General features: G+C 35.0%; 18 protein-coding genes and 2 long non-coding RNA genes across 28 annotated transcripts; 8 read left to right on the top strand and 12 right to left on the bottom strand.

The window, feature by feature from the left end:
• Positions 1-25,988: 25,988 nt before the first annotated feature.
• LOC126832328 (uncharacterized) lies at positions 25,989-34,551 on the bottom strand. Its single transcript, XM_050563080.2, has 7 exons — positions 34,457-34,551; positions 29,630-33,588; positions 29,271-29,371; positions 28,407-28,619; positions 27,809-27,920; positions 27,184-27,296; positions 25,989-26,467 (listed from the first exon to the last, which is right to left on the bottom strand). The coding sequence occupies exons 1-7, from the start codon at positions 34,492-34,494 to the stop codon at positions 26,366-26,368; spliced, it is 4,638 nt and encodes a 1,545-aa protein (XP_050419037.1). The 5' UTR covers positions 34,495-34,551; the 3' UTR covers positions 25,989-26,365.
• A 182-nt stretch (positions 34,552-34,733) lies between these two features.
• LOC126831496 (uncharacterized) lies at positions 34,734-42,651 on the bottom strand. Of its 2 annotated transcripts, XM_050562018.2 has the most exons (6): positions 42,575-42,651; positions 42,223-42,293; positions 40,158-40,652; positions 38,668-38,926; positions 36,541-36,881; positions 34,734-35,284 (listed from the first exon to the last, which is right to left on the bottom strand). In XM_050562018.2, the coding sequence occupies exons 1-6, from the start codon at positions 42,615-42,617 to the stop codon at positions 35,252-35,254; spliced, it is 1,242 nt and encodes a 413-aa protein (XP_050417975.1). In that variant the 5' UTR covers positions 42,618-42,651; the 3' UTR covers positions 34,734-35,251. The 2 variants fall into 2 exon arrangements, with proteins under 2 accessions (XP_050417975.1, XP_050417976.1); XM_050562019.2 differs by lacking the exon at positions 42,575-42,651 and having other exon boundaries at positions 42,223-42,543.
• LOC126831493 (uncharacterized) lies at positions 42,634-63,745 on the top strand. The gene is made up of 16 exons (XM_050562015.2): positions 42,634-43,534; positions 43,756-43,946; positions 44,944-45,022; positions 45,385-45,971; positions 46,661-46,729; positions 48,002-48,026; positions 53,200-53,298; positions 54,152-54,291; positions 55,341-55,584; positions 56,288-56,320; positions 56,716-56,749; positions 58,448-58,527; positions 59,124-59,836; positions 60,208-60,255; positions 61,025-61,132; positions 62,398-63,745. Exons 1-16 carry the CDS (start codon positions 42,733-42,735, stop codon positions 63,001-63,003), a joined length of 3,858 nt encoding a protein of 1,285 aa, XP_050417972.1. The 5' UTR covers positions 42,634-42,732; the 3' UTR covers positions 63,004-63,745.
• A 1,603-nt stretch (positions 63,746-65,348) lies between these two features.
• LOC126831494 (sentrin-specific protease 1) lies at positions 65,349-86,036 on the bottom strand. 2 transcript variants are annotated; one of them, XM_050562016.2, is made up of 18 exons: positions 85,878-86,036; positions 82,108-82,166; positions 80,726-80,934; positions 80,324-80,396; positions 80,019-80,167; positions 78,072-78,205; positions 76,505-76,743; positions 75,330-75,390; positions 73,704-73,781; positions 72,798-72,882; positions 71,875-71,907; positions 71,626-71,725; positions 70,091-70,233; positions 69,230-69,433; positions 68,326-68,405; positions 67,556-67,634; positions 66,439-66,534; positions 65,349-65,857 (listed from the first exon to the last, which is right to left on the bottom strand). In XM_050562016.2, the coding sequence occupies exons 1-18, from the start codon at positions 85,982-85,984 to the stop codon at positions 65,789-65,791; spliced, it is 1,998 nt and encodes a 665-aa protein (XP_050417973.1). In that variant the 5' UTR covers positions 85,985-86,036; the 3' UTR covers positions 65,349-65,788. The 2 variants fall into 2 exon arrangements, with proteins under 2 accessions (XP_050417973.1, XP_050417974.1); XM_050562017.2 differs by having other exon boundaries at positions 80,741-80,934.
• A 5,415-nt stretch (positions 86,037-91,451) lies between these two features.
• Positions 91,452-104,123, bottom strand: LOC126831451 (ATP synthase subunit beta, mitochondrial). Its single transcript, XM_050561934.2, has 10 exons — positions 103,965-104,123; positions 102,851-103,033; positions 102,480-102,654; positions 101,666-101,787; positions 97,397-97,581; positions 97,052-97,210; positions 96,778-96,900; positions 96,268-96,480; positions 92,320-92,521; positions 91,452-91,757 (listed from the first exon to the last, which is right to left on the bottom strand). The coding sequence occupies exons 1-10, from the start codon at positions 104,077-104,079 to the stop codon at positions 91,660-91,662; spliced, it is 1,575 nt and encodes a 524-aa protein (XP_050417891.1). The 5' UTR covers positions 104,080-104,123; the 3' UTR covers positions 91,452-91,659.
• A 305-nt stretch (positions 104,124-104,428) lies between these two features.
• Positions 104,429-107,597, top strand: LOC126831450 (nuclease EXOG, mitochondrial). Its single transcript, XM_050561932.2, has 5 exons — positions 104,429-104,622; positions 105,045-105,206; positions 105,507-105,646; positions 106,057-106,251; positions 107,111-107,597. Exons 1-5 carry the CDS (start codon positions 104,460-104,462, stop codon positions 107,561-107,563), a joined length of 1,113 nt encoding a protein of 370 aa, XP_050417889.1. The 5' UTR covers positions 104,429-104,459; the 3' UTR covers positions 107,564-107,597.
• A 370-nt stretch (positions 107,598-107,967) lies between these two features.
• Positions 107,968-124,551, bottom strand: LOC126831449 (probable ubiquitin carboxyl-terminal hydrolase MINDY-4). Its single transcript, XM_050561931.2, has 17 exons — positions 124,405-124,551; positions 122,321-122,440; positions 121,353-121,593; positions 120,896-121,089; positions 119,719-120,116; positions 119,015-119,180; positions 118,383-118,499; positions 118,007-118,095; positions 117,438-117,536; positions 116,874-116,937; positions 115,827-115,892; positions 115,172-115,242; positions 114,616-114,679; positions 113,985-114,143; positions 112,861-113,041; positions 112,388-112,463; positions 107,968-111,744 (listed from the first exon to the last, which is right to left on the bottom strand). Exons 1-17 carry the CDS (start codon positions 124,465-124,467, stop codon positions 111,696-111,698), a joined length of 2,217 nt encoding a protein of 738 aa, XP_050417888.1. The 5' UTR covers positions 124,468-124,551; the 3' UTR covers positions 107,968-111,695.
• A 1,960-nt stretch (positions 124,552-126,511) lies between these two features.
• Positions 126,512-168,606, bottom strand: LOC126831717 (transmembrane protein 198). Of its 4 annotated transcripts, XM_050562363.1 has the most exons (7): positions 168,479-168,606; positions 160,049-160,142; positions 146,213-146,266; positions 135,038-135,379; positions 132,475-133,038; positions 131,839-131,969; positions 126,512-130,107 (listed from the first exon to the last, which is right to left on the bottom strand). In XM_050562363.1, the coding sequence occupies exons 4-7, from the start codon at positions 135,243-135,245 to the stop codon at positions 129,988-129,990; spliced, it is 1,023 nt and encodes a 340-aa protein (XP_050418320.1). In that variant the 5' UTR covers positions 135,246-135,379; positions 146,213-146,266; positions 160,049-160,142; positions 168,479-168,606; the 3' UTR covers positions 126,512-129,987. The 4 variants fall into 4 exon arrangements, with proteins under 4 accessions (XP_050418320.1, XP_050418321.1, XP_050418322.1 ...); XM_050562364.1 differs by lacking the exon at positions 160,049-160,142 and having other exon boundaries at positions 168,479-168,603; XM_050562365.2 differs by lacking the exons at positions 146,213-146,266; positions 160,049-160,142; positions 168,479-168,606 and adding an exon at positions 139,311-139,329.
• Positions 168,607-169,981: 1,375 nt separating this feature from the next.
• LOC126831632 (uncharacterized) lies at positions 169,982-194,541 on the bottom strand. The gene is made up of 4 exons (XM_050562221.2): positions 194,368-194,541; positions 175,092-185,868; positions 174,827-174,939; positions 169,982-172,058 (listed from the first exon to the last, which is right to left on the bottom strand). The coding sequence occupies exons 2-4, from the start codon at positions 185,828-185,830 to the stop codon at positions 171,745-171,747; spliced, it is 11,166 nt and encodes a 3,721-aa protein (XP_050418178.1). The 5' UTR covers positions 185,831-185,868; positions 194,368-194,541; the 3' UTR covers positions 169,982-171,744.
• A 19,356-nt stretch (positions 194,542-213,897) lies between these two features.
• Positions 213,898-236,606, top strand: LOC126831542 (ADP-ribosylation factor-like protein 5B). The gene is made up of 6 exons (XM_050562083.2): positions 213,898-214,119; positions 223,615-223,675; positions 226,174-226,321; positions 227,664-227,747; positions 229,353-229,504; positions 230,871-236,606. Exons 1-6 carry the CDS (start codon positions 214,074-214,076, stop codon positions 230,917-230,919), a joined length of 540 nt encoding a protein of 179 aa, XP_050418040.1. The 5' UTR covers positions 213,898-214,073; the 3' UTR covers positions 230,920-236,606.
• A 4,606-nt stretch (positions 236,607-241,212) lies between these two features.
• On the top strand, positions 241,213-250,062 carry LOC126831488 (uncharacterized). The gene is made up of 2 exons (XM_050562009.2): positions 241,213-242,089; positions 247,372-250,062. Exon 2 carries the CDS (start codon positions 247,981-247,983, stop codon positions 249,211-249,213), a length of 1,233 nt encoding a protein of 410 aa, XP_050417966.1. The 5' UTR covers positions 241,213-242,089; positions 247,372-247,980; the 3' UTR covers positions 249,214-250,062.
• Positions 250,063-252,806: 2,744 nt separating this feature from the next.
• Positions 252,807-257,805, bottom strand: LOC126831490 (zinc finger protein 677). Its single transcript, XM_050562012.2, has 3 exons — positions 257,552-257,805; positions 257,118-257,219; positions 252,807-256,256 (listed from the first exon to the last, which is right to left on the bottom strand). The coding sequence occupies exon 3, from the start codon at positions 256,202-256,204 to the stop codon at positions 255,182-255,184; it is 1,023 nt and encodes a 340-aa protein (XP_050417969.1). The 5' UTR covers positions 256,205-256,256; positions 257,118-257,219; positions 257,552-257,805; the 3' UTR covers positions 252,807-255,181.
• A 1-nt stretch (position 257,806) lies between these two features.
• LOC126831491 (uncharacterized) lies at positions 257,807-264,411 on the top strand. Its single transcript, XM_050562013.2, has 6 exons — positions 257,807-258,179; positions 260,500-260,632; positions 261,566-261,625; positions 262,581-262,742; positions 263,510-263,594; positions 264,152-264,411. The coding sequence occupies exons 1-6, from the start codon at positions 258,019-258,021 to the stop codon at positions 264,409-264,411; spliced, it is 861 nt and encodes a 286-aa protein (XP_050417970.1). The 5' UTR covers positions 257,807-258,018.
• A 342-nt stretch (positions 264,412-264,753) lies between these two features.
• LOC126831492 (histidine protein methyltransferase 1 homolog) lies at positions 264,754-274,725 on the bottom strand. The gene is made up of 9 exons (XM_050562014.2): positions 274,455-274,725; positions 273,625-273,716; positions 273,015-273,189; positions 272,021-272,109; positions 271,308-271,382; positions 270,602-270,729; positions 266,951-267,049; positions 265,152-265,267; positions 264,754-264,912 (listed from the first exon to the last, which is right to left on the bottom strand). The coding sequence occupies exons 1-9, from the start codon at positions 274,504-274,506 to the stop codon at positions 264,860-264,862; spliced, it is 879 nt and encodes a 292-aa protein (XP_050417971.1). The 5' UTR covers positions 274,507-274,725; the 3' UTR covers positions 264,754-264,859.
• LOC126831487 (general transcription factor 3C polypeptide 4) lies at positions 274,692-288,914 on the top strand. Its single transcript, XM_050562007.1, has 20 exons — positions 274,692-274,823; positions 275,724-275,856; positions 276,253-276,370; positions 277,067-277,142; positions 277,553-277,664; positions 278,203-278,335; positions 278,783-278,874; positions 279,652-279,803; positions 280,328-280,454; positions 281,339-281,422; positions 283,002-283,116; positions 283,549-283,594; positions 284,030-284,096; positions 284,343-284,493; positions 284,817-284,889; positions 285,373-285,487; positions 286,164-286,287; positions 287,212-287,261; positions 287,515-287,610; positions 288,175-288,914. The coding sequence occupies exons 1-20, from the start codon at positions 274,704-274,706 to the stop codon at positions 288,231-288,233; spliced, it is 2,043 nt and encodes a 680-aa protein (XP_050417964.1). The 5' UTR covers positions 274,692-274,703; the 3' UTR covers positions 288,234-288,914.
• Positions 288,915-289,736: 822 nt separating this feature from the next.
• On the bottom strand, positions 289,737-298,934 carry LOC126831489 (uncharacterized). Its single transcript, XM_050562011.1, has 4 exons — positions 298,826-298,934; positions 297,175-297,788; positions 294,857-294,914; positions 289,737-294,496 (listed from the first exon to the last, which is right to left on the bottom strand). Exons 1-4 carry the CDS (start codon positions 298,932-298,934, stop codon positions 294,240-294,242), a joined length of 1,038 nt encoding a protein of 345 aa, XP_050417968.1. The 3' UTR covers positions 289,737-294,239.
• A 7,031-nt stretch (positions 298,935-305,965) lies between these two features.
• On the top strand, positions 305,966-311,001 carry LOC126832237 (tubulin alpha-1A chain). The gene is made up of 3 exons (XM_050562949.1): positions 305,966-306,092; positions 309,122-309,338; positions 309,800-311,001. The coding sequence occupies exons 1-3, from the start codon at positions 306,090-306,092 to the stop codon at positions 310,927-310,929; spliced, it is 1,350 nt and encodes a 449-aa protein (XP_050418906.1). The 5' UTR covers positions 305,966-306,089; the 3' UTR covers positions 310,930-311,001.
• Positions 311,002-325,665: 14,664 nt separating this feature from the next.
• Positions 325,666-393,433, top strand: LOC126832472 (parathyroid hormone/parathyroid hormone-related peptide receptor). Of its 4 annotated transcripts, XM_050563263.1 has the most exons (13): positions 325,666-325,797; positions 327,382-327,846; positions 367,087-367,183; positions 372,899-373,030; positions 385,287-385,414; positions 385,906-386,000; positions 386,705-386,873; positions 387,310-387,466; positions 388,976-389,036; positions 389,682-389,751; positions 390,239-390,324; positions 390,779-390,923; positions 391,981-393,433. In XM_050563263.1, exons 2-13 carry the CDS (start codon positions 327,835-327,837, stop codon positions 392,293-392,295), a joined length of 1,467 nt encoding a protein of 488 aa, XP_050419220.1. In that variant the 5' UTR covers positions 325,666-325,797; positions 327,382-327,834; the 3' UTR covers positions 392,296-393,433. The 4 variants fall into 4 exon arrangements, with proteins under 4 accessions (XP_050419220.1, XP_050419219.1, XP_050419218.1 ...); XM_050563262.2 differs by lacking the exons at positions 325,666-325,797; positions 327,382-327,846 and adding an exon at positions 348,785-349,538 and having other exon boundaries at positions 386,708-386,873; XM_050563261.2 differs by lacking the exons at positions 325,666-325,797; positions 327,382-327,846 and adding an exon at positions 348,785-349,538.
• Positions 393,434-407,824: 14,391 nt separating this feature from the next.
• Positions 407,825-439,813, bottom strand: LOC126832486 (uncharacterized). Its single transcript, XR_007684733.2, has 4 exons — positions 439,672-439,813; positions 435,025-435,085; positions 410,152-410,221; positions 407,825-407,913 (listed from the first exon to the last, which is right to left on the bottom strand). It is a non-coding gene; the product is annotated as an uncharacterized LOC126832486 (long non-coding RNA).
• Positions 439,814-443,987: 4,174 nt separating this feature from the next.
• LOC126832487 (uncharacterized) lies at positions 443,988-521,415 on the bottom strand. Its single transcript, XR_007684734.2, has 6 exons — positions 521,079-521,415; positions 471,622-471,724; positions 468,062-468,187; positions 466,681-466,793; positions 452,038-452,132; positions 443,988-444,135 (listed from the first exon to the last, which is right to left on the bottom strand). It is a non-coding gene; the product is annotated as an uncharacterized LOC126832487 (long non-coding RNA).
• Positions 521,416-576,716: the final 55,301 nt, after the last annotated feature.

The raw sequence follows: 576,716 nt of genomic DNA, 5'->3' as shown, positions 1-576,716 counted from the left end.
AACGAATGTTATTCCACATTGTCGAAAAATGAATTAAACATTTGAAAAAAATCTCTGGAACAAAATGTCTCATCTTTTTGGAGAGTTTTTCGTGTTAATCCAAAATAATTTCTCCTTATTTAGAAAGGTCATCGGCACATTATGCAATATTTAAGATGAGAAAAGGGATGAACTGATAGCATTTTCCTTTAAGATTCGATCAGCATGGATCAATTAATACAGGTTTATAGTCGTGCTATTAGAGATTGCTGGGGGCTTAATCCATACCGTACATGGTTACTCAATTGAACTGTTATGGACTATACATTTTTACACTCGATTCAATCTTAGCACTATAATTAGCGGATGTCCTTTCTTAATTCCTTTGATTTTTTATTTGATTCTTTTTTGCTACCATGAAAATATCATTGAAGAGATCCACGGATAAATTCAATACTTTACAGCGACGTTGCCATTTCATTTTCTTCTCTTTTTTTTACTCGCGGCTCGTGCTGTGCAATATCAATACATCAAAGAGTAGGCAGGGGAGACTACAGAGGGTGACATGTAACATTAAAACACATGGATAGAAGCAATGCTTGTCTCGGTTGTTAGAAAATAGGAGAGTCGACTCTTGTTAAAACATCGCCCGAGAGAAGACAAACATACAGATGAAGCTCGCATATCGATACAATTTCTGTCAAACAATGTCATATCGACGCGTCCGGTTCCTTTGAATTCAAGAGAAAGTAGATTTAAGTTTCTATAGGTTGATGTCTTCTTCCATCCAATCAAACAGGGCAAGAGAAAACGTCTTGCTGATTGACATCAATATACATGTAATCCAATCGAAGCTCGGTTCTATATATAGTTTTTATCAAGATCAAACATAGTTCGATGGTGGCTGCGTTGCTGGCTATAATATGAATATTTTAGTTAAACGTCTAGTCTTAAATACATTTATAATTTTTTAATCGTTTGGTCTTTTTATAGGGTGTTATGGGTCTGTACAGGGCATGTGTTTCGGTTCACATTAGATGACGTATTTTAGAACATGCCCAGAATTAGAGATAATGTTTTAAAAGTTTCATGAAATGTTACATACGTCAAAAAAGCTCGTCAGTTGTCAACATCTAAGACGTCATTAAAAAATTCCCATTCGAGAACTGATATCGTAAGAATCGATGATAATGAGTGAGAGAGAGAGGGGGCGGAGGGCCAAGAGTAAACCCTTTAGGTTATTCCACTCGGGCCTTCCTCCCCATGATGATTTTACTGTTACGTAAATTAAGAACTAATGTTGTTTTTTAGAGGTTGTTTAACGAAACTCACTATCTTTGAAACAAAGATAAGTAAACAGTCAAGATACACGTCAGCAAACCAAAGGCACATGAGTGACATGAGAAAACCAAAGGTATATGAGCAACCCGAAGAAAAATGAGTGAAGTGGCATGAGAAAACCAATGATTGACATCAGCAAACCAAAGACATGGGAGGAAACAAAAGTAACGTTGGTAATAGTAAACCAAAAACATGCGAGCAAGCAAGGACAAGTTAGCAAACTAAAGACGGGAGCAAACCACATAGGCCTACAAGCGAGGAAACATGGGAACAAACAAAAGTCACGCAAGCAAACCAAGGACATGTAGGTAAATCAAATCAAAGACACTCGAAGAAACCAAAGTTATGCTCATAAACCAAAGACATGCGAGCAACCCCAAAACCTGTGAGGTAATAACCAGAGTAATGTTAACAAACGGAAGACAAGCAAACCACACAATGACGTGGGCAAACCAGAAGCCAAACTAGTGGTTCGTTACAAACGAGGCGAACAACCTTTAGCTATGTAGGAAATATTATACAACAAATACAGAGGAAACCACTTGACAAGAAATTGACAGCAACAAACTCAAATTCAAAGATGAAACCACAAGATGCGACAGAACTCGACAAGATGGATATCAACAATATATAGTAACAGGACACACGATAAACTGGCCGATATAAATCTGCAAATAAAACTCAGCAGGAAAAAAACTTCCAAGGTATAACCCAACAAAATATATTTGAACAAGACAAAACTCTGCCAATCAAACTCAGTAGGATAGTACTCTGCAAGATAAAACTGTACAAGTAAAACTGAATAAACTTAACAAGACCGTATTCTACAACAAAATCCACAAACTCGGCTCAAAATCTACAGTTCAACCCCAGCAACAAATTAATTTTCTATAATGCAGGCTTTCATTATGTCAGTTTTCAGGCGTTTCTCTTAAATGTTCTATTCCATTATAGAATGATACAGGTATAGTCTTCTCCAATACTTCACTATGTATTTTACTATATTTAATACGAAAATTAAGAAATAGTCGATGCTGACGGCTCGACTATATTTTAGTATTTTATATTTCTGTGGGCGATGTCAGCTTTGTCATTGTTTACCATTCTCTTCTCTTCTCTTCATTTTGATATTAAAAAGAACGCTGCCAATACTAGAATCCATCAAAGTACAAAAGATTACTCTTTAGCATAATAAACGCCATCTTTCTTTTAATCAACAGTGTGTTTATTATGGTCAAACTGAAACTATTTATGGTATTAAAGACCCTTCACGTGAAGAGGGAAGCCTGAGGCGGAGTATTGGTGGAATATTGGGTTTATTTGTGAGGGCGGATGATGCTCTCAATAATGACAATGAGCAGTCTTAGAGTATTCATAACTAGACTTATACTATTGTCAAAAATAATGTGGACATTCGTAAAGATTTTCAGTAAGTTTAATCCAATAAAAATCAATTCTTATCGTCACATAATAAGGATTGGATTGTATTATAGATGATATTTTCTATATCTATATGTTACAATATTAGATTGGAGGTATGGATATGGAACTGGGGTCTAAATGAATGATATTGAGAATAAGAGTAGCATGGTTCATCAGGACGAATAATTTTAAAAGAGCATTTCATTTTAGACAAACATAATGTTTTCTACAATTTTTATTTAATTTGAAGAGTTCTGTCCTGACCTTGACCATTCCACTCCTACAATCCTGCCATATTAGGGATTGCTTCTAATAAAACCCAATTGTCAAAATGTTCTGAATTCCTAGTAGGTTAGCACTGACAACATCGACTGATTTTCCCAAACGGAAATAAATTGCATTCCTATTTTTATTTCCAAATGTTTCCGTCACACCTGGGGTTACCATCCTCAGACACCAGGTCGCATGGAAATAGACTTGATTGCCCAGATCAAGTTTTACTAAAATTTAGTGGCTTGTTAAAATATAGACAGGTGAAATATGTATGCTAGCTGAAAGTGGTATCAGTACATCAACCTGGTGCTAGATCAGCTGTAAGGGGGTGGGGTGGGCGAATGGTTTAAACGCCTCCGCGTTAGATCGTTAGGTCTGCCAGCATTGAGTCAAGTGGCATGGTTTCGATTCCCCACTTATACGTTATAAGGAGTAAGGTCACCTGTTCAACCTTGTGGGTTTTCTCCGAGACCACAGTTTCTCCCATTGCTAAAGACCCCTACGTTCTAGCGATTTATTACAATAAAAATGAACCTTATTTAAGTCCCGAGATGATTTACTTTGTGTCTTGTAGACGTTAAACCCCATTTATCTCTTCTCTCGCACATCTGTTGTATTTAAATCTTAAGGTACGTAACTAAATTGAGAAAATAAACCAAAACATTATGACCTCCAGCCCCGAGTAGTAGTTGATATCACGAGAGAAAAAGAACTGATAATGTCACGATTCTTTTTGCTTCCAATTGTTCAATATCAGTTAAATTTTTGACGGTTTCCGCTTTGAATCAATAAGCCATAGTCAATGAAAACGCACCTAAATATGAATTTAGATTATCCTACATTTACGAGAGATTTATTTTTAAAAAAAAAGTATTGTGTCATTATATTTTTATTGTTTGACAACTGGATCAATGATCATTAAATTATAACGTGTGTGGGATGGTTGGTTTAATTCCAGATTAACACTTAACGTGACATTAACGGTTAGGGTCACGCTTTGTGTACAGAACAATGTTTTTCTGAAGGACAGGAGACTTGTTTTCAAATATATCAAACACTCTTTATCTAAAAAATTTCATGTAAGACACAACACAGAATTGCCTATTTCTTAAATGTCAGTGTCGTGTAGGCTCGGGTCTTCTCTTTTTAGAAACATTAAACAAAATTTAGCATTGCAATTCATACATAATCCAAGATATAACAAACAGATAGCTCACATGTTTAGAAAGTCAAAAATATTTACTATCTTAATGTAAAGACTATTGGTATTACGGAATAATTCACATCCTGGTGTTAAACAAAAATAGAATATAAAGGGCGGGGAATACTCTCACTTTTTAATAAATAAATTAGTATAACAGTTACAAAACTATTCCTTCTTGAATATATTATATTTCTAGGATCCAGAAACTGATATTATCAACCTAACCCATGGCATAATAAGCGCACAATAAATTTAATAACATTACATACAAACTGTTAACCAGTCCTTCCACCACTGATGTTAATAGTCTCACATTGCTACTGCTTATCCATATACAAAGCACCATACATGCCCTCACCACATCAACATTACTGCCCTGCAAAAGAGAAAGGCAGTATCTGCTAAAATAAATATAGTCATTTTGAGAAAATCTACTTTATAGTTTGTCACTTTCCTGTTCTCATAGTTTTCAATAAAATAATGCGATTTCTTGAACGCAAGGAACTATTTTGTTTCTCTTGTCGATTTTCATATATTTCTCTGTGAGACTGAGATAATGCAGATACTGCCCATTTCATGACTCTGGACCATTTCCGGTGCCCATTGTAAAACCAAGGTGAAAAGCACTATGCTCTCTAATTGTTTCTGTGATAAACAGACAGTTTACAAACTGCATATAATATTGTTCTAGATATTTCCACATTCAGTTGAGTTCAAATCCTTGACATAATTACTGTTTTTCTCCTTAGTTATACCAGGGCAATTCACATTTACTGCCAACACCTCGTCTTAAGTTGTCATATATGTACAAAGGAGAACGGCAGTATCTACACTTACTGCTTTTCTCCTTAGTTATACCAGGGCAATTTACATTTACTGCTAGAATCTCGCTCTGCGTTGTATCAAGGAGAACAGCAGAATCTACACTTAATGTTTCCTCCTTAGTTATACCAGGGCAATTTACATGTACTGCCATAATCGACACTATATCTCCTCACCTAATTGAGATACAGGAATGTAATTTTTTACATGACCAAAAGTGTAGATACTGCCTTCTTCCTTGGCACGACACCATATATTTCCCATTGACTAAACTGTTGATCTCCGCCTTTAACTGTTTTCCAAAATGTTCGTTGGGTTGGAGATACAAAAACTAAAAATAGAAAAAAAAGTAATTATCCGTCCTACATTTCAGCATAACCAACCTCTTAACTCTGCGCCAAAAACTACCAGAAATCGTAAATTCAAAGCTTTTCCTCCGTCTCACAGGTCAAAAAGTCAATATTAATAGAAATGCAAAAACGGGGTCAAAGGAACAATAGAACTAGAATATTAAATAAAAGGAACCACATTCGTAAATAACCAAATAATGGGAATTAATGGTGGTCTGCATCCACGAAATGATGGACGTTAATTTCGTAGATTGTAAAAGAGACTGTATAATAAGTATCACCTTAGATATAACTAGGTATTTTTCGGGAGGTGGGGGCATATATTTAATAGGTTTTTAATACATATTTTTAATCGAAGCTTAGAACAGTTAGATATTAAGTCTCAACTGTCCAAGAATCGAAGAAATATTTCTTTCAACCCACCATGATGTATAATTTATATAAAATTGACAAATTCTCAACTATAATTTGTTCAGTAGTACTTGAGGTATTGATAATAATACGCAATGAGTTTGAACGCTTTCAAGATATTCCGCTGGCTCCCTTCTTCTTTCACAGTAAAATCTATAACTGATTTTTGAAATACGTTATTATACTCCCCGGGGCTGTGTACAAAACGCTTCGCCCTATGTTGAGGTAAACCGGATTTTTATTGAAATTTCGGAAGCAGATCGAAACCTTTCTATTTCTCTTTTGATAAAACGTGAAAAGGCCCAACCTTGGTCTTGTACGCATCCTAATCAATGTTATTCTCATTGAATTATAGAAACTGAAGTAAGGATGTTTGAATAATAATAATGTCTGTTACATGATTCGTTAGCTACTTTAATGAATGAATCTGTTTATCGGTGAAGTCGTAACCCAGTAATTAATATAAAGTGTAAAGATCCGGGGTTTAATTTAAGATTACCTTGGGTTATATTTGGTTTTTGTCTCTTAAATTTCTAATCATTTGTTTCCAAACATTAAAGATGCGTTACGCAAGAGCTACATCTGTCTATTGCAGATCTTTTTTATATGAATTATTATTTTGACATTTATTCATAATCTACTCTCTAGAACATCGTGTGGCTCACACATTGAATGGGCTAAAACGGTCGAGCTATAAATTAATCCAACGTTAAAGTGGATAGTCGAGACTTCTGTGGTCATTATAATTGCCAAAATAATCTCAATCTGATTAAACACAGATCCAATTTCGTTTCGTTTTTATAGTTCAAAATTTCGATTTTACTTGTCTTTACTACACTTGGATCTGGAAACGTTGTTATTTAACTCGTGTTCTGCTTGAAATGAGGGGTCAGCAAATCAAATGGTCTGTCGAATCGAGCGTTTGACCTTTTTTGCGCGGAACTGTGGGTAGACATTAGCGGCAATAGAAATCAAAACAAAGCAAAAGTAGATAAAAGAAATACATGGCGATCGCTAATTGGTTTATCGAATGACTGACGTAATCGGATCAAATGTCGCTTGCTTGGTACCTGACGTCATAGAACGTGAACTCCCACTATAACCACCACTTTAGTGATAACCACAGAGTGCTCTGTGCTATAACTTGTTAGATCTACATGTAGTGTAGGCCATCGATAGTATAAAAAACGAAACGAAATATAGATCTGTATTTTAATTAGATTGAAATAATCTGGACTAATTATGGCATCTGGTATTAGATGTTTTAACAGCCATACTTCAAATTTTAATGTCTGTCATGGATTCCGTGGTCTCCGGGTACTACGATTCACTAATAGGAACTATTTTTTTCTGGCGAATTATTGGCATAAAGACATACCGTATACCAATCCTGCAATGCCATGGCACGAAATATTGGACAAGGTTCTTTGGCGTTAGAAATGAAGATTAGATTTCAAATTATTACAACAAGTGGATCATTATCCGTGGACAAATTGCATTGTGTGGTTTTCAGGCGCTGAGGGCGACGCAATGACGCGCTTTGCGTCATGATTTTGAGTTTTTGTGCCCCCTTGAGTTTTGCGCCCCCTGGCAAATGGCAAAAATCATACGGTTTCAATGCGGTTTTCAACATTATAATCATAATCATAATGCTTAACCAGTGTCAAACATACACCGTGGTTCAGATATGCTACAAATCGACTCTAGCATGTTCCACACAGCCCAATATTACTCGGCGGCACTGGGAGGGACCCTCTTCCCCGCATACACATATAAATATTGTTTTTTGGGGGGATCGGACGGGATCTTATTTCTCATGCAAAATCATGAGTCACCACGACACGTGTTGTTTTTTTATTTCTTTTTTTTATATCTTGACAGGTCACTGGTTGACATTTTCCAGTTTTAAGTGTAATAAACAGTTTATATTAAACAGGTGTGTGAATGGTAAAACCATCGGTGGGCGTGGTCATTAAATTTATAGTTCCTGCTTCTATCAAAATAATACAGTTCAAGGCAGTCTATTATATATAGTGGTAGTACAGTAGCCTTTCGGCAAGCCACGCCCAGAAAGTTTTAAAACCATATTTTGTCATACATAGTCTTAACAATATCATATCGTATTTTGCTCTTTTCTCTCAACACCCAGTAATTCAACTGCAAAAACCTCTGGGAGCTGAAGTCCACTGGCTTGTAGTCAATGATAGTCCAGACCATTCTGCGATTATATCTCTGTCCCTACCAACTAATGTTTTATCGTGTTCTACCACTATTCACACATCATACAAATGTATCGGGGATCATTGTATCGCTCTTTGATTAATGTTAAGCATGCGATATCAAGAAGCACTTAGTTGATTAGTGATTTTTTTTTATGGAACAGTCCCGACGGCATATCAGTCGATTAATTCTTATCTATCCTCTCTAATAAAAAGGTGTTTAGCTCTCACGTACATTAAGCTATTAAAAAAACTGCTGCCCTGTCCACTCTATATTTAAACTTGATGGGTGTACGATATTGTATTGGAGATGACGCAAAGAGTATAAATATACACTTCGCATGTCCTCTCACCCCCATGCACAAAATGTATTAGGATTAAGGCGACGGTGGCGTTACCAGAGGAACGTAAACGACTCAAAAACATCATTCCATGTAATCTTCACTCGCCATTATGGAACAGTTTTCAAAGGACCATAACTACGAAGACTGTGACTCAAATGTGACGAATATTCAAAATGACAACCAACCAAATCGCATTGTTTTGATTTTTTTGGTACAGAACATGCTCCAAATCATATACGCCTGGAATTTTTAAAATGATATGGTGGAGCACCCAAATAAGACTTTTAATAAAAATATGTATATCTCGATTGCCAAGCATTTTATCGTGAGGTCATGGCTAGTGGGAAATTTTCGGCTTAGTCGGTCATATATGGCGGGCATTGTTTAATCCAATGGATATCCAACCCATCCCATGCTCTAGATGCTTGGCATGTGATCTAGATAGGCACATTTAGCTCTCGCACCTTAACATGAGGGAGGATGATGCTGTAATGGCCACTAATTTTGTAACGGGTGGGGATAATTCAGATTCCGGTTAATTCTTGTCATTATTTACTCTTTTATTATCACTTCGCTGTCAAGAGCTTTATCACAACATTGATTCGCATACTATTACCTTATTTTTACTAATAAATTAGGTCACGTGAACGTTTTTTCCTATACCTCTTATCACGGACCAGATCGGTGATGTGATAAAGATGATGTCCTGTGGCTGATTCTCGTAATGCAGGAAAGTAAAATGTTAAACACCATTTCGTTTCATTTCCGTTTCGCTTTCATATAGAAATTCGGATTGATTTTGACAACTGGTGCACTGTGTCATTGTACAGGTTTGCCATTAACTTTGACATGTTCGATTGCTCGAGTTTGTGTTTTTGTTGGACAAAATTAATGTCCATAACTAAAAACCATTATATTTAGCGTTTAACGTTTTAATGGGTTTAAATAACATATTATCTCTCTTTCATTTTTATATATTTTTGGTTATAAATTGTCCATAACTAATTACAATTTAGCGTTTTAATGGGTTTCAATAACATATTATCTCCCTTTCATTTGTATATATATTCTTGTTATAAATTGAACACTATTTGGAATAATTTAGTAAACCTGCGAAGTCTTTTAGTTTAAATAATAAATATATATCTCTTTAATATGAAACACAAAACCTGTCTAAAGAGAAATTATCATAAATCGTAATTATAATAAAGGGGAGACAACCTGAGTATAAGTTCAAACTAGATAATTCATGGTCAGAAACAACAATAAAAGCTCTTTTGTTAAACTTTGCTGTTTTAGTTGTAGGATTTTCTAATTTAATTAACTATCCGTATGTTCTGTCATCAAAAAACCGAAAGCGTGAATTCTTATACTCTTGTTTGTTTTGTTTTTTTTAAATTGATTCCGCATTTGTGGAGTAAAATAAATTTTCACACAAGGATTCGGTTATACCTCGGCAACTGGTTATACAAAATAAGGACACACACCTTACATCATACAGACTTTAAAATTCTGCTTAATTTGTACTAATTATTCCGTTCTTATTTAAGGACTTTCATTATAGGTAATAGGAAAACTGTATAATGCGTGGGGGGGGGGCACAAATTAAGATGGTTATCACCTCAAAGGCCAAATATCCCCATAAGTTTTAAAACTATGAGTACGTAACTTGGAATTGATGTCATTCACATCCAAAAATCTCTTAAAATGAAATAAATAGCAAGCTCGAAGGGTTACACTTACGGCCCTTTAATTTGTGTAATAAACGAATGATTTTCTCGTTTAGCTTGAGTTTTCTTTGGCATCAATATGGACATTATCTATAAGTTATAGGGAAAATCCATATTAATTGATAATTTAACGGTACGGCACTTTAGGAGATTAGTTACCGCGACACACATCTAGACAGACAAGGGTTCGACCAGAAATAATATATGTGAATTCCAAACCATATTTCCACTGTCTTCGCATTTGTAGTTGAAGTAAGAAAACAATTTATAGCTGATGCAGACCCCGTTACCCCTAGCACGACACACCTAGCCAGAGAAAACAAAACTGTTGATAAGTTAGTCTCGAAATGACAGAATTATTTCTGTGACGGGACATTAGGCCCCATTTCACACATCCCCCATTGTCCTACTCTTATTATTAATCAAGCTCAAATGTTAGCTGTAATGCCAGAAGCTCAGAACAAACTGAAACATTACCATTAACTTTTTGCGTCTCGCTTGTGTTTTAGTTCAGCTGAAGGTCGTACGAAGATTTATGTGGGTTATTTCTGGCCAGCATACCTATTTAATTATTATTTGATAGTTCTTATCTCCCAGAACGTCACCAGTCGTCCAGTATCTGTTATACAAAACCTCAACAGGAGGTAATCGAGGTATTGATCAAATAAGAAAATGGGGATTATTTCAATTTGTGGCGTGAACAAACTTGGTGAGTAGCGTAAAAGGATGAAATAACGCCTGGTGCCCGCGGCCAAGATGCAGCCCTGTCAATAACCATATCCACATCATCAGCGCTAGCTCCAAACAAGGCAAAATAAAATTAGATTTTCTTTGATTCACTGTGTAAAATGCTGCCTAAAAGTGTTTACATGGTGTCGGGGTAAACAGTGCCCGTCCGGATTAGACTGTCCATTCTCCCTGAATGCTGTCAATAAGTTTTGTGAAGGGCAATCAACCAGATGCTATCCTCCTGTCGAACTATCGTTAATTACACGGGCTTGCTGGTCGCCAGTATTCCATGTAAATCAACCGAATGCTATTGATACATAATCTTTTAAACAAGAGAAAGTACGTCTGATGTGTTATGTATATAACATTATCCCCCTTGATAAGGCTTCACCAATATTGATCGAAAAATCAAAGAACAAACAAAAAGCAATATTATCATATGAAAATAGCCGACATTACCGATCACATCAACTTAAATTGCTTTTTGTGACGTAAGAGTTTGCGACGGACGTCATCTTAGAGTAGTGATTTTTAATCCAGGGGTTTCGAAGTTTTAATTATTTTACTCTTAATGGCCCTGCAATTGGGATGTCATATACATGTATACATGTTATTCAGATTTAGGTAAATTCTTATAGATAAGCTGATGCGTGTCCAGAGGGAGGATGGTGGGGGGGGGGGGGGTGTCTTGATCAATGGAAATCCATAATGATTGACCAATCTTTATTATTTTTGTTACGAATTATCAACACATAACGGTGGAAATTGATAGATAAGAATCACAATCCAAAGTTTATATTCTTTCCCACCAAATTCAAATTCAGATCCACCGATACCATATCACATATGTATATTGTCATTAGCCCTGGGCAACAAAATAAATAATAATAACACCAACACGCATTAAAATCACCCAGCCATAATCTCAACCACAATCATTTCAATAATTCGTTTGCCAGGTCGTAAGCACTGGAAGGGAACCAGGGGAAAGCCCACATGGTGAGCAGGGCTAGGCAGGCCACACTACAGCGTATCCCGTACAAGTTATGGGTCGAAACGAACACTGCAGAACTACAGTCCAGGGCGCATAGCTGTATTCATTGTATTATACTTTTCACAAATCATTATGAATATGTCGCAGTACGTTATATACCGAGACAAAATGAAACTACACAACTTTAATACATAGATGATTGTAAATTATTATTTTTTTTTAGAGATGCACTTTAATCTGATTGTAACATCTAGTGCACTAGGGCTCCTCCTACAACCACTCACAGGAATAAAAAAATGTAAATGATCTATAAAATTTAACATAAGTTTATTGTATTGCTACTTCCAACAACATCAGTGTTTATATAGCATAGCATAGCATCGCATGACATCGCAGTGTAGTGTGGTGTAGTGTTTACATAGGTTAGCATTGGGTCCCTATGCTCGTGGAGCCGTCCGGACAACTGCCAATTGTGCCCATGGGGTAAGACGGCCCAGGTAACAACATCAGATCACGAAGATAACATGCAAGAATGTTGTTTTCGTGATCGTGATCTCTCAACACAAAACAGAATGTGAATGTTACAAGCCACGGCGCAAAAATGGGGACTAAAGTGTGGATTTTAAAAAGCTGAGGCCAGTACAACTCCTGTATAAGGCGCATATGTATGCAAAGGTTGGCCCATGAACACCGAATGCGCGCCATTCAGTTAATCTAAGAGTAAGAGGGCACGAGTATTAGAACCTCTGGAAGCAACCTCCTCCACATCGACAACGTTGCATGTCTGACCAGCACTTCCAGTTAAATCAGTGGTGAGTTTTCATTGCGACAAAGTATACTTTTCACCCTTGATTATAATAATGTCAAAGTATAAATATGTTTATCAAAGACGATTATGATTATGTCGTGGTATAATATGATTTCAGGGATGATTTTAATTATGTCGTAGCATAATATGTTTATCAAGGATGATTATAATTATGTCGTAGCATAATATGTTTATCAAGGATGATTATAATTACGTCGTAGTATAGTATGTTTTTCAAGGATGATCATAATTATGTCGTGACACTTTTCACACTTTATTATTATCGCGTAGCACTTTCTACGTCTTCCTTTGATTATGTGGCAGTACTTAGAATGGTATACGCACGATACTCGTCACTATATACAATAATGAACGATAGTTCGGACTTACAAACACATTGTAATTGATTTGTGTGAGCTTTATAAAAAGAAGCACATAGTTGATGTAGATTTTATGGTTATCTACCTCCGTTACCTGCAGCTTAATCACAATAAAAAAAGTCGTCTTATTGTGGTTTCACTCTTTTATTAGTCTGTGAAGGAAATGGAGCTTAATCCTGCATGTTTTAGTTGATCCAGAGAGCACCATATAAATAGGTCGATAAATTTAGTCCATTGATTATCAAATTTATCCAATACAACTTGAACGGCATATGGGGCGGGTGGCAGGTCAGCTTCTACACGGACCAAGCCATTTTGAGATTAACATACTTGGTTTTACGCTCGTGTTGTGTCTTGTAACATGTTCTGCTAAAGATATGGGAATCGTCGACCTCATTCTCTTCAAAGATACAGTATTTAACTATAAACCCATACATAGTTTGCCTTTATCACACCCTGCTAACACTTGATTCCTTTAAAAATTAAATACATCATTTTACTTCGACAATAAAGATTAGAATGTGTTTAACTATATGTTGATGTGACAATATTGATACTACTACAAAGCCTGGAAATATTATATGATTACTGTAATACCAAGGACTGTGAAAATGATAATTATAGAAAAAACAACGAGTTAAAACTATCGATGTCTGATGTTGATAAAAATCACACAGTACGTTCCGAATACATATTAAACGGTTTATTACAGTTGTTAAGGAGTTAATAATGCGTATAGTCTGTGTTTATTTGACTTCAGGACAGCCGGGATTGTCTAGACGCCAGTATGGTTCATAGACCACAAAAACATGAAAACTTAATTTAAATTAAACGAAATGGATTGCAATTTCCATCACTCCCACAATTATGTAAGCTATCATCATCCAAAATAAGAACGCCTTTTATTTTTAGTGCTATAAATAACTAAATACAAAATAGATTTCTATAAATTCAGATTTTCTGATTATGAATAAATATTTTGGGAATATTGAATCGATAGGAAATGACTAAGATCAATGAAATTGAGAATGATGGAACGAAATAGACAATTATCTTTATGCCAAATGTAATATATTATTTTGTTTTATTAGTCACCTACTAGTCTGCCTTTTTTCCGGGATTGTTACTTTTTTATATTAAACTTTGAGACACTTGTCTGATATTTAGTACACCCGTGGCAAAGTTACATATCAAGTTCACGTTTCATGGGATTTGGTCTATTTTGGGCTGAATTATGGCCCTTTGTTCACTTATGATTGAAGTCGATAATGATTCTGTTTTGTGAAATTGATTTGTTTAAGGTTAAACGTTAAAGTATTCGATCTGAATATAGTACACTGTTTTACATATAGAGTTACCGACCAATACAATGAAAATTCAGTTTTACAGAAAGTATTCCATACATATTTGGATTATAGGCCCTATCCATATAAATGTATTCGCAGTCTTTTACAAATGCTTTGTAATTTCATTTTATATAGTTACAATCTACCTAATTATCTAGTAACAGTAATTATACGCAAGAAAAAAAGTGTATATATATGTGTACGTAAATAGGGGATCGGTTTGTTATTCTACAAGCCAGGCGTTTATTTTGTATCGATGTGCAATATATTAATATTTAAGATGACTTCGGCTAATATTTCAAAGATTTTAAAGACGTAAACAATTTTACAGAACAAACTTAAAAGTAAAATTCCAAGTCGATTACTTATAATGATTTAATGATTGCCGCTGTACACAAGCTAGGTCTATTTGTATAATTAAAATTAGATATCTAACCCCCCCCCCCTCTACTCCGCCACACCTCCAACCTTGAAAAAAAATCCTGCTGACGTAAACCTGCCACGGGTTATCACTGCCTCCAATAAAAAAGAAAATGGAATGAAAGAACGATCTAATTGGATTTCGCCAGATATAGGCTAACCTGCTGATTCAGAATGTTGCAAAGATAAAAACATACAATTTACACTAATAATCTATGAATATTTTTAATACAAAATAAAATAAAAATGCACAGGGGTATATATTTTTGTCCCAATAGAAATTTAACGATTTATTATTCCTTTGTAGGAAAACAGCGTCAATTATTTTTTTAAGTGGCTCAGCTTAAGGCGATGTATATAATTTTTTTTATGGCGAATCGAACTGAACCATTGGGAAACTAAAGAATGGCACCACCAACATTACTGCTAGTCAATTATTATATAAACTTCATTGTATCAATATATCAGCTCAAATTTACTCAGAGGTTCACTTAAAACTTGAAAAGCCTTTTCATAGATAGAATTGGCTGTTTTTTTCTACATCATAGCGCCGATAAGAGTATTTTACAAACTTTACCAAGTTTTTTCCACAAAGAAAGCAGATAACTTTGAATAAAAGTAGCGACACTAGAGATGAAAAGAATCTTTATTTTGGGATGATTAGAGCGATGGTATCGGGAAATTCTTCATCTACAAAAAAATCTTGATTTAAAAAAAACCTGGGTCGAAATCTCTACGTTTTCTTTCCTTCTTTTTTTTTGTCAAATAGACGGGATGAAAACGCAATTATTTACTGTTTGGTGGTCGAGAATTATAGCCCACCATTTTATAGACATACTCCACAGTCAATCGTCGTTTATTCTGCAATAGATTCTCTCTTGTCGGCTTGTATACGTCTTATCGTACTTTTCATTGATTTTCTGATTTGGCTTGAACAAAAGGCAGATATAAATCAAACTAAAGACATGGAAAGCAAATACTGTAGAAATGTAACGTAAAATTAAAACCGTTTAACCTTAAAGAACAACATGCCCAATGGCAGTAATGTATCTGTCTCGAAGGCGATCAACTACGAAATGTCATCTTCCACCCCTTTTACTTCTTTTCTGTTCTACTCTAAAGTACTTTCACGGCAATTGCGAAATTATCCATAAATTGGGGAATTTGTCAGAATATAATGTTGGAAAGCTTCCGTGTTCAACAGATTATAACAAAAGATTTACAAGATAGGAATTGGCACTTTTATGGGGTAATAAACATTCGCTTTTTATAGTGTAGGAAGTAGTTATATTATGGTCGCAAATATTTATTTTTTATTTTTTTGTCATAAAAAATGTGATTCAATTTGTTTGTAATGGTCTTCGTTTTGATTATTTTCACGATTGTCACAAAATATGGATTGCACACTGTTAAATGTATAGTGTTAAATGCAATAAGAAGAGGTAGTCATTCGTTCTCGAAACATCTAGGTGTGCTGCAAAGAATTAGTATTTCTGGAGTGGTGTATATTTGGTAAGTTCTAACTGTATCTTAAAAACGTGATTAGCCTTAAACCCCAAATGTCCAGATTCGATTGAGTATAGATTTCAAAAAGTGCAAAGGCGCCGTAATGATACAAAAAACTAATTTAATCGACAATTAACGTTTTTGCAATAATCAAAAGTACCATCTATATGTACTGTTAAAGCGGGTCCTACTAATCACCGACAAGAACCGAATAAAATGTAAACATAAACAAAAGGTAACCGACAACGAAAGATATGTTATAGATATATACACTTTACATAGATCCATGACAAATTGAAAAACTTATGGATAATTGCCATTTGATAAAAAATGTTTTACTAATTACCGTCAATGACCGACAAGAGCGTTTTTGGTCAATAGCATCAATAGTTTTTTAAGAAATGATTTAAATTTTGTGTATGATGTTTAGAATGTGCAGTTCTATAACACATCTTTCCTTGTCGGTCACTTTTTGCAATACTGTGTTCGCTACTGACAAAAGAACCCTCTTTTCGGTGATTAGCAAGACAGTTTTTGTCAATATTTCAATCATCCATAATTTTTTTAAAATTTTTTTATGAAATCATTTAAATTTTACACATAATGTGTAAACTATTCACATATATAACACACCTTTCTTTGTCGTTCATTGCTCGCAATGCTAACAAAATAACGCTCACCGTATAGTCATTCATATCAAGTATATAGACAGAATAAGACTCGAGAACGTAATTAGTTCAAAACACAAAACAAGATTTCAACACAGCTCTATAAAATTGTAATGTAGTCTGAGTTAAACAAGCTGTCAGTTCACTGCATGTGACTGCTCTACATTCCTAACAAGAAATTGTTTCCGAAACAAGTGGACGATGACCTCATGACGAGATGTCCTGTATCCTACAAACAGAAATATAAACTAGTGCATATTAGTTTCCAACAATGCTAGGAGCAGATCGGTGGCACGGTACTGGAAAAAAAATTATCACGACAACGTCATCCATGTCAATTTCTTTGACGCCTGCAGCCACAAGCAATTTTGGCGGGAAGTTAACAAGGCGTTATCGTCAGTGATTTAGCAATCGAACGGATAAAGAGATGTAAAATCACGTCTTTTTTCAGTCTTAATGAAGACATCTTTCCTGATGATAGCCTTGTGTCTAATAAGCCAGCACTAACATACTTCGCTAAGAACTATTCCCCCTAAAGAATACGGTCATCCGGTTGTTGAAACTAATTCAAGGTTCTTTTTTATTTTCGCTTTTACAGGAATCATTTCAAGCCCAAGGGTTTGCTTTTTTGAGTATGGAAGAATAAAATGTAAATATAAACAAATCTAGTAGGCTTCAAACAGACACTGGAGAATTTGGAATTCATGACTAGGGAATGAAAACATGTCGTACTACATAGTATAATGAACTAGGATCCTGTGTGTAACTGTTACAATGAAACTCCCAAATAAACAGGATTTTTTTTTGTTTCAGGCCACTCTGATCGTCGTTTCAGGCAGGCAACCCTGATTTTCTAAAGAAGAATGTGATTACGTGATTTAATATTTGAAGAGCTACTTTCCAAAACTCAAATATCCATTTCAGATTGCCCGTAAAATTAGGAGTTTTCTTGTAAAATAACGAAAGCAAGCGGTTGAAGAAGTTGTATCAGTGATTTTAAAGCAATATACCAGATAGAAGCAAGTAATAACATGGTTTTGAACAGCACACGTGCCTTTTGGAAAAGATGCTTCATTTAGACATTAAGTAAGCGAGGCTTGAGTGGGTGTGGTTTAAGAACTACCGTACTTCCATTGAATTTGAAAACGCAAACTCATTACCGTCACTGGGATAATGTTCTCGTTAAATGGTTTGAAAGCTGCCAAAGATCGTTTGTCTGTGACTCATTAAGTGGAATCGAATGGATAAGTTTCTTTTCTATATACAATAAGGCTGGGTGTGAAGAAGGACATTTTATAGTGAGAAAATCTCATAGAGTCGAATAGGGAAAATCCATTAACGACTACAGTTGACCACCGAAATAACTTAACAAACAATCACATCTAGTTCCGTCAGATAATTTCACACCAGTTGAATAAGATGTCTGGACTAGGATCAAATCTAGATCGATGTCAACCATGTCCTTTCTATATTAATACTACAAGTAAATACAATCTTTTATCTATTAAAGTGACGGCGGGGAAGAATAAAACGTGTTTTTTTCAATTGAGAATCAACTTCCTGGAACAAAGCAGGTACATCAAATTGTTACCGAAGCGTCTTGCACTGCGTATGCAAGTGATGGTACATTATTTAAAGTATGACCGCACAATATTTGATGGTATTGTGGTAGAACATTGATTATAAAATGACTGATTGCAGTGCGGATCCTGGTGTAGACCTTATGTTCCCGGGATCCCGAAATAACAATATCAAAAATCTAACTTATTATTCTGTTACTATGAAACGTGTAAATTTGAGCTTTTTGTTGGTTGTAGTATTGTAATGTATTCGGGCTCAGACACTCCGATATTTCAAAATTTTCTCGGAAGGCCAACTGCCAGCGTTGCGGTATAACATGGATCTTGCAAGGAATCGTGCATGGTCTAACTGTTGGTGTTACGGAATTGCACTGATGGTGTAATACTACTGGCGTTGTAGTAGATGGTGTCACAGTACACCCTTGACGATAAAATTTGTTTTACCATAAATACTGACGGCAAGGGCGAATCCAGAAATCATGGATAAGGGGGGGGGGGCACGGGAGGCGCGAAGCCCACAACGGGGAATCAAAAATCCAGATGGGGTGGGGTGGGGAGCGTGCGCCGGGTACAGGATGACATGTTGGTGTTGTGGTATGCCATTGATGATGTACATTCTGCTGACTGTTTAGATAAAAATAGTTAAAAATAGATTATGAAAGCAGAATATTTTGAAAATTTCAGTCAAATTGCTTCACTCTGAACCGAGATATTAGCGATTCAATTTTAGGCTAGCCTCGAACGCCATTACTATTTTTGGTGCGATAATCAACAAAGTTTCGATTATCCAGTTTTACGTTAAATTATTCATCACAAAATGTATTCAAATCCACTAAATATTGCAGGCTAACGATCGAGAGTTGATATGGTCTGGATAAGTTAATTAATGTCTAATTAATAATTTAGATACCATTTCAGACCAAAAGAAAGAGTTGCAATAGGCAGATTTAGCGCTTACATAATGCATATTTAATGCTGTAATGTATAAGACTGATATTGTAAAGACAGGCGGTCTAGTAGATGATTGCAATATTTTATAGAATAATCTTTAAACCATATTTGCTTGTTTGTGTGGTGGGAATGTCTGTATTATTTTAAAGATTAAGAAAAATTTCAAAGTAAACATACTTAAGATTTAATGCAATGTGTTATATTACTGAGTGAAAAGTACGCGAGAGAAATTAGTTAACCCTTGTGCATAGGTGTTTTATTTACCTTGAAGGAAAACCAAGTGTTATCGCAATACTTAACAATACATCACTGAACCCGACTGACAGTCAAGTGTTATCTGACTGCAGCAGGCTTTTTAGAAAATTGCAGATTTCATCTATATCTCAAGTACCGGAATTTGGTTTTTAAATTATTTTCTTTTTATCATATTCACTTTTGTGGTGCTTACATGATAATCAAGTGTTTTGATGATCATGGCATCAAGTCACCTGAAAACACAGAAGTGACTCATTGGCACCAACGATCTTACAGAAAAATAGAAACTACTTAGTTTACTGTCTCGTTTTGGAAAAGAAGAAATATTTGTGCGAAATGTAAAGGAGATGTGGTGAGCAAGACAGATGGTTCTATTGATTATATCCTGGGTTTAACCTGCTTCTTCCACGTTTAATAAGAGACAGGGGTAAATAATGTTTGAAATATTGGCTTGCAGTCTGTATGGAGCTTTAGATTGAAGTTCGGCAATTCGTACACGGGCAAATATCACTTGTCACAACAAAGCAAACAAACATCCAATCTCACATGCGAAATAGTGATGGGACTTAGTTTATTAACTTATCATATTTGTGTGTATACTCGTATAATATTTTAGTCATCATACCTGTTTTATGCACATTAAACCTACTATATATACAGACAGAATATTAAAAGAAATGGAAATAAAGACACGTTGTGATAAGGACAACCCTTGTTGCGAAAAAGATATTTAATAAATTAAACAATAATGTGGTTAAAATCAACAAAATGTGTAATAACTTCGGCTTCTGAAACAATCCCTCTCTGGCCATTGCTGGATTGCATCCATAAGACTTTAATTTGCTTGGTTTCAAACTATTAGGTCTATATTTCGTGGATGAATCCCTTCCAATGGACTGCTCTTATGCTTGTGTTTGAAAAAAATTCACGTTTTCTTGAATGGGAGGTAAAACATACCGCCCAACGGGATAGTGTCGTGCATTATTTAGACGATTATTTTTTCGTTGGATCGAAAGAGAGTGATGAGCCACTTTTGCATCCAATTTTGTTCGGATTTGCAATGAATTGGGTGTTTCGTTGACTAATGAAAAAAAACGTTGGACCAACCTCAGTGCTTACTTATTTAGGTCTCGAAATTAGTACTGAAAGCATGACCGTTAGAGAGAGAGAGAGAGAGAGAGAGATGGGGTTTAACGTCCACTCGACACAAACTAGGTCATTTCGGGACTAACATATGGTTTAATTTTATTTCATTAACTTGCTTGCGCGTAGGGGATTTTAGAAGTGGGAGGAAACCGGAAGACACGGAGAAAACCCCCGAGGCTGGACAGGCGACCCTACTCCTTGTCACGTACAACCGGGGATTCGAAACCACGCCAGTTAACTCAATGACAGGCTTTATGATACAGCACGCACGTGCTAATCATTCGGCCATCCAACCCCCTATGACGGTTAGAATCCAGGCGGCAAAATTATTAGAACTTCGTTCAAACCTAGTGTTGATCTTAAATAAGACAAAGGAAACCCTCAAGAAATTAGTCTCTCACGGGTATTTTAAATTTTTGTTCTCGAGCTATACCGGCTGCCAGGGTTTTTAATCGACGATTTTACGACGCGATGGCCGTCTTAACGAACCCCAGACATCATGTGAGGGTAACATCAGCGTTAAAAGAAGACCTTCGGCTCTGGTTGATATTTTTAGAAGCCTATAATGGAACAAGTTTCTTTTTCCTGAGCTAGCTGGGAGTCTGACATTACTTTGCATTTGTATACAGACATTGCTGGAAGCCCCGACTTAGGTTGTGCTGCTTATTTTCACCCGAAATTAATTTTACATTAATTTTAGTCTATTTTAAACACCAAGTCCTCCAAGTCTAAGCGAATCATGCATATTTTACCGATTCCGAACACTGGCTCCTCTTACCAAAACAGTCAGCTAGGCCTGTGTCGTATTCGTGCTTTCGTATGGTGGCAGGGAAAGAGAGGAATGGTCCATAAAAACACCTTCAATTTTTACTTAGCTGGAAGGTGGTGCACCTGAATATCTTGTGATACTGTGCTGGAAATGACATAGCTGAAGATAATTCGCTCCAACATTGTTTCAAACCATTAGGCAAATTAACCTGCTTCTTCCGGATACATTTATTGCGTGGTCGCAAATTTTACCGCGACCAATAAAAGGCCCGTTTAAGGGTGAATAGGGAGTTGGCTAGGTTTGTTTCAAACTCGTGGGAGGGGTTATATAAGTTACCCTGAAATATGTCATTCTAATCCCTACCTTTCCCGCAGCGATGGTAACCATTTAGCACCTTTGGGCTATTATATAATTTTATCTGCTATTCAAGTATATCTGGACAGCTATTTATCCAGTTATTATTAGTAATTTGTTCTATAGGGTCACGGCTGCTAATTAATTTAATAGGAAAGCAGTGTTGACGGTGTCAAGATTTCCTTTCTTGATCTTTCCATGTGGCGGATTATAGGCAACACCACTACTATACGTAGTTAATAGGCGTAAATTAGTTAGTGATGATGATGATTTTCATTTCATTTGCCTTCATTAAATTTCATTAGTGCATGAACGAACAGCTGTTCCCGGGGTTTGAAGTTCGGACAAATTTTCATAAGAATTATTTTATCTGAATGGAATTTGTAATTGTGACAATTTTTGGCAAGTTTTAATTTGAATTAATTTTTTTCGGAATGAAATGTGATGTTGTGACAAATTTTGAAAGTTTAACTATATGACTGGCTGTTTGATTTGATTTAAAGGGCTAATCCCGGTAATCTTTTGGAGAATAAAACTGCTTAATTTTGTGTTAAAAACCCCTTAAAATCCCCAACCTAAGGGCCGAGCAACTAACTCAGTATTTGTGACACGTTTTCAAACAACTTAAACCCGTCGGTCTTCATCTGGAAATGGAGATCTGTGTCCCCAGCTGTATTATGCGGTGTCTGGATAAAACCAGAAATTGTTTAAATAAAAATAATATGTAGGTGAAATTTACCTTTTGTTATAAAGTACAGCACATGGGTCATTCACTGTATAGACCCCTCAAGGAACGGGAATCGATTATTAGGTCACCCAACGTAAAAATTGACACGAAATCTTAAAAGAGTTACGTGCCCGGATAAGCAGTTTTGACATTCACGTCCAAACGACTCAATATTTTGAGCTGAAACTTTGAGACAAGGTAAATACACCATGCCTCTATATTTTGGCGCTTAAATTTCAAACATACTCGGACTTTTATTTTTTAGACTCCGTTCAAATCGGGATAGTCCCTTCAAGGTTTGTCCAAAGACCAGGATCGGGTGGTAAACTTTCAGTTGATTTATTTAAGGTTTGCCCAAAGCCTAATTTCGGGTGGTAAACTTTCAGTTGATTTTTAAGGTTTGCCCAAAGTCCAATTTCGGGTGATAAACTTTCAGTTGATTTATTTGGTTTGCCCAATGCCCATGTTCGGGAGGTAAACATTGTTAAATTATTTAACACAGTTGAATTTGAATTGATTGGGTTATTTGGTTACAACCGTGGTCACATTATGCCAAAAATAAAGGTTTTCTTAAATATCGTTTAATGTGTTGAGCTATCTGTGATAATGTACTGTGTGTAGGCAAGTTTGAATTAATGGTAAGCCAACATCAAAGGATGGCGTCAGATCTGTATTTTAAGGTAGAAAAATCGACGAAATTATTCTGCACTCAAAGGGGAACCTACGGAATTTAACAATAGGAACAACTCTGTTCTAGCCTCGTAAAGGGAGAAAGAAACTGTTGTCTAAATAGTTCATGAATACAAGCTAATTTAATAAATACAACAGAATAGTCAGAAAGACGTCCTTCTTGGGTTGTTTTCGTCACAAGTGAAAATAAAGTCCTAATTCTGGAACCAATTTCATTGCTTGGTAGATTCTTTACAACATGTGTAAATAATGTCAATACCAAGTTTAGTTTACTTTCTACATTTTGTTCTATTTAATACGAAGCAAGTCACTTGATTCAACAATCATTGATTTCATTACCAGCTGATCAGATATCGTTTGATTGACATAATCGATTATTCGTATCGATCAGGTACGACCAATTTGATGGGCGGTGTTCATTAGAGGCGGGGAACAGAGGGTTAAGTGACGTTTCATTTAGATAACGTCGTTAAATCTGAACACCTTGTCTACTACAAGACGCAAGTTTCAGCCAACTCTTTATTCGATAATCTGTTTAAAGAATTGACACATCGGATAAACCCGAACATCGGCAGACAGTTGTGTAATTTTCCCAAAGACAGATACTGATGCTCGACAGCGTCAACCTAAATAATCTAATTTTGGCTTTTTGTTATACCAGTGTATGAGAAGGAGAGTGATGGACGCAAAAAAATAATATGACGTATTTAAATATTCGGTCTATTTTTAAAATGTCAGTATTGGCCGATAGCTATAGACATTTGTTGATAGTGAGTTGGAACTTTTTGGAACTGACCCATTTAAAGCTTCTCCGGTTTATTTTCAATCGACAGTACCACGCAAAAGAGTTGTTTCAAAGATCTGAAATCATTCTTAGGGTTATAAGTATCAACAACTGCATTCCAGGGGCTATCTAACATGGAGATTTTTGGATTTGAGATCCCGATGTTGGCCGAGAAAGTTCCTCTGAATTTTCCGGCATGATTTCCATTGTCAGTGATGCAAGATCAGGGAAGTCTCTGGCTGGCAAGGAACGACATCTAGTTGTTCGGGTGGTGTACAGTAAAGGATATTTGATATTGTTTACTGGCGTAGGCAGGTATCCGCAACTAGCCAATTTATTTTGTATAAAAAGGTCATGACATGCTCTAAAGTTACTTAGAGACATGCAATAGAACTATTAATGGTTTGTAGGAACGATCTGTCGTGACTCTAAATGCTTGTGATTGATCTATTAATTACGCATTGAATCCTCATAATTAATGGTTTAAGCCGGAATGTAGGAGACTTCAAGTTCTCTCAAACAAAAGCCATGTGGTGTTTTGTGAACCACACTTATCATTTAACATGCAGATGCTGAAAAACATCCCAAGTATTATTAGAAATTGTTGCACCACTGATAACTTCGGTCATTGACACCACGTTGACGTTACACTATTGCAGCTAGAAACTTATCAGCAAAGTTTATTCTGCGTGGTTATACTATCTATGGCTGTCAAAATTGTTGCTCTATTAATAACTTCGGCCATTGACACCACCACGTGGACGTTACAATATTGCTGCTAGAAATTTACCAGCAAAGTTTATTTAGGGTGTATATACTATGGCTGTCAAAATAACTCATTTAACGAAAATATTGCTGTTTTGGGTTTTTTAAATAAAACTTTGGTATAATTAAAACTTTGTGGTTGAGCTTTTTGGAAATCCTACATATGCTACTAGTTCCATGTTCATATACCAAGTATATATATAAGTCAATTGCTAAGTGCTGCTCAAGGATTACACAATTTATCAGTATAAATGATTTAAAAATACAGAGGCTGATTATCATTGAGCTGTTTTCTTTTATTACAATGATATGATTCATTTTCAGAGAGAAAATTCCTTAATAGAAGGAAAGTATATTTATATATAAACAATGACAAAAAACAGATTAATTTATGGAGAAATATAATATACAAAAAAGTTTTAGAAAAAATAAATACAAAAGTTATACATAATATATGCATTTTATGACAATAATTTTTACGTCATACCTTATAGATTTCATATACATATATTGTATTTATCAAAAATAATCCACAGGAGTAACATTCAAGGCAAGACATTGAGCCAAATACAAACTGAGCTGGTTAAAATACAAAGATGTAAATGATTTATCAAAATATCAATTCCAAACTACAGGTATGAATTCAAAAATATATATAAGACACTATTTTAATTCCACAAAAAAGAGTGTCTGTTTTATACAACATTGCTTTATTTTCTACAACATAAAAAAGTTCCAAAATTCAAAATTACATTTAAAGAAACTGATTTGTAGTCTTTTTTCAAGGTAGAGAAGAAGGTTACAATGTACAAACATTTAAATTTTATATCAATTAGAAAACACAGAAATATAAACTTCAAGATATAGTTTACCAAAATAACTGTAATCAAAAATAGAAAAACATCTTTTTTCTTCATATATGCATGTAATTTCATATATATATATATCAAAAAAAAACCAAACAGAAGTTCTCTTGGTTTTTAGTACAGCCAAGAGAATTCTTATAAATAAAACAGGTGGTTGAAAAAGACATTTCTAGTAGAATAAACATTAAAGAATGAAATAACATAAATGACACTTAAAGTGAAGAACTTTTTATAAATAGTGACAAAATTATGATAATAAATAGAATGTAATATAACAATGAAATATTCACACAGTAACAATAAAACTGATGGATAGATAAGAAGAAAAAAAATGAAATGAAATGTGGGAACTCCCCACTCATATTCTTGATAATACTCTTTGGTGAACTTCAATTTATTTACATATCTACAGGTTTGTGAATTTTAATATGTATGAAGTTTATATACAATATGATTTGATGAATGTTTGGATATAAACAATGGTGGCAACCAGTATAAACAATGATAGTTTTCAATATAAACAATGACAAAGTTATTTACGTGAGCTTCGTCTACCTGAGGAGGTCATTTGTCTTGTTTTAGTTATAATAATAGGGGATGGCACATCTCCATCAAACTTGTATTCTTTTGATTTCTGGAAATATAAGAGGATTGAGATATTATTTTTTTAGTGCAATTCTAAAGACTGCGAATTTCTCAGAATATATATATTTTTTTTTTTACAATAACAAGAATGAGAATTATGACACCTGTATCCTATACAGTGTATATCTATCCTGCTGACATGATTCTTTATGTAAATAAAAACATGTAATATAAGAATATGAAAACATTTACACCCTTATCTTTGTACCAGTAATAATATTATTGTTATGCTCCTCAGAAATATATTCTGATCACAATATATAAAGAGACATTAGCAGTTTGGAGATCTTTATCAATGGGTACAAATGACCAAATATTGTCCATCGGTAGTGTAACAATTAGATTGTATACAGATCTGTCAATGCGCTGTTGGATATAGATAGGATATATTACGAGTTGTAGATATTATAGACTACAAGTTATTATTGATTATAATATTATATAACATCAATGATGCATATTTTATTAAAGCCATTAAAGGAGAAGTCAAGCATCTTTATGTTTTTAAATGATAAGATTGCGAGTTTGAAATAGGGAGAGTGGGTTGAATGTTGATTGAAGACAAAACGTGGGAAGTAAGAGCAGAAAACCCCATCTTGAGAACTTATGCACAATTGCATTGTTAACGAAAAAGACATATTGTAGTGCAGCACCTACAAATTGAATTAAATTGAAGGAACTGTGTAAAATATTAAAGAAACTCACCTTAGATAATATGGATTTAGGATGAATTACAGCATAATCATTACTATCATCTGATTCTTCAGTCAATTGTACTAAATTAGAATTCCATTTTATTCTGGTACTTTCTTTTGGTGCTGTAAAACAAGATTATTTTACAATAAAGCATTGGGTAAGAATAGATAAAGAGCTTACAGTTCTCGTTATAATAGTTAAATAGATAATGAACAGGGAATATGTTGAAAATTTCAGGCAAATTACTTCACTCTGAGATGAGGTATCGGTGATACAATTATAGCCTAGCCTTGATCATCATTTCTACCATTGTTACGATAATAAACAAAGTCTCGATTATCCATTTTTTTTTATGGTAACTGAATCAACCGCAAAACATATTTAAATCTACTTAATATCAGAGCCATCCGATGGCATTGGGAAATTATTATCGTCTTAGTACATATAAGTTAATTAATGTCCAATTAATAATTTATATAGATGAAGGCCTAATGAAAGACCACTAATAGGCAGATTTAGCTCTTGCATAATCATTAAATCCTTGAGATCATTATACTTTTATTTTAAAAATACTAAAGATAAACATGCCAATATGAAGAAAGCAGGGTTTTATCAAGAATCAGTATACACTTACGAGGATAATGTTTAATTATCATAGGTGATTCTGAATAGTTTAAATATCTGACTACTCTACGGCCATTACATAATGTATGTAGTTTAGTCTTCCAATCTGTATCATGATCAAACTAAAAAAACAACAACCAGATATTTCATATACATATATACATACAACCATTCAATCTGTCTTTCCAGTAGTTTTACAATGTAATACACAGAAATATATTACTGACAGAGATACAGATATCTAAAACTCAAACTAATAGATTTTTCAAATATTGAAGTTGATGTACAGACAGCAGTTTGGATTGGAACAGAAATCAAATGGGGTTTAACTGCCTACTTTTCTGCACAAACTGGGATATAAAATCAAATGAGATTTAACTACCTACTTTTCTGCACAAACTGGGCTAATGAATTTGGTCTGATTGGAACAGACACACTTCCAGTTTTCAGATACCTGTACACAACCTTTTTTTTATAGAATTTTTTTTACTAAGTCTTTATTTTCCAATTTTAGATGCAGATTGTGGTATATTTTAGAAAATATTTACAACAAAAGAGAAATCAGAATTGGTATCGGGTGTTTTAAAAAGAGTAAGCAGGATACTTACAACAGGTACAGGTTCATACATGTATGTCTCTTTCTTTCTCTTACTCTTAGAACCCTCCTTTTTGTCTTTCTTCTTTAATCCAAATAATTTAGATTTGGTAGGCGATGAATCTCCTTTATGAGGCCAAGTAAAAAATCTTGAACTTTTCTTTGGCGGAGATGCCTCTGGCTTTTTCTCTTTAGAACTGTAACTTGAGTTGCCTGGTAATGGGGACTGAAAAAAAATAAAATGAGTTTTTGTTTAATTGTGAACTCAGAGATCAATACATGTATTGGTATTATTCATTTATTGTGCCGATTTGATTTTACCATATTAAAGCATGTATTATAAGCACTGTGGCACTTGTTTTTCTTCTCTCCTCTGATTACTGTTAAAATAATATTGTCCGGTTTAATCTTAATGAACTATTCAAAGTTTAGAAGCAGATTTTAAAAAGTTCCTTCTAAAATTAAAAGAGAGAGAGAGAAATGGGGTTTGACATCCACTCAACACAAACTAGGTCATTTCGAGACAAACACATGGTTGCGCATAGGGGTCTTTAGCAATGGGAGGAAACCAGAGGACCCGGAGAAAACCCATGAGGTTGGACAGGCGACCCTACTCCTTGTCACGTACAATCGGGGAATCAAAACCATGCCTGCTGACTCAATGACAGACCTTATGATACAGCGCACACGTGTTAACAATTCCGCCATCCAACCACCTTCTAAAATTAAAATAATATATGGCATCAGATATATGAGGAATTCAGTTAATGTAGCGTGATTCAATTAATCCAGACCTTGTAAAATACAACTACATGTACTCCTAAGTTTCTGCAATACTTTTATGTTTACTGCCAATAACACGTTTTAGTTCTCATACCTTTGGATAATTTCGCCTATCTGGACTGTTTTCTTTATTTTCTCTTTCAAATTTTCTAGCTATTTTTGGTGAGCGCTGCTCCCAATGTTCATATGGTTTTACTGAAAAGAAATTATATGATCATCAAATTACTATGTGTACAAATCACGATTACCTTGAAAAATGGGGAATGACTATAAAAATTCTAATTGATAGTAAATGTCATTTAGCAGACACAAGACGATACTGTGATAGTCTTCAATGGCTTCCATTCCATGCTACCTTGACATGATGGCGGAAACTTTATGTCCACAATCTACAGCATTTTTCTCAAATACACCAATAATAAAATGCACTTGTATGATAATTTATTAACCTACTTTTTTCTCTGGGTCTACGATGTTTGAAGTTAAATTCTTGTCCACCATAAGCTCCTACATCATCTATATCTTGATAAACACCAGTTTCAGCCGTCTGTTCCAACTGCTGTAAATCAACAGCACTTGTAAACATTACGGACGTCGACGAATCTTCGGGTTGGTTAAAATCAAATGAGAAGTTATCACAGTCTAAAGATGAATTTGAGCTATCAAGTTCATAATGTCCTTCCGGGGCATGTTGGAAGAGACTTGAGACAGATACAGTGTCATAATTTTGGGGATTATTCGAGTTTGGTCCTTTGGTATGTGAGTGAATACTGGAACTGGACATTGTCATGTAATTAGAAGCTGTTGCTGAATTGGATGAAGCAAACGTGGTTTGGGGAATGGGGACGGGTGGAAGGGGAGGTAATTGTGGAGCAGACGTTGGCTGTCTTGTTGTAGGAACCTGGTAAAAGATTTCCGGTGCTGGTAATAAAATATCTTCTTCCTGATCTTGTTGGTCTACAGGAATAATATCTGGTAACATTCCTCGTTGTGGGCTTAAATCAGCCCCCATGCGTCCATTAGCTGTTGTCAAACGAACAACTCGACTAATACTATACTGGTTACGAGAATTTGTTGATCTAGATAGGGTGGCTGGATCAACTTGCATACGACCCATTGCTGACTGGGGTCTTGTTGCTTGGATAGAAGCAGTTTTAGATCTCATTTTTACCATCTGAGATTTGACAGGCACATTTTGTGAATTTAAACTTCCTAAACTGTTACTGTACGAATTCACATTACTACTTTGGAAATAGTTACTTTCAGGTTTACGTTGTGTACAAGGTACTGTTTGTTTTGGTCCACTTAAAGACGGAACTCTTTTAATTGTTGATTTGACAACAACATTAGTAGGAGTATTACTTGTGCCTACATCAATCCGTCTGAAAGCGTTGGCATAAACCATTTGTACTTCTTCCTCTTCTTCAACAAATCCACCTGCCGAATTTATCAAATCATCTGTCGAAATTGCAGAGTTTCCACTATGAAGAATTAAACTATCCACAAGAATTTGTTTATCTTTTACACATTTCACATTGTCTGAATTCACATTAGCACTATTATCAAGAGTTCTTTTAGCTTTACTTTCACCGGTGTTAGTTTTATAGTTCAAGAAAGCTCCTTTGCTATTTGGTTCTTTCAGATTAAGCATAGATGGTTTAACACAGGGACTTGTAACAACTCGGCCCCCACCAGGAGCCCTCGATTGAACTCTAGAATAAGTGGATATTGGGCTGACTAGTAAATGACTAGGGAACGAAACTGCTGCAGAAGCAGAAGCTCTGGGAGTACTTGCACCATTTCCATATAATGAAAGCAAAGAAGCATTGTTTGTCTCACTGTTAATTGAGTGTTTTGAGCCATCTAATTGTTTATGTTGTAAATCAGTTAAATTTGATGAATTTGTTTCACTTTGGATGCTTTTAACCTCGGTATCATTGTTTGCAATATGGCCATTGGATGTGTTCGAACACAAAGCATAGTTTGAGGATGTGTTGGAAGTTTGACTAGCACTTTCATTTACAGAACTAGTTGAATTGGCACTCTCTGACGGACACTCAGAACAAGCACCAACTACTTCACTAATTTTTTCAATCACATGTAAAACGCTTTTTTCACAGTTGGAAATTGAAGAGGTTTCACTAGAAACTGAGCTTTGACTAAAACTTTGAGCAAAACTTGCACTTCCGCTATCATGTACCGAACTTGAGGTATTTAGAGAACTACAAGTGTTACTATCAGTAAAAACTTCTGGAATTTCTTGCAATGTAGGAATGTTTGGAACTACAGTGGTTTGTTTTGTTTGCATAAACACCTGATCATCAGTAGCTAAAGGACTAGACGTTGAGCTACAATCCACCCCACTGTCTGAAAATGTTCCTTTCCTTGGACATAGTTTTGGGGGTAGAACTGTTTTGTTTATTGCAGTTTTGACTTTCACATATTCGTGTGGTGGACTAGTAAGTTTTAAATTTTCATTTGTACACACAATGTTAGGTTTAACAGTATTTGATTCAGAGTTCATAAACATATTTGCAGAATTTTTAGGAGATTCTAACGAAGAGATTTCTGAATCAAAATCAAATTCTGAGAGAGAAGCACAGCTAGCCAATGCCTCCCTTCTTTCACACAAAGATTCACCAATAGTCAAATCATTTTCCATCACACTAGCATTACCACGAAAACTAACTAAACTTGTTGTACTTTTATTGTAAGAAAAGGAAATGTTAGTATTAGGATGTGAATCAATCTGTTTGTCCGATTTGGGAAGTGACAAATTTATAACTGGCGAGGGTGAGATTGTTCTGCTTTCATGATTTGTTACATGGGATGGAATTTTTTCTTTTTCCTTTTCTCGCATTGCTGCCAGATAAGCTTGACACTTAGATAATTCCACATAATCGCCCGACAGATCTTCAGAGGTAAAAAAATGTTCTGGGATAGCTAACATTGCTGAGTTACTAGTGTTTTTAACAGTTTTCCTATTGCCTTTCCTGCTATCTCTATCAGATGGCGCGCTGGTTGAAATCGTTTTTGGATCAATGTAGGTATATGTATTGTTTGTAGTTTGAGGGACATGGTCACTAGTTTCATCCAGCCTATTCATATCAACATAGTCTGATTGTCCATTATCAACAACAGTTGAATTCAAAAGTAAACTTGTTTCCTCAGAACTTGGCTCGGATTTAAAACTAGAGTAACAACTTGCTAATGCTTCACCGCATCGTCTGTTCATATCGATATAATCTGCAGAGCTCAATTGAGATGTGGACGGTAAAAAATGATCGTTCTCTTTATAGTTACTCTCAGAAGGTGACTTATACAGGGATGATAAACTATTATAACTAGCTAACCCTTCACGTGGTTCGCCTAAAGGTTCTGTGAAATTTGAAATAAGGCTAACTGGTGACAAATCAGAATTTGTGACACCTTTTATCCCAGTTGATTTTAACATAACAGAACTCATTGAGCTATAGTTCGACATACTAGCCATTCCCTCTCGTTCATTTACAGTTTCATTAAAATTTGACATAATGCTTGATGATGATGGTAGATGACTTAAAGATTTCTTCTGAAACCTAGCAACTGATTCGTCAAGATACGAGGTATAGGGCAAAGATGTATAACTTGCTAAACCTTCCTTTCCCTCAAAACCGAAAGCGTTTAGTGATGCTAAACTAGGAAATGAAGAAATTGAAGATTTTCCATTAGGTGCAACTGTTTCAGGTGCCTTAGTTTTCTGTCTCACATCAAATAGTCTTTTGCCTTTCATCATGTTTTGATAACCAGGGCTACAGTCATCATCATATGGTGAAGGGGTGTCAAGATTTGAAAAATCGGGAGATTCGCCAATTTCCCCTTTTATACTACTAAAACTAGAAGTAGACTGCTGCCCTGTACTATTTCTGTTTAACTGATTCGGTGCAGAGTTAGTTATCTCATCAGTTTTTTGTTTTGATTCTTTTTGACAAGATATTATAACTCTTTGTGTTGGCCATTTTAGACTTCCACAATTACTGTAAGTATTTTGTTTTGAATCATCTATAACTTGAGTTCTGTTCGGACAGCTTTTTATAACTGTTTGGGATTTTTTCCAACTTTTTGGAGTTGTAAGGTCAAGAGGGGAACTTGAATCATCAAAAGATGAGTCACTGCCAGAGAAATCACGATTGAGTTCATAAGTTGGACTTTCACTACTGCTGGTACTAGAAAATGAATCATGTGCATCTCTTGTTTTTTGTTCAGATCCAATTTTCTGTGTTGTCTGATCAGGTTGCAGATGTGATTTGTTCTTTGTTTTACCACCATTTGTTTTATACTGAACTGATGAACCACATTGTCTTGGTTGTTTTTGTCGATAATCACCAAAGTACACATCATCATCAGACGATGAAGAACTGTCACTGTCGTACCTAAAGATAACAATAAAGGGATTATATTCATTTGTAAACAATTAACATGTACATAGGCTGTATATAAGACGGGCACATTAGAATAAATGCCTTTTATAAGCATTTTAAATAAATACTTCACAGGTGTACTGCAATAAATTGGTTAAGTGGAAAATCATACAAGCTATAATTAATCCGAAATTCAATATTAAACTTTAAAGCATCCAAGATTTCAAGTTCAGTTCATATTTTATTTATTTAGACGTCTATGTCATAAATCATTTATTAGTAATGAAAAAGGCTTGATTTTTATACAATGGAAAATGTTCTCTGTTGATTGTTGCTGCAAGTGATTTAATGATCTGGCATATAAAGATTCCAATAAAGAAAAAATGCAAACCTATTATAGACATAAACTCCAGACATAATCTAAATAAAATAATTGAATAAAAGTATCTAAGTCCTTGTCTAAAGTTTAATGTAAATACTAATAGGATGGTGGCAGTAATGTGCAAAATGGAACTTAAGACTCACAGGCGACCATTATTATAAAAATATGAATTTTGTTTTTTGATCAGGACAGGATATGATGATGATGTAAATCAAAATGTCGCTATGTTACTAAATATCACGTCAGAATAAGGAATTTTCGTGGAATTATTTTCATAAATGATCATATATGCTTTGCCTTATCAAGGTTTATGAAAACTGTACCAGCGTGATCATGAAGAATACAACACACGACACGTCCGTCGTCCACTACTGGAAATTGAATTATTTCATTCGTCGGTTTTCATGACCAATCCATCGTTAAATTCTTCACATATATATCAAAAATCATGATAAATGTACATGTAATATATAGAATAGTTTATAAAATACATTTTACCTTCCCCAGTCCTCCATAATTTTGCTTGTTTTCATCATTTATTTGATCATTTTTCATACATCAACACATTGTCCGCCATTTCAAATTTCGCGTCCTTCCCATCATGCATCAAATGAAAACAAATCGAGCAGGTGCTCTAAGGGAGGCAACTCCATAATTTCCAACAAACAGACTGACACCAGCAAATAATAAAGTTCTTTTTGAACTATCCGGCAACTCAAATATAATAAGGTTTTATGAACTATGATTTTTTTTTCAAAAAACAAAACAAGATTGATGAATATATAGTATTCTTCTTTAATTTTATATCTATAATCCGTCTCTCTAAGTAAATTACAATCTCCTATTGATTGGGGTAAGCTAAATATAAGCTGGTCTCCTGATGAATTCAAAATTGAGTCTTTGAGTTGACCAGCGCTAATAGCTAATTAATCTGTTGTTCATAATTACCAACGGCTTTGTGAAGTAGTCACATCGGCAATGCCCTTCATAACTGATAAATGAATAATACATCCAATTTATTGAATTCTGTTTAGGAGTCTACCAGTAAAAGTAGGCCTTTTTTTGCAACTTTAGCTAAAGATTTATTTAAAAACAAAATATAATATAAATTAAAGAAAATAGTAATAAATATTTTTTTAAAAAATACAAATTGAATAAAATCCTCTTTATAGTATCCTTCCTGTTCATTTTTTAATCACATAATGTACTGATATATTACAACAATCTAATTGTTTTTTAAAAAAATATCACTGTCATTTGATTGTAGTCTTATTTTTCTCCCTTGTTTCATCCTCAGACATCATCTGCTTCTACTAGAAAAAGAATCTGTAAAATAAAGACAAATAAGATTTACTCCCCACTTCCAGGCCTTAATTTATAACACAACTATTTTTAAAAAAACACAATTTCTCTGGAAAACAATCACTGGTTTATTTGTACACATTATATATAGCACAATGTTGCGACAGATGTTCTCTTATTGTTATCAAGTATAAATGACTATTTTTATTGTTTCAATTTATAGACCAATTTTAAATTATTTCTTTTTAAACACAGGTACTACAAATTTAACCATATTATCATTTGGTGATATTGTATTGTAAGGATTATCATTTACCTTCCCAATTAATTATTAGTATGTACTCATATATATTTGTCAAAATTCTTTTATATCAAAAATCCATTATTTTCTTTAATAAATCAAAATAAAGATATCATTTAAAGGTTATCTTTATAAGCACTTTAATATTTAACTAACAAAATCACATCCTATAAATCATATTAAAGTATACTTCTGATGGGCGTCTGATATATCTCTTTATACTTCAACAGACTTCTTTGTATATTAAAATCTACATACTTAGTATATAAATAGCCTTTAAGTAGGGGGTTAAAGAGGTGTTAAGTTTAATCAAATGGAGTCTAATTAAAAGGGACCCTTCAATGGAAGATAAAAAGAATTACAGATTAAACGGTTATATAAACATCATGGAGACATTTCTTTTATCTTCTAGAAATTTGTCTACTTCAGGTCTAATGGCTTTAGGCAGGTTCAATGAAATATTGCCTTTTGTTTTGATCTGCTATCAAGAGCAATCATTTGTGTCTGTTGGATATAGACAATATTTGTCTGCACAACTAATCATTTACACTTAAATGATGAATATAAAAGAGGCAATGTTCTACAATTTATCAGTAAATTACATGTTTCTTGATACATATTAATACAAAATTTTAAAAATCTTACTATCGCTAATTAAAATTCTTGATCAGACAAAAATAATAATTCAGACTTTTTGATATTAATAATTCAGATTCTTGATACCAATAATTCAGATTCTTAATGTCAATAATTATTTTCTGAGTATCAAAAAACATGAATTAATTTCTGGTTCAATTTTTGATATGTAAAGACTAATAAAAACAGCATTAATAAATAATCCAGAAATTGTGATCAGAATTACTGTCTATTCTCCTACCAGTCAAGTATTTTAATTTTATATACATAAATGACCATTTTTCTTAAATAAAAACTGAGGCTAGCCAGAAAAATTAGAATTACATAACAAAACTAGATGTACCTTTTCTACCTCCTGATTGAGGGATGTTAATGTGTTATTCAGCAGAGATAGTTTTTCTGTTAGAACATCTTTTTCTTCAATCAAAATATCACATTTTTCATTATATTCATCTTCATGTATTGTCAACAATTTTAATTTCTCCCTTAGGTCTGATATTTTAGATTCAATGTTCTCTTTTTGTTTTTGGATATTTCTTTTCTGGCGTTCTTCGGTGGTTAATTTTGTCTGTATAACATTAATGTCTTCCTGTAAAGAATGCTGTTCACTGCTCATTATGTCTATTCTAGTTTGTAAATTATTTAATTGTTCATGGTACTTTCTTTTATTCAAAGTTGAGTTATCTGAAATATACACCAGCACCGCAGATTAAAACATAAACAGATAAAACTCTTCAAAATAACCGAATGTGTATTCTAAATTCTATTTAGTCACTGATTCCTCCTCAAGCATGACCAGTCTTAGTCTCATAGCAAAATGAAATCGGGTTTTCTGCTCTATCCGAGCTAATAAAGATGGGCACACGCACTCTATGAGGGAAATTTTGCCTTGAACACGAAGATCGACTATTTAAAGATGTTTTACCACAACAGTTCCATCAGAGTTCCCACGATTATATACAGGTGATGTTGTAAAGAAAGTAAGAAAATAGTGTACTTGCGATGAATGAATGGATGAATGTCTCTTGTTATATTTTATGAATGTATAAATAAATAAATAAATGATGATAAATGATTACACATGTTCCTGTATTTATCATGGGGGTGGGTTGGTATAAATGTTAATTTGACAACATTGAATTTCATGTGACTGTTTTTGAGCCAATTAAACCCGATTGACATTTCAATAGCATGTTGTTTTGTGGCTTTTTATTATGTGCTAAAAACAGCACCACTTTCACCATGTGAAAAATAACCGGCTGGCAAAAATTTTGACGTGGAAGCCCTGCCCTAGACTACAGCATATGTGGAGTCATACATGTCATCAGGACCTTGATCCTTCATTCCTCCACCACTTACATAGGTAAACCATGCAGGAAACTCCTAAGGATCTTTCTTGACCGGGATCAAACCTGAGAATTCCAGCTTTGCGAGCCACCATGGTTTCATAGCAATAATAACCATTAAAAATCGAACAGAATTGTTGAGATGCAAGCCTTTATATTGCTTTTTTGTTTCAGCATGATATATCTATAAACTATAGCTATCCCAAGATAGGGAGCTTTGCACAAGGCCATTTATCTCATAAATGTTTGATTTATCCTTTCTCACTCATTGACAATCTTTTTCAACAAAAAATTATATGCTACTAAACCATTTCGAAGAGAAAATAGCCATTATAACATCAATAAATATGGCTTTTTTTCTGGTACTGTAGTTGCTAAAGACACACTACTTAGTATTAAGCAATGTCATCTTCTGAGTGAATTCAACATAAAAGTTGACATGAACTTGGTGTTTTGGAATCTGATAAAATTGTAATAATAATGTTCAACATTAGAAAATTACAGCCATCTTAGAAAAAGATGGTGTGACATCACCTGCATTTGATCAGGGCAACTTTCAGCAGTACAGAATGATTTGTCAATCGTGTGCTCTAGATGCTTGTGAAGAAAAACATACATTCACAATGTGTTAAATTTTTTATCTTTGGAACTTCAAAGGCATGGAAACAAAAAATCTTGGAAACAATGAAAGACCAAAATGTGCTAGGTGATCACGTTGCAATTTGTTGTAGACATTTTTTTGACGGAGAAAAAAGAAAGTTGCCAACAACAATTCCACGAATAGTAATTGGAGACGTTATTTGGCCAAACAATAAACCAAGTCGGCCAATTATCAGTAACAATAAATTAGATTTCGGACCATTTAAAGTACCAGAAACACTTTCACCGAAGTGATTAGAAATAATAAGTAGGTCACCGCCATTTTCCGAGATAGTCTTTTCTTCACAAGCAGCTATGGCACACGATTGACGAAAAATTTTAATCAACTGTTTTTGTTTAGAAATAAAAATATCAGCCAATGTGGCGTAGGCCTGTACCAGAAACTGTACCGCTGAAAGTTGCCTGGATTAAGTGTGCATGATGTCATCGCCATTTTTTGCTAAGATTGTTATATAGCCTATTACCTGGTGATGTTATGTTATATGGTGGAGAATCATCATATTTGTGAGATGAATAATGAGACTGGACCTTTGCTGATTGATGTCGTGCAACAGCTGGTTGACGTTGGCTGTATTCATGTATAATTTGTTGTAACATTATGTTACTGGTAACACTAGTTATACGACAATCACAAACAACACAGAGTTTTCTCCCTTCACAACACACTCGGCAAACTGAATGGCCGCACGGTATCATTAACATAGGAGTATTTTCTACTGTTACCTAGAATATAAAATTACAGGTATAGTTAAAAAGGCAATTGAAAAAAATATGTAACTGGCAATCATAAATGATGCTGGATAATCATACATTCTTATAAACAGCATGATGAGATAAATGTAGTGCCTTGAAAATATGTGATGTTTGTGATAAGTTATTTAGTCCCTTCTGCAGGTCTTGTAATGAAACAATTCCACTGTACTTAAGACTTTTGATTGGAACAAAACCATTTTCAGAAGTTCCATTAACTTTCCACTGTACAGATTTCACCTGCCTGCATGTAAAGTGTAATCTTAAAAGGTGTAATTATCATTTCCGCCATAAATGCAGACATGCACAAATAATTCTTTAAAACTTGATTTTACAGTATACATTGTAAATTGGACATGATCTTATGATTTTGGAAATGAAATGAAAGAAAATGGGATTTAACGTCCTACTTTTCTGCACCGACTGGTCTAATGAAGACGGTATACACACTATACAGTTTACTAAAGCGTCCAAATCATTCGGCAAAATCATGGCTGCCGAATTGCAGCTGAATTCTTTAGGCTGAATGAGTGGACACACTTGGTGAATTCTTTGCCTGATTCACCAGTCAACTGCATAACCTTTCACAGGATAAGTCACATGATTAACCATGTCAGTGACCAAGAAAAAGAAAAAAAATAGCTGCAGCTGATTGAATCTTTTTAATTTTAAGCTGTATTTGTCTCCTCCCAAAATATAATATGCTCTGATTCTTTCTCGAAATTTCACGTTTCAGTGATAGTCGCCATTTTGTCTTCAGAAAATCAAGTTACTTTCTTGAATTCAGTGGTGATTAGCTAATGAATTCTACAATTGGGTGCACGCTTCAGCAAAGTGGACACACTAGGTGAATATAAACACATCCACCGCTTAAGAGGGAAATGAATTAGCCAGGCCCTCTGTCTTACATCACTAACAACAGTGAAACTACTCCGGAAAATCCTAAGGAACTTCCTCTGCCAATACTGGGAACAAACCAGCATCTTACTCACTGAGCCACCATGGGTCCCCCTCATAATTTTGGATTTGGAAGTGGGGAACAAATGGCGCCGGAAAATCCTAAAGGAAACTTCCTCTGCCAAACCCGGGAGCAAGCCAGTGTCTTACTTATTGAGCCACTGTGAGTCCCCCTATGACTTTGGATTTGAGGGTCAGGAGAAAAACAGCATTATTTTCTACTTTATAATTTAAATATTCTTCTTACCATTGACAGGGAACAGGATGGACAATGATGATTTGAGAAATTATTTGACTTCTGTCCTCTACTTTCAAAACATGATCTACTTCGGTTGGGAATGCGATCAATGTCTTTGGAATACAGATTTAAATCTTTTCTCACTTTCTCAACAATACTGTCTGCTTTGGCATCAAAATCTTTTGTTGACAAAAGTTTTTCTTTTAGTTTATCAATGTCAACATCCTCCTCCTCTTCATCATCTTCATAATCATAAGTAGATTCGTCTCCATAGCCATCCAGCTCTGAAGCTGAACCTTTGAAATGTTCACTCTGTGTTAATTGAGAAAGTGTATCAAAATCTTGTTCATTAGATTGTTTCTTTAACCAATGTTTAAACTTATCTTTAATACCTGTAGACTGCTTCACATCTAAATTATTTTCTTTTATGACAAAATCGTCTTGTGTAATATGATCGGCTCTCTGTTTCATCCAATTTTCCTGACGCTTTTTAATTTCTTTGACCTTAAAGTATAGATAAAAAAAAATATCAACATAAAACAAAAACGTTTTTTTGCAAAATCTAGACTGTCTATAACTATTTAAGCCTAATAAATATATTCTAATTGCTTTATATAAAGATTGGTTCATTCACGAATCAAAGATTGTACAAACTACTGCATGTAGCAGTTTAAACTATGTTTGACGGAACCCATCTCTGATCAATGACAAATGAAGCTAATGAAGGAATATATGAGATTAACAAAGGTATGTCCAAATTAATGAGGAGTAAATATTTGCTGCTACTATTACTGAAAGGGATGACATCAGGACGAGTTAATTAGCTCTCAACATTAACTTTTTTCTCCTGCAAATTAAATTCTAAAACAATTTTCTTCATTAAGAAAAAAATAATGGTGTTGGGAGTAAGTCTTGGTAGAAAATATTTCCTGGACCAGTTTGTGTTACTACATAATCTTATGTAAACAATGCACATGCTGTGCTGTGATGTGATGTCACCCATCGATGGTTGACAAAACATGACTTCTTACATTTGTAAAGTGTATATATAAATGATTATACTATATATTATAATATCAAAACTTGTATCATTTTTAGGCATCATTTTCTGATTTGAAATGACACACAGGGTTATAAGTTGAGACTGCAATGTTATCGTTATATCACGTAACAATTCTCACCAATTTATTTGTCAATACTGTAACTCTCAATATCCCCATTTCAAGGGTTCTCATATTCATAATACTAAACTTACCCAAACAAATCTTGAACTTTCATTTGGAAGGCAATAATATTAATAATTTAATTTTTAGTTTAAGAATTTTTTTTTTTTACCTCGTCTTAATTGTCTTTTGTTAGGACATAATAACCATGCAATTTCTGTACTATAGTATTAGTAGGCCTACTACGGCACTGAACAGCCAATATAATAAGCTATACAGTAAAATCATAAAATATTATATAAAACAGACTGTACTATAGTATTAGTAGGCCTACTACGGCACTGAACAGTCAATATAATAAGCTCTACCGTATAAACATGAAATATTATATAAAACAGACTACTATAGTATTAGTAGGCCTACTACGGCACTGAACAGCCAATATAATAAGCTCTACCGTATAAACATAAAATATTGTATAAAACATAATAGTAGAGGCCTATTGTGCAATGATCATATGTGCTTTGTTATACAAGATCGTAAATGGCCCTGTAAATTGATCAAGCCTTGGTGAGAAATCGTACTCACAATATTGCCTTGAATCATGTTATGGAAATAAGTATATACCATGCGTATCACAAACTGTTTTATATACAGTTCAGTAAGCTATATAATATTATAGTTAAGTTAGTATGCACAACTTTGATTTGATCCCCACCGCCGCTTAACAGTAAAGTTTGAAGAATGTTCAAAGCTAAAAAGTGCAATGCGAAAACAGTTTTTTTTTTATTGAAGGCACTTGGAAATCCAAGGGCCACAGTATCATAGATTTAGTTCGGTACTTTGTCACATGTAATTGCCAAAAATATCAAAATACTAATCTAATACAGGCTATAATAATAAATAATCACTTTTTCAGAGACGGGTGTATTTCCTCTGCTATTCTTCGGTTGATTTACCAAATTCCTGACATCTCTTTTCGCTGACATGTTATTAGTGAACAAAAAAAAATTAATATTTTACAATATAAAGCTAAAAATATAAACAAACTAAAAGGAAATAGAATTTTTGGCAGCCATTTGTAAACATGATGATGTTGTGATGGAAGGGGGATAACTCTTGCCTTAGCGCTATTTTATTCTCTTTCATTTCACAGCAAAGTTAGTTGTCAAAACGGTTTTGTACAGACGAAGAAATCAATATATCAATGCTACAAGAGTACAAGCCGCCAAAAAATAATAATAATAATAAAAATATGCAAACAAGAGGTAAACTGCAGGGTTGTAAAATCTGATCCGTAGTCCATAGCCACTCTGTGAAATTTACAAATTCACGCTAGGCGGCAGGTTGACAATTATATGGCCGCAAAGCTCACACAACACAAATATTAAATTGTATGAAACATTAAACAGTTAATTGCAATGGCGTGGCCCAGAGGTGCATACCCACGATATCAGCCGTCCTTCAATGATTATGGTGGGAACAGAAGGAGACACGACGATTACGACCAGTATGAGGAACCTATTCAAGGTCCAAGATCCAGACAGACTTATCCTTCAGGAATAAACAATTACAGAGGCAGATCCTCTGTGCCAAGAGGTCCTAGACCCAGGTTTCCAGATTCACATCATGGAGGGCGTGGTAGAGGTGGAAGCTTCTCAGATGGCCCAAGATCAAGATTTCCCGGGGCAAGACCAAATAATCCCAAACCCGGATTATTAGATCCCAAACCCGGATTATTAGATCCCAAACCAGGATTATTAGGAACACCTCCACCACGGCATCCACTTCCCGTGTCTAGATCAAAAGATCAGCCACCATCTCAAAATAAGTCAGAAGACAAAGAACAAACAAAAACAAAGACAGATAAAGCACCTGGTGATGACGCATTAAAAGCAACAGAGACCAAGACCAAAACAGGAGACTCATCATCTGATAGCTCGAAAGAGAAAACACAAGATGCATCAGAGAAAACACCAGTAAAGCCACCAGGCCTTTTGCCAGATCCTGTGATGCCACAAAAGTCTGCGCTGAAAAAATCCAGCTTGAAGAGTCAAGATGAAGGCAAACCTGTTGGGACTGGAAAGCCAGGCTTGCTTCCAACTCCTACCTGTGCAGATAGTACTACTACTAGTACTAAACCAACCACAGAAATAATAAAAGCAAAAGCAGTAGAGAAATCTAAAGAAAGTCCACCACCACTGCTTCCTTCACCAAATAAAGGTAAACTCACTCTCAAATTTGTCAAATTAGTGGAAAAATCGAGTACATTTTGACTTTTATTTCAATTAATTTTTCAAAAAACCTGTTCATTACAGTGTAATTTTATCACATTTATAGGAATTATCGTGAACTGTAACTTTCTTTATAAAACTATTGATCATATAAATGATGATGTGTAATTCCATATTTATTGTGGTTATATTTTGTCATTTATTGTTCAGATGTTACAAAGAACACTCAGAGTTCACCAAAACCACGAACAGGAATATTGAAGAATAATAAACCGGCAGTAATATTGAAGACTAATAAACCAGCAGTAATACAACCAGAAGCCCAAAAGAATGAAAGTGAAGATGACAGTGACGATACAGGTTATTGTAAATACTGTAAAATCAGTTTTACTTCATCTGAGGTAATTTGGTTAAACTTAAATCTGAACAAAAAAGACATTTTACCTTTTGAATCTTCGATTCAACAGATAACATCTTTCTTTTTTAAAATAATCTTAGTGGTGAATATATATGATAATCCAGGCACTGTGGCTGGAAGTTGGAAGATAAATGTAGAACTACTGACTTTGTAAAATTCTTAACAGCTTGATACATGTACATGTAACAACATATATACTCTTTAAAAAAAGTAGGGGATATTGAAATGCAAATACCTATGCAGGTTGTAATATGATAAATAGTCATGGACACTTGACATGCTTTGAGGGTATGTTCACAGATGAAGAACTTATCGCCCCAACAGAACCACTGAGGTGCACATGCGACACGCAATAGCGCCTTACACGTGGGAGGAATTCATTGTCAAATGTGACACTTCAAGGAAGGGTTGATGAAAACTGCCGCGTGCTGGTTTATCTATCCATGTTGTTAGCATTCCTATCGGTTCTTGCATAAGATTTACTGTTTAGCATATGTTTGCTTTAGTGTGTTACGTTTAATTTGATTGGGAGACGTGTTCATCAATGTCAATCGACAACACTGCAAGAATTGGCTGTGGCACTGCAAGAGGATTGGGTCAGGTTGCCCCAAATCGTGATTGGACGGTTGATTAGGAGCATGCTACGAAGAATTGCTGAATGTCTGAGGATTGGTGGAGCAATTACTCATTATTAAGACAATAATGAAAAACATCCATTTTCACTTTTAATGGTGTATATCTTTGCGAGTGAAATGGGGCCGTCAGATAAGCTGCCCATATGAACCCTTTATGTTCATGTGTAGGCAATTGGCCTGTTATTAACATACACTGGTTACCTCTAATAAAAACAGCAGTGCATTTCCGCAGTTTTGTATTGTTTCTGAATATCCCCTACTTTTTTGGAAGAGTATATATTGGTCTCAAAATGGTCACATTTCATCAAATTACATTCTTGAACTTTAATAACTCTTTTATTTCAGGCATTTGTTAAGCACACAAGAGGTCTGATGCACACACAAAAAACTATGCAAGTAGAAAATCAGTCTAATCCAGAAAATGGTAAGAAAAGAGTATGTGATAAATAGGTTACTAGATATATCAGTGTTTTGAGATTTTGTTTTAATTTGAATGAACTTCTTTGCCATAGCCACCATAATGCAGTGGTTATGTCAATATTTCAGAAAAAGGAACAAAATTAAAGAATTTTTCATTGCACCCATTTTTCATTTCTGTTTATAAATTTGCATTTGTGAATATAGACTTCTGAGTATCGGTCAAAATGTTGATCAAAATGGCCAATTATCGGCAAATACCAACGTGCATTGATTACACAATCATTTCTGTTTTTTTTGTTTAATTCATATTGAAGAAGAGAGAAGACATATGAATGATATCTATATGTATTGTCTTTTTTTTTCCAGAGTCTGATGATGCTAATCAATCATCAAATGTGGACAGTGTGGTTAGAGATATGTCAAATAAACCAGAAAAAGACTACTCAAATCCCTTACACACTAAAGGGTTCGAAGATTCTGGAAAACCAAAACTGGATAGATATGATAACAGGGATCGGTACTATGGACAGAAAGAGGAGTATTATGGACACGAGGAGTATCATGGACATGAGGAGTATCATGGGCATGAGGAGTATCATGGACACGATAATGAGAATTATGGACATTATAATGAAAATTATGGACATGGTAATGACAATTATAGACGAGATTGGGAACATGAACAGGACTATTATGATGAGGATAATAGATATAATGAAGGTAGTTATGATCGGGGTTTTGAAAAGAGAGGAGATTATTCTGAAGCAATACCTAAAGAAAAACCTCCAGGACAAGAAAAAGAATTTAATGCTGAGGAATTAGCTAAGTATGGTATCACAAAAGAGATGTTAGCAGAAGCTAGCTTACTTCCAAAAAATACTCCAGTTAGAGAAAGAGATTTAGGACCTGAAGATGTTGGTAAAAAACAATTTCCAAATGACTTCCAGTGTAAGGTATGAATTATGTTATTGTTACAATTTTACACTGAAAATAATTATCAATAAAGTACAATGAAAACGTGCTTTGAACTTCTCAAAAGTACAATGAAAATGTGCTTTGAACTTCTCAAAGACACATTGCAAATGTGCTTTGAACTCTTAAAGACACATTGCAAATGTGCTTTGAACTTCTCAAACGTTATTAGGTATTCTAGAAATTAAGCATGCCCCCCCTTGGTCATCACACCCATCCCTACTGTTAGCCATAAGGAGGGATAAGTGTAAGTCAAAACATTTATTGGACCCTTACTTTTAAAGTAAATGGTGAGGTGGGTTATGAATGTGTAGCTTGGGTGAAGTTAGGTTAGTCTTGAATATAGTTGCCACATGCACCTGTTTCTTCTTCTAAAATTATGGTAAAATGATGATATATCTGAACGAAAATTTTTCTTCTAATAGCCTATTACCATCCATATTGAATGATAGTGGTTTTTTTTTTTAATGAGATGACTTTAAGATAAATATGTATATTTTACCACTATTGACATTATGACGTAAGGTTTTATGACGTTCGCCGAATCCATCTTACTGTTAAAGGAGAATACATGTGCACATTTTTAATAGCCATCTAGTTGAATGGCTATTTTGACTGTGGTTGCCATATCAGGAAAAGTTAACTTTAGAATGTAATTATTTTTCTTCAGTTATGTGATATAAAGTGTACTGGTCCACAGAGTTTCCAAGCTCATCTATCTGGAGCTAAGCATTCATTTGTAAGTATTTAAATTTTATTTTTTTACAATTAAACTCCTACTGACATTATGGTTGGTAAGGCCATCTTACTTCATCTTTAAAGTCTAATTAAAAACAGTTTAAAGAATATCAATTTCAGCAATAACACACACATGTATTCATTACCATCATCATTACATAAATCTGTACAAAACACAATAAAACACTCTACATGTATATTAGAAGCACATTTTCAAAAAGGGTTTCCAGATATAGGATTGTTCTAATTTTCACTTCAGTACTGCAATGATATGCAAGACACTGATGACATATAAATGGATATATGTTCATCAATATAAGGTTATCTATGCTGAAATTATAGTAGTTAATCGAGGGAAATGATATGAAAATCAACATTTGAAAATCTTTAATAGATTTTTAAAACATGTTGAAGTGTCAATTAATGTCATAACCCTGGAATAACACTTCACAAAATATACTGAAATGTCTTTGAAGACATTTAATGCGTGTTGTTTAACAACATATTTATTATGTTATTTTATAGAACGAGGGTGGTAAGGTTTATTTATATATTCATACAAAGAGCGTGCATTTCATTTGTGTGTTATACTTATATTCGACGCGATTAGTACATGTAATATTTTGTTGAATTTTAAAAAAGGAAATCCCATCTATACTTAGATGTCTTTTCATAAAACGTATTTATGAAATGTGCTATACAAAATAAACCTGTGTGTTAAGACATGCAATCTATGCATCACATCTATATTTAGTTTTATTCAAAAAGTGATATCTTTTCACAATTTCTTAAAAAATATTTATGAAATATGCTACACAAATTAAGACATGCAGAATTATCAGAAAAGGAGAAATTTACTGGAAAATACACAAAAATTTGTTTTAAAATATATTGTGGAGATTAGTTTTAAGCATTTGAACTTTGAAAAGAGGTTTTATAATGCAACATAAATATTGAAAATCTACAAAACAATTTAATTGACTTCTGCCGGGAAAACAAAATGTCAATAAGACTAAGAGGATAAATGCTCATGGTGACAAGGGATTGATTGCTGTGCTGGAAAAACATGTTTAGTGATTAAAAGTGGTGAGTGATCTATCAGGTATCATTTGTAATATTAATCTTCACTGAATTGATACATTTAATTAAACCTGATGGGTGTCGAATAGTATTAATGGACATGTTATACAATATAATTAACAGGTAAGTACTCTAGCTTTAAATGTTTGTGATTTCTGTTATTTATTGTGTGAAACTTATTTATGCTTTTCAGAGTGTTGAGAATTACTGTAGCCGTGGTAAGTAGCCTGTCTATATCTATTTCGTAAGTATACAACGCACACCGTATCAAGCACCAGAAAGATGCTTCTTGTTGATTTTGAAGCTATGAAGATGAAATACCAGTCAAGAATAGAAGAGACAAAAATCACAAGAAGTATATCTAGATACAAAGATGACTTCTAGAAATATCACAGTGCTTAAGTAAAAAGATATTCATTTATGTTCAATGGTTTACAATATTCATCGGACAGAAAGGGGAGGTGAGGGGCCTGCATGGGTTTACAAAATATATAAAAAAGGAGTATGCTTTACAAGGTTTTATATATTTTGAAAACAAGAATGGGACCCTGACAGGCAGTAACATTATTGTGAAATATTACTGGAGACTGTAGGGTTTACAATAACGCTATCCTACATGTAATAGGGGCAACATCCTCGGTATCCCCAGTGGTATCATTCCATTCTTCTCCACTAAACCCTGGGTCCATTCACTTGGGAGACATAAAGACAAATTATCTGCCCTTGATAATTGTACTATTTTTATCAAGCAATCAATAAATTCAAAGTAATTTGAATTTTATTGCAACTAAATCGAGCATACAAACTACTTTATTGTGGTTAACGTAAACAATGACGCTAAGACTGGTGGTATTTAAATTGTTGGTTTGATTGGTTCGTAGAATCAACCTATGATCAAGGGCACATAATTTGAATTCATGAAAACACTGTGAATGGACCCAGGGCTTAGTGGAGTAGAACGGAACAATGAAACTGGGGATACCGAGGATGTAGGGGCAAGTGCTTATAGAATTGTAAAGAACATGCATATACAGATCTTTACATATTAGGAAAATTGTTACTGTTACAGTACACTTGCTATCTCATATATTTTTTTTTGATTTTGATTAATGGTTAAGATCAATTGTTCTTGACTTTTATTGAAATATAAAGGAAATCTAACATAGGCACTGACAAAACCCATTGAGGAACAGGGATTTACATTCGTAAATAATTGAATGGGGGTTTTCAGTACTGAAGTAATTTCATAGTAACAGGATTCATGTTAAGAGATAAAATACATTCAGGGATTTATATTGAATTTGCTGATAACATTCAGATTTGAAAATGAACAAATATGGAAGGTGGAACAAAAATTTATGGTTTTGAGTAAATAATGGAATACAAATTATCTGCAAATATATTGCATGTGAAATTTCATTATTTAATTATACTTTAGATATGTTACATTTTATAAATAGAATTATGCAGAATTTGTAAAGGGGAAGGTGGTTGGGCGCACAAAAGGACTGCATCATTAAGACAGTTAAGGTTTATATTTTATAAATTTAGAATCCTACATTTTGGGAGAATTCTTAATGAACTCCTATGAAATCAAAGTTCAAATTCCCAGAAATTAAACATTATATGGGCATACACTTGGACCACATAAATTTTTTGAAGTTTTAAAAAAAACCTCAACCCAAAAATTTGTTCTCAGGGTTGTTAACAAAAGCAACAGAAAGCCAAATGAAATGAAATGGAGTTTAACGTCCTACTGTTCTGCTCCTAACCTGGGCTAATGAAGACGGGCATACGCCATACAGTGTGCTATGAGGGAAATTTTGCCCGGACAGCGGCACTACGGCCTACTCTTATATCGAATTCCAACTGCCAAGGGATCTTTTACGTGCACGCCAATGTGTACACAGGACCTCGGTTTTTCGTCCCATCCGAACGACTAGACAGCTTTCCTTGTCAGCCCCTCCGTCCTGCATCACTGACAAGGGAGAACCACGGCGGAAAATCTGGATGAACTTTCTCGGCCAATGCAAGGATCGAACACCCGACCTCCAGGCTAGCGAGCTAGCGTCTTACCCACTTAGCCACGTGATCCCCAAAAGCCTAATGACTATGTCTCCTTTTCAGCAACTATCATGGCCAGAAAAAAACAAAGTATGATGGACAGCTTCTCACCACTCCCACCTTCTTTTAAATTACCACTGAATAAATGTCCATTTGAGAATATCCTCCAGATTCCAATCTGTGTCTATATGTATAGACACACATAGATTGTTTGCACTTGCATTACACATTGAACAGAATGGTACATTTAATTTATCCATATTTCATTCATTTTAATCCATCAAGCCTGAACAAACCTTCAGCAATCAATTAAAAACATCTCTTGAAAAGGAACACACAATTTTCTTATCACTGAAAAGATGAAGACCTGTAAACATTACTCGTCACCTATCAAATTATCTCCCCTCTTATTAAGCTACAGAAAGAGTGAGGCTATGTGACTGACCAGCTTCATATTTATAACTTTTAACACATGGCAGCAAATTGTAGAATTTAAGGTATACAAAGTTGTGTTGTTGGTTTGTTAAAAATGTCAACTATTTATCGAATTTATGTACCTATAATACCATGATTAAAATAATTTTTCATCAAATAGACACAAGATGTAAATATGTGAAAAGAATTGCAAGAATATTTCAATTGTTTTTCACATACTCAATCAGTACACAAGAAATGATTATATTTTATTTACCAGACCAATGGTGATACAGTGATAGCACATAATTTATATTCAATGATTTTACACTTACAAACTGTTCCCTAAAGAAATGATTAAACTTCATGATTCTAAATTTTATTTTATAATTATGAAGATTAACAGTGAGGAATGGAACAACAATTTGATAAAAACATTATCATTTATACACAAAAAAAAAAATCTTTAAAAGATTCATCATATTTTAATAAATTTTGTTTAGCCTACCCTCCCTGCACTACATGAACATGAACATCTAAATACTTCCTAAATAATTTTGTTTAGCTTACTCTCTCTTCACTACATGCACATCTAAATACTTCCTTAGAAATTTTGTTTAGCCTACTCTCCCTACACTACATATAAACATCTAAATACTTCCTTAGAAATTTTGTTTAGCCTACTCTCCCTACACTACATATAATAAACATCTAAATACTTCCTAAGTAATTCTGTTTAGCCTACTTTCTCTACACTACATGAACATCTAAATACTTACTTGGTAATTTTGTTTAGCCTACTCTCCCTACACTACATGAACATCTAAATACTTCCCAAGTTATTCTGTTTAGCCTACCCTCTCTACACTACATGAACATCTAAATACTTCCTTGGTATTTTTTTGTTTAGCCCACTCTCCCTAAATTACATGAACATCTAAATACTTCCTTGGTAATTTTGTTTAGCCTACTCTCCCTACACTACATGAACATCTAAATACTTCCTTAGTAATTTTGTTTAGCCTACTCTACCTACACTAAATGAACATCTAAATACTTCCCTAGTAATTTTGTTTAGCCTACTCTACCTACACTAAATGAACATCTAAATACTTCCTTAGTAATTTTGTTTAGCCTACTCTACCAACACTACATGTACATCTAAATACTTCCGTTAGTAATTTTGTTTAGCCTACTATACCTACACTAAATGAACATCTAAATACTTCCCTAGTAATTTTGTTTAGCCTACTCTACCAACACTACATGTACATCTAAATACTTCCTTAGTAATTTTGTTTAGCCTATTATACCTACACTAAATGAACATCCAAATACTTCCCTAGTAATTTCGTTTAGCCTACTCTACCTACACTAAATGAACATCTAAATACTTCCTTAGTAATTTTGTTTAGCCTACTCTACCAACACTACATGTACATCTAAATACTTCCTTAGTAATTTTGTTTAGCCTACTCTACCTACACAAAATGAACATCTAAATACTTCCTTAGTAATTTTGTTTAGCCTACTCTACCTACACTAAATGAACATCTAAATACTTCCTTAGTAATTTTGTTTAGCCTACCCCCTCTACACTACATGAACATCTAAATACTTCCTTAGTAATTTTGTTTAGCCTACTCTACCTACACTACATGAACATCTAAATACTTCCTTAGTAATTTTGTTTAGCCTACTCTACCTACACTACATGAACATCTAAATACTTCCTTAGTAATTTTGTTTAGCCTACTCTACCTACACTAAATGAACATCTAAATACTTCCTTAGTAATTTTGTTTAGCCTACCCCCTCTACACTACATGAACATCTAAATACTTCCTTAGTAATTTTGTTTAGCCTACTCTACCTACACTACATGAACATCTAAATACTTCCTTAGTAATTTTGTTTAGCCTACTCTACCTACACTAAATGAACATCTAAATACTTCCTTAGTAATTTTGTTTAGCCTACTCTACCTACACTAAATGAACATCTAAATACTTCCTTAGTAATTTTGTTTAGCCTACCCCCTCTACACTACATGAACATCTAAATACTTCCTTAGTAATTTTGTTTGGTCTACACTCTCTTCACTAAAGAGCACCATTAGTAATTCTTTATTATTTGGATTCAAGCTGCAGCTACTGTGATTGGTTAAGCCATTTTTGTTGAAACCTAAACAACTGTTTATTGGGTAAATGAGATATCTAGTCAGGTGAACTGAACACACATTTCTAAAAGATGTTGTATGACTTGAGTGTAAATATACAAATAATCAGTATAAAAATACAAAATTAAAAACATGTATAAAACATTATGTGATAATAGAATGTTGATTGTATAAACATGTACTAAATGGTCAGATTCTTTGTGATATATCTTTATATTAAAGGTGATCATAGACAAAGAAATTTATTAAAAATTGTTTTGTTGCTTCGTCTATTAGTATTTTTTAGAAAAATCATTTGGTGAAATGATGTAGAGATCTTTCTATCAATGTTGCAAAATTTAACTTAAAACAAAAACAAAATAAAGTAGTTAATGGGTAGACTATACAAGGCTTGAAATATTTGTTTTTGAAATAAAAATGAATTAAAAAATCGAAAGAAATTTTGGCCTACCTTTTTACTTTGATGTAAAAGGACATGATATATCTAACTAGACCGGTTCTATATTGGTTGTTTATTAAGCATGATCAACTACATGAATAACCCTGGTCATCTCTTAAATAAGACTTTATTGTCGAATCTTGAGTTTTCACAGACTATTCTAATACATGTAGCCTCAGGCTACTAGGAATCCTATCAAATTACAAAGACATTTGTTTTACACACATCTCAAAGAATCTGTGCCTTTAGTAATTGAAAAATGATTTTTTAAGAAAAACATTTACGTATTTTTCAGGTAAATCTACTGTAAAGAAAACACAAATTAAATTAGTTGCCAGTCAACGTAAATCATTGACACTAGAACTGATAAAACTTGTTACAGAACCTATCATTGGTTAGTTTGTATATTCTAACTTTTAACTTTTCAACTCAAGCTCCCAAATCGTTAATGGTCTTAAAAATAGAATGCTTATTCAGAATTTAAGAACCGAAATCCTACAGGATTTTACCTGCAGTAACTTGATAACACTGTTTTAAACTCTTTAAATTAGAGAGATAAAAACAAGGTCTTATTCAAAAAGTGCACTAAAACTTCACTATAGCACTTTTGGTAGGGATCCACTAATTGTATCCATCTAGTCACCTCATTATACTGAAAGGTTTCACTATAGCACTGTTGATAAGGATCCACTAATTGTATCCATGTATCTTGTCACCTCATTATACTGAAAGGTTTCACTATAACGCTGTTGATAGGGATCCACTAATTGTATCCATGTATCTAGTCACCTCATATACTGAAACATTTCACTATAACGCTGTTGATAGGGATCCACTAATTGTATCCATGTATCTAGTCACCTCATTATACTGAAACGTCTCACTATAACACTATTGGTAGGGGTCCATAAATTGTATCCATGTATCCTAGTCCCCTATATATTATACTGAAAGGTTTCACTATAACCCAGTCGTTGGGGTTCATTAATTGCACCAATGTATCTTGTCCCCTATGTATTGGGAGCAATATTAAAACCTGCCTTGTAGCAAACCATCTTGTGGGGTTCCATTGTATGTTTATATGTCATTGTGTAGCACTAAGGCACTCTCATATTATCAGAGCTTTTTTCTGTTTGAATGATATTCTTCTCAGTTTCTACATAATATTTCCAAATACATCTTTCTTCTAGCCATATAATAATGCAAGAATATGTATTTAAACTATAGTTTGTATATGATATTTTCAGGTTTAGATTATATAACAGAATTTCACAAACAAGATCCTAAAGCTATCATGACATGTGTTTGTAATCTATGTGAATCAAAATGTGATGAACATACAGTTGTATCACATTTACTGGGTACCAGACATCGTCTTAATTATATGGTAAGATATATCTACTCATCAGAGAGTAATGTGCTAGCTTGTTAACCAGGAGGTCTTGGGTTTGATCCAATGTTGACAGTTCCTTAGGATTTTCTGATGTGGTTATTCTTATCAGTGGTACAGGACAAAGGGTCTGGAAAGGAAGAGTATTTAGTTGTTCAAATGGCACTTAAAAAACCAAGGTCTTATGTACATCTTGTGTTTTAAAAGAATAAGTGGAAATCAACGCTTGAACACACAGTCCATTATATCTCAGCATCGGATTTATCTGTGGCTGTTATTAAACAAAACAACACATAAATCCAGTGAAATCAACAATTTTATTTTTCACTCCTATCATAGAGGCAAATCCATTTTAGATTAAATTTTGGTGTATGTGTCAAGTCATTTTGAAATTAGCTTGCACTAAAACAAGATTCCTTTCCCTATTGTGGTGGCTGTGCACAATCGTAACTAGAAAATTTGTCTAGTTGTTCTGGTCAGAAACAAGACCAATAATCATTGCATAAAATAGTTGTGCACATAGAATAAACACTGCTGATCGGCTTAATTTACATACCATGCCATAGAAATTTACTTCCATTTCCACAATGGTAACTTGAGCACACATAAATCCTAGTTTATAGTATCAAGATCACTTTACATTGGGAACAGCAGTGGCTCAGTGAGGAAGACGTTGGCTCGCTAACCTGGAGATCCTGTGTTTGTTCCCAGTGTTTTAGCCGTAAAAAGTTCATCAGGATTTTCTGGTGTGGTTCCCCCTTGTTAGTGGTGCAGGATAGAGGGTTTGGCAATGGACGAAAAAAAAGGTACCGTGTACACATTGGGGTGCACATAAAAGATCCCCTCCTCACAGTTGAAATGTGATATAAGTAGGCTGTAGCGCAGCTGCCTGGGAAAAATTTACCTCACAGCATATAAGCACACAACATGTATATTGCATATGCCTGTCGTCATTAGCCCAGTCGCAGCAGGACAGTAGGATGTTAAACCCAATTTCTTTTCACATTAAACCCCATTTCATTTCAATTTCACTTTACATTGTACAGAAAGAACATCACACTGATTATTTTAACCATTCTAAGAAGTTTGGTGGAAAGAAGAATCAACAGACATTTGTAGAAACTTTAACACAAGATATAGAGAAGGCAGATGGTAAAGGGGTACCAGTGGTTAAAATCATTGTAGAAGAAGAAGTAGAGGAAGAATTAGAATTTCAAGCATTATTAAAGGGTCGTGCCATTCTACCCACACCATTAAAACGATCAATTAATCCTACAGAGACTGATCCAGGTTTGAATAAGTTTATTAAAGATATAAATAAATTGTATTGATTCATAAAATAATTTATGGTTAGCATTTAGCATACCAAAATCTTTAAGTGGCATTTAGAGCTTAAGAAACAGATTAACAGAACACAATATATATGGGAAACTATGACTGCTTTTATTATATAAGCACAATGTTTAGACAAGTATCCTCTTATCTTTATCAAGTACAATCTTAACGGTAAGAGAATACTTGTCAAAACGTTGTGGTTATACTTATAAAACCAGTGATTGTTTTTACTATGTATAGCAGTCGTACTGTAGCATACTGAGGTGTTACTTACCACAGTAAGTAAGTAATTTGATTTTATTCAGGGTTATAATTAATCGATATATGGAATCATTTTGAATATACTGATGTACTTGAATGTACAAATAACAAGAAAATAAGAAAATCCACAGTTTTTTAGGGTAATAAGTATCTGATTCTGGAAAGGTCATTTAATTGGTCTTGGGGCATAAAGTTTTGATATTGTAGGCTAGGTCTTAGTTCTGGGTTTGGTTGACGTCTAACCTTGTGAACTTTCTTTGGGTTATCTTGATTCTACCCACTTAAAAAGAATCCTGCTCTCAAACATACTAGTGATATAAACATTGTTCATGTTATAGTTAATCTGAGAATCATTGTTTAATGTGTTTTATATAATTCAATGTGTGTTTTGTTTCAGGAAGTAAAAAAGGCAGATACAGTAATTATAAAGGTAGTTACATATACTCATATTATCAATATTCAATGATGAAAACTGTAAACAATAAAACTTGCCCAATATGTTTATATATCAATATATATACTGGGTAATTTATCGTTGACCACTTCTTGTCATGGGTGTATGTATAAAACAAAGCCTTTCCATATTTGTGTCTTTAAAACTTCATTTGATACCTACCCTGTCTTAATACACCTTTGTCTTTTTCGTATTACCTTTAGTTTATTATAGGTCTATATGAAGAGCATAATTAACTTTGAGCTCGTTTTGTGGAATCTAGCTCATTACAAATAGACATTTATTATTATTAAGTGTTAGATTGTTGTTACATTTAAATTCTAATACAACATATGTGGAAATATTTTATGTGCTTTAATTTGTAATTACAGATGAAACTCAAGATATGTATGATGAAGATGATAGGTAATCAGATTATTGTTAGATATGAGTTTAAATTGTTTTACACCATGTTACAGATTGTAATGACTACATAACATGCACTGTTTACTTTTCCGAGTTTTAGTGAGTAGTTAATCAGTTTGTTAATTACTCAACATCGCTCAAGAAAGTAAACAGTTGTAAACCCAACACTCTTTATCCAATCTAGACGGACCATTTTAAACAGTAGGAACCCAATATTTTTCGATGATTTTCAGTGAACAATGGTTTGAAACTAAACATTAAATACACAGACTCCTGCTAAAACAACTACATGACACCTGAGTTCTAGTTATGTATGTTACTATATAGTCAGTTAGTTAATCCTCTTGCTTGAAATTCCTATCTCATATTTATATTTGAAAAGAAAATTATAATGCTATTTAAGACAGTAATTTAGACAATTAAAAACGAAAGTAAAATAGTTTAGATACCAACTTTGCTGCGATGATTTTGCATAGAAATGAATTATCGTTCAGAGGTCGACAGGTAATTCAGGCCTCGAAATGTTTAAAAAAAGCTTTTCTTCATACCTGTTGCTTCAGTAAATAACCCGTCACTCTCAATTATCAAACTCAAAGACTAATCACATCACACATATCCATACATGTAGGTACACACGCACGTGGTTAGGTCTTTGAGGTACATTGCTCTATATAAATATCGTAATATGAAACCTTTTTATTTCTTCGACATCGGATTGCCTAAAAGTTCTTCAAAGTCGGCGAATCTGCTTTGGCTCAACGACTCGAAGATTCGTACAATTCTATCATCCGTATCCAAGTGAATTCCGCAAAGTATCATGGTACCACACTTCCGTACTAAATCGAATACTTCACCGTTGTTGTAGAATTCAGATTTTAAAATATCCGTAATAAATTGAATATCAAAACACAAATCACACCTGTGCATGGCACCGTATTTACATCTACCGCGTGCGAAGGACAGATAATGCCACCTGGAATTCCCTTCTCACATATCCAGACTATATTTACGCTACAAATTATATTTATATATGAAATATTTTTCCGACCTGATTTTTTGATTTTGTCAAATTGTCTTATAAATTATTCATAGCTTTATTTATGGAAATTGTTTAAAACATTTTAAATGATTAAATACACCAAGCAACAGGCCTTGTGCATTTCCATTCCAACCACTACTATATTTACTGTGGAGTCGTTACGGTAGAATTATTTCAGGTGACTTGGGGGTGCGTTTTAATTTATTTAGATATAATACTCCATAATGCTATAAACTAGTGTCAAGCAGATGGTGTGAAATTCATTGATATAAAATTGTCTACTTCCAAACTGTGTGAGTAACTGTAGCCTACCACAGAGCGAAATGTAAACAGTGCAAATGGCAGCTTTTCGCGGTATTTCCGTGCTTAATTCTTGCATTTAGAAACAAATAATTAAATGTACGTGACGTGGACGTGAGTATTGTGGTCAATTTACTGAACATCAAGTAAAATTTTGTCCACCTGTCTCAAGTGACAGGTAGTTTTATTTGCTACCTGTCAGACGAAAAAATCGCCTGTCGGCGACAAGTAGACATGCGAACATTTCGAGCCATGGGTAATTGTATAGTGACATACAAAGAATCAGCCTTGTTTAATAAAATTTTATTGATAATAGATCAATAAGAGAAGTGTTATTTACAAGGAGGAATATTTTGTAGATATGATGGGAATAGAGAAACTATAGAACAGGATCAACAACAATATACAGGTTATCAAGATCATTATGATGAATATTCAGGTAAAACAGAACGATTGATTTTTCTCATTTAGGGTTGTCTGTACTGTATTCATGTGTTAAATTGTTTCAATGGCATTTAGTAATTGAACTATAATATATAGGTCACAATTCTATAGAATACAGTTACTGAGCTTCTCTATTCTTTATCCAGTACCAGTAATAAACAGTATTACATAGAATTGTGACCTGTGGATGTATTGTTGGAACCACGGTAAGTCTGTTTTGACTGTTCTATGATACATAATATAACTGTGTATCTCAGTGATTTTATAAGTGAATATTGAATAACATTATAACACTGACACCGTGTGATCAAACCGTCTCAGACTTTATATATACACACTCTACTGTGTACGTACACCTCAGTTCTTTTGATCCAAGCCTACAAACTACTAGATCCAGGTCAGGATTTGTACCTAGTACATTCTAGTTCGAGAGTCAATTGCCCTTACTGGTCAACTACCACAGGCCCCTAACACATACTAAAATTTGTTCAATGAATTTGCTTTGAACTACTAAACCTTATATGAAGGATACATCATTTCAATATGTTATAACCAAATGAATATTTAAATAATTGTGATTTACTTTTGTAGATAATCCTTATTTATATGGTGATGATGAGCAGGATATCGACATTGGGCAACAGAACATGAACACATATCCACCAACTGGCAAAGATGACACATATCCACCAGCTGGCAAAGATTTGTTTCCACAATCTGGTAGATCTTATCCTCAGCATGAAAAATTATCACACTCAGATAGTCGTCCACCTTCCATCCTTGGAAATCAACCCTTCATTCATGATGATCAACGATCCAGCCGTGGTAATAAACCATCGCTCCTTGGTAATCAGCCATCCCTCCTTGGTAATCAACCACCGCTACTTGGTAATCAGCCATCCCTCCTTGGTAATCAACCATCCCTTCTTGGTAATAAACCAGCCCTCTTTGGTAATCAATCATCCATCACCAGTCATCAGTCATCCCCTGGCAGTCATCAAGCAGCACTCAGTAGTCATCAACCTCTACTTACAAGTCAACAACGTTCACTCAGTGGTCATCAGTCCCCGCTCATCAGTCAACAATCACCTCTCTTAAGTCAACAGCAGCCTCCCTATGGAAGTCATCAGTCACCCCTATCCCTCATGAGTCAGCCTAGTATTTCTATAGAAGAACAAGAAGCTATAAAAGCTCAGGAAGAAAAATTAGTAGAAGAAAAAATAGAGAAAGAAGTACAAGCTCGATTACAGAAGATTTTAAGTATGAAAAAACCTGAAGATTCTGGAGAGTACAGAAAGACAAAGGTAAAATCTTTATTTTACATTAAAAGAGCAATGCCATATTTTAATGAAACAAATAGGTTAATTCGGTGAGCAGTATTCTTGAATCTTGGGAAAGTTAGTGACAGGCTGTGTGTGGATGCAAACTTTACATGTTGGTGTTTGATTAGTAATGATATAATGAATTTATAGAGCGCCTGCATTCCAGTAAAGATTACTGCTCCACGGCACTATTGCATCTTGTAAAAATGGTAGAAGCACAATAAAATCAATATGAATTATAAATATAATAACGGAAAATTTTTAGAATTAAAAAGTTCATTTATTAAAAGTCGTCACAATCAATACATAAAACAAGTTCAGTTTTTAAAAGCCATTACATTTTGTCTTTTCAGAAACAAGCAGCAGGAATGAGTAGTATGAGTGTGTTAATGCAATCCTTAGTAAGTTTCGAATTCATTTTATTGCTTGGAGATCATAACAGCTGGCTCACTAGCAGGAGTGCCCAAGTTTTATCTTGGGTGTTAATCAAAACAGTTCCTCAGATAATTATTTCATGGGTTGTTACTCTTGATCAATTTATAGTGTCTTGTAAATGCTCCCCTTTACCTACAAAATGAATATGCAACAACATTGATGGTCTGCTTGGATGTATATTTATTTTCCTGCCAACCTATTAAACTAATGCTTAATGTCGATCATACCGCTGAATTGTACCCAACACTAAATACTCTAAAAAATTTTAACAATAGAAAACCGTCATGCCTACAATTTATGTAACTTTATCTCCAAAATTTTATATAAGCAATGTCCTGATTATCTGTTCGATCGTTTGTCTTTCTTTGAAACTCCGTACACCAACATTAATAATAAACTAAATACTCTGCGACCAAAACTTAATGTTTTTAAAAACAGATCCATTTTAAAGGCTCAAACATATGGAATGCTCTACCAGCTTCTATAAGACTGACCATTAACTTCAATTGTTTCAAGAAACAACTTTTTAAATTCTCTTACTGTCAAAGAATAATACTGGTACCCTCTATGTCCATATAAATATATAGGTAATTTTCCATTGCTTTGCATTAATCGTACATTTTGTAAGTTGTGGGTCTCTTTTTTGGTGCTGTCATCTTTTGTATTATAATTTTATCCTGCTTCTGCAGCCTAATCTTTTAAATTTATTATTATAAATAAATGTTTTATTTACAGTCTGATTCACTGATATCTAATGAAGATGAGGCAGAAATGGCTCTACAAGTATCTAATGCATTAACTCAAGCCTTATTACATTATAGAATGAAAACTCTCTCTCCAGAGGTAAATTCCTTTAGCTTTTTTTTTAATTCTAAACAAGTTCTGTAAAGTCACTTTTATTCCACACCCAAAATTTCATCTGCATGTATATTGTTGGCACCCCAACTCATTGTTCTGTCTGCTCACATTTCTTCTGAACACTCAAAGAGGGCAGAGTTTTTGATATAATTATTTCAAGTTTTTGCTACGTATGTATGGCTATTTATAAGGCATACATACCACTGGCTGAACACTACTTCATGGACCGAAGATAAGTTATTTACTGTCAGTGCACTTATATAAAAAATCATTTTGACAAAAACATAAAAAGCCATGAAATGTGATAAAAACATTGTAAAAATATCATAAAATTTGATAAAAACATCATAAATTAATCATAAAATTTGATTGAAAAATATAAAATTCCCACTAGAAGCTTTCTTAAAAATATAAATTTTTGACAAAAATCTGTGAGAGGACTAACCCTATCAATAGTCAGCGCTCCTTGAAATTCTGTTCTGAAATTGGGGGGTTGGATGGCCGAATGGTTAGCACGTGCGCGCTGTATCATAAGGTCTGTCATTGAATCAACTGGCGTGGTTTCGATTCCCCTTTTGTACATGACAAGGAATAGGGTCGCCTCTCTCTCTCTCAGTTCCGAAGTTTACTGCCCTTTTAGGAAAACCTTGTGATAGAGGCTACAGTTTTAAACAGGTTTATTCCTAAATTGATATAAAGCATTTCAGCAATGAGATAATGACCAATATTTCCCATTTCTCTGTCCATCTGTTGCAAACTGGCATGACAACCACTTGTATAAAAGTTGGATTGTTTGGCTAATCATAAAGAGGAACCCAATCAAAATTCAGACTTTGACAATCCATTTTGTCAGAATTGTTTGACCCATCACAGTATCAGAATTCCTGTGACTTGTATGCATAGTAATAGACCAAGATCCCCCAAACCTGAAGTCAACCATCAATATGTTAATGATGGGTATAAATTGGGTTGTCTGGTGTATATTATTATAAGATATATATCCTGGTTGTAAACACACAGATAACTTTGGCCATGTGATTTCATTTCCCCATAACTCAGCAGTAGGACACACATCATATTTCATTTCATTCATACCTCCCCCGATTCCCTAAAGAGACAATGTCCATTTCTGCTAAATCTTTCATGTTACAAGAGTCTGCCCAATTTTATCGTGGATGGAATTTACAAACAGCCAGTGGTAATATTCAGCTGACAAAAAATGTACAATTATTTCTTTGATTGCTTTACAGATGTTAAAACAGGTTATTCCAAATGCTACAGAACTCCAGTTGTCTGGAATTGATAACCAAGGTAACTTTCCTCCTAGACCAGTTCCACTACCATCATCCAGATCTCATATATCTGGTGGAAGTGGTGACAGATCTTCACATTGGAACCAAGATACATCAATATATGACCAGTCTCCATTACAGAATCAACCTGTTTCATGGAACCAACAACAGCATCTTCAACAATGGAATCAAGTAACAGAATCCAGTCCTTCTAACAAAAACGGAAGTCATTCTAAATCTGATGTTGTTAGTCAGGATAGTCCTAATGATTGGTCCTATAATAACATAAGCATGGATGCCAGGATTGAAAGTTTTCAGAATAATTTGTTAAAATGGAATGGTGGTACTCAATCCGAGGCCGTGCCAGCTCCACCTCCACCTACTTCAAATACCCCACTTTATACTTCAAATAATTATCTGACATCATATCCAGCTAATACTATTTTCTATCAAGGTATTCCTGAGGAGTATGCTAACTTCCTAGGTAATAGCAATACTTCATGGCCTACCAACCCCCCTCTTCCAACACATGATGCACCGAAACCACCTCTACCACCTAATTAAAAATGAAATGATTGATACCAACTTTAAGTTAAGGCTCATCAGTGATTTATTTTGCATTGATAAGACAGGAGGGTCATAAATATGTAGATAGTGGGTATTTTCATTTAACAGTATCGTGAAAATGATTTCATTGGCATTATGCTGTTGTAATGTTTAGTTGTGTTCGTGAAAGGTTCAGCTCGTGGAATATTTGACATTCTTGTTTTCTTGCTGCTGGTTGTTTTTTACCCATGAAAATATATTGAAATTAACGATGAATTGATATGGAGATAAGGATATATGCTTGTTTTTATGATGTTTTATATTTACCATAAAGAATGTGTAAATACTGACCACGCCTTTTCCTTAGAGGAAAGTGAGAGATATATTTCATACCAGAAATCTGTAGAATTACTGGACTTCTTTGTTGTGTTTTCTTTGTGATCGTAATTACGCCCATCTGTTGTTCAGTCTTCATTGTTTGTATCATCTTTAAAGTGGTATCAAAATTATTTTAGTGCTAACAACATAAAGTGCATAAAGTAAAGTGCTAAATGTATCTGAAGAGTTTGTTGTAGAATTGTATTGTTCATTGTAAAATGTTTTAATGGGATTAATATTTTGTGTACAATCTATAATTGAATTCATCACTTATCATTTTGTACTGTCAATTTAAGACAAACTGTATGTCAGATATTTGACATGTAACTTACATTTGTGTATTATAAATTTATCAAGAAATAAATTATAATGAAAGTTTTAAGACGTAACTGTAAATACCTCCCCCATCCATATAGAGAAGGGAATAAATGAAGCAGTGATATACCCTGATAGAAATAGACCAGCTGATGAGCTAGTTTTAATAAATTAAATCGAGAATGTTGTTCTATACTGCATTCACAATAGGTGGTTAGTTATAATCGCACCAAATTTTAAAATATTCTATCAAGAATTCTATCCTCCTATGGCCGTCACATAAATTCCAAATGTACAATCAGAATTTCAATTGGGTTACTCATTGGGTAAAATGCCATCAACATTCAATGAGGTTCTTTCTTATGAACATGCTTATAATTATATAATGAACACAATATTGCTGTTATTTCTTCCAAAGGTAAATGTGGGATAACTTAATTCTAAATGCCAAGGGGTTCTTTTATGTGTATTTATATGACCTTGGTTTTTTTGTCCATCTAAATGACTAGACACCTTTCCTTGACAAGGGGGAAAATCTTGATGAATTTTCTCCTGGTTTGTGAGTCATCACCTTACTGAGACGCCTGTTACAGATTGTCTAAAATTGCACACTGATGTTTTAAAATGAGAAGGGGGTGGTTGGATGGCCGAATGATGTGTGTGTGTGCTGCATCATAAGGTCTGTCATTGAGTCAACTGGCGTATTTTCGATTCCCCAGTTGTACGTGACAAAGAGTAGGGTGGAATGTCCACTCTAGTGGGTTTTCTCCAGGACCTCCCACAACTAAAGACCCCTACGCACAAGCGAATAATTGAAATAAAATTGAACCATATGTTAGTCCCAAAATGACCTACTTTGTGTTGAGTGGATGTTAAACACCATTTCTCTCTCTCAAAATGTATTCTGTTATTCCCAGTTACAATGTAACAAGCCAACTAAGGCTGATGTCCCCTGCCAAATTCCCAAAATAAATAGATGACACATTGACTAATTGCACATTTATCTTTTTGAAAAAGGATTGAGCTGATTAACTACACAGTCTAAACAGAAAATGTTGACGATCGAAATCAGTCAAGGTTTTGAAGTACCTGGCAGTGGAACTATACACTAAGTTTCATCACTCTCCATAAGTTAGAATCAAAATTATCCTGTCCCAAAGCATCGACCAATGATATTGCTTACCTTGGCTTTAGCAAAAAATGTTAATCATTTAACTCAGTCAAGTCATTCACCTAATGAAGATCTACAGCAAGTTTAAACATTCTACCTCAATTAAAAGCAGAGTTTTTATGTCCCAAAGTATTAATTAAATTGTTTATCTCTGCTTAGTCTTAGGGAAAATGTGCATCACCTAATAGACACCTACACTAAGTTTGAACATTCTACCTCATTTAGAAGGGGAGTTAATGTTCCAAAATCTTTACCAATCAGATTGAAGTCTTTACTTAGCCTAAGCAGAAAATGTCCATCATCGAACTTGTCAAGGTATTAATGGAATGAAACTATACACAAAGTTATCGTGTCCCAGGCAGCATCAACCAATCAAATTTCTTATCTCTGCTTAGCCCAAGCAGAAAATGCTCATCTTCGAACATACAGACAGACCCATTTTAATAGTCCCCTACCTTTCTTCGATAGGTGGGGGACAATTATACCAAACAAAGTCAAATTATGAATACCGGGTATATTTATTTACAATATTGATTTACAATGTCATTTGATGTATAATAATAGCACTAGAAAATAGTTCAAGCAATAATGTGAATCTTTAAATTGGTTCAGGAAGAATATTCATTTATACTTCTCACAACACCATCGAATTTGTATGATTTCCTCATTGATTCACAGATTTAGTTGTCTTTTATAGGAGTTCATTTATTTTCTATTGATAACTTGTACAAGTTTTAACTACTAGTAAATACCACAGTCTCTTCTTCCATACAAAAATAAAATCTTTTTTCATTAAATGAATTTTTTTTTTAAACAATGTTTTTTTCATATTTGAATGGGATTGGAGGATAGATGAATGTTTTGATTTGTATACATGATAATGAGATGATTAATGATGTAATAAATAATGAGTAGGTTATTTTAATTCTATGTTACTGTTCATCGTTGTAATAATTTCTTTGTAACAATTTCATAAACCATTTTTCTTCTAAAATAAGGCATATCGTCCTGTAAAAAGAAAATTGATGCGAAAAATTTAATTTAATTTTTTTTATAGTTTAATATTCAAGCTTAGCGCAGTGATTAAGGTGCTGGCTCACTAACCAGTAGGTTTGGAAAATGATCGTCAACCTCAAGATTTTCCATCGTGGTTTTCTCTTGTCAGTGGTGCAGACAGAGAGCCTGGCAAGGAACAGTGTTGAGTCGTTTGGATGAGATACAAAAACCAAGGTCCTGTGTACGTACACGTGGATGTAAAAATCTATTGGAATTTAAAATGAAATATAGACTGTAGCACTGCTGCCCGTGCAAAATTTCACTCCTAGAGCATGGCATTTCCATTAGCCCAAATGGTGGAAAACAGTAGAACATTAAGCCTTATTTTATTTCTAATATCCAATTTTGCTCATGAATTGATATATATATATATTTTTGGCACACAAAAGTTGAATTGATTTCATGCATATGAAACTAGAGAACAAAGTCTCATACAGAGAGTGCTGTTTCCCTGCCAACCCAGTCAACATAAAATCCTAACAGTATTTAGACCACATCCTATAACTCTGGAATGATATGTTCTTTCTTTTTACCTGAGTAAATGTTATTTTTGCACCACGAGTTACGTATTCAGCAAATACACAGGAGAACATACCACAATCACTACCATTCATTTGTTGAGGTATATCCTGAAATAATGAGAATATAATTTTACACAAGTCACTTAGTATAAATACTGCCTTCCAATACTAGACACAGAAATTCAGTTTAATATACATACAACACTGACACAGAAATTCAGTTTAATATACATACAACCCTAACCAGTTAACTTTGGGAGAAAAATATGGTACAATTTTATTTCAATAATTCTCTTGTGTACAGGGGTCTTTAGAAGAGGCAAGAAACCAGAGAAATCATACAAGGTTAGTTAAGTGATCCTACTCATTGTCACCTACATGCATGGGATCCAACGACGTGCATAGATTAACAGGACATATGATCTATTGCAGGCATGATACTCAATGATAGCTGCTTAATTATTAAATCCATCCTAAGGGAGGTTTCACAAGACTACTTCTACTTCTACAATACACTATCAATTGAATTAACGCATCTCCGAAGTCAATGAGTAGGATGTATAAACATGGCATCAACCAATTAGATTTCATCATTTTCTTCTGAACTTTACTATTGTCAAATTTGAAGTCAATGGTTTTTTTTTAATTAAAATATAATTTTTCTTTAGAATAAAAAATGTTGGAACATTCTGTCAGATGAATATCAACTTTCTGCAAAAACTACGATTTTCTATGACCTGGGAGAAGGTTTCACAAGCTCCATAAAACGGAGAAAGATGCAAAGCCACTTTGGTGTTCGTTATTTACATGCAACTCAGATGAAGTCAAAGATACACAGAAAGAAATGTGGTTCAACGTCCACACAACGCAAACTAGCTCAATTCAAGATTAACATATTGTTCAATTTCATTTCAATAATGTGGATTGGGGAATTTAGTATTGTGAGGAAACCAGAGATAACCAACCAGGTTGTTCAGAGGACCCTATTCACGTACAAGCTGGGAATTGAAACCAGGCCACTTGACTCAATGACAGACCTTGTGATCTAAATGTGATATTATGTGTCTCTAAATGTATATATTGTACATGAAAGTTATATTAACTATAATTACAAGTTATTTCTACATACTTTGACAGCTACTGTACTCCAACCCGTTAAATCAAATTTTTGTTTTTTCTTATCTAAACACTCATCTATCAAATATTGTCTGAAAATAAAACACAGATAGAAAGTTATATAATATAGTATTGATGGATAATGTACGCATATCTAGGTTTAATTAATCTTTCCAAGAACATCTCATATCACTTCTCATTCATTAAAGAATTTTTGTTGTGATTTATTGTTACATCCTCCTATTTATAATGCATGTCTTTATTACACCTTCATATTCACAAAGAAATGAAAGTAAAACAAGAGAACATAGTGAAATGACTAGAAACTGCAAACAGTCCTAATATTAGCCTGTAAATAAATACAAGGGATGGCTGAAAAGTTCTAAGTCTGAAAAACATAGATCAATTAGGTTGAAACAAAGTTTTGCCATCAACAAGTACTATCACTGAATGAATCATACATATATGAACTACAACTGTCATTTTTCTATCTGTAATAATTTTATAAGGTGAAAACTCCATATATAAAACGGGTTATGAGACTCCAAGGGTACATTTGGTGGCCATTTTGAATTTATGTAAATAATGCCCTTTCCCCGCCCCGAAAAACAGAAAACTTTGGACATGTTTTAGAAGATGATCACACTAACACAACGATACCAAGAAACTTTCTGTTACAATTTGTTCTAGGTTTCCTTAAATTTAACACAGATTCACAGGACTTAGTGGTTCAAACACGCAAAAGTAAAATAATAATTATTAAAATATAATTAGAACACTCACTTTAATGCATTTAAACATGTATCGTTATTGCCACCCATAGAATCATAATATCTGATAGATTTTTTTATAAAATCTATTATCTACAATATAAAATATTATAATATAACTATTGAATACCATATTGATATATATATATATATATATATATATTTATGACTGTTTAGGGTTGGCAGCTACACTAGAGCTACTAAGAAATTTGGGGTGTAAGGGCAGCTTGAGCTGGGGAGTAACATAGGCCAATTGTTGACTATAACTATTATCTCTTGACTTTGTGGTCTTTCACTGAACATTCAATACTTAGTGGTTATAAACAAATTTTACGGTCTAGCTGGAGCTGTGATTTCTTTTCCAATCTGTCACATAATTATACATACTAGCATTTGATGACACAACAATAATTTATAAACTAGACTTTAATTCAGATAATTTGAAACTAGGAAACAGAAAGGGCATTTGCAAAACCCTTGCAATTAGAATCTGATTTACAGGGTATTCATCTCTACAAATGTCTTTAATCATATGAATGACATCTCATCAAATGGCAAGTTAGTTTAAACAATATTTTTATTTCGAGTACAACATGAGTATTTACAATATTGTTATAATGGATTTGAAAACAAGCCAAAGCTTATATAAATTCATCTCCATGAGATGGCATGTTAACTTGGTTTGAAACTTTCAACTCAAAATAAATCTTTTACACAGAATTAATATGTTTAATTCACCGATAATATATCTTTCATTTGCTGTGGAAGGAAACAAGAGTACCCAGAGAAAAACCCGAAAGGTTGGAAAGACGACCCTACTCATTGTCGCATACAAGCTTTGGATTAAAACAATGACAGACCTTATGATCTAAAGCCCCCTCCCCAGTCAACGGATTGTCAAAGTTGTAAATACTTACTGCTAGACACCAATGTACACCTAAATGTACAGGTACTAATATATAATCAACATTTAATACATCTACTCTTTTAGTCCAACGTCTAACTACTGAATGACCAGAACCAGCCAATTTAGGATAAAAGAATGTATTAAACGCATGAACTCTAGCCATATTGTCTTCATCACCTCTTTCCATTAACATATTCATATAAAAGTTGATCACCTGGTAAAACAAGAAAAACTAATTTAATTGTATACATGTTTGATAATGTAACATTTATAATTATAATCATGACATAACATGACATGATACAACTATTATCATTAGTAAGATTTTAACTTAGTTTTAAGTTTACCTGGGTTATGTTGTACTCATAAGCAAGGAGGAGAATTATGCCAACTGTCAAGGGATCTTTTACATACACTACAAATTTCTACACATGGCCTCTTTTTTGGGGGTTACATCTCAGAAGGTTACACTTGGCTACCACTGTCAATGAAACTAGTGTCCAAGCCAGATATTTGGGAGAGACAGTGGCTCAGTGAGTACAACGTTGGCTCACTAACCTGGAGGTTTTGTGTTTAATCCCAGTATTGGTCAAGTAAGTTCATCAAAATTTTGCAATGTGGTTCAGCCTTGTCAGTGGTGCAGGACCAAGGGCCTAGCAAGGGACAACATATAGCTGTTTGGATGGGACAAAAAACAAGGTCCTGTGTACAGATTGACGTGCAAGTAAAAGAACCATTGATAGCTGGAATTCGAAAGAAGAGTAGGCTGTAGCGCCACTGTCAGGGCAAAATGTCCCTCATAGCACACTGCATGGCATACGCTCGTCTTTCTTACCCCAGTCATTTGATAACAAAAAATATAAGTTTATACCTCGTCATTTAACCAATTTAAACCTTTTAACGTCTGAATATCTTCTTTTGTAATCTGTATTTTAAACCCTTCAGATACTACAGTTCTTAGAGAACCAGGACCTATTGCATCATCTATTACTTTATTCATCTCTGGTGTTAACTCTGAAAAACATCAATTATATTATAATAGTAAGATCAGGGATGCTATTTCCAAATTTTACCCATCAAACATTTTTAGTTGGGGTTAAAAGAGTATACATAATATTTACGTCAATATAAAGTGGTGTGTAGATTTGATTTTGATTCCTGTTGGAGTAAGATATATAATTTCATTTGAATATGGAACCAAATAAAAATACAGAGTTTGTAGTTCAGTTAAAAAATCAAACTGAATGATGCTTGTAAGATAGCAAGACATAAAAGAAGATGAAGTCAGTTGAAAATGAAAGTTTTGGTATGACACAAAGTCAGGAGAAAAGCCATTTAATCCAGGTGAGCGAGTTCTGGCACTTTGATTCTTACATCGAAGCCATCACATCTAAAGAAACATATTTTAAACTATTACCGGTAGAAACCTGAGGATCTTCTATACTGGAGATAGTCATGTTTACAAATGAAGTGAATCAAAAACAGATACTTGCTATAACCTTAATAGTTTTGAGATTAAAAGGCGGAATCAATGCCATTTGTTTCATAAATAGCTTAAAAAGGATTAACTGATAATTTTTTTTATTAATCCATTAATCTATTAGTAATTACACAAAAGGTTTCTAATCCTATATATACATGTATATTGATAGTTCATTTATTTAATAGACACTTAATCTTTTATTGCTTAATATATAGACACTTAATCTTTTATTGCTTAAGACCATTGTGTGTTTGTGTGTGTGAGAGAGAGAGAAAAAACAAAATTCACAAATTTAGGACTAACATATGGTGTATCTTATTTGTGCAGGAGGCTCATACCAGTTGGAGGAAACTGTAGACAAACAGGTAGAAGATACTACTCCTTGTCATGCTAATATTGGATCAAATCCACATCATTTAAATTGATGACCGGCACTTTAATCTAAAGTGCTTGTGTTAGACCAGCCTGTCACTAAAACCCTATACCATTGGGTGAAACGAAATAAAATTGGGTTTAACCTATGGTTCTGCTCTGGCTGAGCTAATGAAGACGGGCATATGCTATACAGTATGCATTGAGGGAAATTTTGCCAGGACAGTGGCGCTATTGCCTACTCTTATATCAAATTTCAACTCCCAATGTGTACACGAGACCTCAGTTTTTTCGTACCACCCAAATGACTATTAGTTGTCCTTTGCCAGGTCTTCCAACCTGCACCACTGACCAGGTGGAACCACGCCAGTAAATCCCAATGACCTTTTTGGGCCAACGGGACCTCCTGGTTAGTGTGCCAACGTCTTACTCATTGAATCGAGGTGGCTCCCCATTGGGTGAAAACGCTAAATACTTCATGAGTAGTAATAAATAAACTGGAAATGGATTAAAATGTTATTATTTTGGTAAGTATATATATTTATATTTACCAACTAGTTTAGTTTCTTTTTCTGTTTCTATTTTTCTAACTTCTTTTCCTTCTCTTATATCTTGTGTAAAAGGTTCCAGAGCCCGCATCTGCTCTCGCAGCTATAAATAATATAAATAGAAAACATTATGGAGATAATTTTAAATAATCTAATCATAAAATTGTGCCAATGTATTCATTTAAAAACTGTTATGTTTTATATATCAACTAAATTAAGTGTTCTTGCTGAAAGAAAATGTAGTGGACTTACATTTTTCTCCATCTCATCATACCTTCTTCTTCTCTGTAATAAAATAGAACATATATTATTGTAAGCTCTAATATCAATATTAACATACGAATAACTAAACTAATGTTTTTAATTATCTAGAGTGTAGTGGACCCTTGGATCCAGTCACTTAATTTGCTAGTTCTTCACTATATTTGACAACATTATTCTGGTATGTGTTATTGGAGAGAGAGAGAGAGAGAAATGGGGTTCAACGTTCACTCACACAAACTAAGTCATTTTGGGACTAACATACGGTTCAATTTAATTTCATTATTTGTTTGCGCATAGGGGTAATTTAGCAGTGATAGGAAAGCACAGGACCAGAAGGCAACCAACGAAGTTGGACAGGTGACCCTACTCCTTGTCACGAACAAGCGAAGAATCTAAATCACACCACTTGACTCAATGACAGACCTTCTGATCCAACGCGCACACGTTAATCATTCGGCCACCCAATCCCCCACATGATATTGGGGTTTAGACCTGAAAAAATCTTTTCATTTACTCCTAATAACGAACTTAATCAAAAGAATCAGCTCCATAATAAATATTAATTTAAATCATTTTAAATCTATTGGACCCTCAGTCCCACCCATCCTGCCAATGCCACTGAATTCTGGGTTACTGGAGAAAACACAAATGAAATGAAATGAAGTGGGGTTTAACGTCCTACTGTTTTGCTCCGAACTGGGCTAATGAAGACGGCCATACGCCATACAGTGTGCTATGAGGGAAATTTTGCCCGGACAGCAGCACTCCGGCCTACTCTTATATCGAATTCTGTCAAGGGATCTATTACGTGCACACCAATGTGTACACAGGACCTCGGTTTTTAGTCTCATCCGAACACAAATTATGACTGTATTTTGGGTGACAATTGATGAAATTGTTTGTATACATACCAACTCAGTAAGTGTTTGGAGTGTTAGTTCTGCTTCATTTATCTTTCTATCTCTTTCTTGTTTATCTAAGTCATGGCTTCTTTTTCTGCAGAAAAATCAAAATATGGTAGTCATATTTTTACTTGTGTGAAACATATAGGAGAGGTCCTGGATACATTTCAGTGAATAAAACAGGTTAATTCTGTGTGAAAGATCTTTCCAAAAAGTTATGTAATTTTAGTCCTGTGATGCTCTGTGATACTTTATAATAACTGAGTTGTAAAAGCTGCCCACTGTCCAGTTATACATGATATACACAAGTCAGGACATAAGGCACATGTCACATCATAGACACAAATTATCGCACAACATATACATTATAATACGTACATTGTGTGATTAATTTGTGACAGGTGCCTTCTGATCATATAAATCTGTGTTCTTTGTTGAGAGGATGTTTACAATATTCATTCGACTTAAAAGGAGAGGGTTTAACGTCCACTCGACACAAACTATGTCATTTCGGGACTAATATATGGTTCGATTTTATTTTAATAATTCGCTTGCGCATAGGGGTCTTTAGCAGTGGGTGGAAACTGGAGGACCTGAAGAAAACCCATGAGGTTGGGACAGGGGACCCTACTCCATGTCACGCACAAGTGGGGATTCAAAAGCATGCCTCTTGACTCAATGACAGACCGTCGGATCCAACGCGCATGCACTAACTATTCAGCCACTCACCCCCCCCCACTTAAAAGGAATCCAGGAATGTTAAAGAAAGTGATTCAGTATAAAATAGGTAACAATTCAACTAAAACATTTACAGATGATTATAGGTAGGGAGAAATCTAATCAACACATACTTCATCAAATGATAATATAATTCTTTTAATCATACATAATATTTAACATCAATATTAGACTTACAAATCATTAAACCAAGCATTTTTCATATATATAGACTCTTCTAACTTCTCAAATGTAGGTGATGATAAACTTGTAAAACTGTAAAGAAAAAAAAAAATAGATTGTATAATAAACACCATTATATGCAGGGTTGAAATAATGGCTGGATGTTGTAACCTTGTAACAGGTTACCACTAAATACAGGATGGTAACCTAACAGGTTGCCACACGGGTTACTAGAAAATGATTCATGGTCACCCATCTGTTTTTCTGCTATGTAGTGTATTATTAATAAGAAGGTTTATAGTAACATGTAGGAATTGTGGAGTAAAAGGTCATAATTTAATAAAATTGTGAAATGAAGATGTAAGACATATAGATCTAATATTGAACATGAACACAGCTGTGTAACACAAAGTAGTGGTTTATCGTTGATTACCCAGTCCGTTGAAAATTACATTGAAAAATCGTCTGGATAATATTTCATTTATTCTTTGGAGAAAATGGCACCCTAGCTTGAAGCGGCCAATTTCATTGTAAAATCAGATTTTCCAATGACAGTTCGACGAACTGCGAAAACACACTGCTGCTGACAAGAAAAAGTACACTTATTCTGTGGGAATATTTTGGTTTAAAAAGAACATCGGACAAAGTCTGAGTTAATGAATAATGAATATTTATTCAGTATTCCATTCCAGCTGACGGTACCTACATGAATATTCTTACCCCAGCATATATACATGTATATACTTCTCAATTCATCAATACAACTCGCATACATTGCTAAATACCAAATCAATACACTAGATACATTAATCCATTTATACACCACAAATTATATCAATATTATTATCACAATAATGAATTTTTGAAGCACGATAATTCTAATTATCATGATAATTTACTCCAGGCGATAATCAATGATATTGTGATAATTAATTTTACCATTATCGTGAGATATCGCGATATCTTTTTTCTGTGTCGTTGCGATCTTTATATGAATATGAATAAATTATTTTCAAAATTTCTCATTACTAGCTGTGGGTCCAGCAAACTGTTCTTATTCATTATGCAGACCATTAGAGGTTTCATGTTCACTCCTTCAATATACGCAAGCTACGACTGAACAAGTCAATACTTTGACCCACCACATTGCATAAAGTTGCCTTGTGTCATACTTCAGTGTAGTGTGTACTACATATTTTACAGGTCAGTTCATTGCCATCGTCCACTTTAAACATAACGTCCCATAATAGAAACATCTTCAACGCTGTTTCGCGTTTTGGTTTGTTGTGGGGCTGCCGAAGGAGTAAAATTGCGTCATCAAGTATTACATGAAAATCTCTTCCGCAGTCTGCCTTGTTATATATGAAAAGCAATCCAAATTACACAAGGAACAAAGGGTCCTCTGCCCATGTTCTATGAATGGCAACCTCCCGGTGACTCAAATGATGATTCATCACTTTTTATCAACCCTGTATATGTCATTTAAAGACTAACAAAAGTTTACTTTCTTAAAAAAAACAAAGATGTTGGGGATCAAAGTGAATTTAATAAAAGTATGAAACAATCAATGATTAACATTAAATAATCTGTGGCCCAAAATTCAGAATAACATGTCACATAATATATGTACAATAAATTTACCTTTTTTCTGACTTTAATGCAGGTGACGATATTCTTTCTGTATTACTACATGTAGTATCTTCTAAAATACACAAGTATTCTCATATTATATAAAACTTCTTCCAATAATATAATTTGAACATTATTTGTATATGTAAGAGAGAGGTTTAACATCCACTAGACATAAACTAGGTAATTTCAGGACTAACATATGGTTCAATTTTATTTCAATAATTCACTTGCGCATAGGGTTCTTAAGCAGTGGGAGGAAACCAGAGGACTCAGAGAAAACCCAAGAGATTGGACAGTATTTGTATATGAAGTATACAATAATATAGTAATTTGTGAATTAGAGTTCAGCAATTTTCACATACAGGACTGGAAAGCCCACAGTTTAGGCATAGAAGCCAAGACTTGTAATCGGATGTACAACTTGAACAAAACCTAATCTACCCCCCCCCCCCTCTCAAACTTGGATGATTACAAATAACTGTGGTGGCTCAGTGATTCAGAAGTTGGCTCGCTAACCTGGAGAAAGTTCATTAGGATTTTCTGGCATGGTTCCTGTAGTTCCGCCATAGTGAGAGAGAGAGAGAGAGAGAGAGAGAGAGAGAGAGAAATGGGGTTTAAGCTCCACTCGACACAAACTAGGGTCATTTCGGGGCTAACACATGGTTCAATTTTATTTCAAAATTTCGCTTTCGTGTAGGGGTCTTTAGCAGTGGGAGGAAACCGGAGGACCCAGAGAAAACCCACAAGGTTGGACAGGTGACCCTACTCCTTGTCACGTACAACCGGGGAATCGAAACCCAGCCAGTTGACTCAATGACAAGACCATATGATACAGTGCGCGCATGCTAACCATTCGGCCATCCAACCCCCCGTGCAGGATAGAGTCTGGCAAGCAACAACATGTAGTTGATTGGATGGGATGAAAAAGCAAGGTCCTGTGTACAAATTGAAGTTGGAATTTAATAGAAAAGTAAGCTGTAGTGCCGCTGTCTGGGCAAAATTTCCATCCCAGCACATTGTGTGGCATACCTGCCCCATTTTCATTGGCCAAATCGGAGCAGAACAGCAGGAGGACTGTTCAGTTCATTTTGGATAATTACAAAGCTGATCTAAATAAAACATACTTTTTCAACACAGATTTTAAAATCCATAAAGACAGTAGAATTTATAATATGTAGACTAACCTTGTTTTGATGGTGATTCTACAGTTCTGTGTCTACTGATATTGATGACATGTAAACTTGGTGCAGACGACAATAAATCAACTGCTACTTTGTGATGTTTAGTTAAATAAGATGACGATACATTTAATGGATCTACAGCCTGTGCTATAACCCTTTGAGATTTTGGTCGTTTTTTAAAACTATTGTTTAACGTAGGCTCTTCTCGTGAAGATTTGTTGAAAAAACTTGAGTTTTGGGATCTGAAAAGTGAGGAACATTACATTTTAATGTATTAAAAGGTTTACAAAGTTATCAGGTTTTCTACATTTATGAGAACCATTCTAACGAAAATTATGCCAACATCAAGCCAATTTGAATCTATCTGAATCATTTACATCAAACATTAATATACTACATTAGGCTTACTTTAAAAATATCTTTGTTTCGCCTAACGCGACCGACTAACTAAAACCACCCCCGACTTAAATTATTTTATTGCACTTTTCCACGATGTTTTATTTTATTTTGTTTGTCAACCTGAAATATATCACGAGAGTTATTTCCCTTTACTATGGCTATGGTTTGATTCATTATTGAAACTGGTTGATCAAGACGAAAACGTCATAGGTGTCGCTTCTCATCAAAATGGTTGCAGACGAAAGCACGTCCATTCCCACGAAATGATTCTGCCTCTATGTCTGTGGTGCGTCGTTTTAAACATGACGATATTTTCAATATCCGTTTTCGAGAAAAATGAAGGCACAACCCGCACGATCGTTAAAAACGTGTTAAAGGAGTTTCACACTTCAAGTTCGTGGCAAATTGTGTGCGAGTCGTGCATCAAGAAAAATCCTGATGTCATTGATTTGTTTGCCAATAAAGACGACGAATGTTTCCACCCGGAAAATTATCAAGCTGTCAAATTAGCTCTTAAGTTTAATAAAAACTTTAAGTTCGTTACTTTTTACGTCAGACCCAAAATTCATTAAACAAAATTAATGAATCTGTAGTATACAGCTAATAATTTTTCTGTATTGATTTCTCTGAAAAAAAAAACCGACCTACCGACCCTTCTCCTCAATTGTGGGACGGGTTTGGTTAAACAAAGATATTTTTAAGGTCAGCCTTAATGACATCAGCCATTTTAGTCAAGAAACATATTTAAATTTAGATATCTAAATAAACTCAGTTATGTTGTGTAGTAAAATGTGTATGGAAGTCTATGAAATGGGACCCAGCAGTCCTACATTAAGAGGTAGTCTGTTATACTATGTTGAATGGTGTTACAATTTCATGTTTTCCAGTCTCTAATATTTATCAAGATCCTGGGGATCTGTTTTATAAATTCTTACCCAACATCTGCACCCTCTTTTTTCCATAATCATATAGTCAATTGATACAAGAAATCAAATCTTGCAAATGGAAGTAGCAGATAAGGATTCTATCTTTTGATACAAACAACTAGTCATATGATAAACGCTACATAATAAAAATAAGATAATCACAACAGGCTCTGAACATAAAATTTTCAACCTCTACAATTTAAAACAATTTCGAGCTTTATTAAAAAATAATTGATAATGAGTACCTGTTTGTTGATGCATTTTTAAAGAGGCTAAGTTTAGGTGGAGTTCTTTTTCGTTGTTGACTTGAATCAAGAGGAACTGTTGTAAATTGCTGTAACAATTGACGATACTTTTCTTTCTCATCCAGTCTTACACACTGTTAATAAAATAAACTATTACCATTATTACAGTAATATAATATAATGTTAGGTTAACTTTATTCAGTTGTTATAATGAGCACTGACTGACTTATGTGAATTATATTCAAAATTTATTCGATTATTATTTTAAATATAAACAGGCATTTGAGAATGTTTGTGAATCAATAGATGTACCCTACTGGATTCTATATACATGCATTTTAAAATGCATGTATCAATAATAGGTTGATACACTGTACAGTGAATAGGCTTATTTAATTTTCACTGAATTGGTCTGGGACTATGTAAAACAGTGTTCTAAATTATAATCAAATACCTCAATGTTTAACCTAAAATAATTCCAGAAAACATAATTTCTTAAATTTTCAATATTGGGACATAATACGAACAAAATACTATGTAAGGCAAACTTGGATCTTTTTTCATGAAAAGAACACAGTTTTTATGGGAACAATCCCTAGTTTTATTCTAAAAGCATGACGTTTCAACAAGTATCCTCTTATCGTCTTGTTATTTATTATCTAAACTAGTATCTAAATTGTTTAATAAATGCACTGCCCGAGAGTTATGACTAAAGAAACCTATATCTCTTGCTGTACGCCATAATCTATAAACCAGGGAACAAAATAACCCGGTTCGCATCATTGCGAGTCAATGGAAAAATTGATTGGCAAAATTTTACTTGGGAATCTATAAAGTTGCGAATCATATTTATCAGATATAGTACCTTATATTTCAACATTTACTGTTTCAAAATTCACTTGGCAATAAGAAATCCTTTAACGGTTACTCTAAAACGTGAACCTATCCCTTCTATTCTACAAGACAACGTTCATTTCAGGAGCCTGTATTCGGTTGCGCTTATCCAGACATAATAAATGCATGGAAATATTGGTCATGCATCTGGAAAACGTGATTTCTGCTTAGTCTGATAGTAATAATGATCTTTGATGTTAAATAACTTTTACAACGATCAAAACAATGTTCGATGTTTGAAATATTTTACGTACATGTAATTAATCGGAAGCTTCCGATTTGCAAAACTGAAAGTTTGACATCGTGCGCTTCCGTTGGTCTCGTATTCACAGCAATTTCTGCACAATTAAACATTACTAAATACTATTGTGTATGTTCAGAACAAGTTAAATGAAATGGGCTATATTTACATACATTTTCAATTAATTACATGTGATTTTAGAGTTGTGGATTTATATAACCAAGGTGGACAAAATTACACCAAAGGAATTCAGATCATGTGGCATCAACATGAAATATGTCGTCTGCAGTTGGAATTTGTTTAGCACTCGTAAAAGATCGTAAACGATTGGTGTTGAAAATACCATCCACAATACAATTCATGTCGTGTGAGATCAGTAACTTGCAAGTTATGCACAAAATATGAATACAAAAAAAAAAAAATATTTTCCAAAATGTCAATAACTGCCAAATTTCAATAGCCATAGCTACCATACTGTAAATGGGCTATTATGGCAAATAAAAAGTAAACTGTTAAATTTATTAAAAACTGTTTCGCACTGCTAACTAATTGTTGACAGTTATTTTGTTTCTTGTTATAAACTTGTGGGGGTGTGAATACATATTAAGAAACTTGTTGATTCGACCAGTGCATGCATCTCATTGTCTATAGACTGATATCTCTCAGTCTTAATATTTTTGCCAATTGAAGTTGTAAAGATTCATATTTTAGGTTGTCCATTTTTAAGACAATTCTAATATTTGATAATAAATAAAATATAAACACTTTAATACAGTGTGGTAAATCAATTTCCTATGTAAACATTATCTTACCAACTGTGCTGTACACTGATTACCCATAACAGTGCTGCCATTAAAACCTTTAGTAAATATTGATTGGTCTTTAGAAATAGATGGCTTTTTAGACGCCTGGACATTTTCATCTGTATGTCCATTTGAATGTATGGGAGGTGCTACCACATCTATGAATAGAAAGAGAAATTTGTTTGCATCTGTCAGACAATAAAAATACAGGACATGCATAAGTTAAATTCATATTTTGCAGCAAATGATCCAAGTACTGTCTAAAATGAAATTAGTTGTCTTTAATTACAGAACGCTCAATTAAATCTATTTACCCCTGAAGCTTCGTTTTGCCTTTTGTGGTGGAAAAGTACTTGGTCTTGAACTGGGTACTGTTTTCTGTATGCCCTGAAAATAGTCAAATAGACAGCTATATGTATATCAATGTGGAATGTGAGGTTCGCATGTGTTCTCTTCTGTTCTTGTAGACAATTTGTTTGTCACCAGTTATGACCAATATCAACCATTCATGACAGCAATTAGACAAAGCTCACTGTTAACTACAGGGATGTTCTAGTCGTAGTCAAACTTGTTTAGTCTATATTGTGTAGTTACTCGATTTTTGACAAAAACAGTTGCATGTTCAATCCAAGTTTTGATTGTTTTCACTTTATCCCTGTATTAATATACACCTAACCTTTATTAATTTCTAAAATATATTAAAATACAAATATTACCGTAAATGGCCTTACATGAGGATCTGTATTCCAGTTTCTTCCATTTGCATTTGGAAGATTAGGATAAGATCTGTGATAGGAAGTATCTGGAGGTACACCCAATGTTGGTTGGTCTTCCAATGGTTTAAAGAAATAATCTCTGGAGAAAGAAGTCTTTTGTCTCATCCAGTTGGCCATTGTATTTATAGGTGCGGTCACAATATCCAATACTGCAAAGTAAAATTCAAAGTGCCAGATGTTATAGACACATCAGTATTTCACTATGTTCAACTAAAATAATCATTTCCAGACATACCAATTTCTAATCAATTAAATTCCCATTTATAAAATTAAACAAATTGATTGAATTAAATGTATGGTAATGTTAGCTTTGGAATACAATTACTGCTTATTATTGAGCGATGTCTCGACTAGGCTTCTCTAGTCAATAATATAACATACATGTAAGAAATAACACTTGGTTAATGCTGGCCAGACATGTAATACATGGTATGTATATACTGTCTAGTTATATTTTATCATTGCTTGATAATGACTAGAGAAAGGAGAAGACTAGTCGAAACGTTCATCAGTAATAAGATGTAGATATGACGTACATGTATTGTAACACTAGTGTAACTAATTTCCTAACTTTTGACCTTAAATAAAGTGTGACCAGTATATGCCGGTTCAATTAATAAATACCATTGAAACAAATTAACATACAGTACATAGTATATATAATGGGATTAAAATAATATCATGTCAATATTGTTCTTTAATAGAACTTGGGTAGTTTTAATTTTCACCATTTTCAGTGCATTAAAAATAATGGAATGGAATTGACATTTAATGTCTTGTCTGTATACCATCTAGTAGGTCATCTGTTAAGGCAATCAGATTAAAATAAAGATCCCATTTGGTTTCGTTTTTTATAGTTCAAAATTTCGTTTTACTTGTCTTCACCACACTAGGATCTGGAAGAGTTGATGTGAGGAATTAGCCAATGAAACATGCTCTGCTCGGAACTGTGGGTAAACCCATAGAAATTTCAACGCTGATTGATTAATCATGTCTGACGTCATAGGGTCAAAAGCTGCTTGTACGACTCCTGACACGACCTTCCAGTACAAATGGTCAGATCTTCATGTAGTGTTGGCCATCGAAAGTATAAAACAACAAAATGAAATATATATATCTGTATTTTAATCAGATTGTCTGTAAGACTAACCTACCCGATACATGTGTCACTCAGTATGTTAATTGTGTTTTACTTTCTAAGCATAATTTTGCACAGAAGGAGGCTTTTTCACCTTCATTCTGTGCATTTGAAAGTCAAGCCATTGCTTGAAGACAGAATCTTCATAACTGACTAGTACTAGTAGTTATTATCAATATCTCACCGTTTCTTGGACGTTTTACAGACACGATTTCAACGTCAGGATCTTCTGTTCTAGATTCCCTATATAATAATCAAAAAATGCTATTAATAGCAATCCAAACATGTACTACTACAAGAAATGTTTGATAAACACTGAATAATTCAGATGTCTAAAGAAATTAGTTTCCACTTTCATTGTAACAAGAGGTAAATGCTGGAATATCATTAATTTGAGTGGTAAGGAGCTGAAATATTTGTAGTTATCTAAAATTAGTAAAATCCATAAAATAATAAAAAATTTTTTTATTTGCTTTGCTCTACTTAAGGGCAAGGTAAAGTGACACCATCTTGTTGCATAGTAGTCTCAACACCAACAAGGCTGAAGATATTATTTCCCAACACAGAATAGTGGCCCTTGGATACAAACGTCCAAAATAAACTCTATTACTCACAATACACTATTTCACTGTCCATACCCCAGAGTATATTATAAGCGGTATCGCATCGCAGTTTGCTGATCAATTTTCAGATTGATTAGCACTTTATTTTAAAACATCCAATAACTGCTAATCAATTTATTTTTCTTATCATATACCCTGCAATACCCCTTTAATTCGTACATTCGTGTGTTATCACGTATATGAAAATTTCAGTTTCATCACTTTCTTGCCCAATCGCGGTTACACCTACAGACAAAACAATAAAACTTGGGGACAGCTATTATCTCTCTATCTATACTCTGATCTATGTAGTACAGTAGTCGAGTCTTAGATTTTCGAGTTGCTTTCCTATTTCCTTGTACTACGTACTACGTAGTGTGGAGATTTCCATGTCTTGCTACCACGGGTTTGGGATCTGCCATTTTCTTTTTCAATCTTGAAAATGACCCTTCATACATGTATCTTTAGACGAGTGATGCGAATAATCGTTAAACTGACAACGCTTAGCGGAACATTGTATAGATATGCAAAGGTTTCATTTACATCACCATACATACAATTATGTAGTATTCCCTTTAGAAATAACAGATTACACTGTTGTATAAATGTAAACAATGTTTCGTAGATAGCTTTCGTGTCCGAATATCTGGTATGTCCTTGACCTTATGCTAATATCAATGAGCAAAGTGTTAATTTTAAATACAAATTTTTAATTCTTTAAACATACATTATGCCAGAGCTAAATCAGTCTATTGCAGGTCTTTCTTTAGGCCTGAAATGTTATCTAAATTATTAATTAGACATTAATTAACTTATCCAGACCATAATCAACTCTAGATGGCATCGCTAGCCTGTGATCTTAAGTGGATTGTGATCCGATTTACTGCATAACTTTCCTTCTCGATTAAACGATTAAATGGATAATCGAGACTAGGCTGTTTAACGTACTGACTTTAGTAATGATGACCGAGGCTAGGCAGCAATTTTATTCGCATAGTTCTCGGTTCATAGTGGATCAATTTGAATGAAATTTTCAGCAAATTGCCTTTCCGTTATCTAGTTTTTAATTATTATAGTGAGAACTGCCAACTCGTTATCGAATCTCCCATAATGTATCTTTAATTCAAACAACACAGGAGCGTAACTAAAACTGTCACCCACAGACTGTTGGCTTAAAAAAAATTCAGACCGGAATCAGATACACTGGGAAAAACTGGCAATGTGCATGTCAACTTACCAAATCTCACCCAAATCAATTATGTCACATATTTTTGACGTCAACAAAAATTCTTACAATTTTTTAAACAAAATTAATCATACAATTCAGATCTAAAATAAATTTGGAAAAACGAAATTATTTATAATTACGAAGTGGATATTGAACCGTATACGGCAAAGTATCTACTTCCGCTATTTTACCGTACATCGTTTCGGCGCAGAAGCACGATTTTACGGGAAAAACATAAACCACTGACAGTCTTGGTACTTAAATTAAAACCAAAATCCGCAGAAATGCGCCCTCGACCAAAATAGAATAATATTCTAAATGCTTTTCAACAATTTACATTTATTATCTTATATTCTTTTAAAACCAATTCTCCAGTTTCTACCATAGAAATTCAAGTATGGCTATTTCGTTCCTTTATAAGAAACGGAAAAAGAAGCAATGTTAGACAAAGAACGAATAGAACTGTTGGGTTAGGTTTTGGTTGGGTTAGGTTTTGGGTTAGGGTTAGGGTTTGGGTTGTGGGTTAATGTCAGATGCCAAAGCGAAAACTGCTAAGTCCAGGTATCAGAGAACTGCGCATGTTAAACGGAAGCGTACGGCAAAATAGTAAATAAAGTAAAGTGCCGTATATATACGGTTAAATATCCACTGCCTTATAATTATTGTATTATGAAGGTTTTATATTTGACAATAATCACATCAGCTTCGCTCTCCTCAGGCAATGCCTGTTACATATTAACCAAGGTTAAAGGAGCTAAATCGCTAATATTTGGGACCTAGAAATTGACACAAGTGGGTCGCAACTCATATAATACCGTAATATTCCATTCAGATCGGTGATTGCTCTATATCTCCCAAGAAGCAGGCTAAAAATCTTGGCTATGTTACTGATGAATTTATGTCCCCAGTTCCCCAAATCAATAGTATCATACGAAAAATGCATCATCAAATGAGAGCTATTTCGAGAATACGCTCTAATCTTAATACTGATGCGTGCCAGAGTGTTGTTAGAGCATTAGTAACATCGCACATGGATTATGCAAATTCTCTTCTATTAGGAGCACCAGAAACAGCTTTAAACAGACTACAAATAGCGCAAAACAATGCTGCACGTCTTATAACTAAAACACGAAAATTTGATCATATATCAGCTAAGTTACAGAAACTCCATTGGCTTCCAGTTCGAGCGAGGGTTCAATTTAAAGCTCTTGTGAATGTGTTTAAATCAATTTATTCTGACACCGCACCCAGTTATTTAAAAGAACTCTTTGATTTCTATACTCCCCAGCGATCCAACCTTCGTTCTTCAAGTGATCGTAGCATATTGAGGATCCCCAAATATAATAAGCGTTCTGGTGAATATGCTTTCTCCGTCAAAGCAGCAAAAATGTGGAATGATCTTCCAAAAACTCTTAGAGAGTCCTCTTCCATCCAAAGCTTTAAGACTAACTTAAAAACCTACTTATTTCAAAAATGTTTTTGAACCGTTTTGTTGTGAATGCGCTTAGAAACACTCATGTGTAATGAAGCGCTATATAAATCGAACAATAATAATAATAATAATAATATATAAACTGATTACATTCAATCGTTTCCGTTTTTACTCTAATTTCAAATCAGTTATGTTCCGTGAAATAAGCCAGCAGTCTCAATCGAGTGCAAATTCCTAGCGTCTGGTTATTCCAGTCTACATAAGCCGATTGGTTTGGTGCAATATGTCTAGCCTCGTTCCTCTAGTCTCTTGCTAGAACTGGGGCTGAAACGCATTATGGTACATGATTCGTGTACCAATGGTAAAATATTTATGTTGTCTTAAATATTGGATATCAGAAGCCCACCCTTTTCCGGTAAGATCACAGCATCAATGTTGTTTTAAATTGACAAATAATTCGTGTTTTAAATGTTGAAGATTTTGGATATTGAGTTAGAGACTTAGCTCCTTTAAGTAGTTTGTTCATAATCGAAGAAATCCGTTTGAAATTTACGATTTTTCAGACAGTAGTTAGTGTACTAGCCGAGTAGTACAAATTGGTGCCAGTCACCCAGTGCCGGCATTGAAATAATTCGAGTTGCACACGTAATTAAATGCATTTAGCCTTAGGGTATAACTTTAATTCTACATACGTTTCATCAACTGTTCGTTTTCTTTTCCTTGATGGGGTTTCGAAATTACCTTCCTTCGAAGACGGAAAAATATAGGAACGAAATTTTTCCGTCAATGAAGTCAACATTTGGATAGATTTGTAAATGAAGAGTGTCTCGTTTTCAGTCTCCTCGCGCCAGCTTTCCGGAAGCAACTTTCCTGGTTTCAATTCACAAAAGACCTTTGCTTATCTCCCTTCATCTGGGTCGGTGAAAACTGTACAAACTTCGCTTTTATGGTTTGAAATGAAATGAAATGAGGTTTAATAATGCATTACTGACAAGGGGGAACCACGCATAAAAATCTGGATGAACTTTCTCGGCCAATGCAGCTAGGGATCGAACATGTGCACCCTTTTTATTGTCATTTTCTTTTAAATACACCATCACAACGAGAATAAACGTTTTTCGGGATTAAAAATGTTTATGATATTATCCTCATCAGTTTATTTGTCAGTTCCATATATATGGCATATTCCTTTTTATTGATCCTTGTTTCTCGTAATACTACGCTTCTCAGGCCTACCGCAACCCTAATCGATTGTCGGAACAGCAGTGTCCCCCCCATCCCTCATTTCGTGCACGGATGTTTGATAGACCAGGGAGTCAACCTAGCTGAAAAGTGTACCAATTCTCTCCTAATATATATATTTCTACGTTCGATATTATAAAACTGAGGTATAATAAATGACTGGCGATAAAGGTGCTTTTGAAATTTTGTAGTAAAGATTGACCTGATTTCATTGCAGATATAGGCACCTAGATTTGAAAACCTTCACGGAGCTCAACAACCCAGACCCCATACTGATCAGCGGTGAATATTCGCTTGGCCGCTACAATCACTGATAAGGATGACATCAATGCAACTTAATGAGTCTCAAATATTAAAATTTTTTCACCGACAAATTAAATTCTAAAACATTTTTTTGATGTATTAGAAAAATAAATAAAGACGTTTGACGTATTTGTAGGTAAAAATTATTTCCTATTTAGTGTTGAAGGCAGTCATCTTTTACAGATATATTAGAATACTTTTGTAATCCTCTGTGAAACAGATTGCCCAGACCCGCTTACAACCCCCCCCCCCCCACACACACACACACACACTTTTTAAACCCTGGCCCCGCCACTGCCTTCCACTTACTAGGAAATAATTCTATAAGATGATCTGGCCAGTTGAAACGGGAGGTCGTGTCAGAGATCATACGAGCGGCTTTTGACCCTATGCCGTTAGACATTTGATTAACCAATCAGCGTTGATATTTCTAGTGGGTTACCCACAGGCTCATGCAACTCACGCCAAAAACTAGCCGCAACAGACCGTTTCATCAATAGGAAAGTTGGCTTTATATAACAACTCTTCCAGATCCTAATGTAGTAAAGACGAGTAAAGGGAAATTTTGAACTATAAAAACGAAACGAAATAGGATCTGTGTTTTAATCAGATTTGAATTGTCTTTAACCAGGAACTATATAAGTTGTCCAAGGGTAACAAGACACTTTTTACAGATCAAGATAATCATCACTGATATCAACATTATCACGTCCCTGCAAAATCTGTCTTTGATCACATTTCCCGCCAAGATTAGGCATTGACCCCAACCCTCACAAAGCAACCCAGTTGTCCAAAGGCATATTGTATACTAAGTTAGAGATCCATATTTCTAGAAATTAATGTTTTACTAATTTACAAGGACCTGGTGACCATCAAGAGCAATTTCGAACCACACGGTGTTTGTCCCCAAACAATTTTTAAAAAAAAAAAATTAAACATTATTTTATTGATCATAAATCATCAAAGGGATGAGAGATAAGTGAATTTGCTTACAAAGATCTTCTCCCTACAAATACGTGATACTAATAATTATTATTAAAACACTATACATGTAGTAAATACCAGTTTATATTATTCTATTATATTCATAACTATATTTTATATTCTAACTATACTTCTATAATTATAGCTACAAATTTGATAATTATAGCTGTAACTATATAGTTATAACTTCAATTTTATTATTTATAACTACAACTTCAATAACCATAATTACAATATTAATAATTATACCTACAATTTAAATAATTATAACTACAATTTGAATAATTATAATTGCAATTTTAATTATAATTAAATTTATAAAATTACAAAAAAATTAAAATATATAATTTACGTTTTATCTTTCTGATTATAATGCCTGTTTATTTTCTACATTTAAACTATACCAATTACAATATAATCGTTACAATGTGCTATTTACAATCCAAACTATATACAAATGCTGCTACCTCTTTCTATTTAATATATAGCAATATTAGTATTAGGTAAATCTGTTGCTTAATTTTATAAATGTTTGCACTGATTTAAATATGGATCCCCATTTAAAATTGTTTTCAAATATACTTTTCCTCCGTAATTTATAACATCCCTAAACAGATAGGATTGAATATCTTTACATTGTTCACATTCAAGGAAATAATGAAAATTGTTTTCACATGGGTTACCACATTGACATTTAAAACCGTTCGATAAATGAACTATTGCTGTATTCCTTTCTTGAATGTCTAAATTCTTGAGCTATCCCTCAGTTGTTCACCAAGACCATTCCATATGCTTAAAGGACGAGGGCTAATGGCATTTTGGAATGATGCTGTTCTTGCAAATGGTACACTTAAATTACGACCATTACGCACATTATAACTGGAGAATGTAGCGATATTTGGAGGTATAATTTCCTTCAGGCAAGATGGACATAGGTTGTACATAGTAACTGTTGTCCAGAATCGAAAACTAGCAAAAAACTGTTGTAGAACAGCTTGGTGTCATAAATTCTCCTCTCTGGTGGCGATTCCAGATTTTGAGGGAGGTGGAGAAATGAATTGACCGAAGCCCGATATTGAAGCCTGTGGGTACAACAACTTAAAAGTGGCCCAATATAGCCTTATTCATGTGGTTTTGAAACCGACAAACCAACCGACGTCCAATCAATCAATTACTGTTGCAGCTGCATTTACTGGACATCAAAAATTTCAATTCCCGAAAAATAGATGAACAAGCCAACAGTGAGGCTGATGTCCCCAGCCGAAATCCCAAAATAAATAGATGACACATATCCATTAATCGCACATTTATTTTTTTCAAAAGTATCAAGCAATCAAACAAATTACCACCTATCCACTAAGTTTCATCACTCTCTATCAGATAGAATCAAAGTTATCTTGTCCCAAAGCATCGACCAATGAAATTGCTAAGCTCTGCTTAGCTTTAGCTCGAAATGTTAATATTTGAACTAAGTCAAGACATTCACCTAATGAACATCTACATTAAGTTTAAACATTCTACCTCAATTAAAAGCAGAGTTGTTAAGTTCAAAAGTCTTTAACAATCAAATTGCTTATCGATCCTTAGCCTAAGCAGAAAATTCTCTTAGTCAAGGTAATGATATAATGAATCTATACTCAGAGTTTCATCACTCTCACTTAATTAAAACCAAAGTTATCGTGACCCAAAGCATCAACCAATCAGATTGCTTATCTCTGCTGACCGTAAGCAGACAATGTTTATCATCGAACTCCACCAAGGCATTCACCTAATAAACACCTACGCCAAGTGGGAACATTATAGCTCAATTAGAATGAGAGTTATTGTGATCCAAAGTCTCAACCAATCAAAATGCTTATCGCTCTGCTTACCCTGAGCAGAAAATGCTCATTATCGAACTTAGTCAATGTATTGTTGTAATAAAACTATACACCAAATTTCATCACTTTCACTTAATTAGAACCAAAGTTATCGTGTCCCAAAGCATAAACCAATCAAATTGCTTATCTTTGCTTACCCTAAGCCGAATATGCTCACCTTCGAACTCTATCAAGGCATTGACCTAATAAACATCTACACCAAGTTTGGACATTCTAGCTCAATTAGAAGATGGGTTAATGTGTTCCAAAGTCTCAGCCAATCAAATTGCTTATCGCTCTGCTTACCCTGAGCAGAAAATGCTCATTATCGAACTTAGTCAAGGTATTGACGTAATGAAACTATTCACCAAGTTTCATCACTCTTACTTAATTAGAACTCAAGTTATCGTGTCCCAAAGCACCAACCAATCAAATTGCTTATCTCTGCTTACCCTAAGCAGAAAATGCTCATCTTCGAACTCCATCAAGGCATTGACCTAATAAACACCTACACCAAGTTTGAACATTCTAGCTCAATTAGAAAGAGTTATTGTGTCCCAAAAAGTGTGACGGACAGACAGATGGACGAACCCATTTTAATAGTTCCTGCTTTCTTCGAAAGGTGGGGGACAACAAAATGATATCCCCTGAAAGTGGCAGTAGACACGGTTTATTACACCAATTTTAAATGTTTTACCCATTAGTCAAAGATATCTCGATTCCCGAAAAATTGATGGAACAAAATATGATGGATGCCAAGAAACTGTCCCACAATTGCCGAGTGCCTCCAGGCCAGAAAGTCATTTGATTTCGGACACTTTATTTTGCCACCTAGAAGGCAAAAGGTATTACATGTATATTGTTTTTATCGCTTCTGGTGTGCATTGGACTAACTATCCTTCAAGTAGAAACCAGATTCATAATCAGCATGCCACAATCTTATTCTGGAGTTATCCCCCACTTAACATTTTTGTTCAAATATGGTATAAGCATTGCATGGGGTTAACCATTTTTGACCGTTTCAGGGTTATGCCCCATGACCGAAAATGTTAATGCAATAAAGACAATTATTTTAAATGCAGTGTGAAGCATTGTGGTCATGGGAATCATATTCAGAGGCAGACCACCATTAATTTCCCCATTGACTTTAATGTTAATTCTGGCCTCTTCGCCCACCTCCAACTTTTCGTTGGGCTGAATTGCTTCTCATTAGAGGCAGAGGAACAAAATGGTCATGTCGTTGAACCAAAATTTTGAAATACACAAATTTGAAGAAACATGTAACTAGTTGCCGTACATATCACCGTAGCCAACCTGATAACCATGTTATCCTTCCGCCTCAAAATCATGAAAATTTACCAAAACTTGGCAGAAAATGTTAATTCAAAACCTCTTTATCCATTCTAGACCAAACAATCAACAAAAATGGGCACACAAAAGGGGAGAACAATTTGTTGGTACCGAGATGGTGAAATTTAATGGTGGTCTGCCTCCTATTCAGCCTTCTGGAGTTATCCAGCCTTTCAAGTAAATATGGTGCTGTGATAGAGGCTACAGTACACAGATTTTTTTTCATATTCAATGTAAAGCACTTCGACAATAAGAGGATGAGTGCTCTTAACTTCCCCTCGGTTCTCAGTCCAGCTCTTGGAAAAAGTGGGTGTATCCTTCATGGCACCTACTGTTTTTTTTGTAAACAGTATCATGTTTGAAAAGTCACTTTAACAGTCATTTTTTTTTAAAGAAATCTTGGGCTGCCCACAAACTAAAAGAACAAACCCATAAAAGAGGTGGAAAGTAAAATACAGACTAAGGTATGAAACTTCATTAACTTCATTCTGTATCCATGCAGGTACGTATGCATATAAAATAAGCTCAGAGGTTTTAACATTTTTTATTCCTTTGTCGACAGTCACACACAAAAAGTGTGTTTGATAATAACGTTATTCAATTTTAGAATAGCGTTCTTCAATTTTAGAATATATCTACAATATTTTTTATAACACAAATGTCTTTCAGGTGTTCTTTTTGAGAATAATTTATATCAAAAAGTTGCACATATCACACAGCCTAACTAGCACTATTTTCAATTTTGGTCTTCTGCAAGTTTTTCTGCTTTAGTCATAACTTCTTCAATTGGTCCTACCATGTAAAAAGCTATTTCTGGTAAATGATCTAATTCTCCTGAAAACGAAATAATTTAAATAATTAAGATCGGTAGTAAGTGCATGGGGACTGCACCACACATAATTTACACAGAAACAAATACATGGACAAGACATCATACTCAGAAACCACAAATAAACAAACAATTAAACAAAAAGTGAACAGATCCAGGGGCTAGCCGTAAGCACCCACTGCACTGTACAGTCCCGGGCCTGAAGTGACACAGACTTCACTCAAATTTGAAAACAATCGGGAATACAGCCCAAAGAAACCATTGTGTAATGCCAGTATGAGTCATGATCTGCTATATGCTACACGAAATACGAATATCCTATTATTGCTATATGCTACAAAACACAATCATTGATATTAATCAATTACTTCTAATCCCCACTACACTATGAAACTCCCAACATGACTGTTTATTTTAGAAGACTAGGCAATCCAAGCTTTAGAAACAGAAAGGAAAGTAGAATCCAGATTAAACACATTAAATTAGGGCTGGATAGTGCCATATTCAAGTATCATTTACAACTATATCCTTATACAATACAATTAGGTAAACAACTGGAAAATATACCTTTTAAAATTCTCTGGAATCCCTTGATACACTCCTTCAGAGGTACATATTTACCAGGGGAACCTGTGAAAACCTCAGCAACCTGGAAAGGTTGGGAGAGGAAACGTTGGATCTTACGAGCTCGTGATACGGTCAGTTTGTCTTCTTCAGACAATTCATCCATACCCAAAATAGCAATGATATCTTGTAATGATTTATAATCCTGAAATAACACAAGTCATGATCACTAGATTTTATTAGATGGTTAATATTTTAAAATTACAAGTTTCAAGTTCTTTAAAATACATATGCAACTAAATGTATCTGGAAATATGTTTTCACTACCAATATCTGATTACATACAAAGGACTTAAAATCCACACATTTGCAGGTCACATGGTATATCATTTTTTCAATAACGGTACTCCAATTTCCATAATCAACAAGAGCCTCTAATAGACAGTGCAAGGTGTTACTGCCCGATGTTTCGCATAGATATAAGAAATAAGTGCCAGGACCATCTGGCTACCAAAACAAATTTCACATGCATTAGATATAAAAAATAAGTGTCAGGACCATCTGGCTACCAAAATCATACGACAAATTTCACATGTATTAAGGGGGTGGACAGTAGAAAATTCCATTTTTTTTAAAAATTGGGGTAATGTTACTATATTTACACATCTAAGAATACATCATGTGAAGTATACAAAAATGGTCGAAAAATTTTCCTGGGGGTACCTGTTGCTATGGAAACGACGGCCATCTTTGATTTCTGGTTATTAATTTAGTCATCCTATTTCTCAGGAACTATTCAACAGAATATATTCAAATTTTGCAGAGAGGCTACTGACATGCTTCTTTGTGCAATAGGAAAGTTTCATTACAAAATAATAATTAGAGAGAAAGTAATGAACATTTTAGTGTCAATGTATAATTTTTTCCAAGTGTCATGGTTGCTATGGCAACTATATATCCGCAACCATTTAGCAGATTTCAATCAAATTCTCTTATTGCACAAAGTAATCATATATGAACCTATGTTCCAAATTTGAATAAAATCTTACCATAACTTTCCGAGATACTGCATGACTAAAATTGTTAATGGTAGAAAAAACTCGTTTTGAGAAATCGACAACCAAAGTTTAAAGTATTTTATTAGAACAACCAACACCAATTTAATCAATTCATATATTTTATTTTAATAAGTTATCTTTTATTACCTATATTTTCTATGAGTATTTTTTATAAATATACAATATTTGAATTAATTTGACCCATTTCCATTGTCTATAATTGGTTTGTACATGTAGGTTACTATTTAGCTCATGCCAGCTCCATAGGTTTTGCCTTCTTTCTTTTTATTTTCAATTGATTTTCGCAAGGATTCTTTTTCTTTTTGTTTTCTGATGTTTTTGAATCTTTCAGAAGATTCATGAGCAGATTTTTTAAGTCGCTGGTTGTCCTTTTTTTTGGCAAAAAAACGTTTTGCATTAGGGCCAGGACTGAGCGAAGCCCTATCCATAATATCAATTATAGTGGTTGACTCCTTATTGAATTCTAAAATTCCTCTAGCCACAGCATTTTGAATAGATATTAGTGAAGTGTTCTTGTGTTTGGGGGCCCTTGTCCAAATCACAGAGTTTAAACATTCATTGTTATTCTGTGTGCCACCCCGTAAACACCTCTTTAGAAGCTGAGGTGAACATAACCGCTCAAAGACTGGCTTGATGGCTTCCAGTACATATCAAGGAAGTGTTGTTGTATGCTCACCTCTTACAGGAACTGCAATACCATCTGCGATCTGACGGTTATACCAACACCACGAATCACTGCCCTTTGGACAGTGATTGTGATGTGGCTTACCATCATCGAGATAATGAAAAAATATCGACCATGTGCCATTTATCATACCGGACAAATCGTGTACATGATCTTTTATGGCTCTACCATAATAATTTTGCATGGCAACTACTCTTTCCTTAGTAAGTCTTCCCTTACCATCAATTGGGCAACCTTTGGCTTTATTTTTTTGGACAATATTTTCCAAATTGTTCCTCATTCGTTTACTAACATGGTTAATACAGTCCTCGTTTTCGACTAGATATTCAGCACCATACGGTCCATTATTTTCATTCAGTTTGCACAACTGATTGAAAACTGAGCTACCGCCATCATTTAAAAGTGTTGTGTATCTAAACCCAAATTTCTCAATAGATCTTTGAAACATTTTCAAGGTGGCAGCAGTTTCCATACTCTTTGCGGAGCCATGATGATTTATTTGACAGACTGGTCTGTGAGCGGTATACCAAGTTACATATTCCTCGGAAGATCTGTCCATTTTGTTTTGTGAACATAATGTGCAGAAATTTGACATAACCTCAGAATCGATAACTAAATTTGTTAATAAATCAACAATAGCCACTACTCCGTAATGAGAACTGAAACCTCTTTTGTGCCACGTGCCGTCACTTGAAACAGCAATATTTTTAATTTTATCATGAGCTATACAAGGATCAGATTGACCATATGCAAGATGTATTTTTTGTTTCACATCTTCAAGATGATGGTCAAGGGTGGAGAGGCTAGCTTCCCCTATGGCTTTAGTATGCTTACTAAAAGCTTCTTTCTCCAAAGATGGAAAATCCATGACTTTGGCAAATGTGTCAAGAGAGCTCTTCCCAAGCCCCATCTCCTTCATGGCGAGAACAACTCTCCTGTTGACAAGAGGAGCACCCTTCTTTTCAGTTTTAGGGGAAGTGGGTGCTTGACCCAGCGATTGCTCGCAAATACTGCAATATAAATTAAATATGCTTGAAAGGCCAATAAAATTATCCTCATGTAAAACAACATTACTGCTGTGACATGTAGGACAGCATAAGTTTTAAATTAAGGACTGCAAGAAGTCAGTGCTTACAATCCTGAATCCAAATGAACCAGGCATAGACCTAGTTATAGTACTACCAGTAGTACTAGTAGAAACATCATCTACAGATGAACTGGTATCAAAATCAAAGTGACTAAATTTTTTGGCAGTAGGCGATATAACAATATTGTTATTATCAACCTGATTATTATTTATATTTAAATTCGTCGCAGTGTGTAAATTTACACGTGAACTATTAATAGTATTACTACCTGTGCTGGTACTAGGTGTAGATCTAGCAGTAGCACTAGCATTCAGTATATTATTATTTATAAATGAAACTGTGTCATTTGGCCTTCCTTGTGACACTGTAGATGTTCTCCGACGCCGTCTACCAAACTTATTTAGTGATCTAAATTTTTTCAAAGGCATTTTATATGAAATTCTGTAGAAATATCGATAAACAATCACGTAAAGTGATCAATAATATAGTGATAGCCACGAGGACGGATATCTAGGGCATTGGCTTAATGCGCATGCGTGATGGCCTGACCTGGAGGGTTGCTGGTTTCTGATTGGACAAACCAACACCCGACCTTCCTGACTGACCAATCAAATAACGTGGTCTAAAAATAACCTTATTAGGTATTCAAAACCAGTTCTGACAGGTAAAGGCTGGTATGCTATTTTTACCTCTTTCCTTTCAATACGGGAAGTCCCCAGCTTTATAACGGTATCAAACATTGCGGATGTTTACAATTCGGAAGCCGAGTATTTTGCGTGTGAAGTGCATATTGTTTTTAAACTTATATCAATAATTTTTATGGAAATCGGGTGAAATAGAAAGGAGAGAGATCATTAAGAACCAAATTTTGTGGAAATATACAAGAATTTTTTGAAAAAAAATGACTGAGATGTGTTCTTAGATAGTGTATGTGACAGAAAATCATGAAACCTCAAAAACGATTTTTATTATGAAATTCAATTTATGAAGTGCGAACGACGGCCTTAAGATACTCAAAATCTGAATGTGTGGACGATGACGTTTGATTACAAATTTGTTTTATTTATACATTTTACATTTAGTAATAGAGCAAACTTACTTGTAAAATTTTTTGTACACCACGAGCAATGGCATAATGTTCATCACCAACAACATTAGGGTCCAAGATACGGGATGTGGAATCGAGAGGATCTACAGCTGGGTAGATACCCAATTCAGCAATACCACGAGACAATACAGTTGTGGCATCCAAATGAGCGAAAGTTGTGGCTGGGGCAGGATCAGTCAAATCATCAGCTGGCACATAAATAGCCTAGAAAAAAACAATAATCATTCATAACCAGATACATGCGAATACTGTGAATAACGTTAATGAGAATTTCTTAATGAGAGTAAGAAATCAATGTGTCAACCTATTACAACTGAAAGAAGCCCACTCCACCTAATGTCCACCACTTCAATTGCAAAATCATTAATTACTTGCAAACTTATCTTTTTACATCTAAAACAGGTATTAATTTCAATACCTATTTCTTTCAATCCCTTTAAAATCTCAATGATTTCATAACACAAAATTCTCGTTTACAGTATAGACATTAAAGATACTAACCTGTACTGATGTAATAGAACCTTTCTTGGTTGTGGTAATTCTCTCCTGCATAGTACCCATGTCAGTAGCTAATGTTGGTTGATAACCTACAGCAGATGGAATACGACCTAACAAGGCAGATACCTGAAATAACATCAACTCAGTTTCATAATTCATTGAAATATTTATGACATGACAACCATTAGGGATCCAAGATAGACTTGTATACATGATTTCATGAATAACAATTTTAAGACTAAACAAGTTACTATATAAAGTTATGTTAAAACCTCACCTCTGAACCAGCCTGTGTAAATCTAAAGATGTTATCAATGAAAAGTAACACATCCTGTCCCTCTTCATCACGGAAATATTCAGCAACAGTCAAACCAGTCAAAGCTACTCGAGCTCTGGCTCCTGGGGGTTCATTCATCTGACCGTATACTAGAGATACCTAAAATGGAATATGTGCCAAATATAAAAACTCTAATATTTTCTTCCTATTATTTCTGATACAAAATGTTCTATATATCACTTTGGAAAATCAGATTTATCAGAACCATTTGCATGGCTAACAAGTCTTCATGATGCAGGATACATTGGAGGGATTATTTAATTTATTACAATACTCGATACATACCTTGGATGTTTCATCAGTCAAACTAATGACTTTAGATGTGATCATCTCATGGTATAGATCATTTCCTTCACGTGTTCGTTCACCAACACCAGCAAATACAGAATAACCACCATGAGCTTTAGCTACATTATTAATCAGTTCCATAATAAGTACAGTTTTTCCTACACCTGCACCGCCAAATAAACCTGCAGAACATTCAACATTGTGATTAGTGCATTAAGAGAATTACAGTACGCTTCAGGCGGAAGTATGAAAATAGTCCTTGTGGGCGTTTTTTCCGCTCAAAAATCGCGGTGTTTTACCCATATACACTCCGCGGAATTAGAGACGTTCTGGGCGAAAAAAAGTCCGCGAAAATATAAAATTCGCGGTGGATTATCGCCCGCAAAAATATTAAATTCGCGGCGGATTATAGTCGGTGGAAATATCAAATTCGCGGCAGATTATAGTCCAAATTGATTTGAAATAGAGTAATTTAGTCCATATTGCCACAACGTTATTAGAAAGAAACAAATATTTAATGGAACGATATCACGAGTATATTAGTCGTTTTAGTTCACCGGTAATTCATATATTCATAATACTCTTTTCAAATTCCGTTTTGATTATTAACTAAAGTGTACCAATGTATTATTGTATTCATATCCTAAAATGTCCGTTATGTTCTATTCATTTATAATGTACATCTACATCGGTATTTAATTCGTGAATCACACCATAAAGCACAGACACATAGCAATTTTCTATGTCATTAGTTGATCCGACAAGCAGACAATGAAACCATGTTTCGTGAATTCTGATAACAATGTCTGAAAATGGACGACAATAAACATATATAGAAGGCAGCGATTTGCACGTGGGTGTTTTAAAATATGCTGTTTTTTTATATACTGATTTATTATCCGTTTTAATTATGAACAACAATTTAACGATATTCGTAGAAATAAACGAATTAGCATAAATTGCTAGGAAGGAATATTTTCTCCTTTAACGGTAATACAATTAAAATGACGATTCGGCTCCCAACGTTCAATATATACATGTACTTTATGTCCCCAAAATTAAAAGTCATATTGGATAGAAGCTGGAAGATTGTTTACTTATTTCAGTTTCGTATTTGACTTTACAGATTCCCCATATTGCAAAACAGTTCAACACGTCAAATCGTTTCAGTTACAGGTATAAGGCTTAAAAATATCATGTCTTAAATAGCCCCTTCAAATATTTCTTTTTATACTTTAACTTATAAATGCAACACACAAACTGCTTACCGTATTTATACAGTTGACGATAAATATCCTAAATAATAATCCGGTTCGGTTTCTTTCCAATAATTATCAATGAACATATCGAAGAACCTTTAATAAAACACCTAACAACCAGATCTTATGAATGGGATCTTGTCCGGACAGAACTTAGATTAATAGTAACTGATCAAAGAGTGAACATCAAACAGAACAAAGGAAATTGCCTCACAAAAAAGCATGCGTTAGTTATAAGGGATGATTTAACTGCCAAATTAAAAATATTATCACCGACAGGGGTTCACTAGTCCGCCGCTATAAGAAATACTATAATGTGGGTATCAATAAACCTAACCCTAACTCAACCCTAATGATAGATATCGGTGGACTAATGAACCCTAACCCTAAATAAAGATATCGGAACCCTAACCCTAATTCATCGTAGCCTGTTAGTAATTTAGTCACCGCACCTATTTAGTGTGAAAATCCAGTTTGTTCGCGTCCCAATTGTAATTATTCTTTATTAATGAGGTCAACTATTTTGGGTAATGATTACTTACTGACAATTCAGAATGAAAGTATTGTCTACAAGACTACGACATGGTAACAATTTGTTGTTAAAGGGGCTTCTATTATAGTCAATTATCAATTCCCTTTGATGACACGTGCGAATTCACACAATTTGGAAACTTGATTGACAGTATGCATTGACTCAGACTCTTTGGTGCCGAAATGAATAGGTCATCATCGTATTATGTACATGTTTGCGTCAAGGTTGACGTTGACTTCTGGCGAGGTGTGCATTTAATTCATTTGTGATTTAAATCCGAAGATATAATACTTCAGGTGTGATTTACCGATTTACAATGCATTGTGAAACTTATTTGTCAGAATGGGAATGGATATTTTAATGGACAAAACCTTTTGCCCACGGTAAGACCAACATTTATGTGTATAAATTTTGAAATTTTCGTAATTTGAACGAGTTTGAATGTCTTAAAAATGTCGAACATATTGATGAAGTAATGAATCGTACAGCCATAACTCTGTTTATTATATTATATAAAAGCCTGCCAATTTTTGATATTTGTTATATTTTCAATGTGAGACAGCAAAATCTGCGTGTCTAACCGTGTTAAATTAACAATCTTTTTTTTGCATGCCGTATTAGCTGATATTCGACTACGATATGATGACTGCGGTGCAATTGCACTATAAATAAACCTAGCTATTTTAAAACATTTGCATGTACGGATGTGCTGACTGTACATGCATGGAAAGTCCGACTTAAAGGGGCACGGTGCGATATAAGGGATGGTTTTTGTGCCAAATTAAAAAAAAATATCACCACCGGTTCAACGAATGATTTTAACAGAATATGTCACCTGCGAATATGATGATTAAGTATTCTTTTCACACGGCGCATACGCTAACCTTTAAGTCTGTACCGATTCAAAAATTGAATTATCTTTTATATCCAAATTTTTAAATCCCGAGTTTTATCGTAAATAAAATTAATAGAAAGTATTGTTTACAAGAATACAACATGGTAACAATTTGTTGTTAAAGGGGCTTCTATTTTAGTCAATTATCAATTCCTTTTGATGACACGTGTGAATTCACGTAATTAATTAGGAATCTTGACTGACAGTATGCATTGACCCAGACTCTTTGGTGCCGAAATCAAGGTATTATCCGACTGATACATGTGTTCAGCAAGGTTGACGGTGACTTCTGGCTATGTGTGCTTGAAAACAGAAGATGAAGGCATATATTACTTGTTCGGGTGTGATTTATCAATTTAAAATGCATTGTGTGACATATTTGTCCGAATGGAAATGGCTATTTCGATGGACAAAACTTTCGCTAACGGTAAGACCAGCATCTATGTGTGTAAATTTTGAAATTTTCGTAATTTGAATGAGTTTGAAATAGAAGATCGATGCAAGTCTTAAAAATGTCGAACATATTGATGAAGTAATGTACGGTACAGCCATAATTCTGTTAATTTTATTATTTAAAAGCCTGTTTGATTTTTGTTATTTTTCAATATAAGCCAGTAAAATCTGCGTGTCTAACCGTGTTAAATTAACAATCTTTCTTTTGGCATGCCGATATTCGACTACGATATCACTGCCGTGGAATCGCACGATAAATAAACCCATTTCAAACCAGCTATGGATGTGCCGACTGTACATGCGTGGAAAGTCCGACTTTTTAAAATTTCGCGGTGGGCGGCGGTTTAAAATAATCGCGGAGGTCGGCGGTTTATTTAAATTCGCGTATGAATTTTAGAGCGGAATTTTGAGCGTGGCCAGAGCGGATTGATTAACTGACGTCCGCGATTTTTCATTTCCGCCCAGGTCGGACCTCGGGGAAATTTAGTACTTCCGCTTGAAGTGTACTGTATGCAATAAAAAATACTTTTATCATACATTATTGTGGCAAAGCAATCTGGTCAATTTCTGTGAATTTCAAGCTACATTGGATCTAAAGTGAATTTACTGACATTCTGGAATTATCACCTGTCCACTTCATTTTCCGCACTTTAGACTCAGAATCTGTTATACATTTAAGGCTCTCACTCTCTGCATGTCCTCCCACTATCATGCTTATCAACATATTAGCTTACACTAAGTGCTTCTTAATGAAAAGATGTCAGAAAATCTATTGTCTGCAACCTTTGACGTCACACGAGCAGACAGCCCCAAGTCGTCAGGCTGACAATAGAGCTGGGCGATATCCCTGGAAACATATCGCGAGAAACGGGGTTTCCTGTCTACTGGACATGCTAGGTCGTTTCGGGACTAACATGGTTCTATATTATTTCAATAATCTGATTGTGCTAGGGGTCTTTGGCAGTGTGAGGAAACCCTACTCCTGATCATGTATAGGCTTGTGGTAAAAATTAGACCTTGTGATCTAAAATGCACATATTTATGCATTTATTTCTCATTGAAATAATCTAAATGACCTCCAGATACATAATCTAAATATTGGAGCAGACTCCAAGATCAACACTTACCAATTTTACCACCCTTTGCATAAGGAGCCAAAAGATCTACAACTTTAATTCCAGTTTCTAAAATTTCTTGTTGTACATTCATCTCAACGAATTCAGGGGCTTCTTGATGAATGGCAGAGAATCTGTGAATACAAATAAGATATTAATATTTCTTAGACTTTTCTTTAAATAGAATGTATCCCAATAAATTGATTCCTGAAAGCCTTTTTCTTTCTGTTGGCTGTTAATATTGAAACTTGTATTATTACAGATAATCTGCCTTTGCAATATCAGCATTTTCTTGGTCGCTCATGGTTTATTTTTACGATATTGAAAGATAACAAGAACGGTGACTCCGGATTGGTTCTTTTAAAGATAGTACTAGAAAGATTTTTAACAAATTTTTTGTAATTTAGATAACATTAGTCAAAATGTTCAGAAAGCATGACAGCTTACGCTCTCATCTTTCTCTTTTTGGTCACCAATATGGATAGCACAGATAGCTGAATGCTAAAATCATGTTAAGACTATTGAAAAGGTGTGACAAACTAAGTGAAGATCTACACGAGGCATTCTACTAATTAACTTAATAGTCTATTTGACCAATGTATCGTAACAGTATGCTAGTGTTCAAAAATATTTTTGATGTTTCTTAGTAAACCATTACAAATCTCTGAATAATTTCTAGCCCCGCATTACTGCCATTAATTGTATTTGGCGATTTCAATTTTGGTGCCGGTAGTTTTATTCAGTACATAATACTGAGGTTTTGTAAGACATCTTCCTCAGTTTTCTAGAAATATGTCAACTGACTCATTCGTTTGTTTATACTTACTTATCTGTCTGTACTGGACCCCTTTCATCAATGGGTTCACCAATGACATTGATAATACGACCTAAAGTTTTGGGACCTACTGGAATCCTAATTGGGGTACCAACGTCAACACATTCTTGGCCACGAATCAAACCTTCCGTACCATCCATAGCAATTGTTCGTACTGTGCTCTCTCCTGCAAAAAATAAAGAAAAAAGTTCAATTCAGTTTATAAATATATGCTTTTTTTTTTAGCTACCGGTATTTAATAATCTAGCAAACAGCTAACACTAACCCAACCCCTGTTCACTGTACATGTATTACAGATTCTACTATTCCACAATTTTTATTAAATGAATAGAATGAAACATATTTTGCAATTTGCATCTTACCTAAATGTTGAGCTACCTCCAACACCAAACGAGGTGAACGACCTTTTACTTCCAGAGCATTTAAAATTGGCGGTAAACCTTCATCAAATTGTACATCTACTACGGCACCAATAACTGCCACAATCCTGCCTCTAGGTGTGCCAATGGCAGGCGCTTGTGCTTTGGCTTCAGCAGCATAATGCCCTGTAAAGAGATGACAAACTACAAATTCAGCATTATTTATTTTTTTTTTTTTAGCAGCATACCATATTTTAATCCAACAAGTTGGATGTTTTACTTTTATTTTCTAATTTGTAACATCCAGTTTACGTCGTCAGAAAACAGAAAAATACAAAATCTTCAGTTATTCATGTATATTAACATCATAAACATCTATAATGCATATAGAATTATCTAACTCCAACCGACACCTTTTATTTCGAGAGCATTTCTTTAGCTTACTTAAAGTTGCTTATTGAACCTAGAGGTAAGCTTATAGTTGCAATTTGAAACGATGGGCCTACACCTGAAAAATGTAGCACACAATCTATGGCATGGAATATAGATTATTTTACTGTAAATAAATGGATTTGTAATTTGAAATGGCAACCAGAGTCTGATTCAGATTTAACAAGTATTTATAGTAGACCTAATGTTAATAATTATAATCATTTTCGATAACCCCAAATATTGAACAGACATATACACCTTTTGGAAAAATTAACCATAACCTTAATTATGTTATGGAAAATGTGATGTCATAAATAAAATAACTACTCTTTGCTTGAAATGTCCAATGACTGAAGTGAAATTGATTGAAGCCATGAAATGAAGGATTTTGCAAGGACGTCTGCCGGCCAATGATCTCTGCAGTAAATTTTAGAATACAAGGACAGCCCACATACATCTGCAAGAAATCAATGCAAATTATTTAATTATTAAATTATATTTAGTAATCAATTTGATATAACATTGTCATGGTGTGAAATTGTTTTTCGGTTTGCTTTATGAAACGAACACGCAAGGTCGTGTTCTTGACGAGTCGAGAGCTGAAATCAACCGGTATCATTAGCTGCAATGCCCTTGAAGTTTTAGGAACACATATTTCATTTCACACAAAGACATCAATACATACGTGAGCTAAAGTACGTTGGTAATGTTTTGGCTGCTGTCTGGGGGACGGTGGGTGAGGTAAGGACACATTTTGAAGCCCTGGCAAATCCAACACACGCTTGTTTGACCGCCTGCATGATGGCGACTGCTACCGAGAACGACTATCACGTGACCACTTCTGACAGCGACCGATGCGCAGTGAAAGACAAGGTGCTTTTGCCTTTTTTATCCAGACGCTTTGTTTCTTAAACACCACCAAACTGTTCCATGGTTCCATACTAGTGATGCGAATACCTTTCCGGGCTAAAAATTCACTGTGGATCAATATAACATTATCGCATGCACTATATATAATAACATAACATTCTTATATTTCAGTGTGGTCGAATATCCGATTTTGTGGTGGCATAGAACTAGGTAATTCAATTATTTTATGGTATTAATTTCTCATATGACTGGTTGTTAGGAAATTAACATCCCGGAAGTTTGCTACTTTCAGTTTTACTCTATTTTAAACATGACTTTTGTGAAAGGTTTTGCGACTGGTGCATTTACTTCATTGGCGTGCTTTTATGTGTATAATTCAAGAATTTCTACTGCCAGAAAAAAACATGCCGAAGATGCAGAAAGTATCATAAAACAGAATAGAGTAGTAATTTCCTCTGACGATCCAATGTTAGGTTAGCTATGCCACATGTGTCTGACTGAGGCACTGACTGAGGCACCGATTTAACTGCGTACGAATAGCCTAAACTATAGGCATATTTGATTTTCAAAAATGTCACATTATGTGTGCAATCACCACCAGTACAATAAAATCTGTAATACTGATACGAAATTTCCCTAGAATGAGAATGAATAATTCACCCTACCTGCAATGAAATTTTGTCTTAAAATTACTATAACTATGTGTTGGTGTACCATCTTCAATTTTCAAAGCTAAATTAAATAACATCTCAGTCCCAGCCTTTTACTTAGATTTTCGATAAATATAAATGTCATAGTCATATCAATTTAAAGGTCTTTAATATATAATTTAAATTGGTACATAGCTGTTACCTATTTTGACTTTTGTGTCTCAAATAATGATTATTGATTTCAGAGGATGTGAAAAAATTAGAAAACCAAAGAAAGATTTTGAAATATGGAATACCTGATAAAGGACCTGAATATTATGTTTATGAGAATCATGTTTTAAATTATGACCAGTCCAGGAAAATACCATCATGGGTTGCAGAGCATATCACACAGGACAAACTGAAAGGTTAGATATTTGTAATGATTCTGATATTTCCATTTCAGCAAACACAATGGAAAACACTATATTCTAAACCCACCACAATCTAGGCCTACATACATGTATGAAATCTGGTTGAAATTGATTTAGCTTTCCTGGAGAAGTCATGGACAGAAATACTGTCCTTTACCATACACACGTATCCTCCACCATTCATCCCTCCTTCCAGGGTTTCATAATTTTGTTATTAATAATATTATGGGGCCTAAATCTTAACATTTCATCAGTACTGATATGTAAATTTGTGCTTTTTCTTCTATATTACAGGGGAAGCCAACCGGAAACATTCCTATTTTAAGCCTGATCCAAATCTAAATAGTAAATTTAATGCTGGTAATGATGATTATTTAAAAAGTGGCTGGTCAAGAGGACATATGACACCTGCTGGAAACCATAAATATAACCAAGTTAGTGCCTCAATAAAAATAACTTGTCTAGTAATGAAACATATAAGGCATATGCCCACCAGATGTCCTACCATACTGTATGTACATGTAATGTTATATAAACAAGTATTTTTGATGTGTTATGTCCCTTTGATATCTTTAAAGGGTAGTATGGATGCTGTTTGGATAAATTACAATTACATGTATAGGGGCTTGTCTGGAAACCTATGTTTCAATAGATTTACAAGCATTATCTGATATTACTTTAACTTCAAGGCCAAATCGAGCACATCCTTAGACAGAGAAATGGGGTTTAATGTCCATTCAGAACAGACCCACATCCAGTTTCAGTTGTACCTTATCTACACTAGAGCAGAGAGTAGGACCAAAAAAAGGGGTTCTGTTTTTTATTATCTGTATTTTTGTTTCAGAAAGCAATGAATGATTCATTTTATCTCTCCAATGTGGTTCCACAAAATTATGAGAATAATGCTGGTTTTTGGAACCGTTTTGAACTCTATTGTCGTGATCTGACCAAAAAGTTTAAAGATGTAAGGGTGATTACTGGTCCAGTATTTTTACCTGATTTAGAAGAATCCGAAGACAAGATCTTTATAAAATATCAAGTAAGTTATCACTTGCATTTTTCGGAAAATGTTCACAGCTTAAATGTACGCAGATTCATTATTTAACATTTTTGAATTAAACTTATTAAAATTAAGAAATCAAAATATAAACGACATATAATCTCCCGGCTTGGATTTAATCATATTAAAAAGAGGCTCATCAAAAGATTTCAGAGAAAACATAGGGGCGCTGGCTTGTTGACTTTATCCTTATAATATCTACAAACGGACAGATGGACTGACATTCCTTTTAGAGATTCAACTTTCACAATATCGTAATTTGCAAAGAACTAACAATCTGTCAAATGAGGATGAGAGACTTTGAAGGGCAAATACTGTTTTAAATTTTAAATATCAATCTTAATCTGCGCCAGATTTACATACAGGCCTGTAAAGTATGAGCCATGCAATTGCATGTTCCTGAAGCAACGACTGCGAGTTTTACAACATCCAGAAATTTCTGAACTTATAGGTACGTTATCTCCCTTTGTCTAATCAGAGGCTGTGACACAAACACACTCAAATCAAACATGGTGATCTCCACGGAAACCTTTTCATTAAACAAACCTTGAGCTTTCCAACTTGATTATCACAGGTAGACATTTTAGCTGGAACGCGCAAGACGTGATATTACGTGAAGGGTTTGATAAGATGTGCTGAGCTAAAGCGAGATCAAGCATTCTATTGAAGATGGAGCCATTGCTCCTAACACCTGTTTCTTTTTGGGGATGTTTGCCAGTAGTCAGAGTATTTCTGGGTCATTTATGTTGAAGGTGAGCTGCTACTTTCAAAAAGAATTATGCCAAGACTTTGAATATTTTGTATACATGTAATTATATATTTTTAATAATCATTTCAGTTAATAGGTAAAAGGCAAGTGGCAGTTCCTACCCATTTATACAAAGTTGTGATTGCAGAGTCTGATAATAATAAACCTATTGCCCTTGGTGCTTTTATTGTACCCAATAAACCGATAGGTTATGATAAACAACTCACAGACTTCATGGTTCCATTAGAAATACTCGAGGAAAAGACAGGTTTGACATTGTTACCCAAGTTAGACCAATCCATGACTAAAAATTTATGCAGTGTTGATTCCTGTCAACTCATATCACGTGATAAATTTGAATTATACTTTATCGGCAGACGGCTTCAAACGGCAAAGAACTTGGATCAATTAAATAAAATTTATAATGAAATAGCTGAGAAAAAGTTAAAACCTGATGACTATTTAATTAAACTGTTTAAAGAGAAAGAGTGGCAATTAAAAGAACAGGAATTAATGGGTAAAAAACAACGAAAAGAATTATGAGATTAGAGTTTACTAAATAAAAAATAGAGTGATATCTTTTTGTTGTTGTCATTTATTATTTAATTCTGAAAGTTCCACCACTGACCTTTTTAAAGACCGTTTTCTTAAGTTTTAAAGCATAGTGACTTAAACATGCATTATGCAACAGCTAAATCTGCCTATTGCAGGTCTTTCTTAGGCCTGAAATATTATATAAATTATTAATTAGACATTACTTAACTTACCAAGTCCATATTCAACTCTTGATGCCGTCGGATGGCTCCGATATAACCATAAAATTGGATAATTGAGACCTTTTTTTATTATCGCTACAATGGTAGTAATTACAATCGAGGCTAAACAAAAATTGTGTCGCCGTTAGCTCGACTCAGAGTGAAGTAATTTGACTGAAATTTTCAGCATATTCTCATTTCATTATCTATTTTTTTAACTATTATAGCGAGAACTGTCCGCTCTTTCTCTAATGTTACCTAATGCCGCTTTAACTAAAGTTTTATGTCAAGTGGGATTGGTTTCTATGTGGTCGAATGAAGGTGTTATATCACAGATCAAAAGTATGAATTTAATCCCCTGATAATACATAGCAAGGAGTATGGTTCACCAGCTTAACCGTTTGAGTTTCTTTAGATTCTTGCTTCAGAGAGAGAGAAATGGGGTTTAACGTCCACTCGACACAAACCAGGTCATTTCGGGTTTAACATGGTTTTATTTCATTTCAATAATTCGCTTGCACGTAGGGGTCTTTAGCAGTGGAAGGAAACCGGAGGACCTGGGGAAAACCCACAAGGATGGACAGGCGACTCTACTCCTTGTCACGTACAACTGGGGAATCAAAACCATGCCAGTTGACCTTATGATAGAGTGCGCACATGCTAACCATTCGGCCCCCCAACACTTGGGTTAGATGTAGTTTTCATAAGCTCAATATGATTAGAGAATGAGCTAGCATATATCCCAGAGAGAGAATGAATTATCTACATAGTAAATGTTTACAATAGTATTGATGTGTATATCGTCTTTTTATTTAAAGATAAAATAAGTCAATAAATTTAAAATAATTTCATTGTCTCTAGTCTATTTATACAACAAGTTATACGACTCAATAATAAAATTTGATTTATAATTTATAAATAATATTAACTAATAAAACATATACATATCTATCTCAATAAAATACACATCATCTGATACTACTGTTTGTATCAAATTATTTATAAATTACTTAATGATCAGCATATACAGATTTTTATAATTTAACAAGTGATAAAAATCAACAATCGCCATCCATTGATTATCTCTGAAAGCAATTCATGAAATGTAGGTTCTTATCAAGTTGTGCATTAATATGGCACTTTCAATCAGGTGAATGATAAAAGTGAGATTATAGGTTCTGTGCTAATATTTCAAATAAGGTAAATGTCATAAAATTCAGAAATTATTTCCTAGCTGATATTATTGACATATCACTTTGTATAATTCAAAAACAAACCCCAGAAACATTTGTCTATAGAGGAAATATTCATTACAAATCATAACTCTTTCGAAGCTTGACACATTACAAAATCTAAGAAGAATATAACAGCGTTCAGCAGTTACAGGTTAATAAATAAATAACATTATAAACATTGGTATGAAAATATCTATAAAGTAATGCAAATGCACCAAATGCTCTATTGTTCAACAACAAATGCGTAGTTCAGTTTAAACAGGTTATAATCATCTCATCAGAATCTCCTGAGAACCAAAAATAATGTCAAAGTAATACAAAAATACTATTGATTAAGGAAACTTGAATTCATATTACGCTAGAAATCCTTAAGGTTTTTCCCAACTCACACCAAGATTTAAAACCAGGACATTCTAGTCAAGAGTACAGTGCTCTGATTGTTCAACTATGGAAAAACCTAAGATTGTATTCATACAACCTCAACAGCCTTAGTAGTGCCCTGATTGTTCAACTATGGAAGAACCTAAGATTGTATTCATTAAACCTCAACCACCTTAGTTTTGTCCCAAGTTCAACAGGTCTTTTGCAGTCAAGAGTTAGTATGCTACAATACTGTTCATACTTGACACTCACAGTGAAGATGAGTGTTCTGTGAACAGCTGCCTAATAAATAGCTAGAAATTAAATTGACCTTTCTTAGTGTTTAATTCTTGTGTAATTTTTTATCAGAAAATTATTGTAGAAAATAGGAGTAAAATGGATGTTGATTGAAATACAAAAAAATATATAAAATAATTTACTATATCAGCAGATGAAAATAAATCTAAATTTAAGAAATAACCCATAATCTACAGAAAATAAATATACAAACATACTGGTATATGATAACCTATCGAATGTTGAAGTATAAAAAAATAAATACATATATATCGATAACCTAACGTCTCCATCACACAGATTACAAAACATAATTTTGTTTGTCCCGCAAATCAAAATCTATTTCTTTCCCACAAAGGAGTATGACAAAATAAAGGCTCTCTAGCCATTGTATTCTATATTTGACTGGGGAGGTGAAAAATGCTCTCCTTAATTTGCAAAAGTCAAATCTGGAACATGAAGGATTTGGTAAATAAAGAGTTATCTCACAACGAGATGATTTCTTTCATTCATAAGGTCAAGATAATTCTAAGTAGCATACATGGTGACCACTTGTAAATAATATTTAAAATAAAATACAGAAATTCTGGGGTGCTCATCAAAAAAACTCTTCTCGATCAAGATGCAGGCATTTTATGGCACTCAAGCTCAACCGTGTGCGCTACACTCTCTCAAACAAAGCAGGTGGACAGAAAAATGTACAGAAATAATCAGACAGATCCAGTAACCCAATTTAAAAGAATTATTATGTTGATCTGATGAGAATTCAAAATGACTAGACCACTTGTGACACAAATATAAAATTGTTTAGTTCATTGTTGATTTGTATTGTTGGATGACCATCTGTCTTAGAAGAAAATTTTATGCTCATAGATAAGACCAGTGTAAAAATATAACCATTCTGACTTTCTGTTGACACAGTTAACTAAAATTATAACACTCTTTCAAAATAACAAATTAATCATATAGAGCTTGCCCCCCCCCCCCCCACTAATCAAAATAACAAATAACATCAATCCAATTCATTAGCTCCTTTAAACAAAGAATACGATAAAGATTGTTTTAATTGTTAAGGAAACTTGCAATTTGTAACAATGTGATGGAGATGGTTCTTATCATATCACAATATGAATGGATATTAGTTGGATAGTTCTAGCAAACCATATCACAGTATGAAGGGATATTAATTGGATAGTTCTAGTAAACCATATCACAATATGAAGGGATATTAGGTGGATAGTTCTAACAGGCCATATCACAATATGAAGGGAATATTAGTTGGATAGTTCTAGTAAACCATATCACAATATGAAGGGATATTAGGTGGATAGTTCTAACAGGCCATATCACAATATAAAGGGATATTAATTGGATAGTTCTAGTAAACCATATCACAATATGAAGGGATATTAGGTGGATAGTTCTAACAGGCCATATAACAATATGAATGGATATTAGTTGGATAGTTCTAGTAAACCATATCACAATATGAAGGGATATTAGGTGGATAGTTCTAACAGGCCATATCACAATATGAAGGGGATATTAGTTGGATAGTTCTAGTAAACCATATTACAATATGAAGGGATATTAGGTGGATAGTTCTAACAGGCCATATCACAATATGAAGGGGATATTAGTTGGATAGTTCTAGTAAACCATATCACAATATGAAGGGATATTAGGTGGATAGTTCTAACAGGCCATATCACAATGTAAAGGGATATTAATTGGATAGTTCTAGCAAACCATATCACAATATGAATAAATGAATATTATTTAGACAGTTCTAACAAACCATATCATGATCTGAAGGGATATTTTGTTCCTAGTTATAACAAACCATATGAAAGGATGGTTATTTGATATTTCTAGTAAATCATATCCCCATATGAAAAGATGGTTGTTTGATATTTTGTAGTAAATAATATCACAATATGAAAGGATGGTTGTGTGATATTTCTTACACATCATATCAATAAATAGTTGTTGAACATTATCATCACAGTATAGCTTATACATATTATTCTATAAAATTGGTTCATAACCATTCCAATCTACTTCTGCATCTGCCCACCTGAAAAATATATTATTGTACCCTAAAAATTTTGCTTTGAAATTAAATTGAAGGAAAACTGTATTTACAAATAAACTGATAAATTTAATTGCGACCATGGAGATTCTATGACCCTCACTATCGTGTTCTATATTTCGTTTCGTTTTTTATACTTTCGATGGCCTACACTACATGAAGATCTGCCAAGTTATAGCGATAGGTCACGTCAGGGGTCAAAAGACTGACTTATGACCCTATGATGTCAGACATTTGATTAACCAATCAGCATTGATGTTACTAGTGGATTACCCACAGTTCCGTGAAAAACACGCCTAAAGCTCGCCGTAACAGACCGTTTCATTGGCTTATCCCTGACACCATTCAGAACATGAGTTAAATAACAACTCTTCCAGATCCAAGTGTAGTAAAGACAAGTAAAACGAAATTTTGAACTTTAAAAACAAAACGAAATAGGATCTGTGTTTTAACCAGATTGGTAGATATCACCAAATTTGGAGAAACTTTCAAGACAACTCTGCCCTTTAAACTTCATAAGACATTACAGACCGACATTAATACATACTTTAGATAGCAGGCTGTGAAATTGGACTCCACTATGTGTAAATAATGCCCATTTTAAATATGATGAAAATAGTATACTCACTTGGTTCTAATACAGTGTTCTATTGGAGGGACTAGATCGTCATCAGATGGAGCTCTAAATGATCTATTTGTTGTATCTGTAAATAAAAGATTAAAGATTTTACCCACAAAATGATACCTTTATTTGATTGCAAAAATGATCTATTCTTTGAACCAGCAAAAAAACAGTCCTACTGTCTATATCATTTATTATAATATCCTCAGTAATAATTATATTGGTATGAAATGTAAATTATGTATATATTATTCTACTCAATGGGGGTGGTAGTGGGGTGGGCTTATGTGGTCGGTTCCCCTTCCCCTTGTAATGTTTAACCAGGGGATCAAAACAGGTGACAGAATTATAATTTGAAGTCCAAGACTACTGGACATCCCCTAATCTCCAAACCAGTAGTTTAAGGTACTAGTAACTAGAACCCCTAATCTACCAATCAGTACTCTAAGGCCTTAGTCAATATTACCATTGAATATTACCTATTGTAAGTTTAATTTCTTCTTGTTGACGAGCTAATCCATCATAATAATATAAATCAAATCGTCTTTCAGCTTTCCAATCATTAACTAATTCTCTTCTTGTAGAAAATAAAACACTAAAATGGCTCTCACTACACACCACCCATACAGGATATTTAGGTGTTTTATAAAAAGTTCCAACCTATGAAAATGAAAACATGAATGACAAATTTGTTTCCATCTCTCTTCCGGCTGCTAAGGATCCCATCTTATGCGCTCAGTTCTCAAACCAAACAACTACTTGAGTTCTACATTAATTTAGAATTTACTGATTAAACATGCATTATGCAAGAGCTAAATCTGATCATTGCAAGTCTTAATTTAGGCTTCAGATGTTATATAAATTATAAATTAGATCTTTATTTAAACAACAAGACCAAAATCAACTCTGTAGACCCACAGATGGCTCGGCTACAGCTCGGATTTAAATAGGATTTCACTAATTGATTAAATCAAATAAGGGGTAACCTGATGAAAATATGTCAGTTAGATCGAGGCTAAATGATAGAGTGTAAAGCGTTTCCGTATGCCATTGAAAAATTTACTTGATAATCGAGATATGTAGGTGGAGTTAACGCCTGTCAATCAAACGATCGGCGAAGGTGAAGACGCATTTCGCTACCATTTTTAGTCAAATATTACAACGATGATAACTATGTTCAGAATAAAGTAATTTGACTGAATTTTTCAATATATTCTTCTTTCATCATCTACTTTTGAACTGTTATAGCAAGAATGACCAACTCTCTATAAAAATCTCCCATAATGTATCTTTAAGAGAAGAAAACATATAATCAATCAAAAGTAGTAAGCTTGCAATTGCATATGGATCCTGACTGAAAATTGGGTTTATTTCGAAACATGCCCCCTGGTTGCTTTACCATAGCTGCGAAAATTTTATGTCCCCCTTGTTAAACTCTACTGTAACATATGACATTTACTTATGGTACAAAATTTAAAAAAAAATTAATTTGGGGGCCCCTCGGCTGCAGCCTTGTCAGAAATTTTTTGAATTAATTTGGGGCCCCCTCGGCTGCAGGCTCGTCACCCCTCACCTTAATCTGGCCCTAAGTAAATTGTCTCACCTGACAAGATTTATAATGCTCAAATAGAGAAAGAAAACCAATATCTGATCTACTTGATATCCCCTTTAATGTTGTTGTAACACCTCCTGATTCTAGTTCCACTACATCATTAAATACATTAGATACAGCTCTGCCAGTTAATAACAGATTAACCATTTCCTACAATATTACATTTTATTCCTAGTATTACATAAAGTTCATACAGGCTTATAATTTCTTAACTTTTCCAAAAATATGACATGAATCTTGATCTAAAAATCATAGGTTGCCAGGCAACGAAACATATGCCTACCATCAGTTCGATCGTACTACCAGCTGTGAGCCAAACAGCTCATAAACTAGATCATAACTAAAGCCTCTAAGGCAATGGGTTCATTTTGATAAATTGCCAAAAAGTGTCTTTTTGATGGAGATTAAAGGCTTCATTAAAAATCAGAAATGTATTCAGAATGAATAAGGATCCGATCAACGTAAAAGTCGATAGGAGTCCTACAAAATAAAATTGAAAAGAATCCAGCAAAATCTTTAATAAAAACTGCTGGAAATAAGAAATCCAGAAAAAAACATTTCACACAATAAAAACATTATTGAGGAAATTCACCAATGCTGAAACTGAGAAATATCAACTTACTTGTGTACAGTAACCATGAGCTGCCATTAACTTTAAGCCTGGTTCATCAAAATCTCCCATAACTCTGCAAGTAATAATATTACAAAATATTAAGTGAAGCAGGAGAACAACACACCACTGAGGTTAAAGACCACAGATATTAATTAGTGCTAATGCTTACACTGGTTATGGTTAGTTATGGGTTTAAGTTCACTCAACACAAACTGGTTCAACTTTTATTTCAATAATTTGCTTGCATGTAGGGATCTTTACCAGTGGGAGGACCTGTAGAAACCCATGAGATTGGACAGACGACCATACTCTGTACAAACAGACAGGGAATCTAAACCACATCACTTGAGTCAATGACAAACCGTATCTAAACTGCACATGTTAAACCCTTTGGCCACCCAACCACCTGTTACGGTCAACCTTAACAGACATAGCCTAATGCATTTGAAAAATTGCTCATGTCCTGTTAATAATCGTTTTTGTATATTCCCTTGATCAATCACTTAATACAGTACCAGTATGTCAATTTTTTTTTATATTTTTTTTTAAAATAAACCCAACTTACTTGATAATGCCTTTAGTTAATATAGCTGAATACAGAACTAAAACAGCTCCACTACATCCATCTGTTTCAAACTACAACAAAATAAATATATAGTTAGGTACATGTATAATTTAAAAAAACAAAAAAACAATATGATATGTTACACTTATGGTGAAGCATTTTGGCATGAGGTCATTACAAAATTAATACAACCAGATTAAATCAAATAATAAAGGAAATGTGTTTCCTTATGACTCTTAAAGAATAAAATACAGTAAAAACTAACAATTAAAGGCTTAATGCTGCATTAGCTAAATATGTATTCAGATTGATTATTCAACATTTAATTAAGACAACAAATTCAAAACGGTAGATCATATCCTGGTTTTGATTCGATAAAAGATGGCGTCTTGTTACACACAAGCAGCATGGTTGAATGAAATTTCAATTTATCATAACTTTGTAAATACTGAATAGAATTGAACCATTTTTAGACTGATATTGATTCCTATAGCGCTAAACAATGCATCAAGCCCTTAAGTTAAACAAATTATAGAATTAAGCCTCGAAAAATAATACTGCAAAAATAAAATAACTTCTCATCAAAGTGACATATTTTTGAATTACTTAAAATAGGTTATGATAATTATTCATATAATTCAAACCTTTTACTTACCTGAGACATATTTTGTTTTAAGAAAGTTAATAAATCTTCTGAATTAATAAATGTATATAACATCAGCTAAAAATAACAAATACATATTTTATTTTAATTGATTTTATAACTGTGGATAAATAAAATAGCAAAGCAGTGATAGAAGTATGAAAATTGTCTGAATATTAATTGATATAAAATATCAGTTACGTGAAATAAGGTCATCATTCCTTCATGAATATCTCAATAATTACTGGCTTGGATAAGGGGATAGACAAGTCCACATCAAGCCCTATTCTCTCAGTGCTATTTACCTTATATTACATTATATTAGGGCATTGGATCTTAAAGGAGCTAAATCAATAATATTTGGGACCTGGAAATTGACATAAATGGATCACAACGCATATAATAATGTAATACGAATTTATATAAACTGATTTACATTCAATTGTTTCCATTCAATCAATGGAAATCTCTATGTCTGGTTATTCCAGTCTACATAGTATTTATTGCTCATACTCTCCAGATAAGAATATGACGTCACCATTCGACATTACTTGTGGAATATGTCTAGCCTCCTTATTGGAGTTTCTTGTTACAAATTGGACTGAAAGGCATTATGGTACACGATTCGTGTACCAATGGTAAAATGTTTATTTTGTCTTAAATATAGGGTATCAGAAGCCCATCTTTTCCCGGTAAGATCACAACATCAATGTTGATTTAAATTCACAACTAATTTGCGTTTTCAATGTCGAAGACTTTGGATAATTGAGTTAGAGACATAGCTACTTTAAGATCAAAATTTATTGATTATCAATATTAATTTAATACAAGTTTAATGGAATTTACTAGTATTCCATGACTATATAGGGTACTATATATACTGTGCAAACAATTCCCACTAAGTTTTTTTTGTGAAAAATGTAATTTAAGTATGTCCCAATTATGTCTCAGAAGTAAACATTTTACTAGGAACTAGGTCTGGCTGTGCTTGCTATATACAGAGACAACCCTGCTACACAGTATTCTAAGATCAGATTCTACTAAAATTGAAAAACTTACTGTTTCTGTTAATTTATCAGGTTTATATTTACTGCTGGTTATTACGTGAGTTTTTCCTGATGGCCTGAAATTAATGAATATAAACATTTATTTACACTTCCAGATGATATCTCTTATCATATATTAAGAGACTGATCAGAAGAACCATTGTCTGTTAATGGAACCATTGCCCATTCCCCACTGTTTCACTTCTTTGCTGTTATCAAAGTTAAGAGAGATAGAGGTGGTGGTGGTGGTGGTGGGGGGGGGTAACATACATTGGACACAAACTAGGCCATTTCAGGATTGACACATGGTACTCTGCTTTAGTGTATGAGCCTTTAGCAGCGGCAGGAAACCAGAGGACCCGGAGAAAACCCACAATGCTGGACAGGCGACCCTACCAACTCGGTTGTGAAACGACACAACTTGACTCAATGACAGACCTCTTGATCTAAAGCACATGTGTTAGACCATGTGACCACCTCCCTCCCCCCACATCAAGGATGAAGAAAGATGTGATTTGAGCTGCATTGTCTATTAATCATCACTATTACTATTTACAAAGTTATGAGAAATACGTACAAAGCAACAACTGCCTTAGAATTTCCACCAGCTCTCCACAATATTTTACATAAAGCTGCTGCTAAAAACTTAGATCTTTCTTCTCTACTTGGACTAAAACTATATGGAAATGAAAATCAACAAGTTATTTTATGGAAATGAAAATCAAAAAGTTATTGTATGGAAATGAAAATCAAAAAGTTACTTTATGGAAATGTAAATCAAAAAGTTACTTTATGGAAATGAAAATCAAAAAGTTACTTCCTAACAATGCACAGAAACATTGCAACTTAAAATCATATTTTATGGTGTTTTTTTATTTATGGAAAGGTATCATGAATTCATGTGTCTATATTATTTTACACAAAAAAAATTATATATTGGACTACGATATAAAATATTAGTAGGGCCTATAATAATTATTTATTAATGAAATATTCCCTCTTGGCTATTTAAATTGGTTTTATTATCGACACTGTCCAGGCATAAATTTCACCATTGAAAATCAATTATAGATTGTTCAATATAAGTGACATTCTCATCATAATTGCTACATGTTTTTTAAGCAGAATTTGTAAGAATACACTCACCATTTATTTGATGATAGTTTGTTATCACCAAATAACATTTCTTGTATCATACATGCCTGTATAGCTGCTAAAACACCACATGCACCACCCTAAAGTAAAACAAGTGTCTAATTTTACACAACTAGAAAAAGGAAATCATTTTTTTTTGTTACACAAAATGAATGTGTTCATTTAATAGCACAGAAAAACTGTTCAACAAAATATAGATAATTTTAAAAAGTTCAGTGATACATTCTTTTATTTCTAATGATGTATATTGTACAATGAAGAAGAATATGGTGGGGGAGTAGGGTAGGTGGAGCATCAGGGCTAAATAGATCCATCATCATTATTGAAAAACAATCACCTTCACATCATATAATGGTAGAAATATTACCTTTTTTTGAACAATGCCATACTGTAATTTTGGTATATCACAAAAACTTAGACTTTGATATTTCCATTCATCATTAAAACTTGTCAATGCCGAGCCAAATAACAGAGTTCGTAAAGCCTGCAAAACAACAGCATAGGATTAGGTATCACTGTATCAATGTGTCCATTGAGAGAAGCATACATAATATTATTAAAACAAAATGGAAATAGTACAAAAGAATAAAAAACAGAAATACACAAAACAATACACCATTTCAAATACAACTAGCTTTATCTACATATTGTGTCTGAATATTATAAGAACAATATGGTATAGCATAGTAAAATAAGTCACCATATAAACAAGTTTTAAAAATTAAATTTGTACATCAGAATGCACTAATAAAAGATATAACCAAAACTTTTCCACATATTTTTGATTGGTCACTCTGATTTCCATACAAGTTTTTTTTTTTTTTGATTTATGCATTCAACTTATAAAGGCAGGGAGCTGAGCAGCTATGTTTGGAGATACAAATTTTGACAGTGAAATAGGGTCCTGCATGCCTATGCATTCTTTAAATCACAATAAGGGTGATAAATACAATCAGACAACATGTTTTTCCGAATAGACCGGTGTCTACATAAACTTACTATGGCTTTCTTGGTATCTATTGGTTGACTATCAATATTATTTAAATTTCTAACAACTGGAGATTGTAGTTGAACTGAATGGAGTTTAAGATCATTCAGATCACTTTCTAGATCATCAACATCACCAAATTCTACATCACCCACCACAGTTTTACCTGATGGTTCACTTAAAAAAACAAATAAATAAATAGAATTAAAATCTCTGACGGACATATTGGTGGTTCACCATCCCGCTTGTCCATCCATTTAACCTTTTTAAACTGCTACCCTATCTTCTTTTTCTATGTGTAACCCCCTCTTATCCAACAACCTGTATCACAACTTCATGCATTATTTATAAATAACAGCCAATAAATACATTTTAAAACAGGTGTAAAATCATTAATTTCAGAAGTGTGAGGGTTTCTAGAATAAAGAAGTTATATTTAGCAATAATATTCTCTTTACACAGTAAACTGACTGGATAGGTCTAATTTTAAAGGCAAAGATTAAACAAAAATTTGCATTTAATTGAATCTATTGACTGCTGTATTGTTTTTGTTGATACATGAAATTCTCCCTGAATAAATTTAATTCCTATAAAAGATCGGTTAAGTTGAGCTACATTCTATTATATCTAAACTTGATGTAACACATGAGATTAACCCAAATCGATACTCTGATTTTCATATATCACTATCTATCCTTTAATGTTACAGCATTACCTCACAATTTTCTTGTTATGACTTCTACTGACAGGTCTGTCGGCAGCCATACTTGACAACTCCACACTGTACCGTCTACTATTTTCAACAGATTCTATTTTTTGGCTCAAACCATTAGATTTAGCCTCAGCATTGTCTAATATGTCTGTTATGCTCACAGCATGTTTTTGAGGAGTTATTTTTGAGATGTGAAGTGATTCTTCAAGACTGAATTGAGATTTTTGAGAGTTTGTTCTCGACTGTTGTCTAGAACTTAGGTCAATGTCTGAATCCATATGTTGGTAATGTCTACCAGGCGTAGTGCTACCGGTATGTGAGACTTCTGTAGAATGTGTATTCAGAGATGATTTGATAGAAGATAATGGACGGGATTTAGGAACTCTTCTTCTAGGTGCATCCTGAAATAAAACAAAAGAAATTTTGTCATAATGGTCTCAAATTGGTGCACCAAGGGCTTCTAGATCAGCTATGAACGTAGGTCTCCACTCTTACACTTGAACTGTGCACTGAGTGTAAGGATACCTGCGTTCAGAGCTGAACTACAGGAGCTACATATCCTTTATCCTCTTAATTACATTATCTAACAGATTTACTTAACCCAAGAAAAGATTCAGTGTTTTTGTAGATTACAAAAATATATGCTAAGTGTAAAAAGTGCCTCAACATGTTCACCCCAGATAGTAATGGTACTAGAGAGAATACCTTAAGATAGTATGCACATGCGTTCATCTGATTGCATACAATCAATAGCCCAGGTCTATTGCAAGACAAATAGATCTCTCATTGAATACATCATTATATTATTCACATTTAATAACTTTGGAGTCACAGATATTTTGATTTGAATTTACAAATATTTTTACTGAAGGATAGGGGTTGATATTTTAATACCTTGGTCACTGATAGACTAACATTTTTTTTATAACTATTTTCTGTAGCTACATATACAAGAGGGAGAATTTTGCCAAGAGAAAGGGATTTCTTTCAACTGCCAAGGAATTTTATACATACATGTACACTATCAAATAAGCCCAGCCAAGCAGAATTTTAAACCTGGCATCTTTTAGTTAAAAGAGTTCAGTCAACCTTACTACAAAACAACTGCAGCCTACACCCAGTCATCACCAAGATGTCTTAGATATGAAATTAAATTCATGATATACTATAATAAATTTACCTCTGTATTACTGATAACAGCAGCAGAGAATCCTCTAGGTTTAGAATTGATTAAACGTGCTTGTCTCGTTTTAGAAATAACATCACTGGTATCATTTATATCAGAGTTAAATACACCTGATTTACCGTCACCCAATAAAGTTTCACTTTCTAAATTATCTTCTATAACAAGATCAGAGTTGGCATGGATTTTACCTGAGGGGAAAAAATTCCTATTTTAGTATTCAAGCTGAGTGAAAAGAGCAAATTATTAAAAATCATTGAATGTCAAATATGTTAATTCTCATTAAGTAATATTTACAAATAAATAATATCAAGAATAGTTTGAAATCACTAAAGTATGAGCTAAAGGAAGAGCTCATGATCCAAATATATGACATTTTGCATCATAATTTGTCTGTTACTGTCATACAAATTTATATCTGAAAAAAAGAATAACATGTTATTGAGTTCCCTACTTGATTTTGATGAAGCAAGCTGACCAGCAGTTTTAGGTCTGTATTTTGGTGATGATGGATACTCTGTTGCTTTTGAGGAATCATATAATTTTGGTGCAGCATGCTTTGGTTTGTCAATAATTGGACTAGGAACATCCGTTTGTGGATAATAAGATGGCGATAGAGAATCCTCGTTTTCTAATTGTAAAATATGATATTCAGCAATAACTTCTATCATAGCTCGTAATGGATGGTCCTTTTCCTGAAAAAATAAGCCTACAGTGAGGCTGATGTCCCCCACCACAATCCCAAAATAAATAGAACTCAGTCAACGTTTTTAAGTACAGTACCTGGTAGTGAAAGTCTACATTAAGTTTCATCACTCAAGTTATAATCAAAGTTGTCTTGTTCCAAAGGATCAACCAATGAAATTGCTTAGCTCTGCTTAGCTTTAGCATAAAATGCCCATTGTCGGACTTAGTCAAGGTATTAATGTAATGAAACTATACACCAAGTTTCATCACTTCAAAGTTATTGTGTCCTAAAGCATCAATCAATCAAATTGCTTATCTCTGCTTAGCCTCAGCAGAAAATGGTCATATTCAAACTCCATTAATGCATTCACCTAATAAACACCTACACCAAGTTTGAACATTCGAGCTCAATTAGAAGGAGAGTTATTGTGTCCCAAAAGGTGTGACAGACAGACGGGCTGACCCATTTTAATAGTTCCCTGCTTTTTTTAAAAGGCGGGTGACACAATTAAGTTTGTTTAAAAATATTGTACGATTGGCATTACAAGTCTGTATAAAATTTTACATCATTGCTACATATTTTCAGGTTTTAGGCACTCGGTTCCTAAACTACACAAAAATCAATAAAAAGTAGGTATCTTTTATCATATAATTATTCTTCACATGCAAAATAAAATACTTTTATAAATCATTGGGGTTGACTTGAATTTTTGATCTACATATATATGTACTTACTTTATTTCTCTTCATGGCTCTTTCAATATGAAGTTCTTGCATCAAGGCATGTCGATTACTTATACTATCAGATGATCTGGGCATTTCTTCATCCATGATTTTTAAAGTTGATCGCAATCCCTTTTAAAATGAAATAGATATAACAATTACTAATATTTGCTACATGTAGTTTTGGGTGAATATTATTACTATTCGTGCTAGAGGACAAGTCAAAGTTGGCATCGATCAATATTCACTTTCCAGTCAGGCAAATGAAAAAAATCTCTGCAGCATGGAAATCAATGGACAGATTTTAGCTTGATTTATTATAAGATTGATTCATTCCATACGAATAATGTATGTACGAGTCAACTATTAGGTGTGGACGACATAACCAATACCATGTGGACGACTCAACCAATGTTTGTGGGCAGCTTAACTGTTGACGAGTTTGACTGTGGACGAGTTAACTAACTTCCACAAATTCTATGTTTCGAGATAAGAGATGGTACTATATAGTTTCACCTGTCAAAGTACGATGCTAATCAGACGGTACTGTCAGTTTTTTTTTATTCAAAACAACAATTAATTATTGTTATTTATTACATTTCTGCCACCCCAACTACCTGATACAGATACAAACCATCTCTTTTAAAACGAAGCAATAATATCTGGCTTTGTCTGGGATCTGAAAACGGGAGAGGTCTCACATTTAAACCTCATGAAGGCGGGGCTAAATATACAACAGCCAATATCGAGATACAGACAGGGGCAGATTGGGCCATCGGGCGATCGCCCGAAGGGCCGGTCGGACAAAAAATGAAAAAAATAATTTTGTCCAATTCGTCTAAAAAACCTTTTTCTGCTGAACATTATATGGGGGAGGGAGGGGGGGATTGGACCGGCCATGGAGCGATGATGATCATGTATGTGGCCGGTGGCTTTAACGGGCCGCCACGCCATCACTGAAGTCTGGAATGGGCTGGTGGTATAATAGACTTTCTGGGCCGGGTGTGCTGGGTGTGGGCCGGAATTCGGAATCCTGCATAATATGACGATATTATAATTTCACAGGTTGATGGTTGTAAATTACTTGCAGGTCGGGATTTTGGCCTAAATTAATTGATTTATGAGATATATTATTTGACAGAGAAGATATGCCACCAAATCACATATTTGGGGTTCATTTTTCAAAATTTTCCCGGCGGAAATCCCCTGGACCCCCCGTCCGGGTTCCGTGGTCAGTAAAAGAGGCCGCTCGGACATGGGAGCCCGGGCGGGTTTCTGGCCCCAATCCGCCCCTGGATACAGACACAGTAATTATGAATGTCAACATCAATTTTGATAAAAACACTGCTTGGTTCACTTTACTGACAATACAATGTATTTACAGATGAACGAAAGTTGATCAGTACATTGAGCTGGGTATGTTTAATTAGTCCTAATATGGAGCATAATGATGCTCTAAGGCATTGTGCAAAGTGTGGTACTTGAGCAAAGCTCTTTTCCGGTAACAATGTCATAGTGTTGGTTTAAAAAAAATCCAGACTGGCACTGGGAAAAGCAGGCAATGTGCATGTCAACGTAGCCAGAGTTATCTCCCCTCTATTAAATCTCATCCAAGCAAGATTACGCATCTAACCAAATTAATAATGGCGTCGCATAATATATCATATATGACGTCAATGAAAGTAATTCTCACACTTTTTCATAAACTTAATTATGAAGGTTTTATATTTGACAAAAATCATCTTCACTCTACTACTCAGGTAATGCCTGTTACATATACAATTATTATTATATATTAACTTACTTTTTTTAGTTTTAAGATGTTAATAGTTATGCATTAATAAAAGTTAAAAGAAATTAAGTTTATCAGGTGAAACTAATAAATGCACCCAATCATAGCTAAAAACAAACACATCACAGTATACCTCAACGTGTTTAGCTACGTTCTCGTCTATATAGTCATTACACTTACAGTGACAGGACGTTTGTGGGCCTAGTACTAGTAGTGTGTAGTAGTGTCATGGGTAGGCTTGCCTTGTCGAGTACCGGTAGGCATAATAGTCATGTATATTTTTTAAATTTTAACTAACTCATACCTTTCTGCTTAAATATTCTCGCACAAGCGATGCAGCAATCCCTTCCACAAAAGCTGCTTCCATTTTGGTGTAGATTTGTGTAAAAATACGCCTAAATATTAAACATTCATTCAGATTTCTTGTTATACACAGAAAAAATCAGCCATTTTGAAACAAATATGTTGCATCTAAAATGATCAATTTCCGGTTTTACTTCAACGGAACGAAGTAATAAATCCTTAGATTTTAAGATTCTTAAGATAATTAAATTTACACCAAAGTTCAAAATGCAGCTACAGTTAATGTACAGTATTTTACCACAGGTGACCCAAACAAGAAATTTTTGAATAAAAATAATTGTGTTTCCTTTCCGTAAAATTGTCGGAACGAGTAAGCCGTTCGATTTCGATCCAGGAGAAATTTTGTTCTCGTTCACAGGGACTTGTAATATTCAGGGATTTTACCATCAATGGATTTTACCATCGAAAAGCAATATTCCCCCTCAGCCCTTATTCCTCTCTGTTTCTGTAATAAAGAATATAATGTTTGATGCGAAAATTGGATGTGCCAGACGTTAATTCAAAAATTATCAGTGTGTAGCCGGGCCTAATTAAATTAGGTTTAATTAATTTAATTAATTTTTAATGGGCTCCATGGTCAGTGCGGATAAATGAAATGAAATGGAGTTTTATGGCATGTCAGTCAGTACGGGAGGAACTGGATATAAACTTGATTTCATAATAAATGCCACTCAAAACTAGGTCTAGTTCTGGGCTAACATAATTTAAATTTGTTAAATTTTATTTCAATAATTCGCTTGCTCGTATGGGTGATTATCAGTGTCAAGAAAAGGTTAAATTAGGCCTACGCTGAGAAAACCCAGGAGTTAATTATATAGCATAGACAGGAGGCCATATTCCATGTTACGTACAAGTGCCGGAACTAAACCACGCCAACAGACTCAATGACAGACCTGATGATGTAAAGCACACGCATTATAACTAATAGGTTAGACCCAACACCCTGATTTTAACTATTGTGTATTAGAGTCCAATAAAGTTGTCCTCATAATGACAATAATGGGGAATCAAATACCAAACTAAATAGTATATAGGCCTGTTGCACTATCATTTAATTTAGTTGGTATGCCTGCCTGTACTAGAAAAACTGATAAGTGGGTACTTACTTTCCTTTTCCCTCGGGGAAATAGGCTAATCGTGGGGAAATAGGCTAATCGTGACTGTTTACTTCGATCAGTTGTGAACTAATAATTCATATTCTGCCATTGCAAAACTGGAGATTTTATTTTATCCCCCATTTTTCAGAGAAATCAGGGACCATTCAAAGAGTTTCAATCGTCTTTCAGTCAGTCATACCTTTTGGAGCACAGTAACTCCATTCTAATTCAGGTAAAATGTTTAAATCTTGGTGCAGATGTTCATTAGGTAGTATTTTCTGCTTTGTTTATGCTCTGGAACGCAATAACTCGGTTTCTATTTGAGGCAGATGTTCATTAGGTGAATGTCGTGACTAAGTTCGATGACAAGCATTTTAATTCTAATTGGGTCAATGAGAGTGATGATTAGCAGTGTGAAAGTAATTTGTTGATTGGTTTCTGCTTTATAAAAAAATATATTTTACGGTATATGTAAAGTGACATGATTATCCCAAATCTAGTAAAATCCATTGATATTTCAACTTGAATTTGTGTTCAATACTACCCTCTATTAACCATTTAACGCTTGGTAAATGTGAATATTGACTACCTCAGGTTTCTTGAGAAGAAAATCGGTGAAAAGTGATAAGAGTTCATACGGGTATATCATCGGACAGCCCAAAACCAAGTTATGTGAATAGCTTTGTGTATTACAGAACTGTGTGTACTAGTTCTTAGGGCGTTACAGTTAATCTTGTGGGTGGTTTGGGGAGCACAGTTGGTTAAAGTGTTAATATACATGTTGATAATTTAGACTGGTCTCTATGGCTACAACCATAACCTATCAACTCAGGGCACCATCACATGAGTTCTCTCCTGCTATGGCATCTGAACAGTGCTAGAAGTCCAAATTCAAATGTGTGGCAATGATGAGGAGCAGTTTATTGAGTTTAAAATATCAAATATCAGACATAAAATTTGAGAAATACTTTATTGAAAAGCTTCATCAAGTTATTTACAAAGAAAGAAATACATGTACAATGTAATATACAAATAAACAAGATATACATTTAATATCATTAAATGTATATTAATAACAAACAACACTGAATAGGTAATAAACAGCAGCAACAGATATATGGCAACAAACTTGTAACTATTTATCATAAATCTAGATTTTTATTATTTACTATAAAATATCTTATACTACATTTGTACAGTTATAATTAAAATATTTGAATAAACAGTGGCTATAGGGGTCTCACTTCAATATGTTACCAAGTAGACACTGTCAACTTTAATTTATTTTTAATTGATATCATGTAATTTGACAGACAATAAAATACATAGGCTGTCGATTTCAATGCCAGTCATTCAGGACTGGCAAATATGTTTGAAATGAGAGCCTTACTACAAACTATGAAGATTAAATTTAAATAGTTCAAAGGTTATACTTATTCTAGTATATTATCAGCTATTCTGTTCATGCAATTTTATAATTTGGCTTAAAGCAAAGGATGAGCAATTCTTGCTCACATAAGTTCACTGACCTCTTTCCCAGATCCAGCCTTGTATATTTTAGCACTGGCCTTAAACAACCCTTTGGAACTATGCCCCATCTGCTCTATTATGTGGAGGAAAACAAAAAAAGATTATACCCTTAAGGGTTTAAAATCATACAAACAACCTCAGGAGCTTAAAAAAAATTAGCCAGGTTATTAATTAACATGTAAGATGCATTTAGTAACAGAAACAATTATTACCAAATACCTATTACATTTCTATTTTATAACACTATAATGTAAATAATTTATCATATATCTATGACAAGAATGGATTGGATTTGTAAAATGGAGATCCCAGTCAATATTTCATTTTTAAAAAAAGAGGCAGTTATGAGGATGTTTATCAAAATTATTCAAAATGTGATTATAAATGTTTATGGTTATCATATTAACACAATTCTGAATCAATTACATATTATCCATTATATGATATGTGACTAGTTGTGATATGTGTGTGAAGTCTTTAAGGAGCTACTTGACTTTTCATTGAGAACTTACATAATATAATTAACAATGTCTACACAAACGTACATAAATACCAAAATACAAAGCTGACATTTTCATTTTGAGGTTTAAAAATTATAATGGCTGATGTCAATACATCAAGACTTAAAACTGTCTTCATTGAAAACACAAAACATTTCAACTAATAATTCAATCGATTGTAAGATCCAATACAAATACCCATAACTGTTTTACTGAGAAGTCTATCATGAATGTTCATAGATCGATATTAACAAATGACTTTCCAATAATCTTCCATTTATGTTAAATTTCACCACTGTCTGTAACTAATGAAGAAAAGTTTAGTAGACATTTAGACAAAATTCAAAGAAATAAAAGAAAATCATAAATAAAATACAATTTGATGACTAGTAAAGTAGGTGACAAAATTTAAGAAAATAGGATATTATGAAAAGTGGATTAAAAAAAAGGGGGGAAAATTGTTCAAGATGCATTATGCAAGAGCTAAATCTGCCTATTGCAGTTTTTTTTCTGTCTTCAAATGTTATATAAATTATTAATTAAACATCTTTTCACATGACAAGACCATTATCAACTCTAAACTATTGAATGGCTTAGACTACATACCATATAATCGGTTAACGTTAAAATGCATGTCGCTCAATAAAAAAGACGGACAGTCAAGACTGTGTATTCTCATTGCAATTGTAATTGACAAATCTTCAACACCCATAACTATGCTCAAAATAAAGTAATTTGAAAGTTTCAATATATTTATTTTTGAACTATTATAGCAAGAGTGGTCAGCTCTTTATCTAAATCTTACATAATGCATCTTTAAACTTGAAAATCATTGAATGTTGTAATGTCATAGGTACGTGTAATTAATAATGTGACATGATCTATATTCCTTTATATAATGGCACATGGATTCCGAGATCACTGTATCTGGATGGAAATATCATTACACAATCTGGGAATTTCACAGGTTTATAAAAATCACAACATAAAGGACAGGAATAAAATAAGCTCATTTAAATTTATATCAACAATACCATAATCAAATACAAAAGATAAAATTTTAACTAATTACTGAACTAAATATTTTTATATATAACATGCATTGGTCTCAACAATTGTCTTAGAATTTTGCAATTGTAGTTGAAAGTTAAGGGAGGTAACTGTATTAAAGACTATATTATCTCATAGACCACAGAAAATAACACTTTTCAACTTTTCCAAGAGTAAGATAAAACAATTTACAGACTAGGCACTGAAATTACACACTAGGCAATTCCAAATGTATTCTGGTTCTCGACATTCCTTCAAAAGGAGGGTTTATATTTGTGTTTTTATTCTGTCAAAGGATCATGTGGTTGAATGACTTGTCTAAAACATAACATTTCTTGGCTCTGAATTTATCTCACGATTTGTTTATTCATGCTGTATAAATTTTAAAGGAATTCACTTACATAATTATTAATTCGCATTTTACATATTCAACCTTTACTGTTACTGTATGCTGCATAACTACTAATTCTACATAACTACTAATTCTAAGCACAGACTTTGTAGTTCTAATGTGAATGCTGCTCCTTCCATCTCCATGGAGTATAATTTCAGCAGCTTCTTTCTTATTACTAGGTGTGGTTATCATCCATAAAAGAATGGACTTCATAGATATTTAAGAATTATATAATTAAGCAAATGAAATATTGTTGCCATTTCCTAATAACAATGAGTTAATTTACAATTGTCAAGTGCTGTTTATGACTGCCAATAACTGACATTTCAAATTCAACATGAAATGTTTAAAAGAGTTACCCCCCTTTAACACAGGATATTATGAACATAAAACCAGCTCTTTGTAAATTACTCAGCAGAGAACCAGAATTTTTTTTCATATGGACCTATTCAATTTCAAAATATACATTCTTCTATAATATGACATCAGTTTTAATTTTCAATATCCTAATTAATGGTTTTTAAGTAAACCATTATGCACAAAATGTTTTTAAACATGATTTAAAAACAACACAATCATGTATACAAAAATAACATAAAGATATTCAATAAACACTAACCATTAAAAAAAATAAATAAATTGTACACATTACAAAATATGGAATTTTAAAGCAATTTTTTGTCCGTCCTTTTCCTAACATTCAATTTCTCACAGCCGAAAATATACATTAAAACCTTTTGAGTATTAAATTGAGTGTGATTTTTGTTTAACATAAAAGCAGGGGAACTCCATTTTGTCACTAGAAATTTCTAATAATTCTCCACCAAAGTTAAAAGCACCAAACTTTTGCATATCACCAAATAGCTGAACTACCCTTCAGAGCTTTAATAATACATTTTGTATATTTCCGAACGACTAAAATCCTTGAGTATTTGAGGTGTTCTTTGTGTACACTATGGCACTTGCGTTAAAGTTGTGTTAGCACTTTCGAGTTCACTAGGATTTTCCCCGTGTAGTTGTGTTAAACTTCGCATGGCTGGTGATAACTTGCTCTGGACACTCTGAATGTAACTCTGAAAAGGGAAAGGAAAAGAATATTTTATTAAATGTAAAGAAACAATGTGTTTTATGTTTAATTTTTCTCAAATTCATTGCTAGTATTTAGGCAATATCATCATCAGAGGAAACCATACAAGATTTTTTTACTGCCTCTAGTCTTACAACAGGTTTACTAAAGTGTCAAAGTATATATATGTATCAGATAGACACACCATTCATTATGTATATTTAGTATCTCTAGTGACTACATCACCCAAGAGAACCCTTCTATCATAAATGGTAATTTGAAAAGGGGAAAATTTTTGTATGGCATCATTTTTTGTCTATAACTGCTTTTATTAAACTATATACATGTATCAGACATACATTATCTCATTATGTACATTAGTACATCGTCCCAAATAGTCACTTCTATTGTTAATGGTGATTTGAAAAGGGGCAGATTTTTGTATGGCATCATTGTTTGTAACTGTTTTTATTAAACCAACTTTATACAATATACATGTATCAGACAAACATTATTTCATTATTTCCATGTAGTACATCGCCCAAAATAGTCGCTTCTATTGTGAATGGTTTGAAAATGTGGTAGCGTTTTGTACGGATTTAGATTTTGATACAGTATTTATTATTACATTATGAAATGGATAACAATCAAGACTGGAAAAATACTGATTTGTAAATTTGCTAGTAAAGAATGCAAGAACAAAATCACTTGAAAGTTTTATTTATGAACGTTTCAATTGTTTTAGTGAAAAAAAAAATTAGAATGGAAGACACATTATTATTAGGCCAAACCAATTTCCATTTCTGTTTAGTTGCTCGAATCTTCTCAAAAGCTTTTAGCTCAAAATATTAAAGTTTAGAAATTTTAATAAAACACCGCCCATAAGAATTGAGTGGGTTATTTATTGATCACGACCATGAAGAACTAAAAATTATATTGGTTTTGCCTTAGTGCAATATTTTTATAACCAAATAATAATGCTCTGTTAAGTCTTTTTTTTTAGAACTGCCTGTCTGCTGAGGTGACTAGATACCTCCATTAGTTTTAAGTCAGACAAGATGTCAATATTGATTCTAGAGATATTTTTCAACAAGATACATGTATTTGTGTAAATTTCTTGGCTTGTTTTTATCTATAGCCAAAATGTACAGCTAAAAAATTCACATTTTTTAAAACTAAACACACAGTAAACAGTATTAAGCAGCCCTGCAAATCATCAAATTTGTTTTGTATGCACAACTTCAAAGGATAGCAAGTCTTCAAATAGTCTGGCTAAACAAAGTGTCATAAAATTTCAAAGAGGGATTTTAAGAAAAGGAATTTATTTTTAAATGGTGCAGAGGTGAGAATTATATTTGTCAGTAGTAAAGAAAAATAAATATTATTCTTGCAGTGAAGAAATTAATTAGCTGCAACGGAGACACAAACACATGACTAAGATACAATATAGTCATTTCTAAAATTTAACAATGTTAATTGTCTTTAGCTAAATGTTGAATTGTTTTGTTTTATTTAATTTTACAAAGATATATTTTTAGTAAATAAATTATAAACTTTATTTTTTTTGTGTGGAAAATTTGATTAAAAAAGTCAAGACAGTGATTGTTTAGAAATACATGTATCTGGGGTGAAAATGAATAAAAAACTTGTCAGCTTGATAATGCTAAGGTATCAATAGATGCTCGGATTGATTTCAAGAATACTAAAGGTAGGGATGGACGATTTTGAAATTACTAACCTGTGAAATAACATCCCCATTTACCCTTCGTACTTGATAAAGATGACGATAACGTGATTGTTGAGCATCTCTTCTCTGCTTTGCCCGGGCTCTTTGAAGGTTTATTTTCTTTGCCCTTTTCATATGAAGAGCTACAATGAAAATAGAAAAATGTTTTTAAAAATTAAAGTTATTTAGACAATGTGTGTTTTAATCATACAATGTATATCATTAGTGGGGAAGGTCAAATCCGGCATATTTTACAAAATTACTTTTTCCTTTGTTCAGATCCAGACTTTGCTTGCACATTGCTAATATTAATATTAAGAGTGAAAAACATATTTTATTTCTCTGAAAAAAATAAACTTTGTGAATTACCAAAGTCATACAAGTAAACCGAAAGTAGCCAGTACTATTTTATGGTAAGTCACATAAGAGTGGCTAAAGGTGAATTCCGAGATACATTTTTACTGTATAAAACTATACACCGCTTTCACAAAGTTCATTTTGAGGCTAATAAGACTTGTTAATGAAAGGTGATATTTTGACCAATCACAGCTTTGTTTTGATATATGGATTAATTTATATCAGCCATTTCCAAAGTAAATTTCAGTTTAAAATCTGTAATCCCAATACTGATAATTGTGTGTAAATTACCTTGTCTGTGGTCCACTCCTTGTCCAGTTATTTTCCACTGAGTTAAAGTTCCAACCAAAAAACAAAATGGCCAACAACTTAGTATTAGCCAACTATACCAACACACAGGACCAGACACATTGCCTTTAATACGGTCCCATACATACATCACGATAAGGAATTTCTCGATAAAATAGTCCAGGCAAGCAATCATTAGAGCTCCTCCGAAAATACTGGTTCCAAGAATTGTCATACTTTTCTGGAATTTTAAAATTAACACAGCCAACAATAATCCAAGTCCAACGAGTATTCCAATTGGAATCCATTTTGTTTCAGGGTGATAAAATTGTTCTATAACAATTAAGACCCCAACTGCTACTGCTATTCCAAGGTGAAATCCTGTTAAAAATAGTCCTACATATTGCACAAGCATTGTAATTAGTCCACACAGTATTCCTGCGCCAATGGCTACTCCAGCATTTCCTTCTGGGGGTAAAATGTCTTCCTCTAAGCAAATCATATACACTAACACAGATCCAAATATAAATCCTGTCAGGAACATAACAGCTTTAAATAATCTGTACCCTACAAAAATAAATTGATAATATTAGAATAGTGTCATCAAAAGGATTTCAAAATCAAACAGAAAATCTACACAACTTATTTCCTGAAAAAAGCTAATTGAATTTCAAAAGAATTTCCTCAATACATATTACATGTAGTCGGAAATTTATCCAAATGAGGTAATATAAACACATTTTCAAAATATCTTTTGATATTGGTGATACATACATGTATGCAGGCCTACACACTTTTAAAATGCCATATCTATAAAGCAAACTACACAAGTCCATTTACAGTACCAGCAAAAATTGTGTTCCCTGTGGTGAGGAATATTATTCACTACCTAATGGTTTATTGTTGGTAATAATTATGACAACTCCACAACTTGGACTCCTAGCGAAACAAACTTGATAGATTGATAGATATGTCGAGAGGGAGCTTGTTTTTAGTATAGGGTCCCGCTGTTCATAAATTTTCATGGACCAGAAAAATTAAACTAAGCTCTCAAGTACAAATTTGCAAATGATTAAACCTTATTAAGCAACTTCACTAGCCTGTCAACTTGCGATTTTTCATATTCTGAAATGAAATGAGGTTTAATGTTCTACTTTTCTACAACAGACAGGCTAATGAAGATGGGGGAAAGTCAGTATTGCCTGGACAGCGGAGCGATGGCCTACTCTTATTGTGAATTCAAACTGTGTCAGGGTTATTTTATGTGCACACCCACATTTACATGCAACATCATTTTTTCATCCTATTCATATGACTAGACACCATCCACCATGCACCACTGACAAGGGGAAACTACACTGAAAAATCATTAGGAATTTACTCAGCTACAAACAATTCTACATATATTGCTAAATACAGCTGATTGACAATTATGAGATATAATCTACAACTAATTTGGCACTTCCGATTCATTCACAGTTTTTCTGAATCAAAACAGCATGTTAAACATTCCTCCATTCTAAATAATAAATAGCCATCTATATATTAACGTAATAAAAACATCATGAACATATAGATTGTACAATCTGTGGCATCAAATCATATTCTTAGCCCTTAAATGACAAATTGGGCAATTTTGAGTTCATTTTTTCATAAAACATTGGATTAAGAATTCACAACATTTTCATCAAATATTTCAGAACTACAGCAAAACTACAGTCTTTAAAGTAACTATCTTTCAATGAAAATATGCTCTATTTTTAACAACTGCCTGTTGGTGGCCTGAAACACTTTCCAATCATAAAATTGCTTTAAGATCTAGTGATATGTTAATTGTTAGATGGATATATAATAAAGCAAAGATAACACCATAACATCAAGACATGATAACATGGTATTTTAACAAGCAAACATGCACAATAGACAAGACAAATATTTGTAAGAAATACTCACATGACAGTAAATGAGAAAGGCAAAATAAAAACTTACCATGCACTCAACACAAATTATATACCATATACCAATAAACAATACTTGATATTATAGAACACAAACAACACACATAATATTTCAATGAAATAAAACAAAGACTTGTGATGCATGCATGAATCAAAGACATGAAATGACAGAATGAATCAAAGACATGACAAGACAGAATAAATCAACAAATTAATGAATGAATGAATGAATGAATACAAGAAAACAGTAGAAAAATTAACAGGACAGTTACAAATATTTTATGTCAACCCAAGTAATTTCAAAATACATAAATTGTCCTAGGATTATTAAAGCAATACTTGTACATGTATTAGAAATTTTGAGAAATATTTCAAGAAAAATTTCTTACATAATATAATAATTATTCAATTTTTCTCTCTAATCAAATAATGACAAAAATTATGTTTTAGCATTAAGAATTAAGTTTGATGATCGGGTTAAATAATACATACTAGAGCATGAGAAGTTAGAAGCATAAAAATAAAATCATATGTTAATTAGAGGGTAATTAGGCATGCAATTAAAATGTTAAATAATTTTTTAATTTTAAATCATCCAATTTTCTTACCAAAAAATGTATACAAGATCCCAAAAATAAAACACATTACAACTATTATGGCTGGAGCAATGCTGTAATTTGTATCAATATGGTGGCAAATATCAGGTTCCGGAGGGATCCAGGGAGTGGAGTTGTATGTAAAAATGTTGGGTCCCGTTGTATCCTCCATACTGGATGAGGGTGTGCTGGTCCCTGGAGTTGGCTGTGCGCTTGTCATATCACATCAATCTATCAACAAACATCAAATGAGTTGTCTTCCAACTTTAGTAAACAATCATTTGCTTACTGAACGTTCATTATTTGTTTACTCTTGAGGCAACCATAGTCAGTAAATTGTTGTCTACCAGCTTCCTGAAAGGACACAATGCATTCGATTAGTTCTTCATTCTGAGTAAAATTTACCTTTGGCTTTTGATACAAATACACAATTTGCGCAAGATTATGTTACCTCGCTTGACAAAGTTATCACAAGGCTTAGTGTGGTAGTCAAGACAATGGGCTTATTGATGATTACAACCCCTACCACCCCATTAGATCAACTAAAGTTCAAAATATAAACTTGAAACTTGAAACAAGATGTTGGGATATGGACTACGTACAAATAATTAACACTGAAAAATTTCTTCTTATGTTTGGAAGAAGGCGACTGATATTGTTGCTCAGATAATGTATTCAGATTCTGTAAACAGTTTCAAATAAAGGTGCTTATTTATTTTCTGTTTAAAGTGGCAATTACAGCTAAATACCTCTTGACTTGTTTAATAGTGACTAAGAGTAAGAGAACCATCTGTACTACTTTAGGTAAAAAGAAGACTATAGTACCAGGTTAAAGTAGATTTCTGACCTATGAGAAATTAACAGCTGTTACTTAGCAAAACTCCCTAGCCCATAATGCCCTTCTTTATATCAGTTGTGCTTTTAAAGACCTTGACAAAATGTATTGGTGTGTGTACAAACCATGTAATGAATGTAAGTCTTTGTATGAACACAAAAACCTTTGTGAATCTGTTTTAGGACAGCTTGAACTCAAGTCTGTGGGGTTGTTTTACTGAAAAAAGGTCAAGATTTTCTGAGGATTTGATGCCAGTTGCCCATAAAACAACAACAGACTTTTCCTTTCCTATAAATCATTATTCGGTGGCAATACCACCAATCATTTTAAAGCATACATGTAGTTATCAATAGAAATTAGCATGGAAAATATCTCCAACCTAACAAGGAAGCCATCTATCAGTAGAAACTGAATTAAAACCAACAGGGATGAGATGGATTATTGGTCAAATGGTCAGATAAGATATATTTAGCTTATCAAATCCATAGGTATACAACGGATTGTGGACAGTAGATAGAAGGCAAAAATAAAGCTAAAAGTTTATAAAACACCTATATTGGAGTACATGAGAATACCGGTACAGAACACACGTCCATTTTTTCGTAATTCAAACATTGTTTTCCTGGAAAGATGTTTGTAAATTTATCCAGGCACAAAAAAGACTTTTCAACAAACTTTTTCCTTAAAATTTGGAAATGCTCACTCTAAACAATAAAGAACATTCTTGGTAAATATTGCATCTGGAAAATCCTCTACTATAAGTAGCAATAAGTATATGCAAGCTAGAATAATTTGTCTTCACTAATCGGCTTTTTAATAATACTAACTGTTGAATATCCACAATTAGAAATTGTGACAGACTCTTGCTCTGTAGTGCTGTGAATTCAACATTTTTTTAATGATTCCTATTGTTTATCCTGCCAGTGTAGCCTATTGTAAATAAACATCATTTTAGTTATTGAAGAATTATAGTTATCAAACATTATATTTGAGAAATAGGTGACTTGTAAATCAAAAGTTTGATGATAACCATAATATATTATGTCTAGACTAGATGTCGGTGGTTTATATAAATTAAAAACAGTATTGCTACTTTAAACAGACTTTATTTTATTTTCTAAATTTCCTTATGTTGACTAGCAATTTTACAATAAAGGATCAAAATCTGATGTTTAATGTAACAGGACCCAAATAAAGCCAGTCAGTCGTTTTCTATTAAACCAAGGTAATTAGAGATGAAATAGATGAAAGTACCAATATTACAAATTAACCATTCAACTCAATTTGAGTAATTTACTGTGTATTTACCGAATGGTGATGGTCTATCCAAATAAATTAAACGTACCCACTGACTCAATACCAATACAGACACTATCAAAACTTCATTCAAATACTAGTTTCCCAGTTCAATAAACCCCAACGAGGAAATCAATGGATCTCAATTGATATAAATTATAAGAAAAGAAAGTTATTTGTATAATATGTTTATACTGGTTAACTATTTCTATGATTATGTATTAGTCTAGAACGTTTATGCTATACGGTCAATGTTTATTGATTAAATAATATTTCTAATCATATCGTCCAACTGCTGGCAGACGGATGCTGGCCGAACACTGTGAACATACTAGGTTCCCATGATCAAGAATTCATGATCATCTTTGAACCAGTATTTGGTATTGGAAAACGTACACAATTGATAACCAGAAAATATATCACCACACAAAATGAGTTTCCAGTATTTTTTTTTAAAAAGAAAAGCTAAATGTTGAAAGTTCAATGTGACGAAATAAAAAAATCTAGAGAGAAGAAATAATCAATTCCAGATTTAAGAGGAATCCACTTTCAGTAAGATTATCTTCAGAAAAACTGAATTGAATTGGAGTGTTTTCCTCTTTGAACTTCACCAAGAATGAAGAAATGACAATATCAAGACCATTATCTCCATTTATAGGTCATTTTAGGTTTTTAGGTCATGCCTTTAGAACAAAGGCCTGTAGAATATTTTGAAGTTAGTTGTTTGCAAACACTTCATTTGATTATGAAATAAAATGTGAACAAGGTTTCAAAACGTATTTATATTTATCTTGATAATAAACTGTTCATGTGCCAAATAAAAATTTACATTACCATAAGATACCTGAACCACTATTCCAATGACAACAATGTTTTAATCCAAATTAATAAGCTTATTAAATCCTGAACACAAACATGAAACTCGCCTTAACACACGACCAAGATTGTTTGATTTGAATTCTAACTGATTATGTCAGCTTATATAAGTATTGGCTGTACCTATATGTCATTTATTTACTGTTACATATTAAAGTATGAGTCATAGGTTACATAGTCAGGTATGTCTGTAGATGTGTATTTTACCTACATATAACTCTTTATGAGACATTTCTATAAATCAATACATTTAATCATTCATATTTATATACTTGATAGAAATTAATTGTTCATGAAATAAGGAAAGTGCACTTATTTCCTATAATTTTATGAATACCACCATCAACCTAATTTATACACAGCAGAAACACAGGTGAAGTAGACCTAATTTAAGAAAAAGTAACTCCCACGTAGCCCAACTGTAGGTTTCCAGAAAAAAGATAAAATTTAAATGATGAACTAAACTGATATCAGATATACTATACTCAATATATCAAAATATACAATCAAAAAAATTATATTTAAATGGATTTTTTAATTTTATTTCACTCAAATTATACTCTAAGACTGGAATATTAACTGAATATTATAACTTTTATAGAAACTGACAATGTCTTGTCAGGGAGAATTATTTTATTATAGTTATTTATGGAGATTATAAAACAATAAAGTCTTTCAATACCAGTACTCATTAAAATAGAATTATGCCTTATGACGTACGATATGACATATTCAAGTTGGATATCTGAAAAACAATCAAAATTGGTAAACTTTTCCAATTTGCAAGGCATTGTATCATTTTATAACAACTAACATGAAACATGTTTTCTTCATGTCCTAGTTCCTAGTCGAATTCTCTTCCATACCCTTTAATCATAAGTCATACATATTTACATAGTAAACAGTATGCTTATGACAAGTAAAAGCCATTCCTTTGCAATGGGCGCATATCAACACAAAGGTGCAGTTGACTTTATTGTGTAATAAGAAATTTATTTAAAGGAGCAGTCCAAGATTTCACATGACATATATATGCAAATCAAACATCAAAATGCAAAGAAAAGTCTATTTACCATGTCTGAAAGTTTTAACTCAATATATTGACAGCCTGAGCAGTTTTAGAATATAGCATCAAATAATAAAGACATGTATAAAAATGTTACTTTACTGATCAATACGGTATGTTCAAGCCACAGAATCCAACTACATTCCTTCATAAAAATGGTAATAATAATCACATAACTAAATTATAATAATACATGTACATCACTGGTTTACCTCTGATGTGCTTCGTTTTACACTTTATCATAAACTAAAATCAGAGCCCGTCTTTTGACATTTACACAGACACAGATTACAATTATAAATGGCAAAAGGCAACGTTCTCGAAAAATCGTATGATATGAAATTATAAATTGAAATGAAAATTGTTTGACTTGTGTCAGACTACAATATTAATATCATATTAATCTAATTATTTCTAAAAAGTTAAAGTTCATCATGATTCAGGCTGACATCACTTGACCCTATATATATCTATAGACATGTAATCAAGTATTAAGAGCCAATTCTTAAAACAAAATATACCAGAGTGGGATAGAAAGTATTGGGAGTCCAGAAAAAGATTAAGTTCAAACAGCAGTTATATTCAATTTATACCCAAGAAGAGAGAGAGAAATGGGGTTTAATGTCCACTCAACACAAAACAAGGTTATTTTGGGACAAACATATGATTCAATAATTTGATCGGCATAGGTCATTAACAGTGGGTTGGACAGGCAACCCTACTCCTTACCAAGTACCAACAGAGAATCAAAACTACACCACTTGACTCAATGACAGACCTTACATGTATGATCTTTAAAGTACGCACATTAGATCAACCAACCAAATTTATACCCCCAAAAAGTAACAAGCTATACAAATTCATTCAGTGCTGGTGCATGTCCAGGGGGGGAGGGGGCCAGAGGGTCACGCCCCCTCAGCTGATGTGGAGCCTATAGAAGGAAGACCTAGGAGAGAGAGCCTATACATTTAAAAGAATACCCGGTACATTTCGTTCAAATATGGCCTCAGATGCAAGGAATTCAACTTCAAATTTTCAAGGGGGGTGGGGGGGGGTCAGTCATGTTGGAACAGGACCCACACCCACCCCCACCCTGCTCATTTTTTTCTGTAAACCCCTACAAACGACAGCCTATACATTTAAAAGAATACCCGGTACATTTCGTTCAAATATGGCCTCAGATGCAAGGAATTCAACTTCAATTTTTCAAGGGGGGTGGGGGTCAGTCATGTTGGAACAGGACCCACACCCACCCTGCTCATTTTTTTCTGTAAACCCCTACAAACGACAGTGTATGATGAGTTAACTGTTGAGGGTGGAAAATATTTCCTGATTATCCTCCAAGGAATATATCTTTATACCTATCTATGCCATAGCTTTTTTTTTCTGAGATATTTCCAGGAGTAAGTGTATAAACTATTGATTCTTTGAAATAATCTTTTAATAGAAGTCATTAGATTTAGATAAATTAAGAGTATCTCTATAATCACACAGTTTATCAAGATGACAGAGACACAGAATGTCTGCTACCAAATCTCCAGATTGATCTTTCTGAAACCAGACTCTTGATTGTCATTTATCTTTGATCTTTAAAGAGGAAAGAAATATCAAACCTGATTAAATCCAAACTTTAACTTCTGTTAGACTGAATACCGGTAGTAAAATGCTGCTTCCAGACAAGTTTGATTTTTAATCCTGTATTATTCTTGTATGTAGTCAACAATGATAAATAATTTAACTTCTGTTAGATTGAATAATAAAATGCTGCTTCCAGACAATTTTGAGTTTTAATCCTGTATTATACATGTATGTAGTCAACAAGGAGAAATAATACATTCACATTATGTATGAGGACTTAAGGCTTAAACATTTCAATATTTTCCTTAAATCAAAATTAACTTTATCGACAAATTTCAAAATATTGGTTCATCAATGCAAACATCTGATATCTAAATTTTAATCTTGGACTGTTATTGGACTTACTTTGATCTTATACATCCTACAAATGGCACAACACCAGGTAATTTTAACATAACATCAAGTAATATTAACGTTTGCACAGTTCACATGTTTGAAATTTACTTGGTCCTTTGATTTGGAGAATGGTTAAACCATACTTTATTCTCATCAAAGTCGAGAAAATTTAATTGGATGTTTGACACATGTTTACTGAGTAAGTATGATGATGTCTGCACCTGCTACAGAATTAAGACTCTTACTACTAAACCAGTGACATTTCTCCATATTTTCCCATCTGTAATTTAGAATACTACAGATGGCGAAATTAGTTTTAGTAACCCAATTACATCTAGCATCATACCAAACTCAGATATAGTTCAAAAATTGCTTCTGCGATTGATGAAATAAGATTACTTTTTACACGGAAATAATCTATTTTGGGTACAAATTCAATTTCTACTGAATCCACAATTTGTAAAGCTAAGCTCTTCACATACAGTAGGTCTGTCAAATAATTGATTTATTACAAATTTATATGTGAAATATCTTTCATCATGCATGTACACAGTATTGAATGAGAACAAGCAGAGAGGCATGTCTACAAGTTTTAATTTAGATAATTGACAATATAATTGTCATACCTGGAATACATCATATTAAGATGTGAAGAGAGACAGAAATGGGTTTTAATAATTTATTCAACATAAACTAGGTCTATACAGGTCACAATTTTATAGAATACAATTTTATTCCAATTCAATTACTAAATGCTATCAACACAATTTATAAACTAGGTCATTGCAGGATTATTTTAATAATTCACTTGCCAGTAGGAGTCTTCAGTAGCTAGAGGTATTGTAGAAAACCCATGAGTGTTAGGCAAGTCACCTGACTGACTTGTATTCAGTCGTTTTATTTTGAAATAAGATCAGTGCGTTGTAATTTCTATTTAAACAGTGGTCTACAGCAGTCACAATGGGTATTCTATAAATATCATTTTATTTTTGAAATAAAGAGTTGCTTGTCAATCAATACTAGAGGTAAAAGCTGCAAAGGTTGTCGCATATTGTTTTTTAGCTCACAGGGCATTACCAGACGTTAAAAACTTATCAAGAGTAATAAATAACACTTGGAAGTAATTATCAGAAGTAATTATCAGAATTAATTAAAATTTGATTGGCTTCTAGTTCTTCCATGATAACATTTATTATACAAGACATGTATCGGATTGGTTATCAGATGATAACTGAAGTGAAGTGATTCAAGTTATCAGAACTCATTTAACAAGCGGTTGCCATGCAAGATACGCCCACATTTTGCAAGAGATGGACAGAGAACAAGCTCAAAAAGAAGTGATTTTTCGTACAATCAAGGGCCATAATTCAGGAAGTTACAATCCGATATGCATGAATATTGACAGGAACCAAGATCTTTGGGTTATAAAAATGCATTTCAAGTTTCATCAAAATCGGATCAAAATTGTGTCTTCTCTCTAGAGGGTCCAAAACCTTGATATACCACATGTACAATATTTGCGTACGATGGGCAGCCATTTTGTCCGGTAGTTTTGGTCCGATTTATACGAAATTCAGACTCAACCATCATAAGGGTGTAACAGTGATATATTCAAACGTTTTTTTAAATCGGATAAAAATTGTGACATCTAGAGGGATCACATCCTAAAAACGCAACTTTTCGTACAATCAAGGGCCATAATTCAAGAAGTTATGATCCAATATGTGCGAATATCGAAAGGAACCAAGATCTTTGGGTTATAAATATGTATTTCAAGTTTCATCAAAATCGGATCAAAATTGTGACCTCTATAGGGTCCACAACCTTGCCATATTTTTACGCAATTTGAGAACGAACGATGGCCATTTTGTCTGTCAATTTTGGGCCGATTTTCACGAAATTCGAACTCAGTCGTCCTTAGGCTGTAACGGTGATAAAATAATACGTTTTTTTAAATCGGATAAAAATTATGACCTCTATAGGGTCCACAAGCTAAAAACGCGATTTTTTGTACAATCAGGGGCCATAATTCAGGAAGTTACGGTCCGATATGCGCGAATATCGAAAGGAACCGAGATCTTTGGGTTATAAACTTGAAATGGAACGTGACCCTCTTCTCACTTGCCAACTTTCATTTACTGATCTCACTAATTCCAGCTTGATTTCCGGTTTAATAAACCATTCCATCTAACCTTTCACGTTTTCCTTTTTCTTTCTTCTCTTACCTTACTATAGCCTCCAGGCCTCAGACCCGCCCTGGGCCTGCCTTCTTTTCCCATCCAATCTACCCGGTCTGAAGAGTTCAATACGAACGAAACTAGTTCACCGCTTTTTGCCCGAAATCCCGGCAGAAGTATAGACACGTCTACCTCGCACCTTACCTAAATCTTACTTTAGGTTAATCCTGAATTGAGCCTCAATACCGAACTACGGTATTCGAATACTCATGAACCTCGCCACAAGACCACATTCTGGCAATATAATCTAGTAACCTCGGCGACCCCGCCTAATACTCACCCCGGTAAATCATATTTACGGGGACTATTAACACCGAACCCCGGTGCCTGGCATATCCATGAACCCCGCCAAAATATCAAACCCCGGTATACCAACCCCGCCAAATTATACCAAACAACTGTATAATCAACCCCGCCAAAATTTACCAAACCCCGGTAAAATGACCCCGCCAACCCCGCCAATTCTCGGAATAGTATAAATAGACCCCCGCCTTTGGAGTCTAACCAGTCTGAAGAGTTCAATACGAACGAAACTAGTAACTTAAAAAATCAGGGATAACTAGAAGATCGCCCTTTTCTTTCTACTTTTACCATATTTTTAAGCTATTTGAGAATGAACGACGGCCATTTTGTCTGTCAATTTTGGGCCGATTTTCACAAAATTCGAACTCAGTCGTCCTTAGGGTGCAACGGTGATATAATAATTCGTTTTTTTAAATCGGATAAAAATTATGACTTCTATAGGGTCCACAAGCTAAAAACGCAATTTTTCGTACAAACAGGGGCCATAATTCAGGAAGTTACGGTCCGATATGCGCAAATATCGAAAGGAACCGAGATCTTTGGGTTATAAACTTACATTTCAAGTTTCAACAAAATCGGATAAAAATTGTGACCTCTACAGTGTTCACAAGCCAAAAACAGGATTTTTCGTACAATCAGGGGCCATAATCCATGAAGTTACGGTCCGATAGATGCCAATATCGAAAGGAACCGAGATCTTAGGGTGATAAACCTATATTTCAAGATTCATTGAAATCGGATAAAAATTGTGACCTGTAGACTGTTCACAAACAATTGTGGACGGACGGACGGACGGACAGGGGCGACGACAATATACGTCCACATGAAAATGTGGGCGTATAAAAACAATGGGCTTCATTGTCTCCATGAACATAAACATTGTGTATAAATTTTACATAACTGATATCTCTCACTACCTAATTATCATCATAAAATCATGTATATGTATGGTATCATCTTATCGATAAAATCAACTTCAATACGTTTAAATTTCCTAACAAGTATATTCTTTAAAATCACTCAAGCCTTCAATAGGAAAGATTCAATTAAACATATGCCCACAGATACTATGGTGTCCAAGTAGTCCATGAAGGCTGTCACAATTTGTACTATTCCGTAGGTGTTGGAAACATTTACAAAAGATAAGAAACTGATCCATAAGTTTTTTCAATTCAATTAAAGGCCATAACTTCTGACAGTAATGATCAGAAATCATTGAAAATCAATAGCCTATTTTATCTCAAGAACATAAATATTGCCTATAAATTTCATGTTTACTACTGACTGACAGGGATGATGACAGTATTTAAACACATTTCAATGTGGTGGCATAAAAACAAATTGCAGCCAAATCAACTTTGGCTCTTTAAATAAATTTGTGATATTACCTTGATGAGAACTTGTGACTAATTAAACCTATGATATTAGTTGAATGTTATAGCATCTTACATACAGGTACTCTCTATAGTACATGTCCTAATAACCTCATAATGTATTAGGTAAATTAGAAAGTAATTAATCTACAGTAATAAGCTTACTATAACGGTGTCATAGTGTGTCATATACTTTAATAAATAATACTTAATATATAACAAACCATCAGGAGGAACATGTACTATCTTATTTGACAAGGGATGAGGTTTTATTTAATGCCAAGTAGGTTTTTTAAGTACCATACAAGTAATAATCTGTTACGTCACAATTTATAATCACTTTCTATTTTATAATATATCGTTCTGTTTGAATTTTCTTTTTTTTTATGGAAAAATTGTACTATCTGTGTTTATCTGTGCAGTGTTCTTGCATTCTTCCACTTACAGTATTCATTATAAATTTTCAAACTTCAAGAAAAGGCAAAAAAAAAAAGAACCATCCTGGCAAAATTCTTAGAATGACCTAGTAATATGTTGATGTGAAGTTAATCTTTTATTATTTCCTTTCCATGCACTCAACATTAAAATCTATAGTTTAATATATCTAGGACCTCATTATATTCTCCATCCCTGTAAGTTCGGTTTCTAAACATGTACATTGTGTGCCTACTACATGGTAGCTCTGGATACTAACTTGCGACATCGTGGCTCAGATGAGTAGTTTAATATACAGGTTCTAAAAGTCATTTCAATGAGAGGTCCTCATCAAAGAATTCAACAATAGCCCATTTTTCATTTTAAAAGATGCAATGTTTGTCCCGGTCTTGTATGGTCAGTAATTGGATACTTTGTCAATGTAACAAGTGTCAAGTATTAATCAACATTGTTCAGTTGAAGTGGTCAGTCATGTAGGGTTAAAGAAATGATTCTTATATAGTCCTGTACTTTATTGATCTTAAATTTGGTAATGGGCCACTACAGGATTTAATGTAACGTTTCTAGAATTTTTGAGTTGCAGCTGTATGAGGATAAGCTGAAAACCAATAAGAGCATTGTAGTCAATGCATTCAACAGCCGATTCCTAGAAAACTCATAAGATTAAGTCAACTGAAATCAATATTTGTCCAGTACATTTGGCAAAGATTACGTTTAATTTGTTGTGACATGATTTTGAAATCAGAGGAAAGAAAACCCAGCTTTAATAAAGTCAAAAAAGAAAAATCTTACCTAAAATGCTAATACTGTGCATGGAGATGGTATCAAAAAACAAGGGCAGACAACCTGAAATAGAAAAGAAAATTATGGTAGACAAAACATTAATTTGGAATTATTAAAATGAATCTAAACCACTCCTTGAATTTGAAAAGTCATAATTTTCCTTCACGGTATTTAACAAAAAAAACCAGTTTATCCTTTAAGAATGAAAACAGTCATTTTCATTGGACAGTATGATTTTATAAACTCTTCTTAGGAAAAGACATAGCCTTCTGCAGAAGTTAACATTTCCAGAACAAACTAAAATGAATCCATAAGCGACTAATATATATATATATATATATGACATATGTGTCAAAAATGCAATCAGTAACTCTATGAAGCACACACCAATAAAAGTTCTAAACCATAAAAAAAGCTCCTGAAGGATGGCAGAAAATCAATTATCCGAATATATGTACAGTTTTGACCAGTTCAATGTTGAATAGACTTATGATCTAAAAGCCATATAAATAGTCACAATCTTCTGGTCGACTGCTAGAAATATCAATATCAGGCTAGATCTCAATACATTATATAAATTACTTACAATCATACAAGACATACTTTATCATCATTGATTATCAACATAGACTTACATTAATATTAATTAATTTACTCAAGTTTAATGTAGCATTGACAAATGAGCATCTTTGTAATAACTTCTTGAACTCTGTAAACTTGATTCATCATGATGCTTTTCTCCACGGTTCAATAACTAATAGGTATACTTATCCCTTATGTGATCAATTGTCTACTCCTGATGGAGACTTCCTTTAACAATAAATCTCCAAGAAACTTCAGTTATAGTTGCAACTACTAAGTTTGTACACATCATGACTTCTATATTGACCCACACAACTGGTCTAGTAAGTGAACTATGGATAAAGTCAAGGTACTGATGAACACAGGGAATTTCACTTCTGCTCTATCCCATTTGAAATCTAGGATGGGTTCACACAGATATTATTTGAAGGTACACAAAACAAATCAGTTCAGATCAATGTTGCCTTCACACTGTCATTACTATTAGTCTCTCTCATTGTGCTGCAAAATCTAACTTGATCAGTTGATCTCATCTGAGACTAATGACAGTTTTGATATAATGTGTCAGTCTTATCTCTTGTGAGAAGCAATGCAATTACTAACTTGAATTAAGAAATCGTGGTGTTCATGACTTCGTACTGAACTGCTACCCGAATCTGCCACACTTTACCCAAAAGCAAATTATTCAAAGTATATGTTGTGTTTATATTTCACATACAGACAAAATGGATATACTTTGGATACTAATTCCAAGTTTCCAAGGTGCAGCTTTTCCTTGATGCTATGACAACATATAAAGAATGCAGTGTCACAAAAAATAATTTTCAAAATTTACTAATTCTTATAGATAAGATTGCTCTTCCATGGAATTTTTTCTCCCGAATACATGTATTTTAAATTGATTAAAAATATCTGTCAAAATGAACAGGCTAACTTCCACTTGGTGAAGCCCAACAACAACTTGTGAGAACCAACTAAAAACTACAATCCCAAATTGTCGAGTTCAAACATTTACCCTTAATAAACCAACATTATTGTTGAATTAGACAAACCCATCATACAATTAATCTAAATCAAACAGATTAAGATTTAAAAAAAAACAAATAAAAAACAACTGTTTCTCGTCTATCCGTACATTTGCACCAGTCCGTAATAAAATCCAAATGTAATATAAACCTACTGTTTCAAATTACAAAATTAATTGTTCATCATTCCTAAAAATAGCCTGAAAATGTTTTCCTGAACTCTGTCCGCAAAACAAATTTCTCCAAAATCCTTTCCTGTACACTAATCAGCTTACCTTAACATACCCCAGCTGGACATCTAGGAATATAAGGAACAAAAACTTCAGCATAACATAAGTTATTAATAAATCTATGTGAGATATATCCCGTTGTTGATATGTATATCATGTCAAGTATTCAGTATGTGTTGTCCAGATGTTATTATAAAAATATACTTTCATAAACACAGTCCACTTTATGCTCTTATAAAATGTACCTATAAAAAGTGGTGTCAATGTCTGATAATTTTTACAATCTGTGGAACTTGTAAAAGCTGAAATAAATACATTGTACTTGGTAACTTCTGAAGTTCTAAATCTTAATTCAAGATGAAATTCAAAGAATCCTACAGTCATTTGATAGAACCATGAGTTCAATTTGCAAACTCTCATCTCTGGATTCTCAACCACACAGCAATGACATCACAATAAATAGGGAACCATTCATTTATGAACCCAAAGGTTTCAAACTCAATTCAAAATATCTTGCATTATGAAAATGAAATGGGGTTTGACGTCCTACTTTTCTGCACCTTCCAGGCTAATAAAGACAATAAATGTGCTACTTGTATGACGGAAATTTTTCCCAGACATTGGCCTTTCCACCTAACCTTCCAACTACCAAAGTCAGGTTGTTTTTTTTTGGCAAATCTGAATGTCTAGATACTGCTTCTGGCCAGGCCCTCTGTCCTGCACCACTGAGGACGTTTTCTGCCAAACTTGGATTTAACCCGGACATCCTGCTTAGGGAGCCAATGCCTCCACTCACATTATGGCTCCGAAAATTTCTATCCAGATAATATTGTATCTAAACTGGGTTGAACTTAATGACCTGTATAACAAGTACCTTATGGTCTTGTACCCATACACTAATAATACAATATCCTACTATAAACAAACACCACTGTAGATATTGGTAAATACATGCCACATAATACAAACCATAATTCTCACACATCTTTTCTACAAAATCCAGGTCACACATATATCTTTAACCTGGTCAATCTTTGACCATCATTCAGGATCAGATTACCTCAAATCTGTGTTACTATGTAAAATGGCTAATATTATCCCTGTTTGATAACTATTATCTTTGGCCAAGTTCTTTTAGTTTAAAGTGGTTTTCTTGATAATAGCAAGACTGATTAAAATTGATAGATCCAAAAGTTGTTTTTTTATACAGAAAGATCTATTTTTATCTTTATGGCACAAGTCTTGTTTACTGTTAATTATCTAATACAATTCAAAGTTGTCTTCGTCAGAGTTTTAAACCTATCCTTCTTACAAATGTTATTGGGTCAAATCCAAGACCTCATATTTGCAAACTAAAAATAATTAGTTTAAGAACAGGCACTTGTTCTCCTTCAATAAAATTAAAATAAACTGGTTTCAAACAAGAAAAGATAATCAAATTAGTCCAAGGAATAATAACTCACAGACAGGGGTAAAAGCTAAAAGATACAACACCATCAATACCATGTCCGTAGATAAACTAGGTTCGGCTTATTCCCTTGAATTACAGGTATATAATATGGTGAGAAACTATTTGTATGATTTTAGTCAAAATATAAATTACATTTGTCAGCTATTTGCAATATTCACTTTCTACTACTATGCATGCTATACAATATTCATACAAATTTATACCTTTTTAAGGCATATGTGATTAGTTATGCACATAATAAATGAATTAAATAGATAAAGCTGTGACTATCATTCAAATAGCCTTGGATTTCCTTCAATAGAAACGTGATATATCTCCGGCAGAGAAACCAGACGGTTAGACATTTCATGGTGCTCTTTTTCTCACATTTTATCTAACAAATGACAAATCTTGTATTATGATTTACGCACACATATTATACCACTCAGCCATCCCCACCCCCTTTATCTAATAGAAATTGTATCATATCTATACAATACTGAAAATGTATTTACTTTTAAGTAAAATAATGAGTTCATTTCTTCGCGCAAAGTAGAAAAATATGCCATTCAAATTGATTTTACAACAAAAATTTATGCACGGTAGGAAATGAGAATTGAGAAAAAGAGATTAAGGAAAAGAGACTAAGTTAAGGTAAGGAGATAATGAGTAGCTCTATAGTTGTGGTAATGTCATTAGTGGTGGTAGCATAAGGTGAAAATAGGTATAGATCATTACTAATATTATGATGAAATTGATCTTTTCAGTGTATAGAGCTTTCAACAAGACACCATTCTTCTACCTATTTATAATACTTAATAAACAACCAGTGTCCAGACATCCCATCTATGTTGTAGATATTGTTCAAAACACAAAAATATATAATAATTTTAAGGTGAACTTGACAACTCGTTTATGATCACTGGAACATAATTGCCACAGATGTTTTGTTAAACGGTGGGACATTATAAATAAAATTGTTTCTATGCTACTACTTTGTATCACTACCTACTATAAGTAACACTATCAAAATTATAGAGACAGGGTTATGCTGGCACTTTCACATTATTAGCATTACTTAATGCCACAACACCTGTTTATGATACTCAACTCTTTGCAAACAAGTACTGTTTTTTGACATTGATCTCATTTATATACATCTACTAATGTTTTGTACCATGAAAAGATCATGCAAGGTCAAATATTTTGTAGAATAGTGTTCTGTATACAACAGTACTCCAAAGCATTTTAAAGTCCACCTCCATTTTTTACAGTAAAAACAAGGACCTCAATCTTTGTCATTGACATTACCTTTCAATAGTACAACTAGCATCATTCTCTCTTTTTTGAGGTAAGCTGAATCAGAGAGAAAGAAATGGGATTTAACATCCACTCAACACAAAATATGTCACTTTGGGACTAACATGTGACACATTTTTTACTTCGATAATTCTAGTGTGCGTATAAATCTTTAGCTGTGGGAGGAAACATGAGAACAAAGAAAAAACCCACTGGGTTGGACAAGCGAAAATCCTCACTCAAAGTCACGTCAAAGCTTAGGATGGAAACCACGTCACTTGACTCGATGACATCACATGTTTTAGACCATACATGTATATCACTAGACAAATCAAAAACAAATATTGGTTGGTAAAAAGATCTGACATATCCATGTTTTAATTTAAAAGCATAACGAAATTTTTGTTTGTATCTAACACTTTTACTTTTAGTATTTATACATTCTGAAAGTTTTCTATATTTAGGCAAAGGTTAATTTAAAAAAAATTACGCATCCATCATTTGTTTTGAGAATAATCCTATTTGTTATATGGCACCATAGGGAATTAAAGAAAACGATTAGAACACAGCCAACTTCCCATTCTAAATTCTAAGCAGATAATTGATCATTGTACTGTACTGTTAAATTACTGGCCAAACTATCTCAAAAATATCACTTATTTGTGGTATGAACCAGCAAGTTATTTGTTACAAACAAAATGGTCATTATATGCAAGTATTAGAGGTATTATAACCACCACCATAAAGAGGGAAAGGTTTAAGATATTTCTACGTTAAATATTGGTGTATTGGAAATATTTTTGCTACAACATCAATTTCTGGACGTAGAACTGTAGCATTATTTCCATCCTGATCCCAGTTCTGGAATGCTTTCAATTTTAAACCTTGGCTCCCAAAAACAATATTTGATGTGAAAATGACCACCAGGACAAACATTTGGTTTTTATTTTGATAGGACCAGCAGCAGGAAGCCAGCTTTTATTGCACAGATAGGAATGTTAAGTCCACAACAAAAAAATGTTGAAGGTCATCTAAACTGGCAGTCCACTTTACACTAGGAATTCTAAAAACAGGGTACACACATGATATTCTTTTTAATTCCTTACTTCAATCAATAATGCAGATAAATGATAAATAATTCTTATATGATTATTAACATTTGATTAACATTGCAGGATATTATATGAATTTAAAACTTCGGATCAAACTAGGTAATTTCCGGACTAACACATGGTTCAATTTCATTTCAATATAGCGCGCGCTTGCACGTAGGGGTCTTTACCAGTGGGAGGAAACCGGAGGGCCCAGAGAAAACCCACACGGTTGGACAAGCGACCCTACTTAGGATCAAATGCAGGAATAAAATTTAACAACTAACTGGACTCAAGTTATAAGTTGACTTGTATAATCTCATCATACACAGTAGTCAAACTGATTGAATGTTTTGCCTCTGGAAAATGATTATTATTTTATTCATATTTATCAATTTGTAATAATTTCAAGGTGCTATAACTTCCCGTTCCCCATATACTAGTCAGTATAGTATTTTGTCCAAAATATCATTTATTTAATAATGTAAAATGTTAAAATACAAGTTTTTCACGTCATGCATTTACTTCATCAATTATTTAACATGGGTTTTCTTCTTTTTTTAAACATTTTTCAATTACATTTGGAATAAAAAATCTTTCAAAGCAACCCATTTTTTAACATATAGAATCAATTTGATCATTTCACCAACTTGATTAGCCAGGCAGGCAATTTCATTATTATGTTTTATACACTTCTGTTGCAGTATGAATACTGATTAAATTTGAGTTGTTTTATGTAAAAACATTAACACTAATCTGAACTCATTTATGAGACAAAATTCAATTTTGAAATGGAAAAATTTCATTTGGTCAATGCACAATTTGTGAATTAAATCTTTAAGTTATGTTAGCATTTTTTATTTTCGATATCAACAATTATTTGATACTTCCTTTCCAGGAACATTTTTTAATTGTGAAATTCAAATTTTTCAACCAATTGCATTTTATTTGGCTTAATCCAATACAAATACTATACAGGTAATAAATTATACAATATAATCAAAGATGACAAAAAACAGACATTAACAAGTGGACATCCTAAATGCTCTACTCACACATCTGATGTATGTATACTTAGTCTTACAATTTTATAATACAGCACACACTGAATTGATTTATTACCTACTAAAATAATAATTTACACTAGCTTACATTCTTTAAATCCTGTTCACAAAAATCAATACTTTTACATAAGACCAGAATGTAAAGTATGTCACAAACCACATAGACATTAGTCTACACATTTTGTGAGTTGCAATAATGGAACTATATCATGCTTGTTAGACACATACAAGTTAAAGACTGAGCTTGATTTTAGCGCCTCAGAATGCCTTGCAAACGACAATTCCATTCAATATTTACAAAGATATTACGAATTGAAAATTTCATCAATCTATGCGACTCCCTATGAAACAAGTTGGAGGCAACTTAATGGGCTCATTTTAAATCTGATTGAATCCTCCAAGTCATTGGTATTTTGATTTGGTTTGTTTAATTAAATGTTAAATAATCAATTTGAGTACACATCAGCATGGATCAATCTGTGAAAAATTTGGAAATATCCGAAAATTGAAAATCACTCATTGTACTAAAAGTTAAATGACCGCTGCATTATACATACTTTTTTTTAAAGTCACAACTAGGTTCAAATTGTATAAGAATAGCATATATTATATTGGAAATTTTGTTGATAATAACTAGATAATTGTAGTAATTGCACATTTACACAATGTCATAAGTATATTGAAATGCTGAAAGTTATAATTACAGCCGATATATTCATGTAACAGGTGGCTGAACTAGATTTTGGGGCCACATAATATAGTAATAAGCGTGGGTAACATGAGATTACAATTTATAATGTCTTATAATTTTTACCCTGTGGTAATGAAGGGTATCTGACTACTCACATTCACTCTTTTTGTGGACAGTTCATTTAAAGTCTTATTTCTCGGCCATGAGCAAACGGGAGCTGAATTACTCGATAGGGACATTCTTTGCAACGTTCCCAAAGCATTAAAGGAACCTGGTCCCAGAAAACAGCCCATCTCAGCCAAGCACTATTTATTGGCTATTTATGACTGGAATCGGCAATTTATGTCCCCAATTTCCCCATAGGGTTCTAGATAGAGTCAAAATTAATTTTTCAAATATCTGCAAACAGTACAGATAAGATTTCATCTACTTTTATTTATATATTACTGTCATAAAAAACCTGTAGCTAATAATGACTGCCCTTGTTACTACTAAATTCATTTTCAAAAATAAAACGACTGAAAAAGTGAAATACATTGCTACAGCAGCTATTCCCATCTGATTATGTATTTAACTCAGCTCTGTAAGAAATTATTACATTGGAAGCTAAAGATGTGCTTAACTTATATCTCTGGGGTTTTACTAATAAAATAAATGGTTTGTGGTTCCATTTTGTTTAGTATCATTAAGTGATATAGGTGGGCTGAAAACTAATAATTATTCTAAATTAGTTCAAACCACAGGAGGCCAGCTCTGTTTCAATTTGGTGTTCTAAATCTGAAAGCCAAATTTGTTTAAAAGAGCATTCCTTCTTTTATTTGGGGTAAAGGTGTTTTGTCTTTTGAAAGAGCAGTCCCAGATTTCAAGGTATCCATTGATAAAAAAAAGTAGGTTTTACCACGCAAATCAAAGGCCAAAATGTGGAGAAATAACTGACAGACATGGTTATTCATGCACTTGGTAAAAGGAATTGTGAACCAAATTGCCAACCAAATATGGAAACTAAAAATTTGTATTTCTTGTACATGACTACAATAAATGTTTCTAAGTGTCTTTCACACTGTAAAATGATGCATGTCCGCCTCTCCCTTTGGGATATCAAAAGTAATGTTGTTTTGGGGTTATTTAATACATTTACTGGTACATGTATCTGTTTGCAGGAGAAGCAGACAACCCCCTTTAATTTCAATTTAAACAATTGGAAAATTTTCTGCAAACCTAAACACGATTAATTCCCCTTTTAAATTACTATTATAATAGTATAATATTTTCACACAATTGACCCCTTAAAAGATACTTTTCCGCGTACAAACTATGTGATTTGATGATATATTTGGACAAAAAACATATACAAACTAATTAATCCATCAAAACTTTGCTTCAAATCGTTGTCAAAAATTTGTTTTCATTGGGAAATACTACAAGCTATAAATAAACTGTTGTTAGATGCCATGTCTGTCAGCTCAATTCAATGTGGGAGGGACCATTTTTCAGAATGTATTTTTAATTACTTACTATTGAGGCCTAAGTAAATTCTTAATCATTTTCTGTCAACTTCTATTTCCGTCAATCAATTGCATAGTCTTTTGTACGTTGACAGTTGACACCCTTCAATGTTCCCAAAACAACCTAACCATTTGATCAAGAAATAACAACCACCACCCTCAGTCAAGCTAGCACACAATAAGCTAGCAGCCAACAGTCGGGTTGCCAGTTAGTGATACCCTGACATTTTTGCCCAGTGCTTGCCCCATGGGTATTTTTTTTTAGGGTAATCCAGTATTTTTCTAGTAAGATTGGGTGTCTATACTTTCCATATACCAGTATACCAAATTTGCCATACTCTTACTGGATATAACCACCTGATAAATACCTTCGAGACAAGGTATCTTTAAGAAAGAGTTGTTCACAAAGTGTTTGACAGCAATCCTATAAGCTGACATATAACAAGTGTAACATGTACTTTTACTTATTATTAAATTATACACTGACTAATACATGTATATGAATGTACCGGACACATAAGTTAATTAACCTTTCTGACATCTACATGTTTTACATACATCATCTTTATTGTTTCTTTTCTTCCCTACATTTTGTACCAGCCAGATTTGTACAAGTTTTCCTTATTAATCTATACTCTATTTCTGTATATAAAAGGTCAAATCAAATGAAATAGTTACATACATGTACATGTATAGGACAGAAAATGAATATGCCCATCATCAGTCTTATAAAGGGAGGCAGCGAGGTCCTTGTTAAAGACATTAACGGAAGTTGCCCAAAGAATCAATAACTTCATGTTAAAAATTAATAAAAAACCTGGAGATTTTGAATGTGTACCAGTATTTTGGAAACATGAGCAAAGATTCTTGTCAGATTGACAAAATAAGCTAATCTAGAGTTCTTACAGTGGTTCTGATAATAGGGGCAATATTTCTGTTTACAATCAATGAGTGAGTGACAACAATGTAGGTGTATAGAAAAAACATTGATTTTGAGAAACTCCTTAAAAATCCTAATGCAAGAGGGTATTTATTTCCTTTGTTTATTATATATATTTTGTCAAAGACTCATGATTCTACATTATATATCATTATCTTTTTATTTATACTGTTTACAGAAATTAACATACTATTTCTAATGATATACCTAAAATTTACTTATATTACTGTATATAATATTATACTGAATATACACAATATTGCCATCTTGGTTTATGGACATCAATTTTGTGCTCAATGGAGTACAATTTCAGCGTAATCCTTTCTCATTACTACATGTAGTTGCCGTAGGACAATCCCCGAAAAATTTGACGGTTGTAATTTCCTTATCAAATAAGTCCATTTACGATAGTTTGATGCCATTTATGATTGTCAGTAACAGTTATTAGGGGTGTGAATTTGATACTTGAGCATACATGTACTGTACACATTCAAATTCAATAGGACAGGATTAACAGAATTACTCTCTTTTCTGCTGGAAATATGAATATGTATTGATCAACAACGATTTCTTTCCTTCTGAAATTAAAACGGGTCATGCAACCTTTTATTTTTATCTGGTCGTAATTCTAATAATAAATGCTTGAATTAGGTCAGACTAATTCAAAATATTTTCTAAGTGAAAGTGATCATGCCACTTTAAGATTTGGTAAATAATATCTTTTGTTGTATTGTGTTTTGAAACGAAGCTCAGCTAAAATAGTCACAATAACAAATGTCTTTAAATGCTGCTTAGTCAGAAGAAAAGCAACCGGTAATGCTATAAGCCTTTAGGACTCTAATTGACCAAACATGTTTTAAAAACATACACCTAAAATATTTAAATTTGCCAAAGCATTGTGTATAACAATCAACAATATTACCTGCAAGATAACAACTATATGTCCAGTCTGGCTGTGGTAAGCCTATCAACTGACCTACTATATAATGATCGGCTTATATATGGGTTCAATTATTGATTAACTGGGAATAACTAGAGCAGAAAAAAACGAGCACATAGCCTGGCCGGATATAATATATTATCTATTCTAGATATAATATAGATAGCCCTTACTGTAGCATATAATAAAGCCCTTGTCCTTGTGATAATTACCAGTATTAACGGATAGTATTCATTTACATTTTTTCACCCCAAACTTTTGTCTATGCTCGAAATATGATGTGACTAAGATTTTGGTAGATACAGTTTAATATTTGTTGGAATTCAAAAGCTTTTAATTTCCATTTTACATTGGTTTTACACATTGGCTGATGATCATAAATTGTTTAGTAAATTAATGCTATCATCAGTGACATAAAATAATATAATACATGTACTATTTATAAAGTATGTTAATAATGAAATACACATTTTTCTAAGTAAGGTTGTCATCTTTCACTGATTATTTACACATCGAGCTTTTGAAACAGGAACGATTTGAGTTGAGATTTAAAACAGCCGACTTTCGTTAGTTTTTTTTATTGGTTGTGGTAGTTTACTCCAGAGAAAGGGTTCTCAAAGGAAAAAGCATGTTTTCAAATTGGTAGGTTGACAGCTGGGTTTTTTTCTGAGCAGAGATTTCTGCGGATAGAATAGGGGTCAAAAAGATTCTCACGCAAGATGGAGCCTGGACATTTCTCAACTCAGTTCTTGGATGTATTGGGAACAGTGTAGGATTTCTGAAAAGGGGTGGCCAAAAATATTGAAATAAATTAATATTAAAGTACCCAATGCACTCCTCATAACAATCAATGGGATTATTCACATAGATTTTCCTTTAATCTTTTTAATTCATTATTATCGGAAATCAAAATTTAAGAGTGCCAAATCATGATATAAACTCAGCATCACGAATGGGATGGTTCCTTTGAAATCACAAGTTTTGATGTAGACAACTAGATGCAAGTACAAACATGTAGAGAAAGAAAGGGGCAACTCACCAATAATACTAATAGTTAACATGTGGTGTATGAACATTAACTGATGAACAAGTCAGATAATTGTCTGTTTATTATCACTGATCTAGTCACAGGTAAAAACATACTATATCAAGTCTGTTATTGTTATTATAGGTAATAAACATATCAGTTGATACATTCCATTACAATATGATGCTAATTATTTTACACTTGTACCTGAGAATAATAACACAATATAATATATTCTTAGCGTCATTTCAGTGCTATAGGAATCGTTCAATTCCCCGTTCAATGTTTACAAAGATATGTGGAATTGAAATTTAATTGATCTACATGTATGCTGTATGCTATGTAATAAGTCTACCACCATTTTGTTGTCCATAAAATTTATTGATACTCACTGACAGGCATGTTTTAGTTCTGATTGAGTCCAAGTCAGGGAAATTATCTAACACTGGTATTTTAATTGTTTTCTTAATTAAATGTTAAATAATCAATCAGGTGTATATGTTAGGCTGGATTAAGCCATGAGAAATTTGATATCATAGAGAAAAGTGCAAAGTCTGGAATTTACTTTGCCCAATTATTCATCTGATCCAAAACTGGAAAACCGCTATTACTCAGTAAGTTCTGCTGTTTTGTATGTTGATAAAATGCCTAAATTAGAATGAATTACCTAACATTTTATCCAGAATAATGTAATAATATGGATTGAAAAGTAGCTCTAACACTATCTGCTTAAAATGACATGAATTCTTTAATGGTTAAAAAAACTAAATATCAACCTTGATGCACAAATCGCCGAGAAAGTTCATCCAGATTTTCCGACGTGGTTTCCCCCTTGTTATTGGTGCAGGAAAGAGGGCCTAACAAGGACAGCTGTCTATTCGTTCGGATGTGACAAAAAACTGAGATCCTGTGTATACATTGGCATGCATGTAAAAAATCCCTAATGTACATGTAGCAAAGAGATATCAGTCTTCGATTTATAAGAAAAGATTGTTCTCAGCGAATAAAACCACAAGGCCGGTTTTGCCACGATCATCTGGACCACCTGTCTTCATTGATGGTTTCCAATGTTTATCAAAAAAATCTTCAATTCCCAGCATGAACTACAACTAAAGTTGCCTAAATAAATATTTAATGTACTGTATTAAAAAATGCCAAACTCCCGTCTTCATTAGCCCAGTTTAGGAGCACAACAGTAGGACGTTAAACCCCATTTCATTTCATTTCCTTGGGATTGGAAATAGTTATACTGCATTTCCACACTGTTCTACAAGTTAAATTTCAAATGATTAGGTTTTATTGAATTTTAGAAAATGCCAACTGCATAACATGTCAAGACTATTGTATTGCCAGCATTCTTCTCAATATTTCCTCTTTAAGACACTTACAGACTCCATTGTTTAAGGAGCTAAATCGCTAATATTTGAGACCTAGAAATTGACACAAATGGTTCGCAAAGCATATAATAATGTAATATGAATGTATACAACTGATTTACATTCAATAGTTTCTGATTTTACTCTAATTTCTTATCAGTTATGTTCCGCGAAATACGCCAGAAGTCTCAATCGAACGAATGGCAATCTCTGGGGGATCTGGCGCCTGGTTATTCCAGTCTACACCGATGGTATTAATTGTGCATGCTCTCCAGATAAGAATATGACGTCACCTTTTGACATAACTTGTTGAATATGTCTAGCCTCGTTTTTCTAGCCCCTTGTTACAAATGGTGTTGAAACGTATTATGGTACACGATTCGTGTACCGTGTACCAATGGTAAAGTGTTTATTTTGTCTTAAATATTGGATATCAGAAGCCCATCTTTTCCCGGTAAGATCACATCAATGCTGATTTAAATTGGCAAATAATTCGCGTTTTGAATGTCGAAGATTTTGGATGATATTGAGTTAGAGACTTAGCTACTTTAAGCAATAGATTTGTTATTGGCTTTATTTAATGTGTCATATAAATTATAGACATTAATATTTCATAATAACTTACAGATTTTAAGCTGTAATGACTGACATCACTCCTGTCTCTGTGTTCATAGATCCCAGTAAATGACAAAGAAATCTTTATAAAGTCTGTCTGCTCACTACAAACAAAATGGCCAATTAAAAACTACACAAAAAGATTATGCCAGCTGCTAAAATAGTCACATAAAAGGAAAATCACAGTGAAGGAGACACAAACTTCTTGTGCTATCTCACTTCTGCTATTGACTGACTGACTTCAAATTTGACTGGCAGGGAAAATCGGGTCAATTTTCATTCTATTTATTCATATTACAGGGCCTATTGGTTTGTTAGTAAACATACATGTAGACTGGCAAATCCTTGACATCATCCCTTCTACTAATCAAATAATGCTGGGAAAAATGACCTGTGTCAGGTTACTGATAATACATTAACTGACAGCTAATTAGATAAATGATATCCCTGATTAATATATATTAACCTACTTTCATACCTACCATTGTTGTACATACATACATGAATTTTCAATTTACAGCAAAACCACTCAAAGTGATGAGCCAAAAATGCTCATTATCGAAGTTAGTCAAGGTATTATTATAATGAAACTATACACAAAGTTTCATCACTCTCACTTAATTAGAACTAAAGTTATCCCAAAGCATCAACCAATCAAATTTCATATCTCTGCTCAGCCTAAGCTGAAAATGCTCATCTTCGAACTCCATGAAGGCATCCACCTAATAATTGCACCTACACCAAGTTTGAACATTCTAGCTCAATTAAGTGAGTTAATTTGTCCCAAAAAGTGTGACGGACAGACAGACCCATTTTAATACATGTAGTTCCCTGCTTTCTCCGAAAGGCAAGAGACAATTAAGATTATTACAGATGACTTAGTAAATTTACTCAATAATTAAAGTGTTCTGTTTTATGTATTGCTCATATTTAGCCAGTTTTTCTGACTAACAAATTTCATTTTTGTTCTATTGTGTGTACTATATTTCTCCTGCACCTGGCGAAATGACGTTTCTAGCACCAGATGTATTAATAGCAGATTTGGTGCCTATAGATGTCAATCCAATTCATTCATTCATCAATATATTCAACCTAACATAACTAAATTAAATTCACCTTTCAGCGACCTGTTACAAGGTTTTAAAGCCAACAGTACTAGAAATTAATTAAACATGGATTTGCTGTGTCTTAGATAGTGATGCTAGAAGACAGCTGTTGTTAAGATCACAAACAACAATCTTTATTCTACAGGTCTGAAACGTGCTGTTAACACCTGACCACACATTAAACAAACATTATATACTAGAGACACAACAAGATCCTGATTTAACACCTTAAGTGAAATCCTGTCATATCCCACACAAAAAAAGCCTGTCCCTTTTTACTTAAATTTTTCGAGAACTCGTACTGACAATTTATGACAGACACAAGAATGGTCATTATATATATAAAAAAAATGTTTTTAAACAGGAATATTATTAAGGCACCACCTACAAGAGTTATAGGTTTTTTTCCCACAGAATTTAATATTTCCCAGGTATATCATGAAGAACAGTAGGTTGCGAGAAAGGTACATGTAGCTGAGGTGTCTTTGAGGCAAAGCATTGAAGTGGGTTTTAAAGCAAGAGATGCTTAAAATTGGGTCCATTGCAAATTAATAGGGTGGGAAGAGTGGGGGGGGGTAGTCATGTTAGACACAATTTTGGCTTGAGCAATCAAGACTATTAGCAGCCAAACTGAGAATAATTTGTAAGATGGCAGTTAAATATCGATCTGGTGATAGTTTACTAACAAGGGCAGAACATGGACATCCTACTTTTCTGTTCCATCTCGGCTAATGAAGTTGGGTATGTTAAAAAAAACCACAGATATTCTGAAACTGATGGTATTATATATTGTCAGATAGTGAAACTATGGTGGCTCAGTGAGTGAAGTAGTGACTCAGTCACAGTGAGTAAAGTGGTGACTCAGTGAGTGAAGTGTTGGCTTAGTAGGTAAAATGCTGGCTCCCTAACCAGGGGGCCCTGGGATTGATCCCAGTGTTGACCGAAAGAGTCCCTTGGGTTTTTCCAGTTTGGTTTCCCCTTATAAATGGTGCAGATATGTCTTGCAAGGAACATTGCATAGTAATTATGATTGTAAAATAACCCAGTAGTTGGAATTGGGTGGGAATGTCATTGTCTTGGAAAATTTCATATGCCGGTCTTCATTAGCTCAGTTTGTGTGTTTGCTGACACTGTAGAACAAGCAGAATAATATTTTGTCAGTGGAATGGAAGTCCACTGAAGTATTTCTTTTATGAGATTTAAAATCAGATTCAACTGTTTCAAAAGTCCCACATGGCAATATGCCTTTACTTGTGATGAGCACTGTGATTCATTCAATCATTAAGGTTCTTGTGTCCCTTATAAATAAATGCTGTCAATGTAGATCATCATTAAACCCATTATAACTGATCCACGAATGAATTAACAATCTATTCTCTTTAATGGTCAACTTCAGTCAATCTGAAAGTGTAGCCTATTTTAAACTCATCTAAAACATAAATCTGTTTATAACGAATGAAATGCTAAGAGTTGATAAATGCTACATTGATGAGTCAATCATATCTATTTACAGTGGCTTAAAAGTTTTATAAAAAAACTATGAACAATTCCTTAAGAATTCCTGATAAGGGAGGGTTGGTTGAGTCAGTCCAATACTTAATTCAACAAAGATTTTGATCAGAGCCATACTGGGTGTATCAGTTGGTAGCACTCCATTAAATGTACACACTTAATCTTATCCTTCAACTTTGGTATTAAAAATAGAGCTTGGAGTGAGAGAATGGATAAATATTTTTGATATAATATCTTACATTATAGTATATCACCCCACCCTTAAACTAATATATTTTACCTACATCAATTATTTCCTACATTTGGTAGACACAGTCTATACTTACATTATATTATACACTACATGTATGTATTGCCTCGACGTAAAGCAGATTAAAGAATAGGCATCCAAATTTTTTCTAAATTCTAATAGATTTTCTACACCAATGGACCGATTTCACATCTGTGTATACATTTTGGATATGCTACAACAGGTACCAATTTGGCATTACCCATTTTTCATCACTGACTTTTTATCAATGAATTATCTTGGTTCTGCATGTTGGTCATTAGCATGAATAAACATTTATCCATCACCTGGATGTTTAAAACACCAAAACCAAATGAGTTCATTCACATCAGCAAAAATTAGAATGATACCTAGTAATCAGATATCAGATCAAATCAAAAAAGCAAATCTTCAATGTTGAGATAAGTTGTAAATAGGTCAATTTATCAACTACCGTATCTGTACTTTTCATTTTGAGCTACAATAACTTAGTTCAACACAAACCTTTTTTTTATTCATTTAAACTAAGCACAAATTGACCCCATGGCAGAAAAAAAAGTACTGTTCCAAACATTATTCAAATTAACCTATTCTAAGTAATGGCTACCTGAAGTTTACATTAATTGGTATTAATGATACATTGTATATGAAATGGAATGAGGTTTAACGTCCTACTGTTCTGTTTCATTGGCTAATCCCTCACTTCAACCAAAACGCCGGTAACAACTCTTCCAGATCCTAGTGTAGTAAAGACAAGTAAAAAGAAATTTCGAACTATAAAAAAGAAATAGGATCTGTGTTTTAATCAGATTGGCTTATACAAACTGACAAAATGAAATCAATATGACAAAAGTGGAGCCTCAACTTTCTGCCGGATATCAACCATTACAATAGCCAACTAACTGGCAAAAGTTTGGAATATCTGTTAAGCAAAGCAAAATTTTAGAAACTTGGAGGAAGCAGACTTTAATAATCACACACACAAATCGTAGGCCTACAGTAGTATACAGCCATAACAAGACATTTCAGTCCAGTTTTGTCTATGTGGTTAAATGATTTATCAGTTATAACTGCCTATACTTTCCTATATATAACATAAAGCACTGTTTCATGTATAGTTTATTTTTTTTTTTGTCTCCAGTAAATATCCAGATTTCTTTTTAACAGAGATGTCACAATCGGTTTTAAAGAGACATAATGATCGAGACTTGGTTTGAAGTTTGTCATATTCGTTTGACCAATAGTATTGATGTAAAAGCTGCTTTTTATCTAGCTCTAAAAGTAGCGATTGAAGCTCTATACATACAACCACATTATTTAAAGTAGCTAAGTCTCTAACTCAATATCATCCAAAGTCCAAAGTCTTTGACATTGAAAACACAAATTATTTGTCAATTTAAAACAACATTATAAATGTTGTGATCTTACCAGGAAAAGATGGGCTTCTGATATTCAATATTTAAGACAACCAGCGGCTGCCAGGCAGGATACGCCCACATTTTCGAGAGATGGATAGAGAACAAGCTAACAAGAAAGTGATTTTTTCTACAATCAAGGGCCATAATTCAGGAAATTACAATTCGATATGCGCGAATATCGAAAGGAACTGAGATCTTTGTGTTATAAACTTACATTTCAAGTTTCAACAAAATCAGATAAAAATTGAGACCTCTATAGGGTCCACAACCTTGATATACCATATTTTTACGCTATTTGAGAACGAAGGGCGGCCATTTTGTCTGTCAACTTAGGGCCAATTTTCACGAAATTCGAACTCAGTCGTCCTTAGGGTGTAACGGTGATATAATAATACGTTTTTTTAAATCGGATAAAAATTATGACCTCTATAGGGTCCACAAGATAAAAACGCGATTTTTCATACAATCAGGGGCCATAATTCAGGAAGTTACGGTTCGATATGCGCGAATATCGAAAGAAACCGAGATCTTTGGGTTATAAACTTACATTTCAAGTTTCAACACAATCGAATAAAACGTGTGACCTCTATAGGGTCCACAACCTTGATATACATGTACCATATTTTTACGCTAGTTGAGAACGAATGGTGGCCATTTTGTCTGTCAATTTTAGGCTGATTTTCACGAAATTCAAATTCAGTCGTCCTTAGGGTGTAACGGTGATATAATAATACGTTTTTTTAAATCGGATAAAAATTATGACCTCTATTGGGTCCACAAGCTAAAAACGCGATTTTTCGTACAATCAGGGGCCATAATTCAGGAAGTTATGGTCCGATTTGCGCGAATATCAAAAGGAACCGAAATCTTTGGGTTATAAACTTACATTTCAAGTTTCAACAAAATCGGATAAAAATTGTGACCTCTATAGAGTCCACAATTTAAAAACGTGATTTTTCGTACAAACAGGGGCCATAATCCATCGCAAGCAGCCGAGATCTTTTGGAGATAAACCTATATTTCAAGTTTCGTCAAAATCGGATAAGAATTGTGACCTCTAGAGTGTCCACAAACAAATTGTGGACGGACGTCCGGACAGGGGCAACGGCATAATACGTCCACATGAAAATGTGGGCGTATAAAAACATTTTACCACTGGTACACGAATTAGTACCATAATGCATTTCAGAGTCATTTGTAACAAGGGACTCGAAGAACGATGGGCTAGACATATTCCGCAAGTCATGTCAAACAGTGACGACATATTCTTATCTGGACAGCATGCATAGACTGGAATAACCAGACGCTAGAGATTACCATTTGATTGAGACTTTTGGCGTATATCGCTGAACATAACCAACTTGAAATTAGAGTAAAAAACGGAAACGACTGAAAGTAAATTAGTTTATATACATTCATATTATTATATGTGTTGCAACCCATTTATGTCAATTTCTAGGTCCCAAATGTTGCTGTATACAAAGAGGCACATTTCTTACAAATTCACTGTTAAAGGAAGTTTGTGAAAGTAGTAAAGTTTTTTTTATCAATTATTGACATTGTTTTTCTGTACTCTTCCCAACTTTTCATCAAGTTGATGTGTAATGTATTTGTTGAACATGATCTATATACCAGTAATAATATCATGATACATTCTTTGCCATTAATCCTTTCTCTTGCTAAATTTTTGTCTCATTATTCAAGTTTCAACTCTTTAATTTGAAACCAAAACTCGTTTTCTTCCGTTATTATTGTTATGCTGAGGAGATATATAGATCTCTAATTAGTACGTAACTTCTCTCTTAACATGCGATTTTCGACTGTGTTCTGATCCTCAAACATGGGTTTTAAACTTAAAGGTCAAGTCATTATCCTTTTGGGTGAAAAAAGTGAAGTATTCCTGTCAAAAATCTTGACACTTGGAAGCTTCAAAAATAGAGAACAAATATTGACCACCATAAGCTGTCAAACAAACACGAATCGTCAAGGACAATTTAAATTTAAAGAGAAAGTTATATTCTTATTGAAGTACAATATAAAGCTAACAGTTTACTGAAGAGAGCAAAGCTTATCAGTGCAACATCAATTTGATTTTCTGTTCTTCAGGTTCTTGATAAATAAATACTCAACTGAATAACATGAAAGATGTTTTGTTTAAAATTTCAAACTTAAAACTGAAAGCTTTTGAAAAGCACAACTAAGTACCTTCAGTTTTTAAATAAATCTTTCTCACGAAAAAAATAAGATGGAAAACTTTTACATATGTTTCCAAGGAACAGAAAATCAAACTGGTGTGGCCTTACAGGCTGAATGCTCCATATACAACCTTCACCTACTTTAATCATTAGAAATGTAAAAAATAATTCCAGATTCATGTTTAGGATAAAAACAATAATCCCCCCTTCCCCTCCCTCCCTCCCTCCCAAAATAATATGCCCAAAGATAGATTGCCAGGCAACAAAACATACACTCACAGCAGCTAAATCGATCGGGCAGTCAACAAGAGTTGTCACATATTTTTTCTTTTGTCGGTAATGAAACATTTATAATACACTAAAATTTAACAACTCATTAAGTAATTATCAGAAAATAATTAGAATTTGTTTGGCTTCTAGTTCTGCCCCATGCATGGGTTTAGCTGTTCCAAGTTATCAAAAATCATTAAAAATCAATGTATCAATCTAAAAGTCAATCTAATGATTGCTTGGCCTGTACAGCATCAGCAAGATTTTTCGAAGTAATCAAGGGCCATAACTCTGGCAGTAATTATTGGAAATCCTTGATAATACATAGGTGTTTTCATCTCATGTATAAATTTAAAATCAATCGGATGATAACTTTGGTCTCTAAACCATCCACAAGATTTTTCAAAGTGATCAAGGGCCATAACTCTGGCAGTAATTATTGGAAATCAATAGAATTCTTGCTCTCACAACCTTAAAATTGAACTCTGATTGCAAAACTTCAGAAATAATTAAATGAAAAAAGTTAACAGCCTAAACAACTGCCATAACTGTTTTCAATTTGTAGAATAACCATGGCGATTGCTTAAGGGTAACAGTAGCAACACTTCCTTATAAGGAAAGCTATGGGCAAGTTAAAGTGATGTTATTTGGCGAGATTTCACCTGTGATGTCATCTATCAGTGTATGTCGACATCATCAGAATTATTAATCGAAAATGTAGAAGTTACAACGTATTACCACAAAGAAAAACTTATCGGTGACCATTTTAGTGGTCCAATCTTTTGACACTATTTGTGATAGAATTACTTATTTCAATACAAACTGTGATGTGTGTTGAGAATTGTACGTTTGAAGCTCTTTTTACTTGCGCAAAACCTCTTAGACTGTATTGTATATCAATTGTTATTGTTATTGTATCACCACTACAAATATTGCAGCTAGGTCATGGATCACAAGGTACGAAAGTATAGTAGGCCTACATGTAGTGCGATCATACTGTCCACTTTGTAGGCTAATGCTGGCCTACTCGCCTTCAAATAAAATCTTTGGATAGTGATCCTTTCACTTTACTCTCTTCATTAGGCTCATATTAAAGATAAAGGAGCTAAATCGCTAACATTTGGGACCTAGAAATTGACACAAGTGGGTAGCAACTCATATAATACTGTAATATGAATGTATATAAACTGATATACATTCAATGGTTTCAGTTGTGTTACGCGAAATAAGCCCGCAGTCTCAATCGAATGCAAATTTCTAGCGCCTGGTTATTCCAGTCTAGATACGCAGTTTGGTTTGGTGCAATATGTCTAGCCCCGTTCCTCGAGTCTCTTGCTAGAACTGGGGCTGAAACGCATTATTATGGTACACGATTCATGTACCAATGGCAAAATGTTTATTTTGTCTTAAATAATGGATATCAGAAGCCCATCTTTTTCCGGTAAGATCACAGCATCAATGTTGATTTAAATTGACAAATAATTTGTGTTTTCAATGTTGAAGATTTTGGATGATATTGAGTTAGAGACTTAGATCTAGCTACTTTAAGTTTAATGGCAAAGTGAAAGTCTGAAAAAAAATTGCAAGTCCTAGGCCTGATATTTTTGTGTTTGTCTTACTTTTTGGGCGATGCATTGACAAATACACACATATAATGACAACATAAATTACCTGTTTTCTCTGTGTTGCAAAACACGTAAAGCAGAAGCAACAACGTCACTTTATTGGCAAAACATTACCATCATTCCGACAGAAAACCTCTTTGCCTCAAAACCTGGGTTAGAGGAAGAGAAAACTCGCTGAACCAGACACAAAAGTCTGGTTTAATAGCTAATCTTGACAAACAAGTCTATCATATATCAATACACAGGGGTCTGATACAGAAATGACGGTAAGGGTTGTGTTAAAAGGGAGGTAACAAGTCCTAACCACTTGGATAAAGACCAGTAATTATCTTTCTCTCATTGGCTTCAACATTTATACATGTACATGAATTCTATACATCCGCATAATAAAAACTTTGCTATGAATCCCCTACGTTCGAGTCCAAATCAATTAGAAATAGAGAGAGAGGCCGGTTTTAACCATGTTTTGTTGGGCTGTGTTTTTGAACGACCGTGTGATTAAAATAAGAATGTTTACACATAAACCATATATAGCAATAGGCTAAGGTTAAATGATTACTGCTATATGATATAACTTTGATGTGTGGGAATTGTTTGATAACTTATCAACAACTTATTGCGAAAAACACCCCAAATCGATAGTGGTGAACACCAAGCTATTTCTGAAATGTTAACTTTTCAGTGAACGAGTACGAGTTTGATCTGAAATGCTTGACTTTTTTCTTCATGAAATCGGACGTGTTAAAAGGATGAGAAATGTCGAATGGGGTATAATTAAATAAAACTTTTCGACCAGCACATTTGTTCATATTTTTCACTTCAATATGGGCGTATTATGTCGTCACCCATGTCCATGGGTACGCTCACAATTGGCTTGTTAACGCGAGAGGATACCGTTTTAACGGGTCATTTCCTAAGATCATTGAGTCAAGTTGCGTGGTTCCGATTACCCGCTTGTAAGTGACAAGGAGCAGGATCGCCTGCCCAGTCTCGTGTACTTTCACCGGGTCCCCCACTGCTAAAGTCCCCTACGCACAATCGAATTATTGAAATAAAATTGAACTATGTAAGTATGTTAGTCCATAAATGACATAGTGGATGTTAAACCTCCCACCCCGCTCTCTCTCTCTCTCTAAGTTGGTAGGAAGCATTGGGACCAAGTAAGGAAGAACCCTAAAATTCAGCGCTTCGCACCAACTTTAACGCAATAGAGGCTACGGTTTTTAACAGATTGTTTTCAATCTTGGTGTGGAGCATTGGGGTAATAAGCGAACGAACCCTATCTATATTTAGCATTCGGCGACCTTCTTTCCAGCGTTACTCACCCTTTTCCGATGAAATGGGATTTAACGTCATACTTTTCTGCTAAACCGGTACGATGAAGACATACATACGGCACGGATATTGTGCCCAGACATTGACATTTCTGCCTGTCCTTCACCACCAACACAGGGAATCCGGACTTCAAAATCAAATGGAATTTTCAGGGCCTAATTCCCAGATAGAAAAATAAATGAAACAAGAACTTGTTTAATTTTAGGTTTTGTGCATATCATCATAATCTTCAATAAAACAAATTGACCAATAGGCCTACACAAAACAAGGTAAACAATATTATGCAAACAAATACATAATAAATAATAATTGCAGTAATTGAATTATTAAAACAATCTGATCGTCAATTGGGGGATTTGTAATCCGCTGTAAACTACAATTTTGTGAAAGTCTAAACATTATTAGACTCAAAGTGGTACAATTCCGTTCAGTATTTACAAAGATAATGGGGATTGAAAATTATCAATATCCGACATCCTCTGCAGACAATATAAAGCGGCTCAGCGAATATTCACTGCTGATCAGTGTGATAAACGGGATGTAGTCAACGCAAGCCAGAGCCACCTATAATCTTATCTAAAATATTTTCACGAGCGTCTTTTTAATACGATTAAGTTAACGCCGGTTGATTACCTACCATTGATATTTTATTTTGTTTTCTTGATCACAGTTTAAATAATCAATCTGAGTACAATTTAGTGTGAAAAATTTGTCCAAAAAAGGCAAATGACGATCAGCGGATTTGAACTAAATATATACAATTGAAGAAACTATAATTATATAGGTGCTTTTAAAATTTTAAATACATTAACGGAAGAATTTCAGAAAGCACCAACATAGAATATAATATACATGTACTAAATACAACTGTTTGGCATCATAAGTTTAATACAATTATTAAATGCCTTTTATTTATAGTAGAAGTTTGTAGACAACTATATATGAAGAGGCAACAAATACATTTAGTTTATGAAAGTACAATAAATACCAGAAAACTGTCATAATTTTTTATATACACATGTCGCTTTTGGTTGATTTGTTGTGTATTTTCAATCTGTTTGACAGCGGTGTAATGCGATAGCCTTCTTTAAATTCCGTAGAAGATGACATTCCTTTTAAGATCACGTGCAGAATAGGTCTACATGTGACCAGTGGCGGCGCAAATGGGAGGGACAAAGGCAATAGCTTTAAATAAGGCCAGGGGGGCTGGCACCGATTGTCGACATAAATAGAGCTGACAACATACCGTCCGTCGGCTGATCACTAGTTTACCCGACCAGAGAAGAAAGTGTCAAACGAATGGACTTGCAATGGGGACCTTCCCGAGAATATTTTGAAACATCTGGCAGACCAGATACACCCCACCTTTAATAGCACCGCCACTGCATGTGACGTCACATCATACCGCTTTGATAGTACATGCGCTGTTTACAACTGATGCCGTAACACAGACAGATTGACACTGAATTAGTCCCTATTTAGTTTGAATGGGTAAATAAAATAGTACGCGAAGGCATAAAATAAGTAAAAGGCACCAATTCTGTCCGGACCAATTTATGTTACTACGTCCGATGTAAACAATGCACATGTTATCAAAGATGTACGATATGGCGTCACACGAAGACCAATACTGTACGTGATCTTCCACAGAGTTAGATATAGATTAGAATAGTAAAATACACAACTAATCAACCATATCGACACGTCCTGTATAACAAATCATGGACCTTATAACACAATGTATTATAAGGTCCATGAACAAATTAACATTCATATTAAACTATTCCAGATATACAAATAGATAATTATCAGTTAAAAATACTTTGTCATGGTTACCATAGCTTGTCAATTTAATCAATAGTGGTTGAATACAATGTAATCTAAAACACGCATGGATATGCATATTACATTGTATTCTGTTTTCTTTTTCTTTTAATAAATATTGTTTATATGAAAAAAGAATACAATGTTTTTAGATTACCCTAAATGATGTACATCATTTGATAGCATCAAAGACGGTTTTAGATCTACCATACGTATTACGTTTAAACGGACAATGGACTTTGAGTCGTTGATTTGCAAACTACACTTGCTCGAGTGTTCCTCAGCCTTTTTCTTTTTTGCCATGGTTAATGAGCAGCTGCTGCATTTCCACATCCAAACTTTGGAGATTTTTTTAAATCTTTTGTGTTTAGCCAAATGTCTACTAAAGACGTCGAGTTTGCCGATTTTATAGTTACACACTGGACATTTGTATTTTATGCCGACTGTCTGCTGATCACAAGAAGGTCCTGAAATAGACATGACAAAACAAATCTTGATTTCTTATCAATACTTTGGTATGAACATCCCCCGACCAGGATTTCTTCATCGCAAAACTATATATATATATATTTAGGGAAATGATCGAGGTCTTGATAAATGAATATTACATTGCTACTTACTCAAAACATTGACAAATTAAATAAATAAAATTACACTTTAATATTGCAAAAATTAACAAATAATAAATTTTGCTGAAAGAGAAGAAACAGATAATTCGAACATGAGAAATTACACAAAACCCACGAAGACCATTATTACAATGCCCTTGCCTAGATACAGAACCACCACCTGGACTAAACATATCTATACAACTCCCTGAAAAGAAGTCCATTCCCATTTTGAGCCTTGGTTCAACTACCAAATACCAAAAGACACCATCGTCATTACATTGATGCAGAGATCTGCTGTGTAAACGACGCTCATACCTAGATTCGATTAAGTCTAATTTTATGCAGAAAAAAAACAGAAGAAAGGAAAGGTTCAAAAGACTTAAATAACAAATGGGGCTTCAATAGTTCAATATGCTAAATATGAGTACAAAGTTCCATGCAAAAGACTGCTCTGGAAGTGGAAACAATAGATGGACGAATGGACAAAAGGCACCAAATAGCTATTTCTTTTCGTGGATAAGTTCTGCTAATGTGTGAGATAAAGTCGAATTATTTCATTTATTTAAAACATAATCATAAAGAGGTCGTAACTGAACATATATTTTATAAAATGCTATTGTCAGTGAAGCTGCATATTTATTTAAAGAATTAAATTGAGACGAGACACAAGAAACAAATTATTTCATTCCCAAAGTTTTCAGTTTGTGGGCGATAAAATGACTAGATCTTTTAAATCAGGGTCAAATAAAATTGTCACAATCTTTGTTCAATCTTTAAGTTTTAAGTCCATAGATAAAGCCTGTGTTGATATATGGTGGATTGTGCATTTAGCTGTTACCAAGTAAGACAAAACTAAAATTAACAAATAAGTTTCCGCTTATCTCCTTCCAACCAAAAATATAATTGTATAGATCTTGTACGATTACTTTTGTCCTAAATCAAACGAAGAGACTATCCGATTGTAATGCCTTGAACTCAGATTGCAAAAGTGAGTAAATATATGCAAAAATAAATGTTGATAAAATGTAAGAAATGCATTATGTAAGATTTAGATCAAATGATGGCTGTTCTTTCTACATTTGTTTCATTACAGATAATTCAAAATCAATATATTGAAAATTTCATTCCAAATATTTTATTTTGAGCCACATTACTTACTGTTTGAAGCTTTCAAATATATTGTTTATTATATTCTTCAAAAAAAGTAGGGGATGTTGAAATCCAAATACCTATGCAGGTTGTGATATGATAAATAGTCATGGACACTTGACATGCTTTGAGAGTATGTTCACAGATGAAGAACTTATCGCCCCAACAGAACCACTGAGCTGCACATACGACACACAATAGCGCAATACACGTGGGAGAGGTTCATTGTCAAATTTGACACTTCAAGGAAGGGTTGATGAAAACTGCTTCGTGCTGGTTTATGTATCCATATTTGCTTTCCTATCGGTTCTTGCATAAGATTTACTGTTTAGCGTATCTTTGCTTTAGTGTGTTACATTTAATTTGATTGAGAGACATGTTCGTCAACGTCAATGGACAACACTGCAAGAATTGGCCGTGGTACTGCAATAGGAGTGGGTCAGATCGCCCCAAATCGTGATTGGACGGTTGATTAGGAGCATGCCACGACAAATTGCTGAATGTCCGAGGATTGGTGGAGCAATTACTCATTATTAAGACAAAAATCAAAAACGTCCATTTTCACTTTTGACAGTGTATCTCTTTGCGAGTGAAATAGGGCCGTCAGATAAGCCGCCCATATGAACTGTTCATGTTCATGTGTAGGCAATTGGCCTGTTATTAACATACACTGGTTACCTCTAATAAAAACAGCAGTGCATTTCTGCAGTTTTGTATTGTTTCTGAATACCCCCTACTTTTTTTGAAGAGTATATTATTGTAGCAACGTTGCTTGTTAATCGAGACTCAACCTTGCTTCTTCATTTTTAAATTAAATCATTAAATGGCGACAGTATTTTAATCTGTTCACATCTGTGCCACCCGATTGTCTGGAGAGTTGATTATAGGCTTGTCATGTGAATAAATGTCTAAATAATAATTTATATAGCATTTGAAGCCAAAATAAAAGTCTGTCATAATAATAGGAAAATTTAGCTCTTACATAACACATTAGAAGATAATATACTAAATAAGCGATGATCATCTACTCATTCGAATGGAAATTAATAAAGCATATTCTGATGCAAAATATATGATGGCCAACATACTTCCAATGAAGTAATTATATCTTGAATGCACCTGTACGTATCATTAGTGATTAAAAATCTGATTAGGCATTATTACTTTTCATTCCGTTCATGCAGACTTGGCACTTTTATAAAACTTACAATTGATCGATCTTCATGTGCCTGTAAACATTAACAACACCGTCAAAAGTTATTCAATAAATATTCAGTTGACTACTCTATGAACAACAGGTGTTGTGATCAAATGACCATGTTTTATGCGAAAAAAATAGAATAGCTGGCATGACAGCTTCAAAATGTGAACGGATAAGCAAAACATTAAATGGGGCTTAACCCCTACACTGTCTTGATTGAACAATTTTTGCCCCATTCTTGTGTAATTTCTTTATACTTTGAGATTTTTATTACCGGCTTTAGACTCCAAAGGTTGAGTACTTGGTTCTTCTTTCTCTCCAGATAATTTGATCCAATTCTTAAAGTTTCCACAGTGGACATCTTTCAAATGATATTTAACACTGCCTCTGTAAAGAAGAAGTATAATGCAAAGTTATTCTGAACTTTTATTACAAAGACTAGCAACGTATCTACACTGAAAATTCTATAAATTCATGTTCTGTAGCGAAATCAAAATAGGTTCAGTAAGCGTACTATATAAAAAAGACCTCAAACTCACCTGGTATTACCTCTAAATTCACAGTGGCCACAAAGAAATTTGTTTTGGTGATTACAGTTCTCAGATGACTTCATATGGGTACCAGTTTCATTAAAAACACATCCAGAAAGAGTATCTGTCCACAACACTTTCTTCCCCACATGTCGAATGCTCACATGCTTGGCGATATTAAAAATACTTGTAAATAATTTATGACAGTAACGGCAACCTATCTGCATATTACTTTGGCCTAGGGAGGCAGTCGTTTTGGTTTTAACTGCCTTTTTGACCACAAAGAGAGATGGACGTAAATCTCCTTTATGCGATTTCTTCTTTCCTGATAGTTCTGTTGTCGCAAAATCGGGTGTTCCTGTTGTGTCTTCATCACATTTAGTCCTGGCTTCTTTTGCCACATCACTGCCAGTTTCATCAGCCATCATTTCCTCATTAATTGTGCCGGATGTACACAACTCATATGCCGCATTGCCATCACGTGTACACAACCGTTTTGCTGCCTTGTCTTCACTCTCCTCATGAGATTTTCGTTTCAGAGTCATTGTATTTGGTAGTTCATCAACTACAGGTTCATCTTTTGGTTTTGAAATTGATACTTTACTGCCATCAGCTTGAGGTTTATTTTTTGACATCTCATTACTTATGCTGGTTTCACAGTAAAGTAACGGTGTTGTTCCTTCACTATCTCCTAGAGATTTTCGTTTCATTGCATTTGAACTTTCAACCGAAACTTCTGTGTCATTTTCAGATCTACCTACTATTTTCAGTGCAGTTTTAAAACTGGATTGAGGTCTTTGAACTTTGATGTCACAGGATTGCTTATCTGCCTTTCCTTCATCATCCACCTTCGGAATTTGTTTGGTTTCCTTTTTACTGTTATAGTTTACACCAGTTTGTGGTTTATTCGTCAAGGTTCTTTTAACTTTTTTGAAAACTCCCTTAAGTGGTATATCTAGAACTGGCACAGCTTTGAAGTCCACATCTCCATGATGAAGAACATTACTGTGGATTTCAATTTGCTGAAATGAGTGAAATTTCACAGAGCATTTATTGCATTCATAAACACTTTCCACTTTGTGTTGCTTCAAGTGTTTTTTCATGACCTCTTCATTAAAACTTGTCATGAAATCACACTTTGGACATTTATAATTTGATGGCAGCAAAGATTTCTTTTTCAGCTTAAAATTCATTTTAAGTTTGAGAGGGGAACTACATCGCTTCTTCTTTAAAGTTGATTTGGAACTTTTTGGTGAAGCAACTAGAGTACAATGTGGAGAACTCGACAGCTGAGGATTACTATTATCTTTCATATGAGATACCAGTTTTGCAACTGGAACCATCTTTTGATTCTTTTGATTCTCCTCGTTGTCTTTTAGCTCTGTATCAAATTTAATAAGCTCTGAACTCTCTGAATCAGTCTCATTCTTCTTTCCCGATTTATTCCTGGATTTTTTTTGAGTAATTTTATCTATATTGGTCATAAACAGAGGAGAATCATCAACAGAAGACTTGGGGGGAATCTTTGTTTTCACATTATTAGAATTGTGACGCTTTCTGGCTTTATTTTTAGATAGTTTCTGATCTGCACTGTTGTAATCTACATCCAGCTGATATCTTAAGCCTGAAGATGTTGAAGCCTCGGTGTTACTAGTATCTACTAAATCCATCCGACGACCGTCTGCACGTTCTGGATTCACAGATGTATTGGGACGTTCTGGATTCACAGATGTATTAGTAATTTTATCTATATTGGTCATAAACAGAGAAGAATCATCAACAGAAGACTTGGGGGGAATCTTTGTTTTCACATTATTAGAATTGTGACGCTTTCTGGCTTTATTTTTAGATAGTTCCTCATCTGCACTGTTGTAATCTACATCCAGCTGATATCTTAAGCCTGAAGATGTTGAAGCCTCGGTGTTACTAGTATCTACTAAATCCATCCGACGACCTTCTGCACGTTCTGGATTCACAGATGTATTGGGACGTTCTGGATTCACAGATGTATTAGTAATTTTATCTATATTGGTCATAAACAGAGAAGAATCATCAACAGAAGACTTGGGGGGAATCTTTGTTTTCACATTATTAGAATTGTGACGCTTTCTGGCTTTATTTTTAGATAGTTCCTCATCTGCACTGTTGTAATCTACATCTAGCTGATGCTGATATCTTGAGCCTGAAGATCTTGAAGCCTCGGTGTTACTAGTATCTACTAAATCCATCCCACGACCTTCTGCACGTTCAGGATTCACAGATGTATTAGGACTTGCATTATCTTTGGAATTGAGTTGCTCTGAATATTCTTTTTCGCTCTTCTTGTTTACAGTTATTGAAATTATACCACTTGAACCACGAACAAAGAATTTACGACGTGGTTTTAGTACAGGTTTAGGATCAACATGGTTTATACTATTATCCACAGTCTTTGTAATTGTAAGCAAAGATTTTACTCTGTCTTTCATCTTGTCCGAAAATAGAATGCTTACATCTTCCACACTGTGTTCATCCTTCACATGAGAAATAACTATAGCTAATTGTTTAGCTGAAAATGCACACTTCACACATTTAAATGGAATGTCTATATGGTAGCATATGTGAACATGCAATGCTTTCTTAAATTTAAATGATTTCTCACAAACTTTGCAAAGATATAAACAGTTTTCATGTTTGTACAATTCTGAAACAATGCTATCCAACATATCAGAATCTTTGCCATTTTGAGAATTTACCTTAGATGCAGGATAAACAATATGTACCTTTTTGTCACTATCAACCATATCTGTACCAGAAGGCAGACGGGATTTTGATTTTTTGGTTCTAGAACGGTTGTGTTTTTTGAGATGTTCAGTTAGAACAGTTTTATTAACACATTTATAAGCACAATCTGGACACTGAATTACTTTTGATTCTAATACTACAGTTCCTTCAGAATACATATCTTTGTTATCACAAGACACATGATGATGTTCTTTCAAATGACTCATAATGTTGCTGTACACATTGGATTTATATTCATCCACATTACATCCATAAAGGGTAAATGAGATTTTATCATCATGATGCTGTAAGTGGTTCTCCAAATCAGCCAGTTCATTGAAAGTTGCTGGACAGATTGTACAGCAGAAGTCTTTTGGGTAAGTGGATATTTGACATTGGTTATGTTTGGCAATATGGTTATCAAGAGATGTACTTCTGTTAGCCACAAACGAACAAAAATTACATTTAAAACCAAAATCATAGGATAATGAATTGACTTCATTTCCACACACGGCTGCTTCTCCATGTTCAACATCTTCTGTCATTTCTGAACATAGGGTAAAGGGTTCTATTTGTTGGGTATTTTCAGCAATGTTTTTGTTACAGCATTTGTTTGTTTTCAGATCTTTTGAGCTGTAATTTGCGTTCTTACCATTTTGTGAACTGCATGAGATATGTTTGTCACTTTCTGCACAGGGTATATCATTTTCATCACTTTCTAAGGTCTGTTTGCTAATTTTGTCACTTTCTAAAGCCGGTTTACTATATTTGTCACTTTGTAAATCAGCACTAATTTCCTCATTCTGATGTCCCAAATCTTTGTGAGTTTCACAAGAGACACTTGTTTCACAGTCTATTGCTTCCAAAATTTGGATATCATCATTGTCTGAATCGGGGTTATCCCATTCATTTTGTATATGCACCATCTTCCCAAAGTTATTTTCCATTCTTGCTTTACATATAAGCTGTTTCAGCACTGAAACCATTCGACCTTTGTTAGGATGATGCCTAGAAATATGATCTAAAATTGACTGTTTATCTGTGGATCTGGCACGGCAGGTTGGACAGGAGACAATTGTGAAGAAACTCGACTTGTAATGTTGATGTAATTCTTCTAATGTAGCAAACTGTTTATCACAATGATGACATTTGTGATCGTAATCTTCATGTGTTTTCAGATGCTTTATAAAGTCATTTAAAGTATTACACTGATACAAGCATCTCTTAGAGAGACATTTAAAAGCCGGAATTCTAGGATTAATGGGTTGTGTATGGCGTTGCAAATGTTTAATAAAAATTTCTACAGCCTTAGATTTAAAACCACAATGGACACACATAATTGACCGTTGGCGATGTTCTGATAACAAATGCTTTTTGAACTTCATATGTAGAAGTGTAGAAAACCGACAACACGAACATGCATACAATTGGGGCTGTTTTGTAACTGGTTTACATTTAAACATAATAGGTTTTTTCTCAGGAACAAACGAGTCTGGTTCTACTACAAATTCAGAAGATATGGTCACATCCACTAGTTTTGGAGTTGCATCACCACCCACATCGCTACAAGAATGTTGTGAAACTTTACTACTTTCTGCTGCATTTACCATTATTTTTGACAGCAGATCCAAACTCATCAGATGTCTCGTAGCTTTATTTTGGGGGGGATCAGGAATAGGTAGCTTATTGTTCTCTTCCCTTATTTTTTGCAATAAAGCTTTAATCTTGCTAGCAATTTCCAGTTTCTTTTTGGCAAATGCTTCAGAAGTCATATTTTTAGGAGTGTTCATAACACCATTATTTGCAATAAACTTTTTCACTATGTTTACTGGTGTGTCTCTTGTGCCTGTTTCTAGCCTTTGTTCAGACTGGGGCTGTTGTATAGAAAGACGATTTTCAATGCTGTTTGACAATGGTTGAATGCTCATTGAACATGTTTCCTGATTTATTGTTACCGGAGATACTGAATGATTATTTCCATTGCCTGTAACAGGTTGATTTGTGGATAAAAGATTGATTAAATGAATTGAAGACCCTGATTGCTGGTGCAAAACCCCATGAGGACTAGTATTGTTCTCAACTTGACTAGAAGCATTAGCTATTTTTGGAGATTCAGGTTGGATCAAACCATTTAATAACATAGATTGTTGCTGTGTTTGTTGAGTAAATTGAGAATGGTTATTTCCATTTCCATTTGAGGATAACAGATCGATTAAAATGGTTGATGATCTAGATTGCTGGGGCAAAACTCCTTGAGGACTAGTATTGCTTTTGACTTGACTGGCTAGACTAGAAGCATTAGCTATTTTGGGAGATCCAGTTTGAATCAAACCTTTTAAAAACATGGATTGTTGCTTTGTTTGTTGAGTCAATTGAGAAGGGTTATTTCTATTCCCATTTGAGGATAACAGATTGATTAAATGTTTTGAAGACCCAGATTGCTGGGGCACAATTCCCTGAAGGCTGGTACTGTTCATGACTTCCTTTTCACTCAAGTTCATTTCTATCTGCATTTCTGACGAATCCATGGATCGATTGGTTGGTGATGTCTGATGATTTTGAGTACTTGTTGATTTATTTTCATTAGAGAACATTTCTTTATGTGATAGTGTTGAAGACATGCGCAATAATCTTTGATGACCTGTATGGTTCATGTCTTGATAAAATGTTGTAGGAGGTGTGGATTGTTCAGGTGATGTTCTTGATGGCGCTGTATTTTCCAAAATAGGAATCTCATTTGAACATATTTTAGTGTCCAATCTATTTGTATACCCAGAATGTTGAACTGACAGTTTTTGATGATTTTTATTTGCCAAGGTTTGAATTTCATTTGAATATGTTTCTTGGTTTACCGTGTTTCCTTGGTTGAATACTGTTGTAGACATGGACTGTGAAGTAGATAGGCTTTGGTGATTTTCATTGGTCATAGTCTGATGACTTTGGTCTCTTATAAAATCAACAACAGGTAAGATGTGCTCATCTTGTTTTACTTTAGTGCTAGAGGTGGTATTTGGAGATGCATCACAAAAATTGGGGTTACCTTGATTCTGTTCCTGTATTTTAGTTGTCTGTAGTGGAATCTGACCTGGATTATTTTTATCTACACTTACACTATCAATAATAGTCATGACTTGTTTAACTTTTGAGCATGTAAGACTCTCCCTATCACCACTGCATTTACCACAAAGCTTTTTTCCTTGATGCAAGTGAAACCAAATATGCCACCAAAATTTTGTCTTCTCTGGCCATTTGGTGTGACAACTAAAACAAATATAATGTCCATCTAAAAATTTGAAAATACCAGTTACCTTTTCTACAATTTCACAAAATGTTTTTACATTTGGAGATAAGCTTACAGGTTTTCCAAGTGATCTATTGTGTGTTAATAACTGATTGTAACCACCCATATCCTCTGATATAGAATTAACACTAGCACCATAGTTATTGACTGATACTGTAGGAGCATGAAGGTTTTCCAAAGCATCATGTTCAGCAGCTGTTCTGGAAGTTGCAACGTCTGAATTAGAAATATTACAACTCGAGTTTATGGATGCAGCAGCATTTGTGTTTATTGATTCTGCAACCGCAACACCACCAGTAGTAGTAGTACAAATATGAGAGTTGGATTCAGATGCTTTTGAAGCTACAGCAGCACTGGGATGATCCCTAGTTTGTGTGATTGCTTCAGAGGCTTTTGAACCTATTGAATTGACAACTGAAGTGGAAGTCACTAATGTAGAATTGAATGGCAGCAGATACAGTGCATTTGAAACTGGAACATATAGGAGGCTACCAACACTGTCATGAGGTCCACAGTGCACATCCAATGTTTGGCTATATTGAGGAGGATAACTTTTACTTTTAGGGCTCTCACAGTTCTGGTAAGTCTTTATATTGCTACTTGTACTTCCACTATTAAGCGAGAGTCTATTTCTTTTGTTGGAAGAGGCTGGGTTTATACAAGCATTTCCAAAAGATCTGTCTTTATGATGTTCGATGTAATCAGTCACAGCTTTGCTAACATTATCATTTGATTGTCTCTCATTGGTTAAAACTACATCCCTGTCACTGGAAGACATAGTGTCTATATCATCACTTGATTTTAAGTGTAGCAATTTTGATGCAATAATTTGGTCACTAGTCTTGCTGGGTTTATGTACATAGCTTTTACTTTGAGAAGTAACTGAGCATATGTGCTTAGCTTTTTTGATACCAATTAGGGTCCATCTTTCTGGGTTACTTTGGTGTGCTTCTTTGTGATGTTTCTTCATATCTTTCTTTCTCTCTAAACAAATTTTACAATAGGAACATCTGTATGGCTTATTTACCAGGTGATGTATAATAAGATGTTTTATGAAACTATTTTCCGTTTCTGTAAATCCACAGGAGCATTTATACTGATCATCACCTGTTTGTTCCACTGAAAAGTCAATACAAAATGGTCTCTCTAAATCTTCATCCATATTTTCACTGTCACCAATGGAGGGGTTATCAGAAGAATGGTCTTCCTGTAAATCATCCAATTCAGTATTAGAATTAATAGAAATGTCATCCTCTGGAACATCAGTTACTTTATTTTTTGGGGTAGCCTCAGAACTGATAACTGAATACTCTTGAAGTGTGTTATGTTCAGGATTTTTTGATGCTTTATAATTATCAACTAATGTATTATGATCTGCCAATTTAGCATAAGAATGATCATTATCAGAAAATTCAGTTATTTTACCAGTTTTCATACTCTCATAATTGTGAACTGAATCCTCTTGAATAGTTTCGAGATTTTCTGATACTTTAGAATTATGAGCCACTGTATTTGGATCCATCATTTCAGCTTCAGAATGGTCACCCTCTGGAACTTCATTAGTTACATCACTAGTTTTGGTAATCTCATAATTTTGAACTGAATCCTCTTGAATATTTTCAAGATTTTCTGATACTTTAGAATTATGAGCCACTGTATTTGGATCCACCATTTCAACTTCAGAATGGTCACCCTCTGGAACTTCATTAGTTAAATCACTAGTTTTGGTAACCTCATTATTGATAACTAGATGTGTTTTATTTTTACAACTTTCTAATGCTTTAGAACTATAAGATGATGTATTTGAAGATTCAAAACAATATTCTACAGGGTCATTAACAATATTTCCAAACAAAGGGTTTTCTGAACTAGAATCTTGTGGGCCTTTCATTGTTTTAACTTTTTCAATTATGTGACATTTTGAGGTATAACTGAGCATAGTGATATCATCAACGTCGTTACTCTCTAACACAGCTTTTGGCAATTGATATTCTCCTAAATGTTTATCGTGATCTTTTTTCTTGGTACATGATAGTAAGGTGGTTTCACAATCAAAGGTGACAAATTGTTTACTACCACCAATTGTTTCCCCTTGTTTTCTATCCACACTAGGTTCATCGTTTATTTCTAATAGTTTTTCACCACAGATTGTTTTCAAATGTTTTTTACTTTCATTATGACTTGTTTTTGGATGTTTGTTACTGTCACTGTCAGTATCAGTATCATTGTTTATTCCTAACAATTTTTCACTAGAGTTTGTTTCCAAATGTTTGTTCTCATCAGTATGACTCATTTCTGATCGCTTGTTTTTGTAACATATTTCTGAAATTTTATCTTCGCAAACTGTTTCATCAGATAACTTACAGTGACTACCACTATCAGTATCACTGTCATTTGTTTCTAACGGTTTGTCAATATTATTTGCTTCAATGTGATCATCACTATAATCTGTTTCAAATCGATCATCACTATAATTTGTTTCAAATTGATCAGCACTATAATTTGTTTCAAATGGATTGTTACTATTATTAGTTTCTAATGGATTCTTACCATCATTAGTTTCTAATGGTTCATCACTAATATTTGTTTTTATTTGTTTATCGCGATGATCTGTTTTTAAGGATTTGTTGCTATCATTTGTTTCTAACTGATTGTCATAACAAATTGATGCTATTTGTTCAACCATGAGTATTGCTTTAATTTGTTTGTCACCATCACTTGTAACTATATTTTTGTTAATACCACAGGTTGCCATTTGTTCTTCAGTTACACATGTTTTTAATTGTTCTTCAATTTCATTTGTTTCTAATTGTTCATGGCCATAGTTTGTGCCTAAATTTTGGATTAAATCATTATGAATAGTTTCTACTTCTTTTTTTGTCATTATTTCACCATCACAATCATTAGTTTCTAATGGTTTCACAGTTTCACTTGTAGCTAAATCTTTGCACACATTGCTAGCAGTTTGTTGGTTACTAACATTAGTTTCTAGCTTGTCACCAACATAAATTTTTAATGGACTGACAGTGTCATTTGCATCCAATCTGTTATTTTCACTACACACGATTAACTGTTTGTTTTCACAACTGACAGTTAACTGTTTGTTACTATCACTAGTTTCTAATGGTTTATCGATATCCTTAGTTTTTAATAGTTTGTCAATATCCTTAGTTTCTAATGGTTTATCGACATCCTTAGTTTTTAATAGTTTGTCAATATCCTTAGTTTCTAATTGTTTGTCAGTAACCTTAGTTTCTAATAGTTCGTCACTAATATTTGTAGTTAATTGTTTGTCACTATCTATAGTTTCTGAATGCTTGTCACTATCACTTGCATGTGTAGCTAATGGCTGGTCAACATCATTGGTTTGTAATAATTTGTTATGATCATTAGTTTGTAATGGTGTGTTACTATCATCAGTTTGTACATGTAATGGTTTGTTACTAAGACTTGTATCCAATTGTTTGTCTTTACCAAATGTAATTAATTCTTTATCACTACCGTTAGGTTCTAATGACTTGTCATTATCACTAGTTTCTAATGGTTTGCCACTATCAATAGTTTCTAATTGTTTTTCAACATTACTTGTTTCTAATTTGTCTTTATCAATTTTCTCCAATTGTCTTTCAATTGCTTCTAATACACGGTCAGTATCAATTCTTTCTAACCGTTTTATACGATCATCATTTGATTCAAATTGTTTGTCAATATATCTAATTTCCATTTGTTTATCCTTCTTACTTAATTGTTTGTTAATATCACAATAATTTGCCACTGATTGGTTGTTGGTGTCAAAAGGACTTGAAGCTGACTGGATGTTACTTTTGTTCTTTTCTATCTGCTTATCATCAGCTGTACTCTCTGAACTGTTATTGTGAACTGTTTCTAACTGAATGTCATTATCATTTTTTTTTGTTGCACTACTTGAACATAGTTGTTCGTTTTTGGAAATGGTTTCTGACTGACTGTTACTATCATTTGTTTCTAATGATTTGCGACCCTTACATTTAACAGTTTCTGTTTTATCCGATTCTTCCTCACTATTTTCTTCACATTTATATTCGTCAATTATAAGGAAACTCCCACTCAAGTCAAAATCATCGTCACATTTCGAATGTTCTATTATTGGAATATTTTTTGTATTCGATTCATCTTCGTAATCAGAAACATCTGTCGTAGACAGTTCTAGATTGTAGTTTTCTTGAAAAGATGGATCTTCTTGTTGAATATTCTGGTTATTTCCTCCCATTTTGATGTCCACAATAACTGAAGCATTTTTTTCTGCATGTCTTTTGGAAGATGCAACATCTTTGTCATCAAAACCAACTAAATTGTCTGATAATTTCATAATGTCATTCCCCTCAATCCTTTCACTTTCTTGTTCAACTCCAACAAAGCTAATTGAAGATATGATTGGTATTTCATTATTTGGTTTAGGTGATGAGCCAATTTCATCAAGGGAAGATGAGTGAATGATATTTAATGCAACATTTTTTGTATTTTTCATTATAGAATCGGTTACACATTTTAATTTTTCAGTTTGATGTTTGATATCCTTATGTCCTGATGAAATGGAGGCATCAGCAAATAATTCTGTAGAAGTTGATTCTTTTTCTGAACTCTCCTCAGTAACTACACTGCAAAAATCATCAAACAGATTTCGAGGTTTTGAATCTTCTGCCATTATTGTTACTTGTAGTGAATACCAAAATCTTGATAGGCCTGCAAAATATATTAAACACATTAATTAATTTAATTCTTACAAAATTTGTTAATAATACAATACTCTTTTTCAAGAGCCATGCAGGACATTCCAGTATTTCATCATATTTCTGAAGCAATGGTATAAATATATAAAGCATTGTCAGGTCATTTAAGGCTGGCTAACTTACATGTTACACTATATATGGTAAAATGGTCTCTCTTCAGCTGAAACATTTATAATAAATAGAGAGAAAGAGAGAGAAATGGGTTTGAGATCCACTCGACACAAACTAGGTCATTTCGGGACTAACACATGGTTCAATTTTATTTCAATAATTTGCTTGCACGTATGGTGTTTTTAGCAGAAGGAGAAAACCCGAGGACCGGAGAAAACCCATGAGGTTGGACAGACGACCCTACTCCTTGTCACATATAACCGGGGAATCGAAACCACACTAGTTGACTCAATGACAGACCTTATGATACAGCGTGCACATATTAACCATTCAGTAGAATAAAGGTGGAGCTGGAACATCTATTATTCACCATACTCCTCGCAGTGTTTCGTTTGATTAGACCTAATCCCACTCAAGCACTGCCTTAATGAAAGCAAATTTCTGTTCCAAATTATGACTGGTCAATAGTTCGTTTAACAACCAATGCCCAATGGATTAACAATGTCATCCGGGTTTAAACAGAGTACCAAATTATGACTGGTCAATAGTCTGATTAACAACCAATGCCCAACTGTGTAATGTAATGTCATTCAGAGCTTCACATTGTTTACATAATACCCGGCAGCCCAGCGAGATTTAATCAAAATATTGAGTCCAAAAGGTTTGAGGTCTACAGTACAACACATATTTTACCCCTAGATCATTTTGGAAAGCCAAGTCTTAAGTTTTGTAACCTGTGCATATACCTGGGAGCGCTCCCCCTAACCCTCCCATATTTAATGGGAGTTAAAATTCAATGTCCATCTACAATTTTTTTGCAAGCGTTTCACACTTAACACTAAGAAACAGAATGCATGACTTAAGAGCATACAATGTTGTGCTAATGCTTATTAAGAGCTTAATTAATTAGCACTAATTAGTGACCGTAATTAAAATTCAGAGTCCATAACTGAAACAAAGCCTAAAAGCTAGTTAACCAAGTCATGAAACCAAAAATATCACTTAAGAGCGACAAAAGTTGAACAAACCTTGCTGAAGACTCGTTCAAAGGTGACAAAGGTCAAAGGTCACTAATGAATGACCATAATTAAAATTTAGAGTCCATAACTGAAACAAAGCCTAAAAGCTAGCTAACCAAGTCAGGAAACCAAAAATATCACTTAAGAGCGACAAAAGTTGAACAAACTTTGCTTAAGAGTGGTTCAACGGTGACAAGGGTCAAAGGTCAAATTTTAGGTCACATAATGACGTTTGAGTGGATTTGATTAAATTGTCTTGTCCGGGATTATTTTTCTTTCTAACGCCATTTCTATGAGTTTCACTGCACAAAATGACTGCTTAAGAGCATGAAATGCTGTACTAATGCTACTTAAGAGCTACTTAATTAGCACTAATTTGTGACCATAATTAAAATTTAGAGTCCATAGCTGAAACAAATCCTAAAAGCTAGCTAACCAAGTCAGGAAGCCAACAATATCACTTAAGAGCAACAAAAGTTGAACAAACTTGGCGTAAGACTGGTGACAAAGGTCATATTTTGGGCCACATTATGACCAATTAACCAATCAACCCATGAAATTGCTTATCTCTGCTTGCCCTAAAGAGACGCGGAAAAACTATGCGACGAATCACTCATTCCTAGGAAATGAAATGCTAAAACTGTTTTTCCATTTATTCTAAATATTGAGAATGGAAGTATAGAACTGGATAACTCGCTGGTTTTAAAAAACACAGACAATTAAATTATGAATTAGACCATATACGATTCGAAACATTTATGTGCTCTCCTCTACGGGTCATTCCATATCAACTGCTGCAAGGTTTTAACCCGACCCCTCCAGATTTTTCCAATTTTTTTATATTTTGTTATGGATCCTTTGAGATGACCATATGCCAAATTACAGGCCTATCGGGAAAAAGGCCGAAATCGGAAGGTTATTTTCCATATAATGCTATCAAGACCGGCTTATACTTACAAGATGTTTGTGCTATATAAGATGTTAATTGCATCAAAACGTCCATTTAGGACAACACGTATATACATTTAATAATACATATAACATAGAAAACACATACATGTACACACAAGTAATACATTCATACATACAGACATGTGATCTCTTGTTGGCTAATAGTCTTGTTTCATCATTTTCATTCTGAAATGAAATGGGGTTTAACGTCCTACTGTTCTGCTCCTACATTGGGCTAATGAAGACTGGCATACGCCATACAGTGTGCTATGAGGGAAATTTTGCCCAGGCAGCGGCACCATCACCTACTCTTATATCGAATTCCAACTGCCAAGGGATCTTTCACGTGCATTCCAATGTATACACGGGACCTCGGTTTTTCGTGTAATCCGAAGGACTAGACAGTTGTCCTTGTCAGGCTCTCCGTCCTGCATCACTGACAAGGGGAAACCACGTCGGAAAATCGGGATGAACTTTCTCGGTCAATGCAGGGATCGAACACCCGACCTCCAGGCTAGCGAGCCAGCGTCACTTGATCCCCATTTTCATTCTATTATGAATAATCACTCCTAAATATTTCCAATTGTAAATTAGATTTATAGATTTACTGTGGAGTGAGGCACGGATTTCGGAATGTGATGCTATTTTGGGCGATTTCGACAGATGCTTCTTAAAGGAGGCATACAATCCCTGCGACAGACCCATGGCAATTTCTAGATATCAAAAGTAGTTTAGAGCTGTGATTAATTACTATATTCGATTTGTGTATTCCACCAATGCTACTTCTATTTATATATATGCGAAGTGGATAATTATTTTGATACAATATTTGTATTGTCATCATTGTGTTCCATACATTTCTGTCTCCTCATTAACTGTATGCTTTTTATCTGTTCGTAACAATATTATATTGTTAACGATTGTAAATATGGATCTGGTACTGTCAAGCTTGATGCCGACTATAGTACCTGTGATTGTTTCCCATAAAAACTGTGTTCTGTCAAAAAAAAAGGGTGTTGATAAGAAAATTTGTTCGCAAACTATTTGATAAGTCCACAATAAATAAATACTTTAATTTTAACAAGCACACACCTGAGATATTATCCACAATCCGAAAGTAATTCAAAATGGCTGTTTCACACACCCCACCACCGTCAAAAACGGAACAGAACAAAACAAGCCGTTCAATTTGAATTGTTCGCGTATTTCACCAAACATAATAAACATGTATTATACATTAGCTAAATCTGTCAGTTGCAGGTATTTCATTAGTTATATGTTATATGATCTATTAATTAGACATGTATTAACATGACAAGACCATAATCAACCCTCGATGACATCTGATGAGTCTGATTTTACACAAATTTAAATCTGATCTGCTGTTCAACAATGCTTGGTGATTAACCGTAAAAATGGATAAGCGAGACTTGCCTATTAATTATCGTTACAATATTAACAATGACAACTGAGTCTACAGTGTTATTGAAATGAGTTTTTTCTTGACTCAGAGTTCAGCAACTTGACTGAAATTATCAGCATATTCTCTTGACATTATCTATTTTTAACCATTATAGCGCGAAGTGTCAGTTCTTTATCCAATCTTTCACAATGAGGCTGAACAATTGATTAGAATATACAATAAAACAAATTCAAAATTGGGCATATTACTTTATACTCATATTACATTAATAATAGGTGCTTTCCGACCCAATTTCGTTTATTCAAAAGAATAGAGCTAATCACCCTTTAAACAGTTCACTCATTGAACTATGTCTGGAATTACTTCTTTAAATTGTATAATGCCTAAAAGGAAGTTTAGTCTCCTTCAATTTTAAAATTCCTTGCTGTACTGATAACTTTGATATACTTACAAGTGCATAATTATTGCTGACATCAACATTATTGTCACCCGCCTTTCGAAGAAAGCAGGGAACTATTAAAATGGGCCTGTTCGTCTGTCTGTTCATCAAGCCATTTGGGACACAATAATTCTTCTTCTAATTGAGGCAGAATTTTCAAACTTGGTGTAGGTGTTGATTATGTGAATGGCTTGATGGAGTTCGAAGATGCACATTTTTATGTTTAGGATAAGAGGAGATAAGCAATTTGATTGGTTGATTGGTCATAATGTGGCCCAAAATATGACCTTTGTCACCAGTCTTACGCCAAGTTTGTTCAATTTTTGTCACTCTTAAGTGATATTGTTGGCTTACTGGCTTGGTTAGCTAGCTTTTAGGCTTTGTTTCAGCTATGGACTCTAAATTTTAATTATGGTCACCTAAAATTTGACCTTTAACCCTTGTCACCTTTGAACCACTCTTAAGCAAAGTTTGTTCAACTTTTGTCGCTCTTAAGTGATATTTTTGGTTTCCTGACTTGGTTAGCTAGCTTTTAGGCTTTGTTTCAGTTATGGACTCTGAATTTTAATTACGGTCACTAATTAGTGCTAATTAATTAAGCTCTTAATAAGCATTAGCACAACATTGTATGCTCTTAAGTCATGCATTCTGTTTCTTAGTGTTAAGTGTAAAACGCTTGCATAAAAATTGTAGATGGACATTGAATTTTAACTCCCATTAAATATGGGAGGGTTAGGGGGAGCGCTCCCAGGTATATGCACAGGTTACAAAACTTAAGACTTGGCTTTCCAAAATGATCTAGGGGTAAAATATGTGTTGTAGACCTCAAACCTTTTGGACTCAATATTTTGATTAAATCTCACTGGGCTCCCGGACTATAACGTTACGTCATGACTCACGAAATATTTACGCACGATTAACCAGTGCATAGTAGTAGAATATTGCAGAAAAACTAATTGCGTGACAAACGAGGCTATCAACGGTTAGTAAAGGTTACAATGTAAACAATACTGTTTGGTGACGAATAATGTACTTTCACTGTTTTTAATACCTTAAATCACTGTCCAAAGTTTTAGGGAAGACCACAGATTAAACGAAGGGCTGTCATGTTTTTGTACTTGGGATAGATTTGATTGAACGGAAAGAATAGACACACTCCCTCAAAAGCACAAGTATCATTCATAAGTTAATCCAGCAATGGCCAGAGAGGGATTTCTCGGGCCATTGCTTCAGGAATATTCACAGGAAAACAGGATACACATCAGGTGTAATAGATTTATTATCAGGAACATGGTTTATACATGAGCTATTTTCACAAAAACGTACCAAATAACGGGAAAAAATGGTGTATCCCCAATATGGGATATAAAATTTTTGCAAACATCAAAAAAAAATTATGTATATATTGTACATCAGCATGGAAGTAACATCTTTGGGACAATATTTTGATAAAGTTATTATTCAAAATAAACTCAGTATATCAAATCATGCGGTCAAAATGTCCATTTCGTTACATGGTAAAACTGCTCATTCCCAACTTTGATCTTGAAAATCTTCTTTTAAAATTGAAAGGTCAGTAAAAATTACTGTGCTTTTCAATTAGCCATCCAATAGAGCTGAATAAATCATCCTATTAGCATTTAAAGAAAATAGAAACCTACTTTATCAAATATTGTTTCTGCTGGCATTTTGAGAACAATTTGTAGTTTTAAATTAATGCTTTGTTAGCGAGGGGTCGTCACTCAAATTGTCTGTCTCTTATATGTTGCTCTGTTCCAATTCAGAAAACATTGACTGATCGAGAAGTTTTCACACAGAAAACCAGGGAATAAGTTTGTTAATTAAAGCACTCTGTGAATATCATGTATGTCTATGCAATGTGGTTGTGAATGAGGGCAGACAGTCAAAGTACATGTATGTATTTTCCTTTATAAATAATGATAACAGAAAAGACTTCTTGTATAGGGATAGATAAACAAAATATTAAAATTGAATTGCCTAATGGCTTTTTGTAGGCTTTCTAATGGTATTGATACATTTAAAGTCAAAATAAGGACTTTGAATTTTTGTCTTTTCCGTTCTGTCTTTACTGATAACATGGTCTTTTACATGGTAGCTGAAAAGACATTCCTAAAAATTTTGGTTTTGTTACATTTTTGTTATTTTGTACTTCCTCTTGAGTTATATAATTCTATAGAATACAGCGAAAATTTCCATAAAAATTCATAATTAAATTTCAATTGGTACATTTTTATAAAAATAGCCCATACACTGCCATACACTAGGTGCCTAGTTATCAAGCCAGACTCATTAGCAGACGTCTGTTGTATCTCCTGTTCTGCTATAATTTTAAATACACATGTAATGAAAGAATCCATATGCCCTTTTTAGTCTAAGTTACTATAGATAAATGTTTGGTATGGCATATAAAAATATGTTTTGTGTCAATAGAGTTTATCATCTCTTAATTCAATACAGATATCCAGCTCCAGTCTAAATTATATTTAGGGATTGCAATTCAATATATAAAATAATATATATGTTGCTTTGCTTTGTAACACGGGGGCACTGAGAGAATTCTTAAGTGCCAGAACAAGACAAATTTTGCCCAACCCCCACCACATCTATGCAGGGACATTAAAGGGGAAGACCAACGATTTTCAATAAGGTTTCCATAAATAATAAATATATATTTAGAAATAATCCCTCCTATACCATATGCAAAAAATAATTTGTAAGCGAGAAATTAATTTTTATTGATACCGGAAGTGACGTAGTTGGTTCGACACGCTCACTGGTCACTATAGTAAACATACAAATTTGGAGTAAGTTTAGCGCTGTATTTTGTGATCGTTTCGCCGTTTGGCAGAAAATCTGATGAAAGGTAATCTTTATTAGGATATTAAGAACAAGAACTTACAGTGTTTTGAAGGTATAATATACAACGCGTTTGTGTAAATTAAGTTTCTAAACCGGACACTGTGACACAATTTAAGCCACATGGCTAATTGTTTACATCACGTGATAGCTGGCACGTGACAGATATTAACCGAACACAAATTGGCGACCTATTCGGCTAGCGACCTATTCGACCGATCCAGCTGGCAACCTAATATCCTAATAAAGATTACCTTTCATCAGATTTTCTGCCAAACGGCGAAACGATCACAAAATACAGCGCTAAACTTGCTCCAAACTTGTATGTTTACTATAGTGACCAGTGAGCGTGTCGAACCAACTACGTCACTTCCGGTATTAATAAAAATTAATTTCTCGCTTGCAAATTATTTTTTGCATATGTTATAGGAGGGATTTTTTCTAAATATATATTTATTATTTATGGAAACCTTATTGAAAATCGTTGGTCTTCCCCTTTAAAGCATAAATTACACTAATATACATTTATGTACCGGTAGGTGAGAATCTGATAAAAAATACTGCCGAACCATGCAATAAATACGGTTTCTAACTATATCCCTTTTAAAAATCAATTACTATACATTTATTTCCTTTTTAAAAAATTAATTAATAAGCTTACTCAAAATATTTGGCACTTGCCACAACTACTGTACCTCCTGTGTTTTAAATTACAAAACAAACAAGAAATGAAATGGGGCTTAATGTTCTACTTTTAAGGGGGGGGGGGCTTATGTCGACCTTGCAACTCAAAGCAACTGGCGTTTCGGCAACTGGAAGCAACTGAAAAAGGTCGACATGAGTGTCTCTTACAACGCTTTGCAATAAGTTGCAGTCAGTTGCACATGTTCAACTTTCTGAAACTCGCTGCAACTAGCGCCAACTAGTTTCAGTCGACATAAGCGGTCTTGCAACTGGTGTCAAATCGTTTCCATGGAAATAACATCACTTGACAAGAGAAATGTGTCGTGTGACTTTATAAATAAGCAACACCCACTTTTCAAATGTTGATGATGTCGACAGTAATATATTAATTGAATTGTGGCAGGTCCGGCAAGTTCTGAGTCTACATAAGCGCTCCAATTTCAGTTGATTTCAGTCGCTCTCAGTTGTCCTCAGTTGCTGATATAATCGACATAAGCACACCTGCAACTGACTGCAACTAGTTGCTTTGAGTTGTAAAGTCAACATAAGCCCCGCTTTACTTGGCTAATGAAGGTGGAACAATGCAAACAATTACACTCCTTTTCAACAAAAATACTGACCAAAAAACCTTACGATGATGGAACCAGGTCATGGTATGGGCTAAATAAATGATACTTCTCCAAAAACAAAACCCCAGGTACCAGGTAGGTCATATTCATAAGTCTGTTTGGCTAAAGTAATTACCACATTTCAACATTAAAGACTTAAAAAATTTTACTTGTGACTGACAGTTTTGTTGTAATTGTATACTTTCTTCCACTTTTTAAGTATTTTTTATACTTAATACTATAAACATTCTTCATATGTGATATAGTTATAGATAAACATTCATCATAGTTCAAGTTATAGGCATGAGTTATAATTTAATGTCAAAAGTGTAAAACTTACTTGTTAATTAGGCCTATATCATCACTACTCACTGTAGTATTAAAAATAACCACTTGCTTATTTGAGGTTGCTTTGTTTCCCGCCATTTGTTTTATTAATACCCTTTTTATTAACCATTTTAAACAAAGTTATCGTCAATATCGATCGACGTCAGATGTACTGGTTTCATTTTCTTTTCAATCAGCCTCATGTTGGTTTTATTATGACACGTGACAAAATGGATGCATTTGGTGTGGTTTAACCTACCCGACAACCAAACTACGTTACATCAACGCTGATATCATGTACTCATAAGTTTTACAACTTTGCACGTGCAAAAATCAAGAACTCGGTAGCATTCACCCATTTAAATTTTAAAAATTGTTCAGAGCTTTACATTTTATAGAAGAATTTAGTCATAGGCTAAACTAAAATGTAAAATTTCATCAAAAAATGATTAAATACTGCGTTTAGCCTACTGGCAGAACTATGACCATGGTCCATGGATGGCTTTCAAACTATACATACACGTGATGCAAATCAGCTACATATTTACTCAAAATCAAACAAAAACAAAAAAATCTTACCACGTTTCCATCAATATAAAAAGTAATCCTTAAAAATATGTGATCACGGAGATTGTTGGGTAAATCTAGCTTGAATATATATTATTTTCTTTGACCAATTATAAAATATTTAAAAATAAAACTTGAGAAATAAAAAGAAATACGTCAAAACAAAGATACCCCACTAGAATAATTGTAACCACAAATTGCAAAAAAAAAACAAAAAAAAAAAACAAATAATAATAACAAGGTAGGCCCAAGTTTTAACTGTAATTATAGTTAACAAGCGTTCTTACTATGTCCATATCTTCTTCCGTATTTAAACATGTTTCCTATGTACAATTTAACATTTCTGGTCAAATATTATTATATAATTATTTTAATCCTAAGCTTGTATATATGTTCCATATTCTACCGTAACTTTAGTCTGGTGACTTACTCGCTCTAGCGATACCTATCTCGTTATTGTGACCGTTAACCAGCTTTTGGACACTCATTATTAAAAGTAGAAGTTTAACTATTTATTCTGAGTTATCATGATCGTCGTTAGTGTTGGAATAAGCTAAAATCCCCAGAAAACAGCACTTTAGCATTAGTATAAATGTAGCATTAGTAATTGGGCAATTGGTGGAGAAAGCGGGTAGGGTATTTAGTTACTCATATTTTCCGGTGGATCCTTTTAGCGATTTAATAATGAAATAAAACCAAGTACGCACAATCCAAACCATAAGACAGAATTCGAAGTCCTAAAAAACGTTATAGGCAAAATAGTGTATTCAAGCAAAATAGTGTAATCAGCAAATGGACTGCTCCTCATGTACAAATTACACGACAAACAGTGGTAACAGGTGTCATAACGACATGGATATGGAACGCTACTTTCCGACAGCAGCTTTGGCCGTCATCAGGTATATGGACACATTACCAGAAACTTGGAGTCTGAGACAGGATTACAGTACCACAGAAATATGTTTTAAGTGGAGCAATTCTACTCATCGTAATCCGGAGAAGAAGCATCGTGATCAACGACGTCATCAAGAATTTCTTACTAGGAAAAGTGACTTTCAGCAGGTATCGTTAATTTCTTCTAAATGAAGTGATACAAATGGGCCCTAAAACTGTTGAAATGTTTGTTGAAACCGACTCAATGCCTTTGTTTTCGGTGGAAACAATGTGTTCTGTGGAAAGTGTGAATCATCGGGGGACCAGCGAATATAGACAGCGTTTGTCTAAATGTAAATCGATGAACTAAGAGCAAAAATGTGAATGCCGAAGTAAACTACCTTCGCAAACGGGGCACAACAGCCGAATCAACCCAGGAAGTTGTCAGAAGACGAATTAAAAAGGACAAACAAGAATATTTAATTCGTTGGGGTGGTCTCTCAACAAACGACGAATTCGTGGGTGTCTGAGGATGCTTTGGATGATTTTACTAAAGTATACTTAAAGGATCACGCGAAAAAAATTCCCGGACCCAAGTTACGTGATCCGTCTTTCGCTCAATATGACGAGCAGTTGCATATCTGAAACACCATGCACGAATGTGACAGATTATGTGACACAATGATCGGACTTATCCGTAATTTGATAGACAATTTGTGTAAATATTACCTTTTATGATTTGTTAATTAATTGGTTTTCTTGCATTTCAATGTAAATTTAACAACATGGTCATACTGATACTTTGCTTCCTTGTTCTAACGATTTTTTTTAATCCATATAAATTTATTTACATATATTATTTGCTTTTAGGTTCAAAAGCTTGTATCTTTGTATATACTTTATTATATAATTTTAGTTAAAGTAGTAATTAACCAATGTCCGAATTGATACCTCACTAATCTTTTAAGTCTTTTAACTGTTTGGGTTAAAACTTATTGTAACGATATATATTACGTAATTATAGTTAACACGCGTTCATTGCTCTGTCCATATGATCTTCTTCTGTATTTAAACACCCGTTTCCTATGTACAATTTAACATTTCTGGTCAAATATTATTATATAATTATTTTAATCCAAAGCTTGTATATATGTTCCATATTCTACTGCAACTTTAGTCTGTCTGATACCTGCTATCTCGTTATTGTGACCGTTAACCAGCTTTTGGACACTCGTATTAAAAGTAGAAGTTTAACTATTTATTCTGAGTTATCATCGTCGTTAGTGTTGGAATAAGCTACAATCCCCAGAAAACAGCACTTCGGCATTAGTATAAATGTAGCATTTACTTGACAATTATGAATTAGCCTATGACGATTTTCATCAGGCCCTAAATCGAGTTTGTGCAAACATTTTTCTTGGAACTCCCGGATTTACGTGGGGCCCTGTTTCACAAAAATTTAAACTAAAATCACTAAAATAGATTTTAACTAAAATCAAACTGAAATTTTAAATTTTAAATGCGTTTCACGAAGATCGATTGTAACTTAAAATGCAATTTTAATAGATTTTAGTTAAAATTGCTTGCGCTCGCGCAGTGCACACTTCCGGTGTGGGCACTAAGGGAGTAAGCATACACGCTTCGGAACTGAAAACTGTTGCCAGGTTGAACTAACCGTTACAATACCAATGAGGAGGGTTTCATACGTTGTAACAATGTCTGCACATGATCAGACAGTCGTTGAGAGATGAAATAAATAAGTTTATTGCGTGTTATTCGTTTTGAAATGTATCAGTTGGTTGACCTTGAACTTGCATGTCGCTTTCGTGACCTTGGCATTTGATTTACTCGCAGGCATCAATGGAAATAATGCGTATCAATAAACTAAATCGCTTAAATTTCGTAGTTTTATGGTATTTTGGATAACAGAAACTATTGAGAAATTGTCACAAACATGTGATATTTCTGACTCAAACGATTAGTCTAGATTCTAGACTAAAGTATTGTCGATTTTTAAAAGTATTTTTAATAACATTTAAACTAATACACGAAATAACCAATGTTCCGATGCCTAGATTTGAAATGTCAGTCCCATGGACCCTTTCAATAATAATTTGAAAATGCCAAAGTGCCACACTCCTTATTGGATAATGCCTATAATACTAAATTAAAAATGATTTTTTTCCCAATATAAAATACTCTTGGCTCCTATATAAATCATCATAACCCCAAAACCATAAATACTTTGCATATGGCGTATCTAGTATTGTAGGGCTGGCGGGGTTTCGATTCCCAGGTTGTACGTGACAGGGAGTAGGGTTGCCCGTCCAACCTCGTAGGTTTTCTCCGGGTCCTCCGGTTTCCTCCCACTACTAAAGACCCCTACCATGGGCGCAGATCCCGGTGGGGACACCGTCCCCATCAGTATATCATGTCCCCACCACTTATTTCCGATGTTTTGCTTACTGTTTATTTTTTGAATTGAAATCATTCCAGAGCTTTTATTGACATTTCAGAAAGTGTAGAGTTGGTACCAGGCACTTGAGGTCAGGGTCCTTGAAGTTGTACAGCTGCACCCGGTGACCGATTTTTATTTAAACATACATTATGCAAGAGCTAAATCTGTTTATTGCAAGTCTTTATTTAGGCTTCAGGTGTCATAGAAATTATAAATTAGATCTTTATTTACACAACAAGCACAAAATCAACTCTGTAGACCCACGGATGGCTTGGATTCAGCTTGGATTTAAACGGGATTTCGTTGACTGATTTAATTTTAAATGGCATCGTGAGCGGATATATTAACCGTTACGTTGACGTCATACTCCCGGATCGAGGCTAAATGATAGAGTGTACGAAGCGAGGCCGCTGTTGAGCGATGCCTTAACAAATGACACCTAAACTATTTAAAGTGCAATAAACTAAACACAGATAATGAAAATTATACAATTCCTGGAGACCGTGTGATGACTAATACAGGCGGACAGGTCTTCTGTCTTAATAATATCAATAAAAATATTTTTATTTCCCCAATAGGCACGACGCCACTGGTGTATACCTATGGATTTATCATAATTGTATTATAATATTATGTCCTATATTCAATTGATTTAATGCATGGCCAAAATACAAGTAAGAATGAAAATTTACCCTCTCACTCATTTTGTCCAATTGTTATAAAAATCCAAAAAGGTAAAACACAAATTCGGATATGATGACAGCAGACAAAGGATTATGTAGGTGGAGTTAACGCCTGTCAATTAAACGATCGGCCATACTAAGAATCGGTGAAGATGGAATTCAATCCCATTTCTAGTCAAAAATTACACTGGTGATAACTATGTTCAGAAAAAAGTAATTTGACTGAAATTTTCAATATATTATTCTTCTTTCATCATCTATTTTTGAACTGTTATAGCAAGAATGGCTAGCTCCTTATAAAAATCTCCCATAATGTATCTTTAACAGGGAATAAGTTATAATTCATATTATAACAGTAAATAATTAAAATATTCCATAGGGATTATAATAATATGTATATCATGCAGGTGTGCATATCTGATACGCTTTGGTATTAAAGGGTTAAGGAATAACTGAGATTTTGTTTTTATCTGGTATACTGGATGATAAATCACGCAAATTATAAGATTCCAAACACCTAATTTCCAACATAACATCACCACTGTCACATTCAATATAGATAATATAATACAACTGGTACTATGCGAATCATTAAAATAGCTATGGGAACAATATAAACAGCTAGATTTAACTTTTAAAAAAGCGAAAAGTTACTATTTCAATGTGGTCGCCATTTTTGAATTTTAACGTGGGAAAATTCGCCTTTGCCATCGGAGTTTTAATCACCAATGAATAATACAGTAAAATGTTACATTTATTTCAATTGGGATTGAATATTGATTATGTTTAGCTGTGTGTGTGGCTTGTTTTAGTTTATATAAATTAAAAGATTTGTGGGCCTGTACATTTGTGTATCCAATTGAATACACATTTTGCTCAAAGACTTTATGTAGTCTTCGAACACTACTGGGAATGAAGGCGGAGCTGGAATCTCAATAGTGTAAATATTTCTAGTTCTTGTAGTGTACATGAGAGAATAAATCGTGAACGGTGGCTTGAAGAATTGTCTTTAGATTAGATTTCGTATCATTCGCTGCCTCAGGGATTAGAATTGTTTACCAGAAAATGATGCTGAAAATACCCACAGAATGCGTTTTAGAGCGTCTTTACCAATAGTCGCCCGCGCACGGACTGTCCCCACCACTAATTTTTGGCGATCTGCGCCCCTGACCTTTACGCGCAAGCGAATTATTCAAATAAAATTGAACCATGTGTTAGTGCCGAAATGACATAGTTTGTATCTAGTGGACGTTAAACCCCATCTCCTTCTCTCTCTCTCTTGGAGTTTTAATTTGGGGCGTCATCTAATTGCTTATATTACCTTACAATAAAATAAACGGGTGGGCCGCAGCTATATTTCCCATGCAATGAAAAGAAATTAAATGAAAATTATTTTTGTGAATGATAGTATGTTTAAATTCTATAACCCGTGTTACAGGGTGAGAGAGTTCAAGTTAAACAATAATTGTCCGATTGCTGACCGCTGGGGTTCCAGTTAAACAATAATTGTCCGATTGCTGACCGCTGGGCCACCAACATCAATAAAATTATAGGGAAATAATCTACCAATGACAGCTGATTCATTGTGTAGTTCTTTATTTAATACAGTTAATATCAATAATATATGTACATGCATGATTTAATTAACTTCTTAAGATATCTAAGTTTGGTATAAATTAGCTGAGGTGTTTGAGATAAATCAGTAGGAGAGTAGAGCTTAGTAGCTCACCAGAGAAGGGTCTCTCTATTTTCTAGTAGTGTAATACTGTTGCTAGAATAAATTAATGTTCAATCCAGATCCTGTTTTACTTGAAATTATGTTATACCCGGGCCATTGACAATATTATCATTATTCCAAATATATCTACATGTATATGTTGCAATAGATCTCACAACGTAGCCCTAATCAATGTTTGTTAATGTCGTGATTTTAAGTTAGGAGAGGGTGACGGCTGTCTTAAGTTAAAATTGATTTTAGTTAAAAATTGTCCCTAAAATAGTTTTATGAAAGATAAGATATAATTTTAACTTACAATATTATTTTAGTGGATTTTATCTAAAATGCTTAAAATCGTTTTGTGAAACACATCTATCTTAAGTTAGGATGGAATTTTAGTTTAAGGCGATTTTAAGGAGATTTAAGTTTTTGTGAAACAGGTGGTGTAAGCTTCCCAAAAATGTATAGTTTGTTTAGCTAGCAGATGAAAGATGCAAAATTGTGTTTCTAAGCAAATGTAATACTATGGTCCTCGCGACCATATTGTATCTTTAACTAATTATTTGGTTCACACTTTCTATAGAGTCAAATCACACGTAGTTAATGAATTGAGTGATATATTTATATATAAAAATCAGTGATATTTTGGTAAAATCCTTACCATTGTCAAAATATCCATCAAATACTATCTTGTTTATGAAAAGTGTTTGGTAGACCAAATAAGGTAATGTTTTCCCCCGGTCTTTGGAGAATGGGGATGTTTATTCCATATTTGGGAAGGAAATTAACACCAAGGCCAGTCTATGACGTACAGAAATTAGGGGATTATAAAAAAGAGTGTTGAGAGAAATTCATCAGAGTTCACCCAAATATTCCGAGCAGCTATCATCCGTATTTTATTGAGAGCGAGCAGTGGTGGCGCTAGCCGCCGGTGGTAGGAGGGGCAAAGCTGGCGCATAGTCCAAGGTTAAGAAGGCATACGCGCGAGCTTCAACTATAGGTGTATGGGGGGGGGGGGCTTTCCCAGAAATTTTTGAAAAATTGACTGATGGAAATGCAGTCTGGTTGTGTTTCAGGCACTGATTGTCGAGATAAATAGATCTGACCAGATACAGCCTGTCGTCTGACCACTAGTTTATCCGACAAACAAACGGACTTGCGAACCTCGACGAACCCCCCTCATGAACGCCAAAGTAGCGAGCCCTTACGGAGGGTATGGGGGACCTCTCCTAGAATGTTTTAAAAATTAAATGCAGTCTGAGAGTATTCAGGCACCGATTGTCGAGATAAATAGAGTTGACCACCTGTCGCCTGCTCTCTAGTATATCTGACCAGAGAGGAAAGTCTCAAACGAACTGAGTTGTGGACCTCAACGAAGCCTTTGAAATGCAGTCTTGCAGTATTTCAGGCACTGAAGGTCGATATAGAGCTTACCAGATACCGCCTGACTACAAATCACTAGTTTATCCGACCTGAGAGGAAAGTGGCAAATGAACGGAGTGAGTGAATCAAGGTGAATGAATATTTTCGCGACGATATTTTGAGAAATAGATTGCCGGAAATGCAGCTTGGTAGTATTTCAGAAACTGGTCGTCGAGATAAATAGAACTGACCAGTTACTGTCTGCCGCCAAATCACTAGAAGTTTTGGGGCAATGTATTTCCGTTTTTCGGGGGCACAAACACCAGAGAATGAGACCTTTTATCTTTTTAGTTAATGTAGAGCTAGTATTCCAGCTTTCCATGCAAGTGTCATCGGTGCCAGGGAGTCGCGATGACTCAGTAAGGGACTGGCTCACTTACCAGGAGGTCCCGGGTTTGATCCCGGTTCGGCTATGTTTTCCCTTGTCAGTGGTGCAGGAGATAGAGCTCAACGAGTCCGGGGTTTGATCTCCACGTTGACCTAGAAAATTCCCCAAAATTTTCCTGCGTTTTAGTTATTCGGATGGGATATAAAACTGATGCCCCGTGTACACGTTGGCGTGTACGTAAAAAAAACTCTTGACAGTTCGAATTCGAAATAACAAGTATGTTCACGGTAACGTCGCTGTTTGGACCAAATTCCCCCTATAGCATAATGCACGGCGAATGCATATCTGTATTACCCTGAAAGTAAGACATTAAACTTCAATTGATTTTTTTTTCTATTGCCACTCCCTCGTGGTGTTATTTAGTTATTGCCATTATCTATTTTAGTGATAAATTACATATTTATAGATGATTTGTTTTAAAGGAGCTAAATCGCTAACATTTGGGACCTAGAAATTCACAAAAGTGGGTTGCAAAGCATATAATACTGTAATATGAATGTATATAAACTGATTTACATTTAATGGTTTCCGTTTTTACTCCAATTTCAAATCAGTTATGTTCGGCGAAATAAGTCAGCAATCTCAATCGAGTGCAAATTTCTAGCGTCTAGTTATTCTAGTCGACATAACTCCATTTGATTTGGTGCAATGTGTCTAGCCTCGTCCCTCTCAATACAACTGGGGCTGAAGCGCATTATGGTACACGATTCGTGTACCAATGTTAAAAAAATTATTTTATCTTATATATCGGATATCAGAAGCTCATCTTTTCCCGGTAAGTTTACATCATCAATGTTGATTTAAATTGACCAATAATTCGTGTTTTCGATGTCGATGATTTTGGAGGATTTTGAGTTACGGACTTTAATTCACATATTTAGCCTCAAATCTTACCTGAACTGAAGGTTTACAGATATACTAGTAGAAATGCTGTTTGAAAGAACTTACATAGCCCATGTGGCATGTCTGTTGTTCAATCCGATTCAGTTTGTTGAATTAAATAATTGTTTAATCCTATGTCCCATCCGAACGACAAGGCATTGTCCATTCCAGTCCGCCCCCGTCCTATACCACTGGCAAGAGGAATCCGCGTCGGAGTTGTCTTGTACTTATCTGTGTAAGTGTGTAGTCAATGTGAAAATGAAACAAAAAGACTGTTAAAGAGACCGCATTTGATGTTTATATATGTAGTGACAGCAATGATGATGGTGACTAACTTTGGTGACATTTAAAGTGAAGAGTAACTGCGTAATTTTTATTTTCAATAATAATTCGTTTTTGCCTTATATCTATATTTGTAAGCAAATTACACAATCATTGATACAGGTTGAGTTTAAATACGTTTGTAATTTGGTCTTACATCATATCTGAACTAGAGGTTTACAGCTGCATGTAGTAAAAATACTGTAGGGTCTGATTTAACCCTTGTCGGTTCAGGTGGGGTTTCCGTGGACCCCATGTACATGTTTTATGGTGTTTTGTAATAACTACTGGGTACTGCTTTCTGATATTGAGTGATTTTGTCTCCTATACACCGCTTGCCAGGAACATAGGGTTCAATCGGACCCCTAACTGATACTCACAGTAGGGATTTTGCTAATGTGTCCGTAGTCTGATACCACATTGTATATACGCCAGAGTGTTCTCTCTTTAGCATCTGTATGTTACAAATACCAAAAATTACATAATGAATTCCAAATATTTAATGTTTTTTGTGTCAAGTGTGAATTGACATTTAACCTCTTTATCACATAATAGTATCAATTTTGTGAGAATTATCAAATCTTTTCCATATGTCACGGAAATGTTTTTAGATACAAATTTAGTTGTTTTTCAGATGTCAAATATGAATGCAAATAAAAACCACACCGCTGCCTTTTAATTCAAATGAATCTGTACGTAAAAAAAAAATATAACTGGAATGATATTTGCTGTTTGATTGTCACAACGTGCACTCACAAGGGTTAAAGGGTATGTGGGTATTTTTTTTTTTTTACTTCATAACCATATCGCTCAACCAATGTCAAACATATCCCCTGGCTCATTAGACTATAGCCACTCAGCCCATAATTTCTGGGTAAACACCCCCCGGCCTCACCCCCACCAACACCCACAGGCCCCTGGGACCCCATGAACGATATAAATATTGGGCTTGAGCTCGTAGTTCCTCACATGGTAGAAGATTTTACATGAAGGGTGACACAAATGGATTTCCATGCATGCCAAAACCAAGTAACATTGCCCCACCCATTTTTATTGTAAATATTTTATCTTAAATACTATACATAAATTGTAGTTCCAGTTTCTTCCTGTAGACTAACTTTCGTTTAGTCTAATCTGGTGACAACTGTTAGACTACTACCACTGTAAAACATATGAATGAAAATTTAGCAGAAATAAGAACAGTTGTCATATGGAGTAAAGATGGAATGTGGAGGTGTATACAGATGTTTGGTGTCACATTCAGTGTAAAAACAGAGTGAGTAATTTGATAAAATATTTTATTAATAGTGAAGTGAATATATTGGTCGGTGTGGGTTGATTTTGTTTCCGGTGTCAATTTAATCCGTAGATGTTGGTTATTTAGATGATGTAGCCGTGATTCTGGGTTGACATGATATTCAGTAATTACAAACAATATAGACAGCTGAGATGCAAGCAGCATACAAATCTCAATAGCGCTTGCAGTCCATTTTTGCAAATATAGTTTTTGCCAATGATGGATTTACATACGAATCAATAGAGCAAAAAGCATTTAAAAACTTGCTCTTCACATTTTATACATGTGGCAGATTGAATGGAATCGCCTTGCATATCTTCGCTTTGAAAATTCTGAACATTTTCTCCGCTGGTACCCACTGTATTCAGGTGCACGAAAAAACACAATAAATCTTTTACCATCACACCAGCAAACAATTAAACCACTTCTTTTTGGCATAGAAAATCAGGCTACATCAAATAACACCTTTAAAATAGTTCATGAATACTGTACTTCGAAGTCATCAGACGCTTCAATATCTGATTTACTCATAGAATAATTTTAATTTCATATTATAAAACAACACTTCCACTTTTTTTTCATTTGTTATAAATAGTGTGTATATATCTTATCTAATTTATATGATTTTCACCATTATTTTATAGTATGTACATAGCAGATCTGTTTATTATATGTTTTATATTCTTTGTATGAGGAGAGGGGTAATATATAGGCTATGCCTGTTCCCTGATCCCTTTTCATAAATTTCAAATAAAATATTGTTTACAAAAAAAATCAAAAAAAGAAAATCTTCAGATATGTCTACACACTAATAACTGCCTTCCGGTCAGTCATTCTGAAAAAAAAGTAAAATAAGACTACTATAGTAATGTGCTCATTGACAACCCAAGGCAGTCACTGTAATCATTCGTTGATGTCACTAATATCACAGATCAATGGCAAACATTGGTGATCTCAAATAGAGGGTCCCAGACCTTCAGGAGAAGCAAGCAAAAGTGCCAGATCCTGCTCTTCCAGATTATAATATCACATTATAGTGTAGTCCTGGACCAGTCATTACATCGGAGTCAGTATGAATCTGGGACTTTAATTAGTAAATTTAAATGATAAATTCAGGGGCGCCGGAACAGCGAAGCTATGAGAGCAAATGCCCCCCGCTGTCCTTACTTTTTTTGTTGACTGTCCTTTAAAGTGTTTTTCATACACCAGCAATGAGATTGAACATTCTTCTCGCATCAACTTTTCACCGATTTTAACAATTGATATGTGTTCGAGCATTGGTTGCTTCGGTAAGGGGAAAATCCCATCTTGTGCTCGTCTCCAGTTGGTGAGTTAAAACTGAGATTTGAGTGCGGGTTCCCTAGTGGGTGAACCCGGGAAATTTTAATACATACAGGTCGAGCCGCATGAGTTTTGATCTCTGGTCTCTAACAACGAACTATTTTCGCTATAAACGAATTAGATTCGAATCTGGTTGGTTGGCTTCTATGTTGCCATTGGCTCAAAAATTCTAAGACTATCTGTAAAAAGTCTATGTTTTCCTTTTTTTCTACGTTGACCCCTTCGAGGTGTACACACTTTTGCCACTGATGTTGCAAGGTTTGGATGCAGGTCAGGATGAAATTTTCTTCAGCCACCCTAAAAAAAACGTCATTCACAGCTGACGGCGTCATCATTATAGGAAAGAGCTTTGACGCCCATCTTGCAGAAACTTTTGTTATTCCTAACTTGGCGATAATGTGCTTAACCCTTTCAGAAATGCCCATAACACTGGCAGTATGTCGAGTGGTCAATCGTCGATCAGCCATCCCCATGTCATGCACCCAGGTTATGTTTTGTTGAATGGTTGCCGTTGATGGCCTTCCAGGACGCAAGGCTCTCTCTCTGCCACCCTTAAATTCCACAGCCCATTTATTTACTGTGAAAAAGGCATGGGCACCATCCCTTCGCTGGCGATAATGTGCTCACTTGATCAGAGGCGTCGTGCCCATTGGGGCCCGGGGTGGGGGCCTGCCCCCCCCCCTAAATTCTCAGTGAAATAAAAATATTTTTATTGATATTATTAAGACAGAAGACCTGTCCGTCTGTTTTACTCATCACATGGTCTCCAGGAATTGTATAATTTGTCATTATCCGTGTTTAGTTTATTGCACTTTAGTTTAGATATCATTTGTTAAGGCCTCGCCATAGAGCTATATTTCTATATAACTCGCTTCGTACACTCTATCATTTAGCCTCGATCTAAAATTTTCGGAAGTATGACGTCAACGTAACGGTTAATCTCCGCTCACGTCGCCATTTAAAAATTTAATCAATCAATGAAATCCTGTTTAAATCCAAGCCGAATCCAAGCCAACCGGGGGTTTACGTACAGAGTTGATTTTGTGCTTGTTGTGTAAATCCCTATTTATGATTGTATGTTGTATTTGGTAAAATATCCATATACGGGTGTCAAAAATAAAGACTGAAAGTATTTTTTATTAAAATACAAATACATCTAAATACGTATTTGACCATGCATGAAGTTGTTCGAAATGTCCATTCAATAATTAAATCGAAGTTGAGATGAATAAAATATAATTCAGTTTTCGAGTGATAAATTACAATTATCACTAAAAAAACGACCATTTTTCAATCATAACTTTATTGTCTCTAATCCATCGAAATGGCGTTTCCCGGTTTCTAATTTTAAAAATTTTCCAGGGGAGGCCCCCCCCCCCCCCCCCCCCCGTAACCCCCTTGCATGCTCATGCCTACTACATTCGATGTGGGCGGCGCTACCGCCAACACTCTTTTCGCAGCCAGTAAATTTAATTTACCATGAACACACTTGCGGAAAGTTGAGCCCCCCTAAAAAAATTTTTTGCACGACGCCATTGCACTTGATGTAGATCTAGATCTAGAAGCCATCGCTACCGGTTTCCACTAGTACGTGTATGAACTAGAAAGATAGAAATCCTCATACGTTCTCGGGTAAGAAGGAAAGACCGTCGGAGACAAGAGGGGCGGGTTTGGCAAAAACGATTTATTAGACCAGTATATTTTTTTTTGGCCTGAAACTAAATATTGAAAATCTGAGGGAGAGGCAGGTTGGGAATTATATCTTATTTCGATTTGGTTATGAAATTATTATTTCATGGTGTGAATTAGCCAACATTTCATTTCACAAACCTCAATAAGATATAAATATGCATCTCAAAGGTGATGGAATCGGGAGAGACTTTACTTGCCCCCCCCCCCCTTCCCGCCTTTGCAATGACACCGAGCTGTCTGTTGAAAATTCAACAGGAATGGCTTAAGTCAGAAGAGATTCGGGCTAGTCAAAGCCCAGCTTAACCGGAGCGGAGCCCTGTGCCTAACGCGACGAAAAGATTATTTCATATCCTTTTGAATGGCACGCATGCGTAACACCAATTAAACGGTCTGTACTACAACAATGATTACATAATATCTGATCACATACGAAATCTATTCAGTTCCGAATGGCATCCGGGGGGGGGGGGGGATGGTCTGTCTAACCTCGTGGGTTTTCTCCGAGGTCCTTCGGTTTCCTCCCACTGCTAAAGACCCCTACGCGCAAACGAATGATTGAAATACCAGCGGCTGCCAGGCAGGATACGCCCACATTTTCGAGAGATGGATAGAGAACAAGCTAAAAAGAAAGTGATTTTTCCTACAATCAAGAGCCATAATTCAGGAAATTACAATTCGATATCCGCAAATATCGAAAGGAACTGAGATCTTTGGGTTATAAACTTACATTTCAAGTTTCAACAAAATCGGATAAAAATTGTGACCTCTATAGTGTCCACAACCTTGATATACCATATTTTAAATCGGATAAAAATTATGACCTCTATAGGGTTCACAAGCTAAAAACGCGATTTTTCGTACAATCAGGGGCCATAATTCAGGAAGTTACGTTCCGATATGCGCGAATATCGAAAGCAACCGAGATCCTTTGGTTATAAACTTACATTTCAAGTTTGAACAAAATTGGATAAAAATTGTGACCTCTATAGGGTCCACAGCAGTGATGGGATTTTAGCCGTATATTCCGGACTTGTCCGAATCTTTTTTCGAAACGCCCAAAATTGTCCGACCGGGAATATGCCAAATCGGACATTAAGACATGGTGAATAATATTCAAATTCCAAAATTAATATAGTGTACTGAGTGTATAACTACCGTGCAACCCGATTATCGTTGATAATAGGCTGGATTGATTAGGTAATTAAGTGATCGACTATTTATCGTGTTATATCGTCTTACACACCTACCTTGATTAACTACTATTCTGCCTTGATTGGCTGACTTAATCCTTTGTCGGACAATTCATCAAATCAATCCTGAACAGAAGTCATTGCTTCTCCTTTGTCGGACGATATATCAATCCAATCAGAGTGATTATAAACTTAATCTGATTAACCCGTGATTTCTCCAGACCATTGTCTCACGTTTTAATCTCGTTTGTGTTGGACAATAACACGTAGAAATTAGTCATATATGTCACATATCCTGATAGTATATAACACCTCAAATCAACATACATTGTATCCGATAACTTGTCTGTGATATATTTTCGGTGGAAGCCGAAGTTAAATAAAGATATTTCACACACATGGCGCTTATAGAGTTCAGTAATTAAAATGAAAGTATAAATCTCGCGAGACACGTGAAATTAAGAGATGTATACGTGCTGAATTCAATACGCCTGATGTCCGAGAAAAGATTCTATTTTGATGGCATATTGTCGGATTTATGACCATATTTTGATGGGGGTTTATGTCTTTAAATAAATAAATAAACACGCTAAGAAATGTTGACGAATATTTCGATTGGAATGACGTAAGTAGTTAATTGTTTTAGACGATAGCATGTGCTACATAACGGTGATATAATAATACGTTTTTTTAAATCGGATAAAAATTATGACCTCAATAGGGTCCACAAGCTAAAAACGCGATTTTTCGTACAATCAGGGGCCATAATTCAGGAAGTTACGTTCCGATATGCGCGAATATCGAAAGGAACTGAGATCTTTGGGTTATAAGCATACATTTCAAGTTTAAACCAAATCGGATTAAAATTGTGACCTCTACAGTGTTCACAAGCTAAAAACGTGATTTTTCGTACAATCAGGGGCCATAATTCATGAAGTTACAGTCCGATACATGCCAATATCGAAAGGAACCGAGATCTTAGGGTCATAAACCTATATATTTCAAGTTTCGTTGAAATCAGATAAAAATTGTGACCTGTAGACTGTTCACAAACAATTGTGGACGGACGGACAGGGGCGACGACAATATACGTCCACATGAAAATGTGGGCAGATAAAAATTGAACCATGTGTTAGTCCCGAAATGACCTAGTTTGTGTCCAGTGGACGTTAAACCCCATTTTTTAACGTCATGTAATCAAATTGAGCGTCGTAGGTGGAAAAAAATTTCAAATAGCAATGTATAATATGTAATTCAGCTTTTAATTGTTTGGTACTGGGCCTAAATTTCCTGGCATTTGAGTTCATTGATAGGAGAAAATTTTTGTAACGAGAGGATAAGAAATGAGACAGAATCTCGAGGCCTGCATGTTAATTCCACCTGTTTTGTGAGAGTTGACAGAACAATTGCACAGTCTGTTGCCCCACGACCCACCTACTACTACTACTAATTGGGGGATTCACTATAACCGTGAATTAGTGATCATTAGAATTTGTTTTGATTGTTTGTCCCATGACCTTAAATACTGTATTAATTTATATTAACTTTAGTTAAAGTGAATAAAATGTTAAAAGAAAGAATTTGTGTCCTTTTTTATTGCAGAATGATATAAACCTGTTGTGACGTCATCAGAGTGTGATATCGTCTTGAACTTCTGATAAATTGCTAAAACATAGGTTGCTAAGCAACATCACATTTTATTATCGTAAACATGCAAGTATATTTTAGGAGAAAGTAGAGAAAACACGACCATCTTACAATATTTTGTGAGACAATGTCATAGCAATGGTATAAATCGAACAATAATAATAATAATAATAATAATAAAAGAAGGCTTGCCCAACACAACACAGTTTTTTTGTTGTTCTTTTTGTCAAAACATCCAATATCGATAAGAGCCTTACCGACTAGCATCTGGACTGTTCCCGAGCAGTGTGCACTGCTATTAGGATTTTACTGTAACAATCATGAAGAATAAATAATAGTAATGGTATTCTTTACTTGTTCACGTTTGTAGATCTATTCCTAGACAGACACATCTGTTTCCAGAGCCTAAATTAAATACAACTCTGTGCTGTACCAGGGAATGGGAGACAACTCCATTTATGAAAATCAAAAAACACACTATCTTGATTATCCAATTGTTTCTCTGAAAACATTATATGGAATGGAGTTTATTTTAACATCTTGTCATGACTTAAGTTGGATAACTGTAATGGTAACATGTGTGACATGGGGGCTGGAAGAGAGTATGGATCTTTTACATTCACTACAATTCTGTACATGGGATCTCAGTTCTTTGTTCCATCTGAAGAAACACTCTTTCAGAGAAATGAGAATCAAAAGGACACAGTTTTTTTTACATATTACTTAGACCTACATGGAAATATAAGCCAAATTTCTTTTTTACTGTTAGGCCATTACAGCTTTGCCAAGTGCAGTCAAACACTTCAAAATCACATTCTGATTTGAATACTACTTTCCTTATCACAAATTAATCTTCAACAATCCAAAATATTATAGTTTGTTTTTAATTAGCCCTAGAAGTTAATATGTGCTATGATGGTGGCCCAAATTTTTGAATTGTTTGTAAAACTAACAATAAATAATCCATGAATGAGTTGACACTGACTCTTAATGTTCTAATTTCTTTAGCTTCAAAATGCCTGTAAAAAAAAAAAAAAGCTGAATTATTCAATAAAGAACAACTGATATCAGATGAAACATTTTTTCACCACGAAACTGCAGTCCAGCTCAAGTAACCATAACTGCACATAAATTTGGTTTCAGTTTTGTTATTCTAAATAGGCCTGTCCATTCTTTTGTTGGAGGTAGGGAGAGAGGGCATTTTAAGTCCACCTGACACAAACATACGGTTCAATTTTATTTCAATAATGAACTTGTGTGTACAGGTCTTTAGCAGTGGGATGAACCCATAGATAACCCATGAGGTTGGTCTTTTGTTGGACTTTATGCTTATGGCACAATTTACTTATATTGGATTTTAAAATGCATTTTTTAGAAAAGCCAAAGGAGCAATTTTAAACTGAACTTGGGCGTGACACAACTATAAATAATTTAGTTTATCAATTTGCTAATCTCAATTTTATCAAACTTACACTCTTAAAATACAGTCTTCAACTTTAAGAGACCTTTTAACACCACCTCTTTTAGGTTCCTGGTCAACACTTAGTGTTCCATACGCAATCTCTGCTTCTTTTTTACTTGGAAAAGGTATGTTTAGATCTCTGTATGGTTTTGTTATAAAACATAATCTTAAATTGATAAATTAAAGGAGCTGAACCTCTAACTTAACATTATTCATAATATTCGAAATATTGAAGTTGTTATCTTATCAGGAAATTATAAGATCCTTCTATCGACTATTTAAGACACAGTGTACATTTTAAAACACTACACGAGTCATGTGATCTACAGATATAATGGTTTTTGGGTGCCATTTGTAATGAAAAAAAGAAAACATATCGCAGAAGATAACATGGAAGTAATTAAAAATGGCTGATTCACAAATGACAAATAATAATTAAACCAAGTAAATACAAAATAAATAGATTATACATAGGCCTATTAATTAATTGCACATGTATCTTTTTGGAAAGTATCAAGCGATCAAACTGATTATCTATACTTAGTCTAAGCAGAAAATGTTTACGATCAAACTCGGTCATGGTTTTGAAGTAGCCTATTTAAAACTCTACTGCTAAGTTTCATCACTCTCCATTAATTAGAAATTAGAATCAGTTATCTTGCTCCAAAGCATTAACCAATGAAATTACTGAAAATGTTAATCATTGAACTCAGTAAAGGCATTTACCTACTGAACATATTATAATCTGTGTAAGATGTGGTGAGAAATGATTCCTTTTGCCACTTTGGGGGAAAAGAAAAAGAATCATGGACATGGTGAAAAATGGAAGGTAATTAAGGATTCCTAAATAGCCTTAGAACAGAGGTGGGATAGAGCTGTATTTTCATATTGCACCTTAAAGGCTCAATACCACTCTTGTAACTGAATAATATGTCCCAATCTTTATTCTGGTCAACAGATTGTATTATTTTACAATATTCTAATGAATTAATGATACAAATTTCATCTTAACACACCTAAATTAAAAAATTGGAAAAATTCAACTAATGTGACTTGGATTTAAAAATATTTTTGAAACCTCTGGACAAGTAAAATAGGATTTAATGGATAATTTACACAACAGGTAGGACACTAACAGCAACACATCTAGTACTTAGAATAAGACTATTTTTTTATTTTCTGGAGCTGTCAAGCCAGCAAGAGTGTTATTGTCCCTTTAATGGGGACGAGTAGGGACAGTCAGAGGAGACGGGTTCCTTCCTAAAGGAACTGCTAGCTAGATAGAATAATAATCTTGGTTTCGTTTCTGCAGCTTGCTAATGAGCAATGGCTTCTCACTCTCAGTTCTCGCCTCGAATTTGTATCTATGACTAGTAATAAAAATATGAAGGGAGCCCTCATCAAAATTTTATATTAAAACAAAAATGCTTGTAAAGGATACGCTATATTGTTATCTGTCATTGTTTACAAACAGGGTTTTCCAGATCAGAATTATTTATAAAGGAAATAAGTTTGCGCTACTTTTAGTTAATAATTACACTTCTTGTTCCGGATATTATCTTTATCACGTGATATTTTCACGCGTTGGGTAAATGACCTCACATCCGGTTTCTCGTGTTAATTGGACATACTCGAAGAAAGTGGGTTTATTTTTTAACAGATCATGACGTTATCAACAAAGATGTTATAACAGATTTTGTCAATTAATTAACGAAATTTTACATAAGAGCAGATTATAGTGAAAGGAAGAGAAGAGCCGTTTAGACAACGGTTTCAAAGATGGGGTACCTGTTTTCTAAACTGTGGAGTCTTTTCACAAATGAAGGTGAGGGTTTTGACAATGTGATTATGAACCAAGTGTCATTTGACTGTGTGACGAGATCTACGACATACTTCAGATAGCCTACTTGAATTACACGATCATGCCAAAGTCACAAGAGATGACAGCTACTGACCAAACTGTGTGTAGTTTATATTATTTGTTCTCAAGGCGTAGTTTAGTTCCTAACTGTTAATGTTTAAATAGTCCATAACTAAAGGCTAACAAAACAGTGCCAGTACTGCCACTGCCAGACTAATAACTAGTCCTATTATGTACCAAAGGAAGGCAAACAAAGATGTTTGCATTGCCAGGCAGCTGTTTTCAATGTATTTAATTGCATTTGCTACGCATACTTGGAAACAAACAAAGACTTATAACTATAAAATTCAAATCAACCAATTATAATTATGTTATCGACCGAATATCTATTTATATAAATTAAGCATAGCAATGTCTTCAATACATGTAGCTTGGTTGGTGTGTAAAATGAATCCATGACAAAAGAAATATTTTAACATCAGGAAATATTTTTTTCAAATATATTTATGTCATTGTCATGTAGCCAACAAGCCAACCCTCCACAACAGATGCATGCATGTAGAATGGCATCAATTTCATATGGCCTGGAAATGAAAAGGGGTGAAGGGGTAGCATCTTACTGATGATTGTTTGGACATAAATATAACTGGCCAGTACTAGTACTAGTAGTAGTACTTGAATTAATGAGAACATGAGATGTCTTTTGCCGGTGATTACTATTAGCAATTAGCATGTAAGAAATCTTCATGAATGGTTTCTTCAAAGAAATGCAATGCATAATCATGCATTGATAAATACTGATCATAAGAGAAACCTAATCTGGATTAATGTTCAGCTCATGTTACTTAATCAGTAATAGCTGGAGTACTTACATGTATAGGGCCTGCTTAAATGGGGCTTAAACAATGATTTGTTTAATAAGTACTCACCTCCTTCCCTTGAAGATCATTATGCAATTTTGCGGTATTCATAAAAATCATTTTAGCTTTTAAGTGATTATGGTGGTAGTTGAAACCATGTCCAATTGATATTTTTAATCAAACGATGAAAGAGGCATTATGTGACAGTTAAACTTGACATGCATTTTTCTGGCATCAAATGTTATACATGTATTATAAAAAAATAATTATATAAAATATTTTGGCAAAGGCACACTTTGAAACACACGAAAAGAAAACGACACACCTGGCTAAGGCCATGTAAAATTGATGCCTTGTTTCTTCTCGCCCGCGCGCTTAGGAATCGGGACACAAAAATCGCCCGCACAACTTCTCAAAACAAAATACTAATTTTTAACCGAATAAGCGATCTCCGAAAGTTTACAAGTTCAAAGTATGCCGGTTAAGGTCTATAGCCATCGATTATACATAGTTAAGGCTTCGGTATATATACCTAGTTACTATATTTGTAAGACGGAAGGCATCAGTAGTGGAACCATTTCTACGGTATACCGTACATAATCAAAATTGCCTTTCATTAGCCAGACGTCCGTTATGGATCTGTCAATGCTAAAGTGAAAGTCTAACTCTTTAAGTAAGAATACTTTTTATTGGATGAAAGTGACAGGAACCGTCTTATCTTATCGATATTGACCAATGAAAAAGCGACTCTCAGGCGAGTCCTGGTTTGTGAAAAATCAACATGGCAGGTTCTGGTTGATGGTATGGACCGATAGTTTCGCTCAAAATCTGTCGTAAAGATACGATATTTCTTGACTGGACAGTCATTGGTGTGCCAAATCGAAGGACGATCAAAACATCACTCAAATTGCGTCAAATTTAAATGTTGGACAGGTCACCTGCATTTTTTAAAACAGATTTCAGACTTAAAATTAGTTCCTTTTCTCAGGACATTTTAATTTTTTAAAACTATATTAAAATTATTATTATGTAGTCCGTGGAAATGTAACTTGTCAGTCAAAATAAAAGATATAAATTCATATGTGTTTTACTAAACTCTTTTATAAATTGTAGCTGTTAGCATGAAAAAAACCTAAAGTGTATATCATATGAATGAAAAGGATTATAGCAAATTCATAGTGTATAAAGGCCTTGCAAAAGTTTGTGTTGAAAATTACTGTTTGTGTTGTGTTTACCGCACACCCTCATAGATTTACCCACAACATGGGGAGAAGAAACAAGGTATCAATTTTACACGGCCTAAATATATATGAAAAACATCTGAATTTTGTAAAATAAAAACATGGCAAGTCATAGACGGCATACAACTATAGACACAGACTAGTCATAGAAGCATAGAATGACTAAAACTAAATAAAGAAAAACACAGCCATGAATGGACCAGTAGGCGCCAGTGAATACTCAATTGGGATCAAGTGGCTTTTTGCATTTTCTTAGTGTGCAGTTCAAAATTTTGCGGCACAATTAGTAACACTGGTTGAGAATCATTGTGATAAAGGAATATATTGACACTCCCGGAAATGTCAAAAATTTTAAAATGAATTATGGATTTTCGTTTGCTCTTATATATGACTAATATGCCTTTAAAGATAGTTATGTTGCAGCCTTATGATCCAAATTGTAGGAAAACGAAATTCAAAAATTGGCTTCCGGCTTTTTCTGCACATTTACAAGGGCAGCTAATTATAACCCGCAAAAGTGTTCCAAAAAGATTTTCTAAGAATACTGTAATTCTGGGTCAGTCGGATAAATATTACCCAGTTTATACGCTAAAAGCTAGATCTACTACAGAAGATAATTTGTGTTTGAATTTGTACATGTATTGACAGCTGATCAGCACATATAGATGTATGTCATCACAAAGTTTGAAGCAAATATTTTGAAAACTGAAACGTTTTCTAAAAATGCCACATTCCCAGACTTTGCTCTCAAACAGAGCTATAATGTCTCACAAAGTTTTAGCCATTTTAATTCAAAAATGAAAAAAAATGGCAAGCAATTTTCGAGTGGCAGTATCAGCTGGAACAGACATTAGTTTGTGTCATGGCTGTTATTTTATTTGTAGACCATTAGATTTCTTAGATATTGAGTGGATTACACACAATGCCCTTCATAAGTTCATATCAGCGTTAAATGCTAATCATGTGTATGTATGGCCGGACTGTCGATAAAAGGACTAACAAACAAGACTTTGTTTATTATAGTGGCAATGCCATGGTACATGTACATGTATGTGCATTGGTAATCTGAACTGTAGCCAGACTGGGCAGTATTTCTATCTGCCAATGATTGGCAATTTATGACTAATTCTTGTCAAAAACTTCAAACATTCATAACTTTAATCACAATACAGTAATGGGACTGAAATTTTTAATACAGGTATATTCATGTTCCATTGTCTATTTTGGAACTATTATATCTGCTTTTTCCGTCAATTCTTATTTTTATGCAATGATTAAAAGTTAATTTATGTTGTGATTTGTGAAATATATTGTTGTTTGCAATATATTTCTATTTTATTGTCCATTTTAAGCAATTACATGTAAATTTTGGCCATTTTGACCAATGACATACATGTATACGTGACTTTTGTTTTATAGCCATTATGACCACTAAACAAGTATTCCAATATCCACAAGTCATTTTGGATGAAAATCAGAAAATGGGACATATATTTTTTTCTCCTACCTTCATCAAAATAACGTTTATTTATTTATTTTTTCAAGAGGCATATAGAACATGACGTGATAATAAAAAGTTACATGATAATAAGATGGGAAAACCCGTAAAAACCTGCTTAAATTAGAACTAGGTTTATTTCCAACAAACAAATACTGTAAACCATTGCCATGTTTTGGCCTCCCTCCACTGTATAGATTGTACATGTAATAATGTTTGCACATAGATGTGTAGAAATATTGTCTCAAGAGTTTCTAATATTATAAAATTGGGTAATCTCCCAGCTACATAAAAAAAATTGTAAAACAACACTTTCATGAGAAAAATGTCTCGGTGGTGTGCTTAATCCTTTATCATCAGATGGTGGAATGGGATGGTCATTCAAAGCGCGAGATATGATATAGACATATGATATGTGATATCACAATTAATGCTTTGCATCAATGAAATTGAATCACAAAATTCATAATAAATATAAACGTCAAACAGAGTGTTGGATTTCTCTTTAAAAAGCTCAGTGTGTATGTATGCCTGTGTAATTTGGAGACGATGATGGTATCATGCATTATCAACTGTCAAATTTCCTTAACAGGAACCTCACAAACATCCCTCCTGCAAAAATTCCTGGATCCGCCCCTGTTCCCCAGACCTCCTGAAAACTTGATGTTGTCTTGCTACAGTAATAAAGAATCTATGTCACATCTTGTCAAAACTCCGGAGGGATAAGTTCGCTCAGAAGTAATGTGAATGAAATTTTCAATATACATGTATTAATTTTAAATTATCTATTTTGGAACTACATGTATTATAGCAAGAAAAGCCAGCTCTTTATCTAAATCGTACATAATGCATCTTTAAAGATACAATCCTGCAAAAGTATTTGTCAGGTGGTTATTTCCAAGAAAAGTATGACAATTTTGGAAATAGAGACACCCTATCTTACTAGCTAAATACTGGATTCCCTGAAAAACACCCATTGGGTGTGCACAGGACAAAAATGTAACTGGAAGCCTGACGATTTAGAGAGGGATTTGAATCAAAGTTGTGATGAATTAAGAGTCCAAATATATTACCACCCAGTTGGTACATGTACACGGGAAGGCATCTTTAAGTGATCAAATATGTTAGAGTATGTACATCATTAATTGAAGGAAGTTTGGCTTAGTCATAGTCATATATATTCATGCTGACCAGCTATAGGTTGTATTAATATTAGTAGGAAAACAATACTTGTTTTTTGTGTCACTGTTTTTATATAGTACAATACAGTACATGTACCTTAGGATACGATTTGACATTGCAATTTAAGTATGAAGTTATTTTGAAATGAATTTTATGTTGTTGACCTGCCTAGTTATCTCACCATGCCCAGACAGGAGGGATTAAACTGATGACTTGATAATGGAGACATCATAGATGAGAAGATGGTGGGGGGTCACCGGTCACTCTCATATTTATAAACTTTATATTAAACTTAACATCAGCAGTAAAAATTGATTCGTGTAAACTGTCAGTCACAACATATTGAACATTTTGGCAATATTTTTGGGACTGATTTTTGCTTCGAAAACTTTGGGACAACCTGGTACATGTAATCATTCTGAAATAATGATTATTTTAGATGATAACAAATAAGCTTTGAAGAGGTAATAATTAAACCACATTGTATGGTAAGTAGATGATGAAATACAAGTACATGTATGCTCCTTAAGTTCAGTGTAGATAGCTAATGGTCATGCTTTTATTATGATGAAGATAAATTACATAGTAATAGTTCATGATTAAGATAAATTACATAGTAATATCCTGATATTACTTAACATTGTTACACAATTACAAGGTTTGCCATACTTGTCATGTTGGTCAAAACAGGTTGTTTCATTATTAACTTTTAAAAACTTCTTGACAAGCAATCATTTTCTTTTAATTATGGTATTTTACAATAGTAAATACCAATATTATCACAATAATCCCAAGTTAACACTGCAAAATGCTTTGGAGTTTACATAACATTTCTGGCTTATGTGTATGTCATCTTTTTCTTCTATTTTATCTTTTGATAAAATTTCATCTCCAAATTAAAATTAAGTAAGGTACACAGAAAATTAAGGTTTAAGTGATTGGGAAATAACCTTTCCCCCCCCCCCCCCCCCACAGTGATTAATAAACATCTCTGTATTGTGAACAATAATAATGTCTGGGTTGTTTTTACATGTAGTTTATATACAGTATGAAGAGCCAGTGTTACCCCTCCTCTCCTTTACTACATGTAAGGAAGCCATCGTTTGTCTAATAACTGCGTAAACTAGAGGTATTTACATTAAACATCGTCGATCAATATTTTGTTTAGATTGTAAACGAAAATGTCTAAATAAAAAAATCTTATCAACTAAACAGGGTGGGTGACAGCATGAGCATACATGTACCCGGTATATAACGTTTTTTTTTATTGAGTTCAACATTCACTACAAGATTCATTAAGCTTACATCATTAGAATGCAAGGGTTCTGATGTCTAAGAGTAAGACAAAAAGTATATAGAGTACAGATATGTAGCACCAGTTGATTATTTTAAACAGAAATGGAAAGGATTTAAAAATCTGCCACTGCTACCAATTTTTTGGATTTAAAGCAAATTTAATAATATCTTAGCAGCTTAAAGGGTGTATAATTCAATATTATCCATTATATTTGACTTAAAAAATCTTCCGGACGTCAGGGTCTCAGGGACGTCAGCACCATTTGTAATAAGACTGATCCACAAATGACAAGGAAAAAGAGATAACTTGTAGATGGAACCAAACAACTGCCATTAAATTTGGGCTGCTCAAATATTTCCTAGAACAGAAATGGATTAGAATTTATAAACCACACTTTTTTGTCTAATTTACCAAATTCTCAAAGAATAGGGCTACATGTATTACGCCTGTTAATGAATAAAAAGGGGTGCAATATCTTTGCAGTCTGTCAAGATACGTACAAACCTCTAAACGTTACCATTGCTGTGATATCATGGACCTTATAATGTATTATAAGGTTCATGCCCATGGTGATATGAAAGTTCATGTGTATCTGGAAAAGACCCCAATACATTTTCACATTAAATTAATTGAACCAAATAAATGCATAGTAATTATCGACACATGGTACACATATTCTATCTTCATGGGTTCATTGCTTGTATCCTTTAATTGCCTTAAAATGTTTAGTGGAGTGTAAGGATCCTGGCTGTAATTTGGAAGTAATTTGCTGTCAAATTATTGTACATGCCCTTAATGTCATCACAACGGTGTACATGTATGTTTCTATTCATGTAGGTTAAATTATATCTCTAAAACCTGATGGGTTCTGCTGAGTCCATTTTCTCTTTCGTTGTTCAATTTTATTTGCAAGGTTGACATACATGTAGTCTCTTATTACCCAGATGTAATAATATTCAGTCCAATAGAGATGAACAAGGGCAAACTGGTCAACATTACATCTTACTCTGTGGTTAAGATCTCTGGCTTGAAAGCTTTAGTAATTACCAGGGGGAATGCAATTGAATATTCATTATCAAATCGGCTTTTAATAATAGATTGTCTTTGAAACCACATGTACATGTACGCCAATCTCCACACATGCATGTGTTTTGTGTACATGTACATCATTAATGCATGCCGCACTAAAAGACCAAGGCCAATATTTTACTTGTGGCAGTGTCAGAGTCATGTGACAGTTCCAATGTGCAGGAATTTGGAACAGTGGGAACAACCAAAGAAAACCAACGAGATTGGGAAGGGCGACCTTACTCCTTGTCAAATGCAAGTTTATCATTGAAACCATGCTACGTGACTCAATGACAGACCTTATGATCTAACAGCCCCGGCCAGCTTCTTGTGTTGGATAAAGCACAAAATTGAGGATATGCTGGGGAAAGAAAAACTGAAGAAAATAACCTGAGAAAAACAAAAACAGAGGCTGGTAGGCCGAGGTTTGTCTTTCGAGGGTTTTTTCTAAAGTCTTTCTTCCCCAACGTAACCAAAGTCAAGGACTTTATCTTGCTTATAAACTGTCTATGTTTACATGTACATAAAATGAGAATATCCCAGAATTCCATTAAGAAAAACCTTATATCATGTTTTCTTATGGAATAAAAACCTACCCAGGAAGAATAACCTGTTACAGGTTTAAAGAAAAACTTTCAGAAGAATAACATGTATATTCATAGTCACCCTGACTTTCAGACCGCTATTATTCCAGGCATAGAATATACCCCAAAGGTAAAAGAGATTTACCATTATAGGTTTATAAAGCATCAGAGGTATATCTGACATGGCTTGTTATAATATTGTAAGGCACAAGTTTTTACCAGGTTACAAATCATTTGATTTGTGTTATAATTATAGAGTATGAAAATAAATAAATCTAAATATACCACACCTAAAGGTAAAGGTTGCTATACCATTAATACCCATATGTAGATACATGCTGCTCTTTAAATTAATCCATATTTAGATATAACTTCAGGCTATAACTTTTTATAAGGTGTTTAATGTTTAAAGATCACATTAAAATGACAAACCTCTAGCCATCATTAGAATTTTATTATTACCCTATATTTCACAAAATTTTCACATTAAAATGTGGTTATATATTTCCCCATGTGTCCATTGTCCACAATGTCATGTGAACACTCTACAGGCTACATTTACATGTATCAACTGATAGTTTTAAATTTATATTTTGTGTTGCCATTAAGTGAATTTTAACACTTCTGACCCTTGTTTCAATTTTTAGAATGTTGTGAAGGTTATCAAATGCTATGTTAAAAACTTGTATATATATACTAGTACATGTATTATGCATTATTCAAAGTACTCAAACGAAGAGTTCTTTTGAATTTCAACAATTTTCATTAATTACTTTAAAGTTATGACCCTTGTTACATTTTGTAGATTTGTATGACTATCATGTTGGTAAAATAAAGATGCTTATTGAATTTCAACAATTTCCAACGACTTCAAGAGTTAAGCACCCCTTTCGTTTTGTAGAATACTGTACATGTAAGCTCACAAGTAATCTATATTTGACAGAAGTGGGAAAAAAAACCCCATTTATTCTGGCTCTATCACTCGAAGACCTGTTTCCATTTGCCAATGGCATTTGATGGTCATTGTTCAACATTGAATCTATAATCACTATCTATTTATAGCTACATTTACATTGAATATTAAAATACTGTTTCTAAATGTTTTGTATTCAATTGTAAAGGTTGTAAGACAAAACTTGAATAGATTGATGACTTCTTTTTTTAAAGTAAATTTTGGCTAAATTTGTCATTCAATCTTTTTAGTTCCATTGTTTAGATTTGTCAGGGGAAGCCTATCGATATGTGACAGTTTCAGATATTTATTTCTAGAGTTATTTTACTTGAGAACTTGATCACATATTTTAAAAGTTATCCAGTGTGCTTGTATTGAATTTGGTCTTTTACATAAACTAAAAAAAGAGAAGGTATCACAAACATTTTAGGATTTTAGATCCCTTGCATTGTACACACTACATGTACATTGTATATATTTAAAAATAGAGTTACATGTACCAGCAGATAAGGCTAAGGAAAACACTGGAAAAAGTACCGGTATTACTGTCTCCCCCCCCACCCCTACATATAACTTATGACAATTTTTCATTATGAATTAGGTTACAGAATTGCAATGTGGGTGCATGTTTCATCCGCAAGCAACCTGTGGTTATCTATCCCGTATTCTCCGAGAAATAAGTCAAGAGGAAGTGATATGTATATTTTTTCAGTTTCAGTTCAAGGGTTCATTTACCTGTACATGTAACATCATTTGTTTTATTCTGTTTTATTTCAGAGCATAAAGTGATAATTGTTGGTTTAGATAATGCTGGAAAGACAACCATTTTATATCAATTGTAAGTATAACGTATACAATTTACGTCATAGTACTCATAGCACACTTAATGACTTCAATAGTCCTGTCAATATAGGACGTTAAATTTCATTTCAATTATTATAGAGTAGTAAGTGACCAAATATGGTGTATGGTTGAATTCTCTTATATCTACATGTACATGGTGACAAGCAAATAAGTAGTAGATATAATTGAATTTGAAATATTAGCTTGTGTTCGTAAATGTTGTAAATCATTGAAAATCTATTTACTTATTTAAATTATATACAGCTTAAGTCTTTGATTATAACTTCATAAGTGATGTACATGTATCAGAAATCAATCAATATCTGTAGAGTCAATAGATTGTATGATATTGCACGCAGGCATCTCTTCAATCAAACATTTCTTTGACATATCATAAATCTGGGTCCTGTTTCACGAAATTTTATCTAAAGATAAAATCCAAATTTTAGTAGATACTTCAATTTTGATTGGCTAAGCTCTACAATCAGTCTAATGTTATCCAATCAAATTACTAAAATTTGGATTTTATCTTAGTTAAAATTTCGTGAAACAGGCCCCAGTATTATTTTTCAGTTAATTTGTGGTCAGTACATTTTAGTACATGTTTCATTTCGCAAATCTTAATTCCTTTTCTTTAAAGCATCATATTCCCAATACTAAACAGTATTTTCTGCCTCTTATTATGATTGCGTAACAAATGCTTTCATAATCAATTATTTAATAACCAGAGCCATAAGTATTTTTATTTAAACAAGAATGGGTTACATGTACTGCATAGTCTATATACATGTTACAGTGTTTATTTTACCAGTAGACTACAGGTGTATTACTGAGTACAGGTTTATCAAATAAAGTGCTGTGAGTAAGGTTTTAATTTACATATATACATGTATATCTGTACATTGGTATGTTTAAAAAAAAGATCTTTTGAAAACATAATTAAATATTTAATGGTTAATTAGCATTGGGTCCTTGTGTCTACATTATTTACCTGTTGTTAAAGTATCGACTTATCCGAAAGTAAATAGAGTACAGATTTACGATACAAGTGAACATTGATTTATTTTACATTTCTGGACTGTTAGAGATTCCAAATAAATTCTGACATACAAAGCTGATGATGCAACCCAGTCTAACACTTAAAATATTCAAATTAAACAAGACAAGAGGGGTTTTGATTTGGGTGGTTGCATTGTGCATAATGTTTTATGTGTTACCGCGTAGGGTTATTCCAGGTACTCAGTCCCCCCCCCCCCCCCCCCCCAAGGTTATGCTTCATAAAAAATAATATGTTAGTCCCGAGATAACATATGATTAGGTGAGCTTAGATTATAGGTGTGTCACTAAGTCAAGTGGCGTGGTTTCAAGCCCACAAGTATACATGTAGGATCACCTGTCTAACTTTGTGGGTTTCCTCTAAGCCTCGTATGCACCAGCAAATTATTGTTAGTTGTGAAATGACTTAATATTTTGTTGAGTGGGTGTTAAACTAAACCCCTATTTCTCTCTCTCCAAAGTGGATTATACAGGCAAAAAATGAGATCAAGACCAGCAATATTTTCACCTGACTTCAAATTCCCTTTTGAACAAGAATTCTTAATCCAAAAAGACTTTTGTGGGAGATACAAATTTGTTAGTTTAAATTTATAAGCTTATTGAATATCCTGTGATGTGTGAACCCAGTGGCTAAACAATAATGAATGTACATACAGTATTGTTTATTTAGTGAATAATTCCATACCATTGTATTTCTACACTGTATTTGATCTCTATGTGTGTATATTATCAAGCCCTGGAGTGTGAATGTGACAGTATAAATACAAGATTATATTGATTTTTGACAGGTCTGTAATAAACACATTAGGTGACATTTATATCAGTGAATACATAAATTAAACTCTTTATCATGCTTCTGTTTTCATCTTTTATAATAATTCGTTCATCTGCATCTAAATTATTGAAGTATGTTGGAGAGAATTTTTAAAATATGATGTCCATTGTTGAGTTTTTAACTAAATATAATGACCAGAACATTTTGGCTGATTTATTAATTTTGTTGTGACATTTAATTTCCTTGCCTGTTGAAGGCAGTTATGCTTATTGAAATGGGTTCATCTGCCTGTCCATCCGTCACACTTTTTGTATCCATCCGAACAACTAGACATGGTACCTTGCTAGAAATTAAACTTGGCATAGCTGATCATTAGTATGCCTTAACTGAGTGTGGTGATGAATATTTTCTACTTAGGCTAAGCAGAGATGATCTGTTTCATTGGTACAGACTATGGGGCCAAAATAACTCTTCAGAAGCAGTCCATCTTTGGCACTTTCTGGAACAATTTATTAACTTTTGGATTGAGACAACCTTTCCCGTAAGTCGTTTGCAATGGATGTTATTTTGTCTAGACTAACATTCTTCATTGTCAAAGTTGAGGAAATTTAGACTGGGGTGAATAAGACTTACGTATATATGAGAAATTTTAATGTTTTCAGTTTAATGAATGAAGTTGTACATACGTCTCCTACAATAGGAAGTAATGTAGAAGAAGTAACATGGAAGAATATACACTTTTTAATGTGGGATATTGGAGGACAGGAATCTTTACGTGCTGCCTGGAATACTTATTATACAAATACAGAGGTAAAAACATTTATAGTGTACAGGTTGCCTGATAATCAGACTGTTTTTTTTAAAGATTTGTTAAAGATGCATAATATGTAGGTATGTAAGAAAGAACTAGCTGATTTTCCCAATAATACATGTAGATCAAAAAAGATATTGAAAAATGAATATACTGAAAATTTCATTCAAATTACTTTATTCTTAGCAAAGTTATCTGTGTTTGAAGTTTTGACAAGATGTTTATTATTGTAGCAACCTTACCTGACAATCAAGAGTAAGCCCCAATTCCCTTTTTTTTAAAAATTAGATTTTTATATGACAATTGTGTTTCAATCCTTTTAGATTTTGGCCATCCAATGAACTAGAGAGTTCTTTATAGGCTTGTCATGTGAATAAATATCTAAATAATATTTTATATACCGTAACATTTGGAACCAAAACAAAGACTGACAGTAGACAGATTTAGCGTTTACATAATGCAGTTTTATTAATTTCAAGTCTTTGTTATTGCTTGTGAATGTCAATTCGTTTTAGAATTAGATGGGTACATGTATATGCAAGGGATCCATTTCTGCGTGGGTGCTAAAAGTGGTGTCATATCCTGCTGGTTAAAGTCTTTGATTGTCATTTGAGAGATTTTAATCCCTTGCAAATGCAAACATAAATATCGTGAAATTTAAATCTCGAAAAGTGATATGAGTCCAAAAAGGTTTTCATTCTGTTCAGTATTTACATGAATAGAAAATCTATCAATATCTGGCATCCACTGAAGACGATAGAAACAAGATATGGCAAAATCTTTGATCCATTTGTATCCAAGCTGGAATGTGTATCTACCGGTGATATTTTGATTCCTGTTCTCATTATTAAATGTTGAATAATTAATTTGAGTACATTATCGCATGGATTATTCCTCCAAGAATTTGATATTGTCTGATAACAGCTAATAAATCAGAAATGAAATGAAATGGGGTTTAACGTCCTACTGTTCTGCTCCTATGCTGGGCTAATGAAGACGGGCATACGCCATACAGTGTGCTATGAGGGAAATTTTGCCTGGGCAGCGGCACCATCGCCTACTCTTCTATCGAATTCCAACTGCCAAGGGATCTTTTACGTATGCATTCCAATGTATACACTGGGCCTCGGTTTTTGTCTCATCTGAAGAACTAGACAGTTCTCCTTGTCAGGCCCTCCGTCCTGCATCACTGACAAGGGGGAAACCATGCCGGAAAATTTGGATGAACTTCTCGGCCAAAGCTAATAAAGCACCTTTAATAACAATAACATAACCACTCATACCAATGTCATTGACCTAATGACTTATTTGTCTAATCTATGTTTATATTTTAAATTGTAGTTTGTGATAGTAGTAATAGATAGTACAGATAGGGAAAGACTATCCTTAACAAAAGAAGAATTATGTAAAATGTTAGGACATGAGGTGAGTCATTATTTTTGAATATGGGTTTTCAATCATTGTATAACAATCCTTCCATTTAGATAGACATTAATCAATGCTATGGATTATCCTATCTGTATGTAATCCGATGCCATATCCCAGTATGTGTATATTTAGTTTCAGCTTATTATTTCAGCTTATTAATGTATTGTTATATACAATTCCTGCTGTACATTGTTATCTCAGTAATAAAAGGGTATCTTGCTAATGCGCATATTTCCTGTCATAATAAATTTGATCCTCCATTATCAGATATTGTTAACACAGTGACAGTGGTTGTAATGTTCTGTCTTATAAACATTTCATTCAACCACTGTCAAGCGAGAACCTATCTTTTCAATCTCACTACCAATTGTGTACTCTGTAAAGAAAGCTTTTGCCTAACCTAAGTGTATTAAATTACATTTTTTACTACAACATTTAAAAATATTTTTTCTGGCAGTTTTCAGTATTTATACGCCCATATCTAAATTAATATGTACATGTAAATAGTTGTCTTCCTGGTCCACTTGATCACTTTAAAAAATCTTGTAGTTTTCAATATTTATGCGCCCACATCTAAATTAATGTGTACAGGTAAATAGTTGTCTTCTTGGTCCACTTGATCACTTTAAAAATCTTGTTAAGATACTCTCTGGGCTAAATCAATTTCCAATAATTTTAGTCATCATACATGTAGTTACTATTATTCCTTTTGATAATTAGGCCTACTTTGAAAGTTATCTAATGGAGGCCCTTTGTTTTCTTTGACGATACATTTGCTTGAATAAAGGCTAAAGTGTCATCTGATCAACTTGGAATTTATACTTGTTGGTTATGGAAGTAAAAGCCTATGAAATTCTGATCATTACTTCATGGGTTTTGGCCCGTTGTTACTTTTTAATGTCATGTAAATGCGCTAGTTAACCAATGAAAGAACCACAAATTGTGACAATTTTTATGGACTGTTAATAATTGTATGAATAAGCTGCTGTGATTGTGAGAAAGCATTGAGGACTATTAAAATGTGTTTGTCAGTTTGTCACACTTTTTGGAACACAGGAACTCAATTACTGAGTTAGATTGGTGTTGCATGTCTTTACAAAGTATAACAGTAAGCATTGGTAGACAATTTAATTTGTCGATGCTTTAAACATAACTCTTAATTGAGTGATAGTGATTAAACTTAGTGTATACTTTCATTAAATTCGTTAATAAAGCAGAGTGATAAGCAGTTTGGCTGCTCGATGATTTATAAAAAATTATAAATATTAAAGTACATGTACTTAATGTGTGTCATCGATTTATATTAGGATTGAGGTGGGGGACATCACTTGTCTACAATAATACTTTGGTGGAAGCAGACGTTAAATAAAGCTATTTCACACACATGGAGACATCAGCTTTCCTGATAGCTTGTTACTTTGTTAACTGAAGTCATACAATAAAAAATTTTAACATTGTCATAGATTGAATAATGGAAACAAAACAAATAGACATTTATGTATGAGAACAATGTTATAGAAGGATTTATGTCCCCTTAATAATGAATGAATTGTGTCTGTTGAAAAGAAAATAATATTGACTTGTTTACTTCTATTTTCTCAGGATCTTAGAAAGGCAGCCGTATTAGTGTTTGCAAACAAACAAGATATTAAAGGATGTATGACAGCCGCAGAAATATCTCAGCAGCTCAGTTTAACTTCTGTTAAAGACCATGTGTGGCATATACAGGCGTGTTGTGCTTTAACTGGTGAAGGGTAGGGTGTTTATTCTAACAATTACATTGTTTACACATTAACTTGGTCGTTATTTTACCATGAACATTAAACTCTTTGTTTAATGGGTATGGGCTAAATGATTGTCATTTAGAATTTTAATCGTTTTTTTAGCCATGTTATTGTTAATTTTTGTCTTGCTGGCAACAACAGTCCTTGAATGCGAGACATAAAGTTTACTTTTTCCAATGATGTGGTTGTCATCTTTGGAAAACTAAGTTTAGGATAAACATATTGATGATTACACTGTAATAACTTCATTAAAAATTTATAGAACTTGCACAAGGTTTTCTTTGTGATCTCTAGTGTGAGCTCATGCCCATTAATCTTATTTTAATCAAGTGTTGATGTTAATCTTCTAGTGTTAAAACAATTTTGATATCTTGCTATGTTACATGAAAATTACATAAACAGTGATATTTGTTGCATGTACAGTGCAAATTAGTGTTAAAATAGACCTCCTGATGTTACATTAATGTTGAGATTTTATAACATATATATGTGAAAATTCTAGTTTGCGTGCTCTTCCATTGACTGCTGTTCAAATATATTTAAACAAGATTAACACTTAAATATTGGTAAAAGATGCAGACCAAGAAGCGTCATAGTACTTGAACTCCCAATTAACTTCTTCCATTATCAAGTTCATGTTAACAGTAACCGTATGTCAATATTCACTTAACATGTCTATTTACAGAGGGTTTTAAGTGTCATACAAGGTTTCTCATTGTCTTGAACTTTACTGTGGTTCACTTTTGATGTAGCTGTATACCGTAGTGTAATCACACCATACAATCTATTTTGTTTTTTAAAGATGCATTATGTAAGAGATAAATCTGCCTACTCTGATCTTTCTTTTGGCCTCAGATGTTATATAAATTATTAATTAGACGTTTATAAGCATGACAAGATCATAATCAACTCTGTAGAACATTTAATTTTCGTTATCTATTTTTAAATTGTTATAGCGACAACTATCAGCTCTTTATCTAAATCTTACATAATGCATGTTTAATAAACATATTCAGCAGTGGAAGCTAAACATTATATGGACTAAACCTTAGTGTTTTGTTGTATGAAATATCAATTGTCGATTTAGTTAAGTTTGATATTTTGATGTTGTTTGCGGATTTAATCTTTAAATAAACCCCGCCTAGTCAATGAGTTAAAAGACGTTTTATACGCCCACTTGCTAATGCAATTGTGCATTTTTTTTATACATGTCTTCGTTAGCATGGTTAGAGTAGAATGTAATTTTGTAAACCCCATTTCATTCATTAATTCATTCAGCATTGGGTTCTCGATGACCTTAAATGTTACTGATGGTGTTTTTTCTTTCTATTTTCAGATTATATCAAGGTTTAGAATGGATAACAAGTCATTTAAAACGTCGGTGATAAAAATAAAGCCGTAGACTATAATAAAAAAAACATTTATCAGTAACTAACTTCTGCAGCGGACCAGGCATTTAACACAGTGCCATGAACAGGCCTGTTTCCCCAAATGAAAAATGACTAAATGGAACAGGGTATAATGTGAAATGTCAGGAAAAAGGGCTGTGTATTATGAACTATGGTGGACAGTGCTTTACAGATACCAAACAGTGCTTTTTTTTTTTGAGACTCTTCGATTTACTTGGTGGAGTTTTCTGTGACAATAGTTAATTTAGCACTTAGAATACCGATTTTAGTTGATGGACACCCAATAAGAATTGTTAGAAAATGCCCTGGCTTCGTTCCCAAATATCTTTTTAGTGCAAGGGTTACCGTATTTGGATTTTTAGAGATTGTTAAAATGAATATTTCGGATACTAATATAAATGTAAATTAAAGAAAACTAGCAGTTTCTTTAGCAATGTAGACAATAAATGATTATTTTTACCAGGCTAGATAGAGATTGAAAATAAGAAATGGATATTGACATCTCTAGGTGAATGAATAATAACTTATTTTTAGAAATGTTAGTAGAAATAAAACAAGTATTAAGAATGAAATTTAGAAATTGTGCAGTTAGATATATAAAAGATATGAATGATCAATACACTGCCAATCAAAATGTATATTATGTAATTAGACCCCCCCCCCACCCCTCCCCCAGTTACCCAAAAAATAAAATACATTGTGAAATATTATGGTCAGTGTTGTTTAAAGTGATTTTATTCTTTTTAACTTTTTGCTCATGGACATTTATATAAAGTTTCCATTATACTTTTTTTCTTTTTTAAAAAAACAAATAATGAGTATGTATTGCAATTGTCAAAAACAAGTAATGATATTCTCTTACTTCCATCCTTGCTCATACATAGTTAGTTAGGTATCAAATACTGTTTTTAACCGAATCTACAAATAGCACCTTCTGCCTGGTATTCTTTTATCTTCATCCACGTCCATGCAGGCACCTTTTTTACTTCAGTGATTTAAACATTTTTATTAGTTCTAAATATTTTAAATATTTTTTCTCAGTCCAGATCCTGATTTTAGTGAACTACTACATATCTGAAAAGCACATTATAAATTAGTTCTTATAAAATTGAACTTTCAAATATTTAAAATAGGAATTACTGATAGTAATTAATTGATCTTATATAAACTGTTGATTATGCCCATTCTGGCTGCTGTTGTATAAATATACAAATGATATGTGGTTTGTTCAGATTTTATTATTATAGTAAAATCATTTTAAAATATTTTCTGTCAATGAAAGCAAGTGCCTAACAAAAAGAATTATGGTAGTAAATTTTGCCACTCCGATGTTTGTTTGAATAGGTTTGCCTATTCAGTAATAAACAATGTATATTATGATAGCCATTTACTTTATTCATATTTTAACCACACATAGAATTAATTTGTCGGTTATCAACTGAATTGTACAGTTAAAAGTTTGGGGATTTTGACTATTTGATAAGCTGGCGAAAAATATGGATTTCTAAATTGAATGTTGATTTTGTGTTGTGTTTCAATTTTGTCACCAGAGAATATATATAAATATTGATATATATATATATATATATGGCATTGTAAAGAATCATTAAGTTATTTATATATATAATAAAAACAATGGCCATCACTTATATTTACTTTTGTAAAATGCATAAATCCGCATTCCATTTTTCATTGTTAATATAAATACACCACTTCTAAGAGTCACAACCTTAATTAACCAATTTGTTAAATCATAAAATTAACAAACCCTGCCTTAAAAGTAATTCTTTTAGTCGAGTTTCAAATTCCAAAATGAAAAGATCATCATTTATCAGAATTTAGTAGCAACTCATTATCTGGACAATCTAAGATGGTTAAATTTTAAATAAAGACATGTAGACGTTTCACTAATTGATAAATTTTTGTAAGATAAATTCCCTTTCTTTTTTGCAAAGTTTACATGAACTCTAGGCTTTTTAAAGAAAACAAAAATATTCATAGAATAGTTTAGTTGTTTTGAGAAGTTCTCATCATTTTGTTAAGATGTTGAAACTTGTATATAACAAACAGAATTATATATGAACAGATTGGATGAATGAATGAATGAATGTGTCTTTATTTACTTACATTATATTTATCAACTTATATAATCTGTATTCTATATTGTAAGACAAAAAATGTAAAGTAAATTGTTTTAAGAATATACTTTTTTCCTGTGTCAATAAGAAGCCAGAATTCTTAAAATAAGTTCTTGTGAATATTACTTATTCGCTGCTTCTGAAGGATGCATACAGTTTCCATTGCTTTATTTCATTTATTTCATGCTGCTTGCCATTGCTAAAAATGTATTCTGAATTTTCAGTTAACCAAAATGGCCCATGCAGCCTATAATAAATGAATAGCCCACCCCATGTATCCTTTAATAATGAATCGAAAATTATACCAATATTTAGCTGTTTGAAATATTAACAATTATATTAAGATATTCAATAAAGATTCTTAAGGGGGTGGACAGTAGAAAATTTCAGTTTTTTTAATAATTGAGGTAAAGTCACCATTCTTACACATCTAAGAACACATCCATTGAATATTACAAAAACGGCCGAAAAATTTTCCTGGGGGTACCTGTTGCTATGGAAACGGCGGCCATCTTGGATTTCTGCGTATAATTTTAGTCATCCAGTTTCTCAGAAACTATTCAACAGAATGTTTTAAAATTAAGCAGAGAGGTTACTGACATGTTCATTTGTGCAATAGGCAAGTTTCATTACAAAATAATAATTAGAAAGCAAGTTATACACATTTTAATGTTAACTTCAAAATTCTTTCATGTGTCACAGTTGCTATGGCAACAATATATCAGGAACTATTTCGCAGATTTCAATAAAATTTTCCTATTGCACAAAGTTATTATATAGGAAGTTATATTCCAAGTTTCAAGAAAATCTGACGTTAACTTTCAGAGATATAGCATGACTAAAATTGGTAACTCTAGAAAAAAACTGTTTTGAGAAATCAACAACTGAAGTTGAAGTATTTCAGTAGAACAACTTACGCCGATCTGTTCAATTCATTTATTTAATATTAATAAACTGACTTTTAATATATATATTTTCTAATGTATTTCTTATCAATATACAGTATTTTCTTATTTTATTTCTTGTGTGTAAATTTACAACCGAACATTGGCATAGGAATAGATGTTATTCAAAACAACCATAACTATAATAATCACTGACAGCAGGCCTACCTGGTAATGGTATTGCAACCATACCACTACTAGGTCTAGCAGACGAATTTTCATCTTCATTTTGTTTATTATGAGTGTCTGTCATACTTATTTAGTCATCTAAACAATTTCAAACGCATTTTATTTGAAAATCTTCAAAAATATTGATAAACAGTGACGTACGGTTCAGTAATATAGCAACCAGGATTGATTTGGGACCTGAGCTTAGTGCGCATGCCTATTGACCTGACCTAGAGGATTGCCCGCTTCTGATTGGACACTTCACCATTGACCTATGTGACCGACCAATCAAATAACGTAATCTCGAAATAACCTCATTAGGTATGCAAAACTTGTTCTTGCTTGCTATTTTTATCTCAATACAGAAGAAAGGTTTCAAGACACCCCCAAAAAACGTCATTTCCTTTCAATAGGGGAAATCCCAAGCTTTCTAACAGTATCTAACATGGCGACAGTTTACCGGTCGGAAGCCAAGTATTTCACGTATGAAATGCCCATTGTTTTTAGATTTATATCAATAGTTTTAGCGGAATTAGGGCAAAATAAAAAAGGGTGGGATCATTCAGAACCAAATTTTGTAGAAATAAAGAAGAATTTTGTGAAAAAAATGACTGGTATGTGTTCCTAGATAGTGTTACTCGCAGATAATCATAAAACCTCAAAAACGATTTTATTGTTAAAATTCACCAAATGAAGTGCGAACGACGGCCTTAAATGATGTGTTAATGGAGATTATTAGAACCATGCCTCTTCATATTATATTTTTAGCAATAAAACCACAAGTAAATAAGCAATGTTGTTCCAAATGCTGTCAATATGTGGGCGAACTGTTTAAATGAAAAAAATACAAGACATTTCAACTATTATACAACAGTCTTTCTCATGTGGAACATTTATATGGATATTGAAACTTCGTGCATTTTGATTTAAAGCCATTTAAAAACCATTAAACACTTTAATCAAATTTCAACTTCTAAATGCTATTCAAAACTTGAATTCTCTCAAATTAAAAATTTCTTTTAAATTCAGTTTGTGTCTGAAACAAAATTCTGTAATTCTGATTTAAAATTGATAATTAAAGAGAAAGTTAATACTATTTGAAATGTTTTTAGGCTCGGTTGTGACAAAGTTATCTCCCTTGGTCAAAAAAGGGAAGATTGGTATCTCTTGCAGGAATATATAAAATTTAAAGCAATTGTTGAAATAAATTGAATTATTTATGTGCTTGTATATTATTTAAATGAATGTTACTATTTATATTGCTCTGTATAATAAGTCTCTTGTCTTTTAAAGTGTTCATAATGTTTATCTTAGGATATGGGCTAGGCGCAGTTTATTCCAAGTGGCTTCCATATAAATGATGTGTTCTTCACTAGATATTCAAAACATGCAAGAAAATAACAAAATGGCAAAGATATATTTATCGATAAATTGTAAAAATTCCTGTTAAAATACTCAACAGAACGATCAGAAATTATTTTGCTATATATTTCTTTGCTTCTATCCGGTCTCAGGAATGCCAGATACTTCTAAATAATGTTAGACTTAAACAACTTGCTTTCTGAATTATTTGTTACTTTTTTCTTTGATTGATATTCTTTCTAAGAGTTGGATGGACATTACAACATGATGCTTTAATATGCTTGATGATTACAAATTCAAACATTTTGTTGGGTTGCACGTAAGAAAAGAAAGATGTACTGTGAAAATTTACTATAGACATTATACTAACTTGGCTTTTTGAATCTACCTAATAATTTAACTGATTTTTCTCATCCATGGCATATACTTTAGCTTTATAAATTCTAGTCAATAGCTCAGGGTTGTAAAATTTGTATTTTGATGGTACAATAAGCAGTAGGTAAAGAGAAAAGGACAATCTGTCTTCAAATTTAATTTACTGTTAAGAGATGTCATTCATTTGTGTAGTTACGTTTATAAAGCTGAAATTTGTCATGCTGTTAAGTAAAAACGTCAGTACTTCAATTAAGTTGGATGCATATTGTTGTTTAAATTAATTACACAAAATGTGAAGCAACTGTTAGCTACATGTATTTAACCTGAGACAGGAGTACTACAGTAGTTCTTAACAAGTCTTCCTTTTAATACCATTGATGGAATTTTACATACAAGGAAGTAGGATAATGGTGCATTGTGGGATCATGTTTTTGTTTCTCTGGTTAACATTGAAATACTAGGACTATTACTTAATTTTGATGGCTAACTGATTTGCTGAAAGTTATTTTTAAAACCACGCCAAATAGAAGAACAATGTCTTGTAATTATGATTTTAAGAATTTTAATATGTTATAATTGTTTGGTGAGAGAGATATATAAAGCTGTATAATGTTCTTATGTCAACTGTATTATAATGTATGTATTGTATGTAAGAAATAAATGATTGGTAACAGTACTCTTTGTCTTTACTAGGGCAGCGTTTAAGGTCCCATGTCTTTACTAACCAAGTCTGTGCTGAAAAGTAGAGTTCATTTCCTTTACTAAAATAGGCGTACAGGCTCAATGAATATTAGGGGGTGGGGTAGTCGTCTGCAAGAGGCGAAGGAGCTGAGCTTACCGTATAGCCCCCCTCACCACCAAAGAAAATTTGGAAAATTTGACGGCTGCAAACGCATTTTCCTGGTGCGAATCTTGATTGTGAGAATCTAGCATTAAGACGGTTGTAATAATATCGGGAGTGGTAGATTGCTGAATGGTTAGCACGTGCGTCTTGTATCATACGGTCTGTCATCTGGTGTGGTTTCGATTTGTAATTGACAAGGAGTAGGGTCACCTGTCCAACCTCGTGGGTTTTCTCCGGACCGACGGGTTTCCAGCCACTGCTAAAGAACCCTACGCTCAAGCAAATTTTTGAAATAAAATTGAACTATGTGTTAGTCCTGAAATGACCTAGTTTGTGTCGAGTTGAGTTAAATCCCATTTCTCTCTCTCTCTGTGTATTATATTTCTCTCTCTCACCTCACTGGTTTGCATGAATAAAATGAGTAGTCAGACATTGTATGCTCATTAACGCCGTCACGCCGTAAAAATAAAATAGATATTCGAGGAACTTCCTTGTTGAATAAGTTTGCCAATAATAATATATACATGTATATAGAAGACGGTGTGTGAAATTGTATACGTATATATAACTTCAACGAAAAATAAATAGTTGGTGTAATTCATTAGTTATACATTTGGATGATGACGTGACTTATAAATTTTTAAATAACCAGAAGCCTTTTATGAAGGGTGTTTCACCGGTGTCCTCTTACCAAGATGCATCTAGGAATATCAGATTTTTTTTTTAAATGTTACAATTTCATATTTTTAAGTTATATTTTTAAAATGTATTAAAATAAAGCCCTAAAATAGATGGTATCTATAAACAGTTCTACCTTGTTAAAGAATAATCCTATTAGTCCTATAATTCACTATTGATAGTTGAGAAATAGGCAAAAATATCATTTTCAACTTCAAATTCAAACGTTTGAAGTTAGCTATTCCATGGTGGGGAATAGGAAAACAAGGGAGGTAATTGGGGGGGGGGGGTAATTGTGTTATTATTTCCGGTGTAAAGATTTTTAAGTGTGAGAAAGATAACCCATGATCGTATAATAGTGAGTTGACAACCTATTGAGCAAACGACATAGAAATAATTATGTTTTGACTTTCTTAGAAAATACGAAATTGTAACTTTAAATTTATGCATAAAATAGTCCCGTGATGCATAGGCATGCGGGTATTCCTATTATTCCAGCCCGTGATTACAGCAAGTTCAAAGTGGTCTAATATAGCCTAACTTATGTGGCTGAACTGACTGCCAATCTACCAATTAATCGTTTACAGTCCACGGAGGTGGGACCGTCGGGAGAGATCTTTGAACATTTAACATGTTTACTAGGTCGGTTAGAACCCACAAGTATTATTTCTCAGAAATGTTAAAATTTTTTGCAGAGACACTTGTCAGTCAGCCCATACTAGAAGACAGTAAATCAGGTTTAAAATTATTTTCTCTTTAGATTTCTGGCCCTTGTTTGAAGCTGTGGTCAATTCTTTACATTTATAAGTTGGAATATAACTCACGATGTACTTTCCTTTACACGATAGCATTCTTTTTACAATAATCAAAAGTTTCTTTCTTTTTTATATGTTTTTGAAACGTCAAACCCAGTATTTCTATAGATTTAAAAAAAAAAACACCCGACAGAAATACATTATTAATTATTAATTATTGTAAAAATTATTACATCGTTTTGTTCTGATTGAATAAAATCTCTAGTAGCGTATATGATGATTATTAAATATAAATATAAATATAATTAAATATAAATTCTTCTAAAATTAATGAGCAGAGTTATAATCAGAATGGCGTCAGACTAGCCAAGATTATATTATTCGGGTCTGACACCGCCTGAGATTCGAATAGCACGCCAGTTGACTCAATGACAAGCTGTAAGATATACAGCGCGCACGTGCTAACCATTCAGCCTGACATAGGCGTAAGAGCCGGGGGGGGGGGGCAGGGGGCGCATTTGCCCCCCAAAAAATTTATTTTCGGGCAATGAAAAATTCGACGACTTTTTTTTTCTATTAACGTTTAGAGAAAAAATATAACTAACTTATTTCTATGAGATCCACACTGCCCGAAAATTATTTTCTCGTCTTTTTCTTGTCCACTGCATGCCCGAAAATATGCCCGAAGCTCTCTTATGATATGCCCGAAAAAACGGTATTGATTTCGGGCAATGTTCAGCCATCCAAACCCCCCATTACTCAGAGGTTTAATGCGGCATTTCAGACAATCAAACATGGATTGTGGTCATTGCAGATTCCGATCATAAAGGAACTGTCAATAAGAAGCGTCGCATGCCCAAACTTTAAAATTCAATGTAAGAAGTTGTTCGAAAGTGGGGTTTTAATAATTACTGGAATATAATTACTGATTCTCTTGTTATCAAGAGAGTTGAGTCGGTCGATCAGGAATAGAAATATAAAAATCCAAGTCTAGAATTTTCCGTATTGGACTCAATTCAAATTTTAAAAAGGGAATCCGTCAATAGAACTATCACGCGGATTTGCAGAGGGCTACCTAAAATATTGTGGACAGGGGTTGTTGAGGAAAAATATACCTCATTTAAAGTGGGCGTTTAAAAAGGACGTATTTAATTAAATAGTAGGGAAAAAAGGCAAATATTCAGATCCAAGATAGAGCTTTATATGTTGCATTTTTGCAACCATCTCCACAGAATTCATTATACTAAGATGAAACTAAATTCTATGTGAAATTGTTGGAATACACAATATGGCTATTAAGCGACTTCAAGATTAATTTCAATAAAGAATAATTAAGGATTTACTAATCAATATGAGGTGGTTTATATTCTTATAATTATGATCAATCACTTTATTTATTGATTTTATTGAATTACAATAGTAATCACATATCTGAATAATGATTACCTGCTAGGTCAATGTAAGAGCTTTATCCATATTTTCTTGGAAATAAATATATTTTAAAAGCCCGATCTCTTTATTGATCGGCTCCAACTAAAAGTGCCCTTTCGTCGAGTGTTTGAAAAACACGTTTAATGATCTCCATTTGTGCCGTATTAAGACTATATGAAATGAAATGGGGTTTAACGTTTTTGCAATGATCGGGCTTTTTTTTTTGTCTGGATGTGTTTTCACTCAAAATATTATCATTATATATTTCTGTATAAAGTTGCAGTATATTCCTGTTTTTCATTTATCTTTCGGCCATCATGGTTATGGCAGTTTTACACTTTCACAAATTATTCTTGGCTATCGGAAACCTATATAAGATCATGGTTTTAACGGGTTTCGAAAAATAAAACTTGGCATCTGGACAGATCATTTGGAAGAATAAAATGTAATTATTAATTTATAAAAATAAAGTTCACCACCGCTCGGCTGATCATTATGCCTATAAGCACATAATATACCCATTTCAAACTTCAAAGAATTTTAATTGACGTTTATATAATAGCTTTTGGACTCACACAAGGAATATGTCATAATATATTATATATAATGTTAAAGATGCCTTATGTAAGATTTAGATAAAGACAAACAGTTCTGGCTATAATGGTTTTAAAAAGATAATGAGAAAGGGGTGTACTGAAAATTTCAGTCAAATTACTTTATTTTGAGCGAAGCTGTGAAAGTTGAAAGTTTTGATAAGATAATTAGAAAGGAGTGTACTGAAAATTTCAGTCAAATTACTTTAATCTGAGCGAAGCTGTGAAAGTTGAAAGTTTTGATAAGATAATTAGAAAGGAGTGTACTGAAAATTTCAGTCAAATTACTTTAATCTGAGCGAAGCTGTGAAAGTTGAAAGTTTTGATGAGAATGGCATAGTCTAGATTTTCATTGCTATACCGTTGTTTCTATAATAAAGCCTCGATTATCCATTTCTAAAGTAAATTATTTAATGACCATCGTGCTTCAATCTATCAAAATCATGTGTCATGTGAAAAAATGTCTAATTAATCGTTTACATAACATTTGGGGGCAAAGAAGGCCCGTCATAGACATATTTAGCTCTTACATAGTGCATCTTTAAACTACCCCAGAAGGTACAAAGATTATTTTACAATGGTTGTCGTTGTTTTTGCTTCCGCGTTCGTTACTAACTAATCGTTAAAAATCATTGTTATCAACCGCTAAAAACATTCTATAAACAATATTAAATAATTATACTTAATCTCTTCGCAGACAATTACAAGTTGATTGCAACTCTTCTATCTATCTATTATTGTTTTCATACAATACATATAGATCCATTAATCGGCTTTAAATCTAGACTTGTATAGACTTCATTTCAACATTCAGTGGTATATATTGTAAATTCACAAAGAACTAGATTTCTTTTCATTTGTACAATAGGACGTCATGATATGTAACATGCATATTTCTGCCTTGATACACTGGCGTGTGTAAAACGAGACATTTTAAACAAGGTTATATTGAAGTAGGTATAAACAAATAATATACAATGATATTATATGACATATATCAACGTCTATTGTGTCATTGGAAAAGTAATCATACCTTAGCCACCAGCATTCAAATGTGTAATCTACAAGTACAAGGTAAAAGAATTGTTCATATCCGTTTAGAAGCTCCAAACTGTTAAAGGCACAACATTTCAAAATAAAACAAACAAACCAAACCGAAAGGGGACATGGCTAAATATGCTAAGTCTGTTGTTTTTGGAACTTTGTAAAAGAGTTTCGACAGATGTCCTGATGAATATTAATTGGAGAATTTAGATTAGATAGATATGGCAGCCATAGCTCAAAGTTTTTAAGGATAAAAAAAAAAAATCAGTGTTGTATATACAGATAAACTTTGGATCGAAACAGAATACAATATGATGAATTTTTAACGTTGTAGTTAGAACAAGACGGTAAATATTGACGTAAACCGTTCCGTGATATCTGAAAGTAAGTAAGAAATCATTAATGTGTTCACTTTTGGTATACAAATGAACTCTTTGACATTATTCCACTATATATAGGTCTACTGATACCTATCTGCATCCAAAACCGAATCATAGATAAGATACATCCATCCAACGTTTGAAAGATATCGTCCATATAGCGTGTGGAAGCCATTGAATTGATTTAGATTTGTGTTGAAGTTAAACATGTATGCCATGATTGTCTTAAAACTTTTCATTAGGTCAATTGGAATCTTATGAAATATTAATCTCCCTAGCGAGATGTCAATTGGATTCTTTCACGAAGGAGAAAAAAAATCCACCAGATCAAATTAGCTGTAAAGTGAAAACAGAAAGTTTTCCATCAGCTTCTAGGATACATGAACTTATAATATAAAGAACTATTTCCACGGTGACAGATCCGGAATATTCAGGTATGTTTTATTGTTTTGACTCTTTATCAGTATATTTTGAGCAGCATAGTTCTGAGAGCAAATATTAGATTATCTATGTAAGTTTTATAATATTACTGACGGTTGCATAACATCTGCAATTAGATCTGGATATTATTATTAACATTCTCTTAAAGACCTTCGTCAATACTAGACGTATTCAAATGTACAGACATTGCAACAATGAAATGAAATGAAATGGGGCTTAATGTCCTACTGTTCTGCTCCGAACTGGGCTAATGAAGACAGGCATACGCCATACAGTGTGCTATGAGGGAAATTTTGCCCGGACAGCGGCACTACGGCCTACTCTTATATCGAATTCCAACTCTCAAGGGATCTTTTATGTGCGCGCCAATGTGTACACATGACCTAGGTTTTTCGTCCCATCCGAACGACTAGACAGCTGTCATTGTCAGGCCCTCCGTCCCGCATCACTGACAAGGGGGAACCACGCCGGAAAATCTGGATGAACTTTCTCGGCCGATGCAGGGATCGAACACCCGACCTCCAGGCTACCGTCTTACCCACTTAGCCACCGTGACCCCCGTGACCGCAACAACTTTTGAGGCGAAACTCGAAAAGTCGACAGCAAGCCAACATGATAGGGTGCTAATATCACCACCAATACTATACATTGTCACAAAGACCATTTTTGTTAACCCGAATTGAGCGTATTCGAATGTGATCTGGAATGTATAGACTACAACTTCCGAGGAAAAAGTCGACAGCAAGCCAAAATGATGGGTCATTAATATCGCGGTTTTATTAATTTCCTAATTGCTACTTTTCGAGTTGCATTTTGGCTTGGTATGCGGTGTTGGCGCCTTCTTACCGACATGAATAAATACAAACTATGACTATAGGTCGACAGTCGACATCACACTACACAGTACACGAGCCAAAATGCATGTCGAAAAGTAGAAAACTAGGTGCGCTATTAAAATATCGCGGTGGGTATATTTCTTAAATTCCTATTTTCGAGTCGATTTTGGCTTGTGTAGCGTTAGCGTGCTGTCGCCTCACATTTTGTCGTAACTTCTACTTTTCGACTTTCCGACAATCGCGTTCTGAAGAGACAAAAAGTGTAAATTACGACTGGTAGTTATAGGCTTCCATAGTTTAGGCATATTGTCCGAAAAAATACTCAATAGGCGTGCTATTGGTATATAGAGGCCACGGGCAATTTTTTTGAAAATGTGGTTTGTGCTCTGGCAAAATTATCCACAGTATTGCACATATACATGTAGGGCCAACCTAGCAGTAAATAAAATTCCTAAGTCACAAAATATTGTTTACGTGAAATAAAAACTTATTCAATTCATTTGTGATCAATGTGGCATTATGATTGATCTAATTGCACTATATTGCATGTCTTAATTGCATGTGAATAAACTACTTACACATTTCTCATGGTAAATTCAATACCATTTCTGTACACGGATTGGTAATAAACGAAAGAAAAAATAAACAACAAAACAAAAACAACACCTTAAACATACATTATGCAAGAGCTAAATCAGCCCATTGTAGGTCTTTCTTTAGGCCTAAAATGATATCTAAATTATTAGACATTAATCAGCTTATCTAGACCATAATCAACTCTAATCTGCGATATTTACTGGATTTGAATACATTTTGTGACTGGATAATAGAGACTTTGTTTTTTATCGTACCCACTTTAGTAATGATGATCGAGGCTAGGCATAAATTTCAATTGCTAATATCTCGGTTCAGGGTGGAGAAATTTGACCGAAATTTTCAGCATAACATTTTCTTTACATTATCTTTTTTGTAAATATTATAGCGAACTGTCAGCTCTTTATCTAATTTCCCATAATGCCCCTTTAATGGAAATCAATACAAGGTGTCTCTATTGCCGCCAATTTATATCTGAATGCCCTTCTTTATTTACAATGTTGCTAGTGCAACAGTACATTTCCATCGATTCGGTCCACTCCGTAACAGTCTTTCGCTACCCATGGGTCCCATCCTATTTCCCACCCCCTCATACTTAAATGAGGATTGAGGACGGTGCAATGTATGCACAATCCAGCGCCAAACGCTCGGACTGATGGCTCGCGGTTGCCGTCTTGTCAGTAGCTTACCATTTCTCCAATTGGCCAAAATTGTGAATTCTGATTTTGTTTTCTCTCTCACTTCAAATGAACATGCGGTTGTCATGCAAGATAAGCCTTCGTTTTGCAAGAGATGTACAGAGAACAAGCTAAAAAGGTGATTTTCGTACAATAATTAAATCTACCTATTGTAGGTCTTTCTTTAGGCCTGAGATATTATATAAATTAATCAACTCTCGATGACATCGGATACTTGAGATTTTAACTAGATTAGAACGGTTCGCCTTTTAAAAATGTAATTTAAAACTGGAAAAGCTAGGCTAAGTCTCGAATATACCCGTGCCCTGGTTACCACAATGCACACATCTTGTCAAAACTACGAACAGTGATAACTTGGCTGGGAATGAAGTAATTTGAATGAAACTTTCAACATATTCTATTTAGCTTAGCTATTTTTTTTAACTATTATATATAGCGAGAACAGTCAACTCTAATTTAATCTCCCATAATGTATCTTTAAGGGGTCATTATCCAGGATGTTATACAGTCCGACATGTGTAAATTTCAAGAGTAACGGACATCTGTTGGATATAAACATACATTTTAAGTCAGATTTATGGTCTGCACAGGGGCTAAGCGAAAGGAAGGGCGTGGGGTTATTGCGTCATGTGGTTTGTCATAGATTTTGCACCCTCCTTGATTTTTGCGAACCCTCTCAAATAGAAAAATGACCAGCACTATTGGCAAATTCCCGATATCCATGTAATATCATATTGATCAACCACTGTTAAACAGATACTATGGAATCTTGTTCTCATGCAAAAGAACCGATCACCTCGCCCCTGTTGCTACATCGCGCCCACTAGCTTTAAAACTAAAACCGTAAATAAACCCCCATCCCCTCCCTAGAAATGAATCTACCTCAGATGAAAGGCCCGCCCCTTGGTGAAACGAAGAATTACTTGAAGTGTTAATATAGGCATTAACTTCCCTTGACTTATATCACCAAACCTTTGTTATAGAAATTATGTAAGCTATAGTAGAATAAATATTGGCAACAACACAATTCACGTAGGCCCTATATCAGGTAAAATATAGGTGCGCTTTGCATACGTAATGTATTCAATACCTTAATTGTCATTACATAAACGCTGGCAGACAAAAGGAACACCAAAGCAGCACTGATTTTTTAAAGTCTTGTTTTGGACGAGCATGAATATTTAGAACAGTCGTAAAATTTGTTTTAAAAATTAATGCATTGGAGGTGAAATGAAATGAAATGAAATGGAGTTTAACGTCCTACTGTTCTGCTCCTAACCTGGGCTAATGAAGACGGGCATACGCCATACAGTGTGCTATGAGGGAAATTTTGCCCGGACAGCGGTACTACGGTCTACTCTTATATCGAATTCCAACTGCCAAGGGATCTTTTACGTGCACACCAATGTGTACACGGGACCTCGGTTTTTCGTCCCATCCGAACGACTGGACAGCTTTCCTTGTCAGGCCCTCCGTCCTGCATCACTGACAAGGGGAAACCACGCCGGAAAATCTGGATGAACTTTCTCGGCCAATGCAGGGATCGAACACCCGACCACCAGGCTAGCGAGCTAGCGTCTTACCCACTTAGCCACGTGATCCCCTGCATTGGAGGTATTTTACCCTAGGTTTATAATGACTTTGAGTCAGGTTTACAGGGCTTACAACTGTTCGTTACCTTGAAGATCATATTTCTTATTTATGCCAATATGGACGCTGCTTTCACACAGGTCATTAACCCGAGGGGAACTCATGCAATTGACTTTACTTATACTAAGAAATATTGGAATGAATAAACGAACAATGGTAATAGCGCAAGTGTGATGAAACGTAGAGTAACTTTATGTACATATTAATATGATTAACCACATATCAATGTCTAACATTTATTCGTTTTAACACGATAATAAAAATATACACAGCAAGATAGATTTAAAATATATTCACGTTGAAGCCACACTTATAAATGGGTGATTGTATCCGTTCAACCAATTAGCCTTTAAAAAATAAAATCCTTTAGATAACTGGGTCGATTTTAGAATGTCACGTTCGATCCCTAGTAACTTAAGGGCATGTCGTTATGGGCTAGAGACAAGTATAATGTAGATAGAGCGTTTGTCATTCTTACTGTGCATCCGAAAGATTGCTTGAAATCCACCAGAAATACGTTGCAGTTGCTGCCCGGGCAAAATGTTCGTCATATAGCAAAATATATGACGTATGTCCGTCTTCATCGGCCCCGTTGGTTCAGAAAAGTAGGACGTTAAACCACACATCATTCATTCATCATACTTTTTAAGTCGTGTATATTTGATTATAGAGGATCACGGTGGCTAAGTGCGTAAGACGCTGGCTCGCTAGCCTGGAGGTCGGGTGTTCGATCCCTGCATTGGCCGAGAAAGTTCATCCAGATTTTCCGGCGTGATTTCCCCTTGTCAGTGATGCAGGGCGGAGGGCCTGACAAGGAAAGCTGTCTAGTCGTTCGGATGGGACGTAAAACCGAGGTCCCGTGTACACATTGACGTGCACTTAAAAGATCCCTTGGCAGTTGGAATTCGATATAAGAGTAGGCCATAGTGCCGCTGCCCGGGCAAAATTTCCCCCATCGCACACTGTATGGCGTATGCCCGTCTTCATTAGCCCAGTTTAGGAGCAGAACAGTAGGACGTTAAACCCCATTTCATTTCATTTCATTTCATATTTGATTATAAATGTTTTCAAAACCACGATGTGTCACGGGTCTACATTCTAAGACCATTATACATTATTACTAAATTGTTTCTAATGAAAAATAAATTTAAGTTGAATGAAATGAAATATTCACAAGATGATTCACACGAATGCATGTCGAAATATTTGTTCTGGATTTTATCATGAAAATACTAATAAATGACAAATTGTAAATATGTGTTCTGAGTTGATTGTCGTGAAGATAATAATAAAACACATCGTGATAGACCTTTAAGCACGCTATTAGTTTTAAACTCTGTTATAGCGACATAAAGGTCCATGTACAAGAAAGATTTCTATAATTAAAAACCCATCATAAATACATGATCAAACACAATACAACACCCAATTCAAACACCGTCGTTATTTACATTGATTTATGTTATTGACATTTTTGTATTAATATTGTCTTTTCAGATATGTAGCTGTGTGTACACACTTTAAGGAGGTTATTAAAAGTCCAAAATTAGCTTGACAGCCCGGGAATGTTTACAACCTGATATCACCGTTACTACCATTACATACCTACCTAGATCAATATTTTATATATTCAACTCAAGATTTGTTAAGGAAAATAAAAAGCGATCTTATAACAATCTTTGTCTACTAAATACACAGTGTATGACGTTTACGTCAGAGAAACCCTGTAAGTCGCCTGATTTCATAATTCATGTTTAACAAGGCTAAGAAAAGGTATTATATACCTACTTACATTCACGTTCGAGTTTATTTTACTGTGACCCGTTCATGTACAATAGTTTTAGATGTATATGAAGCTTTGTAAGGAATTATATTATTAGCCTTGTAAGTGTTGTTCGCATGGTTGATTGCCAGATAATGATATTAGTCCGTGTTATTAATGGTTATAAGCATAGCGATTATGCTCACTGGTTTTGTAGATATTGCTATTAATCATAAAGGCAAAAGTGTGATATAGTGTAAATCATAACCCATTGGTTTATGGGTAAATGAGTTAATTATTACCAAAGCTGAATTGTCTGCGATTAACAAAAGGCCCTTATCACAATGCGAGCTCGTTCGACAATTGACAGAAATTATTCGAGTGACTACGATAGCGGACCGTGTCCAACATGGATGAAAACATTGGAAGATAAATACAAGAGGCTTCACATGAAAATTGTTTTTAATACGAATTCTGCACGTGTTCGTCCCAGACCATCGGGTGCCAGTTCCACAGTTTCAGGCGGGGGAAGGTATTCCAGAATCAGCCAAAGACTTCGCGCCACCCCACTTCGTGGTCCCCGAACTATTAGTCCGTGCACGGAACATAATTTTGTGAAATCTGAAAATGGAACTTCGGATGATGTTATCATAAATAATGCGTTCGAAAAAGACGTGACGCCCAGTGATGATGTGAGCGAACAAAACATCGAGAACGACCAAAATAATGTCGATGATTTGTCCGAATTAAAATCTGAGGTATCTTCCGAAAAGGATCCATCAAGTAATATGGACTATTGTAGGAACAGTACGAACTCTTCATCTGTTAGAGACAGAATTCAAAGGAGGTCTCACAATAAAAAGATTGTATCCAAATCTGGGGAAAATGGTGATACGAGATACCATCGGCCAGATACATATAAAACTGTTAAATCGTGTCCATCAACTTTCAATGAAGCAGATTTAACAGCAGACGTTCGCCATGACAAAAAAACGGATGTTGAAAATTCCCCAAAGAAGAGACGATCAAAACTTTTTCAACGAATGTCGAAAGAAGCCCAAACGGCCATTAACGAAACACTTTGTGAAAAGAAGAAAGAAAGTGGCGGAATCGGGCGTGAAAAATCATTTATGTTGAATAATTATAGCAATTTAATGCGAACTTCGCGAACAGACATGTGTGCACCGAATGTTTGTCAAAATGGCAAGGAATCGATTCCAGATCGACCCAGAAGTTGTGAGCCGCGACCCATTAATACATCATCATCGTCGTCATCGTCAACAATGAATAAAACAAGACTTCCCGAAATATCTTCGTCGCGGACAGATTCATCACCCAAAGATATTCGACAACGGAACGTTATTCTTCCGGGTGTAGGACGATACCAAATTCCCGTTGGTTTACCAATTAGGGAACAGACGTTTCAGGTGACTGGCGCAGAGTATGACATTCGATATCGTGAAGTAATTAATTGTGAGAGAGCGGACTCAGTCACCCCGCCCTCTGATATTTTGGAACAAGCAATCATGAAGTGTCAAGAGTGGTTAACTAAATATGCTGTCTATGCTAAAAGGTGAAAATAGCAATAATAACTCTAATGCAAATATTTCATTCAGCTTAAAGAAGCGGCCGGGGCTGTGCTTGGATTCTGTCCGACTATCTGTCTTTTGCACCAGATAATAATTCTCGAAACGTCGGTTGGAGCTCTGTCATTCAAGGAGATTGATTAAAACATTATTTTGCTTTACATTCACACTTAATGTGGGTTGTATTGTCACCATCTTCGCCCGTCGGTCTGTTTACAAAGAATTCCAGTAAACTATCTGCATTTTTTGAGAAAAAAAAATTCTAACTTGCTCGGAATATTTGTCGAGACGTAAGAATAATCTGGTCGAAATAAAAGATCGTAAATCGATATTGCCCATATCACATTTTTGCAGGGATTGGTAAGCTGGTCTTAAGTGGGAAACAGGCCAAAAATAGAATCAAGTTTCTGTTTTAGTCCAAGTTTTAGACTCCCGTCTCCGAAACGTTGTGCATACGCTTTGAGGTCAGAGATTTCTGAAGCTTTTTTTTCAAAATTGCCGTAATCCAAGTCACATTGTACATGGAATGCTTTTTATATCACTATGCAGATCAAAGGTTTGAAAACTTGCTGTGATTGTTCGGCTATAGTGATACGGACTGATATACACGGGGTTCAGATATATTTATGTTTTATAAAATTTGTGAGGGGTTTCAGCTCATTATAAGCATGAACATCTTTGATTGCAGAGTCACGCACTGATTCTTCTTAAAGACTACAGGTTACATAATTTTTTTTTATTGTTAGTTAATGGTCTAATTAAAATCGATGTTTGGGGTCCTTCTTATACTTTACAAAGCTACTAGGGCGTATGTTTGAACAATGCTTTCAAAAATATGTAGTGCAAATGATGTGTAACATTAAATAGTCTAACGGAATGATAAGTGTCTTTTTTTTTATCTTTAAAGGGAAGGGTGGGATGGTGGGATATTTAAAATTGGGGAATATAGCCAAAAATAAATGATTTATTGTACATCAAATCGTTAAAATTACAATGTAATTACGCCACGCACAACAGATCGGCTTATAGGTTTATACTAATCCAAAATCATGCTATACAAAGAATGTTGTTTGGAATGGATTTAGTTAGCATATGGTCCATTTTCTTACGAAAACCGTGGTAGTCGTTTTGTTAGGGGCGTCGGGGAAATCAAAACAGCGATTTATTTGTTATTCTTATAGGAAATGAAATGCAGGTGAAATGGGGTTTAACGTCCAACACCAATAGGGTATTCAGGGTGCTATGAGTGAAATTTTGCCTAAATTCTGATTTCGAATTCCAACGGTCAAGAGTACTCAGACTTTTCTTCCTATCTGAAGGACTAGACTCAGCTCCTTTCCGGGCCCTCGATCCTGTACCACTTGCAAGAGGAAACCAGATTTAAAAATCCCGAAGTATTTTCTCGGCAAACACCGGCATCAAATCGGCACTTCCTTGGTAGTGAGCTAGCGCTTTACAGAGACACCGTGCCTGTTTACTTTTATTTTCTACCTGGATCATAGACCTGTTATTTTAAAGATACATTATGGGAGATAAGATAAAGAGATGGCAGTTCTCGCTATAATAGTTAAAAACTAAATAGTGTAAAGGTAATTTGCTGAAAATTTCAGTCAAATTGATCCACTATGAGCCGAGAAAGAAGCCGGTGAAATTTCTGCATAGTCTCGGTTATCATTACTAAAATCATTAATATAAACAGCATAGTCTCGATTATCCACTTTTTCTGATATAATTATCTTTGGCCGTTAGCAGCATATAGGATTCTAATCCAGCCTACATCGAAGGCTAGCCTTGACATCGAGAGTTTATTATGGTCTGGATAAGTTAATTAATGTCTAATTGATAATTTAGATAACATTTCAGGCCTAAAGAAAGACTTGTAATAAGCAGATTTTGCTCTTGCATAATGCATGTTTAAGTTAAACAAGATGAAATAATAGAATTTTATTAAAGAGTCAGAATTCGTACCATTACAAATCACATAGTTCGAAGTTTATTATACAAATTGGCTATAAAATAAATATGGGGTCATATTATGAGCCAGTGAGAAAAGACAGTGTCTCCCCACATTCAAATGTGTACTAAAGTCTACGAAAAATAACTATGGATATGTCCATTTCTAAAAATGCATTTCTCTCAATAAATACATAAAAGATTTAACTCAAATAAATCTTTGTTACAAATTTAAATATAAGAAGAATGATAAATGGGGACATCAACAATATTAATAAATTATAGCCTAACCTACACAGAACACGAGATTCTAGTTACATCTACTTTAGGTAAGGTAATGTTTCATGTTTATAGATATGTATAAGATATCATTGTGGTAATTATGGCTTACGTGTGATATCGTCATTACAAATATCAATTAATCATAAATATGACAAATTTTTTATAGTGACCTTGGGATATTTCATTACACTAATATGTTGGTATATATTTCTAATTTGAGTGAAATGTATCTCCACCCTGGAAAATCCCGTATTTCTGAAAGGGTGACGGAGAGGGAGGTGGGGCATGGGGGCAAAATCTGAACGATACTTGAATGTAGATTTTAGAAAGTCCTATAAGTCCTGTAAGTGGTTCACCCGGACCCCTGTGAAAAATTTGTTGCGGTTTACATAAGAAACAAATGACTCGGTCATCAACACAAAAATTATTCAACTGAGAAATGCACTGCAGGAATGAGCACAACAACTATAGTATGCTGAAGGTGAAGTGCATGCAGTTTCAAGTTTTCGAAAACACTTCAATGATACCACAGATAACAAATTAATGATAAATCAAATGTCGGTATTATTAAATCCTGAACGGAAATATGTAAATATTCCTTTCTCTGTAGACGTGGTAGAGATCTATCCACTGGGTATTTGTCTGAATGCAACTGTTGAAATTTTGCGACACTCTCTTATTTTAGAAAGTCAAGTGTTCCCCTCATTGCAATACCACTTAACCTTTATTTAGTGTCACTCTATGTAGTGCTGCCACGAGTCCACGACATATCCCCAAACCTTTGAAAAGGGTTCAATATGTCCCACAGGTCACAGTCATATTCACCATTCTCAAAAAAAAGCACAACTACTATAATAAGGTGATGAGTGTAAATAGTTTCGTGAAGATATCTTGAGTGGTTCCTGAGAACGGGCAGAACACATTTTAATATCCCTCTATGGTCAATGTCAACAGTTCCTGCTGACCAAGATTTAAAAAAATTCACACGTTGGTAGACAAAGGAAATATGCCTACCATTAGCAAAAGCCAAGCCAATGAGGACAAATAAGTATGTCACAGTATGCTGCTCTGCCAAAGAAGTAGTAATAACACCATTTTAAAAACTCAGTTTTTTTGTGATGAGAAATGCAAAAAAGGTTTCAAGGGCATATCATATGTGAAAAATCAACAAGGTGAATATCCCCCTTACACAGTCGAGTTCATTCGTATGTGACAAAATATCTCTGCAGGTTTTTTTTTAAAAAAAAAGGTCACAAACTCTGTCCTGAAGACTGTCAACAAGTTTCTATGTGCAATGACTGCAAAATCAAACTACATGTAAGTTTTGGACAAAAATCTCATAAGTTCTGACCCATTAAGTGGATATGACTCTCTTAACATCAGTGCTCCTCTCTGGATTCTTCCTTCCATAAGGTTAGCCGACCACTGGGGAGTGTTTACAAAGTTTTCGTGACAGGGGCAATAATGATAGGAGTCCCCTTATGCCTGGCTGTTGACAAGGTTTGGGAAAGAACTCTGCATAACATCAATGCCTGACTCTTGAAATAAATTTAATTGAGTATATAAAAATATATAACATTAATCATCTCTCTTCTGTAAAGTCCAGAAAATATTATTTACAAACTTCATTAAAGTAGAGATTACATAATTGACAGGTAATCTGTAATTTAATCTGATTTACCTTTCTGTATTCTATTCAGCTGTACAATCTGTTTAAATAATAATCTCATATACGACCTTGCATGTTCAGTTCATAAATCAGTTGGTTTTATATAAAATATGACAGGTCAAAAAAAAATCTTTAATTGATTAAATTCAAAGTTAAATATGAGCATAGGATTATTCTTTAGAGGGTAATTTTGAAGTATTTTAGTATTTACAAAAAATATAGTTTAAATAAACTGAAGTCCAAAAGAAATGAAATGAAATGGGGTTTAACATCCTACTGTTCTGCTCCTATACTGGGCTAATGAAGACGGGCATACGCCATACAGTGTGCTATGAGGGAAATTTTGCCCGGGCAGCGGCACTATCGCCTACTCTTATATCGAATTCCAACTGCCAAGGGATCTTTTATGTGCATTCTAATGTATACACGGGAACTTGGTTTTTTGTCTCATCCGAAGGACTAGACAGCTGTCCTTGTCAGAAGTCCAAAAGAAACAAGCTGATAAAAATCTAATTCATATTTCTTTCATGCATTATAACCCAATAATGTAATATAGTTGACAGTTTAAAACAGAATTTGGAACAAGATCATAATTTATGTAAAACAATTTATTATTTTATATCAATATTCCCTTATAATTTTTTAAAATATCAATATTCCCTTATAATTTTTTAAATATCAGTATCAGATCTTAAATCGCCAAAATGTCAAAACTGGATGTTAATACCATGCCAATATGATGTGTTATTTTTCCTTTTGCTTCACACTCTTTACATATTTCAGTTTGTGTGACTTAGAAATTTAAAAGAAACTGACACTGTTACCAGTATATCCCTTTAATATCAATCTGTAAAATACCAACACAAATATTAATCTATAAAATACCAACATTAGATCATGATCTATAAAATACCAATATAAGATCATGATCTATAAAATATATGGAATGTATAAATAACTACTTTAGTAAATAAAAATAAATATATAAATCAAAGATACATGTACATTATTCAAGAGCTAAATTTGCCTATTGCAGGTCTTTCTTTAAATTAAATTATTAATTAGTCATTTATTAACATGACAAGACCATAATCAAATCTCAATGCCATCATATACTCGAGATGTTAAGTAGAATATAGCGGTTCGGCCATTTAATGATTTAGTTTAAAAATGGGGAAGCCTTAGCCTCGAATACCATGGCTAAGATAATAAACAATCAATGCACACATCTTGTCAAAACTACAGTGATAACTTGGCTCAGAATAAAGTAATCTGAATGGAAATTTCAATATATTCATTTTGCATTATCTATTTTTGAACGGCCAGCTCTTTATTTAAATCTATAAAATTTCACAAAATATAAAAATAAAATTATTTTAAATAAATCCACAACCAGTATTGTTTAAAATAAAAATAGAAAGTAGATATATATTGTATGAGCATAATTGAAGAAATATACATGTAAGACTCCCCAAAAAAGTCTCAAAAAGTTTTAAATGCATAATGTATATAAATGTTGTGTCTAATCACAGGGAATTTTCATGATGTTAATAAGTCATACACCTGTTATTTTGTTATTTGTGATGAGGTGAATATAATTTAAATAATTTATCATACCAAACTCGATAATTACAGTAAGCTTAAAGACCCCAAAATTATTGATTGTGCTGAGTTTTGATTTAAAGTAAGTCTGTCACTGAATCAGGTATGTGGTTTTAATCGCATGGTCATGTGGAGTAGAGTCACCTGCTTAACCATGTTGATTTTCTCTAGTTTCACTCTTCACTCCCACTGATAAAGAACCTTGCACACAATCAAATCAGTGAAATAAAAATATACCCTCCTGCTATAGATTAGTCCTAAAAATGATTTAGTTTGTGTTGTGTGTATGGTCATGGACCCTCATCAAAACCACACGAATTGACTCAATGAATGACAGACCATATGATCTAAAGTGTGCACGTTAGACCACTCGATCACCACACTGCCACACACAATTTATGACAAAGATGGCTAATGCAACCAAAACTCACGATAATTATGAAGATGGCTGCATTAACTTGAATTTGGGTTTTCAATCTGAACGCGAGTATCTGATAATAATCCTGTATTGCAAATATTACTATGATTGGTCAGACTCTTTTTGTGACGGAACTGTTTATCACATTTACCACATTTAAATGGGAAATATTCGCTGTGTACTCTAGCGTGGAGTTTGAGATTACCACGCTGTGTAAACGATTCGTTACAAATTTCACATTTATGTGGTCTCTCACCGGTATGAATTCGTTCATGTCTTTTAAGATGCGACGCTGATGTGAAAGCTTTCTCACAAAATTGGCAAGCATATGGCTTTTCACCTGAATGAGATTTCAAATGTTTTTGAAGTCCAGGAGACGAGGTTAAAACTTTTTCACAAATGTTGCAAATAAATTTCTGTCGGTTATCGTTGTGGGTTCGTTTATGCTCATTAAGTGAGCTTTTTGTACGAAAATATTTTTGACAAATTTGACAATTAAATGGTTTTTCTCCCGTATGGCTTCTAATGTGAGTTTCCAATCCTCGTTTTTCTTTAAATCGCATTCCACAATCAGAGCAGCAAAAACATTTAGCTACATTATTTTTATTTGACTCGGGTTGAACTATGTTTTCTTCAACACTGGTTTCTATTGTAGGCTCTGGATTGATATTGTAATTTACATCACACACACTGCTTTCTTTAGAAACACATAACTTAGCGTTGTTTTGAAGAGTGTGAACTTGTGCATCAGATGTGTGGGTTGAATCTGATGTTACTGCTGCATTCATTGCCGAGTTTTCTAGTGGATTCTCATTTTGACTGTATCTTGTAAGATTTAAATAATATTCTGGGGTAGTAGACGTTGAAGTGTAAATGGTTGGAATATGTAATATTGTTCTGCTTGTATTTTTTGTTGTACACATATTACTTTGAATGTTACTTTCTTCTATAAAATGAGGTAATCCTGTATGGTATATTTGAGATGAAGCACACTGCTGTATGAATGATTGGTGATGATCAATAGAATCTTTATTACCAAGATTATTATTGTTATCCATTTTAATATCTTTGTGTTATGATTACAACTTTGATGTCAGTTATTATAAAATGCTGAAAATAAAACAAGCAAGAAAAATAGTAAGTAAGTTGTGAACTGCGAACATGTAAAAACAGATGCTGCAAATTGAGTGCATTAGAACAAAGTGGGCCTATACAAAGCATAGTCTACACTATGTCTATTAAAATCTTTCTGGTTGACTAAAATACAGAGTTGTCATTACGTACACCAACCAATATGGATGGATCTTTTGTGAGTTCTTGATTATAGTTTGTAATAACATTATGAGGATGTTCCTAAATTCCAAAGAATAAAACATTACGGGTATCAAATTTAACTGTGCCTGTCACCCCTTCCAACCAGGCACACAGCCAGAGTCCAGACCTTGGGGGGAGCTATACTAAATACCGGAAAAACACCGAAAAACATCATATGTTATACTGAATACCGGAAAACACTGGAAAAACATAACCCTAACCCTAACCTCTCGCACACAGAGGACCAGGCTTGGGTTACCTATTTAGGGTATTTATCCGGTATTTAGTGTGTTTTCCGGTATTTAGTGTTTTTCTGGTGTTTTCCAGTATTCAGTTTTCCGGTAGTTTTCCGGTGTTTTTTGGTATATAGCCAGAGTCCAGACCTTGGGGGGAGCTATACTATATACCGGAAAACAACTGGAAAAACACCATGTTATACTGAATACCAGAAAACCCTAACCCTAACCCTAACCTCCCACACACAGAGGACCAGGCTCAGGTTACCTCTTTAGGGTATTTATCCGGTATTTAGTGTGTTTTCCGGTATTTAGTGTTTTTCTGGTGTTTTCCAGTATTCAGTTTTCCGGTAGCTTTCCGGTATATAGTATTGTCGTTTGCGGGCAAAGAAGCAAGTCGGGGGTGGGGGACGATACGTACCTATTACTTCAGTCTGGGATGGAGTCTGGCCGGGGTGCACCCCCTGTAAATTCTGGAACTTAGACTGCCATAAGTGCTATATCCTGCACTGTGAGATTGCATCTGAAAAAATAAATTAAAAAATGTAAAAATGCTTCAAGTTGAAGTGACTTGTCAAGAGAGTAAAATTATTTCAAAAACACAGAATTATTGATGGTTGTAATTTTAACACAAAATTATCGCAGAATTAATCTTGAATTCTGAAAATTAAACACCACACAAATACTATTTCCTGCTTTTTTTTTTTATTAGGACAGTCAAGGACCAGGAATCGAAAATATTGGCTAGGCCTACATAAAAACGTGCAGTATTAGTGTAGGCTATGTTGGCTGTGGAGTGTAAACCAATGAAATTTCAGGGATAGGGAAAGGATCCATTTTGCCATTTACACCTACCATATTGCCTATCTCTATGTGGTTTATCTATGACATAGCTTGATTTAATCGCGAACATAAGAAATGAAATGGAGTTTAAGTTAACGTCGTACTGTTCTGCTCCGACTGGGATACCGGATAACGAAGGCGGTGTGATAAAGAGCTGCTGTCAATGCACAATGCATGACATCATATACTTTTAACAACTTTTATAATTCTTTTTTTATTTCAAAACTAATGTTTAGAAATAAGTTTGTCATTGAAAGTTTTCAACAAAGTTTTTTCAAGCTAATAACAGACTCCAAATCTTGTCAAAAATCAACAAAAATACTCCATTTTGAATACTACTTCCTTTACACCATAGGAGATTTATGATTGGCTAGAATAAGCATCCATTTATGATTTTCATTGGCTATAACAAAATACCAAAATAAAAGTAGATCGCGCTGTAAACAATCTTCCATAATCTCCCGATAGCCTTTCAGATCATGTCGGTGAAAATCGATCTTGTCATTAAATTTGGTGGCAGTGCAATAACCAACAAAGATATACTCGAGACAACGAAATTAGAATCCTTGCACTGGGCTGCTAATTTAATGAAAGTAATCCACGATAAAGGACTTCGGTGTGTCGTAGTGCATGGGGCAGGGTATTGTATGGACTATTTTAGTATTTTAAATTTATTAGTTTTTGCAACTCTCTTTAAATTTATTTTTTAATTCTTTCTTAGTCATTCTAATTCAGGGCCCTCACATAGGGGGAGGCTAGGGACGGGGGGGGGGGGGATAAGCCAAGTGGCGACACTTTTTGGGGGGTTGGGGGGGGGGGGCCCGGGGGGGGGCGACAAATTATCTTAAAGGCTCAATGCCACTCTTGTTGTAACTGAATAATATGTCCCAATCTTTATTCTGGTCAACAAATTGTACTATTTTAGAATATTTCAATTAATTCATGATACAAATTTCATCTTAACACACCTTATTTAAAAATTTTGACAAATTCAACATAATGGTTTGAAACGTCTAACGTAAACCTTTTCAAATGAAACTTCGATTTAAAAATATTTTCGAACCCTCTGGACAAGTAAAATAGGATGTAATGGATAATTTACACAAGAGGTAGGACACTTAAACATCTAGTACTTAGATAGAGATATTATTTATTTTCTGGAGCTTTCAAGCCAGCAAGAGTGTTATTGTCCCTTTAAGTGCATACCAGAAATCCTATTTCAATAATTATGGACTATATAGCCTCCTTGGATGCTGAGAGAGCAAATCAACGGCAATCACTTTCCCTAAACCAGTGACTAAAGGCCATGCTTCCCCAAAACCTGTGTGAACCAATTAATATTTCAGCAAATAGAGGGGGTAGAATCATCATTTTTCCAAGATATAGGGTTTTTCGATCAAATGAAAGGTTTTTGTTTCAAAAATGGCCCTCAAAATGCAATTTCCAAGCAAGCATGAGTTATGTCCCTTGGTTACACCATCCCAACTTGCTTGGAAATTGCATTTTGAGGGACATTTTGGACACAGAAACGATACGATTTTAAATTAATGCGTGAGTTATGTCCCTTGATCAGACCTTCCAAACTAGCTACGAGAACGTTGAGAAACTGTTCGATGTGTTGGGCAGGTGGATGGCCGAATGGTTAACGCATGGGTGTTCATTCCCTGGTTGTAGTTGACAAGGAGTTGGGTTGCCTGTCCAATTTCGTGGGTTTTCTCCGGGTCCTCCGTTTTTTCTCCCACTGCTAGACCCATACGCACAAGCAAATTTTTAAAATAAAATTGAGTCATATGTTGGTCCCAAAATGACCTAGTTTGTGGGAGTGGACGTTAAACCCCATCTCTCTCTCTCTCTCTTTCTCTCTCTCTGTTTTTAGCTACAATTGGATGCCTTTAGTAGTTTAGTTTCACCTGGCAATCTTAATTTCTTTATTAATCCATGTAATGTCTTAAAATGAAGTTAATTTTACACTATTAGGACTAATTCAATATACCCAGCCCAATATAGTTAAATAACTTTCGTTTATCTGCAAATATTGTCAGTAAAGTTTAATATTGCCATTCTTGCGACTTAAAATGGGTTTCCTACTTTTCGCGTATTTTTAATGGCTGTTATTACTTGACACATCTATACCTCAGCCTTCACGATGTAACTAGACGGTTCGATTTAAAACAGATGATTTGTACCCTGTGTCAGGTTGGATTATATGCTTAATTGTAGTTAGATGTGACAGAAATGTAATAAATAAGAATAATCAATCCTTGTTTTGAAGACAAAATTGACAGTTTTGCTTTTTGAAGACAGGTCTGATTCACATCAGAATTTTGCAAAATAAAAACATGGTAAGTCAGACGGCATACAGCCGTAGACAGAGACTAGTCATAGACACATAGGATGACTCAAAGAAAAAGAGAGAAAGAGAAATGGGGTTTAATGTCCACTCGACACAAACTAGGTCATTTCAGAACTAGCATATGGTTTAATTTTATTTCAATAATTCGCTTGCGCATTGGGTTCTTTAGCAGTGGGAGGAAACCGGAGGACCCGGAGAAAACCAAGAAGGTTGGATAGGCGACCCTACTCCTTGTCACGTACATCCGGGGATTGGAAACCACGCCAGTTGACTCAATGACAGGCCTTATGATACAGCGCACACGTGCTAACCAATCGGCCATCGACCCCTCCCCCCCTCTCAATGAAAAACAAAGCTATGAACTGATCAGTAGACACCAGTGAATGCTCGAGATCTTTTGGGATCACATGGTATTTCACATTTTCTTAGTGTGCCGTTCAAAATTTCGTGGCACACTTAGGAAGATGCTTTGAGACACCCTAACATGGATTGTAATTGAGTGAGAGTGTCGTGATGAAACTTTGTATGGTTTCATTACATCAATACCCAGATAACGTTCACTTTTGGTTTGTTAGTAATTATATTCAGATTAATTTCATGTTTGTAGGTCATTTGGTCACCATCAAGCCAAGGCCTATCAGGTTTCATCAGGATATTCACAATATAATAATACAACACAACTTACAGATTTAAAGAAAGTTAAACTAGGCTTTTGTCTTACAAGACAATCGGTTCTCAAGGTAAAATACGCTGTAGTGTATTAAATAGGCATATGCAAAAGCTAAATCTTCCTATTGCAGGTCTTTTATTTTATGTCTTAAATGTTATATAAATTATTCAAGATACATTTAATGGGAGATTAGATAAAGAGTTGGCAGTTCTCACAATAATAGTTAAAAGCTAGATAATGTAAAGGGAATTTGCTGAAAATTTCAGTCAAATTTATCTACTCTGAACTGAGAATTTAGTGATTGAATTTTGGGCCTAGCCTCGATCATCATTACTAAAGTTGGTACAATAAAGTACATAGTCTCAACAATTATCCCTTTCTTGATTTAATCATGAATGAGCGTAGAGCAGCAGATCGGATCCTAATCCAGTAAATATTGCAGGCTAGCGATGACATCGAGAGTTGATTATGGTCAGGATAAGTTAATTAATGTCTAATTAATAATTTAGATAAGATTTCAGGCCTAAAAAAAGACCTGCAATACTCCATATTTACAGTAGATTTAAATACGTTTTGTAGTTGGTTGATGATTTAACGTAAAAATGGATAATCAAGGCTGTTTATAATCGTAACAACAACAGCAATGACAATCAAGGCTACACTGTAATTGTATCGACGATACATTGGCTTAAGAGTGAATTAATTTGACTGCAATTTTCAACATATTCCCTTTTCATTATCTTTTATAGCAAGAACTGTCAGCTCTTTAACTAATCTTCCATGATGCCCCTTTAAAAATAATAGTAATGATTATAAAGAAATGGTTATATTTATAACATTGATCATAACTTGGCATAAGGTGTCATTGAGAGTCAAGTCGCATGATTTTGATCCCAAGCTTGTACATAACGAGTAGGGTCGGGTTGGGTCGGGTCATCTGTCTAACCTCATGGGTTTTTCTGTGGGTCTGTCTGTGTACTTATCACCCTTTTTGTATTTACAGTTGAACTCAATTTTGGAAAATCATCTTTTGGAAGAAAATATTCCTGTTGTGTCACTGTCTGTAAGTTGTGAACTTGGCATTATCTCATGGTTAGCCTAAACAAATGCCCTCAGCACTCTTAACATCTTTCTGGGGGTTGGGTGGCCGAATGGTTAGCACGTGCACGCTATATCATTGAGGTCTGTCATTGAGTCTACTTGCGTGGTTTCGATTTCCCAGTTGTACATGACAAGGAGTAGGGTCGCCTGTCCAACCTCGTGGGTTTTCTCCGGGTCCAACGGTTTCCTCCCACTGTCAAAGACCCCTACGCGCAAGCGAATTATTGAAATAAAATTCAACCAAGTGCTAGTCCCGAAATGACATAGTTTGTGTTTAGTGGACGTTAAACCCAATTTCTCCCTCTCCCTAACATCTTCCTGGTCTCAACAGACTTGATAATCATGAGACAAAGACTACTGGTATATACCAATGAGATTCTACCAATCAGTCGAGACCTCTTTGATTCAACATTAATTTTTCCTCGTTCCTCTGCTTTTATCCTTGCTCATTCAGTAAGTGGTGGCGGAGGACACAAGTTTCTAAAGGCACCCCAAAACAAACGCCAGACCATAGGTTGCGATTAAAACTGCTGGGGTAAAGTTCACAGAACTTTTTTGATTTTAAATCAGTTTTGCTGTTAAACTTTTGGACAATTCTATCCCTTGCTATTTGTAGCTACAAGTGGAAGCATTATGCTCTGATAATGGCTTAGATAGCGCTAAAAAAGAATCCTGAAATATGCGATAATAATGCTTACCACAAGCCTATTTCAAGCATGTTTGGCAATATTTTAATGGCAAGGACATACAAATTTTAATATATAAAGACCAATCATGATAAATAATCTATTATATTAACAATTTGCAAATCTCAAATTTAATCAAATTAAACCTATGTTAGGTCTCAAAATTTATGCTTTTTTAAATGGAACAAAACTTGGTTAAAGAGACACAACTTCATTTCTTCCCTTTTGTAGCCTTTTCAGTTGTGGAGAACAAAGAATAAGGATGTAGTTAAACATGGTTGTGATGTAATTAAGGAGACATTATACAAATCTCTTTTACCAATATTACATGGAGATTGTGTGTTTGATGAAACTTTGGGCTGTACAATTTTAAGTGGTGATACAATTATTGAAGTAAGTTTAAATTATGGGCGGATTGGGTGTGTGTGTGTGTGCCATTTTAATTAATAAATTAGCACATTTCGTCTTTTGCTCCAATCTGCTTACAGGAACTATCTTCTTTTAGATTTGTCCTCCAATCCCAGTCCAAACAGGAACAATGGTTCCAAAATTTAATTCAATTTTTATACACCCACATTGAAATGTGGTCGTATATTGTTGTCGGTCCGGATTCCACGCTCTAGAGGCTTAAGTTAATATCCGATTGACTTTAAATTTATACAAACTGTTAAGATTGTACGACGAAGAAGCTTATTGATTTTCAACGATTTCCGAAAATTACAGCCAGAGTTATGGCCCTTGATAACTTCGAAAAATCTTGTGTACACTCTTGAAGCTAAAGTTAATATACATGTAAATTTATACAGTGTTTAGGGTCATTAGATAAACAATCTATATAAATTGGTACTCGTAATCAGATTTTCATGTGTTGTAAATGTTTTCATTACCGACAAATAATAAAATAACCGTCAACCTTTGTTGACTGCCCGGATGACTTAGTTGCTGTGGGTGTATGTTTCGTTGTGTGGCAGCCTATCTTTATTCCATGTAGTATATTGTTCAATGTGTCGAGAGGGTTTTTAAATTTGCATCATCGCAGCCTAAATCAAATTATCTTTGTTTCGGCTATGATGACTAATAATCTACTTTCTAATGTTACGCACTTACTTAGGTGTACCCCATCTGACTAATACTAATCTTCCTAAAATATTTTTATTCAGACTATATGTACTGAGTTTGATGTAAAGAAAGTTGTATTTATAACTGATGTACCAGGTATTTACAACAAACCTCCTTCATTGACAGGTAATTAGTACAGTATTATTTTTTCAATAAATCGCTAATGTTGGCCATCAATTTTGTCTGTAGTTATTGCCTTGGAAAACTTGAAAGCTGTCCATGTATGTTAAATGGTTTTAAAATACAGATGTGACATCATCTTTTGATGTTGGGGACCATTATTTTAAATAATGTATGGGCAACTTGCCAATTGCTCATTATTTATACCTTTCGTTATCAAGTACAGCATGTGAGTCATGCACTGTATAGACCTCTAAAGGAATAGCAATAGATTACCAGGTCACCCAACAAAAAAATTAAGTGTTACATGTCTGGATAAGCGATTTTGACATTCACATCCAAATGACTCAATATTTTAAATCAAAATTTTGGGACACTGTAAATACATCATTCCTCTTTATTTTGGCGCTTAAATTTCATGCACAGACTTCTATTTCCGAGACTCTTTTAAAATCGGGATTGTCCCTTTAATGTCTAGTCTTGACCATTAAACCACATTTAGTCAATTGTCAATATAATGTCAATTTAAATGTCAACTTTTGAAGTGTCTTACATTATTTCAGATGCTGTACTTCTACCTAAAATCTATGTTGAGAGTAATGGTGATATATCAAATAATATCAGTACGTCACAAGCTAGTCATGATGTGACCGGTGGTATTAAATTAAAACTACAAACGGCTATTAATATAGTCAAACAATCACCATCAACCAAACTATTTATATCTCAAATAGGATCAGAATCGACTCAAAATATCTGTTGTGAAGAAATAACAGAAAGTAATTCTTTTATTGGTACTGAGATTCAATTTGTAAAGAGATGAGAACCCGAGGAGTGAGTAAAAACATGTCCATATGATACAGGCCAATAAAGTTGAAGGCTGTTGTTAAATTTATTACTTTTCCCATTTGTTCCAGAAAGGCAAAGAATATTTTTGCAGCATGAGAATTTAAGTAGCTTGTAAAAATTGTACAACAGATAGTAATAATGCTGAATATCACTGTTAAATTTTATGACTTTTCCCTTCTGTTCCACACACTGGTCAACACAGACTACAAAGAACAGTGTTATGAGTTAAGATAAGGAGAAGAATTACAGATAAGACAAGCTAAATCCTTTTCCACACTTTTACTGAATAAAAATATTCCGATAAAGATAAAATAAACCCGATTTCAGTAATTTGTATATAAATTATATTTGATATATATTTTGTAACATAAAAAGTTTTTCTTTTCTTTTAAAAAAAATGTCCCCCTCCCACCATCTTTTTTTTACGTTTTGTCTAGAGTATTTCTTCTAACTTTTAAAATTTCCCTTGGAACTCCTGAAAAACAATAAAAAAAAGTGTCATTGCATGTGCTTGCAGCATAAAATGTGATTGACACACTTGCAAAAAAAAAAAAAAAAAAAAAAAAAAAACTCATATGAATCCCATTTACATTTCTTAATAAATATAACTAAGAAATGTAGCTCCCGAATAAATTCTACTTCAATTTTTAGAGTTAAACCACAGCCATTTTTTTTCCTTTTGTAGATGGCAATGCTCTAGAAATACATAATTACCTGCACTGATCACTTCAACAACATGACTATTAAATTTTCCTCCATCTTTTAAATATTGTTCAAATTGTCTTGTTCCTCCACCCACACCAAAATAATAGGATTTAGCTGCTATATATCTAGCTTAGGTTAAGAACGACATATTTACTGGGTAAAAATCTGTCAATAAATCAGGTGACCTAGTTGGTTTCTAGTTGCCATATAACAAATTAGTCAAAATTCTCCCACAAAGATACAATGTAAAGTATGAAGATGCAAGATCTTCATGTGTGTATTGATTTTTATATTAGACAAAATATACCCATATTGCATACAAAATATGCATAAATATTGTGGAAAATAATTTAGAAGAAATTGTCTCCCCTGACACACTAAGGGGGAGATAATTTGAACAGAAATTCATTCATTGTTCTTCCTAGTCTTGGTCACCCAGAACTTCCTAGTCTTCAACATACGGAGGGTCTGGGTAGGTTATCAATATTTGACGTAAAGTCCATTGCCCATGCGTAACCGGGAGTTTGGTTTTTAATGTGGTTGATTATCCAGTCTCTTTTGTCAAGTCAAGTAAGAGTTGCGCCCCTTCCCACAATAAATCCCATAATTCTTGCATTAATATAAACAAACATGAATCGTGACGACGAATTAGGATTAATTTTAAAAGCATAGATATGGCCCATGAAGAGAGAAATTTTACAATAAAAAATTAAGAGTGTTAGATATTGAACTCGCATGCAATCAAATGGATTTTTTGAAATGACATTCTTAAATTAATTTCATGAGCGTTGACATCTTGTTTTAAGAGGAGTTACCTCCCTTAGACATTGTTTATGATAATGTGAAAGACCAGATTATCTAGCCAATTTTTCTCAAATGTTGACAACCTGTCCAGACTAATATTCGTAGAATATTTTTCTGGATGATAGAGACTATGTTCTTCCAAACCCATTTAGATCAAAATGCTAAGTAGGGAAATTTTAAAAAAAATTTCAAAAGTTTCGTCAACTTTATGTCATTTTAAAATAGCTAAATTGGATTTGTTTGGTAGGATGATAATCTGTCTTCATTGTTAATATTACACCTACAGATCAAGCCAGTGTTATGATATTTCAAGTTTTACTGTTCACACAGTGAGCCAAAAGTTAAATTAAAATAAATTTATTGAGTAATTGTCCTGATTATCACATTAATCATACAACTGAACAAACTAGTTCCTTAACTGAGTCACGTAATCCTGTAAACTAAATATAGTAATCTCTTCAGAATGACTCCGTTTAGATTATTTCTTCACATCATGGTATTAAATATGTGTACTTAAAGATACATTATGGGAGATTCGATAACGAGTTGGCAGTTCTCACTATAATAATTAAAAACTAGATAACGTAAAGGCAATTTGCTGAAAATTCCATTCAAATTGATCCACTATGAACCGAGAACTAAGCAAATGAAATTTCTGCCTAGCCTCGGTCATCATTACTAAAGTCAGTATGATAAACAGCATAGTCTCGATTATCCATTTAATCGTTTAATCGAGAAGGAAAGTTATGCAGTAAATCGGCTCACAATCCACTTAAGATCGCAGGCTAGCGATGCCATCTAGAGTTGATTATGGTCTGGATAAGTTAATTAATGTCTAATTAATAATTTAGATAACATTTCAGGCCTAAAGAAAGACCTGCAATAGACAGATTTAGCTCTTGCATAATGTATGTTTAAGTTCCCCTTTATAGATGGGTACCCTGTGATTTCACCTTTAACAAACACTTATATCTTTGCTATTTCATATCATAAAATAAGGATACATAACACCATCTTCTTTTAAAAGTTGATCAAACACACTGACTAATTTATTATAATTATCTATATTATATATTGTCTCTGCTGTTAATATTATATCATATCTGAAATAAACAATTAAAAATAGATAATTATTTAACAAGAGACACAAGAAGGAGGGATATTAAATTATTTTTTTTATATAGACATTTTTCCTTGAAACTAACTCATATTTATTTAAATTAAGTACAGTTGTGCGTACAACGAATGTGAGGATGGACAATTTTGCCATGGCAGTAGGTGTGTCTACATTATTTTCATGTTTCAACTGTTAATGGCTCTTATGTGTATGCCAACAAATGCATAGATGCATCTCATTTATTTGTATAATCCAAACATCTAGATATACTTTCAGGTTTGTCTGACTGTGTCTTAACCCCTAGAATACACCATTTCCCTTTAAAATGGAAGTAATGTGGCTGACTTCTAGGTTTTAGCAACCATATTAAGGATGGGTTCCCAGAAAAGTATTTATCGGGTGGTTATTCACAATAAAAGTATGGCAATTTTGGTATATATGGAAAGTAGAGATATCCAATCTTACTAGAAAAATACACTCATGGAGCGTATATGGGACAAAAATGTAAGGGTTCTCCTAATCAACAGCCCAACGATTAGGAACTTCTGCACGCGTGACGTCAAAGGTCACAATGAATTCTCCTCTGAATCCCAAGACGTGACGTAAACATGACCTGGTTTGATCGAATTTTAATAGCAGGGCATTCCTTCGCAATTACAATGTTTGAGAAGGATTTGAAGCATAATTATGACAAATTAATTAGTTTGAATATGTTTTTGGTCCATATATACCATTAAATCACCCAGTTTGTACGCGGGAACCCATCTTTAAATATAACTTTAAGCAAAATATGTTTGATGATAGCGTGCTTAAATATTAATCCATAAAAACATATTTTGTACAATTAGTACATACATAATCTACAAAATATGTTTGATAGCGTGCTTAAATATTAATCCATAAAAACATATTTTGTACAATTAGTGCATACATAATCTACACTGTAATTTCACAAATTCATGCATGAATGTGGCATTACTGCATTCAGTAGGCCTACTGTTTGAGACTAACATATTCTGCTCTTGATGCCATTTCTTTATGCTTTGGGTCAAGGTCAGTAGACATCAGGTCAGGATTCAATTATGGTCCTAATTGCCTAGTCCTATAAACACAATTTTCTCTAAAAGTAAGGAATGCAGGTTATGATTGTTGTACTAGACCGGAGGGAGAAGGGGGGTATTATTCGAAAGGTGGGCAAAAAGCGGGAGTTGACTTTTCTAGAAGCATTTTTCCTCAGGAATCCGAAAATGATGGATGATCAGTCAGATGAGGGAGCGTTCAGGAGTTATCGAGGTCAAAAGGTTACCAGAGGTCAAAGGAGGCTGGCTTATGAATTCAGCCACTTCTGATGCTGTCTGTCGCAGATTTCTTGTTGGAACACAGCTGAATCATTGGATAAGTGACGAAGGATAATTTGTGAAACCAATTAATCAAATTATGACGTAATTGAAAAGGTCAAAAGGTCACCGAGGTCAAATAAGCAAGAAATAAGGATGCACTGAGATTAGGGGCAAAACTAATGTTATTTTCAATATGCAGTACAATTCTGCATGGTCTGGCGAAGTAATTTCATCCAAAATTAACGATTATGTTAAACGAGTGACATGTCACACCATAAGTATATAATCGCGTACATTTTCACAAACTGGAAGTATTATTCTATACCACTTCCGGGTAACCGATTGTGGATTGTGATGGACTTTAATCGATATTCACGTCCATGCGTACACATGACTCATCATCCGATTCATTATCGTCATCAACGTCATTAGTATCGACATTAATTTCGTCGAAAACGTGGGGAATTTCTCCATCGTCATGAAACAACAAATCAGCGATGTTTTTGGGTTACGCTTCCTCTACCCATTTCAGGGAGAAATCCTCGTTCCAACCATGTAGGGTTGGTGACCCCAGTTCAAGCCTTGGCGAAGACGCACATCGCCACATCCTCGCCACATAGTTGGCTCGACAACAACAATGAAGCTTGAGGAACTTGGCACAGGGTGGAAGCAAGGTCAGGTCTACGATGCTTCCTTTCTTATAATTTGCCCAGAAAATATCGTATCAAGTCTGATCTACATTCGTAAGGCGAGACTGCATGGCCGTAGAAAACGCAAACAATTTTACTCAAGGCACTGAACGTGCGTTCCCCCAACTCAGGTTCAACTCCCAAAGTTGCGAACGTAGCCAGAGCCTCTTCGTCTATTTTCACTTTGTTCCACAGCGGTATTTTTCCTTTGCGGAAGAAGAACGAAACGTAGTCGTTTCCAGTGAAGGCGTGGAATCCCAGGAGTGCTCTGCGCTCCAAGTCTGACAACGAGCAATCATGGAGAGCGAATTTTTTACGATATTTCCCTGTGCCGTTATCCAGTACAATTCTCATATCAGTTTTCATGTTGGGAAGCAGTATGATCGGTATGTCCGTATCACCACTTTCTGACCTTACCATAGCACACTGACCATTCATTTCAAAAGAATGAGTTATCAAGTAAGAGTTGAACCTGTGTTGGGGGAACGTACGTTCAGTGCCTTGAGTAAAATTGTTTGCGTTTTCTACGACCAGCCTCGCCTTACGAATGTAGATCAGACTCGATACGATATTTTCTGGGCAAATTATAAGAAAGGAAGCATCGTAGACCTGACCTTGCTTAAACCCTGTGTCAAGTTCCTCAAGCTTCATTGTTGTCGAGCCAACTATGTGGCGAGGATGTGGCGATGTGCGTTTTCGCCAAGGCTTGAACTGGGGTCACCAAAACTACATGGTTGGAATGAGGATTTCTCCCTGAAATGGGTAGAGGAAGCGTAACCCAAAAACATCGCTGATTTGTTGTTTCATGACGATGGAGAAATTCCCCACGTTTTCGAAGAAATTAATGTCGATACTAATGACGTTGATGACGATAATGAATCGGATGAGGAGTCATGTGTACGCATGGACGTGAATATCGATTAAAGTCCATCACAATCCACAATCGGTTACCCGGAAGTGGTATAGAATAATACTTCCAGTTTGTGAAAATGTTCGCGATTATATACTTATAGATTATATACTTATGGTGTGACATATCACTCGTTTAACATAATTGTTGATTTTGGATGAAATTACTTCCCCAGACCATGCAGAATTGTACTGCATATTGAAAATAACATTAGTTTTGCCCCTAATCTCAGTGCATCCTTATTTCTTGCTTATTTGACCTCGGTGACCTTTTCAATTACGTCATAATATGATTAATTGGTTTCACAAATTATCATTCGTCACTTATATTCAATGATTCAGCTGTGTTCCAACAAGAAATCTGCGACAGACAGCATCAGAAGTGGCTGAATTCATAAGCCAGCCTCCTTTGACCTCTGGTGACCTACTGACCTTTTGACCTCGATAACTCCTGAACGCTCCCTCACATGACTGATCACCCACCATTTTCGGATTCCTGAGGAAAAATGCTTCTAGAAAAGTCAACTTCCGCTTTTTGCCCACCTTTCGGATAATACCCCCCCCCCCTTCTCCCTCTGGTCTATACACTATTTTACTCACTTGTATTGAGTAAGAATACTTGATAATGACCCCCAATCACCAGCTATGTATCGACAATGACATTTGACCTCATGTTGCTGATTAAGGCTGACATTAGGAATTGTGAATTCTTCAATAACTTCTTTATTCTAAAAGAAAAGATAACTTATAATAAAGAGATTACAGATAATTTTGTGATTACCTGAAATCAGGTTGGATTTACTTATATGGTACTCATACTAGTATTTAACAATTCAGTGTACATATTTGTGTACAGGAAGGTATGGGATATTAAAGATACATTATGGGAGATAAGATAAAGAGATGGCAGTTCTCGCTATAATAGTTAAAAACTAGATAGTGTAATTTGCTGAAAATTTCAGTCAAATTGATCCGCTATGAACCGAGAACGAAACGGCAGTAATTTTCGCATAGTCTTGGTCATCATTACTAAAATCATTAATATAAACAGCTTAGTCTCGATTATCCACTGTTTTGATTTAATTATTAATGGCCGTTAAGCGGCATATAGGAATCTAATCCAGCCAACATCAAAGGCTAGCCTTGACATCGAGAGTTTATTATGGTCTGGATAAGTTAATTAATGTCTAATTGATAATTTAGATAACATTTCAGGCCTACAGAAAGACTTGTAATAAGCAGATTTTGCTCTTGCATAATGCATGTTTAACAAGTGAGACACTGTCCAAATAATCGATGTACTTACATAGTCTTGAAAATCTACAACTTTTGCACCATTTAACACAGAATAAATTCCTGGTAGCCCAGCACCACATCCTAACTAGATGAAAGATGACAAGTGGAATATAACAGCAGTTCATTTATCTGTACAAATGGTTTTATGCATATAGATTTGGGTCTTAAAAACAAATATATATTAATATAACTAATCTGATCAGTTCGGGAAGTGAAGCAATCTATGGCAGGATGACATTTTAACCAAAATTAAAATGTTTTGTGTTAGCATTATGTGTATTTAAAACAAGAGTAAGACAGCTTTTAAAGGAGGCAAGTCAATTTCGTCCATTGTCTTCTACATTGCAAACATGACTTATTGGTCAATTTAAATCAACATTGTTGTTGTTATCTTACCATGAAATGATGGGCCTCTGATATCCAATATTTAAGATAAAATGAGAATTTTAAAATTGGCACACGAATCATGTGGCAGAAAAGAATACTACCGGTGTAGACAGGAATAACCAGATGCCAAAGACTGCCATTCAATTTGAAATCTTCAGGTATTTCTATGAACATAACTGATTAGAAATTACAGTAAAACAAACACGATTGAATGATTATATATCATTATTATACGCGTTGCGACCCATTTGTAGGTGCAAAAGAATAGAAATTTAGCTCCTTTAACAATCTATTTTAACATAAATATAAACAGAGACAGACTAGTGATTATATTACCTCTAATATATTTTTATCTTGTATGTTAATTTGGTTTGATATTAAATAATTAACCATATCAATACCACATTCCCATACCTTTAATCCACCTGTAATAATAAAAATATATAGACAACTAACTCCACCACAAGATTACAAAATGTAATATTGCTCCTATTCTTAAGCTACAAATCAAGATGATCTGTATTTATCATAATTGTATTTACAATATTTATATTCAAACCTCATCAAACATAATATTTAAATTAGTAACATATACAGATAACTTTCTTCAATTTGGCTCCATTGCCATGACTTTTGCCCCATAATAACAGGGCTGCAAAACCTTGATGTTGATCACAAATGCTCCATAACCTGATATTTATATAAAATGATGTTGCCTGCATTAATTCCAAAATAAATACAGATGTCCCCTCATTAATTACTTGCAAATTTATTTGTTTAATTACTCTAACTAGTTATCATCCTCCTTAGTCTGAGTGGAAAGGGCTCCATATTGAACTTTAAGTCTTGACATTGATGACTTAGCTTTCATCCCTCTCACTCAGAATCAAAGTTTATATCTTATTCCATTGCCAGATCAAATTGCTTATCTTTGCTTTGCTTAAATATAAAATGTTCATCATCAAACTCAGTCAAAACGAATATCTATACCAAGTTTAAAATTCTACCTCCATTAGTAGCAGGGTTATTGTGTTTCAAAGTCTTGACTACCGTAATCAAATTGCTTATCTTGATCTGCTTAGCCTAGGCAGAAAATCATTGAACTCGCCAAGACAGTCACCTAATGGACGTCTACACTACTAAGTTTGAGTAAAGGTGTGCCGGACAGATGGACGAAACAAAACCCATTTAAATAATAATGTGACATTGGCCTGAATTGTGTTGTGCATGAGATGGGGTATGCTTAATCTTTTTAGAACACCTGACACAATGCTTATTTTTTATAAGTTCCCATAGCTAACAATTTTTGATGTACTTTTGTATCTTATACCTTCATAAATACCCTGTATTAAATCTGACTGTTGATTGACAGCTGTAGCCACATCTGATTCACTATTTAACTGTGAACAAACTGTTTCTTCTGCTAAACTAGGATCTATTAATCGGATTTCTACATCTTTATTAAACATCTGCTTTATCACTTTAATGTTTTCAGAAATTTTGGGCTGAAAAAAATAATTTGTGCAATATTTTGACCAGACAAGATGCAAAGAATCTCCATAACAAATCTTTTTAAAATATTTCTATCCAGTGTAAGATTCTGATGTTTGGGAAAATTATTTTGGAAGGGGTAAGAGGTGCAGAGTCTGTTGTATAGGTTAGGGGTTAGGATTGAAAACAGTCCAGTGTAAATATATTGTTAACAATAACTTTGAGAAGAAATGGCGTATCCTGAATATGGTGCTTCTTAAAATGATTTAGAGAGACATTATTTAGCACTAAGACAGGCAAGACTGAATGCAGAGACAAACTAACTATTAGAGACTTGTATAAAAGACCTCAGGAGAGAGAACTAAAGTAAATGTCTCTAACCTTCTTCGGCTGACAGTGACAGAGACTGGGGATGCGTTTGAAAGTTTTATATCGTTACCATAACTTACAGATACATTATCAACAAATATCTCTTCTGTATGTTTTATAACCTCCCTTTTCTCTTTGTTTTTTGTTTCTTCATCTTCACTGGTTGTTTCTCCTATAAAATAAATACTAGAAATGCTAGTAAACTGATAATTATAGGGCCTTCCCTGTACAAACCTGCCAAAAAATAAATAAACAAAACATCAAAACATTTTCCGAAGACCCTATTTTGGGGTTAAAGGGACTATTCCGATTTGAACAGAGTCCCAAAAATAAAAGTCCGAGTTTGTATGAAATTTAAGCACCAAAATAATGAGGAATGATGTATTCACCTTGTCTCAAAATTTCAGCTCAAAATATTGTGTTGTTTGGACGTGAACGTCAAAAATGCTTATCCAGACACGTAACCCTTTTAAGATTTCTGGTCAATTTTTTCGCTGAGTGACCTGATAATCTATCGCCGTTCCTTTAGAGGTCTATACAGTGAATGACCCATGTGCCGTACTGGATAACGAAAGGTAAATTTCACCTACACATTGTTTTTATAAAATAAAAGTCTGGTTTTATCCAGACACCGCATAATACAGCTTGGGACACCGGGTCCATTTCCATATGAAGAATGACGGGTGTGAGTTGTTTGAAAACATATCACAAATATTGAATTAGTTGCTCGGCCCTTAGGTACGGGATTTTAAGGGGTTTTAACACAAAATTAAGCAGTTTTATTCTCCAAAATATTATCGGGATTGGCCCTTTAATATAATATGTCCATTCTATAAACGTCCAAATCCAGATATATTATTTTATTCTAAAAAAATGGCCTTCTTAATTAGCCTGCTAATTTCATACATACCGAAACAGTCTTGGTTTTCTTCAGAAGTATTAAAATTAAACTTGAAAGACATTTGTCGCTTTATGATGAGTGCCAACCACGTCTTCGAAAATCTAGTGTCATTCCTTACTACACGTGTTGAGATTGTTTACTATATGTGTTCGATTGGCATGAACTGTGTGTCAACTATTAAACTCTTGTCAAGTTTGGACAACCGAGGCTACACTATGGCTTACAATTCCAAACGAATGCAGCCGGGAGTTTAGCAAAATGGCGGCGCCCACTACAACTTTGGCAACATTTCATTCCAAGGTTCATTGTAAAGAAGCTCTTGTTATATCAGAAAATAACGACATTGCAATATGCACAGAAGATGGATTTTACATCCTGGTAATATTAAATCTGTTTGTTTTTTCTCTATCTGTTCGACTTTCCTCTAAAATTAGTTGTTGTTTATTGTTGTTATTGTTAGTAGGTCAAAAAAACGAAAGTAGATAAGTTTGTAAAATGAAAGTAGACGACAGATTGGTATTCTTGACAGATAAAATGCAAACATCAAGAATCCGAAGTACATTGAAATCAACAACATTATATTGCTCTCTTCCACCCTTACTACGCTTGTGTCATAGATTGCAAATTATTCAAAGCTACTATTTTCATGTTAAATTCCTCATCTCTTATCTCTTACTGAAATATAAACTATATTGTCGGCCAACTAGGAAGCGTTAAAAGGAAATGTCCCAGTGCCTTATATAATACACAATCAAAAGCTGTGTATCCCAGACCTTTCTACAACCTTTAGATGAAAGTTGTGTGGAAACAATAACACTTATCTTATTGATATCATGCATCCAAAATTCTTTTAGAAATGTTGATAGTATACATTGTAGGTGAGTATTGTTTTGTGCAATTCCGGTTTCCTCCCACTGCTAAAGACCCCTACGCGCAAGCGAATTATTGAAATGAAATTGAATCACAGAAATGACCTAGTTTGCATAGAGTGGACGTTAAACCCCATTTCTCTCTCTCTCTCTCAGTTTTGTGCACAACTTTGAATAGATAAGTCATAAAAAGGTTATAGATTAGAATAATATATATTATAAGGTTTGTCAGGGAAGGAATCTGTGTGAAAGCTAAAAAACATTTCAAGCACCAAGAATGACAAAAGGCATAGTCTTATCTTTCCGACTCTCCCCTTAGCTGGCCATCAGCCATCACAATAGCTGTTATGAAAGTGTTGATCATACATTTTGACTTACAAAAATATAGATATTCTTTACTACATTTCAGGAACACAGATATGGTGTTAATCTCAAAGATACCTTGCCCCATTTTTCCAAATTTTTTATACCTGCATCTAAATATGTTAATATTTTAGATCAGTCCATGACATATGAAAGAGTTCAAGCAGTATTTGACACAGGTTGGTAAAGTTTGCATATACCGGTAGTGTGTTTCAGTCTCAGAAAAATGAAAATTGAGAATACCGTTAATATCCGAGTTTGTAATGAATTAACTGGTACCTCATATTTTGAACTTTGTGCCAAAACTTGTGTTGAAAATATCCATAAAACACACAGAGATTGTGTATGATAAAAAAAGTCTGAATTTGTGCTTTCTGTAACAGGCAGCTTATGCAGACTTTACTTATATTATTAGTTAACATTCTCTCTGGCTATTTTGAAATATGTTTCAACTGTGAATATTTTTCACCTGTGCTAATTGGAATAGTAATTTCTTATTCATTGGCACATGTTTGAAGGTGGCCCTGTTTAGGTAAGACTCTATATGCCCAGCTTGGTTTTTTTTGTATATTTAGATGATTTACAAGCTGTTGTGTTAGATCGAACTATTTTACCAGCTACCAATTGTCAAGCTTCTCACAAGGTATTCTCTTGTGCTACCTGGTCGCCTAAACAGACTGGTGGATATGGAAGGTAGTATAACTTTTACAGTATTTGACACTATACATGTATACAATATGCCTTCAGTTATAGACTGACGTATCAGCTCATTTCAAAGATGGACATGTCATTGTTTGTATACCTTGATATTATGTAAATCCTTGATCAGCATCACCCACAACACCCAAATATTAAGTAAACATACAAATATTATTTCTTAACTATTTTAGATACCAGTATTTACTATAACTCATTATTTTGGAATATATTCTAGACCTTGTTTTTATGGAATGTTTACTAGATCATATTATTTTTAAATATATGAAAGACCTTGTTATTATGGAATATTTACTAGATTTAGTTATATTGGAATACTTACTGGACCTTGTTATTTTGGATTTTTTAATTAGATTTCATTATGTTATTTTTGTCTATGGGTAACACTATCTGTTATCTAGTCGGCTAACAAAATCGATAATACAGAGACAGTTCACAAACAGGGCTTAAGTAACCAATTTGGTCAATAGCAGTACAAGTTTAAACAATATGCTCACCCTAATGTAAAATCATGTAATAATAGGATCAGATGAAATGTACTACCAATGCGTATGTTCTGTACATTATATGTTGATCAGGAAGACAACTTTCAGCCATGAACCATATTACATATAGAACATGAGATGTTTTGAATCTTGGCATTCTATAGTATATTTAAATGTCTGTTTCCAGATGTGTTTTAGCAGGTTTATCACATGATCATCGTTTGACGTTATATTCTTCTCCACAGAAAAATGATTGGCAGCTGGTAATTAACATTTATTTCTGTTATTTTATTATAATGTTTACTGACTCATCATGAATGACATTGTTTATAGAAAGTAAAACAATCAGATCGATCTACACAAAACCTACTTAAATCTAATTCAGAGTTAAGCATGGTGCAATGATTTATTTATGTACAACTGAAATTGTCCCTGACATTTGGAATTTAGTGTCAGGCATTGATTAAAAATCTCAGTAGGAACAACACAGAAGAGCTGAAGGATTGTATTTGGCAATGAATGACACAAAATGTGCCTAGCTGTAAGTTTCAAATTGATCCAGACATTGTCAATAACAGGTCACTTTTTATCAATATTGAGCAGAATAGGATATTTTCATATGCAGTTACAATAACTTTATCATATAAAACTAATATAATCTTTTATTTAATAGTTATTTGAATTATCAGAGGATTATTATAACCAATGTAAGAAGTCTGTAGATGATAATACTACAATAATGTTTGATGAATATAGAGATCAAACATACAGTACAGCTGCTATAGGTAATTTCATAAATATTTGGTATTTTGAAAAAAATTTGATATAGAATTATCATGAAATTTGGTTATACCGATACCATGTTAACCATTCTCATTGGCTGTTCAGATGGTGGGTGGGATGATTCCAATGAATTGCCAGACTTTTTACTCAGTTCTTCCCTGTGAATCTTGTCTGCATAGACGTAACAACAAATGTGAGCATTTATGATTGAATTAAAAACTGATATTGGAAACTGTTGTTTTCAAATTCCTAATAATAATAATATGTCCATTTTTCTACAAACATGCTCTAATAATATAAAGGAATGTCATTTTTCAAGCCAGATTAAAATTGATTGAGTGTTGGGCTTCTGTGGAAATTAGAAGGGAGTTTAATTAACTTCATACATGCAGAATTATGGAAAAAAGATCACCATAGAAATATAGCATTCTTTTCTGATTAATGAATCATGAAATTACCATGTTAAAAAAACATTTGTTTGAAATTGCTGATGGGAACTCAGTTTTATTCATTTTATCCGATATTGTGTATCTATTGTAGGGTTAGCTTGGTCACCAACTATAACACTACAATCAAGCAATGATAAATCTGGTGTAGAATTTAGTTTATTAGCAGTTAGTATGAAGAATGGTGATATAGTTTTATGGAGAGTTGAACATCCACTTATTTCACGGTAATTTATGTGCATGACTCTTTTTTTTTAAAACCAACCTATTAATAGAACTAATAGAAATAGTTAATTTCATAAATCTAAACTTATAAAATATCGGATTTCTGTTTTAACCTCTAAAGTATGACAAATTAGCATGAAATAGCAACATTCAAGAGCTTTGTACTGAAGGCAAAATTTTGAGAGAATTTTTTTTGTGTTTAAGATTTTGAGAGATGAACGAATAGTGTGAATTATATTTCAATATTTTGCTTGTGTGTATGGGTCATTAGCAGTGGGGGGAAACCGGAAGACCCCTGAGAAGACCCATGGGGTTAGACAGGCAACCCTAGTCCATGTCACGTATATGTGGGATCAAAACCACACCCTAGAATTTGAGAGAGTGAGTTTACAAAATGATCGCCACCAATTTATATATATCAATAAGAACGAATGATTATTGTATTACAGAGAAAGATTAAGTATATATAAAGTTATATCTACTGATATTATAACACCATCAGCTTTATCATGGTGTTCTCTAGATATACAAACAGATATAGGTAATAATATTTTCATCATTTCATTAAAAGACAGTAATATTTGAACAAGCTAGATTTGAGACTCAAGCATACGTTAATTTATCTACCATTATTGGTGTTAATAAAAACCTGTAATTAATGCTATGGATGGGAGAAATTACTAAACTGCTTGATTCCCATATGATCTCAATTAGTAATTAATGGAAGAATGCACTACACATAACAATAAATAAATAGTAACCTGGAGGACAAACACACAGACGAGACAAAATCAAAGATATTTTAATTCATAAGGGAACTATCAAGTTAAACATACATTATGCAAGAGCTAAATCTGTCTATTGCAGGTCTTTCTTTAGGCCTGAAATGTTATCTAAATTATTAATTAGACATTAATTAACTTATCCAGACCATAATCAACTCTAGATGGCATCGCTAGCCTGCGATCTTAAGTGGATTGTGAGCCGATTTACTTCATAACTTTCCTTCTCGATTAAACGATTAAATGGATAATCTAGACTATGCTGTTTATCGTACTGACTTTAGTAATGATGACAGAGGCTAGGCAGGAATTTCATTCGCTTAGTTCTCAGTTCATAGTGGATCAATTTGAATGAAATTTTCAGCAAATTGCCTTTACGTTATCTAGTTTTTAATTATTATAGTGAGAACTGCCAACTCGTTATCCAATCTACCATAATGTATCTTTAAGTAAAAGGATTAGTAGACTGACTGTAAATGAATTTAGAATAGAGTTGACTTTAATCATGGTTAATTCGTTGTTTTTTTTGTTTTCAGCTCATTTAGCAGTAGGTTATCAGTGTGGTATAATTAAGATTATATCAATACCTATATCATCATCACAAGACAGTATTATACATCAAACAACAGTTCATACTGATACAGATCTATTATCTGTCTCTACTTTATGTTGGAAATCTTTATCTGCGGTAATACTATATGTATTATCATTTTTTTGTGAAATGTTTAACACTTGTATTTACCCTTGTTATTAATTGTTGAGTCAGTCTTTTTTGTGAAATTGGATAATATGCTTACGCCCTGTCAGTTCATGGTGGATTAGTACTATACAAATACAAATATTATGTTATATTTGAGAAATTATTGGACAATATGACTGTATTTCATTATACTTTATAAAAAAATATCTAATGTATTAATTAATGGGTAAATAACCCATAATTTGGTGTCATTCAAAAGACAATGACAAGACAAAAAAAAACAATCTGTCTCTTTTTTTTTATTGCATTGCAAATGTATTTTATCTTGGGTTTTGATATCAAACAACAGGTTAAAATGAGTGTCACCCATTCTAGGGCTTTTTGATATTGAAAATAGAGGTTGATATAACTACCGTTATGTCATTGAAAAACCTTAATATTCCTCAGTGCTGTGGTGTTACATATATAAATAGAAACATTATTGAAATTATTTTTCCCATTTTTTGTAACAGGCACATCATATATTATTATCAACGAAAGGAGAGTTTGTATTAGGTTATGTGTTATATATAAATGATGGTAATATAGAGATTGTTAAAACAAGTCATAGTGAAGGACCTCATACATTACAAGCTACAGGTAGGTATTACCCCTATAGATTCTACGTTGTGTGGGGTTTAAGATGCAGTGTTTGAAAACTCTAAATTCGTTAGTGACCAAAGTAAAGTTTATTTACAATGGACTAATTGCAACTTTATGAACATTAGCAAAATTACATATTGTAATCCATATGTACATGACCATTAGATTTTCTCCTTGTCCCATGGATTTTTACCACTCCTCTAAAGACCCCTATGAGCTAGCGAGTTATTTAAACATGCATTATGCAAGAGCTAAATCTGATTATTGCAAGTCTTAATTTAGGCTTCAGATGTTATAGAAATTATAAATTAGATCTCATTTAAACAACAAGACCAAAATCAACTCTGTAGACCCACGGATGGCTCGGCTACAGCTCGGATTTAAATAGGATTTCACTAATTGATTAAATCAAATAAAGGGGTAACCTGATGAAAATACGTCAGTTAGATCGAGGCTAAATGAATAGAGTGTACTTAGTGAGGCCGCTGTAAAGCGTTTCCGTATGCCATTGAAAACTTTACTTGATAATCGAGATATGTAGGTGGAGTTAACGCCTGTCAATCAAACGATCGGCGAAGGTGAAGACACATTTCGCTACCATTTCTAGGCAAATATTACAACGATGATAACTATGTTCAGAATAAAGTAATTTGACTGAATTTTTCAATATGTTCTTCTTTCATCATCTACTTTTGAACTGTTATAGCAAGAATGGCCAACTCTCTATAAAAATCTACCATAATGTATCTTTAAGTAAGAATATTTTAAAAGTTACTCGCAAAATTAACAAATTTGTGATCCCCCATTTGTCTATCATATGGTAAAGAAGCATATACAAGGTATTTAGTTTGATATATATATGTTGTTTTTATATTTTTCAGCGTTATGTTGCCGTAATGATGAAATAGTTTTATCTTCAGAAGATGGTACATCTCAGTATGTCAGATTAACAGTTGTTGGTGATTGTATGTATATAGTTCATCTGTATACTAAGTATATTTTATTGATTTATTTATTATTCTGATTCAGGGACCTCAGATTTTAGTGATGGTGTCGTATATTAGGCAGCATATGCTTTCTATTTCTAGAACACCTTTTACCTCTTCTCATTTTTAGACTGTGTATTATTGGTTTGTTCTTTAGTTGTCTGCCGCATCTGCAAAACTTTTATGCAAGCATACTGTTTTCTGCAGGGCTGCCAACAACCAGTATCGCAGCGCAATTTGCGATACATATTTTGTCCGTTGCTAACCAAAAATTAAAATCTAACTTTATTATAACTGCGAATCATTAATATGCCTGTCATTTTGGATATTGACACAAGAATAATCCACATTTTGAAGACTAGAAGGCTTACTCAACACTTTCAACGTGTATAAAATGTTGAATAAAATTTTATAAACAAAACTGAATTCTCTGTGTGACATTTTCTTCTCGAACTACCCAGACACAATACTATATAACACAGGGACATAACTCTATGAATAGGGACTATTAAACCGGAAATAGGGAATCAAGTAGTACCACTCACGTTGCGAGACATCAAGTAATTATATCATATTTATTTTGAAAGAAATAAATCAAGTGTATCCCCCACGTATTGTAAATAAAATATAAAAAAATAAATACATGTATTGTAAAATGATAAATCAAAGTAAAAATTCCCGTAAAATATTATTGTTTATATCGCGTGTGTCTAGTTAATCGAGGTGCGCCCGATTGAACAAAAATAGTAATACAGAATAAAAAGCAGACAAAATTGTTTTCTAACGAAGATTTCTAACGTAACAAAAAAATAACAATTAAAATGAGTGGGGCTTCGGAAGTCACTGTCAAGAATTGGCTTCAGACATAAGACCTAACTAAATGTCTACATCACATTCACAAACTCTCACAAGTACTTGTGGCAGTGCTAAAAAATCTAAGAATAGTTAGAATGGAATCTAATCATATTTGTTATGAATTAAAGTAATATCTTGTTATTTAGGTGTTTTACGTTGAAACTGAAAAACTGCAAATCATTTTTTAAATTTGCTAATCAAATTTGGAAAAATTGGACTTTTTGATTAGCAGTGCTGCTAATCAACTGTGAAAAATTACGGACAGCCCTGTATGTTAGACTGTTTTTGTAAACATACTGGGGGATTAGATGACTGAATGGTTAGCATGATTGTGCGCTCTGTATCATAAGGTCTGTCATTGAGTCAACTGCCTGTCCAACCTCATGAGTTGTCTCCAGGTACCCCGGTTTCCTCCCACTACTAAAGACCCCTACGCGCAAGCAAATTATTGAAATAAAATTGAATCACTTGTTAGTCCCGAAATGACCTCTCTCTCTCTCTCTTTCTCTCTCTCTCTCTCGTAAATATACTATGTTCTACAGTATGTATTAAACAGTGTATATAAACATACTGTTTTTACTGCAGTGTCTGAAGGATTGGTAGACATACTGTTTTATGCAGTATCGATAAGACTGTTTATGTAGACATTCTGTTTTCTGCAGTATATATTAGACTGTTTTTATGTAGACATACTGTTTTTCAGCTTTAGATATAAAATGTGAACCAGTTACAATGATAAAACATAGACATAATTTGAAATGGCTGTGTCATGGCGGTGTTCTTACACAAAATGCTGTTTATTATATTGCTGCTTTTAGGTAAGTTGAATTTAGATTTTATTACAGATTTTTACTGATAAAATTATAAGTAATTAATTTGTTTTATATTCTCAAACAATTGAACTTTATGAAAGCATTACACAGTACCTAGATTTCTAGGATTTGGGTACATCACTTTAACACTTAGCTCATTTGAACACTCCTGCCGGTTAAGAGCAAAAAGCACAAAGGAATTAGTCTTTGATTCATTGAAACTAATAGGAATATCATATATCTTACATGTATATATGAACAAGGTACAGCATAAAAAATATCTGTTTGGTTTTTATTTACTTGTTGATCTCCATGATGTATATACACGGTATTATCAGTGTGAGACTTTTTAAAAATCAATTTAGTTGCACTATGTTATGAATATTTATGTGTATGTATGTATGTATATATATATAAATATATATTTGTTTACTTCAGTCCATCTGTGTTTTATGATCATCTGAAATATAAATTTCCATTAGCAGTAAGTATTACATGTGTTATGATGAATAAGTCTTCCTTGAGATACATGAAAAAACTGTTGATATTCTGTTTCATATTCTTTCTATTCTTATCAGTTTCTCTTGATTATTCCCCTGAAATAAGATTACACTTTATTTCTTATGAATTTTAAATTCTAGGTAAGTAAATTGGTTCAAAAAATGATTTATGTGCATGGTTCCCCCTCTGTTTTCTTAGATTATTTGATATGCAAGTTTTTTGTCCTTTCCAGTGAACAGCTGTATGCAGGAGTTTTGCATCATAGCCTTGCATCTAGTTACTGTAATATTTTGGCATTATGACAGTTTAAATAGAACTACATGTTTGATAAAATAATCTACTCTGGCATAAAATAAAGTTTAGGACAAATCTTTCTCACAAAAATTGGTATACATCTAACTGTTCCCTTTTATTTTAGGTTCATGTTGTTACATTAAAGGATATCAAACCTACAGAGTTACCTACCTTAGTGTCGTCTGCAGAAGGTTCTTATTAAACATATATTATAACTATAAACAGAAACTGTTATTGAGTATTTAAATTGGATTAATTTAGTTAACTGGAATCAGCAAAAATATGAGAAAGTTTGTGATTCTAGGATTCAGCTGCTAGATGGAGTGAAGATCTAACAAACAAGTCTAGTTTTCTAACTGCATATATCATCAGTATTTTGTGTCCATGTCAAATCTCTTGTCATAATATAAGGATTGTATCTTATTTATATATTGTAGTTGATTTAGATAATGGGGCTGATATTTTGGATGTTGTTCGAAGAAATTTACAGTTAGATTTTCTCTCACCAGAAAAAATGATGAAAGAATATAAAACAGTGTATTTAAAGAATATAGAAAACTTAGAGAAGGAAGTTTTACAGACTTGGAGGTATTATTGTAGAGATTTATTTTGATATGAAACAGCTATAATCCTCTTATGTTTACCAATTCCCATAACAATTTCTCACTTTATGCAAGAGAATCCCTTGAAATTTACCAATCCCTGCAGGCTGACAATGCTAGTTTTTAAAAGGTTTTGAAGTTGGTTTGATTACTAATTTTAATGCTGATCTTTGACCATTAAATCATTAATATATAATTATTAGCTCAATTCTACAGTCCTAAGATCGTAAATCTTAACAGATCAACACTTCAAATTTAACTTATTTTAGCGAAACATTTGTTCATTTTTAAATGAATTATTATTTCCAGATATATATTATTGGTGATATTAACTATGATACCAGAGAAAAAGGCTGAAGAATATGATGATGGTGAAATGCCAGTAGGTGTCTCTACAACCAGATGTAACAATATTTCAATAATCAAAATCTAGCAATAGAAATAATATAAAAATTAATTTCTATTTTGAGTTTCATTTCATGTATTCTATGAGCGCACTCACTTTTTGTTGAAAAAATTGAATGGAATAATATCTGGTAAATTGCCAAGCAGCATCAGCGATATTATAAAGCAAAATGCAAACAGATATCATTAATTGTCACATGGCTACATTTATTTCAAGACCCCATTTGGTTGATTGCAGTACACCATAATTTGGTTGATTGCGGTACACCATACACCATAATTTGGTTGATTGCAGTTACACCATAATTTGGTTGATTGCAGTACACCATAATTTGGTTGATTGCGGTACACCATACACCATAATTTGGTTGATTGCAGTACACCATAATTTGGTTGATTGCAGTACACCATAATTTAGCATTGATTTATCTAAGATATATACTTTGTTTCATTTTAATAGGATAGTCGGGATGTTGAGGATGAAATCCAAAAATTAACCTGTTTATTAATGACATACCATTGTCAAAACATCTTACAGCAGATAGATGAACAAAATATCAGTCTTAATGATAAAGGTTTGTATTTGAAATTTAAATATGTATTACCCTTGGAATATCCATCCCTTGGCCCTGAAAAAATCCATCCTTTGGCCCTGAAAATATCTATCCTTGTGCCCTTGACATATTCGTATTTATCCTATTACACTGAAAATATCCATCCTTGTGCCCTGGAAACGTCCTCCATCCTGCCTCAGACATATCTTTCATATTGTCTGGAAAATATCATTTGTCCTGAAAATATTCTCCATACTGCCCCAGACATATGTCATATTGTCTGGAAAATATCTGTCATATTGTCTGGAAAATATCTGTCATATTGTCTGGAAAATATCTGTCATATTGTCTGGAAAATATCTGTCATATTGTTTGGAAAATATCTGTCATATTGTCTTAGAAATATCTGTGTCCATCTTTGTGCTCTGGAAATATTGGTCCTATTTCCTTATAAATATCCATCCTTGTGCCCTGGAAATATCCATCCTTTTTTCTAAAAATGTCCATCTGTTAATTACCAACATGTTGAAAACCCTTGTAGGATTCAGTTATAATGTGTATATCTCAGTAATTTATCTTACAATCTGCATACAGTCTATTGTGAACAAACTCAGTGTATTTTCTTTCCAACCAGCAGTAATGCATCTTCAAATTTTCTTAAATGTTCTTATTTGGATTTTTGATTTTGTATTTCCAGATAAACTAATGATAAAGATGATGAAGAAATGGTTATATGTCAATCAACCATCCATGATATCAACAGAAACAAATATATGTGAAGATATACCCGAGTTAGATAATTGTATTATCTGTAATGAAAATATCCTTTTAGTTGAGAGATTCCCAACCTTTTTTGTCACGTTTACCAATGGAAACTTTTTGACCACCAATCCCTTGCAAACTACTCTTAAATTGAATATCTGTTCAACAATGGTACCATCCCCTTCAGTATTTACACACAATATGACAAATTGAATGTTTTTAAATATTTGGAATCCTTTGCATGCGATATAGATGGGACATGTTAAAAAAACAGTGCCACCTGTAATCTTCGGTAACCTGGGTCTCTTTTTAATCCAATTGAACCCAAGCCCTGAGATTATCTAGTGTTGATATTTCCCCAAAAATGCAAACTATGCACAGAGACTTTAAAAGATACCCCAGAATTTGATAATAGGTGGAGATACAGGCAAAATTATCATCTCTTTCTTACCACATAAAAATATGTATTAATTATAATTACGATAGACACAAAATTATTCTCTCTTACATAGAACATAAAAAATATATTACTTATAATAACAGTAGTTGCAAAAATTTTATTTTTTCCATAGCACATAAAAAATCGGTTACTTAAAATAACAATAGTCGCAAAATTATCCTCTCTTCCATAGCACATAAAAAATATACTTACTCATAATAACAATTGTTGCAAAATGGGTCCAGCCTATTCTACTAAATTGTGTTGACCTGATGATATTTCAATTATTGTTGGACTGCAGCAATCATGCTACTGGACAACAACCCTAATCACCCGGGTTCAAATCTAGGCATTGTCCAAGAAGATCTTTAGGATTCTGGTTCCTATTTATCAGGGTTAACATTCATGGAGCTGACAAGGAAAGTCCCGATATGTCAAGTCACTTGGATGGGATGTAAAGCTGTGGTTATATGTATAAATTAGTAGTGTCCCTAACCATTGATATTTAGAATAAAGAGTAAAAGTCACTTCTTAACAATTAACAGTATAAAATATCAGTATCATTTGTTGAATGTCCTAATGGACATAAATTTGGTAAGCATCTTTATGGTTTATCATCTATTGAAAAACACTATGAGATATGTATTTTTGAGTTCTGAAATGTTTGAAAATAACCAGTTTGTTATGTAATGTAAAACAAAGACATAATGCTATCTTTTTTATACAAAAAATATTTTAAGAATACAGGCTATTCATTGGTTGTAGTTGGGTTTTTATTTGGGGCATACATTTTAAATGTTTTTAATTTTTGGTAAATTTTAAACCAATAACTTGTTTGTGTTCTCAGGTTTATGTTGTAAAACATTACTACCATGTAGAGAATCACCATTTACAACATGTAACACTTGTGGTATAACAGCATTTTCAATTACTAGATTAAAAGGTATTTCTATTATATCATATTGTCTATGTAATTTGTGATTATTATGTCCCTGCCAAGATTTATCTATTAGAATGGCCAATGAACCACACATGGCACACAGTGTAACCTCTTTGATTCATGAACTTTATTTGGTAGTGGGGCCACAAAGATTTGAGTAAACATCCTTAGTTTTAATTGTTAATTAAGCACCTTCTAAATGCAAGACAGTAAATATGGGTGGCTGAGTGGTAAATTGCTTTAGATCATACTGTCAGCCAATTCTTGTACATGACAAGGAGTAGGGATCATGCCTGCATAACGTCAGTGGTTTTCGCCAACTGCTAAAGACCCTCGTGCAAAATTAAATTATTGAAATAAAGATATACCATATGTTAGTCCCAAAGTGGCCATGTGTTGAGTTGCCATTAAACCTCCTCTCTTTGACTCTCAATCCAACAAGCTATACATACTTTTAACAACAGACTAATGTTGTGATAGCTATAATCTCTGGTTAACTATGCAGATTCTCCAATTTAATTGAGACATTTTAAATTTATTCAACATACTGCATTTTTTTTTTTGTAGATTATAAATGTTTACAAGATGACATCAGGTGTAGTTTATGTTGTTCGTCATTATTTTGATACAGGCTATAATTTTCAATGAAGATGGTGGCTCAATTGTGAGCTTTAAACATTCTAGATTGGCAGAATTGATATTGAGTTATTCAAAATCAACTTTTGTCACAATTGTGGTCGTGTGGTAATCTAATAAAGTGACCATGTATTGGCAGTGGTGATTAGTGGGATTATTTCCTCACTCAGTTAGGCCCTACTGTGTAGCTTTGTGCTAGCCAACAGTTATAGGTCACTGATAGACTGGATGACAGAGGAGTAAAAGTCAGATGGAGATTACAGTATAAGGACACAAACTAATTTAATGTTATTGTGTAAAGGATATTAGGTAACATGTATGGTTTGCACTAAGTAAGTTGTATGAGTAATTACCTGTGTTCTATGACCTTACTTCTTTCATACAATCATCAGTTTGCTGTATGGATATACAAACTGAGGAGAAAAGTGAAATTTATTATATTGCCTGTGAAACTGACTAAAACAATAGAAACAGTCCTGGTTAAAGCATTGGAGTTAAAACTGTCAGGTAATGAACTCTTGACAAATATAGTCAGTGCACTGGATATCAACAAGATTTATTTATTTGGACTATATATTCTCCACCAAATCAACACATCTGATTAGAAATTTGGTTTTACTTTTCGTATAAGAGAAGTATTTTTTACAAACAATAAAAGAACTTTAATTACATGCTTGTAGTCAGAAGTTTTAAGAAATCAGTACAGCATATGGAAAACATTCAAGATCTAAATTCCAACTCTACTGTACCTACCATTAGATTAGATAGGTTATGATTTTGGCCAACAGTTATTTTTTCCAGAGAATCGAGTTTCTTTGCTATCCACATTGTTGATAAATATATAATAGATATATAAATTAGAAAAAGATCTGATGATAAATGTAGTCTGTAGATTGTTCACAATGAATTTTCGACAGATACAATTGTGGAGGTATAAAAGTGGACCATGGTTTCCAAGTGTTTTATTATTTTATTTACAAGTAACTAATAGTCTTTTTACTAATACAACATATAAATATTTACATAGTTAACAATTTTCTATATAAAGCAATTACCATATTTATAGTAAAGATAATATCCCATGAGTCATAGTGAGTAGTTTACATGTATCACAAACTTTTAAAATAGGATTATAATAGCTAATGAACACAGAAATCACATCAAACTCAAAACCAATGAATGAAATGGGGTTTAATGTCTTCTACCAACTAGCTTTATCTTTGGAAATCCTCATCCAAATTATTGCTCTGTTTTTCTATAAGTGATGGGTGTCATGCATGGAATGGGTATGCTTAATCCTTATGGAACATATGACACCACTTCTTATCAGGAATCCAATTGGATTTTTATTTCTATTGGATTACTCTCCACCAGAAAATGATAACTGCCAAAGACAACTAGAAACGAACCATAGTTTTGTCAACCCATTTCATGACTGACCTTGTGAATACTGTAGAGGTTTAACATGACATAGTCCATTATGGTTTACTCTAATACAGAATTTAAACTAAACCAAATTTGTTTTTGGAAATGACGTAGAAATCTCTCACAATTTGATGATCTCTTACAAACTACAATATTGTGATGGTTGAACCTTTAAAAGGAGTATCTGTCCAAAATTGGTTCAATCCTTCAGTATTTAGAAAGGTTTTATATGATGAATTATAAAACTTGCAACATTCAGTATTCTATGCAGACCTTATAAACAAACCAGTTCCCCTGATATATTTGAATCCAAGCCATTGATATTTGGGTTTTGTTTTTTCTTAGTTAAATGTTAAATAATCAATTTGAGGTATATTTTAGAGTGGACTAAGACTTGAACAATTAAGATATTGTCCAACAGATGCAAATGACAAATAGCAGCTTTATCCAATACACCTATATGTATAGACTATTGATCACAGAGTAATATTATAAATGTTGCAACAGCTGCATTCTAAATCTAAAAGCATATTTATTGTGGCTTCTGGGGCTTTCAGTTCAGAATTTGGCCAGATCTGCATATTTGCAAGTTTTAATCCATTGCAAACACTTTTCTGTTTTTTAGCTTTGGAAATATATAGAAAATCTCCTATGAGTCTTTTTTGATATCAAAAAATATTAACAAGTCGATAAAGTAAAAAATAATGAGGCTTTGCCGATTTTTTTTTTACTTTATCGAGGAGTGTTGATATTTTTTTTATATCAAGACGAGTAGGAGATTTTATTTATCACCCAATCCTTTCTTACATGCACAAATAAATAAATATAATTCTTTGCTATAGATTTCACTTTTACTGAACCTCATTACATAGTGATACATCATTTTTTGACAATTCAACCATTTTCAGGTCCTTTATATTGACCCGGTGTTTCCCTCAAAGTCAATTAAATAAAAATAGTTACTTTTAATAAAAAATGAATTGTTCTTTGAAAATAAAAAAAGTAGTTCCTTTTAAATTGACCAATCAAATTCATGTAAATTTATCATACAAGCAATATCTACTGTAGAATGTGTTATTGAGTGTTAAAATGAAATGTCCACCTTGTAGCCTCTTTGGATATCTCTTGTCAATGTTAAAAGTCTTCCAAGTGCATCTTGGAACCTTTAAGCAGTCTACGACAGATGCTAATAAATGCTTGTTTTGGGGACAAAATAGAAACAAGTATTGTGCTAAAGCAAATACCATAGAAACAAAATTAAAAAAAATAAGCTAGATATTCCAGTATAAACTGATATAATAAAGACAGACTGTCTACTTTAAATTCAAATTATTTGTTAAAAAGACCAATGTGAATATCTATAATACCATAGCTTTGCCGTTATCCAGCAGCCAAATTGAAGTTTTGTAGTTCACTCTGATCCTAATCAATATGAAAATAAGTCTTACGTCCCTGAATATTGATCATTATCTTTTGTCAATATCTATATTGTGTTAAACTAACCAGGTGATGATAATAACATCTATAATTAGTAACGTTTCAATAGACTATAACAGATACGCCTACTTTTAATTAATAAGCACTGGGACAACTGACTTGTCTGGAATGATTACCTGAAAATTACAGGAAATAGTTTCAATTCCCTTACTTAATGCCCAAAACTTTATTGGTGTGGTGTTGGTGTAAAGAGACTTGATGATCCTAACAACATAATTCTGGAATTTGATTGGTCCACAGTCTTGAAATGGTATTATCAAGTCTCTTTTGACAAGGAAAGCAAAATACATAGACTATTTTACATTAACTTCTTATAAATCTTGTATAAATATTTCTATATATCATTATCGATTACGTAACAGCTAAATCTGTCTATTGCAAGTCCTTTTTTTCTGAATGTTATAAATTATTATTTAAACATTCATTAACATGACAAGCATATAGTAACCTCTCTAGGTCATAAGATGGCTAACATATTTAGTGGATTAGACCATGTCAATGTTAAAAGGTAAAATTTAGACTTAGTTTATCATTGTAGCAATGGTACTTGACAATGGAGACTATTTACACTATTTTTTGTCAAAACTTCAAACATTCATAAAATACACAGGATCATGTAATTTTTAATATATTCATTTTTTTTTATTATCTAATTTTAACTTTTATAGCAAGAACAGCCAGCTCTTTTATCTAAATCTTACATAATGCATCTTTAAAATAATAACAACCTATACAGATGGAAGTCCAAAGTCATATTAACAGCTGTAGAACAAGAAATTAATGCAAATCTAGGGTGCCATCCACAATCTCACCATACAATGAATGTCAACAAAATATGCCATAAAATAACACTGCGTGCCCGGTAGAACATGGATTGTATTACCTATATAGTTGTTTGTCGATCATTATCTTGCTGAAAAGCAGTTACTCAAGTTGACAAAAAGTTCATTTCATATTATGATTGTTATCAGTTTTTTTTTTGCTAACTTTAGGCGAGCTAACTTGACCTCCAGGGCACGCACTTTGTCTTTGGGCAGAGCACATCATATGCAAGAAGCCAAAGGTAGTCATTTTAGAAGAGAAATATGTAGGGCAATAATGTGGCGGATTGCATTAACTTCAAGACACATATTTATAGTGACTTAGTTCTAGTTGCAATAATTTCTTGTTTCATACAATATTTAAAACAGAAACAACAGAATTAATCTCTTTAAACCATATTAAATCTCATAAATATAAACAAAATGTACATAATACAAGTAAAAGTTCTAAGATAAAATTTTCATGCAACATGGATCTGACAGAAATAGACTAGATCTTTAAATTTGAAACTGTATCCGACTATAATCTGTAATGTGCGAGGTGTTAACCCTGTTAACAAATGTTGTGTAGTATAAATTACTTGTAACATGGACTAGGGAGAAGGGTTTAATATAGGCTATGCCTGTTCGCCAATCCCTATTCAGATAGAAATCTGAATAAAAATATTGCTTATAAAAAAAAAACCAAAAAAAAACCATGGACTATGCATGTACATAGTACTCGTGTCTTTGCAGCTGACAAAAGTGGTAAAATAATACTGTCAAGTTATATTTATAGCATGGCTTTCATGAGTTAACAGGTTTAAACATCGAGGCCGTAGGCTGAGATGTTAAACCTGTTAACGAATGAGGCATGCTATAAATGACTTGTAACATTTACACCTGTTCAACATGCTTGTTGTTATTGCACATGCAAAAGAGTGCAATAACATTGACCATGTCTAGTTATTGCATGGTTAAGCTCCACCCAATCTACTAGAGGGAAAACAATCTGCTTATTCAACGAAAAGAACAAAGGAAGATTTCCCGTCCATGTTACAATACACTTTAGAAGATATGGCATGCCATTTTTTTAATATAAAAAGGACCAAGCAAGAGTCTTTTTTTCTGAAGACCTATGCATTACCAATAAATTACCATTACAACATGTAAAACATTTTTATGTTTGACAGGCATATTGTCAGGTGTTCTTCAAGTGGTCAACAGCTCAAGGGGAGTAATTTGATGTTACATGTATTTTCATTTCATTTAATCAGATGAACACTCTATTATCATCTCAAGACATGTTTTAGCAAACAATGTCCTGATAATAAAGCCTGTCTAAAGATTTCTCTGAATATTCTGTATTACAGGTTTTGATGGGTTTGTGTCAGGGTTTAATATCCTACTTTTTTTTACTAGAATAAAAGCAAAGTTTCTTGATACTGACCTAATGAAGTGGACAGACAGTATAACATATAGCACAGGGTTTGCCTTGTGGTAAAATACTATTTGTTAGCTGTGCTTCTAACTTTTTTATACGTAGATATAAATATTCATTTTTACACCATCATTAACCATATACAATCTCATCAATCTTAATATAATGTTATAATCATTGTTTTAGACTTTATTTAAATTTGGGAAAAAAGTTATAATTCTTAATTTCAGTTGTCAGACAGTTAGCCTACATATGGCAGCCCAAAGATAAACCTTTGGACCTATACCAGGCAAACCTGACATACTTCTAGTGAGAGAACTTGCAGTTAAAATTTTTGACTCCCACAGAAGTATCAAAAACAAAATATTAAAATCTTTCATGTTGTTATAATCCTTTAGTGGCATTTAGCAATTGGAAACATAACAAAACTTGTGCTTGATAACGATAAGAGAATAGTTATCGAAACGTTGTGCTTGTGTATAATAAACCAGTGATTGTTGTCCCATATAACTGTGTCAGTTTTATTTAAAATAAATCAGAATGCCCATTGATGTTGCAAAAGAGACAATGGAATATTATTAAAGAACACTTTAAACCACTGATAAAAATGCATAGTTCACCCACAATATATACTCACTGCATAAATTAACATATCTTACAGTAAATTTAAAGTTTGACCAAACTTGCCTTTTCAGACAAAACATTACACTATATTCCATAAATATCCCATAAAAGAAATAAGATTTACATGTAGACAAAAATTCTCCATATTAATCATTTAGATAAGAAAATTTTCACTTAAATATCATAAGAATAATTTCATTCTTTGGAGATCATGGCATCCAATTACCAAATAAATTAAATGGTCTATCTTTGTGTTTCTTATTTGGATCTCCAGGAATTTGGAAACAGTCCACAGGATGAGCACCTATTGTTTTATTATAAAGATTGAGAGAGAAGTCTGTACAGCCAAGTAGTTGAGTCTTATGATCAGTTTCTGCATTCACTTTAAAAGTTACATTAAAAAAATGAACACAAATATCCACCACTTTTGAAATGGATCCTAAACACAGCAATGGGGGTTCGTCAGCTGAAATGGTATGAAACAATAAATGAATTAATAAATTTAAAACAAAACCTGAAAGATCACTATAACTATCTGAAATTTTAACTTTGAGGAAGATTTTGCCCAGATAGTGACGCTACAGCCTACGCTTTTATATTGAATTCCAAATGACTAGACACCTGTCCTTGTCATGCCCTTCGTCCTGCACCACTGACAGAGGGGGAAACATGCCAGAAAATCATGATGAACTTTCTTGGCCAACAACAGGAGCTAACCCGCAACCTGTAGACTCACAAGCCAGCTAAAGAATATGATTTGTGGTATAGGTGAAAAAGCAAATTCCTGCAAATTTATAAACCATCCACATATGTAGAATGTTCGTACCTGATATTGTTCTTTTATGAATAATTTTACCATCTAATAAAACATCAGTTTCTAATTCCTGAAATTAGAAAGAAACAGCACTGTCAGAGTTTGAATTCCAATTCCATTTTGTAGATAGCAAGTATTCATCATTTGTATAATATATTCTTGTCACTATCATCAAGTACATCTATTTTTGGTTTTTATACTGTAGTCACTATCATTATGCATTCATAGTGACATGATCCCTGGGAATGAAATCGTGTCTTATCATGGCCTGGACTGCATAGAGGTTCACCATACAGGTATAACCATTAATTAAAATATACAGTGTATATCAATTATTAATGCAGTTAACAAGATAATTATTCTACTGACCTTACCAATATATTTCTTTCAAAACGAAGACCCCATTCAAACTACCGGTACAGGGGAAAAAATATTTGTTGCCAAAAACTATTAATCTTACAAGATAATCCAAACATCATATTTTTTAAAATTTATAAATTTTAATGTTAAGTGTAAGGCCAAGCCAACATTTCGACATAACATATGAGTCTATTACATCATTAATCAGATGGTTGCAGCTGATGATTATTAAGCACATTTGATTTTGAATGGAGGTGAAAATGGACACTCCTTTTATAATATATTTATAATGTTATTTCACATGTACCAGTAATATATATGCCCTGAAGTTATGGAAGAAGTTAATTAGTTGTGTAGTGAGAAGATGTTTCGACATGATATGGGTAATATAAAAGTACATTAGACAGTAACTGGTCTATAATAAAAGTACATGTAATGTGTATATAACATACATGTATGTTTACAGATATTACTAAGTAACTTGTATAATAACAGGTGGTACATTATAACTACCATGAAAAAATGTATAATTACAAGTAATTACAATAAAAGAAATAATACTATACATGTACATGAATGTTTCTTTGTATTTTAAATATTTTTTTCATGTTATGAAGAAGATTAGAAACATAATCTTATCTTGTTTCATAACAAATTCAAAAGTCACTAATAAAATGTGGAGTTATTACTCTTTCCAATATACATCACACACTAATCAACCATGGAAACTTAGTTACACAATGAAACTTTTATCAAAAACTGATACAGCAACTATTCAAAAGCCTCTAAAAGGTGCTAACAAGATTTTATAAGTGGAAAAATTCTGTAAGTAAAGATCGAACTTGTTGAAATCAATACCATTACCATTCTTCTTTTCAAAAAGTTAGATACACAACCAATAAAAATTAAAAGTCACGATGCATCATTTGCATTGTACAGAAAATATCAAGTTTCAAACAGCTTAATCCATGCTAATACCAATACTCATACCGGGACTGGGTATTAATCTACACGCTTGGATTCAATCATATTTAAAACTAGCCCATGAATTTGGTTCAATGGCATATAAAGATAGCACCTCCCTGTTACATAGATTGATGAAATACTGAATGGAAATGAACAACTTTTGGAGTGATATTCCTATTTAAGATTAAACATTCACAATATTGCAGTTTGCCTGTGATTCTATAGAGCTAAAATCATGCAAAGTGTCTTTAATAAAGAAATATAGGTCAATAATTGCAGTCATGAAATTTCTAACATTTCAAAACAAAAATAAATAACTATTCCCCTGGCAGTTATTAATATTATTGAGAATAGTTGCAAATCAATAAACAGACAACCCATATAAAATTCAATTTCAAAAAGATATATATATATGGACTATTGCATTGCAGTCCCTAATGTGGCTTATTTTTTTAGCTTGATACCGTACTGTTTACAATAAATCCTTGGTCAAAATCACTAGCAGAGTCACCCACTTAATGGTTTAAATACAAAAGTGAACTCATTAATTGGTATCAGGTATAGTATACCCCACCTCATGCACAACACCTATAACAACTGAAAGATAACTGAAGCAATGGTCAGAATCTGGATTTCTGAAGCTAGAGTTAACCTTGGGACCGAAGGCTACCATCAGAAATGAAATGGGGTTTAACGTCCTACTGTTCTGTTCCTACTGGGCTAATGAGGACAGACAAATGCCATGCAGTGCGCTATGAGGGAAATTTTGCCCTGCCAGGGCGCTACGGCCTACTGTTATTTCAAATTCCAACTGTTAAGGGTTCTTATACGTACACAGGACCTTGGTTTTTCGTCCCATCTGAATGACTATAAGTCGTCACTTACATGTACCATGCCCTCTGTCCTACACCACTGAAAAGGGGGAACCATCCGAGTCAACTGCATATTCATATAAAACTAAAGCAAACACATAAAAAAATTTGTTAGCTGGTATGTATACTTACATGTGTTTTAGAAATGAAAGTAAAATTACTGCACATTGTTGTGTTAAGATGGAGTCTCTTATTGATAATTCTCGCACAACACAGACAATTTCTGTCCCAACAATCACAAAATCCCACATGATATTTCATATTATATGTATAGTTAGCTGTTCTATTTTGAGTACTGGCTAGAGCAGGACTACTCAAATCTAGAGGATGTAGCTTATTGAGAAATTCAGTATCCTTCATAATATTCCCAATGTCTTCTAAGTCAACACTTAAATTGAACTGAGATGGATAATATAAATATTTTATTTTATTCTTTGGTCGAAGCATTCCTAATACAGCTAAATGCTCCAATGTCTTGTTCTTTACATGTTTTCCCACAGCTAATGTTTTATTCTTAAATGATTTTCCCATCTCCACAGTCTTATTTTTAATTTTTTCTCCCATTTGAATAATTTTCTCTAAATGTGTATCATCATCTTTGGTTTTCTTAGGTGATTCTTTGTCTTCTTTATCGTTGGAGTTGTCATCTTGTGTTTGTGCTCCAGGAGGTTCTAGAATATAATCTTGATTAAAATATTTATGACTAATTGAATTGTCTGTTTCTTTGCTTCCATTCTTTCTTTCTTCTGAAAAGATACAAATAGACAAGCATACATGTAGATGTACTGTATGTCAGGGCTATGTGAAACTTCTGAAAAACCTCTGAACTGTTCAAGGTTTGAGAAAAAAAGGATAATCTTGGTTTGGTTTTCTATTCCTTTCGGAACGGTCAATTTTGGAGTCCTTATCTTCAAAACATGCGGCTGCGCAAGTGCAAATCTCTTAAAGGCGGACCAATCCAAAAGCATTATGTTTATGTTTTATAATCATAAATGAAAATAGTGTTGGATAGTTATAAGTTTATATCAGATGTGGCAAGAAATGATTGATCTGGCAAAAAAATAGAAGATAACAACTCCAATAGCATTACTAACAGAGGTGGGGTAGAGTGGTATTTTCATATTTCCAGCTTATTAATAGGGAAGAAGCCCTTCAACTGTCCATTCAGGGTGACTCCACCACCAGTATGTTATGTCAGAATTGGCCCTACGCGACAGTCAGTCCTGCCTTTAGTACTGCCGTCTGTTTAGGTCAGGTCCTTGAGCATTGGGAGTCGAATGCATCTGTATCCTGTTTCCATATCATATTATCATGAAGGGTCTACCTTTTTTTTAACATGTTTTTTTCATGCAGTCAAAAATTATTTCATAAATATAGGCCCTATTAGTACTATTACTGATACTATACAAGTTTTACATACAACATGTCATTATGTGATGCATTGGTGATTGGCATTATGATATTATTATGCTGACCATTTTCCTTGCTTAATAAATAATAATGCCGGTTATGACCGCTTATTTTACTGTGCAACGATAAAACGTATGGTACAAAGCCAAATCGAGTAGACGAGTACAATCAAAACAAGTTTGATGTTACGTCCAATCGCCACACACAGCCTTGTGGTAAGATACGGTAGAGTACTGGAGTGGGAAATGACTATGCCTCCTCACTGATCTTGCAGAAAAACAATTACCGTACAGATCTACAACAATTTTTACAAATGTATTCATTTTCCCGCCATTTAATCTTATAATACAACTGAATATTAAATCAATATTACCTGATTCAGATTCAGTAGCAAAGGTAATGTATGCAATCCATGCTGAAGATGCAATTAAGAGCAAAAACACTGATCGTTTTCGGCGATACAGCCATTTACACATCGCCATTTTGACATTTCTATGGTCACGTGACAACAGGATGACGCCCTATCGCTAGCCACACGTCCGTTGCCCTGTTTAAGCGTTAGACTGTTAATAATACGCTGTGCTGCTCACAGCCGGATATAGATTGCATTGAACCCGTATCAGTAACTTAATTTTAACGATATATTTTGTGGAAAAGAAGAATTATTTGTCATAAACATTAGTCACACATTAATTTAACAAAACAATATAATATACATGTGTAATGTCGAGTTACTGTGAAACCAATTTTTGGGCCGAATCGGCCAGCCCACTGATGTTGCTGTGAATTTTCTGGGGATATATTGCCCCCGCCATCCCATCCCATCCGATCCCATCCCATCCCACTCCCGCCTAAATATTAAGTAGGAGACGCGGAATGGCAAAGAAATCTTGCGGTAAGCCCAATATACGCTCGTGAAATCAGTGTAACGTACGTAGGGTCGTTTTTAAAAATAACATGTGAATAAATGTCTTATTATAGGCTAATTTATTGAACATTAATTGAGGCCAACAGAAAGATCTACAAAAAGCAGCTTTATCTCTTAGTAATATTATTATTTCATTTCGATAGATAAATGTTTAATTTATGGATCAATGTCGTTTTTTTTTTTAAATACATGTACACGAGGACTTCATAATTTCACGGTCTTAATCATTCCCTGTTCTATAGATAGTAGCCTAATTTAGACAGCTCATGGATAGAAACGAGTTTTCTATCAGACGTTGACATTTAAAGAAGGCAGGTCTCTAAATCAATATCATCTATAGTCTTCGACATTGCAAACACGACTTGCTGATCAATTTAAATCAACATTGATAGTCTTCTGGTATCCAACATTTAAGACAAAATGAACATTTTGAAATTGGCCCACGAAACGTGTGCCAGAATGCTTTCAAGTGTCATTTGTAATGAAGCTACTCGATGAACGAGGCCAAGGAGAGAATACTACCGGTTATAGACGGGAATAACCAGAAGCCAAAGACTGCCAATTGTGTGCCATTCAATTTGGACTTTTCGCGTATTTCGCGGAACATACTGATTAGTAAATACCGTAAAAACAGAAACGATTGAATGTAAATCAGTTTATATGCATTCATATTACATTATTAAATGCGTTGCAACCCATTTGTGTCTTTTTCCACGTCCCCAACGAATAACCATTTAGCTCATTTAAATGACGATTTGAAACCAATAGAAAGTAAGTCGTCTAATCTCTGTGAACTTAAAACATTACATTTGATTTAAATACTGTAAAGCAAGGCACTTTGCGATAAGATAATAATGCGTCCGGGTGTCCATCATAGCAAAATGATTGCGACATGAGGTTGGCCGTAATCCTCATCAAATTAATTTATATCCATTTAATTAACTTGGGTCGTATCAACCAAATGCGACACCCATCTAAATTTTGGATCCAAACCTGTTTTGTTATTGCTATTTTTATTGTATAAGGTCTGGAAGTCTATATTTGTATGGAATACTGCATTTGCACCTTTAAATGTTATAAACAGGTTACAATTCTATGGAATACAATTACGTATGGTTTAATGGTCGAGAGCGTGACAATAAGTAATATATTGATACTTCACGAGGCGTTAGCCGAGTGTTGTTTCAATATATACTGAGCGCCATGGAAAACGCATCACTTAGTTTTTCGTATAACAAAATGATCCTGTAAACATATTTTATTTATTTTGTTTCTTATTGTGAACACTATTCAAATGGGAACACATCAATAACAACACATTTGTACACTTATGGATGTTTAATCTGTAATCAAGGGTACAAAGTCAGAGGGGTCAAAACCAAAAGTACGACACAGATGTCAGTAGCGCGTGTGTCCTCCACGGGCCATCATCACGGTAGGCTACATCATTAACGCGACCCCTGCAAATGTGTAGGGCGATCCGGTGATGAAATGTGAAGCCTCCCCACACCATTACACTTCCCCCACCCCATCGATTCGTTACGAAGACGCAGCAGTCTGCAAGACGTTCCCCAAGACGTCTCCACACACGTTGACGGCCATCAGCGTGATAAAGACGAAAGCGACTCTCATCACGGAAGAGCACACTTTGCCAGTCTACTCTTCTCCATGTCTGGTGTCCTTGAGCCCAGATCAAACGCTGCTGACGGTGATGATCCCTGAGGATAGCTCCAACATAAGGTGTCCTACTTCTCTTAGACGACGTCTTACGGTGTTGGCACTTACTGGTCCTTGTCTTCCGACGACTGCTGCACCTGTTCGAGTCGCTGGGCGGAATCTGTCACGCAGATGAGTGACCCGGATGTAGCGGTCTTGAGCCTGGGTTGTAACGCGTTGTGGACCAGGACGTTGACGGTCACGTGTTGATCCAGTAACTCGAACACGTTCCACCAAACTTACAATAGTGGACTGATGACAATTGGAGTGTCTGGCAATAGCACGCGTAGACATGCCAGACCGGGACATTCCAATGGCTTCATTCCGTTGATTTTCAGTAAGTCTCGGCATCTCTAGCTCGATTCCTTCACACGTCCAACAACAAATTACGACAGACTGACGTTTCACAGTTCATGTACTGCACATTAAGTTGAAAACATGCTTTTAAAGGGCTCACACACAATGCTGCACGTGAATATTGGGTTTTTCATGTGCATCTCGTGCAATTTTTTTTTTGTGCACACGGGACGATATTTTTTGCGATTGGGAGCATTGTGTGAAACAATAGTTCATAGTACTGCATAATATTATACATACAAAACCACCTAGTAATAAAATATTTGGGTAAAAAAAGGGATGCGTTTTCTATGGCGCTCAGTATATTACGCAATGTCTTTAGCTCGAGACCATTAAACACGTTATATTTATAGCACGGCTTTCATGAGGGAAAACAATCTGCTTATTCAACGAAAAGAACAAAGGAAGATTTCCCGTCCCTGTTACAACTTAAAATACAGACACTATCCCGCACGCGCTTTTCAATGAAATACGTCACGCGAGTCCAATATTTCATCTAGTATAGATATAATGTACGATTGGCAAGTTGCCCGTACATTATTGGAAATAATGGGACGCTAACATCAAATGATGACGTCACATATGTATTTTAATGCTTATTACTGAACGACGTTTCGACTAGGCTTCTTTAGCCATTTTCAAGCAATGATAAATATGAAAACATAACAAGACAATATATACATGTACACAACAATACTTGGTTAATGCTGACCCCTTGGGTACTATATCGGCATCCCTGCATCGCATAAAGAAAGTAAGATAGTTACATACATGTAAATATACTCTTCAAAAAAAAAAAAAAAAAAAAAGTAGTGGATATTCAGAAACAATACAAAACTGCGGAAATGCACTGCTGTTTTTATTAGAGGTAACCAGTGTATGTTAATAAAAGGCCAATTGCCTACACATGAACATAAACAGTTCATATGGGCAGCTTATCTGACGACCCCATTTCACTCGCAAATAGATACGTTTTTGATTTTTGTCTTAATAATGAGTAATTGCTCCATCAATCCTCAGACATTCAGCAATTCTTCGTGGCATGCTCCTAATCAACCGTCCAATCACGATTTGGGGCAATCTGACCCACTCCTCTTGCAGTGCCACGGCCAAATCTTGCAGTGGTGTCGGTTGACGTTGACGTCTCCCGATCAAATTAAACGTAACACACTAAAACAAAGATACGCTAAACAGTAAATCTTATGCAAGAACCGATAGGAAAGCAAACATGAATAGATAAACCTGCAAGTGGCAGTTTTCATCAACCCTTCCTTGGAGTGTCAAATTTGACAATGAACCCCTCCCACGTGTATGGCGCTATTGCGTGTCGCATGAGCAGCTCAGTTTTTCTGTTGGGGCGATAAGTTCTTGTCAGTCTGTGAAAATACTCTCAAAGCATGTCAAGTGTCCATGACTATTTATCATATCACAACCTGCATAGATATTTGTATTTCAATATCCCCTACTTTTTTTGAAGAGTATATATATAATATTGACCTTTTAACTCTGTATGCACTGTTCTTAAGTCACGATTGTCTGTGTTGCAATTAAACATGTAATTAATTCAATATGCCCTTTACAAGTTACATATGATCTGTGCACACGTTCCGCTTTACTTCAAAGGAATATGCACTAGTCTGTAAGCATTCCGTGACGAGATAAAAGAGATAATTGCATGTATGACCATGTGTCTTATCTATCGTCCGAGGGTATATATTGAGGAGTTTACTGACAGGCAGTCGACTAAAGAGGACCACAGACGGGCGGAGGAGAGAGGCTTGGACGAGTGCATGGACTCACCCGAGTTCAGCCGCTGCCTTGGCAGAGGGGCAGAATGGTGGATTTAATATAGTTATATGTGTTCCGATGTAGTTTAGTTCCAGTATAGTCTAGTTTCTGTAGTATTGATGTAGTAATGTTATATTCTGTTCCTATGTAAATAAACCATATATTTACGAAACTGATCTCTGTTATACTAAGATAGGGTTACACCAGGCTAGCGAGCCAGCGTCTTACCTACTTAGCCACCGTGATCCCCGGCTCAAAATAAATCATGAACAACTGGTCGATATTTAAAGGGACATTATCACTTTCAACAACAAAAAATAAATAAAAAAGATAATAAAAAAAATAAAAAAAAAAAAAAAAAGAATGAACAAAAATAAATGCAATTCATTTAATATAATATTCTATCCTATTTACCTTAAGACACCTAATCATCGAAATTATTGGCCTGTATAGAGTAAATAATTTGGTGAACGAATGTTAAAACAGGATTGGCAGATTAGTCTTAAAATTTGCAAACAATCTAACCTGAACACAATTTGTTTGTGGTCACAAATTTTATCTGATTTTGACGAAATTTGAAATATAGGTCTATCTCCCAAAGATCTCGATTCCTTGCGATATTGGCATGTATCGGACCATAACTTCATGGATTATGGCCCCTGATTGTACAAAAAATCGCTTTTTTATTTTTAGCTTGTGGACACTCTAGTGGTCACAATTTTGATCCGATTTTGATGAAACTTGAAATGCATGTTTATAACCCAAAGATCTTGGTTCCTGTCGATATTCGCGCATATCGAATGATAACTTCCTGGATTATGGCCCTTGACTGTACGAAAAATTGCATTTTTGGCGTGTGGTTACTATACAGTTCACACTTGTTTTCTAATTTAAAAAAAAAAGCGTGTGTATATAATCACAGTTATACACCAATGATGGTTGAGTTCGAATTTAATAAAAATCGGACTAAAACTGACGGACATAATGGCCGCCCCTTGAACGTAAATAGTGTAAGAATGGTATATCAAGGTATATCAAGGTTGTGGATCCTGTAGAGGCCACAGTTATTATTTAATTTGGACGAAACTTTAAATATAGCCTATGTTTCTATTATAAATATCTTTGTTCCTTTTGATAATCACACATATCCGAACGTAACTTCCTGGATTATATCCCCTGAATGGTCGAAAAATCCCATTTTTTTCCGATTTTAAAAACCGTTTAGATATATCACCATTTCACCATAATGAAGGTTGAATTCGAATTTCGAGAAAATCGAAATGAAACTGTCAGACATAATGGACGGTCTTTGTATAAGTATGCAATGCGAAGGTTATGGACCCTCTAGAAGTCACAATTTTTATCCGATTTTGATGAAACATAAAACATATCTTTATACTCCACAAATCTTAGTCCCTGTCGATATTTGCAAAATGTGGGCGTATCCTGCCTGGCAGCCGCTGGTTTGTTTTTAGATATCCTCGTCGGTTGTGCGGCTAAGAAAATGAAATCGCAAGCATGCTGTCCAGGTACGAATCCAGGTGTGGACCGAATTAGGAATAGCGGTTGCAACACTGATAAAAATATGTGCTTAGTCGTTCGGATTGGGCGAAAACCCGACAATGCATTAATAAGATCCTCTGACAGTTGGAATGTGAAGAAGAGTAGGCGGAAACGCCCTTGTTCTGTCAAAATTCCTTCTTTCACATTTCACACATGACAATATGTTAAATTATTTTAATATATTGTCTCGTTATATTTTATATTTTATCACTGCTTGATAATGACCAGAGAAGCATAGTCGAAATTTCGCTCAGTAATAAGCAGTAATTGTATTCCATAGAATTGTGAACAATATGTTAGTCTCAAACAGACCCAAGGGGGGATTGGGTGGCCTAACGGTCTAACACTTTAGGCTATGCTGTCTGTCATTGGGTCAAATGGCGTGATTTCAATCCCACGCTTGAACGTCACAAGTAGGGTCGCCTGTCTTACCTCGTGGGATTTCTCTGCCCCCCCCACCCCCGGCACTACTATAGACCCTTATACACAAGCGAATTATGAAAATAACATTGTATCTTATGAAATAACCTATCGTTTGTGTTGAATGAACGCCCCCTCCCTCTCTTAATTTTAGGAGCGAAACTGCGGTGGTTTTGTATAACAGTGAGTCGTTTTGCCATGAAGTAAGAGGTAGTGAAACAATAAATTATGTCTAATTATAGGCCCCATGTTCAAGAATAGACAACAAATACAAATCTTAAGACCATTAGACCATACAAAATAAAAAGTAGCCTTACCAAAAAACATAAAGAAAGGTTTACCAGGTAATAAAACATACGCCCAGTGCAGTAAAACTTAATGAAAATAGGATTTATTAATATTTCTTGCCAAAAGTTATCTAAACAGTAAAAATTAATCATATAATCTAGTTTAAAGATATATGGTTGACCGACACTACCCTACAAAAATTGACCGAAATTGCGCAAATAGAAGACAAAAGAACTAAAACACATCTGTTAAAGTGATTTTCTGTCAGTGCATGTTGGTATATTATCTGGTGAATCTTATTGGTAATGTACAGTAACACGATAGTATGTTCAAAGCTCTAGTTGTTTTTGTACCAATGCTTTCCCTCTTAATATCTTACAAGAACATTCCTGCAGTTTCCATAGTGATAATTTCTTTTAACCAATGAAAATACACCTTCATGTCAGAGATAAAGGTCAAAGTATAAAAATCAAATGTGTAACTTTTTCAATCATTATTGAAATCCTCACTTCAGGACATTACGCACTGTTGTAGTGAGTTTTTTTATTTAATAAAATAGGAATAAATATACAGAAATATGGTAAGAAAATATTCATCAATGGTTTTTAGGGGGAAATTGAAATGAAATGTGGTTTAATTTCTTACTTTCCTGCACCCCAGGGCTATGAAGAGAAATGTTGTTTTCACAACGACGCCATCAGTCTGATCTTATTTCAGTTTTCATCTGTCAGGGGGGTTCTTTAATGCGCTGCATGTTTTCTTGTCTTACCGAAAGGGGTAAAATAAAGTTAGGGTTTAAGATCTTCGATACATTGTTTTCATATATGGTCACTGATTACATTGTACCACGGCTAAGCTATTAGAATTTCGACTAGATTGTCGCAGGGGCTTTTAAGAGTTTTAAAGGGGCTGATTTCCACTTTTCAAGTGCACGCACTGACTATAGCTGAAAAAAAAATAACGCAGTCATTCGGATGGGACGAACACCGGTATACGTGTATCCATTGACAGTTTGGATTTGAAGAATTTAAAGAAGAGCGAACGAAATGCCACTGCTCAGACAAATATATAAATCCCCAAAATAAAACGATCATATTATTTTATACAGAAAATACAAAGTTTCAGTCAATTGCAGATCTAAAAAAGTTATTTTCGTATTATATTATTATTATTCATAATTTATTTAGATATATCTTTTTACATATAGCCCATGAAGATCTGCAGGGAATTCACAAAACACTGAGAGAAATTGGGTTTAACGTCCACTCGACACAAACGAGTTCATTTAGGCACTAACATATGGTTCAATTTTATTTCAACAATTCGCTTGCGCGTAGGGGTCTTTAAAAGTGTGAGGAAACCGGAGGACCCGGAGAAAATCCACGGAGTGGACAGGCGAACCTACTCCTTGTCACGTACAACCGGGGAATCGAAACCACGCCAGTTGACGCAGACCTTATGATACAGCGCGCACGTACTAACCATTCAGCCATCCAACCTCCCCGCACCCCTCTGTAACTATACAGCCTCAATCTTCGATAGTTTTCCTACCATGACCTAAAAGGTTTGCATTTATTTAGCGACGGCATCATATGTTTCTAATTACTTATCTATACCTTACACTGTACCTATCATTTTAACCTTTAGACCCTTACTTTATATAAACACCACCCATATACCAGAATCTCTTGTCCCGTATATAACACACCGTTGCGAAATAGAAAGGGTTCGAGTTTACACTAGCATATTTATCTAATTCAGGGAGAAATCCCAGAGCTATGTCAGTTAACAAAACTGGTTAGTTCTGGTTGTACCCTTTATAATCCAGTTCCAAGCAACTAACTGAATTATCCTATATATTATTATATTCAAGCCGGTTAGACTGCTGTATATTAATTATCCCATGACATAATATACAAAAGGTATATCGATATCGAATAATCATTTTATCAGATCAGTCAATACGTAATCCTATTTTGGCCAAATACTTTCAACCGAAACTTTCAAATATCCAGCTAAAACCCAGAACTCTGTATTTGTTTCTGCTTTTTTGTTAATTCCCTTTAGACGTAATTACATTTAATTACAATTAGACACAGATGTTAGGATGCTACCTGTAGTTAATTATAAATACATGTATATATCTGTAGACTGTACATTAATTTACGGATAAATTAGCACAAAGAATGTGCTCGCTCACTTACGCGTGTCTGTTCGGCTTTCTGCCAAAACTATTGGCATTTGTGTATGAATAATAACAACTTTGCACCTGTGTACAGATGTTTAAAGAGGGGAATTTCTACTACAAATAACGATACAGTTAGATTGAATGCAGAATTTAACTGAGTCGAATTAATGAAATTGGGTTTACTTTTCTGTTCCAAGCGGGCTATAATGAAAACGAGCATATCTCATGCAGTGCGCTATGAGGGACATTTTCACTTGACAACAATTGAATTCCTACTGTCGGGGGTTCTTTTACGTGCGCGCCAAGGCGTACACGTGACATATCTGAACAAATAGACGCCGTTCCTTTCGAAGTTTTAATTTATATCTTTTATGTTTTATTGGTCTCCAGGAATGTAAAGAACGCGTGTTCAAAACTTGTTACTCTAATTAGATCAGCGCTTAAACTGTAAACTGGACGATACTTCAGTTATATTTATTTTCTTGGTGAATGTGTATTGTTTCTTTAAAGGGCGTATGCCTCTATTCTCTGGAGGTTTAAAACAATCGAAAATGGGTCTAAAAGCACATATTAACGTAATTTAAAGTGATTTATATTTAGGTTTTTGAGAATGATATTGTAATTTCTAATCAATTATATTCGGTAAAATACGTGAACTGTCCAAATTAAATGTCAGTCGTTTACGCTTTCTTAGTCCATTCTAGAGGGGTTTTTTTTGTTTTTTTTTTAAAAAAATATTATTTTATCGTTTGTGACTTAGCCATTACTAATTACTTCCTTATTGTCTTGTAGGATATGTTCTTCTTTGTTCATTACAAATCGAGCCCGAAACTATAGTATACACAACTCGTGCACTGATTATAAAACGTCCATTGTGTCATAAATATTGAATATTATGATCCCATATTTACACAGCAAGATAACAACATCAATATTGATTGAAATGGACAAATATTGAATCCCAATTCGTGTTTTTAATTTCGAATATTATGGAAAATATTGATTTAGAGGTTTAGTTCCTTTAAAGCTTAAAGTATTTAATTGTTGGCGTTCATGTAATGTATATTATCGTTCCATCTATAGACATCTGGCATTTCATTTAGCAGCGTTAAACTACGGTATCTAAATTCATCTCTCCTATATCTAGACTAGCATCATTTGTCATTTTCCGTAACAAAGATACGTTTTATGACAGTTCAGATGCTAAAAATAATTACATAGTACTACTCACCCCACCTCTAAAAACCCGACCCCCCCCCCCCTCCCGTACTCCTGCATTCCCACCCCACCTCGCCCACCGTTTGTATCATTGTCTGGGAGTTCATACTAGTGCCGTATGTATGTCCTGTACAAAATATATTAATGTACATGGAAACCATGCAGATAAAATACAATCTTGACCACTAATCTTTTTGTTTCAGCGTGAGTGTATTAGTGTACATGTTGGCCAGGCTGGTGTTCAGATTGGCAATGCATGCTGGGAACTGTATTGTATGGAACATGGCATCCGAGTTGATGGTGTCATGCAAGATGCCAAAACTTTCTCTGATGATTCTTATAATACTTTCTTCAGTGAGACAAGTGCTGGTAAACACGTTCCCAGGGCAGTTTTTGTGGATCTTGAACCTACTGTTGTTGGTGAGTAGGTTATTAATTTCCCATAAATGAATATCTAAGTACCTAAAACTGACCCCGTAGTAACACCATGCATAGTTTTAAGTTTGGCATACCGGGTATCCAGTGGCGCTGGAACCCGGTCGGCTGGATGGGCGTTTGCCGAACAGTTTCTACAGGGTGTCGGCAAAGGGCATATTTTTCCCACCCAATTAAGGCAGATTCCCGCAGATATACTAGGCGACCCCACCCCACCCACCGACCCCCTTAGAATTTAAAGTCTGCAGATATCTATATATCAAAACGTTTCATCTTATTAGTGGTTTAAATGACATTAAAGTAAAAAGGCCAAAGAAGGCGCGGGAATTGTGAAGTTTAACAGCTAAGACGTATAAACAATTTAAACGTATTGTATTATTATTGCGGTAAGAAAGTCTTTAGAAAACTTCATAAAAATTTTCCAATCTAATATTTGTCTATTTCAGATGAGATAAGAACTGGCCCATACAGAACTTTATTCCATCCCGAACAGCTGATTACTGGTAAGGAAGATGCAGCTAATAACTACGCCCGAGGACATTACACCATCGGTAAAGAGATCGTAGATTTGGTGTTGGATAAAATTCGAAAACTTTCGGACCAATGTACGGGTTTACAAGGATTCCTTATTTTTCACAGCTTTGGAGGAGGGACCGGTTCTGGTTTTACATCGCTGCTAATGGAACGTTTGAGTGTAGATTATGGAAAAAAGTCTAAGCTGGAGTTTGCTATCTATCCAGCTCCCCAAATTTCCACAGCCGTTGTAGAGCCCTACAACTCCATCCTCACAACTCACACGACCCTCGAACATTCTGATTGCGCCTTTATGGTAGACAACGAGGCTATTTACGACATTTGTCGACGTAATTTAGACATTGAACGTCCTAGTTATGTTAACTTAAATCGTTTGATAGGACAGGTTGTCAGTTCGATCACTGCTTCATTGAGGTTTGACGGAGCTTTGAACGTTGATCTGACAGAATTCCAGACCAATTTGGTGCCTTATCCTCGCATCCATTTCCCTCTCGTAACGTATGCCCCAGTCATATCTGCCGAGAAAGCGTACCATGAGCAACTTTCCGTTGCCGAGATTACCAATGCCTGTTTTGAACCCTGCAATCAGATGGTAAAATGTGATCCAAGACATGGTAAATATATGGCTTGCTGTTTATTGTTCCGAGGAGATGTGGTTCCCAAAGACGTCAATGCTGCCATTGCCACGATTAAGACCAAGAGATCAATTCAGTTTGTTGACTGGTGTCCCACAGGGTTCAAAGTTGGCATCAACTACCAGCCACCCACAGCTGTTCCCGATGGTGATTTGGCGAAAGTTCAGAGAGCCGTCTGCATGTTGAGTAACACCACTGCTATTGCTGAAGCCTGGGCTCGACTCGATCATAAATTTGATCTCATGTACGCAAAGAGAGCTTTTGTCCATTGGTATGTTGGTGAAGGTATGGAAGAAGGAGAATTTGCAGAAGCTAGAGAAGATTTGGCAGCTCTAGAGAAGGACTATGAAGAAGTCGGTGTTGATTCTGCGGAAGGAGATGGAGATGAGGAGGAGGACGAATTTTGATGACGCCATTCCTTATACTTATTTATGTGATGCAATCTTAACTCCAAGTGCAATAAAAAAGATTCATTCCTACTTCAGTATATTTATTTTGAGCAGATTCCATATTGATATAAAATGCAATAAGTCTAATAAAGTGATTAATAATAAAGTACTTCATTAAACTTTTCACATTAGATCGATAGCTCGAATCACATCTAGTATAGGGAATTCGTTTTGCTTTACTTCAAGGTGAGACATAATGATAACAAAGATATTCCAGGAGGATTAAATATGCCCTGTTTCGTACACAGTAACCTTTACTATTAAAAGTAACATCGAACAAATGAAGGTTGAATAAGCACACCCTGCCACAAACGTCTCATTTAAAAGATTACCTCTGCCGGGGAACAACTGTCGCTTCGATCCCACTGTAATAGTTTTAATTATTACATAATGAGCAAAGACAGGCTGTCGTGAGTTAGAAAACACTAAAGCGGTGGGCGGAGAAAAATCGTGAACACCTTTCAAGGAAAATCGTGAATACCAGCCATTGCATTTGAGCAATAAATTGAACTTCGTAGTTTTCCCCTCATTCATATATAGGCCTGCCTATTCTTTAAACGGAAAATAGTACTCGACATGCTTAGTTCAGCAAGCATAAGATAAGACTGATGACAGACAAGATTTTTAGTCTCAATTCTTGAATTTCCCCAATATGTCCATACTTGCAACGAGTATGACTTTCCAGAGCATAATATTCATTAATACAGGAAACCTTCAAGTGTCTTGCATAACTGTTGGTGATTAAGTTACGCCTCAAGTTTAAACACATTTAGCAAGGCCAGAATGTAAAAAAAATTGATGGTCTGCTTTTCATTGCGAAGAACGAAGTTACCTCCCTTGAATCGACATCAACTGATCCGTCTAAAATCGAGTTGGTCCATTTGTTTTGAAAATGTCCCAGACCGTCATTTGGGGATCTACCGTTAATATTTTGGTCTTGTTTTCTTACTTGAATTAGCTGCTTTAATATTGTTTAGGGTCAACAAGAGGCACGTGTTATGATCCATAAAGCTACATGCTGGAATGCAGCATAAAGAAATAGAAAGTCTGTATTATTTATTTCAAACTTCCATGAAATTAATTCTTTATTTAGAGATAGATTGTATCGGAATACAAAGTAACCTGGAGGTCCCGGATTCGATCCCGGCGTCGGCCGAGAAAGATACTCGGATTTTCCAGTGTGATTTACCATTGCCAGTGGTGCAATACGAAGGGTCTGACAAGGATCGATGTCTACTCGTTCGCATGGGACGAAAAACCGAGGTCCCGTGCACGTAAAAGGTAAAGGGGCCCTTGACAGTTGAAATCCGAAATAATGCCGTATCGCCACTGTCCGGGCAAAATTTCCCCCGTCTTCATTAACCCGGGTAGAGCAGAAAAGTAGAACGTTAAACTACATTCTCATGCACAAGGTCTACAAAACAGGTGTGTGTGGACAACAAATATTTTTGTTTCAGTTTGTGATATGTTTAGATCAAATAAATTATTTTATACGACTCGTACACCTTTCACAGAAACAGGATGCTGACATTTTTGTTGCCAAGCATAATAGTAGGGGTGGTGGTAGTAATTCATTAACCTAGCACAAATTCTAATTACATCTTATATATTCAAATAAAATGTACAAATTTAAAAAAAAAAAAAAATGACACTTATTTAGAGTTATGAACGACAATAAACACATTATATAAAAGCTCGTGAGTGGTTACCTTTTCATGTGATTTATTGATAGCATTGAAATAATGTTGCACTGATTACTACAAACAACGATTGAAGCCAGTTAAAAACGGAAAGTATTTAGAGGCTTCTGTTTACATGTAAATTGATATCTTATCCTCGCCTGTTACATAAACCGGTGTGCGTCAATGTTACTTAGTCCAAACCCAGTCCCTTAAAGATCACTTCCACCAAGAGAGAAACATGTAAAAATATAAATTATGATATTTTATAATGTGATATCTATATTTAGCCTACATTTCAAGCACTGAAAGGAGTAAAATCTTATGTCCAAATGTCGCTGAACTGTTTTAAAAACACTACGAAAACGGTATGAATGGTAACTTCAAGCATAAAACTTCTATATTCCAGCAATGAAATGAAATGAAATGAAATGGGGTTTAACGTCCTACTGTTTTGCTCCGAACTGGGCCAACGAAGACGGCATACGCCATACAGTGTGCTATGAGGGAAATTTTGCCCGGACAGCGGCACTACGGCCACTCTTATATCGAATTCCAACTGCCAAGGGATCTTTTACGTGCACGCCAATGTGTACACGGGACCTCGGTTTTTCGTCCCATCCGAACGACTAGACAGCTTTCCTTGTCAGCTCCTCTGTCTTGCATCACTGACAACAAGGGAGAACCACGCCGGAAAATCTGGATGAACTTTCTCGGCCAATGCAGGGACCGAACACCCGACCTCCAGGCTAGCGAGCCAGCGTCTTACCCACTTAGCCACGTGATCCCCCTCCAGCAATGATTTTGCAGATATGTCTCAAAGTTTGCACACTATTAGTTTGAAGATGACAATATCTCTATTAAATGAAGTTCGCTGTTAGTGTTTCTAATAATATAACCACGCCGGTATGATTATGGCAATATATTTCAAGGTCACAAGTATTTGTACATTACTAAATATTATCTTAAGACTGATGAACAAGTTTTAGAATTATAGTAATAAAATGACATCTAGAAGCACGGTTAACTATTCATAACAAAACACAACACAAGGTATATATGGATGTAACTACTTCTCTGTTATTTAATAACGACGTTTCGTAACACATACAAATCACTGGTCCGCTGTCTGGAGGGTTTTTTTTTCTTTTTTTTTTGTAAAATTGTTTTCATTCCAATTGGATGAAAATAGGCCAGGGATCAGACATAGCGCCTATATCACCCTCTCATCATACAAGGAATATAAAACATGTTATAATAAACAGATCTGCTATGTACATATTATAAAATAATGGGGAAAATCATATAAAATCAATACATTACATATACACACTATCTGTAACAAAGGAAAAAAGAGGAAGTGCTATTTTATAACATGGCTAAAAAATGTTCAGAAAATAAAATCAAATATTGAAACATCTGGTGACATCAAAGTATTCAGGTACTATTTTAAAGATGAAATTAGTTGAAGCCTGATTATCTGTACCGAATAGATGTGATTTAATTGTATATTTGTATAATGGTAGAAGATTTATTGTGTGTTTTCGTGTATCTGAATACAATGTGCACCACAGGAGAAAATGTTCAGAATCTTCAAATCGATGACTGTAGCTGCATGATGGATCCTCGGAGACATGTCGTTAAAATTTATGACCGTTTAGGTCGCTACAAGAACGCCACAATCTGCTATGTATGATCTAGTTCTCTCTTTTGCCTTGTAAAAATGATTTGTAATAACCGGTGCTTCCTCGTGTCAGCTGTGCAGTACGTGGTGTATAACAGGAAAGAATGCCTATAGTCCAAACGACAACGGGGGGGTTGGATGGCTGAATGGTTAGCGTGCGCGCGCTGTATCATAAAGTCTGTCATTGAGTCGACTGGCGTGGTTTCGAATCCCCGGTTGTACGTGACAAGGAGTAGGGTCGCCTGTCCAACCTCGTGGGTTTTCTCCGGGTCCTCCGGTTTCCTCCCACTGCTAAAGACCCCTACGCGCAAGCGAATTATTGAAATAAAATTAAACCATATGTTAGTCCCGAAATGACCTAGTTTGTGTCGAGTGGACGTTAAACCCCATTTCTCTCTCTCTCTCTCTCCCAAACGACAACATCTGCACGTCACTCACTATATGCTAAATACAGATAACATATCCCAAAGGGGTAACCTTGAACAATAACTATAATATATGTTTACAGTGACGAGTTTCTGCCGTGTTTGAAATTGTTACTGTATTTAAATAAATGTTAAATAAAATATGTGAAGAAGTAAACATGTCATATATAAAATCGGTTAAGGTTTTTTTGTTTACATCGTTTCAACCAAGAAACCAAGAAACTGAAAGACATGCACATCTTCTTCTAAATACATTATTATAAGGCGTGTTTGTTTGCAACAAATCCGAATCAAGATTTAAGATTTAGATTTCATTCTGTTTGACTGTTTCTCCTGTATAAATCTGTCTGGTAATGTGGATTCTTCGCTCATTCACAAGCCACCCCATGCCATTGGATCATTTTCCAAGAGTTCCTGGATTGTCCAAAAGGTTCTCGGGATTTTCAAAACTGGTTTCCATTTGTCTGTGGTACATCGCAGAGGTCCTGGAAAGGAAACGAATCTAGCCGTATAGATGGGATCATCGGAGCCTCGACTATACGTTGGCGTACACTAAAAGAAACCTTGTCCGTTGGAATTCCAAATGGGCGGAAATACCGCCGTCCAGGTAAAATTTCCATCACAGTACATTGCATTGCGCATGCTCGTCTTGATCAGCTCAGTTGATTTCATTACAAAATTCAACAACATAATGCGCCCATCTTGCGTTAAAGGAGCGAAATCGCTAATATTTGGGACCTATAAATTGACACAAATGGGTCGCATGGTGCTTGATAATTTATATATGAATGTATATAAACTGATTAACATTCAGTCGTTTCTGTTTTTACTATAATTTCTAATCAGTTATGTTCGGCGGAATACGCCAGGAGTCTCAATCGAATGGCAATCTCTAGCGTCTGGTTATTCCAGTCTACACCGATAGTATTTATTGCACATGCTCTTCGGATAAGAATCTGAGGTCACCGTTTGACATGACTTGTGGAATATGACTAGCTAGCCTCATTCTTCGAATCCCTTATTTCTAATGGCGCTGAAACTAATGATGTTATACGATTCGTGTACCAATGGTAAAATGTTTATTTTGTCTTCAATTTTGGATATCATAAGCCCATATATTCGCGGTAAGATCACAACATCAATGTTGATTTACATTGACAAATAATTCGTGTTTTCAATGTCGAAGGATTGGGTGATAATGAGTTAGAAACTTGGCTACTTTAAATTCAATCCGGGTGTAGAAAAATGTTTGTTTGTGACTTGAATTCGGAAACATAACCTATATTTATATTCTTGGCAACCAGACTCGCTCATAGATGATGTGATAACTACTAAGGCTACATGGCTTGTCTATTAGTACAACCATCGTCCATCAATCAAACGAAATATAGGTCTTTGATTCTATAATCAACGTATAAATAAAAACCAGTGGATCCAAACAAGCATTAGTTTTTCTCATAAAGATATTAACCGATTTCAAACGATTTATCTTTTCTTTATCCTTATTTTTTCTGGAAAATAAAAAAGGTAAATACGTGTGTGTATGTAGTTAAAATTGACATCGCTCTTCCATCAATCAAAGTACTTTACCCAAAGCATTCAAATCCATATGTATTTGTATTTAAAGGCACATATATCATCCGATTCTGATTTTCCCGAGATAAATATTTGTCCACTTTTCTCAATCATTAATTTTTTAAAAAATCGATTGGTATAACGAGGCGCAATGAAAATACACCACTGAAGTGCAGGCGAGGCATAATGCAGCTGAAATATAATTTTGGTATGATTTTTGGCTGGACATTTTTCGATTCATACCAACTTTACAGTGAAACGTAGGCCCAAAGGTATCTATTAAAAGTCAGTAACGTATGCTCACCTCCAACAGTTACGCACGACATGAATAGCTGCTTGTGTGATCTTGCAACACTCCAGTTGACAGATTGTAAATAGCGCGTTCAGCTTATTGATTGTGCGTCGTCTAATACATGTATTGTCTTAAAGTCGGATATAACCCAGGGGTTTCTCCTTGGCCAATTCTTATTCATTGTTTACACCAATGATATTTGGGATAATTAAGAAAACACTGCTAGGTTATCTGCTGAGGACACTGCAATTGGCTATTCGGATAAAAAAAACAAAAAAAACAACAATCTTTCGCGATTGCATTTGTTGATTCCTTAATTACCTTTGATTCATCTAACATCCAACGAGAGTGTGCTCCCAATGATAATCCGGAAACGGTATGTAGTAGTGAATATTATTATTACGAGGTGACCCTTTATCGACTTTTAGAGGGAATTGTCTGATATTTTTCTAATGGTAACGTACAGGCTCACTTTGAAGCTACAAAATGTTTATTTAATGGGATGTGTGGCTGTGTGATTTCTTTTTGTGTTTTGTAATTTTCAACATTCCCATTCTTTTTGAGAGAATTGATATGTGGCGCGTTTACAGTTTTACACATCATTTTCACGTGTTAATGTCGCGATCTGATATTTTTACACCTAGAATTGCAAAGATTTATATCGTTGTCTCTCGGTATATTATATTCTTACAAAAAGTGTGTCTATCACTATCTAATCTCGACCGCTTTCATTTTTTTTTTACCTCAGCTTCCAGTTGTTACGTCCTCAGAATTTGCTAGTTGTGACGCAGTAAAACCGGTTACGGGCTATTTAGTAATATATGGGCAAAAATTTTATCCCTATCATTACCCCTGCCGGATTAAGACTTGGTGAGGCTATATTAAGCGATATAAACCTTGGCGGCCTTCTGTAAATAAAAGGTTGCACATTGTTCCGCATCAGAAAAGAGTTTAACCATATATAATATGCCTTTAAATTATTGTATTTAAAAAATCTGAAATTTTGGACTGGTAGGCCCAAAGCTGTAGCCTAGAGTATAATCTGCATGATACGATATAATTAGAGTAGGTCAACCGAAACACGACTGTAGCATAAACTGTTACAGAATACAAGTTTCAACCAACTATGTCTGGATTAAATTTTGATTCAGTACCTCCATTTAAACAAACGCGCTGGAATAAATGGATGTTATAGAAATTAAACATAAGATGTAATATCAATTAAAATTGATAAGTTTATCACGAATGTCAGTTTAATTAACGATAGACGTTGTCATGTTAATTACAAATAATTAGATAAATATGTTTAAAGTCATTAAGCTGATTGTATGCAGGTAGTAGAATGGGTATTAAAATAGCATATGGATGAATCAAGTGGAATCTTTAGAGTGTTGCGAAAGACGTAAGCATAGCCTGCCTTTGTAAGACATCCATCACCAGGTGAAGCTATAAGTATGGTTATTGTTTTCTGAGTGAATGAAATTCAGTATACATAGAAAAAAAAGTGTATAATAGCAAAGGATATTCAAACTTTAGCGTTAATAGTCTTTTCATCGGTTATTTTAAGACAGTACTAGAATAGTGTTTATGATCATTAGACAGCGTGTGCTCAATTAACTTATCTTTATTTGTTCATAAACTTAATGTGAAAGTATAATTTAAAAAATATAGTTTCGTTCCATTACCCGTCTCTAACTGATAACACATTTTGCTGAAATCAGCAATGTGATAAATATAGTATAAATACTACACTTTTAAAAAAATAAAAATAAACAACCCAGTAAAATTTAAAGTAACGATTGGTGAATTTTATCTTAATCCCCATTATATGTACTCACTTGGTTTATTTAACATTTAAAATCAAAATACGCTAGATAATCTGCCGGCTTTGATTCAATTGGATTCTAAACAGGTCCATCAATTTGGCTAACGGTAAATAAAGATGGCGACCACCTTGTTACATTTGGAGCAGCATAGATCGATGAAATTTTCTATTCGTCATTTTTTTGAACCATGTCTGGACTGATATTGTTATTAGAAATTCAGATTTCACAATATTGTAGTTTGCAAGGGTTTCTACAGCGCTAGATTCACTCATAAAGCCTTTAAACACATGCTACAAATTATAGTTTACTGAAAGGGGAATGCCAAACTGTAAATAAAAAGTGTTTATTTTCATAATGTATAGTTCCAAATCTGACATCTTTAACATTTTACCAGTATTTAACGCACACTGGGGATCAATTTACTATGAAATGCTATGAAACATTATAAAGGTGTAAAAATGTTTATTTAAAGTTTATATAAAAGCCTATCAGATAGCCATCTTAAAGTCGTATTGTAATTGTTTTTCTAGAGAAATGGGTAGAGGTGGAAGAATCAGTTATTTTGGGAATAAGACAATCCTGTGTTTAAAAGCATTGGGCAAAACTGATCACTTACTGAAATGCGTAAAATATGTGATGTTTTTTATTTGGCTGGTCTACTTTGTAAAATGATACAAGAAGTGTTTCTACCTGAACCCAGGTAATTTCTATAATTCAGTTACTTTCCTACTCATCAGTATATTAAGGCCGGTGCACAACAAAGATTATTTGTCGCCGACAGTTCAATTTCTAATTGGCGACGATCATTCAGCACACCAATTTGTTTCACCGAGGTATTGCGAAAGTTAGCTAATAACTCTGTATAATATATATATGACTGCCTTCTACACGTGACGTCACATCAGGAAGCGTCGATCATAGGCTCAATGGCACGTGCATTGTTTACATAAGACGTTGTAGCGTGAACTGGTCCGGACAGAATGGTGCCCTTTACCCATTTTACATACCTATTTACACTAAATAGGAAATATTTTTTATCTAGATATACTTCAAACACCTATATTTATTTTTCTAATACTTCAAAAAAGTGTTCTAGAATCTAATTTGCAGAAGGAAAAAAGTTAATATTGCGAGCTCATTACTCCGCCCCGATGTCATCCCTATCAGTGACTGTAGCGGCCTAGCGATTATTCACTGCTGATCAGCGTGCCAGAACATCCACCATGCAAATTTCCCGATGTCTCGTTACCGACATTCACTCGTCGATGGTTTGTCGTGCACAAGGAAACCCCAAAGCAATCATGGTAATATTATTGATTTATACAATACTAAAAATATTATGTACACCATGTCCAAAATTTAAATGATTTCATAAAAAAAATATGGATAGTTTTCACATAGGGTGAGCATGGCTTACACTGGATAAATAATTTTTTTATATATCATTTTTGATATAATGATCTCTAAGTTAACATATCATTCCCTGTCGATCACTCTTTGCAATACTTTGGGCGCTTTTACCGCCCCCCCCCCACACAAAATACTGTTGTCGGGGATAAGTAGGGCACATCTATCTCTTTATTTCAGTTTTGTACGAAATTATTTAACTTTTGGATTGGATGTGTAGAATATGCGTATCTATAACATATCTTTCCTTGTCGGTCATATGGGCAAAATACGGTGATTCGTATGACCAAATTTATCAACCCCGATGCTTTGTCGGCGATGGATTGTCTGTCAGTGCCAGTAGCGCATCTGTAACTTACAGTTACAAATCGTGAGAAACAATTTGTCGGCTATACAAATGGCCGCGAAAGAATGATTGGTCAAATAATCCTTTGTGTGTACATACCTTTATAAGTTTAATTTTGTACGTAATAGGATGCAGATATTTGCCTATACTATTTGACACTTGGTTTTATAACACAGTATTAACAGGGTTTTAGTGCCAAGATAAATAGCACCATTAGAATGAACTTTCATGCACCATGACATACCAAACTTATCTTTCTGGTGAATTTGTTTCTGTCCTTTGGCATTGCTCCGAAAGTTATTGATTCAGATCCAGAAAATTAAGTACAAATTATCTTTATAAATATCTCATTCCGATATTTATCTATGATTTGTAACAAGTGTCAGTCACTAGGCGTAATGTGCGTGCTTCTTATAGAAAATTCTAATACCATGCCTGATAATGGCTAGCTCGTTAAAACTTTCAGCAGTGTGTTCAAACTCACGATTTGTTTTCCAGATCTTTCAAAAACAATCTGTCAAATGTTTCACGTCTTCGTGGGTCTGAACTATTGTCCAAGACTAAGATTTGCATCATTTACATGATTTAAAAAAAGAAAATAATTATGGGATGGGGCAAAATTTAATATATCACCAAATCAGGAAAGCAACATTTCGGGGCTCAATTCATTTCTAATACGGCCATGTACATTGTCGTCTTTCTTGCCCTAATCGTACTTATTTAAACATACATTATGCAAGGGCTAAATCTGCCTATGACAGGTCTTTCTTTAGGTCTGAAATGTTATCTAAATTATTAATTAGACATTAATTAACCTATCCAGACCATAATCAACTCTAGATGGCACCAGATGTCTCCGATATTAAATAGATTAGAAAGGTTCAGCCATATTTTGATTTAATTTAAAAATGGAGGAGCGAGACTTAGCTTCGAACAACCAGTACGGTGGTAGCAATTATTGCACACGTCTTGACAAACCTTCAAAGGCGAATATCTTTGCTCGCAATACAGTAATTTGAATGATTTTTTTAAATTATTCATTTTACATTATATATTTTCGAACTATTATAGCAAGAATTGCTAGCTCTTTATCTAAATCTTACATAATGTATCTTTAAGCTATGGATTTCTTGACCAAGTTTTTCAAAGTCGGAACGCGCCTATTTCTTTCGGTATTGACCCCGTGTACGCTATATATGCGGTGGGTTATATGATTCCTTGCCTGGCAAACTTTCTTTATTCCAATTTGAGAACCCTTTAAGTCTTTACATGTGGTCAAGTGAATATGTTGGGTTGAAATCGGATATTAAAGGAAAATATTATCACTAAGTTTTATGACCACAACGCCTGATTTCTGGTACTGTTGTGATGTTTGTATAACAGAATATCGACTGGATTGGTTGCATGTCAAAGTAATTCCAATCGAGTCTGTTTGACTTGTATATTGATTTCTAAGTGTTATCTTAATGTCGATAAAGTAAAAAAAAAGAACACCGGGAAATTTGATTAACGCGTAGTTTTTATATTATCAAAGCAAAATATTAGAATATTGGTTTGGATAAAACAATACAATCTGTCAAACGCCAACAATTTATATTCGTCTCATGATGGTTTGAGAGCAAAGTGATCTTCACCTTCAGTTTGAAGTTGGGGGAATACATTGTTAACATTTCTGACAAGTCATTACGTGAGCTATTAGTAAATGCACACAACCAGACAACCAATTAAATCATGGAATGGCAGGCAATGGGGACTATTTTGTCCAGACCACTATTCCTGTCAGACAAAGTGGACACATTTTGAGTTGGAACGATCAAGACGAGCCAGGTATTACGACAACATATTATTAGAAAATTATGTATTCGTTAGCATGGTCCTAAAGTTGAGCTTATAAATTCCATTTATGTAATTTCTACATTCGCTTTATTCTTTTCCCATGTTCCACGCCCTCCATAGCCTCTAACGAGAAATCGCGATATCATATTGTCATGGACAATAACGCCAAAAGGAAAAATCAGAGAAAGTTGACAGGGATCGATAGGAACCATCTTTACAATCATTACATTAAATTTGAAAACAATCTGTCAGAAATTCTAGCCTCTATTGCTATAACAAGAAATTGCTATCGACGCACTGACAGGGGCGATAACGTTATACGCTCAAGAGTAGAAGCTTCATTTACACGGAACAAAAATAAAAAATTGATATATTATTCTAGTTTAGAAATAAGATGAAATTAACACTATACTAAACCATGAATCTAATATACCACCATAATTGACATTGTTAGAAAAACAATAAATTAGCCAAAATACACTGAATTTAGTATGAAAGTATGTAGATCGATGGCATTGGTAACTTTCTTCTAGTTGGTAAAAAGCAAGTTTCAGTATATCGTAACAAATTCCTGACAGCTTTCTTACCTGGGTTGATATAGACAACAGCTGAACGACTTATACTATAGATAACATATGCATTATATATATACCATAGGTTTATATAGATATCTCTTTATATCTGTATCTTTATCAGGTCTTTCATGTTTTGAAGTGATTCTAATAAATCCCACGGGCATCTTATAAACAGTTCCTATACGATCTATATTCGCACAACATAGTGTTCTATTATTGTAGCAGGCTTCGTTAATTTGTATGTTTTTTCCAAGTAATATGGATTAGTCTCATCCTTTCTTTTAGACCGAAAGGTCTGTCATATTGATCGATGCCTTTTATTAAGGAACATTTGGGCCTTGGAGATCTTCGTATATAGGTCGGCTAGAAAACTATTTCCAGTTGCTGTGATCAGACTGCACAGTTACATCGATGGTGGTTTATAAATTGAAATATATCTGTTGATCCATTTCTTAGATATATCTTTACTCTGAGTACCCAAGTGTTGGTAGTTAAGTTATTGTGAACTTTCTATTATACATTATACATGCCTTTTTAATATTATTAACATACCGGATATAGCTTCTTTGCAATGTGAAGAACAAAAACCACAATAATAAGTCATAGATGTACATAAAAATAACCATAATAGTAAGTCTTCGATTCGCGAAAAAACCCATAATAATGATACTACGAGAAACTAAAAAAACCCCATAAAAATACACACAGATTAATAAATTTAGGTAAACAGCAAAAATAACTTCGATACACAGAAATACTATAATAATAATATAAGAATTTGATACACAGAAACAAAAATATATACTAATAAGCCTACGATACACAAAACCCCCCATAAAAATAACCACCCGATGCACATAAAATCATAAAATCGATATTAAATCACAAACAACTGAACTTGATCCAAACCATTTCTGCTCGCCGTTTAATAAGCACTTTTAATGATATTCATGTTAATTTCAGAGTTTTATTGGTTTATTTAGCTATCAAGTGTAAATTATTGACTACATAATTTTCTGTGCACTTAACTAATCCTATTATTGATTCATGTAAATAGTAAAAATCGCAAGGAAAATTTATTTATTGCATGTACCAATAATGCGTATAATAGATGTATCACCTGGACAGCAATGCGATACCTGCTTAATTCATTTTTCTGTCATGTATTATGAAGTTTGTTGTTTTACCAAGCAGGTGTGTTGTGGAAACTCTTTAATAAAAATGTACTGACATTGTACATGGACTCAAATTAAAAAAATATCGTTTACATATGTATCAGACTTCTCGTCTACATAAAGCACCCTTTTAAACAGTCAAGAGTGATGCTTTACCAAGAATCAGTGACTATTAATATAGGTCTGTGTGTCTTTCTGTCACACCCTTTCGGACGCCATAACTTTGCTTCTGAGTGAACTAGTATGTTCCAATTTGGTGTAGGTTTTTATTAGGTAAACCCATTGATGGAGTTTGGCGATGAGCAATGGAGAATTCAATTGTATTGGTTGATACTTTGGAACATGATAACTCTCCTTCTAATTGAGGTAGAGAGCTTTTCAAATTTCTTATTTCGTTATAAATTCTGCATATTTATTACTTCATATTAGGTGTGTTTATTAAGTCACATAGATTGTTGTATACTTAAATGTATATGCCTACCAGTTTACATTGTCATGGTTACAGCCACTTTGTATGATCGAACAGGGAAATCCATTTTATGGTTGATATTTTAATAGCTATGATATAAGGACTTGTGGTATATGGTTTGGTAAGAAGGTAGTATCATTTCATATTTTCCCGTTTTGTAATACAGCTTTATCCAAAACTAAAATTTCAACCCTGAACTACGCAAAATCTATTGGCCACATGAAAAGCTTCACTAGCTTGTAACGTCACATTAAGGCCATACATTAACCGATCTCCGGTATATGCTATAGTTATCTAATTATTTTGTATTAATTGTTTCGGTTTCTGTCACGTTTTCATTGACTGGACAAAGGAGACAAAAATCAAATCTTGGGCGGGTTTGTCAATAATGATCAAATGCATCACTTTTTGTGCAATGACTTGCAATAACAATATATCCATCATAGCTCCGTGATAAAAGGGGACCACTTTATTCATTTATGATGAATCAAAGAACGTTCCTCGTCTTCTAAAAAGACAAAAGCGCTCGCCCTCCAACAAAACAAAGAACAAAAATAACTCCATTAACAGTATTAACACAGACAAAACACTACCTTACCCCTATTGAACACAAAACACACAAAACGCCCGCACCCCTCCCCTTCCCAAGCCCCCAAACTGATATGAATATTGTATGAATAAGGCATTAGGAGTCAGAAGTTATCTTTAAAATGAAATGAAATGAGATAGAGTTGCACGCCCTTCTGTTCTGCTCCGACTGGGCTAATGAAGACGGGGTTATCTTTGAAGATACGACCATAGTCGAGCAAGTCTCGATCTATTCTAGATAGGGAGCCGTGATGGCGCAGTGAATAAAGTGCTGGCTTGCTAACCTGCTTGAGATCCCAGGTTCGATCCCAGTGTTCCTCAGGAATTTTTGCTGCGTGGCTTGATGCAGTCGTTCGGATGGCACGAAAACCCGAGGGCAGTTGAAATTCAAATAAGAGCAGGTCGTAGCGCTGCTGTCTAGACCCCCCCCCCCTCCCCTCCGCCCCATTACATACTGTATTCTCGTCATACTTAGCTGGGATGGATCAGAAACGTATAGTGCGATAAACTCCATTTCATTTAATCTATTTTAGAGCTGAGGGAACAAGCTCTGCTCTATCTCATTGTATGTATCTGTACTAGCCGACACTTAATTAATTATGTCCCCGCAAGTTATAAAACAGTGCTACATCGCTTGACAACAGTGTGTTGATTGTTTTATATACTAATACCGATGTACATAGGGTTAATAATAAGTTAAAATGTCTATGATATAATGCGCCGGTTGAATTTATGGCTGAGTCGATTAGCCCCCGTGAGAAACTATACACATTTATAGCTCAGTCAGTCCGACTCGAGTATATCATTCATGATAGGCTACAGAGTTGGCTATTGCATTTACCGCACTACCATTATACCGTAGAAATCATTCGAGTGCTTACATGTGTGGTACCAACGTGGTAGAATTTTATGAAAAAGGATAATACATTATAGATATGCTGACTTTTAGGTAAAGAGTTTATATTTTTTTATTTATCATTTGTTAAATAAATCTATAGATTAATTACAGAATGCAGTTTGTATTCATCCGCTATGACGTATTTGTTTTAAAGTATAAATATTTATTGTAGGGTTTTAATAAGTTGTTTTCTAATGTCGATAATTTGAATTAGGTGCGTATTATGATAACTACTATTATTAATAATTAAGAAGTTCTCCGATCATCAAACTTTATTATTGTGTCTTTGGTGGATTAGGTAAACAAGTCACTATTCCGAGCTTAGCGAGACACAAAGTACTTAAACGAATTTACTTGATTTATCCCTGTCACCCGGATAACGTCATCTTGATCATTCAAAACGTAAACATTGCAATGCAAAGATATGAATTTCTGATCTAATGTGATGTTGATATCACATATGACTATTTGAACAGTGTTCGACCTCATCCCGTCGATCTGCTACTACTGCAATTCAGATATTTCTAGAAGAGTCATATTGTAAACCTGCCGTGATGATATTCAATGAGATTTACAATACAGTTTGTAATGATTGGAAAAGGTCCCAAAAATGTTATGCGGAATATATTATCAAATTAAAATACGTGTTTAGATTTGTTATAGAGAGAGAGAAAGAAATGGGGTTTAACGTCCACTCGACACAAAATAGGTTTTTTCGGGACTAACATATGGTTCAATTTTATTTCCATAATTCGCTTGCGCGTAGGGGTCTTTAGCATTGGGAGGAAGCCGGAGGGCCCGGAGAAAACCCACGAGGTTGGACAGGCGACCCTACTCTTTGTCACGTACAACCGGGGAATCGAAACCCCGCCAGTTGACGCAATGACAGACCGTATGATACAGCACGCACGTGCTAACCATTCGGTCATACACCCCGCCCCCCCTCTATTTGTAGAACCTGCCGTGATGATATTCAATAAGATTTACAATACAGTTTGTAATAAATAGAAAAGGTCCCAAAATGTTATGCGGAATATAATTATTATCAAATTAAAATACGTGTTTAGTTTCGGGATAATGACATGTGTATCAAGTGATATTTTGAATTTCATAATGATATTAAAATAAAAACGATATTTTTCATCAGTGATGATTAGATGATTCTCAAATGATTTTGAACATAATATGATATAGAATTGAAATCGATATTTGGTTGATAATTATCAAATGATATTTCGATTATTATATGAAATCAAAGATTTTAATTTCTTAGCGTTACTAATATTTCAGTTTTAAACAGTGACTAACTTTCCTTTCAAAGTAACTGGATATACTTATTGTAATAGCCTAGATCTTATCATGCTTTGTTTCTATTCTCGAGATCGAAATCCATACTTTGAAAATTAAATGAGCACACAACGTATCGCCACTGAAACTCTAACATCAGCATTAAAATACTGCGTGCTTTATTATAGAATGTAGAACCATAACACCGTAAATACGATAAAGTTTTCGCCGTAGGTGCAAGAATTAATTGAGAAATATAATACAGGTATACTAGATCAAAAGCAATTACTTTATAAGCCCATGCTGAAACAGATATCTTTTATTGTCATTTTGTTTTCAATTTTTCAGGTTTAGTATAACAAGAACGTGAATGGATTAATTGATGAAGTCGAACTCAGTTTTAGTTTTAAATCTTCTAGACAGTTTTAAATTAAACATTAATGGAGAACGTTATCTAATCAAGATCTTCTTCCAGGACAATGATCTGCTCGTCAAGAAACTCCTAATCCTGGGTTCATACGTATTAGATATACTTGATTAGAAAAAAAAGCTAACCGAATCAAGAATTAATTGATAACTAACTCTGGTACGTGGTACTAATCTACATCAAGTCCATAAACGACCAGTAAGATGCCCTGTTTGGAATATAAATGGAGTAAGAATACCAAGTTTAGTTTCTTATGCTAAAATAACGTTTGTAGTTTCGTAAAATTGGATATAAATCAGGATTGTCTTAGATACAGTGAACAGCTGAAGACGCAATATTTGATAAAATAATTTTGTGAGATTTGATCATCAAAGATGCCTGACAGAGTAAGTTGATATTATATAAGTTGATTTATCCATTTTCGCGATTTTATCGAATTCGTCCATTGGACAAGAAATCGTTTGGTCTCTTTTTTATTTTTTTTACATTGATATATTTTTGAATTCAGTAACACATAATATATGTATAATACAAAACAAAATACAAAATACTACATCACAAACCCCAAATACTCATGTCAAACAAACTGTACGTCTGTCTGTCTGTCGATATCTAGTATTCTAAATATCAAGAAAATTTATTAGGCATGTTACTACGGGTCTGTATGGGGAGTTCAAGAATTTGAGCAGGGTGGTTTTGGTGGTCGTTGGAGATGGGGGTGGGGTAAGGCGGAGTAAACGTAAAGTTTGGCGTATGTGAGGTGTGGGGAATTACTCGGGAAATGTTTTATAAAATCAGAGGCTCTAATACAGTATTTTTGCTCATTTAGGCGCATACATGTATAGGGTTAGAGTGGTGTAAGGCCAGTAAAGTCAAAAATGCTTCGCATAAAGACTGCTCTGCGCGAGCAGAGAAGAACCTGGACACCCCCTCCCCCGCTGGACAGGACGGTGGAACCTAAATGATCAGACCTTTTTGGCACGTTATTTCCTCGATTTCTATAGTTATTTTAGTAATAGTAATGTTGTGACTGGATCATCCATTTATGTATATTCCAGCAATGTACCATGGTGTGTAAGGTAACTCACTGAAGCGTAGTAGCATATGCTACTTAATTTCACTTGAAGAAATCCATATTAATACAGGTGCCAAATTATTTTGACAGATTTCTCTTTTTAATGTATCTGCCTTAACAATAAATATATCTATGTTTAACCAGATGATAAGTAACAGGAGCTAACTGTACGTGTTAAATACTATCTAAAAGCCTCTTGCTTAAAATGGAATTGATGAAGCTAATACAAAAGGTCGCGTTAGGAAAATTTGACGGGGGGGGGGGGGCAGTCTGGAAGTAGTGGGATGGAGTGTACTCATGTTTAATAGTTTAATAATGTTCATAGGCGCACGGACCCGATGAATGTTAAGGGGACAGACCTGATATGCCCGAAAAAATCTCGTTTACAGGCGTCAGCTAGTTTCTCGTGTATAGCCCCCTCCCCCCCAAGAAAATTTGAACGCTGCATAAACGCGTTTTTTTGCTATTCCAGTACATGAATTCAAAACAACCAATCAATCGTTTAGGCCGCGGGGTATGAGGGCCTCGCCTTTTTGATAAAAAAAATTTGAAAATTTAACCGCCGCAAATGCTCTTCTTGCCCGTGAGTTAAGCATCTTCAAAGCTGTCCTATGGTTTTGCAACCGAAATCCCACTCCATGCAGACTGTTGCAGCTGCATTCAAGAATAATAATATGCGAAAAATATGTCGCACAAAGCAGAGTGACCCCAGACAAAATGTTTTAATCCATAGTTAATTCAGTACAAATTCGCGGAATTCAATTAAAAGAAAAGCAACATTAGTGTTTTATTGGATTTCGGGCTCTTTATTTAACCACTAAATGATATATATATTTTTTCTCTTTACCATTGCTGCCGAAAAAGTCAGATTGCTCGACAGTTAGACGATATGTCATGTTTTTTCACTTTACCATCGCTGCCGGAGAAAAGTCAGATTGCTCGACAGTTAGATGATATATTATTTTTTTTTTTCACTTTACTATCTCTGCCGAAAAAGTCAGATTGCTCGACAGTTAGACGATCATTTTTTTTCACTTTACCATCGCTGCCGGGGAAAAGTCAGATTGCTCGAGAGTTAGATGATATATTATTTTTTCTCTCTTTACCATCGCTGTCGGGGAAAAGTCAGATTGTTCGACAGTTAGATGATATAATTATTTCTTTTTTCTCTTTACCAGCGCCGCCGGGAAAGTCAGATTGCTCGACAGTTAGATGATGTATTATTTATTTTTCACTTTACCAGCGCTGCCAAAATGTCAAATTGTGCGACATAGACTTGTACGTCTATGATAAAATTATAATTGTTGATTTAGATCTTAGACTAAGATTATGTTCATAACCAACTGGAACTGAAGTTTACCGGTCTCTCCGAAATGAAGGCTATCCGAACATCCATTTCAACGACAAGCACGTTTTCCCGAAAAGCGACATAGCTTATATAACGTTCCTTTAAGATGTCACTTCTTATTGTTTCAACTACAAAATTAAATTAGCAACCAGTCTGCCCAGGGATAATGAATCTTAGCAGCTGCAGAATGGTATCGCAATTATAGCTTACTCCCACAGCTTTCCTTTTCCGTCTCGTCATTTTTGGAAGATTAACACCAACGCAAGTTTAGAAATATGAGTTTGGGAAGCTCCATGTTCCCGAAGCATCGGCTGCGAGTTTTACAACATCTAGCCGTTTCTAGATTAGTCTGAATTTCCCAAGCTTTTAGGTACGTGATACAAACACATAAAGGACTAGATAAGTTTACAGTCGTTAAAAGCCGGGATTGAAGTGGAAAAGTTCCAACAACCTTGACATTGAACGAACCTTGAACTTTGCTACTCGATTATCACAGCTAGTCATTTCAGTTTGAAAAAGTGAGACTTGGTATTCCCGACGGTAATTTCTATCGATGAATCTAACAGGTTGCGAGCTGGGTTGGTAACCAATCGAAATTAGTGACGAAAAATTGCAGAGTATTACGTGAAGGGGCGCTCTGGATACGCCACTGATCAGCCCTTACTCTTGCCATCAACACCGTTATTTTTAATGAAGGGTGAAATAGTGATGTATTAATTAATCCCCATTATTAGAAGAAAGACATTTAGTTATGCCATGCCCCCCTTCCGTTTCCATAGTGGTTTTGGTTGACGGTATTGTTCAGAAAGGTGTTTGAATTTACATCTGATGAATATCTATGATTTTGATGTGCAAGGACAAGAAGACAAACAAACATGTGATATGGAAGACCGATGAATTGGAATGAAATTGGGTTTAACGTCCAATATTTCTGCACTGACTGGGCTAATGGATACGGGAAGACTGGTGTCAACAACTGTAAGTTCATTCCACCTGATGTGCTAACAAATCAAAATGATATAAAGATTAAGATGAACAGAATGTTTTAAAAAATTAATGACAAAGGCAAGTGATGCTACAATTAAAGAACTTTAATAAGAAATTTCAACCATTTTGAATTTTAGTTTATTTAATATCGTTTCTATCTGTTGGGAATGGTGGACTGTAGGTTGGAGATTACATTTTGGAACAGACTTCATCAAAACAAGTCCCTCATTCGATTTATATCTTCCATACTTATTTAAATCATTCCGTTAATGGAAGGACGGACAAAGGGTACCCAATTAACTCAATAACAAGACAGTTTAGAAGGACAAAGACCAATTGATTACAATACATATTCAATCGTTAGCTTAAAAGAATAGACGATGTTTTCTACAGACACGTCGGTGCCTAGAAGATATAATGTGCAATTTATACGACTGTATTATCGTGGTTAACTATTTATGTTATAGGTGGGGAAAGTGACCTTACAAATAAATTCAAGGTCTTTTTGTTTGATGGTTCACGCGTCTTATATTCATTTAAATCGGTTATCAATGCTCTTTGATGTAGAAGTCATTAAAATTTAATGATCATGTAATTATTAAGAACCACCCAATATCCTAATTTAATAATACATTGATGATAATTTTAATGTTGATATAAATGAAAGTCTGATACGGAGGAGACGCTACTATTTGCCGACTACATTGTAATGAAACCAAAACCGGTTTCTTAGTTTATTGTGTTTGGGACCTGAGAAAGCCAGGTCACAATCATTAATCAGGGCCCACAATATTTGTGTTGTATAGGCGCCCGTCTTAACATAAGGACAATGGCCTGAACCGCAGAGCGTTTGGATCATCTGTATTTTATAGCCGAGATCTTTACAAATCATAACCTTACTAAACCAGTTTTCCTAAACCATTAAAATTTAGCCCTTACCGCTCCCATAACAATAGATTGCCAGGTAACAGATTACATATCCTGTTACATGTCCTAAAGAGAATCATCGACATACACCAAAGTCACCGTGGATCCAATACCAAAGTCTCCTTTCCCACTAAATTCATACAGAAATAAAATGCTATCCAGGAACAAAAGGATATATATTGAAGTTGTGATTTAAAAACCTGGACGACCACCGTTTAAATTTGAAGAGCATGAGATGGGATGATAAATTTTCCAGAACTATAAGACAGTTTCGTAACAAATCAGTACTCTCAAAGGAAAGGCTTTGACATATTTTTCTATATCATTTCCTTGTCTGCGGAGAAGTGCCCCTATCCGCCCTGTAAAGCACTAAATTACACAACGTTGTATAGATGTGCAAGAATTAAAAACTGAAGACGCCCTTGTCAACATCGATTACGCTATGGGGTCCTTTTAAGGTTGACTGTCGCTGGAGGAAACACTGTCTGCTAATACTAATATACTCAACTATTGGCCACGACTGCAGAAGCAAAACAACATACAGTGTTATTAAACTAGAAGTGTTATTTATTATAGAAGAACGCTTGCTATACCCCTCCCCACCCTTTGACTTACTTATGCGTTAATAGGGCGATCTTTTCGTTTACTTTAAAACTAGAACTTAAAGAGTTGGTCATGTTGAAAGATAACTGCGATATCATTATTGTGAAAGCGAACGTTCACAGACCAGAACAGATTAAAAGATGAATCATTTTGTCTTGCATGCTTCCACCTGTGAAATTGTAAAGAAGATCATTTTGTTGAATCTATGTTAAAATTACGATTTCAGAACGTTTGGTCGTATGCTTTCAAATTCAAGTTTAAAGAGTTAGCCCTTCATGAAAGATGATTTGTCTTGCAAACTTCCACCAGTAAAAGTTTTCAAATGTAGCCTTATCATAAGTATTTACCTTGTAGCCTTAGTTGTGAACACCTGGGATCTGATACTTTTCAAGATTTCATCTACATTGTGTTTAACCATAAGATCAGAGAGATACACCTTCATCAAAGATTGTTCAAGTATAGCTCACATGATCTGAAGTACCGGATAAAAGCTACGATCTACTGTTGGTAGCTTATATATAAAAATATCAACGAATACAATTTTTCTTTGCTATCTGAACACTTTATTGCTATGACGATTAGTGGATCATATCTTCAAGCTAAAGCAAATATTGCCTGATAAGTCTTTCTGAAGTTTTACAAAAGACATAGCAATAAGTAGAGACATTTTATTCTATGCTTCAATCACATTCTGTTCGATAAATTGAACATATTAGGATGATTACCAATTAAGATAGTTAACCATGTCTTTCATATTTGTTTTCAAAATGACCCAAGCGTATGACTGCTTTAATTATTTAACATAGTGTGATCGAAGTTGGCACAGATTGGTGAATTCGGTCAATTTCCTTGATAGATGACAATTTTCTATGTCGGAAGACACATGAAATGAAATGGTGGTCTAACGTCTTGATTGTCGGAAACCACATTTCCTTTTCAGACGACTATTTCACTCGGATGAAAGCTGTTTAAAAGATGGGAGAAATTGAAAATATCCACCATTTTTTTTCATAAACTTTATACCTTACCTGATCTCTGAACCCAATTTCTCTACTGCTGGATGCATGTATTTCCTAGTTTTAATACGCCGATAGTATTTTAATGTGATGTGTATGTAATAAAGAAATTACACACTGTTGAAAATTCTAGCACGATGTGCTGCTTTTCGGCGCTATTGCACTTCGTAAACACATTTAGCAAACCATGACCTACAACTTCAACAACTTCAAGGGTGTTTGTTTACGCGGCTGAAACCCCAGCATGATACAGTACTTTAACCCAGGTTACACGGCGACCTGCGGGAAGATTTCTGGTTTACGTTCTATGTAATTTAGGCATATTAAGCTCAGGAGTGAATATAGGCAGGTCATATATGTGAAGCGAAAATCTTATTGGGAAGATTCTGTTCTTTCTCAAAATTGATTCATGGAGAAAACTGTGAACTATATGTAACAGATAGTAAGTCATAAAACCAGTGTGCGTGCACGTATGTGATGTTTAATAGAGTGCCTCTTGAATTGTTGATGTCTGCTGTCATACTGCAGCGGGTTACATTTCCTAGGTACAATAAACTATGTGACAATACAGTCTCATGCATATTTTACATCAGTTTATTGTTATTGATGATTTCCCCGGTTCCCAACTGTATTAAACAATAAAAGACAGGCTATACATCTATATAGAGTTGTCGTCACCAAGAATAATGGCATATTGTTTTATATACAATTAAGTCAAGTGTAAACACTCTTAAAAACTCCGGCCCGTAAAGTCGATATCCGAATCTTGAGTATATATAGCACCCTTCTTGTGCTGCTCTTTATTACAATTTTTTACAGTTTTGTTACAAATGTTTTGAGATTACGTGGCAATGTGACGAAGCTAAAAGTATTAAATGCAAGTATCATCCTGAGTTTTTTTTGTGCCTTAAAACAGGCAATAAAATACGAGAAATATTTCGGGAACTTGAAATGGTCATGCATAAAAAAACCCCGACAAATCTACCCCAAAATCGATAGCTTTCCATTAACAACTTTTATGGCCAGTATCACATTGTTTGTCGCTTTGGATGACACCAATGTAAATGTATGAACAAGAAATGGTATTACTGTATATTTCATGATTTCTGCTGGATCTGTCAGACCGTTTTATACATTTGTCTGTGATCTATGGAGATTGGTGATCGAAGGCCAAGGAATTAATCTGTCGCCGCTTACAACATTTGGCACAAAACATTTATTATTGATAAGAAGCTACGTGATAATCAAACCAAAACACATAAAGATCCCGCCTCTCTCCCTGACTCTGAAAACCTGATAGATTTTAAAGTCTAATATTGATGCGAATTTTGATACCGCAAATTTGTTTTTTGCAATTTCTTAGACATCAGGTTTGAATAAATCCAATGAATTAAAAATAATAATATATGTATAAACATTGGGGCGGGCTTGGTGATGGTGAGGCTTTGAAATCGAACCTGAATTCTGGAATCGCATTTGATAAAGACGGGAGAACCCTCGCTAAATAAACTCTTCAAGTAACTTGTATTCCATATAATTGTGTCATGTATTATTCTCATCCAGTTACTAAATGCCACTTAAACAAAAAAAAAACAAACAAAAAACCCCCCAGATTAGTATTGTTTAACGGGAGCCACTGTAGCTCATCAGGCAACAAGGCACTGGCCCATTAACCAGGAGGTCTGGGTTCGATCATAGTGATGGCCGAGAAAGATTCAGCGTGGCTTCCCCTTGTCAGTGGTGCAAGACCGGGGCCTGGCAACTAACAGTGACCAGTAGTTGGGACTAGACGGAAAACCGAGGTCACGTGTATACTTTGGCGTGCTAGTTGGAATTCGATTATTGTCCGGACAAAGTCCCCCCCCACCCATAGTCCACTGCATGGTGTATGCCCGTCTTTATTATCCCTGTTTCAGAAGAAACACTGACCTTTCTGCATTAAGAAACTTCGTACTATAATAATGCCGTTTATTGCTCTCTAAGAATCAATAACGGAAATTTGGTCACAATGATCATTATACACCGTACGAAAATATCCAATAATCTACTCGATAATAACACCATGTTACCGCCTCAAATAACGGATATCAACGTAATTTGACGGAATAATAATATAGCCAGTAAATGTAACATAATATCAAATAATCGAACTTTACAATATCAGTACATAGTTCACTTAAAGGGATATGACGACTACATGTCACTTTAATTTTCTCGATCGATTTGTGGCGGGTTGTCTGTACAAATTGGTGACAATTCAAAACATGTGATTTTGTGAATATCCGTGACATGATAATTAATTGTAATTACAACAAAGAGATTTTCTAATTGTCGAACAATTGAATTTCAAATCAAATATGTGAACATTTTTTTAAAACTATCTTGTAACTACAAGATAGCTATCTTGTAATTACAAGATTGTTACAAGATAGCTATCTTAATTTACCCTAATGGTCTTCCGTACTTTTGTTTTGTAAGCAGGCAATAAAAATGCAGCAATCGTCCGAGGAGCTACTTTATTATACTCGCAGAATTCTCGTGTGTAACATAGCCAACGTCAAGCGTCCGAAAGACAGCAATTAAAGACGGATCGCAATAAAGATATTATTACAACTGACCACTACACTTTAACGAGCTACTTTTCTGCTCCACTCTGACTCACGAAGACGGCCACACGCCATTCAATGCGGAATGAGGTAAATTGTGACCAGACAGCGACTATACGGCCTGTTGGTTTTTTTAATTCGAACTGCCAATGGTTATTTCAAGTAAACGCCAAGGTGTGCAAGGTACATGGGGGTTTCCTCCCATCTGAACAACTAGACGTTATCCCTTGGGAGCCCTCCATCCTCGGTAAAAACGCCAGGCAATCCCGATGAACCTTCTCGTTTCTGTTTGAAATGCGTCGATATACAACCGTCAATTCTATATTGCCGGTTTTAGACGGTTTTGAAAATTGTCTGAAATGGCGATTTAAGATGACCCCATTATAAGACATAATATAACTGTATGAAACCAGATTAATCCATTCTGTAACTAATCTTGAAGCTATTAATCACGCTGGCTTGCTTTCATCAATAAATTACACAGTGGGATCTATGACGGGAACATAAGTCATCTATAAATAAATTTTTTATCCCATAGCTCCAAGTAATATTCTGTACATTGACCAGTTAGGTTTTCTCCCAGGAGATCTTTCACTGGTTTATTGTGGGTGGGGGACCTAATAAATGCCACGGATTTCTTTTTTTAACCGTTTACCAATATCAAAAAAGCAAGTGGACGATTCGGCGAATGGCCCCGGGTTTCGTTTTTCATCATTGATCAAAAGAAGATTCTTCTCTCCCCATTGGATCTATAACTGGGACATTGGATTACCTATCATTAAATTGTTTTCTGTTTACCCTATCAAGAAGCAAAGAGACCATTATACTTTTTACTGAAATATTTTACAAAAGTACAACCTTTTGTGCAACCTGTAATAAATGAATAAGTTACTATATAATTTAGGAGGGAGCCACGGTGGCTAAGTGGGTAAGACACTGGCTCGCTAGCCTGGAGGTCGCGTGTTCGATCCCTGCATTGGCCGAGAAAGTTCATCGGGATTTTCCGGTGTGCTTTCTCCTTGTCAGTGATGCAGCACAGAGGGCCTGACAAGGACAGCTGTCTAGTCGTTCGGATGGGACGAAAACCGATGTCCCATGTATACATTGGCATGCACGTAAAAGATCCCTTGGCAGATTGAATTCGATATAAGAGTAGGCCATAGTGCCACTGCCTGGGAAAAATAAGCCCAGTCGGAGCAGAACAGTAGGACGTTAAACCCCATTTCATTTCATATAATTTAGGCGTCCTTGAAGATTGGACAAAAGTCTGTCTGATTGTAATCTGTAATTGGATTGCTCATATGATATATGGCAATCTGGTTTCTATTGGTTGAAACTATTCACGTGCAACTGTGGAAATGAATCCAACCATTCATCGCTAATTACTATGTTTTGAGCGTGATCATCAATTTTGATTATCCATCAGCCCATTGATTGGCATGACATCGTGTCAGTTTACACATGTATACTAGTCTATGCCATTCTTTTGAATATAATTCTGTACGTATCATAGACTGTTTCAATTGCTCCATAATTAAAAAGAGATATAGACACTTACCAAAAGCTAAGTTGCCCATTTTAACGTCGGTTACAAGTTACAATAGCCGCCCACGATTGTGATGTAATGATCTTAAACTCAGGAGTCGAGTATCGACCCCTTCTTGGTCCCGATGGTAATCTTATTATATATGTACTTTAATACAGCATATACTTATGTTTTTTCATACTTATAATATATTTGTTATATCATTTATGTATCTTGCTTTTGGGAAGCCAATTTAAATAAGCCTTTGGCTTGTTTCGGTATCCTGTAAACAAAATATTGTCTGAATTAAAATCTGCTCAAAGGAAAGCCTTAGAACCACACACAACTGCGGCTTGAGTTAAAAACATCAGTCGTGGACCATTTCTAGTCAGACTAGTCTACAATTATATATGACTGTGTCTGTGTGTGTCAAAGGCAAGTTATTGGATCCACACTCTCTTATTGTAGAGATTAACCCTGTGATCAGTCAAATGATGTCAGGTGATTGTGAACTGAAAAATATCAAAAACCGTGACCTGTACGTATAGAAATAAAATGGGGTTTTCTATAGTTTAATATACAGGAGCAAGTTTCTAGTTCTCCCAGATATTGTCTGTGGTATTACTATCGTGGCAGCAGACTTTACACCTCAAGCTACTACGTATCTTATTACCTATCTTCACTAACTGGGATGATGAAGACGCCGTTCCTTGTCAGGCCTTCGAACACCTTGCTGACTTAGACACCGTAGCTCTACCGTGTTCTGTTAGAACGTCGGATAACTGACACAAAACTAAATTTCTCTAGGGTTTGTCCTACAAACCAATTACTTGTCATAAAACCTTGGACCGTTCGTTACGTTATGTTATATGAATATGAATTTCGATATGTTTCATAATATGGTGGCTGAAGGCGTCCATTTAAAACGTTGTGCTTTAAGATACAACGCGAGAATCGCCGTTAAGCCAGCACGACGAAAAAGGCGACTATCATGAACAATTTTAGGGAGATTGAAAACAAAACCAAACTTAAAACAATGAGATCCATGGCTCAAGTCTAAATTACCACATGGTTCATGTTTATGACTTAATCACAGTTATTTATACATATTATATCTTTAATTTCATATATGTGTTAAATATATATTGGCAATATATTGAGTGATAATATAGAATAAACAGGTGTAATAACCTTTTATACATAGATAAAAACAATATTGATATTTAAACCACAGATGTTTATAGCTCACTCGGTTTATTAGCTACATACATGTATACACTTATTTATAACTATTTGAAAATATACAATTAACATGATTATAACATTTTATACATAGATGAAAACAATATTGATATCTAAACCACAATTTAATAGCTACATACATAATACAATCACTTTATTATACGTTTTAGCAAATACGGAATTATATCGGAACATAATGTATATTATGTATATTTTCCTATATTATCTATTTTTATTCGGTTCTCTTTTGTACATACGCATTCTCAGATATGCCACCGTAACATGGTAAATTAGACGTATCCCATGTATAGTCTAAAATCAAATAACTAGCATGTGTTACGAAAACATCAACATAAATTGTATAACTGGTGTCATTTGTATTGATCAACAATTTCATAGCAACAACTACTACCATTTTAAATGTTATTTAAGTTAATTATGTCTGTTTTAATAATATTCTAGTTGTCGGTGATATCCCTCTAACTGGAAATTCTGGTATATTTAGATCAGTCAATATTTTGAAAACGGCCAAATAAGACGGCACATGGATCTGGATAATGTTTTGGCATCACCAGAAAATATCTATACATTACTACGTCTCATATTACCCCACGAAATCAGTGGTATTATAAATATATCCGTTCTGACACAAAACACATTCATATCAACAGCCAGTAGCTACATGAAGTCAACATGATAATGGACCACAGCGGAAATTAACTGATATTTAAGAAAAGTAATGGTCATTGATTTCCATGGAGAAGACGGAAATAGTCCTTGATTTAATGTTTCCAAAACTTATACAGAGCCGGAAACAAACCATAGACGACGATCTCATCATCACCGTGGGTCAGTTAATATAAAATCACGTGCCATTTTAATAACGGTAAATCTCAATCAGTTCACGTGTGTATCATTAGTCGACTGGTTCAGAAAAGTTCATTCATTGCTAAACGCACTCATTGCGCGTTTAGCAATGAATGAACTTTTCTGAACCAGTCGACTAATGAAGACGTGTACGCCGACGTGTACGCATCGGTTTTTCGTCTCATCCGAATGACTAGACGATGTTCCTAGCCATATCGCCATCCTGAACCACTGTCCTTGTTCCTGTCAAATCCCCATCCTGTACCACTGTCCCTGGGAACTTACTCGACCAACAACGGGATAGAACCATTGACCTCCTGAACCCACGCCCTACTCACTAACCCATCGCAGACCAGAGTGGTTTATCAAGACAATAGCCAGTTTATATACCCCCAGTTGCTGGTTTATAATAAAAACCTATAGGTACGTTTTAGATATTCTACATCAAGGTGTAGATGTTATATAGATAGTATGTTGTAGAGTAAGTCTGAATTCAGAATGAAAACGGTCTGCGTCCGCGCGTCTCGGGTTTGCTTTCGAGAAGGGGACCAAGGACGCAGTTCTTTTCAAAACATTGTATATTGTTGTAGGTGTGCCTTTAATCAGTTCACTAGTTTAGTATTTTATGTGTTTTTGGTGCATAATTCTTATTCTGGAACGTATTTCAGAAACCATTCATTGCACACTTTTAGATTGATATTTTTCGTTTCTCCGTTAATCAATTTATACACTATCTTTTGTTCCCTTTTAGATAAAATATTTCGCTAAGCATCGAGTTCGATTCTGTGATAGTGTAAAATGATGTACACTACTATGAGTTACGTGTAACACACGAAATGAGCGACAACTATAGTGGTTGACCAAGTCAACTCTTTGTAATTCAATCAGACGATGACTGTATTGTAATTAGCTCCGAGTGTCGACGAATGACAAGAAACTTCCAGACATGTAAGACTGGATTAGAATCAACTTTATTGTTTCGGGGGAGAAAAGTGGTACTCAAATTCGTCGAGCCATTTGTAGACTTGGAAAACAAGATCTGGTTTGTCCACCAGCACCAGTCAAAAATAAATCTAACAGACACAAAAGAATGTGTCTGAACGACTCTAACCAAATTAAGATGGTATTCTTCTTTTAATGTTTCATTAGGCATCAGGTGTACAATTTTGCCCGCTAAAGATCACGTCAAATGTTAAATGAATCAACCGATATACCGTTCCAGAAAGAGTAAGCCTTTCCAGATTTGTGCACTACGCAAGTCACTACTTATAGCTAAATAGATAAATTTCAAGCAGACGGTATCTGTAGTTGACTGTGAAATCAATACTCGATACTAGACCTGACAATTAGCGTAGCCCAGGTCTGACACCTGCTGTTTATATTCTATACTTCCGGTTTCCTGAGAAGTAACAATTACTTCATTAGTTAATTAACTTAATTAATGGTCTATTAACCATGATTGTAATAAGTCATATTCATATATATCAATATTTAATGGATACCATTTGCGATTTACTCGGGCTATCCCACAGAGGATCCAGTTTGAACAATACAATATTATACAGTATAGAGACACTTCCGGCGTTGAAGCAATTTAGTGCTGGGTGGCCGAATGCTTGTATTGTATGGTCTACCACAGTGGCAAGTGCAGAAGCTTCAGTATGTTCAGAATACTTCAGCTCAACCCATCACTGGAACCAAGAAAAGGGATCACATTAAATCATCATTAAGAACCCTCCATTTGTTACCCATAAATCATCGAATCAAATTCAAAATACTGTTACTGACTTTTAAAGCACTCAACAATCAAGCGCCACAATACATTCAAGATCTCCCACTCCATATGAATCCAGTAGAACTTTAGCATCACAGAATAAACGTGTTGTGTTTTTTAAGTCATTATAAGTTATTCCTGCTGTCAAACTTCAACGGACGAAACGATCGTTTCACTTTGCAGCACCTTTCTCTGGAATTCTCTACGCTTAGACATCAAAGAATCAAAAACTCTAGACATCTTCAAGTCACGTTTAAAGATACATTTAAAAGAATCTACATACACTTTAAAGCGCATTGGGAATTTTATCGAAGTATTGTTTGCGCTATACACATTCTGTGTTGAATGAGTGATTGATAATTATATCTAAAAGTGCATGTTATTAGCTAAAAGTATTTTTGAATCATCGTAATCATCTCAGGTGAAGCCTGCAGTCTATACGAGGGAATTTCCTCTTATTGTCTGACATTTGGATAAGGCCCTCTCCGAAAACAGGGGTAAATTGAACCCCTTCAATCGAACCCTTGCATTCAGTAGTATATTTGCTCTTAACCTACGATTGCCATCGGATTGGATAGGGAGAATACTGTAATAAACAAAAAAGCCTCAATGCACATAACTGATAAATATCCCACTCGCTCCTGTCGGGAGGTAAGAGACCTCTACTTGAATATCGTATAACTCTTAACTCATTATTATCCGTTATATTCGACATTAAAAACATGAATTAGAATTCAATATTTGTCCATTTCAATCAATCATGATTTTATTATCTTACTGTGATATTCAATATTTAATACACAATGAACATTATCAAATAACACACTTTTATGGAATAACAATTACTATGGGTTTTATTTAAATTATTGAGATATACGGAGCCCTGGAAGAGTTGTCATCAAGAAAAATGAATATTTTAGTGAGTTGGTTTATACAGTATTATGCACAGAGGAGAAGTACAATTTTCAGTGAGCATCAATTTGGTTAACAAATGCTTTGTAATACACGTTCTCGTTTAAAGTGGCTGTATCCCCAGCGCAGTTGATATGAAAAATGAACAGTTTTCCTCTCGATGCCTAGTTTGATGTTTACAAAATTATGTCAAGTGCAATAAGTGTGTTCTCTATCATTGTAAATGATATAATGTCATTAATAGTGTCTTGGCGTAGTGAGTTAGGCAGTAGTTCGCTAATCGGTGGTGCAGGGCAGGGTTGGCAAGGAATAACGTCGAAAAAAAAACGAGTTTCCGTGTACACATTGGCGTGTACGTAAAAGAACCATTGATAGCCCACCGTCCGAGCAAAATTTCCCTTACAGCATGGCGTATGCCGTCTTCATAAGCCCAGATTGAGCAGAAAAGTTGGACCCCATTTCATTTCATTACTGAAATGTATATATCACATTGAATCAAACATACTCATATATAACCAATATAGAAAGTTTTCAAATTGTTTAATGCCAAAGAACCTATAACGAAATGTATGTAAACATTGCAAGAGGATAATCTTACTTTTATATCCCAATAATAAACAATGTTAAAAAGCAATATAACGATATGGATTTTTTCTACGGAAAACCGTTTCCAGAATTCTTTTCCGCAAAATGTCAAGATAGTTGTATTTTATTGGAATATGTATTACATAAATGAGTTTTATAACTTTCAAAATGGAACCAACTTCAATGCCGCTGATCGTTTTGCTTTTTGTATGTACAGAATGCCAGCTAATATTGTATCATATTAGAATTACATTTAGTTATAAAATATGGAAATCTTAGCAATTGTGACGTTGAATATGAATCATATAGCTAGAAAGTACACGCAAAATGAATAAGTTGTGGCATTAAGGGAATTAAGTTAAAAAGTTAAAGAATTTGGTTAAAAGTATGTGACCATAACATGATTTATGTTGATGTAGCAAGGTTCTAATAAAAACAACAATCGTTCTCAGAATCCCGAGTGAAAGAAGATGGAAATTTAGTTAAAGATGTATGATTATAGCCTGATTTATGTTAAAGTAGCTAAGTCCGTAACTCAATATCATCCAAAATCTTCGACATTGAAAACACGATTTTGTTTGCAATTTAAATCAGCATTGGTGTTGTGATTATACCTGGAAAAGATGGGCTTCTGATATCCAATATTTAAGACAAAATAAACATTTTACCATTGGTACACGAATCGTGTACCATAATACGTTTCAGCGCCATTTGTAACAAGGTGCTCAAAGAATGAGGCTAGACATATTCCACAAGTCATGTCAAAAGGTGATATCATGTTCTTATTTGGAGAGCATGGGCAATAAATAATATTGGTGTTGACTGGATTAACCAGAGCTAGAAACTGACTTGCGGTTGAGACTACTGGCGTATTTCGCCGAACATAACTGATGACAATTTACAGTAAAACGGTAACGATTGAATCTAAAAGAGTTTATATAAATTCATATTACATTATTCTATGTGTTGCGACCCATTTGTGCCAATTTCTAGGTCCAAAATATTAACGATTTAGCTCCTTTAAATGATATCGCTCCTATTAAATACTTTACTCTAAAAATGTCAATACTTGGATTTTCTATAATAAAGTGAGTCTGGTAGTATATACTTAAATTGATATTTTTGTTGAAGGTGATAAAGCCCACTTCGAAATCTCACCAAAGTTCAGAATCGTAATTGACAGTTCGTCTGTCAATGACGACACACGAATAAAAGAAGTAGCGAGGCATCAGGATGGTTTTGGCTAGTTCTGAATACTTTATACAAATTTATGTAAGTGTAAATGCTAAAATCGGCGACCAATCTATCTGTAAGACGGATGACCTGACAATCTCTGATCATCATTAACAGTGTTTTTGTTAATAGATCGTTCTGTAACGTTAAACATTCTGATTAAAAGCCAAGAACGCTATGATTTGAATCATCTTAAATCTTTTGAGATCGTAAACACAGACAACGATAAATAAAATAGCATAAACGATGTAATTAGCGTTTTATTTGCTGTTATAAGTCTTAACAAAAACATTGTTTCACGACAAATATTAAATAATGAATAATAACAGATTACAAATAAAGGTTTTAAAATGCCAAAGTTGTTTTGTTTATCAAAAATTAAGATAAAACATTAAAGATGCATTATTTAAGATTAAGATCAATAGCTGGCTATAATAGTTTGAAAATAGATATTGGAAAATGAATATAACTATTGAACATTTCAGTCAAATTACTTTATTCTGAGAGAGATTATAAATGTTTGAAGTTTTGACAAGAAATAGCTTAAATTGTCTCGATTGTCAATTACTATTGCCACGATAATAAACGAAGTTTCGATTTTCATTGCTTCAATCGACAATTTTCATGAGTGGCGTCCATATTAACGTTTAACACAGTATCTGTGACATCCAATGATCCAGAGAGTTGATTATGGTCTTGGCATGCGAAAACTTGACTAAATAATAAATTATATAATGGTGGAAGCCAGCAAATAAGCATTGCAAGAGGCAAACTTAGCTCTTGCATAATGTATCTTTAATGTGTAACTTTAATCAATAAGCTAAATGTCATTTTTTTCTATATTTGAACACCCCCGATGAAACTGTCATATAAAGAAGAATAAAAAATAAAAAATTCTGACGACTCTTTAAGATAATTTATTTTAGTAAAGGTCTTTGAAATGTTAACTTGTGTGTTTATCAAACAATAGACATTAATCTAAATACGATAATTCGATTTAACAGCCATTTAATAAATAACGATCATGTATTCACCACTTTGAGCTGTACCATATAATGTTTTTGTCATTTCTAAACTACATCAGATCTCCTGATACATATTCCCGGGATGCTGCAGTAATGGGTTCTATTGCACTATTGATTCCAGATTCATTTTTTTTATGCAGAGCCAACTTAAGTCATAGATCCCCACGATCATCAATCGAATGCAATTCACCTCCAGTTTAATGGTTGCTCGCGCGTTCGATTGATATAAATATGAATGCGTTTCATTGGATCACCACAAAGTCACGTATTACAGGATTCAAATTTTCTCACAGGAATCAAGCCTTTGAAAGGGCCTTTGCCATTGTTCATAGCGGTTGAATTTAGAATAACCACAGCGTCTGTAATAAAAGGGCGGTTATAGGATCTATATGATACTAATTCCTATGGGCATTTTAAAGTGCCTTCTTAGGTGTTTAATATAGCTATCCAATAACTTGCTCAGCTAAGCTTTTCCTATAATTTCTGTTTAATTCTATTTAAAGGAGCGAAATCGCTATTCTTTTGCAACTAGAAATGGACACAAATTGGTCGCAACACATGTAATAATGATATATGAATGTATATAAACTAATTTACTTTCAATTGTTTCTGTTTTTACTGTAATTTCTAATCAGTTATGTTCGGCGAAATACGCAAAGGATGCCAATTGAATGACAGTCTTTGGCGTCTCATTATTCCAGTCTACTATGAAGTTAGACCTTAGGATAGTAGATTTTATGACATTAGTTCTCAGGTTGTTAAATATCATGATGATATATCTTTGGTTGTTTAATTTCATGATGTTAGATCCTAGTATGATATAATTTATGACGTTAGATCTTAGGATGGCTGATTTTATGACATTATATGTTAGGATGGGAGATTTTGTGATGTTAGATATTTGGTTGTTAAATGTCGTTGATTGTTAAATATCGTTGATTGTTAAATATCGTTGATTGTTAAATATCTTGATGTTGGATCTTGGGTTGTTAGAAACAATGATGTTAGATTTTTGGTTGTTAGCTATTATAAAGTTTGACCTTACGGTTTGGAATAAATCAAAACTATCAGAGCATAGTTTCTCTTTGAAACCAAAGGACGTTAAATCCATTTCATTTCATTTCATTTCATGTCTCTTTAATACTATATTTCTCCTAATCGTCGTTGATTGAATGGGATTTATCGCACGCCATAAGTTAACACGAAGTTTGTTGATTGATGGATCGTTAATGAACTGACCAGATCAACTGACCACTGGTTGTAACCATCATGACCATCATGATTGACAGCCTAATACAACTGCCGAACATATGAGTTACGACGCTTATTATGACGGCCAGTTTGTCTGCCCACTATATAATTACAAAAATGGCTCTGAAGGCCATAATGGGGAACTCGATTGAAATTCAGAGTCTTATACATTCTTTCCGAAGCTGTGAAAACGCTCTGTAGGTCAGAGTTGTTTCTTTCATTTTTTTAGGCTTACAAATGCTGGGGTTGTTCGGGTAGTCGTAAATAATGGAACATGTTCGTGTGACAGAATTAAAAAAGTGGCGCGATTGTTCTGTTCAACATAAGAAGGAAATCCGTTTTGTTTTTTTCATTTTTTTAGGCTAACAAATGCTGGGGTTGTTCGGGTAGTCGTAAAAAATGGAACATATTCGTGTGACAGAATTAAAAAAGTGCCGCGATTGTTCCGTTCAACATAAGAAGGAAATCCGTTTTGTTGTAGATCATAGTTTTGATGGTTTACTATTCAGATATTGTTTTCAGATAGATATTTATTATTATGTGAAGTTTAAGAGCAACACGCGAATTAAGTACGGTATGATTTCTAATTAGACTATTGCATGGCAATATAAACACACTAATAGGCAAAGAGATTCTCTTTGATTTGAGTCATTTGCGTGCTTTTTTAAATTTGTGATTCGTGATAGGTCAGTCGGTCTACAATAAATAGTTTGTACTTTAACTTTGAAAATCTATTTATATTTGTTCATTTGAAAACCAAATGAAACGAATTTAGCATTTATATTATTATCTGTTTGTTTAGATTTTTATGTTTGCACAACTTTGTGCAGTCAACTTTGAATAAGATTAAAGACTGTACTTCTACCAAAACAATGAAATAATATAATATACAAAAACAATAAAATATAGAACCCACACATTTCTTTTCATCTTTGTTTCACAGTCGATAAATAAAACACATTGTCACGTGTCTCAATACACCATCGAGTTGCAATTAAAGTGGGAATTTGTATCAAATTTTAGTATACGGTATCAGACATAATTAACGATTTCAAATATTATTATTTTAAGTATCAAAACTTACAAAGAGATATGTAGGCGCGTAAAAGTTCGGGAGGCCAACTTATCTCATGGAGGGTAGAAGTTTAGAATTTGGTTCTAAGTTGAAGAAATGAAATAGGGTTTAACTGGTCTGCACCGACTGGGTTAATGAAGACGGGCATACGCCATACAGTGTGCTGTGAGGGAAATTTTGCGTGGGCAGCGGCTCTACGACCTACTCTTATTTCAAGTTCCAACTCTGTCAAGGGTTCATTTACGTGCACGCCAATGTGTACACGGCACTTCGGGTTGTTTTTGTCCCATCCCAACGACTAGACACTGCCCTTATCCATCCTGCACCATCGACAAGGGAAAACCAAGCAGGAAAATTCCAGGAACCTTTCTCCGCCAACACTGGGACCGAACCACAGACCTGCTGGTTAGTGAGCCAGCTCGTGTCGTTGGTTTCGGATACAAAGGTGTAACACAATTTTGTTAGCTTTGTGCCTCAAATTCCACTTCCCAAATGGTTTCACATTTTAAACAAACATGCAGCATGCGACTTCTGAGGCATTTAGCAATAAAGTTTTTATGTAGTTTCAAGTTTCAAGCTCCTGCTTCTTAAATCCAGTAAAAAAATTTATTTAAATTTAGAACAGTTGTTATGTCCTATTTTAATCATAACAAATGACAAGTGTGGTACACAAGACGGGTCTTTGCTGTTCTTTTTAAGACGTTTATTTGATGGGTGTTCAAATGCCTAATACATTTTGTTACTTTCTCTATGTAAAATCTCATAAAATATAAAAAAAAAATTAGGATAATTCAACATAAAAAATAGACAATTCATGCATACGCATAATAAATATGATAACACAATATAAACAATAAGACAATTCAACCTAAAAAATAGGACAATTCAAACTAAAAAAATAGGGCAATTCAACATATAAAAAAATAAAGACAACCCAGCATAAAAAATAGGACAATTAAAAAAAAAAAAAAAAAAAAAAAAAAATAGGGCAATTCAACATAAACAAATTAAGACAACACAACATAAAAAACATGACATTACAAAACAAAAATAGGACAATTCAATATAAAAAAAAATGTAAAACAATGTTTATTCCGATGTTTATCTCTAATATTTCCATAATAAAGTGATATTAATGTTGACAATATTATTTGATCAAGATAAATACCATATTTAATCCGCATACATCATCATCACATGTCGTGTTTATATACATGTAGGTCAATACCAGCATATAAAACACTTTATTCTCAGTTAAATCTCTGTATAAGTACATGAAAACAGTGACGATGTTGTCCATGTTCCAAATAGAAAGAGTATCTGAAAAGGGCAGCCTGTTCACTAGATCTGTGTTCTTGTGAAGCGTAATATCGACAGTGGTTATACTGTACACGAGTTGGAACTACGTTGGAAAATGTTTTAAAGTTTAAAGTTCTTATTGGATTCCGATGTTAAGTTTGGAGCATACCTTAGAACAGGTAGAAATTACATTGTCTGCGATCTAAACTGAAAGTTCATCTGAAACGAATTGCAGTTTATATTACCAATGTGATCTAATTTTAAATAAAGTTATTCGGGTGTCTATCTTATTTGATATAGTAACTCTATTATCTAGTGCATCTGGAAAGAGTAAATAAGCTGAAATTGCTTCTGCACCTCTGCAATACTATAGGATCTAACATTTGAATACAGATATTCTGTAGGCAATCTTATATGTGACAGTATCACAGTAACCCTATTTTCTGCGATCTAAGCTGAAATCGTGCTTTTATAGAGGTGACCAGTTAATAGTAGGAACTGCACTGGAAAGAAATATCTGTAATGAAGTTTAACAATAACGTATTCCGACCAGTTTCTTCATCTTTAACGCAAAGTGATTGTGCAATCTACAATTCTTGTATGAAAGACAAGTAATAGAACACATGATATTAGTAGAAGATGATCAGATACCAGTAGTTAATTATAATGAGTAACGTGTAGATGGTAATTAATTAATTACGATGAAGATAATCATTGACAGCGACACGGTAAGACACGTCTTTACTATTTAACTTTTAATTAATCCTGATTTATCATCATGTCGGCGTGAACATCGTACTACATGACAGCACCATGATACAGCTTCCTGTTATCTATTATTTATCCGCGTTTCGATAAATGGAGTTCCATACTTCTCTATAAAACAAATGAAACGAGATGGGGTTTAACGTCTTACATTTCTGCACTAACCTGGTCAATGAATTTTTTTCTGACACTGGTTGGGGCTATACTATATACCGGAAAACACCGAAAAACACCGAAAAACACCGATGTTTTCCGGTATATAGTATTGCCGCACTGGCTGTGCGACCTATCTTATCTCGATATCCAACTCGAGACCCATGTTTCATCCCACCCGAGCGACTAGATTCTGTTCCTTATCAGGTCCTATCGTACTGCACTACTGACCAATGAAAATCAGACTGGAAAAATCAAGGGGAAAATGTTTTATAGCATGTATTATGTCTAATGATGAAACTTTTAAATAAGACGTTGTTTTAGCTATCTCACGCATGTCTCATGCAGATGGAAATGATGAACGTCTTTACAAGGTCTCATGTAGACGGAAATGATGAAAGTTTTAACTATGTCTAATGTAGATAGAAACGATGATGCTGAAAGTTTAACTTAAGACCCTGTTTGATTTATAGCACGCCTGTCTGTATGATATACAAGAAGTTTGAACTAAAATGTTATGTCAGTTTCATTTATAGCAATGTATCTCATGTATATGAAGTTATAGATCTTCGCATGTTCGTGGGTCTTAACGCCAGCTTCTACCCACGCCACGGTAATATCGCAACCAAAGATTAACCAAGACGCTGCTTTATTTACAGCACACGTGTCTATATGGTAATAATGTAACATTTAACTAAGACGTCAATTCATTTATAGCATTTATCTGTATTGCTGATGCCAAGCTTAGAGCAGAAAACCGCTGCTCATTATCAATAATTTAATATCAAATCTTCGCTTGTCATTCCAATAAAAAACTCACAAAGCATTCTCAGACTTAAAATTGTTCACCTTATGTGAACTAAAATATAGCCTTTTTATTAAACTTTTGTTTTAATGTATCAAATACACCAATAAGAAACTATGTGCAAAGTTTTGTGTTTCTGGATATTTCTCATAAACAGTGATTGAAAGTTGAGTAAATAATATTAACTTAAGTCTGAGAATGCTTTACGAACTCGGGGCCTGATCACACGTTTCCTGTGAAGTAAAACAAATTGAAACTCCATGTTTTAGAATTTATAAATTTAGTGTAACCTTCCTCTTAGGGACGCCGTAGTCGCGGTTTCACTTGCTACACGGTTTGGTTTGGTTCAATCAAAGCTCAGATGGAGAAGCATGTCTGCCAAAGTTGGTTTTAAAAATATTTTATTTCGAGTACAACACGAGTATATACGATACTTATATAATGGATTTGAAAACAAGCCGAAGCTGAATGGTCTGCTAAACTGTCTTTGTTAACAATTAAATAAACATGGTAAAGTGAAAAAAATTCCCATAAGTTTAAATTCTTTTAATAAACCGAGCCACAACTGGGTACCAAGCCATACAGTGATAATATGACTTTTCAGTTGCATCAACCCCTATATGGAGGCCCAATAATTCATTGGTTTGATATGATAGTATTCCTATCGTAATATGTCCCTTTGGTAGTTTAGATGGTTTTCAAGTTTTATGTTTGTGTTGAGTTACCCTTTCCGCCTGTAGATAGATTGAATTACTGGTACAGACGATGTAACTTAGCCCCCGGGGTCTTTCTTTTTTATTCAATAAAATAATTTATCAGTCTACCAAGTTTTTTAGGGATGTATGCATCTATCAAATGGTTTAACGTCCACTCGACACAAACTAGGTCACTTCGGGACTAACACACGGTTCAATTTTTATATCAATATTTGGCCTGCGCGTAGGGTGTTTAGCAGTGGGAGGAAACCGGGGGGCCTGGAGAAAACCCACGAGGTTGTACAGGCGACCCTAATCCCTGTCAAGTACAGACGGGAATCGAAATCACGCCAGTTGACTCAATGACAGACCTTATGATACAGCGTGCACATGCTAACCATTCGGCCATCCCCCCCCACCCCCTTGGAGATATGCAATGCATTATAGTAACATATGTCTATAACAATTTTCCTTATACATGTAACAAAAATTAAGGACTAAAAGATGTTCGATAGTAAGTTCGGTGATTATAAAATATTAAACGTAGATCAGATACCATCTTGGCCCTGATATTTATGGATAGAAATATTCCACTGTTCAGAAATCATTAGAAAGCAATATAAATTTTAGATGGTCATATTATAATTTCGCCAGGAACGACCAACTTGATTAAATGTTGTATCATTATGTTTTGTATGAATACGTTTATATTTGTGGTTTATTCTGGAATACTGGTCCTTTAATCAGTGTCGGGAGGTAGAATGAATTACCCAGATTGGTGACCGAAATTTTCTTTATGAAGATAAAGGGGTAGAGAGAGAGAAATGGGGTTTAACGTCCTCTCGACGACAAAAATTAGATCATTAATGGACTAACATATGGTTCAATTCAATTTCAATAATCTACTTACGGATAGGGATCTTTAGCTGTGGAGGAACCGGAGACAAACCCACGAGGTTGGACATGCAATTCCACACGTTGTCACTTACAAGCGGGCAATCGAAACCAAGCCACTTGACTCAATAACAGCGCGCACTCTTTAACCCGTTCGCACTGTTGATGATATCGTGCTCGCGATAATTCGCCCCTCTCCGCTATGTCATAGGATAAATGGAACTCGAAAATCTGTTTATTTGAGATAGAAATAAAAAAGTGAAAATCCATTTGCTATGTATAAAATGTCGCAGTGTTTGTCCCCCTGTAGAAGTTCGCGTGTTATTTTGTTCCATTGTTTGCAATTCTCCATTTGACTGGAAGCAATCTGTTAATGTAAAACTGATTGATAGTAAAGCATGTTGAACTATAGTTACACTATAAGCATGGGTGGTTACAAACAATGACTCTAAATATTCAATTGCTTAAAGATGTAATATGTAAGATTTAGATAAAGAGCTGGTCGTTCTTGCTATAAAAGTTCAAAAATATATAATAGAAAAAAATGAATATATTGAAAATGCAAGTCAAATTACATTATTCTGAGCGAATGTAAGTGTTTGAAGTCTATAATATGTTATAGCTTAATAGTCTCGATTGCGATAATAAAAAAAAGTCTCGATTATCCAGTTTAATATTAAATTATTAGATGGCGCTGGTGTAATAATCCATTGAAGATCTCGGGTATGAAATGGTCTAGAGAGTTGATTATGGGGTTGGCATGTGAATACATGTCTAAATAACAATTTACATAACATCTGAAGCAAGAACAAAAGACCCCAGGTTCTTTAATAATCCAGCTTTAAGCTCTTAAATAATCCATCTTTAAGCCATATCTTTAAACGAAACAATATTTAATATACTTAAGAACTACATACAGTCCACACATACATTTTATTCTGTAAAATTTGAATGCAAGCCGAATGAGTGTTGTCAATTAAAACTATCTGATGAGAGTAAAGTCGAGACAATGAGGTATGTGATATCAGTTTTAAGACGAGATATTGTATATGGTGACATTGATGTATACCAGAAATATGTGTCCCCTCTGTATCAGATGTAATAGCATGTGTGTGTCTGGCGATTTGTTATAACCTAGTACTCAATTTAATTCATCCCATCTGAGTTCTTTAAGACGACTGTTATTCATTTTTGTCTTGGGATAAAAGGTTTTAGAAAGCCTTTGTAGAAGATGTATTGCAATGGTTTTATTTGCGAAACCCCCAAATACCAATATTTAAAGAATAACAACGAGTTTTGAATTGTCAGTGGACGAACTGATCTTATAGATTTTTATGTCTTAAGAAAGAATTGTCTGGTGAATACAATGTATTTAAACAACTAGACTTGTCAGGCACCCCACATCTATGGAAAACCACACGTACCTGATTTTTTGCGCGATCGTTTAGAATGCTGGCGACAACAGCCCCTGCGGTTACCTTCTGCAATAGTCCCAGCGTCTGAAATGAGTGTGTGCGAGGCAGAGTACAACTACTTTTTCTTGAACAAGGGACACTACGACATTTTTTAAAATATAGTTTGGTTGGTTGGTTGTTTGTTTCTTTTTTGCCTTAGAAAGCTGAATTTATATTTTTTAAAATAACTTCTTAATAACCAGTTTTGTTACGATAAATTTTGTTTTTGGTGGATTATTTATTGATGGAATTGACCACCCAACACGGTATTCAAAGGCGAAAACTCCATTTTATAATATTGGATCGTTGGCGTTTTCTACCTTGCATGAGATGTTTGGACTCTTGGGATGGAAAGAAAGCGGATTTGAAATAACTTCGCAATAGCCAGTTTTTATAAGACATTTAATGGTGCTATTAATTTTGAATTTGGTGCTCTAAAATGTAGTGCTACCCGTTGGCCGAATAAGGTAGGCGGTGCCGCCAAATCGTTTACCACATCCGACACGTGACACATTCCCTGCTACACATCTACTGTTAGCCTGTGATCGTCTAGGTTTGACTCTGACGTGGATATAATTGTAATGCTCTCTTCTCAAGGACTTCATTCTTTGTCTAAATAATCTCAACGGTGTCTGATCTGTAGAGCCCAAGTCTTGCTCTTATATAATCCCCCGATTTCTGCTATTAATTATCCAATTGGCCAATACACCTTATGACGTCAAGAATTACCCAACCTCAAATATGGAAACTGTCCTTGAAAGAACATCTGGTGATTTTCCATCACTAGCACTCTAAAACAATCAGCAAATCAGTCTTGGTTCTTGGACCCCATGTCCTGTTATTCCCATACTATTGAAAATATAAATAATTACGTTTACCCCCCACCCCAACCCCCCAAAAACGAAACAACCACCCCCCACTAAAACACACATACCAAACGTTATTATTCATATATAGAATAAATCACCTGACTATATTGCTACAAAAATAAATTAACACTGTCTTGTGTGTGATCTACCGTGTATAGTTCATATGTTCTGTGATATTCCAGATTCATTTATTTAGAACTAATATGTTTCTGACAAACAGTTGCTTAGGGATGCAATAAGCCGACTTAATATCTTTCGGACTTTTCGATTCATCTTAGGTTTAAAGTAGATTAACTATCTAAATAGAACTGTTATGTATTATCAATGTGTTCCGTATCAACTAGAGCATTAACGAGATAACAGTAGGGCACGTGGGATTACAATTCATAGATTCGTTTCTGCAGTAATTTTCAGGACTATCGTATGGTAAAAATTTGCTTGCGCATTGAAGTCTTCAGTAGTGGGAAGAAACCGCGGATACGGAGATAACCCAGGAGGTTGGGCAGCCGACCCTTCTTCTTGTCACTTATTAGCTTGGGTTCGTAACCACGCCACTGGTCTCGGCGACAGACACTATGATATAAAGCGCATGCGTTAGACCGCTTGACCACCCAACTAAAATTAAATATTTATAAAGAGATATATCACCTACGCAATTGTTCCAAATTACAACTTACAAGGGAAGGTAGCGTGATTGCACTCTGCACCCGGTTTTCCGAAAATAAATATATTTTTTTTTAACTACTGGCCAATAAAAGATATGTTAATTAGGTCTCTCAATAGAATCCCAATGGATTTTTAAATAACCAGGAATAGTAAATTGATCGAGGTCATTTAGGTCATTCATTCGACGCCGAAACTGTTATTTTTCTGATAATAATGATACTTCGACTGGCCAGGACAAATAAAATGGTAGTCTTTGGATGTTTATCAGATAAATAAAATAACTGTCAACCAGTTCAAATGACAGCTATTTATAGATAACTGCGCTACCACTTATACAGAGACAGTACTTCCCGTATATTTGGTATTTGAAACGTCTAGCAATTTTAGGGAAAAATACATACAAGTAATCTTAAATTTCCGTTTCCATGTAGTGTTGATATATATGTCACCATACGCGGATTATGATACATGTATCGTTGGTCATGTCATGTCACCTGACAAGAGACAGCATCCTGGTTGCGTACAAAGGTCATTTAAATGTCCCTATTGTCATGAATGCGATTTATCTTTGTCAAGGTTTTATTAAAATGAAGATTTATACATTTATTCTGTACATCGGTAAGCAGCTTAAGGAGAAAAATGGTGATTTATACAATTGTTTTGTTAAAGGAGATAAAAATGCAAGATGACGGTCAAATAATCTCGAAAGAGGTCGACTTATATTCGGCTAGTTATAAACGTCATAAATGGGTCTAAGCATAGGATTAATGAATGAATGGATGAAATAGGGTTTAACGACCTATTTACTGCGGCAACTGGGCTAGTGAAGACGGGCATACGCCATGCATTGTTCTTTGAGAAATTTTTTCACCCGGCCCGCAACTGTCAAGGGTGTACACGGGACCTCTGTTTTTCGTCCCATCCGAACAAATAGGCGCTGCTACTTGTCAGCCCCCACCCCCCGTCCTACACCACTGACAAGGGAAAACCACGCCGGAAATCCCGAGGAACTTTCTCGATTAACAACAGGGACGAAACCGTGACTCCAATAATTGCTTTAACAAAGTTTGAGAAAACCAGCAGGCACATTATTATATTAGTCGACGTCTAACTCTTAGATGTTATAGTAACTCATCAGATGCACGAATTGCAGGAATATGAAGCTAACATCTGAGATTTGGACCATTGATAACATTCTGACGTTAATCAAGCCTCCCAGCTGTCTCTGGAAGTTTGTGATAGATTTGATCCATTCACACGATTGGTTAAGCAAGAATCGCATTCTGGATAATAGTTAATGGGATTTTGTAAGTAGACCGGAAGTTCCGTGGGCTGTATATAGATTAAGGTTGGAATGGTTATTAATATAACGTGTGGATAATCAGATCTACCACGCTGTTTTGTAGCATTGTTCTGATCACCAATGTATTTAACAGTTTATTACATACAAGACCGATACAGCGTCATCAATAAAGCCTGATACTGATTGTTAACACATATGTATTTCCTTGTCCCAGAATTCACGATCATCTGATCAGATCGTAGATTAAATATTTAACCTGATTTTATCAGGTCATATTATATTTCGATCACCGCTTCCTGAAGTCTTCGTATTTTTACGTCACGACATGATAGAATGGACTTAGATGTTCCGATTATTTTATCAGGTCATATTATATTTCGACCACCGCTTCCTGAAGTCTTCGTATTTTTACGCCACAACATGACAGAATACACTTAGATGTTCCGATTAAAGTCTTGTTCTCTTTAATTCCGAACTGGTTCAAATACGCCATTTCCGTAGCCTTGTTTATCAATCATCATTAACACAGGAAAATAGCCGTATATATACCAAAAAACAATCCTTACTTGGATTTCCATTATGAGAATCGGGGAGTGAGCGTATGTTAACCAGACTTAGTTATCTTGTCAAGAGTCCAATATTAACAATAAACGGTAAACGAGAAATAGGGTTTAACGTCCACTCGACACAAACTAGGTCGTTTCGAAACTAACATATGGTTCAATTTTATTTCAATAATTCGCTTGCGCGTAGGGGTCTTTAGCGGTGTGGGAACCCGGAGTAGTCGGAGAAAACCCACGAGGTTGGACAGGACAGGATCATACCATTTGACCCATTGACAGACCTTATGATACAGCGCGCACGCGCTAACCATTCGACCATCCAAAACCCCGTTTGAATATGCTTTTAGTTCACATATATGCCAAATCACGCGGTTTTGATATGCTTTTAGTTTAAATATATATCAAATCACACAGTTTGTACATGGAAAGGCATCTTTAAACGGCAATATCTGTTCCAAAATTTATTAAAAATGATTGATAAAAATCTTAAAGAAAGTTATTGCCCTTTAAATTTGCATTACGTCTTTTTGATAACTCTTATAACCCCCGTAGACTATGTAAATTGAAGTCACGATGTTATCTGACACAAGCTTTATCCTTGAATCTAAATAACCTTTCAGTGCTTTTTTAAAATTTAAGTAAGGATAGTGTTTATTGGCTTTCTGGTGTATTGTGGATTTTACAGAGAATTACCAACTTATATCGAACACACTGCTCTAGTGTTTTACTCAACAAGAATATTCCTGGTTTCTAAGCCTGGTTTCTAAGGAGATTTTTCTGCCATTTATAAGCCCGGCTTCCGTTTGTTAAGAGCGACGCCTGCAGGGGTCTCAAGATGGAAATATTTTTAGTTAGGACGAAAAATAGAAGTACAGCCGTGCACTGATTGGTGTCCACATAATCGTACCCTTTACAGATTTTACAGATATCCATTACAGAGAAGAGTGTGCGGGGAAACGCTACTGTAGCACCCCCCCACACACACACCTTCCCCGCCCATTACACACATGCATAACTACAGAAATGAATTAATCATAAATATAACAGTCTCAAAATGACCTTTACACCCTTCTATGTTTGTATAATAACAACATTAAAACATTATGGAGTAATTTATTGGTTATTCTATTCTTTTCAACAGAAATTGCCAAGAGAGTTTTTAGATAAGTTAATGCGAAGGTATAACATAAATTATCAACTGTTTGACAATAAAAAAACAAAATATCGCTTCCGATACACGGTCGATGCATTCTGAACAACTCTGTGAGATGATAGTACCGTTTGTCTTTCCAGTCAACTAACCTAAAATCATTACCACATGCATGTAATGATATGGCCCCAGACGCTGCATGGAGACATTATTAACATCAAGATCACATCAAAGGCCTGTTGCGTTTGGTCGATTATGCAATTTTGTGCTAGTATAAAATTTCATAACTTCCGCAGTAGAGACAAAAAGAAACGCCCTAAAGAACGTAGAAACCTTTGCTAATGAGTTTGATCGATCTGTATGGAGAGAAAACCACGACTTAATTCTTATTCTTTAAACGCTAATCTATATGCTAATACTTCTAAATTGGCAATTTAGACATGTATCTATGCTAATTTTTATGACTTATTACTTTTGATTTAGTATTTAACGTTTTTCTTTTCAAGATAATAGAATATTCCTCGCCAAAAAGTAAAAATTATTATTCTAGTAATCTCGTATTTAGACATACCGTATAGCCTTAAATCGTATCGGTTTTGTGCGAGCCCGCTACTGCCATAGTAGCGGAGATTTTTGCAGATAGGTTGGAGAAAAACAATTGATCTTGTATATTATCCGGGTTGGCGTCATAACTAAGGCACAGAGATTTGAAAATTGGCACATTGTTCACCGAGTTCCTGTAAGTCAAAGTATACACGATTGGGCCTCGAGATTTTAAAACGGTTTCATTGACAGGCCCTCGCTCTTGCAGGCACTGACATGAAGAACGAGGATATTTTTCGCTCAAGACCCAGATCGAGCCAGTCTGTGCCATACTATGGAAACCATACAATTCTATGCATAGATATTATCATTGGGATTTTGAAAGCTTACAACATCAATTGTCTCCATTACAAAGCTCACCGTTGAACACAGTTGTAAATTCAGACGGATGTCTGTTCGTTTTTACTCTTATCCTTTAAAGTTTCTTCACAATGACTTAATCAAACATCAATTTACACATTAAATGTTATCAAAGTATCATTTTAATTTACTTTCACCATAAGGAAAGAAGCTAAATGCTTTTGAGTTAATATACATGTAATCTATGTCAGTCTCGAAACAAGTTCTTTATAATCACGTATAATTAAAGTCAATAAGCGTAAAACCTCTCATATATAGAAAAAACTTTTTACATACGACCCAGACATTAAAACAATTTTTCAGGTCGGCTGTAATTATTTTTCTATAATTCATGAATAACATTAACTGTTTATCTGAAATTGATATCTTCAAAGCAAAAAGCAATCATTTGACCCCCCCCCCCTCCCCCACGAAGATACTACATAAGCTACCCTGCTTCAGTATATTCAAATGTTATAATCTTTATAAGCTTAAAGGAGAAATCCCAGACATATTTCAGTAAATGATTATGTATACTAGTTCAAAACAACTATGTGAAACTCACGTGGTTCGGTTCCGTGTTAAGCTGACGTGTTCTATTCTAATCATCACGTGGCTCAGCGAGTCAGATGCTGACTCGCTAAAAATAAGTTCTCGGATTCCCTCCCGGGAAAGTTCCTCGAGATTTTCCCGCGTTGTTTCCCCATGTCAGTGGTGCAGGACGGAAGGTCTGGCAAGGTCTGTGTCTAGTCGTTCGGATGGTTATTAAAAACCGAGATCCCATGTATACATTGACGTGCACGTAACATAACCCCTGCACACTGTATAGCGTTAGCCCAGACGGCGCAGAACAGTAGGACGTTAAACCCCAGTTCATTTCTAATCCCAACAATTAGCATCAAAATGAAATTTTCTTTGAAAAGGTAACAAAGTTAAAATTCCTGTAAATGAAATTGGGGGCAATATTATATGAAATTAAGACATTTTGTATTAATCTTATTTTTAGTGAGAGGGTTTTACACAGGCTAAGGCTGTCCCATGCAGGCAGCCTGAATAAAAAATATTGTTTAAAGACTTCAATCGCTTTATCTAAATTCTGTAACATTTCAAACCTGTCAGAAAGACAAACTCACAGCTATCACTAATTCCAAAAGAATAAGATCAATATGACTACACATAGCATTATTCAAATAGCTGATCTCCTTCAATGCCTAAATTTATGTTCAATTGGCATTGATATTTTAGGTTTATAAACCCTTTAACGTATTATATATCACGTATTGATCATGGCTTTAAATTAAAGTAGCTAAGTCGCTAACTTAATACCATCTAAAGTCTTCGACATTGAAAACACGAATTATTTGTCAATTTAAATCCACATTGATGTTGTGATCTTACCTGGAAAAGATGGGCTTCTGATATCCAATATTTAAGACAAAATAGACATTCTATCATTGGCACACGATTTCGTGTACCATAATGCTTTTCATCGCCATTTGTAACAAGGTACTTGAAGAATGAGGCTAGACATCACAAGTCATGTCGAACGGTGATTCCATATTTTTATCTGGAGAGCATGCGCGCAGTAAAGACCTTCGGTGTAGACTGGAATAATCAGACGCTAGAGATTGCCATTCGATTGAGATTCCAGGTGTATTTTGCCGAACATACCTGATTAGAAACTACAGTAAAACAGAAACAATTGAATGTAAATTAGTTTATATACATTCATATTACATTATTATGTGCGTTGCGACCCATTTGTGTCAATTTCTAGTTTCCAAATATTAGCGATTTAGCTCCTTTAAAGCAGCTCTATCAATAATGACTGCACGGTTTTAATCGGGAATGTTCAAATTTGTTTGTATGCCTGGACATACTATACAAATTGTTTTCGCCTATAGTTCGACAGAAGTATTCACCGTCAATGTTACTCCAGTCACGCAGTGGACACACAAGGTCAATGCCTGTGTCAATTTCCCGGATAATACGCCGATGCACTTTTGGCCACATAATACAAGCGTCGATAAATATTCGGACGATAAATATGATTCGTAACAAATTGTTCTGATTAGCAAATGTTCTTGCAAATTTCGCTAATTATTGACAATGAATAGTTTTCTTGTCTTGGTGAAAATTATAATGTCCTGTTTAAGGGATATTGTCGGATTTGGCGAAATTGACTATTGATTTCAAGGTCTGACGTACAATAAAAGAACACTAATAATCAATCCCCTTGCCGTGTACATTTTGTTTCTTGATATCGCATCTTACAAAAATTATCGGCAATATGCTGGATCAGTGTAATTTGACACTTAGTTCCCATCAGTCACGTTTAAAAAATGAATTTGTGCCAGGATAAACTAGTGTGTATGTCGTTCAGACAGCTACATTATAAGATAGTTTTAAAAATGTAGCTTTCACACGGATCATAAGCGAAAACAACTTGATAGGTAATTACACATGCGTATATGCTACCTACTTGAAATCTGAATATTCAGAAAAATTAATGAATTGAGCATGTCCCTTTGACTAGCTGAGGGGGGTTGGAAGGCTGAATGGTTAGCGTGCGCGCGCTGTATCATAAAGTCTGTCATTGAGTCGACTGACGTGGTTTCGAATCCCCGGTTGTACGTGGCAAGGAGTAGGGTCGCCTGTCCAACCTCGTGGGTTTTCTCCGGGTCCTCCGGTTTCCTCCCACTGCTAAAGACCCCTACGCGCAAGCTAATTATGAAAATAAAATTAAACCATATGTTAGTCCCGAAATGACCTAGTTTGTGTCGAGTGGACGTTAAACCCCATTTCTCTCTCTCTCTTTGACTAGCTGAAGCCCGACAATATATAAGAAAGCATCCCTTTATTTAAAACAGTAATAATATAGAGGAAACCCCGTGACTCTTGATTGATGTTTAAATTGATGTATTATTTACATTGTTGTTTTTTATGTTTTTAACATTTACACTAACCAATAAAATAACCTACAGACCGAAAAATAAATACACGGAATAGAAATAAAGATTGAATTTTAATTGGATTAGCGTCTACCAGACTAGTGTTGGTGTGCGCATGCATGTGGTACAGTAGTACGGTTGTGACCTGGATTTAAGACAAGGACAAGGTGACACATTGCAATATCATTTGGTCAAATGCAAACAGCGATGGAAATTGCACAATATCAGGTTTAAATTGCACGATGTGGATTTCCTTGACGATAAATAATATCATGTATCACGCAATTAAAACAAAGTTAACCTTTTGTTTAAGTCTGGGGTTTAGTATAATTACATATAAAAAGATTGCATCTAGCGAAAGGGGCAAATACAGGAATGAAAGACAAACAATAGAGTTGAAGACCATGTAAAATTGAAAGACGTATAACTTCATTTATTCCATGTGAAATTATATATTCTCTTGGCGTAACAGTAAGTTGCCAAATATTTGTTTCAGCAAACATCAAAGCCTTGAGCTATATAATTTTGTTCTAATCTTGTAAACTGCTATCAGTCCATATCTTTTTTCTATTAATTTGAACAAAGTTTATCGGGCATCTGCCATGTTTCCTCTTTAAGACAAACATTGAGAATAACCACCCTTGAGACACTTTACCTAATTTAAGGTTACCCCAGACATATCACGAACATAACACAATTATGCACACCCAGCTCCAGACAATCCGAAAACTAATTAAGGAGTCTACTTCCAAAAATAAAGCGAAGATGTCAACCAAAGTGTCCTTAGAGATAAGTATAGATATTTTAGTAAGAAAATAAAATATGTCTTTGCAAATCGATCGAAATCAATTATAAAGTTGTATCCGAAGGTTTTATTCTACCAGAACAGCATAACGGCTGAATTTTTTCTGTTATGCCTTGTTTTCTTCAGCTGATTTCTGTTGACACTAAAAATCCAACTACTCGTTTGAAAACAATATGATTGGTTAACACGATTCTTACCTAAGACATGGCATATCTTTTTGTTGGACAGAAGAGAGGTCGAACAGTTAATAGCGACTAGGTCCAACTATTAGAAAAATTCTTGGTGTCTTTTGTTAAAGCACGCCTCTTAAGACCATACATTAAGAGAATACATTAGAAGTGATATCATATGTTATAGACAGAGTAAGAATATCTGTCCTTGTTCACAATATTAATAGATACCTATAGTTATAACTGAATGGAACGATAGTTCGAATTTGGATTTTTAAAAAAACACAAAAAAAACCCCGAATCCATCGGGGTAGAGGTTCATTGTAATTGGCCAACAGTAGTTAAAAAAGGAGAAACTAATTGATTTGGGTCCCAAATATTGGGTTCATCTGTGTGTTATTAATTTAGATTAAAGAAGGAACCGTGGTATCAGGTGTTCTAAAAAGAGTAATCTTACATTGCATTACGCCCGTTGTCTGTCATAACTAATAGCCAAATGGTGCGAGAGAGTGAACTCGTGTAAACCGAATGGGGTTCTTTACTATCGTTTTCACCATGAATTTTAAAGTGTTCATTAATATTGGTTTTAAATAATAATATTAAAAATCTACTATTTCTCACAATAAATGATTCAAGCCGCCACTTTTGTTTTGTTACAAGAGCGCAGGAACTGGTAAACTCAGACCTCATTGGACGCCAGAATGCTGCACCACTGACCATACATTCTCACTAACGAGTCTCTAAAATATTATGCAATTAATTGATCCACCCCTGGTTTACGACTTCAATCTTACAAACCAAATATAATTTATGATTTTACGTTTGAATAGAATTCTTTTAATAGTGAAAATTGTCTTATGGCTTACATATGAAGACGTTGAAAATCGATGCATACAGTATTAAAATGTCTTACATACAAAGATGTAAAAATATCTTAATCAGACTTTTGGCTAACGTTCTCAATTCCTGATACCATAAAACGCATTAAAATGGCGCCTATTCTACAATCACTCCCCTGTTTACAGCTAATAACCTACAAATGAAATTATCAAAATCTGGGAAAATATATGTCTTTGATAAAAAAGGAATATTCAAAGTCAAAAGAGTTATTTTGAATAAATGATATTATTTCATCTCTCGACTGGGGTTAAAATTATGTCTTAATTGTGTGTAACTATGGAATTAATTAAACAGGAGTTGATATATATATTTCTACATTCTATTCTCATTAAAATTATGTGTTTTCATTTTTTTGCTTTTGTTTTATATACCGTATTTTTATATATTAATTCAATAAAGAAAAGCTATATTAGAGATGTCAAAGTGACCTAGTATCGATTACACATTCATAGTCATCCGTTTGATCGGTTGGCGTTCTGATCATACACATGTATATCAGAACAATAAAGATGATACGAGTCACAGTTTCAAAATTTTACATGTATATAGATCCAACATCAAAAAACAGTTTGAAAATGAACAAACAGATTTCCTAATATTATACATGTACGCACCTAAATGAGCAGATATATTGTCTCTGATTTTATCAAATTCTCTGGTAATTCCCCACACCCCTTCTGCTCAAATTGTTGGACACGTCCCTGCCTAACCAAACAGAACATAAGGTGAATTTAAATTAAATCGCTGAACCGAAAATACCATACTTTTATTTATGTATTCAATATCTTGTAATCCGTTTGTTTGTTATAAACTACATGTAGAACGAAATTATAATAGACTAGATGTGGTAATGAGGTATAAGATTACCCACGCACAAACAACAATATTTATTGCCGAAATATAACCATATTGATCCATGTTCAATAAATCTTGATGGCTCTTGGTTTATCATCCACGGTTGATATTAAGATCAGACATTGTGGAATTATGCAGCAGTTTATATTACGTCAAATCCGATACGGTCTCTTGAACACCAGTTGCTGTTCTTCTACCAGACGAACTGTATGTCACGTGACTTAAAGAAAGGCAGAAAGAAAAACTTGAATGCCATGTGACTGTTTATAACGCAGATTTGTTGGTATTATAAGCACACGCTGAATTAAACTTTGATCTAGAATATCTCTAAGATAAAACTTCCGACCTCCGGTTTCCCTTTTTGATATTGGATACAGCTAATCGAGTAAGTTTTACTTAACATTAAGATTCATTATGTAGGATTTAGATAAACAGCTGCCTGTTCTTGCTATACTAGTTCGAAAATGGATAATAAAAAAATGAATATATTGAAAACATCAGTCAAATTACTTTATTTTGAGCGAAGCTATGAGTGTTTGAATTTTTAACAAGAATTAGCCTATTGCCAAATAGCATTACCGTGATGTTAATAAACGAAGTCTCGGTGACCTACGTCCAGGTGAGCACTAACAGATAATATTGCATACAGATGGTCTAATAAATTCAATAGATGAGCCATCCGATGACCTAGAGAGTTGATTGTGGGATTGTAATGTGAATAAATGTCTAAATAAAAATGTTTATATAACATTTGAAGCTAGTAAAAAGACCTACAACAGAACAGACAGGTTTAGTTCTTACATAATGCATATTTTTATATGTGTAATATCAAATAGTGCACATGGTTTAGTATAGAGTAACCATTTCTGATATTCTAGAACATGTTAGATTTTATATAGTGTATAAAACCATAAAGACGAAACGAAATATAGATATAATTTAAGCTATACACAGTAGTGTCGATTTCTTTAACTAAAATCCGGTTTATTTATTAAATAAAATATATCTGTTCTGAAATCGTCGTAAAATAACGCAGTTTTATTCAGTGGCGCGCCACCATTATGCTGGAATATTTGATAACACACGGTACGTATTTTTATTTGTCAGACTGATTATTTTTCTCAACTTAATAGCGCAACATGTTACATGTTACATTAAAACAGTTTGTAACATTCTTATTTCCGGTTCGTATGTTCGTTCAGATATAGTCGATTTGTTGTCATTGTTTTCTTACCGCTGTCTGAAAACACATAATATTTCCGACAAAGAAAAGAAAACAAAGCCAGTAGAGCGGAGCCAGCCAATTTGAAACTTGATATACACAAACCTGCTTTTTTACTATTTTATATAATAAAGGATACGCTAATTGCACCTTATGTGGGTTTCTAACAATCTAATTATATTGGTAACTCATCAGTAAATTGCAGATTCCTTCTGTCGAGCAAAACTAGTAAAGGCAGCTAAACATCTTTGAAGTTTGATATGGGTACACCTTATGTTTATAGTTAGCCGAGCAAGCAAGTGTATTATAATAATAATAAAATAATCTTATATAGCGCTGTGACATCCTGTATGTAATAATTGTTCAGATTAGAAAATATTAAAGAGATAAAATTATCACAGAATCCATGTAAAAGTATAAACTAATTTTAAGTTACAAACGATATGCAAGTTTGAAGAAATGTGTTTTTAATGTAGATTTTGGACACTGAAATATTACGGATTTCTTTTACACCATCAAAACGAGTTCTGGTCGTGGGGCAGATTAATTTATTTTGAGTTGATGATCTGAGCTTTCAGGTTTGTATGGATGTATAAGATCTGCGAGATATGCTGGTGAATTAGGATTGTTGAGGCAGTTAAAACTGAACATATTTATCTTGAAGGCTATACGATATTCAAGAGGTAGACTATCCTTGCCGCTTTGTTGTTGATTTTCTGTAGTTGATTGATATGGCAGTCAGGTAACTTGTTTTAAAATAAATCGCAGTAATCAGGAGTAGATGTTACAAACACATTTATCAATAATTTAGTAGTTAATTTGTCTAGACAGTTTCTGATATTACCGATTTTATGCAGGATGTATTCCTGCACACTTCTGACTAAAGTACAGGGATATTGCAAGTTGATACATAGTTAACACATTGACGAGGAATACCAATACTTGTATATTGATACCCATATAGGGTTAATCCCATCAGAAAGGGGAAACGCAGACTCATAAATCTTGGATATGACTAACTCCTAATGGAAATTACATACATTGAATTTTGTGATATCCATTGGATATTTTATTAACCAACAATGATATTAAATTCTTTGTATATTTGTTTCAGATAGCCACAGTGATGTCAGAGACAGAACAAAGATTAGCATTGTACAATGCTTGGTTAAGATGTAAAGATAAAATGAAAGCAGGTTATAACATCACAAGTAAGTTGTCTAATGACGTAAAATGAGGGATTCTTAACACCTTGTCTCAAACTGTCATCGCTTCGACTATACCGAATATTGTTCTGGTCAAATTAGTGACAATTGTCCGTACAATTTTAAAATCATACATTGATATCAGTACGCCTGGTCGATTAAGAGAAATTGACATGTACTCATTTAGGCCCAAGAGTGCTTACTCTTGCTCTTACGATATCCTATGTGTGCGCGGGGTTGTCCTGTGGTCGGCCAACAACTTTCAGAGTGTGTTGATTTGATATATTTTCATTTTCCTGGCTTCAAATATTATATATTATTATTTAGATGTTTATTCAATATTCATATGACACTATCTAGACTATCGGATAGTTAAGATATTAAAGGGATTAGACTATAAAATGAAAATCCGAGGATTCGTATATTATCGTAGCAGTGGTACTTGACAATCGAGACTATTTATGATATTATTCTTGTCAAAACTTCAAACATTCATAACTTTGCTCATAATAAATTAATTTGACTGCCATTTTCAATACAATAATATTCATTATTTTATTATCTATTATGTAAATCGTACACTCTGTATCTTTAATGGATATATACATGGATGTCTCTAATGATCTACTGCCCATCTTGTTATATATTTATTGGAAAGTGAAGCGGTAATAATTGATTATTTCTATATACCACTGGCCTCTTTAATAATTTACTCTATTAAATCTCATGTCAAGGGATTAACATCAGCTATAATTATAATTAAAATATTTTAAAACATGCTAATTGTCTAACTTAAACTAATCACGTAATAATGTTAAAAGCTGCTGTCGCTCCCAGAATACTCGCAACGAATTCGTAATGCATAATAACATTAGTGGGTACACTGCAACTCAGTAATGAAAATCAAGCTTAGATAGAAATTTAAAACAATTACGTATGGCGACCCGTTGGATTCTTGCATGTGGTATATCAGCTAGAAAGAGTAGGCGTAATTTGTGGTCTACATTGAGGTTTACAAATGACTCATTTTCGATATCCGAATATCTAGGGATTAATGTGTTAGGTTCTCTTTATTATGCTCAAAATTGGTGTGTAATGTACGAAAGCGACGGAGGTTTTTATGTGTAGGATAAAGCACGAGACTGAGGTTATGCTGGGGAAAGAAAGACTGAAGAAAATAACCCGAGTAAAAGAAAAACCGAGGCCGGCAGGCCGTTGTTTTTCTGTCGAGTTTTTTTTTCTGAAGTCTTTCTTTCCCAGCATAACCGAAGTCGGGGACTTTACCTTGCTTATAAACCGTCTATGTTTACATGTACGCAAAATGAGAATATCCCAGAATTCCCATAATAAAAACCTTAGATCATGTTTTCTTATGAAAAAAAACCTACCCTGGAAGAATAACCTGTTACAGGTTTAAAGAAAAACTTTCAGAAGAATAACTCCAAATTCCCCTGTATATATCCAAAGCCGCCCCGACTTTCAGACCTCAAGTTATTCCCCAAAGATCAAAGAAATTTACCGTTACAGGTTTATAATAATAAATAAGCCAATGTCCCCTGTTTAAGTATTCAACAAATTCCACCAGGGCATTGTTTCCTCCATAGCCAGATCTGGCCTCATTGCAATAAACCGTGACATATGCCGGTACACGCGACAAGGTGTTCATACTCTTCAAATATCAATTCAAATGGGTTGAAATTTTATATATCAAATAGGTTGAATATTAAAAGTCAATAATTTACAAAGCATGACTTATAGAGCAAGGACATTAGTGTTTCTTCTTTCAGAAAGATTAACCATTCTGTTTTTAAAGAATATATAAGTAGATTATATACGCACTTGATATTGTACAAATTCCTCATGTGTTTTAAATATAATTTTCCTTTTGAGATTTTTTTACTGACTTATAGAAAGCATTGAAAATAAATTGAAAACAGGTGATCTTGCTTACATTAACACGTTGATTTAAATATCTTCCACTCAAAAGTATCTACAAGACTTACTGATGCAAACATTTCATTCTGCAGAGAATGTGCCAATATTCATACCGCCAAACCCTTGTCAGACAGTGATATAATATACGTCTGTCAGCAGCCGTGTCCTTCCTCATCGCAAAGTATTGAAAAAACTTTTCCTGCATTCTAGGGGTGTTTTGAAACGAATCGTGTAAATTCAAGCCTCTTATGTATACAACATTTTTTGGGTAAAACCCCCGAGTTTGAGAGTTCTGGAATTAAAATCAAATTAAATAGAGTGTTACGCCCTGCTTGTCTGTCCCGGCATGGCTAATGAAGACGGGCAAACGCCACGCAATGTGCTATACAGTATAATGACAATTTGGCCCGGACCTACTCCGAACGACTATACGTTGTCCCTTGCCAGGACTTCCACCCTACCCCACTCAAGAACTCGGAACCTCCAAATTGGCAAGCCAACTTCTTTCTCACTGAGCCACCTGGGCTTTTTATAATTGATCCCTTTGCTAAATACACTTATTGATTCAGTATCAAGTTTGAACTTTTAACAACCATATGCCCAAAATTACTCCATTTTGAGTTTGATACAACATAGGAGATATGTTTTTTATCCTATAATGTCGTGTTTTATCTTGATGGCCCTTGCTTGTAGCCAGAATATCAACATATTATCAGAGAAACATTGAAGTAGCACCCCCGCTTTAATTTAGTTCAAACAATGGTGCTAAATAGAGTTGTTCTTATGTGTGACGGGGAGAGTTCAATAAATTGCTTTTTATGAAGTAAGCGGAAGAGCTGGTCCTATGTGTCTGTGGGATTAGTGACGAAGACAGTTTAAAAATGATTTTCATTTTTATAAAGTAAGCGAAAGTCAGTTTGTTTACTTATACGATTTTCTCTTTTGTACCTGGACCTGCACCGTCGAAGCCAATTTCGACTTTTATCTCAACAGAAACCTAAACTATTACCGCACTATTTTAGACCGGGACTGTAAACAGTAAAAGCCTAATAATTCGGTTGATATCCCAACATAAGCCTAAACTATTGCCGCAATATTTTGAACATACAGATTCAGATTTAATAAATTGTTTCGTTTGGGATAAAAATGCAAGAGATCAGGTCACTTTAAGACGTAAATTCTTTATAATCATTAGCAGGTTTCTAGTATACATGTTATCTTAATAAAAAATGGTGAATGTTCGTGTATATCAACCATAATCAAGATTATTATACTTAAAAAATCAATTTGTGTAGCATTGAAAATACCAGAGATTAAGCTAATAATGTTTGTGTCAATTTTTACCGTTCGATATCAACATTTGTGCTCTAAATCAGAAATTTTTTCTTGTCAATTACGTCCCGACTTAACCCCATTTCATTTCATTTCATTTAAAATTACGTGCTCGACGAACACCATACTGCTTTCAATAAGATCTATAGCTTATAAGTTTAATGGAAAGGTTGATTGGGGTGGGTAATATACACTACAAATTAGACTCGTTGTTCAAGCTGAAATTATTTCACAGCATATCCATATATCCACGATACAATTAATACCTTTGTTCACAATAATATGATATTGCGAGCTTACTTATTTCCTCTACAGTCTGTGAATAATATTAATCGCTTCAGAATATCAAGTAAGTAGTTGTTCAGATATTATGCATAAAGCACCGTAGTTTGTTGTCTGAGATTAGATATCAATATCAACCTGTATTGGATTGAGGTGACTGAAATAAATATTGTTAATAAACTTGTTTTATGTAGTAGTACAGTTGTGGATAACACATCAAAGCCTTGTACAGACTTTTATGAATAGAAATCAAAGCTGCAAATAGCATGCACTCACCTACTACTGATTTAACACAACCGGATCAGATAAAATCAAAAACATACTCTTAAATTTAAAGCATTATCTCTCAACACTACAACTTTGATCCCATTTCAGCTTAAATTAAAGCGGGGAGAGATAAATGTCCTTTTTATATGCCCAAATCAATCAAATTTTTTATTATTTATGATAATTACTTACTCTTGATCAGTGTATTTTCAACACCCCCAATATTTTCAAAAGAACAATTAATATGCAACTACGTTTGCGGACTGCCGGGCAATTTAGCTGGTGTAGGCATATGTTTCGTTGTCTGGTAGGGTATGCAATATATTGTCGCCACATCCACATTGTTTTCCTCTGTCATCATCATTTACCCGCCCTCACCCCCTTCTGAAAATCTTGTGAATCCAATGACGCCTACGGTTTGAAAAGAATTTATTTTTCAAATTTGGTGTGAAGCACTGGAATCTGATAGAATGAACCTTGTTGATTTTCAGCATTCTAGGACTTTCCGTTTTAGAGATATAGTAAAGCTTTAAATTTCTTGAAGACATAAAGGATCCTTATCAAACCTCCAATTTGCAGATGTCTGCGGTATCTGTTTTCGAGACATAGCTACATACTGTGTGGGCGTATTATCCTTTAGTCTTATCATAGATATCAGATTTTTCTGCCTGTTTACGTTGAAATTGATCCCTTGAAGGCAATACAGGAGAGGTCTAAGTGGAAATTGTCTTTGAAAATATAAATTTCAATCGCGTTTGGTAGAGTTATCTTTCCGTTAACATTTTGATGTTTAATGGAAAGTTTAAAAAAAACCCTTCTACCTATTAAAATAAATAATAATTCTATTGTACCATTATAATCCATTTGTAAAAATAATTGGGCTTAGACACCTTAGGTTTTGACACATTCAATTTGGATGTTAATTGTCATCAACTGCTTGAACGCTCTTCAGACCCTAGTTCGTGTCGGATTTTTGGTCCTTACGAAAATTTCGATTCGAGCAATCTCTCCGTTTACGTTGAAGCGGACAACCGCAAACAACATCATTCTCGGTGGAATATTTTAGATTAAAACACAGATCCTATTTCATTTCGTTTTTTATAGTTCAAAATTTTGTTTTACTTGTCTTTACTACACTAGGATCTGGAAGAGTTGTTATCATTGACGCGTTCTGGATGATGTGAGAGTTTAGCCAATCAAACGGTCTGTTACAGCGAACTTTTGGCATGTGGTGCACGGAACTGTGGGCAATCCACTAGAATCAACAATGCTGATTGGTTGATCAAATTTCTGACGTCATAGGGTCAAACGCCGCTCGTATGATCTCTGACGCTACAACCGGTCAGATCTTCATGTAGCGTAGTCCATCAAAAGTATAAAAAAACGAAACGAAATATAGATCTGTATTTTAATCAGATTGCGAACATCATGAATCACGAGCGTTTATGCGAATAAGAACTTCGTTACCAAAGCTTTCACTTGTGTGTTTATGTTGTTTTTTTTAAATTTCATTATAGAATTTAATTATGCTTTATTTGAAAAATATTCTATTCAATAAACTGAATTGGATTGAACAACAGGCAAATTTATAAATGCAAATCGACGAATTTTTTTCTCTTATTTTCATTGTGAAGTTTGTGAGTGTGGTACTGGGCAAAGTTCTCTTTGATTACATTCCGATTATCAAAGCTTATGAAATAATACCGGACAGGGTTATAATTGAATTTTATTTTTGATCAACTGGACATGTAGAAGTTGATATTAGAGCTGGTAAAGATAGTTAGGCTGAAGGTGGGCGTATTAGCGGAACCGAAAAGCTCCAACGTAGATACACGACAGGTGTTTAGCTATAATAGGGCAATCCAATGTTGTTCGATTGGCAATATCACACATTGTTATTTTCAGATACAAATGTTACAGAGAATGGTCTGTATTGTCCCCCGGTGTTTGATGACGTACTTTGTTGGGACGCAGCGCCAGCAAATACGACGGTGTTACAGAGCTGTCCAAGTTACGTCAACGGTTTTAATAAAAGAGGTAAGTAATGAAAAGGAAGGGATTAATCTACTCCTACAATAGATATATCCCCCACTTCCCTGCAAGCATCAAGTCAATAACAGCGCATTTGACGTTCGTCGCCAAAGAGGTGACTTACTTACTTGAAAACTTTTATCGGATGTAGACCAATCGATGGTTCAAGCCACATTCCTTTACTCCAACTATTACATACACGCTCTTTAATCATTTGGAGTTCTCGGACAAAGTTATGATTACAATGAGCGCAATTGTCGGGTCCAAAACAAATTAAGAAACTATAGACGATTATTGTTGTAAACTGGCACATCTTAAACCAGATAGCTCAAATATTTGGTGTGTGTGAATTATATATAAGGCAGACATTTTCTGTCATTTTGTTCAAACAGGGATATATTTAATCAAGTATGGATAGTGACCCAATCAATCATTGTTATTATTCTCAATGTCGTGCTGCCACATAAATCGACTTGTTAGAATGTAATTATATTTCTTCTGAAGATTTTGTGCATAGTTAAGGCTAATCAGTTTTAGATTAGATTGTTATCGACTGCTAACAATGCATTTTTATATTGTGAAAGAGACACACGGGGGACAGCTTTGAAAAAAATATTGTCTATTATTTGACATTAAAAGACATACAGCTCTATTCTTTGGGGCCTTAAATAGATATAAATTGGTATAAAGGTACATATTAATGTCATATGAATGTATATAAACTAATCTACATTCCATTTTAAATCTTTTAAACAATTATAAAAGAAAATTACTAAATTACTAATACATTATATTTTGTGAAATACGCGAACAGACCAAATTGAATGGCAATCGTTTGTTTGTGCTTCCTCTGTCGATTTTACACGTTTTGTTTTAAAAAACAAACACCCCTCCCCCACCAAAATTAGCCATATTAAATTATTCTTGTGGGACATGATTTTCTTTGTTGATTACGACTGACACCCGAAACCATATATTATTATACCCCTGTTCTTTATGTTTGTGTTTACAGTTGCCAAAATTTAAAGCACCAAACACATAAATCGCGATTATGACAAATGCAGTGTTACTTATATTGGGACAAGCGAATAAATGCAAGGTGAATGGGGGAAAACAGTTTACCATCAAGACCATAGAAAAGGCGCTCAGTGATATAATGGCATTCACTGCAAACGCCAAAAGGTGCCATATGGGAGTTATGTGTTGACTGGCCTAAATTTGCTAGCTTTGCTCTGATCGAATTGAAAGCTGCAGGAATCTTGTGGCGTAAGGTTAAGGCGATGATTGGCTCCATACCCCATCACACCACAAAACGCCAATTCCTGGGACTTGGGCTCCGTCTCTGCCTCGCATCTTTCTTCAACACTTACCATATTCCTTTCAGAAGAGTCTTAATCAAACTATTAAAATCGTTATTAGAAGTATAATGATTGAGTGTGAAAATATCATAATTTCCGTTTAAAAGAAACCATTTGTCATTGTTCTTTGTACCAATCAATAAAAAATTGCAATATTTTCATTAATAAGAAATGTTGGGCGAACTTTGTTTTCCGTTAATTATCGACATAAATCCAATCGCTTTTGATACTATTTATGGTATTCTGAGCGCATTTGGGGTGCATTTTGAAATTTATGATGTAGATTACGTAGACGAATTAGTCATTCTTTTCATGAAATTGTCATTCGTGGACCAGCACAACGCTTCTTGTTGAACGTATTGGCTAAGGGGGTGGGGGGGGGGCTTAGCCCCGTCAAAAATCGAATAAGTCCCCCCCCCCCCCCCAAATATTTCGCCAACAATAATGATTTCTTAGGGGTGTTCTTAGCCGGCCACATCCTCCGCCCCTCCAAAAAATTACGTAGCCTCACCAAATTTTAAGAGCTGGCTACGGGCCCGAGCAGCTTGTCGTTGTTGTGATGTAAGTTTGGACATTGTTGTTAATAGGCAATCTGTTTCACAGAGGATTACGAAAGTCGCGGCCTAGCGAATATTCCTGCTGATCAGTGTGATTCAGTTTGTATGTATATTATTAATACATTAATACTTTGTTTCGTTATATTTCGCTCACATTATCACAGTGAGGGCAGCACGTTTTGCACAGTGGTAAGAATTGTCGTTCAGAGGTTGTGTCTACCCAAGCTGACTCACTGTGGAAGTACTAAGATATGAAATTAAGGAATTACTGGAGAAACTAATCATTAAGAAACCAAACACAATCACAAATGAAGTAAAAGCCATTAAAGAGTTGAACCAGAATAATGCCATATAGTACCAACTGACAAGGGAACAATTATGTATTGCCTAGACAAACTACTAAACCTTATCAGACACAACAACTTTTAACAACTACCTAGTGGTTAGCGCGTGGTGCGCGTTGCATCATAAGGCATGTCATTGAGTCAACTGGCGTGGTCTGGGTTCCCCGGTTGTACGTGGCAAGGAGTAGGGTCGCCTGTCCAACCTCGTAGGTTTTATCCGGGGCCTCCGGATTCCTCCCACTGCTAAAGACCCCTACGCGCAAGCGAATTGTTAAAATAAAATTGAAAAAAATTCAACCGTATGTTGGTCCCGAAATGACCTAGTTTGTGTTGAGTGGATGTTAAACCGCATCTCTCTATTTGCATGCTAGCAAATTTGTGAAATACACCATACAGTCCTGAAATGACGCCCCCCCTCTCTCTCTCTCTCTCTCTCTCTCTCTCTCTCTCTCTCTCTCTATCTCTCTCTCTCTAAATATGGCAGCCAACTCTTACAGCAAAACCACATACCACGGAAAATCATAAGTTATGATGTTAAAGATCTTTCTTTCACATACATAGAAATGGATGAAGCAGTTCTTAATTGTGTTGGGAAGAAGAGGAACATGCAGCCAATGTAAACACCAAGATTGGCACAGATACCACCATGAAAATATTAGAACTATGCGTAAAATTAATTTATTTCCCATGGAAACACCAGGTCTACCAGCACATACATGTATTAACTCTGGTATCAGTTCACCCATCACATACATTTTTATAGCAGCCAACTCTTACAGCAAAACCACATACCACGGAAAATCATAAGTTATGATGTTAAAGATCTTTCACATACATAGAAATGGATGAAGCAGTTCTTAATTGTGTTGGGAAGAAGAGGAACATGCAGCCAATGTAAACACCAAGATTGGCACAGATACCACCATGAAAATATTAGAACTATGCGTAAAATTAATTTATTTCCCATGGAAACACCAGGTCTACCAGCACATACATGTATTAACTCTGGTATCAGTTCACCCATCACATACATTTTTATAGCAGCTTTGGGGGAAACACCAGTCCTATAACCATCTATTTGTCTAAGACAAGTGAATGATAGGTTTGCTGCAATGAAGTAAGAGGAAGTCCATACACTATTACTATACGCCCCCTTAACTCAATAAGTCGTAAAATTCAATTTACATCTGAAGTAGATAATAATAAACACCTGCCATATCTAGACACCCTAATTGACCGAAACAACATCAAGATAAACATGAATCTATACAGCAAACCAACACTCACAGACCAATATGTCAACTGTTCTTCAGCTCGCCAACGTACAACCCTGACAGGAATCGTTTGGTATCGTATTAACCCAAATAAAACACTTATTATATATGTTGTAATCTATGCCAGGGTCTTGACAAAGCTTCAGTGATAGCGTCGCTAAGAATAAAGTAATGTGAATTAAATTTTCTGTTGGAACTATTATAGCAAGGACAGTCAAATCTTTTATCCAACTCTTTCATAATGCATCTTTAATTACGTTATTTTGATGCGAAGTTAAACCTACATTTTGCAAGAGCAAAATCTGCCTTTTGCAGGTCTTTATTTAGGCCCGAAAAGTTATCTAAAATATTAATTAGACATTAATTAACTTATCCGGACCATAGTCAACTCCCGATGTCATCGCTATTCTGTGATATTTAGCGGATTGGAATGTATTTTTTGAAAAATAATTAAACGTAAAAATGGATAATTGAGACTTTGTTCTTTATCGTACCGACTTTAGTAATGATGATCGAGGCTAGTATAACCTCTGGTTTCTTCTATAACTAATAAGTTTGGAATGGTTCTTCAATCTTTTAATAACTGGAACTCATATCTTACAAATGACAATAATTCAATACATACAATGTACAGCTCAGTGGATGACGGACGTAGCTGCTCCCACGTCGGGTGACCTAAATACTTGCATCCTATTTCGTTTTTTATAGTTCAAAATTTCATTTTACTTGTATTCACTACTTCATGTAGTGTTGGCAATCGAAAGTATAAAAAAACGAAACGAAATATAGATCTGTATTTTAATCAGATGGCAGAGAGAGAAAAGAGGGAAATTGGGTTTAAAGTCCACTCGATATAAACTAGGTCATTTCGGGACTAACATATGGTTCAAGTTTATTTTAATAATTAGCTTGCGCGTATTTGTCTTTAACAGTGGGAGGAAACTGGACGACCAGGAGAAAACCCACGAGGTTGGACAGGCACCCCCTACACCTTGTCACGTACGACCCGCGAGTCGAAACCACGCCAATGACAGACATAATGATACAGCGCGCACACGTTAACCGATCGGCCATCCATAATCAGACTGCAATGATACGACTTCTTTTTCACGTTTCTGTGTATTTTTGTATCAAGTATGCAGTTTGAGAACTATCTTACTGCATGTCGGTCACTGACATAATATTAGGGTTATTTCTGTCAGAATTTATGGAAAGTTCTCTATTTTAATTACGTTAATCTATTTGTTAATAACAGCCAATAGTGTCGACAACCTTAAATATAGTCGCTATTTTCTAAATTATCCCTTATTAGAACTAGAAAGATGGGCTTCATAATCACTATCTCCGGTTGATGCAACTGCGTGGGAATCGAATTGCAGCTACATGCCTTCAGGAAAGTACAGCGAAGGCAAAAACAGTTTATGATTGCACTCTGAAGTAAAAAGGGATATAAAGCTACTTATGGTCGGGCTCATCGATTTCAAAAAGCTAATGTACACATCTGGTTTTGAAGAAATGGAGACAATAATAGTTGTCAGAATCCTGATCGGTTGCGTGTAATATGAAAGAGATTTTAGTCGTCCAGTAAGTAATTCAAATTTATGGCGAACATTTGGTTGCATAGCCGGGATGCCTATGAGGCTAACCTGCTGAGGGTTGGGACTCTAGGAGGGGGAGGGGGGTGGGTGACGGAGGGTTCGGGCAGAGGAGCATTTTTGAAATGGTGATTTCATTTTATGTCCTGAGTATACCAAACCTAAAGACTGCAAAACATGGAATATATAGTATAGTAGCAATCATGGGTTACATTACCATACTTAAAATTAACATGTCTTTCTCTCTACCCATAACTCGCAGATCGATTTTTTTGACGAAACACACTACATCATATGGCTCTCCTGCAAATCAATGGGGTCTTGTGAATCCACATAGTGTCTCTCCAACGAATCTATATGATCCTGCACTCTAAGAATTTAACGACTGTCTACCGATCGCCCAGAGCTCTGTTAGTTCTCTACTCTGTGGTTTCGGCTTTCAATTATTTAATTAGTCAAATATGATGGAATTAATTATAATGAATTGTTACTATATAAGCCAAATGATGCAATAGTAATTTTCATATCATAAGGGATCTGGTAATATTTTGTTTTCTCACAGAACCAGCCATGTTTTCCAAATTATAAATCCTTTTATATGTCAACCCATACCTCATTCATTTGAGTGCGTGAGATGTATATGCTTTACCTATGAATATGGGACAAATAACCAGCTAAAGACATACTATAATGCTATTATTAATTTAAAGAGCAAAACTTCTATCACTCTTACGACATTCCTCCCTTTCTTAAGATCTTTTGCTCAGTATTATTCATGTATAGCACAAATGTTCACCATCGATATTACTACAAAGGGTAATCTTACAAATTCATCAAAAACGACGTAAATTTAAGATCAAAAAGGGACCTAAAACTATGTGAGCCTAATTACAAGTCCACGTGGTGCAATCATGTAAATTTCCTATATAACCCATGAATGTTTTCTTGGTTGGAGAATGCCAAGATATAAAATCTGAAACGAAATATCAAATCGAAATTGTATCTGAATTAAATCAAAATGGCAGGTTCTATATTTCAGACAAAAAATTGACGCAACTGAAAAGACGTAGTTTGTTACATATGCACACTACAATATCCAATCCATCGGACCATGTGGAAACCATGCTCATCACATTGTAAATTTCTTTTTGAATGGTTACGTGGTTTTATGATATAAATCCCATTCTGAATTGCACTATAAATGTAAAATTGCCTGTAACCAGAGGTCTTTCTATAGAATCTTCTTTAAAATTTCCCTTTGTCATCTAGACAGCTTTCTTATTATCACACAAAAGTTATCTTTCATCAGATTTGATTAAAACCATCCCATTATGTAAGTTTCCAATTAATTCACATAATATTTGATTAATGAACGCGTTTGATTTGATTAGATAGCGGGTAAGGAACACTAAAAAAACTATTATGGAATCTTTAAAGAAACAACACGTTTCCTCCAATATGTAATAGTCCGTGTTCGCAAATTCTTTACCCGTGTTTTAAGATCATCTTGGCCCAGACTAACTAGTTAACATAACTGTAATGACAAATAAAAATGGGTCATGCGGCCTTTTCTAAATGATGAAATCAAATGAAATGGGGTTTAACGTCCAACTTTTCTGCATCAACTGGGCTGATGGAGACAGTTAAAATAATGACTAGAACATTTTCTTTATATTACATAGAAGTTGTACACACATTATTTTCTTTGTGCGCTTGCGAAACATGTGTGCGTGCACATATATACACAATTTAGAAAGAATATTGATTTTCACGTCTGCTAACTTTGCGGTGCAATGGTTTCTCGGATTGAAGTTACTTCTCGTCACGTCAAAATTAGGCAATTATGTGCCGACACAAAGCCCCACATCCAACTGTACCATCTCAACCAAACGATTTTCCAGTAATCATTTATTATCTGTACTCAGAAATAATCTAAAAATTTGTTTATCGAATTCACTTCCAGAAAATATATATCTATTGCCATCATTATCTGTGTTCAAATCGTGTGTAAAAGCTTCATTATTTGGATGCCACACTAATTGACAACATTGTGACCAATATTTATGCGCTTTTAGCAGACTTGTGCTAAGAATGTGCCATAAATTAGAATATTCAATATTAACAAATATGATGATACAATTCCTCAGTAAAGCCCAGGTCACACATTCCTTGTATTTGCCGTGTTTTACGGTTTGGTGCGATGTAGCCACGTAAAGTACCGGTAACGATACTGTTATTACCGTAGTTTACCAGGATAGATCCCAGTACATCCTGGTACTACTACGGTATCACCAAGGTTTGTCTACAGTTTGTCCCTCTTTATCCCCCTTCACCACGTATCGTCACGGTAGTAGCACGGCCGTTCCCGGTAGGGTTCAGGTGCGGATCCAGAGGGGGGGAGGGACCCCCCCCCCCCTGCTCAGCTACATAAATTTGTTTGTAAATCAACACTTTTTATGACAAAAGTTTCTCGGCTGTGTGCTTTATCCTTTATCGTTAGACGTGGGGCATGATGGGCACTCAAAGCATGAGATAATGATATAGACATTATTTAATATCACAATTAATGCTTTGCATCCATGAAATTGAATCACAATATCATTGTATTAATTCATAATAAAAATTGACGTCGAACAAGGTGTTAAATTTCTCTGTTTAAAAAGCTCAATGTGTATGTATATACGCCAAAATGACGATAGAGACCATGCGGGAGGGGGAGATACATTGTCTCAGGAGCCTGGCAAACCCCCTCCTGCAAAAATTCCTGGATCCGCCCCTGGGGTTACGGTAACTCGCGATAATGCTACCTTCGTCCTCAGTGGTGCTACGATGCCACCACGGATTGCTCTTTTGCCATGGTTCACCATATATTAAAACCACCGTAGCGACCTACGATTTAACACGGTTCGCCCCGTGTCATCCAGTATGCTTACGGTAGCGCCACCGGGGCCAAATACAGGGAAGGTGTGACTGGGGCTTAAGTGGTTAATGTATTTATAGCTCAAGGAAGATACGATATTCAGATTGACTTGCTTTGGAAAGCAGTGAGGGTAATCCTGTTAGTGCATTCAGATCACTTCTGTATAATTTAGAATAAAACATGTAATGCAGCAAATGGATTAGACGAATGCCGTAATTGGAATGGCAACGATCTTAAAGCAAAGCAAATGTCAAGCCGGAAAAGATAATACAAATGGAAACCTGACAATCAAATGGATAAACCATATATTTTAAATACAAATCAGTAGATCTTATTGCATCATGTTACTTTGCAATATTCTGTTTTGGAATTGAAGCATGGTCCCTGCTATAATTGTATAAAGGTTATACAAGAGACAATATACACATCAACATGCAATGGAATTGGTTACCGTATTAATGTTTGGAGTTTGTGCAAAGTGTTATTGTGGTTGGTATGATGCATGAGGACCCATCACTGAAGCAAGGAAAATGGATCACATTAAACCATCATTAAGAACCCTCTATTCAAGACTCTGTTACTGTCCAGCACGACGATATTTTCAAGATCTACTTTAAGAACAAGTCATTATTACTTATTCCTGCCGTCAAACTCCATCAGACGAAATGATTTTTTCACTTTACAGCATCTTTCCTCCGGAATGCACATGTGTAAACAAGACATGGACGCAAAATATTTGTCTCTGAAACTTTATTAAATATAATGTAATCCTATGGATAAAAAGACTCTTATAGCAGAAATTAGTTTACCAAACGTTAAAAGGACGAGTGCAGATCATATGAATACCAAACGGAAGAAATCAAAAGGACAAAGAAAAGAGTAACATCAGTCACGAAAAGCCACGTAGAAAGTTAAAGATACATTATGGGAGATTAGATAACGAGTTGGCAGTTCTCACAATAATAGTTAAAAACTACATAATGTAAAGGCAATTTGCTGAAAATTTCAGTCAAATTGATTCACTATGAACCGAGAAATAAGCGATCGAAAGTTTCGCATAGCCTCGGTCATCATTACTAAAGTCGGTCAGACAAAAATCATAGTCTCGATTATCCACTTAATCGTTAAATCAAGAAGGAAAGTTATGCAGCAAATCGGATCATAATCCAACAATTATCGCAGGCTAGCGTTGACATCGAGAGTTGATTATGGTCTTGATACGTTAATTAATGTCTAATTAATAGTTTATATAACATTTCAGGCCTAAAGAAAGACCTGCAATAGGCAGATTTAGCTCTTGCATAATGCATGTTTAAATGAGAGCATTGAGAGTAAAAAACGACAACAAAACAGGGTATGAATGAACATAACAATAGTATGAGCACTTTCTGTGTGTCACCATGAACTGACCAACAATGCACCCCAAGGCTTCAGTGCCCACAGATCCAACATTTACATTTAGAACCTAAAATGGACGTAAAATGGCTCAAATGGCACATGTTAATGTAATATGTATGTATATCAACTGATTCAAGAGCATAAAGTACACGTTGTCGTGTATTGGTTTTAAAATTGTTGTCTGTGTCTTCAATGTTGGATGACAGGATCCCATATCTTCATAGTAAGATAACGTCATCAATATTGATTACAATGGACCAATAATTCGTGTTTGTAATGTCGAAGACTGTGGATGATATTGTCATTTGCGTTTTCACATTGATTTCCCACCCAAATCGAAAAATTCTCGCACGTTTAAATATTTTAAATATCAATTTATCACAATTTGAATTTATCTTAACAGTATACATTTTCATTTATTTCAAACACGCACGTTACGGGATTCTGGGTCCTAAAGAACCCAGGACTTGCTTATTGCGTAAGATTCAATTTTTTTTCGTTATGATATCTTATACTTTTTATAACAGCTTCTGACAGTTACTAAGCCAATCTTAATGCATTACACTTTAGATTTTCTATAATAACGAGAAACTAGTTAAAGATAAATGATCACAAATGTTTGTTGTCAGCATTCGCACAAAAAAATTGTTTATAGCGCCTTAGATAAAACACATTTATTCAACAAATTACATGTTTTTAAAATACTTCGGTGTTTTATAGGAAATGAAGACGGGGTAACACCATGAAATGTGTTGAATATGAGCGATGTTTCCGCCTAGTCTTCACAGAACTCCGGGTTGACCTCCGACCTGTACCATTGACAGCAGGAAAGCAGATTGTTTTTAGGAATGTGTTTACTTATTAATATTTGGGTCTGTAAGGGAAATCTCTGACGTCACAAGCATCAGGTCGAGACCATATTAAAGTGAACAATAACATCTTTTTAATTTTCAAAATATGTGAATTTCTTTTATTGTGATGCTTCATTATCCCAGTAAATCCATTGGGATTAATTTTAATTACATTGATCAAATGTAAAAAAAAAAAAAAAAAAAATAATAAGAAAAAAAAAAATTAAAAAAAAATTCGTTATGTTTTCGATGCTAATACACATACAGTGTAAGGAAGTCCCATTAAGTTCTATATTAAAAAGTATACGTTTCCATAAACCGCGGCAGCATAGACATATTGGCTATTCTCTTTAGGGAGGTTTGATGACCGAACGATTTGGACGTGCGCGTTGTATCGTAAGGTCTATCAATGAGTCAACTGGCGTTGTTTCGATTTCCCGGTTGTACGTGACAAGGAATAGGGTTGCCTTTCGAACCTCGTGGGTTTTCTCAGGGTCTTACTGTTTCCTCCAACTGCTAAAAACCGCTACGAATATATAATAAAAATAAACCATATGTTATCCCCGAAATGACCTAGTCTATATCGAGTGGACGTTAAACTCTCTCTCTCTCTCTCTCTGTCTCTCTGCTTCTCTCTGATTTTGAACCAGAAAGATCAAGAAGTAAACAGATTTAAGGAAAGCTGATGTAACTGCCTAAAGAGGCATGCTGGGTTCATTGTGGTGATAAAGATTAAGATTATCTGAATGTTAAACAGATGTATAGGACAGCGAGAAAGACGCTGGCTCGCTAGCCTGGAGAACGCGGGTTCGCTCGTAGTGTTGGCTGAAAAAGTTCATCGGGAATTGCCGGCGCGATTTCCCCTTGCCAGGAAGGAGGGCCTGACAAGGACAGCTGTCTAGTCGCTGGGATGGGACGAAAAACTGAGGTCCCGTGCTCACATTGGCGTGCGCGTAAAAGATCTCTTGGCAGTTGGAATTCGATATAAGACTAGGCCGTAGTGCCCCTGTCCGGACAAACTTTCCCTCATAGCACACTGTATGTCGTATGCCCGTCTTCATTAGCCCAGACGGAATAGAACAGTAGGACGTTGAACCCCATTTTATTTCATTTTAAGTCAATGAAATACTAGAGCATTACTAGCCTTTGGCCTGATATCGGAAATCGAAGTGAAACTGCCCTGAAGACGGTCACGTACCTGTCGGAATAATTGGAAAATATGAATTTCGTTCCGTCGTTTCTGTGACCATACGCCATGTACTATGAGGGGAATCATATCCAGATAGCACTGTTTCAACCTACAATTCAGTGATTTTCAAGACTTCTTTTTCCAGTACCCGTCTTCATTAGCCCATTTCATTTTACCAGCATGCCATAGATTATTTATGTACACATCAGCGTATACATAGAATATTGTCCCAACCAAACAACTAGACACTTGCCAGGCCGTCCGTCCTACACCACTGACAAAGGAAACCAGACGAGCAAATTCCTTTTCCGGAACACCCATTTCAATATTCTCTCGTCTTGTGTTTTGACATGACTTTTTGACAATTACCTGCAACTATACTGACAACAAAATATCAAGGATTCAGGAATATATCTTTGGCGTTATTACATAAAGTTTACAAATTTTGGGATATATTTCATTTAAAAAGGTAATCTTTAATGATATCTTAAAAATAATTGATTAATTAACAGACAACAATTGCAATTAATCCAACTAAATTTCAGACTATACACTCTTGACGCTATAAGAAACCCATGCAGGGCATATCAACTCCTTTTAGAACAACCCATAACACCATTTTTTTCATTGAGAAATTCACACCGATAACAATCACCTTTGTACTTTTATGATTACATAGGTTATTGTTTTTGTATATTTATAGGTCATTGTTTTTTTGTATATTACAGGCCTTTGTTTTTTTATATCTATAGGTTATTGTTTTTGTATATTTATAGAGTATGCGAGTAGAAATTGTAGTGTCAATGGTACATGGTATGTGAACCCTTCCACCAATGGTGAATGGACCAACTACACAAGTTGTTTAAACCCATCACCTCAATCGCCAGATTTTGTATCAAATTCAGTGAGTATTGAATAATGGGGTGAAAGGCGCTGCTTGTACAAAATGAAAGGAAATGGTAACTGTTCTGCACCGACTCTGCTAATTCGAACGGTCAAGGGTTCTTTTACATACAAGCAAATGTATATAAAGGACCTCGGTTTTTTGTCCCATCCCAACGACTAGACAGTGCTAGGGGAGCTCTCAGAATTAAATGAGATAAAACATTGTTCTGAACGTTTCTGTACACGGTCATTATTAAATAATACGTTACGGTAAATTCTGCTGTATTGTCAGCTGTTTCCTGTTCTAACATGTATAATTATTATATACAACATGGGGCTTTCTGTTTGTGTAATATGCAGAATGTATCAGGTACATATAACTTTTTCTTGAATCACATACAGAACGTAACATTCATATAGCATTTAATTACAAAAATTACTCTTCTATCACATATTATATACGTAATTTCTTAAGGAATCATAATTGTTACATTATCCTTTTTTTTGTAGGAAGTAGCTAGTAATCTACATTTGATATACACAATAGGCTACAGTATATCATTGGCGTTTCTAACATTAGCTGTCATTATTATGTTCTGTTGCCGGTACGTACATCCATTCTTTGTGTTTCTTATTTTAAATATAAACATGATTTCATGGTACTGGTATTGAATTTTTAATTTTCAACAATCGTGCGTTTCATATTATAATAAATAACTCAGAGACAATTTACAGTTGTTAGAGAAGGTGGAGGGGGTTATTGAAATAACAGAATGGAGTTATGTCCCATAGTTATGTGGACATAATCGGTTAGATCTATTGACAACTTCAAGTAAACTGGGCTAGCGCTAATTCCAACCCTAAACCTAACCCTGGACCTAGCCACAATGCTTACCCTAACCCTAACTAACAATGTCATCAACAATCACCTTATGTACATCTTAGTGAACTTGACGAAAATTGAGCTAGCCTTAACAAATAGATTTAGCCGGACATAATTTTAGAAATCAAATATGAACGTGTGCTCCTAGCAATGATTGTATGTTTTGCATCAATTTTTGCATTTCATATAACCTTTGTCACGTTATAACGAATGCTCTTTAAATCCTGTATCCACGGATGACGACAAACTCGTGATTACACAAGTGACAAATGGCTGCAAATGTGCGTCTGATATAAATATCTATGATAGTCTGTGCGGTATTGTATGTAGACTCCGATTATAGCCTATTAAGAGCAAACATCGAATTTCGATTGTCAAACCCCATGCTATAGTTTAAACTATGCTAAGATAACACCTTTATTCTAGAAGATTGCAGAGTAAAAGTAACGTTTTGCACATCAACTTGTTCTTCGCCTTCATCATTCGTTCATCAGTCGCCTTTCTTAAAGATCTCCTGTTTGTAAGGTCCCTTGGTTTAGCTAAAGATGTGGTACAACTGCCAGACGGCCATTATGAATTTATACAAGAAGGAACGGTACGTATTCGTTCTGTTTTCTTTAACCACTTCGTATCAGTTGCGAAAATCATCCACGACAGTTCGTCAAGGTAAATTTGTACTAAATTGCAGTTAGTAAAGGGAGATAACTACACTTTAAACATTGTGTTTTGGATGCAGACCACCATTGAATATTTATTCCGCTTTCATTTAAGAAAGTAGAACGGGTTTATTTAGTCTTTATGTGTATGACAGATGTGAAACCGGGTAGAACCGCATTACAAAATAGTATACTAATTATTAGATATGGTGGTCATTCAGGGCAGAGATCTTTTCTCGAAGTAGATAGTTGTCTGTGTGAAATAATCTAGTCTGCGTTGATTTGTCACACAGCACCATCTGTCCCACTTTAATATATTTTATACATCATGTTTCAATTTAAAGTAAAGTAATTATATATTGTTTATTTTTTCAGCATTGGGAATGTAAATTTATATTTACATTATTTAATTTTGCTATCTGTGCTTGTCATATGTGGATATTTGTAGAAGGTTTATATTTATACATGTTAATACATAAACCTCTCTATATTGGGCGTAAAGGTGTTAATTTCTATGTGGCTTTAGGATGGAGTAAGTATAATATATTTCATTTTAATTTTGTGGTTAACGTCATAACTAACAAATAAATAGCCGATTTGATCACACATAATATGTTAACTTCATAAGAATATCAACAATATATGCACACTGTTACATTAGGAAGCCTGACACTGAAACCCTGTACAAATATTTAGTTCAAGTAATACCATTGTCGTAGGGTTCGATTTTGAATTTTCTTTAAAAATACTTAAGGGCCAAAAGCTGTATTACATATCCTCTAATTGCCGCCCGTGTGTCCGCCGTACCTTAACATTTTATATCTTCGACTTTGACGCCAGTGCCACATTCAGCCAAATTTGAAAGGTGTGTTCCTTATTCTTCAAATTAAGTATATGGGTCAATAGCTGCGGGTTGCATACCTAGATGGAAAAATTAGATTTTGCCCGATAGTGCTTACTCTCATTACTTAATATGAAGATGCTCAACCCTATAGGGGTAGGACAGGGCCACTAAATGGGCGAATTTAAACCTTTCATACGTTTTCGATTTCTTCTACAAAACCACTGAAACGGAGAATTAAGCCATGTTATTTGGTGGTGGTGGTTATTTGATTTTGTTCAAACCTAGGTGATTACACTATAGGCGCTGAACGCGGGGTTTGCGTGTGTGTGTGTGTGTGGAGGGGGGCATCTTAAGGAATAGATTTAGACATTTTTGCACATTTTCAACATCGTCTCCAAGATCCCAAATCAATGGATGTGGTGACTGGGTACTTATTCATATCCGCTTAAGTGACGTTCACCAGATCTATTCACACATTTTCGACTAGCCCACTTGATGTATTTTAACCAAATGTGGTAGGTATGTTTCTTCTGTAGTCCTTTTTCAGATCTTTTATAATAATATTTATCAGCCCCATATGAGAGGACAGGCCATGTCAGCACTGTGCCAAAGACAAATCAAACATTTTTCATTTACTTGCTAGTTTAAATCACACTTGATACGGTACTTATTCAGATTGTTTCAATTGAAGTTCATCGACCAGTTAAGATGGGAGTGATACCATTAATGGTTGGGGTAGGGGACATTGTCTTCTAACTATTACCACTTGCGCAACATTTTGTAGGAATGTTATTATTATTATTTATTATTATACATACATTTCTGTAGCGCTACTTCCACAACAGTGTTCAGAAGCGCTTTACAATATGATACACACAAAGATATGATAAAATACAAAAAAATAGAAATAACAAAAGTTAAGATCTGTTAAATATAAAATATAAATAAATTTGATCTAAAATATCAGAAAAAAATGACAAAAAGTTAAAATCTGTTAAATATAGAATATAAAATGTTGGCTTTTGGGTACCTACTATGTAAATGTATTTAAGATAAAAGTACTTGGCAACGAGAACGGTAGATTAAGAAAGTATTAGTATATTGGTCAATCCATTGATGGACGATTAGGTTCACTTAGGCTTTTGTTGGAACAAGAGTCTATCTCCAAGATAATAAAATGCCGAGTGTACTTTACAGGTTTACCAGCTATAAATATGATTCCATGGATAGCAGTAAAAGCTTGTCTAGAAAATACATTGTAAGTATATTTAAATCTGCTTTCTATAACACGTTGCACTTTATAATATTAGCTCTTTGTCGGACACCCTTCGTTTCTCTGAGTGATTAATATAACGTTTAACTCGTAATCTACACCACCACACTACTGTTTCAACACTTTCCGGTCTGGTCCCCCGCTTGCCAGGGTGGAGAGCCAGGCAAGGACAATGTCTAGTCTTTCGGATAGGACGAAAAACCAACGAATACATGTTGGCGTGCACGTAAACCCTCGTCAATTGGAATAAGAATGGACCGTAGACCGTCCCTCACAGGACACTGTATGGCGTATGTCCGCCTTCATTGGCCCAGTCGGTGCAGAAAAGTAGGACGTGAAACCCCATTTCATTTACTGTATCAATACATAGATTTCGTTTAAACCAGTACACCTGTAGTCTATTGGCCAATACAATAGCTAGTCCCCGGTCCACGTTTCCTACATTCTGTTTGAATAAACTCGTTAATGTATTTAGTCGCGGTTATCATGTTTTGACATAAAGGTTTTGGCTCGGGTTGATCTTATTTTATTGTGCTAAAAGTTAATTGATTTGTTGTTAAAGTGTGTGTGTGTTTTGACACACCAACCGCATTACACAAGCGGTCTTAAAACTATATCATTTCTTTTCAGTTGTTGGAACTTTCAGACCAGACCAGAATATTTTTGGATTTTAAAAGGTCCCGGAATAGCCGTTGTTGTGGTATGTTTTTGTTACATATAACTTTTTAAATTTTAGATCTTTTATATTATGTCCGTTTAAAAGTATCAATAATCAAAGATTTTACCTCCTTTAATTGACCAATAGATATCTTTTTTGAGCTACACTAATTTGGACGTTCACTGTCAACATATTTTATATGCATAAACTTTCGTATCTTCGCCACAGAATAGCGAGACTTTTAACCCCACCCCACCCGAAAAAATACATAAAAGATATAAGCGTTTGGTAAGTTTACAGAGATTTGTTGGTCAATCTTTGTTTGTATGTGTTGATTCTTGCCATTGTCAGCACGTCTATATCCAACGAAAGTCGGTATCCTTTTTATATCCCAGGCATGCCGTATTAAACAATTATTGTTATTTTTTATCCCCCCCCCCAAAAAAAAAAAAAAAAAAAACAAACAAAAAACCAAAACCAAACCACAAAATCAAAAGCATAAAACCTAAACATTATTTTTATGTTTCAGATAAATTTCTTCTTTTTCCTCGACATATTTCGAATTCTGTTCATTCGAATTCGATCACATCATCAGCATAATGGTACTAATTACAGGTTGGTATGACCCTTTTGAATTCCGCTTCATACCCATCAGTCTGAACTGAAGTCATAGCTTCATATCAGTCAATCTGAAGTCATCACCGCATACCGGTCAATCTGATGTAATCGCCTCATACCGGTCAATATCATTTTTGATATAATACCATATGAAAGTTATCCCGAATCGGATATAACTGACTCTACTTTCACATATTTTCATTAAGAAAGAAAAGCTATTAGTTTTGAATAATGTTATATTCAAAATAACTGTAGGTACTGACCTCCTGTAAGGCTATTTAAAAACGTGAACACATCAATTTAAACCTAACTTACCGTGTCTTGGCGATGGATTGGCATAACTGTGCATGATCTGACACCCATCCGTCTAACTGCATAATCAAATTAAATGTTTTATTGACATACAGAGAAGTTTTTAAGTTTTAACACCTAAATATTTATCTTATTTCAGAAAGCTTGCTAAATTCATACTCGTGTTAATCCCATTGTTTGGGATTATGTATATGGTATTTTATGTAGCATTTCCATCCGGATTCCAAGAAAATGGATATAATGTAATTTATCTTTATATGGAAATGACCTATAATTCATTTCAGGTAAGTGTGCTTTAATTGTATCTAAACGAACATAAATTTATTTCTGATAATCCGTCATGTAAATTTGGTCATCAGTTTATAGATTTTGAACACTTTCTCTTGTATTGCTCCTTATATTCATATGCTCGCAACAATACCATAAATCTACCGATTCTCCCCACTAATACTTTACTGTGCAGCATTGACGACACGGATAGCACACTTTATGTTTTTAAAACTGTCCACTCGTATTTCGATGAACATCTATAGCACCAGAATTCAAAATCTGAGCAAATAAAGTACCCACTCACTGTAATTACGTTTTACTTATACATTATTTATTTATTCATAAGATGCAAATATATGTATCTCTCTGACTGGAAAAATATGCCTGTTCTCCAATCCCTGTTCAGATATTGACTACTAGTTAGTGGCATATTGCATTTACCTAAAATAACATTATATTATTCCACCCTACTTGCATTTAATGGTCTATTCTACATACGATCTAACGCTTCATATCAGTTATCTATCCGCTTCGAGGTCTGATTTGAACCAATGTGATCGGCTATAACCTTTGTAGTCAAGCGAAAAGTATCCTCTCGTTGGCTAAATGAGCGGTCGAAATGAAATGAAATGGGGTTTAACGTCCTACTGTTCTGCTCCTATACTGGGCTAATGAAGACGGGCATACGCCACATAGTGTGCTATGAGGGAAATTTTGCCCGGGCAACGGCACTATCGCCTACTCTTATATCGAATTCCAACTGCCAAGGGATCTTTTACGTGCATTCCAATATATACGGGACCTCGGTTTTTCGATTCATCCGACGGACTAGACAGCTGTCGTTGTCAGGGCCCTCCGTTCTGCACCACTGACAAGGGGAAACCACGTCGGAAAATCTGGATGAACTTTCTCGGCCAATGCAGGGATCGAACACCCGACCTCCTGGCTAGCGAGCCAGCGTCTTAACCACCTAGCCACCGTGGCTCCCAAATGAGGGGTGGAGTAAGGTCAGTTGAACAGAAACTTCTTATATAATTAGTTCATTATTATTTATCAATTTCTATTTTACAGGGATTCATATTGGCCTTATTATTTTGTTTTCTAAATGAAGAAGTGCAGAAAGAGATGAAGAGAGTTTGGTATCGACGGCAAACACGGAAAGGGGAAAATTTGGCGCTAACTAAACACTCCCTCATGTCGTCATGGAAAAAATCGTCATTACAATCAGTGCACACACCTACGTTACGTAAAGGACAAAAATACATGGGAGGTTCTCGAGAAAGTTCACCAGAGCTGGTGCTCGAGGAGCAAAATGTTGACAGATCAGACGACCTATTGAAACATGTGTTGAAGCATAATGCTGATATGAAAACCAATGCCGTATAGTGAAGGATCAAGGCATTACAGGGAACTATTAACGCTGTCTAGTACAGAAACAAAGCAGTTGCGGGAACTGTCTACGCTGTCTAGTACAAACCCAACGCAGTTCAGGGAACTTGTTACGCTGTCCAGAACAAAATCAACGCAGTTGTGAGAACTATCCACATTGTCTGTACAATATAATATATATTTAGTGAATGCGTGAAGTGAAAAAAAAACCCAAAGCAGTGTAAATAATACAAGTTGAATATGAACCAAGGCTATATCTAAGTACCGCTAAAGAATCGTACTGAGAAGTTGGATTAATTAGACGTAATCCACGCTTACAAAACTAAAGGTGTCACGTGGAATTGAAATATATTCAAAGATAGAGGTGTAAAAAATATATAGAACACATTGCTCAAATATTCCCATAATTTTCCGAATTGATACAAGATTTTATGTGCGAAGATCACATAGACATATATGCTAGAATAGTTAAGTCTCACGATGTTTTCAGTTCACAAATTTGACATGCAGTTGAAGCATTAATTGTTGTTTAACCTAGCAATGATCAAATTACGTCTTATAATGTCTCAGTTAACTTTGTTGAGAGTACTTGAATATTGTTATAATGACCATCTGCCAGAAGAAGTAATAATGTTGTTGAAGATTAGTAAATTATATTTTGTGAAATGTGGACACCATCACCCAATTTAAGATGTTTATTATGGTGGACAATGTAGCTTGTGTAAATTATATTGTGTTAAATGTAAATAAAATTAATGATTAAATAACACTATAGAGAGAGAGAGAGAGAGAGAGGGAGAGAGAGACAGAGAGAGAGGGGTGGAGGGTTAACAAGATGACCCTACTTTTCACGGATTAGCTTGACTGCTATACAGAACAAATTGTATGTCCGTTAACTTTATTCATATAACCAAGGTTGTTTGGAGCTATACCTCGTTAACCACACACATGGTAGCAATCTAAAACAGTAGTTTGAATTTCATTGTTAGCTTTTGGAATTCTATTAATGAGAAATGATAGCGGGTGTTCTAAAATGGTTAAACATACTCTGTACGACACCCGGTGCTACTTATAACTGTAGTCATGATTCTCATACAACATATAAAAGTTTGTTTAAATCATATACTGGCACACAATAGAGGGTAAATATATTTGATAAATATAATATTGAAAGATTTGTAGATTTTTTTATCCATGTAGTGGAGTTAGTAGAATGTGATTCCCTTCTATACTGCTGTCTCGGTCGATCTTGGGGGGATTACTCTGAAACTTTTGAAAAATGCTATGTTTAAATGAAAAGCTTATAAATCTCTGATCTATACACCTTGCCACATTGCCAATCGTCTTTCCTCTCTCATGCGCGCGGCTTGTTTCCTGTAAATAATGACGATATTTCATAGTAAAAGGTGGCTTTGTTCTTCGAGGGGTCGCGATCAGATGATAGTTTCTGGAATTGGGTCGCAAACAACAACAGGTTGGGAACCAGTGATATGGGACATATTCCTGAAACAATGGCCCGGGAAATCCCTCTCAAACCATGGCTGTACAAGGAACGAAAAGTTGGATTTTTGACGTATAGTGTGACTATTTTGTCGTCCAATGAAATCTCTCCTGAATGCCGTTGATGGAAGTCGTAGGTCTATTCAGTTGTTACGTTATGTAGGCGTGGTTGTTACTATATTTAGGGGATCACGTGGCTAAGTGGGTAAGACGCTGGCTCGCTAGCCTGGAGGTCGGGTGTTCGATCCCTGCATTGGCCGAGAAAGTTCATCCAGATTTTCCGGCGTGGTCCCCCCTTGTCAGTGATGCAGGACGGAGTGCCTGACAAGGACAGCTGTCTAGTCCTTCGGATGAGACGAAAAGCCGAGGTCCCGTGTATACATTGGAATGCACGGAAAAGATCCCTTGGCAGTTGGAATTCGATATAAGAGTAGGCGATAGTGCCGCTGCCCGGGCAAGAATTTCCCTCATAGCACACTGTATGGCGTATGCCCGTCTTCATTAGCCCAGTATAGGAGCAGAACAGTAGGACGTTAAACCCCATTTCATTTCGTTACTATATTTCTTTACGTTAACATATTGAAAGCTCCGGTTTGTTACGCTACAATAGATTGGTTGTTAACTCGACAGTTAACCTATACTCCTCGCAGTGTTTCGTTTGTAATGGAAGCAAATTTCTGTTCCTAATTATGACTGGTCAATAGTCCGATTAAAAACCAATAGGTAACTGCGTAATAAAATCATTCGGCTATAAACAGAGCTCCAAATTGGACCAAATATGTTTACATAACGTTACGTCATGACTCACGAAATATTACGCCCAATTAACTCAGAAGACAAGTCAGCAATGGCCAGAGAGGGATTTCTCGGACCATTGCTTCAGGAACATGCCAGTCATCAGTCAGTCCAACAGTGGTTGAGTGTTGGATTGGGTTGAATCAAACGAAGCACTACGAATAGTATGAGTATACAGACCAGTATATCGATATTGCAGAACGTTATTCAAAGGATTCTCAAAAGATCTAGACCCCACATGGGCTTTAATAATATCGTATTTCTTGAAAAACGGCTAATATGACAACAGCTATCATTCTAGAGAGAGTCTAATGAAAGTCATTACACATGAAATATAAAAAAAATAGGGACTACTTTTGAACAGTTTACAATCCAAATTGAATATGAATTTGACAGCGTGCTAGACATCGCCAGACCATTATTATTTTTTGTTGCCTACAGACAGTTCAGCTTGTTTGGGAGAGATAATCAATCCTCTGATAGTAGGTCTGGGAGGGATAATAAATCATCTGACAGTAGGTCTGTTAGAGATAATCCATCTTCCGATAGTATGTTTGTGACATGCAGCTAAATTTGTACATGGCTGCGGACCGGGATTGGGGAATCACCTAATCCTCCTGCTTTTGAAAAACAATTTAAATGGGTATTTACATCTATAGTCAAAATACGCCAATATGGGGGCTAACCCACCACAAATTCCTTTAGAAGGTTTTTTTGGTAGCAATTTGTTGAGCGCCTTCACTGTACATCATACTAAAACTCCACCGAAATCCAACTAGGGTTTGGAAGTTATCGATGTGACAATTTACATTGCGATGAATTTGTCTGGAAGGGAATATCCTTGGAGACTATGACATAACAGGCTATGGCGTCACACTTTTTTCATTCTAAGGAAACCACGTGCGATTCCAACAGGTGTGCTGGGTTCGTTTATTCATCAAACAGAAAACAAAAGATGCCATTTTTCTCAACGGGAATTACAATATTTCAACACGTGGGTCTGTTTAATAATGGGATCTATTAAAATTATTCAGCGATCGAGTCTTGGTTTTAAGCAATTTGATTGGTTGATAATTTGGGACACGATAACTTTGTATCTTAAAAGTTGAAATGAAATTAAATGGTTTTTAACGTCCCATTGTTCTGCACTGATAAGGCTAATGGAGACCAGAGAGAGAGAAAAATAGGGTTTAACGTCCACTCGACACAAACTAGGTCATTTCGGGACTAACATGGTTTAATTTTATTTCAATAATTCGCTTGCGCGTAGGGGTCTTTAGCAGTGGGAGGAAACCGGAGGACCCGGAGAAAACCCACGAGGTTGGAAAGGCGACCCTACTCCTTGCCACGTACAACCGGGGATTCGAAACCACGCCAGTTGACTCAATGACAGGTTTTATGATACAGCGCGCGCACGCTAACCATTCAGCCATCCAACCCCCCCCCCCCTAATGGAGACGGGCATACGTCATGCAGTGTGCTATGAGGAAAATTTTGCCCGGGCAGTGGCACTAGGGCCTACTCTTATATCGAATTCAAATTGCCAAAGGATCATTTACGTGCACGCCAATGTGCACACGGGATCCGGTTTTGCGTCCCACCCGAACGACTAGACCCGCCTTCCTGTATCCCTGACATGGGGAAACCACACCGGAAAATCTTGATGAACTTTCTCGACCAAAACCAGTTGTATAAACGGAAAATATATTTTTTGTCCCATCCGTACGGCTAGACGAGTTTGTTTAAAATCATAAATAGAAATACATAAATATCATTTTTAAAAATTTATTTTAATTTAAAACATTTTCAACACCAAGAAAGGCAAGTAAAATAATATGAAAGTAATGATAAATATAACATGCATAAAGCCATAATGATAGTAGTTAAATAAATATTGGTCACAATAAAATATAATCCAAGATGAGTAAAACCTTCGGTCAAAATCAAGGTTATCCCTCTTGCTATGTAATTCTCAGAAGTTTCACATTTCCACTTTACCTCAAAATACATCACAAAGATAAAAAAAGGGAAATGACTGTTTATGTAATTCAATCTAGCCACTTTTATACACTTTTAAACATAGATATAAAATACCGTAATAATAAAAGTAAAAATAGGTTGTTGATTAATGGAACATACGATATTAGCAGCTTAGACGTCACAGCAGTTCACAAGCTCTAGGGTTCTAATATTTCTCATGTTTTGTTGGAAATGAAAGCATTTACAAGACACCATAAACTGAGTAAGAGTAAAAACCTATTACGCAATTATCATAAATCATTAGGGTTTGTTTGCATTCTAGTTCTATATCATGCTAACGTTTATTATACAAAACATGATTGTAATTTATGTGTTCTAGTTATCGGAATTCGCTAAAATAAAATCAATGACTTCTTCGTATCATGAACAAGCTGTGTGTACAATCAGTTGACAACCTCGGTCTCTAGAGCGGCCGACAAGATTTTAAAAATGATCAAGAGACATAACTCTGGGAGTAATTATTGGACGACGGACGGACCAACGGACGTGACGACATTTCAATATGGGCGTGTTACAAATTGAAATTCTGCTTACTTGAAATCACACGATTTAAGACTCATTAACAATAAGATGTTTTTTTTTCTGTGATTTACAATATCTGACAGAAAGTTTAGTAAATATAAATATTTACATAGGGGATGATAGTACGGGCGAAATTACGATTTGCACTAAACGATGGGCGGAGAGTAGGTTACACTGAAATTCTGCTTATACCCTAAAACTTGAAATCACACGATTTACGACTCATTAACTCTAAGATGTTATTTTTTCTGTGATTTACAATATCTTACAGAAAGTTTAGTAAATATAAATATTTAGATAGCGGATGATAGTACGGGCGAAATTACGATTTGCACTAAACGATGGGCGGAGAGTAGGTGTATGCGCCCCGAGGTAGACACGCTTCAAGGTTAACCCATTCTAAGTTGAGCCGAACTCTCCCCAAAACTAATTACCTAACTAACCCAATCTAGGGTTTCGCGTCTCTAAATGGGCTAGCCGTTCGAATTACTAAGTTCCTAAAATATATCGGATTGATCAAAAATATATTCTAAATTACAGTCAATGATTAAGTTAAGGCTCAATACCACTCTTGCTGTAACTGAATAATATGTCCCAATCTTTATTCTGGTCAACAAATTGTACTATTTTACAATATTCCAATTAATTGATGATACAAATTTCATCTTAACACACCTAATTTAAAAAATTGGAAAAATTCAACTAAATAATTTAAAAAGCCTGACGTAAAGCTTTTCAAATGTGACTTGGAATTAAAAATATTTTTGAATCCTCTGGACAAGTAAAATAGGATATAATGGATAATTTACACAAGTAGGACACTAACACATCTAGTACTTAGAATAAGGATATTCTTTATTCTCTGGAGCTGTCAAGCCAGCAAGAGTGTTATTGTCCCTTTAAGGACAAGGTATTCCGATTTTGCACATGGTTAATCGATCATCTTTACAACAAAATGACAATGACCAGCATTGGTATCAATATGATATACAAAATATATAATTCTAATTTTATTTTTCTAAGAGCAGAAAAATTGTTAAACTGCTTTCAACTATCACAATATTTGTCAATGACATTATTAACGCACAATTAGCATAGGCATCAAACGATTAAAAGTAAAATTCGATCGGCGACGGATAGTTTTCATTACAATGTCACGTATTAGTCGATCAGTGTTCTCATTTGAATCGACGGTCGCCATTTTGCATAGCAACCAAAAGTCAAAATGGCCGTGAAGTTTATAATAAAACTTGAATATTTGAAGAAGACAAGTGAATCAAATTTCATTATAATTTTGATGTTTCGCCATATCAAATCAATAACATATACACTAAAATAAAATAAACAAAACAGTAACAATATGTACTATGGTAGCCAATAAGGGTAACCTTTATTTATGAAACTTAGCGAATTATTGTATCATGTAATCTAGGAGTCCACAGTTTGTTATCATTTTTCCTACTTTAAATCAAGGAATGTCAATATTCATAACATAATGAAAGAAAGGTGGTAAAGATATTCTGATTCAAAATCAAAATATTGTCTTATTCTGATTCAAAACAAACATATTTTCTTTTCCTGATTCAAAATTAGCACACTATCTTAATTCGGTTTCAAAATAAATATATTATCTATCTTATTCTGGTTCAAAAGAAAATTATTCTAATTTAATATAATCTTAAATGTATTCTCAATCACTAATTCTCAGACTACATACACCGAACTCGGTATGATACTGAACTTTAAAGTTTTTGAAGTTTATTGATTTTAACTAGAAGCGAAAATGATATAAACATTAAACCACCAAGCATTAGACAACATATACACCTACAAGGCAACAAACAACCGACAATTATTAACGTAATTGTATCTAATTGACGTCTAGTCTCTATATCAATCTGATTTCTGACATGTCTTAGAAGTGCGTGTAGATTACCCGCCCACTCACCGAGTCATACTTAGAAATAAAGTCCCTTAAAAACAGAGTACTTAACCATGGCCTTTCGTCCCTTTTCTTAAATATATTCCGACACATAAAATATTTCTCTCTGGAAAGATCAACATGTCAAATTAATGACCAACGTAAGATAAAGTTTGACAAATCCTTACAACAACATGTTGTAATAAAAACGAAGCGCGATCCTGCCGATCGCTGGGTTTTGACAACTGACGACTATCACAAAGGAGATTTGTATTGAAACAGTCGATTATAATATATTACTGATTGAACCGATGCTAGATAAATGATTTTCGATCTTTTAAAATTAATATTAAGACCAAAATAAAGTCCATGACACAAACTATGACGCGTATTTGTATGACTAAGACTGTAGCCCGGATGTTGGTCTGGGCTGATGTAGAACTGATAGCATGAATGAAGGAAATGGGGTCGAACGCCCTACTTTTCTGCTTCAATCAGACTGATGAGGACGGGCATACGCCTTGTTATGAGATAAGTTTTGCCCGGACAGCAATTGAATTGCATGTGTCAAGGTTTCCTTTACGTGTACGCCACGGTGTACACGGTACCTCAGTTGTTACATACCATACGAACGACTAGAACCCCCGTCCTGCGCCACCACTGATAAGCAGATGAACTTCCTCCGCCAACACCGGGATGGAACTTGTAACGACCAATTTAGTGAGCCAGAGCCTTATTCAAAGAGCCACACCCACAACAGTTCCCCAAAAGGATAGGTTCTCTTGAAATTATTTTCATTTCCGATCCACTGAAACGATTATCCTACACAAATTCCGAAAGATGAAATTGTCTTTAATTTAATTATTCCTTAATCTTATTTTTCTATCCTCGTTAAATGGTAAAATGGATACAATTTTTGTACTATAAAAAGTCTTTCACATACATTGCAAATGCTACTATAAATAAGTAAGCCATATTAATTTCCAGAAACTAAGATTTACACAGCAATTTTTTTCCGTAATTTTTATGCAAATACACTTGACAATTTGCAAGTTAAACAAGATAAAAGTACTTCAGAAAACTGTCTGATATTTGCAAGAACAGATATTATTACACAACAAATTCCAAGCACGTTCGTGGGTTGATACGCCGCCATACACAAACATAGCGAAGATTTACTAAATTACAAATAATTATTGAACGATAAAAAAATCCAGAAACATCTGAGTTTGCAATCTAAAGAGTCGTTATCAGTAATTCTAACAGTTGAATATAAAAAAGTTAAACCGTAGTCAGAGTACATTTAATGGAGTGAGATTTCTTTAAGTCCGTTGAAATATTTATTTTTTAATTGTGTTGATCTGCTGTGTCAGAACGAGAAGTGATGAAAAACTTTATCTTATTCTTTTTTTATTTTTAAATGGAAGTCGGCTTATACTAATTTTAGTTTCGAACGTTATACACAAAATCTCAAATATGACTTGAGCTATATGCTTGCATACAACATTCTTTGTGTAATTGAATCGATATTGGAAGTTGGAAAGTGTTTCTACATTTAATACTTTATGGCATTATATTAGTCCGTATTGGAATATAGCGGATTCGTTGTTTAACTGTCAGATGTTTGAATCGGAAATGAAAACAAGAACAACCCAATGTTTTGAAGGGAGATCCTCGTGAAGTTCCGGAACAAGCCGACTGAGTAATAGCGCCTGAAATCTGAATTGGGAATGTTCAAAAGGGTGTTCCTTTCAAGTTTCATCCAGTCCCTTTCGCAAACGACCTAGAAATAACATTTCAAATGACCCGTTCACAAGAAGAGAAATAAAATGAAATTATATGAGGTTTAACGTCCTACATTTCTGCACCGACTAGACTAATGAAAATGGGCATACGCCTTTTAGTGTTATGGGGGAAACATTTGCTCGGGGAGCGGCGTTATAGCCTACTCTTATTTCGAATTCCAGCTGTCAATGGCTCTTTTACGTGGACATGACTTCGGTTTATCGTCCCATCCAAACGCTAGATACTGTCCTTGCCAGGCTCACTGTCCTGCAATCATTGACAAGGGGAAACCACGAGGGAAAATTCCGTGGAACTTTCTCGCCCAGCACCTGGATCGAACCCTGACCCCCTTGTTAGTGAACCAGCCACCTAATCACTGAGCCACCGCCCCACCCCCTACAAGAAGAGGAAAAAGAACAATAGCGGCGCTTAGACGCCGTGGGGTGTGATACAACATGGGTTAAAAACAATCGCTTGGCGATTCCCCGATGCCATATATCAAATCAGCACACCAGGTTGAAACAAAATATATATTATTTTTTTTTACTTGAGATCCAATTTAGAACACGGCTCCATAGGTACTTAACAACAATAATTTTAAGCAAATTAAAAGGATAACTCTATTTTGTTTGGTCTGATTATCTACACGTCATAAGATCTAGCTTCAGAACAACTGCACCAGTCTTTCATGAGTTTATTAAGAGAGAGAGAGAGAGAGAGAGAGAGAGAGAGAGAGAGAGAGATATGGGGTTTACCGTCCACTCGAAACACCCTAGGTCATATCGGGACTAACATAATATGGTTCAAATTTATTTCAATAATTCGCTTTCATTGACTGATCTATAGACTAACAAATTGCAAAAAAATTGAAAACTTTTGAATTGGTAAAATGACGAAAATACTGCTGTACCTTGATAATACTGGTATGGGTATATTATATTCCAAGTTTGTCATTGATCTTGCTGTTCATAATGTGAACACTTATCAGATATCTCAGCAGTTGATAGCATTTTACACCAATGATTTGAGCATTTTAATTGAAAAATAATCACGGTAACTAATATATACATATTGAGATAGAGTAACGGTTTGTACACAAAGAATAATACTACATATAGACAATATATATTAATACATATATAAGTAATAAATAAAAAAATAAAATAGTGGTTCATAGGCTATTATACATGTATATATTTTGTTGGGATGCCAAAGCCCAACCCCGCCCCCTCTCACATTTGCACGCGCAAACTTTGAGATATAACGGGCTACACCAAGTTAATCCAATATATTAAATTGTTAAAGAAGCATTATGCGTGATGTAGAGAAGGAGTTTGTCGTTCTTGCTATTATAGTTCAAAAATAGATAATGAAATACAAATATAGAATGAAGTGAATGAAGTTTTGACAAGTAATTGCCAGAAATTGCCTATCACAGTTCAGATACTCGATCGTCAAGAAACCCCGAAACGACAATCAAAGAAGTCTCGATTGGCAGTCCTTGTATCGACACTCACAGTGGGTGGCGTCATACAATACGGCCACAAAAAACGCCCGGCTATAGACAATTTTTGCTCTCGCATAATGCCTTTTCAATTATTACATTTTTACATTTTAAAGAGACGTTAATAGCCTGGATAATCCTTCGTCAGAAAAACTCTGGTTCAAAATACTTTTATTTCAATAAGAGTACATTTTGTAGTCTGATACGCCAACCATTTCATCAATCTTCAAAAAAAAACAGTGTAAAGAGGTACTTGCAATCTGTTTTGAATCAAATATCCCCCATGTTTGGGAAAATCACAATCCTTAGTAAAACTGCAACTTTGATTAGGCCTAGTTACTATTCATTTGGTCTGATTACTCAAATAAATGAACTGTGCATCGTTTCGTATAAATATATTGTTCGCCACACACTGCGAATCGGGATTCATTGCCAACCCTTGTTTATATATCTTTGATCACAACCTCGGTCGTAGCAACAGTCCAATCTATTACGTATCAAATTTATCCAGAAATTATCAATTTTAATTAATTTTGTCTTGGTTGTATGTTTATGTATTTGATCATTTGCATTACGTGTAATAATAATATAGTTACCTATATAGGTCGCTACGTTTAATTTTCCGTCCACGATATTTAACAAGTAAGTAGATATGTTCATCTAACATACTTTACTTATTGTGTAGATTTAATGACTTCATAGATCCATAGAAGCGAAACATATACCATGAGACAATCAGTAAAGTGAATGTTGTAACCCGAACTTTGTATGTAATAAACGTGAATTTTCAAATAAGAAAGAACTTGTTCTAATTACGTCTCCGTATTGCACACGTCAACAGAAAGATCCGTGGCATAATAACCACCGGTCATACTTATCTACTCAGTATTCTATGCTAGTTTTTCCATCTGTAGATGACGATGAACACTGTGTAGCTATCATTTTAGTTGCTATGTTCATAAGAAACAAGTTCACCTCACTGAAAGATCCGTGGCGCAATGACCCTGGTCATATTTATACATCGAGTCGTCTGATTGCTCGTTTGTCAATCTGTAGATGACGATGAACACACGATCTAAAGGTCTTTTCGGTTGTTCCATTAATAAGAAACTAGTTCACGTAAATATCAACAAATCCCTTATTATCACAGTTCTTTACTTTTCCTTAGTCCCAAGCTAAAGGCCAAAAAAAACAATAACATATTACCCGTTAAAATCCACCTCGTACTTAAGGCAACATTGACCCAATAGCTTATATCAGTAAGGGATCTTCTTAGAAGTAAGAAGCCATTGAGTATGTACATCTTCGACTCAAATTCCGTGATCCCTTTGATAATCCTTAATACTTGTTCAAAAACGATATAGTCGAGGTACTCTTACACAGATTCCGGGGAGATGGAGTCGTCGTCGTCACTTTTATTCACGTAAGATGGAAGGTCCAAGTGATTTCCAGATCTCACAGCGCCATTACACGGAGTTACGTTGCCGCCATTTTCTACCTGAGTATCTTTTTTGAGGATGTGCATTGCACGTGATTTGAGTCTAGTCATGACGTCATCATTTCTGAAGTCATTGGTAATCTTACACTGATCGTCATTAAACAAAGAGTTTGTTTTATCACAAGCGGCAGTTCTTTGGGTGTGATACGACGTTTTCTTCCACGAAGAAAGCCCAAATGACCGAGTCAAGACTATGCTGTCACTTCGACGACTTTGACGTCGATACCACATCCTCTTCAGCTCTGCGTGGACCTCTTCATTCAAAAAACAAAACAACAAAGCCAAGATGAAACCCTGTAAAAAGATAGAATGGTAAATGTATTTGCCTATACACCAAAAATCAACATCATCGTGATCCCAGTGATTATCAATACGTGTACCCACAAATGTTAATCGTGTGTAGTACTCCCAGTCTGGGGTTAATCCATAGTTCTGCTACGATCTGAACATACGACGATTCTAGAACCTTCTTTACCAAGGTTAACTCCATTAGTGGGCAATCCGAAGAGGTAGGCCAAAACAATTGACTAAATTTGGATTACAAAATCCAATTATCGAATACTTTAATCATGGATAATAATTAGGAGTTGCAAGAAAACACACAAAATATCAAAATTTACTCACCTGGAACGAATTATATGCCATTTCTATGTATAATTGAGTCATATCCAATTCATTTTCAAAACCGGTAGGAAAGGAAACATAGAAGACGATGTGCATGACTCCAAATAATGGTATCAAAACTAAGATAAATTTAGCCAAGCGTCTGAAATAGAGAAGAGCGTAAGTAGATTTGATCTCTGGTATTATTAAAGTTAAATCTTTAAAAGGAATATGAGTCCAAAAATGGTCCAATTCCGTTCAGTATGATGAATGGAAAATCTGTCAACATTTGAAATGCACAAGTCAACACAAATCAGCGCCACCAGTGATTTTCGCTGAAATCATTTAACGGCCCTATTTTTAATCCGGTTGAATTCAAGCTGGGGGAGTATAACCGGTGATAATTGTTATTTTTTTGTTTTTAATTAACCGTTAAATAATTAATTTGGGTACAAATTAGAGCGGAAGAAGTAGTAGAAAATTTGATATTTTCCGAAAAATGTAGATGACGCACGACGACTTTGCTAGAAAAACGGTAATAAGGAAATGATATGCAATGAAGTTGAACGCTCCACTTGTCTGCAACAACCAGAGAGATACGGATGGGGATACGACATGCAGTGATTTATGGGGTATTTTGGTCGGACAGCGGCGTTTCCGCCTGCTTTTCATCGAACTCAAATTGATATAGGTTCTTTTACGTACACGCCAACGACTACACGGGTTTTATTCCTGTTGGGAAAACTAGACGATTCTCCGTGCAGTACACAACGGACTAGTGGAAACCAACGGGTACCATAGCCACTGAGCCACAATGGCTCCCCAATGCAACATAATCAAAGATATGATTAAAATATTTTCACAGGTTCTAATCATTATGTTGGAATTTGACTGTTAAAGTTTAGATTGGTGTTAATTAAATATGGATGTAATGTAGGTCTATGTTATATTAGAAGGAAACGCGAAACGTCTAATCCTATTATTCCCACTTAATTAAAGCAAGATACTGTGATGTTTATTACAAAAACCTGCAAATCTCATAAATCTATATTTAGTTCATTAGTTTGGATTCAACACACAGCTATTATTATGTTCAATTAAAGATGCAGTTTTTTTTAAAGATTTGAATACAGATCTGACAGATCTCGCTATATTAGTTTCAAAAAAAGATTTGGAAAAGGGAATATTATATTGAAAATTCAGTCAAACAATCGAGACCGCGTTTAATTTCATGGCAATGACACTTGACAATCGACACTTTGTTTATTATCATGGCAGTGGTGCTTGACAATCGGATATAGCTTGTCAAACGTACGCTGACTGCAATTTTTAATATATTTATTTTTCATTATCTTGTTTTGAACTATAGCAAGTTATAGCAACGACAAGCGCTTTATCTAAATCTTACATAATGCATCTTTAAAAGTATAAGTCGTAGATTAAAAACTTTACATATTTTTTTATGTCATTTTCTTAATTCAAATACACAGCCTTGTTTATCTTCCACCTATTTTATGAAATACCTAAATATAGCAAAATGTAATTCAAGATAAAAAGACAAAAACTGCATTTAGTTTAACTTAAATATATCTGAAAGGCAAACAGATTTTCATAACCGCCAAGTCTAATCTCCGTAAAAGTGTTAATCTAGACAGAAAAATTCTTATGGGCTGTTCTTGTGTTCGGTAATCATAAAAACTATCAAAATTTGGCCAACTGACTTTGTGTATACCGTTTCTTTAGATAAGATCCTGGCAGATTTTGAATTAAATATTAAACATCTGTCCCCGCGCTGACCCTTTCTCTTCAGCGAATATTAAAACTATTTGTCTGTGACAGACACCCTCATTGATTCAGATACCAAATAATATTATTTATGACGAATACTTAAATACTACCCACAGCCCATTTACCCAACCAGAGTTGTCTTTTCTTGCAGTTCACAAAACTAGACTTGTAATGAGAGTGAAATGAAATAGGATTTAACGTCTTACTGTTCACGAATGTAGTGCAAGTAATAAATAGACAATTTTTTCCTTAATTTTTTTCTCCCCTCTTCCTGCATTTTTGGGTTGACTTTTTGGTCTAGAATTGAAGAAAAGGGGTCAAATTTGCAATTTCATGGCAGTTTTGGGTAATACTGATGATATTACAGCGGAGGGATAGGGGGTGTAAAGTGTCTTTCTGCAGAGCAATCATTGTGTCGGAAGTGAGATTTCCACCCCAGTCAACATCAAATCCCCGTAGCAAAAATTCTAAACGGTCAACCCCCTACAAAATTATGATGAGGATATTGCCAAATGTGGTCCCCATTGTGCCTATAAAGATTGGAAACAACTGTATGTTGAGCAAAAAGCTACAGCCTGTGATGTTACAGCCCTTTAACATTGAAGTCAATGGGCAAATAATTACTAGTCTGAGACCTTATGAAGGCAGACGTACGCCATGCAGTGTTCTCTGCGGGAAGCTTTTCCCGGAAAGCGGCACTACAGCCTACTCTTATATCGAATTCTAACTGTCAAGGGGAAACCACGCTGGGAAATCCAGAGTAACCTGAGACTTCCAGACTAGCTAGTCAGCGTCTTATCCACTGAGCTTCAGTGATATTTATAAAATAAGTATAGTTTTTCAACAGGAACAAAACGTTAAGTTAGATTGATTTACAGCACACATACAATAAAAATAACAGAATTAATGACAGATTTGGGTGTGGTTTTTTTTCAAAAAAAAAAGAAGACAAGTTAAAGGCAGAAAGAACTGAGATAAATTTGTTGTACTGGAAACAGTAAATGTTAAAACATTTGTTTTCTACACATTCTTTCTGTAAATCACAATTTAACATCGGGACACACCTTAGATTTTACGTTAAAAACAGGTTATCAATCAATAATGTTTAAATAATTTATTTCCCGTATACGTCAATTTAAAGCCTAGGCCACACCTTCCATTTTGTCGGGAAAGCAGTAGTCCACGGTTCGAATACAGTGTAAGTACGGTTTGCCACGGGAGCCACCGGCGCTAATACGGCTAATACCTTGGTTAAAGTAGTAACATTGTTCTTCCCGGACAACTGCAGTTTCACCGTGGTCTAGCCACAGATCCCTATGTTGTCCACGGTACCGGAAGGTGTGACTGGGGCTTGAAATCGAGTTGATGAAGCGTTGTATAAAAGTCCAGAATTAATGTTCAAGAACACGCGCCATTGCAGTACAGTTTGCAGGTTTGGCTTTTTATAAACTGTGCAATACTGCCTTAGGGTATTTACAACTGAATACATTCGAGAAACCAAGGAGACGCGTTCTGGAGAGATTATTGTGAAAACATTAAGCTTTTATTTAACACTTATAGCGAAACTCACCTGTACTGGGTTCTACCCACATGCCTTTGATTAGTACGAACACGTGTACATAAAACACGTAGTATATCCAGAAAAAAGACGAAATTAATCTGTAAAAATATGTAAGATGATTAACCGACACTGATCGAATTCAGATTGCGAGTATATTAAAGAGGCCTTGCTACTTTAAAAAAGAAAATATAACCTGAGATTCAGAATAACCCCATATATATAGAGGATATTTGTCGTTTTAGAGTGAATAACATATTTTATTTCATCGAGAAGCAAGAAAACTTATATTTTCACGAATGCTACGCATTCGTGAAAATATAAACGTTTTCTTGCTTAGAGATGAAATAAAATATGTTATTCACGACAAAACGACAAATGTTCTATTTATTTTATGATTGTACAATCATTTTAGGTAAAAATAACATGGACTACTACTAGCCAGTGGAATAACACTTTTATTTCACTGATAAAACGCCGTATTCCACTACTGATCATAAAATAAAACCAATTACCCTAAAATATAAACAATATTCAAACTTAACATAGCTTTTTACCCAAAATGTTGTATTATATTGAAAATAAATCAGATACAGGTAATTACCCAAATATAATGTTCAAAATAACCCTAGATACAGGTTATTGCCCATAACATAATATTATCATAATTCAAATACCCAAAATAATCAGTTGATAACCAGTTGTCTATCCACTAAGACATAAATTTATAAGTTTTAAGAAAACGACCTTGTCATTGGCCAAATTATATTTTTCGCTCATAACAATAACAAACGCAGTACCAATTTCATGAAAAAGGGAAAAGGACAATCACAGAGCTAGCACGACCTTAACAGAACATCGAGTCGAGACTAAAATACAAAATTCTTTTTATAGTTTTGCGGCGATGATTGGAAGAACAATTATGTCTGGAAATTAGCATTTCTTCCTACTTCTCTTGGAATTCCCGCTGCAAAGACCTCCTTACATTTCTAATCCATCCGAACGATTTGACACACTTTCAAATGACACATATGTGAGCGGCGCATGAAAACGAAACCAAAGAACACCGCCTGTGAGATTACATGGGGTTCGCTAAAATTCTAAAGAGATGAATGAAATGAAATGGGGGTTTAACGTCCCACTGTTTTGCACCAACTGGGGAAATAAAGACGGTCTAAAAATTTGAATCATCGCTGAAGCCAATTATATAAAATCAAATGGGGGTTTAACTCCCACATTTCGGCAACGGATGGGGTAATAAAGACGGTTTAAAGAGATAAACCACTGGCCTGCAGAAATCGATTTAATTGTATGCGTACTGGTATCTTAATAGCGATTCAAACTAAATATTTCTTATCTTCTATTCTCAATGTGGAAAACTTTTCTTCAGTGAATATTAACTTTTATCATATCATTTTTCAACGTCACGTCCATGATCTGTACGAATTCCTATTTCGAGATCTGTTGGTTTTTGTTTCTGATTATCAGCTTTTGAATTTGATTGAATTCATCTCCAACAGTTTATATGAAATCTCTTAGTAAACAAGAATTTCGCCAATGTTATATCTGGTATAAATACACCGACAAAAGAAACGCCCGAATTCCAACTATAATAGATATCAGATATCAAAAAGAAAACCAAAACAATACAACACAACCCTCAACGCAAATCTGTTTACGGGTATACATAACTTCAATTTCTTTCTTAAAAGCATTTCAGTGATAGTGAACTTAAGAATTATACGTTTCATAAAACTAATTGACGTAACTGTTATTGGTGATAATAGAAAAATTGTGATAGTTTTTAACTTTATTCAATAAAAATGTTATGGATGTAGGTCACGTCTCTTAAACCATAGAATCAAAGAGAATAATCATTTTCTTTTGTTTTTCTCTACCTGTCTAAGACAATTCCTTAGCCTTAGGTGTTAATTTTAAAACAAAGGCTAAGTTCAAAATCGTGTTCTTATAGATTCTTAATTATTGACATTATTCACTTTTGTCATTTGAAGATGTCAGTAGAGCATTTATCATTGCCAGACAAAGATGTTAATTACTTTATAAATAAGGCATAAATCTTTTGTTAGTTGTCGAGGGTGTACACATGCAAGCCTTTTGTTCAATATAAAGCTACTGGAACCTTTCTAAGATATCAATAATAACATTTTTATCATCATTAATATTATTCATATTCTGTTTTTGTTAACTATTGAAACTAGACAGACTTCAAACCTAAATGAAGTCACCAAATTGCATTGTTGGTGGCTAATGCTCGGTCTATTCTCGTAACAAAATAGCGCGGTAATATTACAAATAAATTCTTAAAAATAATATCTTACCACAACTGTAGCCATCAAAGGACCGTGCATTATCCAGATATATCCAGCATGGGTATTAATGTTCCAACAGCTGAAATGAAATAAAAAAACGGTGATATTAAGTTTTCATTTGAAAAATTTTAATTAAAAAAATCCTATAAATACAGTATAAGTCTATGGAACTAGTTTCTGCTTTGCTGTTCCGTAGGCAAGATAATAACAAAACAAATTTGTCTCATGGTGCCACACTGAATATGTCGATGGTACAGTGGAACCCGGGGATTCCATTGCAGTGTTGGCCGAGAAAGTTCCTCGGAATTTTCAAACTCAGTCAAGATATTCACCTAAGGCACATCTACATCTACTTTGAACATTCTACTTCACTTAAAAGGAGATGTATTGTGTACTAAGCCTAAACAGAATATACTCGTCATCCAACTTAGTCAATGTATTGATGTAGTGGAACTATACACATAAGATTGGAAAGAGAAAGAAATAGAAATGGAGTTTAACGCCCACTCGACACGCTTGCGCGTTGGGGTCTTTAGCAGGGGGGGGGGGGCAAACCGGAGGGCCCGTAGAAAACCCACGAGGTTGGACAGGCGACCCTGCTCCTTGTCACGTACAAGCGTGAATCGAAACCACACTACTTGACTCAATGACAGACCTTATGATGCAACACGCATGCGTTAACCATTCCCCGCCTCATAAGAGTGGACATTCTAGCTTAATTAGAAGATAAGTGACCGACAGACATGTTTTAGAATCTATAGAAGAAAATGAAAACAACTTAAAAAAGGAGCATCTTACATTCGTTGCGAAACATGGTGATAAGCAACGAAACCTTTGCCCCTCCCCCGCTGATATGTTGACAAGCAACGAAACAGCCAAGTCGTCCGAAAACTCAAATAACGACTGTCGCATATCGATTATTTTGTAGGTAACAGAAACATTTATAAGACATTAACATTGATCAAGGGCAACAATCCATGAAGAACTGTCAGAAATAATTTGATGGCTTCTTCATTGCGCTGACATAACAATGTATGTACGTGTATTCACGTGTATTCAATAGAATTCTTCATCCCAGGAACATAAACACTGTTACTAAATTTCAAGTCATTCAAATTCTAATATTCGCCTTTCGATTTGATGAGATATGAAGCTATTCTATAACAAATAATATGCTATATTAAAGAATTATAATCTGACATAATGTTTATTTCTTCTAACCTGAGTCACAATCTGTTACAAAAAGAATATAAGGGCCAATTTTAGTTTGGAACAAAGTCTGCCAATAACTCGAGAAACGGCGTGGACAATTTGTCGGGTTTATATTTTATTAATAAACCTTGGTTGGTGTACGTAGGCCTTAAAAGCGCCATGTTATTGTCTCTTCACATGGCAGTATGTAACAGTTATATAAACCAATTTGTTTGTGTAACATAATACATAGCTATCAAGAAAATACTCAGAACATTGCAAAATATAGTTTATGTGCTTTTTACGGGTTCAAAGAATACAACAGCTTTCATATATAACGAGTTAAAAATATAACTGACTTAAGAGAAAACTTGCAGAATTAACAGTGTACTCATTGCTACAAATGAATTTAAAGATAGGTTGCCAGGCAACGAAACATAGGCTCACAGTAGCTATATCGTCCGGGCAGTCAACAAGAGTTTTCGCATATTTTTACTTTTTTTGGTAATGAAACGTTTATAATACATTAAAATCTGATTAAGAGTAACAACTCATTAAGTAATTATCAGAAAACCATTAGAATTTGTTTGTTTTTTATAAAGTTCTGTCCCATGCTAATGTTTAGTATACAAAACTTTTAACATCATGGATTTAGCTGTTCAAGTCATAAAGATTCATTGAAAATCAATATACTTGTTCGTCTCAAGACCTTAAACTCTGTGTACCAATCTGAAGTCAATCGGATGATAACTTTAGCCTCTAGAGCGTCACAAGATTTTTCAAAGTGATCAAGGGCCATAACTCTGGCAGTAATTATCCGAAATCGTTGAAAATCAATATTATTCTTCATCTCAAGACCTCAAACACTGTGTATAAATTTAAAGTCAATCGGATAATAATTTTAGCCTCAACAGCGTCCACAAGATTTTTCAAAGTGATCAAGGGCCATAACTCTGGCAGTTATTATCGGAAATCGCTGAAAATCAATAGGCTTCTTTGTCTCATGACCTTAAACACCGTGCATAAATTTAAAGTCAATCGGATATTAACTTTAGCCTCTAGAGCGTCCACAAGATTATTCAAAGTGATCAAGGGCCATAACTCTGGCAATATTTATTGGAAATCACTGAAAATCAATAGGATTCTTCATCTTATGGCCTTAAACACTGTGTATAAATTTAAAGTCAATCGGATATTAACTTTGACCTCTAGAGCGTCCACAAGATTTTTTGAGGTGATCAAGGCCCATAACTCTGGCAGTAATTATCGGAAATCGGTGTATAAATTTGAAGTCAATCGGATATTAACTTTGACCTCTAAAGCATCCACAAGATTTTTTGAAGAACTCAAGGGCCATAACTCTGGCAGTAATTATCGGAAATCGCTGAAAATCAATAGGCCTCTTCGTCTCATGACCTTAAACACTGTGTATAAATTTAAAGTCAATCGGATACTAACTTTAGCCTCTAGAGCGTCCACAAGCAATTGTGGACGGACGGACGGACGGACGGACGGGGGCGACGACAATATACGACCACATTTCAATGTGGGCGTATAAAAATGTAAATAAAAAAAAAAATCTATGTCTAATTGTTTGATCTGAAGGATTGAGAAACTACTTTCAAATATAATGATCTTAAAGGATACCACTGAAATCTATAAATTTTGCATAATTTATTTGAATTATGTTTTGAAATCTTGAACACCGATGTCCGCCCCAAGTAATGTTAGTGCCTCTCGGACACTTACACACGCTATTTATTACAGTTAAGCTTAAAACATTTTTTGAAAGTAAAATTGTTTATCGTAGCCTCTTAATTGGCCAGATACCAATGAAATGGAATTAGGTTACCCGGTAATTAAATATGCAAAGAATTCCATTGCTGTCATTGCAGTAGTTCTAAGGCGTGGGTGGCTTTGGAGTTGGAACCTAGAAGCGTATCTATTTCACTTTTTATACATTCACTAGAACTAAAGTTATTGTGTTTCAAAGAAATAGTCTAAGAAATTTCAGTAGACCAAACGTGTGGGTGGCTTTAAAGTTCGAACTTGGTATTCATAATTAAAACCCATTCACTAGAAATAAATTTATTGTATTTTAAATTAAAGAGTGTGGCGAAAGAACTGGAGGACCAAAATACTTGGTAGCTGTCTTCATTGCGGAAGGGCAAAACAGTCTATATCCAGCTTTATTCTTATTAAATATATAGAATGGATTCCTTGCCGATCATACAGCGAAGACGAACTTATGTATGCACTGTTACATGTTATCAAGCTACTTATGTAAAAGGCTACACCCGAGGCAAGTATGTGACCACAGAAAGGTATGTCTATATAATACCAAATAAAGAATATCAGATGGTCTAAAATAGAAGCAACGAGAATGGAATATTGGCAATACTAATCTAGTGTGCTATTGCCAGTAGAAATCTGACCTTTCAATTAACCTTCCCGTCTGGCTTAGAGTCCATTAACATAAAATTATCATTTATTACAATATCAAAGGTCCATATATTATAATCTAATATCTTTGCCTTGGGTTTATTCTGCTTATCTTCATTTCGTAACGAATCTCAATAATGAAATTAAGCAATTTGGATCTGTAGGTGTGGTGTTATGCTGCTCCGTTTGGACATGGGATGGGCAAGCTCCTTCCTCAGACATCAGTCAATACCGCTGTAGTCAAGATTTTCGCTTGTGGTTTTGAGGGAAAATAAATAATGTTACATTCAAAACTATTTGACTATATTATATTCGATGTATCGGCTGTTGAGATATAGATATACACGGTATTAAAACCCAATAATCAACCCATTCATACATTCATAATATACACAGCAAAAAATAAAAAAAAAAAAATGAAGCACCCCCCCCCCCCCGATATTTCACAGAGGGGTGAACCTCATGGAAGTATGGTATGGAACTGAGAAAAAGAAGATAAGCAAAACAAATTTTAATTTAATTAATTTAATTAATCATTTGGTCATTTGGAAGTGAAGTTTTGTAACGGTATGAACACTAACAGTGCATGAAAACACAGAGTGTAATTGAAATGGAATTTCATCCAAAAGATATGGGTGTTTAAGTATCGTCAGTTCAGGGTCTTGCTGTGTGCCACCCGGTAAAAGCAGCTTAAAAAAAGTGGACCAGTGTCCCAGGATTCACAAAATATCAGTATGTGTGCTGTTACCACGTGCCTGAATAACTGCAGCCACTCTTCTTGGCATACCCCTAACCAGGTTCCTTAATTGTTCCATCGTTATCCGCTGCCACTCCTCGTGAACAGCTGCCTCCAGTACCCTCAAGTTTTGTGGAGGAGGATTCCTTCTTTGTACCCGACGGCCCATGATGTCCCATTCCAAACATGTTCGATTGGGTTCAAATCATGCTGGCCATGGAATTCGTGTCACAGCCTTATTTGCCAGATGTTGGTCATGCATTGTCGTCCATGAACATGAGTCTTATGGCAAGTCTGTGGTCATCGAAATGATAAGTAATTGCAGGACCCAGAACCTCCTGAATGTAACGAGCGCCTGTGAGTGAACCTTGTATAGTCACCAAATCCAGTCTACAGTCGTAGGAGAAGCCTCCCCAAACCATTACGGATCCCCCGCCAAATAGTACTCTTGGCAAAATGTTCCTGGGGGCAAGACGTGTTTTCCTAGTCCTCCATACGCGGACTCTCCCATCAACAGCATGTAGGAGGAAACGACTTTCGTCGCTCCAGTACCCCTGCCTGTGCTCACACCATAACCCACGCTGACGCTTGTGCTGATTTGTGAGCTGTAGACGCCTGATGACCCTTCTTCCTCTTAATCCAGCAGGTTTGAGGCGGTTTCTCACAATCTGGTTGCTCAAGCGGCGATGGGGTAACCGGGCCTGTTTCAGAAGGGTGCTTGAACCAAAAGGCTGGCGTCTAACATGCCGTAACAGAGCTCTATCTTCCTGGGGCGTGGTAGCTTTTGGTCTTCCAAAACCGGGAAGGCCCTTTACATCATTGTGCATGCTTCCTCAACAGACAGCTTATTACAGTGTAGTGAAACTGAGTTCTTCTTGCAATTTCCTTGTAAGAAAGTCGTGGCCGATGATGAAGTCCAATGATCTCCCATCTCAATGAATCGGAAATTCTCCTTCGTGTAATTGTCAATCAGAAGTGCAAAAAAGTGATAATGAAGTCGATACCGATCCTTAAATACCCAATGTTTGTGGTTGTTTGAAACGTTGGTGTGTGCAACACATGGATGGCGGGATTCGCGTGCATGTGGCTGCGTTCGTGAGAGACATTTTCAATAAGTAACACATTATTTTATCACTAATATACAACTCTTTGATTTGAGGATTGAGATTTGGTTTCAACATATACCAATAATTCAGCTTTTATTTGGTGGGGGTGGGGGTGCTTAACTTTTTTTGCTGTGTATATAATGATTTTCAAATTTAGTTTTTAATTAAAACGGCTAAAATAGGTGACATTCCTGGAATTGTCATCCCATTACTTACATACACGAGGGAACTAATTTCAGATCAAGCTATATAACTTCTCTCTCTAGAAACATCGTGGGGTTTTTTCATCTTGCTACTGAACATCAGTCGTGTTTGGCCTAGTTATCTGGAACAGCCCAAGAGGGTCGGGGCGTTGGTTTGGCTTTGGGTCGTTTCGGCCCATACTTGGATGTTAAGGAAGTTGTTTCGGCCCAATAGAATATAACGTTTATTTTTACGGAATCCAAAACCACAGTCGTTTGTCCAACTGACTTGATTATTTAATGGACCCGAATATTGTCAGTTGGAGTTTGGTTGGAGAGAGATATTTTAAACCAGGTCACTTCGCGATTAACATATGAGTAGGTAGTTATTCAATAAATCGGTCGTTAAAAGTACCCAGAGAAAACCATCCGGGCTAAGCAGGACCACCGCGTACGTGATGTAAACAAATTCCGGCCTAGAGTCATGATGCAGCTTCTCAATGTTTGGGAAAACTACCTATCAGTAAGTGAAGGAGGACCACACTATGCGCAAACAAAACCCAAAGCACAAACCTGCGGACAAGACGCAAATTACACAGACACTGTAAACAACAAATAACAACTATATATATATCAAATTGAGGTTCTATCCTATTTACTCGTCGGCCTTAAAATTATTAATTTTTAAAATTTATTTTAAGAATGCAATTTTCATAACGTTGTTGTGAAATATTGGAAAGTAAAGGCCGACAGCCAAATCCAATTTTGCTATCTACTTGAATTGCTCACGGCCCTTTAAAACACAATCTTAAGATCGGAAATTACACTAGTCTAGTGTATGTTTTAGCACATATAAATACGTCAATTTTTGATGAGAAATGAACCAAAGTATTCCTTGACTTTCTAATTATAGAAACACGTCTCTGATCAACGCCATCTTGTTAAATCTTTGACCCCCATAAATCACGTTTTATAATCAGCCATTTTATATTATAGTCTGCACAAACAAGATACACTTGCGCACCAAATAACACCCATCAAATAAAACAGAGCGCACTATTTTGTTTCTTGCTAAAGTTGATAAAGAATAAGAAATTATTAGAATATTACTCCCAGTTCATTAGAAGTACAAACAGTTAAATTGTTGAAGTCAGATGTTTAAATGATATAGGTTTCAAATAATTTATACACGCATTTAACCATTGCAAATACCCTCTTGGGGGTCATATAATACTTAATTATATTACATAGCAATTGGAGTTTAAATACAAGGATTCATTATTCTATTTACATGCTAGATAAAATAAGATAAACCACAGGGTAAGACGACTCGACATATTTAAATGAAATGAAATGTACGGTGCTTTAGGGGACTTTTGTGCCCGGACTTTCACTTCAATTGTCAGCGGATCTTTAACGTGCTGCCAATGGTCCCATCCGTACGACTAGACCTATTACCTTGCCAGGCCATCTATTCCGCACCTTCCTTTGACAAGACGAAACCAGAAGTTTGATGCCATTCGGATTGACCCCATTGGGCTAGCTTCTTACTCACCAAGCATCACTACCCTTCCACCGATATATTACGCAATACTTATATAAATGGACGATTGTTAATCTTCATTGAGGGATACATTATATTCTTGCAGTTCTGAACGTAACAACATGAGATGACCACAATAAAACGTCAGAATGTTGTTTTTACGTTTTATATATCAACACGGATCAATTATCTCAAACACAAAACAATTGAATTCGCAGAATAAGAATTTTAAAAATCGTTGTATGGTTCAGAAATGGGGTCTAAAATGTGTGTGTTTTTTTGTCGAAAACGCGCCATTTCGTTCAGTCAATAAGACATCAGTATTATTGCTGCCGCTCGAATGTTTGGATACCATAACACTTGGTCGATCGTTTCCAGAATTACAGGGTCAACTAGCGATTGGGTAGGGAATAGACGACAAATTATCTAGAAACATCGCCAAAATCGCACGCTACTACTACTGTGATAACGCTCTGTCGGATGTCTTGCCATACTCAACGGCGTTACTAACTTTGCTTTTACCATTTTGTGCCTTCGGTTAATGTTTTTCTGGTGTCGGTAAATGTCAAATCTATAATCATGCTAAAAATTGTATTATGTCTCCTATGCACTCCCAGTCGAATCAAGGGTGATATCGCAGACATAGAGTTTCCGCGGTGCCACAGTATATACATGTAATATACACAAAGATACACATAATATGATGGTGGAGGGCCACGCTATCATGAAGTACTGCTTGTATAACAGATGATGCAATAACAGTTTGACCAAAAACAAATAGGTATTGGTGCAAAGGAAATTTAAACCAATTCGTTGATGAATTTAGGAATCAACTTTCACCATCGAACATAGTCAAAGTATTGCTGTAATGAAACTATACACGAATTTCACCACTCTCACTCAATTAGAATCAAGTTATCGAGCTCCGAAAACTCAACGAATCAAATTGCGTATCGCTGTGTTTACCCTGAGCAGAAAAACTCATTATCGAACTTAGTCACGGTATTGATATCATGCAACTATAAACCAAGGTTCATCACCCTCACGTGATTTGAAACAAAGTTATCTTCTCCAAAATCATCAAACAATCAAATTGCCTATCTCTGCTTTCACTAAGCAGAAAATGCTCATCTTCGAGCTCCACCAAGGCATTCACCTACACCAAGTTTGAACATTCTAGCTCAATTAGAAGTTATTGTGTCCCAAAATGTGTGACAGGCAGACAGACGTCCGGACGGACCCATTTCAAATTGTGCCCTGTTTTCTTCGAAAGGCGGGAGACAAAACAAAAACGTACATAAGCGCTTGGAATTAAAAAATAATGTAGGAATTCAAGGCAATGTCATAAGAAATTAGGGTCTTAAGCTCTTTTCATATACAACCAACTAAGCTTTCCAAACCATGCCGCTGGTATCGACCTCAACTAACATGTTAACAGAATCCGGCTAAATATAGCACATATTATGGTGTTTGTGAAAATGATTCATAATCCGTTTCAGTCTCAAATAATCTAAAAAAAAAAAATAATCTAGCCTCCGTTTCCTTGTTTGTTTAAAACATTGGTTGTAAAATATAACAATAAAGTTTAAAAATCTTTAATGGAATAAGTTTCCAACCATAAGAAACGTTTACAAGTAACTTCCTGTTGATCCATTCATATTATAATCTTCTTATTGGTTTTGTTTTTTGAAGATGGCAAACTGCAATACCTTAAACGTTTAATCGCTAAAGGAATATTAGTTCCCACCTAAAACGGTTCAATTACTTTCAACATTCAAATACACCATGGGCGCCACCTACAATCTTCGTCAAATCTGTTTTTGATGGACCCCTTCGTAATCCGTTAAAACATTTTTTAGTTTTTAGTTAAATGTTAAGTAATCAATTAGAATACATTTTACAGCGAATGAAACCCCTCAAAATAAGAAAAGATATTGTCCGAAAAAATATGCAAATAACGAACAATGGCTGTAGCTATGTATGTATACCTAGCGGGAAAATGTAAATATTCCATTTGTGTAAAAGATAGCCAGGCAAATTAAGTTTCAAAATAACATGATAAAATCCATCGACAATTGTATGCTACAAAACATTATAAATACCCTACAGAACAAGTAATTCCTGGAATTTACAATAACGTCTCCAAAAAAGCGACGCAAGAACTTTTACATGCTATATTGCGGACTTTTTTTTCAAGACTATTTAATGGCCGAGATTCAATACTTGAGGTTTTGTTTCTGAACATCTGAAAAGGGAAAATTGATTCATAATTGAACTCATTATAGTGTTTGGCTTAAGGCAACTTCCCAAAGAAAAAATGTGCAAATAGGTTTAATAACTAACGGAATTATGGCACATTTACTGGTCTCTATTATAGGACAGTTACTAATTTAATCAAGTATTCGGCAAATGGAGTTTCCATATAATAGAAATATGGACAATTCCACCAAATGTATGTCGAATAACAGACTTAATCTTGGCACCGGGCAATGAGACATTTCCAGGACTGCTTGGACTAGGTTTGATTTCCATGTGCGACCCAATAAAATACTTTCTTTCCAGTAGCTGTATTAGTTGAAACAGGTAATCATTTCAGGCAATAGTAATCCCTTGAAAGATGAATCTCTAATAGAACAAGTCAACATATGGTTCAGTTCTTTTCAGTATTTAAAAAGTGTTGTTGAGCTGAAAAGTCCTCGGTCTATGCTGGGCGGTAATAAGCCCGTCGCAATTTTGTTGTGGGCGAACCGATGTGCTGGGCCTTTTATAAAAATCCGATTGAATCCAAGCCGGGAGAGTATCCAGCGTTGGTATTTTGATTATGTTTTGTTATGCTAGGTTCGCACTGTCGTGCGACGCGTTACGATAGGATTGTTCCTGTTACTATTGGGTCCACGATCAGATACGTTCGGATACGTTTTGATGCGATCAACACGATTGCTACGACTGGCTTCCATATATGATAAGTGTGGGAGTTAAGAATCAAGCCTCCGCCCAGTGGAAAACAAATGTAAGCTAGATGACAATGCTACTGTGATCGACCCCCCCACCCCGCGCCCCAACAAAATGAGATTATCAATGAAATACATCGATTGTCTAAGATCTAGTCTGGGCACAAAACCAGACCCAACATTTCTAGAGTAAAATTTTGCGTAGAATACGATATTCGGGGTCAAAGGTCAAAGTGAATGCGCGGACATTCTTGTATCATGAAAATAAGCTGAAAATGATCAAAAGTAATCACACTTTCAATAAAGATAGGTTGCCAGGCAACAAAACATACGCCCACAGCAGCTAAATCGTCCGAGCGGTCGTCAAGGGTTGTCGCATATTTATTCCTTTGTAGGTAATTGGGGCCCTATACAACTTACAAGACAGTTCCATACAGACCAGATTATAAATTTTGTCGTTTGAGGGTTAACAAGGTTCTACAAACTGAAACAAGGGTCTCAACTCTGGAAGTAATCTACAGAAATTGTTGAAATTTGACAGGCTTTTTCGTTTTACTAATTTAAATAATGCATATAAATTTCATATAAATCACTTTTGTCATTCAAACGTTCACAATTGCCATAACTCTAGAAATTATTGACGGAAACTGCAGAAATTCAATAGATTTGTTTCACAAATTTAAATGATGCATATAAATTTCATACATATCGGATGATAACTATCATCAATCGAGCTTTAACAAAGTGAAACAAGCGAAATAACTCTAGAAGTAATTATTGTAAATTGCTGAAATTCAATAGGCTTTTTCGTTTCACTAATTTTAATCATGCATATAAATTTCACAAAGATCGGGTGATAACTTTTTGTGTTAGAGCGTTCACAAGGATCAATAAAGTGAAACAAGGGTCATAACTCTAGACGTAATAAACGGAAATTGCTGAAATTCAATAGACTTCTCCGTTTCACTAATCTAAATAATGCATATAAATTTCACAAAGATAACTTTTGGCGTTGGAGCGTTCACAAGGTTCAATAAAGTGAAACAAGGGCCATAACTCTAGACGTAATAAACGGAAATTGCTGAAATTCAATAGGCTTCTTCGTTTCAGTAATCTTAATAATGCATATAAATTTCAGAAAGATTGGATGTTAACTTTTGACGTTAGTGTGTTCACAAGGATCAATAAAGTGAAACAAGGGCCATAACTCTAGACGTAATAAACAGGAATTGCTGAAATTCAATAGGCTTCTTCGTTTCAGCAATCTAAATAATGCATATAAATTTCAGAAAGATCGGATGATAACTTTTGACGTGAGCGCATTCACAGGGATCAATAAAGTGAAACGAGGGCCATAACTCTAGACGTAATAAACGGAAATTGCCGAAATTCAATAGGCTTCTTCGTTTCAGTAATCTAAATAATGCATATAAATTTCAGAAAGATCAGATGATAACTTTTGGTGTTAGAGCGTTCACACGGTTCAATAAAAGCGTTCACACGGTTCAATAAAGTGAAACAAGGGCCATAACTCTAGACGTAATAAACGAAAATTGCCGAAATTCAATAGGCTTCTTCGTTTCAGTAATCTTAATAATGCATATAAACTTCAGAAAGTTCGGATGATAACTTTTGGTGTTAGAGCGATCACAAGGTTCAACAAAGTGAAACAAGGGCCATAACTCTAGACGTAATAAACGGAAATTGCTGAAATTAAACAGACTTCTTCATCTCACTAATGTAAACAACATATATCAATTTTAAAACAATTGGATGATAATTTTTGGCGTTAGAGCGTTCACAAGAAATTGTGGACGATGGGCGGACGGACGGACGGACGGACAGACGGACGGACGGACGGGGGCGACAGCAATATACGTCCACATTTCAATGTGGGCGTATAAAAATGTAAACTTGCTAAATTCACTTTTGTTCTTTGTGACTCCAGAGGTCAAAAGGTCACATTTTCCGTTTTAGCCCTAGGAAGATTTAAAGTAATAAATGTCAGCGTAAAATATAAAAACTAAAGCGAAACCTGTTCTAATTAACAATAGGAACATTTAAAATTTATCTTTAGATGGTCTTAGCACCGAACTTTTACTTTGACCCAGAATATCTCGAAAACGCCCCAACGGCGGACTGATTACCACTCGGCATCGTATTCTACGCAAAATTTTACTCTAGAAAAGTTGGGTCTGGTTTTGTGCTCATTTGATGGACATCCCCCCGCGCTGAGCTTCCGGTCTAACAGCCATAATTTCAAATCCAAAACCCCATAGTAGACTATAACGATAAATAACAGTCTTTACATAGCATTAAAATTTAACCCTTGAGAGGCATTTATACTAGGTTCCCACTATAACGATTCGCGCTACGATTGAAATGGTGGTTTTAATCGCGGAGATCCTATGCGGTCTTATCATATATCGAAACGTATCTGCACGTACCAGATGGCGGACTCAATAGAGACTTTTGGCAAGCTTAAATTTCTGGTCCGTATCGCGTATCCGTATTGATTTTGCGTGTGACGTCATCAATACGTGTGTATTTCTGATACGTAATACGACACACGGATACGGCAGAACGTATAGAATAGCTTTCACACGGAAAAGGTCTGTATAACATTGTTGTCTTTTTACCGTTCTTTTTGCTACTATATCATAGTGTATGAATCTAGATGTGTATATTTGATATGATTTTAACCATGGCAAAGACTGGAATTTAATCATTACTTTTGATGAGATTTTCGCGGAATTTTCATATTTTTCCTGTCTGTCCGTCTGCATGCTGGTTGATATCCGTGCTAAATTTAAGGAGGTGGGACCTTGCAAATCTGTGAAATGATACATTAGTGAAACCAAAAATTGCTGTCGAGTCGAAGTCGGAAGATTTTTTAATAAGATTCGACACTGAATGTTTCTTAAATTTTAAGTGGCTCAGCGACTGTCGAGCGACTTTACTCCTTTCAGGAATTTGTAGGCTAGTCAATAACTGCCATCATGCTGTAATAGAACTCAGCTCAGCTCAGCTCAGCTAGCTATACGTACGAGGCGCGAAAATTCTGCCAAAACTCTAAAAACTACATTGACACAACGTACAACGTGATGATACGGATACGGATGGGAAAAATTCCACTTGCTAAAAGTCTCTACTAGGACAATCCTGTCGTAACGCATCGCACGACAGTGGGAAACCAAAATTAGCAATTGACTTATAATACTAGAACAATAAATATGTATAAGTTTTCTAGTATTATAACATATATTTTGACCTTTCCGATATATACGAACGGTCTGCTAGTTTGCTGTTAAAATACTGATATTTGTGCATTTATTTGTGCATTCCGGAATAGATCAATTAATAGATCACGAGAGTTGCGTTAACTTTAAACCCCATATCCTATATTCCCAGTGTTTATATATAATTTAAATAATTTAAGATAACCTTTGTCATGACTCAGGTGGTTATTAAATGCTTATCATTTTTCATTTTCAAAAGCCTGATGATGAGATGCCAACCAAATGAATGTTTACATGATATCTAAAATATCTTGCGTAATAACAACTTCTTATATTACCCCATATTATCCGAGTTTATGTAGATAATTATGTAAGTAGGAAACCTGCACTGTTAAACGTCATATCTTCATATAAATAAATGCGATCAGACTAATCACCACAAGAGATAAAGGTAATAAAGCCATGCCAACACTATCGTCAATAGACAGATGTACAATTTATGTGTATCATCAAAGCGTGTATACAATAAAACCAAGGAGCACACTGTTCAGATATTATTAGAGAATATGATCTCCGATAGAATAGTGATCATGTCTAATTTTGGATTTCAACAAACAGGTAAAAGATGCATTAGCACTTTACTGATCGTCGCCGGTCTGTTAAAAAATACTTCCGAGATGTGACTTTACAGTTGTATTAGACTGTCTGGAGTAAAATTAGGAACATAATTACCCATTCTCACGGTTAGTCTTGATGTCGTGGGCGCGGTGGGTAAGACGTTGGCTCGATTCCGGCATTGTCCGAGAACTTATATCGTGATTTTCCGGCGTGGCCCCCCTTGTCAGTGGTGCAATACAGAGGGAGGGAAAATGAGTAATTACTAAACCTAGCCCTAATGCTTACCCGAACCCTAACCTACAATCTCACCAAAAAATCACGTGCCGTAACCTTACTGACATCTCAGCGACCTTGACGAAAATTTAGTTGGCCTTAACAAATAGATTTAGCCGGGGGTGGTGGTATTTGTCTATCGCCCTTTGAATATACGAGTATTATCTATTTTACTGTCATATTCATGATTACATGATTTAGAACAGATGAAATCCTCGTTCGTTTGTCCAAAGGAATATAATACTGGAAGCTTTTCATGCAATATTATTAACTAGTTGCCACAGCTAACTGGACTACACATGTGCACATTTGAAATTCAGGTAGCAAAGCTTCAGTGTAGGTACGTAAATCTAATCGAATTCGGTATTCATAAATCTGTAGCTTGCAGGCACACAGCACAGGCACGCGAATTTAATCCGGATCATAATTTTCTAGCTTAGAGGTATGCCTATCTATGGTATTAACACCCTTCTTTTAAATTCATGCAGCTTTAGCGTCTTTTGTTAATAACACGTCTTGCCATAAAACACAATTTGCTGCAAATAATTTAGCAGAAAATAGCACAAAATTGAATTTTATCTAAAAAAATAATAATAATAATTAGATAATGTCAGATAATGCATTCTTAATGTATTACTATAGCAAAGCGGAAATTCTTAAGAAGTAATTGTTTTTGTCACAGAATCTCAGTATAATTCCAAATATCAATATTAAGCAGCTTATAAATAGGCCTATTAATTCTGTTTCTGTTGTAAATAAGTACGTTATTTATGGAATAAATACTGTACTTATATTCATTTCTCACCTACAAAAAAGATACGGAAAGTAGTTTTGTCTTCTACATGTAGTTTGGAAATTATCACATGCAAGTTTTGTGTGGCTGGGATTTGCATAATTTTAGGTCATTTATCCAAATGGATATAGTTTTACTTAGTGAGTGTGGTATTTTAGTATGTCGGATGAGTATAATCTTCAATAGAAGGTTTGACATAATACGCGTCATTAGTTTCGATTTCTCTTGGACCCAGATCAAAATCTCTCAGATTTCTCGATAGAAAATATCATTGCGAATACCAAGTCTCGCGCTTTTAAACTGAAATGTCTAGCTGTGATAATCGAGTAGCAAAGTTCAAAGTTCATTCAATGTTGCTGTTCTTCTATTATGCTTGCTTTTCTTTGCGTTTCCGAGAGTTTCTCAGTAAAAATATCATTCAAAGGCTGTAAACGGACCGATTTCCACTTTTCCGGCATGTTTTTTTTTATAACCCTAATATAGGATTTTCAAGAACTGGTAACATGTGGGCTGAGAAATGAATATAAATAATATATTAGACAAATAAACCTTGACTGATTGCAACTTCAGAGCACAATTAAGGTTGCAATTTGTCATCTAAGTGGCGGAGAGAGTATAGAATACTTACTGAGAAAACAAATAAATACTAGTATAACATACGGAAATTAACTATAGTTTAAAACCTTAGCACAAAATCAATCCAAACTAAGTGATACTCTGGTGGCATTCTCGATTCTTCTAGCGTTTTGTAATGTCGTGGCAATCGTTTCTTCTTTTGAATATTCGTTTTAGTACTGATAATCCTTGCAGTCACTTAATTTTCTGTGGAATTACAAGAGTGCTAAAATTCGTATGTGTAGCTCTCTACGCTCTCAACTTCAGTCACTGACAGCAACTGATTTCCTATTGTTGCGTCAATCGTGGAATCTTCAAATCGTGGTTACGGATCAAACGTAGGAAATATCTTCGTGTTTATTTGGAAGGCGCTTAATCATTTGTATCACATAATATGTAAAACTTGTAAACGCCAATACAGACGGATATGGCCGATATTAAAGATCGCAAAATGAAATGTTTTGCACCGGCTGTGCTTTTATCTGTTTTCTTCCCCTCCGAACGACTATACGCTGTCCCTTACCAGGCTCTCGTCCCTGCACCACTGACAGGGGGAAACACGCCGGAAAATCTAATTGAACGTTCTCGGCCAAAGCCGGGATCAAACACGGGATCTCTAGGTTAATAAGTCAATGTCTTACTCACTGAGCCACAGGGCCTCCTTAATAAAAAATCATCCAGCTAGCTAAATAATTTGTGATATCGTATGTAACTAATAACACCGCACGCTTCTACTTACGATTTCGTTATTAAACACAATCATGATAGGTCCCAAGTAGATAAATACAATTATTATTTATAAACTGAATAAAATGGTGCCGATAAACTCTTACATATACCTGTTTTTATTTCTAAATTTCCTCATTTTAAAGATTGCCATTTTCGCATCGACAATTATAGGAACTCGGTAATAAACACATAATGGTAATCAGATCATATAAATAAACAAATGCTCTACACCAGCCGGGTCGATGAAGACACTATAAATAAACAAGATTAGAGGTTAAAGCCACAACACTCTTCGTTAAGAGATGCCATTGCAATTTTATGTTACGAAGATATGTGGGAAAATTACTAATCTAATGAGATTTCGGATTATGTTTTTGTTACTCTACACATGTTGAAGAACAAACTATCCTTATCAGTTATCTGTTCATTTTGAGATTTGCCTTCAGTTATAGTAATTGCATAAATTCACTCTTGCATCTCTTCATTGACGAGATAAAAAAGCCACGTCCACTCACCCCAACTCACAGATGTTTTAGTAGTGGATAAGCTAATGACATCAAAACACGTTAAAGAAATGAAAGACTAACCTAATTTTAAATAAAGCTAGATACCACATCATGTGACTAATTTGTTGGGCTTTTTGGACATAGTATGTTAAAAAAAAAATACTGGTTACGCTTTTAGCGCTAGCACAAAACACATTCAAATTGGCGGAAATTATGAGTTTGGGAAATATAAAAACTGCTAAGTATGTAGGAACGTGATTCCAATACACGTTTTAGCTTATATTGGCAGAAATTACCACACGCATGTATCGAGTACTGTAGGGGAAATGAAATGAAATGAAATGGGGTTTAACGTCCTACTGTTCTGCTCCTAACCTGGGTTAATGAAGACGGGCATACGCCATACAGTGCCCTATGAGGGAAATTTTGACCGGGCAGCGGCGCTACGGCCTACTCTTATATCGAATTCAAACTGCCAAGGGATCTTTAACGTGCACGCCAATATGTACACGGGACCTCGGTTTTCCGTCCCATCCGAACGACTAGACAACTGTCCTTGCCAGGCCCTCCATCCTGCATCACTGACAAGGGGAAACCACGCCGGAAAATCTGAATGAACTTTCTCGGCCAATGCAGGGATCGAACACCCGACCTCCAGGCTAGCGAGCCAGCGTCTTACCCACTTAGCCACGTGATCCCCCGTACTTTAGAGGATTTTCATTATAAAATCAAATAATTTGTTTTGATGTGGCCTCTTCCATTAACTCGTCTAATTACAGAGCGGCATCTAGTAGCTGGTGAACGTCGCCTGTCTTTTAAAACAATACGCAGATTCTTCTGGTTTGTGTTTTAAATTATGATATAACATTTGTCAGCTAAATAAGAAATGGTACTTAATGACTACTCTATAGCCAGTTTTGTCCATTACTGGTGATTTCAATAAGTAGGTTCACAGGATGGCCTGGTACGTAGGCAGTAATAACACTACAGATACAGTGCTTATGTTTATGATTCCTTCAATGATTGTACTTGTTGGTGGCAAAAGTTTGTTTCAACCCAAATGATCTATCCGTTACAGGCTTAGAACTCTTCAGCAGTCCTCGTACTCAACTTTGTAGAAGATACACTACTCGGTCACCAGCCCTGTGGTTTAAATACAAAAAATGGGGTCTTGAATATCTGTTCATGAGTTCGAAAATATGAGGGAGGGAGTGCTGGGTGGGTGCTGGACAATGTTTGATGATTGTCAAAAATACCAAATAAATGACATCGGCTATATTTACACATTATATACACGTACCGCCCTTTTCTTTACAATTTCTACATGTAATCTTTTATAGTGCATTGCGCCATTTTCTCTAGACTCCCGTATTAGCACTTTATTTGAACTTTATCAGAAGTGAAGATTGCCGTTAATTTATTTGATGATGAGTGACAAGAATATAACAGGCCCAGGGTCAAATATTTCCCATGCTACGACTTGATTTTACTTATTTGAGGCTGTTGTATACTGAGAAATAAATTTAAAATGAATATTCTAAAAGAACATTAATTCTGACGATTTCAGAGTAGTGTACAACGTGCTCAAGTCAGAGGAGAAAAGTAACATATAATGAAACCCTTCTAGTCACCCGGTAGGCCTATAATAAGAACATCAATTTTCTAAAGGTAAAGTATCCCTTCTTTCGATTTCATGTTACTGGCCAATGTTGCATATTTCAACATGATAGCAATATCATTAAAATGCATAATGTAAAAGCTAAATCGGCCTCTTTTGTTATATAAATTATTGATCAGACATTTATTCACCCGAATAATCAACTGTCTAGGCCATCGGATGGCTTATTATATTGAATGGATTATAACTCTCTGTCCATTTATTAATTTGACGATAAATTGGATAATCGAGGCTTTGTTTATTATTGTAAAAATGGTACTTGATATTTCGAGACTATCTTATCAAAACTCTGAAGACTTATACCTCAGTCAGAATAAAGTAATGTGATTGAAATGTTCAATATACTCATTTCGCATTATCTATTTTGGAACTATTAAAGCAATAACGACCAACTCTTTATCTAAAACGCACATTGTGTATCTTTAATGGCGCATCTCTAGTTCAAATGTAATACTTAAATAATGGAAAAAAATCTTCCGAATTTCATATAATTTTAACTATGAATTTTTCAATTTCCGAAAATATTTCTTACGGCCCCCAATTCGGAAATCATATTTAACGTAAATGCCTATGAAAATATTTTTAGAAACTATCATCACCTCGACAAATTGCCTATTTTCCAAATATAAGTTATTAAAGGAACAGCAATGGTCAATTCTGCCCATAAACTACAAGTTGAATTATCTATACAATCAAACCAGACTAATATTGAAATCCAAGCACGGGCATACTTAAAGTACGATATTCTGAGCGAAATGTTATAAAATGGGGTTTAAGGCCCTGCTCGTCTGCACCGACTGGGCTAATAAAGACTGGCATACGCCATGCAGTGTGGTTTGAAGGAAATAGTGCACGGAGAGCGGCGCTACGGCCTACTCTTATTTCGAATTCCAAATGTCAATAGATCCTTTACGTGCATGGCAATGGGTACACAAACCCCATTTTGTTGCCCCATCCGAACAACAAGGGGAAACCACACTGGAAAACACCGGGGAACGTTCTCGGCTAACACCGGGTTCGAACCCCTGTCCCCCTGGTTAGTGAGACAGCGTCTTACCCAATGAGTCACCATGGCTCCCGATATTCTTTACGAGCGCCCGTCAATGCTCTTGAAAACATAGAAAAATGTAGACTAATCTAATTTGAACATTAGCCTTTGACAAATGCTTGAAGAGTTCTAGTCACGAAATCAAATGAAATGGGGTTTAAAGTCATACTAGTAGTTGTCACGAACACTCAGAGATTATATATTATGGTCTGGGGATTTTGCTGTATAAAACGATTACGTTCTTTTCAAAGTAAGTATTTCCACTAAACGAAAATAATCTTTTCTACGGCAATAAACCACTTTCACTTGACAAAAGTTCAAATAGGTTACATGTATATACACTCTACAAAAGTACAGCAGATATGTTTTTCGACAACGCAGAGAACACAGAATAATGTCACATTATTAAGCGGTTTTAAAAACTTAAAAACAAAAACAATAATGCTTTGTTAATTCTATTGGCCGGAGTTTTCTAAAAATTAATCATAAAATAGGCGTTGTACCTGGAATCTAAATCTTTGTTTTGAAAATGTAATAACCACTATTTGTTCCCGGGCCCTGTAGTCGTCGAGAATTTATAGACACTACTTCCCATTTAAGCATACGTACCTGTAAAAACAAATTATGTTACACATAGGGAAGGGTGGAACTCTGAAATCTTAATCTTATCTTATCGAACATTTTTTTTTTATTTTCGAGGTATCGTGAAATCACGTGCATGTTCTAATTCTGGTTCAGTGGCCATTTTTAAAACGACAGAAATATAGTGTAGTCGTTGCATTTGTAAATTAAATTTATGAATTTATGTGGTAACGGGAAATGGTTTATTATATGTTAAGCTATGTGCAGTGTATTTGGAAATTTAGGGAGTTATAGGCCAGGAACTTTTTATTTCATCAAATGATGACAAAACTTGCTCAAAGGAAGTCCTTAGAACGACCCACTACTGTGGCTGGAGCAAGACGGAACATCAGTGGCGTAACCATTTTTAGCATGACACTAATTCATTAATCCGAACGTCCCGCCCCCCCCCCCCCCCCCGTCAGTGGTGCAGGACTGAAGGGCCCGGTAAGAAATAGCTGTGCACATAAAAGAACCCTTGATAGTTGGTAGGGATCAACGCTGCTGCCCGGGAAAAATGCTCCTCACAGCACACTTATATGACGTTTTCATTAGCCCTGCTTCTGAAGAAAAGTAGGACGTTAAATCTCATTTCAGTTCATTATCATCTAGGTATGTGTAGCATCAGGTGCGCACATACACGGTCTTACGCACGACGCATTATTATTAATATTAATAATTTTATTATAGAGAGATATTTCAAAATTTTTAGGGGGGTTGGATGGCCGAACGGTTAGCCCATGCGCGTTGTATCACAGTGTCTAGCATTGAGTCAACTCGCGTGGTTTCGATTTCCAGGTTGTAAGTGGCGAGCCCCGTGGATTTTCTCCAGGTCCTCCGGTTTCCTCTCACTGCTAAAGACCCCTACGCTGTAAGACTTTTGTAGGATTTTTGCTCTTTAAATTAGTAGCATCGAATTAATTAATATCTTTGGCAAATTATTAGATTTACATATAATATGTACTTAAATCAAGGTAGAGAATGGGTGGCATATTGTTACATAAAAAAAGAGTCATAATGTGGTAAACATTCAATTCTAGGTTGATAACAGATATCTTGTGGGAAATTTCTCCAGTAAATTTCCTCTAACCATATAAGGGTGGGATTCGACGTCATTGGGCTCAATTACCCAATCTCTCTAATTATTTACATCATATTTGACCAATTATATAATTGAAGGTCCAAAACACAAAGCTACAAAACTATCATACTTGTGAAAATTCGTCAGACAGCAGACATATTCTGGAAGGAAAAAGATGTAGCAATTTCTATCAGCAGACTCACCCCAGGGAGTCTGACTGGCTAGGGTTTGAGAATGACTTTGGTATTGTAATCTATACTATGCTTGTAGCCATGTATCCGGCTATGATGTATAAAATGTAAAAACGAACTGCTGCATTGTTATTCCTGAGATAGACATAGACAAGAAGTAAATACATAACGTGAATGGGAAGCAAAGACAACTAGAGACAAATTCTAGACGATCACAAGGCTACTAAAATATGTAGTAAGAAAAAATGCATGGGCGGTACGTAGGATTTAGTTCCCTGCTCTCTACGTCTGACAAAAGACCCATGGTGCTACAACGCGCATAAGAATTATTGAAATAAAATTGAACCATATGTCAGTCCCGAAATTACCTAATTTGTGTTGGTGTCGAGTGGACGTTAAAACCCATCTCTCTCTATCCCTCTCTCTCTCTCTGGTTATCCGGCAAAAAATCTTTACTTTGACAGTTACAGTTTTTCGTATTGATAAATTAATTTACATTTTTCAGACATCTTCAGTGAAACGGGAACGTGACCCGGCAATGGGTCAACGTACTACAAGGTATTATGCAAATAAAGTTAAGTCGGAATGGCCGCAAGGGCTGACTGGTATTTCTATACATTATTCAATAAAGAATGCTTCTCACGTGGACTCATTGTTGGATGCATGTTTATCCTATTTTCGGTTCTTTAAATTCACTTAATTCATTAAATATTCGTTTATATGTGTTAAGCATTCAACGCTGATGAAATTAAAATTATTATTTACAGTTTTTCGACCAAAATTAGATTTCAAGATAATTTAATCTCTCAGTTCTCTCCTAACGTAAATATGAATGGACAGATTCGTCTGAATTGTTGCATACTTTGTAATGAATTAAGTGTCATTTACAATATACGCCTTCTTGTATTATCAGCACATGGCATTTCTTTGTTTTGTTGTGAATTTCCCGGTAGTTATAATTTTATAGCAGAATAAAAAATACACGGTAAATATAGGAATCCCTGTAATCAAGTCGCATTATGCCTGTTTTGGCGTTTGCATTTCGCCGTTTCAGGAGAATCACAGACACCGCTTAAAATGGTGCTGACGGGGTATATTGGGTTTCTTAATTATACGTACGTGTACCGATTCATTCATTGTATCTTCCATTAAATTCGTACATAAATATATATATATATATAAACTTCATTTCCTTGAATCGTTAACATTTAAGTACGACCGTTTTAGGTTTATGAAAGGTTAAAACAACTGTATTGGTGAAATATAAACAGATAATTTACGAAAATAAATAACAAGCAGTTTGTAAATGATAAAGAAACAGCCAACATCTCTATATAGTGTATATTTAATAAGTTAATTGAAGTAACATTTACGTATGATAAAATAATCAAAGATTAGATAAGTAAGCTTTTAAACAGAAGTTAAGGCAGCTCTCTGCCCGAAATATATATATAGATAATACCCAAATGATATATTATATACTGTATATATTTATTTTATATATTTTAAAGTCTTCCAACTCAACCAAGTTTTAGAACACAGACCATATACGGGGCCCAGATATCTTATGTTAATGATACGTGGTGGTATTTATACGCCACTTCGGTCCGTCATTAGCCAGTTGTCTAAAAATTTCTGATAGTAACTTTCAGAGTTATTGTTCTTGTTCACTTTATGTTATCTTCGTTATGTTCTAACCACAAAAGTGGTCATCCAAGCAAACTGAAATTTATATGCCCTTGTTCACTGTGCAGAATTTTGTGAGCAGCGAAATTCGACATCATATCGAATTTAAATTCATTCCTTCTGATGAATAATAAGTTTCTGACAGAGGTATTGCCCTTGAGTATGTCATAGAATCTTGTCAAAGCGCCAGTGATATTATACAGTATAAAGATTTTGCTTTGTTTGACCTAAAAATAGCCCGCCCCACAACATTTCTAATAAGTAATAAGTATGACACGATTATGTTAACGTTTCTTAACTTGGTACAGTTTTAGAACAAGAAGTATATGAATATAATTATGTTCTTAACTTTCCTCGGTGTCAATGTCTTTCTAACATAAATAAATCTTCTAAAATTGTTTGATTTTGGATTGTAAATATTAAGATTTATTTATGTACAATTGCCCATAAAATTCTCTCAGAGAAACTAAATATTGATGCTTTCGTTTATATAGATATATATTATGATGATCATTTTGAAATTCAATATGGTGGAGTGGTAAATACAAATGTAAATAATACTCAGTGAAATAAATATACAAGAGGGTATTAAATCCCTGAACATAATTTTCATCTTGATATGTATAGGTGCTCTGGATAGCAGATAACTATTTTTATTTGGCAGCAATTGTCAAACCCAAGATGTTGATGTTTCCAAGCAGATCAGCGGGGTCCTGCTTTTAAGTATATATAAAAAAACTTATGTCGGGAAACATGCACATATCTACGGGATAGAGTACGCAACCATCGACGGGATTGTAATATTGAAAATGGACCCTTATTTGTAAATAGACATATCTTTAGATGTGCAAAACACCTACAAGTCAAATTTCGATGTTTCCCTTTTTATAAAATGAACGTCGATGACATGGCCAAAAGAAAATTAATAGAGAACCATTAAATTTTAATTAAAAAATACGTTTCTCGACTTAATAGTCAGTAAGTAACCATTGGCCATTAATTTCATTAATTAATTTTCTTAAACTCTCCCTTTATTATCTTCCATTATCTAAATTCTACCCATATACAACAGATTAACACACGTTAATGTTTTCTGTTAGTGACCATAGACAATGGGAGTTATAGCCAATTCAAACCACAGTGTTACTTTTAGTGTCAACGACAATATGAATTGTGACATAAAAAATAACATATATGTATTTACTTGTAATTGTTGTCGAAATTTTTATATCGGAGAGACGGGTACACACACCTACGGGATAGAGAACACAACCATCGACGGGAGTGTAACATTGAAAATGGGCCCTTATTTCTAAATAAATATATCTTTAGATGTGCACAACAACCTTCAAGTCAAATTTAAAAGTCGATGACATGACCCTTTTTGTTTTCCCGAAGGCGGGTAATTTACATCATCTGTTTATTAATCGGTATCCATGTACAATTACTGGTATCAAAACTATTTTCAATAACAACCAGTTCGTGACTGGAATATATGTATTTACCGATCCATCAAGCACTGTTTCCCCCCTGTTAACGAAATTATCCAGTCGTCCATTACAAATACCTTCTAGTTACAGTTTATGTGTTTACGATATTAACGACGGCTTATTCGCGTAAAGTGATATAAAAAGTGATATTAAAGGTACTTACAATGTATTATCGTTAACAGCTTTCACGATAACCCATGGTAGGAAAAACAACAATGGTGACACTGAAATAATAAAAGAAATAACCATATTTATACTTTATAGGATGAATGAATCAATGCATGAGGGAAATTTAATTCCAACTGTCAAGGGTTCTTTTACGTGTACACCAAGGTTTACTTGTACGCTCGTTTTTTTTCGTCCGATCAGACAGATTAGACACTGCCCCCTTTCAGGCCCCCCCATCCTGCACCACCGACAAGGGGAAGCAATGTCGGAAAATCTCGAGGAACGTTCTCGACCAACATCGGGATCGAAAACGGGGACCTTCAGGTTAGCGAGCCAGTGCCGTACTCACTAAACCACCGCGGCATCCATACCTATATGATGATTAAATCATCAGCCAATCGTGCTGACCAAAATGGCGGGCATTGTTTAGTCCTCCCAATATATAAGCCACCCCATGATCCAGGGAACTGATTATGGACTTATCATGTAATTAAATGTCTAAATAATATCTATAATATCTAAGCCAGAAAAGTTTCGTAAAAGACACAAACCTCTTTGAAACCTACATCAAAACATTTTTGTTTGATTTCACGGTACTTTATACATTATTTCCTTCAAAGCATTTTCATACATTTGAAGTTCTGACGTGTGGCCTTTGTTGAAATAATATAACCATCCCAATTAAGACGCACGTCGACGAAATTTCAGATGGATAATAGTATCTAAATATGGTTTAATTCAATGATATTTATCACAGCGAATCATCGCAGGACACCAGCCCGAACAGCACATTATTTATTTATTTACTTCAATACAATATCTGTGGTCCATATACTAATTAATGGAGGATGGTTATCATGATAGCAATTTAATTAATAAATAGCCTATTTTAGAGTTTTCATTATTTAACAAGAAAACTACAAAAGCAGGGTGGATACATATCAGATTACTAGTGAATCAAAGGATTATCAGAGGACTAGTGAAGCCATTGGTATTAATCAGATGGATTACGGCTGATCAGGATATAAAACTATTCATGGGAATAAATAAGAGAAGAAATGGATAAATAAATAATGGATATACCGTCTCCCCCCCCCCCCACACACAAATACTGTATACTAAAGAAAATAATATGGCCTTTATATACAGCATTGCAAATCATCAATTCAGCAGTTTATTGGGAAGAGTATACCTGCGTCACGGGTAGGGTTTGGTGCTTTATCTATGGTTTCGCAAAGCAGACAACACATTCATAATACATAAGATGTCTTAGAATTATACGTGACATGGTGTACTGTAGACATGGAATTATCATCAAAACTGGTCAAACAAATACATGGATGTGGATAGGGGGCTTTCCATTGGTGAGTCTTGTGTCTCTTCGTAATAATGGTGATTTGATATTAATCATATCTCTTTTACAGCGAAACTTTGGATTTTCCTATTCCATATGTTGGGACCCTTGGCAAAAACCTGGATAGCAGCTGTACGAAAAAACACCTGGTCTGGGAGTGTTATCCGGGTTTTTTCCAAGGGTCGCAACATATAAAATAGCTAAAATCAAAAGTTTCACTGTAAAAGAGAAGTGTACATAGACCCCCCTCCCCGCCCCCTCCCATTTGGACTACTGCAATAGTTTACTTGCCGGAATTAATATAACATCAATATATAAACTGCAGCGCATACAAAACACGGCAGCGCGGATTGTAACACGAATTCCTTTGAGAGGCCGTATCACCCATGTACTTAGGTCACAGTGCAAGCGAGAATCGACTTCATATTGATGTCTCTTACATATCAATGCGTATACTGTGAAATACCACCTTATCTGAGAGAACTTATGGTACCTTACATGCCATCGAAAATCTTAGATCAAGTCCTAAGAACAACCTTGTTGTCCCAATCTATAAACTCAGCTCCTTTGGAGCTCGCTCATTTAATTTTGTTGATGCCAATTTGTGGAACTCGCTACCTGAAAATCTTCGAGCCGACCAATCATTAGTCCCCTTTAAATCCAGATTGAAAACATACTTATTTGAGAAATATTTGCAAGAATGATTGTGTTTTTTGGAATTAGCGCGGTATAAATGGACTTGTTATTATTATTTTATTATTATTGATATAATCTGTATTTATTCTGAGTTTAATGAGAAATAAATTATAATTCATTTCTAGAAAAATAATCGTCGTAATGTTTTACATTTTCGCCATTTCCTGTTTAAGCGGAACCAGTCCCCCACCCCTTATTCGCAATTAACCTAATCGTTGTTATTTGTTGATCTTTAGCCTTGGTACAACGTAGGGGGGGTGGGGGGTTGATGCGACCAAGAAGATACTGCTACCATGTGTGCCTTCAAGATAATTTCTTCTTTTGTAAATGAATTCTTTGGCTGTGCTATGTTTAGTGGTCTAAGTGAAAGGCGAGGACAACATTCGGTATATTACGTTCTTCCGCCCCCCCCCCCACACACATATATAGCTTGTCACTTAAATACAGTCATAGCCATAGAACACTTTTCATTCGAAGACATTGTTAATAATAGCTTCGGGATCGACACAAAAGGATCCAACCCCCTTCTTTGAATGGAATCACTTAATTACTAATTGGTTCAAGAGAAATGAAAATGAAATGAAAAGGGGTTTAATGTCCTACTGTTCTGCTCCTAAACTGGGCTAATGAAGACGGGCATACGCCATACAGTGTGCTATGAGCGAAATTTTGCCCGGGCAGCGGCGCTACGAGACATACATGCAAATCAGTAGACATCTTGAACAAGAGATGATTATTAATGCACTGATGCAACAAACCCTTTATATTATATTTTAACCTTGTAGACAAAAGCGGTCAATAAGATATTAATTCCAATTACAACCCATGTTGAAAATACATTTAGATACCAGTTTTTTTGTTTTATGATTTTTGTCCATCTTTATAAAAAATGTTATGTTATTAATATATTACCCCACCATTATATTTATTCAATGAATTTAACCTCCGTTGTCCACGCCTTTATATTTGTGTTTAACGTATATCATTGTTTTCAACGCAGTAGTGTAGTTAGAGTTTGTTCCATCTGGCCCACATCCGACACTTGTAAATACAATACACATGAAAACTACTTCAACTGTTACGCAAGAAAACAACAGTATTTTCGTGGAAAAATAACATTGTGCCAGATGTGTTGTGTTATTCTAATGTCCCGGTAGAAAAACAAATTTTATTCAATGCAATTGTCCAAAAGTGACCGTCCGCCACATAGCCCCCCCCCCCCAAAGACCCCTGCCTATACAGGCCCACAGGATGCCTGCATAAAAAGATTAATCAAGCTGGTATTAGTATCGTTTCTGACGTGGCGAATTGGGCCCTGCATTCATACTAATTTATGCAAGTACCGCTAATAAATTTGGATCAATTACGGTACCTGAGCCATGGAAGTGATCTATAATATGATTAGTTATAGCAAATGTCACAGGCGGCTGTTGACCTGAACCTGGAAATTCTCAGTCATTTCTAATCAATACTAATTGTACATGGAGTATGGCGAGATAAATCGAGGATATAGCACTGCTTGATCCGTGCCCTTAAAGGGGGGTTGTGTGGCCGAATGGTTAATGCGTGCGCGTTGTATCATTAGGTCTGTCATTGAGTCAACTGGCGTGGTTTTGCTTCCCCGGTTGTACTTGACAAGGAGTAGGGTAGCCGGTCTAATCTCGTGTATTTTCTCCGGGTCCTCCGGTTCTCCCACTCCTAAAGACCCCTGCGCGCAAGTGAATTATTGAAATTAAATTGAACCATATGTTTTAAACCCGAAATGGCTTAGTTTGTTAAACCCCATTTCTCTCTCTCTTGTACCCTTAAACATATACTTGTCACAATAATCTTCAACGGGATATAGACCGGCTCGAGATTTAACAACGTAACGTCTAATGAGCCTAACCTATGGTGGGAACCTTATCTCCTAATTGGAAATTCTCCAAATGGTTATCTATTTACACCCCCCCCCTCCCCCACCACGAACCTTCCGCATAAAAATCATTACTTTATATTTTGCAATACCATGTTTCACTCATATATTGATGATTTTGTGATTATCATGTTTCACGTATATTGATGACTTTACGATTAACATGTTTGACATATTATATTGATGACTTTGTGATACAATGCTTCACATTGATGACTTTGCAATTGTCATGTTTCACAAATACTGATGACTTTGTAAGTTTCACTGATATTGATGACTTCGTGATACTATATTTCACAGATATTGATGATTTCGTGATACCACGTTTCATTGATATTGATGACTTCGTGATACTATGTGCTTTACCAATATCGATGACGTTCGGGATACCATGTTTCAAATATATTGATGACTTTACATACCATATTTCACTAATGATGATGACTGCAATCAATATGCTGCTGCTCCCGGTGACAACAATAATGACCAGGATGAAGATGAAGATGAGTATGGCGATGATGAAGACAATTATATAATTATAAGTATACCGAGTGGTTTTCTTTGTCGATAATTATTTTGGTGGAAAATTTTATTTCTTTGAAGAAGTTTACACGAAAACAAAATGGAAATTTATGAGGAAGTATATTTATAAAGAGACAATTAAAATCTATACTTACACCAGCCAAGATAAATATAGAATTTAACACCCTTCCTATCTGTATATAATGTCCTATATATCAACATATGTAGGTATAAACCTTCAGTAAATATCCACATTTGACTGACACATATACTGTAATTGCATAGTGCAATCAATAGTCGACACTCCCAGTGCTGAAAAAGACAATGTTCATTTATTTCAAATATGAGAAATGATTTGTGAGAATTGTGATAAAATGGAGTTTAACGTCCTACTTTTCAGCGCGAGACCTCGGGTTTTCTTCCCATCCGAACTACTAGACTTTATTCATTGTTAGACCCTTCGGTTCTGTACCATTGACCAGGAGACACCACGCTGAAAAATCCCCGGGAACTTTCTAGGCTAACACCGGGATCGAACCCCGGATCTCTTGGTTAGTAAGCCAGCACTTCATACGCTGAGCCACAGCGTATCCCTCATTTTTTAAAGGATTTTCCAACATATAATATAGGCATGCGCAAGATTATTTTCTTTTTATAAATATAAAATATTACGTACACTTGTCTTTTAGGGAGCCACGGTGGCTCAGTGAGTAAGACGTTGGCTCGCTAACCTGGACGTCCCGTGTTTGATCCCTGCGTTGGCCGAATAAGTTCATCGAAATTTTCCGGCATGCCTCCCCCCTAGTCGGTAGTGCAGGACAGATGACCTGGCAATGAACAACGTGTTGTTCGGATGGGACGAAAAACCGAGTACACACTGGCGTGCACGTAAAATATCCCTTGGCAGTTGGAATTCGATATAAGAGTGGGGCGCAGTGCCGATGTCTGGGCAAAATGTCCCTCATAGCACACCCATCTTCATTAGCCCAATCGGAGCAGAACAGTAGGACCTTAAACCCAATTTCTTTTTATTTCTTTTCAGTAATGTCACAATAGCCAACAAAGTAAAGTTCATAACGGCGAAGGGGAGATCTCCGTCGTAAATAAAGAACATACAAACGTACATATATTTAACACTCATTATCAAAATGACAAAATGTGAAAGTTAACAATCCCCACGGTATGCCATAAGAAGTGTATTATTTCTTATGCGTTATATTTTATGCTTTGTGTGACAGCTAGGTTCAGTCCAGTTGTATGATATCTAAAATATTTAAGCATGGTCATAATGCCATTGTCGGCTATGTGTAGCCTAACTGAGAATCTTGGAATATATCTAACGTCATTTTGTAGTTACATGCGCACTTGTGCTAAAATTGTTTCTAGAACCGACATGTTTTTTCATAACCAATCGAAAAGAAAATTGGTTTTGCTCTTCTAAAATTTAATTTAAAACCGAATTATCATGTAATCTCAGACATCTTTTTGATATACCACCTAGGGGGTTTTGCTAGAAAACACCGTCTGAAACTGAATGATAGCAATTTTAAATTATAAACAATTATGTGAATCACTAATAGATCTGAGAATAAAAATGGCGAAATGAAAATCTAGTGATATATAACGCATATTAAAATCACATAAAATTGTCGATTCCCTGTTTAGAAAAAATAAACCTGGTTATGGTCAATTTCCCATGAACAGAACAATTAAATAAACTAAATTTATTCAGTATTTCACGGTTTCCTGTCATATTTGGGTTTCGCATGGAGTATGTTTTTTTACCCATAGATACTTCATAGCCCCTGCACTCATCTATGTGCGCATTTAAATTGAATGCCAAACATGAGTAATTGTTTCGTTTATAGATGAGTATTTCAAATTATAATAAACAGCAACAACCAAACTGTATTTATAAATATCATGAAGAATCCGATTCAGCGTTAGATTATTAAAGATAATAATTTCTAGATTTATGTAGTGCAAACTAAAGTCTGATCTGTGCGCGCGTGATTATTCTAGCATGGGAAAGTATTCTCGAAAAGACGTGTCGTGTACGACAGCAGCATTATAAGTAAAGAACCGCTTGCCAAATGTCTTTACACAAGGAACTTTATATAGTATCTGATTCAGAAATCTTAGAAGTTCTTGATGCTGTATCTTTATGTAGCGATTGACAAAGGTAACTTGGGGTCAGGTCGTAGAAACATTATTATATAGGATAGTTTTGTTAGTTCATGGTATGATTATTGGTGAGGATGCTGTTTCAGTAATCAAGACTCGATATGATGAGGGGAAGTACAAGCTTGGTTTCTACTGGTACGGATAGATAAGGAAAGAGTCTTCCAAGATTTCGAAATGCTGATACATGTTTAGCTGCTGGTTAGGGCCAAACTTAAAACTTCTTTACTGCACAAGATGGCTTTATTTTAGATTACCAAAGGATAATGTCGGTAAGTATTATGACTACATAGTAATGAACCCGCTGCACATGCCCAATGAACAAAATAAGGTCGAGCGTATTATAGACCAGGAACCGAGCATGTCGTCATCGTCGCTATCTTGGAATTGTGATGTAATTGATGTGGAATTGTCCCAAGGACCAAGCACGCCAAGTGTCATGCCGATCCTAGATCCATGAGCGGAGTCTTATGCCTTTTTTGAAGGGCATCGACCCCAAGAACAGCAATAAGAACAAAATATGTAGCGCTTGGGAACCAATTACTGGTCCAACAAACATAACTCTTATGTCATATGCCTCTTCAAAATTTCGTTTAGCCCGTGTGCACCAAAATATACGCGATTCTCCGTCAATTGTAGAAATACGGATGACCTATTTGACTTGGCATATTATATCTTTCATAGTAAATACTTTCTTTAATTCATGCAGGCTTATGGATATTTATTTGTCGGTCAGACAGTCTCCTGCTTGAAGTCGAATCCTTCTAATTAAGTTTATAAGCAGATTGAAATTATTATAATTATAGCCCGTTTACTAAATCATTAAATTATGTCTGTAATTTATATCGATAATCGATTAAAGTAATCTTTTGACTCATAGTATTACCTTTTAATAACGATTTTTTTAATCATGTACAATTCAAAAAATCAGAAGAATGCAAAAATACTTTATTCTGATCGATTTACATTGATTATCAATAAACACATGTGTGTTAATTTTCTATTTTTAAAGTTTACCTAATAATATGACACAAGTATGGTGGGGGTTATCTCAACATCTGTAATGTTTGCGACATTTTTATATAAATTGTTTAAACGCCTAGTTGTTTCAATGAGACGAAAACCGATGACCCGTATGGAAGTTGGCGTGCTCGTAAAAGAACCCATGGCAGTAGGAATTCAGCGACAGGCATTCGGAAATGCCATCTGTGCCATCTCTGCATGTGCTTGTTGGTTACTTTTGCCTGTGGTTTCGCTATAACGGACGAACTAATCAAGTTTAAAATGACTCTATGATGACCAGCGATTCAATTATGCGATTTAGTAATCGTATTTAGTCCAGTTACTAGTGATGGAATTTACGATACTGATAATTTTGTCCAGGATGTCCAGTATTTTGTGATAAAATGACATGATTGGTATAGGTCGGAAGACCTGTTATCTATGCAAATAGATGCATGTTCCAGACAAAGACCAGGGTCACTCGACTAAGTTAATGTCAAGATTGTTTCTGGGTATTCCGGTTACCTCCCACGGCTACAGACGCCTCTAATTATTCACTTGGATTTTCAGCCACAAAACTTTAAAATACAAATAAATATATTTAATTCAGACTAAAGGAAATCTCGTTCCTTTAAGGTATAACCAATTTTCCAACAGCAGCATGGGTCATGGAGACTTCTTTAGACAAGTTATTAACTGGTATGATTAGGCACGTGATATCATCGAATATAAGGAATATGGTAGTCGAACATCAGTTTCAACTTTAGCAACAAGTCTGTGGTGAAAAGGAATTTTTGCTGGTGAAAAGAAATTTTAGCTAGTCTAGCCCTATGTATCTTGATTATTTTATTAAAATATATTGCGTTTCTTATCTGTAAAGTTCCGATATGTTAGTGATCCTAAATTTAAAGACATGACAACTTTGCGTGAGATTGTGTTGGGTGAACAAGTAGACACGTAACAGCAACCACCCCTTTAGTAGTCTTTCACATTTTAAATTCAATCTGCATAACGCCATCTTTAATAGTTGCACAATATCGCTAATTATCCAGTAGTTGAAAACGGCCGGAGTTTCTTTGAAATATATTAGAATATATTCACGATATGTTTAGCGCGAGTGTTGAACAGATCCTAAATCCTAGCCTTTTCATTATAATCAATAAATACTGGAAATGCAAGTCGATTAAAAAGCGTTCGTGTTAGTTAACCGAATAATGACTATGTTTTTAAACCAACCAAAGAAAACAGAGAAATACTTATTCATTCTTACCCAACCATCCTCTATAAACATTAAGGTTCCATTTTCTTCTTTGATGTCTTTATCAAAACCAACACCATTGACAAACAGAGCTTCTTTAAGAAACGAGAGAGCAGCTCGTAGCATGAAGGCAAAGAAGAGATTTAGATGAAGAGTGTTGCTTTTAGACTTCAATCGACTGAAACGAAAAAGTTTACCAAAGTTAATGAGGAATTTGTTTGTTGTTTATGTTTCGTCTTCGGAACATTGCAGTAGATTTTGTGTTGCTTTCATTTAACCCATATGAAACCCCAGGACCCCGAGATAACGTTAAAATATTCCCCATTTTCCCGTTCCTTGAACCGGGGAGATAACATAATTGGTTTACAGTAACCAGTACAATGCTATAAGGACAGTTTATATTATTCTTACTTGGCCAAACGCGTACTTAAAACGTTAAAAGTAAGTCAAATATTGATATCAGGCGAGACGCAGATAGAAAATATAAAATGAACGTCAAATATTAATATCAAGTGAGTCGCAGATAGAAAATAAAATGAACGTCAAATAATATTAATATCAAGTGAGCTAGACGCAGATAGAAAATAAAATAAACGTCAATATTAATGTCAAGCAAGACACGAGTAGAAAATAATTACATGCTAAAAGTCAAATGTTGATATTAAACAAAGCGCGGTGAGAAAATAACTAAATGTTAAAAATGAAATATTTATATCAAGCGAGACATAAATAGAAAATGACATAAACGTCTAATATTGATATTAAGCAAGACAGGGATAGAAAATAAAAGAAGCGTCAAATATTAATAAAAAGCACGGCGCAGATAGAAATAAACTAAGCGCCAAATATTAATATCAAGAAAGACACACATAGAAAATAACTAAATGTAAAATATTTTATTTCTAAATTATGAATGATTACAAACAATCATTAAGTGTTAAAATGTTTGGAGTTTTTACAGTTAAGACTATGGGGGGGGGGGGGTGAATATGGCCATTAGAACGTCTATACAAGTCATTCACTAACTGGTCAGACGGGATATAGAAAATTATGTCATCAAGGATCTAGACCAATGGTTAAGTATAATGGATCTGACGGTTCCTATGCTATACTTTGGAATATACCACATAATTATTATTAGTCAAAAGTTAAAATATTCTATTGATTCACTATACGCAATGGACAAGAATTAATAAGCAATACGAAATAGATTGTTAGATACGTACTTTCATAAGAACATTAAATTGTATTGATAGGATTTATTTCATTCTTTATTTTATCACCGGTCACAATAATCTCGAATAGCGATCATGGTTATAATAATCTCGAATCGCGATCATGGTTATAAGTAATGTTAAAAGTCCATTAAAATGGTCAGTGGCATAAGTATTATTGTTGTATAGTTATGGACCAGATCGTATTTATCAGAGATAAAATTGTTCATAAAATGTAAGTTAATTGTGTGGGACTAATTTAAGGACAGTTACAATCGGATCATTGACCATGCGACTTTAAATCACTGATTGAACATACTAACAGTATTGGCACCATCATCTGATGAAGTCTTAAACTCACCGGATATGCTTTGATAATTTTTCTTTTTTTTAAAAAAAAGAAGGTAAAACAAAAATCTTCATCAATTTATTTTGTCTGAAACTTTCATAGCCAAATTTACTTAAAGCAACCGGTACCTTTCTTATGCGGTTGCGTATAGAAACATACTAGTCGCTCATGAGACATGCAAACTATCCCTTGTTCGTTCAAATAATATCGGGCTTCAGTGGCAACAGAAATTCGAGCCATTTGCACAGAATAAACAAGTAATATCTAGTATGACTGCCTTACAGGGAAAACTGTACGTTATATCACAGACTGCAGGTGAACAAATGTTTTTTTTCCGGTTATGAAGCAGCAGAAATGGATGAATCTTGAAACGGTACTAGCACGTGACAGGCATGACGTATATATAACCTTTTATTCATTAATACAATCACCAGAAAAATAAAATAAAATGCGGCTCGCCAACACAATAATTTTAAAAATAACATACGATTATTTTTCATGTGGGCCGTGGTGTATCGTCTTATCCAAAGGACTAGGCAACACTTTACTTGTCAAACCTTGGTAAGTGTTAAAAGGGCTTGAATATTCCCTAGATTCTAGTCGAGTTTAATGCCCTTACCACTGGAATACCTCGGCCCCAAAACTATTTCAGATATTTACAACGTACTCGTTAACTTGATCAATCATTTCGCCAGTCTCCATATCAAAGCCCTAGAAAAAGATTGGATAATCGATTCGGTGCAAAAAACAATTGTCTAACAATCAAATATGTTGTTATGGTTACAAGTTCTACACAGATGGACTTCCTGAAACCGTAGGGTCAAATCAGTACATCAAGGAAATAACGTAGCCGATAAAGAAGATAGCCTGATGGATCAGCCAGAGTACAGTCTGACCATGTATCAAGCACTTCTCGATCGAAGCGCAGGTGGCAATTCGAGTCAATCACTATTTACTTGTCATCATCCCAGCGGGCCGGAATAATTTTGACAATCGTCTCCAAGAGTCGCGTTCATGGATTGGAGCAACCGGTGACAGGCACAATTTACCTATCATGTCTTGGGAAACACTTATCTACGACATAACCCTAAGTGTAAGCGGACCTTAACTCTTAGAACAACAAAGAGAACGGACAAAGACTGGCAAGAATAATTTTGGTATTGGATTAAGGTATTCCACCGAGGAGGAAAACCGGATAATCTACCCCAATAAAACAAAATAGAAATTATTCCAAAATATATCCAATCTGTGAGAACCGTGATATAAAATGAATTTAAGAACAAACCTTACATTCTAAACGCTTATTCGGCAACTATATCATTTTATTCACACAATAAATTCCCCTTACTGACAAATCTTATCCCTTCCTATATTTTATACATATCTATTAGCTCTAGTATAAAAGTCTATAAAACAGAATCCGTCGACTGATTTATACAACCATTATAAACATTAAATCCACCTGTAGAATATAAAAGCTGGAAGATCTGACAGCAATAAAAAACCTAAGGCCAATTTACATTGAAAAAAAAAAGAGATTATCATTATCACTGGGAATGTGTATGCATATGAGTTTAAAGCCTAATGACTAACAACCGGTAAAGGTGCCATTTTTTCAGACAACTGGTTCTTTCGACCTAATAACAAATTATTACTGGTTGATACATCTATTTATCTTTGTAAATCACATTTTTTTTTAGCTAAATCAATATCATTCGGTAATACATATTGCGAGTTATTAGCCTGATAAATTATCGATTGATTAGAAATTAAGAAATAATATTGGGAAAATATTGCGTTTGGTTTTTACAATGATGGTAAAATCAGTACGGCTGATTAAGAACGGAGTATACGAATTAGTTAACCGTGCAATAGTGTTCTAGAAGAAGTAAACATACCATGCCTAGCGAGTAGAAAATACACCCGACTCTTAAAGCACGGTCAACAGCAAGAGAACAGCAACTTGTAGCCATATGGAAAGCTCAAATGAGAAGTGGCATCACGCATTATTCTATAAGGATTAAGTTTATACCCTACATTGTCAAACTTGTAGTCATATGGAAAGCTCAAATGAGAAGTGGCATCACGCATTATTCTATAAGGATTAAGTTTATACCCTACATTGTCAAACTTGTAGTCATATGGAAAGCTCAAATGAGAAGTGGCATCACGCATTATTCTATAAGGATTAAGTTTATACCCTACATTGTCAAAGTTACTAGGTAGAAGATATAAAAGGACAACACAAATTCATTAACCACGCGGGCTCGTCAAACAAGGTTTTTGTTTCTTATCAATCTGCTAATGGCCGATACCAAATACAAAATTTAGCGGAGATTATCTTTTTCAAGGCCTCCATACGGCTTTCACGGAGTTCATTTTAGTTATTCCTTATTGTCACACATCTTTAGGACAAGTCAGGCATGTTAAAACAAAATACAAATGATTATTTTCAGACGTTAAAGCACTTAAATGTATCCTTGAGAGGTTTGCAGACATTTGATTCTTCAGCCATGCGTAAGTCGTGCAGGGTCCCTAGTGTTGTGACTTCAACAATACACAATCTGATTCTAGCCACCAATTTGCACTTTTTCATAAAGTTTTAAAAAAATAAAATGGTTAAATTTGTCAACATGAAAAGAGCATCAACCTGCTTCTGGTCGACATCAAATCCACAGAATGTCGGATTCAGAGATTTTCTTTTTTAGGACTTTCATAGCGACGAATATAGTTCAAAAATCTCAACTCTGTCCGAGATGCCCCCGATTACTATGCGAATTGTTAAAGTTTGCCCGAAGAAGCTTAATGAAGCAGAAAGTTCTCGCAAAACCCTATTTTTCTTCCCTAAAACAACTTTATTTCTAATATCTAACACATGAGAGTGGCTTTAACTATAACCCGGTGGTTCGCAACCAGTGTGCCGCAGCACACGAAATCTTCCTAATTGTTCTACGAAATTTTGAACGGCACACCAAGAAAAGCTAGCTATTTGACTGATGAAATTCGAAACACTGCAATAAAGTGAGTTCATAGTCGTGTTTTTCTTTATTTAGTTCGAGGCATTCTGTGCGTCTACGGTTGTATGTCGTCTGTTTTTATTTTGTAAAATTTCAAATATTTTTCATATATTTAGCAAGGAGTGTCGTTATTTTTTCATATATTGCAAGGTGTGCCGTTGGCAAAAAATGGTTGAGAACCATATCTATATAAATATATCAGTATTTGGAGCTATTCGTAACACGTTAATGATTTAAATATATACGTAGATTCGGGCGACGAAGACGTTCTCAATAATTAACCAGAATTCAGATCACCACCAACGGATCTCTTTGATTTAGATGAATAATGAAATTGTCTGCATCTGCTTTCTCTTTTGACATTTCACATCAAGCAAGTACGATAAATATCTCCAGATCTGCTCTATTTTAGGCATAAATTTAATTAAATTCACCTAATTTTCTGAGTTGAATAAAATGATTTTTTTTTGTCCCCTGGGACTGATTTTTTCACAGTATGTTATACCATTCATTAATCTGGGTGGTCTTAATTATGAAATGGGAAATTTCCAAAAAATAAATAATTCAAATAAAACATCAGATGAATATGTGCAGACTGTGGGTGCACACCTTCGAGGAAAGCATCGGTTAGAACAAAATCCAAATCTTCTTTATTTTTTTTTATACACAAAATTTATATACTTTCGATTTAATAAAATAGTGTAATATCGATTGCGCGAATTGTGCTACCTGAATACTTATGTAATCCTATAGGTGTTGGTGTGGTTGTTGTAAAGGTTTTCAAGGGATCTTTTACCTAATACCGAGCAAACAGTTTTAAGAAAGAGAAGAATATAAGACTATTGCTAAAATTTTTGCTCTTTAAATTACTAATAGCATTGTATTGTATCTTTAACTAATTGTTGGATTCACACATTCTATAGAAGTCAGATCCCGTGCACTCAAATGATGAGTGACAGATTTACACATAAAGAGAGTTACAAAACTAAAACATGGCTAGTTCTATGTGCAAACAAAATATCACGTGTGAAACCTCTGGTGTATGTTCCCATTATCTAAAAAAAACGGTCACCACATCTTACATACGACCCATGCATCTTTTCTTACTACATACTTCTGTAGCCTTGTGTTCGTCTAGAATTTGTCTCTAGCCTTGCTTCTCCTTCACGTTGTGTGTTTGGTTCTTACTGGTTTCTTAGGACGTTTGTCTTCTCAGTTATAACAATGCAACAGTTCGTTTTTACATTTTATATAGCATATCCGAATACAGGTATACAAGCATAGCACAGATTACAATACTAGCTAAAACCATTTCTCCACCCTAGCCAGCCTCGCGGCTGTCTAGGAACTCAGATGGAACCTCTCTGGAATCTAATGGAAGTCTGCTTGAAAGTTTCAAATAGATATCTTATTTAGCACTCACGTATATCACGCATAACAGAGCGTGTTCATGGCCCTGAACTTGTGTAATTAACAAAATGATTGGTTAAATTAAACCCAATGACGCAATAGTACTTTTCCTTGCACATGTGCTCTCTGTGGTATTTTATAGACACATGTTTTGGCTAGATAACTCGTTTTTATATAACAATATATCATTTATACCCTCAGTTGATTTAAGTACACACTATATATAATATATATGTGAATATGTGTGAAACTATTAATTTGCCAAATATATTAATTAATGAAATATAAAGTCATCTTATTTCTCTATTCTTTGTCTATAAATTTAAAAACAATGTCGCCACGACTATATTGCTACGTGGTTTTCAACGTCATTAGGCTAATTAACCAATCGTTATAATTAATTACGTCATATTTTACTAATTAAATAACTGAAGATCCAAACCCAAAGCTACACACGAAATGAAATGAAATGGGGTTTAACGTCCTACTGTTCTGCTCCTAACCTGGGCTAACGAAGACGGGCATACGTAATACAGTGTGCTATGAGGGAAATTTTGCCCGGGCAGCGGCGCTACGTCCTACTCTTATATCGAATTCCAACTGCCAAGGAATCTTTTACGTGCACCCCAATGTGTACACGGTACCGGTTTTTCGTCCCACCCGAACGACTAGACAGCTGTCCTTGTCAGACCCTCCGTCCTGCATCACTGACAAGGGGAAACCACGCCGGATAATCGGAATGAACTTTCTCGGTCAATGCAGGGATCGAACACCCGACCTCCAGGCTAGCGAGCCACGTGATTCCCCCCCCCCCCCACACCCAAAAGCTACACGTCTGAGCATTCGTTAGACAGCCACTTGATTCCAGAGGAAGAAGATGTGGCAATTTATATCAGCAGACTCGCCCCAGCGAATGGTTGCATTGGAATTGAGAGAATGACTTCATTGTAATCTATACCTGCATCGTATGTAATTAGTGCTTGATATAAAATATAAAAACAAACTGATGCATTTTTATTCCCGGTAAGACAAATGTCTTAACTACCTAGATAAGAAGAAGCGAATACACAACGTGAAAAGGAAGCAAAGAAGACAAGTAAATATACTAGACGATCACAAGGCTACTAAGATATGCGGAAAGAAAAGATGCACGAGTCATACGTAAGATGTGGTGACCGGTATTAGTACGCGGGCCGCTTTCTAGTCTGACAAAAGACCCATGGTGCTACCATAGTTAATTTTTCGTATTATATTAGTAATTAGACCGAAAGCAGTATGAATCTATGATATATTAGATTCATTACAAATTATAATAAAAGGCCATTATGAGGTTAGGTTTTTGCATGATTCCTCATGCAAGGAGACCATTCTTCATCAAATTCCAGTGCAGTTCTTTTGTGGACATCTATTGTTTATGAAAACACCTTCATCAGTCATTTAAGAAAAAGTAAGTGTATATTAAAAGAACTCGTGCAAAAAACAATTTTAATGGAAAATAGCGAAGATAATTACGTTAAATTCTTTCAACACAAGATAACACAAATTTAATATTGATGCATGAGAGGAAGTTATAATAAGCAATTTTACTATTATTAATATAATTATCTGGCAAAATATAAAACCAAAGATTATTAAATCTATCTGCACCATGGTGTGCCGATATGGCTTTAATTATATTAACTGATGGTAGCAAAAACAATTTAAGTACGCCTGTTCTTTATTGTGTTGTTTATAAACACCTTATTAAAGAGAGTGTGAGACGATTCCCAATTTCAAGGCATGTTACGGCCGCACCATCGAGTAACACGGAATTCAGTCATGTCACAGTTCTGCAGTCTTGATATCCGAGTAGAATCGTTACGCAATTAAATGCTTCGGTTGTCGTGACTGTTGGGATATTTTCTTAATAAGTCGACGCATGAGGTGTAGCCCGAAATTACTCTTGATTGTCACTATTCGTGGGATTGACAGAATTTAATTCCGGAACATTCAATCTCTAGTATCTACATAAATAACCCCACTTCAGTTTTCAGTAGACAATAGATCAATACGTCACAATTAAATATATCTAGTTAACAATTGACACCTACCTGCAACACATCATTATAAAAACAGCTATTATCAATGATCCCAGCGATATACCATAACCAATTGTATACAACAATCGTAATCCATCAAAATGAAACTGAAATCAATAAGAAAAGTAATAATAATTAACCGAACATGAACGCCATCGTCGACATTTTGGAATAGTGACGTCACATCAAAAATCAAAATCGGTCAATTGTCCAAGGAACAAGCATCTCAAGTTCCATGGCAATCGTACATGCATTGGTGGAGCCTTAAGCTTAGCCCGTAACCCGCCGTGCGTGCTAATACGGGTTGTCTACGGGGATATTTTAGTAAATCCGTGGGTGAGACACGGTAGAAGATCGCAGACTGGCCGTAGAGACCTTTGGTAACTGATATATAAAATAATTAACCCGGTTTCTTGCGGCAGGTCTGCGATCTACACAAAACCCTACGACCCGTTTGGGTTTGGTAGCTCGTAGAACAGCCGCAAGAAACCGGGTAAAAATAAAATTTGGATCTGCAGGACCAAAAGTCTCTACGGCCAATCTGCGATCTTTTACAAAGGTGCTGAAAACACGTTGCAATTATCTTTGTTGGATGTGTTATTATATTGTAGCGATATTTTAAGGTAATGACTATGGCTCACGGGGCCAGATATAATTATAACATATTTCATTTGATTGCATAACAAAATAAAACAGAACCTTCTTTTCCTTTTAAATCGGATTGAAGACCTATTGAAGACGTGCTTTTCTTTAGAAGTTGAGCACTAAAATTGTTACAGATCAGAATAAGTTCTTGTCACAATAAATTGATTGACATGTTTAAAATACACATAGGAGGAATACGCCCACATATATACTCAATTTGTAGACTTTTATTAATTTAGTTTTAAAAGGATTTTGTTTCTTATTTGATGTAAAAGGACAAACCCTGTCGATTTGTAGAGTTTCGATAGCCCTTTCCGCAAACTTTGTAAACGCAATAGACGCTACACTTTTTAACGTTTTTTTTCCATAGCGATTACAGTTTTTAACTGATTTCTTTTTCAAATTTGGTGTGATGAAGCAATGGAGTCATGAGGACGAACCTTATCGATTTTCAACATCCCAGAGTTACACCACCACTTCCGAAAATATTGTGAACGCGATAAAAGCCCCGCTTTATAACATGTTTCTTTTTACAATTCAAATGGAAGCATTGCAAGCCTGATGGGATGAACCCAGATGTCAGCATTCTGCATTGGTGTTACGAGAGAACAAATCCAATTTATTGTCAGCAATTCCGAGCTTTGGGGTCATAAGAAAACAAACCCATAATATTGTCAGCAATCCGGGTCATGGGAGAACAAACCCATTTGATTATCAGATATCTGAAGTTGATGAGCCCTGTTGATTTTGTGCCTTCAAGGATCTTCTGTCCAGTGCTATATGACCCAATAAGCTTGTGCACACGGTATGGACCAGGTTTCTCTAGAATGCAAAATCCAAGTTTTCCTTTCGGATAAGCTGTTGGCTATTGTTATCTATTTTTCGAGACGTAGCTGGGCGTATTTCCATAATGGTTACCAGGAAACACTTATATAATTCGTAATATTTTTTTCTATTATCAAAAGAGACTCATCGAATACACTCAGACATTCGATTGCTAAGATAACAAAAAACTATTCAGTGAAAAATGTTTACAAAAATATACACATTCCATAAATTGGGTTCAGGATGAGGCGTATAAATTCCAGTTCTTGTGGCTTTCTGGACATGTATTTTATAAATTTTAGATTATCATGTAAAAGAATATCCCCTATAAATCCAGACATTTTGATAGATCAATTTCGATTTTTTGATTATCTAAAATTTCCGATCAAACGCCAGAACTAACAATATCTTGTATTACTGATTTATGCATGGCTTCGACAGCTGTGTTGTGTAGGTGCTGAATAATGGGGTGTCTAATGCACGCATAATATTGTTTAACTTCCAGAAAATTTTCAGTTTGATTGACATGGCACACTACATGGCATTTGTCAGTCTTCGTTAGCACGATGGTACAGGAAGTAAGACGTTAAATCTAATTTCGTTTGTTTGGTTGTTCGGTATTGGATTTTTATATTATTATTTAAATGCTTTTTATTCAGAGTGTGTAAATGGTATTTTCTTCAACGTTATATTGGCATAACTGTCATAAATAGGGACATCAGATTGGACTACAGATTTGATTCATGAAATTTGTCATCCCACTAAACAATGGGGTCTGTAGTTCAGTGAGAAACAGTACCAATTAAATGGAAAGCATTTTATAGTTTAAATTCATTATACAAAATCTGAAGCCATGGTTGTCACCCGAGTACAAATTAATGACAGCTCTATGCTCTTCAGAACTCATGATGTACCATTAACATATATTTATTTTAGATGGACCTCATCGAAATCTAATTGTCATTGATTAATAGAAAGAGATTTTGCTTAGCATTTCAGTCAAATGATTACACAGACAAAAATAATTAAAAAGTGTCTGTTCTTCCTTTCATATGATACAAAAATTAACTAGATTAATTATATCATTTGCTTAGCTGAGAGTGAATGCCACAATAAACTATGCTGTACAAGTAATAATGGGAATTTAATTAAATTCTGCTCTCAGAAATAACTAATACCCACTACCTTTTTAATACGGTAGACTTATATTTATATTGTCTAGGGCGGAAACGGTCCATCTCGAAAATTATATGACACGCACAATAATAACACTCTATACCAAATCAATAGAGAATATGAAATAAAGACAAATGGTAAAAATCGCAGTTTCAGTTGTCACGAAACCCATTTAGTTTATTTTATAGTTTTCGTTATTTAAAAATACAGCACGAAATATCGTCTACCGTGTCTTAAAATCCCTTCTTTCCATTCACAAATCTTTTTCTTGTGTTTTAAAGGAGCTAAATCTTTGGAATCTAAAATGGACAAAAATGAACCAAAAAGCATATTTTAAGGTAAAACGGGTGTATATAAACGGATTTAAGTTCATTTTTTAAAAACAATTTATTTTAATTTCTAATCAGTTGTATACGGAAAAATGCTTTGAGTAGTCCAAATTGAATGGCAGTGGCTCGCGCCTGGTTAGCCCTGTTTACATGTGAAGTACGGTTTAAAATTTCAACAAAGTACTCGTTTATCTCGGTACCTCATTACAAATGGCTTTCTTGGAGCATATTATAGTACACGCCAATGTGAAATTTTCACTGTATCCCAAATATTGGACACCAGGAACATGGCAACATGACTATTGATTGGAATGGACCGATAATTTGTGTTTGTAATGGATAGTGTTGAGCTAAAGCTATTGCGGGGTTTAGGATTTTTGTTGCAGTAGATGCGTAAGGTCTACATTTCGAGATGTAGGATTTGCATAGTAATATAGTATTGCGTCGGATCTACATTACAGAGTGTAGGAATTGTGTGGTACTGTAGTATTGCAGTAGATGCGTCCATTCTGCACTTCAGGGTGTAAGATTTGTTTTGTTTTATACATCTGCCAGTGGCATAGCAAAGGGGAAGATTCTACGTGGGCAATCGATTCCATTATGTCATCATTGTGGTCACAAAATAGGCAGGATTGACAAGCAGATCTCTAGATTCTGTCCTATTTATGATCCTCTCGTTTACAAGAATGTGCGCCTTGCAATGACGCGTCTACATCGCTCGCACGTAGCGACTACGCCACTGAGTGCTGTAGTAGATGTGTTGAATTTATTCTTCAAAATGTGAGGTTGTATATCTTCCCAAGCAGAATATCAATGTTAAATCGTAAAAGTGCTGAGCCAGAACATAAATGCCTAGACTTTTCTGTGTGGGCGAATGAAATAACTATGTTGGCGGCTAATTCAGGAAATAATAAATTTTGAGAGACATGTACAACATGTAACAGAAACCACCGTTTATGAAAATATTTTCAGAGGTTTCGAATTACACATTTACATGTAAGCAACGTGAATATCTTTTGAAGTATTAGTTGTGTCAGTTTCAGTAAAAAAAAAAAAAATGATTCTTAACACAATAATTTCATTTATTATTCTATCGGACTAATAAATCTTCTGGATTTTTTTTTTAAAAAAAAAGGTCGTAGGAAAGATAATTGATATAAAAGTTTTTCATTTGATATCGACATCAATCATTATGTCCTGGAAGAAAATATTCGTCGATAAACATGACCTGGATCTGTCATTTATTCAAGTTCTGTAAACTTATCCCGACGCATTAAGACAAAATGAAACGTTAATTTAAAACGGTTCATCTTTTAAATTGGGCAATAGTTCTGAAAAATGTGTCTATACATAATCGCAAACTCTCATTTTGAAAGTGTCTTAAGGCCCCGTCACACTTATTCGGAATCAGCATAAATCAAGTAGAACCAACCAGCCACATTTGGTAGGGAATTTCAAATTGTCCAAAATTCTTATAGCTTTGTAAGAATGCTGTTCGAATACTTAGAATGCATTTCAAATTCGATTGTATACGAGCGACAATCGAAAGATTCCGACGGCATTTGAAGTGCACTCCACTTGAACTCTTTAAATATCGGAACAGATTCCGACAGTATTCCAGCTCATTCGAGTCGCACTTGGACCATTCTGGCAGGATTCTCCCTAGGATTCGTTCTGAATGTTTCGAATGCTGTTGGAATGCCGTAAGAATATTGAGAATGGAGTAACTTCGAATACACTTCGAATGTCATTTGATATGTCTCCATTTCGAATGCACCTCGAAATTATTGTGCATAAGCGTGAATGGGCCAAAAAATTTGGAATGCACACAGAATGCAGCCATGATGCACTTCGAATACCCAGGTATATACACATTCCGACGGCATTCCAGCTCATTCTTCGTCTGTGTGACTGGGGTATAAGGATTCTTCTACTTTATTGATTCGATCAAATTTCACAAGATATCCAAATACTGAATTGTAGGAGTGACTTGCGGGCAGACGATTTACCCAATACTTGTTTTTCACAATAATAGGGTAGTACTCAATTAGTATTGAGTAGTGTTGGGTAAATCGCCCTGTCGGGTAGTGAGTGTTTACTTTATTCCATGCAATATCATTGGATCTGGCTAAACATGCGTCGTCATGACCATGTCAAATATGAGTTTAAACTGTGTGTTCCAGTCTGTGCGCTGCCACATGGCCTTTAGCAGCGGGGTAAAACCAGATCTTATTCTCTGGCATGCGTTGGATCGAAACCACGCCCATGACATACATTGTGATCTGAAATGGACGCGTTAGACTATTTGGCCACCCAGCCTGGAAGTCATAGAATGGATTGAGAAGGAGTCTGTATGGAAGGCCCTGGGGCATCTAAAGAAGTTAATGTTCTCACGTGATCTTGAATTTACGTCGTTTCTGGTAAATTGGAAGGCACAGCAGTCCATGGAGGTTTGATACTCAGCATCATTTGGAGGTTTTTCAAAAGATATCACGCGCACGGGATCAGGCGCAGGGAGACCAAGACCATGGTCCGTCCATGGTCGAATCGTAAATATCCCAGAAGACTTATTTTTGGTAGCCTACCAATTTAAGAAACTGGATTTTATGTAGGATGCAGTAAATCTGTGTATTGCCATGATATGTGTTTTTCCTGTGGAAAAACTGGACAGGGTGTGTTTCGTTACAATATGCCAATTTTGCTTCTTTCAGTGACTATCTATTTTTAATAATCAGATGTTTTTAATTATATATAACGACAGCCTTTACATAAATTTAATGTTGACCTTCAGTGAACTATCTGGTTGGTTTTACTTTTAAGAATAATTAGTACAATCTGAAGTTTCATGTAATGATCAATCATATGTAGTACAAGTACAGCCTGTCCCAAGGGTATTCCATCACGAATTGATTAATACAAAAATGAAATGAAATAGGTTTAACGTCCTACTGTTCTGCTCCTAATTGATTAATACAAAGTGACACATATCACATACACTGGGAGACTATCTCTCGACTGACCTAAACATTTAGTGGGACCCTGAGTTACTCTAATTTTAATGTCATTATACTATTTAAAAATATACTCCCACGAACGAAGTTATCCGGCAGATATTTTATTAAGCTCTTCAGATAATCAACATTACCAAAATGTTGATTGATTCGTTTGATAACGATGAAAGTACTAGCCAAAATTTTAATTTTTAGTGTTTTTTCTCTAATACTTGAATTTTAATATATATATATATATTTATATTTGTAAGGGATAGTAGTAGTAGAACCGCATGGTTTTGTTTACTAACCAAAGCACAATGTTCAGATCGCTCCCCTACCCCCACCCGATATAAAGGACATATTTTCTCAATTTTACCGCCTTTAGTTTACCAAGCCATTTCAGACAATTTATGGGCTAGCCAAACCTTATAAATACCCTGTTCATTTTCAAAACTCAAAGCAATTAAATAATGACCATTTGTATAAATAGCCCAGACAACCTAGCTCATGGGGGTGTACATTTCATTGCCTGGCAACCTTATAAAGAATGGAAAGCATGGGATAATAATAGATCTATATGAACACATACTCGAAACTGGACTCTTTATATATATATAAAAGTACACCAAATACGTTTTCTATATCAAATTACTACTCTTGCCGGAAGATATAATTTTAGATAATTCAATCATAAGAGCAATAATAATGTGGGGTCAAGGTTGACGGATGTCCGTCAAATAAGAATTAATTAAAGAGCCAAGTTTTGTAAAGATATCAATTGTTGAACTTAGAAATCCTACAGATAGACCTAGATGTATTATGGAACTTGCTCAATGACTTTGTAATGATTGTAAGTCAAGCGTTTTAACCAAATCAATGGCAATAATACTAAGAATAATTCTGGTTCAAATTCTGAATTTATCCCAGTTCTTGCTTGTATAGATATATATACCAAGTGTACTCAAAAACCAATTAAACCTGTAGACGGTTCTTAATTAAATGATGAATATGTGACTATTTCAATTGATTCGAGACCGCTGGAGGCTCCTCTGTTGTTTGGGTACCCGCTTCGGGGCCAAGATGGACCTTCCCTCTAAATATAATTGACTGGATAGCCCCAATAATTTACTTCATGGGCAATTAAATCACTATCAGGCTCATAAAAATATAATGAATCTTTTGGAAACGGGAGCCGTGGTGGATAAGTGAGTAAGTCGTTCGTTCGCTAATCTAGGGGTCACGTCTTCGATCCCGGTATTGGCTGAGAAAGTTCACCTGGCTTTGTCGGCGTTGTCCCCGCCCCACCTGTCAGTGGCACAGGACAGGAGATAACGTATAGTCGTTAGGGTGCGACGATGAACCGCGGACCCGTACAGGTAAACAATTCACTGTCCGGGCAAACGTTCCCTTATAGCAAACTTTATGGCGTATGCCCGTCTTTATTAGCTCAGTCGGCGGTGCAGCACAGTGGGACGTTGAACACCATTTCATTTCATTTCTTTTAGAAAACCTTCGTTAGTACGATGTTATGATTGATCGGGCTAATTCATACTTTCTATGAGTAACTCAACAAAGAACAGAATAATTCACGCATATTCTTCAGAGACGCGATTTTTTTAAAGTTGCTTCTTTTCATACCCCTTTTATATTAGACAAAATTAGCTACTTCTTACAGATTTCTATTAGCACAAAGTAGCTAATCAAAATAAAAATTGCTTTGGTGGGTTTTGTCCCCTTTCTCTGTAAGTACTCAATGTAAGAATAGAATATGAACTTCAGATGAATAAGATAAAGATAATCTTAATCGATATATTGGCGGTTCGATTCTTGAGATAGTATAGAGTGAATTTAATGTTCTTTGTTAAAATTTACTTCCTCATTGACTGTTTGTTCCATATATTGCGAAACAGCCTGAATGCATTGTTCTGAACTGGTTGTTTTTTGTTTTGTGAAACAGTCCCATGCCATTGTCATAAACTGTTTGTTTTATGTTTTGTGAAGCAGTTTTGCTGCATTGTGTCTTAAGCCACCTCACTGTGTTAAGCAGATAACTGCAATGATAAGGAAAGAAATTATTTGAATAGATTAATACCGTAATTTAAGATATTTAAAGCCCATCTGTGATAAATATGGATATCTGTAAATATGGGACGTATGACGAGAATACAAAAAAGACATTTCCAAATAATGATTGTTTGCAGCCATATGCGCTCACTATAACTGTTCTTGACGAGAGTTACCCAAACCAACGTGAATTAAGAAACAGGCTTGTAACCATTCCTGTTTCAGATACTAATCCCAAAACAGCTTTTAGCTAAAAAGTTAGATAACAAATCCAGTATGAAAGCAGCCTTGTGGAGAGTTATATTACACCAAGCTGAAAACAATCGGGTTGAAAAGTCGGTGACAATCACAATCTGAAAAAAACCCGAGTCGATTAACAGTATTATTGACCAATAAATAGATATGTCATTTATATAGTTTATTTTTGGGTTATATGGATGCGATGCCAATTAAAGTGGACCTCCACGAATAATTCGAGTACAGATATATATACTCAGATCAGATGCCAGCCGATTAAAACGAGAATAAGTGTTAAATGTAAGAATCTAGAAAACAGAAATTTAAAACGACAGGTGCGTTCTATCGTGTGGATATATATGTTGTATATTTTGTGTAAGTATTATCAGGTGATGAACGTGTCATACCACAAGTTTATAACTTATAGTGGCAGACTTAGATCTATATGTACGATATGCTTTAACATCACGTGTCTACACGAAGTGTTTCGTGTCAGAGCAAATCAAAAGAAACATATTAAAATTCTGCTAACTTGTAACCAATCTGTCAACATGGGATAAGATTATTGAGATAATGCACGCATTTAATATAACATAGTTTCGTATTAAAATGAGTGCGTGTTCTTCATTTATGCCTTTTTCCCTACGCAAATGTTTGTCCTTTTACCCATAGCATACTATCTGCATAATGTTTCTCGGTGATATCTTTGTTTATTGAAAGAATACACTTGTTTTTTCGCCGATCCTTTAAATGATCAGTTCATTATCAAAAAATTATGTTTGGTTGATAAAAATATATTCAAATTTGCAAAAATACTAATGTCATTTTATATGCGACAACAAACTCTTGAATTAATTGTTTTCTGTCATCGTCAAATATGATATTAGTGTATATTTGTAAAATAATATTTATTTTAGTTTCCAGATCTGGGTGCAAATATTTATAAAATAGATAAAATATAACTTAGTTCTAGAAATAATATTTTTAACCAAGTTATTTTAAAATTCTTAACAAGAATGAGCTCGATTGATTAATTTTTAATGGCCGTTTTGATTTAAACTAGAGATGTTGATTTCCATTGATCGATGTTTATTTAGATAATACAAGCATTACGAGTTTTAGTTAGGGGAACTAAGTGAAAAATGGTTTGTTTGACAAATTTGTTTGCATTTGTTTAACTTAAACAAACCGCCGGGAGCAGAAAGAGCGAATGTCTAACACTGCTTAGTCTACGGGCCTAAAATGGTTTAAATGTAGAACGATATTCATCTTGCAAGACAAAAGAACCCATTTTAAACAAATGGCCATCGGTTTATACACATTAACTGTTCATGCTACAATAGTTGAATCTAGAAGTTAGTAAATATAATTAATTAGAGTACTACTTATCACTAGATATTACCTTTATATGCATGCGCTGTAATTTGAAACCATAATTTTGTTTGGATATGCACACTCGGTACAGATAGTTTTAGCAAACAAGGTCATTGATACCCATCATATACAATACTTGTAAACACCACTAACACAGGCATTTTGAATTGATTGTCATTGCTATTGTGTTCCCTTGAAAGGACCACGAGATAGGGTATGATTGTTCTTATACTAAACTGAAACAATTCCCTAAAGTATGTATCAGCAATGATGATTGCACAGTGATCTTTTGATGTTGGCTTAAAGAATTCACAACTTTAAATCTTATAAAATAATCACATCTAATTTTGAAGAGACTACTTAAAATTGGTTTCGTGAGTAAATATTTTGAAAGCGCTGTCATGTACGTGATCAGTTTAGGTAATTATTCTATTAATGGAATGTTTTTTATGTATAACATACGAGGGAGGACAACTTTTCACAAACGGCAGAGTTTACACCTGCTCTTCTTCGATTTTCAAATATCAAGACCGGGATTTAAAAATCGTGAAGGTTCTTCTAGACTCACGTCTGAATTCGAGTCAGGGCATACTATTCATTCAGGGATATGATATTCGGGAAAACTAACTGCTCCCGCAGATTCATATTTCAGATGTCGACTATTTATTTGCAAAGCGAAACTAAAGCTGCGTTAGTATCCGAAGATGCAGAAAAGTAGGAAGTTAACCCGCATGGCTTTAAATACCAATAAACCATGTGACGGCAGATGCTTTGGGTAAAGAGTAGCATACTGATCTGAATATTCAGTGGTGTATGATGTGAACGCAGCATAATGGTAGTTAACAGCGCTACTAACGAACATTTTGGATAACCGTTATTCGCAAACAGTTTGTATCAGGCTAACCGGCATAATTACATCGAATGCAATATAACCAGATTAACACCTGTCTTTAAATATATCTCGAACTTTTACTGATATACTTACTTCAGAAATATCTGCCCAAAAAACATGTTGAGTAACTAAATCTGATTAAAATATGACGCAAGGGGTGAATGCACGGCCATGCTATTTCAACAAGGTTTATAATAAACAATAAGGTTTTTATTCAATGTATATAATAAATTTATTCATATAGATCTTACGTATATACAAAACGCCATCTTTTCGATAGATAGTTACTTATTTATGATTGCAAACGTCGTGATAACATCAACAATTTTATGATTTATGAATTATCACTTTACGATACAAATTTAAGATGTATTTATATACTAACACGGTATTGTTTTCTCACAAAGCACGTAATGTTATCCCTTCTCTTTTCTTTCATTTGGGTTATATATCAGTTTTAAAGAACACCCATTCAATTATTAAATCATGACGTGGCATACAGTATGGCTGACGTGAATACCATAAATAAGAATATCTTCTTAGACAAATAATACACGATGTCTAGACGGTATTTTGCAAAAACTAGACAACTTATAATAATCGGCGACTATGCACATGGTCATATCCTAATCAACCGTCCGGCCAACTTTGCTGCACTCCACTACCCAAAGATTTGTCTATATTATGTGGACTAACTGTCGGACGACATAAGCTAAGGACCTTGAACGCCTCGCCCCACAAACAATTATGTACACAATTCAAACGTTGGTTTGATATGTGTTTAATCTCATAAATTTCGGTTTCCCTATTTATTGGACTTAACCGTTGAGCTTACAAGTGTCTGCCGCGAGATCGATTTATTTCATCTTTGACCAGAAAGTTTATAATTTGTATTTCTATTAACCCAACCACAAGTTAAGATTTATGCTTTTTATTTGAGCCACAAAATCGAACCTTATTTGAAAACTCGTTCCGAAGAATGAAGTAAGTTATAACTTTTAGTAGCCAGCTACCCTGTACGTTGATTATACACTTTGCTTAATCATTGGATTTTAAATTTTAATATATTTTTCAACTTCTTACTAATTTACCTTCACACTCCTAGCACTTTTTGACGGGGACTGGAATGCCAAACGTTCCAAGGCGTCTCTCTCTCTTTCTCTCTCTCCCTTTCTCTCCCTCTCTCTTTTATAATAATAAGGCTTATTTCTGTGAAACTGTTTGATAGTACCAGAATTTTCTTTTGAGAATATTTTCAGAAAAGACGACAAAACATCAGACAATATTCAACAACGGGTTAAAAAAAAAGAAGAAAAGATAGAGGTTAGTAAGATTGTTAAAATATTGACAAAACATAAATATGTGTCATAATAATGTGAGAAAATCGACGTAGCTTATTCCAAATTCAAATCGCTCAGAAGTATACGTCTGTGATTTCTTAGTATAGGCGATCATGCTTCATGCTAGAATGAACGTTTGGAAAATATTCCCTATTTTTAGTGTATTATACCTTAGAGTTAGTTGGTTTTAATTTTGAGTGAATCCTGTATCACTGCACGGTTACGGCTGCCACCCTTATCCTTTCATTTTCTGTGAGATATACGTTTGTTATTTATTGCTTGCAGTGTATTGTGTATGTTGTGTATATTGTCAGTGCGTTTGTCATATGGAGTTTTATTCATATGAGGTGCCCCGCCCCCCGGAACTTACTATTTAACACATCCCTTCTTGTCTGCGATATCACCTCGGTGGAAGCGGACGTAAAATACAACTAACTCATCATCGATTAGATAAATTGTCTGCGATATCACCCCGGTGGAAGCGGACGTAAAATACAACTAATAACAACAACAACAACAACGATTAGATAAAGCTGATGTTTAAAAGAAAGGTGGTATTGGGTCGAAGCAGTTCTGGGGAATCTGTTCAATTAAAAGTCCATCGGAAAGCAAGTAATTGTTAGAGATGGGGTTTGTTTTCAAATAAAATAAATGGCATAACTAATTATTCTGCCTAACATGACATATACTATATATGTCATGTTTTATATACTAAGGCCATGAAATAAAAGATCCATATGTTTGGTAATTGAATTAAGTTAACTGTTATGCATTCTGCCAAACATGACATTTTTAAAAAAAAAATTGAATTGTCTGTCAGTTAATGTCAAACCATGGATGTGTCTTGATAGAATGGGGCCGCGTTAGTTCAGTGAGCAAGGCGCTGCATGGCTCGCTAACCAGGAGTTTTCGGGTTCAAATACTTCGTCGTGGTTTTCCCTTGTCAATAATTCGCCTCCGCACGTTAAAGATTCCCCAGATACTCTAAATTCGAAATAAGAGTATGCCGTAGTGCCGCTGGGCAAAACTTCTCTCGTGATGTACAGGAGTAGTACGTTAACCCCTATTTCATGTCATTCCATTTAATATTAAATACAAAGTCATAAATATGTATTTGTACTATTATAATCCAAAATGATATAATTGGTTGGGAGTTGATATCATTGATTTCAATTAAAGAAATTGAAAATACACAGTTTTCCATTACACTACGTTGGTTTTTTAATACTTTGACATGCAAATGCATCACTGTATTGATAGCCTTCTTTTTGTATACATGAGTTGTAACTTGTCAGTTCCATTACGGATCTCGTTTATTATGCAAGATGAATAATAACCTTTGGGAAATATTGCCATCTGTGTTGATGAAAAACATATTAAGTAATTATTTTGTTATTACAAAATATATATAATGTCACGAAATCTAACCCTATATTTAAGACCCTATAAATATTTCAAACTCAGTATATGAGGGCTTGTTCTGTATAGTTTCGAGCGCCATTTGTAATGATCAAAGAAATACATATTCCACACGACAATGTGAAAATAATTCTAAAAAGGCCGAATCACAAACGGCAAAATAATAATAATAAAAACCCGTAGAATGGACTGAACAGGCGCAAACGATGGCCGCTCACGTATTTCACCGAACATAATTGATTAGAAATTACAATTACAAATTTAAAAAATGAATGTAAATCACTCATATTACATTGCTATGTGCTTTTTAGAACCATTTTCGTGTTATACGCCCTTTAACAGTTATCATATAGCTTAATGTTACATTATCCCATAGATTATCATGATTTATTTTTTATATCAAGTTTAATTCCCTACTTGATCTTTTTAAATATAAAATGTCGCATAATATTGTAGAATTACAAATAATATACAGAACGAGGGTATATATGACAATGGAGGCAGGCGTGAATGAAGACGATGCCCGTAATGACTACAATCTGTTATGATATGTTATGTTCCTGTGTGCTGTATTGTTGGGTTTTAGAATTATGGATGTAATTTTGTTTCTGCATTGTTGAAATAAAGAAGTAAAATCAACAGCCATCGTTATCCTTAGATCATTTGATATACTATGTTACAGTGTTAACCTATTTAATATCTCGGCCACTTGATGTTCGAGAGAGTTGATTATGGGCTTGTACCTGTAAAAAACTTTATGCCATAAAAACGACCTACAATACGCAGATTAGTTCTTGAATAATGCATCTTAAAAGGTGATCCAACAATGGTTATAACTATTGCTTCGGGAATATGTTAAAGCATAAATAATAAAGACATACAGATACACTACAATATAACAACAGACCATAAAGTTGTGCAAAAAATACAAATATGACCAAAACACAAAAAGACAAACCATAGTGAAGGTACTATACAGAAGGAATAAAAAGAAGATCAAATGAAGAGAAATGGGGATAACGTCCCACTTTTCCGCCACAGCTGGGGTAATGAAGACAGAATATAGAAGATACTATAGAGTAAGCAACCTGCATTTAATACAGACATGAGTAAAACTAGTAGAAATACAAAGAGCGTACTGAATGTTCTAAGAATACATTTGCTGTTTATTAAAAATACAAAAAAATGTTTAAATTGTATTCAGTACTACCAAGACACGGCAATGGGTTATCATTCGAAGATGTAGTAATTTCGAAAACATTTAGCTATTATCACATGACTTAGTCGCAAAGAACCAAACATTGATATATCGTGACAGTAAATATCTATGCCCCTAAAATATAGATAAAGAAAATACTTACGGATAAATCTGTGGATGATGTTCTCGAACAGGACGAGAAGTTCGTCCAAGTTTTATTAAGTTCTGGGTGGAAATACCAATCACCCTCTGGTGTACAATATCGTGTAGCATATTCTAGAAATAGAAAGATATAAATCTGGTTTATCATTCGATGAACACACCGCGGTCATATAGGGACAAATATTTATTTACTTTTAGGTAATATCCGTCGGTATGTGCCCAGTGATTTTAGCCGTGGGGAATAAGAAAAGTAAGACAGTCAGGTGGGCGCGTACGACCGTGGGATCAACGAAACACCACTTCTTACCAACATCGGACTAGTATTACCCCCACCCCACCTCCTCTCCCGCCCATAGAGTTTGCCCAAAGTGTGGGTGAGTGTGTACATCCATAATCAACTCCGCTTACATGTATCAACTGATCGTACTAGATTGGCGAGAACTTTACACTCATCATTAGGAATCATTAGGATTTTTTTTCAAATTCGTATGTGTGACAGTGTCAGTGACAATAGCAATGCGGCAGATTGACAATATGAACATTTAAGAATGCTGATCCAATCCAATTTGGTTTATACGGGGGCGACGTTAGCTGGGTAAGGCGCCAGCGCCAGCTCACTAACCAGAAGGTGCAGAACGGGTCGGGGCGGAGGGGGGGGGGGGAAGACTGGAAAGGAACACCATGCCACCTGATAAACCAATAATTTTATATGAGTGTAATGGCAATGCGAGTGCGATTGGATTGACAGATCTAATTTAAAAGTAATCTTTTAATCTTGTTTCATGGATGTTTTTGACACAAATTTTAGATTTCATAAACTGTGAATTATAAATGCAGCCAAAGATAGGCTAAATATCCCGAATTACCTGCCAATGTCTTTCAGTTTCGAGGAGATAATCTAAAATGTTATAAATTATCCTGTACATTTTAAATTTAATAACTTCTGTTCCAAAGACTTTACCTCCCTGGGTTACACATTTTACATTCTACTATATTGTCCTATTCAATAAGTATTATTGTACGGTTCTCAAGAATTACTACGCTCTTATATATTCAATAAATATTATTCTCTAATATATTTAAAGATGTCCAACGAAATACGGCATGAGTCTCAAACAAATGCCAATTTCTAGTGTCCGGTTATTCCAGTCTATTGCGCAGATATGGCGTTACCGTTTGACATGTTGCTGAATGTGTCTAGCCTCGTTCTTTCTGTTCATTGGTTACAAGTGACGCTGAAACGCACTATCGTACACGATTCTTGTACCAATGGTAAAATGTTTATTTTGTCTTAAATATTGGATATCAATGGTAGTCACCGAAACCCAATGATAGTCACAGGGAACCGAATGATAGACACAACAACTGATTTTTGTAATTACCATTGTCGTTAAAACCATGAATATAGTTAGGACACGGTTGTTTAACCAGGGATCCGGCTGGTGATTCATTCCAACATAAAACTTTATCCCATATTACTCCACATTTTGGTGTTTCTGCTGTTGTCTCTGAAATGAAATGAAATGGGGGTTAACGACCTACTGTTCTGCTCCTAAACTGAGCTAATGAAGATGGGCATACGCCTTACAGTGTGCTATGAGGGAAATTTTGCCCGGGCAGCGGCGCTACGGCCTACTCTTATATCGAATTCCTACTGCCAAGGGATCTTTTACGTGCACGTCAATATGTACACGGGACCTCGGTTTTTCGTCCCATCCGAACGACTAGACAGCTGTCCTTGTCAGCCCCCCGTCCTGCATTCACTGACAAGGGGAAACCACGCCGGAAAATCTGGATGAACTTTCTCGGCCAATGCAGGAATCGAACACCCGACCTCCAGGATAGCGAGCCAGCGTCTTACCCACTTAGCCACGTGCCCCCCCCCCCTCTGAAATGAAGGATGCGATGATTTAAAATAGGTAGTACTACTACCGGATAACGTTGGCTAGCTTCGTTTACTCCTTAGATAGAGATGTGGTATCAGGTGTTATAGAAAGAGTAGGTATGCACAAACGCCATGCCACCACGCTTACAGCTAACTAGAGCAATGTCGTGGATCAAGAATAAAGATGGCACATTCTAATGCATTTACAAATACGCGCTAAAAGTATATTTCATGAAAAATATTATTATACAAAGCATTATGATAAAAATCTTCTGACGTCGATGTAAGCAGACACAATATTACATCTGACAGCAAACAGATAAAAAGACAAAATAAGCTAGATTAGTTAGCGTAATAGACGTCTCGTTGGATGATTTGAAAACGTTTTGTATATTTATGTTACAGACTAGGTTTGGAACAGTGTTGTATACCGATATATTATAGAATACGTTGGGTATAGCGTTGAAATAATGCTCGTTCGTTGTCTGCTTTATTAACCAAGTAATCCAAATACAAAGTTTTGATATTTCAGGTTTGTAAATGTTGTTTTGTCAACTTAAAGGTGCATTTTTTCAAACTAACCCGAATACAAAAAATAAAAGCTTCATCTGTTTTACTACATAGCAAAAAAATGCTATATAACTTGTTAAAAATTTGTCCTTAGTTGATAATGTGGTGGTGTTAATTGTTGGTTGTGTAAGTCATTAACAACGGTTAAATTTCGCCGGATATTTTGGATATCGTGTTAACATATAACGAAAGATGAAGAATTAAAAGTAACACAGTTTGTTTATAACAAACAACTTGAACGCATTATAAACACTCTCTTAAAACTAGTACGTTCATGATTCCAGTGCGATTTAAGAAAACAGGCGCTTTGCTCGTTGATATTTTATGATTTCAAGGAACACACACAAACATGATTCCAACAGTTTCATATTAAAAACAGCAGGTCTAGATAAAACGATATAGCATATACAATCTTAGAGTTAAGAGATACTTGTTTGAAGATTTAATTCAAAAATTTATAACATCAATTTAAAAGAGAAATAGTTTGGTATGGCATTCTAAAGAATTTAACATAGATTTTATATTTAATCTTTTCAGTTCATAAAAATTACAAATTAATTTCAATACACAGGTTACACTATAGCGTTGGTCTTTTAGTTCCGCTATGTTATTTTTAAAAAATTTAAAGCTCCAATATGCCAGGTGGTCCACAAATAATTTATTTACGTTCATAAATAAAATGGACGGCAGCAAGTACGAGCGTACTATGGACCAGGAACCAAACACGATGCCATCGCGGCCATCTTGGAATTGTGATGCCATATTAAAAGCCCGTCAATCGATGCGCAATTATCCAAGGAAGAAGTTTTAACGTCGATCTTGATTTGGCAGAGCGGAAGGTTTCCTTCGAAAAATGTCGCCACAAGAAGAAGAACAACAACAAAATGAGTAGTGCTTGGGGACCAGTTGCTGGTCCGAATCCGAACGGGGAATGCGGGATATCGATAGGGTTAATCCTCTCATTTCTAAATACAATATTTGAAAAAGGAAATCTGTTACCTCTACTATTGTCATAGGGTTTTCGATAAAGCGGGGTAACTCCGAAACGAAATATCGTGGAATGAAGGTTATCGATAGACTTTTTCTCCTACAAACTTTATTACACAATATGAAAAAAAACCAAGGGCCATAACCAAGGTACGGTCCGGTGCACATCAAAATATCAAATTCATCCGAGATCATATAATAGTTTACAGCATCGAACTCATCGTAGATATTTTCATCCGTGTTACATGCTTTTTCACCATTTGCGTAAAGAGGAGGCGCATTTGAACGAGAACTTGTAGTTCGATTTACAACTCATCCGTGATTTTCGTACAATTAGGGACAATAATCTAGGAAGTTACAGTCCGATATGTCCCAAATTCGAACCAATCCGAAATACATTTTCAGTTTCATGAAAATCGGATCTGTCTATAGTGTGTCCACAAATAATTGTGAACGGGCAACATAATACGTTCACACCATAACGAATGCGTTTAAATATGGAGATGATCTCTACCCATGCCAGCTGCTATATAATAAAACCTCATTATAATCCTACAATTCAGTTTTCGTTTCTATTTCTAGCTTATTTCGAGAAAAAATGGACAGCTACAATTTATCTTACAGGAACCATCTACTTGTAAATCATTCATATCTGACCGGCACAATATATTATCCAAAAACTCAAAGATATCCCCGTGTAATATCTCGAAATTCGACAAAAATGTAATGTTAGATATTTGACGCAAATCGTATCTGGCGCGTGAAAATAAATTGTCTGCTTAAAGTGGATTGCAAGAAATAAAATCAAAAATAACTCTTTCGGTGTCAGGCTTGATTAGATTCGTAGACCACCTCTTCACCCAGTGCCTAATTCTAAATTATACTAAAAACAAAATCCAATATATTTTTACATTGCATTAAGGGTGCCAATATTTCAGAAATATCACCCTTGGGAATCATGGGAGATGAGAGTCTGGAAATGGTAATTGTTACCAGACGCTTTAAAACATTGCATGTTTCCACTAACAAGTACATTAAATACGAAAATAAACATGGCAGACAATAATAGTGGTTTTTACCCACCAGGCAAAGCAAAATACTACCAAACTTTTAAAAAATATATGTAAAATAATCTTAGACAAATCGTATTTTCACTGACACGTAAGAAAATAAATATATATCGATCAGATGTCAATTGAGCCTTTAAGATTAAGAGTGCTAATGAGATTCTATAACAAATAGGCGGTGTAAATACAATAATAAAACGACCTTTAAGTACGACTACATTTTTTCGGATTTCAATTGCAAGGATGTTTTACGAGTACGGAAATGTGTACATCATATTTTCGTCCCATCTGCACGACAAAGCACTTTTCTGCCCGAGGGCCAGTGCCGTATTCACTGAAGCACCACTGACAGGACACTTTTATTAAAATGTTTAAAACATGTTATATCGATTATTGGAAAAATATGTTCAATAATATCTTATAGGCTACTCACCATATCTGGAATGGTTTAAATATTTTAGTATTTCCTGGCCACAGTTGACCTCGGCTTGATAAAGCAGCTTCCACTGTTCGTCGGGCGTCATTACAGATACCACCTGAAGGATTAAAAAAGAAAAATATATAAAAACGAATCAGAGATTGGCTTTTAAAGTTTGCCAATTTAATTAGAATGAAATAAACTTCTTTGTTGATATGAAATTGTGATACTGCATTCTGTAATTGAAGACAAGTGAAACTTGAGATAAATTTACAAGTACAGTTATATACTTAAAACAGGACAACAATATCCAATGTATATTAGATCAAGTATTGTATTAAACAAAAACAGTGAATACCAACAATTGATTCCTTTTTATTTTCTGGTACTACTATTACTGTGGATTTACGCATCAGCTTCTACTTTTGGCAATCTCAGCCTATAAACATTTCTTTATAAGGCGCTTTTAGTAATTCGTAGATTGTGATTAGAAGATCAACCCACTAATGAAATTCAATAATACCCATAATTTAGAGAAATCTAATCAAGGCCTAGGTAATTATATTCTGATCTTTTAAACATATCATCTGAATACACGGAGTAAAATAATGTTTGGTTTAAATTAAATTGTATGATAGTACAGTCTTAACACTAAAGAATACCCTTGTTTTGTATAAACTTTACAATGCTTCATTTTGTCTAGTGCCCGTCTTCATTTGCCGACTCGGAGCAGAACAGTAGGACGTTAACCCCTATTTCATTTCATTTCCTATCTAGTCCCGATATTACCGAGTTTGTGTCGAATGGACCCCCCCCCCCCCTGCACTTTCGGTATTCGGAACCAATGTTGACTCTTTATATTTATATAACAGTGAACATCACTGTTACGTTAACCTACAAAAATAAAACCAGTCCACAACATACCTACTTTCAGTTTATTTCTGATTTCTTTAAAAAATATACCCATATAGCTCACTCAACCGATGACCAAAATGATGATTGAAACAGATTACACATCCGCTCAAAAAGATGAATATTGAAACTATAACAATATTTCAAGAATTTGCTTGCGCGCCGCAGGTAATGTTATACGCGAGAAGAAACTGGTTTCTCCAGAAGGTGCCACAGCGATTATGCAGTCAATCTTTATTTATAGGTTTATAGACTGGTTTCTATAAAACAGCTCATCCAGCTAGCACTCTGTCTACCACACCGGATATACAAACAACGAGATCGCATATAGTGTATGGTTACTCTTTCTAGAACATCTGATATCCCTACGCATTTATTTGGGATATTCAGTCAACATCTGCTTTCATATACTTAAACTGTCGATTGTCATTTGCATTGATGTTATCTACCACTATATGCACCAACAACGTCTTAAAGTGACATAACTCGTCCTTATAACTTACGGAGGGAGTCTTTCGGGATTAAGGATAATGAATGCTTTCTCCTAGGAAATCCAAAAACTTCAGCTATTAGGACGATTCATGTATTGATCTCTCAAATAATTCGTTGTTGTGGTTGTCGAGCGTAACTGCATTTAGAATGTTTATAACATGATTCGAAGAACAAACCTCCTCCAATCTACTTACACCATGACCATTACGTCTTGTTATCTTATATCAAAATACTCGTGTATTGAAGTACTTAACGCCAAAAATAACTTTGTATGTACTTGAAACAGTGGAACATAGCAATCTAATAGTGTCTTTCAGTTCATATTTCAAATTAAATAAAGAAAGCAAGACAATACGTGGGAGTTTTAATTAATTAATTCATTAAAATTTGGGTTAATGAAGACGGGAATACGCCAAGCAGTGTGGTCTGTGGGAAATTACGCTCGGATAGCTGCTTTGCCGCCTTCTCTTCATTGGACTCTACATACACATCAATGTACACGGAACTTGGTAATCTGGCGCACCCCAAATGACCAGACACTGTTCCTTGCCCGGTCCCCCGTCCTGTACCACTGTCACACACTGATCGGAAGTGAATATTCGCTTGGCCGCTTCAATCACTGATAAAGGTGACATCAATGCGACTTAATGAGCCTCAAATATTAAATTTTTTCCACCGACAAATTAAATTCTAAAAATTTTTTTATGTATTAGAAAAATAAAGACGTTTGACGTATTTGTGGGTAAAAATTATTTCCTATTTAGTGTAAATGGGTATTAAAATTAGTAAAAGGCAGCATTCTGCCCGAAGCAGTAAAGTCTTATGTAAACAATGCACGCGCCATTGAGACAATGATTGACGCCGCGTGCTGTGACGCCACGTGTTGAATGCAGTCATCTTTTACAGAGATATCAGAAGACTTTCGTAATCCTCTGTGAAGCAGATTGCCACTGCCAGTGGGCTAGTGCGAACAGCCATACATGCATTTCTTACAGTTCATTCCAGCAAATTCAATTTCCTTTAATGTTTTTATTTCATAACCGTTGGCCACCACCTATCAAACAATAAAACTATCAATAAAGCAATTTACCCTGTGCTCTCCATGTTTAAAGCGCTAATGCTCTTCAGTAACATAAATATTTTATTAACAGTCAAGGTAGGCTGAAATGAGGAAAGTTTTGCCTGGACAGCAGGGCTCCTTTACGTGCATATCATTATCAACGTGTACACGGCCCCCCGGGTTTTCATTCACTGACATTGAAACGAATAGGCAGTGTCTTTGTCAGGCCTTTTGTCTGCATCACTGACAAGGGGGAACCACGTCGGAAAATTTGGAGGAATTGTCACGGCCACCACCCGATAGAATCCAGGACCTTCGGGTTAGCCAGCCAGCTTCTTACTAACTGAACTACCGCGGCTCCCCTGTATACTTCACCGCATGAGATTCGATGGAAATGGATAACTTGTAATTAATTATCCATCTATTGTTTTCCGCCCGAGTCCAACAGCAGGCAGTGTATCAAAATAATGTGACAGTTAAACCTGATAAAATATTGTTACAAATGTTTTTTTCTATACAAACAGTATTTTCCTCAGGATAGCTGAATGGAATTGGGGAACATACTTGTTCTATGCAAAACCTCGCTCCGTTACCCATTATATAGGAGATCATGTTATTCTACTTGGACTTGCACATCTTCATTAAACTAAATTTTAATGTGTGATTCTGAAATAAATACATGCATTTTTAATGTTGAAATTGCAAGGATTCCAGCCTCGGCTTAAAATTAGTAGAGTTCCGGACAATCCTATCAACTCGTCTAACGACCTGAAGACTTATGTGATCAATTGTGCTCGACGTTTGTATATAACATCACACACTCTTTATGACTGGGAGAGACAAATGTTTAGCAACTGTTGAACTTTAATTACAAAAAGACTGACTATTTGTTCTATCGCCTTACGACTTTCTCTTCAAACAAAGGATGTCCGTTAGCTCTAACGTCTGTAGAACTTGATATTGGATTCTAATTAGCTTCTGGGAATTTTCGTTTATATCAATTAATAAAAACAATTCATCCTAGAAGCATATATATGTTCCAGAAACATCTAAGTTAAAAATCATAAAACTCATCTGTTAAGAGCAATCCTTAATTGTTAAAAGATAACATGGTAAATCATTTATATGATCGACAATGCGAACTAATTACCCTGCTTTTATAAATGGGTCGTCGTGTATATTAGGCTTTGTTCGCTTAACAAAACAGTGTAGAAGCATTTTATATACTCTTTTATGGAAACGCACGGAAAATAAGAAATTCCATATAAATTGAAAAACATTGTTAACAATAACTGATCAAGAAATCATTCCATACTATATAACAGTATATAAGCCATTTTGGTCAAAACACGGAAAATCAAAAATTGAATATCGACGAAAACACATGGAATATATTACGAATGGCTGCTTGTGACCTTCACTTGGCTTGATGTGGGGCGTAACCTCCGCTTCCACCTGGGGTGATGCCACAGACACGTGTTTCCTAGGAGAGTTGCGAGAAGAGCAAGTTGCGCGCAAGAGATTTGGGCATGTGTAAGCGATTAAGAACTTTTATCGCTTCCATTTCCTTAGTTCTATTGTTCGTGGATCCATTCCAAGACCTTAATACCCTATCTATCACGTGTTTTGCCATGACAATTAGGAATTAAAACGTTCTACTTTTCTGAAATTATTGATAAGCATAGTCTGGGTCGGTTAAAATATTGCAATATTCTTAATTGCTCTCCCCTTTGTCGTTTGGAGGGTACGTAAACCCTAGGCGTACTCGTTGGTGTGCACGTAAAAGAATCTCGACAGTTAGAATCCAACGAAAAGTAGGCGAAACAACCGCTGTCCGGGCAAAATTACTCTCATAGCTTTCCAAAATGTGTATGCTGGTCTTCTTTAGCCCGGTTGGTGTAGAAAAGTGGGAGGTTAAATCCCATTTCACGGCAAAATACATAAAAAAGAATCATGAAAAAAACTAGGCCCGCAATTAGCGTAAAACACTGACTTAAAGCAAACTAAAACTAATTCCGGATATTCTAACGGACACATTAGATATGTCAGAACTTTTTTTCAGGGATGCTTCCACACTCTTATGACAATTTACCCCCGCCTGTTAATATGATCAGAATCGATTATTGATATGTTAAACCTTATTAATAATAGATAATAATCATGCTTAATGTGACTTCGGTTACGACGCTCTTTCAGGAAGTACACGGAGCTTAATTAAATGTATGTATAAATATATAATGAAAAGTCCCCCCCCCCCTCCACACTGAACAATGTTCCGTAAATATGTACTGATCTAGCTTAACTGTACTTATCTAAGAAGTTAATGAATTAGATTTTTAAATAACATACATGATCCGTTAGGTGACACAAAGCAGTGTTAACTGATATAGATATTATGTGTCTAAGTCAGTTCATCAACGTAGCATTTTAATATGCTCTTTGTTAAATAAATCTTCGATATCACCTTTTTTGTTCAATATTTTCAAAACTTTTATGTATAAGCCAAAATGTCAAATTGACTTTTTAACAATGACATTTTATAAGGATAAATATTGTTTTGGGGTTGTTGATGTATTATCTGGGATGACACGGTCTTATGAGGGGATGGGTAGATTCAAATGCTACTCAGAGGTCCTTCTACTCTCATATTTTCAGGTTTGACACGCTGACACTTTTTTCCATGTGCTGATTTTTGAAATTCATTTAGGATCAATAATGATTCCCCTTTAGATCAAGATACATCGATTTCAATATCGAAATAATGTTTGATCACAATTAGTGCCCTAACTAGATGTGTTTGGTTAACTAGAACAATTTAGCACAACTTTCATGACACTTCTTTAATGTTTTGTTTCTTTTTGTCTTTACAATCCAATGAAATATTAGTAAACCACCAAAGATGGCAAAACATCAAGATGGTTCTATTTTATATGGACACAGCTCACCAAATATTCCTACGTCATCACCAACGAATGAAGGACGAAAGTTATTTTTAGTCGTTCTCTCCCTTTCCCTTTTAACCCTTTTGCATGGCGATTTTTATTGACCTTTTGTTGTAGAATCGAAGGAAATGGTTTGCAAATACATTTTGGTGAATATTCATGATTTTTATTCGGAAGGATAAAAGAGTTCGGAGGTTGGTTAGGTTGAAATGTGGGGCGGGAAATTGTATGTTTATGGTTCTTTACTTCCAGTTTGTGTATCTCAAGTTTTTCATGAAGAACTCCATACGTGCTTTTGGGCAAGAGGTTGCCACATGTTGCTACATATGTGGTAGAAAGCGTTCTACCCAACGAAAATTTGGGAAAAAGTTAGAGCCGGTCCAAGAGACGAGAATTAACAATAAAGTCAATGGGGAAACCGTTAGTGATCTGTGGTCATATATAATAGTTGTTTTTGTTATGACAGCGGGATAAATATATTAAGCATGAACATAAACATGCTTCATTTAAGTAATATTATACTCTTGGGATTGGGAGAGAGAGAGAGAGAGAAATAGGGTTTAACGTCCACTCGACACAAAATAGGTCATTTCGGGACTAACATATGGTCTAATTTGATTTCAATAATTCGCTTGCGCATAGGGGTCTTTAGTAGTGGGAGGAAACCGGAGGACCCGGAGAAAACCCACGAGATTGGACAGGCGACCCTGCTCCTTATCACGTACAACGGGGAATCGAAACCACGCTAGTAGACTCAATGACATACTTTATGATACAGCGCGCGCACGCTAACCATTCAGCCATCCAACCGCCCCCCCCCCCTTGGGATTGGGTGACGTGATTTGCACCAAAGAAATTCCTACTCTCTTTAACACTACTTTAATATTTGTGTGTATGTGACGAGTAAGTAGTAAACCCTGGGGATTGGGTGCAACTGTAACCCGGTGTTCGATCCCTGCATTGGCCGAGAAAGTTCATCCTGATTTTCCGACGTGGTTTCCCCTTGTCAGTGGTGCAGAACGGAGGGCCTGACAAGGACAGCTGTCTAGTCCTTCGGATGAGACGAAAAACCGAGGTCCCGTGTATACATTAGAATGCACGTAAAAGATCCCTTGGCAGCTGGAATTCGATATAAGAGTAGGCGATAGTGCCGCTGCCCGGGCAAAATTTCCCTCATAGCACACTGTATGGCGTATGCCCGTCTTCATTAGCCCAGTATAGGAGCAGAACAGTAGGACGTTAAACCTCATTTCATTTCATTTCATTTTGCAACTGTAACCCACCACACTAATTGGTGCACCAACGAAATACCTTCTCTCATGTTAAAACGCCAATCTACTTGGTTAACTCTATCGGGTATAGCACAGATATGAATAATAAATTAAATCTTACCAAGCATGCTGTGCACGTTATTGCTAGTGACAGTTTTATTGCGTCGGGGACAGGTTTATCTTGTAAAATATATAACCCCCTTGATCCGGCAATTAAGGAAGAAAAGGCGCCTGTCATGGCTAATTCTATCCTAATAACTTAAAGATAGGTTGCCAGACAAAGGAAAATACACTGGCAGCAGCTACGTTGTTCTAACAGTCTAGGAAGATTTTTGTATATGCAGGAGTAGTTTCAAAGTGGTCAAGGGCAATAATTATACTTCTTCGGCATGTGAGCATAAACATAGTCTATGAATTTCAAGTCAATTCAGCTCGTAGAGCGTTCACAAATATGGTAGGATAGACACAGGTGTCGACAATTTGCGATCAAATGTCAATGTTATGTGTGTGTGCGTGTGGAAACGAATACTTTCACCTGTACGAAAATCATCCGCAATATTCGATATATTCTGTTTTTACACGGTTCTTTACATTAAGATGTAGGAAAGGAAATCATTTCGTACTGAAACATATTTCCATTCCAAGTAAATCAACAAGTAGATTACACAAATTTGATGATTTAATGTCATATCGTGTATTTATCTTTTAGGGTTTGGTGAAGATTACAGCTCATGTATAACGACATCTTACAGGTAGCTACACAGGGATGCAAATTACAATTCACAGTGGCTACTACACTTTAGTGTGCAGATTGCTATTAATGAATTACTGAATGATATTCGGGTGACAAAATCTATAAAATAACTCTTGGCGATAAATATATAATTATATGGCGATCCTTGCTTTGATTAACTTTATATTGTCGAGAAGTGTTGCCGTTTGCACCATATTTAAAGGCTCTACATAAACTTATCATGAAATTTGGTCTAAATTAACATTAATAGTTGTATTACTGTAAATAACTTGATTGATCAATGTCTGTATTTGGTTCCAAACTCTTCATGATATCGTTGTTATACTAATTACGACAATCCCCATGCTATTATGTAATCTTTTTTGACCAGAAACTGACCCCCAAGCTCTATCTTATTGTTTTTCTTCTTCTTGGGGTGACGCGCTTCGAAAAAGCCTATAAGACATGAAACTTGGCATGCTTGTTTTCTTTGTGGCATCATCTCACAGTTACAAGATGACGATGGCGTCCATATAATACTATTGTACTTGATAAAAAAAGTCTTACCTTCATCCCGTAATATTGTTGTAGCCCCTGTTATCAAATATGATCCATAAGAGATTTTACAAATTAGTTCACTAAACGGAATTCTTTTAATATTTAACATTCTGAAACTGATTTATATTAAGTGGCAATCAATGTGTTATAATGATCACGTAATATTCCCAATGGTCACGGAAAATGTTCCATTATTTTGATCAAATATTATATCACAATTAAAACTGTGATGTTATATGTCCAAAATGATCTATAGATGGTGGAACTCATTTGTCACGGTTGACAAAGATGAGTGCGGGGATATATATATATATAGTTCAATATTTCAAAACCACCATTTATAAATGATAGAACTGTACGTTATAACAGTATAACACTGTTGGCGGTTGGATGGCCGAATGGTTAGCACGTGCGCGCTGTATCATAAGGCCTGTCATTGAGTCAACTGGCGTGGTTTCGAATCCCCGGTTGTACGTGACAAGGAGTAGGGTCCGGTTTCCTCTCACTGTTTCCACCCCGAATTATTGAAAAAAATTAAACCATGTTAGTCCCGAAATGACCTAGTTTGTGTCGAGTGGACGTTAAACCCCATCTCTCTCTCTCTCTAACACTGTTGGGTCGCGTACTTCCATTTTATTTTCTTGGACCAAAATCAATAGCTGTCGTTTATTCTGTTTTAGAGGTGCCATATCCGATAGGTGCTCAGTGACCATTAAGCGAGGAAGATAGCTATTGTTGTTTCAAGTCGAAAGTTGTGGATGCTAATTCACTAGTTGAGACAACAACGGTCAGACGATTTACCCAAATACTGCCTCATTATTGTCAAAAAACTAACATAATACTTCGATTATATAAAAAACATCATTGAGTTAATTTGTGGAAAACATGCAAAACATGTACGACAAATGTGATTGTCAATATCTTGCTATTCCATTTATCCCTCTTGATCACCCAATACTTACAAATATTAACCCATGCTATCAAAAATCAATCTATTTCTGTAAAGTAATGGGCCAATATTACAAAAATTAAGATAAGAGTTCAATTATTTGGATAACAATATGTTTGTTTGTGGAAAATAAATTATTTATTTAATGTTTAGCCGTTCATTTTATCACTCATATGAAATAGGTATTTCAAATGTACACAGGAATTACCACATTGATATTAAAGTAATCGATGAATTCTACCAGTTTTGGATAATAATAAGATAGTATGTGGTTGTATTTTGTAGTATTGGGTTATTTCTTCCCACTAATGAGGTATAATGGGGTAGTATTTAATTAGTATAGGTTGGTATTCTGTAGTAATGTTTTAGCCGTTCAGTTTATTACTCATACTATGAAATGGGTATTTCAAATGTTTACAGGAATTACCTAATTGACATTTAAGTAATTGAAGAATTTTACCAGTTTTGGACAATAACAAGGTGGTGTGCGACTGTATTTTGTAGTATTGGGTAACTCGTCCTGTCCAATATTTGATAATGTTTGGCTAGTCTTTCATTTTATCGTAAATAATTGCTAATTCAACAAATAAGTTAATTTTTTGAAGTCTAATTCCACAACTTTGATAGTTTCTCACAATAATGAGGTGGAATGTGGTGGTATTTGGCAGTATTTACTTAGTATTGGGTAAATCGTCCTGCCGGTCAAATTGTGTGGTTTTGAAAGATTGGAGTTGTGGCGAGTTAGTGATTGACCTTAAACGCGTATTAATAAAATAAGAAAGCTGCCGGGTAAAATTAAAGAACCCGAAGTTGCGCGTGTCGTGAATTTCTTTCCTGTTAAAACAGGACGGTAGAGTTTAATCAAACGAACTGAGAAGAAAGTAAGATGTAAACACGTTTTCAGCGACGTTCTTGAAACTAGTACACGATGTATGGTTCATGTATATATAAATAGGAGGAAAATGACACACAAACACATGAAAGATATCACGATGAATTAAGATATCACTACAAAAACTACAATCCCACAAATATTTTTGTACTAATTTTAAGCTTAGGCAAATAGCGTAATTGGTTACAAAGTTTTCTTGTTGTAGGATAAAAAATATCAATCTTCCATCCAACATGATCTAGACAAGATATCCATTCTTTAAGAATAAAACCCAAGTGTTACTCTCATTTGAAATAACGAACTGAAATATGGCAAAACTATACGTTATCACGCATGACAAAAGCAGAACCCTTCGACATGAGGTACGAGAAAAGCACACTTATCACCTACAACAAAAAACCCCAAAACAATCTACTATGAGAAACACAAATTATCGAGCATAAAATGGGCATAAAAACATTAAAAGTGTGAACGTGTATAATAAAAAAGACTTCGAGCAGAGAGAAAAACTCAAAATGTCTACTAACCAGAAAATTATCGATCATGCGAAAAACCAAAAATATCGAGCATGGATCAAACTGAAAGATAGATATCTATCAAACTATAAACCATAATGCTGTTGATCATGAGAAAACACAAAACAATACCATTAAATCTGCCAATTTCCAGTTTTCAAGCATGGATCAAACCACAAAAAAATATCTATCGACCATCAACAAGAATGTTTCCGATAATGGAAAAGCACAAAAATGTTCCATAAAATCTGTCAATTTGCAGTTATCAACCTGAATACTATTACCAACAATTATGAAAAAAATCAGAAACTGGCAATATGGCCCTTCTCCGGCATGGACAAACACAGAATAAACTGTAAAGATATACGGAACGTGAGAAAAATATAGCTGTCAACCTAATCTGTAACCGCGGTTTGAGAACAGAACACCATTGAAAACTGTTAACTTACACAACCATAAGCTATGCAGATTCAGCATATATCATTCATCCGTCTGGGTTCATTGAGATTATGAAGATTATATTATAAAACAGCATAGCGTGGCGTAAGACATGATAATCTATTTAACTTATAAATGTAGGTATGTCCGTTACAAGAGACCATACTGAAATACAGAAAACGCGCTTTAAAACAAACCGAAGACAATAAAACTGGAAATTTCTCTCCTTTAATTATTGGTCTGTAATTAACAGTGGCCTTAATTTATTTTCAAGCTCAAGAGGGGTCAACCGGAGAACACCCATAGCACAATTCCTTCCCTTTAAGACAATTAATTGCCAATAGAATGTCTGTCTAGCTTAAGAGTCATCGTTTGTCTCCTTGTCACTTACTGAAATATTTATCGACTCGTCATGCCATCTTGACAATAAGTTCGGCAGATCAAGATGGTTTATTGTCAGTAATTTAGAATCTAATTGTTTGCGTCGATCTGTTTATCCCTTGATCCCCTCTCGCTAGGTAGCTGTCTATTTGTTAGAAATATATCGATATATAAGGTGCCGGATGTCCCACTGTAATCTATTAGTTACGGTGCACCTAAGATGACACTAAGATGACACAATCAAATATTTAATAGCCGACGACGATTACGTGTTCGGATCAATACGTCTCGAAGATATCCTGAGCTATTATGTAATATCACCATTAGTTACTGGAAATGAGGAGGCTCAATAACTGTTTTTCGAGATCTTTATTTACTTAGGAAATACCGTGTCTTGTTCTGCATTCTTTTGCATTTCCAAGAGCGTTATCGATTCAGCTTGTGATTTGCCAAATGCCGTATCTCAGAATTTTGTAACATAAGTTAAACACTAAACATGCTCTTATATAAATAGAAAAGATGAAGCCTGGAGATTTTCCCCAGGGAGTACATTTGATTATAACCTGTTTAATTGAATTTAGTCAAATATTAAAACGGCAAGTTGCACAAGAACTATATAACTCTTCAAGAATGACATTCTACACAGTTAAAAATAACATATTTAACAAATCCGTCGCTCAGTAACGAAATACAAACCCGGCTTCATGGAATTCTTTCTTAAACTTTACAAGCTGGAATCTCACTGGACACTTCAAGCAACGGGTGATCAAAATATATAAAATAGGTGAATACATGCATATTTAATAATTTGGGTGAGTTTCAGTTTATTTTGAATTAGATATTATTAGAATCGAATTACATTTAATTTTGAGCCAGGAACTGGGCCCCAAGCTCTACTCATTTTGTCTTGTGGGGTCACGGTGGCTAAGTGGGTAAGACGCTAGCTCGCTAGCGTGGATGTCGGGTGTTCGATCCCTGCATTGACCGAGAAAGTTCATCCAGATTTTCCTGTGTGGTTCCCCCTTGTGAGTGATGCAGGACAGCTGTCTAGACGTTCGGAGGGGACGAAAAACCGAGGTCCTGTATACACATTGGCGTGCACGTAAAAGATCCCATAACAGTTGGAATTCGGTATAAGAGTAGGCCGTAGTGCGCTATCCGGAGCAGAACGGTAGAACTTTAAACCGCATTCATTTCATTTCATGTTCTTAGGGGCGACGATCTTCGCCGAAAGCCCAAGAACTTCGATTTTTGATATGGCGGCACAACTCCAAGATGGTTGTGATACTCAGGCCCTGGCCCATAGTATGCTCATACTAGTTTTATGAAGAATGATAATGCCACCAGAGTAGGCGTAATGTTACCTTTGATTGACAACTAATAAGCCAATGAAGTAAGGGAATGCATGTATTTTACATAGTTGATCTCGACATCACCTCCTGAAACGAATACCGAATTGCCAGAATGATGGATGATACAAATAGCTCTCCGTAAATATAAGCACCCACAAATATACGTTTAACTCCAGACCCCTGTTTAAATCTGTTCATAATTTTCACAATTATGTCGAGCGAAATCCTTCAGCTGAAGGAAATTAAAGTATTTGAAATAGAATTTCACTATTACCATGGTGTTTTGCGTGTCTGTGCTGAAGTTAAACGCTCAGAAAAAACCTTTAGGCTTGTAAAACTTTGTTAAATTGGATTTCAAATCGATGTACTACAGATCTGGCCATGCGCTTTTTGTAACAGATATCGTGCAGTCTCATTTTAAAGATTTCTGTTCGGAAGCCTTTTAACTTTGAGGGTATGATCACAATAATTCTGAACGAAGATTAGCTATTTTCCTATTTCCTAACATTTATGTAGGTTTTATTGCCACGGTTATTTTGCATTAAAGAATTTATATTCATTTAAAACGCACTAAAAATACACCGAAATCGTGTACGCAGTGCATAATCGGTTACGTGTACCGGATGCTAAATTAATCGCGCTAAACCTGTTTACTGACCGTTTGTCGACTGATTGACAGCCCTTGATTAAGGAGACTAGTCTATGCGAAACATTATAGACAGCCAGGAAAACAAGAATTAAGAAGATCGCTAATGACGGGAATGATATGGAGTTTATGTCCTACAGTTCTGCACCAACGAAGACAGGCATACGCCATGCAGTGTCCAATGAGGGAAACTGTACCGGTACAGCGGTGCCTCGGCTTTCACTTATTTCGAAATCCAACTCCCCACGTACACGCCAAGATGTACACGGGACCTCAGTTTTTTCGCCGGCAATTCGTCCTGCGCCATCAAGAAGAAACCAAACCGGAAAATACCGAGAAACTTTGTCGGTCAATATCGGGAGCCAGTCAGCGCATTAGTTACTTACGCACCGTGGTTCCCCGAAAGGAGGTTTTAAGAACCCCGTAACAGTAAGTATTATAATATTCGTGTTGACGGCGAAGTCTTTGGAAATGTAAAGTTTCTTAAACTAAATTCAAAATATCACGCCCATAACCGTCTATACGAGACAAAACATTGCTGACATAGCACGTGTCGAAGCTGTTATATTGTCATTCATGGAAGTTCGTTCAACTTTTCTGGGATATCCTCCAATTGTATATAATGTGATAGAATTGATATATATGTTTAACATAGTAGTTACGGATCAATGATAGCAAAGACCTCTATATTTAGTTATATTTTGAATGTGTTAACCATTTTTATACGCCCACATTTTCATCATTACGTATTATGCCGTCGCCCCTATCCTTCCGTCCACAATTTATTTGTGGACACTCTACAGGTCACAATTGTTATCCGATTTTGATGGAACTTGAAATATAGGTCTATCCCCCAGAGATCTCGGTTCCTGTCAATATCGGCATGTATCGGATCGAAACTTCATGGATTATGGTCCTTGATTTCACGAAAAATCACGTTTTTTGCTTGTGAACACTCCAGAGGTCACAATTTTCATCCGATTTTAATGAAACTTGAAATGCATGTTTATAACCCAAGCATCTTAGCTCCTTTCGATATTCGTAATATCGGTTCGTAACTTCCTGTACCATGGCCCCTGATTGTTAGAAAATCACATTTTTAGCTTGTGGACCTGCTAGAAATCACAACTGTATTCAATTTTATAAACCGTTTAAATATATCACCGTTACACATCAATGAAGGTTGAGTTTGAATTTCGTAAAAACCTGACCGAAGCTGCCAGACAACATGGCCGCCCCATGTACGCGAATAGTGTAAAAGTATGTATATACCAGGGTTGTGGATACTCTAAAAGTCACAATTTTTATCCGATTTTGATGAAATTTATGTTTATAATCCTTGTACGCAAATAGTGTTAAAGTATGTCATACCAAGGTTGTGGACCCTCTAGAAGTCACAATTGTTATCAGATATCGATGAAACTTAAAGTATATGTTTATATGTTTAGGTCCCAAAGATCTCGGTTCCTTTCGTTATTTGCGCATATCAGACCGTAACTTCCTGGATTATGGCCCCTGATTGTACGAAAAAAAAATTCTTATCTTGTGGATTCCTCTAGAGGTCATATTTTTTTATTCAATTTTAAAAACGTTTTAAATATTATATCACCATTCCAGCATTTTAAGGTTGATTTTTTAAATTCAATTTTAAAAACGTTTTAAATATAATCACCATTCCAGCAGTTTAAGGTTGAATTCGAATTTCAGGAAAATCGAAATGAAACTGCCCGACAAAATGGCTGCTCTTTGTATGCAAATTTTGTAATACGATGTAATACGAACCTTGCAAACCCTGTAGAGGTCACAAGTTTTATCCAATTTTGATGGAACCTAAAATATATCTCTATATCCCGGTGATCTCTGCACCTTTTTATATTTGCACATTTCAAACCATAACTTTTTGGATTATGCCACCCGATTGCCGGAAAAATCGCTTTTGTTTTTTGCTTGTTCGCTATCCATCTCTTGCAAAATGTGCGCGTATCCTGCATGGCAACCGCTGGTCATCACTATTATGTAAACTTGTCCTGAAATTATACTTCTTATTATTTTAACACTACCGTATTTGACATAGGTACTCACTAACTCTCTCTGCACAAATGTACGAATAATAATGATAAAAAATATTTGGTTCAGGTGGACAGACATGATAACTAAACAGATAAGGTTGAAAGAAGATTAGAAAATGAACATAAATTAGAAATAAGGTGTGAGATAAGTAATTTTGTATCGACATAGAGACTTTTCTAACACATTTTCTAGATACTACAGGCTTATGACAGTTTGAATAATATTTTACGACTAAACTTTTCAGGTATACTTGTGTAAAGATAGTTTTCCTCGAGGGTAATGTGGGTCACTCATTCTAACCATAAAAGTCTTTTTGTTCTGAAAATACGGTGTTTCTAACGACCAGGACAAATAGTATAACTAGGATATTTAAGCCCGTAATAACGAAATAACAGTGTCTAGCTCAGGAACATCACCTTATAACTCTTTCATATTATGTAAATATTTTTTTTTAAAATCAACCCGTATATAATATCATGCATAATGTATTGGGCGTTAAATTTGTAATTTATCGAGAGCAGCGCGAGTGTAACTGCAGTCTCAATTATCTAAGGAACATATTATTAAATCAATTTTTACATTTTTTGCTCGCCTTTTTCTAAATACCAATATATTAATCTCGATTTATTTCAGATTGCCGCCACAAAAAATACATACAACAAAGTATCACCCCCCCAAAAAAGAGTAAAACTTTACTTGCATTATCAGTGAAAGACCTATTATCACATTCGCGGGCAGTTCTCGCTAGAATAGTTTAAAAATTACTTCACTCTCAGCCGAGAAAACCGAATGTCAAAAACACTATAGCCTCGATTGTCATTGTTACCACTGTTACGATAATACATCTCGATTATCCATTTTACTGTTAATTATCTCCATTATCCATTTTACTGTTAATCATAAACAGCCGTTGAATCTGTTTAAAATCGTACCCATCAGATGACACCGAGAGTTGTTTATTGTCTTGTCTTGTTAATACATATCTATATTGAAGCCAGGTATCTTTTACGAAACTTAAAGAGCAAAATACTTATCTAATAATAGGTATTCAACAACATTTCATCCGTTTTCTTTAGCCCAGCTAGAGCATAAAACGTAGAACGTTAAACCCAATTTCATTTCAGAACATTTCATTCTGTTAACAAAGATTGAAAAGTAGTCGATTACAATACTAAATGGATACTCAACAACTGGGGAAAATATTATCAAAAGATAACACCGTTAGTATTTATTGCGCATGCTCTCCAGATAAGAATATGTGGTCACCGTTTGACATGTCTCTTGAAATATGTCTAGCCCCATTCTTCGAGTCCCTTTTTACAAATGGCACTGAAACGTATTATGGTACACGATTCGTGTACCAATTGTAAAATGTTTATTTTGTTTTAAATATTGGATATCGAGAGAGAGAGAGAGAAATGGGGTTCAACGTCCACTCGACACAAACTAGGTTATTTCAATCATTCACTTGTGTGTAGGGGTCTTTAGCAGTGGGAGGAAACCAGAGGACCCGGAGAAAACCCACGAGGTTGGACAGGCGACCCTACTCCTTGTCACGTACAACCGGGGAATCGAAAGCCCGCCAGTTGACTCAATGACAGACCGTATGATAAAGCGCGCACGTGCTAACCATTCGGCCATCAAACCGCCCCAATCTTGGATATGAGAAGCCCATTAATTCCCGGTAATATCACAGCATCAATGTTGATTTAAATTGACAAATAATTCTTTAAATTTCAAAGTTGCCGCATTATGTAATAAATACACTTGCAAGGTGATGATTGAACAAACGCTCGCGTAATCCAGTAACGTGTGGGTATTGAGTAAGAAATGAAATGGGTTATAAGGTCTTATATTTCTAACCCAGGCGGGCTATGTGGGAAATTCCAACGCCTCCCACCGTGTATACGATACTCAATATTTTGCCCCATTCGAAAGAATAGACGATTTTCCTTGTCAGGCACTCCGTCCTGCACAACTGACAAGGGGAAACCACGCACAACAATCCAAGTCTTCTATTAGTGTTTAACGTCCACTTCGCCCAATGGTGATATCGCAGACAAGTCGAGGTACCATATCCTCGAACAATTGAATTTGTTTTTCTGAACACACTATTTTACAACACCTCAAGAAATTAATTACAAAAACGTGTTATAATCTGTTAATTTGATTTATTCAAATGAACTGAAAATGCACTAATAATGTTAATACTTGTCTGATTTTCTCAAACGTGTTTTTCGTTTAGGAGAATAAATGGTGTTAAAAACTTATTCCATTTTATTGTACATCTGCGATTTGGCTTGTTATCGCTTGCAACATGAAGAACTCATACTAGGAAAAAGGAAACTAAATTACGTCAACATGTGAATTAATGTAAAAGAACAAGCGATCTAGATGTTTTTGTTGGGTGTAGTGGTTACTAATGCAAGTATAATTTACTTCATTTCCATGAAATATCATGATTTGTTGTCAAGATTGTTAAAATGATGGATATTGTATCCATTAATTACTTGTATTAAACCGTTTATAACTTTAAATGAAAAATGTTGTCTGGGTTTGATAAGCCATCTATATGGCTATATTCTAGTTTAGAAGAACAGGGAGTTCCTCATCTTCAAAATACAAAAATAAATTGAACTACCTCAATAGAACCTTTGTATTAATGAGGCCATATTTTTAACTGCTGATTAGCCGGCGAGTATAGTATAGCGAGCTAATTTGAAACACTACACGCCATACAACCGCGTTAAGTATATAAACAGTAGACCTAAAAAAGTGAAAAAGTCGCCACGTTAATGGGTTGTAATTGCCAAGAACTCAATAGAAGTGACGAGTAGGTTTAACCGATGATGTCTCGAGATGTGGGAAGTCCAGTGCTGGTGATGTCTTAATATCTTTCTTGGTGCATTAGGTTTCGTTTGGAAGTCACAAGCCTACGATATATAGAAAGAATGTCTGCTCAGAACCACCCACACTGCTTTTCAAGTAACTCGGTGAAAGGTAATTTCCTTTTCCAATAGATGAATGGGGTCACCTGCGGCTTAGACCGAGGCCAAAAGATGTCAACGAGTATACTGATAAAAAACCCAGGCACCGCGGGAAATAGTCACGTCGGCCACTACATATGACTGATAATACGTTACTTTAACAAGAGTTATATGTTTCACATTGGCGTTTGAGAGACAGCGCTGCATCTTAACGTAAGTTCGGGGCATTTGAATTAAGTTTCGATTGATGTATCAACGCAATCTTTAAAGTTGCAATTTCATATTTTTAAGTTATATTTTTAAAATTTATTAAAATAAAGCCTTAAAATAGATGGTATCTATAAACAGTCCTACCTTGTTAAAGAATAATCCTATAATTCACTATTGCCAGTTGAGAAATTGGCAAAAATATCATTTTCATCTTAAAAGTCCAACGTTTGAAGATAACTACTCCATGGTGGAGAATAGAAAACAAGGGAGGTAATTGTGTTATTTCCGGTGTAAATGAGTTTTAAGTGTGAGAATGACACCTTTGATCGTATAATAGTGAGTTGACAACCTATTGAGCAAAATACATAGAAATAATTATGTTTTGACTTTCTTAGAAAATATGAAATTGTAACTTTAAGCCCATGCGACATTTTGCACCATAGGTACTATCTAATTAAGATCTAATAATATATATTGACCTTTCGTCATATTTCCCCTTTCAAATAAAAAAGAAGTGTAAATATGGACAAGTATTCCAACTTAACTTCTAGCTCTAGACGTTACAGCCAGAGAGGGTGCGTAGAAATTGCTAAGAGGTACAATATGTTCTACAATAAGATTACGCGTTTCGCAGTTTTTTGGGGGACTTTCAATACGAAGGCATCGAGTTTGAAGAATTTTCCGAGTGTTATCAATTACCAGATTGAATTTATCATTTGTTCAAGATTACATAAGATTCTGGACAAGTGTTAAATAAATTGGAAATGGAGGGGCCTTTAATAAAAGTCAGTATTATAAAGTGTGTCGATTTACTGTTACAAGCTATGCCATCTTAAACTTTTTGACAAAATTATGTTTCACTATGTTTCTAAAAGGACGAGTAGTTGATAAAACAGACGAAATGGCAGAAACCATTTTGTAATTGGACACTTTTCTTTATTTCAGTCAAAGTTTCAAGTCGATTATTTTACAAGAACCTGTGGATATGAACTTCATGATTAAACTTTTTATCACGTTTAAATTTTAAAAAAGAAAAATAAGGCACAGGTGTTACTTAACTAGATAATACATGTAATCTTTATTGGACATTTAGATTAGAAGAGGCATCACGGTGGCTTGATGAGACGGGGCATCGTGGCTCACTAACCAGGCGGTTCTGGGTTTAGTTCCCGTGTGTTCTCCAACCGGGTGTCCCATTGTCAGTGGTGCAAAATTTAGATTCTCGCAAGGAACAGCGTCTACGGATTGAAGGTAAGTATGAGGAAAGACCGGGGTTTTCCGGGAAAAATTTCCCTCAATACAAACATGCTCTTTTTCAAATCTCAGTTGGCGCAGGTTAAGTACTGCAAGGATGAGAAACAAACTGCCACTAAAAAATAAATCCTTTGTCCAAATATAAGATAACTTTAATTTTTGTTGAAAATCATCAAGTCTAGAGTAACCACATGCATTCTACACATGATTGGATATAGGTATTCGCGAGACTGAAATAATTAACCAACTCTTCTGCTGATTGATGGAGAAATGATGAAACACGTAGACAAAAATATCGTCGTAGTTATTTCCGATCAAAGATCTGATCATTGCTCAGAGATATCTAAAGCCGATTTAAGAAATAAAAAACGCTGAATGTACCGTTGAAGATTTAGGTAATTAACGATCAATCACATTATATCTGATTTGAATTAGGGTAGTCTCTTCCTTAATTAGATTGAGATTTTATATAAGGAACCATGGAAAGTCTGTGGTTGAAGTCCATTAATCGACTTGGATATAAGGAACACAAGAATATCGATATTTCTCTAGTACATTTTTTTCCTGTAGGATTTTATAATTTGAACTGAATCAGTTGAAATTGTCTGAGATAAGCGCATTGCTATAAACAGAACTATTTAGCTGCAATTTCGAAATGCTCACGCATGGGTAAATGTCTATCCCAACCATCGTGATGTCTAGGCTTGGTAATGGCCTAGTAAAGGTGAACGTTTTGAATTGGTCCGTAAAGATTCCACTAGAATGGGTAAATGAAGAGCGGTACACTGCTGATTTAGTACCATTTTGTAAATTTGGATGTAGCCAACACTACCATGAAACCGACAGAACACCCAACACAAACCACTTTCTGGTCACAATTTCACGATTCGGTATTTCTGGATCCATGTACAGTAATTATTGGTTGATGACGTTTCAATGAAATCCGATTTGAGCCCATCGAAAATACCAAAAGCTCTGCATCTCCAACGGATATACTTTAGTAAAAACCGATCCCGAACTAGGAAAAGTTTCAATTGTAAATGTCAATTAAAAGTGAATGCAACATGTTCGAACAGAAAAAAAATACATGGATTCTTTATTTAGACTCACTTAATAGTTCCTTAACAGCAGACGCAATCGTTTAGCCGTTTTATCGAGCGACTTGCATGATTTAATGATGCAGAGTTATCTTGAATGCTATTAATAATTGTGGAAATATTTGGAAAGACATAATGGATTGACTGAGTAAGGTTTATAAAAATATCGTGTCTAAAAACTATAATGCACTGTTCCATTGGGATCGCCCTAGGGTCCATGGATAATGTTACCATTATTGGATCTGCTTATTCCGCTTTTCAGATCTAAAAGTTTAATATTTGTTTTATGTGTTATATTGATCAAAACACTCAGAACAATGTTTCATTTGATTCTGTATTAAGTTGATGTTAGCCCTTTTCAAAACAAGACCATATCGTCTTTATTTAGTGACACCAAACGCCACTAGCTGTAGTATTTGCAGACAACTAAAACACCTTACCACGAAATACATCATTTCTATTACGGGGTCTCATGAATATTTGGAAGGTCAAATTTTGGTCATGCGGCACTTTTCAGAAGATATCGACATGAACTTCGCACACCATCATAATTAGTATCTTTTTGAAAGAATTTTAGGGCATTATTTTTTGTTGAAATTTTAAATTCAATAGAGACTTAGGAGAAATGAGCAGTCCGTCTTAGATATTAGCCGGCTTTGGATAGCCTGGTGCATCTTTTGCGTGATTTGAGCTTTTATTTTTACATTTGATATTTTCATGTTTATTTATTTGACTTATGGAAATTGTTAAAATCCAACGGGCTTCTTCACTTCACTACTGCCAAGAAGATATAGAATTGTTAAAATGATCCATTGATGATATAATCTGTAGAATGCTCACAAGAAATAACAAACAGGAATATGCGACCACCTTTTATTGTGTACGTATAAAATCCAAAACATTGTCAAATGTGAAGGACCAAGTGCAAAAGCCTAGTACAGTTTTAATGAATGAACCCAGCTCGGATCATTTATTTACTTATCTCTTATAAAGAAACAGGTGGCATACCACAAATGCCACATTAATCTATTGAGATAGATAGTGTGTAACGTAACCTTTTCTTATTGATAGATAAACAAAACACGGAACATACATCGACGTAAGATTTATCGGGTAAAGATTCAATCACTCTGAAACTTTGCTAACAGATAATTATTGGACAAATACATATTGAGAGCGTTTAAATTCATTCATACGAAATGTTAAAAGATAGTTCCCAGTTGCCAGAGAGCTTCAATTATTAACCACCTTATTGCGGTCCGTTGGTCTCTTTGTCACACATACTGAAGTCACAGAAAATATCTAATTTATTTAGTAGACATCAATTTGTAAAAAGCACACCCTGGGATCCTTATAAATTACATGAGTGGTTCTTCCTCATCGTAAATCGGTAATCAAAATGACACAAAGAGAATTATCCTGCATCATGTATTATTTTCAAAACTATAAATTGAATTGTACCCAGTCCAACCGGTCATTACGACTCCCTTATAGTAAATACAGGAGGACCACACCACACACAAATAAAAACCGTAAGAAATATCTGCGGATAAGACACCCAAACTACAGACATTGCAAGCAATAGACAACACATGAATATATCTATCAAGTGGATGGATATTATGGCTGGTCATTATAGCGCCCACTGCGCCTTAATTCCAACGGATGACAGCAAATGAGAAGCATGTTACAATAAAAATGTAACCCTATAGAAAACATTCTTATTCCTATGTTAACACCCGTTCATGTAACTTCCTTAAACATTTTTTGTCGATACGCGCCTAATACCTCAATAAATATTCAGTCTGATTTATTCTGATTAATATTAAATATCGGTGCATTTAACTTTGATTCTGTAGTCCATTTACAATGGTGTGGAAATCCGAAAGATAAATTGCCAGTACACGTAAGATGTGCCCAAGCCAGCTAAATCGTGTATTTTGATCGTCCACTGGCCTGCTAGGTTGCCAAGATGTAATGACGCATTCAAGGGCTATAACTCAACACTTACCAGAAATGGTTGTTTTTGTCATTTATCACAATATAATCGAAACACATAACTTAATTTAAGGTAATCAAATGATTACAAAAATCTTCATAGTGTACAACTAACGTAACGCTTTCAGATAACTTTTGTCACTAGAAGGTTGACAAAATTCTGCGAAATTAACTATTTTGTAATTACTGTCGAAGTAATCAACGGCCATTGCTGAAGAGGGTTGCGGTGGCTCAGTGAGAAAGACGCTGGCTCGCTCGATGCAGATAAAGTACATTGGGACTTTCCGGCGTGCTCCTTGACATTGGTGCAGGACCGATAGTCTGGCAAGGGACAACGTATAGTCGTTCGGGTGGGACGATCCTGGGTACACACAGACGTGCATGTAAAGAACCCTTTGCAGTTGGAATTCGATTTAAGAGTCGATCGTATGAAAGGAACGAAATAGTACTTTGTAATATATGTTAAAGTGCATAGCTTTTAGTGAATGGAGTGACTGACAGACGATTGAAATACCCACCGAATATAAACTTTCGATGAATTGTCAATTACTAGAGTTGACCTGCTGGCCAGTCATGATGAAGCAATGTTAACCTTTATCGGCCATTACTCCAGTCTGGTTTCTATCAATGGCGACTAGATTCTATTCATCCTATTAATTCTTCGCATTTTGAGTTAGAAATCTTGTCAGGAAGATGGGGCAAATCATGTTTTAATGTCTTCTTAGACACAGCAAGCAGTAGTCTTCACTGGGATAAACATTGCTAATCAACGGACTCAGACAAAAGATTAAAGATATAGAACAGCTTATTATCATTTAGTAAAATGACGAGTTCTATAAATCTGTCATTTTGATAGTAAACATAGCAATTGGTCGTCTGGTTCATCTAAAAGTAACGTTAACTGAATGATTACGTATGTTTTACACATATTTTCTGTCCCAGTCAATATTTAAAGGTTATTGAATTCAAAATCTCGAATATTGAGGTCTGGCACTACATAAAAAATGGAATTAGATTAAAGTAGAACTTTGGTGTAAGTAACATTATCTGGAAGTAATAGAACAATCAACTTTACTTAAATGGAATACAGTATACTTCTGGAGACCTTTCAAGAAAATAGTAATAATACCGGTTTATTCTTTATTTCAGGCTAATGGCACTAACCTTCTTACAATGTTGAACGTGCTTAAATAGTATACAAAATTGTCATTTTAAAATTTAAAAAATATAATAAATTACACTAATTTCAAATGAAAACTAGTCGTTATCAAGCATATACAAAAATAGATAAATAGAATAAAAAAATATGAATATATATATACAAACATCAGTGTGAACTATCCAAGGGAATTCAGTGAGCATGAATCTGTTCTAGTTGTGTATGTGCGTGATAACGACTTGCGAACTATTGTTGAAACGTCGCAGTGAAATAACCCATAAGTTATTCCATAAAAAGTGTTTTTTTTTTAAATTATGCTCCAATTACTAAATGCCATTGAAGAATACAATGGCGAAAACTCTAAAATGGGTTCGATGATGAATTTTGCTATTAAAAGATTATAAAGATTCTTCAAAATGAGCAAGTGTCGTTACCAAGAACGCATAAAAGATGCATAGATTTAAAAAAAGCGCTGCCCGTTTTTGATGTAATATTTTAAAATGTGTATATTGAAAATGTCAATAAAATTGCTACATTCTGAGCGAAGTTATGAATGTTTGAACTGTTGACAAGATTTAGCCTAAATAGTCTCGATTGTCAAGTAACATGGCTACGATAATAATTATACAATACCTCGGTTATCTATTTTTACGTTAAATTATTGAATGGCGCGGGTGTTTAATCTATTCAACAACTTGGCGATTCGATGATCTGGAGAGTTGATATGAACGTGTTATGTGAATAAATGTCTAAATAAAAGGCATAATACCTACAATATACATATTTAGCTCTTACATAATGTCTCTTAAACGGAAATTGTCTAAATTATATAGGTATATTCATTTAACTAATGAACAACGCATATTAATTGTAAGCAGACCAGAGATGGTGATATGCAAAATATCTATAAAAGAGCTACCCGATCTATAATAACATAACGAGTGATATAGAGGACAAAAATAATAGGAATATGCCATCACGGACAATATAATATAGGTGAAAAATCAATAAATAAAATCACAGATAATACAATATACAAAGGAATAAATAAAAATGATGTACCATCACGGATAATACAAAATATGAGAGATATAAGGGAAATTTATGAAAAAAAGGGCGTGCAATCACAGATGATACAATATACGAGAGATATAACGGAAACAAATAATAAGCGGTTGCCATGCAAGATACGCACACATTTTGCAAGAGATGAAAGAGAACAAGCTAAAAAAGCGATTTTTCGTACAATCAGGGGCCATAATCCAAGAAGTTACGGTCCGATCTATGGGTTATAAACATATATTTAAGTTTTATCAAAATCGGGTAAACATTCTAACCTCTAGAGGGTCCACATCTCTGGAATTACATACTTTTACACTCTATGCGTACAGAGAGCGGCCATTTTTCTGACAGTTTCGGTCCGATTTTCAGGAAATTCGAACTCATCCACCATTGGGTTTTTCGTATAATCGGGGGCCATAACATATCGACAGGAACATATATTTTAAGTTTCATCAAAATCGGATAAATATTGTGACCTGTAGAGTGTCCACAAGCTAAAAATGCCATATTTCGTACAATTAGGGGCCATACTGCATAAAGTTACGGTTCGATAATCTATATTTCCAGTTTTGTCAAAATCGGATAAAAATTGTGACCTGTAGAGTGTCCACAAGCAGTGGACGGTCGACAGGAGCCACGACAATATACGGCCACATGAAAATGTGGGCGTATAAAAAGGACGTGTCATCACGGATAATAAAATGTACGATAGATATAAAGGATGTGTCATCACGGATAATATAATATAAACTAAAAGATTAATTAAAATATAACGCGTGTATGTGTTTGTTAGTACATACAATAGGTGGTATATAAATAGTTTTCTTAGCTGTAAATTTCTGATAAGTAATATATCACTGATACATCCTACCTTGTCCGCCCTAACTGGCTTCCTATTTCCAACAACGAATTCATCCTCTTGTTGTGTAAAATGATTGATGAGCCCCCGAGTTATCAAATGATCGGATTTCCAAGATAATACAATCATGGTTATTCTTTCACGAATCATTACATGTAGGTTAAAGTCAGAAGTTGGATAGTTTAATAAAAAAATGTATACCAAACGACAAAAGAAATGTTGCGATTTTTAGGCACGTAATAAATAGTTTTCAATTTTAATGCAAACATTACACAAATGAAATTTTTAATTATTTTCTAAAATGACCAAAAATAAAGATAATGATCAATCTTCAAATTTTTAAAACTATAAATATCATTGTTCAAGAAACTGAAGAGAACATATAATATTTATTTGTTCTTCTTTTTAACATCTAATACAATTTTAATTGGACACATTTTCTTTGCTACAATACAAAATGTCACTACAGTGATATCTTACTGTGTGTAAAATTATGTATAGTTCTGAGCAATAATTGAATTTAGAATTAAATTAAATAGGCTACAGACGTCGTTACAAACAGTTGTGTTAAATTTAAAACCGCATTAAAGTTCAGTATTTGTACTACTATTCTTTCCACTTGTCACGTGAAAGTCGCGTGAGTAAACACCCCTACAGTGCACCAGTGTGCTCTTTTCTAATGGCCTTGCTATCAATTCTTGGGTTTACTCTACAACATGCTGACCGTTCAGCTGCATAAAAAAAGCCCATGGCATTGTTAACTTGGTGTCCAAGTTTGGTTTATTGGTACCTGTAGTCTTTGCTCGATTTCTTCTCAAAACTAATATAGTTACCCGAATAAACAGATGTCTCGGTAACCCTTTAGCGTACCCTTTGAATAGAAATAGAGGAAACCGATAGTTTTGTACGGCACACTGATTATCATCGACATGGCGGTGAATCGGCACTTCTTTTCTAATTTTTATACGTCCAGACGTATAATGTGGACGTATATTACCGTCACCCTGTCTGTCTGTGGGTCACCTACAGGGGGCAATTCTTATCTTAATGGATTGTCTTGAAACTTTGCATAATTATTCCGTATACCCTAAAGATGGCCCCTATCGTTTTTGGTGCATGCCCGACCTCCAGGTGCAGAGCCACGCCTAATTTTTGTATTTGTCGTATACAGGCCGCATTTCTTAAAGGATCATCTTGGAACTTCCATACTTATTCCTTATACCCTAAGGATCACCCCTACTGATTTTGGCGTATGCCCAACCGCAAGGGGCAAAGCCACACCCATTTAGGTGTCTGTATGTTGCCTATAGGCCGCAATTCTTAATCGGTTGTTTTGAAAACCTTTCATACTTATTCCTTATTCACAAAGAATGACCTCGATTATATTTTGGTGCATGCCCGACCCCCTGAGGCAGAGTCATGTTCATTTTTTGGGTCAATCGGTGTGTCACCCACAGGCCGCAATTCTTGGCAGATCATTTTGAAACTTTGCATACCTCTTCTTTATACTCTATTGTTTTAGTGAATGTTGCCTATAGGTCACAATTATTAATGGATTGTCTTGGAACGTGGCATATGTATTCATTAAGATGGTATCTATTGAATTTGGTGCATGTCGCGACCCCCAGGGGCAGAGCCACGTCCATTTTTTTGTTTTTCTCGTATACAGGCCACAATTCTGAATGGTTCATCTTGGAACTTGGCATAGGTATTCCTTACAGCCCAAGGACGACAAATATTGATTTTGGTGCTTGTCCCGACCCCCACGGGCAGCCACGCCCATTTGTTTGTGTTTAGAGTTGGAAGGCCATAATTCTGAATGGATTATCTTGAAACTTGGTATACTTATTCTTTTTACCTTAAGGACGGCAACTATGGATTTTAGTGCATGATCCGCCCCGCTTGGGTTGTGCCACGCCCACACTTTTTGTTAGTATGTTGTCTGTAAATAATCTACAAGTTGCAATTATTAACGGATTTGGATCAAATTCGGCATGATCCACCATAGGGATGTACATATTTATATTATTCCATATCCAAACATCAGGGGCAGAGCCACGCTCAATTTTTGTGTTTATCGTCTGCAGGCTGCAATTCTGAATGGATCATCTTGGAACTTTACATATTTATTTCTTATACCGTAAAGACAGCAATTACCTATTTGGGTGCATGCCCCAACACCCAGAAATGTGGAGGTATATTGCAGCGCTGCAGCTATGCCGATGCTCTTGTTAGAGATTTAATGCGAATCACAAACAGAAAATCTACACATAGTAAAAGCCAGTCTTGAGAATAAATCTATTGTGAGTTTCTATGTCGACACAGTACGTAATCCAAACGATGGAGCTTAAATTCGCGAAAAAAGACTTCCGCTTAATCTCTTGAAACAAAAATATATTCGTATATAGTATGGCCGATCAACCTAATTGAGCACATTTGACTTAAATCAAAAGTGTTTAGTGCCATTAAACTTTATGATATTCAGGTACCGGGAAGTACTTAAAATGTGTGATGCGGTAGACCTGATTCTACACTTTCAATTTATACAGCTTCCCGGGCTTTAGCGACTCATGTGTTATGACCAGATGAGATGAATCCAGATCTTTATAGATGGTGTTCTGCTGACTTTGAAAATACAAAGCAATCGGCAGATTTGCATGACGGATGTGTTAATTTATTTTTTTGAAATGTTTTTATTATTCGGGTATCTGTCGCATTTGTATGTCTTTTGTTATAAAATGTAATTTGATCTAAAATGAAATCTAAATGTGAAGGCGTAAATCAATAAAGTATATTATACTTTATACCACACTCCCAACCTTGCACATGGGTAGTAACACCGAGTAAACAGTAGAGGGTAAATAATTGGCTGGTTGTAATAATGGGGGGGGGGGGACCATATTGTGCTACATCATCTCGCATGCACAACTCCATTCTAGTTTCGTGACAAACCAAATCTTATTACACGAAAACTCCAGTAGAATGGGATTCTGTTTCGTTTTCTGAAAAACAAGACTGTTTGTGTAAAACTAATTAGTGATAAGGTCGCCAATGGTTTCCAAAATAACAAAGGCAACTATAGCAAGATTATGAACAAAGATGGGACACGGCCAAACTAGTTTCATCGACATGAAGACATCCGAATTACGCTGAATCGAAATTAATGTTGGCTTAAAAGCGGTATTCCTCTATTATTTGGAACCTTAAACTAAACGACAAGCGGGTGCCATGTAAGAGATGGACAGAGAATGGGCTAAAAAAGCGATTTTTTTTGTACAATCAGGAGCCATAATCCAGCAAGAATATTGACAGGAACCGAGACCTTTTGGATATAAACATATATTTAAAGTTTCATCTAAATCGGATAAAAAATTGATTTCAGGTTTCGTCAAAACCGGATAAAAATTGTGACGTGTGTAGTGTCCACAAACAAATTGTGACCGGGCGTCAGGACGGACAGGGTCGACAAGAATATACGACTACATCAAAATTAAAAATAGGGGTTGGGCGTCCGTTTGTTATTTAATCCAAAATATTTGAAGGAAAAAGATGTTTAAAACCAATAGATTAAAAATTAGATATAGGTCAACCAATTTTTAATCTTTTGGTTTTAAACAATCTTATTCTTTCAAATAATTTGGACTAAATAACAAACGGATGACAAAACCCTATTTCATTTCCGAAACAATATAATTAGTAATATAAATGACGTTCAAAGTAGATCCTGTATGTGTTATTCCCCCCCCCCCACCCACATACACACTCCACCTCCCCCACACCTTCATGCAAACTTTAATGTGATGAATATACCCACCGTTAGTAAGCATTGTGTAGGTTTAACATACAGATTGGCCAAGCTGGATTTGATAAGGACAGAAGACTGTTGCCGATGTTTGATATTCTATTCGTTATGTTATGAATAAGGTAACCAATTGTTTGATACGTTGCTCTTTAGACAGAAGTTTTATTTATTTGTTATGAATAAGAAAACAATATGGCTACAAAGCAAACTATACAAGTTTATAACAATGTTGTCTCCTAGTCCATTTTGAATTTTCTTCGTTTGGCACCTCGAAGTCTTAATTTTCTATTTTGCTTTTCGGAATATGTAGACTGCCGAGGTTGTTTTGAGCGCTAAAATAATTAAATGAATAATATCATAACAATACTAGTCTAATTATCACATCTAAATTTGGCGGCCGCGGTGAAGGTCCCGTCTTCGATCTCTGTCTTATAGAGAAAGTTCATCGGGTTTTTCCGGTGTGGTTCCCCCTTGTCAGTGGTGCAGACATATAGTCGAAAAACCGAGTTCCTGTGTACACATTGGCGTGCATTGAAAGTTGGAATTCGAAAAAAGACTAGACCGTTGTACCTCTGTCCGTCTTCATTGTACCTGTGCCTACATGTTGAGAAAAGTTTCGATGCACTACGACACATCTGAAAATGATGGTATTTCCATGATTGCTACAACTAAACCACATACTATAGATTACTGGAAATGAAAACATTAATATACTAGAACTATACAGCAGTGCTGATGTGATTCCCTTGAGATTGGAATGGACAATGTATTCAAGGAATTTAAAAACAGACAGTTTTGTAAACTCTTCTCCGTTGGTTGAGGTAATATTTTCGGATAAATATATAATGTGTAGACTATTTTATGTGTATACATTAGAATGCTTGACTGCTAGGTAGGTAGGGGTTTTACGTCCGTTTCCACCTTTACTGATATCGCAGACAATATAACTGCTGTTTCAATGAAATCGTTTATAATGACGGCGAACGAAACTGCGGAGATTGCCTCCAGAGAAAATGTTTGGGAACAGCTCTCGCGAACGATTGTTATTAGCCAATTAGAGTACGAGATCAAAAGTGATGACGTGTACGGGACATCGTCAAATCACAAATGCTTTTAGTACGAACGATGAATCGCGCGGAAAATGGCATAGGTCGCAGTTGGCGTTCTGTATAAATGATCTTAAGGTCCGTTTTCCATGTACGCGTTTATGCGGCGTTTCCGCCGGCGAGAAAGTCGGTCTATTGCAAATGCGATGGGACCGATTCCATATAACATCGAAAACGAGGACATGGACAACGCGTTTAATGCATTTTAATGTACATGTATTTATAAAACACCAACGTCAAACATAATAGTAAACAGTTTTGAAAATCAAACAGTAATTAATCATTTTACAAGAACCATTAACGGTAATAGGAGTTATATTTTCCCATATATTCTGTTTTTTGTTAGAAAAGAATTCTCACTTGAAACACCGGTGTGACATACTCATGTAGCGGAATAATACGATTTATCATTGATTCATTGAACTATACATTTCAATTGGTTAAATGCAGTTTAAAGGGAATCCCGAATAATCGAGACAGTGTGACATATTCATGTAGCGGAATAATACGATTTATCATCGATTCATTGAACAATACATTTCAATTGGTTTAATGCAGTTTAAAGGGAATCTCCAATAATCGAGACAGTGTGACATATCCATGTAGCGGAATAATAAATTTATCATCGATTCATTGAACAATACATTTCAATTGGTTTCATGCAGTTTGAAGGGAATCCTCAATAACCGAGACAAGGTGAATATTTGGAGAATGAGAGGGTACCAGAGGACATACAAGCCCGACAAACCTTGGCGTTACCACATCACATTATCTACATCGCTGTTACATTAACCCACCAAAATGCCTTAAATTAGGTTCCATGTAGGAGTTCTCAAATGTGCGGCTATTGAAAGGCCAGGGGACATAGAAGCACTAGCTACCACAAGTTGTGAGGCGACAGTGGTCTGCTGCCGGAGATCACCCAACAATGTTAGGTATGAAACATATTAAATTTAAATGGAACCCATTGCCCGGTTTAAGGTGTCCCCATCCACCCCAAGGCTATGGAATTGATAATCTTTGTTTGAACAAACACCACCCAGCAGGTGATAATATGGTAGTAAAGAATCAAAAGGTGACGAATAATTGAATGTCCTCTTCGTAAAAAAGCATGAGCATTAAATTTGGTTCGCTCATTCAAATATTCCCGTTTCAATTATTGGGCCGATCAACTTGATTTTAGACAATCATGATTAGATCTTGAATTGTTATCTTTAATATCTTGCATGATAAAATACAGTTAGGTCAAATTATTAAGATGGGGAGAGGCCCTAGCCTATTTATTTCATCAACTTATACATGTACATAAATGACGAAGCCGATCATAATTCTCAGTTAATCTCAATGGGGAAGCAGCCATTTTAAATGGGTTGCACTATTGGCTATCCACCTACGCTTGGCAACCATTATATGAAGTATTTTGAATGATATGTATTGTATCGCTCTGTACGAGCGGTTATTTTGATATGTGAAAAACTGAAGAAAATCAGAGGCTAGGAAAACAATTCATCGCAGTTATTTTTAGTTGCGTATCCTCTAATGATAACTTTTTTTAGTTTCAAAAACAAAAGTCAACCAGATTTATAAACAAAATCTTGGTGGGAGATGTATAATATTCTATTTAGGTTAATGTTCACTCGAGCCGTAAACTACACGCTTTATCAATGATATTGAGTTATATGCAAGGTTTTACGAGTATTTTGCTTGGCAAGTGAACTATTTTGTTAAGGTGCCAAAATAAATGTTGTTATGTAATCAAACATATTCAATACTGACAGTCTTTATACATGATAAAGGCCAGAACAGTTTGATGTTACCCTATAATATCTCAACACGTGCATGACAGAACGATTGTAATTTGGTCGCAGTAAAAAAGTAACATTTACATACTATTAACATACTATGAATATTCACCAACCCCTTCACAGAAAATAGAGATTTAGACACTCGCCTTTGTTTCTATATGTAGACCAGAAAGTTAACAAAAATTACCATGCAACAGCAGGAAAAGAGGGAATTGCTATAAATAGAGGAACTACATTCCCATGAGATCAGGGAAAACGGTTACTAGTCTTTGCCCATCTCAGGTCAATTTTTTGCGGGTGAAATGGATTGGGTTACTTTTCATTTTATCACACTCTTTTTTAAATGCGCATATTATGAAGTCGTTAGTTTCGTCTTCAGAACCACTAAAACTCGCTCGATTTCTAATACATGCCATCAATGTATGTTCGATTGTCTCAACATATCTAAGATAAGATAAAAGCGCTATACTTTCATGTAGAACAAAATATACTAAGTTTAGAAATTGACATCCTAAAAGCATGGTTTTATATATTATGTTACGAACAACCCTTATTTACCCGCCTCTTGTTCATGTTACTGTCAGTTCTGGTTAATCAAATCGGCGCTTTCGCATTAAATGCTAGGTTTTAATTGTGGAGTAATCGTGGTGATCCTATCAGGTCTTATCATATCAGAGCCTCGTCTTAGGATTTGGTCGTGCGCGGCAATGTCGGACCCGCGAGCACCGCAAATTTCCCCCCTTAGACTCGATTTCTGTGCACTTAAAAATAGTTTCGGAGATTTGATACACTAGTAGTTTTGGCATCTTGTTAAACCATGGATTGATTCCCTGTAACATCGAGATCAAAACACTGCTGCGTCTGACCCGCAGACAGAAATATACCCCAAAACAATCAGAAAGACGATTTTGTAAACCCACGCACCATGATATAGTATTGGCACATGGGAAAAACCTTGTCAGCGATTTTCAAAACGTATGATTTTCAAAACGTATGTATTTGGCTAGTGCGCAGCGGCGTCCGCCTGGTCACCATGTTAAACGAGGCTCTGTATCACATATTGTGGTCAGTCGTAGCAATCGTGTTAATAGTATCGAACTTTTCTACACCTACCAGATCGTGGACTTGATAGGGACAATCCTATCGTAACCCATCGCACGACGGTGAGAACCTATCATTAGTAAATCACCCGACAGTAATTATTGGTTTATTTAATAAAACAACCGAATGCATTACAGGATTGTCTTGTCAGGTACAGTGTTTCAATACAATATACACGTTTGTAAGGATAACAAGACACAATGCTCCAAGATGTTACCCGACGCTTAAGAGGATTTAGATTTAGCTAGATCAAATAGATACATTGGAAGATTCATTTGTAGACAGTAATTTCCAAATCCTATACAATATTTCGGGATTCGTTCTTAAACCTAGTATTACTTATGACAGATCAGGGGCGTATTTGAGCAGGGGGTTTTGTTTGGTCCGGGTGGAGATAACGTTTTGTTTGGCCTGAGGCCTGGGGGATAACCGGGGAATGTTATAAAATCATAAGCTCCGAGACAGTATTTCTTTTCTGCTCATTTAGGTGCATACATGCTTCACACTTTTGCGCCATTATTTCGGTGAATGGGGTAGGAAAGAAATACTCTGCACGAGCAGGGGATTTACGAACCGCCACCCTCACCCTCTGGACACGTCTGATATGTTGACGTACCATGATAGATTTTCATCATACTAGACTTTAGTGTTTGCAACGATGAAATAGGCCTTATTTGAATCCATCACAATAACCACCCAAAGTGCCAGCGAAAGAGACAGATATCCCAGACTAGTATTTTGTTCGAATTTACCTTATACCTAGTCGATCCAACTCAATGTATACAACATAAACGTTTTCTATAAAAAAATATTTTGGGTCTTTATTAAATGAGAAGTTTATGCGAACTATGACGTAAAGGTTTATGAAAAAATGTAAATATACTGTCAAGAAGCACGCCATTACTCTAATGTTCTAACTCTTTAGAGTCGTCGCCCGAGATCCTTCTTGTTCGGTAAAAGGAAAATCCCAATCATGTTGTTTTTGGTCAGATAATTATGCAACACAAAGTTACCGGTATACATCAATGGTCTTTAACGACGTCCAGTGTTTTCCAACGAGGAATCATTGTCTGAAATGGTTACTCTAAAATCAATCAATAGGTAATTACTGATTTTCTAGGATAATTGTAATTAAGGCATGGATGGTAACAGGGCAATAACAGTATGATATAACTGGGAATGAGTAGGCAATATAGGATAACTTTTATTACATTCTATTATATATAATACCAGGGATATAATGACAATGATCAGTTTCCAAATTTATTTAGGTAGTGATGGGTGCCGTACATAAGACATGCTAATGCTATAGCTTACTTGACACGACTACTCATTAATACATTACTGGGACAGTTGCAATTACATGAAGGTGGGAATGACGCTCTCCGGGGCACCATCTTCCGTCACGGCAAAACTGTATGGCGTATGTCAGTCTTCATTAAACCGTTTGGTGCAGAAAAATAGGACATTAAACCCCCAATTCTTTAATTTTCGTTGATCTTTGAAATTCACTTGAGTAACTATTTATCAACATGGCTGATGGCTATGCTAATGGGGGCAGTCTAGAACACATGATAAACATTATCATTGGGTTAAGAAATGTGCGTATACCCCCTTCGCCCGACCTGGTTACGATTTAAAAATCAGCCAGGTTGAGGAAGGGAGCGGCATAGACGTGACGAGGTCTTTGTCAACGTGGTAAGAACGTGATGAGGTCGGGATTCGCCACGACCTCACTACATGGGTAAGCAACCGTCAGACCGGGGTGGTGTCCTTACTGCGCTGCTGCGACCAGAAAATAAATAGGTCGCCGGCAAACGTGAACACAACGCGAGAAAATGTCCACAGAAAATTACAAACTTGAAAAAAGCCGCGTTCTTACCGCGACCTGTGCGATTATACCGCGTTCTCACGGCGCGCGCGTCACGACCTCTCCGCGCTTCTATTGAGATCTATTGGCTTGGCAACGGCGATCATCAGCGAACCCGCGGCGTTCTAACCACGCTCAGGGGGTTCTTACTACACGTATTCGTGTATCGCGACGGCACGTGCGTTTCTACCACGTCATCACGGCACTTATATCAGTTGGTCAGATTATTGAAAATGTCAAGATGACGACATACACACTGATATATGAACTTGGAATCCCCTGTTTTTATAGCAAGTCGTATATAAAAAGCATGGTTGTTATAGAAGCGTAATGCAAGCTTGGTAACCGCGTCTTGCTCTATTAAGAACTCCGTAAACGCAGTGGGAACCCCATGAATTCGCTACGAGGACGTGGTGCAATCGCGCAACAGTGGTGAAATCATCGTAACATCGCCATGACAACGTCCTAAAGACTCTGAACGCTTGGTGGAATCGTGGCAGACACGCGAGGGTCGTGGTGAAGACGACATGAAGTGCCCGTTGTAAATGTTAAAATTTCGCAGTGTCTTTGCCACGTGTGTTCCACGTTCATGGAGATATTACCACGCTTGTCTCGGGACCTTCGCGACCCCATCACGTTCTCACAGCTTTCCAGGTGAGATCGCAGAACCTTGGCGTTTATTTTTTGAACATGCTCAAAGCAAACGCCGTGACCGGACGATCATGGAGACCAGTGCACGATATCTGGCGTTTCCACCACGCTTTTACCACGTTTATGGCGATCTTAATTTTAATTTTTCATGAAGTTAAGTGAATCGTCCAAAGACGTTCGTTCTACGATCAGGACTGTTGTATTTGAATATCTTGGCGACATGAAGGGTGTCATTATGCACCGCACACGCCATCAAGCTGTTCAGTCGGTTTTGCGTCATGGAGTTGCGCAGCCAAGTTTTGATACGGCGCAGTGCTGAAGGATCGCTCGGCTGAGCAGGAACTAGCAGGGTTCAGCAGTGTGAGATGAGAAGAGCTTCGACAGAAGGGAACATCTGCCTCACTTTGTTCACAAGTGAAATAGATTCGGCCAAAAACTGGCGCTTGAAGAATGGCAATTCTTGTTCAAAGTCCCGATTCAGTTCCAGATAAGTAGAAACAAGCTCACCATCATGTGAATATAAACCTGAAAATCTGTCCTGACGATCAAAATCATGGGGGGGGGGGCAGAGACCTATTCGTACCCCCCCCCCCGCCCCCGACCCCTAAATCCACGCCCATGCACAGAGACTGCTAAAGACCCCAACGCACGCAAACAAATTATTGAAATAATATTGTAGCATAATGCTAGTTATGAAATGACCTAGCTTCTCTCTAATTACGGATATCCCTTATAATACTATATTACAAGAAGGACACGATATCGTCATCCATCAATATATCCACGAGGCTTGGGTACAACTGATTAAATCTAAATAAGGAATGCCGCTAACCAGTTGTCTCAAGTAATTATCGAAGACGTAATAATTATTTAGATACGAAGAGGCGGTCTTATTCTTTAAATTAATGTGTAAGAAGTTAATTTTAATTCGACTCTTAAAAGTCACGCATTGCATTCTTTATTGGGGATTTATGTATTTTACATGCAATTCCGTAATGATTTATTGTTTAAAAGCACGTTGTTATTCTATTTTCGGTCGAATAAACAAAATACCAATCTGCTTGGTTGAAAGTAAACCTCTGAAAATAAAACATACATGGAGCTTTGGTGTTCAGAAATAAGCAATTATTGTTAACAATTAAAACAATCTAGGGGCAACTCGAGTGCATCTCCAAATTTCATAATCAAACTGCAGTGTCAATTATTAATGGAAGCTTGAAATATGGCAGGCGCCATAGGCTGGATGATATAACGATAAACAACAGTGCCTCAACCTTCCTTATGTGGTTTCATAGGTTATATAAATAATAATACGTAATTGGTCCAGGATAGGGTTGTCTACCAAACTACATTTATAAACTCTGCTCAAAAAGAATGAAACATATTTTGTCCCGATATGACCTACTTTGTGTTGATTATGAGTGTGCGTTACCCCCCCCCCCTCTCTCTCACACATACAAAATAGGCCTTTAGTAAAATTACTCTACTTTTTTATCTTTTCAAACAGATGTCTTTATGTTCTCGACATTTAAATTGAACACTTTCCATCTAAAGGACAAGAGACATAACTATATCGATAGTGATCAGACAGTTTATAGTAATTTCGGTTATACTAACTTCATTATTGTTCTTAATCACTACTTTAGCAGACAATTCGATCGATAACAAGCAGTTATCGTATTAAATGGATCTTATGCCATCACTTAACATGTTATTCAACTAAAGCAATCAACAGAGCTTTACCACAAGTAGCTCTATAATTGAAGTGTATATTGGCTTGCATAAGGGCAGTTATTCTTATTTCTTATGAGTCTGTTTTTCCGAAAAACATGACCCACTTCTAATATAATAAAAAATCACAACAATTCTCAATTCTTATGGTCTAGATTTTTTCTATACCATTTACTAGTTCGAGGGTAATAAAAGTAACAGTATTTTTTAGAAGACATTTACTAGTTCGAGGGTAATAGTATTCATTTTATTTTTTTCTAAAACATTTACGAGTTCGAGGGTATTGGTAAACATTTTTGCCGCGTTTTAAAAAACTTTTTGTGAAGCTATAGAACTTGAATAAAAACTAAATACTGAAAATCCTTAAGCATAGCATCTGTGAAGTGATTTGACCACTAGAAGATGCGAATACCCCGTACTTTAGAACTCCAACCTGGACTATATCGCATCCAAAGATCGATTTAGATCTAACAAAAAATAAAAGAAAGATACTATTTCCACGGTGTTTCAATCTCTTTCGAGAGTTAAGGTCTAAATATGGTGATTATGCTCCCATTAACACAGATAGTTCAAAAGATGGTGATCGGGTAGCTTCGGCTACCGTCACACCAACTGGGATCATTTCTGTCATACTTCCACCTGCTGCTTCCATATTTACTGCTGAGTTCCAGGCCATTTTTTAGGCTTTGGAGTTCATTCAATCAGCTTCTTATTTAAAACATATCATATTTAATGATTATCTGTCCTCTTTACCAGCAATAAACAGATTGTAAATCCATTAGTAGCAGATATGTATCGTCTGCTACTATCAAACGAGTTTATCGGCAAGGACACAGTCCTTTGCTGACTCCACATGCAGTCATGTTGATATTAAAGGGAATGATCAGGCAGACGTAGCTGTCAAGTCTGCCTTAGATCTAACCATATCAGAATTCCTTTTATCATTCATCGATTTTAAATCCACCATTAATTCTTTGTATGGGCGCTGGCAACGGTCTTGGCATCTTACAGGTATAAACTTCACCTCATTAAGCCTCTCTTAGGAGACTGACCCAACTCCCACAGAACCAACAGGAGGTATTTTAAATGCATAAAAAGATTTTCTTTTTTACTTTCAATTTTAGTTACTACTGTGATATTGTTTGTATTTATGCATATACTTTTTTCTGTGATATAATTTAACCTGTCTCAAAATAAACACCATATGTTTGGCGCAATATAGCCCGGTTGGTGCTGACGTGCCATAAAACCATATTTCATTACTTTCATTTCCTAGAAAATGGTAATTTGTTATTTTCTCCTTTTGCCAGATAGTTGCTAGTTAAAGTAACAATGTAAGCTTTTTCATTTTTCAGCAAATATATAATTTCTGACGGCTCAATTCACACTAATATGTACTCAGATTGATTATTTATACCAACGCAATATCATCTACCGTACATAATTCAATCGGGTTTTAAAAAAGGGGGTCATCAATTGGTTTCGCGGTAAATAAAGATGGCGGTCGCCTTGTTACACTGGGAGCAGTATAGATCGATATCATTTTTCCGTTCGGTAAATACTGAATTGAATTGAATCATGTCTGGACTGGTATTGTTTATTTAAGATTTAACGTCCACAATATTGTAGTTTGCAAGGGATTCTATAGCGTCAAAATCCCACATAGAGTCTTTAATTGGGGAAGAAGATTCTTCTTGTATGCAAAAGGAGTGTGGAGGTTAATTAACTTTTGAATTAAGAACATCAGTACACATTGACCTAATTTTTGAGTATTTTTAACTTAAGACTTAATCAAATTTACAAGCGAGTACTAATTGAATTGATAATACTAATAGACTAGATTACGTCAAGTTGGGTATTATGTTTGGTTATTTTGTTTGTTAGTAGACCGACTGTCACTTTCATGAACTGCGTAACTAGATCCAGTCAAAATCCTATATTGTTAAATGGCACTACATATTACATCGGCAAAAATTATAACAAATTACACAATTTAGACAATCTGAGCAATTAAATATATTTATTTAATTATTGGCGTATATTCCTGAAAATGATATCCGATTTCCTTTTATGTTAGAAATTGCGAAACGATACCAGCTGGTGAACAATAACATGCTAAATGTTGTGGTCAATCTAATGTTAACATGCAAATTTTCCGTGTACTTTTATGTCCCATACACACAAAATCTGAGCAGCACGGCAAACCAATAGTCAGTATGATGAGCCATTAACTTCAAGTGATCTGCACATCAGCTTCAAGGGTACTATGACGGGAGTCATTGTAGTAGAAATGAAATGAAATGAAATGGGGTTTAACGCCCTACGGTTCTGCTCCTAAACTGGGCTAATGAAGACAGGCATACGCCATACAGTGTGCTATGAGGGAAATTTTGCCCGGGCAGCGGCGCTACGGCCTACTCTTATATCGAATTCCAACTGCCAATGGATCTTGTACGTGCACGCCAATATGTGCACGGGACCTCGGTTTTTAGTCCCATCCGAACGACTATACAGTTGTCCTTGTCAGGCCCTCCGTCCTGCATCACTGACAAGGGGAAACCACGCCGGAAAATCTGGATGAACTTTCTCGGCCAATGCAGGGATCGAACACCCGACCTCCAGACTAGCGAGCCAGCGTCTTACCCACTTAGCCACGTGATCCCCCATTGTAGTAGAACATTAAAATGAAACGTAATTGACATCTGATAAACAGTTCCTTATTTAAACAAATATATACAACACCAAAAGATGAATAGCCAACAGCTAAATCGCCCATGGGACCAGATTGGCGTATAACAAGATTTTTGAAAATCACCACGTTTAATGGCTGACATGTGCGTGAAAGTGAGATATATCAACATTCACACCCAGGAAACATCACCAGACTTCTCTGTATCGTCATTGTCTTTATATAGATAAATTACTTCACCAACATATTATTAACAACAAGTATTAGTGATGTCATGAGAAGGTTGTTAAGAATGCAGTTGTAGAGACGGTGATTAAGCATATAAAAATGAGTCGTTATTATATTAATGTCTTGGTGCCAATGGTCTCGTCTCGACAATTCGGGGCCAGTTTGATACATGATTTTCCACAATAATGGAAATTACACAGTCATAACAACGTTTATCATGCATCACATAAAGTCCCAACTACGACACAAATAAACGTGGCTATGATCAGACATACGTCAAGAATCTTATATGGAACACGAATAAAGCCAGCGGTTATGTTCTGAATATAAAGAACAATTAGGTTTAGCATGGACGCAAGCAATAAGAAAAGGCTAAATGTCGCCAAGGGTATAATACTATAAGATCATGTGATAATCTATGATGGCAATGATAGATTTGCAATATGTTTAGTCATTTTTTTAGTTAACAACCTGGGATCAGGTGTCTTATACCGATGTCCTGCATTAGGCGAAGTGTTATTTCACTGGCAGATTATGGATTAATTAGTAACAGATTACCAAAACAGTATACGTAAATGTTAACTGTCTTGCGTAGTTTTTTTTCTCGTGAATTTGGCACTTTTTACACCAATCTGATTAAAATACAGATCTACATTTCGTTTCATTTTTGTATACTTTCGATGCAAGTTGTACTAGAAGGTTGTTCGGGCAGTCAACAAGAGTTGTCGCATATTTTTACTTTTGTCGGTTATGTAACATTTATAATACACTAAAATCTGATTTTAGAGAAACAACTCATTAAGTAATTATCAAAATCATTAGCATTTGTTTGGCCCATGCTAACGTTTAGTATACAATACATTTAATATCATGGATTTAGCTGTTCAAATAAATATACTTGTTCGTTTCAAGACCTTAAACTGTGCGTATCAATCCACAGTCAATCGAAACGATTACATATAGGCGTAAACACGGTGTATAAATATAAAATCAATCAGATGATAACTATGGTCATAAAGCATCCATAAGGTTTTTCAAAGTAATAAATGGCCATAACTTAGAAATAACTATCGGAAATCGTTGAAAATCAATAGGATTCTTTGTCTGATGACCTGAAACACTGTGTACAAATTTAAAGTCAATCGGGTATTAACTGTAGCCTCTAGAGAATCTACAAGATTTTTCAAAGTGAGCAAGGGCCATAACCCTGGCAATAATTATCGAAAATAGTTGAAGATCAATAGGATTCTTCGTCTCATGACCTACAACACTGTGTATAAATTTAAAGTCAAGCGGATATTAACTTTAACCTCTAGACGTCCACAATATCTTTCAAAGTGATAAAGGGCCATAACTCTGGCAGTTATCAGAAATTGTTGAAAATCAATAGGATTCTTCGTCTCATGACCTTAAACATTGTGTATAAATTTAAAATTAATATCCGATTGGGCAATTGTGGACGCCGGACTGACAGACGGGGGCGACGACAATACAAGACCACATTTCAATATGGGCGTATAAAAACTAAAATGATATTTAACGCGGTATTCCATGGACTATCTTATAAATGAAATGAAATGAAATGAAATGGAGTTTAACGTCCTACTGTTCTGCTCCTAACCTGGGCTAATGAAGACGGGCATACGCCATACAGTGTGCTATGAGGGAAATTTTGCCCGGACAGCGGCACTACGGCCTACTCTTATATCGAATTCCAACTGCCAAGGGATCTTTTACGTGCATTCCAATGTATACACGGGACCTCGGTTTTTCGTCTCATCCGAAGGACTAGACAGCTATCCTTGTCAGGCCCTCCGTCCTGCATCACTGACAAGGGGGAACCACGCCGGAAAATCTGGATGAACTTTCTCGGCCAATGCAGGGATCGAACACCCGACCTCCAGGCTAGCGAGCTAGCGTCTTACCCACTTGGACTATCTTATAAGCGAATCAACATAAATATGCTACTTATTGTAAACAATAAGTAGATTGGCAAATGCAAAATTTTATTTCCTAAACAATGCTCATGATATCACCTACATTCCATTCTTAGCATTAGTGGCGATAAGGGTTCGGCTTGTGGAGCAGGCATTTTTAAAAAGGGAAGTAACTCACGAAAGTTGAATTTATTAAGCCCAAACATACACATTCTTAAGGCTGACTCATTCTCATTACATTACTATATCCAATGCATATTTTATTGGGTGAATAATTTCACTTTCTGTGGGATAATGTGCGGTCTTAAAAATGTGTTTGTTGAAAATCATAAAAGATCTAATGGGATTCGGGTTATTTCAGGTAGAAACTCGAAGAATTTGAAAACGAGGAAATAACTAATTCCCGATATTTTTATCTTCAGGTGAGCATGTTTCTGTTTGTCCCCAACAGAATTCACAATTATAGCATTAATATTCAAGCCATACTTTTCTATTATATCTCAAAGGGATTGTGTGCGGTAATGTAATTATTATTTACTTCTCTAACTTCCTTCCGCGATGGAACATAGCGTTTTGCTGGAACCATTCGGTTTGATACAAACCTTTATCTTTATTGACGTCTGTCTATAATTCTATGTGTGTTATTTTTCTACCTTACTGCACCAAGAAAATTGTACCAACTTGCAAATGGTACCACGTGTTCAGTAAACGATAAGCATACTCGGGACTCCTGCGCCACTACTAATAATCCAATTTTTTTGTTCCATGCTTACAAATTTCCAATATGAATTTCTTTCGGACAGACCTATGTCCTGCTACTATGAGGTCACATAGTTTTGAAACTCTAGGCATGTGGAGAACAAAGACGTTTTCACAAAGGTTAGACAGCCTTTTGTTGGTTGGCATTCGAAGAAGAGTAGGCGGAAACGACAATATCAGGGCAAATGTTCCTGCGCAGCACATGATCGTCTTCGTTAGCTCGCTTTGCGCAGAAAATAAGACGTTGAACCTCATTTTCAGTGAACTTTTCACCTAACGACAAATATATATAGATCATGTTTAACAGACCCCCTTGTCTTACATAAATAGACAATGTATCAATTAATTTGGAAGCATAACAATATATCATTGATTTTCGCTTTTATTACATCCTTAACAACTTTTTTTTGTTATTAGCTAATTTCGGTCTACAACAATATTTATCTTATTAGTGGAAGAAAAAAAAACTTACTAAAAACGCGATAAACTGGATAAAAACAAGATCGATTACTAGAAAATAACAATGCTTGTATATCTGACACACTATTATTCTATTATTGAAAACAAAACTGAAACCATTCATGTGTCTCTAATTTGAAAAAAAAGAAAGAAATATATACAACCTTAGAAATGTTCAATCAAACACAAAAAAGAAAGAAAAAAACCAACGCAGACAGTCTAGCATTAAACAGTGCATATACTCTCGGGTTTCAAGAGGTTTAATTAGATGTACTCAGGATTCAGTGTCGTCAATAGTTCCTGGTATGTGAAGAAACCTTTTAATACGCACAGTTTGAGGATTGGAAAATGAATCGTCAAAAACATGTACCTAATAGAATATTTTATGTGGGCTAGTTTAGTTAGAGCGTAACCAGCCCCTCTTGAAATTCGCAAGTTCTATACGTCCAACATGACAACAAAATCTGTTCATAGTGAAGACATAAAATTAATTTTGCCCAAAATATCGGGAGTCTCAAACAATTACATGAAAATTATTATTGATTCTGTCGAGGATTATTCCATGGGTTAAACTTCCAAGACTTCTAATACAAGGTAATCTCGTACGTAACGCCACATATGACCTGACTTTATTGAAAATTTAACAGATCTGCAAGACAAGTGTGTAATTGTCCCATAATTACATGTGGTTGCCATAAAAGATACGCCCACTTTTGCAGGGGATGGACATAGAACAAGCTAAAAAAAATTGTGATTTTTGTACAATTAGAGGCGATAATCCAGGATATTACGGTCCGATATGCGCGAATATCGAGACCTTCAGGTTATAAACATACATTTAAAGTTTCATTAAAATCGAATAAAAATTGTGTCTTCTATAGGGCCCACAATTTTGGTATTACATACTTTTGTTTGCGTACAAGTAACGGCCAGTTTGTCGGGCAGAACTTCGAACTCGAACATCATCAGGGTGTAACGGTGATATTTTTACACGATTTTTTAAATCGGATAAAAATTGTGACCTCTAGAGGGTCCACAAAATAATCCACGAAGTTACAGACCGATATGCGCAAAAATCAACAGGATTAAACATAAATGTAAAGTTTTACCGAAATCGGATCAAAATTGTGACCTATAGAGTGTCCACAACCTTGATTATTATACCTTTACACTATTTGCGTATGAGGAACAGCCATTTTGTTCGGCAGAATCGGTCCGATTTTCATGAAATTCGATCTCAACCATTTATGGTGTAACATTGATATTTTGAACTTTTTTTTAAAAATCGAATAGAAATTGTAACTCTAGAGAACAAGCTAAAAACAATCAGGGTCCATAATCCAGGAAGTTACTGTCTCGTATGCGCGAATATCGAAAAGAACCGAGATATTTTATCTATAAAATTCAATTCAAGTTCCATCAAAATCGGATAAAAATTGTGACCTCTGGAGTGTCCAAATGCTAAAATCGTGATTTTTCGGACAATCAAGGACCATAATCGAGAAAGTGTCGGTTCGATACATGAAAATATCGAAATGGACCAAAATCTGTTTGAGATGAACCTATATTGCAAGTTTCGTCAAAATCGGTTAAAAATTGTGACCTGTAAAGGGTCCACAAACAAATTGTGGATGGACAGACATCCGGATGGACAGAGGCGACGACAGTATACGTCCACAAATATGTCTCTTAAGGAATTTGGCATAGAGAACACAGCACATTAAAGTCGATGATCGTCGTTTGCATTTTCCGTACAATAGCTAATGTTTCACGGTTTAATCATGGTTAAAATGTATTCTTATTTATTATTTAAAGGAGCTAAATCGCTAATATTTGGGACCTAGAAATTGACACAAATGGGTCGCAACGTATAATAATGTAATATGAATGTAAATAAACTGATTTGCATTCAATCGTGTCCGTTTTTACTCTCTCAAAGCAGTTATGTTCGGGAAAATACGCCAGAAGTCTCAATCGAATGGCAATCTCTAGCGTCTGGTTATTCCCGTCTGCACCGATAGTATTTATTGCGCATGCTCTCCAGATAAGAATTTGGGGTTACCATTTGACATGACTTGTAGAATATATCTAACCTCGTTCTTCGAGTCGCTTGCTACAAACTGCGCTGAAACGCATTATGGTACACGATTCGTGTACCAATCGTAAAATGTTTTTGTCTTAAATATTGGATATCAAAAGCCCATCTTTTCCCGGTAAGATCACAACATCAGTGTTGATTTAAATTGACAAATAATTCGTGTTTTCAATGTCGATGGTTTTAGATGGTATTGAGTTAGAGACTTAGCTACTTTAACATTTCATCAAGAAAACAAAATCCAGATAGATAATCCCCTAGTTTGGATTCAGTCGGGATTGGAAAGACTCTGCCGATGATTGTAGGTGGCGTTAGCTTGCTTTGACATTTACCCTGTCAATATCGTCTCCAGGGGGATGCCGAATGTTGAAACCTTTTCAGTTCACCATATAGTGAATAGAATTGAACCATTTCTAGACTAATATCCCTATTGGAGATCCAACTTTCACAAGAGATTAACACCCCTCCAAATGACGACCAGAAACTTTAAGTAATCAACAAATTGAATCTGGTGATGGATTTGCCCTTACTTCTGAAATCTATTAGTGAAGAATGTTTAGACTTCGTTTATGCTACAAAATTAGAAATCATGGATACCAATAAAATGACATTTACACATCTCGCTTGGATTGCGACTGGAAATATTGATGTAAAACGAAACCTTAGTGTTCAACAATTCCATATGATATTAATTTGCTATTCATATGCCTCGATATACGATAAGCACCAGATATGAGGTGTGTTTTACAAATTCATGGTCGCTATCTGATTCTGCCATAGTTAGAAATATATTTGTGTCATAATCGGCAGTAGGATATAGTTACAATATAATATTATATGAACACAGGGTGTCACTTTCCATTATTGGTATTTTTTCATGTTGCGACTCAACCTATTGTGGTTAGGCAATTTTGCTTAATTGGTGTACCGGGCCACTTGTTGAGGATCAATTGTCCTTGATTTTATATAACGCAACTTATGTGGTCGTATGCTTACTAGTATCGGTGTGATAAATACACTCTGTTGAAGTGTGGAAGAAATGTAAATAAAGTGTTAAATACGTTCGATTTAAGATTGCAGTATATTTTGCTGAAGTGATAAAAAACACTCTATAAAGCACCCTGCTGAAGTTTAACTCAAGTGATAATCACTCTATCGAAGTGAATGTGGCGTGATAAAACACACTTCGTGTCAATGGCCAAGAAGCAGGAGCGACACTCCATTTTCGCTTTAACAGAAGTGTGTGAGAAGCGAGATTAATCAAGTGCCCACGAAGTGTAAACTTCAAGGAAGCCTAATTTGCATATTTGATTGACCTTCATCATCACTTCCATATCTCTTGTTATTAAAGTGTGATAACAGTGAGGGGTCACGGTGGCCAAGACGCTGGCTCGCTAGCCTTGAGGTCGGGTGTTTGAGCCCTGCATTGACCGAGAAAGTTCATCGCGATTTTCCGGCGTGCTTCCCCCTTGTCAGTGATGCAGGACGGAGGGCCCGATAAGGACAACTGTCTAGTCGTTCGGATGGGACGAAAAAACGAGGTCCCGTGTACACATTGGCATGCACGTAAAAGATCCCTTGACAGTTGGAATTCGATATGAGTAGGCCATAGTGCCGCTGTTCGGGCAAAATTTCCCTAAAGCACCCTGTATGGCGTATGCCCGTCTTCATTAGCCCAGTTCGGAGCAGAACAGTAGGACGTTAAGCCTGTTTTGATTTCATTGTGATACCAGTGAACACTTCCAGATATCAAGGTTATCACTTCACACACCCCTAACTGACGTCTCAACACTATGTGGATGGCGTCATGCATGGTTGCGAGTTAACCGTCCACATAATTATTGCCGTTGACATCTATAATAACGTGTAAAAGCTGCACAATCCCAAATTGTGTTTTCCAGATATGTTGTGGATTTGCTAGTTCCTTTAGGAACGGTCTTTGATCGGACGGTGTCCGCTGATCGTTCCTGTATAGCTGCAATATGAAAATACAACGTCTATGTCAGAACAACGGTGTCACCGACTTACCCCAAATTTTGAAATCTCCTATGTACTTATATAGCATAATTACGTCAAATTAAATAAGGAAACGACGCTAATGCCCCTAACTTTTAAAAGCACGCATAATATACATCGATTTCCAGAGAAGATTTTCTTAAAGGTCTTTTTTTCTGGCTTCAAATATGATATAAATTGTTATTCAGACATTTATTCACATGGAAACCCATAATCAATTCCGTAGATCTCTGGATGTCTCAGTTATTGAATGGATTAGACCATCCGCGCTATATAATCGGTTACCGTTAAACTGGATGTCAATGGCATTTGCCAATCAGCTATTTCATTTCATAACTTAAAAGACCCATAACTTTGATCAGAATAAAGCAATGTCGAACACCAGTTTATCTAAATCTTACATAATGTATGTTAAACATATATAAGATAACATACACGTGGATGATGTTGCTTCACTATCCAAACATTTGTACATTAAAGTCAGTTAGAAGTGCACTTTAGTGATAAATTGCTACACGTTCGTTGAATTAAATAAAACATTAAACCGAAAGGTTGGCACTATACTGTCAACGGATTTAATCACACGGGAGAGTGGGACTAGCATAATCCACTCAATACAAACTACTTCTGGACTTGCATATTCAACTCAATACAAACTACTTCGGGACTAGCCTATTCAACTAAATACAAACTACTTCGGGACTAGCATAATACACCCAATGCAAACGTCTTCGGGACTAGCATAATGCTGCATTAATTTTAATAATTCGCTAGCGTGCTGGGATCTTTAGAAGTGACAGGCGAAACCGATGATGTTAGACAAGGTACCCTACTCCTTGTCACATATCAGCTAGGTAAAAGCCTGGGATCGAAGCCATGCAACTTGATTGAATGAAATGTATTTATACTTGAGATGGCCAAGGCCACACAGATCACCTGTTAAATCGAATTAATTAGCGATATACTGTAATAATAATCAGAAACAAATTCTTCTATTATTAAAGGACTAACGCTAGACCATACGAATCTTTCATAAGAACTTCACTTCGAAGTTATTATTTTTTTTAAAAAATGAGAAAACCATTTAAGGCTTAACAAAAACTATTTCAAATATTTGATTATAGTTGAAGTCAACAGTTTATTCTTTTTTTAGAAACAACTCAAAATAATAATAAGCAAAGTAAAACAGAAAAGGAAAACCTTTTCTTACCTTAAAATCAGACGCTGCGTTAGTCCAACCATTCTAATCTTTCAAATATTTGATATAATTCTACACTGTGGGGTTTTTTTTATCTTGAGAAATATCTCAAAATAATAAGGAGAGTGAATCAACTTTAATCAAATCAAAAAAATCTCGAAATAATTAAAAGGTTTAACTTGTCTTACCTTAGAATCAAACTCTGTGTTTTCGGATTTTAAGTCCAAGCATTTAAACTTTCAGTCAAACAAAATACGCTTTCTCCAAATATTTAATAAAATTTATATTCCATCCCGATATTGGGTTTGTATATATATATATACTTTTTTTTTACTTTATTGTGATCGTTTTCTAATCTAGAGTGGTAAATACTCTAATGATCCCTCTTTACGGGTAGCCTATGCTAATGCGAGTAGATCCAATGTCAGTCACTGCCAATAAAAGCCTCAATCTTTGAAAAGTCTGGCTTTTAATATTGCGACACAAGACCGAAACTATATAATGGGTTGTTTCTGCGTCAAGGAATACGAATGATGTAAATGAAGTTGAAAGGATAGAAAAGGGAACGTATTGACAGCCCGTCTAAAGTAAGAATTAACACGTATTAAGTATTTCCTATCATACAGTAAGACTTCATTGATTCATTTGGAAACAAGACGCCACGCTTTACATTGCCGTGTTAACTCTTCGAACTTTTTAACCAATCACCGAACACCTGAGACACGAATGAACTGAAACATTTCTTCACAGAACTAGAAAATATTTATATAATTATCAGCGCTATCTATTCAGAAATCCTACACTAGTGTATGTTAAACGCTGAGTGTCTTAGCTTTTATCCTACGCGTTCGTCGTTCGGTACTGGTTGTATCAGCCATACAGGCGAGAGTTTTATTCACATTTAGTTTGCTCAACTGTATTTGGCATGATAATGTCTCGACTTTACGGCATTCAGTTACTGATTACAAAGTCCACTTGTACAGACATTGAAAAACACAATTTACCCAAGAGACCTCATTAAAAATCTTTAATGGCGTTAACTTGTTTATGTTACTTATGAACCAATGACATTTAACGCATTCCCCTATAAACCATAAAATAATGTGAATGGAAATAATAAGCAGTAATTGATAAAGTAGCAATCGAACATTTTTTTATATTAGCTACGGCCAATAACATCTAACTCTTTATCTGATAAAGGTTATCAATTATGAATGGGTAACAATTAATGAAGTAGCCAACAGCTGCCTAGCGAACGTTTCTCGAGCATTTAAGGCCAGGACAAAAAGCAAATTTACTATATGACTATATGAAATTGACACACACACCCCACCCTTGCTCAAAACAAAATTGCCAGTGTCATTTGACTTAATGTTGATTCGTTTAGGAGTGGTAACTCTTCATTTGACTTTATGTTGATTCGTTTTGTGAGGTGACAACTCGCTGAACAAACGTTTAATCGTATATAACCTGTCCCGAGATCAACACCCATTCAATATTTTGTCCTGTTTCAAAGAAGCTGAACACCCTCGCCTTACAATATTGATATATCGATGGTGTTCAAATTAAGACTGTGTGTCACTATTTTGTAAATAATTTTGCAAAGTGGTGAGCTCCTCTTGTTGATCAGTGCTAGGATTGTCGATGCTAGTGTGGATCAAATGTTTTTTTCTTGTTGAATGCAATGATGCCTCCTTTATTGCTTGGCATTGGCGGCAGTATGAACCAAAGCATGGTTGAGAGGGGGGGGGGGGGGGTCATAACGCATTGTCATGATTCGTAGTTTTACAAAGCAACCAGTTACGCATGTCTTGTATTTTTACATGGACATAAATAAAGTATTTCCTGGGATGTTGCGGTATGATTTCAGTCTTGAGTGCTTGTCATTTTCCGTAATCTGATATTTAAAGAGATGTAAACCTCATAAACCTCCTTGATTGTGGTGAAATAAAAGTATCGTGATATGTTATTTCAATTAGTGAATATGTTATTTCAATTATTTAATGGGCAAGCTCTATACTAATACATTTTTGTTTGTAATGATTAAGTGGAAATGTGTCAACAAAATAGGCTGGGACTGTGAAAATCCAAATTTACTATGTGACATTTGCTGAGATTTTGAATCGAAACGAAACATTTTCATTCCCGGGGAAGATCTTTTATTTTTTTTCTAACAATATTTATTCAATCAATAATTTACATATCTAAAGATAAATGGCGATTGAAGTCAATTGCTATCCCAAATTACAAGTTACAATGGGATCTACTTCATTTGTCTTCAAAACACCCGGAATGGCGGTCTTCAGAAAGGCTTTACAATAGTTTTAATGTCACCCTACTTAATATATTAGGTCTGCAGCCAAAATTTCTAGCTTGCTTAGAAACACAATTCCGCTACAAAGTCCTCCCTAATAAAGAAACTATACATTTTTTGAGAGCTTATAATACCAGGAAGACAAATCCAGAGAGTTCCAAGCAAAATGTTTGCACTTCCTTGATTTAGGGCCAGATGAAAATTGTGATAATTTTCAAGTCAATACTATATTCATACTAACAATTGTGAAGTTGACATAAGATTAAATATTGGCGAAAACACCCAATGCCTTTATCCTCGACAAAGAATATGCTATTGGTTAAATTTTGATTTAAACCAAAAAAGCAGAAAACATAATGGACAAGGTAACATACAGAATTTTGGAAATCCATTGACGGTAATAGAGAGTTATTTCCCTTTCTGTCAAATGTCTGCAGTTGATAACAGTATTTCAAGTGCGTGTTGACTGCTGATGCTGTATGACGCACAAGACCATGTGTGAGCACACAAGCCCAATATTTATATCGTTAATGGGGTCCTAGGAGACTGCAAGGGTTGGTGAGCGGGATTTTACCCAGAAATTATGGGCGGAGCGCGTAGTCTGATGAGCAAGGAGATATGTTTGACATTGGTTGAGCAATATTCTATGAAGTAATAGAGACCAAACTCTGTCCGTAATTTTTTTTTGTAAATTGCACTGCAACAACGTGATTTTATACCACTAAAACATAAACCCGCACCCACACACCCTTTCAATTAGACCCTACATTATTTATACTACAGGTAAAATTACAAACATTTAAACCGAAACCGTATCTATAATTGTGTAATTTGCTAACAAATATAGATATAAGACAAAAACTAATTATTTATTGAAGTAAAACAATTATTGAAAATCAAAATTACGCAGTTACCCTTCACTTTAAACGTCATCAAAGTTCGTCGTTATCATCATCACTGTCACTACATGTATAAACATCAAATTAGGTTTCTTTAACAGTCTTTTTGTTTCATTTTCACATTTACTACACTTACACAGATTAGCTATGTACATGTACAAGATAATCCCGATGCGGTCTCCCCCTATCAGTAGTACGGGATGAGAGTTTGCTGGAAGCACAATGCCCAGTCGTTCGGATGGGAGGGAAAACACTAGTTTAAACAATATTTGATTCAACAAACTGAATCGTATTGAACAATGGGTAAGAGGCTACATTGGTGTAGGGGGCCAATCTCAGTTGGGGAGGAGGAGGGGGGGGGGGGGGCTGAGCCTATTTGCCCGAAAAATTTCTTGGTCACCCAAATTTTCTGAATCAATCAATCATTAACTAAAATAAATTTTCCACAAAGCTGTGATGGGTTGTTTATTTTAAATTAATTACACAATTATATTTGCATGAGATGTGGTCGCATTCTCCATTCTCTGAGGCTTGTGCCCGAAAAACTGAAATGCATTGCCAGAAAAATGGACGGTTCACCGAATCTGGGAGAGGAGGGGGGGGGGGCATATAAGTTCTCCCAAAACAGTATTTCTACTAATATACATGTATATGTAAACTTTTAGTCCAGATTAGATTTGGGCCTAAATTCCTAACAACTATTTTAATTGAAACAAAGCATCTATATTATGTAATTTTCTCACTAAAATAGATGTATGGTAAAACCTAAATAATACTATAAGGGAGTGGCAATTGTAATGAAGAGAAAAAAAAATCAAATGGAGTTTAATGACTAACTGTTCATTATCAACCGGGACAATGAACATATACATAAGCCCGCCATACGTTATGCTATAGGGGGAATTTGGTCCAAACAGCAACTTTAAGGTCTACTCTTTATTTCGAATTTCAAGTTCTTTTACGTACACGCCAACGTGTGCACTGGACCTCAGTTTTATATTCCATCCGAATAACTAGACGCAGCTCATCACACATTTGGCGAACTGTCTAGGTCAACACGGGGATCAAACCCCGGACCTCCTGATTAGAGAGCCACGGACAAAGGGATACCACGACGGCCTAGGATTAAACCCTGGTTCTCCTGGTAAGTGAGCCAGCCCTTTACTGAGTAACAATTTTCATCCGGCCCTAAATCGAGTTAGTGTAAACGTTTTCCTTGGAACTCTCTGGATGTGTGTTCCTAGTGTTATAAGCTTTCCAAAAATGTATAGTTTGTTTATTGGGGAGTAACTTGTAGCGGAACTTCACGCTAGACATTTTGGCTGCAGGCCTATATGCGTTTGAGATGAATATTAACTTTTGAAATTTTAAAAAAAAAGAATATGAAGCAACCAAACACTTGGCGTAGGTGTTGAGCAATCTTGTGTTTTATGACACATTGTTAATGATTTTATGGATTCTATACTCGCGCTTTGAAAGTCTGTATCTAAAAACATACAGATATCTAGGGATTACATTCTGAAAATATGTAGTAAGCTAAACAAAAAACATGTGGTAATAACTAATATATCTTAGTTTAAATTCCTTTCACAAACAACTCTAGTTTAATAGGTTCAAGATTGATTGATTGGGAAAGACAATGTGTTTCAAATGACACATTAAACACCATTTGCCTCACAAAAATTATTTTAAAGATGCATTAAACATACATTATGCCAGAGCAAAATCTGATTATTGCAAGTCTTAATTTAGGCTTCAGATGTTATAGAAATTATAAATTAAATCTTTATGTAAACAACAAGCCCAAAATCAACTCTGTAGACCCACGGATCGCTCGGCTACAGCTCGGATTTAAATAGGCGCATCCTGATGAGAATACGTCAGTTAGATCGAGGCCAAATGATAGAGTGTACTTAGCGAGGCCGCTGTAGAGCGTTTCCAAATGCCATTGAAAACTTTACTTGATAATCGAGATATGTAGGTGGAGTTAACGCCTGTCATTCAACGATCGGCAAGGGTGAAGGCACATTTCACTACTATTTCTAGTCAAATATTACAACGATGATAACTATGTTCAGAATAAAGTAATTGGACTGAAATTTTCAATATATTCTTCTTTCATCATCTACTTTTGAACTGTTATAGCAAGAATGGCCAATCCTCTATAACAATCTCCCATAATGTATCTTTAAGCAATAACTTAATCTGCTCATTGCAGGTGTTTTTATGGTTTCAAATGCTCTATAAATTATTATTTAAACATTTATTTAACTAGATCATTGGGTGGCTTAGATATTAAGTTGATTAAACGATAATATAGACCCCGCTCATGGAGACTGGCGGTTGATGGACAAACAATCCAGATTTCATTTATAATCGTGACAATGGTACTTGACACTCGAGACATATTAGGCCATTTCTTGTGAAAACTTCAAAAATTCGTAAGCTCGCTCAGAATAAAATAATTTGCTTTGTCGGTATCCAGTTTTTAACTATATTATAGCAAAACGACCAGCTTATTATCGTATATCCAAACACTTTTAGCCTTACATAAAATGAATAATAATCTTTACGAATGTAAAAACAAGCATTCTGGTAGAAGGTACTAACACTTGACAACGGTATCCAGCATGGCTTTCCAGTTTAACGTTAACATTTTCGTTGATTGTTTAGAAAGCTTCAAGTGGATAACTAAAATTCTAAAAGAAGGGACATTTCTTGAAATGAAGGCCAATAACCTATAATATTAAAGTTATATCAGCCGAATTAGCGATACAATAATTAAACAAGTAAATATTTCTTAGAAGTAATTACCTCTGTTTGCGCTTGTTTTACCTCTTCTCAGGAAGTACCGCATAGATCAATATGATCATGAATGGTAATTTTTGTAATATCACGTGGATTTTGATATGAATTAATCCATTTCCACAGTTGTTAAACTGAATATGGCGTAGGCCTACTTGTGTATGGTGATATTAATGGAATCTTGTGAGTTTGATGATTATTCGTATCGCAACTCTCCGAAGATTAAGAATGGCAGCAGATAAAGCTTTCAAGCATGAATAAGAAATGGGTAGCAGCTAAATTATTTGATGCTAAGGACGCGGAAAGCTGAAAGGCAATTCGAAAATATATGACCGGACTACTGTACCACATAGGCTGTCGCTTGAGAAAGATAATCGCTGCTACCAACGTCTGTCGTTTATTTGTAGCTATTAAAGCGATGGGACAATAAATTGACGAAATTTACATTTTTGTTGACATCATATCTGTAGCTGGGACAAGAAATTGATGAAATAGAGATTTTTTAACACGAGGGTTAACACAACAAAAGTCTTCCGTAAGCCACTACTGATTTTGTAAAAATCATCTCGAAAATACACAGTAAATCCAGTCAATCCACTGTGTTATATCTAGTTATTTAACGACCTTAAATTTATAACAGAAGGTGTCGTTTTGAAAACTAAGGAGAATTTAACGATAATGGGTTCTCAAATCGAAAAAAAGGTATTGTTTATAACAGCTTAAAGTTTGAGTCCCAATATCGATGTAATTAATTTGTATTGTCTTACTTCAACCAGATTGGTAAATGGTGCTGTTTGTTGCATTGACTGTAATCTACCCTGTTTTATTAAGCATGCATTTTCAAAAAGGAAATTAGACTACGGTCTACTCTTATTTCGAATTCCATCTGTCAAGGGTTCTTTTACCTACACGCCAATGTGTACACGGGACTTCTTTTTTTTCGTCAAATTCGAACAACTAGACACTTTTCCATGTCAGGGCCTCAATCCAATACCACTGACACATCGAAAAATCCAACATCAAGATCGAATCCGTGACCTGCAGGCTAGCGAGCCAGTGTCTCACCACCGCCCCTTTTGACAAAAGATCAGTTTTCTCGATCAACAGTCATAAAGGAAAAAATACTTTCCATAAAATAAAATAAAACTGTTTGCTCATTGTTTTTAGTATTCATTGTTTACGAGGTGATTAGAGACATCCGTTTGCAGATCAATAACGTCGTGGACAGTTCCTGTACCCCGGCACCGCGTGGCCACAAAACGAAATAATGAAAACTGCTACAAACTCATTGCTTTTACAGAAGATGGGTTGAGTGGTACAACCAGTATTAAATGCAACCCTTTAACTAATTCAAGGTGGCATTCTTTCAATAACATGAATAAAAAATGTATTTCTTGACCAACCTCCTCACACACTTTGCATTCTGATGAAGCAGTCTTGATCGATGAAAAACATTGTTAGAATACAGAATAAACACACACCATAGTAGGTGATTTTGAATTCCTTTCTAATGGTGTTCTATTGGGTGGACTTTTATGTAGTTGGGCTTAGACAATATTGATAAAAAATCTTTTAGTTTTTAAAAAGGATGTCGACATTTATAGACATATTTATATCCAATATAATAAGCATTACTCTTGGCTATTATATATCCACTCTTTGTATGTTGTCACAGCGATTTTAAAAATATACGCAGTAAGAATACTAAATATTTCTCACTGATATGAGTGGGCCTATATAATAATCTATATATATATATATATATATCACCGGACCTGCCGATTACAGTGTTCAGATGACACTTTGCAAATAATTGATGCTCGTGTGATCAAATTTAAACCAAAGTCGAAGCTGGGCGGAATTGCGGACATGTAATGAGCGGTTGCCAGGCAAGATACGCCCATATTTTACAAGAGATCGATAGAGAACCAGCTAAAATAAGCAATTTTTATACGCCCACATTTTCATGTTGACGTATTATGCCGTAGCCCCTGTCCGTCCACAATTGTTTGTGGACTCTCTACAGGTCACAATTCTTATCCGATTTTGACGAAACTTGAAATACAGGTTTATCCCCAAAAGATCTCGGCTGCTTTCGATATTGGCATGTATCGGATCGAAACTTCATGGATTATGGCCCCTGATTGTACGAAAAATCACGTTTTTAGCTTGTGGACCATATAGAGGTCACAATTTTTATCCGATTTTGTTGAAACTTGAAATGTAAGTTTATAACCCAAAGATCTCGGTTCCTTTCGATATTCGCGCATATCGGACCGTAACTTCCTGAATTATGACCCCTGATTGTACGAAAAACGCGTTTTTAGCTTGTGGACCCTATAGAGGTCATAATTTTTATCCGATTTAAAAAAACGTATTATTATATCACCGACGGCGGAGTTTGGGACGAATTTCGTGAAAATCGTCCCAAAACTGACAGCCTTGGTATTACACACTTTTACACTATCTGCGTACAAGGAGTGGCCATTGGGTAGTTTCGGTCCCATTTTCATGAAATTCGAACGCAACCATCATTAGGGTGTAACCAGGCCTGGAAATACGGGTTATAGATGTACCTGACAAAATGTCACACTAATGAAATAGTACCTGACATTTCAGCTTAGTGCCGGACATAACTTAATAATATCAATTAAAAAGACAAATCAGTGCCAGATAAAATGACAGGCACCAAGAGTTTAGTGCCTGGCAAAGCCTGGATTTGTGTCTGACATTGTCTGTGACAGATGCCTTATTTCCAGGCTTGGGTGTAACGGTGATACATTTAAACGGTTTAAAAAAAAAAAAATCAGATAGAAATTGTGACCTCTAAGTGGGTCCACCAGATAAAAACGTGATTTTTCGTATAATCAGGGGCCATAATCCAGGAAGTTACGGTCCAATATGAGCAAATATCGAAAGGATTTTTGGATTATAATCATACATGTCAAGTTTCATCAAAATCGGATAAAAAATGTGACTTCTTGAGTGTCCACAACCTTGGTATTACATACTTTTACACTATTTGCCATTTTGTCAGGCAGTTTGTGTCAGATTTTTACGAAATTCGTACTCAACCATTATTGGTGTGTATAGATGGGTCCACAAGCTAAAAAGGCGCTTTTTCGAAAAATCAGGGGCCATAATCCAGGAAGTTACTTTCGGATATGTGCGATTATGGCCATAATTCAGGAATATCGACATAAGCCAAGATCTTTCGGTTATAAACAAAATCGGATCAAAATTGTGGCCTCTTGAGGGTCCATAATATTTTTTTTTATATACTATTTGCGTACGAGCGGCGGTCATTTTGTACGACAATTTTGCGAATATCGACAGGAACCGAAATCCTTGGGTAATAAACATCCATTTTAAGATTTATTACAATCGGATCAACATTGTGACCGCTTGAGTGTCCACAAGCTAAAAACATGATTTTTCGTACAATCCATGAAGTTACGTTCCGATACATGCCAATATCAACAGGAACCGAGATCTTTGGGATATAAACCTATATTTCAAGTTTCGTCAAAATCGAATAAAAATTGAGACCTGTGTAGTGTACACAAACAGATTGTGACGTCCGGACGGACAGGGGAGACGACACTATACGTCCACATGAAAATGTAGGCGTATAAAAAGGTAGAAAGAGTAGGTGAAAAGATTTATCATGAACTTAAGGAATTCTTAGTGGTTCTAGTCATATGTACTGATTCGGGTACTTTGATGTAAAGTTAAATATTCGCCTAAAGATATAGTTATGTTACGGTCGTCATATGTTATTTATTATCCTTTTTGCTTATATTATTTTGCTCTTTTCGTGTCTTTTATCATCACATTAATGACAATACTAACAGTATTAACTACAATTAGTCTTTATAAGGCAGAGGATGCATATCCAATTTAAAAAATCATTTCTGACTCATAGAGGGAATAGGCGGAAATGCCATAGGTTGCGTAAAATTCCCATCCCCCGCGTCGCACGACTACAACAGCACTAACAAGATATTTCCAGAGGCGTTTAAGCATGTAGACATATTCGTCGTTATCCGTATATTCTAGAACCACTATTTTCACGACCAAAATATGTAGCTTTTACTTGTCTGTACAATGCATCTGACCTGAAGATAGTTACGCAAGAATGGGTAACAAACATTTTGTAAATTTCTTTCAAGCTATTAAAGTTATCATTGTGTATGGTATTATAGCAAAAGCTAAAACCATCTTTAAAAATAACGCGAGAAATATCAAATTGATCAGTTGGTCTTGAATCATTGTGCAATTAAATTCTATCATTATTGGACATTTCAGCAGGTGCTTCAAATTCAAAATTATAAGTTTTATTATTGAAAAAGATGCCCATAAGGCAAGACTATGAACACTACATAAATACATATACAACGGTTTAATACGACTGTTTATGCTAAATTACATTACGATTTGTCATAGCAATATTTACGCATGGATGAAAAGATTGGTTAACATAGACGTTCTGTACATCTGTATTTATTCGTTAAAGGACAATATTGCGTCTACAGATCGTAGACGTGATATGATTGGTTAAACAGATGCCAGATATAATTTGATCCACAACAATGTTTCCGGAACAGAAGCAAAAGTAAGAAATGAGGCGAAGTTAAGAGCGTAGCAGCTACACAGATAATTTTCAGGTGTATTATAATTTCCCGGAAGATCAAGGGGTGTTATTATTACGAGACTGTGGGAGGATATTGGTTAGAAACAGAATATTAAAAATAAAAGCCAAATGCCACGAGGTCAGATAAAAATGAAACTTGAATTGCGTGACTGCATTTTAAACGAAACTTTTTTTTCTGAATAAATCAAGTGGATTTGTGCCTTAAAGCTGCAATTAGGGGGATTTTTTTATTTATTTATTAGTTTCTCATCCCGCACAAACAGTGTATAGTGAGCTCATAAGATTTTTATGTACTTCAGAGCAGATTTGCACAAAATTGTTTTATTTTACGCAAAAGTACAAGAATATGTTAGTTGTATGAACTTCAAAAATATACAAGTGGTAAGAGGTGTTTAAAGAGTAAGTATGCCCTACCCCGTACAAAACACCACGACTCGTGCAACATGCCTAATATTCCCCTCAAATACAGCGCCCATTTTGATAAATGGGTTTAAAATTGTTCAAATTAGGCCATAAATACATAAAAATCTTAAATAGGAAATACAATATGTAATCAACAAAGATCATATTTCCATGTCTACCCTTCTTTAATTAAGTAGTATTTCAAAATCATTACTGAAAAAGCATTAGACAAAGATTTTTCTGCCCAGCAGCGTTCACCGCATTGCTATTTGTAGATAACAGTAAATCTTGAGTTCATTGATTGAACTATTACTATCGTTTAAAATGTAAGCACATAATTAATCAAAACTAGGTGATACACTTATTGTTCTATTTGTTCGCCTTTTCTGATATTGTGACATAGATTATCTTTATAAATATTAGGTTCAGAACTGATATCCTTATAGTTTCAAATAACCCTCGCTTCGCCTTCGGATGAACTGTTAACTCCCTCTAACTATACCCGATTTCCTGAATCTTAAAATCGTGGGTGCGGATCAACCATAGCAAAGACCTCCCATGTTAAAAATAAATTTGGAATCTATGTTGGCAATTCTATCAAATGTAAAATCTTTTATCAATAAAAACACGAATGCAAGTGTTTGATTTAAATTAGAAATATGTGTCCATTCAGTCGTTATACCATAAATTGCAATATGTTTTCAAGTATTATAACTGTCCATGGTGACTTTAAAGCAAGGAACCCAACCCGCTATTGCGCGAAATATATTACTTATAAATATATATGTTCAATGAATTGAAGAACAGTTAGTAATGGACATTCGCTTTAATTTTGATATCCTTTGGGAACAAAATCATTTAACCAAAGATCCTAAAGTTGGGCAATACAAAAATACATGGCCCTTTCTTGTCGTCTTCATGGTCTATTTATCAGCGTAATATATTTTTTTATGGAAGCTGTTGCAGCATGTGCGCACATCCCGGGGGAATATAATTCAGATAGTACGTTGACAGAACAAGTCTGTCTTGCCAGCTGCGAAATTCTGCATCTTGAAGGCATTCGAGTGTGCTAATCTCATTTAAAGATACATTATGGGAGATTAGATAAAGAGCTGACAGTTCTCACTATAATAGTTAAAAACTAGATAATGTAAAGGATTTTCGCTGAAAATTATGTCAAATTGATCCACTCTGAACCGAGAAATTAGCGATTGAATTATCTGCCTAGCCTCGATCATCATTACTATAGTCTCGATTATCCATTTCATGATTTAATCATGAATGAAAGTTGAGCCGCAAATCGAATCCTAATCCAGTAAATATGGCAGGCTAGTGATGACATCGAGAGTTGATTATGGTCAGGATAAATTAATTAATGTCTAATTAATAATTTAGATAACATTATACAGATTGCATAATGTATGTTTAAGCAATTTTTTATACAAACATCTTTTATCTACACAGCTCGCATCCAGATCGTCTTGTTTGTTATTAATATTTTGCATGATTTTTTTTATTGTCCCTTACCTTTCAAAGACATCAGAGGACTAATAAAATGGGTCTGTCCGTCTGTCTGTCCGTCAAACTGTTTGGGACAATTGGTCAGAGGTGAGCATTTTCTGCTTAGGCTAAACAGAGATAAGCAATTTGATTGGTTGATGCTTTGCTTTTAATTAAGTGAGAGTGATGAAACTTGGTGTATAGTTTCATTACATCAATACCTTGACTAAGTCCGATAATGAGCATTTTCTTCTCAGGGTAAGCAGAATGATAAGCAATTTGATTGGTCAAGACGAATTTAGAGCTCGATAACTTTGATTCTAATTGAGTGAGAGAAGTGAAACTTCGTGTATAGTTTCATTTCCTCAATACCTTGAGTAACTTCGATAATGCACATATTCTGCTTACGCTAAGTAAAGACTTCAATCTGATTGGTCCAGACTTTGGAACACAATACCCCCCCCCCCCCCACACACACACACGCTATGTTCAAACCTGGTGTAGGTGTCTATTAGGTGATGTACATTTTCCGCTAAGACCCAACAGAAGTGAGCAATTTGATTGGTGAGTACTTTGGAACATAACTCTGCTTTTAATTGAGGTAGAATGTTTAAACTTGATGTAGATGTTCATTAGGTGAATGTCTTGACTGAGTTCAATGATTAACATTTTCTCGTAAAGCTAAGCAATTTCATTGGTCGATGCTTTGGGTCAAGATAACTTTGATTCTGACTGATGGGGAGTGATGAAACTTTGTGTATAGTTCCACTGCCAGGTACTTCAAAACCTTGACTGAGTTCGATCGTCAATATTTTCTGCTTAGACTATCTATAGTTAATCAGTTTGATTGCTCAATACCTTTCAAAAATATAAATGTGCAATTAATTAATATTATAATGTGTCGTCTATTTATTTAGGGATTTTGGCTGGGGATATCAGCCTCACTGTTGGCTTGTAAGATTTAGATAAAACCCCGTCTCCTTTGCTATGAAAGTCCAAAATGGGGTCTCTTCTTGCTATAAAAGTCAAAAAATGGCGCCCCTACTTACTATAAAAGTTCAAAAATAAATACACTGAAAATTTGAGTGAATGTACTCTGTTCTCTGAGCGAAGTTAAGAACGTCTGAAGGTTTGACAAGAAATAGCCCTAAATTGTCTCAGACGATTGCTAACAGTCCATATTCTGGATTGTCCATTGCCCTTGCTGTGATAATTGCCAAGTGTCATTGCCAGTTCTTCAATGGACAGTCTCCGTGATGCTCACGTGATCGTTCACTGGAATTATGGCGAACATTGTCTAATCCACTCAATATGTAAGCAATTTAATGGTCTATAGAGTTAATTATGGAATTGTCATGAGATTGAATGTCTAAATAATAATAAATATAAAATCTTAAGCTAGATATAAGACACTAATGGCAATCTGGAAGTACGATATTACATTAAGAATTAACAGATAGTAAATAAGTTCCGCTGTGCAAACAATTGGATTTAAACATAATGTGCTAAATGTTTGCCCTGCAGTTAGCTCATATGTAAACGCATAAGTAGTTCTTCGTAATAAAATATATTGGCAATAATTTAAATTTTGAAAATATAAAATATTGTTAGAGGCTAACCAAAGGTGAACCTCATTGAACGCAAATGACATCGTTTAATAACATTGGGTGTCAATAACCACTTGACAGCTTGCTGTGTTGTTGGTATCAAGGTGTTTATAATGGCATTGGCAGCTTGCTGAGTTGTTGGTAGCAATGGTGTTTATGGTTGCATCGATTGGGTATCGTGTTGGGGCAGTAGCGGTAGTTGTGATTGCATTGTCCAGGTGTTGTGGTGGTGGTAGTAGTAGTGGTTCTGATAGTGGTTGCATTTGAAGGGTGTTGTGTAGGTGGTAGCAGTGGTGATCGGGGTAGCATTGTTAGGGTTTTGTGCTACTGGTTGTTGTGGTATCGCTGTTATAGGGTTTGTAGAGGTTGGTGTAGTGGTACTTTGTTAGGGTTTGCATGTGTGGAAACAGTAATGGCTGACGTGGCATTGGCAGGGTTTGTGCGAGTGATAGGAGTGGTCGTTGTTGTAGCATTGGTATAGGGTTCGTGTCGGTGGCAGCAGATGTGGTACATGTAGCATTGTCAGGGGTTTTACTGGGGATAACAGCTGTTGCATGAAATACAGAATGTGAAAAATCGAGCTTTATTCAAACCTGAACCTGTTGGATATTGGGAAAAGCATAAACATGTCTCGCATCGCGTACAACACACGTCACAGCCGTGATATAGATGAGCCCACGTACAAAAAAATCTAAAAGCACGGTATAAATTAACATTTCAAACTGAATTATAAGATAACATATCACAAGATAAGATACAAATAAATATAATTAAAGTTGAGAAGAAAGAATATAAAGTATAGCTAACCTTTGCAGTAAAGAGTGCGTGAAGAGAAGGGGTGGGTAGTAAATAAACTGATAATTCTTACAATTGTGATTCAAAACACAACCTTTAATTTGATATTACATAACATAAATTGAAATACGGTTAAGCGTGCTATGTTTTATGTGCACAATAGATACATATCAATAAAGAATGGTTCTTCCATATGGATATAAAAAACCCTTATTATAACAAAAAAAACTAATTAGGTGCTTAAAAGCCATCCTTTGGGCGGCGCGAGAATAAAAACAGTTAATCTGATTATGTTTACCTCGTGAGTATTCATGTAAAGGTTTTAGTCCTTGTTTATGTTAAAACATAAATTTATAAATTTGTATTATAGCTATATGAAGAACTAGCTCTATAATCATTTCGGAGCATTCCGCGGGATCACATTGCCATTCACTAAAACACTACCATAAACAAAAGGTGTTTTGACTGAAACTATGATTGGAATTCTGCTATGCTAATGTCTGAGGCTACTCTATAAAGATACATACGCGCGAAAGTATTTATGAGGTAGTTATTTCCAATAAAAGTGTGGCAGTTGTTTTATATATGGAAAGTAGAGACACCCAATCTTACTAGTAAAATACTAGATTCCCAGGAAAACACACATGGGACGCGCACACGGCTTAAACATAAGGGTGTCCTTAAAAGATAACCTGTCTCATCGGGTGACGTAAGGAGCACTTCTTATGTGTTGATCTAATTACTAATGCTTGTGGGAATTAAACGTCCAGCTAGACTCGGCGATTAAACTTAAACAACGGAAAAAGAAGTTGGCGGGTGATAATCCATGAATTTACTTATGCTTTGATATGTATTTCAATGGACAGCAACTAACATCTAATGCAAGCCAAAAATGGATCCCCCACCCCAAGTCAAGTTGTGGTACAAACACGATTGGTTATAATAGATTGGGGTACTTTCATTTCGGTTAAAATGTTTTGACAGATAAATTAGTTTAAATATGTTTTTGTCCAAATATATCTGTACGCGGGAAGGCATCTTTAACTTCTTTTCGGATCGAACGGCCATGTACATTTATATTAAACAATTCCCCATCTGATAAACAGGTCGATAAAGACACCATATAAAAATAGATCATTGATTAACAATTATCAATCGATCGGGGAAAAATATCTGGACTTCTTCATAATTTATTTGTTGATGACTCTTATTGGGGTATCACGTTTAATTACTGGAATCTATAATTAATTACTTCAGCTAAATGTATAAAAATTGGATTAAGCGTCACGGAATCAACAATCTATTGTATTCTGTGCATTGTTTTATCTGCTTGCACTAACGAAATAGTTAGTCATAAGTACCTTCGACCATTAACAGCAACTCGACCATTATCTGACAACCCAAAAGATAAGGAATAGGTTATTATCTAAGTTTGTGCTTAAGAAACACATAATAGATAGCCCCCCAGAAGAAAGGCATATTTTATATTAGCTATGTTTAAGCTATGCCTACAGGTGTATTCTGTTGAAAAATGGTAATTACAGAAAATACCACGATAATCTGCAATATGTTTAATATTGAATAAACAGCCATTCTATTCATCGCTATCCGAGTATAAATACACGGGCGGATACAGGATTTGTCAGTTAATTTTCCGAGAAGAACCATTTGGCAACGTCGACTAAAAGTGTAATGTGATATATTAAGTCAGTTCGATGCATTTTTATTTCTATATTATTTGTTGGCTCAATAATATTTGGTTGGTGTCAATGACATATTGATTTTGGCGCATGAAACATTGAAATAGACAAAAATGGTTCTAAAAGAACATATTAATGTAATATGAATCTATGTTAAGTGATTTATATTCAAATTTTGAAAAGTTTTGTAATTCTAATTAATTATGTTCGGTGAAATACTTGAGCAGTTCAAATTAAACGACAATCGTTTATGCCTGCTTAATGCATTCTACACGTTGTTTTAACTTATTATTTTGTCGTTTGTGAATCAGCCTTTACTAATTACTTTCACATTGTGCTGTAGGATACGTTTGTATTTGTTCATTACAAAATGGCACCCGAAACCACAGGGTACACGGCTCGTTTACTGATTATAGAATGTTAATTTTGTCTTAAATATTGGATATTGGGATCCTATAGTTTAAAGGCAAGATCAATTCTAATTCGTGTTTTTAATTTCAAACAATATGGAAAATATTGAGTTAGAGACTTAGCTCTTTTAGGAAAAGCGGGGCGTCCCTTATAAATTTATTCTAGCTCTCTGAGGCTTGATAAATGCATATACACAACGATTTGTTAATTGTACGATCTGGGAGTACGTTTTATATAATGTACTGCCAACCCATGGAATTACATATATCTTGTGTCTTACAATATGATTAAAACGCAGATCCTGTTTCGTTTCGTTTTTTATTGTTTAAAATTTCGTTTTACTTGTCTTCACAACACTAGGATATGGAAAAATTATTCTATAACATGCGTTCTGGTTGAAGTGAGATATTAGCCAATGAAACGGTTTGTTACGGCCAGGTCTTGGCGTACGATGCACGGGGCAAACCACTAGAAATGTCAACGCTGATTTATTAATTAATGTTTGACGCCATAGGGTCAAAAGTCGGTGATACGACCCCCGACGCGACCTTCCACTAGAACCGATAAGATCTTCATGTGGTGTAGGCCATCAAAAGCATAAAAAAGGAAACGAAATATAGATCTGTACTTTAATCAGATTGTTTGTCTTAAAGCCCCCGTTACACAAAACAAGTTCTTTAAAACCCTTACCCCTATGGAAGACCAAACAGCTCTTTATTCAGTGTTCTTAGTTCTTAATTCATAGTCCTTAAATCTCATTTCTTCATTAGTTGTCGTATTTCGACATTTGTAACTTAAAATCATTATTTGTTTTACAAATTAGACATTTACCAGATCAGATTTGTAAAAATGTATTTTTATTTAATTTAATTTTAATATAAAGACAAAATCTATTTTAGTAGATCAAAAAATAATCTACATTTACATTTCATCATAGACATACAACGAAAAACAAATCTCGAACAAAACATTTCTAAATACAAATCTCCAAATACAAATCTTGCAAAACATTTCTCCAAAAACATTTCTTCAATAATATTTCTCCAAAAACATTTCTTCAATAATATTTCTCCAAATACATTTCTCGAAATTTATCGAACCGGAACATTATGACGACATAAGCGGAAATCAACCTATGCAATCTCATCCTGGCTCGGGGGTTATAAAACCCTAGAGCGTTCTTGCAATCCCACATTCCCATTCAAATTCAAGCTGTGGAGATCAAAACATTCAAATATCGTACAACAGTTGTCTCATGTGTTCCGGCATGCCGCCAACGAAAAGTGCTAGAAGGGATGCCCGCAGATCCCCAAGCTTCAGCTCCTCCGAAGGCCAGCCAGATGTGAACCAAGTCGCTGAGTCTCCTGGGCATTTCACTGCTCCCACTAGATATCCACACTCTATCCCACTCTGTCCCAGTATATGATGGAGAGTAGCAGAAGTCCCCGAAGAAAACCAAGACTCTCATCCGGTCGTACTTATAATTGGTGTGATGGGGGATTCGGAGGCCAAGCAAGACTGGTGTACATATACAATTGAATACATATTAAGATTGTAGAAATAAATCAGCCGAGCGGAAATAAAATGAAATGAAATGGGGTTTAACGTCCTACTGTTCTGCTCCGGCTGGGCTAATGAAGACGCGCATACGCAATACAGTGTGCTATGAGGGAAATTTTGCTTGGGCTTCCTGGGCAGGTCGCCACGACCTATTCAAATTCCAATTGCCAAGGGACCCATTACATGCACGTTAATATGTACTCGAGACCTCGGTGTTTCGCCTCATCCGAACAACTAGACGACAGCTGTGCTTGCCAGGTCATCCGTCCTGCACCACTGACCATAGGAAACCACGCATGAAAATCCCGATGAACGTTCTGGCCCAATACCGGGAGTAATCCTGCAACCCCCAGACTAGCAAGCCAGCGTTTTACCCACTTAGCCACCGTGGCTCCCTCAGCCGAGCGCGGAGAATCGTCGATAAAGTAATACACCATAGCTTGCCAGACAACAAAACATACGCCCACAACGAAGTTTCAAGTCAATCGTATAATAACTGCAGTCCAAAACACTGGTCAGACCAAATCAAATGACGATGCGAGAACAATTACTTACGCCAATTATGTATGCTTACTATAGAGACCAGCGCGAATGGTAAACCAATTACATATACATCCATTCCAGTCTTAATAAAAATTTAATCACTCGCTTACATAAACGTTTTTGCCAGCGTTATAGGGGTGATTATTTCTAAATATATATTTTAAATTTATGGAAACCTCACTGAATTCGTTGGTCTTCCCCTTTAAGGGCTGCTATTCATTTTTATACGCCCACATGTCTAGGACATATGTTCCAAAGAAAAACCACGTATTAGGAAAAGTTTGACAATCGGATAAAGATCCGATTTCTTGACGGCATCTTGATCAAACTGCTCAGAATCCAAGTTTTCCGTTCGGATAAGCTAATGTCTATGGCAATCTTTTTTCGCTTGTGCGTACGTCCACACTTTGCGTGTCTATCTTTGTAAATTACAAGTCTATAGACACATTTATAAACTGAAATTGGCCATGCTTTTCTGCACATTTGTAAGCAGCCCGAGGTGAAATTTATTTATGGAATAGGATACACATTATTTAGGGTTAATTCGTTAATATCTTCAATAACAATGGTGGAGATATATAACTGGAGACCCACCCACTCAACGGCTGTAATATCAAGTGTTTTTTTAAGATCAAATTGACTTCCAGAATAGATTTTAAATATAATAAATATCCATACTGCGCATCGTGGCTGGAGTTTTGTTTTTTTGTATTAAAGTAGCTAAGTCTCTAACTCAATATCATCAAAAATCTTCGACATTGAAAACACGAATTATGTGTCAATTCAAATCAACATTGGTCTTGTGATCTTACAGGGAAAATATGGGCTTCTGATATCCAATATTCAAGACAAAATAAACATTTTACCATTGGTACACGAATCGTGTACCATAATGCGTTTCAGCGCTATTTGGAACAAGGGATTCAAAGAACAGGGCTAGACATATTCCACAAGTCATGTCAAATGGTGACGCCATATTCTTATCTGGAGAGCATGCGCAATAAATACCATCGGTGTAGACTGGCAAAAACAGACGCAAAAGATTGTCATTCACATGAGACTTCTGGCGTATTTCGTCGAACATAACTGATTCGAAATTACAGTAAACACAGAAACGATTGAATTAAATCAGTTTATATACATTCATAATGAATTATTATATGCGTTGCGATCCATTTTTGTCAATTTCTAGGTCCCAAGAATTAGCGATTTAGCTACTTTAAGTAGAGAATCTCCTCATCTTTTTTTGATATAAATCGATAATGTAAAAAAGAACGAGCGTTCATATTTTTTGATATATACTATTCAAAAAAAGTAGGGGATATTTGATTTTGGGGGCATAATACTAAAATATGCAAATGACTACGAAAAAAGTCACTATAGAACCTAACAGAAGAAACATTTCCAGTTACATGTGACGCCCAAACGCACCAATAGCTACGGCATGGAATGCAGGTGATGCTTGGGATCATCATGGGGGTCCAACCCAAGATTTGCACGACTCTGACTTTGAATGTTACAGTCATTGTGGCATTGAATTCCAGGGTGGAAACATCAGTTTAATTGTTTTAGTGACCAGAAAACAAATTTTGATATGCGTCGGCTTACCCAAAATGAAAGGTTACGTGCCCTTGGCATGCTACAGATCGGCACAACACAGGCGGTTGTGGCGCGGACGATGAATGTTTCTCAGTCTGTCATAAGCAGGCTATGGTCCAGATACCGTGATACACAATCTGTACAGGACAGACCACGCTCAGGTCGACCAAGGGCGACAACTCAAGCCCAGGATCGATTTATCCGTACCTTGGCCTTGAGAAATCGTGTCATCACAGCAAATCAGATCAGCGCTCGTCTTCAAACAGACACTGGTGTGAGAGTGAGTGGCCAGACGATTCGGAATCGACTGCATAGGGGTCACCTTCGCGCCCGACGTCCTCGCGTGATCCCTTGTTTGAGAGATCATCACATTCAGGCAAGACGTCGTTGGTGTAGGGATCGTCAACACTGGGATAATCGACGCTGGAGCAATGTGATGTTTTCAGATGAGTCAAGGTTCACTGTTGATTTTTTGGACAGACGTAGGAGGGTGTTATGGTGTGGGGAGGCATCACTGTTGCTGGAAGAACGGCTTTACATGTTGTTGCATGGCGTGTTACAGGCCAGTACTACCGGGACAACATCTTGGCAGTCCATGTTGTGCCGTTCGCACGACGTCATGGCCGCCGTTTCATCTTCCAGGATGACAACGCAAGATGTCACAGGGCCAGGATCGTTACAGGTTACCTCCAACAACAGAACATCACCACATTACCTTGGCCAGCACTGAGTCCCGACCTCTCCCCCATCGAGCATGTCTGGGACATGCTTGGACAGAGGTTACGTCAACGTCAACAACGTCCTGCCAATGCCCAAGAACTTGCTGCTGCGTTGCAACAGGAATGGGACAATCTGGACCAAAATGACCTTAGACGTCTCATTAGGAGTATGCCACGTCGGATCAATGCTTGTTTGGCAAACAGAGGAGGATTTACCCGTTACTGACTTGGTTGTGATGCTGTGGTAACTTTGCTGTTTGACCCCGGGTATCATTTTACCCTTATAATGGTCAGTCTGTGCCTTACTTAGTCTAACGATCATTTGGAATAAATCGATGAATGTGAACTTCATTTCATTTTGTCATTTGTTTCTTCGTCAGTTTCATTAGGTGACTTTAATAACACTTAAAAATCAAATATCCCCTACTTTTTTTGAATAGTATATAAGAAAAGACGAATAGAAGATTTTATTTATTACCCAAACCTTTCTTACACGCACAAATAAATACATAACTGACAAATCAAATTTATGTAGAACGATATCGTTCTGTAGAATATCAAAGTGATATCTACTGTAGAATGTGTTATTGGATGATAATATCACTGTAATGGGGAAGTTCGGTTCTATTATTATTTATAATACAATACTGTTCTGTTTCTAGCGTTTATCACACAAACTCTCGGACATGAACATTGTCCATCCATCTTTGGCCTTCTAAATTTAATCACCTATTAAGATGTACATTTTTAATGCCAGGTTCCCGCTGTCGTGCGATGCGTTACGGTTGGATTGTCCCTATTGGGACCACGATCTGCTACGTGCAGATATTTTCGTATACGTCTCGATACGATTGCTACGACTGACCTCAGTATATGATAAAATCTGATGGGATTTCTAAATATACGATTACTTCACTATTAAAACCACGATTTCAATCGTAGTACGAATCGTGATAGTGGGAACCCAGCGTAACGGAATATACTATTCAAAAAAAGTAGGGGATATTTGATTTTTAACTGTTATTAAAGTCACCTAATGAAACTGACGAAGAAACAAATGACAAAATGAAATGAAGTTCACATTCATCGATTTATTCCAAATGATCGTTAGACTAAGTAAGGCACAGACTGACCATTATAAGGGTAAAATGATACCCGGGGTCAAACAGCAAAGTTACCACAGCATCACAACCAAGTCAGTAACGGGTAAATCCTCCTCTGTTTGCCAAACAAGCATTGATCCGACGTGGCATACTCCTAATGAGACGTCTAAGGTCATTTTGGTCCAGATTGTCCCATTCCTGTTGCAACGCAGCAGCAAGTTCTTGGACATTGGCAGGACGTTGTTGACGTTGACGTAACCTCTGTCCAAGCATGTCCCAGACATGCTCGATGGGGGAGAGGTCGGGACTCAGTGCTGGCCAAGGTAATGTGGTGATGTTCTGTTGTTGGAGGTAACCTGTAACGATCCTGGCCCTGTGACATCTTGCGTTGTCATCCTGGAAGATGAAACGGCGGCCATGACGTCGTGCGAACGGCACAACATGGACTGCCAAGATGTTGTCCCGGTAGTACTGGCCTGTAACACGCCCTGCAACAACATGTAAAGCCGTTCTTCCAGCAACAGTGATGCCTCCCCACACCATAACAGAACCACCCCCAAATCGATCATGTCTGATGACGTTAACGTCTTGGAAGCGCTCGTTTCGACGACGCCACACCCTCCTACGTCTGTCCAAAAAATCAACAGTGAACCTTGACTCATCTGAAAACATCACATTGCTCCAGCGTCGATTATCCCAGTGTTTACGATCCCTACACCAACGACGTCTTGCCTGAATGTGATGATCTCTCAAACAAGGGATCACGCGAGGACGTCGGGCGCGAAGGTGACCCCTATGCAGTCGATTCCGAATCGTCTGGCCACTCACTCTCACACCAGCGCTGATCTGATTTGCTGTGATGACACGATTTCTCAAGGCCAAGGTACGGATAAATCGATCCTGGGCTTGAGTTGTCGCCCTTGGTCGACCTGAGCGTGGTCTGTCCTGTACAGATTGTGTATCACGGTATCTGGACCATAGCCTGCTTATGACAGACTGAGAAACATTCATCGTCCGCGCCACAACCGCCTGTGTTGTGCCGATCTGTAGCATGCCAAGGGCACGTAACCTTTCATTTTGGGTAAGCCGACGCATATCAAAATTTGTTTTCTGGTCACTAAAACAATTAAACTGATGTTTCCACCCTGGAATTCAATGCCACAATGACTGTAACATTCAAAGTCAGAGTCGTGCAAATCTTGGGTTGGACCCCCATGATGATCCCAAGCATCACCTGCATTCCATGCCGTAGCTATTGGTGCGTTTGGGCGTCACATGTAACTGGAAATGTTTCTTCTGTTAGGTTCTATAGTGACTTTTTTCGTAGTCATTTGCATATTTTAGTATTATGCCCCCAAAATCAAATATCCCCTACTTTTTTTGAATAGTATATATGCCGATACATATTTATCTGAGAACGGCTTGAATATTAAAGCAATTCGTCTCGTCAAAATACGCCAACTCTTGTGTGGGCGTACCTGTCGTGACAGCAACTCGTTACTAGTATGTATCACGCTTATGGATTTAAACCGACATCATTCGATATAGCTCATCAGTATGGAAGGGTATCACTGCCAATATTAAATACTCTGCTAAAATGTCTTTTCCATTGATTATATGTAAAAAGTACAATATACAAAGTCCTAATACCGGTAATGATAAAGTCAAAATATCTCTAAGGCCAAAGTTAAATGTAAAAAAACAAATGTAATGTGTCAAATGACAAATGTGTTATTGGAAAAGGATCTTTTTGACGTGTCTACATTTTACATTTCTCTCATTACATTTTACATTTGCGCTCTGCCACATCTCATTTGTCCTACATGCTTTCTACATAGTATCTTACGTAGAGCACTAAATATGATATGCGAATATAGATATCACGTGACTTATTAACATATACGGCAACGAGGCCGAGATCAACCTGGCACACTGTAAGCCAGTACACAATAAGAGAAAATCAACCTGGTACACTATAAGAAATTTACTTACCATGAAAAACGATCAAATTTGGATGGTACTAAACTATATTACCTTGATCACGTGAATGGGGGGGGGGGGGGTAGGCAATGTCCAAATACGGGCCATAATACGAAATTCCAGATATTTACATATCAGTGAAAAGCACGTTCACGGGTACTCATTCCTCTCTTTAAGTACATGTATATTCATTATTTGTTGGCCACAATGATGGTTTTTTTTTTGTTGGTTTTTTTTTGAATGGATTAAAGTTAATTAAGCTGTACTAAAATTTAACGAGAGGGTGTGGGGCGGTGGCGAGGGTTTAAAATGTTCAAATATGGGTCTTAATACGAAATCCTAGTTGTCGTGTTATTACGTACTTTAGAGAAAGAAAAATTCTCGTTTTGTCGAAAGAAATGTGTCGCTGTCCGACAGTAACCTAATTAGCCATACCAATCACATGATTTTATTGCAGGCACGGTCGTCCAGCGAATTTCTTATAGTTTGCCATGTTGATTGCCTCAATATCGTATGGTAAATATCTTATAGTGTGCTGGGTTATAGTGTGCCAGGTTGAGCTCGGCCCCTTTCCGTATATGTGAAGTCACGTGATATCCTACATTTGCATATCAAACTTAGTACTCTGTGTAAGATGCTATGTAGAAAGCGAGAAGGACAAATGAGATGCTGCAAAGCTCAAATGTAAAATGTAATAAAGGAAATGTAAAATGTAGAAACATCAAATACGGCATTTTCCATTAAAAATTTGACATTCATTTCACACATTGCATTTGACGTTTTGCATTTAACTTTGCCCTTCGAGGTATTTTGACTTTATTATTACCGGTATTAAGACTTTGTACATTGTACTTTTTACACGTAAACAATGGAAAAGACATTTTAGCAGAGCATTTAATATTGGCAGGGATACTCTTCCATACTTCAGTAGTGATGGTTTGTAGTGGTTCTTTAGAATCGTACAATAATTGTTATTTTCCATTCCGAGTTGTTTTTTAAAGGCACGTTTCCACGAAAGTATTTATAGGGTTGTTATTTTCCAATAACGGTATGGCAAATTTGGTATTTATATGTAAAATAGATACACCCAGTCTTACTAGAACAATACTGGATTCATTAAAAAAAAACCCAAAAAAACAGGCGCCCACAGGACAGATATCTAAGGGTGTCTCTGAGGTAACTGGACAGCGAATAGCAGCACATACAATCTCAATATGAAATCTCCCTCAATCAAGTGGCAAACAAGGTGGCTTAAAATAGATTTGTCTCAATATATTATCAAACTACACAGTTTGTATCCGGGGAGGCATCTTTGAAGAAGCAATACTGTTATTAATGTATAAATACCAATCACATCCAACCATTGCACAAAGTTAAAACATGTTATATTATGGTCTTCTGCCAAATTTATTGATTTATTGACCCCTCCACCCCCACCCCCCCACACACACACACCCATCGCCTTTCGAAGAAAGTAGGGGAGGGAGGGGGGGGAGTAAATGGATCTGTCTGTCTGTCCGTCGCACTTTTTGGGACACAATAACTCTCTTTTAATTGAGCTAGAATGTTCAAATATGGTGTAGGTGTTAATTATCTGAATGCCGCGATGGAGTCCGAAGATGAGCATACGCGGCTATAAACAATTTGATTGGTTGATGCTTTTGAACACTATAACTTTGGTTCTAATTAAGTGAGAGCGGTGGAAATTGGTTTATAGTTTCATTAAATCAATATCGTGACTATGTTCAATAATGATCATTTTCTGCTCAGGGTAAGCAGAACGTTAAACAATTTGATTGGTCGAGACTTTGGAGTTCTATAGGTGACGTGCCCTTTGTTTGGAATTATTCACACTAAACCACTCTACTGACTTCTCCGGCAGATTGACAGGCCTGGATTATTGAGATTATTTTCTACCATACATACATCAAGCAAGGACATAAATCTAATTCAGAAGATCACGGATTAGACAAGTCAACGAATGTTTTAAAAGTTGTAAAAAACAGAAAGGAAATGCGATTATTATGATATTTTTGCGTACCACGCGATCTTTGTAGATATTAATTCTATTAAACCAAAAATGCCACTTCTAAAAATAGGCCTATTCTTAATAAAATAGCAAACTACCCCCCCCCCCCCCACTCCACACACACAAACACACCAAATAAAAAACCCAGCAATGATATTTTTCAAATTTTTTTTTTTAAAACGGCCTGCAATCTAATTCGTGTTTTATGATTACATATAATTTGTAATTATAAACTAACGACTTGATGTCGGGCTTAGCGTCCACCTAGGGTTATATCGCAGACGGTTTATAGGCTAATACAAACTGCAATTGCGAAATCGTCATTTGTAGGTTAACTTCGTTGCTTGTCGGGTTCCCGTCCTGCACCACTGACAAGGTGAAATCACACCAGAAAATTACGTGAACTTTCTCTGCAAACACCTGGAGTGTACTCAAGACACCCTGGTTAGCGTGCCCACTGAGCCAGCGTGGCTCCTTTTGGGCTTTGTGGGGCACTCAAATATCATCGCGTTAGATAGGTGATTACAGTTACAATATGGCCTAAACGATACGTACACAGGGGTCTGTGCTTATAGCTATACACGTAGCTTAAATCCGAGACAACCGTAATCCTTTCCAACCTCGCTGAAATCGATAGGAAATATTTCTTGTTGAACTATAAATTTAATGTCGGTGATACATCTGTATCAAATTAACCCACATGATACTAAACTCAATACTGCTAGACTCCAAGCCGGACCGGCGACATTAATATATGACCACATCGGGTGTGTCCTGGCGAATTACTTGTGGAAAGGACATAGAACGTATTAGATTGGCTATAGAAGATTTAGAAACAATTATGGCACGGGGAGTTCGAATGGGTCACCGTGTAAGACTTGTAGTGTCTTGATTGCAAATATATTGGTTCTTTCAATGGAATAGTCACCACGTTCTAACATAACATATGAGTGGTGAAATATGAGTTTAACGTCCTACTCTGACTGGACTAATGAAGACGGGCATATGCCATACAATGTGCTATGAGGGAAATTTTGCACGGACAGCGGCGCCACGGCCTAATCTTACGTCTAATTCCAACTGCCACCGCTAACTGGCTTCAAATATTAGGATAAAATATATGTATTTAATCACAAATGAACGAACACAGTTTTTAAAAAATAAATTTATAACCGGCACATAAGTTTTTGAGCAAGGGTAATGACACATCAAGAATTTGCTATTAACTTCTAAAGAATCCATCTTTATAAAGATAAAATTAAAACGAGAATTTCATATTTTCTAAGAAAGTCAAAACATAATTATTTCTATATCTTTTGCTCAATGGGTTATCAACTCACTATTATACGATCATGGGCATTATTTTCCACCCTTAAAAATCATTTACACAGGAAATAATAACACAATTACCTTCCATGGAATAGCTATGTTCAAACGTTTGAATTTGAAGCTGAAAATGACATTTTTGCCAATTTCTTAGCTGACAATAGTGAATTATACGATTAATAGGATTATTATTTAACAAGGTAGGAATGTTTATGGATACCATCTATTTTAAGGCTTAATTTTAATAAATTTTAAAAATAGAACTTAAAAATATGAAATTGTAGCTTTAACGTTCTGGAGAAGAAATCACCAACATTTACAGTTATATTTGCGACTCGTGTCTGACTGACATTCTGAAAGTCAATAGGATAGTTTACGTAGATTAATATTTTGAACTGTTCCATGACTAATCATGAAAAGGGCGGCATTCAAAACTATTACATTAACAAAATACTAGTACTCCCAGTTAACAAAATGAACTAATTTGTCTATTCTAGTAGGAATAAAACTTTGGATATACATTATTTCTACCTAAATAAAAGTTCAAGTAAAAAGTACTTCATGATTTATCGAGTCCTTCGTGTCCATTATACAACCAGTTTTATTATAGATTTTTTAGAAAAAAACAAAATCTCAAGGAAACCTAAGTAAATTGAGTCTGAAACCGTTTTTTAATGGTAGTCATTCAATATACTTACACCTCGTATATTGCATTTAATTTGCCTGACCAGCCGTTTTACAGAATAATACCACATACGTTGATGTAGAGGCTATACTAATAGTCAGATTAATTTTGATAATAACTGTAAAAGCATCAGGTTTAAGATACAGGGGTCTAGACATTTTCATTAATAATGAAAGATGCCGGAGGTATTGCTTTCATTTCCACAAAATACGTAAAGTTTAATTGAACGGTAATGAAGTTTCATATTTCAGTATCAGATATATGCATTATATAAAACATTTTGTGTTAAAACCAGCTTGGTTAGTAGTTTGAAAAAATATTTGGTAATTTACCGGTTCGATTCTATTATATTGTTGGTGTGTACATAACAACTTCGGCAGTCCTCTTATTACAGTTGTCCCGGGATATTTATGGCTGCTATAACAGTGCAGGGTATAGTTTTTGTATGTTATAATTTATATGTAGAATATTTCAGATAATATTTTAATAATTTTAAAAGTGAAAGCCCGCAAAGTGAATTCTGTTTTGATTTAAACTCTCGGGACAATAACTAGCCTATTCCTTGAAAACTTTAATAGTGTAAAGAAAGAAATAATGTTATGTAATGCTTGTGGTTGTTTTAAGTGTTTAACGTCCGCTTCCACCGTAGGTGATATCGCAGACAAGTCTTTATCTTAGCGCATGCGTCTTTCCTGTGGGAGGAAACCTGAGTACCCGTAGTAAAACCTGGCGCAATCCATCGGCTGTGTTTGGTCTCGGTACGACGTTATTAAGTCTCCTCTGAATTTCATCCCAAAGATGTTCAATCGGGTTTAAGTCCGAACTAAGGGATGGCCAGTGCATAACCTTGACACCGTTTTGCTATAGAAAGTCCCGAGTAACTCTGGTGGTGTGGACACGGGCGTTGTCATCCTGGAAAACGTTGTTTCGATGACCTGCGAAATGTGGTATAACGTGGGGTCTGAGAGCTTGATCGATGTAGCGCACTGCACTGTCCTCTCCCTAGACCAAAATTTTGGAACACCACAGGACCCACTCTCTGGTTCAGGTCGATTCCACCCCAAACCATTATGCTTGGACCTCCCCGTGAGTCTCGTTCCATGACACATTGGTCAGAATAACGCTGGCCACATCTACGACATATTCTGTTCCTGCCATCTGCAGCTGATACGCAATACCGACCCTCATCTATGAACAGAATAGTTCTTCATTGCCTGTGTCGCCAGTTCTGGTGTTGTTGGTCATACTGTAGACGTTCACGTGGATGACGAGGGGTGCGCGAGGTTGGTGGCCCGAAAGCTTTCCTGAAGCCTGTAGATGGGCCAAACATTGACCTGGAAGGGAGTGACAACGGCTTGGGCAGTGTGGCCAGCGTCGAGTTTTCCAAGCGCCTTGTTCCTCTGAGCTGTCGTGGTATGCTGCTGACGTTGTATGTGAATGATTCAACCAGGTATGGGGGTACATATTTTATAGGGGGGCTAGTCCCGGTGAACAGCACGTGCAGAAGAGGTACATTAAAATCATGGAGAACACATTACCATCTCAGAAGTCAGGTTGCGTTTTTGAGAACATTTCCTGAGTTCAATTATGTGTGTGGGAAGGATCCTTATTGCTCCGGTAAAGTTGGAGATGTGGTCACAAAAATACAATAAAAACATTTGGCAAGTTTTATGCAATGCGTCTATTCAGAGTAACATACCAACCTGGCGTTTCTTTTTCTGCTTAGTATATTATAATCTCTTAGTGGTTATAAAAGCTTTATAAAAAAGAAGTAAGTGTCAATGGGGTCTGTCTGGTGAACATTTCAATCGTATGATTAAATCTATTTAATTCTTGTATTTAACATTTACTCATGTTGTAAGTTATTACACCAATGCTTGTTTATGTCAACACTGAGTAACAATTGGTTCAGAAACTCATTTTTCCTGCCACTAGCTTTATTAACATTCTGCAATTCACAAACATTACAGTATATCATAGATTTATTTTAATAACCTGTCTTTTTTGATTAAGTAAAAGGACTTCCCCGTTTAATTTGCCTGTCCAACCGTTAGCCATTAGATCAACACATAAGAAACGCGCTTTGCGTCACTCAAGCAAACAAACAGTATTTTTTTGTCCAGTGCACAGAAAGGTGGGACGTTAAACCTCATTTCGTTTATTCATTCTCGAATGTAACTTCCTGATTAATAATCAAATAACAGTACGATGGGATTGCTTACTCTCATTAAAGACATATACTTAATTGAAATCGTACACCTGTATGTTTATTGTAGTAATGTGATTTATGTAATTATATGCTGCTCCCCGTGGTTGTTTTATGGAATACAATTTCACTTGTTTCTTATCTAACATATTTTGTTGCGACATTCTACCTAAGCTGGAAGCAGTGTCATCGTGTTCTAAAGTCTTGACCAATCGAATGGCTTCCCAATGTTCATTAACAAATTCATTCAAGGCATTCGCCCAATGAACAATTCCACCAAACCTGTCCAATCTACCTCAATTATTATGTTCCAAAAAGTGTGGCGGACAGACAGACAGCTCTTTAACCTACTTAGAAAATGGCCATCATCAAATTCAGTCAAGGCAGGCATTTCTACACAGTTTGAAATTCTTAAGTAGAAGACGAGTTATTAGAAGCAGAGTTATTGTGTCTCAAAAAGACACCATCCTCTGCAGCCACCTCCACACATACCAACCTTTTTTTAATGCTTCCCGTTTTCTTCGATAATTATTTACATGGATCAGTTCGAAAATGGCGAACGCAAAATTGACGTGAAGATATATTGGCATTGAAGACTGTTTATTATCGCACATTTAACAACTAATTATAGATTACTCTTATCTCATGTCATGTCATTAGTAATGAATGCTTAATAATAATTATACATATATACAGGCAATATAATGTAACACGACATTATCGTTACCTATTCTGATCTAATCTAATAATCATTGATGGATAACAGATGGACGATCCAATAATCTATCTTAATAAATAATTGTTTATGAAACGAAATATAATGATATGTTTACAAAACAGGATGTCCAATAATCTTTTATAATTTTATTAACAACACAATATAAATAGTTCCGACTATTTGTACTTAAGTAATAAAATTCTAATTAGATTTTTTTTGAAGGGAGAGTGGTGGTATAGGCCTAGCTGGTTCCCCAATCCTGTTCTTTCAATACAATATAAATTTAAACATACATTATGCAAGAGCTAAATGTGTCTATTGCAGGTCTTTCTTTAGGCCTGGAATGTTATCTAAATTATTAATTAACCTATCCAGACCATAATCAACTCTAAATGGCATCGCTAGCCTGCGATTTTTAGTGGATTATGAGCCGATTTACTGCATAACTTTCCTTCACGATTTAACGATTAAATGGATAATCGAGACCATGATGACCTTAATAATGATGATCAAGGCTAGGCGAAAATTTCAATCGCTTAGTTCTCGCTTCATAGTTGATCAATTTGAATGAAATTTTCAGCAAATTGCGTTTACATTATCTATTTTTTAACAGTTATAATAACTGCCAACTCGTTATCGAATCTCCCATAATGTATCTTTAAACATATATATTCCAATTAAAAACATCTATTCAGACAGGAAATAAATTAACACAGAAATTAAATCCAGATAAGCATGTGTATTCTAAGCTTTCGAGTCCGTCTGTCAAGCTTCTATATGTTTCAAAGGACCGTGAGTACTATGTCACCCTGAATACCGAGTAGATAATACACACCGCAAATCCTCAAGCGAGAGAGAGAGAGTGAGAGAGAGAACGAAATGGGGTTTAACGTCCACTCGACACAAACTAGGTCATTTCGGGACTAACGTGGTTTAATTGTATTTCAATAATTCGCTTGCGCATAGGGTCTTTAGCAGTGGGAGGAAATCGGAGGACCCGGAGAAAACCCACGAGGTTGGACAGGCGACCCTACTCCTTGTCACGTACAACCGGGGATTCGAAACCACGCCAGTCGATCAATGACAGACTTTATGATACAGCGCGCGCACGCTAACCGTTCAGCCATCCAAACCCACAAAATCCTCAAGCCGTTGACAGTGAAGGTGTCAAAGGGTCAATTAACAGAGGTCAAATCGAAACGTGAGTTAAAGGTGAACAATGTCAAAAATCAATTAGCAAAGATGTGCAATAAAATAACGTAGGTCATGCTTGTGTCCACCCATACGAAATCATAGCTAATTTGTTTGGCCCACGTATTGTTTGGTATAACGTAGATGAGTCATTTCAAGTCACAGTTGGTGGCGGAATTTTTGAAGCGATGTGCAGTAGCAGAGCCTCGTATAACATCGTAACTAGGCGGCGCCGCTGCCGCACACTGTCCAAACTGTGCCGCCTACTGAGCCCAAAAGTTGAAGACTGGACGGCAACATACATACGTTTTGATAATCGGTGACAAGGTTTTTCCCATGTGCCAAGCATGCCTGAGTCTGATAATCTGTCATGTCTCTGACTGGCCGAACCAGTCAGCAGCCGGCGCATCGAAGTTCCCGTGGTCTCACTTTGGAACGAGTGTCCTGTCAGTTTCATGTCTGGTATCCTAATAATAGTGAAAGTGAAAGTAGAAGTTTGGAAAAGATTTTATTTTGATATTTCTATCGTATTTTTTTTATCGTATTTACATAGTTTTTACCTCTTATGTGACCTCGCTAGGCAGTATGGCTGAAGGTAACGGTCCACCGGACAAAGTAAAGAAACGGTTCGTCCAGATGACATTTGCCTTCACAAAAAAAAATCTAAGGAAGATGATGAAAATAACGAAACTGATATCGGGGTGCGTAGATTTACAAAAGCGTCTTTTTGATTGTTTTATGGGTATATTTCTGTCTCCCGATTTTACAGGGTATTAATCAATCCATGGTGTTACAAGATGCCAAAACTAATAGTGTATCAAATCTCCGAAACTATTTTTCAAGTGCTCAGAAATCGAGTCTAAGGGAGTCAATTTTTAAAATTTTCGGAGGGAGGGCCCCCCAGACCGCCCGCGCGGGCTCACATCTGCGGTGTTTGCGCGGGCTTCGCCCGACAGTGCCGCGCACGACCAAGATAGCTAATTAGTTTGGCCCACGTATTGTTTGGTATAACGTAGATGAGCCACTTCAAGTCACAGTTGGTGGCGGAATTTTTGCAGCGATGTGCAGTAGTAGTGCTTTTCAGCATTGTGCATAATTGGCAATAATTTAAGACACAGTCGGCAAGGTTCAATCGTGACTTAATCGGTGATATCCGTTGCAGATTGGTAGGTCGAGAAACACTGATGATCGGCGTGTTTGAAACGGCTTTCTTCATTCTGTCTATTAGATGTAGAAGTGGCAGATAATGAGTGAGTATACCTTAAGGTCTGGGGGTCCTGGACGGTACTCGACCGTTAGATATACATTCTTGACCTTCGCCTTATAGTCGGTCGCCAAACCCAATTTTTCGAGTGAACCTGGAAATTATATACAAAGTTTTTTTATGATTGATTTTAGTAGCCTATGGTATCCTCTTTTAGAATCTTCCGGGTGAACCTTGGTCATCCTTGTGCGTTTTGAGAAATTCAAGATGGCGTCCAAGACGGCCGCCACATCAAATAATCCCCTATAGCTCACATAGTATTTATTCTAGGATGATAATTTTGGTGTCTAACCGTATGTTTTTGGGGTCAAGGAATACACTGAAATCATGTATTATGCTGTGGAGTGATTAGATGATATTAAAAACCAAACATGCCAGACAATAATATGGCCCTTTCACTATAGTTAGCGGCGGTTGGGGGCAATTATTTCCCCGAACCAAATTATATCAGGAGATAAACTATATATTTCTGGACATAAGAGCGTATGAGTGATAGGATAACACCACATACATCCCTATCAGGGCCCCCTTTGTCGGTCCTGAAAAGGGAGACACAAGCTGTTTGTTGAAAACAGGAACATAACTTCCAGCAATACAGTTCCGGATCAAGTTCCGACGGATTCCGATCTTCCAGTGAACGCAACTCAATAGCTTAGAGATGTCGTATTTTTATGTTCACTGCAAATGCATCATTCGTTGGAGCTAGACTACATGGTTTAGGTGGGGATGATGTCGATACATTTCCAGTTTTAGATACCCGATACCTTCCAGCGTGTTTTAAGTCATCGATTTGCAAGAGCTCGGTCCAAAATCACCAATCCAGGAAAGAACAACATCGGAACTTGATCTGGAACAGTATTGCTGGGAGAAAGATACCAAATTGAAAACATTACAATCAGTAAACTTGCTCCGGAGTCTGCCATGTGGCTCATCAGATGTGGATGCAGTAGTGACAGCTCATGTAGTATGTGTGCTTGTAGCTGCACTAGGGATGGCTTAGAATATACAATATTTTGCTCTTGTGCTGTCACAGGCTGCAGCCAGAAACACGACTCAAGTATTAAACTGGATATTACCTAGTTTTGTGGAAGTTATGTTCCTGTTTTGCGGTTAGAAATAGTTTTTTCTTAAATGTTCAACAATCAGCTTTTGTCTCCATTTACAGGTCCGACCCATGTGTCCCCGGAGCCCCTGATAGGGCTGTATTTGGTGTTATCCTATCACTCATACGCTCCTATAGTTTGTCTCTAGATTTAGTTTGGTTCGGTGAAATAATCGCACCCAACCACCGATAGCGAGTTAAAGGGTCATATTATCTGACATGTTTGATTTTAATATCATCTAATCACCCCACAACATAATAAATGATTTGAGTGTATACCTTGACCCCAGAAACGTACGATTAGACACAAAAGTTATCATCCTAGAATAAATACTATGGGAGCTATAGGGGATTATTTGATGTGGCGGCCGTCTTGGACGCCATCTTGAATTTCTCAGATTCTGAACGAGGACACACTAGGCTACTAAAATCAATCATAAAAAAAAACTTTGTATACAATTTCCAGGTTTAGTTGTAGGTCTGCCGGAATATTAGGGTCACTGTCCTCGCTAGGTTGGGGCGGTTGCAGATACATGTCAACAGGCTTACGAATCTGTGCCTCAGTTGTTTTTTTGAGACTGTAGCCACGCTGTACCAGGAACTCCGCTAGTTTTTTACAGCGTTTTATATATATTAGACAGAATTGAAAACAATTTGGGTCAAAATATTATTCAGTTGGATCAATGGCCATTTTAAATTTAGATTAGATTTCACTGATTTAATATCGTCATCTGTATTTCGTTCAGTCAAATATTTTGATAATAACTGTTCTTTTACGTACGAACCACCCTATTCCTAATAAAGGTAATATAATTTATACTCAGATGTGTTTATTTCTATAATACCAATAGTTTTTACTTATTTATGAATTGTGAAATAGAAGTGAACGATCGGATTTGTATAGTACCCTTTAAGTTCCTAAAATGAAATTTACATTCGATGTCACAAGGATCACAATTGACATGTAATTCATTTATTGATTTGTATTATTATATGGACCGGTATCAGTCGGCAGGTCATGAGCTGGCAATGGCAACATAAATTTCATTAACATATGTAACAATTGATTTTGCCAAATAAAACTGCCAACAGATAATGCTTATTTATGTCCATATAACATATATTTGGGCTTTGAAAACAATTTGGTGAACCATCTAATCGACTAAACGGAAAACGTGACTCTTTATATGTTTTCGGGGTGGTGTAGGTTTGCTTCTAGGTACTAACAACTGTAGGTTTACCAGTTTAAAGTACATGACATGGTGTAAATGAATATTGTCTGAGGGTATTCCCTGAGCCGATTACTCCTGGTTTAACTAATCAACGGAGTGAAATACTCTACATTAAGTTGGTTCCAAGACATATATCTTTTATAACCAAATTTGAAAGAGAAAATAAAAAAAAAACCATTAGAAAAGGAACTGGGATATAATTTTAGGTGAGGGTAAAGCAATGCCAGAAGGGGCGGTATACTTGAAATATTTTAGAATATGAAACATAAACAAACATAATAATATAGGGGTTATATGAAACTGCTTACAAATAAGTTAATGGCTTGAATTTTATTACAATATATGGTCGAAATAGATTTACTTATATTTTACAGTGATCTCAAGAAATAAAAAAAAACTAATACGAGAATTTGTATCATAAAAATTATACATGATTCAGACAAAAGTCGAATAAGTACAAGATTTAAATAGATTTCGTTTTAAATTCAGATAACTTTATTATAATTGGTATGATGGATACACCATAAGTTTCATCAGGTCACAGAACTGATCACTCGGCATTATTACTGAACTAGTTAATTCCTTTTGAAGATTCAATAATGTCGAAGATACTGAATACTACTAGGCAAGAATCAGAGTTCGTGTAGGTCTTATATTTAGGTTAGTGATCATTCCTTTGTCTTCAACGATCAATTATATCAAAAAGATATTTTGTTCAGTGTTCATAATCATTAAAAGTTACAGTTGTGAAACAAATTAACACGGTCTGGTCAAAATTGCTAGTCGCTTCTTCACCAGATATACACAGTTATAGTTATTTAAATAAGAATGACAGAAACAGGTAGACAACATACAATGTTCGTACTTATAACTTAGCGATAAAGAATAAGAAACTCGTTAATGCCAATTAGGTACTGGATTTTCCATAATGTACATGTTCTAATTAAATGAATCTTTCGTCAAGTATTTACTCTCATTATCACATGATACAGGAATATGGTTGTGGGCATTGTTTAAATCGCCACCGTTTCAGGAAGAGAGGCATGCAGATGTGATTACGTCCACTCGACACAAACACGGTCAATTCGCTTGCGCGTAGGGGTCTTGCACAGTGAGAGGAACACGTCCGTCTCAGGTGAAAACACGAGGTTGGACAGGCAATCCTTCTCCTTGTTACGTAAAAGCTTGGGATCCAAAAGCACGCTACATGACTCATTGGCGGACCCTATGATGTAAAGCTCGCGTGGTAGACTCCTGAGCACCCATCCCCCCAAAACGCGCTGAGCAACGGTCAAAAAGTCTATACCAGCTTAAAGGAGGGAAGTCTCTAATCCAATATTATCCACAGCCTCGACATTGCATATATGACTTATTGGTCAATCTATATTAATATTGATGACGTTATCTTACCGTGAAAGGATGGGCTTCTGATATCGTATATTTAAAACGATTTGAACATTTTAAATTGGCACCCGAATCGCGGACAGAATGCTTTCGAACGCCATTTGTACAAACCAGTGACTGTTCAAGATATATTGCCTTCTTTATGATATTGATGGCATGAAATGAAATAGGGTTTAACGTTCTACTGTTCTGCTCCGAACTGGGCTAATGAAGACGGGCATACGCCATACAGTGTGCTATGAGGGAAAGTTTGCCCGAACAGTGCCACTACGACCTACTCTTAAATCGAATTCCAACTGTCAAGGAATCTTTTACGTGCACGCCAATGTGTACACCAGACCTCGGTTTTTCGTCCCATCCGAACGACTGGACAGATGTCCTTGTCAGGCCCTCCGTATAATTTTGATCATTACAAACTTAGAAATTCTTAATATATATTTCAGACACGGAAAGTTCGGGGTTTAAAGGGGGAATAACTTTAATATTTGGAACCTAATAATAGATGAAAATGAGTAATTTTATTCATGTAATATCAATGTATAAACAAGATTCAATTTTAATTTTTTTTTATTGTAATTTCTAATCATCTATTTCTGGCGAAATACATGAGCAGTTCCAGTTGGACTTTCTTTTTGTTGTTTATAGGTCAGCCATTTTAAATTAATTCCGCATTGACTTGTAGGTCATCCTCGGTATGTCCAGTGGTATCGTTCTGTTCTATTTCACTAACCAATGGGTCCATCCACGGGGTTTTCACGAATTCAAATTATTTGCCCGTGTGATCCATTGGTCACGTAGGTTGATTCTACGAACCAATCAAAACCAGTTTACATTCTAGATTTAGCGTCATTGTGTATGTTCAACACACAGTTTCTAAACTTGATTATGAAAAGGTTTGCAAGAAATTTTATATCACAGAAGCAACAAGTACACGCATAAAACGATGTCCTAAAATATTTTGAAAATTTTGGGATCTTAGTTACAATAAAAGTTACTTCATTTCGCTTTGTATTTATTGAATTTTTTGATTGGTCGATAAAAATTATCAAGGGCGGATAATTTGACTATGTGTCTCACCCGTGAATGGACCTAGAGGTAAGTGGAGCAGAACGAAACGATACCACTGGCATGGGATATCGAGGGCGCTCGAAACCATAGATAATTATTTTAAAATGTTCACTGTGTCTTAAATATTGGATATCACGTTAATTGAAATGGACTAATAGTAATGTCGACATTATGAATAATACTGAGATCGAACTATACGTTTTTAAAGAGCCACTAGGCTATTCTTTTAAGCCCACAAGTACAACAGAAAAACAAACACTTATAGCAGGTGTTCTACATTGATTAACCGTACCTCGCCGCCCTCCCCATTGTATAGAGCCGGGGCTGAATAGATCTAATTTTCAGAATTCGAAGCTACTGTTTTTCTTTATTTTCTCATATATTGAATATTATAGCTTTGTGTATAGTGATCTTTGCTGACAAACGTCTAATGGGATTTCATAGAGTATTGTTATACGGTATTCGATCACCATACTAAATGTTATGTGGATGAGAGATTATATTATTACGACACATATGATTTCAATGTATATAAATGTCCCTCGAGTTAAATAGTGTAGACACATCAGTGTTTAATGGTTTCAATTAACATCTCATGGGTGATACTCAGTAAGTCGTGATGTTCAAATCTTAAGCATATGTGTGGTTTAATTGTCGAGAACGAGACATTACGTAATTTATTGATACAACACGAGGACGGTTATGCGTATGGGAGAAACATAGAATTGCGTCTGAAAAGTAATAAACTCATTTTCATACGCAGAAACTGCCCTTAAAAATACAGAATTGTTCGCTTACTTACCGAATTGAACCTATGGGTAGTGTATGCGTACAGCCAGCGTATGTCTATAATATGAGTAGATTATGGAATGCGCATGTCCAGGGAATCACTATAAAGTGACAAGGTGTAAATATATAAACGGTCCTCGTCGGAGGTCCACGAAGAACTGAAAATGGGAGACTATATACTATACACTTTCTCAAAACTCTGGTAATACGCTGGTTGTGCGTTGTTTATACGTTACTCAATTGTCATACATACGCCAAGATGTACGGTACATCTTCATGCCAGCGTATTTGGCCTATAGTACGAGTAACGTATCTCTAGCGTAACTCTCGCGTTTCCAGCACATTAAAGTGTGCTTTAAAAACATTTTCTGCCTTGCCATATACAACCTATATCTAACGCAATGGGCCAATAGTGTGACTGGGCCAATAGACACTATCCCACACGTGCATTTCAATGAAATCGTCACCCGAGTCCAATATTTCATTTAGTATAAACATGGACCGTATAGAGATCGACAGGCGACGAGTCCCGTTGGTTGGATTCTCTGTCGCTGGCGCGAGACACGACGAAATCTCTATGTCAACGGCAAATCAAGCGATGTGATTTTTAACATTGCAGGCTTTTATACAGATTAATTTCTCGAATTTACGGTATTCTTATAGTTACAGTGTAATTTTTCAACCCGATAAGTATTCCTATCCGGCAGTGACGAATTTCTCCACTTTAGAAATTTGAAATTTCCAAATGCAGCAGTTGAAAATTGTGAAATGATCGATTTCAATATTTTCGTAGTTTTTGTAAGCATTTTGGTTTTGCTTAATACTTCAAATTCCCGTATGTAAGAAGGATTTTAAAATTATGAAAATAAAGTTCAGGTATAATACTGTCCGGAATGATGATTAATTGGTCAGAAGTAAAAATTAAGAGTGTTTTAGTAGGTTTGTTTTTACGGTTTGTTTTTAACAAAAAACCCGTCTTCATTTGCCCAGTATAGGAGCAGAACAGTAGGACGTTAAACCCCATTTCATTTCATTTTAACAAAAACTCGACATGGTTTTTTTTTCGGATTCACAGGAGCGCGTCCGAAGTAAACAAAGACGATGTGTTGATACATTTACGACCCAGTCATCAATTAGTAGTCTATCTATGTGTGGGTTGCAAAAAAAAAAGAGTAGCAAGATTAATAAAAAAAAAAGTATGAATTGATTTCTGTTTCTTTGCTTTTAAACTTAATACTGGTAAATGCGCGAGGGGAGGTAATTTTATTTTAGTCACGATTGTCCGGTCTATTTTTTGCCGTGGCACAGATTTCGAAAGGCTTCGTTGGCGTTGCCTGTCCATCTATACACGGTCCATGATATAAATTATGTACAATTATCATGTTGCTTGTACTATTATTTGAAATAGCAGTACGCCAACATCCAAGGATGATGGATGGCGTCACGTGTTTTAATTGACTTTCAGTAGACGCTTTCTTGAGAAACGTGGTCGGGTTCTCATCTGTGCGTGAGTTGTGCCCAGCATCTCTTTTATATATTTCCACATTAGACAATGTTAACGCTACGATAATGTCTTTCGGTCACATAAGATAGGGGACATTGCCAAGCAGTATGGTCCCGTACCCCACACGGGCTAAATGCACAACACAGGCTATTATTATCACTCTTGTAGACTACCAAACGCCACTCCACTATCGGCCAAATTCAAGACCCGTTAATGTCACAGTTGTCACTTGATAACGAACAGCTCGTATTCTAATTAGCTGAAGTGTGAATTATACGTATGAATATATTTAACTACACGTATTTGTTTTCACCAAATAAACCTCAACTAATTTATTTACTTACTTCAATTACAATTAACGAAGACAGTATGTAGGATTAGTAACGTTTTAATTATTTCGAAATTAAAATATATTTATTCTCTTCTTCAGCAGATATCTGATTGACAAATAAATGAAATAGGATTAAAACGTCCGCCGTTTCTGCAACAACCGGGCTGATGAAGACTTTCGCATTACCGCTGTGAAACAGTTTGAAAATCTAAAAGGAAGTGTAATGCTGAGCTGTAGAAAAAGCTAATTATTTTATTTCTTCAATCAAATTAAAAATAAAAGGAAGCAGCAGGTGTGGAGTATTATATTAAAACATGTCTGAGAAGTCATTTCCCGGTAATGGCGGAATAACCAGCTCTGGTAGAGAAAGATAAAGAAATGAAATGAAGTGGGGTTTAACGTCCTACTGTTCTGCTCCGTCTGAGCTAATGAAATGTACCAAGATTGGTAGAATTTTTGCTCTTTAAATTAGTAGCATTGTATTAATAATATCTTTGGCTAGTTAATATTGTCACATATGCACTTAGATCAAAATGAGTGAATGGTTGACATATAAAAAGGAGTTATAATTTGGTAAACATATCTGGTTTATGTGGAAATCAGAATATCATGTTTAACACGTGATTGGAAATTTACTAATTGCATCATTTGGCTTAATAACCAATCATATCAGTAATCGCATAGATCTGAATAGCCTGGTCTATGCGTGAGGTCCATGTGGGTCCTATAAAAGAGACCCTGACAAGCCTTTAAGTTTAGATATCCTTGGGTTCTGGAGAGATTACCACCTGAGTTCCTAGACCATATAATGTAGCAATTTATATCAGTAGACTCGACCAGCTTGATAATCCTTTAAGTTTAGATATCGTTTATCCTTGGGTTCTGGTGAGATTACCATCTGAGTTCCTAGATCATATGATGTAGCAATTTCTATCAGCAGACTCGCCTGGGTGGAATGGGATTGAGAGAATGTAGAACTGAACTGTGGCATTGTTATTCCTGGTAAGACAAACGTCTTAACTAATGAGAAGATAAACGTCTTAACTACTTAGGTAAGAAGAAGAAAATACACAACGTGTAAAGGAAACAAAAAAGACAAATTGAAAATAAATGAAATGAAATGGGATTTAAAGTCCTGCTGTTCTGCTCCTATGTGGGCTAATGAAGACGGGCATACGCCATACAATGTATTATGAGGGAAATTTTGCCTGGGCAGCGCTACTCTTATATAGAATTCCAACTGCCAAGGGATCTTTTACGTGCATTCCAATGTATACACGGGACCTCGGTTTTTCGTCTCATCCGAAGGACTAAACAGCTGCTGTCCTTGTCAGGCCCTCCGTCCTAAATTGAAAATATTAAACGATCACAAGGCTACACTGTAAAAAATATTCCGATACACGTAGTTTAACACCTTTTTTCTGTTAATCGATGTTTTTTTGCTAAAAGTGTGAATTATTTTTTCAAATTACTAAACGATCACAAGGCTCACTGTAAAAGATATCCCATGGCCGAAGTCCGTAATTTAATTTAACACTTTTCTTTCTGTTAGTCGATGGCATTTTTTTTTATGGAGAAATTGTGTTAAAATTGTGAATTATTTCTTAGGAATAAAATGTTTTATTCCCTTCTATAATGGACTTAATTACGGAATAAACGATGGAATGGCCAGGAATTTCCGTGAAGTTTAGGGATAAATTGTTTTATTCCATTCTATGATGGACTTAATTCTGTTATTTTACGGGATAAACGGTGGAATGGCTAGGAATTTACGGATTATTTCTGTTTGCAAATGCAACGATAAGTAATCGTATACATATATAATCATTCCTAATAATTATCATGTTATAGTATTCATTTCAATCTATGAACCATAATATGAAGAATCATATTTTGTAAATTTTGGTATATTACATGTCATGTATATCTATGTTCCATTTTTTTATTAGATGTATAAAGTGTATTGTTAATGATCATACGGTAATCAGATTGTAAGTATTTTCATAAATGTATAAAAATTTGTTTTAACGCTCCGTGCGAATAGGTTGTATTATCTGGTAATTAAGAACGCTTAAATCCGGATAGTATAACCGATTAGCCACTGTAAGCCTGTTTGTCTCTATGGTAGAGTTTACATACCTGCAAATTAGCGGAAAGAGGTTGCGTATAAAGACTGTCTGTGATATCACTTCGATGGAAGCGAGCGTTAAATAAAGCTACTTCAATAACATTTTTATCACTTTCATGTTTAGGAAACAAACATAACCAGGATTTATTTTTCTGTATTTGAAAATGGAATTTATGTTAATTGAAGGAATTTATGTAAATTACAGGAAAAACAAATACGGGTAAAATTTTCCTGGTAATTTTTGTTTTTTCCGGATTTTTTGTTACTGTGTACTAAGATATGTAGTAAGAAAGGATGCATGCGTATACGTAGGATGTGGCGACCGGTTTTTAACGTGGGTCCAATCTCCATGTTTGACAGACGACCTATGGTACTACAGACGACGGCGGAAGATAAAGAGCGTTCAATAAATTGCTAAATGTAAAGGTAGATGTAAGATTAATAAATTCTGATGAAAACCTATTCGAACAGTCAACTAACCGCATCAATCAGGTGTCCCCTGAAAGAGTAAGCACACGATACCCCGTGCACAAACCCGTCACCACATATCGCTAACTAGATGAAGGGCCTGAACCTGGTTTGCTTAAATCCGCAGAACGTCATTTGAATATTTAGACAATATCTAGTTTTATTTTTCATTGCTTATTATCCGCTAAAATGCCATCAAATTGATTATTTAACGTTTAATTTAAGAATACAAAATCAAAATATCAACGGCAGATAATCTCACGTCTTGGGTTCATAAGAATTGAACAGCAGCCCATCAAAGGATTTTAACGAAGATTATAAGTGGCGCTGGATTGTATTTACCATACCCCATTTATATCGTCTGCAGAAGATGCCGAATTGGGGGGGGGGGGGTGGCTGAATGGTTAGCGTGCACGCGCTGTATTATAAAGTCTGTCATTGAGTCGACTTGCGTGGTTTCGAATCCCCGGTTGTACGTGACAAGGAGTAGGGTCGCCTGTCCAACCTCGTGGGTTTTCTCCGGGTCCTCTGGTTTCCTCCCACTGCAAAAGACCCCTATGCGCAAGCGAATTATTGAAATAAAATTTTAAAAAACCATATGTTAGTCCCGAAATGACCTAGTTGTTTCGAGTGGACGTTAAACCCCATTTCTCTCCGTCTCTCAAGTCCAATGTTAAACCTAATCTGTGTATATACTGAACGGAATTGAACTATGGACTATATCCCATTTGTATGGTGGCCGATTGGTATCATGTCGTGATACATTTGAAATTCAACATTTATAATTTTGTAGTTAATAAAGGATTAAAATACATCAAAAGGTCGTCTTTAACTCTAATATATAAATAAAGTGAAAATATATCCGAATTCAACTTTTACAATATGGTAATTGGCAAATGCCATTTACTTTTACACTAGTAGCTGTTTCCATAAGTATGTGTTTTTGTTGTTACTTCTACAAGGTTGTCCGCTGCTTAGATACCTACGTATGGTTCATATCTTATTATATTTTACAGATTGCTTATTCTATACTTGCAGGTCAAAATGCAATTCAAGAGACACTGCATAGTCCATGCCCGTTTTAATTAGCCTGTCAGCGGCGATTGTTCAATGGGTAGGGCGCTGGTTCAATAACCAGAAGTTCCGAGTTTGATCCCGGTGTTAGCTGACAAGGTTTCTCGGGATTTTCCGGCTTGTTTTCCCCTTGGCAGTGGTGCTAGGTAAGGCACAGTTCAGATGAGACGAAACCCGAGGTCCAGTGAACATGTTGCGTGTCTATAAAAGAACTCTTCACAGTTGGAATTTCCGTTGGGCGTATGTCCGTCTTCATTTTCCCAGTTCCCGGATGCAAGGAATAAAACCACATTGCATGTATTTACCAAGAACCATTGCATTCTGAATCGTGGGAGGCTGATTCTTTGAAAACAAAAAGCCTTCACTTCGGGCAAAAAAACTCAGTTTCTCAAGATATAGTTTGGTAGGAAGTCGTAGAATCTTTCTTGTAACTAAATTTCTAAAGCAGCCAAGACCCAATTTAAAATCATGAATCACATTGTCGCAAAGTAGCGTTATCCAATCGTACATAACAAAATTACTTCATCTCGCCGAGTGGAGAAACCGTATAAATCGATACTATATACTACCCCTATGTTACAGGATGACAAACCCCATTGATGCATTACTTGATCATCTACTTTGATGTATTTTTTTCTGTCAATGTGATGTTCTCATTGACAACTTTGATTATTACACTTTTCAAAAGATAAATTGCAATTTCACCAGAAATCAGAGTAGATCTACTTAATTACTTTATTCAATATGGGTTCTACTAATCACCGACAAGAGCTTTTGTTTTTTCGATAGCGGTCAGAGTATTTCAAAAAGTTACCGATCGGGAAAGTAGTATGTTAAATATATATATACATAATCTACACATATCCAAAACATAAATGATTTCATAATTTTTTTACAAAGTTATATTGTAGATAATTTAAATCGACCACCGTTCTTATCGCTGATTAGTAAGGCCTTTTTTGTTTTCAAAATTTCACTCGTCCATAATTTTTTCAATTTTTATGAAATCATTTAATATTGGGTATCATATGTAGAATATGCATATCTATAACATATCTCTCCTTGTCGTCACCGGGGGGTTGGATGGTCGAATGGTTAGCACGTGCGTGCTGTATCATAAGGCCTGTCATTGAATCCCCGGTTGTACGTGACAAGGAGTAGGGTCGCCTGTCCAACCTCGTGGGTTTTCTCCGGGTCCTCCGGTTTCCTCCCACTGCTAAAGACCCCTACGCACAAGCGAATTATTGAAATAAAATTAAACCATATGTCAGTCCCGAAATGACCGAGTTTGTGTCGAGTGGACGTTAAACCCCATTCCTCTCTCTCTCTCTCTTGTCGTCACCGTTTGCAAAACTGTGTGCGCTACTAATAATCGGTCTTATCGGTGATTTGTAGATTGTGTATTGACAAAAGAAACGCCCCTGTCAGTGATTTGTATCGCCGTTCAATAGGGTTTTGGAGAAGAATGGAAGGTGTTTTAACCGTGTTATATTTTCGATTGTATCCCTGTTTGTTTTATAAGATGGAGTGCTTATACGTGTTCAGTTTATTTTCCATTTTTATTCCCCCCCCCCCCCACACACACACCCCGCCCCAATAAAAACAAACCACAATCCACACGCATACTACTTAAAGGTGGACAGTTTAACTTAAGCATCTAAGCAAATACCGGTTTATTTGTACAGATATAACTCTTGTCGATAGCAAGGGATTATACCCATTTCGCCGCAGGCTTAACGCTTATCTTTCTAAATGGACTGAGATGGAATTGGTTAATGACCACTATAGATTTTGTAAATACTGATTATGTACGTGAATTAGTAAAACAAAAAATATCTGAAATACCGAAGTTTTGGTCGTTGCTGCTATCCATTTGTTATTATAATCATATTATATCCCTTTAATATGAAGCGATTGGTGCATTACACGAGATAGAGCATGGGTTTCCTTTCTCGGTCTGCTTTTATATTAAACCAACCTGTGGTTAAATTAAATACGAAATAAGCGCAAACTAGCTGGCCTATACGAAGCCAAGTTGGAAAACATATATATTTATACATGACTTGTTCTAGAACCGTCCGTAATCTACTAATAAGTACCCCGGGCTTATTAAAACAAAGAAACTTCCTTCGGTATGTTCCCACTTGGCGAATCACGCCTGTCCACTACCCAGTGTTTGTGAAGGATTTACAATCTAGTTTCCAACTGATAGGTGGGCAGTCCGGTTGACTTACCAAGATAAAATATTTCGAATGGGACAAAACACCAAGGACCAACCAAAAGAACCCTTGACAGTTGGAATTCGCTGAAGAGTAAAATTTACCTCATAGCACACTGCATAGCGTTAGCCCATCTTCATTTCACGGCATTTCGATGGTATAGTATATACTTGAACTTTCCCGATAAATAGCCCAAGAAAAATAATATGATTCTAAACAAAAAAGAAGATAGGAAAGTAATTATTCTTGGTGTGGTCTTCTCACAGCCAAATCAGAATTTAGACCCGTTCCATAGATTCACCATTTTTATGACTGGTTTATTCTCAGTTTATTTTCAGTAGACAATTTAAACGGCTCTAGTGTTGATGAACACCCGTCTGTTTGTCAACACTGCCAATATTTATGATGCCTGCATTGGAGAAATAGTAATTGACTTGGTAGATGCTAAATTGGAGTGTCAAGAAAACCGGTAAATAACAGAATGTATTTTAGTACAACTTTAATATTTATTGGTTTAAATAAATTGGCAATACTTTGTTAACACGCAATGCGAGTTACTTAAGACTGCTAATGATATTATACTTATTATCAGATTTACTTAATGTCATTCTCACAAAAACATGCTATAGAAATAAGCATTGGATGGTCTTGAATGGGGTGTTCGTTTTCGTTTTAGACTGCTAATGATATTATACTTATTATCAGATTTACTTAATGTCATTCTCACAAAAACATGCTATAGAAATAAGCATTGGATGGTCTTGAATGGGGTGTTCGTTTTCGTTTTAGACTGCTAATGATATTATACTAATTATCAGATTTACTTAATGCCATCCTCACAAAAACATGCTATAGAAATAAGCATTGGATGGTCTTGAATGGGGTGTTCGTTTTCGTTTAAATAACAGAATAGTACACTTCTTAAGTGGCATGGTTTCGAATGGCCGGTTGTACGTGACAAGGAGTAGGGTCGCCTGTCCAACCTCATGGGTTTTCTCCGGGTTCCTCCCACTGCTAAAGTCCCTTACGCGCAAGCGAATTATTGAAATAAAATTAAACCATATGTTAGTCCCGAAATGACCTAGTTTGTGTCTGAGTGGACGTTAAACCCCATCTCTCTCTCTCTCTCTCAAGTGGTAAATAATACGTAAAACCTTTATACTGACAAACATCACCGGGACACGGATAAGATTAAATCAACAAGTTATTATCTGAAATTGTTATAATTCGATATGCTATTTTCTGGCAATTTAAATAATGCGAATATATTATTTCCATATCGCTGAAATGGACACAGATCACCAAATATTTCTACGCTGTCACCCACGAATGTAGGTCGAAAGTTATTTTTAGCCTTTCCCTTTTCCACCTTTTGCATGGCGATTTGTGTTGACTTTTGGTGTAGAATCGAAGAAAAGGTTTTGAAAATACATTTTCTGTCAGGTTTTGGTGAATGTTCATGATTTGGAGGCGGAAGGATACAAGAGTTGAGAGGTTCGTTAGGTTGAAATGTAGGGTCGAAAATTGCATGTTTACTTGTCTCTGCTTCCAGCTTGTGTATCTCAAGTTTTTGGGCAAGAGCTTGCCACATGTTGCTCTATCTGTGGCAGAAAGCGTGCTACCCAACGAAAATTTGGGAAAAAGGTTGAGGCGGTCTAAGAGACGAGAATTAACATTATTAAAGTCAATGGGGAAATCATTGTGGCCAAATGAACTTCAACGGGCGTCTTGATTTCAACAATCAAAACAACTCGTATACATTGTAAGCGGATCGGATAACTTGAGTTCCCTAGAGCGACCACGCCATTCTACACAGTGAGAAAGGGCGATAATTCTAGAATGATTATCGGTTAATAACTGGGCACAGATCACTAATGATTTCCCCATTGACTTCAATGTAAATTTTCGTCTCTTAGACTGGCTCTTAACCTTTCCCTAAATTTTCGTTTGGTAGAACGCTTTCTACCACAGACGAAGCAACATGTGGCAACCTCGTGCTCAAAAGCACGTATGAGGTTATTCATGATAAACTTGAGATACACAAGCTGGAAGTAGAGACAAGTAAACTTGTAATTTTCGGCCCTACATTTCAACCAAACCAACGTCTCAACTCTTGTATCCTTCCGCCTCAAAATCATGAATATTCACCAAAACCTGACAGAAGATGTCTTTTCAAACCCTTTTCTTCGATACTACACCAAAAAGTCAACAAAAATCGACATGCAAAGGAGGGAAAGGGAAAAGGGAGATACCTTTGGCCCTTGTTTCGTGTGTGACGGCGTAGGAATATTATGTGAGCTGTGTCCAACTGTTATCTTATTCCACGAAGCGAGCAAGAATAATAAATGGACAAGTAATTTGTTAAAATTCGATAAACTTCTTCTACAAAGTGTCCAAGCGGATCGGATAACTTTTATCGTTGGAGCGTTTACGTGATTCTAAATAGTGAGTTGGGGCCACAACTCTAAAAGTAATTTTAAGAAATTGCTGAAATTCAAAAGGTGTCTTTGTCCCACTAATTTCAATAGCACCAATACATACCAAATTTAAAGAGATTACGTGATAAATGTCGTTCTATCATATTTGACAGACACAAGGAAATGGCGATTGCAATACAGGATAACATTTCAATGTGGGCGTTTAAAATTGTTAGGACCGAACACACAGAGAAAAAATAAACTCAAAAGAATAATCTACGTTCAAGTCAATCTAACCAAACCTATTACTTCCCATTTTTAATTTTATTAGCCAACAATATAAAAGATACAATTGTCTGTCGTACTATTGTTTGAAGACATTCTGGTCCGTCTTCATTAGCTCAGGTTAGGAGCAGAACAGTAGGACGTTAAACCCAATTTCATTTCATTCCATTGGTTACAATCATTAAAGCCCGAGATGATTCATCATGAATTGGCGAGGGAAGAGGTCGGACTAGATCAATTGAGCCCAAATTAATGCATATTAAAACCAAGCTGATTAAATGAAATGAAATGAAATGGGGTTTAACGTCCTACTGTTTTGCTCCGAACTGGGCTAATGAAGACGGCAACCTGATTAAAATACAGATCCTATTTCGTTTCGTATTTTATAGCTACAAATTTCGTTTTACTCATCTTTACTACACTAGGATCTGTATTGTGCAAGGGATTAGCCAATGAAACTATCTGTTGCAGTGAGACCTTGACGTGTGGGGTGCACGGAACTGTGGGTATGCCACTTGAAACATCAACGCTGATTGGTTAATCAAAAGTTTGACATCAAAGGGTCAAAAGTCGCTCGTTTGACCGTGACACGACCTCTCACTACAACTGGTCAGATCTTCATGTAGCGGAGGCCATCAAAAGAATAAAAAATCGAAACGAAATATAGATCAGTATTTTAATCAAAATTTAACAAAAGTATAGCCTAATTTTAACTTATAATGTAGATGTATTTTGCTTTATTTAGATTTCAAAGAATGGTCTTCGTGATTTATCTGATTGAATCAGAACCTTTTTCTGCTATATATCTGTACTACTGCTTTGGAAATAACGTTTGATTGCATCAGTGGGCGTTAAATTTTCTCATTTCATTATTTCTTTTTCGATCCGCCGATTTTGATATATATGTAACCTAGAGTGATGTAATACATGTACTTCCGAAACATCAATTTTATGGCACCAGTTTCTGTTACCAGCATACATTGGATTCGACGGCAAGTCGAAGTCTAATAAATCATTGCCTTGTTGGTCGTAGCACCTGTAATTACCAAGCGACGAAAAAGGAAAGCGATAAGATTTTAAACGGCCCAATAAATCATTGGCGGCTTTTTATAGATGTAAAGCTGGCCATCTTCCCGTATGGTATTGAATCCATCAAACCCGTGTACACAATATATCGGTTAGTGAAAACATGTACATCCATTGATCCGTTTCCTTCTCTGATGAAGATGATAAAACCACCCCTAAACACCAGCAATGACACAGCAGTCGTAAAACGTTTCATTAAGAACGATTAGGTAGCAGAGGAATCAATATAGATTGGATGGTGTACTTGGGATATATAGAGTTTGTCTCAAAGTATCTAGATTTTAGACAAATTGTTGAAGACCATCACAGAATTTATCTTTTTTTAGATATTGATAAAACATAACTTATTTCTGACTTCTAAACCACGCATTATATATCTTTAAAAATCGATGGCCTGACAGCAAGAAAATTTCTACAAGCTGCAATCTCTCTTTCTGTCCTTCGCCTCATTACTTTTTGAAGTCCATGTATATCCACCACGGCATGCTACATACATGCAAATCTATTGAATTAGGATATGCTTGTCCTTTATTTATACATTAGACCCTTTGGTGTATTTTTAATCCTTTACACACTATAATATTATAAATGTTAAAATCCCAAAAAGAAATATCCGTCCATACACTGTTTAAAGGAGCTAAATCGCTATTCTGTGGCACCTAGAAATGGACACAAATAGGTCTCACCGCGTAAAATAATGTAATATGAATGTATATACTCTGATTTATATTATATCGTTTCTGTTTCTACTGTAATTTCTAGTAAGTTTTTTTCGACGAAACACGCGGAGAGAAATTAACCAAGATGGGTTATATTTAAAATTTTAAAACTGATACATGTTAGGATATACTAATATTCTGAGAATTATAGCATCCGAATGAGATAATTTTTTGTGTATTTCAGTATTCTCTGTGGAGTCTTATGGGCCTCCATGTCATTAATAATCAATTATAGGGGATGCCCTTGGAGAAAATTCATAAATTCGAGTTGCAGTAATAATTTTTGTGAATTGGAATTATTAAAGGAGCTAAATCGCTATTCCTTGGGACATAGAAATGGACACCGATGGGTCGCAACGCTTATATAATGTAATATGAATGTACATAAACTGATTTACATTCAATGGTTTCTGTTTTTACTTCCGTCCACAATTGTTTGTGAACAGTCTACAGGTCACAATTTTTATCCGATTTCAACGAAATTGGCATGTATCGGACTGTAACTTCATGGATTATGGCCCCTGATTGTACGAAAAATCACGTTTTGTAGCTTGTGAACACTGTAGAGGTCACAATTTTTATCCGATTTGGTTTAAACTTTAAATGTAAGTTTATAACACAAAGATCTTGGTTCCTCTCGATATTTGCGCATATCGGACCGTAACTTCATGAATTATGGCCCCTGATTGTACGAAAAATCGCGTTTTTAGCTTGTGGACCCTATAGAGGTCATAATTTTCATCTGATTTAAAAAACCGTATTATTATATGACCGTTAAACCCTAAGGACGGCTGAGTTCGAATTTCATGAAAATCTAAAAACTCGTATTATTATATCACCGTTACACCCTAAGGACCGCTGGGTTCGAATTTCGTGAAAATCGGCCCAAAATTGACAGACAAAATGGCCGCCCCTCGTTCTCAAATAGCGTAAAAATATGGTATATCAAGGTTGTGGACCCTATAGAGGTCACCATTTTTTATCCGATTTTGTTGAAACTTGAAATGTAAGTTTATAACCCAAAGATCTCGGATCCTTTCGATATTTGCGCATATCGAATTGTCATTTCCTGAATTATGGCCCTTGATTGCAGGAAAAATCACTTTTTTTTAGCTTGTTCTCTTATCCATCTCTCGCAAATGTGGGCGTATCCTGCCTGGCAGCCGCTGGTTAATCAGTTATGTTCGACGAAATACGCGACGAGTCCAAATTGAATGGCCCTCTTTGGCGCCTTGTTATTCCAGTGCACACCTGTAGTCTTTTCCGGCGAGATATGTTTAGCCTCGTTCATCGAGTCGCTTCATTAGAAATGACACACGAAAGCATTGTGGCACGCGCTTCGTGTGCCACTTTTAAAATTTACATTTTGTCTTAAATATTGGATATCAGAGCCCAACTTATCACGGTAAGATAACAACATCAAAGTTGATTAAAACTGACCAATAAGTCGTATTTGCAATGACGAAAACTGTGGACAATATTGAGTTAGAGACTTGCCTCCTTTAATTTAGTATTTACACAGATATGTTGGATTGACAATTTGTCAATATTCAGCATCCGCTATCGGTGTTAATGTTGACCCCGGTTACATTTTGTTGTAATATTTGGAAGGAGTAGCTAATTTCAGAAATAAACAATCTGATTAAAGTTAATGTAAATGGCGCATCGGGTCATTAAATCTTTGTTCCTCTCCGATTCGATTTAAACAAATTGTTTTCGTCAAGAAACTAAATGACGATCTAACTACTTCTTTAGTGTCACACAAGCCACTTGATTGACATAATATGTGGCTTTGGACCTCTAATCACTAGATCAGACATGGTAAGACTCTAGTGTAATATACATGTTAATATTATGGCCGTTGCCATATCTAACCTATGGTAACTTTGCAATTACTTTAATATTATTTTTCAAACTCTGTTCCATATAAATTTGGCATGATCTTTAAATATACATCTGACGCTGTGATTCAAGTCATAGTTTGGGCAATAATCTCTCGTGGTTTTAAAGATATTGAATTTTGAAATCAGCTTAAAAATGATCAATTTTCATCATAAATATAGAAAGTTCTCAGTCATGCAGGATCCGAATTATATAATTTTTGGCAAGCAAATCGCTACGCTAGTGCCCAATGTAAATACGGGATTGTTTTTTCATGGTGCCAATAATAGTGCCAAAATTAATGCAAATCAAAAACAAATCATAGATCGTTATGTAAATTGGTTGGAAATAAAATCTATTTCATATAATCAACATTTGTCGCACATAAATGTTCTTCCGAATGTAAGCTTCAATTTGATGCTGGGTTTGTTAAAATCGGTTGAATAGAACTTGGATTTCTTTCATTGTTTTCCTTTTTTATTAACAAAATAAGGTCCTTTCGAATCGTGGCGTATTCGTGTAAGAAGTAATGCGATTCATAGAAAATTGAACAAAATATAATGAATTAGCAATGAGTAGACTTTACCGCTCCTATCTGTGTATTTTGTGAAAATTAATATGAGATATTCGTTCCACAAAAAAAGGAAAACGAATCGAGCCAAATTTTCGTTATCGGCAGCTGTCAAAAGACTGGTTATTTGAGATCATGAATTAGCAATGAATAGACTTTGCCGCTCCTATCTGTGTATTTTGCGAAAATTAATATGAGATATTCGTCCCAAAAAATAAGGAAAACGAACCGAGCCAATTTGTCGTTACCGGCAGCTGTCAAAATGACTGGTTATTTGAGATCGAAGGAATTCCCTCTAGTCTAATTGCTGTTATCAGATATGAACAAAACAAGGCTACAAAAGCATATTTCTACGCAGAAAAAAAGAAAACCGAGCTTCTGTATTTACTGTGACGTTTGAAACAAGTTCGGATACTATTTTTAGATCAACCAAAGTCAGGGATATCCTTCCTTTTCCAGACTATTCTGACCCATCCGGCGATGTGAACGTTTCTTTCTATTGACGATTTATGTTTTTAGGGGTAAGAGAGACACTTACTAAAGTATCACCGAGAAATAGTTCGAAAAGTTAGTGCGAATCGTAGACATGGCAACGCCCTTATAGAACAAGATACACTAATCTGGTTTATGGACAGACTAGACAAGCCCTTTCCATGTAAACAGACAACAGAAGTCATATATACATGTCCGAATAAATTGTATTTTTCTCGACTGTCACTCTTAATGCTAAGAATGCAAACGTAGCGGCATTACTCTAAAAACTTTAAAAGAAATTAAGGCCGCTAAGTTGTCACACCATTTCCCAAGATGGATTAAGGTGACTAATTAAATCCCTTGAGATTATACACAGACGAAATTTGTCCCAAGCAACAATCGAATATATTGTAAACTTTACTCAGAATGGCACCTGACTTATATGTCACAATATTCATATCCTCTACGTGTATCATACAAACGGTATTATTAAAGAAACATAAATTGGTAGTGTATTATATAAATAAAGTATATGTCACGGAATTAGGTAACTTATATCCGTGTATGAATTTACCAAAAAACCCAACATATTAATATGGATTTTAATTTTTTTTTTTTTCACATGCTTCATAAGTTGAAGAACTGTGATAGCATGCTATTGGACACATAAGAATTGGACATCGGTATTAAAGTAATTACCCAGGTTTTATGGCGGAACCAGTCTAAAGTAGACCAAAATACAACAGTTGAGTTGTATATATCTTGTGTGTTATTTAGATTAGAGTTTGAACAATTTGTAGTGGATTTATACACCATATCATTTTAAAACATTTTTTTTCTGTTTACATTCACTGTCGACCGCTGAAAACGTAATCGATCGTAATTTAACAAAGGGTTAAACTAGGAAGTAAAATGGGTTTGGAGGTTGTAAAGTGTCTGTTAGCACTACAAACATCTACAATGGCATGCATAGTGCCCGCCAACAGCAATCCAAACTGATTTCATACTCGGTGCTGGCCATCACCTTCAGACTTTGTATCATCGATTTAAGTTAACAAATTTAG

The sequence above is a fragment of the Patella vulgata genome, chromosome 9 (genome assembly GCF_932274485.2).
Source record: "Patella vulgata chromosome 9, xgPatVulg1.2, whole genome shotgun sequence".
Lineage (NCBI taxonomy): Eukaryota > Metazoa > Mollusca > Gastropoda > Patellidae > Patella > Patella vulgata.
This window is presented reverse-complemented; position numbering and strand designations above follow the sequence as displayed.

Excerpts from the sequence above, each read along its gene's own strand:
- LOC126831489 (XM_050562011.1), bottom strand. The coding sequence starts at position 298,934 with ATGGCGATGTGTAAATGGCTGTATCGCCGAAAACGATCAGTGTTTTTG. Across the intron at positions 297,789-298,825 it reads TGCTACTGAATCTGAATCAG|AAGAAAGAAAGAATGGAAGC; the intron begins GTAATATTGATT and ends GTATCTTTTCAG. Across the intron at positions 294,497-294,856 it reads TCATAAAAGAACAATATCAG|CTGACGAACCCCCATTGCTG; the intron begins GTACGAACATTC and ends ATACCATTTCAG.
- LOC126831496 (XM_050562018.2), bottom strand. The coding sequence starts at position 42,617 with ATGGACTACGGATCAGATTTTACAACCCTGCAGTTTACCTCTT. Across the intron at positions 42,294-42,574 it reads AACCCTGCAGTTTACCTCTT|CGAAAAGAGATGTCAGGAAT; the intron begins GTTTGCATATTT and ends ATAACATGTCAG. Across the intron at positions 40,653-42,222 it reads ATACACCCGTCTCTGAAAAA|GTCAAAGAAATTAAAAAGCG; the intron begins GTGATTATTTAT and ends CTATACTTTAAG.
- LOC126831492 (XM_050562014.2), bottom strand. The coding sequence starts at position 274,506 with ATGTCTTTCAAGTTTAATTTTAATACTTCTGAAGAAAACCAAGACTGT. Across the intron at positions 273,190-273,624 it reads TATTTGTTGATAATGTATCT|CCCAAAATTTCTGAAAACAT; the intron begins GTAAGTTATGGT and ends TATTTTTTTCAG. Across the intron at positions 270,730-271,307 it reads TTGTAGATTTTCAAGACTAT|AATAAAGAAGTTATTGAAGA; the intron begins GTAAGTACATCG and ends CTTTTCTTTTAG.
- LOC126832472 (XM_050563261.2), top strand. The coding sequence starts at position 349,512 with ATGAAGATAATCATTGACAGCGACACG. Across the intron at positions 390,325-390,778 it reads CATAATGGTACTAATTACAG|AAAGCTTGCTAAATTCATAC; the intron begins GTTGGTATGACC and ends ATCTTATTTCAG. Across the intron at positions 390,924-391,980 it reads TGACCTATAATTCATTTCAG|GGATTCATATTGGCCTTATT; the intron begins GTAAGTGTGCTT and ends TCTATTTTACAG.
- LOC126831488 (XM_050562009.2), top strand. The coding sequence starts at position 247,981 with ATGCGAGCTCGTTCGACAATTGACAGAAATTATTCGAGTGACTACGAT.
- LOC126832328 (XM_050563080.2), bottom strand. The coding sequence starts at position 34,494 with ATGATGAAAACAAGCAAAATTATGGAGGACTGGGGAAG. Across the intron at positions 29,372-29,629 it reads TCGTAGACCCAGAGAAAAAA|TAAAACCATATGAACATTGG; the intron begins GTAGGTTAATAA and ends ATTTCTTTTCAG. Across the intron at positions 27,921-28,406 it reads TGTATGAACCTGTACCTGTT|TTTGATCATGATACAGATTG; the intron begins GTAAGTATCCTG and ends TTGTTTTTTTAG.
- LOC126831449 (XM_050561931.2), bottom strand. The coding sequence starts at position 124,467 with ATGGAAGCAGCTTTTGTGGAAGGGATTGCTGCATCGCTTGTGCGAGAA. Across the intron at positions 117,537-118,006 it reads AAACTATCATCAAATAAATG|TTTTAGTCCAAGTAGAGAAG; the intron begins GTGAGTGTATTC and ends ATTTCCATATAG. Across the intron at positions 115,893-116,873 it reads CTGATAAATTAACAGAAACA|CTGATGTTATATACATTTAT; the intron begins GTAAGTTTTTCA and ends TGTTATTTTTAG.
- LOC126831632 (XM_050562221.2), bottom strand. The coding sequence starts at position 185,830 with ATGGCAGAAGATTCAAAACCTCGAAATCTGTTTGATGATTTTTGCAGT. Across the intron at positions 174,940-175,091 it reads GAATTTAGAGGTAATACCAG|AGGCAGTGTTAAATATCATT; the intron begins GTGAGTTTGAGG and ends TCTTCTTTACAG. Across the intron at positions 172,059-174,826 it reads ACCTTTGGAGTCTAAAGCCG|GACCTTCTTGTGATCAGCAG; the intron begins GTAATAAAAATC and ends TGTCTATTTCAG.
- LOC126831491 (XM_050562013.2), top strand. The coding sequence starts at position 258,019 with ATGTCGGTGAAAATCGATCTTGTCATTAAATTTGGTGGCAGTGCAATA. Across the intron at positions 260,633-261,565 it reads CAAGACAATCGGTTCTCAAG|TTGAACTCAATTTTGGAAAA; the intron begins GTAAAATACGCT and ends TTGTATTTACAG. Across the intron at positions 263,595-264,151 it reads CAAACCTCCTTCATTGACAG|ATGCTGTACTTCTACCTAAA; the intron begins GTAATTAGTACA and ends ACATTATTTCAG.
- LOC126831717 (XM_050562363.1), bottom strand. The coding sequence starts at position 135,245 with ATGACAAGCGCACAGCCAACTCCAGGGACCAGCACACCCTCATCCAGT. Across the intron at positions 133,039-135,037 it reads GATCTTGTATACATTTTTTG|GGTACAGATTATTTAAAGCT; the intron begins GTAAGAAAATTG and ends TTATTTTTGTAG. Across the intron at positions 130,108-131,838 it reads ATGGGGATGTTATTTCACAG|AGTTACATTCAGAGTGTCCA; the intron begins GTTAGTAATTTC and ends TTCCCTTTTCAG.
- LOC126831542 (XM_050562083.2), top strand. The coding sequence starts at position 214,074 with ATGGGGTACCTGTTTTCTAAACTGTGGAGTCTTTTCACAAATGAAG. Across the intron at positions 226,322-227,663 it reads CTTATTATACAAATACAGAG|TTTGTGATAGTAGTAATAGA; the intron begins GTAAAAACATTT and ends TTTAAATTGTAG. Across the intron at positions 229,505-230,870 it reads TGTGCTTTAACTGGTGAAGG|ATTATATCAAGGTTTAGAAT; the intron begins GTAGGGTGTTTA and ends TTCTATTTTCAG.
- LOC126831450 (XM_050561932.2), top strand. The coding sequence starts at position 104,460 with ATGACTTTTGTGAAAGGTTTTGCGACTGGTGCATTTACTTCATTGGCG. Across the intron at positions 104,623-105,044 it reads CTCTGACGATCCAATGTTAG|AGGATGTGAAAAAATTAGAA; the intron begins GTTAGCTATGCC and ends TATTGATTTCAG. Across the intron at positions 105,207-105,506 it reads CACACAGGACAAACTGAAAG|GGGAAGCCAACCGGAAACAT; the intron begins GTTAGATATTTG and ends TCTATATTACAG.
- LOC126831451 (XM_050561934.2), bottom strand. The coding sequence starts at position 104,079 with ATGCAGGCGGTCAAACAAGCGTGTGTTGGATTTGCCAGGGCTTCAAAA. Across the intron at positions 101,788-102,479 it reads GGTCCAGTACAGACAGATAA|ATTCTCTGCCATTCATCAAG; the intron begins GTAAGTATAAAC and ends TTGTATTCACAG. Across the intron at positions 92,522-96,267 it reads GTGTACAAAAAATTTTACAA|GATTATAAATCATTACAAGA; the intron begins GTAAGTTTGCTC and ends GTGTTATTTCAG.
- LOC126831493 (XM_050562015.2), top strand. The coding sequence starts at position 42,733 with ATGGCGTGGCCCAGAGGTGCATACCCACGATATCAGCCGTCCTTCAAT. Across the intron at positions 46,730-48,001 it reads CTGGAGCTAAGCATTCATTT|AGTGTTGAGAATTACTGTAG; the intron begins GTAAGTATTTAA and ends TATGCTTTTCAG. Across the intron at positions 61,133-62,397 it reads TGAAAACTCTCTCTCCAGAG|ATGTTAAAACAGGTTATTCC; the intron begins GTAAATTCCTTT and ends ATTGCTTTACAG.
- LOC126831487 (XM_050562007.1), top strand. The coding sequence starts at position 274,704 with ATGGCGGCGCCCACTACAACTTTGGCAACATTTCATTCCAAGGTTCAT. Across the intron at positions 277,665-278,202 it reads ATACAGTACAGCTGCTATAG|GGTTAGCTTGGTCACCAACT; the intron begins GTAATTTCATAA and ends TATCTATTGTAG. Across the intron at positions 283,117-283,548 it reads TATTATATTGCTGCTTTTAG|TCCATCTGTGTTTTATGATC; the intron begins GTAAGTTGAATT and ends TGTTTACTTCAG.
- LOC126831494 (XM_050562016.2), bottom strand. The coding sequence starts at position 85,984 with ATGTTGACTTCATTGACGGAAAAATTTCGTTCCTATATTTTTCCGTCT. Across the intron at positions 82,167-85,877 it reads AAACGAACAGTTGATGAAAC|GGAATCTAGAACAGAAGATC; the intron begins GTATGTAGAATT and ends ATTATTATATAG. Across the intron at positions 73,782-75,329 it reads GCATTAAAGTCAGAAAAAAG|TTTTACAAGTTTATCATCAC; the intron begins GTAAATTTATTG and ends TTTTCTTTACAG.
- LOC126831490 (XM_050562012.2), bottom strand. The coding sequence starts at position 256,204 with ATGGATAACAATAATAATCTTGGTAATAAAGATTCTATTGATCATCAC.
- LOC126832237 (XM_050562949.1), top strand. Across the intron at positions 309,339-309,799 it reads TCTTGAACCTACTGTTGTTG|ATGAGATAAGAACTGGCCCA; the intron begins GTGAGTAGGTTA and ends TGTCTATTTCAG.